Source organism: Sphaerodactylus townsendi, linkage group LG04 (assembly GCF_021028975.2).
Source record: "Sphaerodactylus townsendi isolate TG3544 linkage group LG04, MPM_Stown_v2.3, whole genome shotgun sequence".
Taxonomy (NCBI): Eukaryota; Metazoa; Chordata; class Lepidosauria; order Squamata; family Sphaerodactylidae; genus Sphaerodactylus; species Sphaerodactylus townsendi.
Genome location: NC_059428.1, coordinates 150658818 through 151146404, shown reverse-complemented (window position 1 = coordinate 151146404; position 487587 = coordinate 150658818). Strand labels below are relative to the sequence as shown.

The 487587-nt window shown below is 47.1% G+C and overlaps 8 protein-coding genes and 1 long non-coding RNA gene across 20 annotated transcripts in view; 4 read left to right on the top strand and 5 right to left on the bottom strand.

Annotated features, from left to right (window-relative positions):
* Positions 1-12213: 12213 nt before the first annotated feature.
* Positions 12214-64425, bottom strand: LOC125430634. Its single transcript, XR_007244200.1, has 3 exons — positions 64258-64425; positions 58692-58859; positions 12214-12354 (listed from the first exon to the last, which is right to left on the bottom strand). It is a non-coding gene; the product is annotated as an uncharacterized LOC125430634 (long non-coding RNA).
* On the top strand, positions 26970-56435 carry LFNG (LFNG O-fucosylpeptide 3-beta-N-acetylglucosaminyltransferase). Its single transcript, XM_048492673.1, has 8 exons — positions 26970-27499; positions 47323-47371; positions 50095-50194; positions 50756-50909; positions 52045-52130; positions 53134-53299; positions 54013-54098; positions 55045-56435. Exons 1-8 carry the CDS (start codon positions 27101-27103, stop codon positions 55109-55111), a joined length of 1107 nt encoding a protein of 368 aa, XP_048348630.1. The 5' UTR covers positions 26970-27100; the 3' UTR covers positions 55112-56435.
* Positions 64426-65644: 1219 nt separating the features above from the next.
* On the bottom strand, positions 65645-139957 carry TTYH3 (tweety family member 3). Of its 2 annotated transcripts, none has more exons than XM_048492519.1 (14): positions 139432-139784; positions 111211-111380; positions 108525-108636; positions 107496-107716; positions 104568-104663; positions 101165-101237; positions 100660-100735; positions 89393-89448; positions 86877-86969; positions 86660-86752; positions 85542-85678; positions 84085-84261; positions 81646-81721; positions 65645-72225 (listed from the first exon to the last, which is right to left on the bottom strand). In XM_048492519.1, exons 1-14 carry the CDS (start codon positions 139555-139557, stop codon positions 72154-72156), a joined length of 1578 nt encoding a protein of 525 aa, XP_048348476.1. In that variant the 5' UTR covers positions 139558-139784; the 3' UTR covers positions 65645-72153. The 2 variants fall into 2 exon arrangements, with proteins under 2 accessions (XP_048348476.1, XP_048348475.1); XM_048492518.1 differs by lacking the exon at positions 65645-72225 and adding an exon at positions 78280-78375 and having other exon boundaries at positions 139432-139957.
* A 14918-nt stretch (positions 139958-154875) lies between these two features.
* On the bottom strand, positions 154876-183010 carry IQCE (IQ motif containing E). Of its 3 annotated transcripts, none has more exons than XM_048494942.1 (21): positions 182793-183010; positions 179226-179273; positions 177964-178006; positions 176753-176890; positions 175076-175210; positions 173516-173586; positions 172346-172471; positions 170490-170540; positions 169581-169651; positions 168548-168620; positions 167592-167641; positions 163812-163963; positions 163159-163214; positions 162794-162996; positions 160915-161017; positions 160583-160747; positions 160236-160259; positions 158746-158847; positions 158381-158508; positions 157902-158020; positions 154876-155838 (listed from the first exon to the last, which is right to left on the bottom strand). In XM_048494942.1, exons 1-21 carry the CDS (start codon positions 182844-182846, stop codon positions 155675-155677), a joined length of 2076 nt encoding a protein of 691 aa, XP_048350899.1. In that variant the 5' UTR covers positions 182847-183010; the 3' UTR covers positions 154876-155674. The 3 variants fall into 3 exon arrangements, with proteins under 3 accessions (XP_048350899.1, XP_048350901.1, XP_048350900.1); XM_048494944.1 differs by having other exon boundaries at positions 172358-172471; XM_048494943.1 differs by having other exon boundaries at positions 182799-183010.
* A 1108-nt stretch (positions 183011-184118) lies between these two features.
* BRAT1 (BRCA1 associated ATM activator 1) lies at positions 184119-197326 on the top strand. Its single transcript, XM_048495571.1, has 14 exons — positions 184119-184256; positions 185026-185173; positions 185375-185529; positions 186514-186661; positions 187122-187494; positions 188267-188386; positions 189185-189276; positions 189525-189643; positions 190979-191165; positions 192707-192780; positions 193198-193300; positions 194609-194707; positions 195575-195756; positions 196401-197326. Exons 2-14 carry the CDS (start codon positions 185047-185049, stop codon positions 197127-197129), a joined length of 2508 nt encoding a protein of 835 aa, XP_048351528.1. The 5' UTR covers positions 184119-184256; positions 185026-185046; the 3' UTR covers positions 197130-197326.
* A 7265-nt stretch (positions 197327-204591) lies between these two features.
* AMZ1 (archaelysin family metallopeptidase 1) lies at positions 204592-217992 on the top strand. 3 transcript variants are annotated; one of them, XM_048492333.1, is made up of 8 exons: positions 204592-204709; positions 207099-207227; positions 210743-211079; positions 211382-211549; positions 213533-213661; positions 214419-214585; positions 215541-215717; positions 217242-217992. In XM_048492333.1, the coding sequence occupies exons 3-8, from the start codon at positions 210776-210778 to the stop codon at positions 217809-217811; spliced, it is 1515 nt and encodes a 504-aa protein (XP_048348290.1). In that variant the 5' UTR covers positions 204592-204709; positions 207099-207227; positions 210743-210775; the 3' UTR covers positions 217812-217992. The 3 variants fall into 3 exon arrangements, with proteins under 3 accessions (XP_048348290.1, XP_048348288.1, XP_048348289.1); XM_048492331.1 differs by having other exon boundaries at positions 210740-211079; XM_048492332.1 differs by lacking the exon at positions 207099-207227 and having other exon boundaries at positions 204601-204709; positions 210740-211079.
* Positions 217993-227930: 9938 nt separating this feature from the next.
* Positions 227931-250839, bottom strand: GNA12 (G protein subunit alpha 12). Its single transcript, XM_048493721.1, has 4 exons — positions 250367-250839; positions 242009-242224; positions 231550-231600; positions 227931-229939 (listed from the first exon to the last, which is right to left on the bottom strand). Exons 1-4 carry the CDS (start codon positions 250670-250672, stop codon positions 229370-229372), a joined length of 1143 nt encoding a protein of 380 aa, XP_048349678.1. The 5' UTR covers positions 250673-250839; the 3' UTR covers positions 227931-229369.
* A 29475-nt stretch (positions 250840-280314) lies between these two features.
* Positions 280315-352827, bottom strand: CARD11 (caspase recruitment domain family member 11). Of its 2 annotated transcripts, none has more exons than XM_048495412.1 (24): positions 352579-352827; positions 328656-328870; positions 328300-328437; positions 327524-327849; positions 325547-325726; positions 323739-323891; positions 317015-317140; positions 315902-316096; positions 314592-314771; positions 311735-311786; positions 309612-309727; positions 308359-308462; positions 305237-305289; positions 304168-304291; positions 302286-302487; positions 300784-300910; positions 294412-294652; positions 293954-294050; positions 290886-290981; positions 290169-290301; positions 289375-289554; positions 285712-285836; positions 282320-282435; positions 280315-281279 (listed from the first exon to the last, which is right to left on the bottom strand). In XM_048495412.1, exons 2-24 carry the CDS (start codon positions 328852-328854, stop codon positions 281075-281077), a joined length of 3468 nt encoding a protein of 1155 aa, XP_048351369.1. In that variant the 5' UTR covers positions 328855-328870; positions 352579-352827; the 3' UTR covers positions 280315-281074. The 2 variants fall into 2 exon arrangements, with proteins under 2 accessions (XP_048351369.1, XP_048351370.1); XM_048495413.1 differs by lacking the exon at positions 352579-352827 and adding an exon at positions 343354-343471.
* A 102163-nt stretch (positions 352828-454990) lies between these two features.
* Positions 454991-487587, top strand: part of SDK1 (sidekick cell adhesion molecule 1) — a 536293-nt gene continuing 503696 nt past the window's right edge. For 5 of the 6 annotated variants that reach the window (XM_048493596.1, XM_048493599.1, XM_048493598.1 and 2 more), the window contains exon 1: positions 455895-456279. In XM_048493596.1, the coding sequence (XP_048349553.1) occupies positions 455898-456279 (382 nt within the window). In that variant the 5' untranslated portion in view covers positions 455895-455897. Of the gene's footprint in view, positions 455120-455894; positions 456280-456319; positions 456452-487587 lie in introns of those variants that run through there. The other variant, XM_048493601.1, reaches the window with a different exon arrangement.

Here is a 487587-nt window from a genome sequence, read left to right as displayed (position 1 = left end):
CAATAAAGATGACCACAGGAAGTTGCCTTATTCTGATTCCGACCACTGGACCATCAAGGTAAGCATTGCCTGCTCAGGCTGGCAGCTTCTTTCCATGGTCTCAGGTGGAGATCTTTTCTATCACCTGCCAACTTTTAGCCGGAGAGGCTGGGGACCAAACCGGGGACCTTCCACCTGCTATGCAGATGCTCTGCCGTTGAGCCACAGTCCCGACTTGATGCGCTGAGGAGCAGCCATTCGTGTGTGAACTCCTAGCAGAGAGGCGGAAGGAGAAGAGGGAGCCATGCAGTAGAAACTGAAGGGAGATTTATTTTTTTAAACAAAATGTCCAGCCCCAGACTGGACTTCCGAAAAGAGACAGAGACATTGCATGCTTTGTTTGATCCGGTACCCGACGTGGACCATGTGCCCGATTAATACTACGGCCAGGGCCAAACAAGCCCTCCATAAGCTCGCCCGTTCAGCTCTAGATTAGCGCAGCTATCAGGACAATTTAGATACGGACAATTTCCTTCCGTAGTCGCTTGCCATGCTGAGCCAACAGAGTGAAATTTGCTGGGTGGCGAGGGGTGGGGGTGGGGGGTGGGGGAGGACAGAGGGAGGGAAGAGCATCTTATTGAGCTTTTTACTAATCGGATTCTACTAACGCCAAGCGCAGGGGGGGAGGGAAGGGGGGAGATCACATGACTCCATCAGAGCATATGGCTGTTAGCGTGGGAACTGTGTGGGAATCAGACGCTGGATGGAGTTTGCGGTGGGGGGGAGAAGGGGGGATGTTCTGAGGATTCAGCAGCGAAGAGCTTTTGGAGATGGGCTCCTAAACTTTGCAGGGCTTACTCACAAGGAGTTCTACCACGTGGCCCCAGTGGCAGTAACTGATGAGGATAGATAGGGAGCGCTCTGAACAGAGGTGAGGCCCAGACCGCTCTGGGTGCAAATGTCCCTGAAACAGAAAGCAGTGGTGCCTGCCATAGCTAAACAGAACCTCCACATCCTGAGGTAGTCTATAATAGAAAACCAGGTGCTCGAAACTAAGAAGAGGATCTTGCTTTTATCCATGGGTTTCTGGAGGAATAATAACTCTGGTTGGTTGTCTGTGTGAAATGGATGTGGGAGTAGATAGGGATGGATGCTTGTGGAAACCCACAAGCACTGGGCTGCCAACCTCCAGGTGGGTCCTGGAGATCTCTGGGAATTAACACTCACCTCCAGATGACAGTCATCAGTTCCCCTGGGCAAGATGGCTGCTTTGGGGGGGGGGGAGGTCTATGACATTATACCCTTCCTTCCCCCAAATGCTGCCTGCACCACCCCCAAAGTTCCAGAAATGCCCCAACCATGCGTTGGGGGCTCTTAGAATGCCTCTGAGCAAGGAGAGTCCATTTCAGGGGCAGAGGCATTTTTCTGGCTGTGGCTGGGGATAAGATCGGCAATGAAGCCTGTGCCGGTAAGTTCTGTTTCAACATGCTCTTAACAGTTTTTTAAAGCCCCAAAATGAGTTGCTGACCAAGGTGATAGGGCTTATAGCGCACGGCTTCCTGGCCACGTGGTGGAACTTCTGCGCGCCTTTTCACCGCTGCCACACTTGGCCTAAAAATTATGCCAAGTTTGTGCTGTGCTGGACCCCTCAGGCCGACCCGAGTGTCTTGAAGACGGCCAGACAGGGATCTTTGCTTAGAGCTGTCAACTCTGGGATGAGAAATTCCATTTTTGGCCATGGAACCTGAAGTGAGAGGAGGGTGGAGCGGAGAACGGCCTCAGAGGCATATAATGCCAAACAGGCCACCGTCCAAAGCAGTCAATTTCCTCAGAAGAAGAAGAAGAGTTTGGGTTTATACCCCACCTTTCTTTCCTGTAAGGAGACTCAAGGTGGCTTACAAGCTCCTTTCTCTTCCTCTCCCCACAACAGACACCTTGTGAGGTAGGTGGGGCTGAGAGAGTTCGGAGAGAACTGTGATTGGCTCAAGGTCACCCAGCAGGAATGTAGGCGTGCGGAAACCCATCTGGTTCACCTGATAAGCCTCTGCCGCTCAGGTGGGGGAGCGGGGGAATCAAACCCGGTACTCCAGATTAGAATCCACCTGCTCCTAACCACCACACCACGCTGGCGCTGCAGTCTGGAGATCAGTGGAGATTCCAGGAGATCTCCAGGCCACACCTGGAGGTTGGCAGCCCTAGCGTGGCTCCCTGCTTCGGGCTGCCACAAAGAGATGAGCACTAGGCATGCTCGTCTGGGGCATGCTTGCACTCCTGAGCGGCAGGTGCTTTTCTGGAAGGACGGGGAGCGGGGAGGCCAGAGAGAGGACGATGTTCCCTTTCCCATCGCTGGGACAGTGTTTTCCTGAGGGAACTCAAAGGACGCCTGATGAAGGTCCTTGCGCTCCCACCCGACGCCAGCCTGCATTGTTCCCAGGCCTGGTTAATTGGAACAGCTGCTGGCCATGCCCTCTGCAGGGAGTGGGAGAACTGGTGCAGAGGACATCCTCGGACAATAGGCCGGGGACACAAATATGCAGGAACAGATTGCCAGGATGCTGGGGCAGCTGAGACATTGCCTTATCAGCACCTGTCGGACTCTTGGGCCTTCTCTGCCTCACGTAGCATCATTTCTCCCCAAGTTCCCATGAAGGGGAGTCTATAAGTGAGCATAAGGACACACTCGTTCCCAGGAGCCAGCATGGTGTGGTGGTTAAGAGCAGGAGCACTCTAATCTGGAGAACCGGGTTTGATTCCCCGCTGTGCCATTTATGCTGTGGAGGCTTCTCTGGTGAACCAGTTTAGCTTGTGCGCTCCAATATATGCCAAGGGTGACCTTGGGCTAGTCACAGTTCTTCAGAACTCTCTCAGCCCCACCCACTTCGCAGGGTGTTTGTTGTGGGGAGCAGGAAAGGAAAGGAGATTGTAAGTCCCTTTGAGTCTCCTTACAAGAGGGAAAGGGGAGATATAAATCCAAACTCCTCCTCCTCTTCTTCTTCTTCTTCTTCTTCTTCTTCTTCTTCTTCTTCTTCTTCTTCTTCTTCTTCTTCTTCTTCTTCTTCTTCTTCTTCTTCTTCTTCTTCTTCTTCTTCTTCTTCACATTAGGAAGAACTTCCTGGGTAAGAGTTGTTCAACAGTGGAATAGGCTGCCTCAAAGGGTGGCGGAGTCTCCACCTTTGGAGGTTTTTAACCAGAATCTGAATGGCCATTTGTCAGGAGTGCTTCAATTGTGTGTTCCTGCATGGCAGGACTTGATGGCCTTTGTGGGTCCCTTCCAACTCTACGATTCTATGAGATGACTTTGGATTTCTCACCTGTAATCTAATAAAGTGGGCACTAATGCTGGGTCTACTCTTACCCTGTTCCACAGCCACACAAGAAAAGAAACAGGATTTGGCAACCGAATTGACAATAAAATAGAATACTGGTAGGTCACTTTTCGGAGCAAAGAGAAGATATCTGATCCTTGATAACCCTCTATAACACCCTACATTCCATTGCCAACTGTCTTGAGTGTCAGTTCTTGGCAGTTTTTATAACCACTTTCTTCTCAGACAGATAGTCCCTTATCAACGGCACACACTTCCATTTTTTCAACCGGCTCATTATCAGCAGTTGCAAATGCACCAAATCCAGATGTTTCATCCATGTCTGAAATGTTGCACCCATTCTATTCTGCCCGATGTGCAATACAGTGAAATGCAAAATGCTGCACGCTCATACGGTTCTTCTATGCTGAGCCCAACCAGCAGGAATGTGTTAGTCAGCATTGCATGGCTGGTACTTTGTTCTAGAAAACTGGTGTCCCCTATTCCACTGAATACTATGTAAACCTTAAAAAAACAAGGGTACACACTTAGGATTTCTTAAGAATTAAGGCACAACTGTGTTTGGTAGAATCATAGAATCACAGAGTTGGAAGAGACCCCAAAGGCCATCAAGTCAAACCCCCTGCAATGCAGGAACTCATAATCAGCGCACTCCTGACAGATGGCCATCCAGCCTCTCTTCAAAAACCTCCAAAGTATGAGACTCCACCACAATCCGAGGTAATGCATTCCACTTTTGAATAGCCCTTACTGTTAGGAAGTTTTTCCTGATGTTTAGGTGGAATCTCTTTTCCTTCACCTTGAACTCATTACTCCTGGTCCTATTCTCTGGAGCAGCAGAAAACAAGCTTGCTCCCTCACCAACATGACATCCCTTCAGATATCTAAACAGGGCTATCATGTCACCTCTTCACCTTCTCTTCACCAAACGAAACATAGCCAGCTCCTTAAGTCTCTCCTCGTAAGGCACAGACTCCAGACCTTTTACCATTTTGGTTGCCCTCCTCTGGACCCGTTCCAGCTTGTCAATATCCTTCTTGTAAAGGCAAGGTTGGGGTTAGATATTTCTCCATGTATTTCCCAGCACAGAGCTGGCAACTCTACCTCTTTCTGTAACACCCCCCGTCACGGTATGCTGTATATAAAAAAATCACATATCTGTAGAAGTAAACTCTGACTTATGAAAGCGAATGCCAAAATAAATGCCATTCTTTAAAAGGATTATGTCATCTTAATATGACAGACTGGCACAGCTACCCTTCGAGATTTACAAAAAATGACTTATATAAAAGAAGTGTTGCTTTTTTTGTGGGGGTGGGAGATATACTTTCCTTTGTTCCGGATCATTTTCACCCTTTGTAGGGGAGCAATTAGTATGCACCACACACCCCTAGCATTGGTTCGCCCCATGGCACCCCCAGTTCCTTTCTGCCGTTCCCGCTACCTCCCAAGCGGATGTGAACATCCCACTCCCTCCGTCCCAATTAAGAGGTGGCTGCCTCTTTTTTGTCCCCAACATTCCAGAACCATGTCCAATAGCCCGCCCCGTCTCTTTTGTGCTCCCCCTTTTGGCCCAACCAAAGGCTGCGGGACAAAGAAATCTCAGTGTACGCTTTGTAAGGACGTTTCTGGTTCATTAACGGTAACCTGGCGGCATTTAGGAGCAGGTTGGAACGGGAAGGGCGTGAGAGGAATCTGGGGCAGGCCTGAAGAACTTCGGGAATAAACCCCAAACAACCCCCCGTCCACCCAAGGCATAGCTGTTTCCTGGCGCTGTCTGCAGAGTTTTCTCTTTTGTAAATGCAATAGGATGACCCCGAGGAAAGCGTCTGTTTTATTGGCCTTGTTTTCTTCCCCGGTTCTTTCTTCTCTGTTTGAAAAACACTATGCACAGAGGCCTCTTTGCGGAAGATAATTAGGTCACGGAGGGAAATGCCTGCAATGTGAAGGAAACCCAGCGAGTCGTATTAAAAAGGTCCCAGCCAGAGGCATCATGGGAGTACGTTGAGAACAATCTTTTTGGGTCGGTGGAATCCTGCCCACGGTAATAGGGGACGGTGAAGCCATACATAATAGAAGGCTTCTCCAGACAAAATTAAGAACGCACGCAGTCTAAAATATACCTGGGCGTATGCTTAAGGGAAGTGTGGGATAATGGTTATAGTCTTGGATTCAGATCTGGGAAACTCGGGTTTGAATCTCCACCATGGAAGCTTGCAGGGTGCCCTTTGCAAATCCCTGAATGGGTCACTGCCCAACCCGGACGGTTACACTGTCTTATACTCTTTCAAGGAACACATTGGTGAAATTCCGCCGAGCAGGCTAGGTTCCGAGTATTCTTATCCTTCCCTGTCTGAGTTTGTAGGCTCCAGCAGAAGAGCTCTGGGCTTGTCTGTGGCAGCGGCAGCATAATTAAATGCTATCAGGGATTGAAGCAATCCTCCCAGGGCGCATCGGCGCTTTCTTTCCCAGTAGTCATATGATCTGGGGCCCTGGGATTCCATGGAAGCAATCACCTGCGAAGATCGATGGTTAGCAAAAGGCCCTCATCTCCCGGGTTCTTCTTTTGATTCAGGAGCCCTCTCCATTCCAGGCGCTTTCTCTGCAGGGAGGGTGAAGTGCTCTGGGGCGGCTGACCCGAACCATGCATGGCGACTGAGGCAAATCCTCAACTTATCTCATCTGTCTCGTGTTTCCCAGGACAGTGATCCCAAGTGGTGTAGAAGAAGAAGAGTAGTTTGGATTGATTTCCCCCATTTTCTATCCTTGCAAGAAGACTCAAAGGGGCTTACAATCTCCTTTCCCTTCCCGCCCCCCCACAACAAACACCCTGTGAGGTAGGTGGGGCTGAGAGAGCTCTGAAGAACTGTGACTAGCCCAAGGTCACCCAGCTGGCATGTGTTGTAGGACCACTTCTATGAAGCAGAGCTGCTGTGTGAGAGTCTGACTTCCTACAGTTGTTCCGGCATATTGTGCTACTCTGCTGTAGGGGCTTTACCACCCGCCTTCACATCCTTATAGGAGAGAAAGGGGATATAAATCCAAACTCTTCTTAATGGGCTCAGAGCAGCTTTCTTTGGGCATAGAGCAGGGGTCACTGGGGGAGTGAGTAGGGTAGCTGGTTGAGTATTTCTTGTGTTGTCCAGGGGATTAGACTAGATGACCCTCGAGGTCTCTTTCCAGTGCTATGTTTCAACGTTTCTATGCGGTGGCCAACTGACTGGGGGCGGGGGGGCTGAGCTTGCTTTTGTGCCTTCATCTGCAGCTGGGTATTCAGAAAACAGGAGGTAAAGTTTTGCACCGCATGGAGATAAACACATCCCTGCCTGCTTCAAAGTGCTCCCCGCACAGGAAACGGTGTGTTCTTCCTCATATCCCTCCGGTGCCAGCAGACTGAGGTCATTCGCATCTGTTGCTCTGCTCTTCTCGTTCATCGCACCTCCCTCGGTGTTTTGGGGAAAGTGTATATTTTTTTCACATTGTGGAAACTGGAGGCTTTGGAAAATCTGCCTCCCTGTTGATTTCCTACCTCAGCCCAGTCAATCTCCTAAAGGAAGGACAGTACTAACCCTGCTCTTCCCCAGAGGCGTGTTTATTGGCAGATGAGTCTTATTCCAGATGTGCTGAGAGAAGGGGGGCAGAGAAGCACCCCTGCTCTGGAAATCAGGCCATTCAGAACAACCCTGCAGAGATAGCTTGTGCAAATGCGTTCGTTTAGCAGCTGGCCCAGCCTGTGTGAGCCTGGACCAGCTCCCAAACCAAACTCTTGCTTTGTCCGGGGAAACGACACACACTCACTTGTCCTCAAAGCAGCAGACAGCTGTGAGGGGGAATCCCTTTCGAAGTCCCTCCAACTGGACATTTCAGCTCATGAGTGATTGTGGCTGCCGAAATGGATACGTCCGCTTTCTGAATGTGTTCGCCGCAAAGTTTGCGCATCCCTAATTCTTTTCCAGGGTTACAGGTGGCCAGGTCAGGTATTGAAATGAGGTGGCGTGGTACTCCTCCTCCCATAATGTTGTGCAAAAAATGTGCATGCGCAGAATAAATGGGATGATTGGTTTCTTTATCAATGATTTGTTGCTGAGTCATGGGCAGTGATGTTGGGACCAGTGGCGAGGAATGATGACTTCTTTCAGGTAGTGCAAAATGGCGTGTGTGTGAGAGCCAGCGTGGTGCAGTGGTTAACAGTAGGTGGATTCTAATCTGGAGAACTGGGTCTGATTCCCCACTCCTCCTCCACCTGAGTGGCAGAGGCTTATCTGGTGAACCAGATGCATTTCCACACTCCTACATTCCTGCTGGGTGACCTTGGACTTGTCACAGTTCTCGCTAGACTCTCTCTGCCCCACCTGCCTGTTGTGGGGAGAGGAAGGGAAAGGAGCTTGTAAGCCACCTTGAGTCTCCTTGCAGGAGAGAAAGGTGAGGTATAAATCCAAATCTTCCACTCTGCACCATTTCAGTACAAGTCGCCATGTATTTCCCTGGCTGGAGTTGGCTACCTGTACGAGGGAGTTCTGCCTCTTTCATTCCCTGAAGTGGGGTTTATTGGTTAGCGTGGCGGGGTAGGATCTGGAAGGCCTGGGTTCAAATCACCGCTCTGTCATGGAAGCTTGCTTGAGCAGCCATGGTCCAGTCACGCCATCTCAGCCTAACCTACCTCACAGGGTGGTTGAGAAGATAAAATGATGCAGAGGAGAACAGTGTGCGATGCGTCGGGTCATCATGGAGGACAAAGGCTGGGTACGAACAAAGAAAATAAGAAATAGTAATAATCACCCAGCAAAGGGCTTTCTGCTTAACAGAAGTCCGGGTGATTCATGGATTCAAAGGCAGATGACGAATCAAGATCTGACTAAAGCACATTCCTGTGAGTGGCTTAAAAACTCTTAAATTGCTTCACAGGCCCACAATTAGACACTTTGGCCCTGAGAAAGCTCACGTCGCCATTCCTCATTCCCACCCCCTCCAAAATAAAGCGGGGGGGGGGGCCCTCAACAGCAGAACTGTGCATTATACAGAGGGTCAAAAGGTGGGAATCCTAAACCGTGCCAAGACTCCAGTGGCGGAGAAGCCCTGTCTGTTGAGGGTGAAGAAGACGCTGGAGCTTGGCAGAGCAGAGATGGAGAAGCCCTCTCTCTATTGTTCAGCGCATCGAGGCCTTTCCATTCCCACAGCCGCGGGGACAATAGGGACACAACAGGTTTCTCTGGGGATAAAACCTAATCTGAGAGATACCGCGTTTCTGAAAAGCTCTTCCTCTCCAAAGCAAATAAAAGCGTACAGTGAAAAGCTTTTTGGGCCTCGACACCCGATCCGCTAGCTTTTTGGGTATTATTCTCCCTGGCATTGTCTGTCTTCTGAATGTGATGCTTGTTTCCCCCGAAGCTAATGGAAAGCGATTGCGCCAGGAGGGAGAGTCTTGGAGGGGACAGAGGTGTGCTGGTTTTCCCCTCGTAGGCGACGGGTGCCAAACGCGCTTTGTCCCACCTGAAAGTGAGACTCCAGAGGCAGAGAGCAAGCCCGGCGAAGAAAGAAAGGGGAACGTGAGCTCGGAGGGGACAAGAGCCTCTGGCTGTTGGGAACCATGGCAGAGGAAAAGTGGGTCACGGCGATAGAATGACACGTCGGCGGCATTCTTGGGGACGAAGGCATCCCAAGCTCTCGTAGATGACATCCCAAGCCCTCGGAGATGAGGGCGACTCTGCTAGATTGTGTCCTCCGACTGAGGACATTGCAAACGCTTGATAAGCAAACCTGCCATTTGTTTTTTAAGGTTATTGCAGCCCTCTCTTCTAGCGATGTGCCTGATTCACTGCAGGCAACACACTTTTCTTTTTTTAAAAAAAATTATCTTCCCTCTCATAGCCTGAGAGCACACATTCAACATCACTACCTAGCCAAGCATGCAGATCAAAAGGAGACTAAAAAGAAACACTTCATTACACAGTGAGCGATTAAAATATGGAATTTGCTACCAGGGGATCTAGTGAGAGCCACAAGGATTAAATGACAGATTCTCAGAGGAGAGCTCTATCAGTGGCTACAAGCTGTGGCAACTAAAGGGAACCTTCCCAGTCAGAGGCAGTCAACCTCTGAACCTCAGCGCCAGGAGGCAACTTCAGGGGGAGGCCTCAGCCTCTGTGCCCTGCTGTTGGACCTCCTGAGGAACCGGTTGGCTGCTGTGTTGAGACGGGATGCTGGACTAGATGGACCACTGGTCTGATCCAGCAGGGCTTTCCTTATGTTCTTACTATGACAGCATATATAATTGTTGGTTGAAACCAATTGCACCCTGGTCTAATCATCTGTCTAGCTACTTATCTACCTATCTAAGGCCCCTTCCGCACATGCAGAATGACACACTTTCAATCCGCTTTCAATTTACTTTGCAGCTGGATTTTACTGTGCCAAATAACAACATCCTCTTGCAAACAATTGTGAAAGTGGATCGAAAGTGCATTATTCTGCATGTATAGATGGGGCTATATAGTGAAACTATCTATAACAGATGATAGGTAGATTAGTTTCACTCACTGTTCCTTCCAGTTCACCCACATGCCCCAAATGGCTTTTATTCAGATTCAACAACTCGGGTTCTCAAGGTGCAAATCCGTGCGTATGTGTGCGTGTGTGTCATTTGTCAAGTTCACCCACATCCCCCCCCCCCCCCAGCCTTGGCCACTGTCTCTTGAAAGCCCTTTGCTGGGGTCAGGAAGGCTCCCTCTCTGGCCCTGGTTATCCAGCCGTGTGTTCGTTCACTTCTCCCCCTTTTTCCCTCGGAGGATCCCTGCGAGTCGCCCTCATGTTTGTTTCTCTTTCAAACTCTAGGCTTTGCAGATATTAAAATATAATCCAGGAACATTTTGCTTTGCGGAGGCTCATTTGGCAAGGAGAGAGGTCATCTGTGGAGTGGCGGAGGGGAGGAACGAAAGGTTTTAATTTCCCCTCGATGTCCCCTTGGGGTCCACGTTTCTGCTTCCCCAGAAACAACAGCAGCTGGGGTGGGAAGAAAGTCAGAGACTTTAAAATATTCCGGGCATTACAGGAGGTAGCAATCAAAGCTACTGGCGTGGAATGGTAACACTAGACGGGGCCGCCGTGGGGTTCTTCAGCTCAGGAGAGGACAACGTCCCTCATCGGTTGTGGAACTATGGTTTTGTCAGGATGATCCTTGGGTCAATGAAGGTGGGCCAACGAAGCTGGAAACTCAAACAAGACATAGGGTTGCCAGCTCCGGATTGGGAAACTTGTGGAGATTTCAGGGAGAAGTCGACTGTTCAAGTATCCATTTTCTCCTGGGGAGTAGATCTCCATTGTCTGGAGATGATCTGTAATTTGGGGGGATTCCCAGGTCCCACCCAAAGACTGGCATCTGAGCTCAGTGCTCAGAGGGGCAACGGACAACGGCAGACCCGCTGGCCTAAACCTGTACATGATTTGCGCTTGCGTAACAGGCAACTGTTCACCTTGATCTTTCTGTAAAGCATCTCCAAGAAGCTCTTTAGTCTCATTTAAAAAAAAAAACCTGCCCTTTTCTTTTGGATAGTAGTTATCCCAGCATGCCACTCACCCCTCTTGTATATGTTACACTGGAGATTTTATTTTTTCTAAGATCTGTATTCTGTTCTGCCCTGAGCTCCACTGATCTGCGGAGTTGTTGGGGGAAGATGCCCACCCCTTCAGAGGGGAACGTTCCAAATCTTAGTTTATATAACGTATGAAACTGTGCTAAATGGTTAGACAATAATAAAGACAGAGAAAGAGAGATCTGAGCGAGCAGCCTACGATAAACATAATGGTACGCTCACAGGGGGGACATTGTTTTCAAGCTAGGAAACTGTCCGTCAGTTGTTCTTTTTTGGGGGGGAAGGGAGGGGAGGAATTTCCACCTTTTATTTCTTAGAAGTCATTTTCTAAACGTCTTTATCCTTTCCCGATGCTGATCGGTTTCAGTGTGTATATTTGTATGTGGTTAGGAGATTAAATATCTTTTTCCCCAGGGAAAGAGCGAGAGGGTTAGCTACCCTTGGTTAGCCATGAAGAAAACATTCCAAAGCACTGACTGATTAGAGTGGCTGAGTTTTAAGTCCTTTTTCCGTAAAAAAAAGAATTTTTTTAAAAAACCTAAATCCTCGAAAAACTAAAAAGAAAAACACTAATTTTCTTTTCCCTCGGTGGTTCGAGAATTGACTCTGATTGCATCTGAAACCACTAGGACCATAATGAATCCCTTATTGAGACTAAGGGGTTTTTTCCCCCCTGAGGTTCACACATTTGTCACTTGATGGCTGCAGCTCTCAAGCGACAGTTTGCATAAGTGGGTGCTTGGTGACAGACCCCACACCACAGAGGGAGAGTCAGCTGATAGATAAGCATATATACCAGTGGACTGAGAACTGAAACCCATGCAATGCAGTCTGCAGACCTGCAAACGGCTTGTTGAAGAGATTTTTGCAGCTTTGGGTGCAGCTAGACTGGAAACTCTTGCAGATGCCCCACCTGGGTGTATTGCGACGCCAGCATGGGCTGGTTCAAAGTCGCCCCATGATTATCATGGCCAAACGGGGATTCAAACCCAAGTCTCCCCATTCCTAGTCTAACACACAAACCACTACACCCTCCTGTCTAGTGCTTGCTTGTTCGGATAAAGCCAGAAGCGATATCTTTTTAAAAAAAAGAAGAACCCATTGCATATCCCTTAGCCATGGAGTGAGGCCGGCTACTTCCTTGCTTCTTAACAGGCACGCCTCTTTGGCTTAGCTGTCAATCTCGTCTTTTCACCCATGCCACAGGCATGATGTTGGCCTTGTATCCGTCTCAGAAACATCGTATGAACACCCTTGTATTGGTTAGGCAGACTGGGAATCTTTACAGGAACAAAATGGCCGGGCAAGCTTACCTCGCTACAACGGCGAGCTCCTGATCGGATAGCCTCAATTCTCACTGCTGGAATTTGCGCTGAGCAACTGCCGTTCGTTCTGTGGGGCCAACTAGCTTCGGTTGTTGCCACACCAGTGCTGAGGTTGCTGAAGAGTCTGGGATGTTTCTGTTTAAAAGAGAGGTTTATAAAAATTATGCACCAGGTGGAGAGAAATGAAGAAGAAGAGTTTGGATTGATATCTCCCCTTTCTCTCCTGTAAGGAGACTCAAAGGAGCTTATGATCTCCTTTCCCTTCCCTCCCTTTCACAACAAACACCCTGTGAGGCGGGTGGGGCTGAGAGAACTCCAAAGAACTGTGACTTGCCCAAGATCACCCAGTGCACAAGGTAATCTGGTTCACCAGAGAAACCTCCACAGCTCAAGTGGCAGAGCGGGGAATCAAATCGGTTCTCCAGATTACATAAAGAGACCTTTTTCTGCCTCTCCTGAAAGTGCTAAAACTCAAAGGCATCCGATGCAGCTGATGGGCCAAAGGAAATACTTTTCACAGCCAGTGACTGAAATGTGGCGTTTGCTGCCAGAGGATGTAGTGATGGTCACCAGCATTGGATGGCTTTTGAAGGGGATTAGACAGATCAAAAGAGGAGAGGTGAGTAGCCATGGCAACTAAAGGGAACCTCCACATTCAGGGGCAGTCAACCTTTGAGTCCCAGTGCAAGGAGGTAACATCAGGGGAAGGCCTTAGCCTCTAATGCCCTGCTTCTGGACTGGCCACTGCGTGACACAAGATGCTTTTGTTCTTACTACGACAGCATATATGATTGTCAGCTGAAACAATCTGCATCCTGTCTCCACAGTCTGAGAGCTCACAGCATAATAAAATATACAATATATTAACTTCCTCCCAAGAAGAAATCCACACCAACCCCCTACAATTTAAAACATTTGAGCCACAAGAAAGGCTTTCTGTTTCCCACTTCCTTCCCCCCTGAAACACCTAGATGAACCTGACATGGGGTCTGAGCCAATACAGCTCTTCTTTGGTTCTTTTAAAAATGGGAATTGGTTCCCTTACATCGTCACATTATGTGAAAAGAAGATTCAGATTCACTATAAGGCATCCTTGTGTGTTTACCTAGCATGTCATAATTAAACAATTCCATATAGCTAGCTCCCCATGTGAGGTGAACCAGAAGAAGAAGAGGAAGAGGAAGAGGAAGAAGAAGAGGAAGAAGAAGAGGAAGAAGAAGAGGAAGAGGAAGAAGAAGAATTTATACTCCACCTTTCTCTTCAAGGTGGTTTACAAGCTCCTTGACCCTTCCCCTCCCCACAACAGACACCTTGTGAGGTAAGTGGGGCTGAGAGCGTCCCGAAGAACTGTGACTAGCCCAAGACCGCCAGCCAAGGATTTCTCTGTCAACATCCTGATGTGTGTATGTTCGTCTATGAATGCATGAAACTCATCTACGGAAGTATTTGAAAGGCATCAGGCATTGGTATCCTTCTCTTTTACACTGTTAGTGGATCCCTTTCAAAGTGATGACTGTATTACAGAGACTTGATATTATTGTATTTGGATGCCATGTGTGTTGTTTATAATATGTATATTTTTGTTGTTGATTAAGAGTTGTAGTTCTGGTAAATATAAATGTTTTAATTATTTTCACTAAAAATAGAGTTTTAAAGTTCACACTAGAGCCAGACAGATGCTTTTCCCTTCTGTAAGCTAGCCCAAGGTCACCCGACAGGAATGCAGGAGTGCGGAAACACATCTGGTTCACCGGATAAGCCTCTGCCACTTGGATGGAGGAGTGGGGAATCAAACCCAGTTCTCCAGATTAGAATCCACCTGCTCTTAACCACTACACCACACTGAATTGCCTGCAGGAGAAGAGTAAGAGTAGAAGTAGAAGAGTAAGAGTGGAGTCTAGTGCCTCCATCAAGACAAACAAGATTTGCAGGTTACAATCAAAGCTCTCTGGCGAAAGGCATCAGATGAAGGTAGCTTTGCCTCTCAAAACCTTACACACTGGAAATCTTGTTGAAGGTGCTGCAGGAATCAAATCCTGCCCCATTACACCAAAACACCTCCACTGCCAGCCCTCATGAATACTAACACAAAGCACGACTGTTTTTTTACATACAACAAGCATTGTGCTGCAGATGTAACATGCAAGTTTCCAATGTGTGAACAAGGTCTCAGCTCTCTGCCTTGGCAAGACGGCTGTGAAAGACGGACAAGTTAATTAAGCAACTACTGAAAGAAGACAGAAACAATTTCCTTGTGACAGTGCGTGCCGCCTTTCTCAGTTTGTTGCATGTCTTGGCAGAGCTGGGAAGGTTTGGTATCTTCTTGAAAAAGAGTGGTTTGTTGCTTCAGCCGTTTTGCTGTCTACCAGGAAGTCGTTGGTGAAAATGTGGTTTCCCAAAAGAAACAGTTGGCAAAGAGCAGGGGCATACCGCCCAGCGGGACATATGGGGTGAAATGTCCCCGGGCTGCGGCCATTTAGTCACATGAGGGCGTAAAATCGCCCCCCCCCTCCCCGGATCCATACACTGAATTCAAGACTTGGTGCAAAAAAAATTGTTTGGTCGTGGTGGGAGAGGGCGGACAGCCATATGGGGTGGGAGGTGGGGGCGGAAAACTCAAATTTTGCACCGGGCTACATTTTCCCTAGATACGCCTCTGACAAAGTGCATAGCCAGATGAAATCCAATATACCCAGGCGTAGGGTTGGCTAAGTAGGATGGTGGTAATCCCTACTTCAAAAGGGCCCTGGAGCTCCTTTGAGCCCTTCCAGCCGCCTTTGGAATTTTGAGAATGCGAAACCCAAAATGGCTGCTGCAGGAGGAGGAGCCAAACCAAAAAATGGCTGCGGCAGGTAGAGGAGCCAACACAAAATCTCCTGCCTCGCTTTGTGAAGAAGTTGCAGGAGCGGAATAAAAAGAGATGCAGGAAAGCTGGAGGGAAGAAGGAGGGGGGATATAAATCAAGAGCACAAAGCCCGAGGGGGAGGGAGAAAGAGAAAGGAGAATAAAAAGAAAGAAAACCTAAAGGGAATGGAACCACACGCTGGCTAAGGGATGCTCAGGTCTTCCTGATGCTCAAGTGGCTGTGTTTGCTGTTGCAGATGTCAAAAACCTTTTAAATACAGGAATATGTGAAGTCGCCTTGTGTGATGTTGTCGATTCTAACTGGCAGCAGCGTTCCAGGAGGTCTCAGGAAGAGGTCTGTCACATCACCTACTACCAGGGGCCATTTTCACCAGAAGTGCCAAGATCTGAACTTGGGACTTTCCGCATGCAAAGCAGATGCTCTTCCACTTAGCCACCGCCCCTCCCCACGAACGAGGGCAACCAATAACAAGCTCTGCCTTAAGATGGCCCTCCCACTTTCTGAAATGCTCTGCTAGTGCCAACTCAGTTATATTCTGCTATTCCTGTCATTTAAAAAAAAACCCCACCACATTTCTTAGTATGCTTCATTTGAATACTCAGCGGGGAGTGTGGGAGGAATATGCTTCCTTGAATTCTGGCAAAAAAACCCCTAAGAAAACAGATGAGGCATCACTTTTAGATGAAAGCTTGTCAGTATCGGGCATTTGCCAGGGCACAACATTAGCTAGCATCCCATACTAACACCCAAAGCAGTGGCAGAGATGAAATGTGTGAAAAAGGTCAGGAACAAGAGGAGGGAATTCTTAGTTTACAGACACTCCACCTTTTCCCCAGAAGCCCTCTGAGGATGCAGCATCAAACGCTCCCCGATTCCTGGAGTATTTTCATGTGGCTCAGATGTACAACTGGGGCATAAGAAACCTGGTCTGAAATAGATTGTGGCCCCTTCTGCACATGCAGAATATTCCACTTTCAATCCACTTTGCAGCCAGATTTTACTGTGTGGAATACCAAAACCCCCTTGCAAACAATTGTGAAAATGGATTGAAAGTATATTGTTCTGAATGTGCGGAAGGGGCCTAAGTGAAGCCCAGGAACCCCACAAATCTGCCCCAAAGCAACCTATGGTCGCCAGTTTCCTCCTGTTCCACCCCCCCTATTTATTTTTCCTAACCCCAATGTGAAAGGTCAGTCAGGATGACATACATGAGAAACCAGGTGGACTGGGGCAGCTCCTTCTGCCGCCTGCTTTCATGGCGGAGCCCGATGTTTTCCTGGGCCCGTTTGTGATTCCTGGACCCATCTCCTGTCGCAACAATGGCTGCGATCAGCAGAGAATGAAGGGGTCACCGGCGTTGCCATAGGGAGGAGAATGTAGATGGAGGGGTTGGCAGATTGATCCACCAGAGACACACAGAGAGGAGGAGGGGAATAGCATAGCCACGAAGGAGTCACTACTAAATTCCATTCAAGTGACAGAAAAGAAATGCAAATCCTTTTAAAGAGAGCCCACTGTCTTTCATGAATGCGCTCCCTGCCTTTTTGTCTCCTGGCGTTCCTTTCTTACAACAGAGCTAAAGGAGGCTGTCCTCAAATACATTAACCAGTTTAAGTTGTCCGTGACCCCCCTCGCCAGGCCCACAATGGGGGCTCCTTTCCCACTTCTGTGTCCCCCTTTTCAGCTGGACTCTACTGTCCCTTGGCTCAGAAGCTGGGCTTTCTCTGGCCCTCCTGCTCAACCTTTCTCAGCCTCTTCGTTCAATGCAGGCCCCTTCCTTCTGCATTGCTATGGAGAGATGATTCCCCAAGAATTTCTCCCTCAATACGGAGGGGTTTGTTGGAATGTTGGCAAACATTTGCATATTTTTTTTGCATATGTTACTAGTAATTTTGCATATGTTGCTGGTCATTTTTCTTCTGCTCAGCTCCTAACCCCAGGGAAAGCCAAGTCACTTCTGAGCGAGGGCCAGGTTTCTAGAGCATGGAAACACCAGGGAATGGGGGGAATTATCAAGGGAGAAACATTTTCAAAGCTGCCAAGGATGTGCATGAAAAACAATGAGCCATGGGTACAAATGTTTAAGGTGGTGTTTTCTATGATACCTGAATCATAGAATCATAGAGTTGGAAGAGACCCCAAAGGCCATCAAGTCCAACCCCCTGGAATTCAGGAACACACAATCAAAGCACTCCTGACAGATGGCCATCCAGCCTCTCTTTGAAAACCCCCCAAGAAGGAGACTCCACCACACTCCGAGGCAGTGAATTCCACTGTCGAACAGCCCTGACAGTCAGGAAGTTTCTCCTGGTGTTTAGGTGGAATCTCTTTTCCTTCAACTTGAAGTTCCCATGACTCCTGGTACTAGTCTCTGGAGCCGCAGAAAACAAGTTTGCTCCCTCACCAACATGACATCCCTTCAAATATCTAAACAGGGCTATTTATGTCTGGTCATCTTCTGTGTGCCTCTGCTTCTAGTCCAAACATACCAGCCAACAAAACTTGAGAGAGAGAGAGAGAGAGAGAGAGAGAGAGAGAGAGAGAGAGACCCATTGCAAATGTGTTTGAAATCCATTGTTCTTTTGTCTCCTGCCTGCTCGAAACAATGCTTCTAAGCATCCCACCTGTTCTTTTAATCCCACACTTAGACTGACAGCCTTTTGAAGTGGGAGGAAGGAATGGGGAAGGTCTCTTTGTCTAAAGTGCGGCGGCTTCCCACAAAAAGATAGGGTCTCCGGACTCTGATCCAGACAAACAATGGACCCAAAATAACAACCCGGTTTCTCCGAAATACAGGAAAGATTCTTTGAACAAAGGGCAGAGAAGCAGGTGGCTCTGAATGTGACTCCCTGCACCATGTCAAGGCGATTTCTCTAAAGCAGGGTCTTCAAAAATGCTGAGCCAGTGGGCACTTTTGGAGTTTGTACGAAGGCCAGTGGACGGCCACAAAATGGCTGCTGTGGGTTGGAGATCTCCTCGAACTACAACCTATCTCCATACTATAGAGATCAGTTCCCCTGAGAAAAAAATGGCGGCCTTGGAGTGGTGGGATTCAAATAATTTAACAACTGGTTGATTGCAAGCACCATTTTAACAACCGGTTCTGCGGAAGTGGTGCGAACCGGGTGAATCCCACTACTGACGCTATGGCATTGTACGCTGCAGAGGTTTTTCCCTTTCCCAGAGTCCACCTCCAAATCTCCAGGTGTTTCCCAACCCAAGTTGGCAACCCTAGCTGGGGCCAATCACAAAACACTGGGGGGAGGCACCGAAGTTGGAACACTCTAGGCCAGTGGTGGCGAACCTTTGGCAGTCCAGATGTTATGGACTACAATTCCCATCAGCCCCTTCCAGCATGGCCAATTGGCCATGCTGGCAGGGGATGATGGGAATTGTAGTCCATAACATCTGGACTGCCAAAGGTTCGCCACCACGGCTCTAGGCAAAAGCTCCATCAACCTAGGAAGCTGCAGCAGCAGATACCGGTTGCTTTCGCATGAGCCATTCACTATGGAACAGACACCCAGTTTTGCATCATTGCAAAACTGGCTAATTTGTTAAGAAATAATTACGCATGCACCCCAGGCCCATTATACTGTTTCCTGTGCGACTTCACTGCGTCTCTTCCCAGGCTCGTCTGTGGTGATATTTTTCCTTTACTTAGTATATATTAGTGCAGTGATGGCGAACCTTCTCGAGACCAAGTGCCCAAATTGCAACCCAAAATCCACTTCTTTATCGCAAAATGCCAACACGGCAATTTAACCTTAATACTGAGGCTTTAGTTTAGAAAAAACGGTTGGCGCCGAGGCGTGCATTACTCGGGAGTAAGCTTGGTGGTAGTCGGTGTTTTTGCTTTGAAGCAACCGTACAACTCTTCCAACAGGTGAATCACGACCCTTGGAGGGCTTACTCAGAAGCAAGCCCTATTGCCAGCAACCGAGCTTACTCCCAGGTAAAGGATCGCGCTTTAGTTCTCCGCAGGAAAATCAGTGGGGTTTAACAGTGCTTAACAGGGTTACCTACACTGCTTCCCCAAAACTTGGTCTTAGTTTAATGCTAATAATCGAGCCCAGTGGACCAGGCCAGCCTAGATGTGGGGGGGGGGCACTCCATTTGCGCGTGCCCACAGAGAGGGCTCTGAGTGCCACCTCTGGCACCTGTGCCATAGGTTTGCCACCACTGTATTAGTGGTACTAAATTTGTGGATTGACACAGGCTGCTGCCCCTTGAAATTTTCTTGTCCTCTTCTTCCTTATTTTACTTTCTTGAGCATAACTGCAACACCCATAGCAAGTGGATCATTCCTGAATGGATCCTTAGTTATCGCTTGTTTTCTGGGGTGGGTGGTAGGTGAGAGATTAATTACTGCTTTTGTCTTTGCAGCCAAAATAATTGCTCATTACTGGAATCTCCAGTTGCAAGGATCAGGTTGATGGGAGAAGACATAAGAACATAAGCAAGAGCCTGCCGGATCAGACCAGAGCCCATCTAGTCCAGCACTCTGCTACTCGTAGGGGCCCACCAGGTGCCTTTGGGAGCTCACATGCAGGGTGTGAAAGCAAGGGCCTTCTGCTGCTGCTGCTGCTGCTCCTGAGCACCTGATCTGCTAAGGCATCTGCAATCTCAGATCAAGGAGGATCAAGATTGGTAGCCATAGATTGACTTCTCCTCCATCAATCTGTCCTAGACCCTGGACAGCAGCTGCCGGTCAGAGTAGCTAATATTGACCTTGATGAACCAAATGTCTGACTCAGTGGAAGGCAGATTCACGTGTTCAGCCAAATGACTCCGGACCCCTTATTATTAGTCTCATCTCAAACAGAAATGCCCTGTTCTCAAAGTGGTCTCCGGGAAGTCTAGAAACACGGTAAACTGCCTCTGCACGTGGCGTTTCCATTTAGCAACGGTGTCTAAAAGTCACTCTCCTCAAAACCCGACAAGGGAAACTAATCCATGACTTTTAAAAAGTTCTTGGATGAATGGCGGAAGTGCCTTGATGCACACAATAGGTGGATCTTTTAAAACCAGGGTACGTCTCGGTAATTTGTAATGTTTGGGGTAGGGTGGGGCAGAGACCCGAAGTTCTCCAAGACTGGCAAGGGTTTCCTGACCTCAGAAGAGAGAACAGCTTGGCTGAAGAATCCAGTCTGTCCCCGGTTCAGCAGACAGTCAGCTCCTGGGTCTGGCCTTTAAGCGCACGCCAAAAACCAGAGCCGACGCCTGAAGGGGAAGTCTGGGGAGGGGACGCGCGGCTGGAGTCCACCGTTTTCTCTAGGGAGCTGCCCTCTGGTGAAACTATCAGAAGGGAAAGGAAACATCTTTTGCTCTGCCAAAGTGGCCGCCGCTGGCATGCACGCTTTCCACGGCTGGGACCGAAAGGCCACGCACGGCGACCATCTCTCTCGTCTGCAGTCAGGGGGATCAGGCGGGGCTGGGGGGAGAGAGGCTTACTTGGTAATCAGTTTATTTGGAGCCCAGAAGAGTAGTGGCTTTGTGCTGCTGATGGTCCGCAGGCCTTGGACGTATTTGACCAGACAGTCGGTCTATTGTTGTCCATCCTGTGCAGAAATGCCAAGGGCAGGTTGGCTGTGCGGCAACAGCTGGCCTGAACATCTGCCTGACGTATCCCCAGCCCTTTGGAAGACCCTCATGGGGGGGGGGAACTGCACCACTGGGGTGGGGCTGGGGAGAGAAAGTACTTTGTCCTGTCCCACTGTCCTTTGAAAAGGACCTTTGACTGGTGTACGAGTCTCTGCTGCAGCCTCTCTGCCTACATTAAACCTTCAGGCAAGCGTCAACGCAGAGAACTGCGTGCTTCCCCATTCAATTCAGAAGCTTGGAAAACCACCTTCACCTCCTCGCAGCTACCTTTCTTAGCTCCATTTGAAACCAAACCATTTGCCACGACGAGTTTTAGAATTTAATGAATGAGCGTCGCTCAATTTAAACGTGGAGGGGGGGAACGTTGGGCGGCTTTAAAATCCCACGTTAAACCATCTTGTAAAAAGGACTGGAACCATGAAAAGGACTTATAAAACAGGCTTTTGGTGCAAAGGGTGAAAAGGTCCAAGCGCAGGACAATACTGGCCTGCGAAACCAAACAGCACACACCCTAACCAGGACGTGACCTGCCAGAAGAAAATATTGTTGCAAGCGGCCTCCTTAGACAGGAGAGGTGGCCTTCATTTCGAACTTTTCTTTGGCTTAACAGCTGACGGATGCTTCCTCCTCGTAGATGGCTAGAAGCAGATTGCTCTCATGGACATGATAGGTTCATGGCTGGTTGTTACGAGTGAGAAATCACACCCCCGTCTTGGGAAAAGCAGCTTAGAAAGTCGCAAGGGACAGAGGAAGAAGTCTGGTTTTTTAACAAGAGCTTGCTGATAAGAAGACAGGGACCAGCTATGTATTCAGCAGTTGATCTTTTGCAGAAGGCCCCCAGGTTCAACCCAATGAAAAGGTGATAAGGTGATGGATGATGACAGAATTCCAACTGAGATCTTGGAGAGTTGCCATCACTCAAAAGACTAACCTTGTTGGCAGACCAACACTCAGATTCTAGACTAGAGTTACCATCACTGCTTTGGCAATTGAGGGGAGATAGGGGACAGGTGGAACCTGGAGTGGGCGGGGTTTCAGGGAGATGTGACATCATATCTGGGAGACTGCGTACGGCAGGGTTCCTCGAACTTTCTGAGCCTGCAGACACCTTTGCAATTTTGAAACAGATTGGTGGACCAACGGCTGCCATAGCTTAACTTGTTGCACAGGGAAGATCTTCCTGCCGGGACGACAGCTGCCGACCAAGCTGCAGGAGCTTTTTAAAAAAATCTGTACAGCTGCATTTTTCACAGTGGTCCAATGGCCAATCAGAAGCCTTGCTGGGCAAAAGTCCCACCTGGCCACGTCCACTTTCCAAAAGGAAAGGTTTTGGGGGCACCATGCTGATCCCTACCCTGAGTGGTGTCATGTTTCAGAGGCCAACGAAGCCAATGGGTTTAGAAGAGTGAAATTCGGTTTAGGACTGCCCCATAAAAGTCTCTCTCTTTGTAAACGGCCAGTGTAAATCTCCTGGATTTGGGGCCTGTTTGCAAGTGAACAATCTCATAAAGGGCACTGGGACAGAAAGCGGCTGAGTCTTGTGCCACTAGGAGAGATAACTTCTGCACAGCGGTTTGTGAGACTTCTGCATGTCCCAGTTGATATGCTTCATTAGGAAATAGAAAGGATTTGAAAGGGTTAAGAGCCCAGGGGAATTTGCTGTCTTCCAGTCACTCTGTGATAGCCCTGAAGAAACAGTGTTCCTCGGAGTGTTGTCCCATATGAAAGTTCAAAAGCTGTGTCAGCAAATAAAAATATTATGAGCAGCAAGTCAATGTTTGACTGACACAGATTTTATTTACAGGTGCAACGTATGCTGCTAAACCCTGCCAGTTGGAGTTAACGTAGCAGAATAATTCAGTTCGATCGAGGATCTCTGACACGGTGCCCACCAACTAGTTTTAAAAACTGGGCAGGTCCAAGTGGAGCTTTTGCTCAGCAAGGCTTCTGATTGGCCCGGAGAGATGTGATTGATTTTTAGAAATGTTGCTTTGGCAGCAGTTGTTTTGTGGCTGTGCCCGCCCGCCCTCCTGTCAGCATTTCAAAGGTGCCCACAGGCTCCAAAAGGTCATGGATCTCTACATTAAATGTTTGGGGGGGTGTAGTGTGGAGGTTTCATGGGTTTTCATCACCGACTGCCTGGTCTTTTCAACTGGAGAGGTCAGGGATTGAACCAGGGACCTTCTGGATGCTCTATGACTAAGCCCCTCTCTTCCAGGAAGCAGCTACCCAGTCCTGGCTTTCCTCCTCGTCTCTGAAATCGGTGGTGCTTCACAAACCCTAAGGAAGAATCCCCTTCTGTCTGGAAAGAATGCTCATTGGGGATGGGCGTGGCTTAGAACATTCTGTGGAACCTCCCAAAGTTTTGTGATTGGATCAAGCCCTTGCTTATGGCCACCATTTTAGGATCAGCCCAATCCCCCGTGGATCCTATCATTTTAGTATGGTGTCTAGTCTACTCATAATAGAAAGTGCAGTCATCTTGCAACTGACTTACGGTGACCCTGTGGGATTTTTAGGCCAAGAGATGTTCAGAGGTGGTTTGGTATTGCCTGCCTCTGCCCAGGGACCCGAGACGTCCTTGGTGGTCCTCCCATCTAAACACTCACCGCAGCCAACTCTACTTAGCTTCTCAAATCTGAGGAGATCTGGCTAGCTTGGTACATCTACCCACAGTTCCAGGTGTCACAGAATAATATAATCATAGAGTTGTGAGAGATCACAAGGGCCATCCAGTCCAACCCCCTGCCATGCAGGAACACACAATCAAAGCACTCCCGACATATGTTCATCCAGCCTCTGTTTAAAAACCTCCAAAGAAGGAGACTCCACCACTCTCCGAGGTAGTGAATTCCACTGTCAAACTGCCCTGACTGTCAGGAAATTCTTCCTAATGTTTATGTGGAATCTCTTTCCCTGCACCTTGTCCCCATAAGTTTAACAATATTTGGTGAACCTTTCCCTAGGTTTATAAAATGCTAGCAGCAGACAGACGCTTGGATAGCCAAAAGGCAAGTATTTGCCTTTGAGAGGCTGACAGTCTAAATTCAATTGGAGCCTCCACTTGCAGCAGCAGCAGCATACCTTATTACCACAGGAAGAGGTCAACGAGGGGAGGTTGCATGTATGCCCTGCTTGCCTGCTTTCCATACACATCTGGCTTGACAGTTACTGGAGACAGAAATATTAGGTTTTGATCTGACGAAGGAGCTGCTTCTATTTTTACCTTCTTAACCACAATACGCCGCCCTCACCACCTGCCACGGCCTCAAAGAGCAGATCTTTTTCGTAAAACCGCACCCAACCAGAGAGGAGCACGGTGTTCTATGTCAGCCCGTATGCCTCCTGTATTGCCGCAGCCGAATGAATGCATTTTCTTCTCAATCATTCATCACGAAGCGATTATGTTGCGTTCTCCCGCCCTTCGGACCATGAAAAATGAGCTTCGCGTAAAATGCTCGGCTGCCGCGTGGAGTAAGAGACATCTGTTTGCTAGGTTGGTGCATGCGAAGCAACTGTTTACATTAAGGTCTGCGATCTGGTTTTTTACTTAAAATTTCTCCCTCCCCCCCGAACCCCAATAAGAGATAGCAGCTTCTCAACTCTGCAAACCATTTACAGAATAGCATCTTGCGCTATCGGGGACCACCCGTGGTACACAGACATGCGAAGAGCACTTCCAGATGAGATGGGAACAGGATGTGAACCAGGTGTTACCGCGTCTATGGCCAGGGTGCACACGAATCAAGAAGGAACCTGGTTTTATTATTCCTGTACAGTATTTTTTTTAAAAGGGGGGGATTCATTTGAATTGGTTTCAACAGAAAACTCTGCTGTTTACGGTTCATTAACATTCTCACTTGAGGATCAGACACAGGGGAGCATTTGCCGATCTTGGCTGGTGTGGTGGAATTGGGGGTTATGAACCTTAAATTGCTTTTACCTCCTGGGAGAGGCAGGCAGCCCTACACAGAAGAATGTTTTATAAATAGGGGCAATAAAGCGGGGGTTAGGGAAGGAAGGTCTAATCTGGCCTTGCTCCCACACATAGTGACAGTCAATTGCTCTCGCACAGCTCCATCATTAGCAACTGCACAAAGCGACTGGCAGATTCCAGAATGCAGACTAAGAGAATGTAAACCATCTGTGCTAGCAGGGACGATGGGAAGTTGCATCGCTGAGCTGGCTTATATAGTCAGTTAAGTTTGAAAGTTGAGCTGGCTTACGGTCAGTTAATTCCCAGGTCACTGGGACGGTGCAATAATTTTCAAGAAAGAGGCCACACTGTATACAAAAAGGCCAGCTGAGATGATCCTGTTCGGTGGCATCGCTTCCGGTGGGGTAACTTCCCTGTCAGTCACACATGGTCAATATCCTTGTTACCCACAGGCTCATTCTTTGGTGCCCTCCCTTTCATGATCTGTCTCAGTTCACAGACAGGGAAGCCAATGCCTGCATCAAACTGGGGGCTTGCATCCAGCCAGTGAAACAATTCTATCCCACTTTAATTCCTCAGACTTAACAAGCACCATTAGGAAGCAAAGGCACCCAAATACAACAGTCCTGCTAACAAGATTTTTTAAATGCACAAAATTTAACAACATGTGTGTTTAAAGTGCCATGAAGTCATAGTTGATTTAGGGCAGTGGTGGCGAACCTATGTCATGGGTGCCAGAGGTGGCACTCACAGTCCTTTCTGTGGGCATGCGTGCACAGAGTTCATCATGTGGGGGGGGGGAATCACCCCCCCCCAACACCCGTAGGCTGGCCTGGGCATTATCCTTTACCTGGGAGTAAGCTCGATTGCTGGCAATGGGACTTGCTTCTGAGTAAACCCTCCTACGGTCGTGATTCATCCATTCGAAGCGTTGCACAGTTGCTTCACCAAGCTTACTCCAGAGTAACATGCGCCTCATCATAGCCAACTGTTTTTTCTAAACTAAAACCTCAGTATTCAGGTTAAGTTGCCGTGTTGGCACTTTGCGATATATAAGTGGGTTTTGGGTTGCAGTTTTGGCACTCGGTCTCAAAAAGGTTCGCCATCACTGACTTAGGGCAACCAGTGGCGTCGTGCCAACGGGGCCGGGGTGTGTGACGCCCCGGGCGGAGCCACGGCGGAAGTGTGGCGGGGTGTTACGGTGTGTGTGTGTGTGTGTTGCAGCAGGGGCGCAGGGCGCGTGCACCCCGGGCACAGTTTCCCCTCACTCTGCCTCTGAGGGCAACCCAGTAGGGTTTTCAAGGCAGGAGTCCAACAGAGGGGATGCTTTTCCCCCATGGTCCCTCAGCTCCCATCCAAGTACTCACCCAGACAAACTCTGCTTTGTTTCAAGATCAGACTAGCCTGGGCTATCCAAGTCAAGGCACAACATTTGAGACACGCACCCCCCAAAAAAGGGAAGCCATTATTCGAAAGGGCACAGCAAACAATTTCCAATTCCATCTGAGCAGGGGCCCATTACTTATATTTTCTAACTCAGCCCCGCTGAAGGAGAGCTTCCGCAACTGCTAGATTTAATGTCACGCCGTCCGCCCTGCTAAACGGCAGGTTTCACAACCTAGAAAAAAATCTACAAGGTCAGGTAGTTGTAATACCAACCAAGTTGAAACACTGGCTCGCCAGCTATTCCATTGCACCACCAGGTTTGCCAAAATCAGATCTAAATATGTCAATTTACAGCCTCTCTTTCCAACCTGAGTTTACAGATTTGATCAGATTATTTCTCTTGCTGAACAACTCAGATTCTGTGGCGGGGTTTTTTTTTTGTGCGAAAAGGTTGCAAGCTTTGTTGCGGAAATAATTCAGAGTCAGTAACAATCTGATGTTGGTTTTTTTGCTTTTAAAAACCCTACTGTTTGCTGTGTTTTGTTGTTGTTGTTCTGTTCATGCCAACAGAGGGTTTGCTTGCTTGAAAGGGCACAGCCTTGAAGCCATCCACGTCCAGCCTTTCCCAAGTTCTTCCAACTCCCTTGCTTTCGGAGGAGTTGAGCGGAGAAAGCGCAGCCACCCGCTCACCCCAGGGGGAGAGACACGTCTACACGTGCCACCCTGCCGCATCTGGGCAGCTGCTGCGTGCCAAGCCACGGGGGAGGCGGGCCTGGCGCCCCACCCTCTGTTTACAGCCCTGTTGGCCAAGCCTCTCCCCCACCCCCTCCTCCCAAGCTGAAACACGCGGGCCCCCGCATTCCCCGCCCCCGGGGCGTGGCCCGTCCAAACCACGCCCCTTTCCAAGCAGCCTGGCTAAGCTGGATGCTCGCAGGAGGCGGGCAGAGCGCAGTTTGAAAAGGGGAGGCGAGCCGGACGAAGGCAGGGGAGCTCTCGCCCGGCGCCGGCGGTCCAGCAGGGGGTTGAGGAGGAGGAGGAGGCGGGCAAGCGAGGCTGCATCCCCTCGTGCCCGTGCACGCGTCCGCCGCATGTCGGGATCGCCCCTTCCCCTGGAGATGTGGAAGAGCTGCGGGAGGAAGCTGCTGCTGTCGCTGGTGGGCTCCATGCTGACCTGCCTGCTGATGCTGGCCGTGGACCAGCAGAAGCGGCAAGTGCTGAGCCTGGCGGGCGAGGGGCACGGCCTGATGATCCCGCGGCCCCCCGGTGAGCAGGGGGGCTTCGGCGCCTACTTCAGCCGCCTGAGCCGGGGCAAGCGGGAAGGGCAGCCGGGGGCGGCGGCGCGGCGGCCGGAGCGGGAAGGGGCCCGGCGGCGGGTGGAGGAGATCTCGCCCCGGGACGTCTTCATCGCCGTGAAGACCACCAAGAAGTTCCACAAGGCCCGGCTGGAGCTCTTGCTGGACACCTGGATCTCCCGCCACCACGACATGGTAAGGGGGTGGGGTGGGCATGCATGCAGATAGCCCGCCGGGCAGGCAGCTGCTGCGACCCTCCGGGATCCAGGGGCGCGAGGGGGAGACAGCCGCTCTGCACATGGTCCGGAGCGCCCTGCTTGAAGAGGGCGGACATTGCGCAGAATTCTCGCTGGCAAGGCGCCCCTGGATGCCCCGTGGGGTAACTAACTAACGTTGCCGATATCCTCACATAATCTGGGGTGTTTGGTTTGGAGGGCGCCAATATGGTCCGCTCCTAGATGCAGGGTTCCGGGGGGGGGGAGAAAGACGCTCTGCACATGGTCTGGAGTATTGTTTTGGGAGGCTGGCACCTAGTTCGGCCCTTGACCCCAAACTGTTCCCCCTGGGGCGAGTGGAGGGCAGGCTGAGGTCGCCCCCGTGCCCTCTGCGACTCGTTAGCACCCATCCGGGACGCCTGCAGCCAAGGGGCGGGTGCCGCACGGTGCCAGCCCGTGCCAGGGGAGCGGCCAGGCTTTAGGCAGGCGAGTGCGGGCAAGCCGGCTGCCCTGATCTGGCCGTGCTCCACCCTTGCCCCCCCAGGCACGTTCCTCCATCTCAACCCCAAGTTTTTCCTGGAGAGGAACGGGCTGTGTTTGGAAGGAGGAAAAAGCACTCTGCACAGCATGGAGGAACCCATTCTTGCCCTCCCAAAGGGCTCCAGTCCTGCTTTTGAAAACTGGAACCCAGGACTCACAGTTGAATGAATTGCAAAGGGATGGGGCAGGGCATGGAGCTGCAGTTGACTCCCCCCCCCCAGAGGCCACCAAAAATGTATTTTTAAGAAAATCTTCTGTTGCACAGCTTTGTTTCCATTGCAGAATTCATCTTAAGAGCATCACTGGGGCAAACTAGTTATTTGGAAAATTGCTGCCCTGATTAGCCTCTGCAGGTTGCCTTGCAAAGGGCCAGGAAGTTTGTCACCCAGATTCTGCTGTCCTCACTCCCTTCCTGTTCTACCTGCTGAAGAGTTCTTTCTCGCCCTGAAGTTGGCACACACTTGGAAGCCAACATTGGTTATGCAATGCAGTTCGCTGTCGCCTGAGCTCTCCCTGCCAATTTGACTTCGGCTGCTGCCAATCAGCTGCCCTTCTGCCAGAAGTTAAATGCAGCCCTGCTCTTAGTGTCTGCGCTGCATACTTTCCAAGTGCTACAAATGCGAGCAAACGGCTGTAATCCTGTGAAACCCGAGCTTTTTCCACACCTCTACGAAGCTGAGGATCTCGGAAGTCTTCTCTGGGAATCAACAGCTGTGCACGAGTCTTTGAATCGCTTTGTGCTTTTAAGTGTAGCGTGTTTTTTTTAATGCTGGTTTCTTAGTGCTTTTGCGAGAAGCGGACACTTAGAAAGAATTGGAGAAGAGGGCCTGTGGTGTTTGGCTTATTGCCCTTTTCAAGCAAGCGCTCGGAGAAAGCCCTTGGGAAAAGTTTTCCCTTTGGTCAGAGTGCTCCAGATCCACTTAACTTTGTAACCAACCTTCCTGCCTTCACAGCAGCCAGAATTAATGTTCTCCCCCCCCCCTTCTGCCCCATGCCTGTTTATTCGCCCACCCCACCCTTTCCTCCACTTTCTCAAAACCTGGCTATGAGGGGCACGAAATGCGATTTGCCTCGGTTGACTGGGCTTGTCAGATGCAAAGGAAGAGACTGAAGGGACTGAAGGCCGGGCTCTTTAGCATAAAGAAAGGGGGAGGGGGAATTCTCAGGATTGCAGGGAGGAAAAGCCCCGGAGGAACCATCAAGCCTCTTTTATCCTGCCCCCAAGGCCCAATGATCCCTCTTCAGAGGGAAAGAGGGGTGAGAGTTTGCAGGAGCTATTCCAAAGTACATGCTTTTATGTAGGGGAAAACTGTTACTAGCTATTCATTCTCATTCCTAGGACAATCTTGTTGCTTGAAGACTCACTCCTGGGAGGATAGATTGTCGCACAGTTAGGGAAACGAGGAGGAGGGGTGTCCTGTTCCACACCACCCTCTGGACCCCTATGCTGTAATTTTAACTAGGGCATCTCAGGTTCTCCGTTCTGATGTGGATCCAATGAGCATCCCAACATCAGATCCCTACTGACAATGAAATAGTCACTTGGCAAGGTTGGAACATAAGAAAGAGCCTGCTGGATCAGACCAGAGTCCATCTAGTCCAGCACTCTGCTACTTGCAATGGCCCACCAGATGCCTCTGGGAACTCACGTGCAGGATGTGAAAGCAATGACCTGCTGCTGCTGCTGCTCCTGAGCACCTGGTCTGCTAAGGTATTTGCAATCTCAGATCAAGGAGGATCAAGATTGGTAGCCATAGATCGACTTCTCCTCCATAAACTGGCCCTTGGAACAACTGGGCCTTGGTATTGTTCTGCTAGCTCACAGAGAGAATTCCTTCTCTGCTTCTCGTCTGATCCCTTGCAGAAATGGGGTACCGTTGATCTCCGTCAATAGTCAGCCAGGTCACTAAGGGGGTGTCAAGCATGTTGGAATTAAGACCCTGGGTCAGTGATCACTAATTTTGGTAGCGGAACTTATTTTAAGGGATTTGTATGTCAGGACAGGATGCAAACTCATCCACATACATGCAGAGTCACTGTCTATCTGATCTGGACCCTTGGTCAGGTCAATTTGGTCTGCCCTGACAGGCACTGGTTCTCGGGTCTGGAATGGGAGCTCTTTCATACTATCTGGGGCCTGATACTTTTAACTGGACCTGCTAGCGATTAAACCTGGCGCCACAGTGCCAGCTGTCTTATGACGGCTGATTCTCCCAACTCCAGTACTGTCAACTTGTCCCTTCTACGGATTCCAAAAGGGTCTTTTCAGATAGCAAAGGTTTACCTGGTACAGTTGAAGACCAGACCCCTTCTAGCTATCTGCAGCACAGTCATGGACTAGTATTACCTCCTGGGCTCTGGAAAGGGCGGGTGGGTCCTTTGCTTGAGATGACAAAGGGAATATCCCTTGTTCCAAACTGTATATAATATACAGCAGATATTTCTTGTACATCGCCAAGTGGTCTTCAGTTTGTTAAGGGTCAGACCTACAGTTTTCTTCAAACAAGCCTTCTTTTTCTTATCTTTCCGTCAGCACCAAGGGGAGCTTTTGGTGATTTTGTCTCCTCTTTCTCCAAATTTAACAGCACCTTGAAAACTGACAACGTTTAAGTGTACGAGATGCAGCAAATGTTTTCAAGGCAGGCCTTGGGAAGGAAGCATCTGCTTCCAGTGGATGGAGGAGGAGCTGTTTTGCTCCCAACGTGCCATAGGTTGTCCTGGGACGGGAGCTAATTCCTAATCTCCGGATGGTGCATTTGGTTCAGCAGAACGGCTCTCCGGTTTTGTGTGCGTCCTCAGCCTGCAAGCCAGAGGTAGCTCGAGCCCGGACACCTACCGTGAGTCCTGGGAACGCCTGGCCCTTTTTTCTCATGCCTTCGAGAGCCTTTCTTCTTTGGGTGTTTTTTGTTCCGTCTCGTTTGTCCTTTTTGGCTTCCCAGAGCCCCGCGCTCCGGCTCTCACGCTGTCTCCCCGGGCAAGCTAACAAAGCCCCTTTTTCTCCCAGGGCTGAGAAAAGACTTTGCAGTCACTTGTGTGGTTCTTTTTTGCCGTGGGAACGGTGGCGGTGGCGGGAGCTGAAACGAGCAATGTCCAGGTCAGGTTGCTTAGAGATGGGGGGCGGGGGCAAGGCTGAGCCTTGGAGAGATGCCCGCCTGACAGGCCTCAGAGTGACACCTTTGCCTTGGAGTTGTGAAGACCTCTGGCGGGCCAGGGCTGAAAGAGCTGAGGCAGCAGGCATGAAGAAGCCAGGGGAACACATTCCCACTTTTCCATGTGACTCTGGCTGAAATGCTTCACAACCTTTGTGGGTGTCAAATGCCATCAAGTCATAGCTGACATGGCGACCCCAGCAAGGGGCTTTCAAGGTAACTGAGAAGCAGAGGTGGTTTCCATCGCCTTTGATTATGTATTCCTGCATTGCAGGTGGTTGGACTTTATGGCCCTTGGGGTTTCTTCCAACTCTATGATTCTCTGAGCATTCCTTGATGGTGTCTTCAGGGACCAAGATTTGCTTATGAGATCGGGCTATGCTGTACCATTCCAAATCCCTTCATGGCCTTTAGTTTGGTGAAGAAATGGTTGACATGATAGCCATGTTTAGATATTTGAAGGGATGTCATGTTGGTGAGGAGATAAGCTTATTTTCTGCTGTTCCAGAGACTAGAACCAGGAGTCATGGGTTCAAGGTGAAGAGATTCCACCTAAACATCAGGAAAAACTTCTGACAGTAAGGGCTGTTCAAAAGTGGAATGCGCTACCTCAGAGTGCGGTGGAGTCTCCTTTGGAGGTTTTTTAACAGGCTGGATGGCCATCTGTCAGGAGTGCGCTGATTGTGTGTTCCTGCATTGCAGGAACTTGATGGCCCTTGGGGTCTCGTCCAACTCTATGATTCTGTGATTAGGTCCCAAAATATTGCTTGAATGGTGTAACCTCAGCCTAAGGTAGTGAGCCAGGTGCACACACGCTGAGTTCAAATGAGGCTGCGGAAGGTGAAATGGACTGATGACATTTGAGGTTTGCCCATCTGTCAGTAAACCAATTTGGTGGTCCCGTCCTCTGCACCCCAGGAGTTATAGCGCAGAGCATCTAACAGAGAATGTGTTCAACATCTTCATCAAACTACATTACCCAGAGTTCTTTGGAGGAAGACATGAGGTTATGATTAGAAGCTTGATGCGTGGCTCTTGAGTTTACCTGCAGATTCTCGCTCTTTAGTTCACTGCAGCCTAAAGGTGTCCCAGTGTGGTGTAGTGGTTAAGATCAGGTGCACTCTAATCTGGAGAACCGGGTTTCATTCCCCTCTCTGCCACTTGAGCTGTGGAGGCTTATCTGGGGAATTCAGATTAGCCTGTGCACTGAACACATGCCAGCTGGGTAACCTTGGGCTAGTCACAGTTCTTCAGAGCTCTCTCAGCCCCACCCACCTCACAGGGAGTTTGTTGTGGGGCGGGGGGGAAGGGAAAGGAGATTGTAAGCCCCTTTGAGTCTTCTTGCAAGGATAGAAAAGGGGGGAAATCAATCCAAACTCTTCTTCTTCTTACGCCTGCACAGCATAAACAGGATCAGAATGATCATTTCTGTTGACTCTGGCCACGGTTGTTGCCTGGTGTAATAAGGGGGAAGTGACTGAATTTATTTATAGCATTAAAAGCTGATACTGCACTTCAGCAAACCAAAGGTGTTCTTCTGTTGCCTTCCTCTTTCTTGCTTCTCTGTGCTCATTTCTTCTTCTTCGCGTAGTTTCTGTTCTGCCACCTTGCTGTGTCTTTTCCATGCCCTGAAGCATAGTGGGAAATTATTTGGGTGTGGCTACCAGCCCCCTCAGCCTAATAAGTGCCAATCAGGCCGAATCTATGTCTGCAACTTTAACTGCTGGTTGATGTAACACAATCGGCAACAGTCTGTATGTAATCTCCTCTTCTGAGTTATCTGTCCCCTTCGGTAAATGTTTACCACAGGCTATCTGAGATCTCTTGTGGTATCTAAAGCAGGAGGGAAGATTCCTTGTCTATTTACCCAGGGCAGTTTGCTGAGCCATTCCCCTCTGTCAAGAAATTGACAAGGTCAAGGAGAAGCCTTGTCAATTTCTACCAAAGACTTGGATTTATGAATTAAGATGGTATTCTTAGTAATAGTGAATGTATGCCCTCCTGAAGGGGAAAACTCTCAGTCAATACTATTTTCAACTGAAAGATGATAGTAGAACTGCTGCCATTTCCTGGACCTTTTTGTCTTAGAATGCTCTGTTTAGGTTCTAGAGCCTTGGGGACAGAACTAGGTAGGCACTAGGACCCAAGCAGAGCATTTGAGAAGAAAGAAAGTCCAGGAAATGGCAACCTAACACACAATTCTACTGTTACCATTTGGTGGGAAAGATTATAACCTACCTCACAGGGCTGTTGTTGTGGGGATAAAATGGAGGAGAGAAGAGCTGTTCTGGTCCTCCATTGGTGAAAAAGGCAGGATGTCAATAAAGCAAACACATATATGGAAAAAAACTGGGCAGATCATTAAAATGCGTGCTTCAGACAAAATGTGCGTTTTCACTGCATACTGCAGGGTGACTGAACTTTCCAGCGTGGCCCCAAGCTGACTTCAAAAACTTCACATGAGTTTGTTTAAAACCACATCTGCCAGTCTCTCACACAGCAAGGGGGGAACTTTGAGCCACACGTGTGAATCCTGCCATAAAACGCGCCTCAAGTACTCAGGCAGGCTAGATCTTCCCTGTTTTCTAGAGATTGCTGAAGAACGTTTTCTTGAAGACGACCTTTCCTTCTGCCACGTTCTTACACAAGCAGTTGTAAGTTCTAAAAGCAAAACACATTTCCTTCCTGTGGCAGGCAACGCGCACTGCTCTGAATGCTGCTTCAGAACCCGCCGGACTTCGTTTTATGTGCTGGTCCCATTAGTGTAAAATTGGGACTGCTCACAGTGTGGCAGAGGAGCGTGTTCTCTTTGTGTGTCAGAGCTGGAGATCTCAGTAACCATTAGGGGATCCTAGTGATCATTTGCAGTGACTCCGGTGTTAAAATTACAAGACAGCTACATCTGAAGACTTGCATGCACTGGAATGGTAGAAGACTCGGGTGGACCTGTTTCTCAGCACCCAGTCTCCTAGTCTTAAAACTCAGTGCAACAATTTAATAAAAGAGAATTGCAAATGTGCACTCAGATGCGCAGGAGGACTTGGCAGATTTATTTCGGTTCAGAGCTGCAAACGGAGAAGTGTGTATGTAGGTGGAAGATGTTACGTCTCCCTTTCTGTTTTCCACCGCTTTGAGAAAACACGTCCGTCTTGCCAGTGGAGGAACGCTGGGCTTGCTGATGAAAAGAGCTCTGACTCACGAAAGCGAACGCCAGAATAAATTCTGGAGTCCCCATTTTATTTTCCTGCTTTCCGTCTGGAATTGCGAGTGGGAAGAACGGCCTCCTTGCTAAGCTGCCCATATGTCCCAGAGGGCTTGGGAGTGCAGCTGCTTTTTGCCCAGTGGCCCCGATCCTTAGAAAGGTTGGGTTTGGACTGAGCTGGACACAAGCGGGATGAGTGAAGTCCCAAGAAAGATGAAGGTTCTATGGAGGGAGTAAGCCAAGGGGAAGACAGGACTGGTCAGGAGTCCTGCAGCATTAAGAGGAAGTAGAGAGAGTAGGGTTGCCAAACTCCAGACGGTGGCTGGAGTGGGATTACAACCAGTCTCCAGGTGACAGCGGTCAGTTCCCTTGGAGAAAAGGGTCGCTGTGACGGGTGTTCTCCGTGGCATCACACCAAACTCAGGCCCTTCCACATCCCAAATCCCACCCTCTCCAGGCTCCAACCCCCAAACCTCCACCGAATTTCCCACTCTGGCGACAACACTTCTGAGAGGCCAGAATTTCCCACGCTGAATTCGAGCCGACTACTCTGTGTACTCTGTGTGCGCGGCAAAGAACCACCCCGAACGCCTCCCTGGCCGTGGCTAATGACAGCTGTAGAATGGCCAGGAAATGAGAATACTTGGAAAGGTTTGCACAATCAATCAGGGCTGTTGTAAACCCTTCCCACCCCCATAAACACTTGGAGAACTGGCACAGGGACCAAATGCCGTCCTCTATTATTGGATTCTGCACAAACCGGCTCCCCCCTCCCCGATTTCCTGTGTTGTCTTTAAGCTCAGAGACCAAGAAGGGCTAGAATAGCTTAACGCCCCCCCCCTCCCATTTCCTCCTTTTATCTCTATGGTAATGAGGGCCTTTGTCTTTGGAGTCCTTGTTCTCGTCTTTGGATTCTCTAGCCTTTGGGGCCTTTCCCCTTCATAGCTTCACCGTTCATAGCAGTGGCTGATTCAGGGCTTAAATGGTTTGGAAACCGGATAGGAGTTGTTGTGTGTGCACGCAGTAGGGATGAATGCAATGCCAAATGGTTGGGGTTTTTTTTTTTTTAAGGGAGGAGGAGTATCAAGTTGGATTTCCATCCAAACCCACCGAATTCCTGCTGAGTCGGGAGGATTTGTCTTAACAGGACCATGCAAGAACGCTCTTCCGTTGGCAGAGAAAGAGAAAGCCCTCTGCCCGGGGTGAAGGAAGGTGGTGGCCCGGGCTTCCGGCTGCGTTCTAGCAGCAAAAGGAGGCTGGCCCAGTTCAAACAGTGGCATCGTTCAAACTGGGTTTTAGTTCCGCATGAGCTTTTGTGGAGCAGAGCCCACCTCATCAGATGTACATGGAAAGTCCTGGCCAGGCAGATGTGTTATGGGGAGAGAATATAAATAAAGAGCAGTGCTTGGCTTTGGGACTCAGCAGCCCATCTTTCATGCAGAAAGGGCAAGGGCTGGAATCGGAGGTTTGTTCGTGTGAAGATTGCTGGTGGATATCTCTGCCAGCCCTCTGAAGGGAAACCTTTTAAAAGCACCTTTCAGACCCAGGTCTGGTGCCTTTCGTTTGCAAAGCTTTGAGGCAAACCCATTTCCAGAAAGCCAATGGGATTCTGGGCTGTATCAATAGGACTGTCATGTCTAGATCGAGGGATGTAATTGTACCTCTCTGTTATGCATTGGTTAGACCTCACCTGGAATGTTGTGTACAGTTCTGGGCACCGCAATTCAAGAAGGATATTGACAAGCTGGAATGGTCCGGAGGAGGGCAACCAAAATGGTAAAAGGTCTGGAATCCATGCCCTACTAGGAGAGAGGGAGCTGGGGTTTTTTAGTTTTAGAAGGTTTTAGAAGGTTAAGAGGTGACCTGATAGCCATGTTTAGATATTTGAAGGGATGTCATGTTGGGGGTCTCTTCCAACTCTGGGGTTCTATGAACTATGAGGGCCGGCAACTTGGTTTCTCATTTTGAAAGAAAGAGATCTACATCCACAAAGGTTATTTCGGGAAGCTCAAGTTCTGACTGCACACGCAGAGCCCTTCTGCTCTTTGTTTTTCTTTTTGGGGCTTTGTTAAATAATTTGCCCGTTGTCTCTTTTCTTTTTTTCCTGCCTTTATTCGGTTTATTAAGGAAGGTGTTTGCCTTCAGGACAGCACATTCCTCAGCAACTGCAGCTCCAAATTTTTTCCTTCTGAGCACCTTGGCTGGACTCCCTGCCCCAGAGGATAATTCTTGAACTGAGCGCACGCCCCATAAACCCGAGTACACTCCTGTGTACAGAACAAACATGGCCGTGTTTACTGTTTATACTCCAAACACAGGTGTAGCCCTGGCTGAACTGGATCCGACAATTTGGGTCGGCAAAGATTCGCCAAACCAGTTCTGCCCATTTTGCAAGAGCCGGGCTCTGCAGAGCCGCAAATGACCTGTTCTTGGGAATGTGGGCAACAAATGACAGGTTCTTGAAAACACATTTGAACCAATTGCCCTTGGGAGGTGCCATGTCTCAGGGCATCCCGCTAAATACAAACGTGGGGTTCCCCAAATTTTGGCCACCCCTCTGTTTCTACAGTCCTTTAGCGCAGGTTACCCAAACCTAGAAAATGCCTGTTGTTGTGTATTGAGAAAGAATCTGTGTGAATGTATCTCCTAGCACAGGAGACTCCAGCCTGAGCAAATTGCTGGCCCCTCTGGAATGTGGACACAGAGGTAGTGGAAGCAGCTACAAAATGGTTGCTGTGGGAGGCGGAGCCAATCACAAAATGTCAGAAGATGCGCCATAGTAAATGTTCGACATTTCAGCATGGAGCTCTGTTGGACTGGAAGCCTTTTAGAGAAAAACATATCGTTCTCAAGTATTTTATATTACAGTCAAGATCGTGTAGCGAAGATCTTTGTACTGTGGTGGCAGCTGCTGATGCACTATAGTTAAACAGCTGCTCAGCCAATCAGATCTCTAGTGGCCAGTCAGATGCTCTGCTGGACAAAATTCCCACCTGCTCCCCAACCACTTGGTGGGCAACATGAAAGGGGTTATGGGGCACTATCATGGATCTCTTTCCTGGTGACTAGATTTGCATCCAGTGGCACCTCAGGCATCGAGGTTTTCAAGGTACCAGCTTTCAAGATTCACAGCTTCCTTCTCAAGGAGGAATGGAGATTCCCCAAAGATATAGAAGGGCTGAGGAATCTGTTGATGAAAAGAGCTTTGACTCTCAAAAACACATATCCTGAAAATCTTGCGGGTCTGTAAGGTGGGGCTGGACTTGAATCTCGCTCTTTTGCTGCAGGCCAATGTGTGGCCACCCTGTGGAAGTATCATCATGGAGCAAAGAAGAAGAGTTGGATTTGTATCCCCCCCTTTCTCTCCTGTAAGACTCAAAGGGGCTTACAAACTCATTTCCCTTCCCCACTCACCACAAACACCCTGTGAGGTGGGTGGGGCTGAGAGAGCTCCGAAGAACTGTGATTAGCCCAAGGTCACCCAGCTGGCGTGTGTAGGAGTGTACAGGCTAATCCAGGGGTCTGCAACCACAGATGTTCACCAATTAGCCATGGTGGCAGGGGCTGATGGGAATTGTAGTCCATGAACATCTGGAGAGCCATAGGTTACAGACCCCTGAGCTAATTTGAATTCCCCAGATAAGCCTCCACAGCTCAACCGGCAGAGCGGAGAATCAAACCTGGTTCCTCCAGATTAGAGCACACCTGCTGCTCCTGCCTCTCTATTCCAAAGGTGGAATGGAGTGCCTTGTCTGAGGCTGGTGCCAGCCACGGAGGGCACGACTAAGCTAGAAATGAGTCTGTGCCTGTCACAGGGCAGAGTGAACTAGAGAAGACCAGAGCGTAGCTTCATAAGCATTATATCTGTCTGCAGGAACTGCAGCGTCTGTGTTTTATTTATTGAATATTTTAAGGAGTATACTCGACAAGGAATCTGTTATCCCACAGAGTACGCTAGATGATGGCAGCTATCGTTTGGGCAGAATTGATCCTGTACCGCTGCCCATCCTGTCCACAGTCTGCCTATGGATCAGGTGGTTTGCTGAGCCACGGAGATAGCCCTCTGTGCTTTTGGAGAGCCAGCGTGGTGTGGTGGTTAAGAGCAAGTGAAGTCTAATCTGGAGAACCGGGTTTGATTCCCCACTCCTCCACCTGAGTGGCAAAGGCTTTTCTGGTGAACCAGATGTGTTTCTGCACTTCTACATTCCTGCTAGGTGACCGTAGGCTAGTCACAGTTCTTTGGAACTCTCTCAGCCCCACCTGCCTCACAAGGTGTCTGCTTTGGGGAGCGGAGGGGAAAGGAGTTTGCAAGCCACCTTGAGTCTCCTTACAGGAGAGGAAGACAGGGTATAAATCCAAACTCCTCCTCCTCCTCCTCTTCTGACTTGCTCCTGTTGCCCCCCCTCCTTGCCAACACACTTTCTTTTGTGTGCCGATGCCAGCTCTGTGCAGAGCACTGGCGCTGTTTAATCGGCCGCCCGGGGCCAAGCAGCACTTCCATTCAGGGCTCAATAATAGCATTTGAAACCAGAGTCCAGAAGCGGCACATGTGGAGTGCGCGGTGGGAGGCCCAAACGGGCACCTAATTGCACAAGACGGCCATTGTCCCCACTGGGGATTATTAAATATAATAGCCTTTAAAATTACAGGGGGGAGGATCCTTCCTGTTTCTGAAAAGGACCAGGGTAGGGAGAAAGAGCGAGTGGGCCACAAACTCTCTTGCCGCTTGTAGCTGCAGGCAGCTCTTGGTGAAAAGGGGGGGTCACGTCCTGTGCTTTTAGGGTCACTGTGCCAGTTGCTCCCTCAAGGGCTTGGCAGGACTCAAAAGGCTTCTTCTTGTGCAGTTAGACCCAAAATTAAAAGAAAAAGACTATTCCAAAATGTTCATTTGAATACATAATATGGGCTAGGCAAAGATCATATGTTTTTTGTAAATGATTTCTGTTAGCAAGAGCCCAGCCGGAGCCTCCATCTGAGCGCTTCTGCCTCCCCCCCCCCCTTTCTTGGCACCAGTGATTTTTCCAGCTGTCAAACACAGCGACAAAGAGAGCTGGAAAGATCCAGTCAAACCTGTCCCCGCCCCTTCCAGTGGGGATTCCAAATGTACAAACTCTTAATGAGATCTGCTTGCAGAGCCTCATGCCGTCCTCCTTGGGCCAGCTCTTTCAAAGGTATCCCACCCTTTCCAGTCCCACAGATGGTGATGATTTTCCCACGGGACTGTGACCCAAATAACTTAGCGATTGCGGCAGGCTGGAGGAGCATGCCAAGCGCCTTCTACTGGTCACACCACCCATCTATCAAGGTCAGCATTGTCTGTTCTGATTGGCAGCGGCTTTCCAAGGTCGATCTTTCCCATCAGCCACTGCCTGGTCTTTTTTTAACTGAAGGTGCCGAGGATTGAACCCGGGTTCTTCCTCATGCCTTACAGAGGTTCCACCCCAGACCAGTGGACCTCTTTGTAGGGAACTAGACGTTGGCTCCATCCAAGTCTTGACTGGTGGTGATTCTCCAGGGTCTCGGGCAAAGGTCTTTTAGATTACTTGCTGCCTGGCCCTTTTACCTGGAGATGCCCAAGATGGATCCTGTGACCGTGTGCAGGCCAAGCAGATGTTCTTCCACTGAGCCATGGCTTCTCATCAGGTGCAAGTTCTAGATTGCTTAAGCTACAAGTTCTAGATTGCTTGATAAGTGAAAAGAGCAGTGTCAGCCCTTTAATGGTGAAGAGGGGCAAGGTTATAAGAAGTCTGCCACTGGGCCCTGGCTCCACACCAGGTGCAAGTTCTAGATTGCTTGATAAGTGAAAAGATAAGTGAAAAGTGACAGCCCTTTAATGGTGGAGAGGGGCTAGGTCATAAGAAGTCTGGAAGTCTGTTGTGCAACTCTTATTTTGTTTTGTTGCTGAGACAGAAATTGCTGTCTGTGCAGAAGTGGGAGGGGGAAGGAAAGATTTCTGCAATCCAGTATTGCGTTGGTGTGTCTGGATTTTGGGTTGTCTTCCTGAAAGACGCGGTTTTCTGTGAAACGAGGCAGCCAAGGGCAGGAGAAAAAGAGGTGACCTCTGCTCCTTGGGTCTAGCGAGCATCTCCAAGGCAGGAGGGACTGGGGGTCCTTGCCAATGAACGCCGGGAACTTTGCGTTCACTTTGAGCTCTCGTTGCCGGGGCTGCCAGGAAGGGGAAATGGTTTTGTGACTCATTTAGAGAAACCAGACGGGTGACGGAAGCAGGCTGGTCACCGGACAAAGTGGCATGGGTGACTTCCCCTTTCGCCCGCTGCCCCTGGCTGGAGCCTGTGCTGTCCCAATTTTGGAGCGCCTATCTCCTATCCACACAAGGGCATCTTAAGAGACCAACAAAATCAAGTTCAACAGAAGGTTGGGTGAAACAGAGCTCACTTCATCAGATGCGTTGAAGTGTTCATCGTCAGGCAGACACTTATACCATAAATAGCACAGTACTCCGGTAGTTCTGATGGTGATCTTTCATTCACTAAAACTCCCACACCTTTCCTGAGTGTTTTGTTTAAAGTAGGCGGGGCAGGTGGGACTTTTGCCCAGCAAAGCTTCTGATTGGCCACTGGGGATCTGTTTGGCTGCGCAGATTAATAAAAAATGCTCCTTTGGCAGGACCTGCCGCCACAGCACAAGACTCTTCCCTGTGTGACTGAGGGCAGCAGCCATTTTGTGGCTGGCTCCACCCCCTGTGGTGGCCGTTTTGTGGCAGCTGTTTCTTTTTGGTTACACCTACCACGCTGTATCAGAATTCCAAAGATGCCTGCAGGATCAAAAAGCTAGCAGACCCCTGGTGTGGTCCGATTTCTTTATATGGGAGCAGGGATGGGCCACAGTTGTAGCAGTCAAGCCAAGGGGGATTGTTCCTTGTGCGATGCTGGTTAAAGAAGCAACTTGGCCTGACTCTCTTTCCTTGCATTTCTGCCTGCACTGCCTCCCTCTCGCAATGCCTGTTCCATGCCAGACTTAAAGGGGTGAACTGCATTGTTCTGGCTGTCCCTGCTTGGGGTTTGCTATTGTTCCCTGGGCCTTTTTTTTTTGGCATCCTGTCTTTCTTTCAATTGCAGCCTTCAGAAACAATGGTGCTTCCTGCGTGTCCCCAAGCCGGGGTCCTCAGACAATGCAGGCACTGAGTAAGCAGCAGGAGAGAGAGAGAGAGAGAGAGAGAGAGAGAGAGAGAGAGAGAGAGAGAGAGAGAGAGAGAAGGGGGGGTTGGACCTTTTCTTTCTTTAACAATTCTTTGCTAGCTTTGCTGGCAATGCAAGATTGAGTCATGGAGGTTCCTACACATCACTCAGTCTCCTGGCTTGTCAGCACAGCTGATGCACGGGCAAGGCACCGGGGGCATGGCAGTAGACATCTGGTCATGTGCAGAGTGTCCGCTGGCACCACAGAGTACTTGCAGTCCGATCTCTGCTAAAACATCCGGGTATACATTGGGCTGTGGATCAGAGATAGAGGTTTGGAGGTGGCTCGAACACACATTCAAGTCTGTCTCATTGGTGCTGCATCATACGTTTATTCACTTCATACATATTAAGGCCCCTTCCGCACATGCAGAATAATGCACTTCCGATCCACTTTCAATGCACTTTGCAGCTGGATTTTACTGTGTGGAATAGCAAAATCCACTTGCAAACAATTATGAAAGGGGATTGAAAGTGCATTATTCTGCATGTGCAGAAGGGGCCTTAGTTACTTATACCCCAACTTTCCCCCCAGCAACAACCCGGCATGATTTACATCATTACTCTCCCTTCTTCCATTTTATCTTCACAGCGCTCTCCCTGTGAAGTAGGCTAGGCTGAGAGACAGAGACTGGCCCAAGGCAACCCACCAAGTTCCCGTCACAAGAGTAGAGATTCGAGCCCGGGTCTTCCAGATCTGAGCCGGAAACTCTTCACCTCCACACCGCCTAACCTGAGACCTTCAACGTATATGCTTTAAGCATGGTGTGAGTGAGGCTTGCGAACATAGGCACAGCTGCCTTTGACTGGGAGGTGCAACGCTGGCTTCCTGTTGAGTGCATGCTGAACGGCCAGCCTGGATTTGTGACTGTGCAATGTGTAAATTGGCCCTTAGAAGCCATCCCTGGTGGCTACTCTCCGTACACTCTCCTCTTATCAGTCAAAAGCAAGAGAGGAGAGATTCATCTCTCAGTAGTCTCCTCTTCTGAAGATGTTTGCCTTCCAAATTCTCTTCCCCTCTGCCTGCAGAATGGAACTTGGAGAGAAGCCCAGGACAGGGCTGAGCTCAGACCTCCATGGCACATTCATTTTAAAAAGTGACGTGTGTGTGTGTGTGTGTGTGTGTGTGTGTGTGTGTGTGTGTGTGTGTGTGTGTGTGTGTGTGTGTGTGTGTGTGTGTGTGTGTGTGTGTGTGTGTGTGTGTGTGTGTGTGTGTGTGTGTGTGTGTGTGTGTGTGTGTGTGTGTGTGTGTGTGTGTGTGTGTGTGTGTGTGTGTGTGTGTGTGTGTGTGTGTGTGTGTGTAGAGAGGTGGGGGCGGGGGGGAGGTGCGATTGTTTTGGATTGTAATTGAATTTCCTGGCTGGGTTCCTGCTGAGAATCAGGAAGGGGCTGGAGGGCAGGGAGCCTGCAGGAGCGAGATAGTTCATCGAGGTGACACTCTGTTTTGGGGACACTCTGTACCCTTCCTGCCCCAGGGAGACAAGGGGTAGGCTGCACCTTTCCGGACTTCGCTCGTCGAAGCCCTGCAGGGTCCCCTTCCTGTTAGAAAGAAGGCAGTGCTTTCCTCTTGCTTTCCAACGGGAGGGTGGCATCACCACCCTCCTCCCTAGCGAATTGGGGGCGGGGGCTCCTGCTCTTTCAACGCAGGCCAATTAACATTTAAAGAACACTTTGGCCTATTTATAGCAGCCAGAAGATTAGCTAAGAGGCTATTTTTGGGAATAAGCCAGGACACAGTGGCTGGAGATAGAGGGCTTGGTCTAATCAAGCAAACATTTTTTTTCCTTTTTATGGAAATCCCAGTAGGGATCGCGCAAGTGGATCCTTGCTCTTTTCTGCCCCACCTCCTGCCCACCCTTGGCTTGCTTCGTGGTTCCGTAACTTAGGGTGCATCGGTAGAACAGATGGCTAACGGCAGTGGTGGGATTCAGCCGGTTCGCACCACTTCGGCAGAACCGGTTGTTAAAATGGGGCTTGTAAACAATCAGTTGTTAAATTATTTGAATCCCACCACTGGCTAACAGTCCAAAATGCACCTGGCTTTTAGGTGCGCAATTTTTCTCATCCTCTGCCCCTTCTGTTATTTCCAGTCAGTTTCGGAGATGTGAGTTCAGTTCGGAGTGAACCTAAAATGGGTTTGCATGCCATGAATGGATTTTGCAGAAGCAGAAGCAGAAGAGTTGGATTTATATCCTCCGTTTGTCTCCTGTAGGAGACTCAAAGGGGCTTACAAACTCCTTTCCCTTCCCTTCCCCCCCCCCACAACAAACACCCTGTGAGGTGGGTGAGGCTGAGAGAGCTCCAAAGAACTGTGACTAGCCCAAGGTCACCCAGCTGGTGTGTGTGGGAGCGCACAGGCTAATCTGAACTACTCAGATAAGCCTCCACAGCTCAGGCAGCAGAGCGGGGAATCAAACGTGGTCCCTCCAGATTAGAGTACACCTGCTCTTAACCACTACTGCTTCTAAGGAGCAGAAAGAAGAGCAAGCGGCAGGGCAGATTATTTGTAGGAGGCCCAGTTGTCGGGAGGAAGTTCTAGGGAAGGTCCCAGAGTTGTGGAGCCATTTCACAGAATATAGCTCAGCCAAGCCAGCTTGAGCCCCTGAAATTCCACACGGGGGTATCCGATTACCTGGGGCTGCCAGGAACTTTAGTACTGGCTGGAAACCCCTAGATGTACATCTGAAGAAGACATTGTGTGAAGCGGCCTTCCCTTTGTGATAAAGGGCTTTACAAAATAATCTAGTTATGAAGCGCCATGTCGACATGGCTGGCTTTCTAAACTTTCTTAACACCTCTGGCCCCCTGCCCCCTGGTTATTTACCAGCCTGCCAAAAAGAAAAAAAAACATATATTTCCACACAGCCTGGAACTGGCAGGTGCAGAGTTGTGGCTGAAAAATACGCAGGTTCCGACCTTCAGGAGCCTGAATTCCCTGCCAAGGGAACAAGGCTTGTGCTCCCGTGTCATAAACCTTAATTGCTTTACAGGGCATGCTGCAAATGGATTATTTGGGGGACCGTCCCTAGATCTCTAGCGCTCTTTGATATCCTCTCGTGCCTGAGACTTGACAGAGTGTATTTAGGAAGCTGAGCAGGGTCAGCCTTGGTTGGAACTTGGATGGGAGACCACTAAGGAAGCCCCAGAGAGGCAGGCAATGGCAAACCATCTCTTTTCCTCTCCTGCCTTGAAAAACCAACTGGGTTACCCTAGTTCCGTGGTGGCGAACCTTTGGCACTCCAGATGTTATGGACTACATTTCCCATCCAATTGGCCATGCTGGCAGGGGCTGATGGGAATTGTAGTCCATAACATCTGGAGTGCCAAAGGTTCGCCACCACTGCCCTAGTTCCACAGTGAGTTGATGGCACTTTACACCCACACACACTTAATAAAAGCAATCCTACGTAGTGATTTGGTGGAGTCTTCATCTTTGGAGGTTTTCTAAACAGAGGCCGGATGAACCCAAGTCAGGAGTGCTTTGATTGTGAGTTCCTGCATGGCAGGGGGTTGGACGGGATGGCCCTTGGGGTCTCTTCCAACTCTAGGATTCTATGATTTTAAAACTTGGGTTTTTTTCAAATGTTCTTGTTAATATTGCGAGCTGCCTTGAGCACTGTAGGAATAAAAGAACACCGACTGATTTCTGTCTCCCTGGCCCAACTCCACACTTGTGGCCAGCCATGGGAGCCCAGATAATGGAAAAGCTGGAATTGGCTTCTCCCCTCCCGGAGCATCTCCCAGGCTTTTATCTGGAAGCTCCCTCCCCTTCCTCGACTGTGCCCTGAGAAAAAAAAATCCGGCTTCCCCTCTGCCCACTGCTCTGTCCCATCCACACTCTCTCCCTTTGTTTCCCAGCGCCCCGTCCCCCACCTGCCCGATCCCTTCTCCTCCAGTTAACCAACCCAGCTGTATGTTAATCGAGAGCAAATACACCATCAGGCAAACTTTGGCCCTCTCGTGTTAAGTTGGCTGAAAAGAACCGCGGCTATTGTTAGCCATGTGTTGCTCCTCCGTCCACCCCCACTGCATTCTTCGAAGGGGGGGGGGGAGGAACAATCCGCTAAGTGATGGGTGGCCACAGACTTCTAGCTCAGAAGCACTCCGCCACTTCACAAACGCTCGCCACTCGCCCATCACCCCTTCCCCGTCTTGCCTTTTGTCTTTTCTTTCTTCCGTCCTTGCTTTTTATTATATTTTTTGGCAGCCGGTCGCAAGTCCTCCTCCCCTTTTTGGCGTCTTTGTTTACTACCCCTTCCAAATGATCCCTGCCGTCCTTTTTTCTTTTTCCCACCCGTTCCTCTCCCGCCCTGTCCAAGACAAACAGAAGGCAGGCACCCTCTCATTCAGACCGGAGGCAGATGTTGGGCATTAGCTGTGTAAATAAGCGAGTGCAGCCAGGCAGGTGGCAGGTAGAGACAGGCGGGGCGGCGGAGCCTCCCTTGGCCCGGCTCAGGTGGCAATTAGAAGGGAATGAGTGCCTGGCTTTTGTGGCACTCGAGGAGGGGGGCGAGACAGGTAGAGAGAGTAATGAATCATAGAGCCATAGAGTTGGAAGAGACCCCGAGGGCCATCCAGTCCAACCCCCTACCAGGCAGGAACACACAAGCAAAGCACTCCTGACATAGGTTCATCCAGCCTCTGTTTAAAAACCTCCAAAGGAGGAGACTCCACCACACTCCGAGGCTGTGAATGATGAGAGTCCTGCTTCTCTGGAATGGTCTTGCCTTGAAGAGAAGCGTGGGGTTGGTTTGGATCCAGTTTCCAGTGTCATTTGGCCCACAAGGCGCAAAGCGAAGCAGGCTTTGGAGAACATTGCTGGATCAGGCCAGCGGTCCATCCAGCATGGCCTCTTGTTTGGGAAGTCTGGCAGACCTTGCCCAGAGAGGCCTTTCCTTTGACATCTGAAGCAGCAGAGTTCGAGAACTGCTGGGTAGAAAAGCTGGATGGGTTTTAAGTTATGCTTTTATGTATGTATTTATTTTGGTTCCAAGTCACAGCTGTCTTATGGGTACCTGTTGAGTTTTCAAGGCAAGAGATGAACGGAGGTGGTTAGTTGACCTGTGTGTCATGACTCAAGTGTCCCTTGGAGGTCTCCCATCCAACTACTGACCAGGGTCAACCCTGATAAGCTTCTGAGATCTGAGGAGATCAGACTAGTCCAGGGGTCTGCAACCTGCGGCTCTCCAGATGTTCATGGACTACAAATCCCATCAGCCCCTGCCAGCATGGCCAATGGCAGGAGCTGATGGGAATTGTAGTCCATGAACATCTGGAGAGCCGCAGGTTGCAGACCCCTGGACTAGCCTGTGGCTAACCACATCTGGGCAATTTAAATTGCGGAAAGTCAGGACATAAATATTTATTACAAACAAGTTGTTAATAATGGGACGGGGTGATGGGACTACAAATTCACCCAGATGGCTCTTCCTGGTTCCTGCTGTGTAGTGGTTTCCTGTCCCTTCTAGCTCACCTGTTTTGACGTTCAGGTGAGGTCACTGGTTGCTGTGGACGGAGACCCAGATGTGGCCTTCTGTCAGTTGCTCTTGGCTGCTCTTGGACAGCTTCACAAATGGAGGGGTTACTAAACTACCAAATCCGCAGTTGCAAGGAAGTGTTTTTGGAGTGCAAAGCTGCTTTTTGGCCAGAGGAAACAACTGGAATAGCCTCAATTGACCTTCTCTCTCTCTCTCTTTCTCTCTTTCTCTCTTAGACCTTCATCTTCACAGACGGGGAAGACGAAGAACTGAAGAAGAAAACTAGTGAGTTGATTCATGAAATTTTTGATTTATTCCTTGGTTCCAAAGGCCTCTTCCTTCAGGTTCTTTCGTGCAATTCTTTTGACAGTGCCATCCTCGGTAGAGTTATGTCCTTCTAAGCCCACTGAAGTTGGCCAGCTTAGAAGCACGTAACTCTATTTAGGGTCACACTCTTGGTTGCTGCAAATCCAAAAACCTGCCTGGTCTCTGTTCTGCATTTTCTTCTCCCTTCTGTGCCCCTGTGCCTGCAAGTATCTGTCACTTGAGAAAACACCTGGAAGATGCCATGAACTTTCACCAATACTTCATGGCCTCAAGCGATTTCTCTCCCCTTTTAAGGGCCAAAATGCATGTGATGCTAGATAATCCTTGAATGGATTTTAAAAAGAGTGTTGATTTGGCCTGGGGTGGGGATGCACAGTGCCAAAGGAAAATATATTTACCTCTCCCCGCTCCATCCCTACCCTGTCTTACAACCGAGGACGCCCCCAAGAGAAATTCAGGGGCAAAGGAAGAACCCCCCCCCCTTGGCCCCCAAGGAACTGTTATCGCTTTCCAAAAAGGAGAAAACCAAAACCAACAATGGGAAGATTCCTTTCTGGATGTCCCAGATCTGGGGACAGTTTTCAGTCCTGTCGTCTTTCAAGCGCTTGATTTACTACAATCTTTCAAAATGCAGGCCTCTGGAATTCACACTTTTTACATCTGCAGAAGGGTTATTCTACATTGGCCAGCATGGCCGGTGAAGCAGCATTTGCAAGGATGCAGGACAGGGCAGATGGGCGTAAATCAAGGGAGGGGAGAATTAACTAGGTGTCTTTTCCCTCCCCGGAGAATGTGCTGATTAACTTTCTGAATTGGAGAGGGGGAAAGGGGGGGGACTTACTCAGCGGAGCTGGCCCTCCCCAGACTGGGTCATGCCCTGCTATTCTCCGAATGCAAATCTCCTCTATTCATGCCCTGAATGGATCCCCCCCACCCCCACAAGACATCCCAGCAAGTAACAGGTGGCTGCTGATGGGAAAATGCCAGTTGAATAGGATGACAAGTTTCTCCCTGGCATCGCCCCCCCCTTTCAGAGGCCGCTAGTGGGGGTGCAACTTGTAACCACTCCTCTTTTATCCAGGTTAACATTCTCTGTGTGTGTGTGTAGCAAGGGGTGGGGGGTGGGGGATCTGGCTATAAAGCTGGGAACAAAAAGAAACTCGCCTCCTTGTTCAAACAAGGGCGGGGTAAGCGAGGGACACCCCTCCTTTGGGAAATTCAGGTTGCTGTGCTGCAATTTTCATCAGGAAATCAAGGCTGGTCTAGCAAAGATACTGCTATTATCAGTTATGCTTACTTCGTCAGAACTTTTATCAGAATGAAAGCTGGCCATCTTAATGGTATTGCTGGATTTTTGTTTGATTTTGATACAGTGGATTAACATGGTTGCCCTGTTTGCAGGCGTCAAAAACAAACAGAAGAGTATTGTGGCACCTCGAAGATGGCATTCATTTTATTACAGCTGTTGCACCCTAGAGCAGGAGCCAGCGTGGCATAGTGGTTAAGAGTAGGTGTGCTCTAATCTGGAGAACCGGATTTGATTCCCTGCTCTGCCACTTGAGCTGTGGAGACTTATCTGGTGAAACAGATTAGCTTGTGCACGCCAACACATGCCAGCTGGGTGACCTTGGGCTGTCTCAGCCCCACTTACCTCACAGAGTGTTTTGGGAGGGGGGGGGAAGGAAAGGAGTTTGTAAGTCCCCTTGAGTCTCCTTACAGGAGAGAAAGGGGAATATAAATCCAAACTCTTCTTCTTCTTCAAACTCTACTACGGCCCTCCAGATGTTAATGGACTATGATTCCCATTGGCTTCACCAATGGGTCGTGATGGCAGGGGCTGATGGGAATCATAGTTGGAGACCCCTTGCTATAGCATTCTTTTGTCTGATGCATTAAAGAAGATATTTTGTGTAGGAGACATGAAAAGAAAGAAACAGCACAGTCCAGGGGCCATGCACAAGAAGATAATGGAATGAGAGGTCCTTTCCCAGAATCCCCTGTGATGTTCAGAAGGATGCTGGGATATATCATCCCACGGCCTCTTGAAACATTGCTGTGGATTCTGGGATGGCGCAAATTGAACCATCAATGCTCTGAATGGGGATTGGTGGGGAAGGAATTGATCCCATAGGGCCGTGGTAGCGAACCTATGGCACTCCAGATTTTCATGGACTACAATTCCCACCAGCCCCTGCCACCACGACCCATTGGTGGAGCCGATGGGAATCATAGTCCATGAACATCTGGAGGGCCATAGTAGAGTTTGAAGAAGAATGTCATGCTGGCAGGGGCTGATGGGAATTGTAGTCCATGACCATCTGGAGCACCATAGGTTCACCACCCCTGCCATAGGGTTTTCAAGGCAAGAGATATTCAGTGGTGGTGTGCCACTGCCACCCTGTGCAGAAGTCTTAGACTTCTTCAGTGGTCTCCCATCCAAGTACTAACCAGGATGGACTCTGCTTAGCTTCCGAGATCTGATGAGAGTGGGCTATATCCAGGTCAGGAAAGAATCTGATTACTGCCCCCCTGTTTCATGCAAATCATGGTTCCCCCAGCATTAGAAATGGGGAGGGTGCCCTAGATGGTTGGCCCACGATGGGCCGTTTTGTGAATTCCAAGCAGGACAGAAGTCTGCAAAAGTGACCGGATCCCGTCTGTTCTTTCCCCCTTTCCTTCAGGGAATGTCATCAACACCAACTGCTCGGCTGCTCACAGTCGCCAAGCCCTGTCCTGCAAGATGGCGGTTGAATACGACAAGTTCATCGAATTGGGGAGGAAGTAAGTGCAGGAAGGGAGGGGGGGGTCACAGTCGGCTGCGCCACCGCTTTGCACGCAGGAGCCTTAATTTCCAGTTTAAATGATCAGGTCGCACTGGGATCCCCTGCCTTTTAGAACCTGTGAGGATGCCCACCCCAACAGGGGCATCTCCCAGGAGCCTGGAGGGGAAGCATTCCAGTTTGCGACGGAACATGCGAAAGAGGAGGCTGATTCTGTGTGGTGTAGTGGTGAAGGGCAGGTGGATTCTAATCTGGAGAACCGGGTTTGATTTCCCACTCCTCCACCTGAGTGGCAGAGGCTTATCTGGTGAACCAGATGTGTTTACGCATTCCTCCATCCTTGCTGGGCCAGTCACAGTTCTCTCTAAACTCTCTCAGCCCCACCTGCCTCACAAGGGGTCTGTTGTGGGGCGGGGGGAAGGGAAAAGAGCTTGTAAGTCACATTGAGTCTCCTTACAGAAGATAAAAGGTTGGGTATAAATCCAAACTGTTCTTCTTGTCCTGGAGCTAACCCCCCCTGCTGGATCTAACCCCGTGCCCTCTTTTGTTGTCGTCGAACTAGGTGGTTTTGCCACGTGGATGACGATAACTACGTGAACGTGCGGGCTCTGATCAAGCTGCTCTCCAGTTACCCACACACGCAGGACATCTACATTGGGAAGCCCAGCTTGGACAAGCCCATCGACGCGGCAGAGAGGATCGGCGAGAACAAGATGGTGAGAGAGACGGGAGCATCAGAACATAGAACAAAGGGCTGATTCACGGGACGTGCGCGCGTTGCTCAATCGGCGCAAAATGTCTTTGCCTCCAAAGCATTGTTTTGAGCTGAACATTGGGGAATATTCTCATAGTAGCGATTAATCTGGACAGATCTGTTTACACAAGGCTGTGGGCTGGGGTCTGCAAACAGCGAACTTGGGGCGTGAGCTGACCGGAAGATGCTGCATTAGATAACCTGATACAGGCTTAAATATAACCCATGGGAGAAACTGCAAGTGGAAGGAAGTGGAGAAAAACTCCTCACGGCTAAGACAGTGTGATGCCTCTAGGCTTTATTTAGGTAGGAGGTAGGGAACTAATAGAGGCTGAGCTCTGGTTCAAGTTTATTTATTTATTCATTATGTTATCTGTATCCCACCTTTCTCACTGGGGCTCAAGGTGGATTGCATAGTGTAAGAAAAGTAAATCCATGCCCTACGAGGAGAGACTTAGGGAGATGGGCTTGTTTAGTTTGATGAGGAGGAGGTTAAGAGATGACAGGATAGCCCTGTTTAGATATTTGAAGGGATGTCATGTTGGTGAGGGAGCAAGCTTGTTTTCTGCTGCTCCAGAGACTAGGACCAGGAGTCATGGGAACTTCAAGGTGAAGGAACAGAGATTCCACCTAAACATCAGGAAACAGTTCCTGACTGTCAGGGCTGTTCGACAGTGGAATGCCCTACCTCGGAGTGTGGTGGAGTCTCCTTCTTGGGAGGTTTTTAAAGAGAGGCTGGGTGAACATATGTTGGGAGTGCTTTAATTGTGTGTTCCTGCATTGCAAGGGGTTGGACTTGATGGCCCTTGGGGTCTCTTCCAACTCTATGATTCTAAAGTCAGCAGAATGAGCAATTTGTACAAAGCCTGCTGGGAAAGGCTGGCCAGGAGACAGCCCTGCTTGTCAGAGTAGACGTGAGAAGACACCTTCTCCACGTTCCGCAATGATTGAACTGGGTCTTCTTAGTGCCAGGACAGGCTGGGTCATTAATTCCTCCACGCAAAAGAGGCTACCTGAAGGGTTCTGGGCAGCAGCTGGGAAGTACCATGTTGCCAGTAGGTCAGCTTCTCATTGTGCCCTCTTCTCTTGGCCTGCAGAATCCAGTCCATTTCTGGTTTGCAACAGGTGGTGCCGGTTTTTGCATTAGTCGCGGACTAGCGCTGAAGATGAGTCCTTGGGCCAGGTAAGGTGTCTAGTGCTTGTCAGTTTGATGTGCAGTGTAGTTAGCTGGACTAGGATCCGGCAGCCTCCAGTTTTGAATCCCCCATCTGACTGTGGGAACTTGTCGGCTGACTTTGGGCTAGTCCCAAAGGATTCCCACTTGGACTAATCTACCTTGCAGGGTTGTTGTGGAGACAAAATGGGAGAATGGTGATAAGCTGCTTTGGGACCCCACTGGGAAGAAACCTGGGAGTATAAGCCTCTCTGAATAATAAAAGGAAGGCACGTTGTGAGTTTTCCGGGCTGTGTGGCCGTGTTCCAGTAGCATTTTCTCCTGACGTTTTGCCTGCATCTGTGGCTGGCCTCTTCAGAGGATCTGACGGTAGTAAAGCAAGTGGAGTGTGTGTACCTGTGGAACGTCCAGGGTGGGAGAAGGAACCATTTGCATTGGTTAACAAGTGTAAAGGGTGCGATTTGCAAGTGTCACTTGCATGTGTTAAGTGGAGTCCATCCACATGCAAATTTCACTTGCAAATCGCACCCTTAACACTTTTAACCAATGCAAATGGTTCTTTCTCCCACCCTGGACATTCCACAGGTATACACACTCCACTTGCTTTACTACCGTCAGATCCTCTGACGATGCCAGCCACAGATGCAGGCAAAACGTCAGGAGAAAATGCTACTGGAGCACAGCCATACCCAGAAAACCCACAACACCCTTGTGATTCTGGCTATGAAAGCCTTCGACAATTCAAAAGAAAGGCACTTAGTTGCCTGCACTCAGGTCAGAGGGTCAACTTGGTTGTCCATGGGCAGATCTGAAGGATTGTAAGCGCCTTAAGGCAGAGACCCTATTCTCTTGTGATCTACAATAGGGCTGCATCACGTTTCATTTTTGCATGGCTTCTTTCTAGAAGCAAAATGATTGAGAACTACAGTAACTCGTCTGGCTCAAAGCAAGATTAACCCTTTGTTATTTCCCCGCACCACTGAATCTTTCTTCTTCTCCGATCACTTGACAGTGGTGGTCACTTCATGAGCACCTCAGAGAAGATCCGTTTGCCAGACGACTGCACCATCGGGTACATCATTGAATCCGTGCTGGGGGTAAAGCTGATCCGGAGCAACCTCTTCCATTCCCACCTAGAAAATCTCCATCAAGTGCCCAAGACGGAGATTCACAACCAGGTATCACCTACAGTTTATGTTATCATCTTATGTAAGAGATCCTGGTTCGAATTCTCCCTCTGCCATAGAGACTAGTGCCAGTCAAATGCTCTCAACCTGACCCACCTTACAGAGTTGTAGTGAGGATAAAATGACGGAGAGAGAACGACGGAAGCCCTGCTGGGGACAAAGGCAGGAGATAAATAAAAGTAAATAAATCACTTAATCTGTAAGGAAAAGCCAGGAGCCTTCCAGGCCTTGTTTGTTGCCAATAGTGATTTAGGATCCAACAAGACCCGTTTTAGGATCCAGCAAGAGCGACTCATGATTCAGAAGTTCTCCACCAAGGATCTTCTCCGCTGCAGATGCAATTTGGGGACAGGGAGATTTTCCTTTCTCTGTGGGCATTATAAAAGAACTGTACACCAAGAAGGCACGGGTGCGTTCGCACCACTACTAATTCCAAGGAGATAGCAATGTTAGTCTCCTAAACCTGCCCCCAGGCTCCTAACAAAATTGCATACCAGCGCTATGTAAATTCTGTTAATTTTCAAGGGAGTTCAAGACTCATGGCTGAGTTCACGCCTCCGCTGGAAGCCGTTTCCTCCCACTAGCTGAAATCAGCACCGCGATTTCAATCAGTTGGGCACAAGCTCCAGTGTTAAAATGCATAAAATTAAAAGGAGAGTATAAGCATGAGATGACTCAAAAGGGTGGGCTTTTTTGCTTTGCAGGTGACCCTGAGTTATGGAATGTTTGAAAACAAGAGGAATTCCATCCACATGAAAGGTGCTTTCTCCATTGAGGAGGATCCGTCCAGGTGAGCTTTCAGCTTCCCAACAAGCTTAATGCTGAAATCCAGTGGGGATGCGGGAGAGCTGTTGCCAGGCAGATTTCTTTTTTCATTCTTTCGATTCCATTCTGAGAGCTAGTGTGGGTGTGGTGGTTAAGACTGGCAATAATCTGGAGAGGTGGGTTTGATTCCCCACTCCTCTACATGAGAGCCAACGTGGTATAGTTGTTAAGAAAGAATTAGGACTAATAAAAGGAAACATTTCTTCACGCAACATGTGATTGGTGTTTGGAATATGTGCCACAGGAGGTGGTGGTGGCTACTCACCTGGATGGCTTTCAAAGGGGCTTGGACAGATTGATGGAGGAGAAGTTGATCTATGGCTCCCGATCTTGATCCTCCTTGATGTGAGATGGCAACTGCCTTAGCAGACCAGGGGCTCGGCAGCAGCAGCAGAAGGCCATTGCTTTCACATCTGGCCTGTGAGCTCCCAAAGGCATCTGGTGGGCCACTGCGAGTAGCAGAGTGCTGGACTGGATGGACTCTGGTCTGATCCAGCAGGCTCTTTCTTATGTTCCTAAGAGCAGGTGCACTCTAATCTGGAGAACTGGGTTTCATTCCCTGCTCTGCCACTTGAGCTGTGGAGGGCTATCTGGGGAACCAGATTAGCTTGTGCACTCCAACACATGCCAGCTGGGTGACCTTGGGCTAGCCACAGTTCTTCAGGAGCTCTCTCAGCCCCACCCACCTCACAGGGTGTTTGTTGTGGGGAGGGAGGGGGAAGGGAAAGGAGATTTTAAGCCCCTTTGAATCTCCTTACAGGAGAGAAAGGGGGGATATAAATCCAAAGTCTTCTTCTACATAAGCAGCAGACTTGATTTTTTGAAGCAGTTTTAGTTAAGTTTACAGAACTGCATTTTCATCACATCTCAGGTTTGGTGCTGATCCAAACGTATCTTCTTTCGCCTTGCAGATTCCGTTCGGTCCACTGCATGCTGTATCCAGACACCCCTTGGTGTCCCCTCAATGTCGCCTACTGAAAGACAAGGCGTCTCCGTTCTTGAACCTCGTCCCGAGTTTCCCCGGTATCCGAAGGGCTCGTGGGACCTGTGTATGCGTGCGCATGTGTGTGTGGGAGTGTTTCCTTTGCTGCAAAGCGATTGGCTGTTGATTACTGTGGTTCATTCACAGTGTTTGTATGTTTATAGGCTGCTGTGCGGCCCATTCTGACCCCTTCTGACACGGTTGCCCTCTCTGCAAGCTGAACGAGTGGATATTCTTGACTCTCCCTGCCATTTTGATAGGGTGGGAAGGAACTGCGCATAAGCCTGTGTGGTTCTGGCTGTGGGTGTAAATGGCAACCCCTCTCCAGCAACTGGCTTGAGTATTTTGGAATACCACTTTGCAGAATTCTTACAGAAAGGCAGTGACTTTGCTTCCATTGACTTTCTGCCGCTCACTGCCAGGTTTATAAAAGCAGCTTTAGGCAGAAGAGAGTGGGGAAGGGGGGGTGTCCAATTCAGCTCTTTTGACTTCAGTGGGAGAAGCAAAGTGCGTGCTTAACTGCAACCCTGAACAGAGCTGCCGATGCAACATTCTCTGCTTAGGGCTCTGGTGCAGATCTCAGAAGTGATTGGACAGAAAGGTGCTTTTAACCTTTGGCTTTCCCCACCTTTTCTTCCACCCTGTTTTCCCTACATCCAATTCATGCAACTTCCAGTAGCTCTCCTAGTATTATCTTTTCTCGTTCCTTTCCACCTATTAGGCTCCGGTTGAGATTTTAAATGAAGGTTTTCGTGCTAAAAGGTTATTGTTGTTTCTGAAAGTCAACTTTTCTTTTTCAAAAGAAGAACTCTTACCCAAGCCCATCCTGGAATATGTTTGCTTCTAAAATCTTTTTTAAAAAACGATTAAGAAAAGTTGTGTTTAGAGCTGGTCTCTGGGACTCCTGGCTCTCTTGGTTGCAATGAAGAGAGGCCAATGAAGTCGTAAGAAGCCCAGAATTCAATGACAAAGCTGGTGCTTCCCCGCCTCTTTGCACTCAGAGCCACCCAAGCTGAAAACCGAGGCATTTCTAAAAATGACAGGCCAGCCTCGCTAAATGGATGTACGCCCTGCGGGGAGGGAGCATCTAAGAAATATATCCTGCACATCATTGGGCCTCCCTTCAGTGCAAAAACTCTCTGCCCACTTGACATTTCTACTGGACCATCTCTTCCCAGGCTAATAACGCTGACAACCAGCATGGTGTAGTGGTTAAGAGCAAGTGCACTCTAATCTGGAGAACCAGGTTTGATTTCACGCTCTGCCACTTGAGCTGTGGAGGCTTATCCTGGGAACCAGGACTCCGACACATGCCAGCTGGGTGACCTTGGGCACAGTGCTCTTAGCCCCACCCACCTCACAGGGTGTTTGTTGTGGGGGGTGGGGGAGAAAGAAAAGGAGATTGTGAGCCCCTTTGAGTCTCCTTACAGGAGAGAAGGGGTTGGTAAACATCCATCTTCTTCTATTCAGGTCATGTCTTAAAAGGTGCAGCCATCTGCCTTGCCCACTTAAATGGTTGCTCCGCTCCATATTGTCATGTTTCTGTGCAGGGGGATGATATAGGCATTACTAGGTGCATGAAACGGCTTTGATCTTGTGCGCATGACACACCTGTGTGGCTAAGCGTGCATTCCCCAAAGTTCATCCCTGACCTCTAGATCAGGGCCTGCTGGTACGTCAGAGTATGCCTGCGGAGTCAGATCAGCTAGCATAAGAAAAAGGGGCCAGGATAGATCCCCTCTGGCTCAGCAGAGATATCTGTATAGGTATTAAAAATGAGAGGTTTCCTTTCCTCAGCAGGCCCATTTTTTCCATCTGCACATACAAAATAGGCATTAATCCTGTTCTGCTGCATTTGTGGCGGAAGCCACACAGCTATTCCACAGGCTGTATTTAGGGATTGTTTGCAAAGGTCAAGGTGTGTAGCTGAGGTTGCTAAACCAACCACACACTATCCCCTCCTTTTATCTCGCTTCACTTACTTTAGGAAAAAGGACTTTCTCTTAGCCACACAAAACTCATTATTTTCCCAGCAGAGGTTTTCTCCAGACTCCCAAAGAGGAATGGATGAGACACTTGGCCAATTCCATACATTTTCTGAGGAGGTGCAAAGCTGGGGGAGAAGGCTGAACCCCACATAGATGGCCTGCCTACTTCTTGCCACAATTTGTTGAGGGCAGGTTTGGGGCATAATCCCCCCCACCCCCCAAAATAATGCATTATAGCAGAATAACAACAGGGCAGAGTTAGCTGGTGATCCTGACCAAGAGAGAAGTTAGCTGGTGATCCTGACCAGAGAGAAAAGAGACCCCTTTTCTGCAATCCACAGAATGGCTGTTTTCCTGGCTGACCTCTCTCCTGGATTCTGGGCTCCCAGGGCACTTCCGCACATGCAGAATAATGCACTTCCAATCCACTTTGCAGCTGGATTTTTACTGTGGGGATAGCAAAATCCACTTGCAAATAATTATGAAAGTGGATTGAAAGTGCATTATTCTGCATGTGCGGAAGTGCCCCAAATGTCTTTCCTTCATGGCTCTGTGGGCAGAGAGTGAGAGAGTTGAAGACTTCCATCCCTAATGTAAAAAAAAAATGGCTCATAATGGGCGGTAACTGTAAATATCTTTATTGCAACAGTATTATTTACTGTGTCTTGTTGTTGGTTGTTTAAAATGGAGAGTTTGTGTAGGTTTATAATGTTGTGGGTTGTTTTTATTTGACGTGTTTTCTCCCCTGTGGATCAGAGGAGGGAAAAAAAGCCCACTTCTATAAAATCTGTTTAAAGAGAGAAATGGGGAAAAAAAGTTTCTTGTAACTACTACTTATCCTTTATTTATATACCCCAGTATCTGGGATATTGCTCTGTTTTCTTTTTTCATGAAAGTAGTATGTGTTGTTTTTAAAAAAAAACAGAGAAAGAGATTTAAACAAAAAATAACAAGGATAAAATGTGTTCTCAGGGAATTAAACCTGATCGCTACCACGGCGACTCAGTGGTAGCTATCTTTTCTGTGCTTTCAATAAAGCAGCTTGCTGACTGATCATTCTCTGTGTCTATGGCCTTTTTATTTTAATGTTTTCGACAAGGCAGGCATTTTAATTCTCACAATATTTAGTATTCTCACAAGACTAAAACCAGGGGGCATACATTGATAATACTGGAGGGAAGAATTAGGACTGATAAAAGGAAACATTTCTTCATGCAACGCGTGGTCGGTGTTTGGAATGTGCTGCCACAGGAGGGGGTGATGGCCACTAACCTGGAGAGCTTTCAGGTTAACTGGCCCATGGCTGAGCAGAGATTTGAACCCACACCTCTGTGCTCCTAGTCCCGTGGTGGCGAACCTTTGGCACTCCAGATGTTATGGACTACAATTCCCATCAGACCCTGCCAGCATGGCCAATTGGAGTGCCAAAGGTTCGCCACCACTGTCCTAGTCAATGCCTCTCTACCCACCACATTTGAATCTCCTGCTAGCTTCTAACAGGAATAAACTCTCCTCTTCCACTGCTGGGGAAAGGGTTCTGCTGTTAATGGTTAAAGACTTAAAAAATTGCATTCAAAGTCTCACTTACAGTTTTTGCTTGCAAGGCGAACACACGAGAGGACTAAAATTGGAGCTGCCTTGTGGGTTTGGGCACCAAGCTAGTTCTCAGTTTTGGTGCCTCGTCTCTGATCTTTCATTTCTCGTTATCCCTCCGGGTGACTCATACTGCCACCAGCCAGGGGCCCAAAGCACTCTCCTGTTTAAGAAGCAAAGGGAGACCAAAGGTGAGTTCCCAAAGCCAGACGCAAACAACCAAACATGCATTCTGTCTCCTGCTGAGAAGGTGGGGAGGAATGGTTGTCCTCTGCAGGTTCATAAAAAGAAACATAGAAACATGGAGCTGGAAGGACCCCAAAGATCATGTAGTCCAATCCACTGCACCAAATAGGAAATCCACAGCTATCCTCCCCCAGTGACCCCTGCTATAAAGCCAGCGTGGTGTAGTGGTTAAGAGCAGGTGAATTCTAATCTGGAGAACCGGGTTTGATTCCCCGCTCCTCCACATGAACAATGGACTCTTATCTGGTGAACCAGATTTGTTTCCCTGCTGCTACATTCCTCTGGGTGACCTGGGGTTAGTGACTGTCCTTTTTAGGGACGACGGAGAGAGGGGGAAAAGCGCCCGGTGCACTGGTGCATCCTCTGCCTCTGCCATGCCTTCGTCTCCCCGCCCTGGAAAGCCCTCGCCACACCCCCACAGTGCCTGCTTCCCGTGCGTCAAGCACCCCCCGTCCCCTTGGAGCTATGCCTCTGGTCCTTTTGGAACTCTCTCAGCCCCGCCTACCTCACAAGGTGTCTGTGGTGGGGAGAGGAAGGGAAAGAACCTTGTAAGCCACCTAGAGTCTCCTTACAGGAGTGAAAGTCAGGGTATACATCCAAATTATTCTTTTTTTAAAAAAAAGAGTTTTATTAATTAAAATTTCAGACTATACTTTCAGGGATCATTTCTATAGTTTCCAAATTCTTCTTCTATATGCCCAGGGGAAGGCCAAAAGCCATCAGGATCCCTGCCCAATCTGGCCTCGAGGAAAATTCCTTCGTAATCCCAAAGTGGCAATTGGCATTACTCTGGGCATGTAAGAAAGGACCGCAAAGAAACAACCACAATTATGGCTGAGGAGTTGAACTTCTACTGCACCTTCAAAACATTCATGCCGTGCCAGATTTTTTTTCCTTTGGAAGGCTTTATGGGGGAGGACAAGGATGATGCATGGGAACTTTGCTGGGAAAAGGCAGCTTCTGTTGATCGGCTGTACTGCCTCAGTAACCCCAAAGGGTCACCTTCTCCGGATCTGCAACAAAGCTTAAGGGCCCAGCCATTGGAGGAAGCCATTTTTCACCAGTGTCTGGCCCGGGCACTGCAGCTTCTCCAATAAATCTGCTGTCTCAACCAGAGCCAGAAGTGAGAGCTAGCCAAGAGTATTATCAGAACAGCAGCATATCCTGGAAATCCACCCCGACTCCCATCAAACATGGGAATGAAGGAAGAGGCAAAACGGGCTACGTCGATCAGTAGCCAACGAAAGAATGACCCAACATGGTAGCTACCTGTATTCAACTTCGGTCTTCCTCCTCCTCAATTGGGAGCAGCAGTGGCATAGTGGTTGAGAGCAGGTGCACTCTAATCTGGACAACCGGGTTTGACTCCCCGCTCTGCCACTTGAGCTGTGGAGGCTTAACTTGGGAACCAGATTAGCTTGTGCACTCCCAACACATGCCAGCTGGGTGACCTTGGGCTAGTCACAGTTCTTCAGAGCTCTCAGCCCCACCCACCTCACAGGGTGTTTGTTGTGGGGAGGGAAGGAAAGGAGATTGTAAGCCCCTTTGGGTCTCCTTAAAGGAGAGAAAGGAGGGTATAAATCCAAATTCTTCTTTTCACCCATTCCAGCTAAATTCTATTTATAGTAAACATCTTGGGATGACATTGATAGCTATTCATCAGTTCCAACTCTAATTCCAGGGCTGAACTACACATTACTCCCAACGAAATCCCAACAGCTCTTTCTAGTAGGAGACTAAGCTGCTCTGAGAAAGGGGGGAGGGGTTACTTATATTCACTGTGAGACGCGGTCAAGAAATGAGACCACAATACATTTCTTTTGCCATTGTCACAACTGACTGCTTGGTTTCCCAGCCCCATGTACCCACAGCCTTTTCAGTATTACTCAGCACTTAAAGCGCTTCCCATAATCCTCTTAGCACAACTGCATCCTTCAAGTTTCTAACCATCGAGGCAATTTTGGAAGCACGCGGAACTCCAGCACTCTAAAGGTTATGCCATCTTTGCTCACAAGGTAGCCTACTGGCTGTGCTTCTGTATGAGTCATGGTCTACCTCCTAAGTGGAAGGAAATCAGAGATGCAACAGGCAGCCTCTACTCGAAATGGGTCATGTCATGGATTTTAAACTGGCCTCCCTCCAAGGAGTTCAAGGCTGTGGGTCACAACAGACCTATGAGGCACATGAGAATGAAAAAGTATGCCAGGCTTAAAGTCAGACAGTGAGCTCTGGGGCACACTGGGGACTTGAACTTGGACGCCCCCTTACGCTATGCAGTATTCAGTCACAAGTGGGACCATCACAGTTTATGGATTGACAGGACATAATTTGCTCCCCTGCCCTAGCAAACATTAAGTCAGAGCAGAGACTCATGCAGAGACATAAGTTGACATGACAGGGGCTCAGTTTCATAGTTTGTAAGGCTGACAAACTACCTTCAACCAGTCCAATGACAACAGAAGAAACTTCATTTCTTTTTCAGCATCCCAAATGGCTGCTACGTACAAAACATGGCCGACATTCCTATAAAGGTTCAGAAAAAGTCTCCTCTTAGTGCAAAGAGGCGCAGAAGATGTTTCAGGTCACCCTGCCTGAGTTCCTGGCTGTAGTCACCTTCAACCTGGAGTCATCCAGCTCAAGCTCCAGGGCGCTTGGGGTTGGGGACAGTCACTGTTTGGTTTCTGTTCAGGAAGGATATTTTAACACAGCAATTTAAACAGGACATCTTCCCACTTCTGTGGTTCAACAGGACAGTGCTCACATCCTGTTAGTTCAGCTAAACTGAAAGAGACAGACACAGAGGAAGAAGGGGTAGATATATCCTGATAACAGTGCCTATTTCACAGAAGAGAGAGGTGAAACAGAAAAGCTTCCTCCCGGCCCTGCGAGATAGCCATCAACAGAAACTAATTCTTCCACAAAGATTATTTTACTGGAAATGACTTCTCTGGTAATAAGCTTTCTTGATGCTCACTTATAACTGCATCTCTCGGGCAGATCTGGAGGGATAATTACCCCGAAATGAACCCGATATAAATATATTAGGGTACATTCTTAATTCAGTACCAGTAGAATTAAAATGGAATTGGACAGCATTCGATAGCAATGCATTAAATATCAACGGAAGAATGGGAAAATGAGGTCAGGGAGCATTGAGTTTCCCGTCCTTCTCAAACACAGAGAGCATCTTTACCATCATTTGAAATAATAAAATACTTTAGGGTTTTGGAGCAGGGGCAGAGGAACTTCTGAATAATAACATTCTGGTGAAAGCCAAGCTTTTGTTGGGGTGAAGTTGTGGTGGGACGGACTGGAATGCTCCCTGTAGCTGGGGGTGGGGTGGGGGGGAATTAGTTCATCTCAGAGAAAAGGCGGTCAGGGAAGGTCACGAGCCTGCCAATCTCGTGTTTCCTTCCTTGGCAGGAAGATAAAGTCTGGTAAAACATTTACACAATGACCCTGACAGGAGCCCCATTCATTCCGAAGCCAGCCGATACACTTGGGTGCTTTGCAGCCGTCTCCAGTTAACAATGATAAACTACCCATGACCAACTCCATGATCCCCAGGTCGGTGATGGTACGGGACTAAAATCCAGAGACCCAAAATCATCCCTGCATCGATACAGACGTTTACTGGGGGACCTTGGGGTGGCCTACCTTGCTGGGTTGTTGTGAGGATAATGCAGGAAAGGGAAAACCACCAGTACTGCCCTGTGCTCTACAGATGGCTACTGAGATAGTCAAAACGGGTATGAAGAATCGACTGGCTGTTATGGATTTTTCCAAGCTGTGGACAACCCATAACAATCAGTTGATTCTGACCATGAAAGAAAGGAAGAAAGGAAGGTAGGTAACCACCGGTCTTATTTTTTATTCACATGCTTGGAAGTTTTCCCTCACCCACTCACACAAAGTTTCCCTCTTAACTGCTGAGTAAACATGTATAGGAAAAAATACTTTGTTAGCCTTTCATGTGACAACCCCCCCGCCCCAAACATAAACAGACCACAATCAACACCCATTTTTAAAATGGATGGGATTCCAGGTCAGTTGCAACAGAAGGCTAAGTCCTAAGGTGGTACATGAACTATGCTTTTTCGGAAACAGGTAACAGACCCTAATTTCTGTGGTCTGACCCCACCTCCCACGGCTTGCAAGTATTTAAAAAATACATAAGCATGAATAATGGCTTGAGGTAGAATTGCTTGCTTGTTTTCCATTCGCAGGAATCTGACACATCAAAAACTTCGTTTTAAAAATTCCCTCAACTGCAGCCTGAAGTCATGCGTTCGATTCTCTCACCTCCTCCAGTGGGATATGTCGAATCCTGAGACCTCAGAGGAAAGAGTGTCCTAATACTTTAACTCAAGTCTGCTAGTTTGAACTACCCAACAAAACGAGAAGAGCTGGTCTTGCTGACCTTGTGTTGCTTGTTTTTTCAAGTATTCAAAATTCTCTACATTGAGGAGCTTCTGATGTATTTGACATCAACTCTTTAGAAGCAATGCAAGACTCTATACAGAATATGGGCCGCTGCTGCCACCATGTGGAACTGCTATCGTATAACAACTGAACAACTCCATCCCAAAAGAACATAACCGCAAAAGTGTGTGTATTGCCAGAGGGCTAAGTTGTGGAGTCTGACCCAGAGTTTCCTTAGACTGGATGTTTCAAGGGAGAAAAGGGTTGGGAGCAATACTTCAGGATATGAAGGAGGAGAGAGTTTTGGATTTATACCCCACCTTTATCTCCTGTAAGGGGACTCAAGGTGGCCTACGAGCTCCTTTCCCTTCCACTTTTCACAACAGACCCCTTGTGAGGTAGGTGGGGCTGAGAGAGTCCTGAGAGAACTGTGACTAGCCCAAGGTCACCCAGCAGGAATGTAGGAGGGCAGAAACACATCTGGTTCACCAGATAAGCCTCTGCCACTCAAATGGAGGAGCGGGGAATCAAACCCGGTTCTCCAGATTAGAATCCACCTGCTCTTAACCACCACACCACGCTGGCTCCCATCTCTGCAATTTCTGGAGATGGTTTATTTATTTATTAAAGGTTAAAAAAAAACCCAGCTCAAAAATGCTTATTTTCAGAGACTGAATACAGGGTATGTTGCAAAGAGGACAGGATTACTGCGGCATTCTACGCAGACATATCTGGGCAGCAGCATTGCTGCTGGGATGGCAGAGATGGAAAAAAAAGGGCCGTGCTCCCCTCAAAAAGGTAAAATTTCATCATTCAAATACACGGGGCTGTCTGTGACTTGGAAAGGTCAACTGTATAAAATGCTGTCTGCAGCATACAATTCTGGGGCTCACCCAATTCAAAGTGCTGCTTGTTGGGTTCTTCAGAGTGCCCTCTTCTCTCACGATACCATCTGTTCAGCAATAGTTTGCAACCTTTCATGTGGCAGGACCTTTTCCTTGGAACTGTTTCCTAGAGCAAGTGCAGAGATCCAGTCTGGAAGATCGACATCCAAGAGCAAATCAGTCCTATAAGGAAGAACGAAAGTGTGGCACGCTTGAACACAAAGGGAAGTCAGGATGATGATGAAGAAAAGTTTGGATTTATATCCCCCTTTCTCTTCTGTAGGAGGCTCAAAGAGGCTTACAATCTCCTTTCCCTTCCCCCCTCACAACAAACACCCTGTGAGGTAGGTGGGGCTGAGAGAGCTCAGAAGAACTATGACTAGCCCAAGGTCATCCAGCTGGCGTGTGTGGGAGTGCACAGGCTTATCTGAATTTCCCAGATAAGCCTCCACAGCTCAAGCAGCAGAGCGGGGAATCAAACCCGGTTCCTCCAGATTAGAACGCACCTGCTCTTAACCACTACTGCTCTTTGAATGCAGTTGAAAAACAGCGTGCCCGAGGGGGGTGGCACTGAAGTCCTCGACCAGCTTTGGTGTTAAGAGATCCTGTGGCTAACCCCTACCATGAGAAAAAAGTTTGATTAACACAGGGGCCAGTGACTTTTTGTAATGAAAGAGTCCAACTATGGCAAAAGTCAGACCAAGAAATCTACAAAGCATCAGCAGAAGAAAGACCAATTCCTGGACCAAAACTCTACAACTTAACGTTATTGATAATGCGATTGATGGCATAAATTGATGCTATAACAACTCGTGGGATTTTTTTTCTTCAATGGGATTTCTTGCCACAGTGTAATTTTGCTTGATTTTTTAACACTAAGAATTCAGAATCTTGTGTCGATCAGGGCCCACCACATGCTCTGGCCCCCCAACTGGGTTTATTGGGGGCAGAATATGGGTTGTTCTGATGCAGGTTCTTTTCAAATCGGGGAGGAGTGGGAGGAGTTTGGATTTATAACCCACTGTTCTCAACTGTAAGGAGTCTCCAAGCGGCTTGAGAACTCCTTTCCCTTCTCCCCACAACAGACACCTTGTGAGGTAAGTAAAACTGAGAGAGTTCTGCAGAAAACTGTGTCTGGCCCAGGGTCACCCAGCAAGAATGTAGGAGTGGGGAAACAAACTCAGTTCGCCAGATAAGAGTCCGCCACTCAAGTGAAGCAATGGGGAGTCCAACCTAGTTGTCCAGGTTAGAGTCCGCAACACCACGTGGCTCTCTCTGCATGTGGAGAAGCTACATGATCTGGGAGATGCTACATGACCTAGCGAAAAAGATGCTGGGTGGCTTTTTTCAGAATATTTGCCAATTAACAAAAACACACACAGACGTCACTCCAGCCTTTATTTTTGAATTTTTTTTATTTTAAAACATTAAACCCAAGCTGATTAGAAACCACAGAAATGACATTTAGAATGTTTTTGCTTAGTAGTTGCAGAACGGGAAAAAAATCCAGTAAAAAACAGGTACAGTACAATTCATAAAATTAAAATAAAATTAAAAAAAGATTTAAAAAAATAGAAGGCTCACTCCTCAATTTTAAATCCCCGCAATTAAAAATAAAACACAAAACATTTGGGGGTGAAGGCGGGGGAGGCAAAGTTGAGTTAGTCTTCACTGGTAAGTTTGGAACAGACCCACAAATGTCCTAAGTGGGAGAGAAATTTCAAAATCCAGAAGAATGAAATCTAAAGGAAACTGCTGTGTTTATTCTGGCTAATAAGAGATTTACTCAGGGCGTTAAGACCTTGGCAATGCAGTCCTAAACTGAGTGACGCCCTTCTGCGCCAAATGACTTCGGTGGACTCCAAAGGGTGTAACATTGCTTAGGATGGCAGTGAAACTTTCCAACAGTGCTGTCTACCCCCAGGGTCTACTCAAGCCTATTCAATGGGATTTACTCCAGAACGTTTAGCCTGGCCTGTTTTTGTGAGTTTCGCCACAGCCTGGACGTACAGAAAGCCTGCAGGCGAAGCTTTTCATAGAATGGAGGATAAATCCCTTTGCTGACGCCTGCACGTTCATCTGGGATTCTGCAGTGAGTAGGTCGTTTTCAAAAGTTGGCAAAACCTCCGCTGCCACATTGAGCACCCAAAAACGCTCAGTGCAAAAGCTGTGGGGAGAATACATGGGCATGCTCTGCCACCGACGTCCACACTCTTTGGATATGAAGCTTTTGCAAAAGATTCGGAACGAGAATCGTGTGTTTCTGAGTGGCAGTGAGGAAATGGGAAATTATGATTGCATAGAGAGGAGAACAGTGGTGTAAGTATGCTAGACACCTACAGCAAGCCCCGATACCAGTTCCTCCCTCTCTTGACAGTGAGAGGGAGGACTGAGGCCCCTTCCGTACATGCAGAATAATGCACTTTCAATCCACTTTCAATGCACTTTGCAGCTGGATTTCACTGTGCAGAATCCCAAAACCCACTCGCAAACAATTGTGAAAGTGGATTGTAAGTGCATCATTCTGCATGTGCAGAAGGGGCCTCAGACTCTGAAACTCCCCACGGCTGCCTGAATTATGGTCCCCTTGAAAACTGGTCCCGGTGCTTTTGTTTGGCCCAAATGCTCCGGAGATGGAAGGGCACTGATTTGAGCGATATCAATAAATAAGTTAAAAACGAAGCACAATAAAAGAAGTTGGGGATGTCAATGCGAGCTTCACAAAGGTGGCGGAAGGGGGTCTCCCAACTGGCAGGGGACAATTTAACTAGTAGGTGTGGCTGAACAGTCTGCTCCCACCACTGAAACTTTAACTGCAAATGATTAAAAAACCCAGAGGATGCCAGTTCCCTCTTCTAAGCCTCCAACTATCCCATTCCTACAATAACAGCAGAGGTGTGAACTCGGACTCCATTAGAGTCTCTACCAGCCTCCTTGAACTGTTCTTTGGGACACAACAACAAAAAGCCACAGGTTACGATTCTTGTTTGATCCCTGGGACGTCGTCTCACAGCAAGGGCGCAATAAACACAGAAATAACGGCAGGCCTCTTTTCATCCCGGGCGGAGTCCGTTATCAGCTGCTGGACGAGTTGCTAAAATGGCAGTTAACAGAATTGGAAATACCTTGGGTCGCTGCGTGGCTGGGTTTTCCTTTACTGCTGACCCTCCTTCACCCAACATCAGGGAGGAAATTCACATAGGGAACTGGAGCTTGAGGATTTAGGGGGCTTTGTGGTGCGAGTGGGGCTGATATCTTAATCGCACGGGTAATGCTGAAGTTGGGTCTGACCCAGGAGCAGCTCCTAAGGCATTTGGTACCACCCACCTTGTGGAGGGTGGTAAATGAGTTCGAGAACAGACTGGAAGATAGTCACGTGCTCCCCTAAAAATAAAGGGATGGAGGATATGACAGCTTGCCAGAAATCACACAAGACCACACCAGTGGCCAACTGACCCGACATCATCCAATGGTTCCCATCCCAATCCAATAAACAAGAGTGGCATAAATCAGTCTCAACCGTCACATCCTTCAGTTAAGAAACTTGCATTACATTTCAAGGAAGCATCAAACAGAACGGAATTAAAGCAAACATCTCGGTCTGCCTTGTTTTCATTACCTTTTTGGCCTGTGCTGTCACCAATCAAACTCAACCTACACTGCTGCCCAGCCTTCTGGGTCTTTGGCTCAGCCCGCCATTTTGTTCTCAGTCGCCTTCCATGGTATGTGATGCTCCTTCCCGGCACATACGCTGTGCCACAGTCCGTAGCAGAGCTGCGACTGCTACGCAGACATTGGCTCAAATGACGCTCAGCTCGAAATGTCGGGCAGTGCGTACATCTTGGGACTCACCAAGCCTAGTTGAACGGTTGTGTGTGGTGGTGTTCCAAACCGCTCCCTTGTTTGGTAACCACAGAAATCCACATTATCTGGCTTGGGGACTCACAAGCTGTGGAAGTGTGAATTGTCTAAACGCCCAATCTATTTGCTGAGCAGGAATGCCCAAGAATACCAGACAAAGAATTGCTGGAAATTTTATCAAGCTATGCCCTCTGAATGAGGATGTACAAAGAGCATGTGGGCCAGTTTCAAACTCTGCGGTCAAGTTCTCTACATATGAGGCTGAGGATGTGGATTGGGGGCAAATCGTATTCCTCAGAACCAGGTAAATGGACAAATGACATGATTCTTACCTTGGCCACCCCCCCTTAAAAAAAGAAATCAACAATAAGCGAACTCAAAATGGCCTCTGCTAATATTACGTACAGGATACAAACACGACAGTCATATTTCCAAGACAGCACAAAAAGATAAAAATAAAAATTCACAGCCAAGTCTTGATTCGATTTCCTCTTTTTTTTTTTAAACAATTACAATGCAGTTTTGAACACGGGATGCGAAGAGCCTCGGCATGCTATTTACATTTCACATTGTGGAGATGTCTGTGTGCTTGACAAGATCTTCGATTCACATCACAAATTTATTGATTTTTTTTTCAAAGGTGCTGTGATGATGCAGTGGGAGAAAAGGGAAAAAAACCCAACAAAATAAACCAGATGAGCAGATTGTGGTGTGTATGTTTGAGAGAAAAGCTATGAAGCTCTTTTCCACTCACTTATATCACAGTCTTCGGCCTTCTCATCCGTATCCAGACAAGATTAGACTCTTGATTTCTCCTGAATGTCCGAAACATAAGTCAATGCCATGACAGTGGTCTTGAAGTGACAGAGGGATGCCAAGAAGATCAGCCAAAGGGACACATTCCAAGCAACGTGGTGTTGAGATATCGTATCACTTAAAAATTCATACAAATTAGGGAAAGGGTGTTCGGTGGCGGGGGGGTGGGGCAGTGTCTTTTGCGATACCAAAAACCGTTCGGAGCCCCGATAAGCACCAAAGTCAGCTAAAAGATGATCCCTGCTGCTCAAGATTTGGGATCAATCTTGTTAGAAGGGGGCTCCTAAAGAAGGAACAGGGAGGGGGAAATACAACTCCCAAGAAGCCCATTCCACAGGCATGCTGCAACCGTGCAGCGCTTCAGGTTTGCGCCAGAGGCTACACAAAAGTCACGTCTCCTCGACAGGTTGCGGTTGTGTGAGCTTCTCTTCACGCCCGTGCAAATGACCTCTCTTGCACACAGGCACGCACGTACGCGCACACACACACACCACACACACACAAACATTCGGAAACAAGTTCATGTAGAAGAACAGCCCCAAGAGATGCCTGTGAGCTGTCGGTATCCCACAGGTGACTTAAAAAAGGTTCCAAAAAGTTGAGGCTCAACCAATTCAGTTTAAATATACCCAGGTTTTGTATTGTAGGTGGTAAGCCCGTTGTTCGCCATGACGATCTCTGGAAGCTGAGTCTAGGAGTCCCCAGGTGGGATGCAGGCAGTATACACAGACCTCATGGTTGGCATGGTAGTAGCATTGTATGGGAAGGGGGAGGAGGGAAGAAATATTCAATTCTCCTATTTATGGACCCATATCTTTGCACATCTTCAATATGCAACATAGGATATACCAACAACGTCCCTCTTCACAGCGTAAGCAGTGGCTGGGCCAAGAAGCAAGACGGAAGATAACTTCTCTAGTGGTTATGGTAACATGTGGACAGGTCCTTGGCTCTGGCTAAAAATTTGGTCTCCACTGGGACGCTCCACACCCTTCAATTTCCTGCTCCTAGGACTAATTGTGGGGCACAAGATGTGGGAGGGGAAATCCGGAAGGGTTTCCTTTCTCAAGATTCTTGCCTCGAAGAACTATCGCTACGCTACCAAAGAGAGCCTGGTCTAGAAAGGGCTACTTCCTCAGTATCTTCTAAAGACCCTTTCACATGTTTTGGGATCTATGTGCACTATCTACAGATGTGAAGAACAGGCGTTTTAAAAATGCAGTCTACAGGCACGATTCGCTGCCACCTATTGAGCGCACCTTCTACAGCTGACCTGCTTGTGTCACGGTCGTCAGAATGGGGACTTGGTCCAGTTGGGGAGACGACAGCGGACAACTTTCTCTTGTAAGGGATGTGGGGAACAACAGTGGCTGGCTCTAACTTCCTAGTTGCTCCTCCTAGCAGCACAGATGCTACACCACCATCACTTAAGACTCTGATGTATTTTAAAAGCTCGCTATCTGTGTATTGGCACAAAACTTTTAACCCACGGTGGATCTTAAAAGGATCCCAAAGGGTCAGGCTAGTGAACAAACTGACTCTGTGCTTCTTCTCATGGGTCCATGGGCAACACCCAAGGACTTAAGGCCCGCTAGTGCCCTTTTCCTTTCTCAACAAAAAGTCTCCAAAGAGCCACCTCTTCTTGCAAGAATTGTTTCTAAGGGAAGACTTCCTTGGAACGCGGCAGAGTCATTAACCAAAAGACTTAGCAGCGAGAGCCCTGCTTCTGATATCACAGCTCAATGAAGATACAGTTGTCCTTGCCTGAGGTTTCCTTGCAAGCTGCATTCTTGCTTTGCAAGATGACGCCTTCTAGCACAAGGACAGCGGACAGTGGCTCATGTGCCCCCTCCAATGGTCATTTAATCCCTGTTGTCCCTCCGCCCTGGTACACTACAAGGCAACTGGAACCAGGCCACATATGAAATTAAGACTGCTTCAGAGGGGGAGGAGTCTGTTCTGATACGTACTTAACCGTTTGCTTTCCTTCTGCGTCTTGTGCCCCACGATGCTTCTGCATCTAAAAGCGAATGCTTTCAGAAATGCAGCGCTTATGCATCAGGGGGCAGTTGTGCATAAGATGGGTTCCTGAGCTTCTGGGAAGGGCAAGCATTCTTCGTTTCTTCCCTGTTGCATTTGGACTCCTGGCACAGAACTGCTCTCCTCCTGTCCAATTCTCCCCCCTGTTCTGCCCTGATGCTCCTGAAACCTTTTCCTGGAACTTTTTAAAAAGACTCTGGCTTGGGGTGCACAGTCAAAACAGGGTTGGCCAAAGCATTTCCACACAGCCCCACTAACTGCGGTTATAAAATAAGGGATCCAAGAGGAGCAGGCTAGTTCAGCAAGGCTGGTCAGAGACATTCCTCACCCTTCATATTTTCTGCTCCTAGGACTAATTGTGGGGCACTGGATTGGTGGGAAGGGACCCTGAAGATTATGTGGGAGCAGAGAGCTACCTCACGAAGAGCAGATGTGGCCTGCTTCTCCCTCGGAAGTCTGGGCGAGATACAAAGGAAAGAGCCACGTTATCTGAGAGGAGCCACAAAAGGAATCAGTGGATTTTTCAGTTCTTTAAAAAAAAAGGAAAGGAAAGCAAACAATCCCAATTCCGAGATTGATCAGGACGTGAAGAACAGGCAGTTCTTTCTCCACTGTAGCACCAAACCCCCCCTCACCCCACCCCACAAAAAAACCCCCTCTGAAAACAGACAGTCAGGTTTCCAAGAAGGAGACGGGCACGAGATGAGCTTTTGGACTATGTGCGCATTAAAGGTTGCTCCCTTGTGTTAGTGTGTTGTAATCCACGGCACTTCTGCAAATGGAGAGATCAACTTTTCTCAGGTCGCCTGAAGAAGTTGATTGGCTCGTCTTACGGATTAGACTGGCCAGGGAGGAAGAGGAGGCAGCAAATAAGTTTGCAAACTAATTCCCGGTCAGATGGTGACAGAGCTAGTCCCGCACACTGAAGGCCGGCCCGGATCTACTGTACATGTTTATTCGTCACTCCCCCCCACATATAACGAAAGCGTTAAGTCTTCAGCAAGCTTCCCTCCGGGTTTCTTCCAAAAATGAACATGTCCCAGGCAACAGGATGGGCCGGAGAAACAGGAAAAGCCACAGAACTGGATTTGGGTCAGGAAGAAAGCGGGGGCTGCTCCGGGAGGGCAGGACAGGATGGCAGCGGTTGGCACGTTTTGTTTCGGTTTGACTGGAAAGGTATTCTAGTTTTTAGTGCACACCCCCAGAGTCTGGCCGAGGCTGGCTGGTGGCGAGGTATTTGGCTCTCATGCTGGAGGTGTACTGGAGGAAGAAAAGGAAGAGAAGAAAACAAACAGAAGGGAGAACATTAAATTCAGGGAGCACGACAAGGACCTAGAGAAGCTGGGCTTCAGCCGGACCCACAAAATTCATGTACGAGGGGGGGAAAAATGGCAGAAGTTCCAGATGCAGAAAAGGGCTGGCCAAAAGCATTTCCACAGGGCAAATCACCAGCAGGCTAGTCCCCCGCTACGCTACAGAACTTTAACCAAACAGTCATTTCAGCTTTACCACGGATTGCAGCTACTGGAGCATTTCCATGGTGGGAAGGATTTCCACCTGTGCAGCATGACTTTCATGCCTCTTCTGGGCCACTGGGGGCCCCAAAATGCTGTACTTGAGGGGTCCCATGCCCCCCCAGTACAGACTTTGGGGGTCAATTAGGATTGCAGCGGGAAGACAAGAGACCCGTGCTTCACGGACAGAAGTCTTTCCAACCATGGAAATGCTCCTATGGATACAAGCCATTCTTCTGCAGTGTTGGGAGACGGGGTTTTCACAACCATCTTTTGAAAATTATGACTCACAGGACAGCTTGCTCAGGAAGGCCGGACAGTCAAAGGACAAGAGCCTGCAGGGTTAAAAAAATAAAACGACTCGCAACAGTCCAATACACAACAGTGATCATGGTCAATCCAAGTGTCCTCTGCTCTAGGATGGAAAAGAATGCAGGTATGCACATATCCAAAGGAGACTTCTTTCTCCATAGATCACTTCATACAATGGAAGAAGAAAGCAAAGGGAGGGAGGCAGGGAGAATAAATCTTCTATGGAAAAGACCAGCGGAAATGCAGAGCAAATATTACAAAAGAGTTCCAACTGCAGAAGACTCCCGAGCTGTGTAACAGAAATAACCTTCTCCTTAAAACGTGCAGTAAGTGGGGTAGTTGAGGAGGAGGAACTTGGAGGAAGTCCTGCCTTTCCATAATCTAACAAGAGGCTTTGGGGTTGAGAGGGAGCAGGTTGTGGGCTGATTTCAGATATCTGTACAGCTGTAAAAACGCGTGGGTTGTTTTTGTTGTTCTACGTTGCTTTAGAGCAGACATAACACAAAAGTCTGTTGATGTTCTAAGACTGTTTAAACACGACTGCAGCCTTGGAAAGCCAGCTAGACTGAAACAACGAATAAAGCTACAACCATTACAGAAAACTCTCAAACAGTTGGGAGAGGGAGAAACCAAAAGTCAAGAGAAACCAAAAGTCAAGGATGGAACTGAGTCGATCTCCTGCGGACCCATCGGAGAGATCCACTTGGCGTCACTTAGTTTTTGTTTGAGATTTGCTACTGAACTCCATGGCAGCGATCGATCCTATTCAGCGGGGGTACATGGCAAATGGTCCGCACTCTTACTAAAGACGGCCCTCTCTGCAAATCTTTATTGCCTGAAGTACCTCTTCCGACTTCCGCTCCGGAAATTGTGGCCACTGCCTGATGAGAACAACATCTGCTTTGCTGTAAAGACAGATGTTCCTGCGAGCCAAAGCCAGTTCCAGAAGACTAGCAAAAGGCTGCTAGTCAGACTGCTGGCCGCTCATCCTCTCCAAATCGGTTCTCAAGGTTTTTGCTGTTACTCCAGAAGTATCATGCAGAACAACAGCGGCACAGAGGTGATTAAAAACATGCAAGATTGGTTGTAATGGAATATGAAGTGGTGCTTTCCAGCCTTTTTACAAGGCCGTTGTGAAGAAGAGGAGTTTGGATTTATAACCCCCCCCTTCTCTCCTGTAAGGAGTCTCAAAGTGGCTGACAAACTTCTTCCATTCCCCTCCCCATAACAGACACCTTGGGGCTGAGAGAGTTTGGAGAGATTTGTGACAGGCCCAAGGTTGCCCAGCAGGCTTCATGTGGAGGAGTGGGGAAACAACCCTGGTTCTCCAGATTAGAGTCCACTGCTCTCAACCATTATACAATGCTGTGACGTGCGACTGTATTGCGTAGGGTATATACGCAAGTTTAAAGCAAGCTAGACAGGTGTCCCAGCGAATTCATTTTTCATTCAAGTTCCAGGATGGATTTACAAACCAGGGGAGGTACAAATATTTCGGCAAGGCTCCAGATTAAACAGTGCCTCAGTTTTGAAGCCATGGCTCAGCATATTCACCTGTCCATATGCAGAAGTGTCTCCGTTGGTGAGGTCTCTTGGACAACCTGGCTGTCTTTTCCCTAAATGTGTTAGACCCCTCTTGGTAGTGCTGTTAACACCAAGGGCCCTGCTGCACATGCAGAATAATGCAGTTTCAATCCACTTTCAATGCATTTTGCAGCTGTGCGGAATAGCAAAATCCACTTGCAAACAGTTGTGAAAGTGGATTGAAAGTGGATTATTCTGCGTGTGCGGAAGGGAAACAAGACAGACTTATTTTTGCCCCCATCTTGATCTCTTCTGGGTTATCCTGAAGCTGGGAGACAGCCTGTGGCGCAAAGATTTTAATCCTTTTCTTCAAAGGAATTTATGGCGGCATACGCCATTACGTTCTCACAAGTCATACGCAGCTAAGTGTGAGTGACTTACCTACAGTGTAGTCCTTAGCAAAACTTTCTGAGCACCCGGAATCAAATGGACTAGGAAGAGTATAAACTCTGCCAAAGGACTGCTCTGCCAAAGTCATTCAATGAATCTAGGATAAAGTTACGTTTGAGCAATTCTACAAACTAAAGATTTCTCTGAATTATCAGAGTACCTCAAGAATGGGGCTGTATCATTTGGGATGTACAAAGCAGAGATCCATCAGAAGATGCAGACTAGCTAAAGAAAAAAAATGAAATGTGCTGGAACCAATGTGCTATCTCAGTTTGAAAGGGAAATGTATTCTGGGCTGTATGGCCATGTTCTAGCAGCATTTTCTCCTGACGTTTCTCCTGACGTTTCGCCTGCATCTGTTGCTGGCATCTTCAGAGGATCTGATGGTAGTAAAGCAAGTGGAGTATATATACCTTCTCCAAAAACTACCTTTGGTAAAAGGACAGAGAAGCTATATATACTCCACTTGCTTTACTATCATCAGATGCCAGCCACAGATGCAGGCGAAACGTCAGGAGAAAATGCTACTAGCACACGGCCATACAGCCCAGAAAGCACACAACACGCCAGTGATTCTTATTTATTTATTTATTTATAATTACATTTGTATACCGCCGTGAAAGCCGTCGACAATACATTGAAATGTATTCTATTTACCATAATTCATTTTAATCCATCTTTCTCCCCAACAGAGACCAAAGGCAGCTGACACTGTTTTTTCTCTCTTCCATTTGACCACAACATCTTTGTAGTGCTGGGCTGAGCGTGTGTGATTGGTCAAAGGTCACTCAACAAACTTCCACGGCAGAGGTGGGAGTCACGTCGCCCCACCCACCGCCACTGCTGCACACTCGCCTCCTGCTGGCCACTCCAAATTCATGCAGGTACTTTACCTTGGGCCAGAGGAAGTCTCACAGAACTACTCCTAAAGAGAATCCACCCTACAGTACAGTTGCAAACATATGACAGGGTAGCCCCTATCTCAGCAGTATCGGAACAAACGTATCATTTTCAACAGGACTAAGCAGCATCCACTGCTCCCTGGTTTGGAAACCATAAGCCTGCTCTTACTCAATCTAATCTGTGGCGTACAGATATACAGAAGCTATGTTCTAAACAATTAAGAGGGCTTTTGAACTAGATATTGATGGTATAATGTAGATGACAATAAAGATTATTATTGTTAAACTAGGTATGAAGGTCAAGGTACAATTTATATCAAACTCAAACTAGACCTTTATTAGGCATCAGGAGGAAAAAGAAAGAGAAAATATATAATATACACCAGATAGGGTTAGACAGAATAATACAGAGAATACAGTCATCACTTATGCAAGGGGGGAAGCCCAGAAAATTATTTCAAGGTATTAACCAGGAAGTTGGCCACCATTTCCAGTGTCTTAGGGTCCTGATTGCTCAGGAGACAGTTTAGTTTGGAGTTTGGAGAGAACGGGGGTGCCAAAGTTGGGGCCTTCAGAAAAATGCTAGGTCTGAATAGGCACATATAAAAATTATATCCCAAAAAGGATGGCCACTGGATCCATGTAGATCAGATCAACATGATTATGAAGATTATGAAGAGGCATAAAAAGTAATTAAGGCAAGTGTTTTCAACTGCACTTTTAGCTAGAATTACTAAGATTAAGCTAGGGACCCACAACTGAAGAATGGCGGGTGAAGGTACCGGTATTAAAGATGGAAGAGACAGCCAAGCTGCGCTTGTTACCTGAAGAAAAGAACTTAATTAAAGTTTTGGACAATTGGAAACTCTTGATTAGAGTATTTGGATAAAATAGGGAAAAAATGATGATTAGTGGATTTGAAGGTTAAGGATTGCTAAAATAAGAATCAATAGAGAAAAGTGGGACCTCTATAGCAGCTCTAAAGACTAAATTTTACCTAGGTGGTTAATAACAAAATGATAAAAAATTACACTCAGTGTTAATATTTGGGGTGGAAGAAACTGGAAATATATATGAAATATGTACCTTGTACTTTGTGAATTTTTCTTTGTGTGTTTTTAGTGATGTAATACTTCTAAGTACTAATAAAATTTTAAATAATAAACAGATAAAGTGGGGAGAGGAGGAGAGTAAGAATTTAAATCTTCCCAGCGCTGAAAATCAAAACAGCACCCCTGATTTTTGAACTTTTAAAAAATTGGTTGTGGTAAGTTTTCCGGGTTGTGGCCGTGGTCTGGTAGATCTTGTTCCTAACTTTTTGCCTGCATCTGTGGCTGGCACCTGCAGAGGTGTATCACAGAAGAAAGTCTGTTACACACTGTGTCCAGTCTGTTACACACTGTTACACACCTTCCCTCTGTGATACATCTCTGAAGATGCCAGCCACAGATGCAGGCGAAACGTTAGGAACAAGATCTACCAGACCACGGCCACACAGCCTGGAAAACCCACAACAACCAGTTGAATCCAGCCATAAAAGCCTGCGACAATATATATTTTTAAATTGATTCCTGAAATACAAAATACGGAATACAGAACATTAACACAACAATGAAAATGGACACCGGTGTCGACATCCACAGCAATAAAGTTAACACCATGTCGAGCGCTGGTTTATCCAGGGAGGCTGGTGCAGAGCAGCTTACAAGAGAAGAAAATGCAGCAGCATTCTGTGGAGGGCGAGCGACATGCATTTCACAAAGCGCACAGATTCTCACTCATGCTCTTGAGGGAGTGCACCAAGACCAGGCCGTCCCTTTTGCCAAACTAGCCTCAATTCCCAAGGGAGCACCCTCACGCCCACAGGCACCCGCCAAAGCAGAGCAAGACAACGACAAAAGACGCAGGAGGAACACAAAACAGGCAGTGACACAGAAGGGAAAGAGAGGGGCAGACAGAGAAAGAAATGGAAGCCAGCACAGGATGGCAGCACGAAGGCACCGGCAGGAATGGGCGATATGGGTGGACACAAACAGGTCTCAGGGGATGGGATGCAGACTGCGAACTGGGGACCGTTATCCGTCTAAGCAAGACAGGTGGACCTTGCGATGCCCTCGGTCCTGGCAGATCACTTCCAAAGGTGCGTGTCTATTTTCAGGGAGGGGAGAAGCTGCACGGGGGCCACTAGCTCTGGAATGCAAACTTCCCCTCTAAGGGAAGACAAGAAACGCTCGGCAATCGATAGATGAGCTGGACAAGTTCCTGCCTTGGAGGGGAAAAAAACTGACAAGTGCACTCTGCTCCATTTCAGATCTCTCGGCTGCATCCAAGTTTGAGGACGCTCGAAAATCAGGAGGGGGACTCTGCCACAACGACCACAGGAAGCGTTGCCAAGGAAAAGATGCTGATGTTGCTTCGCCGCTAAGTGCCAGGGCAAACCAGGCTAGCCAGCATCAGCCCTTGGCGGGAAAGGGAGAAGGGTCGGAAAGTGCAACGAGCGGGAACATGAAGACTTTTGGCGCTTGGCTAGGGGAAAAGTGCAGGGACGGCAAAGGTCGGTGAGGCCGGGAGGGGTTCAGCGAGAAGGACCTTTTACTTCAGTACCTGTTTTGATTTTGCGGGCGCTGTTACCAGTACGTCCGAGCACTGTCCGAGGGCTTAAACTGCCAGCTCGTATGGCTGCTACTGTCCAGGGCAGCCAAATACAACTGTGGTGAGGCAGGAGAAGAGAGAGAGAGAGAGAGAAAAAGAGAGAGTGCAGCCTCAACGTGCATGAAAAACACACAGTGCAAGCAAGTGATGATGCCGTGGCGTGTGTGCCGATGACAGGGAAGGCTCTGTCCTTCTAGAGGGATGGAACTTGGGAGCAAGGAAACAAGGTTGGGGGCAGGGGGGAGGGGACACACGACAAAAAGAAAGAGACACAGACAATGAGGCCGACGACTCCAGGTCAAATTGTGCCATAATTCCCATGGGATGAGCTGAGCTCAAAAAGGGACAAGTCCGGTCTGCTTGGGCACCTCCCAGTTGCCAAGCTCTTACCGCTCACCTGTGGCCTAAGGAAAGGAAGTATTCCCCTGTCCCCACCATCCATAAGAACATAAGAAAGATCCTGCTGGATCAGACCAGAGTCCGTCTAGTCCAGCACTCTGCTGCTCACAGTGGCCCACCAGATGCCTCTGGGAGCTCACCTGCAGGATGTGAAAGCAATGGCCTCCTCCTGCTGCTGCTGCTCCCAAGCACCTGGTCTGCTAAGGCCTTTGCAATCTCAGATCAAGGAGGATCAAGATTGATAGCCATAGATCGACTTCTCCATCAATCTGTCCAAGCCCCTTTGAAAGCTATCCAGGTTAGTGGCCATCACCACCTCCTGTGGCAGCGTATTCCAAACACCAACCATGCGTTTCCTTTTATTAGTCCTAATTCTTCCCCCCAGCATTCTAGTATTGTGAGAAAAAGAGAAACATTTCTCTCTGTCGACATGTTCTACCCCATGCATAATTTTAGACTTCAGTCACATCCCCTCTCAGACGTCTCCTCTCCAAATTAAGGAGTCCCAAACGCTGCAGCCTCTCCTTGTGAGGAAGGTGTTCCAGTCCCCCTCCAAAAGGGTAAGAATCTGAACTTCCCTCCCAATGGATGACTCTTCCTATTTTTACCCGACTTCAGGAAAGCACTCCAATGCTACGGGGAAGAGCAGTGGCCAGAAGGGGGCCTCAGCCATGATGCTTTGTTGTCCTGTCATCAAGTCTTAGCCAAAGAAGACTTTTGTGCTGCATGACGTGGAATGAGGACTCGATTCTCACAAATTCTGCTTCTCTGGCATCTGCGTATTGGAAATGGTTGCTTCTTACACACACTAGAATAGTCTTTCCTTGCTTTTTCTGTTCAGCCCAAATGGTGATGATTTCCAAAGTCGCCTCTTCTGCAAACTATATTTCCAAACTATATTTCCAACCCACAATATCCTTTTCCTTAGTCTGCTGGGGTGGTTTAATTCTTCATTTATTTAGAGGAAGACAATGACTTTGGATGTATATCCCCCCTTTCTCTTGTGTAAGGAGACTCAAAGGGGCTGACAATCTCCTTTCCCTTCCCCCCCTCCACAATAAACACCCTATGAGGTGGGTGGGGTTGAGAGAGCTCTGAAGAACTTGTGACTTGTCCAAGGTCACCCAGCTGGCATGTGTTGGAGTGCACAGGCTAATCTGGTTCCCCAGATAAGTCTCCACAGCTCAAGCGGCAGAGCGGGGAATCAAACCCAGTTCTACAGATTAGAGTACACCTGGTCTTCACCACTACTCCACTGGTGCTTCTTTTTTCCTACACAGGGACCAAAAGCGGCTTGCGATATTATTCTCCTCTCCTCCATTTTATTCCCATGACCACCACCTCTGCGAGGTAGGTTAGGCTGAGAGAGGAGTAACTGCCCTCCCAAGGTCACCCAGTGAGCTTCCACTACAGAATGAGGACTCAAGTCTGGGTCTCTAAAATCCTACTTAAGCACACCACCACACTGGCTATAAAACCTCTCTTGCTATGCCATCCAAGCAGACGCTGATCATCCTACATCTCCCTTTACAATACAGTGCACACGTCACCAGCTTCCGTTTCCCCATATTCCTCTCGCCAAACCCAGATGTGGAATTAGCGCCACCCGCTTTCTCCCCCCAACTCATTGGGGAATAACGATCCCCTTTAGGACACAGCAGCTTTATGGAAGGCCCACTGCTGCACAGCAGGATTCGGCTACGAAGGTGAACGGTGCATCGTGCTGTGCTACAAGGGGAAAGCCACTTCATGCACACACCCCGCCCAAATCGGAACAGCGATGATTTTGGACATCGTGCCGAAGAATGCGCCTGCATTTCCTCCGGAAAGCCAACACTGCACCTGAGAAAGCCTGCTGAAATTAAAAGCGAAAACAAAAAAAAGAGACCAAGGACATAGCAAAAACAAAATAAATGTAATTCTGAAATTCTCTCTCAGGAACTGGTCAAAGTAATAAACAAGGACTGGCAAGCAAGGGTTATTCACAAATCTGATTCTCTTTCTGGAAGGGTGAGGAGGAGACTTCCATGAATCTGGCCCAGGCATCTTAAGAGTACCTCTTTTTTAAAATTACGATATTGGAAATGTATATCCTGCCTTCTTCTATGGACAGGGTGGCTTGCAATATATTGCCAGGTGGGTACTAAGGCCCTTTTCGCACATGCAGAATCATGCACTTTCAGTCCACTTTCAATGCGCTTTGCAGCTGGGACTGACTGTGCGGAATAGCAAAATCCACTTGCAAACAATTGTGAAAGTAGATTGAAAGTGATTTATTCTGCATGGGCGGAAGGGGCCTAAGAGTGCAGTCCTGAGCAGAGTTACCTCCTTCTCAGTCTGTTGCAGTCATTGGGCTTACAAAGGCGTTTAGGAAGGCGCTGTAAAGCACCATCCGCTCACCCTTCGGAAGACGGTATAAGATTGCGACCAAATAAATAAAACAAACCCGAGCCTGAAATAGTTTGTGGGCCAAACAAAACCTTTATGAAAGGTATTTACTACTAGGCAAAAGAGGGAGGGGAAAACTCGCAAGAAATTCAAAGTAGAAATATCAAACCACAAGAAGGACTTCCCCCTAAAAGCCCAGAATATGACCTGAAGGCAAATTTTGGATTCAGAGTTCACATCTGAACATAGCACACTCTGCAAACTCAGGAAGTGGGTTTTGCAAACCTGCAGATTGGCTGACAGTGTGCATTGTTCACAGAACTCCGCTATCGGATGGAACATGGAAATTGTGAAGATATAAAGCAGCGTACATTTACTAGACTTCTTGAAAAGGTACCCTGGATATGTGACCAGAGGATGCAAGCAAAGTAAATCCTACCTTCGGTTCTTAAAAAAAAATAAAAATAACAGGAGCTACCAATATATGTCTGCAAATGTCTGAAAGCCTTACCCTTTCATAGCAGTAAATATAGACTTACTGAGGGAGGTGGGGACTCTCGGCCAATCAACGGGGTGTTCTCACAGCGAGGATTCTGGAAGTTTGTATTTTGGCTCCTGGAGCGGAGAAAAAAAATGGTGTAAAAAGACACTTTAAAGAAACGACAGCAACGATTCAGAAGAGCTACAAAATTGTTAATATACATTCACCGTCAACATGGTAATAGTCTTGGAATCGCCCAGATAACAATGCCCAGCTCAAGAATTCTGCACTGCCCCTCACAGAGCTGAATACTGATGGCCCTTGGGGTCTCTGCCAACACTACGATTCTACGAATAAGTGTAAAAAAATAGTTACCCAATAACATTAGCCTACTTCACAAGCGCAACTGAAATCACCCTGAACTGTTCTAAGAATGCAACTCGTTTCCTCTTAGCTTTGTTGTCCAAGCTATTTAAATATGATAATGAAGGCACAGAGAGAATCCACGTAGTCTGCATAGCCCCAATATGGTCTATTCCAGTGGGCTACAACTCCTAATCATGTCAAGTTCTCATTTCTAGGAAAAGAAAACTTGTGAACAGCCACACTGGCTCATGAAAAGCCTAGAAGAAGAACTAAAAGTCCACATCGTACTTTTTATTTGTGGTGGAGAGTGCCCTCGAGTTGCAGCTGATTCATGCCAACCCCAGGGGGCTTACACGACAACAGTCTTGTAAACAGAGGGAGTTTACTATTGCCTGCCTCTGCTTAGCAACCCTTCCCTTCCTTGGTGGTCCCCCATTCAAGTCTGCTTGCTTCTGAGGTTGAGCTGGTTCGGTTCATCCAGAGCAGGGCAACCAAAATGACATAGAATACTGTAAGCTTTTCAGCTCAACAGAACACTAGATGTTACAGGGGCGTAACAAGGCAGCCCTGGGCAAACTGTAGCCCTGGGCAAAACCTGAGTTGGATGCCCCCACCCCCCACCCCCCGGGCAGCCACTCCACCACGACCAATTTTTTTTTGAACCAGGTCATTGGTGCCTGCAGGGGGTGCATTTTTACACATATCAGCACCACAATTTTAGGGTATCATCTGGAAACTGTCCTTATGGTACCCCCAAAGTTTGGTGCAGTTTGGTTTAGGGCCGTGGTGGCGAACCTTTGGCACTCCAGATGTTATGGACTACAATTCCCACCAGCCCCTGCCAGCATGGCCAATTGGCCATGCTGGCAGGGGCTGATGGGAATTGTAGTCCATAACATCTGGAGTGCCAAAGGTCGCCACACCCCTGAGTTTAGGTCCAAAGTTATGGACCACTCAAAGGGGTATCCCCATTCTTTGCTAAGGAGATGAAGGATACCCTTTGAGGGTCCATAACTTTGGACCCCCTAAACCAAACTGCACCAAACTTGGGGGGTGCCAGCATCTCCAGATAATACCCTGAAGTTTTGGTGCCGGCATACATCTCAAAATGCACCCCTGCAAGGCTATCCCAGAAATTTGCCCAAGAATCTTTGTTCTGCATTGAGTTTTTTTCTGCATTGCTGTCAATGGGGTTGCAGGCTGTGGGGGCACATTTCTGAAGGCACAGTCTAAAAGCTTTCAGGGTCCCATCGGGAGACTCCCCTAATGATACCCACCAAGTTTGGTGCAGTTTGGTTAAGGGAGGCCAAAGGTATGGACCCTCAAAACTGTAAGCCCAAGCTCCTATTAGCTCCCATTGGAAACAATGGGGGATGGGGCACCCCCTTTGGGAGTCCATAACTTTGGACTCCCTGAACCAAACCTCACCAAACCTGGGGGGTAGCATAAGGACAGTCTCCTGATGAGACCCTGAAATTTTGGTGCCGCTAGCCTAAAAACTGCGCCCTCTGCAGGCCAAAAATGGAAAACCACTAAAATACCCAAAAACGAACCCAGCATTTTGATGCCCCCCACAAGGTGATGCCCTGGGCAGCTGCCCACCTTGCCCAATGGGCGTTACGCCAGTGAGATGTTACAAAAGTTTCTGAAAATGAAGGAGGGGGTAAAAGGAGATTTTCCATGTTAAAATCTTAAGACCCTGTCTAGTCAGCATTTGGTGTTAGATGCTGACAGGCTCACAGCTTAATTGCTGTAAATGCTAAGGTAACAGCACTTGTATTCTGGGAAGAAGGAAGGAGCCAATGACAGACGGTCAGCTCATTTGAAAAAAAATATATACAGTCCAACAAGGTCCAAGGCCCCTTCCGCACATGCAGAATAATGCATTTTCAATCCACTTTCATAATTGTTTGTAAGTGGATTTTGCAATTCCGCACAGCTGCAAAGTGCATTGAAAGTGGACTAAAAGGGCATTATTCTGCATGTGCAAAATACTCTGCAAAACCTGCCTTTTGACTTGTTCTTGCTTTCCTCGCCCTGCTATCAGAAATCCTTTTTACCAGACGTGTCCCAGGATCCAAAGCCCATGCCCACAAAGTGTGCGCTCTGCTCCTGCGCGCCATCTACTCACATGTACTCCGTGACAGGAGCATTGCTGACTGTGTGCGCTGCTGCAGGGATGCTGGCCTCACTGCCGTAGCTGCTCCCGCAGCTATAAAGGCTGGGCATGTGCACCCGGTACAGGTTGTCGTGGGTCTGCCGGTTCCCTTGAGCCGTCGATTCGTCTTCTCCATCGTCATCTGAACCCCTGCAAGAGAAGGAGTGTGTACGCACACGCTGTGAATTAAAAGTTTCTCTCCAAATGTTTTAGGCTTGCTCTGAAGATGAGAAAAACGGAGTATGTGGGCGTTCCTCTCTTTTCGGCCTCCTCCGCAGACACGCAGTTGAATGGTTGCACAGGGGAATTCGGTATGGCAATGGAGCACGTTCCATAGCAATCGGCTTTACTCCGGTAAGCGGAGTGACTCAGTCCTCCCACAACCGCCATCTGGGCTCTTAAAGCTTGCCGCGTTTCCCAGCACTGCACTTCCCACAGAGCTTGCCAGAATGACACACAACTAACACTGGGTAGCACACATTAAAAAAGCTCATTTCAATAGCCCCTGAAAACATAATTGAACCTATACACAACCTGCAGTCTCTGGCTGGCCCTATTGAAATAGCGCTCTTTGAAAGCCAGTGCCCTGTGTCCCTTCCACTAGTTTGCAGAGACTGGCAGAATATGCTGGAAGGCCGATGCCCCCCAACTTGGCTCAAAATGCACACCACTGAACTCTTCTGTACTATGTAAAAAGTTTATATTTCAGTACCCCATTTCCACTTTAAACAAAATGCTCCAGGGTGTCAACATTTCCAGGCATTTTACATTGTTGTTGTTGTTCGTTTGATTTGATAACCTGCTCTCCCCACCGATGCGGGCTCAGATCAGCTTCCGATATGTACAATTCATTTACAAAGATCATTTAAAATAATAAAATATCAATAATCTAAAAAACTATTAATTTATGTATTGTTGAAGTCTTTCACGGCCGGAATCACGAGGGTGTTGTAGATTTTCCGGGTTGTATGGGAGTGTTCCAGCAGCATTTTCTCTTGACAGAGGATCTCCTAGAGGATCCTCTGAAGATGCCAGCCTCAGATGACGGCAAAATGTCAGAAAATGCTACTGGAACACGGCCATACAACCCAGAAAACCCACAACATCCTATTAATTTATGGTGCTAAAACACACTCGAGGGTGGAATGACACACCACTGCCCTGGTTTCATAAGAAAAAGGGGAGGGAAAGAGGGAATGAAGATGGATATGTCACTCCTGTTGCTACCCTCAGCTACAGGCCTGGTGGAAAGCTCCATGTTGCAGACTCCGTGGAATTGGGTTAAGTCCCACAGGGCCCTGATCTCATTTGACAGAGCCTTCCACCAGGCTGGGGCCAGGGCTGAGGACAGCCGGAAGACATCTCTAGCAATGCAATCTAGAAATGCTCTGTGGACTCAAAGTGCAAGATTCCAGCCTTCCTGTACATACCTCTTCTGCTGCCACGTGTGGGGGACGCTGCACACTATGGAACTGAACATCAGGGCCGTGACGAAGGAAAACAGCACCAAATAGATCAGCCCTTCCACGCCATCATAGCAGAAGCCTGTCAGGGCTTGGACATAATCCTAAGGAGAGAGGTCACAGTAGGGGTTTGAACTGGGTCTCCAGTATCCTAGGCCTGCACCCTATCCCACGCAAGATCTTGGGAATGAAACACTGATTGTTACCAAGCAAGCCGGGAGGTCCAAAAGACAGGAAGGAGCACTCACAAACAAAGACTTATTCTATTTGATTCTATTCTGTTCTGTTCTATTCTATTCACATTTATTACCTGCCATTTACTAGTCTCAGGGTGGGTTACAATAAAGAATGCAACATTAAAATCATGATAGTAAAAACCCAATAAAACACAATTCTAAAAACACAATAAAATCCCGTTCTAAAACCCCCATTCTGTTTGCTTGGAAGTGAAAGCGACACAGAACCTCCGTTCCTAAGATACTGTAGGGCATGCAGGGCATTTAAACCCACATTTTTACAAGCTTCCAAGCAAACTCAAGCCTGAACACAGACCCCGTTCCCATTCCTCAAAAAGTGAGAGCTGTAGTTTCAGGCAAAGTCTCCTGGCACCAGATATCACAACCCTTCCACAATCACAACAATGAAGCCATCAGTGCTTCAACACATCCGTGTCTAACAACAAGAACATGATCCTTGAAAGCCTGCACTCCAAAAATCTTGTCTATCTCTAAGGAACGATTGGATTCAAATATAGTTGTATTGTCGAAGGCTTTCATGGCCGGACTCAACTGGTTCTGGTAGGTTTTCCGGGCTGTGTGGCCGTGGTCTTGTGGATCTTGTTCCTAATGTTTCACCTGCATCTGTGGCTGGCATTTTCAGAGGTGTGTCACAGAGGGAACAGTGTGTAACAGACTTCCCTCTGTGATACACCTCTGAAGATGCCCGTGATACACCTCTACAGATGCCTCTACAGATGGTGAAAACATTAGGAACAATGATGCCGCCACAAGCACTTCACCGCCAATCTATTGCAGCCCTCGGAAAACCCACCACAACCAGTTGTTCAGTGTATCTGTGGGACTCACCAGATGCAGGCTCCGACAGTCCACCAGGGCAGTCAAATGCTGCAGGTTGATTTCTGTGGAGTTCAGAACTTCTTGCACCCGGTTAAGATATTCCTGCAAGCAAGACGTTGGGACAGGAGTTGAGAACACCACTGTTGCTACTGGGTTTGCAAAGGCCAGTTGGCAGAAAGGAAAGGAGCAGGATTCTAAATAGATATGTATGCTCATTCAGATTTACCTTGGAAGCAGGGTACTCCCGGATGGCCGACTTCATCAGTTCTTGTACATCATCTTGCATTTCCACCAGGGCTTTGTGGCTTCCTGACAGTTTCTGCTCAAAACATAAAATGTGGTCTCTCAGTCCTCAGCAATTACTGAGCTGCATGTGGCAAAGTGACCTGAATTATTAAGAAACTGTCTGTCCCAGCTCAAGCTAGCAGTTATGTGTGCCCTGTTCCATTCTGAATAGTGGGTCCTTGTGCTGCTTTCTGGGTTTAGGAGGATATACAGGTCAATCCGTTTGGAAAAAAAAGTCTGGCAAAAATGAGTCTGGTCCTCTAAAAAAGAACAAATCAAAATGGCAAATGGCAAAAAGGTACAAAAGTTTCTAAAATGCCCTAATCTGTAGATTTATCACAACTGGTTTCAAATCTTCTGACCTTTCCCCCATACATGCCTTTGTTCTAAAAATCTTAGCCTGAGCACCATTCATCCTCCTTCAAGATTCTGTATTTCCTAAACCCATAGAATTAGGGTGTGGGCAGAAGAAGCATTCAATGAAAGAAACCTCAACCAAATTGTAGACCTTTGCCTGGTAAGTAAGATATCTTCCTTCCTTTCTAAACAAACTTATATCTTGTGAGTAATGACACATATCTTGGAAGGTGTATTTGAATGGGCTGTAATTCAATTTCAGAAGATAAAGTTTTAGTTATTGATTTTTAAAAAATTGTGTATTGTTTCAGGCTATATTCAGAGCCAACTTGAGTGCAAGGAGAGGCAGGATGTACACATTCAGATAAATAAATAAACCAATCTGTGCTGTGGTTTGCCAAAGCAACATTTCAATTGTAGCAGCACCACTGCAGATAATAACCACCACAACAATAGCACTAAACAGCCAAAGGTCTTTTAATGAAGGCAGGGCAGAAATGGTATATGCTTGAAAAGCCATTAAGAGAGATAACACTTGTTTTTCTTTTGCTGCATCTGTCCTTAGCTCCAGCCAAGAGCTACTTATCTGGCTGTTGGTGAACAGCACTCCTTTTTAGTGTGGGAGAACTTTCTGTTGAAGGCCTGAAATGTCACCTGTGAACCCTGCTTTGGGAAAGAACTACACAGAATGGTAATGGACTGGAGTTTTCCAGCACACGTTCCCGTCAAATGCATACAAAACAGGGAAGGGCGGTGACTGCAGTCAGCAATTAACAACTTACTGGCGATCCATGTCCCAAAAGAGATCCGGCTGGCCTCAAGCAAGGCCAGGGGATTCTCCGCTCTGGCCCCAGATTGGTGGAATGCTCCGTCAGATGAGACTTGGGCCCTGCGGGGCTTGATGCGGTTCCCCAGGGCCTGCAACAGGAGCTGTTCGGCTAAGCTAACAGTTGAGGCAGCAATGATATGACCAACTATTTCCACCTACTTTTGGCCTCCCCTCTCCCCTATTTTCTCTCTCCCTGCTGTTACTCTGGGATTTTAGTCACTGCTTTAGAGTTAGGAGTTACTAGTTTTAAATTTTTAGACTGATTAATTTGTTGTATTTTCATATGATGGAAACTGCTTTGAGCCTGTAGGGGGAAGGGCAGCATCCATGCCCTACGGAGAGAGGCTTAGGGAGCTGGGGATGTTTAGTCTGGAGAAGAGAAGGTTAAGGGGGGACATGACAGCTATGTTTAAATATTTGAAGGGATGCCATGTCGAAGAGGAAGCAAGCTTGTTTTCTGCTGCCTCAGAAAGTAGGACATGGAGTAATGGATTCAAGGTGCAGGATAAGAGATTCCACCTAAACATTAGGAAGAACTTTTTGACTGGCAGGGTTGTTCGGCAGTGGAATTCACTGCCACGGAGAGTGGCGGAGTCTTCTTCTTGGGAGGTTTTTAAGCAGAGGCTGGAGGAGCATATGCCGGGAGTGCTTTGATTGTGCGTTCCTGCATTGCAGGAGGTTGGACTTGATGGCCCTTGCGGTCTCTTCCATGATTCTACGAGGCATACAACTATGATGATGATGATAGAAAAGAGATGGACAAGAAGTCTCCCTAGCAACTCTGCCTCCTGTTTTCCTCCTTGGAGCCTCTCCTTCCAGCCTAGTGCTCACCTGTTCCAGTCTCTGATTCGAACTGGCCTCCCTTTCTGAAATGTTGGCGGCTGGCTGTGTCTGAAAGCACAGGTCTCCCCCTATCCTGCAACTTGGCTCTCTTTAAATGGATTCTACACCTTTCTTAATTATCAGCCCCCCCTCCCCCCCACCGTTTCTTCCCATCTCAGATCCTGATCAATCTTGCTTAATGTTTGTCTTAAAAGAAGATGAGGTCATGGGCTAAGACGGTACGGCTGCACACTATGGAAGAGAACAGCACTCTAATTTCTCTGCCCATCCCTCTCATTAAAGCCGGCACCCTTTCTTTATTAGAAGATTAAACACACAAATGCTACAAATACCCTTCATGGCTAGAAGAAGCCAGTGTTATGACTTGCTGCGAAGACTTCCAGTCTTGCTGAAGGATAGCTTAATAAAAGGGAGGTGACCTCACTCACCTGCTGGAAGGGGTTCGGGGAGCCAGCGCTGCAGGCCAGGTAATAGTTCAGAATATCTGCAGACAGGAAAAACAAAAAGAGAGGTCTTGATCAAAGGTTTGCACCTGGTTCTGGTTAACCGTTTTATTCCTGTAATACCTGAAGGTCTCCCGTTACAAGAATGTGCAAAATACCAATGTACTATAAAACATGGTGGTGGAAAATATAAAGTCATAGCTGACTTAGGACAACCCCATAGATTTTCAAGGCAAAAGACATTCAGATGTGGTTTCTCTGGGTATAGACCCTGGACTTCTTTGGCTGTCTCCCACCAAAATACTACCAAGGGCCAACCCTGCTTAGCTGCCAAGATCTGCCAAGATCAGGCTAACCTACGCAGGAGAAAACTGTGGGGGAGAGAGGAAAAACCTTCTGATGTTTTTCACTGTTGCACTTACCTGTATCTGGTGCTCATTACATGGTCCTCTGTGCAGCCACACAAGGGAACTGCGCATGTGTAAGTGAACCTCAGAAAAGCCCAGAGCTCATTAGAGTTCAAAATGCTCTTCTCTCTTTCTAACAGTGACCCAGGAGGTTGTGGGGAAACTGCAAGGAGGAAGGGGCAGATTCAATTCCCTCCCTCTTACTGTGAAAATTCCTAGGTAGAAGTGCTAGGAGTCCTCACAGGGGGGTACGAAGAAGGGCTGTACACAAACAAACACTGGATGAATACCAGACACAGATAAGAGCTGCTTTGCTTTCGTTGTTGTGGTGATCTTTGTGTAGCTTCACATAGGGGATAAGCTCATTTACCAAGTGGATGGTAGCCACGGGATGTCAGGTGAATAAACAGTGTAGTCCATAGGTGTCAAATTCAGGCCCTCCAGGTGTTCATGGACTACGATTCCCATCAGCCCATGCCAGCAGGGCCAATTGGCCATGCTACCAGGGGCTGCTGGAATGGTAGTCCATGAACATCTGGAGGGCCTGAGTTTGACACCTATGATGTAATCTATTTCACCTACTTTCTGTTTCTTCTGGGCTCTGATCTTGCCTGGCGCTTTTGTTCATTACTAACAAAGCTTGTTTTATGCCCAAGAAGCGATCAGTAAGATGAAGAAAGAAAATTGGTATTACTATATCCTCAAATTTGCTTGACTGCTTTAAGAATTCTGTGCTAGGAGTTCAGACCAGTTTGTCATTCTATAATTTCAAAGAAGACTGGGCGTGTGTCAATGAATGTTAATGCATTAACCTGACAGGCAAAGGTAATTGCAATTTAAAATGATGTTTTTGCTGTAAGCAACTGGGAGAGCACAGAGCTGGAGGCTCCAAAAGGTTCAGCGTTAATCTAGCTAGGACTAGGGTACGCTTCACTGAGAGACCGGAGCATGAAAGGTGGCTACATTCATTAAGCCTTCAAGGAAATTTCTTCATCCTTTCTTTACCTTTCAGAGACTCATGGGAAAGCAGCAATTGACGTCAGGTGGGCTTTAATAGATGTGGTAGCTAGACTACTGTTCTTAAAATACTAATAGTATTAAAAATATTGCTACGTCTATAAGAGTGTGGCTGAACACCTGTCAACCAACAGCAGACTTTCACTTGGAGGGATATGATTTTGTGGCAGAAGCATCCATTCTTCCATTGTAACTCTTTGTATTGTAACTCTTTGTATGGCAAAGGAGCAGCAGTGGCGTGGTGGTTAAGAGCAGGTGTACTCTAATCTGGAGGAACCGGGTTTGATTCCCCGCTCTGCCGCTTGAGTTGTGGAGGCTTCTCTGGGGAATTCAGATTAGCCTGTGCACTCCCACACACGCCAGCTGGGTGACCTTGGGCTAGTCACAGTTCTTCTGAACTCTCTCAGCCCCACATACCTCACAGGGTGTTTGTCGTGGGGGGGTGGAAGGGAAAGGATATTTTAAGCCCCTTTGAGTCTCCTTACAGGAGAGAAAGGGGAGATATAAATCCAAAAGACTCTTCAAAAAATCCTTCTCTCAAATGGCAGATGTTAAGCAGGAAGCTCTTGCTTTAGGTGTAAACTGATGGCATCCTGGCAGTTAGCAAAATCAGGTTCTCATCCAGGCAAAAATGGCTGAGAGATCACTTTTCTTTCATATCCTAAATTGGAGTGTGTGTGTGCGTGCATGCATGCGCAACAGAGGCTTTTGGGGTTACCTAAAGCAAAAGAAAATAACTGGCCAAATTGGGATCTGTCTTGGCTTTTTTTTTGTTTGTGGCTTTCCAATGTCATTCTTTAATTCATTCATTCCTTTTTAAAACACTAACACCCTTCAGAGTCTGCATCTGGTGGTAACAAAGAGAAGACTGAGGGAAAGGGCGTGGGTACCCGTGGGGAAAAACACTGAAGAAGATGGAAAATGCTGGGTACTGGAACCATGCGTGGTTTGCTGGCACCTGCGTGGTGCCCATGTGGGAAATGCACAGATATCATGCCAATGAATCTCAAAATGCTAAACAATGCGACTCTTTAATATTGATGTCAATTCCTCCACACCCTGTGACGTATGCCTTATTTAATACATTTAAAAAGAAAAAAATGAGTTCCATTATGAAGTAACTCCATAGTTCACTGATCACATACTATTCTGGAGAGACTATACCAGATTTTCCTACCAGTAAGAGCCGGCCTACATCTATAGGCCCATTTTGAGTTATGCGTGAGCCATGGGGAACTGGGCATGTCTGTGAATGAATTTTAAAATTTTACATTTATTTACAATATTTATGCATTCATTTTTCTCCCAAGCATGTGGTGAAGAAGGAGGAGGAGGAGTTTGGGTTTATATCCCCCCTTTCTCTCCCGTAAGGAGATCCAAAGGGGCTTACAATCTCCTTTTCCTTCCTTCGGATCCATGCTGGGTAACAATGCAAAAACCATTTTATAAAACAAATATTAGAATTAAGATATAATAACATTATTTTAAAAGCACCTTTGCCGCCCACTTACAGGCATTTGCCTCCTCTGCCATAGCTCAGATGGTCCCCAAAGCTTTCTCAGGAGTCCCTACATCTATTTCAGGAGTTCGTTCCAGAGGGACGGGGTGGCTACCCAACAGATTCATATGAGAACTGTTACCAAATGTTCCTTGGACAAAGATCACAGATGGTGAAAGTCTGCTGAAAAGAATGTGTTTTAAAAACATTTTGGATTTCTGTCTTGAGAACTGGCAGTGGTATTGTGGTTAAGAACTAGGCGCAGTCTAATCTGCAGGAGCCAAGTCTCCTACAGGAGAGAAAGGGGGGATATAAATCCAACTCTTCCTCTTCCTCTTCCTCTTCCTCTTCCTCTTCTCCTCCTCCTCCTCCTCCTCCTCCTCCTCTGTTAGTATCTTTCCAAATCTCTCTTCAGAGTAGATATTTACAGTTTAGGCATCTGGGGTTGGGAATTAGACTAGCTTATACAGAGGCAAACAGCTCTTTTGATTTCCAAGTGCACCACAATGGGGGGAAAGCCACCATCAGGGAGCAGGGCGCTGAGCTAAACAGACCAGGCTTCCTTGTTTCACTGCACGTCCAGCAAATATTTCATGAGCTTTTGTTTCCAGCAGCCGGCACGCACCGGGCAGGCCGGATGGCGCAACGGAGCCCGCTTGCTTCTGCATGCGAGCAAGGGAACCCGATGGCTGCTATTTATAATTCATCGCAGCCTGCTTTGGGGTTGCTTCCGGCAGCTGCTCCCTCTCATCCCCCGAATCGCTCTCTCGCACGCTGGGATGACTTATGTCTGCAGCATAGCCGGACCATTAAACAGTAATCACTAAAAACGGGGTGAGTGGCAGGTGCGTGCTTGTATTGCCAAATGGGCTTTGACAGAGATGGGTTGTCCTTTGTAGGAACTGGCCTCCAATAGGAGCCTACATGTCAACATCTCCAATGGACTCTGCTTCAGGCACCCCAGCATTCAAGGACAGGCAGATAGAGGAGAAGTAGGAGTTTGGATTTATATCCCCCCTTTCTCTCCTTTAAGGAGACGCAAAGGGGCGTACAATCTCCTTTCCCTTCCTCTCCCCACAACAGACACCCTGTCAGGTGGGTGGGGCTGAGAGAGCTCCAAAGAACTGTGACTAGCCCAGGGTCATCCAGCTGGTGTGTGTTGGAGAGCACAAGCTAATCTGGTTCCCCAGATAAGTCTCCACAGCTCAAGTAGCGGAGGGGGGAATCAAACCCGAATCTCCGGATTAGAGTGCACCTGCTCTTAACCACTACACCACGCTGGATAGAAAGGGGTCTAACACAGATAGTCTTCTTCCTGAGGGCAACCCCTCCTCCAAATTCTACCGGAGCATCTGGAGCAGCACTAATTCTAACCTCAGTACCATCAAAGGTTGAGCCTTAACCTATATAATAAAGATATCATCTGAACCCACAGTCTCATTATTGAACAGTCTGGGGGCATGACTGGGTACACCATTCTGGATCACTATGAATATCCAATAAGAGGTATGGGAATTGGGTAAAAGCGTCCAGCCTCCCAGTGGAACTTGCATTATCCCTATGAGTCACAAGACCCATGATTGGCCCTGCAGTTTCTGCCACCTATAATGTCAACAAGTGGGACTTGGATGGGGACTAGAAACAGAGCCCCCTCCTGCTGAAATCCGCAGCATTTGAAAAGAGACTGGTCTGAGCCACCTGAAAACATCACCCTGCACGACATCACCCATTCCGGTTCCAAAAAAGATGGGGTTCCCATGAGGAAGAATGAAAACTAAAGGCACTCACGAGCGTCTCCTGCTTCATCAGCCAAATGGACTGTTCCTTGACTGGCTTTAGAAGAGCCAGGAAAAATCAATAATTCAGGGCAACCACTAAATGCACTCAGCAGCTAGGCTGCGTGTGCCTCGCAATTGCCTGTGGGCTAGGGGGAGGAAGAGGAAATGCCACACTGACAAGGCCAGATTTAGATGAAGGGAGGCCCTAGGCTAGCCCGTTTGGGAGGCCCCTCCCTAATCCCCCACCCTCATGACTAGAGAAAGACGGGGTCCACTACAGTGAAATCGTAGAAGGACAAAATCAATACAGAAATCAATGTTAATGTCGAGTTATCGGCTTAACACCATATTATTCTGAAATGGAGTGCCAGGAAAATTATTTTTCAGAGACTACAGTGCACTATGACAACATGTGTAAGAAAGGCCTGTGAGAGTGTCAAAGATATTATACACTTTGGCTGGAGGTCCCCTAGATTTTGAGGCGCTAGGCTTCGGCCTGCCAAGCATATAGGGGAATCTGGCACTACACACTGACGGCTCTGGGAATTGAAATCCCATCTGCGGGGCATGCCTAGCAAAGGGGGACAAGGGCGGTATGTACTATCCCACTATGCCTTAATCCACACCTGAGGGGAAGTCTCCCACTCACTCCCACACAACAGAATTCAGTCTACAGAGCTCATCCACATTCAAGAGAGCCAGCATGGTGTAGTGGTTGAGAGTAGGTGCGCTCTAATCTGGAGAACCGGGTTTGATGCCCTGCTCTGCCACTTGAGCTGTGGAGGCTTATCTGGGGACCTAGATTAGCTTGTGCACTCCAACACACGCCAGCTGGGTGACCTTGGGCTAGCCACAGTTCTTTGGAGCTTTCTCAATCCCACCTGCCTCGAAGGGTGTTTGTTGTGAGTGGGAAAGGGAAAGGAGTTTGTAAGCCCCTTTGAGTCTCCTTACAGGAGAGAAAGGAGGGATATAAATCCAACTCTTCTTCTTCAACCGACAGTGATAGCAGGTAGCTACTGAGCTCTGCAACATTACTGGACTCAAGGACAAGCAAGAGCCCTCCATTATTTCCTCTCATTGCCCCCCACTTTCACCCATCATAGAAAGAACCGACCTTCCAGTCCAGGTCTCAGAGTTACATTTCCACCCAGTTATCTGGACAGGAATTCGATTGGGGTTAATCATTCTTCACTAAATCATTCAGTAATAAAACATAATCAGTGCACGCACACACACACCCCACAATGCAAAACAAAACAAAAACGTGAGGCCAGGCAAACGGCCCCCTGCCTTGAAAACAAACATCTTGGCTGTGTTTGGGCTTCTCTGAGCAGCGTGAAACGATTATCCCATCAGTGGTGGGTTCTGTTTGGCTTTATCTCAGTTAATGAATTCTGGATGAGCCGGGCATATAAATAACCAAGCGCTCTCATCATGCCAAAGGTTTTAATTTCCCTCCTCTGCTCCATCATTTTTGTCCTCCACCACAGCGTGCACGAAAATGAAAAACGGAAGATGCTCATCTCGAAATTGACACTTAGTCAGTTGATCTGATGTGCCATTTGTTCCGCTGAAGGTACAAAAAAATGCCAACACAACTGTGCATGTGCCACACGTCCTCCAGTCACTTCTGACTTATCGTGACCCCGTGAATTCATGACCTCCTGTCTTGCGAACTGAAGGCTATGGCTCCCTTTGGTTTTATACCATCTCTCACTCCTCTTTCCCAAGTGTGTGTAAATTACCCATCTTTTTCATCGCGCTTGAGACTTTCTCTGGGTGTGGCTCCGCCTCCTATGTCAACCATTTTGTGATTGCGCCCTCTACCTTGTGTCAGAATTCCAAAGAAGAATAAGAATTTGGATTTATACCTCTCCTTTCTCTCCTGTAAGGAGACTCAAAGGGGCTTACAATTCTCCTTTCCTTTCCCTCCACCAACGAATACCCTGTGAGGTGGGTGGGGCTGAGAGAGCACCAAAGAACTTTGGCTAGCCCAAGGTCACCCAGCTGGCATGTGTTGGAGTGCACAAGTTAATCTGGTTCCCCAGATAAGCCTCCACAGCTCAAGTGGCAGAGCGGGGGATCAAACCCGGTTCTCCAGATTAGAGTGCACCTGCTCTTAACCACTACACCATCTTGTCTCTAAGGTGCCCACAGGTTCTAAAACCTGGAGCATCCTACCATAATGCTGTAAAATCATATTCCAGGAAGGGGAGAGAATAACTCATTACCAAGAAACGTTGCCTTGCGTGTACCTGTCAATCACCCCCAGAGATACAGGCCTGCGAAACTGTTGACAAGATCAGGAAGAACCTCTTCAAGGCTCTATTAGCAGCCCACACAGCTCTCTCCGGCATACTCAAGGACCACCCTTTCCCTCTCCTCCCCACACTACTATGGAAACAGTTTTGTCACATGAGCTATTCCCCACTGAGTTACATATCCAATCCCTCTTGCTGTCTAGATTAGGCAAAGGAAGCCCAGAGGGAGAGTATGTTCCTCGGGCAAGGTGCTCAATTACCCCTTTGTCACAGATGTGTCAAGAACCTCAGCCGCTAAACCTAATAAATTAGCAAGAAGGCTTCTGAGGGTGAGACACAACAGGCAGCTCAGTTTATATAAAGACCCTGAGGCAGGAAACCTCGATTTCAGCCCCTGATCGAGTGGGCCAAGGAACATTTGATAAACTTTACAGATGAGGAAGGGAAGGGTGAAGGGTTTTTTCCTGCTTTGCACATCTGTATTTAAAGAGAAGAAGAAGAGTTGGATTTATATTCCCCCTTTCTCTCCTGCAAGGAGATTCAAAGGGGCTTATAAACTCCTGTCCCTTCCCCCCTCACAACAAACACCCTGTGAGGTGGGTGGGGCTGACAGAGCTCCAAAGAACTGTGACCAGCCCAAAGTCACCCAGCTGGCATGTGTTGGAGTGCACAAGCTAATCTGGTTCCCCAGGTAAGCCTCCACAGCTCAGGTAGCAAAGTAGGCAATCAAACCCAGTTCCTCCAGACTAGAGTACACCTGCTCTTAAGCACTAAGCCACTGCTGCAAAGAAAGGACAAAGAAATGAGGGCTAGTGTTATCAGCCATTTAAAACGAATCCAGGGTTAAATTAAATTCATTTTAATCAGGGACGTCACTCAGGAAATAAGTGCTGAACGGTGTAGGTACATTTTACCATTCAGCTGTGTGCAACAGATGTGCTTCGAAACAGAAAAACATATCTTTGTGAACTGTGGGGAGCACGGGGCGCTGGATGTACTATGGATTTTCTTCTTCACTTGGATACTTCAGGCATCTGGAGCATGACGGGAAATTCTTTCCGTTGGATTTGCAGGTAGGGCTCAAAATTCTAACTTCCTGCACATTCCAGGGAGCAGGAATTCCCACTCAGTTTGAGACTCTCCAACGCGGGGGTGGGGTGGGGATGAGGGGGGACGACAACACACACACACAACCTCAACTCCTGCATATGAGAAAACTGCTGGAAGGCAAACGTCCCCCAGGCAAAGAAAGAAGGGATGACAAAAAAGGCTATGTACATATGATTAAAAACAACTTACAAACTCCTTTCCCTTCCCCCCCCCCCCCCCCCCCCACCACCTCAACAGACTGAGAGTGTTCTCAGAGATCTGTGACTGGCCAAAGGTCACCCAGCAGGGCCATGTGGAGGAGCAGGGAAACAAATCCAGGTCATTAGATAAGAGTCCACCACTCACGTGGAGGAGTGAGGAATCAAACCCGGTTCTCCAGATCAGAGTCCACCTGCTCTTAACCATTACGCCATGCAGACCCATATGGTTACAGGCATAAACTATAGTAGATGAAAATAGGTGATATTCTACTTTCTTTCTGAAACGCAAACTCTGCGCAACAAGACTTAGGTTTATGCTTTACCTACATGATCCACATACTGTACCACTGTTTGCTACAATTGTATTCCATTTTTTAAAAAATCCTGACCAGTTTTCTGTAACATTCAAAAACCGATCGTTTGGTACAGAATAGTCACTGTAAAACAGAAAGCGACTGTGCTAAGGAGGTCATATCTACGTTTCAGAGCTAGACCGTCATTTGCAAGCCTGGGTGGAAACATTTAATTTTTCTCTATCTTATTGTTCCAGTCCATTTAACTGCCAACTTTCAGACAATGCCGGAGCGTGCATGCGTGCCTGTTTCTAAGTCAGAGAAGCTAGAATTTCGATTTATGGAGCAAAAATGATTCTTGGATTCCCAGGACTATGAAAAGCCAGCCTCAGTCTGCAGAAACATAAATCACGGTTCTCCCTGCATGAATGGGCTTCTATTCGTTATCTTGTCTTCCTGCCAACCCCACTTTGATCTACCACGTGAGGTCACTGGCACAGCTAATTTTCACCCACTGCGGCCTGTTCTTTGTGCATAATAACTCCCTGCTCCTGGGTGGGTCGTGATGGACTCTGGTCAAGGAAACAGAGGTCCTACAATGTCTCTTCCCCCCCTTCGCACCGCCCCAAATTCTCATTTCCTGAAACAAGAATCTTTGCCCTAAGCAACTTCCCTCCTTTCCCCCATCTCAATCTTTCTGCTACACAGGTTTCCCTGCACCTCCGCGAGCCTCTCTTGCATCCCACAACTTCTGCAAATCACCAGTCAAGAGAACAAAATTCAAAGGACTCTTCGGAGGTAAGTTATACCCCCTAAGAAGAAGAAGAGTCGGATTTATAACCCCCCTTTCTCTCCTGCAAGGAGACTCAAAGGGGCTTACAATCTTTCCCTTTCCCCTCCACCTACAAATACCCTGTGAGGTGGGTGAGGCTGAGAGAGCTCGGAAGAACTGTGACTAGCCCAAGGTCACCCAGCTGGCATGTGTTGGGTGCACAAGCTAATCTAGTTCACCAGATAAGCCTCCACAGCTCAAGTGGCAGAGCGGGGAATCAAACCCAGTTCTCCAGATTAGAGTGCACCTGCTCTTAACCATGACATCACTCTAGCTCTAAGCACGACTGAACTCAGCCAACCTAGAAGGATGTAAAACTCTGCTCCAGATAGAAATACAAAAGTACTATGCTAATTTTTAATAGAGTGTGATAAGAAAGCATAATCAAACTTGCGCTGCCCCAAAAAGCTCAAAATGACTCAACTGAGGCTGTTGTACTTTGGTCATGTAAGGAGGAGACAGAGAGTCACTGGAAAATACAAGAATGCTAGGAAAGGTTGAAGGCAGAAGGAAAACAGGAAGACCCAACGTAAGAGGTGGATGGACTCTACAAAGGAAGCCACGACCCTCGGTTTTCAAGACCCTAATGATCAGATGTTTTGGAATGTGCTGATTCATAGGGTCGCCATTAGCCCGAAGCAACTGGATGGCACAATACAAATAAATAATATATATAAAGAAAAGATAACACAGTTGAGTGTACAAAGTGCAGCAGGTTAACAACTGAGCGCTCTTCCCCACCCCTTGTAGATGTCTCATATATTTCTCTGTGCTGTTTGCTCCCCAACGGGGACTCAAAGAAGCTTACGACGTTCTCCTTCCCTCCGTTTTATCCTCACAATGACTCTGCGAGGTAGGTTAGGGTCCCAGATTAGGATCCTAACCCGCCTCACAGATAACTGGTCACCCAGAAAGCTTCCGTGGAAGTGGGAATCTGAACCCAGATCTCCTGGATTCTCGCTTAGCACACTAACCACTACACCACACCGGCTCTCACAGGCTCATGCTTGCAAAGAACAACTTCACACTGTGCAGCCAACGAAGAGGAGGAAACCAGATTTTCTTCGTAACGGTGCCTGTAGGGGAAGGTCTTCTGTTCCTCTCCTCAGTTTTTCCCACCCCCATTTCTGCTCCTCCTCTCTGCCTCCTCCCCCAGTTGTCAGAATTCAAATTCTTACCAAATGTCTTGGGGCAAGAAGGAGGAGATAAACATATGACGTGCACTGTATAAATATACACGATTTAATGATTTTGGTTTTCCTTGGGAGAGGAATTCAGTAACTTGGACCCTTGACAGAGCACACACAATCCAATACTTTTGCCTTTTCAGAGAGTTCGCCCACTGCCATATCAATGGGAAGGGCTGCTGTATACAAGCACAGCCACAAAAAAAGACGATCCATCTACCACTACAAAAATCCTTTGTTTTGAAGAAGCTCTCCCTGTACCAATAAAAACAAGGGGGGGAGGGGGTTCCTTCAGTTTATTTTAAGCCAGGGATTCCCAATGAGGTCCCGTAGATGCCTGCTGACCCCTTTTTGGTGGGGCTTTCACCCAGCAAGGTTCTGATTGATTATTGCACATTTGATTGGGCAGATTTTTTAAAATGTTGCTTTGGAAGCAGCTGCCATCACACCAAAGGTAAGTTGAGTGGCTCCACCTCCTGTAGCAGCCATTTTGATGCTTCATTCCCCCCACCTCCATGCCATGTCAGAATTCCAAATGTGCCCGCAGGTTCAAAAGGTTGGGGACCCCGTTCTATGCCTTCATTTCCAGTATTTTTCTCCCTGCCACTTTGGGAGCATCAATGAGATCAAAGGTGCTCTTGCGTTTTACAGAGTCTCTTCTAAACTTACCAGTAGTGACAACTGCATGATCCTCCACCACCCTGGAGATGTAGGCATCAGGACTGACACAGAAGTCACTGGAACCCTACAGAAAAGAAGATAAGGAAGGAATGAAGGAGAAGAAGAGTTTGGATTTATATCCCCCCCTTTCTCTCTTGTAAGGAGACACAAAGGGGCTTACAATCTCCTCCCCCCTCACAACAAACACCCTGTGAGGTGGGTAGGGCTGAGAGAGCTCGGAAGAACTGTGACTAGCCCAAGGTCACCCAGCTGGTTCCCCAGATAAGCCTCCACAGCTCAAGTGGCAGAGCAGGGAATCAAACCCAGTTCTCCAGGTTAGAGCGCACCTGCTCTTAACCACTTCACCACGCTGGCTCTCAAGGGAAGAAATAGCAGCCAAGAAATGGTCATGGCATTCTTCACCTTGGGCCGTCTTGTGCTATTTGGGGATTGGGCAGTGTATCAAATCCAATAAATAATAATATTACTCTTCCCTAATTTCAGAGCCACTTACCACAGCCACAGCTAGCTCCAGACCCAGCGATCCCCAGCTTACGACAAGGGCAAGAACCCCTAGAAGGCACACCCTGCAAGACAGAGAAGGAACAAGGCACGGTTGGCAGACGGATCGGCTCCAGTTCTAATACCTTAATCTTCACCCAAAGTTGTAATTGGGAGTTCAAAGCAACATGCAAAAGCTGCCAATCGAACGGTCCTTCTGCAACTAGCAATTTTGGGGGAATGGTTGCAGTTGTCATTGGCTGCATTCGTGAGATCCTGATCAACACTGTAGAAAGACCTCTGTGCCGGAAACCTGAAACCGGGCTAGCTGTTAACAAAAACAGTCACTTGGCAAACGAAACTGAGCACCGCAATTCATTTTTTTCAGACCCCTTATTGTGGATGAACAAATAAACCTTGCTTGCTCACACAGATTTCACCAGGAAAAATGCTGGCTGCTCACATTCTTGACATAGGAGGAGAGGAATGAATGGGCATGAAGAATGGTGGTCCAGGGCCAGAGCCAACCTCTAGCCATGCTCTGAGAAGTGACAGGCTTTCATATGAAGGTAATTGCAACCTTAAAACACAGAACCTCTCTTACCCAGGGGCCAAGCAAGATACCTTCAGTGGGGCCTTCCATTCCAGAGCAAACACATTTCCTGACATGCAGCCTCAATTCTACCCTTTCCTTTCTTCACACTATCATGACTGCTGCCCAGAGGAAGAGGTGAATGGTGGGAACGAATTTTCCCGTAAGCTGCACTGTCTGGGGAATACAAACTACCAGGGGCCCTAATCATCCATTAAGCTAGGAAAGTCATATGATTTGTTTCCGTACAATGGTTGATTTGTGTATGGATGAGCTGAGGCTGGTCCAGAGGGAATCTTTGTTCGGGGACCCAAGATGGTAGTCAACAGGACTGCATCTTGGGCCATTCAATGAAACTGAATGTAAGATACTACACTTAGGCAGAAAAAAATGAAATGCACAGATATAGGATTTGGTGACGCCTGGCTTGACAACACTACATGCAAAAGGGATCTGGGAGTCTTAGTGGGCCACAAACTGAAATGAGTCAGAAGTGTGATGCGGCGGCCAAGAAAGCCAATGCAATTTTGGGTTGCATCAATGGCTCATTCCGCACATGCAGAATAATGCACTTTCAAACTACTTTCAGTGCTCTTTGAAGCTGTGCGGAATGGCAAGATCCACTTGCAAACAGTTGTGAAAGTGGTTTGAAAACGCATTATTTTGCGTGTGCGGAAGGGGCCAATAGGAGTATAGTGTTAAGATCGAAGGATGTAGTTGTATCTCTCTATTCTGCCGTGCTTAGACCTCATCTGAAATATTGTGTACAGTTCTGGGCACTGTAATTCAAGATGGTTGTTGACAAGCTGGAATGGGTCCAGAGGAGGGCAACCAAAATGGTGGCCCTTTCCCCACTTCCCTTAAGCCCCGCGCTACTCGAGGAGAGTAGCGCGGGGTCCCTTGGCACTCCCCACTGAGAGGGGCAGCGACAGCGCAGCCGCCCCGACGCTGCTGCTTTCGCGCCCCTCAGCGCGAGGCATTCCTGGCGCTCTTTCAAAGGGCGCCTTTTGATGACCCGGCGCAGAGCGCGGGGTCGTGGGGACGCCCGGGCGCGCGCCAGGGATGCCGCGCGCTGGGGATTGCACGCAGCAATCCTCGGAAAAGGGTAAGTGGGGAAAGGCCCTGCAAAAGGTCTGGAGTCCATGCCTCATGAAAAGAGACTTAGAGAGCTGGGGATGTTTACTTTGGTTAAGAGGTGATATGATAGCCATGTTTAGATATTTGAAGGGATGTCATGTTGGTGAGGAAGCAAGCTTGTTTTCCACAGCTCCAGAGACTAGGACCAGGAGTAACAGGTGCAAGACGAAGGAAAAGAGATTCTACCTAAACGCCAGGAAAAACTTCCTGACAGTCAGGGCTGTTCGACAGTGGAATGCACTACCTCGGAGTGTGGTGGAATCTCCTCCTTTGGAGGTTTTTAAACAGAGGCTGGATGGCCATCTGTTGACAGTGCTTTGATTGTGTGTTCCTGCATTGCAGGGAGTTGGACTTGATGGCCCTTGGGGTCTCTTCCAACTCTACGATTCTATGAAAATATCCCAGTTTCAAAATCCCTCCCGCACTCTTGCGTATTAATAAATTATTAGGAAGCTTAGCTGCATGGGTGAAGTTCAGCTGCCATGCTTGGCTATCTGTGTTGCTCTACCTTGTGCATATCTGTTTGCAAGCAAGTCTGCTCCCATGCCGAACAGGGCAGGAAACGCAGGGCTTCCCCCTTAAATGATAGAGGCAGGCAACCGCTGAACTGCATCAGCAAGCCTGGCAGATCCTTAAATGCCAAGTTCTAGCCCGAGTTTGCGATTTCTCAAGTCACAACAAAAACCACCACCTGCAATTACACAAAAGGTTTCAACTTGTCAAAACAAGGAATTTAATTAGGATAACCATTTGTGTCATCCAATTAGGTGGTGCACAATACGCTGCCTTTGCGAAACAGGAGCCGTACACCCAGTGGAGTTTCTACCAAGTAATGCTGATACTTTGTGGTCTGCCTTCACACACACCGCATTACAGGTTCACACTGGAACTTGTTGAGGTCTTTCTCAAGGAGTGTTTTGGTTGTGGGTTCCTGCATTGCAGGGGGTTGGACTTGATGGCCCTTGATGTCTCTTCCAACTCTACAATTCTCCACCAAAAGCAAAGAGCATGAGAAACTAGTAATTGACATCTTAAGGAAAAGCTGACCATTTCAGGGGGAAAAGGCAAGATCCAGCCCTTGCAGCATAAGAACATAAGAAAGAGCCTGCTGGATCAGACCAGTCCATCTAGTCCAGCACTCTGCTACTCACAGTGGCCCACCAGATGCCTTGGGGAGCTCCCATGCAGGATGTGAAAGCAATGGCCTTCTGCTGCTGCTGCTGCTCCCCCCAAGAACCTGGTCTGCTAAGGCATTAGCAATCTCAGATCAAGGAGGATCAAGATTGGTAGCTAGAGATAGACTTTTCCTCCATCAATCTGTCCAAGCCCCTTTTAAATCTATCCTGACATATTGCACTGAACTCAGGACATTCATTGGGGCCTGCAAAGTGCTTGCCAATCCCCTGTGTCAGTAAGTAGTCTTGTGACGGTAGCAGAAGCAGAAAGTTCGTCAAGTCCCATGTAGGCCTTGCTTGCTTGGCAGGTTTAGCAGAGTTCAGCCTGGTAGATCCTGCTGTGCAGTTCTGCCCTAGAGAGATTTTTGGAAAGTTGCAACCAGGCACCCCAGTGGAAAAACCAGTTCTCAGCAGCTCATAAAACAGTCTTCGATGGCACAGGCCTAAAGACTGAAACCAGCTCATTTCGTAAGCGCTCAAAACCAAGCGCTGTTCGCACCATCCAAACTTACCCTATCAGAATAGCCTTTGAGTTTCTAATCAGTCCAAACAGCACCAGCAAACAGATCAAGACATGGAACAGGAGCAAGCCCAGGTATCCCAGCCACCTAGCACCAAAAAAAATAAAAATAAAAATTCACAACACTGGTCAAAAGTGTCACAACAATGGTCAAAAAATCACAACAATGGTCAAAACAGAATGAGGACTAAATTAGCAGGTGCGGAGTGAAAAGGTATGGCCTTCAATGCTCAAGAGTGACCATTACCAAACCAACAAGCTGTAGGAACACTAAGCTACGCTAGGTTCTCGTATCTTCGGAACTGCATTTCTTCATTTTGCACGAAGATGACACTTTGGTCCTCTGACAGTAATCTATTGGAAGTCCCTGGCCTCAAGGACTTTAGGCTGGCCTCATCCAGAGCCAGGGCTGAGAAGTCCCTGGTCTCAGCCTGGTGGAATTCTCTGCCAGCTGACACCAGGGCCCTGCAGGGCCTTCAATAGTTCTTCAGGGCCTGCAAGGCAGAGATGTCCCACCAGGTCTTTGGTAGAGGTCATTCATGCATCCCTATGTTTTAATGCTGGTCTCCCAATAACCACCCATTAATTATTGATACCAACCCATCTTTTCTTCTAAAAAAAGTAATACCTTATTATATTTACACACAAACAATATTTAACAATACAGAGTACACAAATAGAATGTGTTGACAAACAATCCAGCCCTAATACCACCATTATTGTAACTTCATTAACATGGAAAGGAAACAGACCTAATGATGTAATGACTACTATCACCAATCAACTTCAACTTTCTGTTAATGAGAAAAAAGAAAAGCTCTTTTTCCAACAATCACATTTCACAACCAATAACAATGTGTGCATTATTATTGTAATCTTGCACTATATAATTTACCCATTCTTTCCAGACTAGTATGAATTAATTGCAAGGTTTACAGAGAACGTAACCTGCCAATCTTGCCAGTCTTACAAATTCCATGACTGTAGATTGTCGTTCTTGTATAGTTGGGAAATATGGTGCTTTCCAACTTTTGGCCCAGATCATTCTTGCCTCCACAGATAAACATCTGAATAAGTCTTCATGCCTTCTATCTTTAAGTTTGTCTAACATTCCAAATAGGTACACTTCTGGTTTCATTTTTATATTTTCTTTAAAAAACTTTAATATCTCTCTGAGAATTTGTTGCCAATACAATTTTGCTATTTTGCAAGTCCACCAATGGCGACTTAAAGTGCCTGTCTCCTCTCCACATTTCCAGCGCTTGTCCTATCCTTCTTTTGAGAGCCAGAATGGTGTAGTGGTTAAGAACAAGTGAATTCTAATCTGGAGAACCGCTCTGCCGAGCTGTGGAGACTTATCTGCTGAACTAGATTACCCTGTGCACTCCAACACATGCCAGCTGTGTGACCTTGGGCTAGTCCCAGTTCTTCAGAGCTCTCTCAGCCCCACCTATCTCACAGGGTGTTTGTTTGGGGGTGAGGGGAAGGGAAGGGAAAGGAGATTGCAAGCCCCTTTGAGTCTCCTTACAGGAGAGAAAGGGGGGATATAAATCCAAACTCTATTCCTTCTTCTTTTATGTTAGATAATTTACATGGGATCATATACCAAAAATAATACATTTTGTTGTAGTTTAATATAATAACTCTTTGTGAAGCTCAGATCTTTAGTCCATAACTTCTGTCAGATCTCTAATTTAATACTAAATCCGACATTCCTGGCCCAGCTTATCATATAATCTTTGAGAATCTCCCTTTCTGTGTCTAATGTGAAATCTCATCCATTTTTAAAATAAAATGTGAGTCATCCATACATAATTGACTCTCTAATGTGCTTATACCTACTTCAAATCTGAGAGTCTTCTTATCTCTATCAAAACCATCTTTAAACTATCTATACAGCCACCAATCACATCTTTCCTTTCATACACTTAGGTTCGCCTAAGTTCCTTTTCGTTCTCTTCCTCCTTTTCTTTTAGATGAGGCGGGCAAAACATCAGACAGGGAGATGTATTGCTGGTTTAAACTGATATGGCTGTTTTTTTGCCATCAGGAGTTCTATATAGGTCTTAAGTCATAGTGACGAATTTTTAAAAATCGTTTTCGTATTATCGTTTTCGTTTTATCGTTTTCATATTATCGTTTTAATCTCAGTAAGCCACCCTGAGTTCAACCTTGGTTGGAAATGGGCAGGATACCAATTTATTAAATAAATAAAAATAATAAGTTTGGGATGGGAGACCACCAAGGGATTCCAGGGGTCGCTATGCAGAGGCAGGCAATGTCTCTTGGCTTGCAAACCCTATAAGGTTACCATAAGTTACTTTTTCCATCCCCAGCAGGATTTTAAGAAATTAATGGCACTGAGCTGATGGTGAGGCTCACTGTTGTTCTAGCTTAAAACAAGTTCTCCTTTAATTAAGACAATTTACGTGGTGTAGTGGTTAAGAGCAGGTGCACTCTAATCAGGGGAACTGGGTTGGATTCCCCGCTCTGCCACTTGAGCTGAGGAGGTTTATCTGGGCAACCAGATTAGATTGTGAACTCCAACACATGCCAGCTGGGTGACCTTGGGCTAGTCACAGTTCTTCAGAGCTCACACGGTGTTTGTTGTGGGGGGGGGAGGAGGGAAAGGAGATTTTTAAGCCCCTTTGAGTCTCTTAACAGGAGAGAAAGGGGGGGGATATAAATCCAAACTCCTACTCCTCTTCTTCTTCTTCTTTCTGAGCTTCAAAGCTTGATACCTTTCTGGTTTGAGAGAGACAGAAAGGATCCCGGAGCCCTAAGCCAGAGGTGAGACTAAAGCTAAAGCCCTGTGACCTCTGAATGCAACTCAAACAATCACTATGACCCACCCACCCCCACAACTCCCCCTAGAAGAACGACATTAAAAAATATCCACAAAAAGATTCCCGCTACTTACCTGTACCAGTCATACAGATCGACCCGGACGGCCAACTCTTCCAGAGAGACGTCCTCGTTCTTCCAGAAAGGGATCTCGGTTGCCTGCCTCACTAGATCATCCAGCAGTCCTTGGAGCTTCTGGACAACGTGCAGGAAGTCCGTCTGCTTGGCAAACATCTCCTCGAGGACCACTAAGTTCGGTTCTGCCGTTTGGTTTAGGGCAACTGCTGTGTCGAGCACCTGAGGGGGAAAGAAAGAAAGGACCGATTCTTGACACATGAGCATAAAAACAAAGGCCAAAGGTTCCCCAGATAAGCCTCCATAGCTCAAGTGGCAGAGTGAGGAATGAAACCCGGTTCTCCAGATTAGAGTGCACCTGCTCTTAACCACTACACCACACTGGCTCTCAGGCAGCCAAGTGGGTCTACAGTAGAAAAGCAAGATTTGAGTCTAATAGCAGCTTTGAGACCCTCAAGATTTTCAGGGTATAAGCTTTTTAGAGTTAAAACTGCCTTTGTCAGATGGGTGGAAGAGAAGGATGGGATGCAAGGAGCCACATTCTTTCTTGGCATTTCTCACAACATTCAGACTCTTCCTGATGGGCATGGAAAGACCAATGTCAACTAAAGTCCAGTGGAAATACCCATTTCAGCTACAAAACAGCTATCGATTAGCCGGCTGTCAATTAGCCAACAAAAAGGGGCTCGGACTCTTAAGGCAGCTCCTTGTATCCACATTATCAAATGGCAAAGCTGTAAATTAACTGGGGGGTTTTACCCCCTACCCTTTTGAGCAGTGACGTTCTGAAACGTGTGTGTGCATGTGCAGCTGTCTGAACCGTGTATAATTGTGACAGAACGTGTCTTTATTTATCCCACCAAGTCCAAGCTTCTATTTTTAGGAAAAGGACGGAAGAGAGTAGCATCTCCCTCTGTTAAGGGGAAACCGTCCAAGCCTTGCTGGGAGGCAGGTGAGTAGACCCGCAGGTGAGTAGATTTCAGCTGCCTCCTTCACCATATGGACTCTTTGGGAGGCGGCTTCAACTCACCCGGTCTTGGACCCCAGAAACAGTGCGATTGGCATGCCGGAGGGAATACGTCACTCGATGAATGCCATCGCTGGTTTCCCCATTTCCATAGAAGCCGACAGCGATCCCGGCACTATAAGAAAAAGAAACCAAGTAAGGAAATAAATAAGATGTGATGGTGCATTTCAATCTGCTCCTGACTTGGGGAAAAAAACCAGCCTCCCATTCATTCGAGGGTCTCCGCTGAAAGGGAAGCCAGCAAACCCCGAGTTACAAAGGAAGGAAAACAAAACACACTGCTTTCCTCCAGCTCTGCAGCACGACATCCAGCACCACATCCACTGTCAGACCCGAAGGAAGCCTGGAGTGTCCCCCCTCATGACAGTATGTCACTGTGGGCGGCTTTCAAAGCTTCCCACCTTCAAGGAACACAGTTTGCCATAACTGGTTCCATAACTAGTCATAATTACATGATGCCCAGTCTCAGCCGACCTCTGAGAGACAGCATGGTGTGGTGGTGAAGAGCAGGTGGATTCTAATCTGGAGAATTTGGCTTGCTCCTATAAGGAGACTCAAGCTGGCATATAAGTTCCTTTCCCTTCCTCTCCCCACAACAGACACATCATGAGGTAGGTGGGGCTGAGAGAGTCCAGAGAGACTAGCCCAAGGTCACCCAGCAGGAACGTAGGAGTGTGGAAACACATCTGGTTCACCAAAAAAGCCTCCACAGCTCAAGTGGCAGAGTGGGGAATCCAACCTGGTTCTCCAGATCAGAGGGCACCTGATCTTAACCACTACACCACACAGGCTCTACACAGTACAGGAAATGTGGTTGGGCGACTGTAGAGTGGGTCACTGGATCACAAGGCCCTGGCATGTACAGGAAGAAGACAGAACTTGGTTTTCATCATGACCGTTTCGAAATCGGAAGTGCCATTCTTCCACAGACTGCATTCTCGCTTCTCCAAAAATCCCAGCCCAGACCTACTCGGGGCAGGAAGCACTATTCTTAGAACAGCAGAAACAGCAGTTTCCAGTCAGAGGAACTAAGGAAGAAGGATGACCCTGTGAGGAAACAGCTGCAGATGCTTTATACTTTCAAGAATGAGAGAGAGCCGGCACAGAGCCGGCACTTTCCTGAACCATACTTAAGATGTGAAAGCCACCACGAACACATGAGCTGTGCCAATGAGTCACTTTCTTTCAGATCCAGCCATCTACGCCTCTGCTTTTAAGTGCCTTTCGCCCACCTCAGCTACAAATAACAATCCATCTAAGACACCAACCAGCTTCTTCACTCAATAAACCATCCCAGGCTGGGGGAGAGAAGGAAATGGGGTGGTAGTCTTGGCATCAGCGTCTCTTCTAGCCCCTTAAGGCCAGAAGGAGAATGCCCAGCTCTTTGCCTGGGCAGCTCTTCTCCTGGGCAGGACTCCTTAACCCCAACAACTAAGCAGTGGCATAATGGTTAAAAGCAGGCAAACTTTAATCTGCAGAACTGGGTTTGATTCCCCACTCCTCCACCTAAGTGGTGGAGGCTTATTTGGTGAACCAGATGTGTTTCCGCACTCCTACATTCCTGCTGGGTGACCTTGGGCTAGTCACAGTTCCCTCGGAACTCTCTCAGCCTCACCTACCTCACAAGGAATGAGGAGAGAGGAAGGGAAAGGAGCTTGTAAGCCACCTTGAGTCTCCTTACACGAGAAAGGGTGGGTATAAACGTCTTCCTCTAAGTGAAGCCCTCATCTAGGGGTACCACAGTCATCTTCTAGCAGAGAGACAAGGAACTGTCAAGGAACTAGCTAAAGTCCTTACCCCTGACCCAAGAGGAAAACCCATCTATACAAGTCTCATATTAACAATGGTCTAAGACACCTTTAATTACAGGAATTTTACAAGCTGAACCCTTAAAAAAACCCTTAATGTTACTCCTGGGGATGAGTTAATTTGCCCATCTAATTACCACCTTATTCTTCAACGTTGGGGGAAGTGCTATTTCTGGGAGAGCTGCAAAAACCATCTTTCAACATCTGGTTGTATCTTACGTCTGCTAAAGGACTAGAATACTGGAGACTGTCCGAGCAGCCAAGAAAATGCAGAGAATGGGAACCCCTTTTCTGCCTCCTCCCCCAAGCCCACTTCTTCTTTCTCCTCCAATATTTCCCTGTAGATCTTGACAAGACAAAACATACACCTTCTGAGACTGACAGAGACTCCTATGGCACTGAAAAACTAGCCAGTTTCTTTTTATGGGGCCTAGAGCAGAGACTCTTACACTGGTACTGAGTAGGGGGCTAACTGACGTAAAGAAGAAGTAAAAGAAGAGGAAGAGGAGGAGGTGTTTGGATTTATACCCCACTTTTCTCAACTGTAAGGAGTCTCAAAGGGGCTTACAAACTCCTTTCTTCTCCCTGTAATAGACACCTTGTGAGGTAGGTGGGACCGAGAGAGTTTGGAGAGAGCCGTAACTGGTCCAAGGTCACCCAGCAGGCTTCATGGGAGTGGGGAAATAAACCTGGTTTACCAGATAAGAATCTGCCACTCTTAACCACCACACCGCGTTGGCTATGTTTGACAAACCACAGCTTTGCCTGGGTAAGGTGGCGAGTTCGACCCCAGCAGTATTGTTCAACACTCACGAGGTCAGACTCGGCTAGGTGCTGGAGAAAGAGGCAAAGGGGTGGGGTGGGGGGACACCTAGACTCACCTGCAGACCAGCGTGGCAATGATGACACACCAGGCTGTACAGCAGCAATCTGCGTTCAGCTGTTCTTCGCTCTTCCGATGGCGACAGCACAGCCAGAAGGAGTAGAAGAGGAGGAAGAGGAGATCCAGAGCCAGGCAGGACACGGCAACCCCACCTATCAGCAACAGGGCCTGCAGGAAACAAAATAAACCCAATTAAATGACAGAACGCCAATTAACGTTGCGTCCAGTGCTTTCCTGCAGCTGTCTCAGTGTGTTCCCAAACTGCCCCCAAGTCGTTCCAATCTACTGCCTGCCATATTTGTAATAATCGCCTTTGAAATGGACGGGTGCCCAGATCCTTCCGACTGGGCGAGGCTTCACTGATCACAGCACTAACTGCATGGCTGCTTAGGGTCATAAAAGTGCCAGCAACCAAATTGCTGCAACCCCTAGACACAGATTAATTCACTGGTAAATGTCCGTCTGTCAAGTCAATGTGATAAAAACAAATTTTGAGTTTTAATTTAACGTTCTGACAATGCCCACTGTGACCATACGCAGACTAGTTTTCCCTTTTATTCCGTACAAAGTGCTTAGTATTGTTGTTGTTTTTTGAAACACGGTAATAAAATGAACAAATAAATAAAATATGGTCTCAGATCCTTGAACCAAGTCGATATGGCACCCCAAGAATGAACAAACTAAGACATTAATTCTCACATCCAGGGCAGAAATCATAACTGGGAGGGTAGTTTACCAGCTAGAGTGTAAATTCTCCACTTACTGCCTTCTCATTCACAATTTTTTTAAATTTTATTAAATTTCTATGCCGCCCTTCCCCGAAGGGCTCAGGGCGGTGTCCATCATACATATAAACAATTAAAATCCAATTCACCCCCAATCCCAGTTAAAACCATATACAATTATAAAATTCAAAGTTGAGATGGCGATTAAAATTGTTTCCCTTCCCCATTCCTACTCCCCACAGGAGGCCAGTTTTTCCACAGAAGTGAGATGTTATCCCGGCTGGCAAATGCCTGGGCGGAACAGGTCGCAGTTTTACAGGCCCTCAAGGAAACTCTGTATGTCCCAAGCAGAGGACCCCACTGATTCCTCACTTGGGGAGCCTGTTCCACCAGGTGAGGGCCAGGGTCAGTAAAAGCCCCTTGGCCCTTGTGGAGGCCAGCCGGATCACTTTGGGGCCAGGGATCACCAGAAGGTCCGCCTCCGAGGAGCGGAGGGGCCTAGCAGGGCGATATAGGGAGAGACGGGGTCCTCAGAGGGTATGCTGGTCCAAGGCCACGAATAGCTTTAAAGGTCAAAACCAGAACCTTAAACATGACCCAGTACTCGATCGGGAGCCAGTGTAGTTGGTACAGGACCGGAGTAATCCGGTCCCTAATAGATGAAGACTGGATTCAAATAACTGATGATGCAACATACTCTAAAGCATAAATAAATTGTCGGAGACGACCCACATGATAGGGTGTAACGCCCAGGGGGACATATGGTGTCAAATGTCCCTGGACTGTGGCCATTTAGTCATGTGGGGGGGGGGGGCAGAAAATTGCCCCAGCACGCATGCATGGTGTGGGAAATTCGAAATGTTGTTTGGTTGTGGTGGGGGAGGGCAGCCACCCATATAGGGGGCGAGGACTCAAATTTTGCACCAGGCTACACCACTGGGTGGAAGTGCCATCTTTGTTAGTCAGGGCCCTGGATTCTGTCCTTGGCAGATATACTCAGGAGGAATAGTAGATGCGGCAACATCATTTTGAATCTGAAGATCCCAGTTTCCTCACGGGAAATAGGTGTCAAGCTTTCAATTGGGGCCAGAACCTTTGGCTCTACACATTAGATTACTCGTGAGCAGTGATCCTCCCCTCTACTTCCCCCCAGGAACAGCAACAGACATTTTAAACAGACTCTCCCCCAATAATATCAAATTACGGATCTAGCCAAAGCTTACCAGCATGGCCAATTGGCCATGCTGACAGAGGCTGATGGGAATTGTAGTTCCTGAACATCTGGAGAGCTGCAGGTTCCCTACCCCTGGGCTAGAAGGAGTCTTAAAAAAAACCCTCACAAAGTAATTTTAGGCATTTTATAAATAAAAGGAAGAGGATGCAGAAATGCTGTTCAAGATTCAAAGGTTCTTTAACCCCCCCGCTCCACCCTCAGTGAAAGGGGCAGAAATCAGGGCCCTTGGCATTTCTGCTGGCATACAATTTGGCAGCGTGATGTAGTGGTCAGAGTGTTGGATTCGGACTGGGGAGACCTTTGGTTCACATCCCCACTTGGCCAGGCAGCGAACTGAGTGACTCTTGCTCAACCTCATCTATGTCAGGGCATTGTTATGAATCGCATATGCTTCCCTGAGAAGGTTGGGAGAATGGCAGGAAGAAAATGTGACAGGCTATTCAGACATAGAAATGACAGCTCCTTCTTGTGGGAGTATAAAGGGTTAGGCTAAACTGTAGCCAGCAAAAGTCACTGCAAAGCTTTGAGTAGCCGCTCTCTATGCTAACATAGCAGGGCTGGCCCAGAAGGGGTGCTTCTGGGACACGGTTCTGTCTCTTCCAACCCACTAATCTGACACAGCCCTGGTACGGCGCTTGCTTAGCTGAAAGCATATGGAAGCCCCCTGTGTGAAGTTCGCTTTTCCATTTTGCCTGCTAAACAAATTTTGTTTTTGGATTGGCTTGGGACCACCCGTCTGACTCTCTGAGAATCGCACAGCAAATGGGATGATGTAGCCAGAGTTATGGTGCTATGCAGCCAGAGTTGGCTGTCGTCACTCAAGACAAACAAAATCAAGAGAGGTACAGAGAGAGGGGGAAATGCTTCCTGAATAGGCAAACACTTTTGAAGTAATTATTTAAAAAAACATTTCTACAAAGGAGCAAGTGCTCTCCATTCATTTCCAACCCACACACTATGGCTGGCTTAAACAAATCCCAGATGCTGAGTCGCCATGGCACCTAGAAATTTAATTGTGGCATTTAGTATTTTCAACAGTGGATTTATTGAGGTGCCTTTGAGTGATCTTCAGGAGAAGTACTAACTTTTTACTTCACATCAGAATATGTTTTGCTGGACAACAGAGAAATACATGTGCATGAAGTTCTTTTCATTGTTTGTGTGTTAATGTGACATGATTCAGGGGTTATAGATGAATTAAGTTGCCTAAATTTTTCATCTGGCTCCTACAGTAATTCAAGTTGTGAACCATGCACAGATATAGGACAGTGAACAAAAACAACCAGAACATAAGAACATAAGAACGAACCTGCTGGATCAGACCAGAGTCCATCTAATCCAGCACTGGCCCACCAGATGCCTTTGGGAACTCACATGTAGGATGTGAAAGCAATGGCCTTCTGCTGCTGCTGCTGCTCCCGAGCACCTGGTCTGGTGTGAATTTATGTCTTACTAGCGGTACCCGGCCACGCGTTGCTGTGGGTTATTGTGGTGAAATGGGAAAGGAACAGTAGCAGCAAATCAATTGCAGAGGCCTGCAGTACGTGCTCATGGAAACACGCAGCCTGATACTGTGCGATGTCATTGATGTGTGTGACCGCATTCCTTGGGGGGGGGGGAATGGAAAGGCACCCCTCCCACATGTCTAAGCTGGCTGGTCACGATCCTTTACCTGGGAGTAAGGTTGGTTGGTGGCAATGGGTATCGCTTTTGAGTAAACCCTCTGAGGGGTGCGACTCAGCCATTCAAAGTACGTCACGGTTGCTTTACCGAGCTTACTCCTGAGTAACGCGTGCCTCAGAGGCAACCTGGTTTTCTGAACTGTAACCTCAGTATTCAGAGAATCTAGGCTGGCTGGCCCCTCCCTCCCCTCCCTTGCATGCCACCCCTCCCTCTCTCCCCTCCCTCACTTCTCTTCCCTTGCATGCCTCCCCCTCCCTCCCTTCCCTCTCCCTCTGCTAGGGTGGGTGGGTCATGTCCAGATGTTAGGTCCCCTCCCTCCCCCCCTTGCATGTCACCCCTCACTCTCTCCCCTCCCTTACTTCTCTTCCCTTGCATGCCTCCCCCTCCGTCCCTTCCCTCTCCCTCCCTCCAGCTGTCTTTTACATTCAAGCTTGTTTAATATGGGTGTGAAATATGGGTGAGGAAGTAGTTAAGTGGTGGTTAGATGTGAGGGAGGGCAGAGTGAGGAGTGTGAGGATGAGGATGAGCTGAATGTGTATAAGAGTATGTGTGTTGTGTGGTAGTAGTGGGTGAGACACAGAGAGTGAAAGGTACCTGCATGTCAGGGGGGGGGACCCCACCTGACGTCTCACACGGCAATGAGTGTATGTGTTTCACTTCCACTCCAAATCCAAAAACCTTTATTAGGCATAAAACCAGTGCCAAGAATTTCAAATACAATAAAAAGATCATTATTGCTCAACTTGCAGTACACCGAGCAAAAACATAGCAACAGCTTCAGATATTTCCACACTAGAGCTATTTAGAAGCTTAGCCATTTTTGTTTTATCAGAGAGGAGCATAAATCCTGTTGGTAACACAGTTCTCAAATTGGTTCTGATGTTGTTGTACTTTGAACAATGGAGCAGAATATGAGAAAGTGTTACAGTTGTATCAGGACAGAATTGACAGCGACGCTCATCTTGTGGAATACCAGAGAATCGACCTTGAAGATGTGCTGACGGAAAAGAGTTACACCTTGCTCTGGTCATGACCCATCTGCTATTGTAATTAATAAGTTGTTGCAGATATATAGCAGGGCTAGTTTTCTGAGGGATAATCCCAAAGACTATTGGAGAGCAAGAGCTTTGTGCTTTGCTCAGGAGAAATTGGTACTCTTGATCAAATAATCTAGACTTTAAGCGATGGTAAATCTCCGGAGCGGTGAGCATTTGTAGGGCCTCCCAAGAGAAGCCCAAGGGAAAGATCTTTTTTTCAATATGTAGCCACCATTTCGAAAGCTGAAGCTCTCTCATTTCTAACTGGGACAAACTGTTAGGGTCAGTGCAAAAACAAAGACGCAGCCAAAACTTAAAAGTTACAACCCATGCCCTTGTTTCTAATAAATGTTGCCCTGATTCCAAACAAAGAACACCATAGGGGACACAATGCGGGGTGCCAAAGATCTTATAAAGGAAATTGGATTGGATGCTTTCCAATTTCTGGTGCCATGCTTGGATCAAGATGGGGATACCATCCAAAAGGTGCTGGGCCACCTTAGCGTTAAACACCTTCAACGCTGCTGGTATGAATCTACCACCATTGATGTTAAAAAACTTCAGTACTGCAGCGGATAAATTTTTGCAGGCTTTAAGGGTGTTATCTCTGTGTGTGGTCCAGGTTGACTTATGAACCACACACTCGATTTATTACCTATGTACTGTTTTCACTGCTCATATCTGGCCAACTGAGCGAATATTCTAAGGGCACGAACATTCTAAGGGTGACAGTTACACACAGCCAGCTGCATGTCCTTCACCATGGAGCGCCAGGAAAAAGGCATTTTACCTGGGACAGGTGTGAAATTTCAGGTATGTGAACATTTATAAACACTCTCGCCTGGCTGACTACAGTGGCTGGGAATTTTCAGAGGAATTGGACCAGCAGTTCCTGTGCTAGACCATCAGAAACAAACTCACGGTTTGCTTTTTATATATATAGATTGTGAGACCCTGTGTGTGTGTACCATTTCCTAATCAAGCATGAGCAACAACCAGTGTGTGGTCTGCAGCAACTTTATGGATTATTAATCTCCATGTCAACTATTGATAATATTAAATTGTAATGCAAAAGTGCTTTCTTTTGCCAGAGCTTTCATCATCCTCTTGCTCTGAATTCTGATGTGGTCTGCAGCCCCCTGCCCGCTAGAGCTCCTGGGGTATTGTGCCAAAAGGTGACATCATCTCTTTCGGCTGCTTCACGGAATATCTCGGAAGTGGTAATGAGAAGGAAGTCATTAACGACTACTCTCTCAGCTACATTCGATGACCAAAATATGCTGAAGCCTTTCAATGTCCTACAGACAGCTCTGAACCTTTGCAGACTATTTAAATAGATGTTTTACGGCATGGAAGGAAGCGGCAAGACGTTTAAGCACACACCACGGCTGACACTGACCGTGATGAAAAATATCAAGCTTCTACAAAATCAGCCAGTCATTGGGAGCAATTTGCCTTTTGGTCATTAAAGGATGGCTCAAAGTTCCAGCTAAGATGACCAGCAACAAGCAAATAGAACTGAGGAGAAGAAGAGTTTGGAATTATATTCCTCCCTTTCTCTCCTGTATTGAGTCTCAAAGGGGCTTACAATCCCCTTTCCTTCCCCCTCCCCCCAACAAACACCCTGTGAGGCAGGTGGGGCTGAGAGAACTCCGAAGAACTGTGACTAGCCCAAGATCACCCAGCTGGCATGTGTGGGAGTGCACAAGCTGATCTGGTTCACCAGATCAGCCTCCACAGCTCAAGTGGCAGAGCAGGGAATCAAACCCGGTTCTCCAGATTAGAGTGCACCTGCTCTTAACCACCACACCACGCTGGCTCCACCCTGAGGTAGGAAGATCTCTCATGCAACACAAAATTGTGTCGCAAGGTAGCATGCACCAACCAGGTAGGAACAGCTCATTTGCTGGTGCCACAAACAGAGCTGGCACCAAATGTTGTAACTCAGGTGTACCAGTGCACCAACAACTTTATCTTTCAGTCTCAAACCAGCATCCAACTGAACAGGAAGAGCTTTCTCTGCTGCTGAAATGCTGTTATATTAGCAGTACTCCAAGAAGGGATCAAAAATATCAAAGGATAACAATGTTTGACAGTCTATTCCCTGTCTAGTCCACTTAAAGGCACACATCTGAAGGGTGCATATGTATTTTCTCCTTGGGTAGCTTTGCTTAAACACCAACAAGTTAAGCAAGAATCCACCCTAATTACATAGTTTTCACCCGCCCCCTTTATATGAGGGGGTGTTCCTGATTTCATTCAAGGTCCTCTGCAGTAGCCTACAACCAATGCAAAGTCATCTGCCTTTAAGATAGAACAGATTTACAGACAATACCCAATTTTGTGCGGAGGCTTCCTTCCTGATCTTCCAGCACCAAAATACCAAGAAACATTGAAACTGTGCTTTACAAAAGATAAACACATGCAGCATTGCTTCAAACAAAGGCAGGGCTCACATTTGGCCTTCTAGATCTCTATTTTACAGTAAAGGGAGCCTTCAAAAACATTCTCAAGGAACAAACATTGTCCCTTAAAGTCTGTAACATGTATGGAACGGGCCCAAAACCAGCCAAGGACCCACCGCAGTCAGGGCCGGCATTTCTGAACCTCTGACAAGACTGTGAGCCTCATTAACCACTTTCTGCGGTACTCCAGCCCCTGCCAAGGGCAGCTAATTGACTAAAAGAGGCCTCCTGTGGGAACTTGGGAGATTTCTCGAAATGGATTAGATCTTCTGGCTGGCTGTGCAGTGGGTCTGGATTCCCTCTATCCTTCAAGCATCCATCCAACATCATGAAAAGTGAGACGGTTATCTCCAACCATGAGGCAAACAGATACTTTCTTGTGTACGGGGATCTGGATTCAATCACGAATGCTAAAAGTTCTGGTTTCACTGCTCTTTGCAATGAGATATTTTTTAATTATCGGGCACCACATACGGCAAAGGTTCATTAAAGTCTCAGAATAATCACCTCTTTCCAACACCACCTGCTCCCACCCGGGAAACGTAGACCACGCAACCATGTTGCCTTTTGTGGATCATTTTTTGCCACGGCCATCTGCTGCTTTAAGGGCCGAAACGGTTTCCCAAGCAAGGGAGGAAATCAACAAGGGTTTGCAGGTAGACAGGTAGGTAGACAGGTAGGTAGACAGCCACACACTTAACGGGATCGCTCAGCTAAGTATACTAAATGCATGCAACACAGTTTGTCCCTGGGTCCCCAATGTGGTGATCATGGGTTCCATTTATTTATTGGATTGACTTTATATCCTGTCCTGTCCCCATGGCATTGGCATTGTTCCTGGTACCCAGCAAGCATTTTTGGAAAGTAAGCAGGGCCAGATATTTGACGACGAAAGTTTTGACTTTCGAAAGTTTGCATCCCAAAAACCTTGTTAAGATGCTACTGGACTTGAAACTAACGTAACATATGTAACTCCCCCCTCTCCCCCCCAAAAAACTCCCAGGTTTACTATGACCAACAGATCCCGGGGCTGAAATTGCAGCACTAATTGTCAATTTCTTCCTTCCTTACCAATTGTCAATGTCTGCCTTCCAGCTGTCACTTTCTGCCTTCCATACCTTCTCCATCCCCCCTAGAAAACCAGAGGAACATTTTGTTTTGAGTCCTGAGGAGCAAGAGCAGCTTTTTAAAAAACGACAACAGAAATCATGCCAATGATTTGGCACAATAAGAATCAAGTATTTTGGAAGCTCTCCAGAAGTGGGGAGAGGGGTGCAGGTACAGCACAACCTGCTATGTCCTTGGGAAAATAACATAATGCCTTGGAAGTGGAAGACACAGGTTTTCTTCATCGATTCACAGCACAAAATGAAACACCCGCATCAAGCATTGCCTATTAAATGCAACCTGATCGAATAAACTACGGGAAGGTATAACAGGATGACAGAATTGTTCGCTTTACAGATTAAGGGCAGAAATATCTGTTGGTACACGAGACCAACAGTAGGTTTATGGTGCTGGACCCCCGGCAAATCACATTCTGCATTGTGAATGTCATTGTTATAAAGTTTAGAATTTCAGCGACAAAAGCACAGAAGGAGTCAAGGCTTGCACGGCAAACGTTTGATCTGGCCAAAAAAAGGCCTTTCTCACAGCGACACGCGATAAATTTCCTCCACACAAGCCGCCCTTAAAAGAGACACTTGGCAAGTCGGCGTCTTGAAGTTCTGTCTCTAATACTGGGGATATTTTTAGGAACGCAGCTCATGCCGCTCAGAATACCACACGCTGGCACCGCCGGAATAATTAGCAGGTTGATGTGGGCGCAAGGTAAGCCGGTGTAGCGAGACAAAAATCCTTCCGCCGAGGGTGGGGTGTCAGTTGCTCTTAAAGTAGCACGAGACCTGCTCAGAGCTCTGCCCAGAGGAGACACTTCCTCTCTGTGTAGCTCTCCCCTGAAAGTCAGTCTGGAAACTGGTTAAGAGTTTCAACCGTTTTGATGTCCTTCCAGAGACTGTCACGTAATTAAAATTGCTCACAGCCATGTCTTGGGGCCAAGCATCCTGCAGACTCTATGTCTACCAAAAATACTAAGAATCTCAGTATATCCCACCACGAATTAATTTTCGGCTGTCGTGGCTGACAAAGGGTTTGAACACATGTCAAATTATCTGTTACAAAGGTCTGATAACAAAACAATTGGAGTTTATATAGACTGAGGTTTGAGGTCTCTCTCTCTCTCAGACCCAAACAGAAGCCCCCCTCCCCAGTGCCTCATGGAAAGGAGAATAAGAGTTTTGGATTTATACCCCATCTTTCTCTCCTGTAAGGAGACTCAAGGTGGCTTACAAGCTCCTTTCCTTTCTGAGATTGCAAATGCCTTAACAGACCAGGTGATCGGGAGCAACAGCCGCAGAAGGCCATTGCGTTCACATCCTACACGTGAGCTCCCAAAGGCACCTGGTGGGCCACTGCAAGTAGCAGAGAGCTGGACTAGATGGACTTTGGTCTGATCCAGCTGGCTTGTTCTTATGTTCTTATGTTCTTATGTTCCCTTCCTCTCCACACAACAGACTCCTTGTGAGGTTGGTGGGGCTGAGAGTGTTCTGGAGAAAACTGCAACTGGCCCAGCAGCAACGTAGGAGTGCATAACACAACTGGTTCACCAGGTAAGTCTCTGCCACTCAGGTGGGAGGAGTGGGGAATCAAACCCAGTTCTACAGATTAGAATCCACCTGCTCTTAACCACTACCCCATGCTGGCTCTTGTGAAAGTTAAGGGAGTTTTTCCAAAAGCAATCTGAGATGCAGTATCGTGACCTGCCATTCAAAGCTTAAAAATCTCACTCGGATGCAGGTATATCATTAGCCGCGCTTCGGGTCTGGCCCTATGGCTTTGGAAGCTCACTAGAAAGTAGAAGGCACGGGTTCCAGCTCCTCGGTTTCAAACTGTTCACCTATAACCAGGTTGGAATTGGTTCTGCACTATTTGATATTCTCTCCTCTCCCGAATCCTGTCAAATGCTTTGAAATTCCATACCTGTTAAGTACATATTTGCATAACAGTCTGCATGTGTTTGCACTGCGTAACCTATTCGGGACACTGGATAGTCCTGTGCACAGAATTTGGAGGGGAGGATGCCAAAATACACACAGACTGCCATTCCAGCTGATGAAGGCATGAAAAAACTGGCCCAATCTACCTCTTGTATGCTGGATCTTTGGGGCCCGATTTGTTAGGCTACCCCTGCGCTGCGAAAAAATCCACAAGGATTGATTCTTCCTTGGTTTGGCCTGCTGGACCAGTCTTACACACGTTCCAAACAAAACTGAGATTGGAAAACGAGAGATGTCGAGCCGCAAAATTTTTCCCAAGACTGGGTACAACGTGGAAGTAGACGTTAGACAATTCAAACAAGCCGACGACTGGCTTGGAGTCTATGGCCAAAATAACTCTCTCTTTGCTGCCCGAAGACCCCTTCTGCACATGAAGAATAATGCACTTTCAACTCACCTTCACAATTGTTTCAAAGTGGATTCTGGTATTCCACACAGCTGCAAAAGTGCACTGAAAGTGGATTGAAAGTGAATTATTTTGCATGTGCGGAAAGGGCCTAATGAGTGACTCAAGATGCTGAGCTGAACCTTTGGCAGTGCTCCTGCGACAAGGCTTCAACAGGTAACCCCACTTTATCACCTGTCGGTTCTTAAAACTTGTGATGGATTCCCCTAGTAGAGAGGCCAAAGCAAGTTGCATTCCTAAGCCCTGCCCCTGTTGCCCTTAATTCAGAGGCAAAAATGTCCCCCATCTCCTCTTCCTCCCTCAATAAGTACAGACACTTTTCAGATCTTCGGAGATTGCTGTCTTGCACCTAGACCATTCTCCTGTATAAAGGATGCGACAGGCTTTTCCTCCAGACAATCTACTTTTCTTGAAGCTGGCCATCATCTTAGTTGCTGCCCTATGAATATAACGGTTGATAAAGATCTTTCATTAAAAATACTCGGCGTCAGACACAGTTTGCCAAATGATGTCTCCTAGGTGATGCAAGTGTGGTTCTCCTTCGGCATGCTCCGATGCTTCTGATACAACACGTCGACCTCCTGTGGTATAACAGGTCCAGGCTGTGTTCAGTTTCAAGTCAACAACGACCCTCAAATCCACCTCTCGACCATGAACAGTGAAGTCTTGCACAGTTTCATAACCAAGTTATATTGTCCGCCGGAAGGAAAAGAGCCCTTCAGGTTGTGATACCCTCCCTATGGAACAGGCTTCAAGATCACCTGGTTTCAGCCCCACAGAATGACTTTTTAAAAAGATCCTGACTTGGCCATTTCTTTGAAAGGAGACAGAAGGTCTGTCACAGCTTAATGTCATTCTACTCTACAAAATGGCTTTGTAGAATTGCTTCTAAATTTTAACGTATTACACTACCCATTGTTGTGCCTTGTGATCTATACTTCTGTCTGGTTTTAATTATATCCTGTTGGGGTCTCGAAGTGACTTACCCCATGATTCACTCTACCCTATCCCCACAACAACAACCTTGTGAGGAATGGTAGGCTGATGGGCCCAAGGTCACCTGGCCAACTCCCAGGGCACTGTAGAGATTCGAACCCAGCTGCCCTAGATCCTAGTCTGACACTAACCATTATACCATGCAGGGTTTCAACCTATATACACACATCTCACTTTTAAACCGACTTTGTTTTATTTATCTTTACTTATGGGTTTGTTTGCTTCATTTTTTGGCATTTTTTGGGCATTTTTGGCATTTGTTCCCCGATGGAGATCCAAAGTGCCTTCCAGTGTTTTCATTTTATTCTCACAAATACAGATTAGGCTCAGAGTGTGAGAATAGCCAAAGGGAAGCAGGGGTATAAACCTGGGTCTCACAAAGAAATAATATTACACCGCATTCTATATCTGTTATACCTTACCACAGTGGTTGGTTCCAATCAGTTTTGCCATTTTTGAAAAAGAAGAAGAATTTGGATTTATATCTCCCCCTTTCTCTCCTGCAAGGAGACTCAAAGGAACTTACAATCTCCTTTCCCTTCCCCCCTGCCACAGGAAACACCCTGTGAGGTGAGTGGGGCTGAGAGAGTTCTGAGAGAACTGTGACTAGCCCAAGGTCACCCAGCTGGCATGTTTTGGAGTGCACAAGCTAATCTGGTTTCACAGATAAGCCTCCACAGCTCAAGTGGCAGAGCAGGGGAATCAAACCCGGTTCTCCAGATTAAAGTGCACCTGCTCTTAACCACTACACCACGGTAACCACCAAAAAGGATCCTGGGACTAGTTCAGACAAAACTCTTGTTGGAAAGGGGATGTAGAATGGAGAGGAAACTGGATGAGATAGAATTAAAAGGTTGACAGAAGGCATCACATTTTCTGAAGTTTCATTGATATTCTTTTCTTCTCCTTTTCATTCTGCTCGCATGAAACCCAGATGGAGACCAAAGCCTCAATGTTGCTTTCATGTAGTAACTAGGTACCTGCTTAGGCTAGAGCTAAAAGTAGCCAAATGGATGTTCATCACACCTGTTCAGTATGCAGAGGGTGTCCTGTAGGCAGGAGGTGATGCCATCCACGCACTGTTTTATTCAGGCAAAGAGTCAGGAGGATTTTAACACTACAGTGATTCATAGACATTCTCTGCACTGAAAGCTGTACTGTGTTTGGATCAGATGATTACTTGGCTTTAAAATAGTAGACTAAAAACAAATCCTTCAGCCAGGCTGAAAACTTCTACTGGTTTTCCTGGCGGGTTGGCAGGGTAAGATTGTAGTCCAGGTGGCCACAGCGTCAAACCAGGACTGCAGGGACCCAAGTTCGAATCTCCGCTGTGCCATCCAAGGCTCTCGAGTGATCTTGGGATAGTCACTCTCAGTCTATACTACTTCACAGGGTTGTTGTGAAAATAACACAGAGACGGGGAAGAACAACCCTGAGTTGAAGATTTTAATGGCTGGAATCTACTGGCTGTTGTGGGTTTTCCAGGCTGTGTGACCATGATCTGGTAGAGAAGAAGAAGCATTTGGATTTATATCCCCCCTTTCTCTCCTGTAAGGAGACTCAAAGGGGCTTACAATCTCCTTTCCCTTCCCCTCCCCACAACAAACACCCTGTGAGATAGGTGAGGCTGAGAGCTCCAAAGAACTTGTGACTAGCCCAAGGTCACCCAGCTGGCATGTGTTGTAGTGTGCAATCTGATCTGGTTCACCAGATAAGCCTCCACAGCTCAAGTGGCAGAGCAGGGAATCAAATCCGGTTCTTCAGATTAGTGCACCTGCTCTTAACCACTACACCACACTGGCTCTAGTTTTCACTCATAACGTTTTGCCAACTTCCCTGGCTGGCATCTTCAGAGACATGTCATTTGTGTTTCTCTCCAGGGCACAGAGAGAAACACATGAAGAGAAAAACATCGTACTGTGACATGCCTCTGAAGATGTCAGCCATAGATGTGGGCGAAACATTAGGAGCAAAAACTACTAGACCACAGCCACGTAGTCCAGAAAAACCACAACAGCCCTGAGCTTTTTGAGGTGATGTAAAAAGATAATCAACAGGCTGAAGTCCAAGTTCCACTGCTTAACAAACTCGCAGATGAGAGCATTCATACAAACCTACTTATTTCTCTCTTGTTCTCCCTCCAAAAGAACTGAAGAGAGCTTTTAAGATTCTCCCTTGTTGGCCTCTATCCTCATAATAGGTGAGGTAGGTTAGGCTGAGAGAGACCGTGGCAAGACACGTATCATAATGGAGGAAGAATTCAAACTCTACTGAAAGAACACTACAATGGTAAGTGTGTGTGTGTGTGTCCTTACAAGATTAAAAATAATTTGATGTGTATGTTACTCAAGGACACACAAACCTATCCCATTTATAGAAAGCATGTGCACATTCCCACATACAGAGGCAATAAGCCAGCTAGTAGTAGTAGTAGTAGTAGTAGTAGTAGTAGTAGTAGTAGTAGTAGTAGGAGGAGGAGGAGGAGGAGGAGGAGGAGGAGGAATAGGAGAAGGTGGTGGAGGAGGAGGAGGAGGAGGAGAAGGAGGAGGAGGAGGAGAAGAAGAAGAAGAAGAAGAAGAAGAAGAAGAAGAAGAAGAAGAAGAAGAAGAAGAAGAAGAAGAAGAAGAAGAAGAAGAAGAAGAAGAAAATCTAGTCTGAGAAACTTGTTCACAAAACATTCAGCGTGTAAGCCTTTGAGTCCAAGGGCCCTTTGTCAGATAGATGTTGCTCAAAAAGGTCTTTCCACATTAAGTCTTGACCCAACCATTACGTAAGAAATGTCCACCAAGGCCTCTGAAGGCTGGATGAAATACATTTATGTACTTATATACTATATTTATAGCCTGCCTTTCTCATTTACATATTTAGTTACTTTTATTTATAGCCTGCCTTTCTCACTGAGACCCCAGACTGGGTGACCAAGACAATGTAGTCAAACAGGACAAGGAACACTAATTGAGTCACAATGCCCTCAGCAAAAAGGTATCAGCCACAAGCACCCCTTGGCTTTCTTAACATAAAAAGTAGCTATGAAGTGTACACGGTTCACAGCCTACCTGTAGTATACCACAGCACTCTTCAAGAAAAGAAATTACTTGGGAAGGTAGAAATCCTCGTAAACGAAGGGACAAACAAAGTCTCGGAAGGAGCGTTTTCCATTAACTGCTTGCTTTATAAAAATTATGCATGGGATGGAGAAAGTGGATTAAGTAAGCTTTTTCTCCTTCCATCATGCTGGAACTAAGGGGGACCCAATGAAGTTGTCAGGAAAGATGATTTAGGACGCACGAAATAAAATACTCCTTCACGCAATAAATAATTAAACTTCGGAACTCTCTGACAGCATCAATGGTTTAAAAGCCGGGGAGGGAGGGGAGATAGATCTGTCAATCGGGGGTTGCTGGTGATGGTGAGTAAAGGGACACTCCATGTACAAAGGAGGGCAACCTCTGAGCACCAGGGCTAGAAGGCAGCAAAAAAGAAAGGCCTTGGCCACTGTGCCCCGTCTGTGTGGTCCTCCAGTTGGCTGCTTTGGGAAACGGGATGCTGGACTAGATGGATCACCTGGATGATTCCACAGGGCACTTCTTGCGTTCTTTACTACTTCTCATATGCTAAGAGCCAGAGTGGTGTAGTGAAGTGGTTAAGAGCAGGTGGTATAGTGAAGTGGTTAAGAGCAGGTGGATTCGAACTGGGTTCAATTCCTCACTCCTCCACCTGAGTGGCGGAGGCTTATCTAGTGAACAAGAGGTGTTTCCGCACTCCTACATTCCTGCTGGGTGACCTTGGGCTAGTCACAGTTCTCTCAGAACTTTCTCAGCCCCATCTACCTCACAAGGTGCCTGTTGTGGAGAGAGGAAGGGGAAGAAGCTTGTAGGCCACCTTGAGTCTCCTTACAGGAGAGAAAGGTGGGGTATGAATCTTAACTCTTCTTCTTCTTAGAGAAGTAACTCTGGTTGTTCAGTGAACTGTCGTACCCGGCTCTGGGTACTTCGCAGATGCTAAATCCAACTAACAATTCAGGGAGTTTTAGCGAAAACTCACATTCCATCATGCATCCAGTATTTTTTTGGGATCCCAGCCAGGTCTGAGTTTTTACTTGACTTCTCCTAAGCACACTACGGTAAGAAGAGGAAAAAGCCTTTCTCTGAACCGAGAAATTCATTTCCCTTCTCCCAGATAAGGCGCCATTCTTCCCACTAGCTCCCTTTTGGGGGCGAAAAAATTCCAAAGCACCCTAGGCTACGGGAAAGAAGCAAACACAAGGCTGACAGACAGGTGAAGTTATATCCCAGCGTGTGTTTCTTTATCAATGCATAAACTTGAAATGAATCAGTTCTGAGTCAGTTACAAGCTGATTTTTTTTCAAAATATAGCCACACAAAGACACATTCAACACTGGAGAACAAACAACCCAAAAAAAGAAAACAAATACTCATTTCTCCCACTAGAAATTTACAGAATCTGAAAATCCACACTAATCTTTACAATACTGAAAGATGCTAAGAGGAGCACGCATTCAGAAAGCCGTCATTCTGCCACAGACCCTGGGAAGCCAGAGTAGTGTAATGGCAGAGTCTGCCCAGGATGTGAGACACACAAGTTTGAAGCCTGCCCCCCTCTACCATGGAAGCACACTGGGTGGTGTTGGGCCAGTCATGCATTCTCTGCCTAACTTATCACACAGGGTTCTTGTGGGGATAAAAGGAAAGAGAGGGAATGATGTAAGCTGCTTTGGGTCCCAACTGGGGAGAAAAATACCCCACTATGGGACATAAAAGATGCAAATAAAGCCCCCGTCAGTCAGAGCACCCAGTTGTGAGACAGATGACTACTGACCATCTGACTCAGTATAAGGCGGAGCAGTGGCATAGTGGTTAAGAGCAGGTGCTTTCTAATCTGGAGGAACCGGGTTTGATTCCCCGCTCTGCCGCCTGAGCTGTGGAGGCTTATCTGCAGAATTCAGATTAGCCTGTACACGTCAACACACGCCAGCTGGGTGACCTTGGGCTAGTCACAGTTCTTTGGAGCTCTCTCAGCCCTACCCACCTCACAGGGTGTTTGTTGTGAGGGGGGAAGGGAAAGGAGATTGTAAACTCCTGTGAGTCTCCCCTCTTTTCTTCTTCTTCTCCTTCTCCTTCTTGATGGCCTCATGTGAAACCGCACCACTGGATTATTTATTTCTGCACTTCTAAGGGGACGGCCTGAGAATATTGTTGAATGTTCACCGAATGAAAGAATTCCCCACTAGACTCTGATTAACAGTTGTGGGACTCTCTTGCTCTCTTTTTAATTAAAAATGTTAAAAAGGCTTCAGAAACTAGCAAAGCCAGACTGCGTCACATTCCAATCCGATTCATCACAGGCGCAGTCCTTTCAGCAAGCGACAGCTGGATCGAACCCGGTCGCTGCATGTCGGACGGCTGAACACAAAAGGCTTCTGATACAGTCATAAGAATGCCTTTGAATATGGAGCAGCCAGACAAGAGACCCCATAAAGCGCTGGCTTTGTATTTTTACACTCGGCACCCAGTCACCCACAGCTGAACAGTTAGAGTTCAGTTTTTGAGTATCCAAAAGACCAGGCAAAAATCAAAAACAGATTTCTCCTGCAGCACAGCTTGTATTTCACAAATTCCATCACTCTCAACTTTCTCAGTCCTTCTACAATTGGGAGTGGGACGGGGGGAGGGGCAGGGGGAGAGGAAAAGAAAGCATGAACAGTAATCACGTGGAACCCTTCCACTTCTGCAAACAAATACAGTTAAGCCACCGTGGAGGCTTTCTGCCTCTCCCATGATTTTTTTGAGTGAAACCTAAGAAAAGATTCTCTAATGTGGCATGAATTCAAAGCGTACAAATTGCAGGTCAGTGGAGGAAACCTAAAGCAGAGGCCCACAAGTACAGATCAAAGCAAGGGCCTTCTTGGTCATGGCACCAAAACTTTGGAACTTTCTCCTTAGGGAGATTCATGAAGAAGAAAAGTTTGGATTTATACCCCACCGTTCTCTCCTGTAAGGAGACTCAAGATGGCTTACAAACTCCTTTCCCTTCTTCTTCCCACAACAGACCCCTTGTGCGGTAGGTGGGGCTGAGAGAACTGTGACTGGCCCAAGGTCACCCAGCAGGCTTCCTGTGTAGGAATGGGGAAACAAATTCGGTTCACTTGATAGGAGTCCACTGCTCATGTGGAGGAGTGGGGAATTAAACCCGGTTCTCCAGATTAGAGTCCACTTGCTCTTAACCACTACACCACGCTATCTGCCTCCCTCTTTCATCAGCAGGTGTAGACTTCTTTTGTTTCATCTGACACACCCTCAATAACAATTTCAGGCCTTCCTTCCTGGTTCTGGTGCTGAATGTGTAGATTTTTATCTTTTATTTTTGCTCTTTGTACACTGTTTTTATTTTATCTTTTAAAATTAATTTTAATTGTTCAAATGTTTGAGACCCTGAACAGATAGAAAGGAGGCATAAAAATGGTTTCCATAAAAATAAATAAAATATTACGCAGTCTGTGCTTTGTAAACTCCGAGTCTACTGGAATGAGGCCAGGAAAGAGTTAAATTTCCCTGTACAGCCTGTGTCTCACTCTGCTTTTAAAGTAATTATTTATTTTGCCAAATGTATGCACTTTTAAAACCAGGAAAGATGCAGCCGTAGACCTACTACTTTTCTCATTAGCTCGCCCTGAGCAGCAATCTTCAGCTTCCGACAGCTCTCGAGAGATCGTGTCAATGCACAGAAGTGCAGTTTCCGTCAAGCAGGTGAAATGGTGCCGCGTTGCTTTCGTTTACTGGCACCGCCGCTTCCTTCTATCTGCGCTCTGAAGCTTGTGCGAGGCCCACAGTGCAATCCGACGCAGAGTGAAGCCCAGTCTCAGCCTACTGAAATCAATAGGCTTAGACCAGAGTTGAAGACAGACAGGATTGCGCCAGTCAATGTTCCGGCTAATCACTGCTTGAACTTGAATGAATTGCCTGAAGTTTTTTTCCCCCCAGTATGGTGTGTTCCTAGCTGTGTGTTTTCCTTTGCTCCGGCCACCTTTCCAAGAATAAGATGACATCAGGACCCAACACACATTCGTTTACAAAGGCAGGACCTCAATTCCTACTGGGACAATCTGAGGGAGAAGGGTAGAAAAGCAAAGAGAACAGGAAACCCCAGTGAACTGCATAAACCCATAAAGGAGGGCGGGGAGAGCAGGACAGAAACTGATATTGCAACATTCACAGCTCTCTCCACAGACAAAGCCAGGCAAATATCGGAAAGAGGCATGGGGGGGGGGGGGGACACAAGCCAGAAGAAAGCACTTAAGAATGCTTTCTAAGAGGTCAAAGGTCTGAGAGCATCTGAGCAGTGCGTTCTGCAAGGGTAAAAAGAAAGGCCAACTTCAGGCCTTGGAGTACTAAATTTAAACACACCAACTGGGACTGACACAATTTCTTGCTTTTAAAAATGGATGAAGGACTCGTCGCTTTGTGGACTGGGCTGCCAAGATATCCAATAGGCTGGCAACCGCATGACATGGATATTCCTCAAGGGCTGTAAATTATTCTTCCAAGGGAGCAAATGGTCAAGGGATGATCTCTCTCTCTCCCTCTCCCCCCCCCCCGCCCTCTCTGGGAGACCTGATGTGTGGAGGGGGTCACAGCTCAGCAGCACAGCCAAGGTCCCTGGTTCAATCCCTGGCATCTCCAATTGAAAGGATCAGGTGGGCAATTATGTCAGTGATCTCCATTGAAACAAGCTGCATGCATTCACGCCTGGGGTGGCAAGTTCTGCAGCCAGGTCACTTCACTTCTGCTTTCCAACGGGGGCGGGGGGGGGGGGGAGTCTAAGGCAAATAATAATTTGATTGTGTCTTCCTGCATGACAGGGGGTCGGACTTGCTGGCCCTGGCGATCTCTTCCAATTCTATGATTCTGTACAGCAAACTATCTGTGTTCTACACATGTACAGCTGAACACATGATTGCAAACCCCGCAGTTCCCCAGGCACTGGGCCAGTTTCATGTGTAAAGCGGACACAGGTAGGCTTTATCTCGCAAACTGACATATGCACACACAGTGAAACATGTGAACAGGAACTTTACCATTCGCAAGAACAGAAATTTTACAGCGGGAGCTTGCCCTGCATTTTGAACTATCATCCAATATCTATCTAAATCCAATACACCGCTCCCGGGATCCAAAGCAGCTTATATAATTCTCCTCTCTTCCCATTTATCTACACAACGACCCTGTGAGGCAAGGTAAGCTGAGAGGTCATGACTTTCACTGCATAAGAAGAAGAGTTTGGATTTATATCCCCCCTTTCTCTCCTGTATGGTGACTCAAAGGGGCTTACAATCTCCTTTCCCTTCCCCACCCCCCACAACAAACACCCTGTGAGGTGGGTGGGGCTGGGAGAGCTCTAAAGACTAGCCCAAGGTCACCCAGCTGGCCTGTGTTGGAGTGCAAAAGCTAATCTGGTTCACCAGGTAAGCCTCCAAGGTTCAAGTGGCAGAGCGGGGAATCAAACCCGGTTCTCCAGATTAGCGTGCACCTGCTCTTAACCACTACATCATGCTGGCTCTCAAAGGTGGGACTTTTGACACATAGAAAAGCAATGGATAAGCCTAGATAAGCCATCTAGGCCTTTTAAGGCCAGAAAGGTAGAAAGATGCTGGTGTGGTTTTTTTCCTGACTGCTTTTATGCACTAGGAAACTGCCATCACTCATATTTTACTAGCTGGTGTAAACTGGAGTACAGACATCCATAAAGCTACCTTGATCCTGCAGGTTTGAAAAAAAAAGCTTTGTTTTGAACTAGAGTCATTAGAAAACTAATTAGACGTAGCCGCACAATTAACGGAATTTGATAATTGCGCATAGGCCTTCCTCCCTCAAAGTCGGGGCAAAAAGATGCTCTCGAATCCCTAGAAACAAAGAGCTGTTTACACACAAGGGCTCCGCTGCACCGACAAGCCGTAAACGCAGGACCCCTTAATTAGTTTCATGGATTTATAGGGCAGCGTCTATCTGGGCAGCACCGGGGCTGAAGATAAAACACACCATTAGAATGAAATATGTAAACAGCAAGTTGCCGGGCCTTCTGTTTCTCACCACCGGCAGAAAAACAACAACACACCTTTGCTCACAAGAAAACGATCACTCCAAAAACACGCCATTAGCAAAAGTTGTCATTCCCTGCATGTGTGTTTGTTTTTCTGAGCTCGGTTTTCTAGTGGAGAACAATTATGCTGGCTGAGAAGTTTGGAGCAGCTCTGAAAGTCGGCCAAGGCCAGGCTAACAAAAGCCTCTACATTTTGGTGTGGAATGTGTTGAAGGTGCTGCCCCCCCCCCCCCACTCTTAGTTCTGACGTGGCAACGTGGAGGCTCGTGGGATCCCCACGGCCGCTGCCACCTCCTACAGATTATTTTTTTTGGCCCCAGATTGTCAAATGCTGGCTGCACGCCCTACTCGATCCACCGCTTCAGGTTTATGATTCACTATTAAGCAAGGAGGCCTGCAAGAATGACTCAAGAGACGCAGCTGGGAAAGGACTTTTATCGCTCGAGATAAACCCTTCCATACCCATAATGATTCATGCCAAACAGGAAAGGAGGCAGAGGCTGGGGGGGAAAGAAGGCTTGCCTGATGAAGCAATCTTTAGGATACAAATATATGAAGCTGCCTCATGCCAGGGAAGACCACTGACCCATGAAGCACTGAACTGTCTACATAAACGGAGGCTTTTGAGGTTTCAGACAACTTCTTTCCCTCTTCCTCAATGTCGTGTTGGTGAGGGAGCAAGCTTGTTTTCTGCTGCTCCAGAGACTAGGACCAGGAGTCATGGGAACTTCAAGATGAAGGAAATGAGATTCCACCTAAACATCAGGAAAAACTTCAGCCCTTTCCGCATGGGCCAAAAACGACGGCCCACTGGAGAAGCGGTAAAACGCACGCCTCCCCAGGCGCCACCCGTTAACACGAGGCTGGCGCTTGCTGCAACACAGCAGCGCCGACCTGACTGCCCTCCCCCTCCCCCAGAGGCTGCAAGCGCCAGGTCGCCCTAAACAACAACCCTTTAAAGAGGGTTGTTGTTTGAAGCGTCTTCCGTGTGGCGCAGAAAGCGAACCGCGCCGCCCGAGGAACATGCTAGTCTTCCCTGCCCCGATCCCACTTTCACCTTGTCCCGCTCGCCGCCTGCTGGCGGTGAAGCCCCGCTTCCGCGCTGTCCTCCGACCCCTGGAGGTCGGAGGGCAGCATGAGTGAAAGACTTCGGCGGCCAGCAAGGCGCACGACGGGGACAAGGTGAGTGGGACGGGTATGGGGAACAGGCAAACTTCCACGTCGCGAGGAGCCACCGCCTGCCGTTTGCCGGCCTCTGCTGAGGCCGTCCGCATGCGTGAATGCGAACGGCCTTCGCCTCCACGCCTGCGGCATTCTCGCCGGCGTGGAGGCGACAGGGAGGCCGTGCGGAAACGGCCTTCCTGACAGTCAGGGCTGTTCAACAGTGGAATGCACTACCTCGGAGTACGGTGGAGTCCCCTTCTCTGGAGGTTTTTAAGGGGAGGCTGGATGGCCATCTGTCAGGAGTGCTTTGATTGTATGTTCTTACATGGCAGGGGGTTAGACTTGATGGCCCTTGGGATCTCTTCCAATTCTAGGATTCTATAATGTTTGATTCCCCATTCCTCCACCTGAGTGGCAGAGGCTTATCTAGTGAATCAGATGTGCTTCCGCACTCCTAAGTTCCTGTTGGGTGACCTTGGGCCAGTCACAGTTCTGTCAGAGCTCTCTCAGCCCCACCTACCTCCCAAGGCATCTGTTGCGGGGGAAGGAAGGGAAAAGAGTTGGTAAGCCAACTTGAGTATCCTTACAGGAGAAAAAGGTGGAGTATAAATCAAAAACTCTTCTTCTTCTTCTCCTTCTTTTCCTTCTCCTTCTCCTTCTTCAGCTGACAATGCTGAGAAAGGTTGCCCCCTCCCCAAGGGTGTGCAGCCCCAGCTCCTATCATATGGAGTGGCCTGCCTGGATGAGATTAGGGAAGCTCCCACTCTCCCATCTTTCTGCAAACTATGGAACACTAAATTATTCAGGAGGGCTCTTTTATGCAGGTCACAGAGCTGGCTTGTAATGAAATGGTTCAGAAAAATGCTTTGGCAAAGGGATAGGGACTGCGGACTGGGTTCCATTCACTGTTGTAAGTGCACTCGTACCGTGTGATTTCTGCATCATTTAATGTGCCACATTTAGATGTTTACTCTTTGTTCCAGCTGTGTTTCAGGTTTCAGCCTGCTTTCAAGCATCTGCAGTCCAAAACCCACTGAACTGTTTTGACTGGGTGTCCCGTGCTGTAACTGTACTGGACTCATACTATGTAATCTGCCTTTAGACTCTCAGAACGGTACACTGAAAGTAAATAAATGTAGATGGCTGGGTTGGGATTTGAACCTGTGTCCTTAAGAATGAGAAGCGCCCGCTCCCTGCCTCTGAGCAACCACTGCCAAAATAAAGGATATGCGGCAAACTCTGAATGCTGTTACAAAGCTGAGTGCTTTGTTTGCTCAGCAAACATACTTTGCCAGCTCAGAAGGAGCAGAAGTGGCATAGTGGTTAAGAGCAGGTGTACTCTAATCTGGATGAACTGGGTTTGATTCCTCGCTCTGCTGTTTGAGCTGTGGAGGCTTGAGCTGTGGAGGCTGTAGGGAATTCAGATTAGCCTGTGCACTCCCACACATGCCAGCTGGGTGGCCTTGGGCTAGTCACAGTTCTTCTGAGCTCTCTCAGCTCCACCTACCTCACAGGGTGTTTGTTGTGAGGGGGGAAGGGAAAGGAGATTGCAAGCCCCTTTGAGTTTCCTTGCAGGAGAGAAAGGGGGGATATAAAGCCAAACTCTTCTTCTTCTTCACTGACACACAATTCAAGGATTAGTGCTTACTTTTCAATTTTTCTGCTGACTGGGATCTGTAAACCTTCAGGACCGTCTTTTCCAACATGAGCACATCTAAGAATTATGATGTAATTCAGAAAAAAAGGAATGATTCCGGGGGGTGGAAACAGTATGCTGGTTCAACTCCAGACTTCTTTCCTCAACAGCAAAAGTGAAAATTTGGAAAGGGGGAGTGGAAAAGGCTCCTATTTTCTCTTTTAGAACCACTGAGATGCTTTTCAGACAAGTTTTTTTTCAAATTCAGTATGGAGATTTTTGTGCAAGGTTATCTACAGGATTCTGGTACACATGGTAGACATATTCATTGTTCTCTATGTTACATTAAGGGTGGCTCATTTTGCCCAAGCTCAATATGCTGTGATTCCACATAGGTTAGTTTGCAGCAGCAAAATGAAGCAGGAGTCCAGTGGCACCTTAAAGACAAACAAAGTTTATTCCAGTAAGAACTTGCCATGAGCCAGAGCAACTTTCATTAGATAACACCATATCGAAAGGTCCCTGATAACACTGATAACCAGTATGCAGCTAGACCCACTGTGGCTGTGGGAGATGGCTTCTGCCCAGTAGCACACATTTGTTCATTTTAAGGACTTTGTGTTTACTACTGTCAACATCTTTCCCCAGTTGGCTCAGGTGGCAAAGCCAAGATGCGTGTGCTAAGGCAGCGAAGGGTATGGCAGTGGGGTATTCTTTTCAAGCTCTTCCTTGGGCTGGCCATGGAACATGGAAGAGAAGAGGTTCCTATTACGGTCACTCCAAGAGTCTTCAGTAAGTCAGTTCCCAACCTCATATCTGCTCTTGGTGACAGAGGTGTCGCTTGGTGAATAATTGCTACTGACCCCCCACCCCCAAAGATATAAGGTACGGAACCAAGATCTTATCCCATAAAAAGTGAATGGTCAATTAGAAGTTCAGTGTATTCATGCATGCATTACAGACAAAGCAGTTCCAGAATTTCCCCAAATCACAGGAAGGATTTCTATCTCCAAGAAGCAGAATTGAAGCAATATTGAACCACATGCTCTATGTGATGACTTCAAGAGACATTAGTCATCTGTGCAGTGGTGGAATTCAGCAGGTTTGCACTGGCAGAACCGGTTGTTAAAATGGTGCTTGTAAACAAACAGCCAATGTGGTTTGCCATTTTTTCCCCTCTGCAGACTTTATTGGTGATCTCCCTTTCAAGAACTGATCCTGCTTAGCTTCTGAGATCTGGTTATACCAGGCTGCCTTTCCTCCCCAAACTGCATTAGCAATCTGTTAAAACTCACTGAATAGATACATGCTATTCAAATTAAAACTGTTATCTTCCTCTAATCCAAGCAATAGTTCGATTGGGGGGAGAGCTATTTTAGCAAGCTTCTCCCTCTTGCTATCACCAAAGGTCTCAGAGTTAAAGTTTACCTTGGAAACTCACATGCAATGTCTTTGTTGCATTTCCCAGGAAATAACAATGGGAGGCAACGTACACAATCATCAACTTGGACTAACACTCAGCTGTAAGCAAACCACACTGAATGTTTGTCATTCCCTGTCATGTTAAACAGCTACCCGAACCACCTTTCTTAAAGAGTGCCACCTTCCACGTCGGCAGGTTAATACACCCTTAATGTACTTTGAACTCTCTAGCATACAGTCATGATCGCCGGGTTAATTGAGGAGAAGGCACGTATTATTAATTCTCCCATTCACTGTGCCTGTTGACATGCCTAGACTATCAAAGCGGATGAACCGCAGGAGGTTTTTTTTAAATTGTCTAGCCCACAGGATGCTGCAACGGTTGTGTATTCCTGTTCCACACATCCCCCTACAATGGCATGCAATACATCCAGGACACCAAAACAGGCGAATAACAGAAAACGTTTATGGCAACACTCGTCTCAGGCCAGGAAACATACAGAAAGGCATTTTCAAGCAAGCTATTTCATCATGCACAGGTTAAGAACAGGCACAGCGTCTACAGCCCGTACTTTCCCATGCATGGGATATTTAATCCTCATTTGATTCTCTGGAAGTCTCCTATTGTTCACAGGACTGCTGGCTAGGTGCGCCTTGACAAACATTAACTGTGGAACAGCGACTAGGAGGAGATCCTGTGCGACAACAAAGGACCCTGGGCCGTTTTTATCACATCCGACTCCCCTGGGGATGGTGGTGCTTCTTACGTAAGAAGAGGCAAGATAAACAAGAGAACCTTCAGAACCAATGAAGCTCCCCCAATGATCACAGCGTAACAGGCAACATCTTCCTTCATGAGCTGGTTATTTTGCAACAAAGGGATTCTTCTAAATGTAAGAAAGGAAAGCCACCAGCAGCTTTGTTCTGAGAAACAAGTTCTTTAATTATTTTACCCTTCATTTGAAAGGAAGGGTGGTTTTTTTAAAAGAAAGAGTGATTCTTCTGCATGGAAAAGTGTTCAGGCGAGCAGCACAGATACAGTGCCAGATTCCATTGCTGCATCCTGTCTAAACTAGGATACCAGGAGGTGGAAAATGGTGATCCCCATGCTGAAGACTGTGGGGAAATCAGGCCAAAATCAGCCCAGGTCCACTGAAAAAAGGTGCCATCAGGAAAGACCATTTACCAAAATTGTCATAGGAAAACCCTGAGGTGCCTGCAGGCATCTTCAGTGCTCCAAATTCAACGTGGATACAGCTGTAAGGCATTAAGTCATCCATTTTCATAACAGCAGCACGCAGCTCTCTCAAAAGACATTTGGAGGGGGGGGAGCAGCTGGCGATGAAAGGATTACAGAGCAGGCTAGTTAGGAAGGCCCCCCTTTCCCCTAACAAAGTGAACCTAATCCCTACCTACGATTGACACCAGACACTTCAAAAGATTGGGGGGGGGGGGAGATCAAGGAGGAATAAACATGGAAGGTGGGTCTATCCATCCGAGCTCTTGTCAGACAGACGTTCAGTTTATAAGAGCTGTTCCTTGGACTCAGTACCATCCAGACTTGCCTTGATCCTGAGTCTGTGAGACTGAAAGTCAAGGCTTTGTCTGCCTCCAAAGAGGAATTCCTTTTCAGCCACCTGAACACGTCCAAAAACCTTGCCAAGGTGGGAAAGAAAATGGAAGCTTCCCTGCAAATCGCTCCTAACCTTTGTCCTCAGGTTCTGTTTAGAGAGGTAGGCCGCTGCACGGGGGCATTCCCACAGCCATTTCCCCCTCCCTTGAATTCTCTTCTGTGGGGGTAATGAAATAGGGCACAGCCAGCCTGCTTTTCTCCCCCTGTTTGGTCCTCAGCAGTACGCTGCCCGTGGCTAACAAGCCTGCCTGAACGAACAACCAAGCAAAGGAATCCTTAAAATACTCTGCTTCTCCCCACCTTTAATTCTGGAGATGGAGAGGTCCAAAATAGAAAACTGGGTGAGAAGATATTGAGAAGACAGTTAGGGAGAGTAAGACAGACCATTTAAAAAATCAAGCACATAAATAAGGTTACTGTGAAGTATGAGACAGGGTAATGTGTACAAAGAGTCTTTCCTAAACCTCTCCAGTTAAAGTCCAACAGCAAAGCCATTTCTGAACTACATCAAGCCGGGCAGGGGAAAAAATGTCTGAGAACACTCCACAAATAAGCACCCCTTCACACAGACAAGTGGCATGTCAGGAAGCATTGCAGAGCTTAGATTTCTCCCCAGTATGCTAAACCCCCCTCCCCAATAAAAGACAGTCTTGATTCCTGGACAGCACTGAACCAAGCAAATCCCCCCCCCACCAAAAAAAAATCTGCAGCCGGAAGTGGTGCAGTCCAGGAAAGCCTGCACCACTGGGCTTTGGATGTATAACCAGGGCCTTGTGCAGAAGGAAAAGGAGCTCAGATCATGACCGACACAACCTAGCTTAAAAAGGTGATGAAATTATTGGACACAACCTGTCAAAAAAAGCAACGGAATTATTATTTCGGGGCAGCGGTTTTTGGAAAGGGGTGGAGGATTAGGACCTATAAAGGAAAATATGTGTGAAAAGAGAAACATGCAGTTGTTTTGGGATCGCTGGTGGGGAGGAGGGGAAAAACGTAGGATAACAGCCCCCTTGTCCTGTAGCACTCACAGGAGCAGAGGGTGTTGGGGGTGTAAGGAACAGATGGGGGTGCAAAGGACATGTGGGGGGAGGGGGGTAAAGAGAAGGGACAAGGAGACCCCCACCTAAGTTCCTCTGAATAGTCTACATGCAAAAAGTGGAGGTGCAAAGAGGAGGAAGGGCGGATCTTGAGGAAGGAGGCCACGCAACGGAGCTGATGGGAGAAATAAGGTCTGGGGCTGTCCTCGACTTCCCCTAAACCTGAATCATGACAGGAAGGTATAAACATACACGGAGGGATACAATGGCTCCCATGGACGCACCGCTGCGGGATTGCGGAGGTGCAAAAAAACCCTCACACAGCCTTGCGACCATTCAGATGTAGTCTGGGAGACCCGTGTTCAGACTGGTTCGTTTGCAAGAGGTGGGCAGCACGGTTGGGGTCGGGGTCGCGAATGAGGGGCGGTTTTGGGGAGGGGAACTTCAGCCCCCCCTCCTCAGTCTGGACCCGGGTCTCCCCGATCGCGTCGGAAGGGTCCTGAGGAGAGACACGGGGAGGGAGGGAGGGAGGGAGGGAGGCTGCTCACCTGCTGGTACTCGGGGTCCTCCGGTCGGAAGTCGTGGCCGGCGGGCTCCCACCGGAGGCTGTAGTGGGGCAGGCGGTGCAGGAGGCTCACCCACCAGGGCGGCGTGTAGCTGACGCCCGCCGCCATGGCCCTGTCGGCTCCCTTCACAGCCGCCGCCTCCACGCCGCCGCCAGTGCCGCCGCCGCCGCCGCCATCATGAGCGCCGGAGCCGGTCGCCTCAGCCCAGCCGCTCCCGCCGCCTCCGTCCCTCTCGGCCCTGCCGGGGCTTCAAGCCGTCCGGCGCGTCTCCCCAGCAGCGCCGCCTCCGCCGCCGCGGCTCCCCGGCCGAGCCTTCCCGCCCCGCATGGCCGCCTCAGCGCCCCGCCGCCGCCGCCGCCGCTCTTTGTTCGCCCAGAGCCTCGCCTCCTCTCCCCGCCTGGCGCCGCCCACCTCCTCGGCCCGCTCCCTGGTCGCCGCTGCCGGGGCCCGTGTGAGGCGGGCAGGCGGGGGAAGGACGGAGGAGGGGGGATGGCGGCGGAGGCGGGCACGGGACCCTCGCCTCACAGACCGCGCCGCGCGCTGAGGAGAATCACGGCGCCGCACCGACCCCCGGCCGCCTCCTCCTCCCACGGACGCACGGAGCGAGGCGCACGTTTCAGCCGCCTCCTCGCTGAGGGACATCTCTCTGCCGCACTGACTCCCCCACAGACACACAGAACTGCCCCCCCCCCATGGAAGAAATATACACCCCCACTGCCCCCACAGGCACATTATTGCTCCCCACTGAGAATATGACCTCCATGGACATTGAGCGCCACTGAGGGATATTATGCACCCCAACTGACTTCTATGTGTGCATTATTGCCCCCCACTGAGAGATGTATGCCCCACTGACCTCCATGGACCCAATATTGAGGGGGGGGGCCGCCCCACTGAGGCATATGCACCCCACTAACCCCATATACACATTATTGCTCCCCACTGAGATATATATATACCCCACTGACTCCCATATCCTAGTACTGCCCCCCACTGAGCGATATATACCCCACTGACCCTCATATACACAGTCTTGCCCCTTATTGAGAAAGGTCCACCTTACTGACCCCCATATACACAGTATTGCCCCTCACTAAAGAGATATACCTCACTGGCCCCACTCTTGCACACCTGCACAGGCCTCACTGATCCCCTCCTACGCAAACCGTTGACACAGGGCCCCACTGCCTGGAAGAGCAGCCTGTATTATAAGTCTGATAAACAACAATAAAAATGCATGCAACTCACACTTGGGGACGCAACACATTGCCCTCACTTACTCACACTGACCCTCCGGCCCCTGTACATGCCACAAGTGTCGTTTGCCCACACTGCATTCCCCATTGCTTCTGTGTATACCACAACTGACACCTGTACATGCCACGTTGCCCACACGTTGGCAAATGCACCACACTCCCCACTGTCTCATAGCCTGTCACACACAGACATATTGCTGTGCCCCCACATTGCTATGCACGAGCCTCACCTGTGGCACTCCAGGTACCACATGGGCAGCCTTGATCCACAGTCAACGTCATGGCTGTTTGGCACATAGAGGCAGCAGTCCCCCCCCCCCCCAGGTTGGCCTCAGCAGCAGAAACATGGACCTGTTGCTTCCCCATTGAGATAAATGCCTAGCAGTAAAAGCAGTCCACCATCCCAGCAACCTGCTCAGTCAAGCCAGAATCCTTCCTCTGCCCAAGGGGCAAACCTGCCCCATAGAAGGACGGCTCTGTGGGCCAGAGAAAAGCTTCCAATGTGGCTGAGCAGAGTGAATGTAAGCCATGACACCGCTAAATCCAGGTTCTAACATTGTACAGCTGTATGTATCATGGCTACCTTGGCAACCAGCACTGGTTTGAACTAGTGGCTTTTAGGTGTTTTATTGTATTATATTATAACAGTTTATTATTAACTTTGTAAGCTGCCTTGAGTTCCTATAAGGTAGAAAAACAGCTACTGCTGCATCCCAACCTTGCCGTCTTCCTTCCTCCAAGGAATCCAGAGGTTTTGGGGCGCCATTTGCAGTTCTCTCTGCTCCCCAATCTTCGCCACAACCCTGAGAAAGCAAGTTAAGCTGAGAGACAGCCTAACCAACCGCACCTCACAGGGTTGTTGTGCGGAGAATGACATGAGCCGCTTTGTGTCCTCATTGGAAAGAAAGGCGGGGGGATAAGCGAAGTCAGTAAATAAATCAATGATGGAAGAAAGGCGGGAGATATATCCTTCATCATATCATTAATAAAAGGCTCTGTCCTGGCATTATTCCAAGAATATGCCCTGGCGCTTTGCAGCTAGGCCCCAGGTAGCCGGCTGAAATTAAATCCCAGTCATGTGCTTTATCCTGTAATCCCCCCCCCCCCCCGCCCCGCAATCACATCTATAGCATAAAACTGGAACCCAGCCAGACCCATCCTGGAATAATCCCCCGCCAAGCCTGTGTGAAATTAACCTTTGTTTCTGAACATAAGGAAAACATATCCTCTTAGGAGTCGGAATAGGTTTGCTCTGATTAGCTTCAAGATGGCGTAAAGAAAGAGAACATGATAACAAATAGCCATTGTTCGCAAATCCCAAATTTACCACTGGGCCTACTGCAAAGATCCGTGAGTGTCGGGTGTCGGTGGAGGCGAACGCTCCTGGAAACAATTGGCGTTTACGTATTATGTGCCAGCCAGCTTCAAAATCCAACTCGGCGAACATAATGTGACCCAGTGTGGCATTCCTTTCAACATGTCCAAAAGGTGGATTCCATTGTAACAGAGAGGCTGTGCCACGGGCCCGTTCTCTGCTTAACACACAAACTGCATCTTTTTGTCTGTAATCGCTTAATATCCCAGAGTTAACCGACAACATCAGAAAAAGCTATTTTAGTTATGTTTAGAACAATGTTGCCGGGTGGGGAAAATAACAACAAAGCCAGCACTCCGAGATTAGCCAGTTTTGCACAGACCACTGTCGAACCATAAGGGATGGAAGCTATAAATCTAATTAAACCATTTTAGGGAAATGCAGCTAGCCAAGCCACATGACAGCTCTGTGCTGCCAAGTCCCAATTTGGTACCCCCAAATGCTAGAACCATTGTTTACACCATCCTGAAAGCTGTTGCTTTTGCATGGCTCCCAATCTCAAAGAGTTCTTCCGGGGCATGGCTTGGGCTGGCTGACCTGCCAAACGCATTGCCACTATTTTAACAGATGTAAACGTTTAGAACGGGAGCTGGGAAGCCGTGTTTTCCCCTTTCCCCAAAGTCCCTCTTAGAAAGCGGCTTCCCAGCAGATGTTTTCTGTTTCAGACAACACGCAACCATAGGTTTGTGCTTCCACGGTACTTTCCGGTGTTTTGAAAAATTGTTCCACCGTTGGTGATTCATCTATCCCAGCCCTGTAAACGGCAACCTGTACGGCCCCCAGGGCAAGCAAGAATAGCCTCTGGGCAACTTTGAAAGCTTTTTAAAAGTGCTTTCTTTTTTTTCTTTTCAGGCAATCTTTATGCCACAAAAGGAGTCATGGATGGACAGGCAGGCCAATTGGAGCTTTTTTTTTCTGTGTAGGGGAGATACATTCTGTAGAGTTATTTGCAGTCATAATCTATGTTTTGCAATCACCGTAGGGTTTAGGCGGCGCCATGGAAGGTGTGATTTCATCAGAGCTTGGACACCAAAGAAGGTCGGCCCTGGCCAGAGGCGTATCTAGGGAAAATGTTGCCCGGTGCAAAATCTTTTTCGCCCCCTCCCCCCCTTCCCGTATGGGCAGCTGCCCTCCCACACCACGACCAAATGTTTTTTGCATCAGGTCTTAAAGTTAGTGTATGGACCCAGGGGAAAGGAGAAGGGGTGTGGGGATGATTTTCACCCTCCACATGACTAAATGGCCACAGCCCAAGGACATTTGACCCCATATGTCCCTTGGGCAGTACGCTCCTGGCCCTGGCTAGTACTTGGATAGGAGACCACCAAGAAATGCTGGGGTTGCTATGCAGAGGAAGGCAATGGCAAACCACTGGGCTAATCTCTTGCCTTGAAACCCCCCACGGGCAGGATTAGAATTCACGGCACACTGTTAAGAACATAAGAAGAGCCTTGCTGAATCAGACCAGTGGTCCATCTATTACAGCATCCTGTCGTGCACAGTGGACAGCCTGTATTTCTGGAGGGCCAACAACCGGGCACAGAGACCAAAGTCCACCCCTGATGTCGCCTCCTAGTACTGGGATTTGGAGGTTTATTTTCCTGAATGTAAAGGTTTCCTTTATTTACCATGGCTGGTAGCCAATGACAGAGCCCTACTCCATCAATCTAATCTCCTTTTAAAACTGTCCATTCCTGTGGCTGTCACTACGTCCTCTGTCAGTGAATTCCATATTTGGACCACTTGCTGTGTAAAGAAGTCTTTTCCTTTTGCCCATCCTGAATCTACCACGTCACTGGATGCCCTGGCGTTCTTCTACTTAGGGAGAAGAGGAATTATTTTTGGACTATCTGACCTTTTTCCTTTTGCCCATCCTGAATCATCCAGCTTCACTGGGTGTCCTGGCGTTCTTTTACTTAGGGAGAAGGGGAATTATTATTGGATGGTCTGATCTTTTCAGATCTTGAAAGCCAACCAGGATCAGCCCTGGTTAGAACTTGGATAGGGGACCACAAAGGAAATTGAGGGTTGCTAGGCAAAGACAGGGAATGACAAACCACCTCTGTGAGAGACAGTCAATGACAAACCATCTCTGTTAGCCTCTTGCCTCAAAATTTCCAAATTGACAGCACTTTCCACCACTAATATTGACTTTACTAGCCCAGGAACCTCCCCACCAGTGGTCAGCCAACCACCCTACAGTGGTTCTGATAACATGGATCAGTGCCACGGAGTCAGATGAGTCCTAGTAAGAAACTTTCTCTCAGCACGTCAATTAATAGAAGGAAAACTATTCTGAGCAACCCACGATTTCAGGGCATCCGCGTCCTTCACTGTAAGCTCCATCAGTGCCGTGAAAAATTGCAAGTCAACTTTGGCAGGGGGTAACAAGAGGACAATCAAATCTCCTCTTCCTGGCCGGAGGATTCATTCAAACTCACCTGACACAGCACGGAAAATCACTTTAACTCTGACTGCGATCCCGCTGCGAGGGATGGATGAAATGCCTTTATATATACATACATATATATATACAAAAAAATTTAAGAATGATCATGGACGAGAACAAAACAAGCAGCCGTTTGAGGCGGCTTGAAATTGCTGCCTGTGGCAAGAGATGTATGGGCTGCTGGATGCGTGACACAAACACACAGGCCCATTTTTTTCCTTGGTGGCAGCCCTGGATTTGCGGGGTGGCACAAAAAGAACACGGCAAATCGCAATACTTCTTCAGTCTGCTCCACGGAGGGCATATGGAACCCCACTCAGTAGGAGCAGTGTATCATGTTAGTACATTTGATGCCTCTGGGCAGAGGTGGCACTGGAGTAGGAAAATTGCATGGGAGAGGTACTGCCAAAAAGGGGGTCGTCCTCCCACTGTTTCATCCAGGAGAGAGACCTCTCCTCCAAGGCCATGCACAGGGAAATAAATTTTAAGAACTGGCGTCTTCCAAAAGAGGAATGCAATCCAGGTCATCCTTGAGGGCTGGACACACAGACGAGAAACATCACAATGCTGTTTTGCAACACTAACAGCCATTACACCAATCCCCATCCTCCTCATACTCTTGTTTGCCCGGCCAACAACCAATGTTCATCGTAAGCCTAAAGAGAGGGGCAAAGATTGCCCTGTTTAACAGCCTGGAAGCAAAGTGTTCAGGATTTAACTTGCGCACATGTGTGCTAAACTCCCTGAAAAAACGCACAAAGTTCATCATTTGAAACATAATTTAAACCATAGGAGGGGATGATGGGAACTGTAGTCCATAACATCTGGAGGGCCGTGAGTTTGACACCTGTGATTTAAACCTTTTTTCTTTTAAAATTAAGAAGGCCTTGGCTCCTTGCATTGGTTTTAAATCCTCTTTATTTTTTAAACTGTTTTAAATTAATATTTTTCTGTGCATATTTATGTTTTTGCGAGCAGCCTTGAGCTTTTTTCGAAGCAGGAAGGTGGCGCATGTATTGCTTCACCCAGAGAACAATTCTTACGAGGGTGAGGATTTGCTAAAACATAATTAATAAAGGAACGGTCATCACAGGGTGGCAGAACGTGGGAATCCCAAACCGGGCGAGGGGGAGGGGGGAAATTCTAATCTCTTGGATTCCCTTGATCCTATTTAGGAAATTTTTCTCACATGAAAGCAGATGGCTAGCAAACCCTTACCAATTATGTCCAGATTATCTCTACTGCCATCTATTATTTTTAGAAGAGATTCCCCCACCCCACCCACTGTCAGCCCCACCTTCTGGATTAATTCATATTAGCCTGGGTCTATCCCTGAGTTGGTCTCTCCATCAGCTTGTTAACAGGCAATCCTGCTTGTGGATTAAGAAAAGAGTCCCTCTGAACATTAAGTCAGTTACAATAAGGGCCTATCTATGTACAGGGGAGGAAGAGGGGAATAAAAGTCCATGGACTCCACTTTAAATATTTATCTCCACAATTAGGAAGAAGAGGCCCACAAGGTGAAGCACAGAGTAAATTAATCTAAAAAGACAATCCTCTTAAATGCCGCTCAGCACCTATGCAAACCTCTACAAGCCAAGTGTGCTCCAGTGTGGTGCAGAAGAAGAGTTTGGATTTACATCCCCCCTTTCTCTTCTGTAAGGAGACTCAAAGGGGTTTACAATTTCCTTCCCCCCCCCACAACAAACATCCTGTGAGGTAGGTGGGGCTGAGAGAGCTCCGAAGAACTGTGACTAACCCAAGGTCACCCAGCTGGCATGTGTTGGAGCACACAAGCTAACCTGGTTCCCCAGATAAGCCTCCACCGCTCAAGTGGCAGAACGGGGAATCAAACCCGGTTCTCCAGATTAGAATGCACCTGCTCTTAAACACTTCACCACACTGGGTAAGAGCGGTGGACTCTGATTTGAAAAACGGTGTTTGCTTCCCCACTCCTCCACATGAGCAGCAGACTCTTATCTGATGAACTGGATTTGTTTCTCCACTCCTACGCATGAAGCCTGCTCAGTGTCCTTGGGCTAGCCATGGTTCTCTCCGAACTCTCAGCCCCACCAACTCTGAAATCTCTTAAAACACTTGTTAAAAAGGGTTTCGCTAACCTTAAGCCATGATGGCTACTGGTGTATTCTGAAACTGCATTTATTTATTTCTATTATCCTGAGCCATATTGAGTGCTCCTGACAGTAAAAAGTTGGAGCTTAAAACAATGGTATAACAACAACAACAACAACAACAACAACAACAACAACAATAATAATAATTAAAAAAAGCTGGCACAACAAAGCACTGCACGGCCAATTTCTGGAGAAAATCAAAGACAAGGTGGATAACGAAAAGACCTGGCTGTGGTTAACAACTGGAACTCTGCAAAAGAAAACTGAATCCCTGATTTTAGCCGCCCAAGAGCAAGCCATCAGAACAAATTCGATCAAGGCCAAAATCGAAAAATCCTCAGATGATGCAAAATGCAGATTGTGCAAGGAAGCTGATGAAACTGTAGATCATGTCCTCAGCTGCTGCAAAACGATTGCCCAGACTGAGAGACACAACTCAGTGGCCAAGATGATCCACTGGAATGTATGCAAGAATTACAACATAAGAACAGCTAAGAACTGGTGGGAACATTGTCCAGAGAAAGTAATGGAAAATGAGAAGGTCAAGATCCTCTGGGACTTTTGAATCCAAATGGACAAAGTGTTGAAACACAATACACCAGACATCACTGTGATCGAGGACAAGAAAGCGAGCATCATCGACATAGCAGTCCCCGGTGACAGCAGGGTCATTGAAAAAGAACACGAGAAGGTCACTAGATACCGCGATTTGAAAATCGAGCGTCTATGGCACAAACCAGCTGAGGTCATCCCAGTGGTAATCGGCATGCTGGGCGCCATCCCAAAAACACTAGGGCAGCACTTGAAACATCTTCGAATTGACAAAATTAACATCTGTCAAATTCAGAAGGCAGCCCTGCTGGGATCCGCACGAATACTACGCCGATACATTACAACTTCCTAGGCCTCTGGGTGAGGCTCGAATTGTAATGAAGGCCAACAACCAGCTAAAGATCTGGCAGCTGTGAAATCTACAATAATAATAATAATGTTTGTTCTCATGTTTGTTTAATATAACTCTTTGCTACTGAAGGCAGCAGTCCTTCATATTAGCTGTTCGCATCATGAAAGACTTCACTCACCCACATATCCATGTCCATTGTTAACTAGAACTACCAGCATGTTTTACTGTTGTATCCAGCTACACAACAGATCCTCACATTTGAAACTAAGAGCAGGGCTGCATTTATTTTTAAAACTTAACAATTTTCCCCTCTTGTGACAAATGCCAGAAGGTCAACTTGTGACCTCTTGCAATGTCAAGGGATTCGGCAACAGGAAGTCGGAGAAAGGTTGATGTCCCAGATGTCTGTTAGCACCGCCTCTACCGCCCTATTCTATTTCCTGAGTGAATGCCAGGCCTGTTAACCCCCAACTATACAAATATGAATGAAATTGCCCTTTGCCCTCTATAAACCACAAGAGGTCCTTTGTCCTTCTCTATATGGTTGTAGGGTAGAGGCAACGATTTCCCCACACTCGCCCAAATTCCTCTAACTTTTTGCCTTGTCCTCACACCCGCCAAAGGATGTTCATGTCCATGACTCTCTCAGCTAATGAATGGTCCCTTCTCTAACATGAATGTACTGCAAGTTTATTCAAGATCATGTTGAGTCACCTGTCAGTTCTGCACGCGGTCAGATAGATGATGATTTGCTACGCTGTCCATATGCGTCCAAGTAAATCAGGTTGACTTCACTGGTATGAATAGACTGCTTTCTATACTGGCCACTTTTGCTCCCCAGATCTCCTGCTCACATAACTTCCAATTCTTTTTAAAAAGGAACACAGCCAAGGGGTGTGGGGGAAATCTGATATTTTTTTAGTTTAGATTTACTACTTTGGTCTCTCTGTGTGCTGGGAGTTTTTGTCCATGATCCAACCTAATCTCGCAGTCCCTTCAAAAAGTGATGGGAACTGGTGCAAAAGGCAAACAAACAAAAAAGCATAATATCCAACCTTGGCTTTTGAAAGGGTGCGTCCAACAGGCACAAAGTGGAGATAAAATCACAAGTGATGCGCTGATTGACAGGAAGATCATTTCAGTGATCCAACCACGACCTCAAAGGATACTTGAATCTTCTCCAGCAAATCAAGAGGAGTTAGTCAAGTTTGTTCCTTGTTCCTTATTGAAAAGGCCTCCATTTCAGGGACAGAGAAGTGATCTTTACTTCTACTGAGGGCGGAGTGCTTGATCTCACCCAATACACACTGCAGAGTTGGCTTTAAACACACATGCGTGCACACACATATCACAAACTCCCAAATCTACAGTTTTATGCTCCTAATTTGTTTTTAATGACTCACAAAATAAAATGACAAATTTTATATTTTATGGATGCCAGCTTCTGGATGGGACCTGGGGATCCCCTGGAATCACAGCACATCTCCAGACTACACAGGACAGTTCCCGCACAGAACATGGATGCTATGGAGGGTGGAAGTTCTGGAATTGCTTCAGCCTTATGAGGCTCCTGCCCTCCCAGACTCCATCCCTAAATTTCCAGATGTTTTCAAGTCCTCAAACTGGCAACCTTATGTCCCTCATCCCTTGCCAGTTGCCAGGGAAGACCTGGCAACCCTAGAAGTGGCATATACATTCCCTAAACCAGGGGTCTGCAACCTGTAGCGCTCCAAATGTTCATAGACTACAATTCCCATCAGCCCCTGCCAGCATGGACAATTGGCCATGCTGGCAGGCAGGGGCTGTTGGGAATTATAGTCCATGAACATCTGGAGAGCCACAGGTTGCAGACCCCTGCCCTAAACAAATAAGTAAATGAGAGTACCAGCACAATGCCCATTGACAGTGACAGCTTCAAAGGTATTTAGAATGGCACCAAGCTTGAAAAGCTGGGATTTTATTTTTGCAGCTTTAAAAATGGCGATTCTTCCCAATTACTGGATTGCTATGAATATCCTGAAACACAGTTAATCCTCCATATCTATCTATCTATCTATCGATCGACCGACCGACCGACCGACCGACCGACCGACCGACCGACCGACCGTCCGTCCGTCCGTCCGTCCGTCCGTCCGTCCGTCCGTCCGTCCGTCCGTCATCTCCCACTCACACTCAGTTACTTGCAGGGGGAAAGCCTATGTATAAACTGAGAAAGAAACTCCGTCTGTTAAACTTTTGTTTCCCACCTTGCAGGTGAGTCAGAAGTGTCAGCGGATCAAAAGGGAGAACAAGCCTTGGCATGCATTCACTGGCATGGGTACAATCTGTGTCCTAGGCAAGCCCTGTCAAAACTGGTAGGCGCTTTGAAGCAGCAGTTCTGGGTAGACCGGAATGGCTTTCACAACTTTCTGAGGAGGATGTCCAGATGGGACCCTGCTTACTGAATAGCCTACAGCGGGTCATCAAAAAGCTATACCATACCAGCTTGCCCTCTGAAGCAGACCAGCCACAAAATTAAAAAGCCCCCTGAGGCCCTTAGGTTTTGGCTAGCCTCTTTAGTCCAGCCTCTTTAGTCACTTTTCCAGTGTGGTGTAGTAGTTAAGAGCAGGTGCACTCTAATCTGGAGGAACCGGGTTTGGTTCCCCGCTCTGCCACTTGAGCTATGGAGGCTTATCTGGGGAACCAGATTAGCTTGTGCACTCCAATACATGCCAACTGGGTGACCTTGGGCTAGCTAGACACAGTTCTTTGGAGCTCTCTCAGCCCCATACACCTCACAGGGTGTTTGTTGTGGGGGACGGGGAGGAGATTGTAAGCCCTTTTGAGTTTCCATACAGGAGAGAAGGGGGGGGGTTATAAATCCAAACTCCTCCTCCTCTTCTTCTTTTGCCATTTTCTTTGCCTTTTTCAGGTCTATGGTATCCTTTCTGTGATTTGGCAAGCTCTGCATGATATTCCAAATATGACTGCATGAGAGATCCATATCAAGGCGCTACAAAACTCCAGTGGCACCTTCGAGACAACATTTATTTGCACACCAGCTTCCACGGGTCACTGCTCGTATTGAAATAAACGCGGTTAGCCTTTAAGGAGCTGGTGGAGTTTTGTTTTGTTTCATTGTTGCAGACTAACACAAGATCTAAGTTGAGCAGCACGTGGAAGACCAATGGGATTTCCAGAATGTAAGCTTTGAAGGCTCAAACCTTTGACTCTTGAAAGTTTATACCCTGGAAATGTGGTTGGTTTTCAAGCTGCTGCTGAATTCGAATCCTGCACTTCACTGCAGACCAACACAGCTCCCCAAACTGAGACTAACATAACTGGCCCCTTTGCTATCAAGTCACAATATTGCCTTTATTTCTTTTTTAAAAATATGAGCTTGCCCTTTTCCATTGCTCCCCTGTTCACTGTACGGTTTTAATCCAGCACTCGCCAAGTGCCCCGAGATCTCTCCTCCAGTTAGTTTAAATGTCGCCAGAAATGCCTGGCAGCCTCGGTCAACATGAAGCAGGTGAGAACCCACACAACCGGGGTTTTGCTCTTTGCAGCACGCGCACTGCCAATTACAGCTTGTTTACTTGGTGGTGGCGTTTCCGAGGCAAGGGAAGTTCCAAGGTGGTTTGCCGTTGCCTGCCTCTGCATGGGCTGAGTTCTGAGAGCACTGTGACTGGCCCAGGGTCACCCAGCAGGCTTCATGTGGAGGAGCGGTGAATCAAACCCAGATTTGAGCCAGCTGCTCTCAACCACCTCTCCATGCCGGACCTCTTTTGTTGACTTTGCTCTAGGAATTTGGTATTAGCAGAGTCCCCTGGATTAGCTGGACTCCCTTTCTCAGCCACGACTGAACACGAAGCAGGGATCGCCAGTCTCCAAGGCCAACAGAACTAACAACGCAATCCGTGACAAGACAGCCAATGTTCTGCATTTCCCAGTGGCACCTGGAATAAAACCGGCTTTCTACCCTGCAAGGAGCTGGCACGTGGGCTGACCGCTAACATTCAAAGAGGTCTGTTGCAAATCTCATAGGACAAATATGCTACCAGATAGAAAAGTAACGTGAGCTTATTTTGCTTTCATCCCGGTCCTGACCCACTGCTAATGGGCTCTCTATTACTGCCCGCTACAGTGAGGAACAGGATCTGGTTCCATCAAAACCCTCCTCTCCTAACAGCTCCCTGAAGACCAGAGCTGGGGAAATGCTTCGCTCCTCGCTTGGCCCTCCGAACGGTCCTCTGAGCTATGAAACTCCTGAGGTTTCATCATCGTCTGCACACACACCTCAAAGACTTAATTGCAGCTCAGAACAGGCAGCTCCTGCAAGCCAGCATCTGGGGGGGGACACGCCAAAATGCCCCCCCCCTCATAACCATGTGACTGGAACAGCAGCCGGAATTAATCTACCCAAATGGCGTAAACCTCGCCCTGGACAGCTCCCAGCAGCTGCCTCTGGAAACACTACAGACGGCGTTTTCCCTGATGGGATTAGGGGGGGAAAGAAAATCATCTGCTCCTTAAAGACGCCATCCTCTCTAGCTAGAAGTACCAGTGCGAAGTGTCAGATGAAAAGCAATCTCGGCCCCTGATTTAACGACGGTTTGGCGCAGTCGTGGGAAGCCAAGTTCTGCTTTGGAGAAACGTTGAAAGGGAAAACCCGCAACAGGGAAGAAGCTGCAGCAGGACCAGAAAGATCTTCCCAGAAACAGAGAGAGCGTGAGGCCTTCGGAATTTGTCTTCTCTGATTGCGGCATAACCGCTGTAATTGAGCCAGCTACCTGTTGTTGTTTTACTCTGAGTGGCTGACACAGATAAAACACAGTTTAGGGAAGGATGGATGACCCCCCCCCCCCCAGCACCCTGGTCCACAAGCAACCTCTTTCTCCTTTTTTTTTTGCCAAGGCCACCAGCAATCACAGCAAAACCTCAAAAGGCTACAGCTGACGCATCCATACCTCTCTCTTCAGCCAGAGAGGCTCCCCAAAGCAGCTTCTAATTAAAACCTGGCACGTTTTCTTTTTAAATTAAAAAGTTGCTGAGATCCACAGCTCTTTTAGGATCCTGCCCTGGGCAGCAGGTGAAGCGACATGGAACGCAGCATCATCAGTTGGGATCTGGAAGAATCCTGAAACTGTGGGAAGGGTTGTGTGTGGGGAGGCAGGGATGGTATCCCAGAAGTTTGTTCTGCAGTCTCACCCCCGCCTTCCAACTGGTGGGGGCTTCAACAAGTGGAAACTTTGATGATGAGAAAAGGACTTATCCTCTTGGAAGTGGGCCCCGATGAAAGTGACCTGGGCAGCAGAGAGAGCCCCTCTTCACAGGACCGTGGCAGTTTTGGTTTCATGATCTTACCCGGCCCCAGGAAGCATTTTCAAGCAGGACAGGCCCAAAGTCAGCTCAAGAATAAGCCGGGCAATCAATTCTTCCCCTTTCTGATCTCAAAGAGAGTCAGGAATTCCAGGGTTGTAACCTCCAATGTCCAAGAGGCGGAGGACATTCATTTGCTTCACTTGTAGCCTACCTTTTTTGCCAAGACGCAAGGAAGATTAAAAAATTTTAAAAACTCAGTCAGGTAAGGTGAAGTGTCCCGCTGAATCACTCTTGACTCGCGGCGGCATCATGAAGTTTCTCCTCGTGGAATTTCCCAGGCAAGAGATGTTCAGAGGCGGAGATTCTGCCTGTCTCTATGCAGTGACCCCATTGGCTGCCTCTGTGCAGTGACCCCGGATTTCCCTGGCAGTCTCAGCAGTGGCGCAGTGGTTAAGAGCAGGTGTACTCTAATCTGGAGGAACCAGGTTTGATTCCCCGCTCTGCCGCCTGAGCTGTGGAGGCTTATCTGCGGAATTCAGATTAGCCTGTACACTCCAACACATGCCAGCTGGGTAACCTTGGGCCAGTCACAGTTCTACGGAGCTCTCTCAGCCCCACCTACCCAACAGGGTGTTTGTTGTGAGGGGAAAGGGAAAGGAGTTTGTAAGCCCCTGAGTCAACTGCAGGAGAGAAAGGGGGATATAAATACAACTCCTCCTCCTCCCATTCAAATATTGACCAGAACTGACTCTGCTTAGCTTCTCAAATCTGATGAGTTTGGCCTGGGGAAGGGCTACTATTGCTGCTAAAAAACAGATTAATAATATCATAAACAAATAAACTGAACGCACTGCATAGTAGTAACACATTATGCTCCAAACATATCAAATTAGAGCTTTTAATATTTTTAAATAAAAAAACCCAGGTGTTTAAACATTGACACATCTGTTGTGCTTCTTGAAGAGTTCCATTTCCTCCAACACACGACACAGACATTCCTCTCACCCAACCCTATGATGAGAACTCAGTTATCCGGCCAGGGATTTCAGCAGTCACACTCGCCAGGAACAGATACAATGCGTAAAACAGAGAGCAATCCAACCCTCAGAAAAAGATTTCATATTGGAAAATGTAAGATTAGGTCCTAGGCATCAATAAACACCTAGTGATTCTGTCAGAAAACATTTGGCTTTGGGAGGTGGAAAACATGACCCTTTCAGGGTGCAGGTAGAAGAGTTTGGATTTAGGGACCTGTTGATATTATATTAAGCAGCAGAAGCCAGACATGATTGCTAGTTCCGTTACCTTGTTTGGGAAAATGGCTTCCCCTCTTTGTTGGAGTTTTGCTTTCGCTTCCAAGGCACAATCATCAATGGCCTTTCTGCATTTCCACTAATGGGTTGTTTCCAAAGAAGAGGTTGTTTCAGGGAGTAACAGAACTTATGGGTGGGCTTGCTGAGAGCCAGAGTGGTGTAGTGGTTAAGAGCAGGTGGATTCTAATCTGGAGAACCGGGTTTGATTCCCCACTCCTCCACCTGAGTGGCAGAGGCTTATATGGTGAACCAGAGGTGTTTTTGCACTTGTACATTCCTGCTGAGTGACCTTGGGCTAGTCACAGTTCTTGGGAACTCTCTTAGCCCCACCCACCTCACAAGGTGCCTGTTGTGGGTAGAGAAAGGGAAAGGAGCTTGTAAGCCACCTTGAGTCTCCTTACAGGAGAGAAAGGGGAGAATATAAATCCAAACTCTTCTTCTTCTCTTTTGAGAGAAAAATACACAATCTCAGCTGCACAACAAACTTTACTCTCTTGAAGAGGAACGTAGGTGCCCCTCCCAAACAAAACAAAAACAGAAGCTCAGGGCAGAAGGGACACCTGTGAAAAACACAGAGGTTTCCCAAGCACAACTCCTACCATGCAACACATTATGCAGGTCTTGCAGCCCCACCCCACTCCCACAAAGCAAAAAAAAAGGACCAACAGAATAGCGTCTATGGCACATAAGCAGTGGGGAAATGCCTTTATAGTGGCTCAGTGGTACAGCCTCTGCTTGGCATGCAGAACCTTGACATCTGCAGTTACAAGGAACGGGTGATGTGAAAGACCTCTACCCAAGACCCCGGAGAGCCTCAGCAAATCAGAAAAGGCAAAACCGATCTGGACAGACTAAGGGTCTGACTTGGCATAAGGCAAGTTCAAGTGTGTTCAAAAGGCTGGCCTCTCCAGCATCATTAGAACATAAGAAAGAGCCTGCTGGATCTGACCAGAATCCATCTAGTCCAGCATTCTGCTACTCGCAGAGGCCCACCAGATGCCTTGGGGAGCTCACAGGCAGGATGTGAAAGCAATGGCCTTCTGCTGCTGCTGCTCCCAAGCACCTGGACTGCTAAGGCATTTGCAATCTCAGAGCAAGGAGGATCAAGACTGGTAGCCATAGCTCCTTCAAAACCTGTGACCTTAAGCTTCTGTGGCTCTTTTTCCAAACTCAGGACAGCCGTCTAAATAACATTGCCTGGGCAAGCAAAAAAAAAAGACATCTACAAGTGGAAGAAAATAGCAGAATCATAAGGTGGCAGAACGGAGCACCATACTTCAGGCTGAAGGGATCCTTTCGGAATGCTCAAAAATTTCCCGCAGGTTAAAAAAACAACCCATTAAAGAGGAAGGTTCTAGCTTTTTCCACCCCCGGCTGCTTAAGCTTTCGATTGGCAATGGAGCATTCCAAAATGTGATCCTCATCGGGAGTCCGGACGTGGCACAATTCCATCCCTTCATCCCAAAACATCCTAGCCACTCCCAAGCAGCTAGGAGTGCAAGAGAGAACGCGACAGAGAGCTGCTCGAATCCAATGGCGCTTTTTTCTTCCCCGGCGCCACAGACACGGTGATGATATCATCGGAATCGTCCGAGTGAACCTCGTCTGCCGGCGGAGCAGGCGAGGTCTGCAGGTGTCTAGGGGAAGGCATGGCTGAAATGAGAACAAACACAAAGACACAAGTCCTTCTGGGAAGAACGAGGCTCTCTGGGCCATTAAGTTGCTAGAATGGCCTGAAGTTCTGAACAATTCTGATTGGCACCAGCAAGAAGAGGCAAAGTCTGGTGTACGAAGATATAGAAGAAAACCCTGCAGGGGGTAGCAACTGGGCAATTAGACAGGATAGTGAGAACAGGGCTTTCAATCCCTGTTTGTCTCCACGCTGATTCAGAGCAATATCCTCCTCCTCCTTCTCAGAAGTCACTCAGCTACTTTTTCTGCTCTCAGCTAGTTATGGACTATTTGTCTCTAATCTTCACTATCTCCTATGTAGTTCTTTAATAAGCGTTTATCTGCACTTTGATCAGATTGCGTAACTCTGCCAACATCTATCCCGTTCTGCACCAAAGCGCGGCAGCCAGGAAGATCAGCAGCTAACGACTGGGCAAAGTTATGTCCCTATTCCCATCAACTACTATGACGCCATCGCAAACAGTCAAGACGCCAGAATTTAGAAAGGTTTTGACGCTGGAAAAAGCTGTTCTAACCGGGCCTTGTTGATGCGTGCCCCATTCAAGTCTGTAAAGACCTTTTTTAAAACTGCCACGTGGAGGAGGGCGTTCAAAAAACCACACCCAATATTTGCATTCTCGCTTGGCTATTGTTTAAGGGGTGGGGAAGTGTTTTTTTGGTTTTTTTTTTTACAAAAGCTTGGAGGACTCTGGCAATACCCAGGCAATGTCTGGCATTTGAGATAGGGAGAGACCTTCTGAATGGGATTTGGGAACTCTGCTGTGCCATGAAAAAGGCAAACAAAGGTGGTTCCTCTCAGGCAGACAGAATAATTAAGACGATCATCTCCCTAAACAAATTGCTTTGGTTTAAAAAGGTCAGTCTTTCTCTCTTTCTCTCTCTGGCCTATTATTCATTCAATCACTCTGCTCGGATTTTGTGTTTTTTGTCAATCTCTCCCCCACCATCATTCAGATTTCAGGATCTTGTGCAACACTTCGAAATAATCTGTGTTTTGGTGGGAAACAACACAACAATGTTCTCCGTGTATATTTCTGTTACACTGAGGCCACGCAAAGCTAAAAATGAGTTACAGTCTCCTGACAGAGTCTGCATTTTATGATCCTTATGTAGGTGAGCTTTCTACTAATTGTACATTTATCTGTCAATACCCCAAACAGCTCAAATGTCAGAACTGTATTATATATACACGTGAGACTTTAGTATGCTAAAAGCAGGAAAAAAATGTACATCGTCACTATTAGTCTTGCCCAATCAGGGGAGTTCATCTAGTAAGTAGTGTTGGTGGGAAACTGAAATTCAGTGGAGTTATCATACCGCTCCACCACTTATAAAAGGGCACAATTTGCCAATAAAGGAAATGTTATAATTGTCCAAAGACATTTAAGTAGCTCTCAAGATTGACTGGTGAAAGGCAGAAACTCCTCATTTATCCATCCGCCCCACAGAATGTTACAAACAAATGACAACATGCACGGATTTTCTTCCATGCACACTCGTACATACTTCTTCTCTTTTGGGGGGTTTTCAAGATACAAGCCCGCTTAGACTGGGAGCCAGCTACTGATGACTATTACTGCCCAAAGCCATTCACTGTTCGTATTATTAGTCCAAGTAATAAATAACAGCAGTGCAGCAGACAGTCTATCCGTTTCCCCTCCTTAACGGGGTGGTCCTTTCTTTATGTTTGCATTGAATATGGGACTGATAGGCTCTTGTGGAGCAGTTAAGTGGTTAAATGATGATCGTGATTAGCTTCAAAACAGCCCCTGTGAAGTAAATAGTAACTGACACCTACTCTGCGGCCTGTGCACAAAAATCAATATGAAGGAGCAGACGTTGAGATAGAACAGCGATAACCATTGGGAATCAATGGTGCAGCTGCTCCGTGGGGGAAACAAAGGGCTGGGATCCAGAGAAACAGGGATCCAGAGAAACAGGGGTTCAGAGAAACCGTTGCATCTTTTTAAAAAGGCATATGAATAACCACTCACACCTAGACTAGGAAGGTAAATAAGATTTACCAGGACTCCGTGCGGTGAAGACTAAAGGGGAGTATTTAAATGGCGACCAGACTGGCTTTCTCTCTCCGGGGTCAGCTGCTGGGCATGCCTCCTCATTTGCCAGGTGAGAGTTTGACGGTCTGCAAAACACACAGGGAGAATGGGCAAGGGTAAAAAAACAGCCTCCCGGCAGAGAAACAGAGGCACAAAAGAATAAGATCTGCGATAAGAACACACTTGAGGGTCGGAGGCTCTAAATCGCAAGCAAGACCACTTTGTTTAATCTCTGGATGGAAAACATTCAGTGGGATTTAAAGTTGTTGGGGGCAGTATACTATAAGAGTTGGGGGATTAGACTTAAACAGTTTTCTGTACAGATTCTTTTGTTAGAAGCTCATGCTAAAGGCTCAGTGGCAGACCATGCTTCGTGCAAGCAGAGGGCCCCAAGCTCGAACCTCTCCATCTCCAATTAAAGTGAATACAACCTGGCCTGGGCTTACCTTTCCTCCAATTGAATACGTGTGGAATGAGCCCTGAAAACAGACTGGATGAGTCTCAAGTCCTCTTCATCTACTTTGCTGCCTGCTTCTGATCTTGAAGAGAGGGGCCTGCGCACATCAACGGTGTCCTAGGAGAAGCAACGACAAGGAAGTGTTGGCTTTCACTGCATTCTTTGGCGTCCTTACGCAGCGATCCCAAACATTTATTTTGAACTGCTGCATCATCAATCGAAAAAGCAGAACACAAACCAAGGCAGCATGGTAAATTGTGGCATTAAAACCGGGAACGTTTCTGCTGCAGACCGCTCGCCTATAACCCAGCAGAGGCCAGTCAAGTCTGATTGGTTCTTGGCCCGGACAGCTACCTTTGTTCCAGCGCTGGGAGAATTCCGACCTCGCACGTTACTGGCTGATAGTTTCTGCCGAGCTAAATGTCCCCTGAAAACGGCCTGGAGAACAGTGGCCACCTAATGGAAGGAACGATAAATGGATGTTAGCTGATTTGAAAGACGATGGGTATAAATTAAAGAAATGCTGGAGGGAGGAGAGAAAAGGATCCCAAGGCAGGGCGCTTCTCCCTTGTGTAATAAAATGCTCCCTTAATGGCTGATTTTGGGGGCGTGGCTCAGAATCATTAAGAGACCCACTGGCTTGTGACCCCCGCAATGGAAATGGAAGAATATACACCTGCAGTCATATGTCTCAAGTCAATGCAACTAAATACTAGCAATCGACATTGCATTGACTCGGCCGTTGCCGGCGTTGTAGATCTCAGCTACCCAGCAGGCTTTGCCAGTTGAGATTTGAGAGAGAGAAGAGGGTGGGTTAGGTTGTAAGGAAGCCTCCACATCTTGGCATGGAAGTGCTGTAGCTGCAGAGGGCCCCAAGCAACAGAAACAATAGGGGTGTACGCTGCAACTCAGCCTCAGAGCCCCATTAAATGAATATGGCAGACAGCTTGGTTTTGGGGGTTTACTAGAGCAGGGTGCGCCCTGTCATTCCACCCAGGTGAAGGAGATACTAAATGTGGTCAGGGGCACATAATTTGGCTTCCTAATGCCTTCCATGTTTTCCAAAGCAATGATTATTGTCCTTGTGATTATGACAAAGTGCTTAAAAGCATAGAAGAAGTCCAAACAGAAGGCTCAATACAGGGACGGGGAGGTGAGTGAAAATATCAGGCCGGCAGACACTGGGCTAACCTAGTATCAGATCTCAGAAGCTAAGCAGGGTTGGCCCTGGGTAGTAATTGGATGGGAGACCATTAGGGAAGTGCAGGGCTGCTTCACAGAGGCAATGGAAAACCACCTCTTGGCTTTAAACCCCTAAGTTAACTCTGACTTGACAGCAAAAACAAAAAGGAACAAAATGCAGAATCCAGAGCAAGGAAACGCCAAAAGCCAGACACAGAAGAAGAGTTGGATTTATATCCCCCCTTTCTCTCCTGTAAGGAGACTCAAATGGGCTTACAAACTCCTTTCCCTTGCCCCCCACAACAAACACCCTGTGAGGTGGGTGGGGCTGAGAGAGCTCCGAAGAACTGGGACTAGCCCAAGGTCACCCAGCAGGTGTGTGTTGGAGTGCACAAGCTAATCTAGTTCACCAGATAAGCCTCCAGAGCTCAAGTGGCAGAGTGAGGAATCAAACCCGGTTCCTCCAGATCAAAGTGCACCTGCTCTCAAAGCAGCTGATAATGTGCTGCCAAAGAACTCAGTTTCAGACAGGGCCCAAACGCCAACTCCCAAGCTAGGCTTTATTGCTATCAACCATGCTTCTGTGGCCCGCAGAGGCTGGAGATCACCCAGGCAGAAAACAGAGATTGCTGACCCTGTTTGCCCAAGTTACACACACTCACCTTCTCCAGCTCAGCCTCTTCCATCTGAAAAGGAGGAGCAGAAAATTAAAATAAAGTCTTCTCCAGCTCATCTTCCTCCCTTATGGATGTTTTTTAGGATGCACACAAGACATAACCGGACAGGACGCGCGGGTTTTAACTAAGGGGCAAGCTCTCCTCAACCGCCCCACAAATCTGATTCCAGCTCCAGTGTGGCACTCCCTGGTGAAATCCCAGGAGTCCAAAAATGCTTCTGTCAACGGGAATGGCTGAATTTCCCTCCCTCTCCCCCCAATAAATGTTGTGCTCAGCAGCACTCTTTCCTAGGCCCCCCCAAAAGTCTCTTTGTGTTGTTGAAAGGGCATCACCTTGGTTTTATATGCCTTCCACTGCCTCTGGATGATCCGAGCCGCTTGTTCCTTTCTGTGATGTGGGGGAGAACATGGTGGTGAGCGCCTTGAGAGTGAACCCCTCGAGTGTGGGGTGCTCGCTGGATGGCATTGGTGGCTGCTGGCGGCCGATTCTGGCTGGCTCTTAAAATAAACAGAAGCAATATAAATTCCAACACTTGGCTGGAGGGGAAAAAACTCTTAAGATGGCAGCAATCCCAGAAACCACAAAAGCCGCAGTTCAACAATTTGCTAGAAGCCAAAGAGAGGGGTAAGAGGCTGTGCCAGGAACTTCAAACGTGGCCCCATACCTGAACGGGAGGCCCTGGCGTATCTAGTTCAGCCTGCCCGCAGCTCATTCTTTGCTTGGCTTCCAGTTCCTTCACCTTCTCATTCAGCTTTTGGATCTCTTCCCTGCCAAAGAAGAAAAACTCCTCGTTTGCCTTGAGTTTCGTTGCAGGAACCACACAGTCTTCAGATAGCCTCGCAGGGTTGGCCCCACGGCACAGACAGCCAAGCAGTTGCTTGAGGTAGACTCGTGCTTTAGAATATCTCTATACATAGATATTTATATCTGACTTTCCTCCCCAGTGGGGACCCTGACCAGCTTACAAACACTGTTTCCTTCCCTGCCTTTTCATACTCACGACAGCCCTGCAAGGCAGGCTTAGGCCTGGGGTCAGCAGCAAGCTTCCACGGCAGAGTGTGGATTTCTCCCGGATCCTAGTCTAACCCCTTCTCCATATTTGAGACCGAAAAGGCGTGAGCAGCCAACCTCACAGAAGAATGTCAGATGCAATGCTCAATCTATGCCATTCTTCAGTGGCATTATCTGGAGTCCCAGGACACAATTCTTGAATTACACAGTTGGGGAAGTTGAAAGTCTTGGACTCCGGGGTGGCCAACCCGTGGCTCTCCAGATGTTCATGGACTACATTCCCCATCAGCCCCTGCCAGCATGGAGAATTAACAGAAATTGTATTCCGTGAACATCTGGAGCACCATAGGTTAGCCACCCCTAGGCTAGCCCAGTGACTGTTTTAATTAGTTTTTAGACGTTCTGTATCTTTAAATGGGAGGTAAGCGTAGGTTAGTTAATTAGGTTGTACTGGTTTCCCTCCCACTGATGTTTAATATTCTTAGGCAGTGTGTTTACTGTATTGTTTGTAATTTTTATAGAGCTAGTGTTAGGTATGGTAAGATTTATTTAGGCTTCATTTAGTGTTGTGATATGGTATTTTTTAGATTAGTCACTAGGCTAGCCTTTTTGTACGAACGCTGCTGTAGATTGTTTTGAGGGTTTGTCTTAGGTCATTGTGTTTTCTGTAGTCTTAAGCTACCGAAGGGGAAAGTCGCAATCTGTGCTTATTCATGTTTATCTATGTTGATTATTTAGGATGTTACATTTATTGATGTTTCATAGTTTATAGTTGTAATATGTTACGATTATCAATGTTTTGTTGTTTATGATGCTATATTTATTGATGTTTTGTAGTTTGATATCATGATTATCAATGTCTGCTGTTATACTGTTGTTGTTCACCACCCTGAGCCATTTGGGGAAGGGCGGTATACAAATCGAATAATACAACACAATACAATATTATGGATAAGGATATCTATGGTATTAATTTAATTTTAGGTTAGTATATATGGGGTGTCTTGTGTACATTCTAATTTTATGATGTTGTGTACGAGGAGATTGTGAGGCCTATGGCCAAGACAATAAACTATTACTACTACTACAATACTCAAAAACTATTGACACCTGAAAAAACTGTTTAAATATCCTACTTTGCAACTGTGTACAGTATCAGACATGAAAATCTAGTCCTGTAACAACCCTTCTGAACCCGAGAAGCTTCTGATGACTTTTATTTTATTTATTTTTAATTAAAAGACTGATCATCTGCTGTCCCAGTCAAAAGGGCTAGTGACAAAACAGCAACACGGTTTGTTTGCAACAGACCAGAAGCAACTGAGAACGAACCAATGGGCTACCGATGTACTTTGCAGAGCATTAGAAGATGGGTCCCCGCCCCAAGGCACATACAGCATAAAAATTAATCAAGTAGGCAATGTTTTCAAGGTTTGTTTGTGAAACAGGATTTTGAGACTGTTTCTTCATCACCTCCCAAACTGCAAGAAAGAGGGAAAACCTCTTTGCCGGGTCTGCTGCCGAGACTTAACTCTTTAGCCGCCACTTGATTCCGGAGGATGACTCGCTGGCCTTGCAGTTTCTTTGCCAGCCTGCAGACATGGTCGCCCTCGCTTTTGGCGTCCGGTTCCTTAGCACCTGGCTGACCCAGGTGAGCAGAAGCGGGCGGAGTGAATGACAGCAACGTGCTGTTCTCTGAGAACTGAGGCTGGGTGTTCTCCATCTCAGCTATTTTCTAGAAGTTGAAAAGAGACAGAAAAAGAAATTATTTCCCTCCCTTTCCCCCCTGCAAACCACAGAACGAGGGAGAGCGAGTGCACCAAGAAACCTGGCTAGCATCTCTCAGGTTTTTCCATTGTAGCAGCCACGAGGTGGCCTTCTGGTTTCCGTAACTCACTTTTTCCAGTTTGGAAATCTGCCGCACCAGCCTCTGCCGGCTCCATTGGGTGTAATCTGGGGAAAGTTGACAAAATGCCAAACAGGTCAGAGACAAACCCCTAAAATGAAATACCCACTGGCTAGAACCTCAGCTTCTGTACGAACCAGCTTGCCAGCCCTGCTCTTTGCCCATGGAGATGACAGGGCTTTCTCGATGATGCCGCCTCACCTTTGGAACCCCATGCCCCCCAAGACTACATCTGGTAGACTACAAAGCCATTTTTCATGTGGTTCCTGGTTGCCCTCAATTTCAGGTTCAGTCTTGACAAATGCTTCCATTTTTTTTTTAAAAAAATCCTCTTGTGAGTGAGTAGAGTATTCCCCTTTTCTCTCCTGAAAGGGGTTTACAATCTCCTTTCCCTCCCCACCCCCCACAACTAACACGCTGTGAGGTGGGTCGGGCTGAAAGAGCTCCAAAAAACTGGGACTAGCCCAAGGTCACCCAGCTGGCATGTGTGGGAGTGCACAACTAATCTGGTTCCCCAGATAAGCCTCCACAGCTCAAGTGGCAGAGCAGGGAATCAAACCCGGTTCTCCAGTTTAGAGTGCACCTGCTCTTAACCACTACACCACGCTGGCGTGTTCTACTTTCTGAGCATCCAAAGAACTTACTCTTTGCTTTACCGGAGGTAGGGGAGCTTCTCAGCACCTGGTGCAGGTCCGCTTTGAGGTTCCGGTTCTCTTCTTGAAGATCTTTGATGCTCTTGGATAACTGCAAGATGGCCGCGTTGAGCACTTTCTGGTGTCTCCTTTCAGGAGGAGATCTGAGCTCAGGAAAGGGGAAGAGAGACAGCTGCGGCCAAGAGTAAAAACGCTAACACAGAAGATCAATAAACTGGATAAATGGACAGAGGCTTGGATATTGGTGGGGGGGGGGGGGAGACACCCTCACCCACAAAACCAATGGCTAACACAGTGGTTACTTTCACAGCCTAACAGAATCAATGGCTTGTGCGAGATAGGGAATGCTCGTTGGACCAGAGAGACTTGGGTTCAATACCTCTTTAGCTACAAAGTTTGCACTGTACCCTGTTTCTGGCTGCTGTCTGTGTGTGTGTGTGGGGGGTGGTACTGAGAAAATGAAGGTCCAAAGGAGTTACCAGTACCAGATCTAGCTCACTGTGGAAGCTAAAAATAAGAGGGGAAATCGGGGAATTCAGAGAGCTGTCCCAGCGAGGGCTGGTGTCAGCATACCCCCGTGGTGGCCAATTGGCCATGCTGGCAGGGGCTGATGGGAATTGTAGTCCATAACATCTTGAGTGCCAAAGGTTCGCCACCACTGGCATACCCTGAGGTGAGGCGGATTCAGGACATCTGGTGGGGACCACTGCCCCTGATCCCCAGATGCACCCCTCTTATGCTACCTGTCTGTACTCATGCTCCCGACTGCTCAGGGTCCCAGAAGAAGAGCATGTGGGTGGTACCCAGAGGTGACACTCCCGGTGGCAACAGCAGATGGTAGAGACAACCGAGCAGGACACACAGACAGGTGGGGGGGTATGCAGGTGGGAGGGTAGAAGGGAGGGCATGAGGGGGACCCTAGGCAGTCTGCCCAGAGCCCCCCCAAACCTGGGGCCAGCCCTCGTTCCAGCAATAGTTCCCAGGGGAGGTATGTGTTTCAAGCTGCCTCGCTGAAGAAAGCTGCTCAGTCTTAAAGGGACCGTGCTCAGTTATGGTGGTGAGCACACCTGAACAGTAGGGTCTTAAGAATGGACATTTTTTGCAGGCAGTTGTGCTCGGCGTCACAACCCCATGGATCCTCACTGAAAGGGCAGAGGCCTGTCTGTTGCCTCACTAGGACTTGGACCTCAGTTCCCTGATTTCCAGCCCAGAACGCCCACCTTTAGACGCATTTGGCGGCCTGGTGGTTAGTGGCTTTCAAGAGAGAGACAACTGAGTTAATCTTACTCAACATTTTCCAAAAGAAACTACCTGGAGCTCCAGAGTCCTGCAGCCTTCCTTTAATAGCACAGCCTCTGTCTGTCTGTCTGTCCCCCCATCCTCTTCCTGAGAGCGTCCGCGGTTTTCTTCTTTTCCTGACTGTCACCTGAGCTCTACCTGGGCAACTTGGAGAGTTAAGCCTCTTCCCCATCCCCACAAGAACGGCAGGTTCGACTTCAATTTGATCCCCATCTGGACGTGCCAAGTTCCCCCAATTTCCCAAGCTACAGAATTGCTAACCATATACTGGCATTGAGACGGCAACGAATGAAAAACCCCCAACACCAATTAACAAATCACCGTGTTTTTGATATTTAAAAAACCAGCCGTATGCACGTATCTGTGTTAAGAGGTCCTGCTCTTGTGCTCTTTTATTAGCGATTATTAGTGGCATACTCTCTGCTGTCAACCAGAGAAGACTAAAATAATCAGTCAACAGGTCATGCCAGTGTGGTTGAACATGAGCCCAAGGGGGTCCCATGTGCCACCTCCCCTTTTCAGTTAAGTGGGGCCAGTGGAGCTACTACAGAGGCAGGCTCTGGAGATGTCTGGGGTGTGTATATCAGCTGGGGTGGGGTGTGTGCTGTCACAGGAGGTGGTGAAGGCCACTAACCTGGATAGCTTGAAAAGGGGCTTGGACAGATTGATGGAGGAGAAGTCGATCTATGCTACCAATCTTGATCCTCCTTGATCTGAGACTGCAAATGCCTTAGCAGTCCAGGTGCTCGGGAGCAGCAGCAGCAGCAGGAGGCCATTGCTTTCACCTCCTGTCTGTGAGCTCCCAAAGGCATCTAGTGGGCCACTGCGAGTAGCAGAGTGCTGGACTATATGGACTCTGGTCTGATCCAGCAGGCTCTTTCTTATGTTCTCGTGTATGTGTGTGTGTGTGTGTGTGTGTGTGTGTGTGTGTGTGTGTGTGTAGTGTGTTGGGGCACACACATTTGGCACTGCTAAGTGGATTTGAGGCAGGGCCAATTACACGGCACCCAATTGGATCCAAGAAGATCTGGTGCACTGTAAAGCCTGGCCTGACCACGCTTCACAGTATGAGCCTAAAAACCACAAAGTGGACTTGGGACTCTCAGCTTGGCCTCTTTTGTTCACATAGTCATTGGCGTGAAAAATGAATGAAAGAGGGTGGCTATCTTTTCCTCAGACAACACTGGGTCCTACACTCAATTGTTATGATATGATATGAGTGAACTAATATCATCTCCTATCGGCCTCGGGGGGGGGGGGAAGAAGAGGTAGTGGTGGAGAGGATCTTATTTCCAACTTTTACTGCCATCCGTTTTATCGTCTGGTTTGATACTGAACCGCCATTGTTCTAAATTGCACTATTATTTATATTCAATGTAACTGTTTTAAACATTGTATATGATTTTATGTTGTGACCTGAGGGGATAGGGCGGGGTATAAATTGAAGAAATAAATTGAAATAAAATAAATATGTTTAGGGACCCAAGTTCAAGAAAAAGCACCTTTTGTTCTCCAACTGCCACAGATTAGCACTGTTGTGTCATCTGTTTAAGGCTTTTTCTTTTGGGCAAGGCCATTTACCACTACCGAATTTTACCTTGAGAGTCAGGTAAAATGGTAAACCTTTGGAAACAAGCTGCAGACCCTAGCTGTCCCTCTGCTTCCAAGAACCAGGGAGATCAACATTCCCTGTGCAATATCCAGTTTTTCAATTTTAGTAACCACTGATGGCTAGAAACCTTGTTACAAACCTTATAGGGCTACAAAACATAAAGTGAAAATAACTGGGATTTTCAGATTTCTCACTACCCAGACGATGGGGTTTCTCGCCCTTTCCTTAGAACCACTTCCTGAAGAGCACCCAACAGTTCTATTCCAGGCAGACTTATTCCACGGATGCCAAAATAACCTATTTCTACCTCGGCAGGCATTCAGATGGCAGCTCTGATGCCTTTAATTGTTCAGTTTTAAACGGGGTCTTAGATGAGGGGAATATAGTCTTTTAAGAAGTCAGCGTCTTCGTGTTACAAGCACAGTTTTCAGTAGGGTGAGGAGGATCTAAAATAGTAACTCATTTGTAAATACCCTTCATCGTAAGTGTAGGGATCCCTTAAAACGTAGGTAGGGGCAGGAATATGGTGAGGATAATGACATTCGAGAGGGCTGGGGTAGGCATACTGTCTCTAGATGTTCTCAGGAGGTTCCTGAGTAGTGGTAGCCTTTGTCAGGTTATTTTTACAAAACCCTTTATCTAATGGGGTTTCCCCAAAAAAGAAAGGAACTCTCTCCCCCTTTCTGCAGAGCCTCAATGAAAAAAGTAGGCTATAGACACCGTAAATAAATCAATAAAAATCCCCAAACAGCACCTAAATGACATTTTTATACTTTTCTTTACTGTCTGGCTAGTAAAGTGTATAGATTAGACCCCACACGCTTATTCCCATGCATACAACCAGGAGGAAATAAACATACTTCTGTCCCACTGACTTTGATTTCACCACCAGGGTTTGGAGCCTCTGGATCTGGAAGAGACAAGAGGGCAGAGGATGGGAACCAAAACAGCAAAGATTGGTCTGCACAAGAAACAGCTTCTGCTAAGATAGGAAGACAGAAACGTGCACAGGAAATGAGAGTCAGTGTGGCGTAGTGAGCAGAGTGATGGGCTTGGGACATGGGCGACCCAGGTTCGAAGCCCCTCTTCTACCACCAAAGTTTGCCGGGCGACCTTGAGCCCATCACACACTCTCAACCTGGCCTACCTCACAGGGTTGCTGATGTGAGAAAACGGGGGAGGGCAGAATGATGTTGCAGGCCGTGTGGCAGCCTCCTTTTCTGTGCAAGCACAATACTGGATACTGAGTGGGCAACTCAACTGATCCCGTAGTCTGCAATGTCTTGAGACACCCAGCATCTGTATGTGTGCTCTCTCTCTCTCTGTTTAAATTTGACTTCTAGTTTTGGTGGTTTGGATGATAAGCTAGAAAGAACATGGGCAGTGCCTAATGAAATTTCAGAAGACAAGAAGACACAGAGCGTGCACAAGCTTTGAGAAGGCTTGGTAGTTCTCAGAGAGTATGATGCCAGAGCACTGCCTGGCTGACTACCCCTGCTCAGATCATGAAGGAGTGGAACACATTATGCAAAATAACCACATGTATCAGGCCGAGAGAGCTGTGTCTAATTTATAGATGGATTCTGTTTCCCATACACAATCCCAGCTTGATTCAGACAAACAATATCTGCTGCAGCCAGAGCCTTTCTAGGCATATATTTAACCCATGATCTTCTGGAGGGGAAAGATTGTGCTTTATATACCAATGCATCCAAGAGAAACCCAGCAAACATAAGTGGTTCCAGGTTTCCCTCTTTTTCTATTTTTTTTTTAAAAAAACTATAACTTTTCCTCCTTTCCACATGAAAGCACGTACTTCCTCATAGCAGGTCTCCAGAGAAATCCGCATTTCTTCTGCGTTTGTGGTCCTGATGTCTGTCTGCAGTTTGCTTTTTAAAGAAAGAGAAAATAAAATAAATACACAGCCCCGGAAAACACCCAGGTATCACAAGCGTTAGTTAGAATCAAGTCCATGTTATTTGCCAAACCCCCCACCACAACTCACAAGGATAGAACTGTTAGTAGTACAGAGTATTGCCAGGTTGATCAGTAGTTCTAATAGTGTAATGCTGAAATGTTGGCAGAAGACAAACATTTCCGTGCAGTAAATTCCCAGCATGACCAAACCCACTGTTGCCAATTGCCCTGCCTTCTCTCCACTTTACATTCTGCAGTCACGCTAAATTCTCTTGAGCCAACACACTACCCGAGCTCCTGTGACCACCCCCCACACCCAGCCAAGTCACAACTGATCCACAGAAACCCCATCCACAGGGTTTTCTAGGCGAGAGGCTTACAGAGGCAGCTTCCCATGGCTTGCCTCTACAAGCGAGCCTCAGATTTCCTTGGTGATCTCATGTCCAAGTTCAGACCACGGCCAACCAGGCTTAGACTGCGAGCTCTGATGAGCTGGGCGTAAGCTGGGCTCAGATAACCCTGACAGATAACCCTCCCACCGCTGCAAGAGGAGGGTCCAAGAGGGACACTTCTCTTGGCTACTCACAACTGTCTCGTACAGACACTCCATTTGCGCAAGAAGATGCGAACTCTGACCCACACAAAAACTCATGCTGGAGGAAAGGCTGTTAGCCTTTAAGGTGCCTTCCCCCCCACACACACACACACTTTGCCCAGAAACGACCACCACTGGCATAGGCAGCATAGCCATGGCAGAAAAGGTGCTCGAATTCTTGAGCCACGCCAGAAAAGGTGCTCGAATTCTGCTCAGCCTGTTGTGGCTTTTGTATCCACTTCTGCAGCCAAACAGCTTTGCAAGGGCAGTTCCCGCTGCCTTTACCCGCCTCCCCGCTCAACCCCTTCATGTGCGTGTTACACCGAAGGTGCCGTACTTGATGGTGTTGTCTTTCTCTTTGCACTGCTGCTCCAGCTTGAGAATCTTCTGTTTCAAACTGTTGATCACCTAATCAAGAGAAAAGAAGGGGAAGGGGGGAATCTCCTGAAACAAAGTCTGACTTGACTGCATGGAAACAATGCTTAGCGGAAGTAAGGTTCCTTTAAGACTGGGCGGACGACAAACCCACAGAAAATAGGGCTGTCTTAAGCAGGCAAAAGAACACATGTCAGGATCACCTGGCACAGACTCAGCTCCAGCCGCCTTCCCTATATGACACAAGTCTAGCATCCCTACAAGTGGTCAGTGAGAGGCCTCTGAAGGGCCACAAGCAGGTGCACAGACAATTTCCCTGATGTTCGCCTCAAGAACTGGAGTTCAGAGATATGCTGCCTTGGAACATGGAGTTTCCATTTAGCCGACACAGCTAATAGCCACTCACGGACTGAGCCCTCCGTGAGATTTATCTATGACAGTAACAGTAATTGGCTTTGTGAACAAACGGAAATAACTGTGAACTAAAGCCCCTGCCGAAGTCAAGGGACAAGCGTTCCTTCAGCCGTCAGAGTGGATTCGAACGCCAATCCCAATTCTGCAGATAGTGTGGAATTGCTGAGACTATGCTCTTCAAAGATTCATCACTGTTAAGGAGAATGGGAAGGCCAGTCACAAAGAAAACAGGGACGGCGTCACCTAAAACCAGAGTTCGGACCATCAAGTAGAATGTGGTGGCCAACACTGTGAGGTCGCTCAGAGATTTATTAATAACTTCTTGTGAGCAATTTCTCGCTGTGCCTTAATTATGCGGTTTGGTGCTATCTGGTCTCCCGATGAATCAACTGTGGTCTGATCCATCCACAAGCATCAAGTCGCAGGCAAAGAGAAAGAGCGAAAAGGTGCGACTTACCCAGCTGCTGTGGTTCTTTGGCTCTGTCCACACACCAATAAACTCTGAGCCCTGTTACACAAAAGAAAAAAGTGACCAATGTTTGTCATTTCTAGCATGTTTCCAGCAAGTGGCGTAATGGTTAAGAGCAGGTGCACTCTAATCTGGAGGAACCGGGTTTGATTCCCCACTCTGCCACTTGAGCTGTGGAGGCTTCTCTGGGGAATTTAGATTAGCCTGTGCACTCCAACACATGCCAGCTGGGTGACCTTGGGATAGTCACAGTTCTTCTGAACGCTCTTAGCCCCACCCACCTCACAAGGTGTTTGTTGTGAGGGGGGAAGGGAAAGGAGTTTGTAAGCAGGAGAGAAAGGGGGATATAAATCTAACTCTTCTTCTTCAAAATAAACATCAGGTGGCGCCTCACCAACAACTTACAACCCAGAACTGATGGATTGTCTTCATAGTCCTTTGCATCACATAAGGTGTTTTTTGTCAAGTTACAGCTGACTTAATGGTGACTCAGAAGGGTTTTTAAGGCCACACGTTCAGAGGTAGTTTGCCATTGCCTGCTTCAAGACCCTGGTAATTCTTGAAGGGTTCCCATTCATATACCTGCCAAGGCCGACCCTCCTTAGCTTCTGAGGTCTGACAAGATCAGGCTAGCCTGGGGCTACCTCAGGTTACTAAGGTAACAAGTGGCTATCTCTCTGGATTGTGGCAAGGGTTACTGGTCAAAAGAAGACAAACGAGAAGAGAATCTGAAGAGAGCTTAAAGCTAACAGATGTATTGTGCAGAAAAGAGCAAGAATCCACGGAGCACCTTAAAGACTAACAACATTTCCAGCAGGGAATGAGCTTTCGTGAGTCATAGCTCACTTCCCCAGATACAGTTAGAATGTGAGTCCATCTGTTCTTAGATAGAGAATAATAGAATCCTAGAGTGGGAAGAGGCCCCAAGGGCCATCAAGTCCAACTTCCTACAATGCAGGAATACACAATCAAAGCACTCCTGACAGATGGCCATCCAGCCTCTCTTTAAAAAACCTCCCAAGAAGGAGACTCCGCCACACTCCGAGGTAGGGCATTCCACTGTCGAACAGCCTTGACTGTCAGGAAGTTTTTCCTGATGTTTAGGTGGAATCTCTTTTCCTTCACCTTGAACCCATCACTCCTGGTCCTCATCTCTGGAGCAGCAGAAAACAAGCCTGCTCCCTCACCCACATGACATCCCTTCAGATATCTCAACATGGCTATCATGTTACCTCTTCACCTTCTCTTCACCAAACGAAACATCCCCAGCTCCCTAAGTCTCTCCTCGTAGGGCACGGATTCCAGACCTTTTACCATTTTGACCATTTTGGTTGCCCTCCTCTGGAAGTGTTGTTTATCATGGTGTACAACCCTGACATGGATGGCCCAGGCTAGACTTCCATAGACTATTTCAGAAGCTAAGCAGGGTCGTCCCTTGTTAGTACTTGGATGGGAGCTCTCCAAGGAAATCTGAGATTGCTATGGAGAGGCAGGTAATGGTAAGTCCCCTCTGTTTGTCTCTTACCTTGAATGCCCTGCGGGGTCACCGTAAATCAGTTGCAACTTGACAGCATTGTCTTCCACCATGTTTTTGTGCTCTGGAGCCAACTTTTACCAGAGGCACAAAGAGCATAGTTCTGCAACTGTGCTGATGACAATATTATTATTAATACTTATCAGGCACCTCGTTACCTTGCAGAAAACAGGATATCAGCGACTTCCTGTCTTGTCTGCCTGCCAAACCGATGTTCAGATTTAGAAGCCAAAACACAACCCTTCCGAGTGGAAAAAGAAACAACTGGACGAGCAGATTCGAACGCTAATGTCTCGGCCCTGTCGCTCACCACGCAGCTTACCCGGGAGGGATCCAGCAACTGCTCCAGCTGTCTGTCTTTTCGGTTATTCTCTTCTTCCAGTCGCCGGAGCTTTGTTTTCATTTGATCCGCTTCGCATTTCTGAGCCTGTATTTCCTACACGGAGGGAGAGAGGAAGAAAAAACATCCAGGTTGTTATCCAGCAGCCTGTCAACAGAAGCTGCTAGTACCCATGGGTCTTCCCCACGTTTCCTTTCCCCTAGCAGTCCCACCCAACCTGGAAAGTTGACCCACATGAACAAATGGCCGTGTCTGAGGGGCGGGGAGGGGCACAAGATCACCCTTCCTGCCTCTTTGGTTTGCACAACCATGAGAATCAACGTTCCCACGGTTGGAAACAATTACCGGGCAGGGTGGGAATGAGGGAACGATCCATTATCACTGGGGCCACAGTTTGCTGAACAGAACCTAATGTTGGTTCTGGTGGGTTTTCTAGGCTGTGTGGCCGTGGTCTGGTGGATCTTGTTCTTAACGTTTCGCCTGCATCTGTGGCTGTGATCTTCAGAGGTGTATCCCAGAGGGAAGTCTGTTACACACTGTGTCTGTTACACACTGTTTACACACAGTGTATAACAGACTTCCCTCTGGGATACACCTCTGAAGATGCCAGCCACAGATGCAGGCAAAATGTTAGGAACAAGATCTACCAGACTGCGGCCACACAGGCTGGAAAACCCAGCACAACCAGTTGAATCCAGCCGTGAAAGCCTTCGACCATACACAGAACCCAATGTCTTTAGCTAGGTATTAGGAAAAACTTCCTGACAGAGCACTTCCTCAGAGGCTAGATGGCCGTCTGACATCAATGCTGACTCTGTGAACTGAGGCAGAATATGAAAGGAAGGGCAGGAAGGCATGAGTCAGTGCTCAGCTCCTGTTGCCCTTTCTTACATGCCCAAGCTGATGCCTATCACCACTTTGGGGTCAGGAAAGAATTTTCCTCCAAGCCAGGCTAGCTAGGGATTTTTGCCTTCCTCTGGGTACAGAGCAGAAATCACTAAGGGATGAGTGGGGGAGGAAAGTAGTTGTGAATTTCCGATACTGTGCAGGGGGTTGGACTAGATGATCCCTGAAGTCCCTTCCAGCTCTGCCTTTCTATGAAATGAAAGTCCACATAGTGCACGGAAGCTCCCAGGGCACCTTTTTCAACTGAATGATCTCATCGTACATCTCTTCCTTTTCTTTGTAGTTCGGAGTTCCCGGGATGTAGCCTAGAAAAGAAAACAACGAGAAGGGACACTGCTGTGAAAGTGTCAACAATGACGACAATCTTGCAATGACACTAAAGAGAGGAGATTGCTTAAGGTGTCGTTGAAGAGGTTACAGTAATAGATGGCCCTCTGATAGCCGGGCTCATTCGGTACCTTTGTCAGGATATGAGAAATTCATGCCTTGCGCCTCTTTGATACACACAGAGGACTTTCCCATATCACCGACAGGTTGAGATGGAACACGGCTAATTTAGGCAATAGGTTGTTGACAGTGACAAATACCTGGGGACTGACCAAGTGGGTCACAAGCGCATATGTAAGACCCAACATGCTACAGAAACCTCCCAACCAGCTTAGCAGCTTGAGGTTTGCAGGACCTTGTGGGGGCAATAAGCACTGTGGGCTTGTTCCCACCTGCTTAGCTGCCAGCCGTGCCGTTTTCCTACACCAAACCGGAACACAGAAGTGAAAGCTTCCAGCAAACTGAAGTGCGGAGTCCAGTGGCCCTTTAAAGGCCACCAAAATTTATTCCACAGAAGTGTTCGTGAGTTGGAGCTCCCAATATCAAATGAACAGGAGTGGAAATCCACCCAGTTGATTTATAGACACAAGAGGAGGTTCAGAAAGAGAGCCAGTTCCCTGAATTTCCCATGAACTAGTATATAAAACTCAAAACTGATATGAACACTTTCCCCACTGCACTTTGTTCATGAGAAGGGCCGCTCGTCCACCTGGAAGCAGGTCACTCCTTTGTCCATGCGGCAGGAGGCCATTACTACAAAGACTACTCTGTGCTGTTTGCAGTATTGCTCACAACAATCCTGTATGGTGGGCCACATTATCATCCCCATGCTGAACATGGACAGCGGATGGCTTAAAGCAGTGATGGCGAACTTTTTCAAGACCGAGTGCCCAAACTGCAACTCAAAACCCACTTATTTATTGCAGAGTGCCAACATGGCAATTTAACCTGAATACTGAGCTTTTAGTTTACAAAAACAGTTTGCTTCAAGGCGTGTGTTACTCAGGAGTAAATCTGGTGAAGCAACTGTGCAACGATTCGAACGGGTGAATCACAACCCTAGGAGGGTTTACTCTGAAGCAAGCCCCATTGCCAGCAACCGAGCTTACTCCCAGGTAAAGGATCATGCCCAAGCCAGCCTAGGGGGGGGTGTGGGTGATTTTCTGCCCCACCACATGATGAACTCTGTGCACGCGTGCCCACAGAAAGGGTTCTGAGTGCCACCTCTGGCACCCATGCCATAGGTTCGTCACCGCTGGCTTAAAGCCACCTTAGGAGTCTCTGCCGAGGTTCCCAGTTTGTAGTTCAACCATTTGCGCTGAAATCCCAAGCAAAGTTACACCCTTCTAAGTCCATGGGCTCAGAACAGCATTCACTGGTTAGGATGGTGCTGTTAGCTATGGCGCTTGACTAGCACACAGATATCTTCAGGGCCAGCAAAGTTTCCCACAAGACTGCTGAACTCACCATTGGTGGCAAAACGAGCATGTTTTGGCTTCTTCATGCCCAGGGCTTCCTTCAGATATTCTGGAGTGTCGTCAGACAGAGCGGACCGTGCAAGGCCCACATCGGGGTCTGATTTCGTCTGGCGGACCCACGCATCTATTTAAAGGGGAGGGGGAAACAAGACTGTGATACTTCTGCAGTTTGTCTGCTTCACTTGCTGATCTGAGCCTTCCAGTAGAAACAGACACTCCAGAAGAGACAAACTGGGGGGAAATGCCCAAACTCAAGCCTGTTCCCAGCTGCTTAACCTAAGTGTCCCTGGTCTGGTTGAGTCTGTGGGCGCTTTTAGAATTTTGAAAACAGGGAGCAGGTGCCAGCACAAGACAGCTGCCCAGGCCAATCCAAAAATGGCTGCCAGGGGGTACTAAGTGTCAATAAAGAAGACTTTACTGACAGACATCAGATGGCCCAGCTTCAGAAAGCTGGTTCTAAGGAACTGCCTCTGGGTACAAGTTTTTATACCCCAAGTTCTTTCCCCCGTCCCTCTTCCTCACCCCATATCAAAGACAGAGTAGAACAGGACAGGAATGTTACAGCCGTTGCTTTCTCAAGGCCAGTGGGAAAGAGAAAGGAGAGAGGCTGACACTTGGGCGCTACATGTTGCAGATCAAGGGAAGGTGGAAAACCAAAAATAAAGCAAAGGTCCATTAACATGACAATGTCCGGAAGGCTCTTCCTGACACTTAGGCCAATCGGGGTACTAGGGCCAACTGTGAAATGAGACTGACCCCAGTACCTCACAGCAGCCATTTTCAAATTGGTCTTGGTCCTCTAGACAGCCATTTTATTTTGGGTTGTCTTGCTCTGATGGGAAAGCTCTTTGCCATGGGGTAGCCATGCTGTGGGGAAGAAGCCAAAAACGGCGCCAGGAAACCCACCGGTGGGCACTGTGCTGCCCCACTGGGGATGAGTAGCTTGGGAGCAGCCTTGTTTCATGCACACTGGCCCTCAGCACTGAACGAAAGGCATTCCAACGGCTTCAGCAGCCAAACACTTTGACACGACATTTTGCTGTTAGTGACCGGCATGTCAGTGATAAAAGCAGAGGACATGTTCCCCATTTAGGGCTCCATTTCTTGATATTTTTGCAACTCACGGCCTGTCTTCAGGCTGAGCTGGGGGAACAGCTGCCTCCCAGTGGTGACAGTAAAGAGAAGAGTTTGGATTTATACCCTGCCTTTCTCTCCTGTAAGGAGACTCAAAGGGGCTTACGATCTTCTTTCCCTTCCCCTGTGAGGTAGGTGGGACTGAGAGAGCTCCGTAGAACTGTGACTAGCCCAAGGTCACCCAGCTGGCTCATGTTGAAGTGCTAATCTAGTTCCCCAGATAAGCCTCCACAGCTCAAGTGGCAGAGCTGGGAATCACACCTGGTTCTCCAGATTGGAGTGAACCTGCTCTGAACCACTATGCCAAGAGGGGAACTATGCAAATGCAGCTCCTTCCTGCACAAAGATAATCAGAAAAGATCAGGGTTGTGCGGGAGGAACGTTGGCGCTTTGGCCTTTGTGGCAATGGTCCATGGACTCCTGCCACGCAGCTCAGGGAATGTCACCTTCACCAAGTGGGAAGAAGATGCTGCTGTTATTCCCAGGCAAGGAGGAGGCCTTTGAAAGAGGGATCGGGAAGCCAGACGGGTACCTTGTCTCAGAGATTCTCGCCACAGCTTCGAAGCCTTCCCCAAAGGGATGTCGAAACGTCTGCTCTCCGCCCCCTTGAAGGATCTCAGGAATGAAGGCTTCTTGGGATGGAGGCAGGTGCTTGAGGAGTAAGGAGACTCTAAGGCCGAGAAAGAGAACAGGACGTTGGTTTTAAAAAAGAAAAACATTACTTCCGTTTCAAAAAAAGATGTCTGGTCAAGTCACTGGGTGCCAAATGGCCTCTTTGCCCGCCGTTCTTGGAAACAGGAGGCAATTGGCTGGCATCTTCAGAGGTGTATCACAGAGAAGTCTGTTACACACTGTGTCTAGTAGGCAAGTTGGTGTGTGTAGGCAAGTTGTGGCAAGTTGGTGGGTTTGGAACTGTTTGGCGAGCGATAACAAACTCCTGCTGAACATTGGTTCAACATGGTTGAATACCTACAGTGGGTTGTGACCCCAAGGTCAGTTGAGTACACAAGGATCTGCTTCAGGCTTGTTTATGCAGCATAACTATGCTCCAGCATAAACTCTGTGATTTGTTGCCAGCATGATTGCTTAGAGTGGCAGCAGTGGTTGTGATGGGTTTTCCAGGCTGCGTGGCCATGGTCTGGTGGATCTTGTTCCTAACGTTTCACCTGCATCTGTGGCTGGCATCTTCAGAGGTGTATCACAGAGAAGTCTGTTACACACTGTGTCTAGTAGGCAAGTTGGTGGGTGTAGGCAAGTTGTGGCAAGTTGGTGGGTTTGGAACTGTTTGGCGAGCGATAACAAACTCCTGCTGAACATACAAGAGTGGCTGAACTCAGAGGGGGAACTTTTCAAGGGCAGGAAAGACGAAAAGCAGCTTCTGGGGCTCTTAAAATTGCAATTCTCTTGGTTCAAACATTGCATAGCATTGTAAGTGGCTACGGGGTGCCAAAACTGGCAGGTTATAAACGGGGAAAAAATAGCCATCTCGTATTTTTTTATAGGAGACAAAACAGACATGAGTTTGTAGGAGCGTACGAATGAACACCCCATGTTAGCAGGCTCAGCATCTAGGGTGACTAAAGCGGGCCTGAGACTCCACCTCATTTCTCCTTATGTGGTCATTTTTGCAGACTCTGCCCGATGAAGGGCTCAGACAAACCTGGAAGCTTACGCAATAATTTTTTATTAGCCCTAATAAGAAGGCACCACCCGATTAAAGATGAAGACTTCATTGTGGCTTACTTGGGGATTTCGGAGGCTTGCGAGACGATTTCTTCTTCGGCTTCTGAAATGAAATTGTTTTGGTGGGTTGGAATCCATCAGCAGGCATGGCACAATTGTCACATCACAGACAATGGCCAGTATTAACCTTTCAAACTAGAGAACAAAGGTTCAGCAGCAGTAATATTTACATGAGCGGAGCTCCGGTTATTTTCTCAGCGACAACTGGATGATTTAGGTGTCTTAAGGCCCAAAATTAGCTGGGCTAGGTTAGTAGGCCCCACAAAAATGGCTTGCCTATGAAATCACTGCTTGCAGTGGTACCCCAGGGTTGGATACGACTGAAGGGGAAACTTTACCTTTTTTTATTTCAGACTGTACAATCTTTCTGTACAAACATACATAGCAACCTATTTTGTAATTTGAACCCATGATGCAATCCACTTATATGATGCAAGGGCCTTTCTAGTGCTGGCACCTTTACTGTGGAACGTTCTCCCTGGTCTGACTGCTGCCAGGTGAAAGCCTGGTTGAATACCTACAGTGGGTTGTGACCCCAAGGTCAGTTGAGTACACAAGGATCTGCTTCAGGCTTGTTTATGCAGCATAACTATGCTCCAGCATAAACTCTGTGATTTGTTGCCAGCATGATTGCTTAGAGTGGCAGCAGTGGTTGTGATGGGTTTTCCAGGCTGCGTGGCCATGGTCTGGTGGATCTTGTTCCTAACGTTTCACCTGCATCTGTGGCTGGCATCTTCAGAGGTGTATCACAGAGAAGTCTGTTACACACTGTGTCTAGTGAGAAGGGAATGTTCAGTGGGGTATATATTGTCCATGTCCCAGGGTGGGGAACCAATCAGTAAGAGCTTTGGGTGGAACTTGCTCTGCCTTCGACAATACAATGCTTAGAGTGTTCAACTAGGACAGGGGTAGGGAACCTGCGGCTCTCCAGATGTTCAGGAACTACAATTCCCATCAGCCCCTACCAGCATGGCCAATTGGCCATGCTGACAGAGGCTGATGGGAATTGTAGTTCCTGAACATCTGGAGAGCCGCAGGTTCCCTACCCCTGAACTAGGATCTTGGAAATCCAGGCTCTAATTGCTACTCTGCCATAGAAGATTGCCGGATGATCTTGGGACCATCACACACTCTCAGCCTAGCCCACCTCACAGGGAGGTTGTGCAGATAACATGGAGAAGAGAATGATGAAAGCCGCCTTGGGGAAGGTGAGGTGTAAATGAAGCAAATAACTACATACAGTTGTTGCTGGCCAAACTCACCGTTTCAGTATCAGATCCGTAGGTAGCTGCAGAGAGACTCTCTTCTACCTGTGGAATAGATGCGGGTCTTTAAGAACACTAATTCCAACCCACACAAATGGAGGAAAGTCGTCAGAGCCAAGCTCGGTAGTTCGTCTGCAACGGGGGCCAAGTGGAAATGCCTCAGGAATCGTACAACGCAGCAGGTGATTTTCACACAACGATGTTTATGGAGGGCACGTGCTATGACCCCAACGTGCTGCCAACCGTGAAGGCTCTCGTGGCAACTGGAAGATGAGCATGCTGACTGTGGCAGAAGCTTTGTTGCCAGTTATGTACAGCCTGTGTTCTTCAGGACCCCCTTTCTTCCAGCAGCGGCATTTTGTGGGGATCGGTGGGCTAAAGTGGGTTGGGGAGGGGAGAGGTGGGAAAGTTCCATTCCACCAATGGAAAAAGTAGTCTGGAGCCAACCCTGAAGTTCTTCGGAAGACGGCTCTATCCTCCCTTCCGATATGCCGCCCCAAGAACCCATCATCGGCGCTTTTCGGGGGGGGGGGGGGGAAGCCTCGCTGAATACACTTTGGAAGGTTTCTAACTAGATCAGCTGTAGGCGATCTTACCCCGATTCACTCTCTCAGTTCATCTGAGCAATGTGTGGACCCAAGAGGTCCGATCAGCACCCCATGGGAGCTGCGAGCCTGCCCTGAACACTTTCCAGTATGCCACCTTTCCTTGGCAGACACGTGGATATGGAAAGGTGGCCAGGGTTAGCAGGCCCAGTGTTCTGATATTCAAACTAACGTATCCAGCCGCATTCTGAAGTCAGGTAAATCACTGGCTAACAGTGATTGTGCTGGCAGTGATGTCTGAGCAACACATGCTACGGCAGAAAGAAACAGTCATGGCAGCTGAGGACGGGCCTCAAAGAACAACAGCTTTATGGTTTAAAGCCAAAACCTTGCCGCTCTGGTTTCTGAGAATGGCTCTGGTTTCTGAGCATGGAACATATAACAGGACATTTCCAGGCTTTAAGATAAAAAAAACAAGGAACTTAATATAAATCTGTGTGTGTATGTGTGCGTGTGTGCGTGCTGAGATTTTCAAAGAAGCCAGATCCAGAATGGCAGACATGCACAATAGACGCCCCAAATTTATAAACTGTGCCGTAGTGTCAGAAATGTATATGAATGAGCTTTATAATCCCTCTCCTAATATTAGCAAGAAGGAGCATTTGGAGGATTTTCATTTCCTTTGAAAAGATAGCGGTTCGGAGATTGTTATTATTATGTTGCAGATAGGTCACCCTTGAAGGAAGGGCCCCACGGCTCATTTCCGTAGCTGCCTTTGGCCTCTTTAGAGATGCCAGTCCTCCTTCAGTGAGATCTAAATCTGGCTCAGTGGAAAAGGCAAAAAGTTTTGGATTTTTTTGTTTTTGTTGTTTTTTGTAATCCAGGCTGGCAGGAAAGGTGGGATGAATGAAGAAATAAAGGCAGTTTTCTCGTTTGGTTCAGCACAGGCAGACACCGACTTCCCTCACAACCTGCCGCAGAGCTTTTAATTTCCTGAGGTCACATTCCTCCCAGCGCACTGGCAGAATGATTTTTGCTATCTTTTAAAAATCTGATCAACAACACATCTTCCCCGTCCCGTAGGGGTGATCGGACTGCAAAACAGGGAAAACTGCATACTGTAACTTGAAAGCAGTCAGATAAATACCCAGGACAATCAATGGATATATGAATCTCCCATGGGGTGAAACTTTCCCAGATACTCTCTCCTCTCCTTCACTAGGGACAATTCAAATGAAATATGAATCTTAAGGACCAGTGTGCAGTTCACCACTACCTCATTGTGCATCTCAGATACGAGAACAAGTGTGGTGTAATGGCTACAATGATGGACTAGGTTCACTAGGACTTTTGGAGGTTCAAATCTCTGCTTCCCCACAGAAAGTTGCTGAGTGATCTTGGGCCATGTGGTCTCAGCCTGACCTACATCTCAGTGTTGTTGTGAGTGTAAAACAGAAGGATGTACTTGTAAGTCACTTCAGGTCTCTGTTGAGAAGGGGGACATATTTAAATAAAACAGTGCAGGGAAAAAAGTAAACATGCCCTTTGATGGTTTTGCGTCCATTTTTCAAAGGCAAGGAAAAATTTTCAGCCATGCAGTTGCCATTTAGGGGTACCACTGGTCGGTTGGGAGTTAAGCTCTTTCAGTTCAGAGGTGTGACATTTGAGCATGCTTTCTAAGAAAGTGTAACCCCCATGCTCAGAATGGGTTGACCCAGTAAGGGGTAGAGACTCAGAGCAGCACGAGGCAGCAGACATGTAGTTGGAGGAGACAAGGCTACTAGACTCGGACCTTGATTTCAATAAGCCCTTAACACCTTGTTAAGGGTTTCTTTTGTGGTTGTAATGGGTGAGAGTTCTCCTGGAAACCTTCATCATGTTGGATCCTGTTCATCAAGCCCTTGGAGTCTTCAGGAGCCAACCCACTTGCAAAGAAGAAATGGACTTGGCAGTATCAGTAGACTGTAAATATAAGGACTTGAAATTGCAACCTGAACAGGACCTTGAAATGTGATGTTAAATGTTGATGTTATATGTTATGTGTTAAGAAAGTAAACCATTTTGTTTTTAAAAATTGTTGTTGCAAACTCATTCCAGGTTCTGCCCCACAGAACCCACAAGCTGAGGTTACAAAAGCACAAGGTAACTGCCTGGAGAAATTGTGGTTCATTAGAAATATAATGACCATTGTCTTTAGATATCTCTTGTTATACTAATAAATCACTGCCTGGGGAGGAGAATCATGTATGCTTTATATACATATGAAGTATTCATTTGTCCCACCTACATCTTTTGAAGAAATATTGACCAGTGATAACTGGTTGTCTCTTAATTGGTCTATGACTGCAGTTCTGAGCACACAAGAATCTCAGAGTAATTGTGCTTAGGGTCTCACTTTAGGGTCTGAGTAAATGTGCTTAGGATCTCACTTATGTTCACCAGAGATGTTCATCCCTAGCAAATAAGGGATCCGACTATACTCTTTTCCACCAAGAGATGACAGTAGAATTGAATATATATCCACCATTTCCTGTACCTTCTTTGATCTGCTTGGATCTTCCTGCCTTGGGGACAGAACAATCAACCTATCAATCTACAGCATCTACAGCTAAGTCCTCTATCTTTATAGATATATGCTATCTATCTATCTATCTATCTATCTATCTATCTATCTATCTATCTATCTATCTATCTATCTATCTATCTATCTATCTATCTATCTATCTATCTATCCTATCTCCTTCCTTCCTTCCTACCTACCTACCTACCATCGTGAGGATGAAAGAGAAGCAAAGAAAGCCAAGAACCTCCCTCTGTGATTTTGGACCAGGAGCTCCACCGCAGCCTGTCTTTCCTACCTCCAGGGTTGTTGTGAGGATGGCAGAGCCTCGCAAGCCTCCTCTGCAGGTAAGGTGGACTAGGTAGGTATGCAGGAGACAGGCGGCTGGACACTGCTGCCCCCCCACCCCACCCCACCCCACCCCACCCCACCCCAAAGCCCCGCTGGGCACGCCCTCACCAGCTCCAGCTCCAGCTCCAGCTCGGTGGCGGTCTCGCTTGGTCCCTGAGACATGGCAGGAAGGAGGCCGCGCACTCGACGTCCCCAACCAACCCAGCAGCCGATCCACCATCTCAGCCCGCGTAGCCCACTATGGTTTGGCAGCAGCCGCCGCGCTCCGATGCAGGCCACCTCTGGGAGTCCATGGCAACCAGCCCCACGGCAACAAGGAGCCAAAGACCCGGATGGACTCGCGAGGGGTGGGGCCTGAGCGGGACAGGCTCCCATTGGCGCAGTTTCCGAGTGGTCGCAACTGGCGCCGCGGGACCGGCGAAGCTTTGCCCGGAGTTCTCTGCCAGGTCTCCCCGCCCCGCGCATGCTCGGAGGCGTTCTTGTACATTTCATTTTGTGTTAACGTGTATAAATAATAGCCATTTTCTGTACACAAAAATCAATGCAAAATTGTTTTGATGTACTGTTAATTATTATATGCTGCGTAATTATACCTTCTGTTGTGATTGTATGCTGCACAGGACTACCTACCTACCTACCTACCTACCTACCTACCTACCTACCTAGATTTGATTTACAGCTCGCCCTTTACTCAGGACATAATTTACTACTTAAGCTTATTATTTGATTTTATGTCAGGCATAATTATTTTATATGCTTGGTCGTGTCAGCTGGATAGTCGCGAATCCTATTAAAGTACAATCACAGCGTCCCTACTAGATAATTATGTATGCAAACACTTTTAGTATTATGCGTGCTATGGTGCATTTCAAGCTGTAGGTGATACGAACGACTCCTGCTAGGCGAGCCATTGCGAGTTAGAAGAGACAAGAGTGACCTGGGTAGACCAATTAATGGTCCGATCCCAGAGAAGGAAGAGTCATGCTTAGGGTTGCCAACTCCAGCTTGTTAAATTTCTGGAGATTCCGGGACAACGCTTGGAGAAGGCACAGTTTGATGCGATGCCACGGACCTCAACTTTCTAAGCTGCCCATTTCTTCCAGGGGAATTGCAGTCCGGAGACCAGATGTAATTCCAGGGAAACTTTAGCTGCCATCTATACGTTGGCAACTCTATTTGAGCATTTAAACTTGGACGAGGCCACGGAAGTCCTAGCTTCAGATACCGACTGAGTATCACCCGGCACAATCCACGCAACGCCGCTTTTCTGCAAACGACACGTTTATGAATAAAGGCGATCTCATACCAAACGACGGCAAGCAAAGCGAACAGGGCTTCAGAGGCAGCTACTGAGCATGCTTGTGGCCCAAGTTGCACTGAGCATGCTCAGCTATCCCTCGTGGCCACGCCCTCCAGGGTGAAAACGAGATGAACCAATGAGATTCCCTGCTTTCCTTTCAGAAGAGCTCCGCCTTAACTTGAAAGCGTGCTTACACGGGAAGTAATGGAGCAATCTTAGGAAGGCTTACTCAGAAAGTAAACCCCATTGGGTTCAAAAGAAGTTGCTTCTAGGTAAGTGTGCCCGGACATTTTACACACAGAGACAAATGTGCATAGGATTAAAGCCTGGCCGTGGAACCCTAAACAGATTTGTGTCTTTCTAAGCCCATTGACTTCGATGGGTGGACTTGCTTTGTACTACGAGAGGCTGAAGCGCCGACAGGATAACAGTCTGTTCATGTAAACTCAGGAGGAAGGTGGACTGTGATTGATGGGACTACTGTAGGGTGTGCAGTGGGTAGAGTTGCCAGCCCCCAGGGGAGATCTTGAGTTCTCCCAGAGTTTCAACTGATCTCTTCCCCTGGGGAAAACGGCAACTTTAAAGGGTGGGCTCTATGGCATCTATGGTCAGTTTTAAGTCGGCAACCCTACATCTGCTTGTATTGCTGTCACAACTTGGAAAGGAAACCCTATTGAACTCAGCAGCTCACACTACTGAGGCTTTATTGGTTCTCTTTCCTTCTCTTTTTGCTAAGGAAATGAGAGGGCCAGCGTCCTGTAACAGTTAAGAGCGGTGGACTCTGATACGGAGACCTGGGTTTGATTCACCACTTCTTATTGGGTGAACTGGGCTTGTTACCCTGCTCCTCCATGTGAAGCCTGCTGGGTGCCCTTGGATGAGTTACGGTTCTCTCAGGACGCTGTCAGTGCCACCAACTTCCCAAGGTGTCTGTTGTGGGGACAGGAAGGGAAGGACTTTGTAAGCCACTTTGAGACTCCTTACATGAGAGACAGGGGTGGGGCTTGTATAAATCTTAACTCCTCTTCTTCTTCATTGCAGGGTGAGAGACACCAGGGCACTATGGACTTAAAGTGCGTTCAGCTTCTGCCTTCTGCCTGTGCCATTCTAGCAGATCCACGGCAACCAGTTTGCGATGACACCTGCCTAGAGAAGTTGCTAGACTGGTTTAAGACTTTAACCAACACTGGTAAGTTCATTAAACAAAAAGAATGTCCAAGTTACCTGAAGTCTTTATTATATGCTGTGATTCAGCACTAAAAGTATAAAAAAGGAATGCCAATCTATCTCCTTCCCATTCTTCAAAAGCCATAATAGGTGGAATGGTTTTCCCAGTTCTTTATGTTTGAATCAGCCCTTGTTCATTCTCTTGTACTTTTCTTCTTTCCAGGATCTAGTTTGTTGCTCTTAGAGGAAAATCCATGTTTGGCAGAGTTGATCCTTACTGTGCTGAGACAGCAGGAGCCGAACCCAACAATCCTTTCCTTTGTCCTAAAACTGATGGGATTATTCGCTGCCTCTGAAAGCTGTTTCCAGCACCTCCAGGTAAGCCGGGGCTACTGCCTGGTAGAAACTCATATTTCTGTCCTGAGGGATTCTAAACCCAGCAACTGAGTTGAAGCTAACCGACTATACACATGAGCATGATGAGATGTTTGCTCAATAATGGAGAAAGTTATGACTGCAGAGTTGATATTTCGTATTAGATGCTACGAGGAGAGACTTCGGGAGCTAGGGACGTTTAATTTGGTGAAGAGAAGGTTAAGAGGTGACACAATAGCCATGTTTAGATATTGGAAGGGATGTCATGTTGGTGAGGGAGCAAGCTTGTTTCCTAGGTCCTGCTAGGACCAGGAGTAATGGGTTCAAGGGGAAGGAAAAGAGATTCCACCTAAACATCAGGAAAAAATTCCTGACAGTCAGGGCTGTGCAACAGTGGAATGCACTGCCTCGGAGAGTGGTGGAGTCTCCTTCTTCGGAGGTTTTTAAAGAGAGGCTGGATGAACCTATGTCAGGAGTGCTTTTATTATGTGTTCCTGCATTGCAGGGGGTTGGACTTGATGGCCCTCGGGGTCTCTTCCAACTCTATGGTTCTAAAATTGCACCACAGGAGTGAACATAGTTTCAGTTTTCCCTGTACACAGAACAATTGTTATTAAGAAGATTCAGAACCCTAACAGCCTCAAAACACAAGTGTCTAATCCAGAGGTTCTTATTTAATCTTTATTTCTCTGCTGGATGGCTTTTGAGGCAGCCCTAACTGTGCGGTTGTTCACAGAGGAGGAAGCGTCTTAAAGTGCATATCCTGTGTAGAATTAGTCCATCTAAACCTATTGAAATGGACGGGCTTGGAGCTTGGAATTTCTGCACAGGGTGGTATTCTTGGTGCAGCTGCCCATCCTGAAAGGTTGCTGCGGAAAAGGAATGTACAACCCCCCTTTCAAAGGATTAGAGAGTCTTAATGACAGATGAGCAAACTGGCCAACTTTCAATAACCAACTCGGGTGTCTTTTCTGTTCTCGGGAGCAGCAGAAGAAAGCTGTAGACTTGGCCTTTGGGGAAGCCAGGCCTCTCAGCACCGCCTTGTTCGAAGACTCCTCTGTGCGCAGCGGCTGGGTGCAAGGCGCTCACGACATGCTGCACCACTCCGGCGCCTTCCAGTTGTTATGTGACTCTGGTGAGTATCATTGTTCGGTGCTTTTCTTTTAGCTGAGCATCCCTGTGGCTGCTGGTTGTTAAAAGTACAGGCCCGGGGGGGGGGGGGGGGTTGGCAACCAGGGTGAATTTGCCCCCTGTTAACCCTCCAGAGCCAAGAAACTATTTGGGATTTGCTTGTTGTTTTCAACGAACAGCTCTTGGCAGCAATCCAAGGAATTGGTTAGTGGGACGAAGCTCAGTGCGAAGGGATGCTATTTCCCTGATGCAGGCTGGAGAGGAAGGGTGGGGGGGTATAAACTCTTCTTCTTCTTGGGTTGCTTTTGGTTGGGCAAGCGCCCCAGGATTGAGTCTCAGAATAGAACAAGAGAAGGACATCTCTCTTCATCTATAAGTGAAATAGATAGATAAATCTTTCCTTCATTTGGCTCAGTCTCTTACCCAACAATTGCCAACATTCTTGGCATCATCCTCCCCACAAGGTGCCCTAGATACAATCTTCACCTTGCATGAAGACCGCAGCTTATTCGTCGCCTCGGCGGCCAATCAGCTCCTTGCACGCATGCTCGTCTTCTCCATGCGGTCGGAATGTTCCCATCCTCTCAGCCCGGACAACTGCGAGTGGCCGCCGTGTGCTCAAGAGATTGTGGCTCACCTCGAGGAGTCTCTCCGCTCCCGCTCTGCCTCCCGTGCCAACCAGTCCTTGAAGCTGCTAACAACGGTGTGTGAACAAAACCAGGAAGCGTGGACAGAAGCCCTTTGGTCACGGCTAGTGAGAACAATTGAGTCCCTTCTGGAGGAGTGGTCGGCCCAGGTGGCACATTCACTGGTGGACCTGCTTCTGAGCATGGCAAGGTGAGGGAGGGTTTAGCTGCCAACAAGTTAGCTGGCTGGAGCTAATCTTTGAGAGCTGGTGTGACACTGGATAGAGAGACAGACTAGGCTCCCAGAGACCCGTAGAGGTTCACCATGGTGCCCCCAGCCTGCCTGTGAGAAAGAAGAGGATGGGAGAACAACATTTTAAGCTGTTTTGACTCCCAACTGGAGAGGGAAACAGGATATAAATAACAATTGTGGTGTAGTGGTTAAGAGCAGGTGCACTCTAATCTGGAGAACCGGGTTTGATTCCCCGCTCTGCCACTTGATCTGTGGAGGTTTATCTGGGGTATTCAGCTTAGCTTGTGCACTCCAACAAACGCCAGCTGGGTGACCTTAGGCTAGTCACAGTTCTTCGAAGCTCTCTCAGCCCCACCCACCTGACACGGTGTTTGTTGTAGGAGGGGGGAAAGGGAAAGGAGATTTTAAGCCCCTTTGAGTCTCCTGTAAGGGGGATATAAATCCAAACTCTTCTTCTTTTACATGCAATGCAGCTTTTGCAAGTGAAAATAGCGGAACAGCTTTCAAAACTGGCGGGGCGTCTCCTTCTCTTAGGCTGTTCTAGATCCCAGTCCAAATGCAGTCCTATAACTTGGAATTGTCGGGAGCCTGGCTTGGAACCATAGAGGTGGCTTGCGTTCCTGTTGGCTGGCTCCTTCTGCCAAGCCAGCTGTTGGGTTTTGAGTGACTCCACAGCTGTCCCTTTCTGGGCTTGCACATACTGGAGTAATTTTTTCTCCCTCTCACACAGATCTCCTGCGTTCAGCTGTCTCGAAGGCAGCTTCTGGAAATTTGTCGCTCTTGCTCTGAAATGCCTGCAACCGACTCCAGCTGGTCTCCTAGCACTGGGGCTCCTGAAACTCGAGGAGTGGTAGGAATGACGATCATTGGCACTTGAAGAGTGGCAGTGTTGGGCAGTGGCTATTGTCAGACCAGGGCTGGATGGACCCAAACTGTATGTTACCTTCCCTAGAACAAGTGTGGTGTCATGGTTAAGAGCATGTGCACTCTAATCTGAAGAATCAGGTTTGATTCCCCACTGGGCCACTTGAGCTGCGGAGGCTTATCTGGTGAACCAGATTAGCTTATGCACTCCAACACGTGCCAGCTGGGTGACCTTGGGCAAGTTCTCTCTGAACTCAGTCCCACCCACCTCACAGGGTGTTTGTTGTGAGGGGGGGAAGGAAAGGAGATTGTAAGCCCCTTTGAGTCTCCTTCAGGAGAGAAAGGCGGGGATATAAATCCAACTCTTTTTCTTCTTGATTTCCGAGGGTAGTTGAGAAGGTGGCATGGTATTGCCCAATCTGATCAGATCTTGAAAGCTAAGCTGGGGATTGAACTTGGGACATTCTGTATGCAAAACAGGTGCTCTTCCACTGTGCCACTGCCCTGCCCTGCAGTGGCTCCGCACATGGGGTATCCTGACTGTGCCAAAGCTGAACAGAACTGGGTATAGTCAGGACCTGGGTGGAGAAGCTGCTTGGAAAACAGATGCCTTCTGCCATGTGCTCTGCAGTGGATGAAAGCTAATGATCATACAAGTGTTGTTAGTTGAGAAAGGTCCACTTGCAGGCTGGATGCGTCAGGCTGAGGTAGCAACGGTACGTCCTGGATCTGGAGATCTCCTCCTGACACAAGAGATCTGTTCTGCTCCTTTTTTCTCCTTCAGCCCCCAGGCCATTAAGATCCAAGCTCTGCATATCCTGCTGCAGCCGGTGGACTGCATCGCCAGAGCCTTCTCTCATCCCTCTGAGCTCTCAGGTACGAGGCAGCCTTGGGGAAGCGACCTCATTGTCTGTGCCAGGCAAGCTATCCCTTGGGGATTCCCCCCTTCACCTCCAAACCCCAGGCACCGGATGGAGCCTGGGCCCAAATCAGAACACCGAGGAGGTCTCCCAGTTTGGAAGCATCTTCTGGAGGAAGTAACTGGATTAGCATAACTTAGATTTTCCCATTTGTGGAGTCAAAGTGTTTTACATTGAGAGTGGCCTTTTCCTTTCGCCCCCCAGGTTTCCTGGATTGTCCCCTTCCTGAGGCCGTCTCTGTGAAACCTCTTCTGTCTTCCCGGTCTTCGTGCATCAGTCTTCTGTGCCAGTTTCTGGCCCATCTTGCGGAGATCCAGCACCTGGTACAGTATGAGGATGACGGTAGCAGTGGAGGGGATCATGTACCGCATATATGTATTTTCATGTTTAAATAGGTGTAACAAGGCCCATGTACCGCATATATGTATTTTCATGTTTAAATAGGAGCAGCAGCGGTGTAGTGGTTAAGAGCAGGTGTACTCTAACCTGGAGGAACCGGGTTTGATTCCCCACTCTGCCACCTGAGCCGTGGGGACTTATCTGGGGAATTCAGATTAGCCTGTGCACTCCTACACATGCCAGCTGGGTGACCTTGGGCTAGTCCTTCTGAGCTCTCTTAGCCCCACCCACCTCATGGTGTTTGTTGTGAGGGGGGAAGGGAAAGGAGTTTGTAAGTCCCTTTGAGTCTCCTATAGGAGAGAAAGGGGGATATAAATCCAAACTCCTCCTCCTCCTCCTCCTCCTCTTCTTCTTCTTCAATAAAACATTCTGAGCTAGGCCAAATCATACAGTATGATATGGACTGTGTAATTCAGTCTGATTTGGCTCAGAAGGCACAATTTGCATCTTGTACAATTCTATACAGATACGCATCTACTTTTTCAATTAAAAAAATCAAAAACAAGTCAGACCAAATGATGTAATCTGATGTTTCCTGTATAATTCAACCTGATTTGGTTCAGAGGGCACAGTTTGCACCAGATATGTTCATACACAGATCAGCTTGATCTTTACATTTATTCCAAAGTTTAGGTTCAAATAGAATTGCTTTGCATAGCTTGCTCTGCTGTTTCTAGTTACATGGAAGAATAGCTATGCATGCAGCTAAGACAGGATTTGCTCTTGCCGAGCTATGGGTCTACAAGATGCTACAAAGGGACTTGCGGGAGGCCTACCAGCTGCTGAAATTATCAGGTTAGCAGGTTCCAGAGATTCTTCAGCACCTGGGACAGCTCCAAGAGAAGGCCAGTAGAGATCAAAGTTTATGCTGCCAAGAAGATGTAAGAAGCGACCTTTCCAATTCCTAGAGTGGCACCCATTGAGTGTTTGTAGCCCAAGAGGATTTCAAGGACCTGGGCCTGCTCAGACTCAGGGAATGCTTTAGCCTGCCTTTTCTGGATTCAGAGCACAGCGACTCATTCTCCGCTTCAGAGATACCTTGGTGGAAATCCATGTCAGGTTCCTAGTTCAGTGAAGTTGTGAGACTGTGATGCCTGCTGGGCACAGCTTGAAGCCTCTAGAGAGGTCTGGACATGAACAATCAGTATGTAGCACTTTCAAAGTGCTTTATATAAATCCTCTTGTTTTAATTGTTCTGACGACCCTGCAAATATCAATCAGCTGTGCTGGGAATAACACAAGGATCTGTTCCCCACCAGGCCGGCCTGCCCGTGGATTTCCCCCACAAGCCTTTGCTGCACTCCACGGTGGCTGTGTTACAGGTCTGTGGAGGCTTCGCAGTGCCAGCCTCCTCCTTGGGAGAGACGATCAACAGGATCCTAATTGGCTGCTCCCGAGTTCAGCAGGCCGCAATTCATCTCCTTGGAGCCCTCTCTCGGTGGGCAAGTGAGTCACTTTTCCTTCCCCTCCTATTTGAATATTCTGTTGTAACGTGAGAATGGTTTCCATGGTGCATGGTGCTCTAGCGATTTGTCTGAAGCGACAGTGATTTGTAATGCGACAGATGTTTGTTGCAGGAAATTTGGCCATAGTCCAGGGGTCCCCAAACTTTTTAAACAGGGGGCCAGTTCACTGTCCCTCAGACTGTTGGAGGGCCGGACTAAAAAAAACTATGAACAAATTCCTATGCACAAATGATTGTAAAATGTTTGATTTCACCTTTCAGCCTTTCTGTCATGGTCTGTTTTTAGAACAGTGACCAAAGTATGTCAAGTACAGGGTGGGCTCCAAATATTGGGGAGGCTGTGGAATACCTTCCCCTGTTAAAAAAAAAAGCAGAACTTTCCCAATGAAACATTCCATCTAACCCAGGATCAGGTATCTTCCTGGGTTCTTTCCTCCCTAGCAGCCAGTGATCAATTCGCCAGCCTGGCTGATGCCAATGGGAGTGAGGCGGAACAGAAAGCCTGAGAGCAACACATGGAGTAGCTGAGAGGAGGGCGGAACAGGCATTGCCACATGTAAGGTTTCCAACTCTGGGTCAGAAAATTCATGGAGATTTGGGGGTGCCATCATGTAACTGCAATCAACAGCCGTTGGGGCCAGTTCCTCCTCTCCCTCGAGCCCCCACTGCACATGAATGGAGCCATCGCCGCCATGCCTGGCGGGCCGGATAAATGCCTTCAGGGGGCCACATTTGGCCCCCGGGCCGTAGTTTGGGGACCCCTGCCATAGTCCCTCATGCAACCTCCACTTTAGGGGATATGGTGTTTTCTTAGCAATCAAAAACTTTACTCCAGACCAGTGAAATCCCATACGGACTGTATTGATATATGCTGTGTAATCTGCCTTGAGTCTCGGAGAGAAACTGGACTATTTGTAGGTTTATAAATGAATGAAGTATATATTGCTATTGCAAAAATTTAACCCCCACCTTACCCCCTGAGCTAACAAAGCTGCAAAATTGAGATGTAGTTTAATGGGTAGAATGCTAAGACAGCTGCCTTTCACACTGATCCTCTCTTTCCTATCATAGAACCCTAGAGTTGGAAGAGACCCCCAGGGCCATCCAGTCCAACCCCCTGCCATGCAGGATCACAGAATCAAAGCACTCCCGACAGATACCCATCCAGCCTCTCTTTAAAAACCTATCAATATGTGTGGCTTCTAGCATCTGTCTCTAGGGTTGCCAGCTCTGGGTTAGAAAGTGCCTAGACTTTTGGGGGACGGAGCCTTGAAAGGGCGGGGTTTGGGGAGGGGACTTCAGCATGGTAAGTACCATAGAGTCCACCCTCCAGAGCAGCCATTTTCTCCAGGGGAACTGGCCTTGGTTGACCCGAGATCAGTTGTAATCATGGGAGATCCTCAGCTGCCTCTTGGAAGGCGGCAGCCGTATCTGCAACGGAACTTTTGGCCCTGGAGTCCTGTTTATTTGTGGCAGAATCCAATCTGAAGCGTGTCTCTTTGGTGCTCTTTCCTCCCTGCAGACTCTGGTGTGGCCGTGGAAGAGGTCTTTGACATCCTTCTCGTCTACCTGCGAAGTCCAGAAACCAGTCCTACCGTAAGCAAGCAGTACCCAGCAAGCAGTTCTTAAACCAATCCCAGTGGTGGAAAGTGCCGATCAAGTCACAGCTGACTTATGGCTGCCCTGTAGGGTTTTCAAGGCAAGAGACAAACAGAGGTGGTTTTGCCATTGATGGTCCCCGTGTCTCCCATCCAAGTACTAACCAGGGCTGACCCTGCTTAGCTTCCAAGGCTCGATGAGATCTGGCTATCTAGGGCAGGGCAAACCAACCCTAAGTGTGCTAGTTTCCCTCATGTCGTTGGCTGCCACTGTGGGGAAAAACCAGGCTAAGAAGTCCCTGAATAACAAATCAAGAAACACATGTATTTCTCCAGTTGTTCTTTTCTGTTAAGGTGCTCAAAGTTACTTTCTTCAGTGAACTTTTAAAACTCTGCTTTGGTGTCTTTTTTTCAGGTTCTGAAGAAGGCTTTCCAAGCGACACTGAAATGGTGCCTGTGCAGCTCTGAAACGTCCGGTTCCACCAGTGGCTTCCCACAGTGCAAACAGTTCCTCACAGGTAAAGAAACAGTTGCTGGTCTAGACCAAATCATCGCCGCTAGCGATGGCTAAAGCAGCTGGCCATCCTGACCCGCTGAGTTAGACTCCTTTTCCACATACTTTTTCATGGTCACAGCACATGGCTGCTGATACAGAGGCCAATGACTTGGGTTTGAAGCCGGTGAAAACAGCAGCGGCCCATCGCTTTACTGGAACCAGAGAGCTAGCGTGGTGCAGTGGTGAAGATTAGGTGCACTCTGATCTGGAGAATTGGGTTTGATTCCGCGCTCTGCCACTTGAGCTGTGGAGGCTTATCTGGTGAACCAGATAATGTGACTTGTGCACTCTAACACATGCCAGCTGGGTGACATTGGGCTAGTCACAGCTCTACAGAGTTCTCTCGGCCCCACCTACCTCACAAGGTGTTTGTTGTGGGGGGGGGAGGGAGGGAAAGGAGATTGTCAGCCCCTTTGAGTCTCCTTACAGGAGAGAAAGGGGGATATAAATCCAACTCCTCTTCTTCTTCTTTCACAGACTCTGGTTTATGGGCGGAGAGCAGGTGGAAAGGCGGCATTTAAAAACCACTGAAAGACGTGGTCTTGTCTTGCTTTCCACTGTAGAGATTCTTTCAGGCCAGCCAGGTAGCAGCGCTCAGAAAGTACCTGGCCCAGGGCTTGGAAAGACCACAAAGGGTTCCGTGGCTATCCCATAGTTTCAGGTTGGGGAGCCATGTCCACCTGCAGTAGAAGAGCAAGATTTGAATCAGTAGCACCTCAGACACCAACAAGACTTCCAGGGTATGCCATGAAGGGAGCGTTGACTGCACTGAGAGAACCGGTGTTGGGTTGTGGATATGAGCGTTGGACGGGCATCTGGGAGACCCTGGCAGGAATCCCCACCCGTGATGTGGAAACTTGCCAGCCAGTCACGCCCTCTCAACTTCACCTCCCTCACAGGGTTGTTGTGAGGATACAACGGAGGAGGTCTCCGTGAAGGGGGAATAGTGGGGCATGAATGAATTAAATACATCAAATAAATGCTGGAAATCTTGTGGCCCTTTAAGTTGGTGCTGAAATCACATCGTTCTCAGACAGACTGATGTTGCCGACGGCTTTGAGAGCCATGATGAATGAAATATGTTACGGATACACTAAAAGAACAATATCTTGCTCTTTCCTTGCGAAGTTCAGAGCATCTTAGACGGGGGAATTCTCTGTGTTTTCCCTTCTGAGCAGCCATTGGGGCCACGTTTTGTTCCGTACGCCTAGGACAGCCTCCTGTGAAGCCTTTCCGTGGCTAGTCCAGTATTCTCCCTTGCCTTTCGTAGATACGATGCCCATGTTACAGAAACGCATGTGCAGCCCCAGCTGGGAGGTCCGAGATTCTGCTCTGGAGTTTTTCACCCTGGCAATGAAGCACTTGAAAGGTACGCATGGAGACCATCCCTGTTCTATCCCCTGAGTACAAATCCAGCGTTGGGGAGAGCACTAAGCACGGCTGTCCATTACAGTTCACTAAATGGCTGGATACATACATCTTTACAACAGGCTAAGGAAAAGGCAGGCTAAGAAATCAGGGGAGGGATTTGGAGAGGAAGAATGAAATTCCCCAGCCTATTCCTACATATAGCCCAAATTCAAGTGATGAGAGGCCGGAAGTGAGTTAAGAGCACCAGCTGATGGTGACCCCAGCAAGGGTTTTCAAGGCAACTGAGAAGCAGAGGTGGTTTGCCACAGCCTTCCTCTGCACAGCCTTCCTTGGTGGTCTCCCCTCCAAGTATAGACCCTTCTAGCCTCTTACAACTTTGGGCTGGTTGCACCATGCCGCCTTCCCTCCTGCTTACAGAGGTCGTCTGTCTCCGCACAGTGGGGTCAGAGAGTTCAGCTTGTCCTGTCATGTTTTGAATAAAAAGTTATAGAGGCTGCTAGTTGACCACTGCTTCATTAGTATTAATATTCACACCACGTTTCCTGACCGCATGCACTGAATAGGAACACGGGGCTTTGCCCAGAGGCTCAATAGAATCTGTTCACTGCCAGTGTTTCCCTTGAGGCCATCTGTCCTGAACAGACACCCTTAACAGTAGAGAGAGGCAACTTGCCTCCAACTGAGCCACTCTGATGGCTCTTGGCCATGACTTTTGGCACTGCTGTTCCATCCAACCAGATCAAGAGCCAGCGTGGCGTAGTGGCTAAGAGCAGGTGCATTCTAATCTGGAGAACCGGGTTTGATTCCCCACTCTGCCACTCGAGCTGTGGAGGCTTATCTCCTTCCTCTCCTTCTATCTCCACAGAGCAGGAGGGGTTTTGGCAAGCCCTGTCCACCTCGGAAGTAGTTACACTTGCTGAAGGCCTTCTGGATGACCCAGAGAGCTACGTCCGAGCCAGCGCCGTGAAAGCTTTGGGCCAGTATTCCTTGATCGCCAGCTCCGGCTTGAAGGTGCCCAGCCTTGATCATAACAGGAGTCACAATGAGGTACTGTGTTTTTACACACAAGGGACCATTACATCCTGACCCCAGCACCAGACGAGAAAGCAGAGTGTCCCCAGAGTTTCCCCAGGACTGTGGGTTTATCAGAAAGCTCTTTGGAAGTGTTGCCACCCAGCTCTGTGGGCAAATTAGGCACTCCAGCAAATGGCCAATTCTCTGCTCTTCCTTTTCATGCTTACATACTGTAATTCTCTCAGTGTAATGGAGGACAAAGGAAATACTTGTTTCACATAATGTGCATTGGGAAGAATGAAAAGTCATGATCGTGACCAGAAGAGGGGGGTATATGGCTAGCTTGTAGTGTACTGGTGTAGAGCCAGCATGGTGTAGTGGTTAAGAGCAGGTGCACTCTAATCTGGAGGACGGGGTTTGGTCCCCCACTCTGCCACTTGAGCTGTGGAGGCTTATCTGGGGAACTAGATTAACTTGTGCACTCCCAACACATGCCAGCTGGGTGACCTTGGGCAAGTCACAGTTCTTCGGAGCTCTCTCAGCTTCACCCACCTCACAGGGCGTTTGTTGTGGGGGGTGGGAAGGGAAAGGAGATTGTCAGCCCCTTTGAGTCTCCTTGCAGGAGAGAAAGGGGGGATATAAATCCAACTCTTCTTCTTTTTCTCATTGTTCCAAAGGACAGCATCCCCACTCGCTTGCTGGAAATCTTGTCAACAGACTCCGAGGGCTTTCCCCGCAGAGCTGCAGTCAGCGTCTTCATTGACTGGCTCCAGGAAGGGCACCAGGCCGTCCGGAACGAAGCCGAACAGTTTGTTTCTAAAGTGATCCAAATTGTCAGGGGAGACTTGGACTGGGAAGTCAAGGTCAGCGGCTTGGAACTGGCAGGCGTTTTCTCAGCTCAGGCCTTTGATCACTTTGGCTTCGCCCAGCGCCCGTCCGCTGCTGCCAGCGCCTCTTCTGTTAGCCAGCCTGCCCGTCTAGCTGAACTGCTGCAGGCCTTCTGCCAAGTGAAGCTGTTTGACTTTCTCTTTGGAGCTCTGGGGGACTGCGACAGGCCGGTGGCGCTCAAAGCCTGTGAGATCCTCGCGGGCGTGAAGCTGCAGCTCTGTGTAGGCCGCAGCCAACATGAAGGGCAGAGGCTCGAACGGCAAGGGAACACTCCGCTGTTTGAGACCTGGAGGACTGCAGCGGCTTGCGTGCTGGGACTTCCTGGAGAAGATTCTTCTGAAACGGTTTCCGGGACTCCGGAGGATGTGCTGCTGATTTTAGAGGCGGTGGACCTCGAAGAGTTGCAGAGGGCTCTGGGTCACAGCAGCGATCACGTGGAGAAAAGCCCCCAGTCCCTTTTGCAGGACATTGTCTCTGCTGGAGGGGCCGTGGAAGAGAATGAAGCCGACTGCTACTGAAGACTTGAAGGCTCCTGGCATAGAAATGAGGGAAGTTTTCGACCCCAGTGGTCTCTTCTGGGTTGATCTGCTTGCTTATATAGAGGCCAGCCGACCAAGTTCCTTGAACAGGAACAAGACGTGGTGACAGAGGGCCCAGGAGGCATTTGCCATAGTGGGAGTTTCTTTTGCTACTAATAAAACATTATTTTGACGCAGTTAGATTTCACTCACGCAGTGTTCATGGCCCAAAATGCATCTTCTTGGGCCAGGATACCAAATCTTTTAAGAGTATTTGTCTCCAGCATGGCGTGGTGGTTAAGAGCAGGTGTGCTCTAATCTGGAGAACCGGGTTTGATTCCCCACTCTGCCACTTGAGCTGTGGAGGCTTCTCTGGTGAACCAGATTAGCTTGTGCACTCTAAGACATGCCAGCTGGGTGACCTTGGGCTAGTCACAGTTCTTTAGAACTCTCTCAGCCTCACCCACCTCACAGGGCGTTTGTTGTGAGGGGAGAAGGGAAAGGAGATTGTCAGCCCCTTTGAGTCTCCTTACAGGGAGAAAGGAGCGATATAAATCCAAACTCTTCTTCTTCCTTTTGTAACCCGGTGAATATTTTAAGCTATTACGATGTAGCAAGTTGTAAGGTAAGAGATCTACTGTGGTGTAGGGGTCTGAGTGCTGGGTTAGGATCTGGGACCCTCCAGGATCAGATCCCCACTCTGCCATGGAAGTTTGCTGGGTGACCTTCAGCTGGTCATGCCCTATCAGCCTAACTCACCTCACAGGGTTGTTGTGTGGGTAAAATGGGGGAGAATTATGTAAGCTGCTTTGGGTCCCCATTGGGGAGAAAAGCAGGGTATCAGTGAAGTGAATAAGGTGGTGCTTTTGGAACACAATGGGAGGAAGATCTATTAACTCACAGAGCGTCTTGAACATTTGCTTACCTGAACTTCTTACAAGGGAGCGTGCTCACGGGCACCTGCAGTGTGCCTCCGGGAGGTCTGCCTCTGAAAATTTCGTGCTGGCTGGCGCCACATACAAGTCAGTGCGTAGAAGGTGCTGTTTTGATTTTCCAGGCCCAGTACCAAAATGTCTTGTCCCAAGAAGCAGATACAGAAAGGACCCGATGGTTCCAGTTTCCTCCTAAAACCTGACGGTTCTAGCTTCCTCCCCAAAAATCCTGGGAAGGTATTTATTTACCTGTATAGAACATCAGCGTTGTCCCCGACTCTGTGCAGAATTCCTGACACACAAGTCTTTGCAAACTCTGTCCCGGCACCTGCGGGGGCTCTCTCTGGCACGCAGCGGCAATGAAGGTATCTTAGCCAGGTCTTCCCTGCCTGCAAACCACTGATATTACAAAAGTACCCAGCTTCTCAATATGGGGATTGCTTTTAGCTGCCACGTCCCGTAGCTGCCACGAATCTGCCAAGTCTTCCCCAAAAGCCATCTCATCGCAAACCACGGATCTGAATCAGGCGAATTAGCCTTCTGCTGTGTAAAGGAGTCTTTCTCTGCTTATCCAGACTCTACTTCCATCAGTGGGCAGGAAGAGAGCATGCAAGTAAGAGACCGAGAGTTCTCGTTTTCTCTCTCTGCATCTTTCATGAGTTTATACACCTCCGCGCTGCCGCCCCTGCCTCATTCCTCCTTTTTGGAAGCTTCGCTTTGAACTTTCTGTTGTGAGACAAGCGGACCAGAGATCTGGGGAGTTAAGGCGGGTCGTATAAATGATGAATGCAGACATGTGATCCTGACCAAAATCAGAGAGGCAGTTCACCGCTACCACATAGCTACTTCCTTAAGTAGCAGGACAGGTCTTTGATCTGCAGGCCGCTGAAAAGAATTCTTTTCTTTAAAAATTAAAGTCCTATAAAGCAGGGCACGGTTGCTAAGCGGCTACAGTATGTGAAAAACAGCTGCATGGTGCTTTCAAGATTTTGTTCACGCTTCACTGTTTCTCTTAACACATATTGGAACACTAATAATAATAGCAATAATAAATATTTCATCAGGGCACTTAAAAATCCCGCTATGATGAGACTGTTGTTGTCCCACTATGATGGGCACTGGAGGCAACTAGGAGATGCTCAGCTTCCAAAAATATGTGCAACTGATAATAGATTTTGTAGTCCCCCAAAGCCTTGGCTGGTGCCATTCGTCCAGATCACATTATCAACAGCTGGAAGCAAGCTACAGAGTTCAATCCTCCAGGTTCAGGGGCAGTCTGGGGACCAACAAAAGAGAATGGTCTTGAAGAAGAAGGAGGAGGAGGAGGAGGAGGAGTTGGATTTATATCCCCCCTTTCTCAAAGGAGCTTACAAACTCCTTTCCCCTCCCCCCTCACAACAAACATCCTGTGATGTAGGTGGGGCTGAGAGAGCTCCAAGAAGCTGTGAGTAGCCCAAGGTCACCCAGCTGGCATTTGCTGGAGTGCACAGGCTAATCTGGATTCCCCAGATGAGCCTCCACAGCTCAGGCGGCAGAGTGGGGAATCAAATCCGGTTCCTCCAGATTAGAGTGCACCTGCTCTTAACCACTACGCCACTACTGTCTTTGAGTCCTACTTGGAAGCATCTGAAGATGTCATCTGACTAGTATCCACTACAATGTTGGGCTGGGTGGTCACATCCTTTACCTTCTTTGATTGTTGCCATATTTTTACACATTCTATAACCCTGAATTATTTGTGTCTTCTGTCAGCCCAGAACCAGGTTTGAGTTAGTTTGTTGCCCCAGGTATATCCAGGACCTGGACTTGGACTACCAACAGCCAGGTACAAGTGAAGACTCAGCCAGTAGGGTCACAAGTCCAGGAAGCGATTCCAGTTACTTCCTGCTTTGCCGCTGGCCCTGCTTGGGTGACTTGGCTGAAGAACCAGCCACAAGTCTTGCTGACACAAAATCTAAGCAAGGCCTCCTGATCAAGGGCCCAGAGACTTTTGTTCTTGTCCCCTGTAGGCAGCTATCGAAGGGCGTGCATCCGTGCTTTAAGGAGACCGACGTAGATGTTAGACATCAGCGACACACATCAAATTTTCTGGAAGGAATCGGTTTTGCATGGGCAACACCTGCATTTCTACATCCCGTGCAAAGGTTTTAGCGGCAACGGCAGGTGGGCGTAATTTCATTCTCAGGCCTGCTGTGCCCCAAGGCAAGAAGATGTCCCAAAAAAGGAGAACAGGAAGAGGCCAAATTGCACACAAGGGCACTGTCCGTGTTACATAATGCTGCAGAACAGTCCCTGTGACAGCTGCTGGGGGAAAAGGCTGCAAGTGGACAAGAGAGATCTGAGTCCACGCTTATCCGCATACCCCTCTTCCTGGTCAGCGGTGCAGAAAAGAACTGACGGCAAGGAGAGGCACCACAGGGAAACCTACGCCAATGTCACTAATCAGACGAGAAGATCAGAGAGGAGTTTTCCTCCCAAGAAAGCGTCTGCCTCCCATTTGTGGCTGAGCAAGGGAATACAGAAATAGATCTCTGTTGGCTTCTCTTACATGTACAGCTGTCAATATGCTGAGATTTCACACAGATGTCTTTGAGAATCTCATCTTTCATGGTGGGGGGGGACCCCTTCTGGCTAGGCAGCAGTGCTTGAAGGGGAGGGCATACCCCATATCCAGCTGAGGAGAATAGGGCTTTGGCGGCCTGCCATGGTTTGCCCCCTGACAAACTGCACACCTCTGTACATTATGCAAAGCTGCGAGGCAGACTGTACTCTGTCTCAACAAAAGAAAAAAATGTACCTTTATTCACGACTTGCTGGATCGACTTTGTTTTACAATGCTCCTTATGTGCCCAAGCGCCTACCCGACAGAACTAGGTAGGCAGTGGGACCCAAACAGAGCATTCTAAAACAAAAACAGTCCTATGTGTGGTGAATAGTTACAATTATGTTGTTTTTTTCTTTTGGTGAGACAGAGTTTAGGATCCAGGAGACCAGGTTTGAATCCCGCTCTACCATGGCAGCTTGCCAGGTGACCGTGGACAGGTTGCTCTCAGAACAGCCTACCTTGCAGGGTGGTTGGGGCGACAATAAAATTGACAAGAGTCTGGCCTATCTCTGGCTGGTGCTGACTGCTGGAAAACATGCTGAGGTCTGAAAGAGAAGCCTGGAACTGCTTGAAAATGGCGACGAAAAGGGGTAAAGCAGGCAGGAGTGGTTTCCACTGACGAGACCTAGATTTTTTGAAAAGCGTGGCCTCAAAACATCAGCCAAGAAAGGAAGATCAAGCGGTTTAGCCGACTGCAGAGACTCGCAATCCACACACACGCCCCCTCCTCATATTTCCCTAGTGCGTTTAATAAGGCTCCATCCTAGGGACGGGCTGGGAAAAAAATCACAGCTACGTCTCCAGGATTCAGCCCCTTCTGCAGCCCCATTTCAAGGAGAGCAGGATCCGGTCCCTGATTACCAATGCAAGTGAGACACATAATCACATTAAGAAATCCTGGAGTGGAAAACGACACGGTGTCTATTCAGGCGGCCGGAATTCCCCAGGCGCCAGCATAAGCCACTGGGCTTGAATTAAGAAGACCCATCAATCCGAACCTTGCCCTGCCTACGGCTTAATTATGAGAGGGCAAACGCGAAGCCCCTGACAAGCCACCAGGGTGGCTGAAAATGGCCTGACTCTTAAATCACAGAGTAAGCACCAGGCCGGTAGGATGCAGATAAGAGCAATTTCTTTTGGAAATAGGATTGCCTGCAAATCGGGCTATAATCCAGCTCAGCAGCTCAAGCTCGGTGGGTGGTCCAGAGTGGGGGCTCCGCTGTATTCGGCAGCAAGAACCAAATTTCTGCAACCTGTTTTGCTCATTTTTGGTTTCTGCTAGTAGGGAGGGGGAACAGGTTGCCGGTCCAGCCACCAAAGCGACACCCCTGTGGCATGCCTACACAAGCACACAGATTCCACCAGGCACAGAACCACACACTTTCAAGCCAGTCATCACAGACACAGAGGCTGATGGATTCCGCCCCACGAAAAGCTGCCCATTTGGTCAGAATTGCATAACGTTTATTTCCTCCATTTACTCACCACCTTTTTCGCCAATGGAGATCCAGAGCGGTTGATAGCGTTCTCTCCTCTGCTTTATCCTCACAAACACCCTGTGAGGTAGGTTGGGCTTGGACCGTGCAACTAGGCCCAAGTCAGCTTCCCTGACAAAGGGGAGATTCAAATCCAGGATCCCGGATCTTGCCTACCTCACAGAGCTGTCGTCAGGACAAGATGGAGAAAACGAGAATGGCGCAAGGCATTCTAGGTCCCCACGGGGAAGAAAAGCTGGGTATAAATTTAATAAATAAACAGGTCCCAGTCTGAAACTCTTAACACTACATAGTAATGTTCCCTTTACCCATACCCCAACCCTCCCCTCTTGAAAATGATGTCAAAATGGCTGGAAAGGATTCCTAAGCTGGCCTAGGGCACAGCATCAATTCAACAAATTCTTTGTCTTCTCCTTCAATGGAGTCTTAAAAGAGCTACGCTTCATTTAGCCTTTCCTGGGGCGAGTGGAGAGAAGAGGGAAGGGAGCTCCGATTGCCCCAGACACAGACGGGGAGGGTGGGAGCCTGGATATTAAACGGAAAGATGAATGAAAGTAGAGAGATGTCTTTATTGAACAAACTTTTTTCCAAAGCCTGGAAAAAGCTCTGCTCCAGCTAAAGGTCAGCTTGGAGGCAAACCGGCCACCACTCCCATGATGAGAACAGAAGCACTGGTTTGTTGGCTCAGACAAAAAGCCCATCTAATCCTGCATCCAGTCTCCAACACAAGCTATTCACATGGCCGCAAGCAGGGCATGCAGGCAACAGCTTTCTCCAATCGCTTCCCCCCTAATTTGGTATTAAAAGGTACGCTGCTTCTGAACATGGAGGGTCTACCTTGCAATCACAGGTAACAGAATTGTCTTCTCAGTTTGCAGAATTGCAGCTTCCAGCAGTCAGCATCTGTTGCCACAGCCAACATTTGTCTTCAGAGCTTCTAGCACCTACAGGGGAGCATCTCTGAGCATGCACAGAGCAGTTTTTGCTCAAGGGGAAATTCGGAACCATTTTAAAGGACTAAAAGCAGAGTGTCTGAACATCTGCAAAGGAAACAAGCTACCTTTTAAAAAACGGACCTACCCCAAGGATCTAAGGTCCTTGAGAATGTGACAGACAGTCCTTCTGCTTTGGGAAGCACCAGAATTTTACAGACATTGATAGACAGAAGGCAGAGTAAATTTATTTGCTGCATAACCTTCTCCACAAATTATCAGCACTTGCAGAGCTGAATGTCATACAGCATGTGCAGAGTTCCATCTCTCCAAAAGGTGAGAGAAGAGAAGAAGAAGAGTTTGGATTTATATTCCCCCTTTCTCTCCTGCAGGAGATTCAAAGGGGCTGACAATCTCCTTGCCCTTCCCCCCTCACAACAAACACCCTGTGAGGTAGGTAGGGCTGAGAGAGCTCCGAGAAGCTGTGACTAGCCCAAGGTCACCCAGCTGGCGTTTGTGGGAGTCCACAGGCCAATCTGAATTCCCCAGATAAGCCTCCACAGCTCAGGCGGCAGAGCTGGGAATCAAACCCAGTTCCTCCAGATTAGAGAGGTCTCTTTTATTTTGATTTGCGTCCAGAGCTTTTAAAAAGCCAATTTGCAGCTTCACAAATCATATGTGTTGTGAGCCAGCGTGGTGCAGTGGTTAAGAGCAGCGGATTCTAATCTGGAGGACAGATTTGATTCTCCCCTCCTCCACATCACATGAAGCCTGCTAGGTGACCCTGGGCCAGTCACAGCTCTCTCAGGACTCTCTCAGCCCCAACTGCCTCACAAGGTTTTTGCTGTGGGGAGAAGAAAGAAAGGAGTTTGTCAGCCACTTGGAAACTCTTAATGGCTGAGGAAAATGGGGTTTGAATCCAAACTCTTCTGCCTACCACGCACCTGTACATTCCCCTTGTATGAGCACACACCCTGGGTTAAAAGTCACATCTTGTCGATGACGTTTAGGAACTGGCGGGTCACTGCATGGGGCAAGATGCTGGCCACGATGAACCAGGATTGTTCTGATGGTCCTCTGAAAGCCACGCAGACGGGGAGAACATCCTCAGAACGAACAAGCCTAAATGCAAACCGATGCTGTTGGAACAGTCAGCGCTCTGGTTTGGGAACCTCTGCCTGAAACTGACAGAAGGTATCCACCAAGCATAGGTGTCAAACTCGCGGCCCTCCAGATGTTATGGACTACAGTTCCCACCATCCCCTGCCAGCAGGGGATGATGGGAACTGTAGTCCATAACATCTGGAGGGCCGCGAGTTTGACACCTGTGCAGCGTTGAGCACAGATGTGACTTTCTTTTTCGGAAGGACCAAGACTCCCTTCCGCCTGGGGGAAGTATCCCCGGTTTGTCAACCCCCCCCCCACCCGTTGGCTCCTCCTCCTCAGCTACGCCCCCCCCCCCGCCTCTCGGGTCCCCCTCCCCCGATGCACGCCGCCCACGTCACGGCTTGGGTCTCTCCTGCCTCGTCTCCCGCTCGCACCAGCCGGCCTCCCCTGCCCCGGCCCGGGCTCTGCAGGGCGAAGCTGCCAGCCGACGCAGCTGCCCTTGATCGCGGTAAGGAGCGCGGAAACAGACCCCCTGCGGCCCCCCCAGCTTCGTCAGTGGGGAGGGGGGAGCCACCTAGTTTTGCAAAGGAAGGGGTGCCCCGATCCTTGGACAGTGGGGAGGCTGAGCTCCGCGACCCTCTCGCCCTGTTCTCCCCTGGGAGGGGAAGCACAGCTGGAACCGAGCCACCAAGCGGGGCGTGTGCGGGCAGACACTGCCTGCCTGGGCCGGGGCGCCCCCCCCCCCCCGAACTGGGGCAGGAGGAAGAAGGACGGAGGCAACTTTCCGGCGAGGGAAGCCGCCCTTGAAAGCGACCGCTCGGGCGGTGCTGCAGCGGATGCGTGTACGGGCAGTGCTCGTGTGAACGCAGCCGCGGGCTGGACTCGGGCGGGCAGCCGCGCGGCGGGTAGATCGCAGCGGGCTGGCATGGAGGGACCCGATTTCTATCCACCTCATGGAGTGATCACAGTTGGGGCCGAGAGAGTCCGAGTGGCCAATGGCCGGAGTGCTGGGGAGGCCTGAGTTCAAGACCTGAAGGTGCGTCAAAACTGACTGACTTCCGGACAAGTCATCCTGCCTCCCCCCACAGGGCTGTCCTGGGGATAAACCTCCCAGCCTTTTGGGGGAAGGCGTGAAGGGAATCCCTCCCCTGGACTAAATAAGGAACTCAAATGCAAAGCCAAGGGAGAGACACTGACAGTGCATTATTGAGGTGAAGGGAGACGGCTCCTAGAGCGGGTTTTGCCAAGAGAGGTGGAGGAGTCATAAACCCCCTTTGTCCTGTTCTGGGGAACGGGGGGGGGGGGGGCGCTTTGGCTCCACCAAAGAATGTCCGCCTGCTTTTGTACCATTCAAGCGTGCACAGGGTGCACCTATAGGGCACCCCTGTTCGTCATTGGCTGATCCCTCCTTCAGTTTAGCAGCATGTTGAAGTGGTGGCGGGGGAGGCATGGGCATTCAAACATTCAGACCACCTTCTCATGCTACTTCAGGGGTAGGAGAGCAGGAGTAGCATCATAGAGTTGGAAGAGCCCCCAAGGGCCATCAAGTCCAACCCCCTGCCGGGCAGGAACACACAACCAAAGCACTCCTGAAGTTTCTTCTCACCCTGAGAAGGCCACGTCTTTCGTGCCAGGGGCTGTATCCTTCCTCGTCCAGAACTGCAGCCCGGCTTCCCAGAGGCGATGCCACTGCCGGCTCGTGTTTGTGGGAGCTGAAGATCGTTAAAGACAGGCCTCCTTCCACGTCAAGCGCCCCCGGGCTCCTGAGCCTTCGAATCGCTGCCCTCGGAGCAAACCGCTTTGTAGATTCATCTGTGATGGAAGAGGGATTTTCCTGGGCTATTTGAAGAGTGAGTTAGGCAGCCTCACTGATTGGTCTAGGACTGTGTTTGTATGTATGGGTAAAATATCGTCCAGTCACAGCCAACATCTGGCAACCCCAGGCAGCTGAGAAGCAGAGGTGGTTAGCCACATTGCTTTCCCCTCCACAGCCTTCCTTGGTGGTGAGATCAAGCTATACCATGCCACCTTCCCACCTAAGCTCCTCATAGCACCTCGGCAAAGTTGTGTTTGAAACTAACTCTCATGGCTATTCCAATTTCTGTGCATACAAATTCTAGTTTTGATACCAAAGGCGATTGTGTTTATGTCTCTAAAAGAGGAGCAAACCTGCAGACAGCTAACCATGAAAAACGAGATTTCATTTTGGCGGTGTTTACTGCATGATGCGGGTGATTCATCTGTGCAGGACTATGATTCTCAGAAGGGAATAAAAGCATATTCCTGCTTCTACCTGTCAGAGGTAGTTGATTCACCTGCTCTCATGCCTGTATCCTTCAAGTGGCCACCAGTGAGCGATGCCACAAAGCGATGACTGAATTACTACTGGTTATTCCAAGAATCACAGTTGGAAGAGACCCCAAGGGCCATCAAGTCCAACTCCCTGCAATGCAGGAATACCAAGGCTGAAGTCTGCTCAATGCACCTGTTGTGCTTGACCTGGGAAATTTTGTCACTACTCAGAACACCTTGAAGGCATGACATGAGTTGGTCCTAGCAGAAATGGGGAATGGAAACCTCTCCCAAAGAGATAAATAGTGCCCCAAAGGCAAAAAGAAGGCAGTGATTTGGAACGGAAATGACTTCCATGAAACCTCGAGCTGTGTACAAACGTTACATTCAAACAACAGCTGCTGTTGTTCTTTTCTCCTGCAGAGCCAGCCCAGCTTCTGCCCAAGTTTGCGATGTACAAAAACAAAAACAGACCTGCAGTTCAATGCTGATTCCGTCAACAGTTTTTCTTCTTTCACATGATTCAAGCACGCTGCCCTCAGATGTGTTTTTACGGTACCAACTGTTCAGTCATTTGAATGTTCATTTGTTATCATTTTCTTTAGACTGTGAAAGAAGAGTTGCAAGAACAGACGAGAGGTCGGTTCATGATGGCACAGGCACACGCCAGTTGGCTCTGGTCACAGGAAGTGTGCACGATCAGTGAGCCCTGAGCTTCCCACAAGCTGAACACGGTGAGCACGCTTTTGTGGCACTCGATTGGTATGAAGCCTTTTTACACTCCTCCCGCAACAGCAGTGTGCAACCCGGAGGAAATCTAGATAAATTTAAATCCCCTGGTGGTTCCAGGAGGCAAGATAGCCAAGGGAACTCCGTCTTGTACATTCGCCTGCCTTATTGCATTCCTAACTTCCGTGTGCATCACAGTGGCTGGGGGGAAGGGGTGACGGAAGGGCCAGGAAAGAAATGGACCCATGAGGATAGGGTTGGCGGATTTACTACAGTTACAAAAAGAACCTTGTAATTGCCACACTGAGCCAAGCACAACTCAGCACCTGTAAGTAGCTTTATGCCCACCCAGCGTCTTGTTTAGCGCCAGGAAAAGGAATTATGGCACTTTTTATTTCCAATCCAAGGATTTCTGTGTGGGGGAACCCCTTCAGGCCTGGCCAGTAGCTTGATCTCAAAAGACCTAGTGTGGTGTTGTGGTTAAGAGCAGGTGCACTCTAATCTGGAGAACCGGGTTTGATTCCCTGCTCTGCCACTTGAGCTGTGGAGGCTTATCTGGTGAACCAGATTCGCTTGTGCGCTCCAACACATGCCAGCTGGGTGACCTTGGGCTAGTCACAGTTCTTCGAAGCTCTCTCAGCCCCACCCACCTCACAGGGTGTTTGTTGGGGAGGGGAGGAAGGGCAAGGAGATTGTAAGCCCCCTTGAGTCTCCTTATAGGAGAAAAAGGGGGGTATAAATCTAAACTTATTCTTTAAAAAAAACTTACAAGATCTGCTGAGATTGACCAGTCTGAGAAATTTCTGCAGGAGAGGATGCTATTGAAGGCAGAGGAGCCCTGACAGGGGGGAAAAAATAACCATCAACCCTTGGCACATAAGTTTTGTGCTCTGAGGCGTCTGTCTCTTCCAGTTGTCAGAGCCGTCCTTGTGTGCCATCAGTCCAGATTCTCCGTGGAGAGCAATCTTTTCCCAACCGATGTCAACAAAATAAATCGAAGAGATTGCCTTCCTCCACATGTCTGGACAGCAACCACTATAACTGAACTCCAGCGAGGGAGACATTTTCCAGCTCAGGACATACATCAGGCTTTATTTATGAGAGTTAGAGGCTTTTCCGTCAAGTTGATGGCAGGCTGTGAATTTTCCCCTGATTTGTTATGCGGCCACTAATTTAAGCAATTAATCTGTTTTTGCGAGCTCCTCCACAGCCCTTGTGGATACTCACGGTGCCTCATTAAATCATGGAACATCAGAAATGGCTGGGAAGTGGGGAAAAATCAGGACAGACGCTGTTAAATCACTAAATGTCAGAAACGGCTGGGATGTGAAAGAAAATAGGGCATCTGCTGCTGCGCAAACAACGCAGGCGGTTGTTTGAGGCATTAATATTTTGGAGAATGCTTACGAAGCACCAAACTGCTAGACAGAGACACGCCCTGGGATCTGTATTTGCCAGTCTTGCAAAAGAAAAGGAGAAGAAGGAGGAGGAAGAGGAGGAGGAGTTTGGATTCATATTCCCCCTTTCTCTCCTGTAAGGAGACTCAAAGGGGCTTACAATCTCCTTTCCCTTCCCCCCACCCCCAGAAAACAAACACCCTGTGAGGTGAGTGGGGCCAAGAGAACTCCGTAGAGCTGTGACTAGGCCAAGGTCACCCAGCTGGCATGTGCTGGAGTGCACAAGCTAATCTGGTTCACGAGATAAGCCTCCACAGCTCAAGTGGTAGAGCAGGGGAATCAAACCTGGTTCTCCAGATTAGAGTGCACCTGCTCTTAAACACTACACCAGGAGGCATAACTTTGGGATCAGGATGCCGTACGGCACCCTGAAACAGAGGTGCATTGCTTACTCGCAAGCCCTATGGGTGGTAGGTAAGAAATAATGGAAACAGATTTGCCAGCAAAAATGACAAACAGGTCATGAGCTAATGCTGAGAGACAGAAAGAAAGTTTTCCGGGCTTCCCTCTTTGCAACGAACAGCAGCCGTCTGCAAAAATGTGCTAATGAGCATTCCCCCAATCACCCATGTGCGCAATTGGGCTGTGTTTTATTGTACGGCGAAATGTCTGTTACAGTTGCTCCTAAACAGGTCTGTCTGCGGGGGCGGTGCCAGTACAAACCAGAGAACGTCTGAGCGGGCAAAGGGAATAATTCATGGGTGCTTGCCGCTCAAGAGGAACTGCTTCATGGCGCTGAAATACAAAGGGAATAATTGAAGACTAGATGGCTGGGAGCTGCGAACAAGGATGATTTAGGGTTGCCGAGGACAACAGCGGCTGTAAACAGTTAAATCACAGAAGAGACTGTCTGGGAAGGTTTGGCTCTCAAAAACTTGGACTCTGAAACTCTTGTTGTCTCTTAAGTGTTGCTGGACTTGAATCTACAACTTCTTTTTTTTTTTTGAATAAAGCTTTTATTGTAACTTGCAAATATACACAAAAAATAAGGTTACATTAATCACTGTCTTGTCATATGTCTACAGATACCTTTGCACCATACTCTATTACATGGATTACTACCATTGTAGCTAACTTTATATAACAAGATTAAAATGAATTACTTCTTCTACGACCGCCGAGATAACAGAGGAAAGAAAAGAAAAAGAACAACTTCATAAAGCTTTTCTATCTCATAATAATACGCCTATATACTTATTTGTTCGTTTTTAAGGGGTTTTTTTGTTTGTTTTGTTTTTAAGCTATTATGCAAATCAAAGTGCCTCTACTATTGTACTGTCAATATATAAAACTTCGATATTTATATTAAAATAAAACGTAAAATCGAATCTACAACTTCTGTTGAACACTGACTACCCTCTGATACTTTATCTGACCATATGCAAGAACAGGAAGGAGAATTTCAGACCTTCCTCCCCAACCCCATCCTCTGATTTCTTGTCCCATATTTATCTTAGAGGCCATATAAGCCATCATGACATCTTTAGACAGTCAATGCAACTGGGGTGTTGTGGGTTTTCCAGGTTGTATGGCCGTGTTCCAGTAGCATTTTCTCCTGACGTTTCGCCTGCATCTGAGGCTGGCATCTTCAGAAGATCTGATGGTAGTAAAGCAAGTGGAGTGTGTATACCTGTGGAATGTCCAGGGTGGGAGAAGGAACCATTTGCATTGGCTAAAAGTGTTAAGGGTGCAATTTGCAACTGTAATTTGAATGTGTGAAGTGGAATCCCCTCATTTCAGCATATGTATGTAATACTGAAGTTGCATAATCAATTAGTGGGGGCATCTGCATAGCAATTGCCTGGCATTTTAATCCATTTGATTGCTTCCTGCAGAGAGGCATCCTGTGACTGGGTGGTATTCACTAACCATTGTCTTGATTCTAGTGTTTTTAAGTACTGGTAGCCAAACTTTGTTCATTTTCATAGTTTCTTCCTTTCTGTTGAAATTGTCCATGTGTTTGTGGATTTCAATGGTTTCTCTGTGTAGTCTGATGTAGTCAATACAACGTTGCCACAGATGTCCTGGACAGGTTAATCACTGTGTCCCTCTCATTCTAGAAGCCGGCCCCCAAGAAGCCGGCTCTGTGGTCAGCGATGCTGCAGTGCAGACAAGCACAGGAATTCAGCTTCGGGCCCCGAGCGCTGAAGGACGCGCTGGTCTCCACCAACCCTGCGCTGCAGGAGCTATATGCCAAGGCCTTCACCACTGCTGAGAAGCTGTTCCTGTCGGAGGCGTACAACCCCCATCGGACGCTCTTCTGCAGCCTGTTCATTAGGACGGCCTTCGACTGGCTCCTCAGCCATCCTGACGCACCTGAAGACTTTGAAACCTTCTACTATTCCCTGCTGAGGAGGAAACCGCACTTCTACCGCAAGCACATATACCTGCAACCCATAGGTAACCATGCAGCACTCTTGGGATGGGCAGGAGGGGTGGGGATGGGAACAGAGCCGGTGTTTTGTGTGGGTCAACTTCTTCAGCCTCTTAAATTGTCCCCACTTCTTCCCAGCAGCCAACCCTGATGCACAGCCCCCAAGTTTATTCGTGCAATCAGGTATCAAAAGTCCCATGTACAAATGATGGACTTTTGTACACCTAATAATCCTGGGAGAATTCCTCCATTCTCACGGGCCTCAAGTCTTTTCATGCTCACATGGAAATTGGTCTCGGCTGACGGATCTGGACCCCTGTGCTTTCAGACCTGAGCGAAGGCCCTGCTGAGGTCTCCCTGCTGGACTCCCTCCGGAGCTGCGTCGAATCGTTCTTCTTGGGCCTCCAAGTCAAGTGCCTTCCTTCCGTCCCAGTGTCCTCCATCCACTGCTGTTACCGCAACAACGAGGATTCCGACAGAGCGCAGCTCCACACAGGTAAAGCAACGGGTCAGGCTGCTGGCAGGCGGGGCCGGCAGACCTCCTGAGCAATTGATGGCCAGGCGACAGCGAGCTGCAGGAAATGGTTGCTTGGGAGAACTGCTTTGATGGCATCATGTGCCTTCTGAACTCTGGCCCCAAATTTTCAGGATTTTCCCAACCCGGAGCAGGCAACTCTAGCAACATCTGTGACATTGGAGAGGGCATCTTTGTACCACCCCGCTTAGGGATATTATGGGATGCTATCCTGTTGCCTGCCAGCAAAGGAAAAAAGCAACAAGGTAGGAAAAACCCTCTTTCCATGGAAGAGAGTTACACACCCAGGCATTAAAAACAAAGCCAGGTGGTCAACGACTGTCATATTTTCCCTTCAGGATCCAAATATTTTTAATCTTTTGTTTTCAGGGTAAAAGCTACAAATCTAGACTGGAAGGGTGTGTGCGGGATAGACCTCCATGTGCTCTGTTTGCTGCATTCATCCTGTCTTATCCCAGTGGTTTTGGGAAGTTTGCAGCAATATTTATATTGAAGCACAGAAATAAACTCTAAAACCATAGCAGGGATATTGACCAATGACAGACCCGTGCTGATGAGCCGTCTTTCAGCGGACTGATCAAAATGAAAGACATTTGTATTTCATTGAGACCAGATATCATTTGGTCAAACAGAGCCTTATTCGAAGGGGCAGATCTGAAATGGCCTTTTAAAAAGCGTGTTTGTACATTGCAGGCCCCACTGATTAAAATCGGTTCGCTACAATTACTCCAAGAGACGAGCAGCCATTGATTAAATTGTTCACGGTTTGCAGTCTCAAAGGGATACGCGGCGTTGCACCAAACCTGAATGGGAATGGAAGAGCCTGTGCAAACTCTTCTATCTGGGATAACTAAAAATCCCCCTGCTCCAAAAACCCAGCAGCTAGGAGAATTAAAAACAGAAAAGGCCATGAAGAAGAAGAGTTGGATTTATGTCCCCCACCCCCTTTCTCTCCTGCTAGGAGACTCAAAGGGGCTTACAAACTCCTTTCCCTTCCCCACTCACAACAAACACCCTGTGTGGTAGGTGGGCCTGAGAGAGCCCAGAAGAACTGTGACTAGCCCAAGGTCACCCAGCTGGCATGTGTTGGAGTGCACAAGCTATCCTGGTTCACCAGATAAGCCTCCACAGCTCAGGCGGCAGAGTGGGGAATCAAACCCGGTTCCTCCAGATTAGAGTGCACCTGCTCTTAACCACGACGCCACTGCTGCGTGAAAATGGAGGAACAGGAGAACAGTGAAGACCAAGCTTCTGTTGGGACATCCCCTCGATTAATCAAGGGTCCGCTTTCACATGGCTTTCCTGGAGGGTCTGTCTAGGGTTGTTAACTCCGAGTTGGGAAACTTGTAGCAATTAGTGGGTGGAGCCTGGGGAGAACGGAGACCTCAGTGGGGCACGAGGTCCTAGAGCCCACCCTTCAAAGCAGCCATTTTCTCCAGGGGAGCTGATCTGTGTCACTGAGATGAGTTATAATTTTGGGGATCCCCAGGCACTACCTGGAGGTTGGCATTCCTGTGTCTACCATTCGTATGAATGGGCAATTTATTTGCAAGACAAGCTGGTGGTGGTGAACGAACAAGAGAAGAAGAGTTTGGATTTAGATCCCCCCTTTCTTTCCTGTAAGGAGACTCAAAGCGGCTTACAATCTCCTTTCCCTCCCCCCCCTCACAACAAACACTCTGTGAGGTAGGTGAGGCTGAGAGAGCTCCGAAGAACTGTGACTAGCCCAAGGTCACCCAGCTGGCGTGTGTTGGAGTGCACAGACTAATCTGAATTCCCCAGATAAGCCTCCACAGCTCAGGCGGCAGAGCGGGGAACCAAACCCGGGTCCTCCAGATTAGAGTGCACCTGCTCTTTACCACGACGCCACTGCTGCTCCAACACCCCTTTCTTCCAAATGCCAATCTACTGGTTCCCGCCTGCTAGGTTGCTTCTCCCTTGCAGATGGGATTCTGACCTTCCTGAAGAACAACAAGCCGATGGACGCGCTCTGTGTCCTGGGACTCACCCTTGCTGACCTCTACCCATGCGAGACGTGGAGCTTCACTTTCGGCAAGTTCCTGCCAGGCCACGGTACAATTTCCATTCAGTCCTCTTCCCAAGGCATAGATAATGAATACATTCGCTCAAACTGTGTCAGCTTAATGGGGTGGAAGCTGGGTGGAGTATTAGGGATTCTGGGGGTCCTGTTGCAGCTGACACATGCAGAACTTACAACTCATCACTTGCAGAACTGACCCCCTCCCCAGAAACAGGAGCCTACAAGCAAGGAAAAAACAAAATGCAGAAAAGCCACGCGCTTGGATTAAACTATGGTGCAGACTTGTGGCTTGTGGGGAGCAAATATTTCTTTTGGCTTCTAGACCTCCCTTCCTCATATGGCAATTTATATTGTAATTTATATTTCACAACAGTGAAATCTAATCTCATCGGCGCCCTTTGAGTCAATCCAAGGGGCGGAATGTTCTCAACCCCCCTGCAGGTCAGACCCACATATAATTCAGAGATGGGGAAGGGCAGGGGAAAGCGAAGGTGGGGGGGGGGGAAGGGAGTAACATGGGTGATGCGAAAGAACTCAGCTTTGACATTCCGGAGAACCACCGCTAGTCCGAGTATGCGATACTGACTTTGATTGACTTGAGGCCCCTTCCGCACATGCAGAATAATGCATTTCCAATCCACCTTCACAACTGTTTGCGAGTGGATTTTTGCTATTCCGCACAGCTGCAAAGTGGATTGAAAGTGCATTATTCTGCATGTGCGGAAGGGGCCCACGGTGATGTGTGAGAAGGCAGCTTCGTACCTTCACGTGCCCTCCCTCTTTCCGCAGAAGTGGGCGTATGCAGCTTTGCCAGGTTTTCCGGCGACTTCTGCCAGGTGGGCTGCACTGCTCTGAACCCCTCCCCGTGGAGGCAAGAGGGGCACCGTGAAGCCGTGGAGCGGGCCACAAACCAGACACTGCTGTTCAACATGCTGGAAATGCTTCAGTGTTGCAAGGTGAGGCCCTTCCAGATGAAGAGCGTTTGAATATCAAATGAAAGAGGGCAACTGAAGAACTGCCTTGTTGGTTTGGTGCCCAACAAAGGGAACTGGGACTCCCAAAAGCTCATAGCACCAAAACTCATGTAGCTCTTTAAAGTGCTCTTGGATTTGAATGTAACTGCTTTGATAGCGAGTGTTTGCATATGAACCTCCTCCTCCTCCTCCTCCTCCTCCTTCTTATTAGTTTTGTATACCGCCCTCCCCCGAAGGGCTTTGGGCGGCACACAACATATTAATCTATACAATAGAGCACAATTCTAACCATAACAAAATACAGCTCTAAATACAAATATGGCTCTATTTGGGTTAAAACAATTAAAACCCTCATTAAAACATAGCGTTCCAATATATCATCCCGCGTCTGACAACTAAAACCCTCCCAGGAGGGGAGCGGTAGGTCCCTCAGATGTTATGGGGACCTTCAAAGAGGGGGCCACGAGAAAGTGGGGAGGGCGCTGCCTCAGCAGCTGGTCACTCCAAAAGCCCGGTGGAACAATTTGGTCTTACAGGCCCTGCGGAACTCACCAAGATCCTGCAGGGCCCGGACAGCTGGAGGAAGAGAGTTCCACCAGGCAGGGGCCAGGGCCGTGAAGGAAGAAATCCTCCCTGCATGTGAAAAGACAGCATGTCTTAAGTCTTTCCTGCCCATAAGGCTAGCTGAGTATGTGTAGGGAATCCGGACTAGGAAGAATGTACAGACATAGAGGTCTTCATTGGCACAGTGCAGGAGGAACCACAGTTGTGTACTATTTGTGATCCAGTGAGCTGCTCTTAGAAAACTGAGAAAACGAAACCAATGAAGGATGAATGACCGGGAGAGTGGGATGAGAAAGAGACTTTGCTTGAGGCTGGGTAGAACCAGATGAAAGTTCTGCTTCAATGGATTTGGGTTTTTTTTTCTCATTTCAAGGTCACATGCCACGAAATCTGCCACCTGATTGGTCTGGGCAACTGTCGGTGGCTGCAGTGCATCATGCAGGGAGCCCTGAGCCTAGACGAAGTGCTGCTGCGGCCGCTGGAGCCCTGCCCGATTTGCCTTCGGAAACTGCAGTACGTGGTGGGCTTCAAGCTTATCGAGCGCTACAGGGTAAGCAGAGCCTAGAAGCATTTGACTCTCTCACACACACACACACACCATTCCTGTAAGGCAGAATTACTTCCATCGCCTCTTCTAGCCAGATCAGCTGATTCGTTCCAAACAGGGAGGGTGTCAGAGGAAGAGGGCAGGTACTCCGCAAAGAGAAAAACAAAACAGGCAGCTCAAGCAAGTGAGCCAAACTGCAGTTCAGAAGAAGGCTGGAGCTTCCTGGAGTGACTAGCTGACTTGTCCTGGCCCAAAATTGCTCCTTGACCAATAACAATAGCGATCAGCCTGTACACTCCCCTCTCCCAAAATGGCCAGGCTTTGAGCCCACCAGACATTGAGGCAGGAGAAGACAGACCTGTCATCCTTAGTCGAGAGTTAACATTTTCAATGGCAGAGAGCTAGCTTGGAGCTGCAGTTCATGAGGAACTTTGGTGAGATGGCTAAAAGTACTTATAAAGCCCTTTAATGCTCTATATGACTTGGGACCCGGGTGTCTGAAGGAGCGTCTTCTCCAAAACGTTCCTGCCTAGGAATTAAGATCATGGGGAGATGCCCACCTGACTGTCCCACCAACTTAAAGAAACTTGTTTGGTAGGTACACATGAAAGGACTTTTTCTCAGGCATCCCCACAATTATTGAGTAACCACTCCAGGGAGGTACACTTGGCTCTCTCATGGTTCACCTTCAGGATATCTGATGGCAGCTTTATTTAGGACTAAACTTTGTCTTTCTTCCCTATGGGGACCTAAAATGGCTTTATCATTCACTCTCTTCCATTTTTGTCCTCACAAGAGTCCTGCGAGATAGATCAGGCTGAGAGAATGCAACTGGCCCAAACTCATCTAGTGAGCTTCTGGAGGGAATTTGAATTTGGGTCTTTTAGATACGATATACTGTCTCAGATAAAGGTGTTAGTAAGGTCAGTTGAGGCACAGTGGTCAAGAAAACTGTGTGCTTCCACATGAGAATATAGTCCTGAACGAATATGAGAATTATCAATCATTTTTACGCACTGCCATTGTCAAAATCATTATTTTGTGCATTCTTGAACATGGCACTTTGATACAAGAGCATTTATGGTTCAGTGTGTTTTTACTTTCAAACTGTTGGGGGGCGTGGGGGTGGGGAAGGGCTAGGTAGGCACTAGTGCCCAAGCAGAGCATTCTACAACAAATGAGGTCCAACATGTTGAGTTATATGGTGGAGAACTATACAACCCTACTAACACCTTTTTCTGAGAGAGACTATAGTTTGACACTCTTCTCCATTACACCGCAGAGGCTCTCACAATGGAAGTGAACACATGAAGGTCTTTGGGGGACTGCTCTGAAGTAACACGCTGTTTAATTTCCAGCAAGAGAGAGTCTGCTAAACCCAAGTCTCCCTCCTTTCCACATTTTTAATTGTAAGAACTAGAAATGCTTTCTTAAAAGGAAAGGAATAACATTATTGGGATTCTGTTTAACTGCTGATACCTAGTGTGGCGCTGAGAATTTGAGCCTCAATCTGTTCCTTTGGTGCAGAAACTATATACCTGGACCCAAACCATCCTGGCAACCTGGCCCAGTCAAGAAGCCGCAGATCTGTCTGTGACAGAGGACGCTTTGCCCAACAGTACAGACTCTGGGATGGGTTGCGAGAACGACTCGGAGGTTGTGACGTCCTTCTCAGAGCCCCTGACCCCGGACACTTGCAGCCAGGCCATTTCCACACTGCAGGATCTGGACCTCGACGAAGAGTCGTGCGCTCTGACTGACGCTTGCAGTCAGGAGCGGCTGGGGAGCACCCCCAAGCCGGTGGACATCATCAAAGAATACATCCTGTGGCTCGAGATGTGCATAGCCACTCTTGAGAAAGATGTTTCCGAGGAAGCGCTCTCGCAAGTGGACAGGGCAGTAGATGCCCTGGCGAGGTGGGAAATGTTCACCGGACAGCTGCCGGCTACCAGGAGAGACGTGCCTTTTCCCAGTGACAGTCCAGGGCTCAGGAAGGTCCTCGGTGACAAATTCTCCTCCTTGAGAAGGAAACTGAGCTCCAGGAAAATGGCCAGATCGGAATCTTCTCCTCATCGCTGGAGGTGGGAAGAAAGCTAGCTCCCTTGAGACTCTTTGCTTGCAGGGAGGGACGCGTGTGTGTGCGCATGCGTATGTTAAATGTGGGTTTTCTTAGTTCCATTTGTTGTTGGGCAAATCATCTTTCTCATGGCAAGTTCTCGTCATTTTTCATTCGAGACAGGACCAAGAATCCAAACGGCAATAAAGTCATTTTGCTCTACCGCTATCTTGTCCTACCTGAGGCAAATCCCACCCAGAAGCGGAGAAATTATTAGCAGAACATTACCAGCATCGAGAGAACTCTGCTTGATCAGAGCAGTGGTCAGTCTTGTCTCACATCCTGTCTGGAACATTGGCCAACCAGTTCCTCTGGAGGTCCAACAACAGGGAACAGAGGTCAAGGTTGTCTCCTGGGACTGGGATCCAGAGATTACTGGACTGTAGGAGAAAAATGACTCCCCCTCTTTTACTGTAGGTGATCAGGTTTAGAAGAAGAAGAAACCCTCCTGTTTTCTACCTTTAAGGAGTCTCAGAGTGGCTTACAATTACCTTCCCTTCCCTATGACACACATACAAGGCAGGCGAGGCTGAGAGTCAGAAGGGAACTGTGTTCACCCAGCAGGCTTTCCCAATGAAGCTTGTATAATTAGACATTTAAAAAATGTTCTCGTGTTAACACATTAAAGAAATCTGAAATGAAACACATGAAGGGGAAAATAAGGCACAAACTGGTGGGTGAAGGCAGGAAAAAAATCGAATGGCTTTCATTATTTGATGGAAACATTCTTCCTGCCACCGTTCCCAAAACAACATCTGCAAGCCATATCATTGGAGTGCACTGCGTCGCTGCCGTCTGCTGGTTGCTTAGATATATTGCAGCTCTTAGTGCTTGTGGAAACAGAAACACGCATTTCTGGGTTGCAGGGAAAAAAGAAACCTATACATCTCATAAGGTGAGCTCTGGCTTGCAAACTCATTTGCTAGGATAAATCCTGTTAACCTCCAAACGCCTCCAAGCCCCCCAATTTATTTCGCTGCCCTAAAATGAACACGGCTTCCCATCTGGAACGATCAAATCCAAGCAGACATATTACATATACAGACTCATCAAATTCATTTCCAGCCCTTGAAAACAGCTGCTTCATGTAAAATAAGGAAGGACATCTGAGGCTGGTGGGGTGCGGTAAGTAAGAGGGAATTCTTAAAAGAAACAGACCGTTTTCCTCAGCAAATGGTTAAAAAAGAGCATGGGTACCCAGGCAAAGAAATGTCTACATTTCCTTCTGAGCAGCAAAGTGTTTGCGACCATCTTGCTGTTGTTATGGCAACCGGTTTAGCACACAAGAGAATATCTCTCATACCTCTTTAAACAAGAAACGTTATGTATATTCACATCACATATGTATTGGTATTTGTATGGTGATGGGAAAGAAGTTCCTACCCTTGGTCAAGTTCCCAGGACTCATTTTGGGTCAGATATGAGCTACTGGGACGAGTTTTCAATGTTGTGCGGATACAAAATATGAGGGTTTCTATGCACCACTTCTGAAATATTACAGACCAAGCCACTTCCTTCCCTCAGTGCTCATGGGCAAGCAAACTAGCCTGACATGATGCAGTTATGGGTGGTTCCAAAAGCAGACGGTGTTTGCGTTGGATGTTTAAGCATGGCCCCCTGTATAAAAACCATCTCTGGACATGCTCAAGCATATTTATTTATTTAGAAAAACAGACAAACTGCCTTAGGGGTGCTTACAACTCAACTGATGCAAGGGAAACCAAAACACGCCACTGAAAACAAGCGAGAGCATGAAAACCAACAGCGAGCAGCCAAAACTGAAATTCATAAAATAACCCTTGGGGTAGCAACGGACCATAAAACAGCTTTTTGTTAGAATACAAGTCTGGCGTGGTGTCAACCTGGTACCTGGCAGGAAAATTGGCACCAGGTGAGTCTCTACGGGGAAGGCTTTCCAAAGCCAAGGCAGGAAAAGCCCAGTCTGGTAGCCACCTTTCTTCTTTCTGTAGGCCTGGGGTACAAAGAAGAGGATCGTAATTGGTGGATTGGACAGATGCAGCTCCCCAAACCATTCCCATCAAGATATGATAACAGGCTGCCCCAAACACGATACAAGACAGAAATTATTCCTCATTGGTGAAGTAAAGATGTCCCGTGAATTCATCCAAAGAGCCTGAATGGTGTAGTGGTTAAGAGCAGGTGGATTCTAATTTGGAGAACCAGGTTTGATTCCCCACTCCTCCACTTGAGTGGCAGAGGCTTATCTGGTGAACTAGACATGTTTCCGCACTCCTACATTCCTTCTGGGTGACCTTGGGCTACTAGTCACAGTTCTCTCTGAACTCTCTCAGCCCCACCTACCTCACAAATTGTATGTTGTGGGGAGAGGAAGGGAAAGGAGCTTGTAAGCCACCTTGAGTCTCCTTACAGGAGAGAAAGGAGGGATATAAATCCAAACTCTTCTTCTCCTACTGATGAAATGGGACAATCATGTCAAGTGAAGGGGAGGGTGGAAACCAGGAAGAGGGGAATATTTGATCCTGACACGCTTGGACTCAGTGCAAACCAGGCTGAAATCTCTTGCTTAGTCTGACAGTAGCATAAGACCGAGTGGCTGGTATCACGGGGTTTCAATCTATTTCACAAGAGAATTAAATCCAATGAACTCCAATGAGATTTGGTGGCTGCTGTTCAGATTAGAAGTTGGTTGATAAAAAGTTAGCTGAGGGTCTCTCAGTAGGTAAAAGTGAGAAAAACACCAATTTCAGCCCACTCTGCAGCCTGCGGGGGGAGAACACTGAAGTTGCCCCACGAGCAGAATCACTATAAACTACACACACACAGAGAGCTCCATTGTTCCTCAGCATAATAGGGAAGGGAGAAAAGGCCTCATGGGCTCAGCCTGTGCCTCCATTCCTGATCGGGAGCCTGCCTGTGTAATTACTGCAACATTGCTCAGTCCCACTGTGCACTTGGATACTTTCTACGTGGTTTCCAGGGTGAACAATGCTCAGGTTGCAAACTCGAGAAGCTTGTCCTGTGACTTTGCGGCACCCACCAGACCACTATGGGGGAACCAGGGACAAATCCACTTGCTGGGCAAAAATTAGTTCCACTGGGATTCCCACTTCACGGTGTCTTTGAAAAGTCTCCAGGCAATGGGACACAACCTTGGAATAAATGAGCTTTGGACACAAGGGGAGGAGCAGGACATAAAGTGAGCCTGCAAGGGCAGAGGACGGATATAAAACAAACCAATCAAACGAAGAAATAAAAGTTGGCTCTAGGCTTTCAAATGCCCACAGGGCAGTGAGACAGCCAGCAGAACAAGTGTGCAGGCACCAAGTGAGTCGGGGCAGAAGGAGGTGATAGCATGGACCCACAACCAGAGACCCCGGAGCCGAATTCTTGTTTCTTACCTTCCATCCCTTCCCTGAACTGGCTTTCACCTAATAGTGGCTGCTGACCCAAGACTTACAACTGCCAAGCATTCCGTTCCTCCCTGAAGCTAGTGTAGATGGGTTGGTATCAGAGTTGGAATAGGGCTGGATAGTTTTGTTAACCCCACCCCCCAAAAAGGCATTTTCCAGATCTCAAGTGCCTCCCCCCTAGCATCAAGCTCAGAGAAGCTTGTTTCAGAAAAGATAAATGGAGAGAGCTGATCTGCCTCTCCTCCTATTCCACTACAACTGGTTAGCAATTAAACATTCTGTATCTTCTCAAGTCTTGTTGGGTCTGTCTGAGCCTTAAAAAGCAGAACTTGGAGCCAGACACGAGGGGGAAGGAAAGAGGAGAAAAGGCTTTAGGCCTCACTTCATAGACCCACATATCTTCTTACCATTTCAGGCTCACTGGATGTTCCCCCAGCAAATGTTGGCCAGGCATTCCAGGGAACGCTCAAACAGCGAAAGAAAGGGAAGAGTAGCAAACGCTTGAGAAACTCTGTGGCTATTTTTGTTTTAACAACCAAGTCATTTGTGTGCGTTTCGCTTCACAGAAGGGCCGTGAGCACCGGACAAGAAAAGGCACAAAATGCCCCACTCTGTGCAGGGCTGAGAAAAAGAGGAAAACCACCTAACTGGTTCAAGGATTACCCAAAGTGGGAGAGATTGTCTCCATGCCCACGTATGTTCCACCTTAAAAGTTTGGAAGGCATCAGAAAAGGGGCACAGAAGTAGGTCACGTTGCTATTACTGGATTTTATGGAGCTCCAGAGTAAATCACTTAGCAGGTGCTGTCAACTGAAACCAACTGGAGTTCCATATCCAGGGCTGAGTGTGAAAGATCTCACACAGAACAGGGGTTCTGGCTGCAGGCCACCCGCTTTGACATCTGTACAAACTACTGGAAGGCTGGAAATCTTCTCAGCAGTTCTACAGCTCAAGGGTTCTATCGGTTCTCTTTTGGCCGGGTTTTGTCCACTCCAAATTCTTGACTCTCACAGCCACCAAGGGATTGAAAAAGGCTGCTCTGTGAGAATTAACTAGCTCAATGTCAGGGTCACTTGTGCAGCATACTGAAAGATGGTTGCTGACCAGGTGGAAATGAACAGTGAATAGCAGCAGCCCTTTGTTTTCTTACATCGTACCACATTTGGTCTCCAGGGTTACAGTCCACCAGGGAGATAGTTTTAGAGGGGAGCCATTTTGGTTTGCAGTAGAAAAGCTAGATTTGAGTCCAGTGGGACCTTAGAGAGCAAACATGATTTTGGTGTATGAGCCAGCGTGGTGTAGTGGTTCAGAGCAGGTGGATTCTAATCTGGAGAACTGGGTTTGATTCCCCACCCCTCCACCTGAATGGCAGAAGCTTATTTGGTGAACCAGATTTGTTTCTAAACTCTTACGTTCCTGCTGGGTGACCTTGGGCTAGTCACTGTTCTCTCTGAACTCTCTCAGCCTCACCTGCCTCCCAAGGTGTCTGTTGTGGGGAGAGGAAGGGAAAGGAGCTTGTAAGCCACATTGGGTCTTCTTACAGGAAAGAAAGGTGGGGTATAAATCCAAAATCATCATCATCTTCTTTTGCGAGTCTGAAGAAGGGAGCTCTGGCTCTGGGAAGCTTAACCTCAAAAATCCTGTTGGTCTCTGACATGCTACTGAACTCAAATCTAACTGCCCCACTTTGATTTATCTCACAAAGTACACTGTGAACTCAGCTCAAATGAATATGTTTTTAACATTTCTGGGGCATCACACTGCTGAAATTCCTCAAAATTACTTCTGGTATATTACAGGCAATCAGAAAAGGAGGCCAGAAGTCAGGCAGGCCATGGCAGAGGGAAGAAAGAACAGCCGGGGTGAAGGGCAGGTTGTCGAAGCAGTAATTAGTTTGCTGGAAAACTAGTCCTGAGGCAGCAGCAAGCGGCGGGAGACAGAGGTCACTGGGTCTTCTGCTCCCCCAAAACGGTTTGCTGACAAGCCTCTGTTCAAGACCACTGCCGGAGCTGCTGTCTTTCCCCTCCGCCACACCCACCCAAGCCAGACAGAACTCTCTGAGGTGGCAGAGTGTGACTAAAGGCCACCGATTCCCCGCAATTTAGATTAGGAGGATCTAACAGGCGCCCAACAAAATTGTCCCGTGCACACCGGAAAGCACAGTTAACAAGTCAGGCTTTAATAAACTTACAAAATTCAAATATACAAAACAGAAGCAATTCCCACATTATAAAATACATTTTTACACCACTATATATATATTTGTAACAGTCTGATACACTTCACTAGCTGAGGGCTAGCACAGCAAAACAGGATGCAGAGTATTACGGACACTCTTTTGGGGCTTACAAGACTGCCTGTTTATCGATTTTTTTAAAAAATTCTAAAATGCTCCAACTACAATGTGCAGCTCCCATCCCAAGTCACATTCAGTTTGCTGTTCACGTTCCGCATTTAGCCCTCTCCAAATAATTAAGCTGAGAAACAGGCCTTTCCGGCCGGAGTTTTCTGAAGTCTGTAAGCCTTGCATAGAATACAGTTCTAGAGTGCGGGGGTTGAACAGGAAGTGCTTGGCCCAAATCTCATGTCAGACATGAACCCACTTGGGGCCTCACTCGAGCCAGGCATTCTTTCGGCACAGTAATTGCAGAGGGCGATTTGACAAGGCTGTGGAGAGAACGCAGGCAAAGCACTGTGAATGCTCGGAACGGGCTATGGAGGCAACATGGCTAAGCAGAAGGCATTTTACCAGGAAGTTTGGCTCTTATGGTGGTTTATATGTGGCAGGCTCAACCTGTCCCCTGCTGGGCTCATTTGCCTAGGTGGATGGTGTTTTGCAAAGGGCTGCGTTCAACCATTCCATCCCTGCGGCCACCATATGAAATGCTGGACACTTGACAGGCCGTAGGAAAGCAGTCCTTCCCCTTCCTGATTATAACACTACCCCAAAGCACTCTTGCAGTTCGAACTCAGGGCGCTGAAGATAACATGGGCTCATTCCGCACACGCAAAATAATGCACTTTCAAGCTGCTTTCACAACTGTTTTTGCCATTCCGCACAGCTTCAAAGAGCCCTGAAAGCAGCTTGAAAGTGCATTATTCTGCGTGTGCGGAATGAGCCATGCAGAGCTCGTAGTTGATCTTAATGGGCCTGCTGGAATAAACAAATTTGTGATGGTCCAAGGCATTCATTGGTTTCACTGGTGTGTGCACTTTTTTTTTTAAAAGGAGGCACTTGCTTGGGGTGGAGAGCTGTTGCCCACTGGCACAGCAAAAGGCTTCTTATACAACACCGAAGGAAGCCGGGATTTGCATGTCCCAGTCACAGGCAAATCAGCAAGCTGGGGGAAAAAGAATTGCGATGTGCGTGCCAATTGCAACAAGAGTGCCAACGTGTAGTTTTTAATCAGCTGCCAAGAGTTTCTTCTGGAGACCGTCACTGCAGCGCACAGACTCTTCATTGAGGGCATTTTGTTTCAAAACACACAGACCGTCAAGTGTTTGAGCGGTGGCTCTTGAAAGCCTGTTTAGAAACTAGATCGCTCCCTGACCCAGGCCGCTCCAGCCCAGCGACAGATTCTGGCTCATCCCCAGAAAGCCAAACACAGGCGTCCGGGCAGCCCTGTCCCGTGGACTGCAGTCACATCCAAGCTGGCCAACTGCGGGAACCGAGCCAAACCCTAGCAGGCGATTGCCAAAGGAATAAGCTGAACAGGCCCCGAAAACGGTTGACGCAATGAACCAGAACAAAGAATCTGAAACAGAGCTCGAAGGCAACACAGAGCCAAAGTCATGCAGCTGTTTTTGCTTAGGTTACCCGACTGTAGTCAGCCTGCTTGGAATCGGTGCCCAGAGCCCGGTTAAAGGAACTGTTGTTGGCCGCACGCCTTTGTGCAACCTGTCACACTGTGCGAGTTCACAACAAGCCTGTTTCCAAAACAACCCTTTACAAAAGGCATGTTGGGATTGCCCAGGAGCCAAGCAGTTCATAGCTACATTCAGACAATTCACTGATATCCAGCTCTTGGTTAGCCTGATTTTCTTCATATGACTTCACAGTCCCTTTTTAAAAGTTCAAATTATCTAAGCAGTCCTTCAGAAGAGGTCTAGTCCTGTCCACTACTTACAAAGTGGGAAAAGATGCTAACTAGGTGATCAAACCAAAGGCAGCCCTTACTGTATTTTCCAACATGCCAATAATTTCAGCTACACGGATGTTACGAATCAGACAAGGCAGTGAAGAAATGACCAACTGAACTCGCAGAAACTGACTGGATTGTCAGGCAGACAACATGGGTGAAAGAGGAATTACTGGGAATAAAATGTGATGCGTTATAATAAAGGCAAAGGCACAATAAGACACCAGGGTATGCGTGATGTGAAAACAAAGAGATCTTATACCCTGTCCAACATGGAAAAAGAGCCCAGTGCATGCCAAAGTCTAAGTTCGCTGAAAATAACCTGACGGTAGAAGTAATCAAGTGCATTAGATGAGCAGTTCAAGGAACTGTCTCAGATGGAGGGGCAGGGAATTTTTTTGTTACAGTCCAAAGGTGGCTCAGATAAGGTCCTCTCATGGTGTTTGCATTTCAGGAGATGTGCCAAACCTTTGCTCTCTTTGCTTCCAGCAGCTAAGAATATACAGTTCAGTGTTTGCTGAAAACTATGTTTTTTAAGTAGCTCCGGCTGACAAAAACCAACCAGGGTACAACATGGCTGGCAGCTTCTGAACTCATGTTAAGACCACTTGTGTGAATTGGACACGACTAGCGTAAATTGAGGGCGTTGAATTCTGATACTTCCCCCCACCCTCCGTAGAAGGGTACTTGCAAGCTTCTCAAATCTTATTCCTGAAGTTGATCTTTGTTTTAGCACACTGTGCCCTTTTTCGAGTAACCTTAGCTGACAAACGAGAAACGCGGCTGACAGCCAAAGACTATTTATTTGGTACAAAGCACGTGAAGCACAAGTGCAAGGCTTCCACTAGATTGTCCTGTGTGTGTGTTCCATTTCCGCACGAAACCGTCTAAACATTGCTCCCTACAAAGGATTCCCCACGTTACAATTAAATGATGTCTTGTGGCTTTGACAAGTGGAAAGAAGACAAGACAATTAGAAAGCTGCAGAATACCTAATGCTCTGCCATAGACAGCCCAAGGTCGCCTGATCTCATCAGCTCTCAGAAGCTAAGGAGGGTCTCTCCTGGTTAGTATTTGGATAGGACACCACCCAGGAGTATCAGGGTGGTGACACAAATCACCTCTGACCTTGAAAACCCTACGGGGCCACCATAAGTCAGCTGTAACTTGGCAGCAAAAAAAAAAAGTTCAAATTGTTTCAGCACAACTGTAACTGGCATTAATAACTGAAATTGGATTGTGCCGGGAATCCTGATTTTGTTACGACAGACTCATCTCCGACTGACTTTGTGTGCGCGCGTGCATAGTTGCGTGATCATAAGAGTTTGGATGCCAAGCTTCAAGTGCAACGCTAATTGACACAAGGACCACAGATCTGATTGTGGCCGAATGTGCAGAGGAAATGTGAAGATGGCCGAAGGCAAAATGATGTACCCAAAGCAGCAACAAGCTGGCCGCCCGTTTAAGTTCGCCTACTCAAATCTACATTTGTTTCAGCAAGAAGACTGTGTGCAAGCCAGAAGGGTGGAGTGAGCACCCTAGTAGTCATACTTCTGACGACCTGTAGTGAGGGACAAAAGGAGGATTGTAGCAGATTAGCTCTTAAAATACAAAAGGGTTTTAAATACCTGTTGTGAAAGCTTGTGCTATTGTATGCCACCTCAAAACGGGCTAATATTTATGTATACAAAAGTGAGGCACCTAAAATACAACTTCAGTGGTCGAGATGGCAGGCTATGCTAAGGAGCAAAGCTGAAAGGAAAAAAGCATCCACCGTCCAGGAAGACTGTTGGAGGTATTCCTCTGAGCACAGCCGGAGGGGAATATTGACCTCTTAAAAGAATATTGACCTCTTAATGCTGTATCACTGCCTACTTTTGAAACTTCTTGCAAGTTTGAAAGCCACGTGGCAGGGTGAGACTTCACATTTTTTTAAAGATGAAGCATGAAGATCACCAACAAACAGCACAGAAAATGAAATGGGCAACAGTAAGGGAAATTCATACCTGTTTGCTCTTAAGCCATCATTTACAACCTGACCTAGCCAAGCTCGTCGAATCTTGGAAGCTGGGTAGAGGTGGACCTGGTTAGTATTCGGATGGGAGACGATGAAGGAATACCAGGGGCACCATGTAGAGGCAGGGCAAACCACCTCTGAATGTCTCTTGTGTGAATTGAAAACCCTATAGAGTGCCACAAGTCTGGTGCAACATGGCACTTTCCACTCGTATCAAGCTGCTTCAACATTTGCGCCATCTGAATGGCAACTTGCTCCATTTTCTCGAAGCAGATGCTGAAATAGCCCAGAAAGACAGGTGACGTGAAGCAATCTGCTAATGTAACGTGACCTCAGCACCTTTTTGCCGCCTTAATACGGTTGCATTTTAATTTGACATGAAACCAGGAGATAAGACTTGTTCTGCGCTTCCTATATTAAACTTTATCGTGCACAAAATGTCGGAACAAGAATAGAAGATTTCTGGTTGACCAAGTTTGGTATGTAACATGAACGTGTGCTTATATAAAATTGAGCAATCCACACAGGATCTTAGCTTTTTTTTTTTTTTGCTTTAAAGATTGGTGTGACTTGTGCTGTCAGTTCTGGGAGTAATGCCTCCTGTTCAAGGCAAGCCCTCCTCAAGAAGAATAGCTACAGAATTCTGATCATGTGATGCAGGAAAGACTAGCCCTTTAGGTGTTGTTATGACAGCATAGTAAAACTTTTCTCAGGTTAACAAAGAGATATCCAAAGACGATGGCACTGAAAAGGCAGGTGAATACATACCTCAAAGCAGGACATGTGAAATACCTGTATACACAGAAAAAGGCACCCATATGTAACATACACATTTCAGAATTAAATGTTTCACTTCAACACTGATAGACTTCTGGAAATTCACATATACTCTGAAGTAGCCTAGAAGTGGCAACTTTTAGATTGGCAGTTCGCTGTGGTTTAAATGCGCATTGTTTAGGCTCATAACGCCTTCCCCTTCCCCCAAGACACATCACAGATTAATTAAGAGCAAGGTCCACATCCAGTGCAACTGGAAAGTGGAGACATCTCCAGATGTTCTGGCTTTAGTGTTATGATTTGCCACTGCCGACCAAACATTTGGTCAAGAGTAGCATCGGCTTCCAACCTATCATCCAGAAATGCTGTCCAGCTGAGGAGAAAGAAGTTTTTCTAGCTTCAGCTCCAGGTGAAAGAAGATACATTCCCAGAGAATCCACTAGGTATGTGCTGAGGTGTTTGAGTGCTGGGTCTCATGCCGTGTCGCTGCAGAAGTCTCTTTCCCACAATGCAACGAACATTATACATGTAGTGCAAAATAAAAGCCTTGTATTATGCCAGCCCAAGCCGTCGATTTCTGCCCCTTGAGGCCAGCTAAATTCCATTTGCAGTTCTAAACTTCTATGCAAAGGAGGGATCTTCTGGTAACAGCTAGATAGGCTCCTTTGTAGGCTCTAGTTCAGCTAAGCCATTCTGTAGTCACTGAATCTGGATATTGTTGTGAACCCATGGCTAGTGGATTCTTAAAAGACAACTATCAGTTAAGAGAATGGAACATATTACTCCATTTGTTAGTTCAGCACCCGAAAAGAACACAGCTTTATGGTCAGCAAGTTCTGGCACTGTTGAGGAACGACATTAATTAAACACACACAAATGTTTTACATGTTTTTTAACAGTTTGGGTTCTCTCGCTCTCTCTTTTTTTTGAAAGGCAGAAGGTGGTAGTGTCATTCAGTGTTCAAAAGAAGGCACTGCACTTAAAATAGCCACTTTTTCAGTAGTGTTTTTAGTCAAAAATTCAGCAGCTAATCAGCTTTCACAATCCTTCGGCCCACTGCCCCAATACTCGGACTGGTCACTTAGCAGCTTCCTCGAGCTAAGTAAACAATATTTTCTTGTCGGTTTCAAAAACCTATTCCCAAGAACCACACACACGGTAGTATTTTGGCCTACAACTACAGCAGATCTGAACAGAAGGAGGGCAATTGTCCTTCACTGCAACATGATATCCTTAAGGTTTTCCTGGAGGATCGTGTCCTTCACTGCGTGGAATACGAAGCGGATATTTTCAGTGTCGATGGCTGTGGTGAAATGGTGGAACAGGGGCTTGCTGCGATTCCGCCTCTTCCTGTCGAAGCACTGAACCAAGTAACGCTGGACGTCTTCCAACCTGTGAGGGTCACCTCTGAAGTCCGAGAAGTACTTCTTGATGCTGACGCTCCTGACTTTCTCCACCAGGAGGTCCATTTTGTTTAGGAACAGAATGATGGACACATTCAAGAAGAGCTTGTTGTTCACAATGGTTTCAAAGATATTCATGGATTCGACCAGTCTGTTTGTGCGCCTGTCTTCCATGAGGACCTGGTCATATTCGCTGGAGGAGACCATGAACAATATGGACGTGATCCCATCAAAGCACTGAAACCACTTTTGGCGCTGAGACCGCTGGCCGCCCACATCAACCATTTTGAAAGGGATCTTCTTGATGATGAAGTCATGCTCCACAATACCCTTAGTGGCCTTTCTAGCCAGCAAAATGTCTTGCTTACTGGGGAAATAGTTCTGTAGGAAGAGAGAGGTAGAGGGAGAAGATAACACATCAGGAAGAAGCACAACTGGAGCCACAGATGAGGAATGAAGAGAGCAGGTCAGTCTCACAAGACATGCCCAGCTACAAAAATGCGGGCTAAGTCAAGTTGCATTCATTTCAACAGATCACATGAACAGCCCTCCACCAACGATTCTTACCACATACCTGGGGCTGCGTAAACTGGCCGAAAGCATTCAGCAAAAGGTTAAATTTACAAGCCATATTGCTTGAAGGTGCCTAAGGTAATCTTGCAACATACACAAGAAAGACCTGGAATTTCTAATAAGGCCAGCTCTGCAAAAGTTTTGGTGTTCCTTGTACAGGCAAAGACATACAGCTACGCAGATGAGATGCCTCTAAAACGTTGTGGGATCAATTCGCTAGAGCCATAATTCTTGGAGGTTGTTTTCCCCCCCACTTCTGTTCTCAGACAAAGAAAACAGGAGCAACACCACCCTCCCAATCCATTGGCATCCACTGTGCTGTCGCTGCAGTATAAGATCTGATTCAGGAGTCGCCTTTCTGCATGTTCAGGCAATGTTTCATGATGCCTCTAGGTGCTAATAGAGAGGTCAGTACTCATTGAAGAACAGAAGCCTAGCCTGACTTGCTGACGGCTCTGTGCAATTTAGACACTTTCTCTAATAGTCTCCATCAGTGGCATTTTGTGGCTCGTGGGACAGTCACCCTTGCAATTGCTAGCAACCATATTCACTTCCCTTTCGAGCATGAGGTCTGCATATAAGGGAGGCTTACAACTTATCCATTCCTCCGGCAGTGACTGATTCAAGGCAGAAACTACCTGTCAATCAGAAGTCCCAATTGGCCCATGCCTACTTTCCTGAAACATTGGAGAAGAGTGATCAGAATTGAGCTACATGTGGTTCCTGAGCTCCTGTTACGACCCCACTATAGTGCTTGCGTTCTGCTTCATGTGGACTTCTGATGGTGCCTAACCATTGGGCACCGTGTTTTACTTTGACCAGGATAAGGACTTTTTCAATTGTAGGAATGCCCTGTCAGAAGAGACCGATACCTGTCTGGTTTCTCCAGGGTCTGTAAGACAGAATTATTCCTCCAGGTATTCCACTGAGACAGTCTTACTGGGCATATTATCAGCTTCTCTCATCACCATGCCAAAATGAGAGCGTGTTTTACGGATTGTTTGTATTTTTATCACCCCGATTGCTGAGAAGGAGTGGGATAAAATTGAATAAATAATAAGTAATCCTGAGTTTCATTAGTCAACAAACATATTGCCGATTCTGCCTTAAGAAACCACTTTTTAAGATAACTATTTTAGTATGTTTATTGATCAATTTTAAGGTTCTATGGTTAGAAAAATAAATGTCTCCATATTTAAGTTGTTTTGCTCTGCTGATTAGAAAGGGCTGGAAATAGTTTTTAAAAGACAGTGGAAGATAATAAGCAAAGTTTAACCTTACTTGGAATCTCCTTTGAATTTTTCTCTGATTTATTGAATGCTATTTCTTTCACAAACAATGTATGAAGTTCTTAATGATCGAAGTATGCAGTAAAAGAAAACATACACAATAAGATCCCGACAATAGACAAATCTTACCAGTTCACCAATCCGGTCCAGATTATCCAGGAAATACTTTATCGATTCACCCTGTTGAGAACAAGAAAAGGTTTATAAAGCCCCAACCATGTCTTAAAATAAGTTCCTTGACCTACCATGTATGCCAACCTTTATCCTGCAAACTTTCCTCCAGATCCAAAGTCATGGGCCTAAGAGACTCACATAGGCTGTTGTATGCAAGTCCTCAAACAACTTACGGCACTGTGCCAGAAACTCTGGTCTGTACATACATAGGCCAGGCTAACAGAGACTCTTTCTGGGTCGCCAACAGAGTTTGCTCAGCCTTGCATTAGCTCCATCTTCCCATGACAGAAAGAGAAAGGGCAGTCACACAAAGGTAGGAAACTGACCAGGACAGAACAGCACTGAGGAATACTTCTACAGTTTGTCAATGACTCCTTTAGAAGAAGAAGAAGAAGAGTTGGATTTATATCCCCCCTTTCTCTCCTTTAAGGAGACTCAAAGGAGCTGACAAACTCCTTTCCCTTCCCACCTCACAACAAACACCCTGTGAGGTAGGTGGGGCTGAGAGAGCTCAGAAGAATTGTGACTAGCCCAAGGTCACTCAGCTGGCAGCCGGAGTGAACAGGCTAATCTGAATTCCTCAGATAAGCCTCCACAGCTCAAGCGGCAGAGCGGGAATCAAACTCAGTTCCTCCAGATTAGAGTACACCTGCTCTTAACCACTACGCCACTGCTGCTCTTAACCACTATGCCACACTTTACACATATAGCACAGTGCCAGACTTAAGAGAAGCCTTGTTGCTGGCAAATTTCTAATAAGAACTGCAAACGTTCATTTTGTACTTAATCTACGTTTGTTCACCTTTTCTTAGAATTAGATTTTGCTAGGTTCTAACTCCAAGCTAATAACAGGGTAACAAGGAGAAAAGGAGGCTTAAACAGTTGCTGAAACAGGACAGGCTTAAAAGCACCTGAAGCTATACCTTTCATCATCCTCTTTTAAAGGATTGACCTGTGGAGTCCCCAGTTGCCAGTTTGACTTGCTGCATAGAAAACTATATTTCATTAATATCCTGTTTCTCTTAGCCAATACAGAAATGTGGATGACTCATCGTAACGCTGCATCTCTCCTCTCTAATGCTGGGTATTCTCTGAGTCAGCCCTGCCAACTGGAACCACAAAGGAGGTGCAGTTCCCATTGTTGAGCGGCGGCGGTGACTCACCGTACATCTGGGAATCGGAAAATCCAGAACGATTAATTGCAGGGCTGAAATAAACCAGGAATCCCATACTGCAGCATTGTTTGGAACCACATTTATCCCCCTTTGGCGATGAACAGCCACTTATGGGTCCAGGAATTTTCATTTGCAGCACTTAAAGGATTGGATAGTAAGACCCACCCACCCCATCTCACCCACACACAGGACAGGAGGAGGGAGCATAAATGTTGTCTCTCAGCCCATCAAGCCCAGCTGCCCCCCTCTGACATCAAGGTGGAAGATCATACCCAAGTGCTCTTATTCAAAGTATGTGGGTCGGTGTTGCACAACTGATTGCTGAGATAAAACCCAGACCCAGCAATACAGTCTGAGCCTATGCACATACGATCTGTAGAGCTTTGACATTTGAACTGCTAGAGGCAAGGTTTGTTCTTGCCCTGCTCCCCTGGAACAGCAGGAAAGCAGCCACAGGTCTAATCCAATCTGACTCACTGGTAACAGGAAGGAAGACTTTGTCCAGACTGTCACAGCCCACTCCCTCAGAAACTGACACATGTATCGAGAACATACAACTGGAAGCAGAAATATTAGTGCTAAATTTGTTCACACAGGATACAGATTTATATAAAACAAATGTCATGCAAAGTCAGCAGAAGGATTTAGTTTCTTCATACATTAGCCAATCATGACTATGGCTACCAGTCTTGATCCTCCTTGATCCGAGATTGCAAAGCCTTAGCAGACCAGGTGCTCGGGAGCAGCAGCAGAAGGCCATTGCTTTCCCATCCTGCAGGTGAGCTCCCAAAGGCATCTGGTGGGCCACTGTGATTAGCAGAGTGCTGAACTAGATGGACTCTAGTCTGATCCAGAAGGGTCTTTCTTATGTTCTGATGACTGCACCCCCAAACAGGGCCCTCACAAAGTCATATTAATTAGCAACTGCCAAGCAAACCACCAATTTGTGAGCTATTAAACCTATCAAAGCCTATCACACATTGATTTAAAAAAAACTTTAAAATTCTGTAGGATGGAGTATTCCCCCTTCCTGAACTAGCCATTAAAAACAGTTTGTTCTTAACTAGCATCTAAAACTAGATCCCCATCTATAGCTGCCATTCTCTTGGGTCCCAGGACCTTCTGACATGGATTTAATATAGTCTTCCTGATTTTGCTTTTACGAAACTCAGTGGCTAAATTTAGAACAGACAATTTAAGGTTAAAAGCCACAACGATACTTGCAAAAACAAGACAAAACGAGAAGCTGACATGTACTTACTGGACACACTTCAACTTACATGTTCACAGCCTATTTTATTAAGTGGTTAAGCACAATCAAATTGAATCTTTTCTGGTGCACTTGCAAAATTAATGTAATTAGGCATCCAGTGAAAATGAACAACATTCTGAAAAAAATGCCACCCAATTTTCACAAGTCCTTTGGGGGAATGCCATTAAAAACACACACAAAACTTGATGGTATAGTTGCTAGCATCTTCCATAAGTTACCTGACTGACTCATGTGACTTAGCTGAAAAGAATGCTTCATTCTGCAAGTTTAGTGTTCTGTCTTGGACTTTAATATATGTGACTCCAGAGCAACTTTGATATTCACTTCATCTTTTTTTCTGTTTCAAACTGGCTCTTGCAGTAGCTGTTTACGAATGTTCAAAATTGGGGTTCATCCCAGATACAGTTTAATGAACAAGCACGCCCTCCTAAAAACTACAGTCACTGAATAATGCATTTACATTTGAAGTAGACGAGCAACAGAAATTCAGCAGAGGTGTGTGTTTCTCTTTCGGATCAATGGGAACAAAAAATCTGTTTGCCTTTTCTTGTAGTTGTAAGACTTCAGGGTAGATAAATAAACTTCTAGCTCTTCTTTAAAAAATGGTGTTTGCAAGTGCAAAAAAGAAGTACTCTTTCCAATAGAGCGTGCAGAGATTGTGTGCATAATTCTTGCTACTGAAGGCAATGATCACATACAGAAGTTCTCAAGTTCAGCTCATTGTCTTCCTATCTGAATTAGTAGTTGCAATAAACTAATCATTTTAGCTGGCACACTCAGGAACGCACGCCATACAGGAGCCATTTTACACTTGCTTGTTTTTTAATAGGAGCGTTAGTACTATCATATTCGAGACAAATGTGTGAAGCTAATGCTGTGATTCTACTGATTAAAACTCTTCACTTGCTGATGGGTTGAGAGGCTTGAGTTGCAAACCTAAGTGTTTTTTCATAGAATTTTTAATGTGCAGTGTGCACTTGTGCAGCTGAATTTAAAGGGAGAACATGCATGAGCAGTCGAAGGCTTTCACGGCCAGATTCAACTGGTTGTGGTGAGTTTTCCAGGCTGTGTGGCCGTGGTCTGGTGGATCTTGCTCCTAACGCTTCGCCTAAATCTGTGGCTGGCATCTTCAGAGGTGTATCACAGAGTGTAACAGATTTCCCTCCGTGATACACCTCTGAAGATGCCAGCCACAGATTCAGGTGAAATGTTAGGAACAAGATCCACCTGACCACGGCCACACAGCCTGGAAAACCCACCACAACCAATCCATGAGCAGGTTTATCAGGAATAGCCAAAGGACAGTTGAAATGGCAAACAGTATTTTTTCCCCTCTCTTCGTCTTGCCCAGAAACCTTAAGCATGGTACAGGCTTATATGGATTCATTGTTAGAGAAGAAAGAACATGATTGTGCTTGTAGTGTGTGTGTGTGTTATTTTTGCCCATTGTTATGTGGTCCAGGGGGGTGTCAACAATAATGTCCAACAGAGCGTTTGAAAGCGACCATTCATAGTATGTTTGCTGCACCACAGTAAATGTGTTGATTTCATGTTTTGATATTTTTGTATGGCTGTTTGGTACTTGGGCCCTGTTTGTTTATGTGCCTAATTATCGAGTCATGGAATAGGTTCAAACGGTCATAGAGTGTTCTCAACTAATGAGGCACGGTTTGGGGCCAGGAATGCTTCAAGTCAAGGCTCTCTGATTCAAAGGCTTACGCCACTAAAAAAAAATAAAGGGTCCAATTAACTTATCTTTTAATAAGTGTACAGTTTTCTAGGGTGGCAGTAAGAGCATTAACATATAGCATAGTGCCAGAGAAGAGGCGGAGATCACCTCTGTAGCTGGGGCCGAAGGAAGGTTGGGGATTTTCAGCCGCCCGATTATTGGGAGGGGCTATATTAGCACCCAGCTTCTGTCCAGCGACCTGGGGAGTCCACCTGGATTTAATGCTCTTTCTATGGAGACCCAGGTGGCCCATATAACAACCAGTTAAGCGTTCTACCATCTCGACGTCAGGCCCGGCCATTACTCCCCTTCCCCTTTCCCAAGCTGGCCTGGCCACTGTGGTCCCATGCCACAGCGGTACACCTCCAGGTTAGACTATTGCAACTTCTGTCTCTGCGGGCGCAGACATACGTCTGATTGAATTAAAAATGGTCCAGGATATAGCGAAGCCCGTATGCTCACAAGAGTGCCAGGGGAGAACATATTACCTATTAACTCCGCCGCTTGCACTGGTTACCAATTGAATTCGAATCATTTTCAAAGATGTTGGTGTTAACAACGCTTTAAGGCCTTCGCTGACCTGGGACCTCCACGTTACCTGCTTGGCGGGACCGTCTTACCCCTTATGTCCCGAATAATGGGCCTCTGCGTTCAGCAGAGGCCAACTTACTGGTGATTCCCAGCCCCTGCATTATTGTCTGGCTGGCCTCCACCCGGGCAGAACGCTACAGCTCTGGCCTGCCCCTCAGTTAGAGCAGCTCTTCCATCAGCTGTCCGGGCCCCTGCGGGATCTTGCTGAGTTCACTTAGCAGGGCCTGTAAACTGAGCTGTTCCACCGGGCCTTTAGAAGACTTCCAGCTGTTGATAGGGGCCCCTTCCTCCTTCTTCCTTCCCTCCTCTTTTTTTCTCAAGCATTCACGACATCGTAGAGATCCTGCCACCGTTGTTTGGGGTTATGGGAGAATTAGTAGAGGCCGCCATCCTGGGTTAATTAATGCTGCATTTTTAAATGGGGAAGGGTTTATTTTTATTCTTATTAGAGCTGTTTTAACTTATATTTATCGTATTTAAAATGTTATTGTGCTCTATCCATGTTGTACACCGCCCTGAGCCCTTTGGGGGAGGGCGGTTTATAAACCCAAATAATAAATAAATAAATAAATAAAAGCCTTGTTGCTGGCAAATTTCTAATAAGAACTGCAAGCGTTCATTTGTACTTAATCCAAGTTTGTTCACCTTTTCTTAGCATTAACAGGTTCCACTGAAAGGTGACTGGAAGCTGATTTTACAATATGAAAAGCTGAAGAATTCTTTCGACTTGGCTGATGGGAGACAGGCCCAGTGTTCCAAAACAAAATGCTTTACATAAAGATGAAGTATTAGCTACTTCTTTCTTATTAGCGGTTTTCCAAGCTTATTTTCCACACGCAAAAAATTTAAAACTGGAGCTCGGTTGAGCAGCTTCTTTTGGTCACGGGGTAGCGGAAGTTACCCTTGAAGGAAACATACCTGATGTTTGTTCAGGAGCAGAGCTAAACAAAGCACAGACTAGCCAGTTGGGAACTGTAGAAATGGGAGTTTTGCTCATAGAGAAGACATTTGAAAGGTGCCAGGAAATTACTCCCCAGACTTTCTAATTTCTCAAAGAGGACACCTTGAAGGATGTTTCTGGAAGATATTCCCTCCCGACTTTAAATAAACCATCGAGTCAATAACACATTTTCTTCACATAGCCTCTTCTCTTCAAACATAGCTGGAAATTGGAGGTAATATTACTTTCAGTGAGGTCTAAGGCATCATCCTCATCTAAGCTGACATTTAAGGTGGACCTTTCCTTTTTTAAATAAAGGGGCTTTTAAGCAGTTTAAATTTTTTTAAGTCCCCGGGTTCACAAGTGCGCAATTCAGCTTAGCATGGCAGGTAAGCCACACACAGACACACAACTACACAACGTTATCTTTTCCTAGCAATCCTGAAGGATTGGTGCCACAGCCACAACTGAGTTGCAGCACATCTAATACACTGAAGGGAAGTTCCCACTGAAAAGCCAATACTTTGAAAGGACTATGAAGAGCCCGCCTCCCCACAGGTTTGCGTCTATCTAGCAGTTCAGAGCTCTGACAGATCCCACTAGCTCCAACAGGTCTGCTCATGCTTCCTGCCACAACTAACACACTGTCTATTCCACAATCTTTACTTAGCCTCCTACATGTCTTAGGCAATTCAATATTTGTCAAATATTTCCCCAACTGAATGTCTGGCTAGTTATGTATAAGCTGTTTCATCAAGAGCTAAGGTCTGCCTGCGGGACTAAACTTTAGCTGTACAAAGCTCCGATGGGGGAAAAAAGAGAGTAGGCCGCCTTACTAGCTTAGCCAGTGTAAAAGAAGAAGTCTGATCCGCAGTTTCCTTCCGCATTTCTCATAATGCACGGCAGCAAGTTTTGATGGGAATAGAGAAGTTATGGACAAGTCCAACATCATTATGCCCTTACTAAGTCTTACAGGTCATACTGATCACTTAGCAATTTATCCAAAGTTTGGGGATATGATCAAGGAGGGTTAAACTGTTTTGTTAGAAGCAAGCAAGCAACGTTTCTGAGCACGCACACAAAAATAGATCTCAGAATCAAAGAGAGCATCCAAAATATAATGTAGAATACAGTTACCCAAATGTTTAGTTCTACTGAAACGAATGGAAACAAAAGAGTTTTGCTCAGTTCCATTGATGAAACAGCTTAGACATAACTAGCCAGACATTCAATTGGGGAAATGGAAAGTAATCTACTGATGAGCCACAATCATGTGGAGCTTCTTTGTTTCTGAGGTTACACAGGATAGATTTAAATCAAGGCTTACATTATGGCATATGTAAGCCAAGTTGAAAAGCAGCACAATTCATTTTGATGTCACAGATAATTTCTGCATGCTTAAAGAACGGTGTTATCTTCCAGGCACAGCAGGCACTACAAGAATGGACTTCAAAATGTTGACACCACCCAAGATCAGTAGCACTCCCCATCTTAACAGTGCCAGAGATGCAAGTATACAGTCCAAGTACAATGCCAGGAAAACACTGCACAATCTCTCAAGAAAGTTCAAATTTGCATGTTTAGGATTCTGCCAAATATTTCCTTTGTTCCACCTGTTTTATTCTAAAATGTTAAGGCCTTCTCTCCTTAGCAGAACAAGCTATATCTTTGTTCCATTTCATCAAAATCAGATCCTCATTCGTGTAGTTCTCTATTCTACCAGCACAACCACGTGGAGTGGGAGCAGAAGATGACGTTATGAAACAAATACTACTTATAATCTATTGTCTCATGTTATCATGGTTAATAACTTTAACGTTTAGATCCATAGCCTAACTGCACAATTAATATGTGTTTTATATTTACACGCACACACACACACAAAGTGTAACAAAAGCATACTTAGAGATGTGAGGGCTTGGAAATAACCCCAGAAACATATCAGGGGGAGAACATTTTTCTCCCTTGTAGACTTTTAAAATAATCTTTCCAATGGAAAAAAAACTGGAGAAAGTTGGGGGAGCATTGAAAAATCTCATATTAATTTTTGTCTTACTAAGCATTTCACTCATTCTAAAAGTACATCATGCAAAGTTTAAAGACTCCCTCAATTATTTCAATGGAAAAATCTGAAAACACTAAATCTTCTCTCCACACACTGTGGCGAAACAGGCTTGCTTTTGGCTGGCAGGCCCTATTTCGCACTCTGCACACCCCCAGAAGTTACTGACTTTTCCTGGGGAGGGCTAGCTTTCTCTCTGGGTATGCTGCCACCACCTGATCATTTGAGGACTGCCCACTGGGGAAGATCAGGATTTCTCAGCTTCCTTTCCAACTGCGAGGCCTCTGCCTCAGTTTCCCCTTGGTTCCCCTCTGGTTCCTCCTGGGTTCTACAGGGTAGACTGGAGATCCTGGAGGAAAAGCTGCTCAGCCTTCCTCTACCTCCTAGTGTGTCCAAGACAGTGGAGCAGAGAACTGTGGTACAGAGTATGTGGTACAGAGAACTGTCCTCCACATCCAAGGTTTAAAAAGTATTTATTAAAAAGTGATTACCATATGTTTTAGCACAGCACCAGATCTAGCAAGGGTTTCCAAAGAAAAGGCAGTATCAACGCAAATCCCCTACCCCTATCACTAATACATACCCTGGCTAGGAGATGGTAGAAAGCAGGGTAGGTCCTTAAAGCTTAAACTGTTGCAATTTGCAGAGAACTTACATTACCTGGCTGGACACATGGCCCAGAAAATGGCTGCTGCCTTCCACAACTCAGGCATGAGGCTTGCACTCCAGCAGAAGGAAGAAGAGAAGAGAGCCTCGCCCCTTCACTCCAGCAATTTATCAGATCCCAGACCCCACCCTCCTTTGACCAGGTCAGGCTGGGTCAAGATATCATTTCCTGACGTTTCTCTGGAATTTCCAAGTCCCCCAAGTCTATGATACCTGCTGTGGGGAGGGGAGGAAAGAAAAAAGGAAAGGGAGGGGGGAGACATTTCTCCATACACACCAAAAAAAGATAGAGAAGACAGAACGCAGCACACATCCACAATGACGCTTCTGTCACTCACAGACTTGCCTACATTGAGCAGACCGTGGGACTTCCCAGGAGACAGATGGGGAAACTGGTGTCGTGTGCTTAATGCAAAGGGAGAGGAAAGCACAGAAAAGGCTGCTATTGTAGAATCCACCCACACAGTGCTGCAAGGCTGAGTGTCCCAGACAAGGCTTCACAGCCAGAACTTTGATGAATTGGGTGCTAAGCAGAATGCCAACAACAAATGCTTACATGCAGCTCCCGCCTTGGCAAAATCATTTCTCATATCTACTGGGCTGAGGTCAATGAACACAAGCTTCACGCTCCGAACCAGTTACGTCACTATACACTTACCAAGGCAGGACGTTCGTATCTCTGCAATTCGCAGCTTTGGACAGTGAAACAGGAAGATTGCTTCAAGGCAGATTGATAGCTCTGGCAGATACTTGATACAGAAATTGTAGTTTGGTGGATTGAGAAGAAAGCTACACAAGTGCACCTGATTCGGCAACTCCGCCCACCTTCATCCCAAATCACTGCCATTCTGTGTACTTCAACTGCACCTGAACAGCTACCGTGTTGGACAGAGCTTCTAGTAAAAGCTAACAATGACGCAGTCATGACAAACCCACAGCAAAATTGTGTCAGTGGCACAACTGGGGCAGCTATGTAACATGACCCCCTTCGGTTCCTCATGACCTTGGCTCTGAACCACAATTCAATACTTATCGTAAAAAAAAACCTAGAAGATTAAATTACCCATTGAGAAACTAGGCTTACTGGAGGCTCTGAAGGATTCTGAACTTTTATAAGGAAGTTTCCAGGGGATGCTCAGTTCTCATTTTCAGTGACAACTGCATAGTCACATACAGTTCCTCCATTGTGTATGTGTGTGTGTGTGTGTGGGGGGGGGAGCTTAGCATAGGTACTCTTGGGGAGAAGGCCTCACAACAACAGCAACAATTATATCTCTGTCTAGTTTTGATGTGATAATACCGTCGCTGGAAAGACAGACGGGGTCCAGCCCTGAGAAGCACAGAGTAAAATTTCCGTGTGCCACTTACTTCTAAAAACACTACAAAGCCACCCCCTCCAAGTTCCATTCAAACACCCCCAGCACCAAATGCTGGTTCAAGAGTTCAGAATGCCTGCAAGATCACACACGTGCGTTAAGGGGCCCAAAGAATCAGGGTGAGTGAGGTGCTTCAACCAAGGCAGGAACGAACAAAAGAGAGACTGTGAAGCTGGACGGGAATGACCCAGTTACAAAGCCTACAAACGGCTGATTTATTACACCTAGATTGAACTAGCGGATTTTAGGAAGTTGCCTGCTGAATTTTTCTGCAGTGTATTAGCACAAATGTTAAAAAATGGAAAAATATGCGAAAGGGTAAGGTGGCTCAGACAGAACTGAAAGGGCTTCCTCGAAGACTTCTATCTGTTAGAGTACACTGGCTCAGTCTACTTGTTTCTTTATTAACAGAGATGTATGCAACATCTCCCCCCCACCCCCAATTAGTCACAGCAGCTTATTACTTAGTACACGTTTTTCCACCTTTGTTTCAAGTTACCGCCTATCACAATTTATTTATAGTAGTATGCCAGTTTGCTGGGAAGATGCCCACTTCTTAAATTGATAACTGCTTTTTATTTGGCACAGCCTGACACACTCACCAGCTGATATTCACTCCGACGACTAAATGCCTCCTTGATCCCAGAATCCTTCCACAGGCCGCTCAGGGCAGGGACGTACAACTGGAACATGCAAGGTTCGATGGGTATCCCAGCCTTACTTTCAAAGGCCATTAGAAACATCCCGTGCTTTTCATTTTCCGAGTACTCCCAAGGGATCCCGAGTTTGTCCCGTGCATCAACCAGAACTCTGCAGCCCTAAAACGAAACAAAAACAGGCAAACCTTAGTGGTTAATGGAGGAAAACCATCACGTTGCATCCAAGAAAGAGTTAAATCAGATTTAGAATCTCGGTCAAGGAACAGGTGAGTATTGCAGATATCATGAGACACCCTTGGGTAAGTAGCTTCTGCATTTTGATAGCAGTGGCAGAAGGACCCTTTTCCCCAGTCTGGTTACGGGAAGGAGATACTTTATGAGAGCAAACGTCAACATTTAGAGATAAGAAACCTCAGCTCTGAGAACTCCAACACAGCATTGGCCACGCACACCTCCTTTGTCCAGCTAACATTTTTGTTTACCCAATGGCATCTCTGCACTTGCTCAGACATACAAAACCCTTTGTTGTTGTTGTTGTTGTGTTTTTTTTAAAGCAAACACAGCATAGGAGATAACCCTACAGAGATCACAAGTATCCAGGCCTCAGGACCACATCTATTTCCTGCGTAACAAGTTGCCTCTGTTGCGTTCTGACCTGGCGCTCTCTAAAGATTTGGGTAAGGATTGAATCACGAGCCTTTAGAAGTCTGTTTAACTAGCAGGATTTTGTTTTTGTTCTAGTTCTCACAAAACAATGCCTTACATATTTGACCGAGTTTGTTTTGAAAAGCTCAAACGCCAACTCTAACGTTCCTTTAGGTAATGTTTAGCAAAGATACTCCCCAGAGAATCCAAAAGCTTGATACTGCTACCTTTTCCAAGAACTGATTTATCAAAACAAGCGTTACTGCGTTCTGACAAGATACTGGGAACGTCAAGCCAAACATTTTGTCCACACAGAAGTTTGAAAATCTTGTCTGCATCTCCCAAGGAAAAAAGAAACTGCCATTGTAAAGTGCTACAGATTGACATCTCCGGAGAGCCTGCCAGAGCTATTTTCATCTGGGCAGAATACTGACACTGCTCTATTCCATCTTGGGACAAATGGGTATTTTAGTTCCTCACATTATGGGAGCTCAGCTGTGATCATTACCAGCTTACACAAAAACACAGAAATCTGCTGACACTCAAATCTTCATTAGTGCCCCACAATGCCAAAAGTAAACCACAAAAAGCCACATTGTGAGATCTCAACACAACGATACTCTGGCTGTATAAAAATAGATCGTGTTGTGTCTCCAACAGTAGAGTTCTCCAGTTACAGCACACTGCACAAACCTTTAATACATGGGGTGTGAGAGCCTTTGACAATACAGAAGGAAAACACTTTCAGGCTGCCAGTCTGAGCGGAGCTGCTACTCCAGCAAAAGAGAAGTGACTGGGAGACATTTTTAATGGTCAGGTTGGGCTCTTTCTAATGCAGCTTCTCTAATGTAAACAGCGAGCCGTCTTGAATGCCTATTACTTCACCTCTAGACAATGTAATTCTCCGGCATACACTGCTCAAAGGGCATGCCTTTGCTCCACATCACAGAATACAGAAATTAAAGCCTTGTAAAAGGAGGCTGTAAACTCAAGACATGGGAGTGAAAATTCTGTTCCAGGGATTCTGGCTACAAGTTTGAAAACCTTGCTCTCATTCTTGTGCACGGATGGTTTCCCCTGTTCTTAACCAAAGCAGTTTAACTAAATTTTATTATATCGTTAATCTATTCCTATCCTACACCAAGGAGGCTACTCCTCTTCTTTTTGTGTGAATCAGACAGATTCCCTATCTCAGAGACTTCAGTGGTTCGTACAAGACTAAAGGAGAAGCTGAACACCAATTTTTATATTCACTGGTGACTTTATGGAGTTCAGTCCTGTCCTATTAACTCTACATGCTTAGCCACCATTTGCAAGGTCAAGATGAAGTGTGAACTCCCTCCTCGCCTGCGTGAGAATGTGCTTAATGGTATATAGCGAAAGGAATCGCAGCTCTGGGGCGACTCCCATCCTCCCCGCCTCTTGATGCCCGGTTGCCAGTATGCAAATCGTGATCCGGCACACACAAGCCAGAGCTCTGACCTTTCACCTGCTCAGGCTCCAGCACTCTAAAGCCTTTTAACGCGTCTAGTTAAGCCTCCCTTCACTTAGGGAGCCGCGCAGCTGCAGCCCTGCCTGAAAGATTCTCCACACTGGGCAATGAGATCATAATGGCAGCTTATCAGAACCACGGAACTGCACAATACCGGTTTTCTTCCTTGATAGTACTTCGTCTGTGCCCTTTGTTCCCACACAGAGCTGCTTTTTGCATCCCGGTCCCTCACCCAAAACTCTTGCCAAACAGGGATGCTCCTTGAGACACGCAACTTACAGGTGACGTTCCTTCCTTGAAGCGCAATCAGGCATGGCAGTGACATTGATCGTGACCCCTGGATCAGCCCTTCTGAGGGATTCAGTACCTTTAAAAGACTTGATTGCATAGAGTCAGAACTTGGGCAATTAATCCTCCGGCACGTCAATTAATAATTCCCACAGGTCCCACTGAAACTACGAGTGAGCCAATGCATGCTCAGGACCTAGTTGCTGGCCCGTCTTTCACCCCAAAGCAGCCTCTATGCAGTCCTTAAATGAAGTCTTGCAGTGCAAACACTTTTCATCCTAGCAATTGCATCCTAGCAATGCAAGTTTAAAAGCTCTACTGAGTACATTTGCGTACATTTCTTTGCTCTACTGTCTCGAACAATGGGGAGAACAGTCATGTACGAGCAAATGTGCTACACATCAAGTTCCAATTGAAAAGGTAACTGGGGAAAATAGGACACACCTGTTATCTCCTACAATAACGTTAAATCCACGCTACAAGTGTTTTTTTCTCTCTGCTATCAAGACGCTGCCCAGGCCTGCTTCACTTCAGAAAGGCTGCTGTGTTATCAGGTGCCTTACAATCATGCCCTGGGCTGCCATGTATATTGCGCCATGACTGACTAAGTCAGAAACAAAGTTGAATGTGCACTGTTTGTAGATAAAGTGATTTAAATGGTGCTGAGTGTTTACACACATAATTTTTTGGTAGAAAGGTTGTCAGGTTACTCACACTTAAAATTTAGTCAAAACAAACCAAGATATATCCCAATATAGTTTATGTGTGTGTGTGTGTGTGTGTGTGTGTGTGTGAGAGAGAGAGAGAGAGAGAGAGAAAGAGAGAGAGAGAGAGAGAATTTCCTGCACCCAAAGGAAAAGTAAAGATCTCCTTGGCCAAAGGCATGATTCCTGCCCTCATTCCAGCAAGCCTCTCAGGGGACCAAGTTTAGTGGTGGGAAGGAGCAGCTGATCATAACACGAGCTCTTTGCAATTCTGTATTATCTCCAAAGATGAGCAAACAGGCGAAGGTGTAAAAACAAAATATTAACATGGCAGCCTGGGAAAAAGGGACACTCTTGTTCCTCTCAGAAACAAGCCACTCTGCAACCTTCCAGGGACAAGAGCAGAAAACAGCATACTTAAAAAAAACTGCAAAGATAAGTTGTAGCAAACAGTTTTGAGAAGAAAGCTGGAGAACAGGAAATGGTTGGCTAGTTTACTAAAGATCTAGCTTTTAGGGATCTAGACAGTGCTAGGCAAACAAGGAACAGGCTGGGGGGGGGGTGTCTGCCAAGTACTTTGAAGAGCAATTAAATTCTGTAAAATAGTGGGGCATGTCAGACTGTCTTGCTTTTATCATAATTGCACAATCAAGTTACTCAAATGAAGTTATCCTCCTGTTTCCAAACGTTTTATTTACAGAGACATTTTATGGCAGGCCTTTCAACAGACCGCTTTTCAAGGCAGGGAGTCAACGCGGAACGAAAGTACAATTAAAACGTCAATTAAAACCCGCAGGAGAAAATAACAAACAGACTTCCTCTAAAAGCAAATGGGCATGTGAACCATACCAATCTTGCCTATGTCTTTAAATCCCACTGATGGCCAGATGTAATCATAGTTTGCAGCTCATTTTCATTCATATTTCAGAGGACGGGAACAGTACCCCAAAGCAATCTCATATTCAGGAATGCCTCAATCTCTGAAGAATTGCTTAGTTTATTTGGCATAAAAGCAAATAGGCACTAGCCACGTTTCTTTGCTTTACCCCTTCCCTCTCCTGAAACTTACAACAGAATGCAGTTTACAAAGAAGTCAAATGTATTCTCAGCATCACCCCAAGTAAAGTATGTTGCATGAATACTTACACCCAAATCATCTTCTAGCAGGCAGCCGAAGGAATGAAGGCAAAGAACTGGGGCTAACAATGACATTTTAATAGTCACAAATCAAGCAGTAACACATCACTGAGGTTAAATGACCTTTATCCAAGAAGTTTTAAAAAGGAAACTCCAATATCGTGTTACTCATGTTCCAAATGATCTGACTCATTTGCTGAAGCCCGTCTTGCAAGAAAAATAACTCCAACTGTATTCTGATTGCTGAAAGATATGTTGGAAGCCAGTAGTTACTTTTATCATGAAGCATCCTTTGTGCTACATGCTGGTGGTATTCATTAGCCTATATCACAACATAATCAGATGAGTACCTGCCCAATAATAAATTGAAAGATCAGGAGAATAAGACCACCTACATGGAAATGGAAAAACGCATAACCGTTCCTTAGATCTCAAATAACCTACGAACATAACAAACCAAAAGCACATATCTTTGATACAGAAATTAAGCAAATTTTGAACCCCAAAAAGAGATAAAGTCTCATACCAGTTTATTTACAAATATACCTCCCAAAAAATACTTGAACAGACAATATTCAAAGCATTTTTAAGAACACCCAAAGGCTGCTGTGTACCTGATGGGAGTGAGCTTTTTCTTCTGTGAACACCAAACCTCATGTCATATCACAAATTGCTTTGCAAATTTCAAAATGATGACTGAAGTCTTGGTGGAATAAGTTGTGTGGTTCTTTGATCTCTCTTCACCCTGACTTTATTTTCTTCTACTGAAAGTTCAATAATCTCAGATGTTCTTTTCCAAGAATAATACGCATGGCCAAACCATCAAGAAAGCACTCACAGCTTTTTAATTAAGGATGACTGTATAAACACTACCAAACTAATTTAAAAGTTTTTCAGATTCAATCGAAGTATGTTGTGCCCAAACCTAAGACAGTTGGGCATCTTATGTTCTTATCTTCTGCAGTTCTTTGCACAGAAATCTCTTCTTGCTTGACATGGCTCTGAGAATGCCAGCTATAGATGCGGGCAAAACGTTAGGAGCAAAAACTACCAGACTATGGCCATACAGCTCAGAAAACTCACAAGCCAGTTGATTCCAGCTGTGAAAGCCTTCAACAATACAGTTTTTAAAACGTTTAAGGCAACTCAAGCAGGAAAATAAAGTTGCCATTTTAAAAACACAGCTTCATTAGGCACATATTGTGCTCCTCTAGTCCACTCCCTGCATCTATTTTTCCAAGTCTGCATGTATACGATATCATTTTCCCCATAGCTTTCTAGGAACCTTAAGAATGCCTAACTCCAGTTTTGCTTGAAGCTTTCTATTTCCCAGATCAGAAAATGACAGTAAAGCTCATTGGTTCGCAACAGATTTTCTTTAAAAAGGCTCATGACTCTTGAGAAATAGTAGGTAATCTGTCTATCAACAAATAGCCTCACAAGGGGTCTGTTGTGGGGAGAGGGAGAGAAAGGAGTTTGTAAAATGCCTTGGGTCCCCTTACAGGAGAAAAAAGCAGGGTATAAATCCAACCCTTTCTTCCACATTTTGACACACGCTGGGCCTATGGTGGTGACAAACGTACGCTCCTACATTCCCAGCGTTCTTCCTTTTACTCTCACTGGAAGCAGCTTTTACCTGGAGAAGGTGTGTTTCAATCAAACCTGCGCAAAGTGTGAAATCACGCTAAGCACAGCCTACCAGGAGTCTGTTTCAGCCTGCTACGTTCAGCTCCTTGAAGAATAAAGATTGGCCACTGCCTTACCCAGCCCAGCACTAGATGAATATGGACCAAGGTCACAGCAACAGCTCCCATTTGCAGGCCGATTTCTGGATGGCCTCCAGTCTTGGCTGCTAACCCCAATCCTTGTCAGAGGGGCTTACTAACTTAAACGGCTGCTGACTAGGTTGGAATAATTATAAACAGGAAGTGTTTCTGATGTGACTCAAGTTGCACGTCTGGCTTCCTCAAGAAGGAAACCATGCAGAAGGATCAGATAACCCAGTTACTGCCCAAACCAGTACCACTGAGCCTGCAGCACAAAGAATAATAACCACTTCGTCAGCCCTGTCTAATTACTGGTACGGTAAGCAATGGCGGATCAGATCTGAACTCAGCAATGCATTCAGCTCGGTGCCTGTAAGCAAGCAATACAAACCAAGACTGCAGAAAGCAGACCCTGAGAAAGTGTGTCCAGAGCAACTATTGACATGATTCAACCTTGTAGAATAATTGAAATAAGAACTATAACTTGTCAGAGCTAGCACAGGTGTCAAACTCAGGCCCTCCAGGTGTTCATGGACTACAATTCCCATCAGCTCATGCCAGCAGGGCCAATGGGCCATGCTAGCAGGGGCTGCTGGGAATTGTAGTCTATGAACATCTGGAGGGCCTGAGTTTGACACCTATGCAAGGATTACCATTTTAATCACTCTGACCTCTTGGGAAAATGTTACTATTTTGTTAGGTGCCAAAGTCAGTCTTTGATTCCAACCTGATCATAGAATCACAGAGTAGGAAGACCCCAAGGGACATCAAGCCCAACCCCGAGCAACGCAGGAACACATAATCAAATGTTTCAGTACTTCCTGCTTTTTCCTCTTGCGCCCCACAGGGTTGGTCAGACTTAACATCTACAATCTGGCCCAACTGAGAGCGTCCATCTCTAACCAGATCGATATCCTGCCCTTCTTCCAAGGCTCTTGTTCAGAGCTACTTAAATGGGCCTTCGATCCCCACTTTGTACTTGGTTAAGCTGAGATTGTCAGTTTCATAGCAGAGTGAAGTGTTTGTGATCTGAAGAAAGATCAAGAGTGTGTGTAAACACACACAGGAAGTCAACAGTAAAGGTTTTGGCCTATAAACAATAAGGATCTGTTTGTCGTATATATAATACCGTAAACACTCAAATGTTTCCCAAAGCTCAGAAAACTGGCATTGGTTTCCCTGCACATTCCAGGACTGTTTGTGGCAGTGACTACATTTTCCCCAATGGTGACTTTACAATTAATCAGAAAAAAAGAAATTTGAGTCAGTGGCACCTTTAAGACCAACAAAGTTTATACCCAGAATTAAACTTTGTAAGTCTTAAAGATGCCACCTTTGTCTGCTGTTTCAGACCAACATGGCCACCCATCTGAATCTTACTAGGAACAATTTGTGAAAACTTGACAGAACAGCACATTAGTGTCATTTTTCATCACACAAAAAAGCAGCAGGCCTTATAAACAATAAGAAAATGTCTGGAATCTCGAGCAACTGAGATTGTTAATGTTTCATTTTTTAAAAAAATTATTATTGAAGAAGTTCCTGTTTAAAACAAAGCTGAGATCCTTCACACACCAGACACTGGTGGAAAATGCAAACTTCTGAAGGTGTTATTATTGACTGACAGGCTACCTAACAGCACTGTTAATGGGCACAGCAGTTACAGCAAAAAGATTCGAATGTACCTCACAGGGCTGTTGTGCAGCAGCCCACCCCTTCTCTCTCCCTCCCACTTCACAGGGACGCCAGTCTCTCCCTCCTTCCTCCCATCTACCCCCTATCTCCCAGGGCCGTTGTGCAGAGCCCCACCCCTATCCCTCCTATTTCACAGGGCTGGTGTGCAGCCCCCCCACCCACCCACGTCCCTTCACAGGGATGCTTTCCAGATCCCACCCCTTTCCCTCCATCCTACCTCACAGGGCTGTTGTGCAGCACTCCTGCACCCTTGCCTTCCTTACTCCCCCTCCCTTCACAGGGATGCTTTCCAGATCCCACCCCTTTCCCTCCCTCCTACCTCACAGGGCTGTTGTGCAACGCCTCACGCCTTCTCCCTCCCTCCTAGGGATGCTTTGTGCCCCCCCTCACAGGGCTGTTGTGCAGCACTCTTGCACCCTCGCCTTCCTTACTCCCCCTCCCTTCACAGGGATGCTTTGCAGCACCCCGTCCCTGTCCATCACCTCACCTGTTGCGCAGCGCCCCGCCCCTTCTCCCTCGGCAGGGATGCTCGCCAGCGCCCCTCCCCTTCTCCCCCCCCACGCCCGCCGCCCACCTTGAGGACGTTCTCGTAGATGGTGGCGCGGAACTCGAGCAGGGCCTTCTGGCCGAACTCGCGCCCGTGGATGATGCGCATCTGCTTGAGGAAGGTGGACTTGCCGCTCTCGCCCGCGCCCAGCAGCAGGATCCGCACCAGCCGCCGCACCGAGCGCCGCTCCCGGGCCAGCAGCGCGTCGATCTCCCGGCTCCGCCGGCGCGCCTCCCGCTCGACGTCGCGGCTGCGCTCCTTCCCGTCGGCGACCGCCGGCCTCTCCTCGGTGGACAGCAGGCAGCGGCTCAGCGTCCGCACCAGCCCGGACATGGCGGCGGCGGCGTCGCCTCGGTTATTCCCCTCAGGAGGGACAAGTGACGGTTGTTCCCTCACGCGCCTCAAAAAGGGCGGGAAAGAAGGCCCAACCGTCGATTTTAGCCGTTGGGGGTTACCTCAGGAAGGCGCCCCGTCTCCCCAACTCTCTTTCGGTCCCTCGCTTGAGGCTTTTTTCCCCCCCTCACACCCACCCCTCTGAAAAAGCGTCCACTGATTGGTACAGGCTGCGTCCGTCAACCCTGTCTCGGCTTCCCACTGGATGAGTGTCATGGTGAGGGTGGGGACAAGGGGAGAGGCCTGGAGGGAGGAATGGAAACGAGAGGAACGGGGGGCTTGCTATTGGGTGAGGGGCGGGGAAAAGGCTTCGGCGGCCAATCAGAGCGGAACAAGAGAAAGGATAGGTTTGGCAAGAATGGGAACGAGAGGAACGGGGGACTTGCTATTGGGTGCGGGGCGGGGAGAATGCGGCGACGGCCAATCAGAGCGGAAAGGGGGGTAGTGTAGGTGGCCATGGGCAGAAGGGGAAGGATGCGTGGGAGGGGGAGGAGTTTTTCCCCCATGCTAAGAATGGAGAAGGGCAGAGTCCTTTTTCATTGGATGGGGATTTCAGTGATGTCATGCGTCAAGGAATTTATGAATGGGAGGGGAATGAAAGGTTGCAAAGGGCGTATCTGTTCCTGTAGTCAACCCTGCAGTGCCTTTATGACAAGCGATTCAACGATACGCAGCAGCCTGCAACCTTTGCAGTTTCCCAGAAGTCTTTCCCAGCCCAGGTGTTGCAAGAAGGCTATGGTGAAACTTCTGGTCAAGCAAAGCAAGTTACAATACAAAGCAAGTTAAGATTTCAGATCAAGCAACATAACAAGCAAGCGGCAATAAAACAATTAAATTCCATACCAGCAGTGTTTTCCTGCCCCCCCTTCAATGCTTGAGCCCATGTAGAGAATTTAAGCATCTTTCCTGGTTTTTTTAGTAGCCCTGCCCACAGAAACCTCTCCATCACCTCCACTGGTCTGATTCACTTAAAGGTATTCTTTCACCTTGCATGTATGTATATGAACCACCTATCTGGGCTGGGATTATTCTGTGGCTGTTTTACTTAAAGGGTAAGTTTCAGAAGGTGGCAGTGGAGTGCTCAGCTCTTTGGCTTTTGGCCTATGACGTCCCACAAGGTTCCATCTTGTCCCATACCCTTTGGAAATCACTGGGTGAGGTCACTGCAGGGCTGGAGTGAGGGTGAACTGTGCCCAGGGCATGTGTGTGCCCTGCGCCCTTGCTACACCCATTCCCACCTCTGCACCGGTGTGCACCCGGTGCGTCGTGCCCCCCTGTCCCCTTGGTGCTACACCACTGGGTCACGGAGAGATTTGGGTGGGGCTGTTTGTGTGTGTCCATTTTTTATGGATAATTTTATATACAGACAAAGAACAAAATTTAAAAGTAAATGAGCAATTAAACCTTGACAGATAAAAATTGTGAAACATTACAATTAGATATAAAATGAGTCTTAATATTTGGTACATTCTGAATTCGAGAAAGCCTTTCTTATCCTCTAAATAGCATCATTCTATTAAAACCTCCAGGCTAGACTACTGTAACTCGCTCCACACTGGCCTGCCCTTGAGACTGTTCTGGAAACTGCAACTGGTCTAGAACGTGGCTGTGAGAGTACTCACTGGGACACCAATAAGGGAGCACATTAGACCTGCGCTCTACCAGCTGCACTGGTTACCAGTTGAATTCTGGATCATTTTCACAATTCTGGTGAATTGTGACAGTCTTGGACTGTCGTATCTTCAGGCCCACACCTCCCCATATTGTCTACAGAGGAACCTACCCCAATGATTTTTTTAAAAAGGGGATATTTTTCAGTCCTGCGTGGCAGGATGCTTGGAGGGGGAAGGACAAGAAGCAATTTATGGACGTTACTCTTTTTGTACAGGGGGTTCCTTCTAAGCAAAGGTGTCTGATCTTAAGAGCAACTGCCTTTAACCCATAGCCCACATTTCAAGTGCTCCAAACGGCCAATACTAGATCTGCATTCACACCTCCTTAGAAACCGTAGCAGCGCTAAACTGCAGCATTTCTTTGCAGCTGGGGATTTTTGTGTGGCCAGGACCTCCAATAGTTGCAAGGTTTCCCACCCTAGCACATTAACTTCTTGATCCACAAGGTGTCACTGTTACTTCAAAAAGCAGAAAATCTTGAAGCAGTGACAAACAAAACAATCCGACATTATTTCCAGAACTGTGTACAGTCACGCTGTCAGAGAGGAGTAGAAGTAAACCAAGGGTCCGGTGACATCTTAAATATGAACAGTTTATTCTAGTTGAATTTTTGTTAATCAGAGTTCACTTGACCAGGTAATGGACACTAATTCGGCAGTGAAAACTACCAAAAAAGCATATTTGCCTAACAGATTAATATATAAGTGAAGTAAGCTTAGTCTCATTACCTTCAGCTGGGCTTTTTCCCTTGGCCTTTGAAGAGCCACTGGACTCCTTGCCTTATTCTGCCGCTCTAGACTAACTCAGCTAAGCATCTGGAATTACAAATTTATTTTATTTAGAAGAAGAGTTTGAATTTATACCCCACCTTTCTCTCCTGTAAGGAGACTTAAAGGGCTTACAAACTACATCCCTTCCTCTCCCCACAACAGAAACCTTGTGAGGTACATGGGACCGAGACAATTTGAAGAGAACTGTGACTATCCAGCAGGCTTCATGGGCAGGAGCAGGGGAACAAACTCCAGTTCTTCAGATTAGAGTCTACCTGCCCTTAACCACTACACCATGCCAGCTTTATACTCTGCCCACCTCCCCGGTGGGAACCCCTTGCAGCTTGCATCGTTCTCCTCTCCTTCACTTCCTCTTCTCCTCTCCTTCACTTCTTCCTTACAATCACCATGCCTGGTAGGTTAAACTGAGAGCATGTGATCAGTCCAAGGCTGCCCAGCAAAGCTTTCTTGCCAGAATTGGGATTCATAGCTAGGTCTCCCAGCTCTTAATCTGACATTTCAGTGCTGTAAGATTTCTGCCCGGAATCCTAAGCGTGGTCTGTGACAACCAATATAACGCAGCCACATTCGTCACTCTGCTCACAGACTTCTTCTCTCTTCCTGCAGATGCTTTACCACCAAACCCCAGCCTCATGCAAGTGCCAAAAATAAAAGAAGCCACAGGAGAGAGTGAGGAAATGTTCAGGTAGGAAGCTTATTGAACCCTACGGAATGGCCACTTGAGGGAGAACAGAGTAAAACAGTCCCTTCTGTTCTGACATAGAGAATAAAGCACAGGTGCATCATGGGGGTGGGGTGGGGTCAGAAGGTGCACTACATGGACCGAGGGGAAAGACTGCATTTAGACCAAGCCCCACAAAAGCCGTCCGTTCCCGGTATACTGCAGAAGCATACATAGAAATAAAAAGTTTGCATAAGATCAGAAAGCAACAGTCCTTCCTTCTTGGCAAATGGAAGCTATCACTCACTTCTTCTTCCTTGTATTATATTTACAGAAGTTTTAAAAAGCATACCATGATGTTAAGCTCTTTCTGAACTATCATATTCTCATTATAACTAACCCAATTTTTAAAAAACGCCCGCACCCTCCTTCTTTCTCTCATGTGCACGAAGTGTGCATTTTTCAAACTAGGAGTGGGATCAATAACACTATCAAAACAACGGTTCAAAAACGTGGCTAGCAGCCCGGCCCGACCTGCGTTTCACAGTTTATGTTAGTGCTGATGGCAGAATGAAGCACAAATCACGTTCACCAAAATAAATCACTGCAATATTTTTAGAAAATGGTAGCACTCAGAAGAACCCCGTTGCTATGAACCGATTCTGCTCCACAAGCTTGAAGAGACCGTTAGCTAATTTGGCAGTTAAGGGCAAGAAACATGGGTAACAGTTATTTGGAATATCACTGTGCAGTAAGGATACCATGTACAAGAAGAGTTTGGATACATGCCCTGCCTTTCTCTCCTGTAAAGAGACTCAAGGTGGCTTACAAACTCCTTTCCCGTCCTCTTGCCACAACAGACACCTTGTGAGGCAGATGGGGCTGAGAGAGTTCTGAGAGGAATGTGACTAGCCCAGGGTCACCCAGCAGGAATGCAGGGGTGGGGAAGCAAATCTGGTTAACCAGATATGTGGAGGAGTGGGGAATCAAACCTGGTTCTCCAGATTAGAATCCATCTGCTCTTAACCACTACATGACGCTGGCTCTTTAGCAGTACTGTTTCTTTTTCACACCATTTACTTCATTTTTGCTACCTCTGATGCAGGAAGAATGAAAGAAGGGATGCGTCTGCAGACCTCAGCAAAAAAGGTAGTTAGTCCTTATTTGGCCTGACATCCACGGCCTAGGCTAGCCTGGTCTCATCAGATCTCAAAAGCTGAACAGGATCAGCTCTGTCAGGTTGCCCTAGTCCAGGGGTGTCAAATTCTCGGCCCTCCAGATGTTCATGAACTACAATACCCATCAGTCCCGCCCAATATAAGCACTGGCTAAACTCGCAAGGGCTGATGGGAATTGTAGTTCATTAACATCTGGAGGGCTGTGAGTTTGACACCTGTGCCCTAGTCCCAGGACATCCAGTTAAAAGAGAGGCATAAAGCAAAACATTTGAAACTCTGAGCTGACCAGGTGACATTAAGAATCCAAGTGAGATAACAAGGTAGGGTCTATTCTGCAGCCACAAACCCTCCCTTCTCGGAATGACACAGCAATAGTTCCACCAGCTTGATTAGAAGAAGAAGAAAAGTTTGGATTTATATCTCTCCTTTCTCCCCTGTAAGGAGACTCAAAGGGGCTTCCTTTCACTTCACCCCCCCACACACACACACACCCAACAAACACCCTGTGAGGTCGGTGGGCAGGCCTGAGAGAGCTCCGAGGAACTGTGACTAGCCAAGGTCACCCAGCCGGCATGTGTTAGAGTGCACAAACTAATCTGAATTTGCCAGATAAGCCTCCACAGCTCAAGTGGCAGAGCGGGGAATCAAACCCGGTTCTCCAGATTGGAGTGCACCTGCTGGATTGCGGCACTGAAATTCTGTGATCTTGGTGACCTAGGGAGTCAAGCTGAAGAACATAGTTTACTCCCTCCATCTCGTCTCTCATCAGTTGCAAAAAGTCCGAGCTCCGCTACATTACCAGCCCATAGCACAGTTAAAGTCCACTCCTGTCATTTTAAAGAAGCCTTTAAGCTTTAAGAGCGAGAAATTGTACAGTGGAACTAAGTTTCTTGACAAGCCCAGATTAGTCACTGTATCAGAGATCATCAAGGAATCCCAGGGCTGCTACAAGGAGCAGAGAATTAACCACCTCTCCTGTCTTGAAAACCTATGGCCGTGGTGGCGAACCTTTGGCACTCCAGATGTTATGGACTACAGTTCCCATCAGCCCCTGCCAGGATGGCCAATTGGCCATGCTGGCAGGGTCTGATGGGAATTGTAGTCCATAACATCTGGAGTGCCAAAGGTTTGCCACTACTGACCTATGGGGTTGCCCTAAATCAGCTGCGACTCGACTGCACTTTACACACACAGGGCTGTTTGACAGTGGCATTCACTGCTTCGGAGAGCAGTGGAGTCTCCTTCTTTGGAGGTTTCTAAACAGAGGCTGGATGAACCTATGTCGGGGCTGCTTTGATTGTGTGTTCCTGTGCATGGCAGGGGGTTGGACTTGTGTGTTCCTGTGCATGGCAGGGGGTTGGACTTAAACGGTCCTTGGGGTCTCTTCCAACTCTATGATTGTGTGAATATATGATTCTACTTCTTCAACTTTCAACTGTGAGCCATTAGAGGGCATTACCGGCCAGTTCATTTTTTTAACCTCTGCATTTCCTGTATAGTCCCAGTTTAAAAGGAAATTCACATGGTACAATTCTTCATAGCTGGCTCGAGCACTTTGTATCAGCTGTGCAAGGGGGCTTCTGGCCCTCCAAGTTGCATGCACAGCCTTATTTCCTTCATGACGGTGGCATGTGGATGGGAATAGCTCCTCATTCCCAATTCTTTGTTTTAGTACCCTGGATCAGCCTTGGGAGCCACTATTTGTGTGTGTGTGTGTGTGTGTGTGTGTGTGTCTCTCTCTCTCTGTGTAGAATGCCATGAAATCTCAGCCAATTTATGGTGACCCCAAGCAAGTGGCTTTCAAGGCAAGCGAGAAGCAGAGGCGATTTTTCATGGCCGGTCCTCTGCAAACCTTCACCTCCAGATCATTCACTAAGTAACTGATGTTCAGCCACTGAAATTGCATTACTTGTAACCAGAGATCACCAAGCCATCCACCGACTTTATAGCAACTTAGAATGGGAGGGAGGGGCAAGCAGGATTATTTCCAAGATACTTTCTATAGGTCCCGTGCCTGACGTCAGTAACTCCCTGGTTTCACGGGATCTTATTTCCATTGAAAATGCTTTAGGTGCAAAGATTCTAACAGCTCGGTAACCAAATGCACCCCTAGAAAGCAATCTTGCATTACTTACAGTTGTCTTGTTTAATCAGATCTGCAGTGCAAAGCCAATTCACTGGCAACTAGTAGGTGTCAATCGAATACCACACACAAAACAATTGCCAGCACTCCTGTAGCAAACCTTAAATAGCCCTGCAGGGCTTCATACCTCACCTCGTCTGGGAGGAGGGGTTGTCTTAAAAAGACCATAGGTGCGATCTTGAGATTTTGTTATACTAGACGAAGAAGAGGAGTTTGGATTTGTAGCCCACCTTTCTCTCCTGTAAGGAGACTCAAGGTGGCCTACAAGCTCCTTTCCCTTCCATTCCCCATGACAGACACCTTGTGAGGTAGGTGGGGCTGAGAGAGTTCGGCGAGAACTGTGACTAGCCCAAGGTCACCCAGCAGGAATGTTGGAGTGCAGAGACACATCTGATTTGCCAGACAAACCTCTGCCACTCAGGTGGAGGAGTGGGGAATCAAACCTAGTTCTTCAGATTAGAATGCACCTGCTCTTAACCATCACACCACACTGGCTCTAGGGAAGGGTTTCTCATGGGCCCAGTCAAAACTTTTTGTAAGCAAGGTTGTATGGCATCAAACTTTGGGGGCAGAAAGAGCAAACCGTCATATGTGGGGAACCCATGCAGAACCTCTTTCTTAGACATATATTGGCCCTTCCAAAGGGATCCCCAACAGCCCTTCAGTTAGAACTTGAGCCCACCTAGCAGTTTTAAAACATTACACCCCACACAGACTCCTTTGGCCATCAGTGTTTTAGACACCCAATAAGAACTGCTCTGGCCACTCCTGAGAGTATTCTGTCTTGTCACACTATCCCAGATGTCTTCTAAGGCCTTCAGTGAATAATACCAATCTGCGAGACAGGGTCTATAAAGGTGATGTCAGGACAGACAGACAGGCGCAATCTCTCAGTTGGAAACTGCCCTGTGGTATAGCGTAATTAAAAGAAACCACTCTAGAGCTTTAATTACTCACTGAGTAATTGGCTCAATGTCTGCCCTGTGGCCATTGCCCTTCTACCTCATTGGGTGCCCCCATATTGTAGTATTATGGAAGTGGAAGAAGAAGCTAACCTGGACCAAGGATGCCCAGCAAGCTGCCATGGTGAAGAAGAGGTATGGACCGGAGTCAACCAATATCTTACCTGACACCCCAACCACTGTGCCATGCCGGTTCTCATAGCAGTGGTCTGTTAAGCACATAGTTAAGTTCGCCATCCTAAGCAGGTCTACTCGGAATTCCATTCAGTGGGGCTTATTCCTAGGCCAATATCCTTAGGATGGTGTGGCACCTCTTTAACTGGCATCAAAAGTGGGCATCTGCAAATAATTTTGGGGCATCCTTTGTCCAATAGACATATATTGGCATATGGTACAGTGGTTAAGAGCAGGTGGATTCTAATCTGGAGAACCAGGTTTGATTCCGCATTCCTGGTGTTTCTGCACTCCTACATTCCTGCTGGGTGACCTTGGGCTAGTCACAGTTCTCTCCAAACTCTCTCAGCCCCACCTACCTCACAAGGTGTCTGTTGTGGTGAGAGGAAGGGAAAGGAGCTTGTAAGCCACCTTGAGTCTCCTTACAGGAGAGAAAGGGGGGGCTATAAATCCAAACTCTTTTTCTTCTTCAATACAAGCTTCCTTGGTTTCCTTTATATAGACAGCAACAAGCTTTTGATTTCATTTCCACATTTCCTGCAGTTTTGATAAGAAAACCAGTTCCGGCTGCCGCTTGTTTGTTTTCAGTTCAGGTGGACTGACGCCTTAAGAGAGTGACATCTCCGCGCCCCTGTCTTGCCGTGAGCTCTATTTCAGAGAGGCTGATAGGTCATTGGCGGCCAAAGACATTTTCAACGATGGTATCTTCAGATTGCAATCAGTTGGGATGAAATCCTCTGGGGTCACAGCCCATGATCCAGGGATCATCCCCGCAAAATGTCAGAGAGGAGAATGGGCCTCCATTCCAGGCAGGAAATACTGGGAAACCCAACTCAAACGAACAACATTATTCCCCACCCCCATATCACTTGCTGATGTTCTCATTTGTTTCCATTAAGCAAACGAGCATAACAAATGGGGTTTTTATTTAGTTTATTCTTTCATTAAGTTTGGAAATGAACGCCCCCCTCCTTACAAGAGCGGTGTGTCGGCTGCACCTTGCTTGGTGTAATTAAAACAAGCCTATTAGGGGAGCAAGATTACTGCAGGTCCCTTAAAGCTCTGCTTGTTCTGCCCCCGCTGACACTTGGCTCTCCATAATTCATCAGGTTAAAAAGATGTCAGCCTTACTCGGCAGTATTGCGCGATTTCCCATCACCCGTCCTGCTCACCCTGCCACTCAACATTATGGAAACCGTAGCCTGGTCTGTGGGGGTCAAACTCAGTCTATTTCCATTATTAATTTGTGTCAGGTGTGCCACATTTAATTTTCGTTCCCCCTCCTCTATCCCCCTCGCCGTCCCCACGAGGGATAAAATATAAATACTAAAATATGTGTGTCGTGGCTCCTTTGTCAATTATTCTTCACCCGTTCTGTAATTCTTGGAGGGGAGCCCGCCGCACCTTCATTAGGATTCCCGAGCCGGCTCCGCCAAATGAATTAGTTTACTTTCACAACACGAAGCTTCCTACTACTCTTCGAGTTATTAATTCTTGCAAGAGGCTGGATGTGTTTTTGAACCTAATGTACAACTCTTCCCTCATTGGCGTTCTTCGACAAGATGCTTTCCGGGGAGCAAGGCTATGAATTTACATAGCCAAGGTGGAGCATGAGGTTACAGAACTTTGGTCCCTAACTAAGAAGAGGTTAGCTTCAATGAGCAATACTGCTGAGTGTAAATTTTAGCCATTTGTAGAGCTGCATTCCAGAAAACCTGGGGGGTTCTTGGAAGTTTTTTAAACTTTTTTTAAAATCTTTTTTAAACCTTTCACTTTTCCAGCGTGATGTAGTGGTTAAGAGCAGGTACACTCTAATCTGGAGAACTGGGTTTGATTCCCTGCTCTGCCACTTGAGCTGTGGGAGCTTATCTGGTGAATCAGATAAGCTTGTGTACTCCAACACATACCAGCTGGGTGACGTTGGGCTCATCACAGTTCTTCGGAGAACTTTGGAGCTCTCTCAGGCCCACCTACCTCACAGGGTGTTTGTTGGGTTGGGGAAGGGAAAGGAGATTGTAAGCCCCTTTGAGTCTCCTTGCAGGAGAGAAAGGGAAGAAGAAGAAGAAGAAGAAGAAGAAGAAGAAGAAGAAGAAGAAGAAGAAGAAGAAGAAGAAGAAGAAGAAGAAGAAGAAGAAGAAGAAGAAGAAGAAGAAGAAGAAGAAGAAGAGGAGGAGGAGGAGTTTGGATTTATATCCCCCCTTTCTCTCCTGCAGGTGACTCAAGGGGGCTTACAATCTCCTTGCCCTTCCCCCCTCCAAACAAATACCCTGTGAGGTAGGTGGGCCTGAGAGAGCTCCGAAGAACTGTGACTACCCCAAGGTCACCCAGCTGGCGTGTGTGGGAGTGTACAGGCTTATCTGAATTTCCCAGACAAGCCTTCACAGCTCAGGTGGCAGAGCTGGGAATCAAACCTGGTTCCTCCAGATTAGATACACGAGCTCTTAACCTCCTATGCCACTGCTGCTCCCACTGCTGCTTATAGGGGTGGTATAAATAATCCTCCTCCTCCTCTTTTTCTTTTCTTTTTCTTCTTAGGCTGAAAGAAAGAAAGTGACTGGTCCAAAGTCTCACAAGAGATGCTTCTAAGATAAGACTTAAGACCATGGCCAGAAAACCTTGCCTTCTACCTTTTGTATCTCTTTTAAAAATCGTAACCTCTGATCTGATGAAGCTCTCTGGAGAGTCCAAGACCTTGCACGGTGTTTGCCAGTCAGTCTATACTTTTAAAAAAAGTATTACATGGATTTTGTTCTCTTTGGGGTTTTTTTGCAGAAACCAACATGGCAGCACAACTTTTTCCGGAGTCACCCAGCCTGCTTCATGGCCGAGTGAGCCTTTGAATCCAAGCCTGACTGCCAACTGCCTTAAGGAGCTGATTTGAACCAAGGTCAACCAGATCACAGTCCAACAGTCTTCACCCAGCAATCTTCAGCACTGTGCCCAAGGGGGCATTGGCCAGCACTCATGTCCTCCTTCTCCAAAGCACAGAGCCAACCCTTCAGTCATCTACATTATGGGGAACGTTCAGGATGGATGTAAGTTCTGTATCTTGCGTACGCATACACAACCGGCAGCTATTCCAAAAGCCCCAAACACATGCAGATTAGCCCGATTTGCATGTTTTATCTTCTGTTGCACAGTTTCTATTTCCTGGTAACCAAACAAGGAGGGGTTTTTAGGTGCTGGACTGTAAATTGTAGAGGGGGGTGGCTAGAATGGATTAGTGGCATTTCGCCACTCCGGTTCCTTCCCATATTCCTGCCCAGTGGCTGAAGTCTTGTTTGGCTCAAGGGCTCATAGAAGCAAGCCTTAACCACTTAGATAACATGGCCAACATCACCAATATGAAGAAGAAGAGTTGGATTTATATCCTCCCTTTCTCTCCTGCAAGGAGACTCAAAGGGGCTGACAATCTCCTTTCCCTTCCCCCCCACCCCACAGCAAACACCCTGTGAGGTGGGTGGGGCTAAGAGAGCTCCAAAGAACTGTGACTAGCCCAAGGTCACCCAGCTGGCATGTGTTGGAGTGTACAGGCTAATCTGGCTCACCAGATCAGCCTTCACAGCTCCAGTGGCAGAGCGGGGAATCAAACCTGGTTCTCCAGATTAGAGTGCACCACTGCACCTGCTCTTAACCACTACACCACACTGGCTCTCTGATATGACATATAAGTCCCTACAAACACTTCAGACTCTTTTCCAAAGGGCCACAGCACTTGTTAGCACCACTAAGTGCAACCAACGAAAAATTCAAGATGGAGCTGCTTTTTAATCTACTTTTAAATTTTATACTTATATTTATCACTTTTGTCCACCTGCCCATGGACTCCCCCTTCACCCCCACAGTGCACAGAAAGACACTTTTTTGGGTCTGATTGTACAGAAACACAGACTGGTGCCGGTAATACATAGATTTCCTAGGCCAGCAGGAAATTAGCAGGGTTTCATAAAATCCATGCATGGCTTACTGTGGCTGCTTCACATCTGAGGGGGAAACAGATGTTCGCTTTAGCTGGTGACTTCAGTTCCATCGCGTGCTCTGTCGGTTCCTCCAGCTTGCTGGAACTCAGATGTTTTCAAAGCCGGGGAGGGCCAGCATCTATATTTTTGGTGCAGCTTTTTCTTTTTTTTTACCAGACACTGGCCCCAGGTTCTAGACGTGCATTTCACGACTCCGGTTCCTTCCCGCATCCCTGCCCAATGGCTGAAGCTTTATGTGGCACATGTGTAATCAGGTGCGGCGGGGCATACCAAAATGCACATCTACATATTATGTACAGTGCCACATTAAGAAGTATAATATCAAAATTAAGAAGTGTAATATCAAAATACCAAATAATTATGTTTTTTCTCTCATCGATACAGTTACCACAGTTTTAAACTCTGGATTTAAAATGATCTTATGGGGGGCAGGGGCAGTCATGCCATCCCATTACCTCTATAGATAAACACTGATGGTATAAATTGATCCTGTCAGAGGTAAATCCCACTGGTCCCAATAGAACAGTGATGGCGAGCCTTTTTGAGACCGAGTGCCCAAATTGCAACCCAAACCCCACTTATTTATCGCAAAGTGCCAATACGGCAATTTAACCTGAATGCCGAGGTTTTAGTTTAGAAAAAAACGGTTGGCTCCCTCTTCTTCCACCCTACTCGCTCGAGCAGGGGCCAGCCTGCTCTAGCCTCCAGCAAGTCCCACGTGCACCATTCTGTGCCTCTCTAGCATATCTGCCTCCTCTGCGCCCCCCCCCCCCCGGCATCAGCCACCTGGAGCACAGGCACCAGGCTCGCCAGCCGAGTCCTCCCTGCTCACCGTGGTGCGCGCACATTGTGCTCAGTGGCCAAGGTCAGTCTAGATGTGTGTGTGTGTGTGGGGGGTGATTTTCCACCCTCCACATGATGAACTCTGTGTGCATGTGCCCACAGAGAGGGCTCCGAGTGCCGCCTCTGGCACCCGTGCCATAGGTTCGCCACCACTGCAATAGAAGATGAAGAAGAGTTTGGATTTAAACCTGCCTTCCTGTCCTGCAAGGAGACTCAAGGTGGCTTAGGAATTCCATTCCCTTCCCCTCCCCACAGCAGATACCTTGTGAGGTAGGTGGGGCTGAGAGAGTTCTGAGAGAACTGCGAATGGTGCAGTAGGAATGTAGGAGCAGGGAAACAAATCCCGCTCACCAGATAAGAGTCCGCCACTGATACGTAGCAGCGGGGAATCAAACCAAACAGCTGTGCATATCAACAGCATGACATAGCGTGCTCTCCTGGTACGCAAGGTAGGCCTGACAAAATCATAACAGCCAAAGAAGGGCTGTTGTGACTGGCACAGGGGAGCGATTCGTGCGCTGCCACTAATACAATGAGCCAGCGTGGTGTAGTGGCTAGGAGCAGGTGCGCTCTAATCAGATAAGCCTCCACAGCTCAAGTGGCAGAGTGGGAAATCAAAACTGGTTCCCCAGTCTGCTACTTGAGCTGTGGAGGCTTATCTGGTAAACCAGATTAGCTTGTGTACTCCGAACACATGCCAGCTGGGTGACCTTGGGCTAGTCACAGTTCTTCAGAGCTCTCTCAGCCCCACCCACCTCACAGGGTGTTTGTTGTGGGGCAGTGGGAAGGGAAAGGGGATTGTAAGCCCCTTTGAGTCTCCTTACAGGAGAGAAAGGGGGGATATATATCCAAAACGCTTCTTTTTCTAAATTGAACAGTGACAGCACAACAAGCCAAAATAGCGAGTGCCGGTTTGGAACGGCGCAGCAGAAAAAGTCGACGTACCACAACAAGCCTCCTGCAACCTGAAAAGCAGCAGAAAGCTGGCAACGGGCTAGCCAGATGAGCGATGGGCATTTCATTGAGATGCCGTGTTGAGAGTCCGTGCACCGGAGATTAAGTATCCCTTCTCTCTGAACGGAGAAAGGGAGAAATAAATCAGGCTTAAAAAAAGGAAAAACACCCAGAGAGCTGGGTGGCAGGGAGTTAATTAGGAGAGGGGAGGAAATGCATTTTAGTTCACAGGGAAGGAAAGGTGTAAATGAAGGGATTGGCAGGAATAAACAGAATGAAAACTGCGGAGCACCAGGGCTCAGCAATGAAAATCTGGCAAACTTCTTGGCCTACTTGAGAGCAGGCATCTGCCCTTCCCAGAAGTCCTGCACACATAGGGATTGCTTGTTCAGTCAGCCTTCCAAGGCAATTCTCTCTGTCATATTACCCCGAGATAACCTCAGTCTAATGCTACAAGGACATGATAGTTGTTCCGCTGTGGTGACTTCCCCATAGGGAAGTCTTTTTGACAATGGGTGGTTTGGAGGAGGCATGCCCCAACTTACCCTCTTAGCATGAGCCTTCTTCTCTCTGCCCACTGGCTCCAATTTTAAAGGTCCCTCCACAGTCTGTTATTCAACAGCAGCAGCATGGATGGGAAGATGCCTGCAGTCCGGCCTGGACTGGTATTGGGAGGCGACAAAAAGCACAGGCCATGCCTGGTACCTTTGCTCAGGTGGCATTCAGGTTGCTTGGGCAGTAAACTTCCATGGAGATTGGTGAACGCCCATCAGAACTAACAGCTCTGCTTCTGGCTGTACGATCTGCCAAACAGAAGAATGGCCTTCTTATCTGGTCAAGAGTTAGGTCAGACTGGAAGAGGAGCAGGCATGGGGTGCTGCTGGACGGGCATAAGGGAGGAAGAAGGCAACTGAGGAATGCGCATGAACATACAGAAAGCTGCCTGGTACGAGGTCCATCAAGGCTGGTATTGTCTGCTCAGACTGGTAGCAGTTCCAGGGTCTCAGGCAGAGACTTTCACATCAACTACTGCCTGGTCTTTTTAACTGGCAATGCTGGGATCGAACCTGCCACCTTCTACATGCAAAACAGAAGTTCTTCCACTGAGCCACAGCCATTTGGACAAAAGGCGGTGAGCCAGGTCACCAGATAAGCCTCCACAGCTCAAGTAGCAGAGCGGGGAATCAAACCCGGTTCTCCAGATTAAAGTGCACCTGTTTTTAACCACTACACCACACTGGCTCTCCTTACCATGCTTCTCCTAGAGTTTGGCTGGGGTACTCACAGCCAGTCAGGGATCGCAGAGCAAAAGGGTGGCATCACAACACTGCGCAACCAATCACATTCCCGCCCCCCCCCCCCTGATTATATCATTGTGGGCAAGTGAAGACAAGGGGAATGCTTTTTGTGGATTAGCGAACTCGCCCAGTCAGGAACCACTGCCAGACAACCAATCAGACACGGCCATGGAGAGTGAGAGCAAATAAAGACAATTTGAATGAATAGCTGAGTTGCCTCTTCTTCTTTGGCAAGGGGGTGATTTATCATAGGGAATTGAGATGTTTCCCAGCATGGTTGAATATGTTCATGCAAAACAGCGAGTCAGTCCTGGTAAACCATCAATCTGACAACCAGAATTGGAACAGTTCCCCGAACTGGTTCTATGTGTTAGTATTTTGCCTGCCTGTCTAAAAAAAACCCTGCTCCCTCTAGCTGTTTCCCCCAGCTTCTTTCTCAACCCCAAGTCACCCATATAGGGGCGAGGGACTTTCAAAACTGGCCGTAAGATGACTTTCTCTGGTGTGAGCAGGCTTTCCCTTGGTGCCCAGCCGTATCATTCTCTTATACCTGTCCTCTTTCTCTACCTCCCCTTGCCAGGTTATAAATTAAAAGTCAATCTCATTAAAATCACAAGTAATCTTTCCCTAGCCCTGGCTGCTAATAATCCTGCACGGGGAGATCCCAGTTGCCTCCCGGAGCCGTAATTCAATCGGACTCACCCGGCTCTTGTTCCCAAACTGCTGGAGTTGCACATTCGGCCCAAATTTATGGTGCCAGGAGCGTCCACGGGCTGAGTTACAGCTTTGTGTTGGATGGAGAAGGGGCTGCATTATTCTGCATCTAATCCTGGCCTTTTCTGACAGCCCTGGAGCGGGGGACGGACCTGCCTGGAATGCAGGCACAGCCGTGCATTGTGCGCTCGGCTTTTCAGCCGGCCATGGAAAAAGCCTCTGGGAATCAGGGAGCTGTCAGTGCGGTGTTACAAGTAAACAGCCAGATCACAGGGGCAATAAAGAAAAGCTCTAAATAACTGGCAACCCGAGTGGGTTGGAACAACAACAGGGGGCTGCGTCGAGCAGGTACTGTGCATGGTGGGCAACTCAGAGGCATCTGTTGCATCTTTGTGAGATGGCTTTGCTCTCTCTCTGTGTGTGTGTGTGTGTTGCAAACTGTCTGCATCCAAAGCAGGCACCTCCCAATGTGTGCCCTTCCTGGAAATCTCTTCTAGGCTTCTGAACAGAGAGGGAAAGAGCAAAAATGTCCCCCAGGTCTCACTAGGGCCATGGTGGCGAACCTTTGGCACTCCAGATGTTATGGACTACAATTCCCATCAGCCCCTGCTAGCATGGCGTATTGGCCATGCTGGCAGGGGCTGATGGGAATTGTAGTTCATAACATCTGGTGTGCCAAAGGTTTGCCATCACTGCACTAGGGCTTTCTTGGTAACCAGTAGGCCTGTGGAAGCTTATCTGGCGAACTAGATTAGCTTGTGCATTCTAGCACATGCCAGCTGGGTGACCTTGGGCTAGTCACAGTTCTTCGGAGCTCTCTCAGCCCCACCTACCTCACAAGGTGTTTGTTGGGGGGAGGGGGGGAGGGAAAAGTAGATTGTAAGCCCCCTTGAGTCTCCTTCAGGAGAGAAAGGGGGGATATAAATCCAAACTCTTCTTCTTCTTCTCAAACATTTATAGGAAGTGTTTTCAGAAAAGACACCAGCCACCTCAAAAATCACAAGACCAGGGTACCAGAGCGTCCTTAGAACTGCAGCCAGATGTTCCCCAGGGAGTTTCAAGGCAGTCTGGGATTTGAACCTGATCCTAGCTGCCAGATGTTCTGTTGAGCTGTGATGGAGCATTAGGATAACCCATCTGCCTTGAGCGAGCAGCACGATACAGTAGGGGGAAATGAATTGGGAATCAACCTAGTTCATGTGCGTAGTTGGTGCGCAAATCAGAGTTTTAGTAGTTTGCAAGCTGGCAGTTTCATTGGCTCTGCCCACTGCCTCCATCCCTCTCAAGCCAAGGTGTGGTCAAAGGACTTTTTAAACCCCCACCTCAATGTGAATGAGGCTTTGGCAAGACCCTTTGGGTGATGGACTTCCGACACTCCCATGCATGAGTGAAGACGAGGAAGCTGGGAAACAGGATGCCGGTACCATTTTGAAAACTAGCAAAAAATTCCCGGGATGTCAACTTTCATGAATGAAACCTCACTTCATTGGATACAAATGAGAATAAGGAGCAATCAGCCCTTATATCCGGGCCAGAAGATAAGAAAGCAGGGCCAAGAGGAGTCAGGGTGCAGAGGTATAATGCAAAATACAATCAGCTTGATTAGCAGTGGGCAATGCAAAATATTAGTATCTATCATGAGATGAGAGGGGTACAGAATAGTATCGTATTGCCCAGTTTCTTAGAAGCTAAGCCGGACTGGCATTTGGAAGGAAGATCGCAAAAAGGCTTTGCAGGGGAAGGTGATGGCAAACCACCTTGAAAACCCCAAGGTTTTTAACTGGTTTTAATTGTTTTAGCTGTCGTAACCCACCCTGAGTCCTGTGGGACAGGGCAGGATAAAAATATGAAAAATAAATAAATGTAAAAAATAAATAACCAAGGGGTCTCCATAAGTTGCCTGCGACTTGATGGCACTTGTAAGAGTCCTATGCCCCTATTGAGCCCTGTCCTTTGTCCTGAAACTGTAAATGCATTTTAGTTCAACAGACTCATGTAGTAATTTCCCTTTGAAGCTTCTCTGTTTGAGGACTGCTGGTCCCAGGTCAGCCGTGGAATGTCCAGGTGATTAAAGGTTCTCCCGCTAGTTGCTGAGAGTTGTGATTCAGATTTATGCCCACTATTCTTTTGTGTTAGTCCAGTGCAGAGAACAGAAAGGCATGTTTGACACTTGATGGCTTAAGTAATGTTGGAAGATGAACAAGTGTATGAACCTGAGGGAAATGGGGAGAAGTGGTCTGGAGGCGCAGTGTCCAAAGGACTCTGCCAAAGCCTCTATTTCTGATCACTCCTGCAGGAGAGTAGATTGAAGTGCCCTTTTCCCATGTCTCTGTTCGGGAGAAAGTGGCTGAAATGCACAATGAGGAAATATTGATCAAATCAAATGTATAGTTGTGTGGATGTGTGAGAACAGGGGGCATTCTTGGGGGGCACAGTCGATGCTGCAAAGGGCTTGGGGTAGCAGTCCCCCTTTCGCCTCCATGTTCTTTCTGGTAATCTTACTAAGGACTATATGAACAATATAAGGGATTTGAAGGCAAACAATGCCTCTCCAAAGAAATGGTGTGTGTTTGTTGGAGCGGCGGTTTCTTGCAAAGGATTCCGGTATTATCATACTCCATCATTTCGGTGTCCAATCAGCTCAATTTTATGCACCAAAAATACTGACATATTATGATTAGATCACTGAAAGCCGTCTCATATTTTATCAGGGAGCTTTCAAGACTGGATGGGAAATAGATATTTACTGGCTGGAGGAAAAGCAGACGCAATAATTATGGTGCGGACTCAGAGACTGTAAAAGAATGTTTCCCATGGTTTCCTCACTTGGGATAAGTATCCTGCTATGAGGCTGGGAGCCGCAAGGCGGATTCACACCTCAGCTTCACCCACAATGCCGTCGGTAGCCACTGCGAAGCTGCGACCTTTGGGTCTCGATCCACAAAATATGTAGAGAAGAAGAAGCGTTTGGATTTATATACCCCCTTTCTCTCCTGTAAGGAGACTCAAAGGGGCTTACAATCTCCTTTCCCTTCCTCCCCTCCCCAACAAATACCCTGTGAGGTGGGTCGGGCTGAGAGAGCTCCGAAGAACTGTGACTACCCAAGGTCACCCAACTGGCATGTGTTGGAGTGTCCAAACTAATCTGGTTCACCAGATAAGACTCCAGAGCTCCAGTGGCAGAGCGGGGAATCAAACCCGGTTTTCTAGATTAGAGTGCATCCGCTCTTAATCACTACACCAGTGCTGCTCCTTTGCTGCCTCATCCCTTCTAAAAATTGCACATTTTCATGACAAGACCACCACCCTCACCTGCAGCCAAAATAATGCAGATTTAGGAAATGGACACGGGTCTCTTGGGTTTTGCCAATAAATTCTCATTGCAGAATCTGGCTTTCCTTGTTGCAGAGTTTATAGGATATCCTGAATATAAGACACAGTGTGGACACTGTGCAAGTGTGTTAATGTGGTGTAGTAGTTGGAATTTTGGACTAGGGTCAGGAAAATCCAGGTTCAGATCCCCACTCTGCCATGCCACATTGCTGGGTGGGTGACCTTGGGCTAGTCATATGAAATAAGCAAACTAAATGAAGCTGGGGGGGGGGGGAGGATTTGTCAGCTAACCAGTAAACACCAGCAGGGGACTCAAAAACCAAAAGGCTCACTGGACTTCACACGCCTGAGCCAATCCCGCCATTCTTGCCAGACCCATCACCAAAGATGCTCTGCTCCCCTGGCTGGTTTTTTGAAGCCAAGCTTTAACAGCTGTAATGCAAAGTCTGGACTCAGGTTGAACCCAGGTTGACGTGATGCTGCTGAACTCTGGGCTTTGCATTCCCTCCGCAGAGCTTGAATCAGTCTAAGCTTCACTGGAGTGCATTTGTAGAATCTGGCTGTTGCGTTCCAAGGGAGACGAGGTCTCGAGTGTGTCTCCTGCGGAATTGGAAACAGCTTCATTGACAGAGGGGGCCTTCCCCTCCTCCCTTACAAAACCACATAGCGGTTCCATTACTTCCCATCACCAGTTGAAGGGGCTCAACCTTACATTTTAGCCTATGTTGCGAGGTTTTGAGAAGAGACCAACCGCCCTACATGGAAATAACAGCGCACAAATAAAAGTGGAACTAAGCTTCCTCCCAGCAGCAGGGGAAGAAGGTTTCTACGTTCAAGGTTCTTTAAGTGAAATGGATAGTAATGTAGTGAGTTGGAATGGTCAACGGGCCTTTTTGTTTAACATGGGAGAATATTGAGAGGGTAGCACTGGCTGAATGGGGAAGCCCAGAGTGAATGGGAAAGCTGTGCTGTGTTCCTTGTTTATTTGGGAACCTCTTTTCCCCGTTGCATTTCACTTCTCTCAGATTCTGCTTTAATGACTAGAATTTCTAAAAATGCCAGAATAGGGTCGCACATGGTTTTGACACAACCTTCAAATCCTACTGGTCATTTGCACCTCTCGGGCCTACTCTACAACGCATGCATGCATTGATGGATGAAAAAAAGCCGCCTTGACATGACTATAGCATGATTGCACTGAAATCCTTTATTCAGTATGAACGTACCTGAGGAAAACATGCAAAGGAGAATGCTATTGCATTCACCCCAGGGAGAGGGGGGATTCACAGATGTGAGAATCCCAGGCCATGTTGGGTTTTTACTAATAACTAGCTTCTTGAATGGAGCCTAGAAATAAACAGATCGATGGTGTGTTGATGTTAAGCTCAGCAAGAAATTGCATGTCCCTCTCAACCCTTGCTAAGAAGTGGGCTGTGGCATATTTTGTTGTCAGCAAGTCCCTATGTTGTCTTCAAGGGTAGCCCCATGTAAAGTATATTACAGTAGTCCAGCCTCAAGGTTGCTGTGGCATGGATGCGAGTGGCTGGAGTCACTTTCTGTGTCAAATACAGGTAATAAAATGTGTTGTTGGCTTTTTGCTAACCTGGTGGATCGGGTCCAGCAAACTCTACATACTCTTTACAAAGATGGGAGCATAAGAGGCTTTAACAACCAGTGTTAACAACAATCCATCTTTACCACCAGTGTTGTCTCCGTCTTGACTGGATTCAGCTGCAAGCTTCATAGCTGAGTGTCCCCCAGGCCCAGTTCCCATTTACTGATTTAGCATATGAACAGGTCAATAAGTGAATAGACATTTGAATCAGGACCTATACCTTCATTCGCGGTAAAGGGGAAAGTCATGCCTGATAAAGTCCTCTAAAATTTTCTTTATAACAACTCTACCTTTATTCTTTTTTTGCTTAGGTTGGAAGGAGATGATAATTTTTAACCCTGACTATACAGAAGCAAGGCCTGTTGAATTCAATGATGCTTACTCCCTTGTAACTGGAGCATCAGATTTCAATCTTGAAGAGAAGGGCTGAGATAGAGGTATCTTTTCTTTTTTTTTACATCATGCCCATGCTTGGTATTTTATGCACACTGTTGTTTCTGATCGAATAGGCTTTGAAAGACTTTGGAAGCCTGCCAAAATTGGGTACAATGAGATAAGAAGCCATCTGTTGGGCAACCGTGCTGCCAATCAGAACACTTCCAGTCTTTGAGGGCAAAGCTTACCGGTTTATATATCTGTGATAATTCTAGAGGGGTAGCCATATTAATCTATTGCAGCAAAAAAATTATTTCTGATTTCACCATATCATATGTGAGAGAGAACCGAACCCTTCCATTATCCATTAGACTACCCAACAGGTTAAAGTTCACACGTAAAGAATCTTTCCTGATTCACTGTATTCATTCTTTGTTGAACTCCTCTGTCTTTTCCACTCCGCTTCTACAACTTTCTGTAAAAATTAGATAAATCAATTTCTTCCTTTCCATTGCATCTGAAGAAGTGAAGGAAAACTCATACTGGAATAAATGTCGCTAGTCTTCTAAGGGGCTACTGGATTTCTGCTATGACTCTACCTCCCACAGATGTTGAATGTTTTCATGGCATTATCATTTCCGGCAAGTCAAGTTTCACCTGCTTTCACCAGCAGAGGGTGATCAGGCTCTTTCAAAGGATCGGGCGGGTGGGGGGGGGGGGGGATAACCAAGCTCGATTTTTGTTGTGGCTATAAATGCCAAAAAGCAAAGAGCATGAGGTGAAAATCGTGCAGGGGGAAAAAAAAATCCCGGTTGACTGTGTTCCAAAGCCGACTGTGATAAATTACAGGCCCTCATCACAATAATAATAAAGTGTGAATGATACTGGTGCCAGATTAACAAAGATATTTAATGTTTCCAGGCTTTGATCAATACCGTCAAATTGAATGTCATCCAGCTTTCTGAACCTGGTTTTGGTTCAATCTATCACTGCTGCAGCGGGGTGTGTGCGTGTGTGTGTGTGCGTGTGCGTGTACGAAGGTGCTCTCCTGACCCTTTCCTTCCATCCGTCACCAAGTCTGAGGCTTGCAAAAATACATTTATGATTCGCCGTGCCTCCGACGGATATTTCCCAGCTTGCCTTCCAGCCAACGGTGACCCCAGAATTGCCCCCAGTGATGAGATCAACTTTGCTTTCACTTAACCCCAGCTGGCCTACTGCCCTATCGCACATTTCCTCAATTATGCCTCCTCTCCTGCTGCTCTAGAAAGCAAGCACGAGTGGGGGGACGGGACACACACATAAAACCACACCACTTATTTGGTGCTGCCCGAGGACAAAATGATAGCCAAACTCCAAGGCGCAAAATGGAGCCAGCATGGTGTAGTGGTTAAGAGCAGGTGGATTTTAATCTGGACAACCGGGCTTGATCCCCCACTCATCCATCCGAGTGGCAGAGACTTATCTAGTGAACCATATGAGTTTCCGCACTCCTACATTCCTGCTGGGTGACCTTGGGCTAGTCACAGTTCTCTCCGAACTCTCTCAGCCCCACCTACCTCACAAGGTGTCTGTTGTGGAGAGAGGAAGGGAAAGGAGTTTGTAAGCCACCTTGAATCTCCTCAGAGGAGAGAAAGGTGGGATATAAATCCAAAACTCTTCTTCTTCATTCCAATGGGCTGCAAATGTCACCCAGCTCCACATGCAGGTCTCAGCTCAACTGGTTAGAATTGAATGGCTTCTGCCACCCCAGTATTGTGTTTCCAAAGGTGGTTAATTACAAGTCACTTCATTGTTCTGGTACTGACTTTGAGCAAGCAGCCCGATAGGTGTGATGAGGGGCCATCCCCACGCCGTGAAGGCCCTTCTCCCAACAAAATCTCCCTGTTGTGATTTCTGCAGGCATCACTGACGCATTTCCAAGCTGATTCTCCCAGTCACGAGGACTAGAAACTTAATAATACTAAAAGCTAAGATGCTTTGGGAACTGGATTCATTGTCTAGTTACCTTCTGTGCCTTCCCAGTGGAATTGTGTTTTACAGGCATTCCTCCTGATGGCTACCAATTTAACAGCAGCTCTTTAACATGGAAACAGCAGGATGCTTTCTCCCCTCCTTGGGAAGATCTTGACCACCGCCAGCTGCTCTTATTGCAGTGAAATCAGCGAGCGCTCCAGCATTTAGCAGAGGAATTCAGAAACATGCCCAGCAATGCCATGCGGCTTATTTTTGGAGGCTTGCAAAGTAAATACTCATAATAAACGCTGATGGGAAAATCAATGGGAACAAACGAAGCACCAGCCACGCCGTATTTCAGCTTCCTCCCTCTCGTTGTTGCCGCGCTGATTAATAACCCGCAGTCGGATAACTGGCGGAGCCTCCCAGTGGCTCCGGGGCCAGGGAAGCGGGGATTGCTTGTGTGCGGAAAGATGGCAGGCAGCTGCCCATGGCTGGCAAGAGGCTGACTTGGAAAGGATTTGCCAAGGTTATCCAAGAGGACTGCCAGGACGTCTGTTCAGGCGACACCGCAGCGTGGGCCAAATTATGCAGGTGGGTTTCCAGAGGTGGGTTTCCAGAGGTGAAATTCCTGCTGAACTGCCACAGAAGGGCACCGATCAGCTTCAGAACCCAGCAGGGCTTCGCATCTAGCTCATTGGCTCTCTCAGGACTTGTAGAGCTAATAATGCTTCCAGGTCAAGTCTGCGGCTTTGCCAGGATGACAGGTTGAACGTTGGCCTCCCCACTTCCTTGCAGCTGGCAGCCATCTTGTTCGTTGCCCTGCCAGCCGCCTTCCCGCATCTCACTTTTTTTTCAAGCCGATATGTTGTCTTTGACCTCGACAAAACTTTATCCTTTGGCCAGAGGCTTTCTGCATAACAGCTTTGAGCACGGTTCAGTCATTGCAGTATTGGCACTCTGATGTTGTTTAACGGGGAACCGCACAATCCTGCCACGACAGGCGTTTGCTGTTTTGCCCTAACAGAGCAGTGCACCTATTTTTCAGCTTTGGTGCACACAAATTCTTTAAAAATACCAGGTTTCTGATCACGTACACCGCAGCTGGAAAATGCACATTACCCTCTTCACACAAAATTGCTACCACACATATATGGAAGGCTGTGCACAGGATAATCTCCTCTTACTAGCGCCTTCGCCCTGACCTGGATATCCAAGGCTAGTCTGATCTTGTCAGATGACAGAAACCAAGCAGTCAGCCCTGGTTAGTATTTGGAGGGGAGACCTCTAAGGAATGCCAAGGTCATTATGCAGAGGAGGGCAATGGCAAACTACCTCTGTTGCTCTCTTGCCTTGAAAACCCTACTGGGCAGACATACGTCGGCTGTGACTTGGCGACACTTTACACACATCCACACACAAACATCCACTAGTGGCTTCATCAAAATCTTTACAAATTGAACAAGACCTTAATCTTCTACCAACAGCTTCAGGAGCTCCTTGATAATATCTCTTAACCCTGCAGGTCAGTGCTGAGAAATAAAATGTGGGGGGAAAGCACATCATTGTCTCCTTTCCGTCTGGCTGCAGGTCCACAGTTGGGAACAGAATCAGTACAGTGTTTTAAGTTGTCAAATACTGTTTGACACCTACTATCTGAGGAGAAGCCACTCACGGGATAGATTTTTGTGCTCAGATGTTCTTTTTCTTATCACGAGCCGTTTGGTTTTTAAAAGGGTACTCTTTATTTAACCTTCTCAGTGTTGGATTTAACCCCGGCGAGCCCGTTTGCGTCTATCTGAACGTTAAGACGGTTTCTGGAATAGAAGAAAAGGAAAACAAAAAGTACCGCAGACCCAGGTGAACCGACAGAAGAGAATTCAGCTCTGCTTTGGCCGCCAGTCTTTCTGAACTGACTTCAGAGCTTCGGTTCTAAACGTTCAAACCGGGAGGCAGATCAGAACCGCCTTTTCTCATTCGCCTTGAAAGACCCTTGCCGGGGTTGCCACAGGTTGGTTTCAACTTGATGGCACCTACGTACAGAACATGGAACATTCCTACATTCCTGCCACTGCCAGGGCCTAAGATAGAAAAAAGACTATTTATCTTCACATGTCAAGAAACTGAGCTGTGACTCACATAAGCTCAGGCAGAAATAAATCTTATTAGGCTTTAAGGTACCACTGGACTTTCATTTATCTCCAGCCTTTTCGGGAGCCGCTTTTTATGTCCATCAGCTTCTCTCTCCATCTGTCAAAACCTACTTTATCTCCCTCTTTCCATACTCCAGATTTCTTCTGTTCTTAAATAATTGTACTAGCTAGATCCTGGTCATATCTTTCCCCCCAACAGTGTGAGCCGGTCACGATGACGTTGCAACCATCTACATCTCATTTGTTTTGAACAGGAGAACAAGGAAAAAAACCACCTCTACCTGTTCATTTCCTTCCTGTCTCAGTTCCTCCCCCCCCCCCACCCCTTCCTGTCTGTTTTTCAAACATAACTCTCCTGCTCACATCTAAAAGTTGTTTAGCAGAAGCTGGTTGACAGCCGGATTCGTGTAGGTGTGAGATACTAGCGTTAAAAAAAATGTGTTATGGACAGAGTTGTCTTGTTGAATGCACAAGAAGTTAGGAGCCACTCTCCGAAGGAAGGGTTGGTGAATTAATGGACAGAGATTTCCAAACCTTCATCTCGGAGCATCTGGACTGTCATCCCAGGAAATCCATTAAAATGCAAATCTTACGTGCATCTAAGGAACCATTCCCTGTCAGAGATTAAATGTTCAAGATGCAGGTTGTAATACACTTTGAACTGGAGGCGGTTGTGCTCTTATTCACCCTCCCATAATCCATTAGCACAGCCCACCCTGAACAAACTAATCCTAGGAATGCAGATTTTTTTATTCCTAATCGTCATCATTTTAGCATTGCTGATGAGGCAGCCAGTCCGCGTGAACCAGAAACAGAAAAGAGCAGGTAAACAGCAAGCAGACAATGTTTGTTATCAGACCATTCCCATCCTCTGTTTTCACCATTTCTGTTCAGACGGTTGAGAAGAATACTGCAAACCAGACGTTGCAACCCTTTACCTAGTAAAGGCGGCAGCAGAAACTTTTTTTTATGTGGCAAAGCATGGGGACATAACTCATCCTTTTGAACGAGCGGCAAGATCTATTGTAGCACATGCCCAGGAGTCAATAAGCACTTAGAAGTTTGCCCAAGACTCTAGTTTGGAAGGAGTTACTTTTCCAAACTGCAAATCTCCTTGTGCAGGGAGGAATAAAGGAAACTGTGTAAAGCTGGTGTAAATTTTAATCTACCCCAGAGCTGATACTGCATAAATATGGGGACTCCGAGCAGTCCTTAAAACATCACTGAAGCAGAGGCTGTTAAGCATTCCCTCCTAGGGCTACCCATCCAATTAAAGGATTTAGTGGCTTGATTAGGCATTAAGTGTTTGATTTTAACAACTGATTGACTTAACTTACCTACCAAGATCAAGGTGATAAAGAGCTGCCTTGAGGCAGTTACAGAGTCATGTGCTCCTGCGGCAAACCCCTTTCAGCGTGGCGTTTGTCTTCATCCCGCTGATTCTCCCGATGGGGGCAGGAAGTTCCCTTGCGGGCTCTAAATGTTCTTGAAGGCCTCCCACGGCGAACCTAAAAGTCTTCTATGTGATCCGGAGAACCCATCCAAGAGACCGAATTGCACATCAAAGTGCACCGGGGAGAGTTCAGGATGTAGAAGCAGATTGCTGCATGGGTCCCAAGGGGGGCATTTGTTAGGGTGCCAAGGCTGGCAAAGGCCCCACGGCGTCCAAAACACCACCACTGCAAGAAGCACTCCACAACAGAGACATCAGGAAGTCTTAATAGCTGTGTTGATATCGAAATGGGGATTTCGGGTAGGCTGATCATAAGCAAACTACATGCTACACCTAGCACATAGGGATAAGCTTGTCTTGTCTTGTTAAAACAATAATTAGAATCACCAGCCCTATTCATCTGTTATGATTATGGAACTCCAGCCTTGCATGACAGGAGTGTGTGGGGTGCCCATGTTTCTCCCAATACACGCAGTTGCTGAAAACATTACCCAGAAACCTACAGGTTGTAATAAACCTCTTTGGTGGCAACACAGATATACTTTGCTGGTTGGCCAACGTGCCTGTCACTTTCGTTACCCACTGACTCACTGTCTTCCCCTCTTGCTGCCCTTGAACTGAAACGGTAGCTGTGAGGTGCTGAAACGCAAAAGACAAATGACTTTCCTTGAGTATTTTAGAAGCTTATATGAATGTTTCAAGTTAGATTTGGTACAATATAGTTACATTAAAGAATGGGATGTGTTTGCTTTTGTGCTTGACTAATTATTACCCAGGTGCACATCTGTAGTCACAAAATGCACACTGCTTTGTCTGTGATAAGTCAGAAAGTCCTCCAGGGGACATGGCTGCAAAAATGGATTTGTTTTCCTCACAACCGATAGACGAACTCCAGAGATATGTGACGGGCAGGTGGGAGCGGGTAAAGTCAATGGACGTATTTAGAAGGCTTTGGCAGGATGCGATAATCCAGTGGGGACAAAGACTGAGGAACGAATGTACTTTTCAGAACGAGCCCCTCAGGAGGCCAACCAGCAGCGTGCTTCCAGAATGCTTGCGAGATAGCAATGCGGTAACATTTAACCGTGGCACCCGCTGAGGCTCACTGGTTCCTTGGATCCAAGGCAAAATTGCAGGAGTTATTTGTGAATCCCAACGCGACTCAAATTCAGCAGAGCCCCTGGGGTGCCAAAGTAGATTCCGGTATGGCACTAGCCCAGGGGTCTGCAACCTGCGGCTCTCCAGATGTTCATGGACTACAATTCCCATCAGCCCCTGCCAGCATGGCCAATTGGCCGCAGGTTGCAGACCCCTGCACTAGCCACACACTAGATCAGCTCCAGTTCCCATAACTTCCTGGCTTGATCAGCCGCACGAAGGTGTGATCCACTTAGTCAGGTCTTTAGGTCTGCCAAGGTCAGTCTTGCCTACTCTGGCTGGCAGTGGCTCTCTGAGATCTCAAGTTGGGGTCTTTCACATCACCTACACATGATCCTTTTAACAGGCAATGCCGGGGATTGAACCTGGGCCTTGAGGAGCTCTGCCACTGAGCCACAACCCATCCTTTCACTCATATATTTAGATTTAGGATATGCTCCCTCAAGCCGTATACTATGAAATAATCACCCCTGTGTTAATCTTTATGTGCCACTTTGGGTTGGGCAACTGGTCTTCAAAAACACATTGGCAGGGGAACAGAGGCATATTGGGGGGAAATGGTGCCCGGGGACAACACCTGCTCCTGGCACGCCCTCGCGCTTGGGGGTGGGGCTTGGGGGCAGGGGCGGCTTGGATCGCAGTGGCAGCAGGTGAGCCCCACCCCCGAGGGCCTGGGGAGGGAAGGAGGCAGCTCAGACAGGCACTGGTGGCAGCAGGCCGGCTCCTGGCAGCAGACCGGCTCTGTCTTTACATGCAGGGGAGGACGGGGGTGGGGAGCAATTTTGCACGCCCCACTGTTGCACCTGGGGTCACTTGACCCCACCTGTCCTCGTGGGCAGTACGCCACCGCAGGGGAGGGAAGGGTTAGGGAAATACACTAAAATGTGGCATTTTGATTCAGCAGTACATGCAGCAGCCTAGTTTAATCCTGTGGCTTTCTGCTGCCAGACCTGGAGCCAGGATAGCCCTTCAGCAGAACCTAAAAGAAATATCTAATGTATAATTCCTGTAAGCTGATCTCCATTTACCATCGCAGAGAGAGAGAAGCCCCTCCCCACCCCCATGCCGTCTGCTACAGCAAAATGATTGACAGCTTAGCCTCCAGCCGGCGAGCGGGTGCGAAATAAGAAAATCAAATACTGTGAAATAAAGTTAGTGGGAAATCCTTACAAGCAACAGATCCCCAATGCGATGAGCTGCGCAGACAGCGGCTTTAGAAAAATGGGTTAGGTTGGGCAAACACCAGAACAGAGAAACAGCCTATTTCTGGTTTTAATTCTTTTTTTTTACAGATCTGGAATTACAGGTTGCAGCTAGGAAATTATGAATTTACTGTTATATATGTATATTAAAAACACCTGCCAAGTCTCATTTCAAGTACCGTCTTTCCTGAAAGTGCTAGGGGCGGGGAAAGGGGCAAATTTTTCTCATTTGTTTTTAGGGGAGAAAAAAACACGTCCTCAAGTCAGCCTCTATTTTTTTATATGGGCTCATAAACGTTTTTATAGAAGAAAATAATGCCGAGTGACATGGCAGTTTGCTATGGATAGGTGGGGGAAACGGACTGCCTAATTTAAGATCTTAAAAGCGATAAAGCCTTCGAGAATCTGTATTTTTTTTAAAGGCAGAGAAGAAAACACGGTACAGTCACCGCCAATCAAGGACGCAGGCTCTGCCGCCCTGGCTTTTTTTTGCTCTATGCTCAGTGAAATGAGCAGGCACAGAGGAAAACGTGGCAGTGTTGATCGGTGAGCTTTTCCGTAACGTTGGTAGACTAGAGTTGTAAGTATGCCTGGCAGTAAGCCCCTTTGAATAAACTGGGACTTACTTTCAAGAGGACTTGCTTAAACCTGCTCTTTTAATCTAGTTTAGCGGGGAAGTGTGGGAAAAATTATTGAGACCCCCCTCCCCGCTGCACACTTCAGCAGTGTGAAAAAGCGTTTCCACCTTTTTGGCGGTTTTCCAGCACTCCTCTGGGAAAATCTATGTTAACGTTGCCCTCATCCCACAGCCAGAAACGATTGGCTAGGCACTGCTGTGACATCGCCACCGCATGGCATCTGATTGGGTGGAATCATACAGGTCACCAAAGCTTGGAACAATGACATTTGCCGGGGAAGAAGAGATGCCACGGCAGGAAGTGAGAGTCAGAAAGCACCATTCAAATATTTTTTTGGGGGGTGGGATGTCTTATTTATTTCTTTGATGCCTACCTTTTTGAAATCGCTAGTTACTGCCTGCAAAACTGAAATTACAGAATATTCCACACAGTTCAATATAGATCCTCTTTCCATCTCCCAAAAGAACTCTGTGAATTGCAGCTTTCTGAGGAGGCATCTCAGACAATACTCAGCACTTTTCCAAATTACAGCTTCCAGGATTCACTGCAGGACAGTGTATCACCCAAACTGGTATAAAAATAACACATCAGTGTAGTGAATCTATGTTTCAAGAGCAGCTCTACTGCTGGGCAACCTGGAACCTCAGTCAGGGAAAACATTCTTTTGCCATGTGAGTCGTGTGGGCTTCCATCTCGCTCTCGGTTAATAGGTGGGTGCGCCTCCCCAAATCTCCTTCATGCGGTCCAAGCTCCTAGCCTGATTTTAAGTTCCTAGGCAAAGATGACCTTTGAGATCACCAGGATTCACCAGCTGCTATCTTGAAAGGAACGACGCTCATGGCACAGGAAGGAGGTTCCACTGCACAGTCCTGGTCATGAGGCCAAGGTGGCATCTGGGGGTGCCCTTTGCCAAAGACTCAGTTTTGTTCTTCTCTGACACACAACATTATGCCATTTGGTGGGAGGACCTGCTGAAGAAAGATGGATCAGGGCGAACTGGCACAGCCATAGAGCGGTTCTCCAAGATTCTGGTGGCCTTCCTGTTATGTCACGAAGAAGTCCTAGTTGTGGCCGGGTGGGTCTCCACTTCACAACTGCTCCTCGTCGATCCAGACGGTTTTGCGTTGCTCTTCCCAAACCTTTTCCTTGATTATCCGGAGGAGGTCCTCTATGCTACTCCACGTATCAGCTTCCAGAGAGGCGTACAAGCAGGGCAAGCCCTCCAGTTCTTTCTCATTCAGACGGCCCATCCGCAAAAGCTCATCTTCCACCTCCGGCTTCGGGAGCAGCTTCCTGAATCATTAAAGAAAACGTTACGCACGATATTTGCTACATGCTTTGCCCACACCTTTCAACAAATCCCCATTGTCATGTTTTGTACTCCTGAGCAGAAATGAATGCTGTAGAAATCACCACATGTTCTCTTATCTGTGTAAATCAAACCTAACTGTGGGTACAGCTTCTCTCCGTACAGCAGAGCAGTAGGCGTAGTGGTTAAGAGCAGGTGCACTCTAATCTGGAGGAACCGGGTTTGATTCCCTGCTTCTGCCTGAGCTGTGGAGGCTTATCTGGGGAATTCAGATTAGCCTGTACACTCTGTAACTGTAACACACACCAGCTGGGTTACCTTGGGCTAGTCACAGTTCTTCGAAGCTCTCTCAGCCCTACCTACCTCACAGGGAGTTTGTTGTGAGGGGGAAAGGGAAAGGAGTTTGTAAGCCCCTTTGAGTCTCCTATAGGAGAGAAGGGGGGGATATAAATCCAACTCTTCTTCTTCTTCTTTGCTTCCACCCACCCATATACAAGACCTCCCCTTTTTATTGGCTCCTCCCTTTCGGCTGCATGGTGGCCCCATCCATTTCTGTAGTCCTTCCATCCCTTCAACTCTCCAGACTCCTAGAGGTAAAGTCCCCATCCTTTGCAAGAGGCAAGAAGGCCATACAAAACAAACAATATAAAAATCATGAAGAAGATAAGGTAGAAAGGGTGTGCGCATGTGGAGAGAGGGGTAAAGATAAAGAAGATAATTGTGTGGAAAATGAAGTCATCACAGTTGGCTCGTTTTCGCTTGGTGCATGCACCCTTAAGAGGACAAATAACCTATTTCCTTCCAGTCCAGCTGCTCAGTTTTTACAAAGATGGATTCGGGCACCCACGATTACCATGCTGCTTTTTGCAAAGAGAAGGAAAGCACCGACCTTATGACGGAACAACATGAGACCTGAAAATGATACCCGAGATGGAAGAAATAGCATTTCTCCCTCCCTGTCATTGACAAGGGGCCGACAACACTGTTCAATAGACTTGCTGGAACGCTAGAATAATCCACATACCTGAACCTCTTGATATTTTTTTCAGAGACTCTAATAAAGAATACAATGGGGTAGATCTTGGCTTTGATTAAATCCTTTGTGCAGCCGATCCCAGCTTCAAGAAGACAATGCTTGTTCTGTAAACAGGAAGGCAGGAAAGGCCCGAATGAGTACGTTTTCGGCTTTTGCAAGCGCACAATCTCAAAATGGATCAGGCAAATAATGTTCCATTGATTACAGCCCAGATAAAGTTACTTGCGCTGAAAAGTGCGTCATCTTTTAATGGCCTCTGCGCCTCAGCTTTTGGATCTATTTTCCAGGATATACCTTCTGTCCTCCAGCTCTGCCACTCTTGACCAACCATATGTATGTATGTTTGTTTGTTTGTTTATTTAATAGTCACCCTCCTCCGAAGGGCTCAGGACGACGTGTTTCTTAATGAGCTCCCTCCCTGAACACTTTGTGCTTCAAACTCCTTTCTTCATCTCTTCTTTACTAGCTAAGCACATGTTCTAATCTCAGATCAAGGAGGATCAAAAGGCGAAAGATTTATACGATCTGAAGAGAAACCAGAGTATCAAGGAGGATCAAGAATGGTAGCCATAGATAGCCACTAACTTGGATAGCTTTCAAAGGGGCTTGGACAGATTGATGGAGGAGAAGTCGATCTATGGCTCCCAATCTTGATCCTCTGTGATCCAAGACTGCAAATGCCTTAGCAGACCAGGTGCTTGGGAGAAGCAGCAGCAGCAGAAGGCCATTGCTTTCACATCCTGCAGGTGAGCTCCCAAAGGCATCTGGTGGGCCACTGCAAGTAGCAGAGTGCTGGACTAGATGGACTCTGGTCTGATCCAGAAGGCTCTTTCTTATATTTTTATGATCCCCACCATGCCGCCTACTGTGTTTTTTGGATTACTTTTTTGAAATGAACTCCAATGAAAATAATTTAGGGATTTTCAGGTGGCTTCCAACCAGTTGACTAATTAGCAAAATAACAAACTCCTCTTGGGCAGATATATTACAGGCAGGTACCCGTGGCTTGGCCTCAGTGCAAAAAAGATGTCTGTGAGACGTCTTAAAAGAAGCGACTGCCTCTTTTCATTCCATACGCCCAAACTAAGGCCCTTTCCCCACTTACTCTTTTCCGAGGGTTGCCGCATGCAATCCCCAGTGCGCGGCATCCCTGGCGCGCGCCCGGGCGTCCCCACGACCCCGCACTCTGCGCGGGGTCATCAAAAGGCGCCCTTTGAAAGAGCGCCAGGAATGCCTCGCGCTGAGGGGCGCGACAGCAGCAGTGTCGGGGCGGCTGCGCTGTCGCCGCCCCTCTCAGTGGGGAATGCCAAGGGACCCCGCGCTACTCTCCTCGAGTAGCGCGGGGCTTAAGGTAAGTGGGGAAAGGGCCTAAGACGTCCAGGAGACGTCTTAAAAAGAGTCAGCTTTTCGGACAGCAAAGGGGAAAAGACGTTGTTTCCTGCCCAACTGTTTTGCTCTCTGGTCCGTTTCACCCTCAGCTTTTTGGGTGCAACTGAAGGAATTCGACTTGCTGCCATTTGCTGAAGGTAGCTCCAAGATGTCGGCTCTGCAGGCTCCGATCCTGGGCGCCTTTTAAGCCCAAAAAGTACACAGTTGTACTCAACTGGTCCGGCTGATTCAGGCAATATATAGTTTTCCTTTTTTTTATTTTCGAGGAGCTCGCTTCATAGTTACACAGACACACATAAGAGAATCTGAGTGCTCGGAAGATGGGGCTGCCGCCCATTGAAAAGCATTGGGCTGACTTGCACCCCCACAGGCCAACTTTTTTCTTACTGCACAGAAGAACTAAGCCAGTCCACGGAGGGCAGCAGATCTTCCCATCTGATGCGAAGACCATGAACCAAACCTATTCCTCCCCCCTGTTTTTTTTTTAGCTCTCGTGCTTAAAAAAATTAGGAATTAACTGATTACTCCAAAGTTAAGGTATCGAGTACAAGATGTAAGTATGTAATTCAGCTTCTGATGCGACATGTTCTTCTAATTACTCTTCAAAGTGGGGGAGAGGGGCCCCTCTTCCCTCTGTCTTTTCCCTGCTGCGTGACAAGTAGCTTGTACTGGGCGCCATCTGTTTGAGTTTGACATTCATATCTTTGTTTTGTACATCCCATCCCTGTCTCTTGCTACGGCTCAGGCTAACCTTTTGAGGGAAGCTTTTCAGCTTCTCCCACCTTCTAATCAGACATTTTCAGACATTCGCTGTGGAGTCATGGGGGCCACGTCCAGCCCTCCCCCCACTTCACAATGTACGTGCAGGGCTCAACACATGAAGCTGCCTTATTCTGACCTATCAAGGCCAGTCTTGTCTTGCCCAGGGTTCATGGTTGCCTGGAGGGAGCCTCATGGCCTACACGCCCCCCATGTATAGATGGGGGTTCAGCTGGACGCTGTGATCAGGTTCCCTGCCCCATGCAGTCATTCTACCCACAGTGAACTCCCGAAAAGGACCACAGAAGCACACAACGATCTAGGGAATGAAAACAAAAGAGAATTTAAGAATTTGACTGAATCAAAGTGGCTCATGCAGGAAAGAAATGAAGTCTGAATGGGGGGATGGAGAAGCTGATAAAGGCAACGCTGATCAGGAAGGAAGGAAGGAAGGAAGGAAGGAAGGAAGGAAGGAAGGAAGGAAGGAAGGAAGGAAGGAAGGAAGGAAGGAAGGAAGGAAGGAAGGAAGGAAGGAAGGAAGGAAGGAAGGAAGGAAGGAAGGAAGGAAGGAAGGGCGGAAGGAAGGAAGGAAGGAAGGAAGGAAGGAAGGAAGGAAGGAAGGAAGGAAGGAAGGAAGGAAGGAAGGAAGGAAGGAAGGAAGGAAGGAAGGAAGGAAGGAAGGAAGGAAGGAAGGAAGGAAGGAAGGAAGGAAGGAAGGAAGGAAGGAAGGAAGGGCTTTTTGAAGAAAAGTGAATATCAATATTTGAATGAAAAAAGGATGACTGGAAGGAAAGAGAAAAGAAAAGCGCCTAATAATTCCTTTCAGGAACACAAGTACCCTGTTGTTGAAAACAAAACAACATTTAAAAGAAAGCTGGGAATTCAGAGAACCTCCTGAAATTATTATTCTACTACATCTATATCAATATTTTAGTACCAGTAAAAAAATGGGGTGCTGTGGTGCCACCGATAATGGTCCCAACCTCCCTTGAAGATCCTTATTATTTAAGACATGGGGAAGAAAATAAACTAACTCCACGAGTGTGAAAATGCAGAGGGAGGGCGGACATGTGGAAGAGCAGTGCCCAAACCGATTCCAATAGTTGCAGGTCCACCGTGAAGAAAACCAAGAGCAAGTCGAGAGCGCGGAAAAGGTCAGAATCAGAGGAGCTGAATAATTTACCACAGCGGGATTTTGCACAGTGCTGATAGCAGGATGCCAATTCAACTACCTTGGCAGCAACAGCCTCAATGTTTGCAGGGAAAATACACTCGTAGGTGTGCGGATTCCTCTCTCGGGAGTAGATTATCGTTTCATGTTGGTTTCTCCTCAAGAATTCTTCCTTGGTTATGATCTCTGGAAAAAGAAGATTGCAGAAAAACAGTCGATGTACCTCTGTAAGTGCTTAGTGACCCACAAAGACTCCAGGTTGTCTTAAGTCCCAGGAGAGGCAAATGACAGGCTTTATCTGTCACGAAGAGTTAAAGCTGCCCAGGGGTTATTTCTGATTACAGAAATGATGAGTGTAAAGTCGCCTTCTACTGAACCAAACCATCACTGCCTGTTCAGACCGGCAGTGACTCTGGCCCCTTCCGCGCATGCAGAATAATGCACTTTCAATCCACTTTCAGTGCACTTTGAAGCTGGATTCTACTGGGTGGAATAGCAAAATCCACTTGCAAACAATTGTGAAAGTGGATTGAAAGTGCATTATTCTGCATGTGTGGAAGGGGCCTCCCCAAGGCACAGTCATCTGCTACATGGACTTTTTAAACTAGAATTGAACCTGGGACAGTCTATATGCCAATCAGCTGCTCTGCCACTGAGCCACGGCCCCTTCCTGCGGGGAAAAGCATTAACCTCCCTCACCAATACGGTGACCGGGATTATTTGGGCTGCTTTTCGCAACTGCATTCCACATTGAAGAACCCAACCACGAATCCTTGGCATCTCACGTCCTTTGGCTCCGATTCAGAGCTACCACTTCAGAGATCCTAAAGCGCCAAGGCCTTGAGTATCACCGGGACAAACAGAATGCAGCGCATAAAAGGTATGGAATACTGATTATTACAGTTATTATCCTCAGATTTACAGCCCCCCGGCTTTGGTTGGCAGAGAATGCAACTGGCAGCGTGTTTATCTCCGAGCTAGTTAAATCTGGTGAACTTGAGCATGACCTACTTGGAGAAACAGCACATGAAGTGCCAGGGTAGGACAATAACTGACATCTGAGTAATTGCAAGCCTGTGTTATGGTGTCAGTTTCTTTTTCAAGACTGGATTTCAACAATGGAGCCAGCAACAGATACAGCGACTGGATGTGCATCACACTCTGGGAGCACAATATCTGCCTTGCTGCTAATTCAGACCAAGGGTCCTATATTTATCTGGCCTCTAGTGTAATGCCTGTTAGATTTTCTGATCTAAATGCTATGGAAGGTGCTCATTTACAATAAAGCTGGGTTCCCCAATAGAAGAAGAAGAGTTTGTATTTATACCCCACCTTTCTCTCCTGTACGGAGACTCAAGGTGGCTTACAAGCTTCTTTCCCTTCCTTGCCCCACAACAGACACCTTGTGAGGTAGGTGGGGCTGGGAGAGTTCAGAGAGAACTGTGACTAGCCCAAGGTCACCCAGCAGGAATGTAGGAGTGTGGAAAAGTAACTGGTTCACCAGATAAGCCTCCATCACTCAGGGGGAGGAATGGGGAATCAAACCCGGTTCTCCAGATTAGAATCCACCTGCTCTTAACCACTACGCCATGCTGGCTCTCAGTTTGGTGCCCATGGAGGCCGTGGTGCCTGTCTGCGCACCTACCAGTGGGGCAGAGTGGGGCTTCTTCCCATCAAGGGACCCCCCCAACCTCCAGTGCCAATCAGCTGGCTGTCAGGGGAAAGCCTGGGCTGACTACACAGTGGCGTTACCAATGACATGCTGATGTCACTTCTGATGAGGACTGAGAGTGACATCATTGGGCTAGGCCCCAGTCTGCACTGATCAAGCCTCCTCTTTCCCCGCACGTTGCCAGGAGGGACCTGGCAACTCGGTGCAGGAAGCACAGCACCTTTCTTCTCTGTGCACGCGCAGTGTCAGCAGGTCCCTTCCCCACATGCAGAACAATGCACTTTCAATCCACTTTCGAGAGTGGACTTTGCTATCCCGCACAGCTCCAAAGTGCATTGGAAGTGGATTGAAAGTGCATTGTTCTGCATGTGGGGAAGGGCCCCAAGATGCATGAACTTAAACACAAAAGAAGAAGAAGAAGAGTTGGATTTATATCCCCCCTTTCTCTCCTATAGAAGACTCAAAGGGGCTTACAATCTGCTTACCCTTCCCCCACCCACAACAAACACCCTGTGAGGTAGGTGGGGCTGAGAGAGCTCCGAAGAACTGTGACTAGCCCAAGGTCACCCAGCTGGCATGTGTTGGAGTGTACAGGCTAATGTGAATTCCCCAGATAAGCCTCCACAGCTCAGGCAGCAGAGCGGGGAATCAAACCCGGTTTCTCCAGATTAGAGTACACCACAATGCCACTGCTGCCTTCTTGGGAATAGGACAACGCTTGTTTTGGCATCTCCAAACATACTACAATTGCCCACCATGACAGACATTTTACCTCTGTGGCAGTAATTTTGTGGGGGGTGTCCAGTATCCTTTCTCAAAATCCCAGCTGCACAATACTGGGGACTCCATAACCATCAAATACCAAAGTCTGCCTCAGACTTCAAGGAGTCCTAATTGATTTCATGAACTGTTCAGAATTTCCCTGGACTTCCAAAACGTACCCAGAGCTATCCGTGCCTTAATGTTTGAGATACGTGGGCAAGATTAACTGGTGTATGACAATAATAGTATATATTTATCATTTTTATAACAGCGGTGAAACGTGTTTGTTTCATGTAGGCCAGATCCACTTTCTAAGTGTTTAAAAACATTCCAGGTCCAAACCTCAGCTTCAAACCACAAAGCGACCTCTCAGCGATTTCAAAGCGGCGTTACTGCAAATGGTATTAAAATAATACCAAATGCCATTTAACGTCATCTTAGTCAACACTAAAAGAACACGCAATGCCCTCTTTTTTTTTGACAACCACTGATCTGTATTTACTTGGCATTTCCAAATGGGTCCCCTCTGAAGGTTTTGCTGATCTCGTTCTCACTGAAAACATTTGATATAGCTGTCGAAGCAATTCTCATTTTTGTTTTCTGACCAAATTCAGCCAACATATATTTAACGTATTTCTTATCTTTCCCAGCACATTTCTTTTTAAGACATTTCTTGTCTTTTTAACACAACAGAAGTTGTTAGCCACACATCACACTGTGTTTGGGCTTTCTGTAACCTCCACTTGCTTCCAGTGCTTTGGTCTGGATCTAAAGAAACACAGTTGGGGGCACACATGAACCCATGAAGCTGCCTTATACCAAATCAGAACTTCGGTCCATCAAAATCAGTATTGTCTATTCAGACTGACAGGGGGTCTCAGGCAGGGCAGGTGCACTCTAATCTGGAGAACCGGGTTTGATTCCCCGCTCTGCCACTTGAGCTGTAGAGGATTATCTGGGGATCCAGATTAGCTTGTGCACTCCAGCACATGCCAGCTGGGTGAGCTCTCTCAGCCCCACCTACCTCACAAGGTGTCTGTTGTGGGGGGAGGAAGGGAAAGGAGCTTGTAAGCCACCTTGAGACTCCTATAGGAGAGAAAGGGGGGATATAAATCCAAACTCCTCCTCCTCCTCCTCCTTCTTCTTTAACTGGAGATGCCAAGAAATGAACCTAGGACCTTTGGCAGGCCGAACGGATGCTCTGCCACGAAGCCACAGCTTCCCGCTTCTGTGGATTGTATGGGAGGCAGCCACATGCGACAGTCTTATAATTTCCCTGGGTTCGATTACCTGGCTTGCACAAGTTGAATTCCAAGGCACCGCCAGAGTTCAGAAGCTTTTGGATCAAGGTCTTCGAGAGCATCGTCGGAGTGAAGAGGACCGGCCGCCGGTGGTCGCAGTGGGTGGGCCTCACAGAACTGTATGGGACCAGGCTTAAGCTCCTGTTGATTTCGCTCACCGAGTCAAACTCTGAGGAGATAGAAAAGGCATTTGGTGGACCAGCTCCAAACCCAAGCCCTTCCCTAGGGTAGTCGGCAGAACTCTTTAACAAAATCAAACAGGTTGGGCTCAGTAAGCAGCTGAAACCCTGGCCTGGGATGAGTTAACCCCTGCCACGTTCAATACATAAAGGATTCATTTGCTAAACAGCATCACAGTTAAATTATAGACATTTCGTAAACAAGGTGAAGGTTGAGTGTGAATCCAGTCACGCTGCAGGTTCTGGAGAAGGGAGAAACTGGCTTCCAATAAAAACAGGGAGCTAACAAACACACAGTAAAACAAAAGGTCAGCGAAACAAATCGCAATTATTTGGGCGGCTCAGGTCAGGGGAACGCCCTGTTTGTGCCATCACATTTTGGTTCATGTGGGCTCCTGATACATGAAGCTTCCTTATACCGAATCAGAGCATTGCTGTGTCAAATCTCAGGAGAATGTCCTCCACACCACCTGCTACCTGGTCCTTTTAACTGGAGATGCTGGGGATTGAGCCTGCGACCTTCTGCAACCCATGCAGACTCTCTACCTCTGAGCAACACTTCCTTCTTCTCAGAAGGATCCCACCGCTTCTGCTGCTCGCATACCTTCAAACCTATCAATCAGTGCCTTGGTCACCAGCTGCGCCTCTGGCCGGGCCCGAGAGTCTCTTGAAGTGACGATGCGGACTCGTTCGTTGCTGTTCATGCGCTTGAATTTGTTTTCGGACCTGCTGACAAACTGAGAGTGGATGCAGAGCTTAGGGGGTTCAGTTTATGGAGTCACCTGTTTCCTCTTGACTGTCTTTACTCTGCCAGGACAGAGTTCTCTCAACACAAACAAGCCTGACGTTCTTTGCCTGCTGCAGCGAAACACCTGCTGAACTTCCCTTCTTTCAAGCTCCTTGGATCTAAAGATCTGGAGCAGTAAATAGGGAGATTTTATTTTATTATTTTTAAGGAAAATACGGGGGAGAGATTCTTCGCCACCGCAAATGAGACCTTTGGATCGCTGTCCAACAGCAAGTAGGGGACTATATTATCTTTTAGCCTAGTTAAAATAAGGCAATCTGAATATAATGATAAAGATTACAATGAGGACCTTCCAAAATAGAGAATCAACCTTTTTCAAAGTGGGAAGGGAAAGGGAGTTCAATGGGATGGGATGTCATAGAGTCCACCCCCTGGAGAGTCCATGTCCACCCCCTGGAGAGTCCATTTCCTGCAGGGGAACTGAGGTCCATTGTCTGTTGTGGTAATTCTGGGCAGGCCCTGTCTGGAGACCTGCGCCCCTAATCTACCAGCTGAGAGCACAAACCTGTTTACCTGTAAAATCTGTCCCAAAAGGAAACTGGCTCGGGAGAGACGAGGGCTGGCTTTGGGGTCGCTCGGTGGCGTGTGCTCTTCTGGCTGCAGCATGCTCTGTGAAGGATTACACCGGGGAAGGGGGAAGAAGATTTCTTTCAGAAAAACGAAGCTGGGCTGCAGAGTGCAGGCGGCCAAAGGTCTAAGCAGAACCGCACAACTTGTGAATGACCCAGACGGAGGATTGAAAAGACGGATCCAAAAAGTAAATCAGGGGAAGGTTAATAGAGCTGCGCTACCCGAAACACATCTGTGCCCTTCAAACTCCTTTGCAGGCAACAAAGCCTGTTGTTCTCTGGTTCAAACGAAAATCTTTATGGAGGTTGCAGAGGAAATGTCTCTGTGGGCATTCCCTTTGTTGCCAGAACAGGTAGCCTTGAGCTAAACGCTGCTTTCAAAATGGCGTGGGGCATCTCATTGGCATGTACCCTTCCTATAGATCAAGGCTGGTGTCTGGGCTGTAGCATTGTTCATACCTTTGTGTGGAAACAGCCCCAGTTTCAAGAAGAAGCCATTCATGTGGAGAGTCCCACAAAGACCTCTTTTGCCTCACTTGCGTGACATTTAAACCATGTCTTTTCCAGCACCAAGTATAAACAGTTGTGGTTCCACCGGCTTTCTGTTGATCTCTGCTGACGTGCGTGCTTCAAGTGACTCACTGTTACTGTATCGCCATCTTTTATTGCCTTACATTCTTAATGGCTTTTAACACATTTAACGTCTTTCATTGTCTTAATATTTTAACGCCTTTTATTGCCGTGGTGGCTTGTTAAAATACTTTTTTTAAATTGCCGGCGGCTTGGTTTTATTTGCTGGATCTATTCTTGATGCTTCTCAGTAATTTTCTGGCGCCTTTTTTAACCTACCTCTGGACGTGACAGATTATCCTTTTAAAAATTTGCCTAGGTTTTTTCCCAAAAAGGGTGAATCCGCTCTCTGACTGAGACATGCGAACCTGCACAGGGACTATCAATATGAGTCTATAGATATACATGCTTAAAAATAAACACATCCCTCAAGGCAGGCTGAGGGAATAACTTAAGCCCTGTCCAGTTTGATGCTTCTACCATACTTACTGTGAAAGCGCACTACCCGTGATCCCTTTGATGCATACTATCACTGTTTTATGTTAGTACGGCAACATGTTTATTTCCTGTCTTTGCTCCATGCAACAAGAAACCCAGATATCTGAAGGTACACATTTTTTGTCAAAGGCTTTCACAGCTGGATTCAACTGGTTGTCATGGGTTTTCCGGGCTGTGTGGCCATGGTCTGGTAGATCTTGTTCCTAACGTTTCGCCTGTATCTGTGGCTGGCATGTTCAGAGGTGTATCACAGAGGGAAGTCTGTTATACACTGTGTGCATTGTGTAACAGACTTCTCTCTGTGATACACCTCTGAAGATGCCAGCCACAGATGCAGGCGAAACGTTAGGAACAAGATCTACAAGACCACGGCCACACAGCCTGGAAAACCCACCGCAACCAGTATACATTTTTTGCATATCAAAATGGGAAGATTCGTGTGTCACCTTCTTGGCCCAATTTAGACACTGCGTGAATAGAGAGAATTGCATGTAGCTCCCTCTCCAAGTACTTATTTATTGACTTTATTTGTAGTCCACTTGTCCTGGTGATGCTCAAGGTGGACTGTGGTGGTGGAAAGTGCTGGCAAGTTCTTGCCGACTTATGCCGACCCCTATGGGGTTTTCAGGGCAAGAAACATTCATAAGAACATAACAAAGAGCCTGCTGGAACAGACCAGAGTCCATCTAGTCCAGCACTCTGCTACTCGCAGTGGCCCACCAGGTGCCTTTGGGAGCTCACGTGCAGGATGTGAAAGCAATGGCCTTCTGCTGCTGCTGCTCCCCAGCACCCAGTCTGCTAAGGCCTTTGCAATCTCAGATCAAAGAGGATCAAGAATGGAGGTCATTTGCCATTGCGTGCTTCTGCATCACAGCCCTGGTATTTCTTAGTGGTCTCCCCTCCAAATACTAACCAGGGCCAACCCTGCTTAGCTTCCAAGGTTGCACTAGCCTGGGCTATCCAGGCCAGGGCTACGGCGGATTAAAATTTTTAAGAGTGTAATAGGAACAGGATAAGCCATACAATAAACAGTGTAAGGAAACTAGTTTACAAAGGGAGAAAACAGAGCAATAAAAACCAACATAAGCCATGAGACATAAGAAATACAAAAACTGGATTACAGACATCAGAAAATAATGTAGTATAAGCAGGCTGTTGCAGGGGCCCCCAACCTTTTTGACCCCACAGGAGCCTTTGGCGTTCTGACACAGGGTGCTGGGCGCAACCACAAAATGGCTGCCACATCAAGGCCAACCACAAAATGGCGACCACAGAGGGTGGAGCCCACCACAAAATGTCAGGAGTGAATTTTTCTGAACTTCAAGCAGAAGCACTATTTAAGAGGATGCCTTTTAGAATGAACTTATTGTTCAGAAATATTTTTTTTTACATACACATGCCTCACCTTCAGTCATTCAGTGAAGATCCTTGTGCCGTAGTGGCAGGTGATGCTGAAGCAAAATTCTTCTCTGCCTATCACATCTCCAACAACCAATCAGAAACTCAGCAGGGTGAAAGCTCCAACTAGTCCCACCCTTTTTCTAAAATTACTTGGCTAGCTGTAGGAAAGGTATTGGTAGTCACCGTGGATCCACGAGTGCTATGTTGGGGACCCCTGAGTAATGCATACAACGAACAGCACCACAAGCTATAGCCCTTATCTCATGGTCAAAATGCCCTCTTGAATGTGGTGGGCACCCCAGAGCTGTTACAATTGAAAAAGGCTTTAATTAGAGCCAAGCAAACGTCCCGAGAACTCAGAACACAAAATGACTCACAACAGATAATGTACTTCCACAGAAACAACACCTTTTTTCTTTTTGCGTAAAGGCATGAATTGTGGTACAAGTACCGAGAAAACAATAGGGAAGAGCCTTTGTGGAGAACAGAGAGGACACCAGAGAAAAGGAGAAGGGAGATCAAGGAATGTCTGCGACTACATACCCGAGCAGCTCGAAGGGTCCCGTATGAACTGTCTGTCTCATCCCGGCTGCCTCTGTTCATGAGCCGCTGCAGCTTAACTAAGAGGAGTTGTTGGGCTCTGCAAACAAGTGGAAGTGTGCATAATTCTCAAGGCACTGAGCATGCCAAGAAAACACAGAGAGGGCTCAGCTAGAGGAAAGGAAATCTCAATTTGTACTTCTTGCAGTCTAGGCTTGCAGACTAGGCTGACAGCTGAACCTGGGCTCACTTAAGGCGCCTCTCCTGTTATTTAGCCCTCCGTTGCTCACCACTCATATCAGTTCTAAGAGAAAAAGTGAGAACCGCCCGCCCCCTAGCATCAGCAGTTTTTGGGCAGCTCTAGGAATCACTGGATACTCTATGATAAAACCACAGAGTGACTGGCGATTCCTAGAGCTACCCTATGTCACTTCCGGGCAACACACAGAACCCTAGCTTACCTGCTATAATTGGGGATGGTCCCCGTGTCCAGGTCCCTGTTAGTGAAGGGGTCTACTCTGGCACAAAACCATTCGCACTTTCCCTGGTACATGGTGTCGAGGACGTGCAAGATCTCGTCGCATTTCACCGAGAGGGAGCAGCAGTCCATTTGGCTGGAGATGCTCAGGTTCAGGCGGATGTAGAACGAGTCCCCAGAGACAACCAGGCCTTCTTCCATCTCAGAAAGCAGCTTCCTGTAGCCTGCAGTGGGAAAGAGCCCGGTGCAATTCACTAGCCGAAAACTGGATGAGAAAATTCAGAGCTCCCACAGCGAAGAATGATGGTTTCAGTAGGATACTTTGGCTAGCGGCAACTGAGCAAGGTATGGCTGGATCTGTTTCTCCTCTGCCAACGGGTGTGGCCAGGTGTGGACATGAGTAGGGTCACCAACACCCAGGTGGGGCCTGACGATCTCCCAGAATTACAACTAATCTCCAGCTAGACTGGAGTCCAGGGGCACCTCAGAGACCAACACAATTTACGGGGTGTCAGCTTTTGAAAGTCAAAGCTCTCTTCGTCAGATACAAGTTGGAACGGACATCCCTGAGTCCTCATATCCCAGTCGGGCTGTGGGAAGGGTGTTGCAGAAAAGGAACTGAGGTACATATCTACCTGCTGTCCAGTTGCAACTGACTGATGGTGACACTAGCAAGGGGTGTTGAAGGCAAATGAGAAGCAGAGGTGGTTTGCCACAGCCTTCCTCTGCAGAGTTGCCTTCCATCCTGCTTAGCTTCTGGATCTGATGAAATCAGGCATACCGTGTTGACTGCCCTCCCCTCCTGCCTGTAGGTCGCTCCTATATCCATGTTTTAGCATCCTACCCAGCAGCCTACAGGCTTGGCTTGACTCAACAAATGGTTTAGTTGATGACAGCGCAAGGAAGCGTTTTCATCAGCGGCAATGAGAGTAATGTGGTAATTTTGGTTCTGGTGTGTCACTGTAATGTGAAAAGACAACCAAAACACCCAAGACGGCTTTCCCTTCTAACAACCGGTGGCAGACTTGCTTTATCAAATTCTAAACTGCCTCTCAGTTCTTTTAATAACTTGACGAAACGCTCGTATTAAAGTTTTGGTAATAAGAAATATATATTTATGAGTTATCAACTAATGAACAGAGAGGTTGCTTCAGGCAACCAATCCATCCACATTTAATCACCTAAATATTCTCCAGTTTCAGCGGGGCTGTGGGCCATCGAGCGAGATACCCAAAAGGCACTTCGCCTGGAAAAGGCCGCTGATCCATTTCAGAACTCAAGGAGGAGGTCTGTGGTAGTTCTCTGGCACTGAGAAGAGGGTTACTGTTCTCAGCTCACAGCCATCAGTGGCATGAAAGAAGAGTAGAAGTGTTCGGATGTATATCCCCCCTTTCTCTCCAGTAAGAAGACTCAAAAGGGCTTACAATCTCCCACCCCCACCACCACAAACATCCTGTGAGGTGGGTGGTACCGAGAGAGCTCCAAAGAACTGTGAGTAGCCCAAGGTCCCCCAGCTGGCATGTATTAAAGTGCACAAGCTAATCTAGTTCACCAGGTAAGCCTCCGTAGCTCAAGTGGCAGAGCGGGGGATCAAACCTGGTTGTCCAGATTAGAGTGCACCTGCTCTTAACCACTTCACCACACTGGTTCTGGCTTTTCCTGCTGGGGGACTGGCATTCCTTGCTGGGCAAATTTGGCCATCGAGCTGGGACCTTGGCCTTAGCTTAATTGCTATGGTAACAGGCTTTGATCAGATCAAAGGCACATTTAATCCAGCATCCTTTTTCCTACAGAGGACTATCACATCTCCCTGCCTTCCAGGATGGTACAGCAGCAACAGCTTCCCACCATTGCTGCAATTGGCATTCAGATATACCTGGCCTTTGTATGTGGATGGACAACAATGCTCTGCTGTGTACCAGTAGGTATTGGCAGACCTATTCCCACTGGATTTCACTAGTCCCCTTTCAAAGCCAACTCAACCAATGGCTATCAACCCACCTTGTGGCTGAGAATTCCATACAAAAGTTATGTGTTGTGTGAAGTACTTCTCAGATGCACAGAGAAGAGAGGATAGAATTGAACTGGGAAACCCAATCCTCATCTCTGTATCCTCTCAAACCTCTTGTGATCCTACAAGGACTAAACTCCAGTTTCACAACCTCCAGATTCACACAACACAAAACAAAACACTGAGAAGGGGTGGTGGGATACGATTTATGAACATCTTAATAAAACACAAAACCCTTCTCCAGGGGTGTAGCTTTTCCCAAATATTCATTCAATCCACCATGTCTAAGTTTATCTGGAAAAAGATAAATCTCCCCCGCCGCCAAGTTAGTATCTTCCAGTGCTTACCTAATTCTAGGACACTAGCCAACTAATGTTACTTGACCTTATTCAAATAATCAGAACGTAGATCTTGCCCTGAATTTTAAAAAGTATTTCCCTTATGAGAGGCACCTCTCTCTCCCTCTCTGTATACATACAGTGTATACCAATTATAACTGGGTGCCCTCCCTATGACTCTTTGTAGGAAAATAAATCAGCGTTCAGGGTTTTTTTTATTACTCCAGAAATTAAAACAGTTAAAGACTCTGAAATAACAACTGCTACTCTGCTTTTTCCCCTTTGGCAGAGGCATAATCACGATAAAACATTTTGTTTGCGGAGATGCACTTTATGTTTTCCCACCAGACGCGCCTCTTGCAGCAAAATGTCTCATTTCTCCTCTGTCCATCCTTCAAGGAGCTCAGGGCAACCTAGTATTTCCATACCTCATTTGAGCCCCATAACAACGCTGTAAGGTAGGTTATGGTGACTGGCAGCGGCTGGGCGAGCCATCTGTAGTGCCACTTTCAGCATACTTACACCCTTCGAAGACCACTGAACGCAATGGCGTTGTTTGCTTGCGGCTGCAGAATTTTCACTCAGATCTCAGAGTCCAATATTAACGGCTGCACCACCCTGGCTCTTGCACTGGTCTTTATACAAATCCTTGATTTCCTTACATCTCTTTTTAAGGCTTATTTAAATCCTGCACGTTCCGCTAAATGTGTTTAATTTCCTCACTTTATTGCCTTTTTAATTTATCCACAGACAAATATAAAATGAATGAGAATCATGTTACGCAGATCCAGAAGCTCCCCGGTCATATTCCGCCTCTGCCTGTTTTGAGATGCGTTTGCCTAATTCAGCTCTATGTTTATCTTTATTTACCAAGGTTTAATTTGCGCCTGACCACCTGCTGCGCTGTAAAAGAATCTAATAACTGCTTTTCATTTCTCAAGATATATATTTTAAAAATCGCCTTGAGTGATTTTTTTTTTAATTTGAGGAAACATTTCTTCACGCAACACGTGATCGGTGTTTGGAATATGCTGCCACAGGAGGTGGCGATGGCCACTAACCTGGATAGCTTTAAAAGGGGCTTAGACAGATTTATGGAGGAGAAGTCGATGTATGGCTACCAGTCTTGATCCTCCTTGATCTGAGGTTGCAAATGCCTTAGCAGACCCGGTGCTCGGGAGCAGGAGCAGCAGAAGGCCATTGCTTTCACATCCTGTCTGTGAACTCCCAAAGGAATCTGGTGGGCCACTGCGAGTAGCAGAGTGCTGGACTAGATGGACTCTGGTCTGATCCAGCAGACTCTTTCTGATGTTCTTATGTTCTTAGTCCCCTTACAAGAGAGCAAGGCGGGGTATAAATTCTAACTCTTCTACTTCTTCCTCTAATCAGGACTATCAGCTCTCAGTGGGGAAGCTGTGCCCCCAAAGCCTCCTTCTGTGGTAAACAGCAACCAGAAAAACCTGGCAAAGGATTGAATGAGTGGGATGGAGTGGGGAAGACCCTCTGCTGGGCTTCAGATTTATTTCTAATTCTATTAAATCCAACTAACAAATCTTCAGGGTTCTAACGATGCTATAAATAATCCCAGGAAAGAATTTTTTAAAAATACTGAATCAATCTCCGCATTCCCCACAAAACCTGAGCCAGCCAGACTTTCAAAAAACCTCGTGCAAATAAAAGCGCCAATTCATCCCTTCAACTTTTCCCAGTAATCCCCCCCCCTGCTTTTTTTTTTTTACAAAAATCACGTTTGCCTTGCAGATTCTTTAATTGCTGGTTTTTGTTCCAATAGGAACAATCTTGCTCAGCTATAAATATATTTCCTAAGGACTGCAATTTGTATTGGTATTAAATAATAAGCACTTGCCATATAATATAATTCTCTTGCTAGGGGCTCATATCAATAACTGACTGTGTAAACTCCTACACAGAGTTTATCCAGCATAGGCCTACTCAAACCAGTGGAATTAGACCAGATTAATTCTGCATAGAACTGCACTTGAAGAACAAGAAGAAGAAGAGTTGGATTTATATCCCCCTTTCTCTCCTGTAAGGAGATTCAGACAATCTCCTTTCCCTTCCCCCCTCACAACAAACACCCTGTGAGGTAGGTGGGGCTGAGAGAGCTCCGAAGAACTGGGACTAGCCCAAGGTCACCCAGCTGGCATGTGTTGGAGTGCACAAACTAATCTGGTTCCCCAGATAAGCCTCCACAGCTCAAGTGGCAGAGCAGGGAACCAAACCCGGTTCTCCAGATTAGCATGCATCTGCTTTTAACCACTACGCCACTGCTGCTCACTTGTTCATGACACCCTTGATTTTTACTGCTAATTTATTCCCTTCCTCATCTATCTTAGTCTAAAATACTTTAACCAACTCAGAAGAATCAAAAAACTTTGTGCCCAAGCAAGCGGGTCGTATAAATTGATATTTTCGGATGTTACCTCATGATTCCCTCATAGTTCGCGGCTGCTCCCTTATTTCCTTCATAATGTTATTCCTTATCAAATTTTATATTATTCCTAATCGTAAAAGTTTTGCAAGACTCCCCCTCCCATTTTCTTTACCATTAACTCTTGTGGCGCTCTCCTTTTCCCCTCGATTTATTTAAGTATGCCCATCATCAAGAAACCATAAATATTCTTAAGTGGCAATCTATGCCTCTCTTCAAAATTCATATAAGTTACAAAGCAATTCATTGATCATGAAGCAATTTGTTGATTGAAAAACAGCCCATCAATCACAAGGCGCTTAATTAATCACAAGGCAGTTTAACGATTTCCAGAGTTTTGTAGAGCACTGACTGTATCCAACTATCCACCAGTGAACCGAAAGGAAAAATGAAGAGCCAGACTTCACCAAAAGACTCATTTAAGTGTAATACGGGAGACACAGACTTCTTCTCTGAATAGTTTATCTTTAAGTAGGCGCAGAGGGTTCCAAATCTGATTAATCGTGTGGAGGGAACATTTTTCCCCAGTGTCATTTTCTTGACTCGAACCCCCACCCCGATTTACTGGGAAGCCCCTTCTCCAAAAACACTGCCATTAAAATCAAATTCAGATCCTGCTGCATCCAACTCAGTGTCAAAAAGCCTCCCTCGCGTCTATCCTTTTGCTGAATGGATCAGGAGGGCGTATTCATAAAGGGAACAGAGATGGGGAAAAACAAGTCACTTTCTCAAAGATAGTAAAGTTCTGATTTTAACAGTTTTTCCCCTCCCCTTTTATACAGCATTGTTTGCTGGATATGTCCCACTATCTTCATTTCATCCTTTTCTAATTGCGAGATCCATTTTTACTGCGCTGTTTATCGTACATGTCGTACTGATCCTTGTTGCATCGTTTTTGTAACTGTAATCCGTTGCGAGCCTCGACGAGAAAGACAAGCAATAAATGAAGTAAGTAAGAGCATCGAAAGAAAATGTTACAGTCCTTTCTTTGCCCTGACCTGGATTGCACAGGATCGCTTGCTCTTGTCAGATCTCAGAAGCTAAGCAGGGTTGACCCAAGTTAGTACTTGGATGGGAAACCCCCAAGGAAGTCCAGGGTTGGTGTGTTGAGGCAGGCAGCGCCAAACCATTTCTGATCAACTCATGCTTTGAAAACTGGATGAGTTGGCGACAGCTTTTATCCATGCACTTTCTTGATAAAATTAACACACCGCCTCTCCAGAGACCAGCTTGTGTATGTATCTTATACATTTTGGCCGCTCATCTCTATGGTGTCTCTCCCGTGCTCGTACCAGGAGACCCACTGATACACCTCTTCTCTGAAGCTTGCAATCTGTCCTCATCAAGCTCCAATGAAGTGGGGCCATAAATGTCACCCAGTAGCTCCCATGTGTTTCTACTCATCTGCCTACACTCCCGGGACAGCGAGATTGTTGATTGCTTCCACTGTTTCCCAGCTTTCTCTCCACCCACTCCCCTGAAGTCGCCTTACAAATGACGTCTAAACGTGTGCACATGGAGAACGTTCAGGACGAGTCCATTGTTGTTGCTTACCTTCGTGATTCAATCTACAGTGCAGCGTAACGGGGCCACTACATCTCTGAATTATCCAGTGAATCTCTTCCTTTGTACAGGTATCCAAGGGAACGCTCAGATTTTCCCCTTTGATGCAGCCTTCCATCTAGATATAAGCAAGAGGCATTATCCTTTCCTCCAAGTCAATTATTGTATCTGTTTACGCCAGCAGCTCTTGCAGACAAAAATCAGCTGCCTTATTCTTCTGCAGCAGGCTGGCAATTGTTACACTGACTGCCCTAACCTTTCCTCTCTCTTCTGCCACTCCCATCTATTATTATAAAAAAGCAGAGATGGATGGATTGATAACTCTCTGTTTGAACATGTGCACCTCTCCTGTGTTAAGACAGTTTCAGAAGGTACCTGTGTTGGTCTGCAGCAGAATACCTGGATTTGAGTCCAGGAACCTCTTCGAGACCAAGAAGAAGAAGAAGAAGAATTTAGATTTATATCCGACCTTTCTGTCCAGTAAGGAGACTCAAGGTGGCTTGCAAGATCCTTTCCCTTCCTCTCCCCACAACAGACACCTTGGGCTGTAAGTGGGGCTGAGAGAGTTTGGAGAGAACTGCAGCAGGAATGCAGGAGTGTGGAAACACATCTGGTTCACCAGATAAGCCTCTGCCACTTAGGTGGAGCAGGAGTGGGGAATCAAACCCAGTTCTCCAGATTAGAGTCCACCTGCTCTGTACCACTGCACCATGCTGGCTCTCAAGAAGATTTTCACTGTACAAACTTAAGAGCAAAGCTTGCTTCATCTGATGCTCATACCATGAAAATCATGCTGGTCTCCAAGGAATTCAAATCTAGCTGTCCTATCTTAGGCCACTCTACAGGAAGACCAAAGAAACACAAGCCTTACAGGAGTGAAGTCTCCTTTTCCAAGATCTCTCCATAGCCATGTTTGTGTCGGAGTATGCAGGAGACTGCGATTCAAATCCCTGCTCAGCCATGGACCTTTTAGGGATCTGGGGCCAATTGCTCTCCCTCTCTGCAAACTTGCAAGGAAGTAAATCCTGTCCTCTATCTATCGGGTGGTTCATCCCTCGTTGTATGTGGATAGGGAGTGAAAAATGTATTTGTCCACACATCCATCAGTCAGCCACCAGGTACCTTTGCAGCATACAGGCCCTCTGGCTGCAAGCACAGCTCACCTGTCCTAACAATAACATTCTTGCTATTAACCTATGAAGGCTGCTAATGGTTGTGAGAGGCAATGCAACATACCGGCAGCAATTAAATGTAAGGCACGTGTGTGTTTAGACTACAGTAACACAATAATAATTAGGCACATGACATTTCCTGCATTGCAGGGGGTTGGACTTGAGGGCCCTTGGGTTCTCTTCCAACTCTATGATTCTATGACACAAGGGTCATGTGCCTAATTGTTGCTGGTGTGTTACTGATTGCAGCAATGGATGGATAGATACGTGCGTTCAGCAGCAAGAAGGGTGAGGGGGCCGACTGCACCAATGAGGTCTCACCAGAAGCAGCTGATGTCCCTCCCGGAGGCCTGCTGTCTCTGCCAAGGACCCAAATTTGACAGAATTGACGAAGCTGCCTTTCATGTTGCCCCCGAGCACAGAGATCTCTGAACTCAAACTGTCTCCACTCAGAATGACGTGTTGGACGGTGTGGCACGTGTTGTGGAAGCGCCCGACAGATGTTACCGAGGGGCGGAATGGCCTGCGTCAAGGGAAGGAATCACAGGGCTTAGAAAGAGGAGAAGTAATAGTAGAAGAAGAAGAGGAGTTTGGATTTATATCCCACTTTCTCACCTGTAAGGAGACTCAAAGGGGCTTACCCCCGCCCCCACAACAGACACCCTGTGAGGTGAGTGGGGCTGAGAGAGCTCCGAAGAACTGTGACTAGCCCAAGGCCACCCGGCTGGCATGTATTGGAGTGCACAAGCTAATCTGATTCACCAGATGAGCCTCCTCTGCTTAAATGGCAGAGCGGGGAATCGAACCTGGTTCTCCAAATTAGAGCGCACCTGCTCTTAACCACGACACCACTGTGAGAATGTTCTCCTGACTTCCTCTGAAGTCCTTCTCATAGGAACTCAGCAGGATGGGAATAGGGCAGGGGTCTGCAACCTGCGGCTCTCCAGATGTTCATGGACTACAATTCCCATCAGCCCCTGCCAGCATGGCCAATTTGGTCATGCTGGCAGGGGCTGATGGGATATGTAGTCCATGAACATCTGGAGAGCCGCAGGTTGCAGACCCCTGGAATAGGGAGAAGGAGTGGGGGATTGCAGTGAATGACTTTTGTTGGAAGTTGGGCTTGGACTACGTAAGTCTGTGTAGAATAGCATTGTTACGTGGGTATTAAAGGATAATCCTAACAAACCTGCCTGGGAGGGCCTCCTGTTGCTGTAAAACAGGGGTCCACAATGTGATGCCATGACATCCACCCACACCTTTCCTGGTGGCCAGCAAGGGTTTTCACACAGTGGAAAAGGTTGGGTCGGGCTTTGGCCCAGCAGGGCTTCTGATTGCCCACTGGAGATTTGTGTGAGAATCCCAAAGGCTCCTGCCTGCTCAGAAAGGTTGGGGACCCCCTGCTGTAAAGCATCCCTGTGTCCCTAGAGACTGTGCTCTCCGTTGCAATCAGCCCACCTGATCAGCAGAATCTGGACATTGTCAGGCCTGCGCCATTCTGGGCCTGACAGTTGCATGTCCACACTTTGGCTGCAGATGGCTCAGCCATTATCATCGCTCAAGGCTAAGGAGGCCTCCTCCCTGCATGCATGTAACTAGTCAATAGAGCTTAGCCGTTCATCCTTATCTGCCTTCCTTTAGGAGTGAACTGTCTGTTCTAAACAATGCTGCTGCTCCCACCGTCCTTTCACATGCTGATATTATGGGAATGCGAGGGTGGGGGGATTCTGGGTTGAACCTTACTGTAACTTACAGGCATGTACCAGAGGCCAGAGAGCCAAACTGTAGTTTCGGCTATCTGAGCCTTCGGTTGACATGGTTCCAATAAATCTCTTGAAACCTTCTTGAGTCTCGTTTGATGACCGGAGTATCAGACCCTTACAGAAATGCAGATTTTCCAGGATTGTACTACTTCAGGCTGCTAGGTGAGGGTTGGATGTTTGAATTCTCCCCAGCGACAACCACAAATGCACATAGAAAACCAGCAGGATGGAGAGGAAGCTACACAGAATCCTTCTTCCCACCTTGCTAGCTTTGCAAATACAGGTAGGTTTTTAACCGGGGGAGAACGTTTATACTTGGTGCCCATCACTTAACTGCTTGAAGTGGTCCCATCGAAGAAAAGCTCGACCAGCTAATTCTAGCCAATTGCATTGTCAGATCCTAAGATCACACCCTATCCAGAGGCTCTCCCGCCAAATACCTTTCCAGGGAGAACTTCCTGAAAATGGAGTTGACTTGCTCCAGATCGAGCCCCTCAGACTGGTGGGAAGATGTAGAAGATGGCAACGAGGCAGGTCCGTATGAACATCTGTCTTGAAAGTCATCTGGCAAAGAGACACAAAAGAAAGGGTTTCTTCCACCATTCTCTACAAGGCTTCCCAGAAAACAGCATCAAAGTAAGAGGAAAACAAAAACTTTTCTCAATCGCCTTTGGATTGTTCCTGGTATCCATGGGAGGGGAAAGTATTCAGCTGATCATCTATACTGTTTATATATCTTGCTGTTCTGCGAGTCCAGAGTGAGGATCCTCAAATTTGTTGAGCCTGTGGGGACTTCCAGTAACCTAAGAACAGATAACGGGCACCTTTTGCTATCAGTCAGTGGTGCAACCATCCACAAGATGATTGCCACTGGGGATGAGGCCAGTCATGAAACGGTGGTCGGTCCAAACCCAAGCATCCTCCTATGATGTTTCTTAATAGGATTTCCCTGCTGATCCAAAGAGGCTGCTTTGTGGGTTCATCAAAATGATCACCAGCACCAATGAAACTGAGGAAAACCAGCACTGCCTTTTTGCTCTGGGGAAGGAGGAAGTGGATTCAGGAACCATGTTGGCCGTCCACTGCCAGGCACCATGTTGGCCGTCCACTGATCCAGACCATCCCACAGAACACCAAGGGGACAAGTCTCTGCCCCAAAGAGATTCCAATCTGATCGGTTCAATATGTCCCATATTCGTTCTCTCAGCAGCTGTCCCTATCCCCCGAGTACGAATGATTGTTTCCATCTTGCTGGCTGGGCGGCACTCTGGCCGAGAGACAAGGCTAAGTGGGTTAATGGCAGGGAGGAGTTTCGAACTATGGACTTCCCGGCTATCTCACAGTCTTGCTGCAACCCCCCAACAACCGTCCAAACTCTGCATTTCACTTCCTGCCGGGATGACTCAGGAGCAGGACATGCCGGGCAGAAGCAATCACAAGAGCCCCACAAAGGCAACATCTGCATCCACTGGATGACGAGGCTCGCACTGGCCTTCTCCGAGCCCTTACCTTCCAGCTCTGACACGTCGTAGATGAAACTGTCATTGTCGTCTTCCGTCAGACTGCAAGGGAGGAAAGACAGTCATTTTTTCCCCTCTCCCATTACACAGCCTAGCTTTCAGCAGCCGCTAGAGGTAGCGGCAAAGCGGAGGTGTCTCGAGGTGGCAGGTGAAAAGGCAAGACGGAGCCGACAGAGCGAGGCTTGTGACTGAAGAAGTGTGGCTGATGGGGGAGAGAAGGAACATCCAGAAAGAGATGTGAAGGGAGAAGTGGCAGATCCAACGGGAGGCTTCTAAAGAAAGAATCCTCGGCACCTGGGAGAAATGTCAGAAGACACCCCCCAGGAGGGGACAGTGAAAAACCCGGTCTCCCCCGGCAGCCCTGAACGAGTTCACGTTCTGCTCTTGTGATTCCCGTCTCTTAATTTTGCAGTGTTTCGGTAAGCTGCCCGCAAGAGGCCTGCTCTATTCAGAGGAGCGCTTTCTAGTCCACAAGGCACGCTAAATGTCACAGGGTCACCGGCGGCAATGCTCCTGTCGACGGGAAGTTTCTCGGAAGCCGCAACAGCAAAAGAAAACGGAGAGACCCCGGTCACCTTGTCAAATGCTGCGGGGGGGGGGGGGGGGAACGTTCTGACAATTTTATACAGGTTTTCCCCCAGGAGGGTCGTTTGCCAACGCTGCACCTAGAAACCGTATAATAATGTCACTGCAGAGAAGAAATTAATACAACTATCGAATGATGTTCATTCCCCCCTTTTCCCCAGCTCACTTAGGATTATATTAGACGCTGCTTACTAGGATCCCTCTCTCTCCATGCCTGCCCCTGGTTGGGACTTAGATGGGAGAACACCAAGAAATTGAGGGCTGCTGTGCCGAGGCAGGCAGTGGCAAACCACCTCTGAGTGCCTCTTGCCTTAAAAATCCTGCGAGGTCACCACAAGCTGTCTGTGATTTGACCGCACTTTCCTCCACGACCGAGAGTAGTTGGCCTTGGTTAGTCCTTGGATTGGAGACCATCCCAAGTCCAGATTCGCTACACAGAGGCAGGCCGTGGCAAACCACCTCTGAGTGCCTCTTGCCTTGAAAATCCTATAAGGTCACCCAAAGGCTGCGGAGGGACCTTAGGCTAGTCACAGTTCTCTTCAAACTCTCTCAGCCCCACCTACTTCACAAGATGCCTGTTATGGGGAGAGGAAGGGAAGGAGTTTGTTTGCTTTGTTTGCTTTGAGACTCCTTATGGTTGAGAAAAGTGGGGTATAAATCCAAACTCCTCCGGTTCTCATGGGTTTTCTGGGCTTCATGGCCATGGTCTGGTGGATCTTGTTCCTAATGTTTCGCCTGCATCTATGGCTGGCACCTTCAGAGTTGTATCCCAGAGGGAAGTCTGTTACACACTGTGTCGAATGAGAAGGGAATGTTTAGTGGGGTATATATTGTCCATGTCCCAGGGTGGGGAACCAATCAGTAAGTGCTTTGGGTGGAACTTGTTATGCAAAGATGTGGTTGATAGTATTGTATTGCAGGTGGGGCTTATCAGTCCAGGGAGTGATTCACATTTTCATGCCCTGCAGCAGCAGCAGTATTGGTGAATGCAAATCCTGTGTTTGGGTGGACCCCATTGTTCTTGAACTTCGCCTGCCCTTGGGGCTTGCATTTGGTGTTTTTAAGTTTGATAGCCTCTCCTTGGGCAGGGAATCGGGGTCACCCACGGACAAAGGAAAGGTCTCCGTACACTGAGGGGATGCTCCCAAGTATGCAGGAACCAAACTCCTCTGGTTCCTTTCTGTTTGTGCCCAGTTGGAGGCTGTCGGAAAAGTTACTTTTTGCAATTTTGAACAATGTGGTAAACCACAAGCCACTGGCACAACGCTGCACAGTTGAGAAAAGCGGAGTATAAATCCAAACTCTTCTTCTTCCTCTACAGGCACCCAGACACGTCTTCCACAACCCCCCATCTACCTAAACATCATATGGAAGCTAATCTGTCCAGGACTTCTGGTTCTTTCCCCAGTTAATTTTTCTGTTTTGTTCTTCTTGACCTGGCGCTGAACTTGCTCTCAGCATCCCATGGAAGGCAATTGGGCATGCTCAGTTCTCGTGAGAATGGGCTTTTCATTAATGCCATATACTGATACTTGTCTGCATGCTTGGGAGCATCCCCTCAGTGGACTGGAGACCTTTCCTTTGTCTGCGGGTGACCCCGATTCCCTATCCAAGGAGAAGCTATCAAACTTGGCTTGCAGAGGGAAATTAGGTTACCAGTTGGAGATCATGAAGAATGGCCGGGGCGTGGATTTAGGCCTATTGTCCTTGTCATTACGGACCGAAATTGCCTGGGATCCATTGAAAACAAATTTGGGGGACTAATTCAATACTAGTCTGTCATAGACAATATAAATATGCTAATATAAATATAAAGACAATATAAATATGCTAACTTACAGAGCCCCTAGAGGATGGGGCGGTATAAAAGTTTAATAAATAAATAAATAAATAACTGACAGTTACAAATATATGTACTGTATGTACTAAACTGTATTAATTATTTTCTGTCACATTGCCTATATTGTTATATCTAGGACAACCTTTAGACTAGTCATTATAGTTAAGATGTTAAAATAGTTTATACGTAATTTAGTCACATTGGAATGAGCTGTTCTTTTTTCCCCTTTATCATAACTTTCAGTTATTTGAGACGGATGGTTGAGTCAACCAGATAGTTATGACGATAAGTAATGTAACTGAGTATTCCTGTCTTGGGAATAATTATACAATATATGAGTATTTTGTTACACGTAGGTATATTTTAAATTTGTTTGAAGTAAACTTGTTTATTTAAAAAAAAAAGAATTGCCAGGGGTGGGAAGAACTGGAAATTTCACCGATTCCCCCTCCGCCTGGGATTCTATTAGCTTTTCTGGGAATGACTAAACCAGTCCCCCTAACTCCCAACAGCCCTCAACATCCTGTGTCTCTTTCAGTTTTCCTACAGGACACACACGGCGTCTCTTCTGGAAACGGAGCCCGCTTACGCATGCTACTGCCCTGACCTTCCACAACAAACCAAGGTAAGTTTGTGTGGAATCCCAGAACTTGCCAAACGCTTTGGATTAGCCCGATCGTACCTACCTACTAGGGGGAGCATCCTCTTTGCATCGGCGGACAATGGAATCATTCCCTGGTGGCTCTGGGGTTGTGGACATAATGCTGGGGTTGCGGTTTCGAAGGGTTTGCTTTATTCCGAAAGGGAAGTTAAAAAGAAAAGGAAGGAAGACTGTCACTCGCAATACAGAGAAGTAATATAAGTATCCCAAGACTGCCAGAGCATACAGGAAAGGCAGACATCTAAAGCAACCCAAGCTTGGAGGGGTACGTAGCTTACAGGTCGGATTTTGGGTACAGAAAAACCCAACCTCTCCCACACCTGGTGGTCCCAGACCAAAGCGTGTCCTCATGTTTTTGGGAAGTGTGGAATTATCCAGAACTCAACTGACCAAACATCTTCATGGTGGCCGGAAGGACTATGCAATTTGGGAGTGCATGCATCTGGAGAGGTAAGGACACACCCCCACCCCCCGCCCACACACACACACAAAGGCTGCAGGGGAATTTGAACCCAAGTCCAAGCTATAACATCATGATTAGCACTTCCTATATATCAGAATTGGCAAACAGCAACAATCAAAATCTGCACGAATTCTGCATTGCAGAGACATCCCAGCAGCCTAATTCATGCCCACAGCAGGCAGCCTTACTGCCCAAGTTAACTTTTTTTGTCAATTCCTGGGGCCAGCGTTTCTTACAGCCCTCTGGTGAGACATCCCCGTTGCTAGCCTTGCCTTTTATTAACACTGCACAAGATTATCCCCCCTCGTATCCAGCCACACCTGCTGTGCCAGCGATTGCAATGAACAGACCTCAGTGTCTACCTTGGGGAGTTGATCGGAACACAGCCAAGCAGGGGGAAAATGGATTGGCTGGCATGAGCCAGAACTCATGGCTGGCCAGCGGCTTCCTCTCCTTGACCCCACTGGCGCTTGTGGCTATGATGGGCACAAGATCCTGGCAGGGATCTTAAACCTTCTGCTGAAAGATAATCAACTGCAAAGCAGCGATGCACATCTCACCCTCTCGTCTAACGGGCCGAATGAAGGATAATGCGAAAAAAAGCTCCGCTGAAATATCTTGAAAATAAATGTAACTCAGCAAGCGGGTACTTTCCTAGTTTAAAGCAGCTAAAGGTTAATAACGTTCTAATAAAAAAGACATTACGGGGATTAAGCTTTTATGACGGGAAAACAATCGGGAACGGTGACACGGAAATGGTGGCTGGGTAAAAGCTATTTCGTCCGAGGGTGTGGAATGCCCCACAGGCTCCTTACAATTTTGCCGACTTCACAGCTGCACGCCGAGTTACTGATGGAAATCGGATGAGAGGAACAGGTATCTGTGTGACTGTGGCCAGCCTCAGCCCGGTCCTCTTCGTAGCCTCGAACCGCTGGGCTCACAAACGAAAGAAACGGATCGACTCAGAGAGGATGAAAGATGCCCCAGATATTGGCATTACAGTGCGCTTCGATGGAGACTCTTTTGTGCAGACAAGGTTTCCAATACGTCTGGTTTGTGCTCAATGATGGCTTACCTTCCCAGCAAACATGCCAGGCAGTATTGTCATTTTCTTCTACCCGATGACCCAAGAAAGACTTTTTTCCGCTGGCTGATCTTATCGAATACTGTCCTTTTTATTAACACCTTCCCCCCAACCAGGGTCCTAGGAACGAACAAGTCGCGACAGGGCATTCTCCCTCAGGATGCTGCTATCATTCAAATCCTCTCTTAAAGTACCTCTTCCTTGCCCCAAACTGTCAAACATGAACCCATAAACTTTTCAAATGTGGATAAATCCTGTCCAATACATTAAAAAAATAGCAAGCCGAGATAAGGCCAGGTTGAAACGCCCCGTGATGGACATGTTTTGTTTATGCCATATTATATTGGACTTTAAAAAAGGATGATACTTCCACTTGCAATATGAAAATGATACCAACTTTCATGAGGATAGAGACCATGATTCAGAGCTCTTTGCATCTCCAGTTAAAAGTATCCGGCGATAGGGGAAGTGTGTAACCGTCTGAGTTGCTGCCAGTCAGGGAGACAGTACTGATCTTGATAGCCAGTGATCTGATTTGGTAGAAGGCTGGTTCAAACATGTAAGTGGTTGAAACATGTACTGTTGTAGAGGGAGCTTAGCTCAGTGGTATGCCATCAGAAGGTCCCCGAGAGGACTCCCAAGAACCAGGAAAAATGCAGGTGACAAGTCTGTGCAGATGTTCAGTCCAGACAACCAATTGAGTGCACGGCCAGCACCTTGGGATCTCCCAAGCTTACCAATCCAGGGGTGGAAGCTAAGCTTGGAGTCTTGCCAGAATCAGGACCTTACTCGGGAGACACACGGACACATGACGTTGCCTTCTACTGAATAGGTCCATCAAGGTGAGTATTGCCTACTCAGACAGGCAGCTGCTCTCCAGGGTCTCAAGGAGAGGTCTTTCACATCACCTCCTACCTGGTCCTTTTAAATGGAGATGGGGGATTGAACCTGGGACCCTCGGCTTGCCAAGCAGATTCTCTTTCACTGAGCCATGCCCTTCCCAAGGAGAACAGGAAGGGATGGGGCAACAGAGTAGAGAGTGAGACTCCTCCATTCAAGGCTGACCTTGGCTGGGACAACCAGCTCTTGCCAAGTCAGCTCCCCTTCTGAACCTGGCAGATGGGGAAATGAGCTGCAGGGGGAGATTTTGAGAGTGGTCAAATGACACAGGGCCAGAGGTGTAGCAAGGGGGGAAAGCGCCTGGTGCACTAGTGCGTCCTCCAACCCCGTTCCCCCTGGTCCCACCCCTGGAATGCCCCCTGGAATGCCCTCACCACACCCCCACGAGGCAGCACCCAGTGTGTCAGCTTGCCCCCCCCCCCCCATGCCCCTTGGAACCTCGCCTCCTGAACCAGGAGCTAAAGAGGTTCAGAGATCTTCCAGCAGCTCCTGTCTAAACTGGGACCCTTGGCGAAGAGCATTCAAATCATTCTGCAGGTCCCTTCCAAAACGACATTTCTTTTGACTCAGAGGTGCTCTGAATTTCCCCCTGCCATCAGCCTCTTGGCGGCCAGGACAAAGTGAAAAATCATAGAGTTGGTGAATCAGGGAGCTTCCGAAGGCCTCTTGGACCCCAGCACTTGTATTGGCAACGCTGGTGCTGATAAGGATATTTCTCAGTCCATTCGGATGGAAAACGTTGTACAGCTGAACATTTATCTCAAGTGATTTTAAAAGCATTTTCTATCCGTGACCGCCCTCCACCCAAAGGGATCCCTCATATCTTTGTCTCTCAGGTTTTGCTAGTTTTGCATTTGTTGTGTTAGAAACGTTGGCGAGGACGAGTCAAGCATCTTGGCGCTAAGAGGTAAGGGGCCAGAGCATAGCAACAGCGAAGCAGGTTCCCTCTCTGACCTTGAAAATCTGATGCCTTGCTCATGTTGACAGGGGATTTCGTCCGTGGCAACTGCAAGTGAGAGAGAGAGAGAGAGAGAGAGAGAGAAATCAAACTCAATTTTTGACATTAAGGACAGGCTTACCTTGGGATTAATGATGTTTACAAATATCTTAGGAGCTGGCATGGTGTGGTGGTTAAAAGTGGCAGACTCTAACCTATGGACTCAGGTTCGATTCCCTAGTACTCCACATGAAGCTTGCTAGGTGACCTTGGGCCGATCGCAGTTCTCTCAGGACTCTGTCAGTCTGGCTAGGGCAGTGGTGGCGAACCTATGGCACGGGTGCCAGAGGTGGCACTCAGAGCCCTCTCTGTGGGCACGCGCAAACAGAGTCGTTCCCGCCACACACATCTAGGTTGGCCTGAGCCACTGGGCTCAATTATTAGCATTAAACCAAAGACCTAGTTTTGGGGAAGCAGTGAAGGTAACCCTGTTAAGCCCCACTGATTTTCATGTGAAGAACTAAAGTGTGATCCTTTACCTGGGAGTAAGCTCGGTTGCTGGCAATGGGGCTTGCTTCTGAGTAAACCCTCCTAGGATCGTGATTCACCCATTGGAAGAGTTGTTTTATTGTATTTATTGTTTTATTGTATTTATTGTATTTTGGAATGCCAATATCATGGCTATCATGTCATTCATTGGAAGAGTTGACGGTTGGAAGAGTTGACGGTTGCTTCAAAGCAAAACCACCGACTACCACCAAGCTTGACGAAGAGTTGACGGTTGCTTCAAAGCAAAACCACCGACTACCACCAAGCTTACTCCTGAGTAACGCACACCTCGGAGTCAACCATTTTTTCTAAACTAAAACCTCAGTATTCAGGTTAAATTGCCATGTTGGCACTTTGCCATAAGTAAGTGGGTTTTGGGTTGCAATTTGGGCACTCGGTCTCGAAAAGGTTCGCCATCACTGGGCTAGGGCAAATCACCCCTGAAAGTCTCTTGCCTTGGAAACCGTACAGGGTATACACAAACAAATATCCTACAAGTCCGGGAAATATCTTGGGAGTCTGAATTAACCATGAGCCACCCAAAATCCAGTCACACTTTTCCAACACCCTTGTTGCCCAACTGAGAGCTGGACAACTCCAAGCAGGGTAGGGTGACTTTGATAGGGTAGGGTTCTTCAGGCTCTAGCCTGCTTGGAGATCTCTAGGCTGCGAGAACAACAGGTCTTCCTGAAGGCCACGATCTGTTCTGGATCGTCTCCAGGGCTGTCTCCTGGTACTTTCTGGCTCAGATCTGAAAAAATTCCCTATATCTGCTACTGGAATCCAGGAAATACTGAATTTTGGCACAATCTTTATTTTGTATGGGAGCTTTTCTGATTTGCTTTGTTTCTGACATTAAGGAGCCTAAAGGAAGTGAAGGATAATTATATATACACTGGAAGAAACCCATGACTCCTCCATTATAGCTGAATCATGGCAAGGAAAACTTTTGTAGAGTTTTACCACGGCAGCAGAAGAACTAGTTACTCGGTTAATCAAGCGGAATCAAGAGTTTCGAGCACATTCCCACTTCCGCTTGAAAGAATAAGACATAACTTAATTTAGCTCAGAATTAGGCGGCTAGTTTTGCTCTGCCCTCCTTTTTTAGACTGCCTTATTGCTATCATCTCTTCCAGCCAATGGAAAGTTTTCCATCAACTGTCCGTAAGCTTTTAAACAAAAGTTTACAGGGGCCTAAGGTTACGGCTGCAATTCTCCAAAAAGGGGAAAATTTCAAATGACAAAGGAAGCAAAATAATTTTTTATGCCCATCACAAAATGGCTCTTGGCAAAACACCATAGAAGTAATTATTTCAAGAACTCTGCTGACCCTGTAGCTCTCTGTAGGGGTGGCTGAATCTTCTATTTTTGACTCGGCAATTCTATCTGCGCCACTGTGTTCTCCAACAATAAGATAGGGGTTGTTAAAACAAACTCAGAGCAAGTGGTGCCAGGGCCCCCAGCTCCATGTGCTTCTAGCCACTAGTGGCCCTTTGGAGTGGAGGCCATTGGGAGCCGCAGTGGCGTAGTGGTTAAGAGCAGGTGTATTCTAATAAGGAGGAACCGGGTTTGATTCCCCGCTCTGCCGCTTGAGCTGTGGAGGCTTATCTGGGGAATTCAGATTAGCCCGTGCACTCCAACACATGCCAGCTGGGTGACCTTGGGCTAGTCACAGTTCTTCGGAGCTCTCTCAGCCCCACCCACCTCACAGGGTGTTTGTTGTGAGGGGGGAAGGGAAAGGAGATTGTCAGCCCCTTTGAGTCTCCTTACAGGAGAGAAAGGGGGTATACATCCAACTCTCCTCCTCCTCCTCCTCCTCCTCCTCCTCCTCCTCCTACCCCCAGTAGGGGCAAGAACCAGTCTGCCATTAAATAAGGTAGGGCGTTATTGTGAATATATTGTTGTCATTGTACAACGTGCATTAGAGTGTATGAAAAACTAGGGACAGGTCACTACCTCAGGGAGTTCACAGTATAAATTTTGACCGTGGGAGAACGAGAGGCAGCAGAAGACGGGCAGGGCAGAAAGGAAAGCCAGAGGGAGAATATACATTCAGCTTTTGTTTCAGTCGGGCTCGAGCATTTCAAGCCAAAAACCTAAAGGAAACAGTCGGCCTTGAAGAGGGACTCGGAGGCACAAAGAGCGGCTGCCCTGTGAGTTCTGCAGGGAAGCTCCAAGTGAAAAGGGAAAGCGAAGAGGTTGTTAGAGATCAGAAAAATGCAGTCGTTACCAAGTGCCTGCGTGTGAAATCCCTGCCCAGCGGACTACGTTCCACAGTACAAGCATAACCCTTGTCCGCCAGCCGCTCAGTATAATGAAGCCTACCTGGATTCCCTTCAGGTTCATCCGTCTTTTAAATCGAGGCTGATCTGAGAGGAAAAATTTGCTGTCTTCAGGAGATTCCTCAGAGGTTGAGGAGTCATCAGCCTCTTGGCCATTTATTTTGGGGCAGGGTGCTTCTGGAGTCTGAGAGATTATGGTGAAGGGCAGGTTCCTTGGTAAGCTCTTGAAATTAAAAAAGAGGAAATATTTAACAAGAGACAGGTTCACCATAGTTTCCTAACGCTTCAACTTCACCAAATCATCCAGCACAGCAATCTTGTACCGGCTGTGTGCTCACTTGACGGACCTAAAACCAAGCCCAGGTTTAGGTCTATTTGGGTCATTGACCATAGCTTTCAGGAGGCCATAGGGGAGCCATAAGGTTCTCCCACTGATGGCCATTTTGGTGAGGTGGTATCAGCAGGGACCTGAGTGAAGGCTGTGAACAACCACATGTCTCTGGTCAAAGGAGAACATTTGCCACACCAGTCAGGAAGCCCATGGGAAGCGCCATCACCAATCAGGAAGCCCATAGGAAGCCCCATCAATCAGGAAGCCCATGGACAAACAGCCGGAGTGAGTCAGGTGATAACTTGTGGCCTCTAGGAAAGCTTCTATGTCTGGCTGGCTTGCTGGTCTAAGCAACTGGGGAATTCTGTTTTTGGAGCACCTTGTGATGACCACACACTACCATTTTGCTCAGTTCCCATGTTGGCAAGGTGCTCATCTGACAGGTGGAAAGACCCCTGAGGGACCTTATGAAGTTCATGAGTTGGAGCCAGGTCCCAGAGAGATTGCCCTCTGAAGACCAATGCTTGGTGATTTTGGCATTCATTGGCTTTTCCCCTTCTGACTTAGCATTGTTTTGGTCTGAGGTTTATATTAAGACCAAACTGTGCACTGGCTGTTGGGAAGCACCAGTAGAATCTAAAAAGATCTTCCAAAATACACCAAACCCAGCTTTTCCCCTCCCTGCCCCACCCTGTCAACATTACTGTTGAGAAACAGAGCAAATTGAAAACTTAACATCTTCACCCTCCTCCAAATTATGTTTATGGTCAAAGTATAAATGCTCATTTCACACATTATGTGGTGGTAAACTGGAGTTTGCCACCCTGTGCATAGTCAAGAGGGAATCGCATCTAATCCTTTTTCTCGGCTTGACATTTGATGTGGGATGCTTACAATGGTTGCATCCATATATGATAATTCCGCATGCATACTGAAAACATATTGGTGTACCCCTAAACAAAGGTAATATGAGAAGAGATGGATGCCCAAGCAAGAGAATGGGGCAACTTTCCTAGCTCTACCTGTTCATAGGTGCTGTCTTTCGAGAGACGCCGGAGTTTGCTTTCTAGGTTAATGACGCAAGCTTCTTTCCGAACAACCTCAATCCGCAGTTCATCACTCTTTTCCTCCAGCTCCCGGATCTGCTTCCGGTACTTGTCCTTCTCGATCAGGCACTGCGAGTACTGCGTTTGGGCCTCGTCGCGAGAACGGAAGGCCTGCGAAAAGCAAAGCAAATCAGATACTCTGCACACAACTGCTGCTCTGATTTCACTCCATTCCAAATTATAAATTCTCTCCACAATTTTTGGCAGAACTTTAAAGGAGTGCCTGAAATTGCTTTTATTCTCAATTTTCTACCATCCTCCTAAAGAGGGACACTGGCATGAAACTGAGTGATCTGTTGAAGTATTTATACCGCACCTTTGTTCGTACAAAGGAGCCGCGTGGCGTAGTGGTTAAGTGCTTGCACTACCACTCACATGGTTAGGAGTTCAAGCCCCCTGTGGGTCAGATATCCTGGCAGCTGGCTCATGGTCAACTCAGCCATCCATCCATTTCTTGGTCGGTAAATGAATACCTAGCTCACAGCTAGGGGGTAAAGAATAGCTGGGAAAGCAATGACAAACTACCCCACAAAAAGAGGCTTGCCTATAAAATCACTGATCGCAGTGGTACCCCAGGGTCGGACACGACTGAAGGGGAAACCTTACCTTTTTACCTTTTTGTCCATACATTCATACCCCACCCTTCCTCATGGCTGAAGACAGATTGTTAGAGATGCTCTGTGATCAAATGACTTTAAAATTATGACTGGGGGTATCCAGAAGGACCCTTTCTAAAGCAGCAGTAATAAAACCCTCGGTTAAAACACAACCTCAAATTGTCCAGCCATCATTTCCGTCAAGCTCATTTTTGAAAATCAAGAACAAGGATACCTTTGCAGGTGAACCATTCCATCATACCAATGACTGAAAATTCACCCCCAACAGGAATGGACCACTGTGTGAGAGGGCACAGTGAAAAAGACGGGATGGACGTGAATGGCCATCTTCAGTCTCATGGATGGGCCGTCCCATGTCCCACTCCTTTCCAATCTTCCCCTTTCTCCTCCCACTTCAAGCATTTTCAGATACCTGGTCTCTTTCCTTCTCCACTTCGTCCAGCTGAATCATCACCGTCATCATTCGATGCTTATACATTTCGCAGTCTTTCCCCAGAGTCGAGCATTTTAACTCCAGCTCTTGTTTCTCTTCAAGGTACTGCAAATAGGGAAAAAAAGAAAAGAACCTCGATCGATAAGCCCAGTGCATCAAAGCGATCGATAAGGTCTAGCCTGCTCCAAAGAAGAGAACCCAGCTATCCATCTCCCTGTGTCAGAAGTTTTGGCCCCGCTTGCAGGAGAAGAACAGCATTTCAAGTGCTGAATCGTACTCTGCTGTGCATTAATTTACCAGTTAAGCACTGAAGAAAGGGAAGAGATGGTCAGCAATAGTATGAACTGGGGAGGGACACCTGCTGTCTGGTACAACATGGGCAGGGGTTTAAAGAGGCATCCAGGACCATAAAATTAATCCACTGTTAAATGCCACAACTCTTTGCCTGATTGCTTTTCAATGTAGAACATCAATCGTGCTTCCAAGAAGGCAGGTGAAACATCCCATTCCAACTTGCTCAAAGGCTTAGTGAGGGCAACAGGCCGGGCAGAACAGCACATCTGCCACCTCTCAAAGTTTTCTGCTTCTAACCCATCATGTTTTCAGGCAAGAAATGGTGTTTTTGGAGGGAGGAGGAAACAGAGACATGCAGCACTGGACAGCAGAAGCCAGTGGGTTTGGCATACAAAATCTTCTGAATAGGAACTGTCTGCCTGAATGCTGATAACTTTGGAGTAATGGATTCAAGGTGAAGAAAAAGAGATTCCAACTAAACATCAGGAAAAACTTCCTGACACTAAGGACTGTTCAGCAGTGGAATACACTACCATGGAGTGTGGTGGAGTCTCCTCCTTTGGAGGTTTTTAAAGAGAGGCTGGATGACCATGTGTGTTCCTGCACTGTGGCGGGTTGGACTTGATGGCTCTTGGAGTCTCTTCCAACTCCATGATTCTATGATTTGGGAGTTTAAGAATGAATGGCTGCCCTGCAACAACTATCATCATCATCATCATCATCATCATCATCATCATCATCATCATCATCATCATCATCATCATCATCATCATCATCATCATCATCATCATCATCATCAGTATTTTTGTTGTTGTTAGGACTTGACAGTTAGATCACCAAAATCTACTTGACAGCTTGGCTGATGCAATCCTCCACCTTTCACCTAGTTTCAGTGGGTGATGCAACCGTGACTAAGCACATCTAGTGTGATTGCATCACTGCTCCCTGATTGGTTGAATGTCTCTATATGTATGCACAGAACAGTTTGGTCTATGCGTGCTTTGGTTATCCAGTTGCTGCGCTGCACTCTGTCAGACTGTTTTGTGACTTTGGAAACAAGGAATAAAACCCTTCTGTTCTTTGAAGTGAACCGCCTCTGGGTTCCTGTGTTTTCTTTTCCTCAACTGCTTCTGCTATTTACCACAACTGCTGCGGAGTGGATCCTTCTCAGGTTATGGGCCCAGCTCCTACGTTACTACTTCGTGAGTAACGGTGAGGTGTACTGCGTGCTGTGTGACTCAGCTATTGCCATGGCTTCCACCATGTCCGGGTTGCTGTCTGAGAAGCTGACTGAGCATAAATATGTGGCTTGGAGCCAGAAGATGCCGAGCTATCTCATTTGTGAGGACCTGTGGAATGTTATCTCTACCCTCCAGCGGCCCCTACAGTTGCTGAAGCGGCGTGCAGATGAAAAAAACGATGCGTCTATTGTGCTAGCAGTGGAAAACTTCACAGATTGGTTTTATCTGCTTGAGAAGCTGAGACTTCGCAGCCAAAGAGGCGTGAAGGCGGCTTTGAAAGAGGCATCTATCAGCGTGAAATTAGGCTGGGGCAAAGGTCCTCCTCACAGGAACAACTTTACAATCTCAGAAGCGCTGAGAGCCAGGAGGATCTGTGTTTTGAGCATCTGAAGCGAATCATTAGACTGTTTACACAACTTCGCTGATGGTGGTTTTACGGATTTGAAGACTCCCACAAAAGTTTATCTGTTGCTTTTCGTGGTTGGATAGCAGCTGGGACCAGTTGGTATGCAGTTTCCAAATGTCAGCGGAGTCTGTGACTTTGGATTACGTCACTGCCAAGCTGCTAGACCACCAGAAGCAGAGGGACTACCAGCTCGAGAGCGCGGCTGAAAATCGCCATGCAGAGGATTTTCCTGCTGATTCTGCGTTCGCTCACTTCACTGTGCTGTGAAAAAAATGTTTTTTTCGTTGTAGGAATCCTGGCCATTTTGCACGGGCCTGTACAAATGCAAAAGTGGTAGCAGAGGAAGAACAAGCCACCTTGGAAGCCGAGGCTGACAGACCCAGGAATCACTGAAACATCTACTTTCCTGTGGTAACAAGCAAGGAGAAGGACTCCAACTCACTATGAAGCAATTGGCTCTGCTTGTTCACAGGCATATAGTGAATAAGAAGAATCTCCTTACTGACCCGATGCGCCGTAACCTGTTATTGACCACGTTTGTTTTAGCTGATGGCTTTTTTACCCGCGAAAGCAAAGGTGCAACTACAGAGGATCAACATTTTGTTCCTGCTCTAAATGGCTCTCTGAGTAATGTATATTTTGTGCCCTCGTTTGGATTTTGTTTGTTAAAGCGTTGTAAGATTGACAGCTTGAGATTTATGTGGTGGAATTTAGTGGGCAGACCTGTTCTATTAGAAACAAAGGGAGAGTCTGTGCCACAGGTATACTACCCAAGAATAACCTTTAGCATATTAAATAACAATGATGTAGGTTAACAGCATGGCTAAATACAGTTAACAAACCTATGCATGCATGACATGTATTCATTATATGCACCATGTGCTAGGACATTGCCAGTTTCAAAGTGTAGGAAACATGTCAGGTTATTGTGGTTTGAAAGCCAAGTCTGTCACTATTATCTTGGAGATTGGCACTGTGTGCAGTAAGGCCAAAGTAAAGGCATTTCCTTCTACAGGGAAAAGCACCAGACAGTCAGATAGGCCATTTGGTTTAATTCATGCAGACCTTTCTGGACCATTTCAGCCTTGATCAGGGGCATGCAAAAGTACCACATGGTTTTGAGGTGGATGACTATATAGGTTCACCTATAGTCTTTTCCTGAGGAAATCCCAAAGCTGAGGAAAAACTTGCAAAGGTTTAAAGAGTGGGTGGCAATGGTGGAAAAAGACAGTTTTTCACATAAAAGTGGCTTGCCTCCAAACAGACAGAAGGAGGTGAATTCCTGGGTTCTGGGTTCCAGAACTGGTTGAGAAAGAAAGGCATACGTCACAGAAAAGACCAACCCTTTCTCTCCTTTTGAAAGCGGTGAGGTTGCTGAGAGGAAATTTGGGGTTCTACATACTATAAAGCGCTGTTTGCTTCTGGATGCCAACATGCCTGAGAACATTTTCTGGGGCTGAGGCTGTGAACACTGCCACATACTTGACCAACAGAGTATGGTCTTCTAGTGTGAACCAGACTCCTTATTTTTTTGCTGTACCAGAAAGATCCATCTCTGGATCATTTTGCATATCTTTGGCAGTTATGCCAGTAATGCTGCTGTACCCTAGGCGTAAAGCCGGAAGGGGATCAGAAAGGTGAAGGTGAGATTGAGGTTTTCTTGGTTATGAATCTGGGACAAAAAAGGTTTACGTTTGCACATTTCTATGGAAAGGATTTGTAGTCTCGAAGTGCAAACTTTTGAAAAGCATGCCCAGGATGGGAAACTATCCATGCTAACACAGAGGTTTTGCTACGCTTTCACTCAGCATGAAGGGGTTAACAGAACTGCCAGGCAGCAGCCTGCAGCAGCTCAAAAGGTCAACCAACTGCTTCCAGTAGTGGCAAAGCGTCCAAGGAAGAAAGCTGAGAGGGGAAGGGGCTGCAAGACGGTGACACTAGCATTGATTGAAGATGAGAAACAAATTAAAAGGTGCCTCATTATCTCTGATAAGGTCTACAAAGGGATACCTCCCCTGACAGGTATGGGTTTTTCTCAAAAGCGTCTATGTTTGTCAAGCACAGGTATCAGAGCCATAGCTCCTATAGCTTGGAAGATGTTAAAGCTACGCCAGCTGAAATAGAGCTCTGGCGTGAAGCTATGGCTGAAAGTGCTCAAACCTTAGTGCAACAACAGGTGTTTTACCAAGACTGTTTTGCCAAAAGGAAAAGGAAAGCAATTGGGTCAAAGTAAGGGTGTTTCGGAGGAAAAGAAGTTGCCAAATGGTACTCAAAGGTATAAAGCAAGGAAAAACTTGTGCGCCCAGGGGGGGTTTTGTAGCACAGACCGTTTGCTGAATTATGACCAGACCTATTCTCCGCGACGACCTGACCTGAGTCTTTGAGAGCTATGCTTTGCATTAGCTAGTAGAGAAAGGCTTTATGGTGAAGCATTATGACTTCCAGTGTGCTTTTTTAAAGTGCTAAATTGAGAGGAAGCAATTTATCTGAAGCCTGCACCAGGGTATGAAGAAGCAGACCCAAATACTGTTTATCTTTGCATGGATTCTTTTGTATGGTTTTAAAACAAGCTGGTGCTAACTGGTATGATGAACTGAACAGTACATTGCTTAAACTGGGGTTTAAGAAGTCTGTTGCTGATGCATGTTCCCCTATCCCTCAGGGGACTAAAAGAATCAAGAGGTCATTCTTCTTTATGTTGATGATGATATATGTGTAGTATTGCAAGATCTAAACAACAGATTTGACAAGATTGTATAAACAACTCAGTGACATGTATGATTTCCACCAAAAGGACTTAGGTTTTATCAAACATTACTTGGGTATTGATGTCCATATCTACACCCAAAGCAAGGTTATCTCCTAAGTCCAGAAGAACAAAATAAATGAGTTGATGCTTAAAGACTAGGGTGTCAAAGGCGAGGTTTGCCACAACACCAATGTCCCTAGACTTTCAGAAGAAGTTAGTGAAAGTGGGGAGTTCAACAATCCTGAACTGTACAAATCTGTACAAATCCTACATATATCTAACTGAGACACGCCCAGATATAGCGTTTTGCTGTTAGTGCGCTAAGCAGAAAAGCTATGCAAGCCCAGCAAACATGATTGGGAGGAGTGTTAAACGTGTGGTTAGGTACTTAAAAGGAACTGCTGATCATGGTTTTACTGATCCAGTCCATAAAAGCTTACAAGTTCGCGTGCTATTATTACCAGACTCACTTCATTTTACGACTGTGGTGACAGGAAGTCCTGTACTGGTTTTGTCATTCAGTAGTATGGTGATGGCAGCTATCACCTGGTGTTCTAGAAAACAGACCACAATCAGCCTGGTCCACTTCTGAGGCTGAGTTCTGCTTTTTTGTGTCTGAAACATGTTCAGAACTACTTTGGGTTGAGACACTGCTAACGCCTGAGTTAAATTGATCCATAAAGAAGCCTATAATGGAGTGTTTGATGATTCACAGACCTGCATAAAATTCGCTTAGAGACTGCCAAAACATGAAGACAAGAACTAAGTACATAGGAGTAAAAGTACCAGAATGTTAGAGAGCTAGTACAGAATGGAACTATTCAACTTGCCTATGATGTTGAGACAGAATGAGAATGTTGCTGATGTGTTTTGCCTAAAGCTGTGTCACAGAATAAGCATCGGGAGAAATGTTAAGAACAGCTGAAAGTAATAAAAGGTGTACTGTCATAGTAGTTTTGGGAAGGGGTGTTAGAGGACTTGACAGTTAAGATCCACCCAAAAATCTACTTGACGAAGCTTGGCTGGTCACAATCCTCCACCTTTCACCTATGGATTTTTTTCGAGTGGGTGATGCAATGGCTTACCGTGACTAAGCACATCTAGTGTGATTGCATCACTGCTCACAGATTGGTTGAATGTCTCTATATGTATGCACGAGAACAGTTTGGTCTATCGCGTGCTTTAGGTGTATCCAGTTATAAGCTGCATGCACTCTGTCAGACTGTTTTGTGACTTTGGAAACAAGGAATAAAACCCTTCTGTTCTTTGAAGTGAACAACGCCTGGGTTCCTGTGTTTTCTTTTCCTCAACTGCTTCTGCTGTTACCACGACCGCTGCTGAGTGGATCCTTCTCAGTTGTTGCTGTTGTAGATTTCACAGCTGCCAGATCTTTAGCTGGTTGTTGGCCTTCATTACAATTCGAGCCTCACCCAGAGGCCTAGGAAGTTGTAATGTATCGGCTTTATTTATTATTATTATTATTATTATTATTATTATTATTATTATTATTATTGTTGTTGTTGTTGTTGTTGTTGTTGTTGTTGTTGTTGTTGTTGTTGTTATAGATTTCACAGCTGCCAGATCTTTAGCTGGTTGTTGGCTTTCATCATCATCATCATCGTTGTCGTCGTCGTTATTATTATTATTTCGATTTCGGTATACCGCCCCATCCCCAGACTGAATGGCTGTGGCACTTGTTTATCAGTGCAAACATCAGTGGCCCCTTTTGGTTCAGCTCAAAGTCTGATCTGCAGTCATGGCCAGACAGCTGGTTTGTCATTGCATCCCTACTTTCACCAGAATACATGTGACTACCCAGAGCAAGACCAAGAGACCTTGTCCTGCATGGCTTCTACTCCTTTGGAAAACCGAGACCCACAAAATATAAGAAACCTGGGAGAATCAACCGAGACCCACAAAATATAAGAAACCTGGGAGAATCAAAACAATTGATGCAGACACTGGCTTGAGTTTCCATTTCAGTTTGTTCTGCCTCGCCTCTTCCCACCTCACCTTGTCTCGGAGGTCTTCTGCATGCCGGATCTCTTCCTGGAGATTGAAGATCTTGTTGACCAAGTCCTGGCGATCCTCTAGCGCCTCTTTGCGGTCGTGCTCCAAGATGTCCAAAATAGCTTTATCTGAATCAGGCAGCCCAGGTTTCCCAGCCTGTGATGTGGAGAAGGTTTAAAGGCAGGGAGTGAGAAGTGGAGGAAAGAACACCTGGACTGGTTTTGCTAAGATCCTAGGGATATCTCCTGGGAAATCTCAGATTAAAAGAAAGCCTTGTCTCTTTCTCTGCTTTTTTGCAGCTGGATTGCTGTCGGGCAAGAGACTGAAGGAGAGCCAAGAGTTTAGCCTCTTATTCCAATCACTTTCTTCCAGAACCAGCTTTCCAATAACTTTTCTGCTCAACAAGATTTCATTGAACTCATTTGCCGTGGAGCAAGGCTCCAGAAAACCAGCAAAGGAGTTTTTTTAAGACAAGCAGCAGACATTTCAGGGCATCACATGCTGAATAATGGAAAATCCACGCCTGGAGTCCACCTCTGTCACTCATGAGAACAAATGTTTCCTTCTTGGCTGCAACGTGCTCTCCCCTCCCTTTCTGCCTTTAAGTAATTTGCTGTCCAAAAATAAATCTGAAAAAGCGGGCATCACAGAGGTACAAGCATGGAACGAGAAAAACTTGCTGGGAAAAAACCCACATCCCCCAAACCTACAGATATCTCGATCAACAGCACGTTTCCTGGGAGTTAATTCCCACCAAGTGTAATGCTTACTCCTACCCAAGTACGCAGGGGATTGTAACTGCAGGCACGTCTCTTGCCTGGGGACGAAACAATATGTCTGGCTCCAATTAATTACAGCTCTGTTTTCTGAGGCTCTATTTCCAACTTGTGATTAAGCTTAAGTTAGTCATGCTGATTAATTGATTAACACTTTTGCCCAAATTATTATTTGCTGTGCATCTCTCCCACTCCACCCTCAAAGACGGCGTCTGGCACCAAGGAATTTAAAAAACATCTACAAAAGCCAAGACCATCCAGGGCTGAACAACACCCTTGAATCAGGCCCCAGGTACCTGCCACATGATGGTACCTGACTCATGATCTCCTTTCCCTTCCTCCCTAACAAACACCCTGTGAGGTGGATGGGGCTGAGAGAGCTCTGAAGAACTGTGACTAGCCCAGGGGTAGGGAACCTGCGGCTCTCCAGATGTTCAGGAACTACAATTCCCATCAGCCCCTACCAGCATGGCCAATTGGCCATGCTGACAGAGGCTGATGGGAATTGTAGTTCCTGAACATCTGGAGAGCCGCAGGTTCCCTACCCCTGGACTAGCCCAAGTTCACCCAGCTGGCATGTGTATTGGAGTGCACAAGCTAATCTGGTTCCCCTGATAAGCCCCCACAGTTCAAGTGGCAGAGAGGGGAATCAAACCTGGTTCTCCAGATTAGAGTGCACCTGCTCTTAACCACTACACCACGCTGGCTCTCTTTACTTGCATTCCTCTTTGCAATGGAAAGGGCCATTCTAATAAGGGTAGGAAATCACACAAGTTTTGCAATGCACCGGAAAACTTTCTCATTCCCTCAAAACAACGACCACATGGGGCCATTTGAAGTTGAGAAAATGGCCGGGCAGTAAGCTTAAGCTTCTCCCTGCGTGCCACGGTCCCAATCCAACTTGACCTACTCATCCATGTCCAGGCTCAGAATTTCATCAACACTTTGTTGCTAGCATGACCTGTTTCAGCTGCGAGGTCTCTGTAATGTGTGAATCCATCCTCAGAGACAAGACTGAAGCCTCTCGTCGTTCACCTGAATAATGGATTGCAACTCCTGGATCTTCGTCTTCAGCATTTCGTTCTCCCGCTCCAGTTCCAGCACCTGCTCCTTCTTGGGCCGGTTCTCGATGTCATTCTTGAGCTTCAGGGACTGGTTTCTCTCCAGCTTGCACTCCTCTTCCACTTTATTCAACCGGTGCTTCAGCTGGTCAATCTAGCAAGCCCCATTTATCATGCAGAGAAAGAAAGAGAGAGGAACGATCAATAGAAACACAACAAACATCTAGTAAACATGGTTCCCAGAATGAATTTCCACAGCACTTAACAGCACGTATGCAAACAACTTGTATTTCATGTCCATGGGGGTGATCTTCTCAAATTCCCACGTCCCAAGCAGCACTATGCCCTGTTAAGGCCGTAAGATGGAATCTCTAATTAATTTTTCATAAAAACTACTGTCCAAACAAGGGCAATTACTCTTTAAAGTGACAAATCGGCTAACCTAAAATATTTTCAAGAGACAATAAAATCATCGACCAGTTTCAGAAATTATGACCAAGCAGAGATGGGTTGTGTGTGAATGGCCACACAAGACTCATCAGTCACATCTGAGGATGTTGTCTGAACGGAGTCTTTTGGGATTGGCTACATTGATGCTCCATACTTATACTGGTTTTAGATCATTTGAATTATCAGGACTTTCCCCAATGGATTCTGGGAATCACAGCCTTGGGGAATAAAATGGAAGAATGGGAATGTTCCTTCCACCACAAGATTTCATGTGTCAGAATTCATTTCGTCAGATGCATTGGAGTGTAAATCAACTCAATAAATGTTTCTTAAATTCATAACGGGAATAAAAACTGTATTCAGTTGTATCCTGTCTCAATCAGTCTTCAGCCGGAAGGCGCAATAATAATAATGTTTGAATTTATATCCCCCTTTCTCTCCTGTAAGGAGACTCAAAGGAGTGTACCATCTCCTTCCCCCGCTCCCCACAACAAACACCCTGTGAGCTGGGTGGGGCTGAGAGAGCTCTGAAGAACTGTGACTAGCCCAAGGTCACTCAGCAGGGATGTGTTGGAGTGCACAAGTTAATTTGGTTCACCAGATAAGCCTCCACAGCTCAAGTGGCAGAGCAGGGAATCAAACCTGGTTCTTCAGATCAGACTGCACCTGCTCTTTACCACTACACCATGCTGGCCAAGCTCAAGGATTCAGGGGCCATAGGGGTAGGGGATGCAACAGGTGGGGCCAGATCAGCGTAAGCAGTGAGCCTCCAGCGAACATCTCCTTCTTGGACTGGGCCTTTTACATTACAGATGATGGAGGGCTGGTGTCATCCATGAATTCCACTGGACCTGTATGCTCTGGCCTTGGGAACCGTCTGGCCCAGCACTTTAGTCACTCAGGCTAGCTTGATTGGCTGCACACAGCTGGTGTCCAGGGTGGAGGCGACTGAAGGGAATATTCATAATAGTCAGGGAATGTTATAAAGAGAGGCCAATTTAAAATGAGATCTAATTAAAAAGAGTAATCAGCATTGTATTATGGTAGACAAGCATGGTGAGATTTTAAAAGTCTGAAGCAAGGTTAATAGATACAATAGGAAGTTATGGAGGGATATGTAATATAATAGCATTTATAGCAAACAGAGAATCTCAGGTTCCCTATTAAGGTGGTGGGAGTGGGAATGGTAAATACTTGAATTTGTTAATGAGCTCCAATGCAGCAATTTCCTATTGGATTCTCCCTTTGCATTTCCCTTCTATGAGAACAGTAACATCAGGGGAGGTTGTTGACAATTCGGCTGCAGATTCTTATTCTCATTTCACTCAATCACGTTTCTTTGAGTTCCTCAGTGAGGGACTGTTGGATTGGTTTATTTTCATATCACAGAATACTGCAAACAAACGTATCTGTCCCTTGAGTCACAGTCAGGGTAAAACAAAACAAGGATTCATGGTGGCTGCAAAATTGTGGGAATCTCCCCCCACAATGCATCTCTCACCTCTAGCTGAAGGTCTCGGCTTCTCATCACAGCCATGTTCTTTTCTTCACTCAGCTGGGCATACCTCATCGCCAGGTTGTAGTTCTCATCCTTCACTTTGACTAGCTCATCGTTGTAGTTGTTCCGTTCTTCTTTCATCTTGTTGTACCTCTCCTGGAAGGTCAGCAGCTCTATCTTGTTGAGTTTCATCTGTTTTGTCTCATCCTCCATCTGGCGGGATTTGGCCAGGAGTTCACACCGCTGAGCATCCTTGGTCTTGACCTGTTGCTGCAGCTTAATGATCTCATTCATCAAAAAGTGGGTGAGACCTTCATGGCCTTCCTCTACTAAAATAAACAGACAACGGTTGGTATTTTATCACTCCTTTCTGCTATATACTGAACCTTCAGTTAAAGGCTCCTTCTGTTGGCAGAAGGTTGAGAAAAGTGGTAAGTTACCAATACTATACAGTTCATTGCACTGACAGAAAGAGCTAGATGTCCACAGGTCTTATAAGTGGAATGTAGGGGGAAGAACCCAAAATGTATAGACCAGCCTAGCCTAGCAAATTCTCCCAGTCTACCAAGTAATCCCTGACTGTTTGCTTTTATCCTATATAACAGATCTTTTACATTAGATGGAAGTATTTCAAGATTGGGGTGGCAACCTGTGGTTCCACTTCTGTTCCCTCACTTCCCAAGGATTCTTCCCACCTGAGCTCCACGCAGGCACCTGTAAAATGTTATAGGAACATCAATTCTCCCCTCATATGCACAAATGTCATGGATCCAACTTACCAACAATGGTCGAAAACCGACGTGTTGGCTCCTTCCCAGTCACCAATTTGTAGAGGTCCGGGTAGGAGAACTCCAAGCTTTCTAAGAAAACCACATAGCCCCTTTCTCCTTTCGTATGAAGGATGTCCAGTAGCCGGCCTAGAGACAACCCAAATACATCACATCTTCAGAAAACAACTGAAGACTCTTGGTAACACAGAATGAAGCAGACCTGTTCCAGAGTCAACCTCTCACTTGGTTTCACCCTACCCCAGATCCTGCGTCTCATACCAAAGTTTCATCAGAATGATAGTTCCACCCCGACAGCTGAGTCACCAGGGTTGAAACCGGCTACAAAAAGCCCCCCTCGGTCCTACCTGCTCGGTTAATTTTGGAGAGCAGCATGGGAGAGTTGAGCACTTCATCTTCATCCTGTTCGTCAATGACCTTACACTGACGCAAGTAGGGGGTCAGCTTGGCTGGGTTGATGTAGCGGGTCAACATGTGCCGATTGCATTCCACATTCTCCCACATAGCATCCTCTTCATCCTTCAGCGTCTCTATGCAGTCATCCATCTTATAGCTTTCTTCCCTAGAAGAAGAAGAAGAAGAAGAAAGAAGAAGGAAGAAGGGAGGAGGAGGAGGAAGAAGAAGATGATGAAGAAGAAGAAGACGGGGAGCAGGGTCAGGACTGGGAATACGATCTGTAAATCAACAGCTTTGCACCCTGACTAGAGACAATTTATCAGGCTGCACCTTTTGTCTTTTTGGCTGTCAAGTCACATTTGACTCACGGGAACTCTAGGTGGGGTTTTCCAGGCAAGAGACTTTCAGAGGTGGTTTGCCGTTGCCTGTCTCCACGTCATGACCCTGGTATTCCGTGGAGGTCTTCTATTCAAACACTTGTCAGGGTTGATCATGCTTAGCTTCAGAAGTTTGACGAGATCAGGGTCTCCTGGGCCATCTAGGTCAGGGCCAGGCTATGCATATGAACTAACTTCTGTTCCCCAGGATAAATGATACCCACCAACTATATCAGGAGTGGTTAGTCCATTTCTTTATGAAGTTCATTCCCCCTTCATAAAAACATCACATGCCCTGAGGTTTCCTGATGTAGCCTCTTCCCAGAAACAGATTTCACGAGCATTTGCTTGGATTAAAAAGAGTTCCCTTCCCAGCACATGAGCCTGAAAGCAACCCTTGCTTCTGTTGACTTTGTAATGTCCTGTTGGCATCCCAGACAGAAACGTGGGCAGTGTCCTGGCCCTGGAAGGCAACAGTGTCCAGACCTGGGGGTTCCCAGTTCGAGACCTGGCAGCCCCAAACATTTTCGGTAATGTATTCTCGAAGGCTTTCATGGCCAGATTCAACTGGTTGTGGTGGGTTTTCTGGGCTGTGTGGCCGTGGTCTGGTAGATCTTGTTCCTAACGTTTCGCCTGCATCTGTGGCTGGCATCGTCAGAGGTGTATCGCAGAGACTAGACACAGTGTGTAACAGACTTCTCTCTGTGATACACCTCTGAAGATGCCAGCCACAGATGCGGTAAAGAGCTGAGAAACTATAAGAACAAGGTATCTACCAGACTACGCCCTGTGAAAACTCCACCCTGGCTGGTACATAATGTTGCCCTAGAGAACATGCCTGCTTTGGGGGTGGTGGTGGTGGTGGACTGTTGTATTACACCCTGCTGAGCCCCCCTGTCCTCTCCAGGCATCACCCCAAAATCTCCAAGAATTTTCCAACCAGGATTTGGTAGTCCTATTTTCCAGGCTTCGGCCTCTACCCTGAAAATCCATCAGCTCATTAACTGCAATTCTCCCCCTGCCAGCCAGTGAATTAATTTCTCGACTGTTTGCCGGGTGGTGGTGATGTGAGGAGGGTGCTTTGAAATAAACAGTGGGGGGAGAAGGGGGGGAGGAACTTTGCAGAGCTCAGCAAACACAAGGCTGTATCAGAGCACTCACTTCCTCAGATTTATCTCGGCTCTGCAAACAATAATGGCTCGGCTCTCTCTCTCTCTTTTTTAATGCATTCGTAGGACTGTCATGTGTATGCAAATTGGGATGGAAATTGAACAGCCCAGAGTCCTGAGACTTTGCCTGCCACATTCGCCTTTGCAAGGAGGCTGGGAGAACATCAAAGTAAGGGCTCTCATTATGCCTGTGTAAGGATAGAAGGAGGTGCATCCACCCTGTCAAGAGCCCTAAAATAACCCCAGTTATGCAAATAGGCCCATATGCTTCGGAGTCATAGAATCATGGAATCATAGAGTTGGAAGAGACCCCAAGGGCCATCAAGTCCAACCCCCTGCCACGCAGGAACACACAATCAAAGCACTCCTGACAGATGGCCATCCAGCCTCTCTTTAAAAACCTCCAAAGAAGGAGACTCCACCAGAGTCCGAGGTAGCACATACCACTGTTGAACAGCCCTTACTGTCAGGAATTTTGTCCTGATCTTTAAATGAAATCTCTTTTCCTTCACCTTGAACCCATTATTTCTGGTCCTAGTCTCTAGAGCAGCAGAAAACAAGCTTGCTCCATCAACATGACATCCTTTCTGTAGGGACGAGCCCCGCGAACCCAGCAGAGCGCAGAAAGAGCGCAGGAATGCCTGTGCCATCTGTGTCCTTCTGGGCGCCCACGCTCGCCCATCCCCCAGACCCCCCGTGAGTCACAGGTCATGAACTACCTGACTCACAGTCACCAGGTGTCCCAGACAAAGGGACAAAGGGGCGCTTGCCCCCAGGTATGGATTAGACCCAGACGCGAGCGTTTCCTCCCTTGCGTAGAACAACCCCATGATGTCATGTATCATATGATATTCTCCCGCTCTCCCGCCTCCCATATACGCCCCCATCGTAAACCCTAATAAAAGGTGCCAGGGACTAGCACATGGCAGAGTTGCCAGATCCACGGATCATGCTTCCTGCTGCTGGCTCTCTCCACCGGATGATATCTCCGTGTCTCGCCTCTTCCTTGCGACCCTCGCGGGCCGACTTCACTTTCAAATATCTAAATATGGCTATCATGCCATCTCTTAACCTTCTCTTCACCAAACTAAACATTCCTAGCTCCCTAAGACTCTCCTTGTAGGGCATGGATTCCAGACCTTTTACCTTTTTGGTTGCCCTCCTCTGGACCCGTTCCAGGTTGTCAATATCCTTCTTGAATTGCGGTGCCCAGAACTGTCCACAATATTCCAGGTGAGGTCTAACCAATGCAGAATAGAAAGGTGCAATTACATCCCTCGATCTAGACACTATACTCCCATTGATATAGTCATTGGAAAGAGGCATCCTTCTTGCCAACTGTCCATCTGGGGCCATCTCAGATTAGGAAGATCAACCACAGGGCAGGTAACAAAGGATCAGGTGATGTGAAAGAACTTGAGCTGAAACCCTGCAGAGATGCCGCCAGCGAGGGTAGCCAAGTCTGACCTTGATAGACCAACAGTGGTTCTATGTGGTTCAAACATCCTCTATGGAGGGTCCTTAACTCAGGGACAGAGGATTTCCTTTGTCTGCAAAAGATCATACTCCAAGTGCCTAACTTCTAGTTCCTCCTCATCCTAGCCTGCTCCCCTTTTGACTTTCTGCTTTGCTCCTTGGTGCCTGGCAGAATGACAACCACATTAATGACATTTTTTAAGCAAAGCATCTCAAAAAGACCCCGAGAAACTCAGTGAGTGGCATGACCAGGGAAGGGTCACAAAGTGACAAGGTCTGTCCTGGGCAAATAGGGGACAGCTGGAACACCTGCAAACACAAAACTAGGTGCCTGCAGTATCCATGTGTCCATATGTTCCACTCTGCTGCCTTCTCTGCGGCAGCCCAGGAAAGTCCCAGGCCAAACCTTGCCCCAGTCGTGAACCTTAGACATGCCCTTCAATAAGCCACAATGTCTGAGCCTCAGACTCTGCCCATATGGATTGGTAATCAGAGTCTATGAAGCTGCCTTGCCTTGGGCAGCCCAGGCTAGCTCGACCATCATCAGATCTCAGAAGCTAAGCAGTGTTGTCCCTGGTTAGTACTTGGATGGGGGACCACCACAGAAGACTAAGGGGGCTGTGCAGAGGAAGTCTAGCAAGCTGCCTCTGCTCATCCCTTGCCTTGGAAACCCCATCATAGGAGTCACCATAGACTTGATAGCTCACTTTCAGGACTGTTCTGGATGGCCCAGGATGGCCCAATCACACCAGCTCTCGGGCGGCAAGCAAGTCAGCCCTGGTTAGAACTTGGATGGGAGATCATGAAGCAAGACCAGGGTTGTGAAGAAGACGGGCAGTAGCAAATCACTTCCTTTTGTCTCTTGTCTCGGAAACCCTATGGAGCCACCATAAGTAGGCAGCAACTTGACAGCACTTTCTGCCACCATCAAGATAACGTCCAGGAAACACTTTCAGTGCTTTGTGCAATGATACAAATATGCGGTATTATTATTGCCATAACTGATCTTGCTCCTAACGTGGCCTGACCCCTCGTCCAGCTGCCTACTCTTTCTTAATCCTGCCTCCCACCCCTTCCCCTTCTTTTATTTTTGCAAAGAAGCTGACTTTGCTTTTGGCAAAGGACATCAACAAACGCAAATGGTTGGAACTTGCATTGGGCGTTGTGGGTTTTTTTTTCCTTTGAAGATAGCACATTTGCTCTCTGGCAGTATATTCCACAGCCTCTGATTCGAGTGCCACTTAAGCAACAACGCGACACCTTGTGAAGGCTGCCCGGGTACCATGGAAACCATGGTGGCGTCAGCCACAATTCACAGGTGTGAAGTCACTGTGGACAGACTGGAAACAATAGATTTTGGGCCTCCTGCCGCCTCTTTTTTTAAAAAAAAGAGGTATGGGGATAGCTACGACATCTATCGAATCGTAACCTTTCCCCACCACAGTCAATATGTGTAGCATAAAGTCCCCAATCCCATCTTCAAGCAACTGACTTCCAAGATCTCAATTGCATTGGAGGAAAACAACAGGCAGGTCCTTTTCTTCTTTAAATGGAAACCTCCCTCCCTCCAGCTCATCTTTCACAAGGATTAGTTGCTTTCTGATTCACTTGCGCACTGCCTCTGATTGAGCCAAACCACTTTGCGGCTCAAGCCCTGCTCTATTCTTTACGTCTTCTTTTCACGTGCGCGCCACTGTACTGATCAAGGAGGAGAAGTTGTGGGGGTATGAGGGGAAAGCTCTTCAGGCAGGAAAAATCAGCATGATGCAGTCCAGGCTAGATCTGAAACTTCTCTTGGAGACAGATGAAACACTCAGGAGATTATTATTATTCTGAAAAAGCATGCCTTGGAGAGACCTGGCAGAGAGCTCTGAAACCTGGAGTCTCACAGCCCAGGTGTAACGTATACACGCACTTACGCAATGAAATGTTCAGTGCCCAAAGGGTTAATTCAGAACTCCATGTGATTAGCTGTGAGATCTGCACAGCATTTTAAAGCCTGAGGACAGGAAGTTCTGAAAAAGGAAAGAAAAGAATTCTGTTGTGAGAGCCAGAGTGAACGGTAGCTCTGAGGCAGGTCTGTTCTCTGGAAGCTGAGGGCCAGTTCAGAATGGGCTACACTTCTCTGAATTAAGTGCCAGGAAAGGCAGAGTCCCGTAAAGGAATCTGTACCATAGTTCCTGGAGTTCAACGTAACACTGATTAAGCACACTGGTGGCCTGGTTATTTTTCTCTCTCTGAGGAGAACCCCATTCAGATATGAAGCAGTGAAGCTTCTAAGAATTGGGCTGTCTACCACCGGTAAAGTAAGACTTCGTTGGAAAAGTTCTCAAGGCCCGATTTGCTGTGCAAAAACACATTAATACAGAAAATTAGGTGGGGCCTGAGGAGCACCCGCAATTACAACAGAACTCCAGGCTACAGAGATCAATTCCCATGGAAAAAATTATTGCTTTGGAGGGACTCTATGACAACTCATCCATCCCCTTTTCAAGTGCATTCCTCCCTAGGAGCTACCCCCCAAACTCCAGGAATGTCCTAACTCATGTTGGCAACCCTAGCTTGTAAAAGAGTCATACAAAATCCACAAGAGCACCTCCAAAATCTTCCGCTTAGCACAGCCTCCTTGTTCATCCTGTTCTGCATGTGATGATGCATACTATCTTAAAATCAAAATCACACCAGGCCGAGTCAAATTTCTTTGGGACCTCCCGCTCAAACACAAGATTCCCATCACTGCTGGCCCTCGGCCCCTCTGACCGTCCAAATCACTGAACAGTAAAATTAGAAAGGAGAGAACATCAGGTCGGACCGAAATGACAACATAAAACCAAGTATGTGGCCACAGAGACTCCTCCACAGCGCCTCGCAGCCATGATTTAACAACCAGAAAGCCACGTTGGAGATGTTCCTATATAGATCTTGGCATGGACTTTAATTCTATTGACTCCACACCTAATAAATATGAATGCTTTATATTATGAGCTGGGAGGACTGTCAAAAAAACATAGGCCAGTGGGAATATGTTCCCAGCCTCGTTAATGAGACCGGCAAAGTATTTCATAACCATCTCGACATTATTCAGAATTGTACAATGCTCAGGAAACCACCTAATGTGGTAAAGCACTAATGAGTTCGACATATGAAGAAAGACAGACAGGAGGAAATGACACCACAACCTAATTTCACACACACCCATGGGGTTTGTTTTTGTTTTTCAGAAAAAAAAAATAGAGGGCTTCAGCAATGAGTTAAATGTATACGATATACGCCAACAGGGAAATCTGATATTACATCTATTCAGAAAGGACATCTGCTTAAATCATCACGAATGCAGGATTATAAAGTTGTCCACAGATAACAACCCCATTATCCCAGATAATGATCCTCTGAAGTTGCTAGCCACAGATGCAGGTGAAACGTCAGGAGATAATGCTACTGCAACACGGCCATACAACCCGGAAAACCCACAACCCCCTAGAGATTCCGGCCGTGAAAGCCTTCGGCAATACACATCCCTTGAGTTGCTGCTCAGTTTTGATCTTCTTTATAACATAAGCAGAGAATATGTAATTAAAACCATATTTTTATTTATTTAAAAATTACAGTCAGAGACCAGGGTGTACAAAGCCAACTAGTTGGTATTACAAGTGTTATTAAAACCAATACCAGGTAAAATAGTTCCCTATATTAACCTAAAATTCATGATTACATTTTTATGCTAAAATTAAAGCAGAGAATATTTCCTATCCAATGGCAACTGAATTCCTGCTGGATCTGACCAGTGCCCTAAGCAATTCCACATCCTATTTCACAAGACCGGAAGGCAAAATCCTCCATGGACCTGGTCCCACAAGGACTTTCCAAACAGGTCGATACACCAAACAGACTGGTGTGTGTGTGTGTGTGTGCCCTCAAGTTGCAGCTGACTTACAGTGACCCCTGCTGGGATTTTCAAAGCAAGTGATTTAAACAGAGGTGGTTTGCTACTGCCTCTGCAGAATCTTCCTCGGAGGTCACCCTTCCAGCCTTCCAAGCACCAAGCCAGTTTAGCTTCCGAGATATGACAAGATTGGGCTATAATATACCATTCCGCATCCCAAACAAGTTGATAGACATTTCACTGGTTTGTCCAACAGAATAGGGCAGTGATGGTGAACCTTTTTGAGACCGAGTGCCCAAACTGCAACCCAAAAACCCACTTATTTATCGCAAAGTGCCAACACGGCAATTTAATCTGAATACTGAGGTTTTAGTTTAGAAAAAAATGGTTGGCTCCAAGGCGTGCGTTACCCGAGAGTAAGCTTGGTGGTAGTTGGTGGCTTTGCTTTGAAGCAGCTGTGCAACACTTTGAACAGGTGAATCACGCTCCTAGGAGGGTTTACTCAGAATCAAGCCCCATTGCCAGCAACCAAGCTTACTCCCAGGTAAAGGAGTAAGCACAGGCACCAGCCCTCCCAGCCGAGTCCTCCCAGCCGAGTCCTCCCAGCCGATTGAGGGACTGGAGCACCTTCCCTATGAGGAGAGGCTGCAGCGTTTGGGACTCTTTAGTTTGGAGAGGAGGCGGCTGAGGGGGGATATGATTGAAGTCTACAAAATTATGCATGGGGTAGAAAATGTTGACAGAGAGAAATTTTTCTCTCTTTCTTACAATACTAGAACCAGGGGGCATACATTGAAAATGCTGGGGGGAAGAATTAGAACTAATAAAAGGAAACACTTCTTCACGCAACGTGTGATTGGTGTTTGGAATATGCTGCCACAGGAGGTGGTGATGGCCACTAACCTGGATAGCTTTAAAAGGGGCTTGGACAGATTTATGGAGGAGAAGTCGATTTATGGCTACCAATCTTGATCCTCCTTGATCTGAGATTGCAAATGCCTTAACAGACCAGGTGATGGGGAGCAACAGCTGCAGAAGGCCATTGCTTTCACATCCTGCATGCGAGCTCCCAAAGGCACCTGGTGGGCCACTGCGAGTAGCAGAGAGCTGGACTAGATGGACTTTGGTCTGATCCAGCTGGCTTGTTCTTATGTTCTTATGTTCTTATGCTCACTGCTGTGCGCGCACGTCGTGCCCAGCAGCCCAGGCCAGCCTAGATATGTGTGTGTGGGTGATTTTCTGCCCCCCCCCCACATGACGAACTCTGTGCGCGCGTGCCCACAGAGAGGGCTCTGAGTGCCACCTCTGGCACGCATGCCATAGGTTCGCCACCACTGGAATAGGGCAATGCTGCCCAGTGATGCTCCTGGGTGCCCATTTACTTCTTCCCCAGTATCACTTCCTGGCTTTTCTCAGCCTTACTGGAGAGGGACAGTATCTCTATAGGAAGCACAGATTCAGAAACACCTGCTTCCAGAACAGGAGTGTACTCACCTTCCAACTAGAGTTTCCAGGCCTGCGACTGTCAATCCCTGGAGAAAAGTGGAGGTGAGACATGAGGAAGGGGAGCATCATGATGATATCGCCTCCAGGGAAGGGATGTCACCATGATGCTCTAGGAATCCCTTTGAATTCTATGGCAAAGACTGTAGAGATTGTAAGAGTTGGCAACCCGGAAAGCTTGCTTGTAACTCCCCATCATTTTTGTGGGACCTCCCAATGTTTTGTAATTGGACCTAGTCCCTGTGATACCTAGTTCTGTGATTGACCCCCTTATTTAAAAGGGGGTTGAGGGAGTTAGGGATTTGGCCCGACAATGTTTTAGTAGTGTAAAGAAGCAACTTATTATAATTTTTGATGTGTTTGTTCTTAGTGCAATTTTAATGTTTTCCTGAATTGCCCTGGGACTTTGTGATAAGGAGGCAGGTGGGGAGAAATAATCAAAATAAACAAACTATGAGACAACTCTGGAAGAAGCAAAGCTGAGATGTTACACCCTCCAACCCAATGACTAGGGATTTACTGCTCAGACAGACTGGTTTGCCCATGCTCCTGCCATTTTGCTTAGCACCTCCCTATGCATCTACCCCGCGTTTCCCTCAGATTCAGAAATCGACAGGCGGGTTTGCATTCTTCCAAGTCTGTTAAAGTCAACTGTTAAAGGAGCAGCAGTGGCGTAGGAGCAGCAGTGGCGTAGGAGGTTAAGAGCTCGTGTATCTAATCTGGAGGAACCGGGTTTGATTCCCAGCTCTGCCGCCTGAGCTGTGGAGGCTTATCTGGGGAATTCAGATTAACCTGTACACTCCCACACACGCCAGCTGGGTGACCTTGGGCTAGTCACAGTTCTTCTGAGCTCTCTCAGCCCCACCCACCTCACAGGGTGTTTGTTGTGAGGGGGGAAGGGCAAGGAGATTGTAAGCCCCTTTGAGTCTCCTGCAGGAGAGAAAGGGGGGATATAAATCCAAACTCTTCTTCTTCTTCTTCAACGGATTTAGAAAGGTACAACTTTCTTTAGAACTGCTCAGTTAAAACTCATATATTCAATCAACAAGATGCTTGCATGATTTAATACCATATTTACTGTGAAGGCTTCCTCCAAAGAATCCTTGCAATTGTAGTCTGGCGTAGGGCTAAGAATTTTCAGGATAGGAGAATGGCGATTGAACCACTGTAATGCTGTGAATCAAAGGTGTATTTTCCTTCCAAAATGTTTGAATGAAAGCTCGCTGGTTCTTAATGCTCTTCTATCTGAGCCTCAGCAGGATAAGACCGATGCTAAGTATTTTGGTCGTGGTCCTACCTATAATTCCTTGAAGAGAAAACAAACACACTTGTAGCACTGGAGTTACTTTCTAGTATACATCTTTTGGATGTATACATCAGATATACTTTCATGTCTAACCCCACACTCCTGTTCAAAACTATTCTGTTCAAAATCGTTCAGCTGGGAGTAACTCAGCACAGGACTGTACTACAAGTGTGATAATTTAACGACACTTCCTGCTGCTAATGTATTTTTAAATCTTTCCTGTTGCTAATGTATTTTTAAATCTTTCCTGCTGCTCTTTGTAATGTATTTGGTAGTTGCTCCTCACACTTCTCTTTGGCTGGCCTTCCTATATCTCGATGGTTTACTTGTGGTAGCAAATTGCAGTAGCAATTATGTGCAGAGCAAAAACTACGTTTTTATTTCCTTCCCGTGAATTACGCCCTCCTTTCGGCACAAGTCTATGTTTTCAATCCAGAAACGTGCTCAAGCTAACTGGTTCAACCACTGCCAAAGGAGTACAGAGCCTGGCCCTGAATCTGGTCTTATATTGCATCAGGCCACTGATTCTATCCGTTGCCTTCTCTGACTGGCAGCTGCTCTCCATTATCTCACATCACCAGCTACCTGATCCTTTTAATTGGAGATCTTCCACACAAAGAAGAAGAAGAGTTTAGATTTATGTCCCCCCTCATAAGGAGACTCAAGATGGCTTACAAGCTCCTTTCCCTCCCCCCTTCCCACAACAAACACCCTGTGGGGTGGGTGGGGCTGAGAAAGCTCCGAAGAAGTGTGACTAGCCCAAGGTCACCCAACTGGCGTGTGTTGGAGTTCACAAGCTAATCTGGTTCATCAGATAAGCCTCCACAGCTCAAGGAGGAGGAGGAGGAGTAGTTTGGATTGATACCCCACCGGTAAGGAGACTCGAGGTGGCTTACAAGCTCCTTTCCCTTCATCTCCCCTCAACAGACACCTTGTGAGGCAGGTGGGCTGGGAGAGTTTGGAGAGAACTGTGACTAGCCCAAGGTCACCCAGCAGGAATGCAGGAGTGCGGAAACACGTCTGGTTCACCAGATAAGTCTCCGCCACTCAGGTGGAGGAGTGGGAAATCAAACCTGGTTCTCCAGATTAGAACCCATCTGCTCTTAACCACTATACCCTGCTGGCTTCTTCTAGTCTCTTCATTCTAGTCCATCTGATTCCTTGGATGCCACTCTAGGAATTCCCCCAGTCTCTAAGGTAAAGATGATAGAAATTGGGGAAATTCCTAGGGCACTGTGGACATGGCAGCCAAAAACGATGATATTGTATATGTGGCACCATTCCCACTTCCCTGCCGCATTCTCCTGCTGCAAGACCACCAGGGGCCAAAGCCCAAATGGATGTTTCTGAGATATTTTCAAAGGGAACTCTACACAGACCACCTTACAGTAGTCCAGCACTTCTTTTCCTCTCGTTTCCCTTCCCTTAAAGTATTGCCATTCAGAAATGTATTTTTTTAGGAACTCAGGCAAGGTCTACACGAGACTGGCAGATCTGGACCGGTTCATTTGCACCTGTGTCATACGCCAACTGCGAGTGAAGATGTCCATGACAGCCGGAAAAAAAAAAACACGTCGCATGTCAGATACTTATCAAGTTGACTGCAGGGGTGAAAGTTGTTAGCGTTCCATATGCTACTAATATTCTTAGAGACAGGGCTGTCTGTAAAATGTGTGCAATTCTGAAACATTTAATTTTGTTGGAGGCGGCTGCTGGGTTGCTGGTCCCTGAAGCTCCACCAGATTGGAAGACCTTCTGAGTTAAAATGTCCCTCCTTCAGAATTCTGATGCAGCCTTAGACCCAGCGTGGCGTGGGGGCTAAGAGCAGGTGGATTCTAATCTGGAGAACCGGTTTTGATCTGATCTGGTTTTGATCTAATCTGGAGAACCGGGGTGTGATTCCCCACTCCTCCACCTGAGTGGCAGAGGCTTATCTGGTGAACCAGATGTTTGTAACATCATTTATCCCTGTACCAGCTTATCCTCATAATGACCACTCTTGTGAGGTATGATAGGCGTAATAGGCAGTGACTGGCCCATGGGCCCTCAACCAAATTCCATGTTTGAGTGAGGGCTCCAACCTAGGCCTCTCTCTACAACAACTACACAGTGCTGTCTGCAGGAAACTGCAACAGAACTATTGTGTCTTACAGCCTTCGGTGGACGTGTGGAATGGTCCCTGTCTGAATGTGCAAGTCATAAGGAGGAGGAGGAGGAGGAGGAGGAGGAGGAGGAGGAGGAGAAGAAGAAGAACAAGAAGAAGAAGAAGAAGAGGAGGAGAAGTTGGAGGAGTTTGGATTTATATGCCCCCTTTCTCTCCTGTAAGGAGTCTCAAGGTGGCCTACACATTCCTTTCCCTTCCTCTCCCCGTCACAGACACCTTGTGAGAAAAAGGAGGCAGTGTCAGGGAGCGTGGGGAAAAAAACCAGCCCATCAAGAACAAACATAAACAGTGAAAACCAAGCGTAGGAAGTAAAGAGACTGAGACCCCGAGACAGATTTTGGCATCCTCAAGATTAGTATTTAGCTTTAAAGCATGCAAATCAAGCTAATGGCGCAATCATTTTAATAATTTACCGCGGGAATTTACTGCATCTATTTAAAGGGATTTCAGAAATGGCAGGCGGGGAGATGAAAGCTTGGCATTTAATAAAGGCTGCAATCTACACACCCTCTGCGCCGTCACGCATAATGATGAGGAGGCAGATGAACAGAACGCACAATTTCTCCCGGAGTCGTCAGACTTTTCTGCTGTTTGAACTCCGCTTTTATTTCCCCTCCAGCACATCCATTTTGCTGCGCCTTGATCGGCTTGGGTGGAAGGCAGTCAGAGGACGATGAACAGGTCCTTTGCTGGCGGTTCCTTCAAGGGTCCCTTGGCCAAACCCTTCTGTGGGATCACATTTCTCGGGATCTCTTGTAGCAGACTAGCCCTCCAGTTTAGATCCTCCACACAATCCCTGTTTTCTGTCCCTGCCTGCTGAGATAATGTGGGTCACGAGCAGAGACGGGGCATTTTTCAGTGGTGGCCCCTTACCTTTGGAAAGCCCTCCTGCTTGAGGCTCAGGTGATGCCCGCCTTTGGGCCCAAATCTTTCTTTTTTTAACAAACCACGCTTTTAACGTAAGGCTTGAAGCTGTTTTATACTCTGTTTCTAACCTGCAGGCTGTCGTATGGATACTAGTTTAGGCTGCTCAATTTGACTTTATGCCCGGATTTGTTTTAATTGTCTGGTTTTTGTGATGCTGGATTGTGTTTTTTTGGTACTGTTTTCATTTATAAGCTGCCTGAAGCCAATCTCTGAACAGATGGCATATATTTTTTTAAAAATGAATATGCAAGTGTATGTTGGCATCGTCCGTCAAATTAAGCAGACACATTTTTACCAACATCAAAGTTCAGAAACACATCTTAATTTGCCTCCTGATCATCGAAGAAAAAGAGTTTGGATTTATATCCTCCCTTTCTCTCCTGTGAGAAGACTCAAAATGGCTTACAATCTCCTTTCCCTTCTTCTCCCCACAACAAACACCCTGTGAGGTGGGTGGAGCTGAGAGAGCTCCAAAGAACTGTGACTAGCCCAAGGTCACCCAGCTGGCATGTGCTGGAATGTACAAGCCGGTCTGGTTCACCACATAAGCTCAAGTGGCAGAGCAGAGAATCAAACCCGGTTGTCCAGATTAGAGTGCACCTGCTCTTAACCACTACACCACACTGGCTCTGGATGAGCTCTGGTGCAGCTCAAGGGTAACTGAGTTCTAAGGACTGGGGGTCATCACAGAGAAAGCCATGCTATGACTGGCAGCTGTGCGCACCTTATGTATTGCTGAAACATTCAAATGATCTCTTCCCCTGGTCTAATTTCATTATTTCTTTCTTCCACCCTTCCTCCAAGTGCAAATGAACAGAGCTTTCCCCTCCATTTTTTAAATCCTCAACTATGATTTACGGCTATAGAAACCCACGATTTGTATTTTACAGATAGAAAGAGATGCAGGAGTTTCCTTAGACCTGTTTGAACCCTGGGAGGGAGACTGTCCCAAGATTTCCCAGTGAACATCAAGCCTGGGAGAAGACTGCAAGATGAAAATAGTGGGGGGTGGGAGGTGGGGAGCAGAGCACTACATACAGTGGTGGGATTCAGCTGGTTCGCACCACTTTGGCAGAACCGGTTGTTAAAATGGTGCTTGTAAACAACCAGTTGTTAAATTATTTGAATCCCACCACCGGAACCGGTTGTTAAATTATTTGAATCCCACCACTGTCCACATATACCTTAGAGGGAGGGAAGGCATAAAAATGTGATATATGGAACAGAATATCTACATGCTTGCCAGGTGGTAATGTACTTCTCCCTGACTTGAATGGCCCAGAGCTAGCCTATTTTCTTCAGACCTTGGAAATTGAGCAGGGCTGATCCTTGTTGCTACTTGGATGGAAAACCACCAAGGAAATCTGGGTGGCGGCACAGAGATCGGCAATGGCAAACCACCTCTGAGTATCTTGAAAACCCTACAGGGTTGCCACATGTTCGCTATGACTGGATAGCATTGACCACCCAGGTGCTCCTAGACTGACTAGGCCTGATAGAGACATCAGGAATGTGGCTTCCTGCTGCGACTTACTGTATTTGATCCCTCCCTCTTGTGCAGGTCGGAGAGCACGCAACTCAGGTCTCGTTTGCTGGCACAGCCATCCACAGCACCCACACTGGCTGTCCAGCCTTATCATGCAGAGGAGAGGGTGGAAGCCAAGAGGTGGTTGCTTGTGATATGGCTGCCAAGAGAGCAAGATTAGAATACGGGACTTCCCAGCTCGCCCTCTTTGCCACCCCACCACATCAGCTCTCAGTGGCAGCTCGTCACTAGCCGAAGAGCGTCTAACTGCGGTTATGTCATAATCACAGCCGAGAAGCCGAGTAATTTCTCAACCTACCTTCAGAGTTGACGAGGAGGACGTAGGCAACAGTTTGAGGTGCTCACCATGCGGCTCAGGAACCAAGCCCCATTACAAATGCTTCCCAAGCCACCAGCTTCTACCCCTCCATCTCAGCCCTGCAAACTTTCTCTCCCCACACACCCCTGGCTCCTTGCTTTTCTACTACCCCTTGCAACACTGCTTCCACCGTGGCGGAACCATGAGACACGCTTCCGGAAGCCCCCACCCACTGCTCGGTGTCCTCTGCGCTTGTAGGGCCTATATTTAGCAGGCAGAGAATGCCGGGGCCTGTCTTCCTTCCCCTTCTCTCTCAGCAGCTTTGCTCTGGTTCCTCTTTGAAAGGGAACGACAGAAAGGAAGCTTGCGTTCTCCAGGGCAGAGAGAGAAAAGGACCTAGACCTGTTCTCAGAGCAACAGGGGATTGGCCCGTCCCTGCGACTGCCAACCCCAGATTGGGAAATTCCTGGGGATTTGGGGGTGCAATAAAGTAGGGTGGAGAGAAAGGAGCTTGTAAGCCACCTTGAGTCTCCTTACAGGAGAGAAAGGTGGAATATAAATCCAAACTCTTATTCTTTAAACCAACGGTCCCCAACCTTTTTGAGTCTGTGGGCACATTGGGAATTCTGACAAAGCATGGATAGGGCAGCGACAAAACGGCTGCCACAAACCGCCTGCTGCAGAAGACGGCACCAGCCACCAAAAATCACGTCAGTAACACAGGGCAGATCCTTGTGCTATCCCAAAGCAGCATTTTTTTAAAAAAAATCTGCACAGCCAATCTAATCCCCAGTACACAATCTGAAGCTTGCTGGGCAAAAACCCCACCTGGCCCCACTTGATTGGTGGGGGGGGGGGGGCAGAAAAGGTGGCTCTGGGCTCCATGTTGGGAGGGAGGGAGGGAGGGAGGGAGGGAGAGAGGGAGGTGGATTCCCAACCAGCTGGATCCTGGGCATGCCACCACACCTTGTGCCCCTCCAGGAGCACAGCAACGTTTCATCCCCAAAGCGCTCTCCCGTGAGAAGCTCGATTCCAGTTGCTTTAGCAATGCAGCTTGTGGAGGACGAGACACGCAGACCCTGTTTCCTTGTGTTGAGACACTAACACGGCATAAAAAATACAGGCTGAGGGATTTTTCGACACGTCTCCCCAAGTGCCGCCGCTCATGCTATTTATCTTCCTCTCAGAAGCCTTTAAGTCGGGCGATTTGCTCATCCCCAACCGCTGACTCAGCTGCTGGGGCTAGAAGTCATAAAAAAACATCTATTTTAAAAGGGTCCAATGATTTTATTTTCCAATCATAAATATGGAATTTAATTAGTAGCTTGCCGCTAATGAAGTCGCAGCGGAAGGCGTGACAGGCCGAGGCACGAAGAGGCTTCGAGCATAAAACCAAAATGTTAAAAAAAAGGGATGTCTTTCTGCAGCAGTTGGATTAATGCCTTCGCGACCGACGCCTGCTCGTTTCCTGCCAGAGAATTGTCACCTTCTTTGAAATTTCTCCAGTTTCCTTCCCTGGCAGATCGAGAACTTTCAGTGGGACTGCAGTTACTTGGAACAGTCTTTCTGTGCACCTGCACCAATGTGGTTGGCATGCTATGGGGAAGGGAAACAGCTCCATGTAGAATTCCTATTTTGCATGTAGAAGCTCCCCCCTTCAGTCTCTAGCTCCAGATTAAGAATCACAGGGCCCAGCTAAACCGGACCTTTTCCACGTGTACATGTACTGGTTGTATATATCTGCTTAGACATATCACAGCTGTGGGACGCGTATGTGTTCTTAGTTAGCAGCTTGAGAGTGCATAGCTCTGATTTGGCCAGTGTTACCTCTGCTGAGCATATCCTTACGGAAGGGCGCACACTGGTAAGAAGGTGGCATCCACAGGATTTCACCCACTTGTCTCCTAAGCCAGGGTGGTGTAGTGGTTAGGAACAGGTGGATTCTAATCTGGAGAACTGGTTTTGATTCCCCCGCTCCTCCACCTGAGTGGCGGAGGCTTATCTGGTGAACCAGATGTGTTTCCACACTCCAACATTCCTGCTGGGTGACCTGGGGCTAGTCACAGTTCTCTCTCTCTCAGCCCCCCACCTACCTCACAAGGTGTGGGGCGAGGAAGGGAAAGGAGCTTGCAAGCCACCTTGAGTCTCCTTACAGGAGAGAAAGGTGGGGTATGAATCCAAACTCCTCTTCTTCCTCTTCCTCTTCTTCTTAGGATGCCACAAATTTCACCACACATGTGCTTGATGTGTGGAACTCACCCTTTGAACAGTAACGATCAGATCCCACGTGGAACAACTCGAACATCCACTGAACAGGTCTGTATCAGGTTTTTTCGAAGATGGGCAGCTGCAACACTTCCGTTGATATTGCTAAGGTCCGCACAGGCAAAAACAGAGTGGCAGGAGTATTTTTAAAAATAGCAGGATATAAGCCTCTGGGAGTCAAAGCTCACTTTTTCAGACAGCATAGACTCTTGAAAGCTTATACCCCCGAAATCTTGTTGGTCTCTAAGATGCTACTGGGCATGAATCTAGCTCTTCTACTCCAGACCAACAAGGCTACAGGATTGATCACGGGTCTGGCTACCATGCCTATTGGAGGTATCACGGCTAACATGAGCTCCCAATATATGTAGTTGCCAGGCACCCAGTGCGCAAGGACATAACTGTAGGAAAGGACTGATGGAAAAGGGGGGGGGGGCACTTGTGCATGTCCTGTTTGCAAAGTGAAGCCGGTTATCAAAGCAAATCCCCCAGACAGGAAACACTTCAAATGACTTCTGGCTGCCTGCCCTTCATTAGCACAACTGGAACACTGGCTGGGACTCTTTTGAAATATTTAAACGGAATGGAAGGAGGGGAAAGGCAAAGGCTGCCGGCCACTTAACAAAGCCCAGCATCCTTCTTTGCCTGGAGAATGAGGCAGCCGAGGAGGGACCGGGAGTCTGAGTCTGTCGCAGAGCAGCCGGCTGTTCAAACAGAACAGCCAGGCCAAAGTCACAAGAAGAAGACTTTGGATTTATATTCTCCCTTTCTCTCTTGTAAGGAGACTCAAAGGGGCTGACAATCTCTCCCCCCCCCCCCCCAACAAACACCCTGTGAGGTGGGTGGGGCTGAGAGAGCTCTCAAGAACTGTGACTCACCCAAGGTCACCTGGCTGGCATGTGTCGGAGTGCACAAGCTAATCTGGTTCACCAGAGAAGCCTCCACAGCTCAAGTGGCACAGCGGGGAATCAAACCCAGTTCCTCCAGATTAGAGTGCACCTACTCTTAACCACTACACCAGAGAGCAGGCCGGCAACCTGTGTGAAGCAAAGACCTGGAGCCCCACTGCTGGTGTGGTCCCTAGTTCAGAACCATGACCACCTGAAACAGACTTGGGAAAGGGAGGACCCATCGCAATCCAGGTCTCTGAATGTTTGGATTTCCTTCCTGAATAACTGTGGAGGATCTTTCCTGGTCTGTTATCATCCCACATCAATCAGGCCTGGGCAGTATCGGTTCCTTTTGCTACAACAAACCAGGAATCAGGAAGTCCTTGAAGAATGAAGAAGAAGAAGAGCTTGAGGCAAGAGCTGATTCCTACAAGAGCTGATTCCTACGAATGCAAGAAGCACAGTGGAGAGGATGGCCTCAGCGCTGGACTTCAGATGTAGTGGTATAAAGGGCTGAAGAAAGACAGATTTTTGGAAGCCTGTCTGCCAGTCAATGTTTGTGCAACAAGATGTCATGACCTAATGTGGTCTGGTGGTCATGTCTCCTGGTGGGGGCAGGAGATAGTGGCATCCAGTGGGCCTCTGTTTGTTTTGCATTACATTGCTTACTTGCTGTTTGTGAGCTGCTGGAATGTGCAAGCTTTGACGTCAAATAAGACGCTTCTTCTTTCTCGGTCCTTCCCCTTCCTTCTGGTTGCAACCTAGTGCAGTGTGTACTCTGACTATTTATGTAGCAGCGGAAAAGCCTAAAATCTGCGCCATCCTGTATCTGCACGCTGGGTTGGAATAGATGAACTTCAAGTTGATTTTGCCTTCCAGTTGAAGTGGGGAATTATTCTCCCCTTTGGTTTCAGGCCTGATTTTAAGCCTCTGCTCCTTGGAGCAAAAGAAGATTTTGTGCTCCTAATCCTGTTAGTCATCTTGCCCAGTTGTACTTTGAAAATGTTTCCCCCTTTGAGGGTGTGTGTTCTCAACAAATAACACGCCACTTTGTGTAAACGAAGTGCGGTCCTCTCTCCGGGGCTTTGGAGCCAAACATCCACACACCTGCCGATACAAGGGCCCGTTTTGTTTGATTGGGGAAGGCCTTCCGAAAGAGCAACAGTTTACAAAACCGTCTTCTGACAACGCTGTGTATATTTATTTTTGCAACAAAAGCACATCAAAGAAATCTGGGCTGTATGTTCCAAACTATCCTAGGCTGGAAGGAGTTCTGCAGACGCCGGCAGGACACTTCCCCAGTAATTGGCTGGAGGATTCGACCCCCGGAACAATATTTTTGATGATTTCCCAGTAACGTTTGATGCGATCTTCTTTCCCATCAAATTGCTAACCAATTATTTGCGACATGTACTGAATGGGATTAGATGGTGCCTGCTTTTTCTTGGTCTTTTCCTCTCTCAAGTCCAATAATATGGTCCTTGTAGATACTTCCAGAGGGTAGCTACATTGGTCTGCAGTAGCAGAATAGCTAGATTTGGGACTAGAAACGTCTCAGGGGTTGCTGAGAAGCTTTTTAGCAGTGTGAGCTTCTGAAGTTGAAGATCTGACTCTGGAAAGCGCCTACCTACCCCACCAAAATCTTCTTGGTCTCCAAGGGGCTGCTGGACTTAAATTGGTGGTTCTTGCAACTAAGTTTGCTGACTGGTGGAGGGGGCACCAGCCAGGCCCATTCCCTACACAGACACATACCTAAGTGCTGTCAAATCGCAACTGAGCGAGGGCAACTCTGGCGAGGGGGCTTTCATGGCAAATGAGAAAATGGTTTGCCATCACTTTCCTCTGCAGAGCCTTCCTTGGTGGTCTCCTGTCCCAGTACCAACCCTGCTTAGCTTCTGAGGTCCGAAGGGGTCAGGCTTTACCAAGCTGCCCCCTCTCTGCCCCAATGCAGAGATTGCAGGGAAATCTCAGCCTCTGGGCAGAAGGCTGTTTCAAGATATCTTTGACTTGTGGTCTGGTGATTTGTCAGGGCTCAGTCCAATAGTGTATTTTCAAAGCCCTACAAGTAAGGTTTACCATTTTGCCTTGTGGGGAAGGGACATGGCTCAGGGGTAGAACTCGGCACTCGGCACACAGAAGTTCCCATGTTCAATCCCCGGCATCACCAGTTGAAAGAGCCAGGCATTAGGTCATGTAAAAGACCTTCCCCTGAGACCCTGGAGAGCAGCTGCCAGTCTGAGTGGGCAATACTGACCTTGCCAGGCCGGTGGTGTGAGTCAGGATAAGACAGTTTCAGGGGCCTTCAGAGAAAAAAAAATGTCTTGCCTCCTTAATGCAGATGCTATTATTTACCTCCATGCCAGAAAAAGATTGAACTGCCCATTCCCACACATTAAGCTTCCCTTAAAGTTTATCCCGGCCTGTTGCCCACCCTCCTCGCAAGGGAGTGCCTCCAATCATGTGCAAATAACTTTTCTTCAGCCAGCGTGGTGTAGTGGTTAAGAGCAGGTGCACTGTAATCTGGAGAATCGTGTTTGATTCCCCGCTCTGCCACTTGAGCTGTGGAGGCTCTTCTGGGGAACCAGATTAGCTTGTGCACTCCAACGCATGCCAGCTGGGTGGCCTTGGGCTGGTCGCAGTTTTTCTGAGCTCTCTCAGCCCCACCCGCCTCACAGGGTGTTTGTTGTGTGTGGGGGGGAGCGAAAGGAAATTATAAGCTCCTTTGAGTCTCCTTACAGGTGAGAAAGGGGGGATATAAACCCAAACTCTTCTTCTTCCTACTTGCAAGGAAAAGGGAGTGCCTCCGATTACGTGCAAATAACCTTTCTTCCCTGAATTGTACACTACACATTCAACCCTGTTGTAACCCAGCTACGTAGCTCTGTCACTTGCCTAACCAATAGCAAAGAAAAGGGAAGAGAAAGGCGAGGAAGCAAAGAGTGAGGGCAAGAGAGGAAATGTGCAGGTTCAAGAGGGATTTGCAGAGGAGGAGGAACCAGCAGGCGGAGCGCGGAGGGTATCCAGCAAGCTGAGTGGCTGAGTCACATTTGAACAAGACAGCAATCTCGTGGGAAAGGGGAGGGACTCAGAGTGTGTGGGAGCTTAGAAGACAAAGAGAGAGAGAAGCAAGACCTGTGAATGAGTAACTTTACAAAAAGAGCATTTACGGGGCTCGTACATCACACATTCTTTCCCTCAAGAGGCATGCATGAGGGTGTCAGAAATAGCCCTGTGATGTGTGAACGTGACATATGCGTCGGCGAGCACTATGTTTATTTCACTTTAAAAACATTTCTCTTTCTGCCCTGCCCCTCCGACGGAGGCTCCGGAGGCACCTTCCAGTAAGAAGGCATCAAAACACCACAACAGAAAGTCTTAAAACCATTCCCTGGAACAGCTGGGCTGCAATTTTAGCAATAAGGCAATTGTTGGGACCAGGGGCGTACCACCCAGGGGGACATATGGGGTCAAACGGGGTGTGTGTGTGTGTGTGTGTGTGTGTCGTACCACCCAGGGGGACATATGGGGTCAAACGGGGTGTGTGTGTGTGTGTGTGTGTGTGTGTGTGTGTGTGTGTGTGTGTGTGTGTGTGTGTGTGTGTGTGTGTGTGTGTGTGTGTGTGTGTGTGAAACTCAGATTTTGCACTGGGCTACATTTCCCCTAGATACACCTCCAGGGACTCTCAAACAGTGGGTGCCGGTCTGTCCGTGTGGGTTGTGAGTCTCGTGGGTATAGCAAATGCTTCTGTTTTGCATCTCTGCTTCTGCCTTGCTGTGCATGCAAAAGACAGGCAGGGGAGGAGCGCATGCGCGTTAACAAGTCGCTAGAGCAAAAACTGTTTGCAAATGTCCATGTGCTATGACCCTTGCCTCCCACAGCACACCTAGCAAAAACAGAAGCATTTCAGGCACATAGTGGGAAAAGAAAGTTCTTGGAAGCCACCAAGAGCTTTGAACATTCACTGACGACCTTTGGGCCCATCTAGGAAGATCTCCCTTTCCTATTCCTCACCAAATTCCCTCACAGCTTCTACTCCTATGGAGCAGCTTGTGTTCAATCCACGGGTTCACTGGGTCCCTATCCCTACAGCTTCTCCATAGCAGCAGGTCTTTTCCAAAGGCAGCAACAGTTTCTAGATAGGCCCAATTCAGTGATTTGATAGACTCTGGTTTAAATCGCCACACTGCCGTGGACGTGGCTGGGCGACCTTGATCTAGGAGTGCGGTGGAGTCTCCTTCTTTGGAGCTTTTTAACCAGAGGCTGGATGGCTGTCTGTCACAGGTGCCATGATTGTGTATTCTTGCATGGCAGGCGGTTGGACTGGATGACCCTTCTGGTCTCTTCCAACTCTATGATTCTATTCTCACTTTCAGCCTAACTGACTTCACAAAGCAGAAGAGAGAGGGTGAATCCACGCATAAAGGATTCCCACCAGGAAAGGGGTATGATTTCAGACAGACTGGTACATCTGTTCAAGAGTGTGCATGCGAGCAATAGTATAAGAGGCACATAAATCCTGGAATATGGCAGAAACGGCAAAAATTACAAATACCCCCAATAAGAAAAAAGGATGAATGGTACACAAAGGAACCATTTGGTCAATTTATTACAGGACATGATAACAAAAGGCCCTGTATTTGTACTGTTGTGAAGCGGTGTGAACACGGATTGGATTCTGAGTATCTTGCCAGGTCATTTGGTACCTAGATTGTTCATGCTTTGCGGGCCCTTTGAAAACCTGAGTTATGAGGATACCCGACCACTTTGTGTTTTTGTAAACAGCTTTTTTTTAAAGAGAGAAAAAGAAGAAGGCCTGCAGATTTTAATTCCCCCGGGGGGTTTGCATCTCAGATTAGTTGCCAATACCCAAGGAGGAAAAGATGTTCTTAAATGCCACCCCTTTGCCTTAAACCTGACAGGACTGTCGCAGGCCAGCTGCGATGGGATGCCAAAAGTAAATAATTAAATCTGAGCATTTCCGCAGCAAGATGAGTACATGAAAGATGCGGGATTCCAACATACATTTATTCAGAAAGTGGTGGCGCTACTCAGGAATGCCATTTGAGGTGGCTGTAAAGGGAAGTTAAGGGGCATTCAGCCGGAAGGGAAAGATTTATTTATTTACTTTGGTCTTATACCCTGCTTTTCATCCCAACGGGAGCCCGAAGCGGTTCTCTCTCCTCCTCCATTTCATCCTCCCACAACAACCCCATGAGGTAGGGCAGGCCGAGAGACATCCCTGGCTCACGATCACTCTGTGAGCTTCCATTTGAACCCGAGTCTCTCAGCATGTTGCTCTGACCACTGAACCATGCGAGAACATCTGCCAGGTTCAAAGGGCGGCTCTTGAAGACAGCCCCCTTCCGCACATGCAGAATAATGCACTTTCAATCCACTTTCACAACTGTTTGCTACTCCGCACAGTAAAATCCAGCTGCAAAGTGCACTGAAAGTGGATTGGAAGTGCATTATTCTGCATGTGCGGAAGGGGTCACAGAGGCGGACAGGGATATCCTAAACAGAGGGATCACACCCCTTTATTTCCGTGGATTTAGACAGGGGGAGTCATCTTGTTTAGGATTTGCTCGGGAAGAGTTGTCACTGGAATTAGGCAATTGACCCTAACGTGTGAGCTTTTGGGAGACTTTTGCCCGCCCGATTTCTGCACGCTCTGCCAAAGACGGCATCATATAAGGGTGGGTGGGTGTGATTCCTCCACCTCAGCCCTCCCCAAAAGCAGTTTTTCTCTCAAATAAGCCAGCAAGGCGGCCTCTCCGCCCCAATCCTAACCACAGGACACACTTGCCAATTTCCAGGCGAGGCCTGGGGATCTTCCAAAATCACTGCTGATCTCCAAAGATCGGATCCCCCTGGAGAAAATAGGTGCTGGAGGAGGGTAGACTTCATTGGTGTTATACGAATCGATGCCCCCCCCCCCCCTTTCTCCCTGCATCTCCCAAGCAGGACTTTGCGGGAAAGGTCCCCTCCAGACTTCCAAGTCAGTCCAGGATCGCAGCGTCCAAGAAACTTGGCAAGATCAACGCAGGGGCCGCATCCTGGCCGGCCTTACCTTTGGAGCCGCTGCGTCTCGGTCAATGCCTCTCCCTGGCCAACCTCCCTGCAGAGAAGGCCGCTTTCTGGAGCATCTCCCGCACCTCCGGAAGCGAGATCAGGCCAGGCAGGGGCGGGGAAGGAAAGAGGCGACAGGAAGGCGGGGAAGGAGGCTGCAATGCAAAATGCAAATCCCCCTGGCAAAGTCCCGGGGTTGCTGCAGCAGCAAGCCGGCCGGCGACTCTTGGCCAAAAGTTTCCTGGAAGTCGAGGCGCAAACTCTTTCAGGAAGAGGAGGAGGAAGAGAGGACCACTTTGGGCACTGGCTCCCCTGGGCATTTGGCCTCGCCCCTTCGAGGGAGGGACTCCAGGCCTGGCGTGGTCAGCTCCCCATCGCCAGGGGGTCAAGGGCAGGCGAGCGCGGTCCTCTAACACGTTTGCAACTTGTTTGTCTTTCCTTTGCACCAAGTTCTCGGGAAGCAAAAACTTTGCCCTGCCTGTTTCCATCTGTCCCGTCCAACTGCGTGTGTGTGTGTGTGTGTGTGTGTGTGTTAACGCACTTCAAACTTATGGCGACTCTATGAATGCCTGACCTCCTATGCTTAACAGGCTTTGCTCAAGTCCTGTCAATTTCCCTGTCGCAGAAGTCAATTTCCTGTTTGCTGACAGGGGACACCCCAGAGGGTCTTGGAGTGATGAGAAGGGGGCAAATGCCATCCCCGAGTAAACCCTCCCCCCCGCCCGCAGCCTTGGTTATTTTAGTGCTATTAAATCTTTTAAAAAATTCTACAGGTTTCCAATGAAATAATCTAACAGTTTTTGGCCAAAAAAATAAAAATAAAATGAAGCCTGGAAGGAAACCCAATAAAATAATCAATGGATGATCTAATCAGCACAGCGGGAAATACATCTTACCATGAGGTGCCTCTGAAGATGCCAGCCACAGATGCAGGTGTAATGTTAGGAGCAAAAGCTACCAGACCATGGCTACGCAGCCCAGCAAACCCACCTCATCCATTTGTCAAAGTGAATTTGGGGCTAGGTGGTCCGTCACATTATCCCCAATCTGTACAGAGGGTTCTTGTTGGAACTTGAGAGAGAAGATGAATTCTGAGCCGGCAATTTTTCTTCTCTTCCTCCAAGAGCGGCGTGGGTAGTTCTCCATTTTATCCTCACAACAGCCTTGCAAGGTAGCTCACGCTGTGTATGGCTCTCAGAGTCACACAGTCGCCCAGTGAGCTTCTTTGGCACAAGGGGAGGAATTCTTCTCTTTTTCTTCTCTTGCTCAATGCTACAATGACTACACAGCGCTGGCTCTCTCATCTGCTGACTGCTTGCAGATAATATGATGGGGGGTTGTGATTTAGTTTTAGTTATTTATTTAGGTTTTGCTTGAAACGCATTTTGAATCTCCAACTTTTTCTTTAAAAATCTTCTGGCTTCTTTCATCCCACAGTCCCGTTTAATGGTTTAAATAGTTTACAGAATAAAAGAACGAGTCAAGCCGTATTTTGTAGGGACTTTTTGCTATGGGCCCTTTGGGGACAGAAGTATTTGCATATAAAAATGCCCTTATCTCAGCCACTCAGAGCCAATTGTATACAGCGGGATCTAAACCTAGTAAATCTAGACTTGACATAAAATAAAAGCAATCAGTGCCGAGGAAAACAACCCCTACTGTTTAGCAAATCCAGATTTCTCAATCACTGTTGATGTTTTAATGCCTGCAAACGACCATACTTGCAGCTTTTGGGGAAATAGCAGCAAAATATTTATTATTATTATAATCATTTACTTCATTTATACCCCACGTTTCTCCCCAAAGGGGACCCAGAAGACCTTACATCATTCTAATTTCTTCCATTGTTTCATCACAACAGCCCTATGAGGTAGGTTAGGTGGAAAGAGGGTGACTGGCCCACAGTCACCCAGCAAGGTTTCTGTGGCAGAACGGGGATTAGAACCTGGTTCTTGCAGGTCCTAGTTCAACACACTAACCTCTACAACTACTGGCTCATTAAAATGTTAGATAAACAAGGATTTATATCTAGAAGCACTAAAGACATCGGATTTTTGGGGTATAAGCTTTGGAGAGTCAGAGGAGGTATCTGACAATGGGAGTTTTCACCCCTCAGAGCAAATATCCCTCAAATTTTGTTTGTCTCTATGGGACTTGAATCAAGGAATTGAAAATTGCTGCTATCTGCTATGGAGTCATGCAGTACACAGCAGCGATGAATGACATTTTCTGCGCTTTTCAGAAGGGGCCTTTAGGGAAGTGATTTAACCCTGGGGTGGTTAGCAAGCCAATGAAGTTGGTCCAGTCTGTGCTGCCCCCCCTCGGGGTTGGGTTTTGCCAGCTCCTCCTCAGACTGAGATATTTGGGGGCTCCCAGAACACCCCCCTCCCCTGGGTACGGTCCGCTCTAGACCAGCAAGTCCAAATCACAGGAGTGTTGGAATAAAATCCATTTTGGAGAGCCCAACAGCTGTTTATCCTGGGGATGGGTGCCTTTGCTTCCCCATCTGTCATCCCAACGACTTTTAATTCTCCCCCCCAGAGAGCAATCCTGACATTTTTTGTGGAGAGCCGTCCCCCGTTTCCAAAATGCTGCTCTTTCTCCGCATAACCGTCCCGAAAGTCCCTCGAGAGCAGAAATGCATTTCACAAGCTATTGATCTGAGAACGAATCATTCGCATCCCCGCCGGACGTCTTGGCTGCCTGCGCTCCTCTCTAGGCCCGACATAAACCATTTCCACCGCTTGACATAGTTTAGAACAAATGAACGCCTCCGCTAAGCACCATCCTCATGTTTTATATATTCGGCGCTTTCTCTGTGTTCATTAGCGTTAATTATTGGAGATGGCCGCACTTCATTATTTCCCCTTCTGAGAACTGATTTCCCCCTACCTTGTACGGGCCCATTTTTTCCTGTTCAACTCGCCACCTGTGGATAAATCGCTGCCACAACATCTGTTGGAGACGTCCCGTGGTGTGAAAGACAGATGCATAAATAGGTGGGACGTGGTGACTTCTTGGAGGGTAATGGCAAAAAAGTCTGCGGGGGACATATTCCCATCAGCGGGTTTATCAGCGAGATTCCTGCGGCTTTTTAGCTGCCTAGAGCGCTAGGCAGATTTGAGCACTGCATGGATGCTTCCCCGAAGAATACAGCGGATGAGGAATCTTCCTGACCATCTGCGGTGACCCTGGCCGCTTTGAGTCCTTGCACAAAACAAACGAGCTTCCGGGATATACAACCAAGCATTTCATTGGCCATTTATAGAACATCTATCCACGTTAAGAACATAAGAACAAGCCAGCTGGATCAGACCAAAGTCCATCTAGTCCAGCTCTCTGCTACTCGCAGTGGCCCACCAGGTGCCTTGGGGAGTTCACATGTAGGATGTGAATGCAATGGCCTTCTGCGGCTGTTGCTCCCGATTACCTGGTCTGTTGAGGCATTTGCAATCTCAGATCAAGGAGGATCAAGATTGGTAGCCATAAATCGACTTCTCCTCCATAAATCTGTCCAAGCCCCTTTTAAAGCTAAGCGTTCTGCAAAGCACTGGGATCTTTAGCCTGCCAGGCGGTTGCCTTGCATGCTTTTTATTCTAGCTGATGAGTACCAAAACAAAGCCTTGTGTGGTTTTAGCAGGGGTCTCCAGCACCCGCCAAACCTTTCCTGGCTTGATCGTGCTCGCCAAGTGATTTCACGAAGTGAGAGGAGCCAGATGGAACTTTTGCCAAGGGTTTCGGATAGACTATTGGAGATTTGGTTGGCTTTGTAGACTTTTTAAAACGTTGCCACCACAGCGCAAGGGTCTTCATTGTGTAAATGAAGGTAACCCGGGACGGCTGTTTTGTAGTTTGTTGTGCCTCCTGCGGCAGCCATTTTGTGGCTGCCCCTGCCATGCTGTGTCAGATTGGTATGGAATGGTATATTTAATTTATATACTACCCTCCACCAAAAGGCTCAGGGCAGTGCCCAACAACAAAATAACAACACGAATAAACAAAACATCGTAGAACAACCTAAATGCATCGATAACATAGGGTCAATAAACATAACATCATAAATCATAACATAGCATCATAAATCACAGCATCATACAACAACCATCAACAAACACATCAATAAACATAGAGTCAATAAACATAGGATCATAACATCATAAACGTGTCATAAATACAGCAACATAGACATAGCATTATAATGCCAATAAAAATCCATGCGATGCAGTAATAATAAAACATATAAACATCGTAATTCCAAAGGTGTCCACAGGGTCAAAAAGGGAGGGGACCCCTAGTGTAGCAGTTAGAATGGCACACTAAGGCTCATTCCCCACATGCAGAATAATGCACTTTCAAACTGCTTTCAGTGCTCTTTGAAGCTGTGTGGAATGGCAAAATCCACTTGCAAACAGTTGTGAAAGTGGTTTGAAAATGCATTATTTTTCATGTGCGGAAGGGGCCTAAGATCCGGGAGACCTAGGTTCGATTCTCCACTCTGTCATGAAAGCTTGCTGGGTGACCTTGAGTGAATCATACACTCTCAGCCTAACCAGAGGGTGGTCGTGCAGACAGGATGGCAGGGGAATGATGCCATATGTCACTTTGGGTCCCGACTGAGGAGAAAGGCAAGCTATAAACATGTAAATTAATTGTGAAGAACCACAAGAGGACCTCTCCAAACTGAATGACGGGACAATAATGTGGCAAAAGAGGTTTTATGTGAGTGAGTGAAAAGCGATTCACGCGGAGGTGAAAACGACTCCTCATTCTCTGTCTAGGCTGATGAGATTTGAACTGGCAGCTTCTGACAAGCAAAGACAGGACGGAGGCAGGGGGCTTAATGAAAATATTGACTCCTGTATTGACTCAGAATGTCGCAGTGGAAAGCGGGGAAGAAAGCAAATTCTATGCTTGGGATTATTGGGAACGATATCTGAGATAAAATGGCCAATCCACTTCAGCTCTAGTGGTTAGGGATCAGATAATGAAAAGGGACCTTCTGATCGTTTGTGTGTGGTGTTTACCATGTTCTTTCTCAGAAAAAATCCAGCTCTGAATAGCAACTGTGAATGGAGGTCGAGGGCGCAGAACATCAGAGGTGCCCTGCTAAGTCATACCAGTGGCCCAAGTGGTCCAATGGCCAACCAGTTGCCCCAGATGGCCAACAAACAGGGTGCAGAGTCCCTTGCCCTGCCTTCCTGGTCTGCTGCGCCCAGGGGAGGGACCCGCCATGGGGCAGCACACTGCTTTTGTCCCTGGAGGCTCGCTGGGGGAGGGGGGCAAGCAACCAAGCACGCCCCCACACGCCTCCCTCCTTCTGCCCCCTTCCACCACCCTGATTTGGCCTCCTAGCACTGCTATTGAGAGATTGATTGCTCCTGGACATGGAGGCTCCCTTCAGTCTTTTTGGCTAGTGGCCGTTCATAGACTTGCCCTCCACGAATCTGTGTAATTCCCTTTTCAAGCCATCCATGCCCATAGCCATCACTACAACCACTGACAGCAACTTCCACAATTTAATGACTCATCGAGTAAAGAAGTGCTTCCTTTGTTCTGACCGGAAGCATATTCTCCACTCTCCACCTTCTTTTCTTTTTTCTCATTTGCCCCAAGGCAAATTGAGGCTGCACAAGGCTGCAATTTTGCATATTATTGATGGAATAATGACTCCTGAACTCCATTATTCTGGGGAACGCGCACTCAAGAAGACCGCCAGGCTATCCTAACAGCCACAGGACCATCCACTCCATCATGGATAGTCTAGGCTTGTCCGACTCCGGACTATCCGCTCCACGCATGGATGACCTGGATATGTCTGCCTTCCAGCTGTAGCTTCATGGGGTCTTGCCTACTGCAGTATTGCTCTCCAAAGAACATTGCAGCGTCAGGTGGTTTTTTTCCCTTGGTTTTCTCTGCTCTGAAATGTCTATGGAGATTCTCCCTGAGGACTCTTCGAATTTCTTTTGACTTCTGGGCTCCTTTCTCAAGACAAGCGCCTCACCTCAATTTCTGTGTGCAAAACTTCTTGCTCTGTTCTGTCCAAGAATAGATCTCCCTGCTGGCTTCTTTTCAAAAACCACTGGGTTTCGTACTTCTCTGCCCATTTTTGCACATCCAACACTGGCCAAAACTTCTTCTTCTCGGTCATTTTTTTTTGCAAAGATGTGATGACTTCCCCAAGACGTCTGTTGTACAAAGCAGAAGAAAGCTCTCAATTTCCTTTTCTGCACAGAAGTCACAAAGTCGCTCTCCTCTCTCCCTTCCAGAATGATTTGTTGAAACCCACAACGGGCCCAGATACCCTCCAAACCCAATAGTTCCTCTGCTGAAAGAATCCAGATGGATCCAGTAAAAGCAGGCGGGGTCCATGTAAGGTTTCCTGCTCCGTTGTACAAATTAATTCTCAAAGTAAATCGCTCACTGTCTTTCACATAGGTCAATGTTCCTTCTTTATTAGCAATTCATTTACATTTTAATGGGAACAAATTAAAAATATCCGCACAAACACAGCACCTGTGAGTTCTTTCCTCTCGTCTGATTTCTGCAAAGGTTGAGCTGAACCAAAAAGGTTAGGAGGGAAGGAATCTTTTCCAAAGTGCTGAAAAATGAAATCGGCAACGTGGCAGTAAAGAGTAATTATCACACGCGTAATTAACACACGGTGTTGTGTTTACAGAGAGATCAAAACAATACTTTTGAAGAGAGTAGAGAGCAGGAAAGGGGAAGTCGCTTCTCTGGATTTACACCTTCTCGGTTTACAGGAAATCTCTTTCCACATCTGTTCAAGAACACCTGCTCTCTGTAAAATGAGTGGGAAAAGCCATAGCTAAACCTGTATCTCTATTGGAGGGACCATAGCTCAGTGAAAGAGCTTCTGGCTTGCAAAAGGCCCCAGGTTCAATTGCTGGCAGCCTCTCCAATTTAAGCAGTGGTGTAGTGGTTAAGAGAAGGTGTACTCTAATCTGGAGGAACCGGGTTTGAATCCCCGCTCTGCCGCCTGAGCTGTGGAGGCTTATCTGGGGAATTCAGATTAGCCTGTACACTCCATCACACGCCAGCTGGGTGACCTTGGACTAGTCACAGTTCTTTGGAGCTCTCTCAGCCCCACCCACCTCACAGGGTGTTTGTGGTGAAGGGGGAAGGGAAAGGCGTTTGTAAGCCCCTTTGAGTGTCTCCTACAGGAAAGAAAGGAGGGGATATAAATCCAACTCTTCTTCTTCTTCTTAAAGGACAAGGTGGTCAGTGATGTGAAAGAGCTCTGCCTGAGACCCTGGAGAGCAGCTTCCAATCCGAGTAGACAATTCTGAGCGTGATCAACCAGTATAAGAGCAGTATAAGAGGCAGTGTGGTGTAGTGGTTAAGAGCAGACTGCTCTTGAACTGTGGCCCCTTCTGCATATGCAGAATAATGCACTTTCACCATTGTTTGCAAGTGGATGTTGCTATTCCGCACAGTAAAATCCAGCTGCCAAGTGCATTGAAAGTGGATTAAAAGTGCATTATTCTGCATGTTCAGAAGGGCCCAAAGGTTCCTTTCTGAACCAGAGGGATTCCAAGTTATACCTTCAAGCTCCTGGACAACGGGGTGTTCCTTTTTGTGCCTCAACGGTTGATGATTCCCACCCTCCCCCCTTGTCCAAAGCGCAGGAAATGAGCAGACCCTCGGCTAAAACCACCGCACGGAAGCCTGACTCATTTCACGCCAGCCCACGTTTCACAGATGACAACCGGGAAAGGGTTGTAACACTGCCCCCTCCTCCCCCGGTTCTCACATGAAGGATTCCTCTCCGCAGTCTTCTGCACACACGTTGTGACATATTGCTGAAGGGTGTTCTCCATCTGTTGTGCGTTACATCACTGTGCTCAGAGGCAGCTTAGCTGCCATTAACTAAAGAACCGAGAGAGCCGGGGTTTCTTTTGGGTGAAAGAGTCGTTTGAAATGTTCATTTGGTGAAAATTGCATTGGGGGGAAAAAACCCTCATCCTGCCATATGTTCTCTGGCAATGTCCCATCTTGAGCAATGCTACGCAGCTCGTTGCTGAAGGTGAGTACTACCGTGGTGCCCCTGGGCAGCGTGTTGGGAATCCCTGTCCTAAAGACAAAATGAAACCCACTGAAAGGCATTAATGTCCATGCACATGGTTTTATGCACCCACTTAACCACACCCAGAGTTCCTGACCTTTTTTAGCCTGTGGGGCAGGGACCCCAAAATTGAGATTGACCCTACTGCCTATGGGCAGCTGGCACTCTTCATTTAGAAGAAGAAGAGTTTGGATTTATATCACCCCTTTCTCTCCTGTAAGGAGACTCAAAGGGGCTTACAATCTCCTTGGCCTTTCACCCTCACAACAAACACCCCGTGAGGTGGGTGGGGCTGAGAGAGCTCCGAAGAACTGTGACTAGCCCAAGGTCACCTAGCTGGCATGTGTTGGAGTGCCCAAGCTAATCTGGTTCACCACATTACCTATTATTTGTTTTTTTCACATGCCAGTGTCTGCCTGCCTGCCTGCCTGCCTGCCTGCCTGCCTGCCTGCCTGCCTTCCTTCCTTCCTTCCTTCCTTCCTTCCTTCCTTCCTTCCTTCCTTCCTTCCTTCCTTCCTTCCTTCCTTCCTTCCTTCCTTCCTTCCTTCCACAAAAGTTAACGTACTCATGGAGCGATTCTTAGCTTGCTTATAAATCGTGCTCGTATTTCACTGATAATTACACTGATATGAGAATGAACCTGGCTGCGGAATTGTACGGCTGCTATTTATTAACCCATAAACGTCACCCTGAGTGCTGCATTGTTTAAATGGCTCTTGTTGGAGCAAAGGGTGAAGGAGGCGGGGAAGTCAGCACCTGCTGCGTGCCAATTTGGTGCCGTGAAATTAAATTATGTTTTTATACGAACAGTGGGTCTATTCAGCCATGTCCGATTAATCTTTTGCTACTTTATGACATTACAGACTGATTCTTCCTGATCTTGGTTACAAAAAAGGAAATCTTTGAGCTTGGAGGGGGGAGGTGTGTGTTGTGTGTGTGTGTGTGTGTGTGTGTGTGTGTGTGTGTGTGTGTGTGTGTGTGTGTGTGTGTGTAAATAGCAGGAATTAGGACCAACAAAGAATTTATGAGACAGATACTTCATTCCCAGGTGACCAGGTAAAAAAAAGGTAAGCTAGTCAAGTGAGACTTTCACCTAATCAGTTTAACACATACATAACATAAATAACAAGGAAACATTTCTTCATGGAATGCTTGATTTGTGTTTGGAATATGCTGCCACAGGAGGTGGTGATAGCCACTAACCTGGATAGCTTTAAAAAGGGCTTGGACAGATTTATGGAGGAGAAGTCGATCTATGGCTACCCATCTTGATCCTCCTTGATCTGAGATTGCAAAGGCCTTAGCAGATCAGGTGCTCAGGAGCAGCAGCAGCAGAAGGCCATTGCTTTCACATCCTGCAGGTGAGCTCCCAAAGGCATCTGGTGGGCCACTGCGAGTAGCAGAGTGCTGGACTAGATGGACTCTGGTCTGATCCAGCAAGGCTTTTTCTTATGTTCTTATGTTCTTATAACAATCTTGCTCTAGAGCTGGATGAATTGTAAGAGCGAGACTAAGCAGGTCTACTCAGAAGTAAGTCTCAGTGAGAGGTTATCCCATCTTTTGGACTGCAACCTAAAAGACTTGTCTTTTCTACCACTGCAGGCCAATGCTGCCATTTTTTTTTGCAAATGCAGATAGATTGTAGGCTACTTGTTCCAGTGGTTGAGTGAATAGTAGAAATGTCCTTGTTATGAGACAGTAGAGGGTGACCCTTCCTATCATAACTATTTGTTCTTTCCTGCAACCAAGCACATAGCTTGAATTGGGGAGTTTGCCAGGCATGGTTCCAGAGTCAAATGTGACTCGACGTGGACTCTAGCACGGGACTTTCAAAAAGAAAAAAAAATCCCCAACTTAATATTAGAAGCATGGGTGGGTTTCTGGAATAACCAGTAGGAAATGGTAGGCAAAGATTTTTTTAAAAAAATGGGACTACTTAGAGGTGCTTTGCAGAAAGGGAAACAATAGAGATGAACAATTGCCGAGAATCCATGTGAAAACTTTGCGTAGATTTACGACTGTGCTCTAAAACAATTGCACAGGGTGTTCCTACTTACATTTGTGACTTATTGTGAGGCCCGGGGACAATACTTCTGAATACAGCAATCACAACGACCAGCGTTTGGGTGTCAAAACCGCTCTGACTCTAAAGAATCCCACAAGTCGGTTATCAGCAACACAAGCCAAGTACTTCAAGATATACCAGTGGACTTTCTTTGTTCTCTTGCTCTGAATGTCGGCTGTTGGGCTACAAAAAGGCAGCTGACCCTTGGTCTAAATGGATGTTGTAAATGTCAGACTAGATTCTGATTGAGGTCTCTACCTGTGCCCGGGTTCTACTGCAAGGATGGAACAAACCTCCATAAACAATATTTCTTCATATAGAAAACCAGCACGTCAGGAATAATTCTACACTTCAACCTATATCCCTGATGCACTACTTTTCTATGCAGAAGGAATTTTGGAATGGAGAAATGGTTGCCTGAGGACCCCCCTCCCCCCAGCTCAGGTGGTATGACCCAGATGCAGATCGAAGGCCTGGGGAAATACTTGGCCTTAACCCAAGGACTGTATTATCTGTTTATGAAGACTTTTTTTTTATATATGAAGGATTAAAACGGGATTATCAGAGGAGCTCAAGCAACGCTGATTAGCTGCCTTCCCAAGGCCAGGCTTGGTCTTCTTTTGTTCCACGGAAACCGAGCTACTGCGAAAGGTCAGAGGAAGGATTTATTTACCGAGAACTTTTTTTTTTTAAAAAAAAAGTCTGCCTCCATAGTGGGCCGGGAACAATTAGTCCGAATCCTTAATCAGTCCTGACCGCCCATGGCATGAAGAATGCAGATGGCCACGGTGTTACCGGCTTTTGAAGCCCCCCCCAAAATCCAGTAAAGCTGTGAACAGATGTCCCCTCTGGAGACCACTCAACACACGCAGCAGTTTGTCAGAGCCCGGCCAAATGCTTCCAAACAGCTCTGTCATACGTGTGATTGGATTTATGGGGCATTGCTCACACAGCCCAGATTTTTGCCCAGAGGGCTTGTCTGTTTGCTGTGGCCGGCCATCGCAAAAGCCAGTCGTGAAGATTACGATTTCCAACCCAGCCAACATAGTGGCATCGTCGGGCTGGAGAACACGGAGGACAACCAGAACGACGGGCACGCTTGTTCTGCTTCTTGGTGATCTTCTGATCTTCTGGTGTTTTTATCAGACCTGGGTCACTTGGCAAATTCCTCCTGCCCACTGGTCAGAGGTTGGCCAAGTCTGGAATAAATACTTGTACAAGAGAGTACAAGTCCGGTGTCCTTTGGGATGCTGTCACCATCTCACTCTGCTTCCTGTTTTGGGGTTGCTAATCTCCAGGAAGTAGCTGGAGAACTCCTGGGATTACAACTGATCCCCAGGAATCTCAAAGCAGTTTACGAACCCCTTCTCCCCACAAACGTCCTCTCCCCACAACAGATACCTCGTTGAGTAGATGGGGCTGAGAGAGTCCTGAGAGTCCTGTGAGTTGCCCAAGGTCACCTAGCAGGTTTCATGTGGAGGAGTGGGGAATTGGACCTGGTTCTCCAGATTAGAGTCCATCGCTCATGTGGAGGAGCGGGGAATCAAACCCAGTTCTCCAAAGTCCACAGCTCTTAACCACTACCCCACAGGAGGGCCGAAGGGTAGGAAGCAAAGGAAGGGACTGCCAGCCATCTGTCCATGAGGAGAAGGAAGTGAGGAGAAAATCCAAAGGAGACGATGAGTGTGCTTCCATCACCGGCTTCCTCTTCCTGCAAGTAGCAGAGTGCTGGACTAGATGGACTCTGGTCTGATCCAGCAGGCTCTTTCTTATGTTCTTAATGGGTTCAAGGTGAAGGAAAAGAGATTCCATCTCCTAAACATTAGGAAGAACTTCCTGACTGTCAGGGCTGTTTGACAGTGGAATGCCCTACCTCGGTGTGTGGTGGAGTCTCAGGTTTTTAAACAGAGGCTGGATGGCCATCTGTCAGGAGTGCTTTGATTGCATGTCCCTGCATTGCAGGGGGTTGGACTTGATGGCCCTTCTAGTCTCTTCCAACTCTATGATTCTAAACCATCCATTTTCTCCAGGGGAACGGAGAACTCCGTTGCTTGGACATCGGTTGCAATCCCAGCAGGTCTCCAGGCTGAACATAAAAGTTGGCACCCTGGGTTCATCCTGGTCTAAAGTGACAGCCATGCCCGCAAGCGAAAGGGACAGGCGTTCACAGGGGTGGCATTGTGGAATCTCACTCCTGTCCCCCACCCCTGATTTTTTGCTGAGTTGACAAGTGTCATTTCTCATTTTGCTTTTATCGTTACCCGGGATTGTGACAGCTCGCCCAAGGCCAGTTTACCAGAACCCTGCAGAAAGCAGTTGACATCTGAAAAGGCAATAACTGGGTGGTTTATCGGCCCATTACGGAGCACCGTGCTTGGTGGAAAAACCCAACGTCGACAGAATATTCCACAGGCACCGCTGTTCACTTTGGCTGGCTGCAAGCCGGGGGAATCGGCTCACCTTTGTTTTGTTTGCATAGCCCTCCCTGTTTTGGTTCTACAGAAACAAGGGAAAAAGTCCTGTGCTGAGGGCCTTCCTGGGAAATTATACTCAAACAGAGTGGGTCGTTTAAGACCTCGATGCCCTCTCCCTTCCGCACATGCAGAATAACTCACTTTCAATCCACTTTCAATGCATTTGGCAGCTGGATTTTACTGTGTGGAATAGCAAAATCTACTTTCAAGCAATTTTGAAAGTGGATTGAAAGTGCATTATTCTGCATGTGCGGAAGTGGCCCCAGGAAGGGGGCAGAGCCATCTCACACTAGTCTAGGTAGGACTTTTAGGGTGGCGTTCAGGAAAAGTTGCTGAGAGCAGAGCAACCCAGAAAGCTTTGCTACCGCGGCTGATAAAACACACACTTCAAGAACCCCTAAAGTCTCGAGACAATTTAAAAATTCATTTCATTGTTTAAAAATCCACCTGTTGTTAAGTTATTAGTTTAATTTTGGGGTTTCAGTTCAGAGACAACGTGAAATCAATCAGCGCCTTTATGTTGGTTTTGCTTTCTGCTGGGGGTTTTATGACTTTTATGAATATACCGAGAGAGTATTTGTCCCAGCTGGTGGCTGGTGTCGGTTGATCCACTTACTTGCTAGCTACGGTTTTGAGAAGGACTGGAACAAGTTGGGTTGCCAATCTCCAGGTAAAACCTGGAGATCTCATGGAATGATAACTGGTATCATAGATCAGTTCTCCTGGAGAAAAGGGCAGCTTTGGAGGGCGGACCTTACGGCATTACATGCCTCCCCTCTCCAAACTCCATCATCCCCAGTTCCACCCCCCAGATCTCTGGGGATTTCACAACCCAGAGCTGGCCAAAGAGCAACAGATGTTCAACCACACTGTCATCCATCCTTCCATAGATCTGAGCTTGCTGATGGGTTTATGCAGAGCTGCCAAATGCTGATTCTTTCTGGCCTATCATTGACAATGCCACTGGAGGAGCCGCTGCCCTTTCTAGAGTCACAAATGGTGACGGATACGGGGCTCGCTTGTTTGGGGGGCCTCCACTGAATTGCAGCCAAACAGGCAGCAGTATCTCTGACCAACAAGCATTACTATCCACCGCTCTTTGCAAAATGGAACCTCCATGTTCAGAAGCAATGCACCTTAAATATCCACTGCTGGGGACAAACAAGGCCGGTTGCCCCTCTACCCTGCTTGCAAACCTGACTATTGTTGAAAACGAAACACTGGGCTCTTTTCAAAGTGTTTGGCTTCACCAGGAGTTGTCCTTCCAAGACGTCTTATCTCGCAGCAGGTGCTTCATGGCCTCTAGGGGGCACTGACCTATAGATTGTGGACTAATGTTGGGGGGGATTTCAAAGTTCATGCACTACCACCTGGATTCCCCCCCGCCCCCCCCCCGTCTCCCTCTGTCTGGCAAAAAACCCGGCCCGCAAGAGCTACCGCACGAAGTCTCCCGGACTTTATTACTTTTACAAACTACGCTGCGGCATATTTTGTTAGTTCCCTGCAAAACCTGATGAATAATTAAAGCTAAACTCCAGCTTGTCAGAAATAAATGAACAAAGCCCATTTTGGCAATGCGGCATCCTTGATTTATTTTTTATTGTCCTCACTTAGAACGAACGCTGATTCACAGCGACGCGGCGTCCTGCCTTGGCTGTTGAGTCATTTAATGTGCGCGGGTGAAGGCCCACCAACCACCACCGCGTCTTTTGCAAAAGAGCAGAAGAGTTCAGCTGCCAGAGGAAAAGAGAAGAAACCTGTGTGTGGAAATAGACCTTGACAGGTAAAACTCCTGTAAGAGGAGCAGCAGTGGTGCAGTGTGTACTCTAATCTGGAGGAACTGGGTTTGATTCCCTGCTCTGCTGCCTGAGCTGTGGAGGCTTATCTGGGGAATTCAGATTAACCTGTACACTCCAACGCATGCCAGGCTGGATGACCTTGGGCTAGCCACAGTTCTTCGGAGCTCTCTCAGCCGCACCTACCTCACAGGGTGTTTGTTGTGAGGGAGGAAGGGAAAGGAGTTTGAGTCTCCTTGTAGGAGAGAAAGGGGGGAATATAAATCCAACTCTTCTTCTTCTTCTTCTTCTTCTTCTTCTTCTTCTTCTTCTTCTTCTTCTTCTTCTTCTTCTTCTTCTTCTTCTTCTTCTTCTTCTTCTTCTTCTTCTTCTTCTTCTTCTTCTTCAAGCAAAAATATCAAGCACAATAATTTGGGGGGTAATTATACCTTTTATGTAATAGCAGCTTATAAGCATCAGGGACGAAATGGGGATTCCAACCGTTTCTCCAGATCCTCGCCTGGCACTGAAACCACTACACTACACACACTACCCGAGCATCTAAAGGTCTTTGAGTACTTGAAATGCCACCCAAAAACACTAAATATTCCTGCTGACTTCAGCTTCCTTGTGCAAAGTTTGTCATAATTGGATGGACATGGCTTCTTTTCCATTTTTTGTCTCCCGTTGTTTTATTTGCATGTGTTTGTGCTTCGAGGCCTTGATCGTCACGAGTTTCACAGCTACATTTTGCGAAGGCAGCTGTGCCATGCCCTGAAAGAATATAAATATTCATATTGCTCGGCTGGTATTGCCAGAGACATTAAAACATGTTGTCAGGGAGGGGGAAAATACATACAGTTTCTCTTTGGTTTTATTTTTTGTATGGAGCAGGCGTAGTATTTGGACACGGAGACAACCCTGGAGCCAAATTCTTCTTTCACTTATTTGCTTGTTTAACATTATTTGGAAGTAGGACTGGAGGATTACAATTATGGGATGCGTAAATGAAGCTGCCTTGTAGGGAGCCAGACGCTTGGTCTGTCAAGATCGGTATTGTCTGCTCTGACTGGCAGCTGCCGTCTCAGGTCTCAAGTCAAAGCCCTCCTCCGCACATGCAGAATAATGCACTTTCAATCCACTTTGCAGCTGGATTTTACTGTGCGGAACAGCAAAACCCACTTGCAAACAATTGTGGGATTGAAAGTGCATTATTTTGCATGTGCAGAAGGGGCCAAAAATTCCCCACTCCTCCACCTGAGTGGTGGAGGCTTCTCTGCTGAATCAGATGGGTTTCTGCATCCCCACATTCCTGCTGGGTAACCTTGGGCTAGTCACTATTCCCTCCAAACTCTCTCAGAGTCAGCCCCACCTACCTCACAAGGTGTCTGTTGTGGGGAGAGGAAGGGAAAGGAGCTTGTCAGCCACTTTGAGTCTCCTTACAAGAGAGAAAGGTGGAATCTCCTTTGGAGGTTTTTAAACAGAGGCTGGATGAACATATGTCGGGAGTGCTTTGATTGTGTGTTCCTGCATGGCAAGGGGGGTTGAACTTGATGGCCCTTGGGGTCTCTTCCAACTCTATGATTCTGTGTATAAATCCAAACTCTTCTTCTTCTTCTTCTGCATGCCAATCAGATGTTCTACCCTCTGGCCACAGCCCAACTCCGTGTGTTTATGCAGATACAGAAGAGCTGAATTAGAGTGCAGTAGGCTTGTCTGGAATGCTATTTGATTTTACAGCAAGATTTAAAAAAACCACCCAGATCTGAGAGCCAGGTGTGCTCTACTTTTAACACGCCAGTCGCACAGTTTAGCTTCTTACGGTCAATAGGCTAGAGGACAGACACTTCGATTCCCAATAATCAATAAGCATTTGGTTAATCCAAAGGTATTAATTACAAAGTGGCAGGAATCTAATCAGGCGTCAAGCGCAGATACATAAGCAGGTGGCTTACTTAAATGTGAGAGGGACACAGGATAAAATGGCACAAACGCTCAAGGTTTGAAGACCTGCTTTCGTTACCAAACCTGAGATTCCTACTGAGGCACTCTCTCAAATGATAAAAGAGGAAGGTTTAAAGATTAGGTGGCAATCCTAAAAAAACATGTTTCCCGAGGCTTTCTCCCTCTTAGCATTGTTCCCTCAAGGAATCAAGATTCCAGGTCCAAAGATACCTTATCTTACAAGGGGCACTTTGTATTTTTTTTAGTAGAAAGAAAAGAATACTACATTTCTGATGGAACTCAACAACTCCATCCTGTGCAGAATCTAAGTGCTTTCAGTAAGTTTAGACTGGAGTAACTCCATGAAGGATTGCCTTCATGGAGTTACCTTCCTATTCCTATGACTCTGGAAAGAATCATAGAGTTGGAAGAGACCCTAAGGGCCATCAAGGACAACCCCCTGCCATGCAGGAACACACAATCAAAACACTCCTGACATATGTTCATCCAGCCTCTGTCTAAAAACCTCCAAGGAAGGAGACTCCACAGCTCTCAGAGGAAGTGAATTCCACTGTCAAACAGCCCTAACTGTCGGGAAGTTCTTCCTAACATTTTGGTGGAATCTCTTTTCTTGTACCTTGACTCCATGACTCCATGTCCTAGTCTCTGAGGCAGCAGAAAACAAGCTTGCTCCCTCTTCAACATGGCATCCCTTCAGATATTTAAACACAGCTATCATGTCCCCCCTTTACCTTCCTTTGTCTACATCCCCAGCTCCCTAAGCCTCTCTTCGTAGGGCGTGGCTTCCAGACCTTTCACCATTTCTAGTCGTTTGGTAGCACATCTTTCTGGTTGCTGAAGAGAGCATCCCTTGATGTTTTGTGCTTGGCTGCACCTCCCATAGCAGCCATTTGTAGTTAGCCCATAATTCGTAAGTCATAATTCCAAAGACGCCAGCAGATTCAGAGAGGTTGGGAATGAGGGTTGCCAGTGCTGAGTTGGGAAACAGGGGAAGATTTGCGGGGGGAGGGGGGGAGACTGAGGAGGGTGGAGTTGGAAGCAGGACTGCAACGGTGTCCAATGCCATAGAGTCCACTTTCCAGAGCAGCTGTTTCTCCAGGCGAACTCATCTCTGCTGCCTGAAGGTGAGTTGTAATCCCAGGAGATCTACCTGGAGGTTGGCAACCCTATTGGTTGCTTTTGTGGCAGACCATGCTCTGCTGTATCTTAATTTGGGATTTTTAACCCCTGCCTTGAGATGAGGAGGACTTGGCCAGTGTTGGCCCATTGGTCCACGGGCCTCTTCTTCAGATGCTGTTGCGGCAGATGCCCTGTAGATGGCAGTAGAAGAACACAAATGGGGTATTATTGTCGGCAGGCAGGATTGTTGCAATCCAGTCATGTATTATGGCGACCCTATAGGGGTTTTTCAAGCCAAGAGACGTTCAGAGGTGGTCTGCCATTGCCTGCCTCCCTGTTAGACCCCTGATATTCCTTGGAGGTCTTCCATCCAGGGGTCAGAACAAAGAGTCTGTGACTAGCCCAAGATCCCTCAGCAAACTTCCCTGGCAAAAGTGAGTGCTTGAAGCTATATTCTGTAGATCCTAGTTTACTACACTACGCTGGCTCGTATTGGCTCATTATATATATATGTCTATTGGCTTATTGTCCATTGGCGACATTATATAAAATGTCTATTGGCTTATTATTGTCCATTGGCTCGTGGGCATTTTCTTCTGCTGCTTTTCCTTTAATGCCCTGCAGATGGCAGTAGCATATCATTTGTTTATTTATTTTATTGTGTTTATACCCCTCCCAATTCCCCTCAGGGGCCAGGCCCAGGGCGGCTTACGAAAATAAAACAAAACTAAGACATTTGGAAAATCCCAAGTAACCACTACAATCTTGTGCAAACTAACACAATTATATATTGCTTCTTAAAACCAAACACAGATGGCAGCATTAATAATCCCCAACCCTGATGTTTCCTCTCTTCCTGCTATCCATTGTTTATTAAGGGGAGATGAAGGAGATAGTAGGAAACTGAGCCTAAATTGAGGGGTTTTGATTGAGCCTCAGATGGACTTTGTTGGGATAGAGCAGCACAGACTGTACAGGTCTGGTCTCTCTAAACTGAAAGACTCTTGGCAGGATATGGGTGCCATGAAAGTTTAGGGCAGGTGATTGCACTGACGGCACAGAAATTATGGAGGTGCCCTGTTTGGCTTGGCTGTGCTGATTTCCTCTCTGTATGTAGTAAATAGGTGCAATATTGGGTCATGACAGCCCACTTTCATGACAGCCCACTTTCTGGGCCTACTTGATATGCGGCAGAGCACTAAAGCTGTGCTTTTATTTCCCTCCCCGAAACCCTGTATTTCCTAAGTCTCCGGTTTCATCAGTCTGCGGCTTGTTTTCCCCCCCAAAATGTGCGTTATTGAGTTTTAAGCCTCTATAAATAATGCAAGCCAAACATTTAACTAAGACGCAGCTGTAAACACACATAACGCAATGATTTTAAAACCGAGCGAGCTCATCAAGGCTGGGAGCGTTAATACAACCTCCAGCAATCGAAGCGTTTTCGGCTCCTTGCGACTCGGGCATATTTTTCAACATGTCATCCCTGGTAGTGCAAAGCCTGACAATCCCAATACGGTTGTCCTTGGGAAATCGTCTGGGTGTAATACTCGCCCTTTCTGGTATCAGTTTCTTTGAGCCTTTTAAAGCCTTGACATCTAGTCAACTGGGTAGATTAATCAGTTGTTATTGATCACATGATTTCATTTAGATTTAATCAAGAAGAAGCGATTCCCCCCCTTCCCAACCCTTTTTCCACCCTAGTTTTTGAAGTGTACTTTTACAAACCGCAGTTGACAAGGAAGAGGTGGTCTCTCCATCTTATAAGGGACATGTGAACATAAATCTGGAAAGTAGGGGTATACCTGCAGGAAATGGCACTCAGGGGCAAGTGCTGATTGCATGCCCTGCCCCACCAATTTTGCCTCCCCCCCATGTTGTTGCTATCAAGTCGCACATGATTCATCGTGATCCTGTAGCTTTTTCGCGATAATCAACAAAGATACGAAATTCTCATTCAAAAGAGGCAGACACATCTGTTCTCATTTATTGTATTTAGTTAAATATTTATACTCCACCACCAGCGTGGTGTAGAGAGCAGGTGCACTCTAATCAGGAGAACCGGGTTTGATTCCCCGCTTTGCCACTTGACCCGTGCAGGCTTATCTGGGGAATTCAGATTAGCCTGTACACATTAACACATGCCAGCTGGACTAGCTGCAGTTCTTCCGAGCTCTCTCAGCTCCACCCACCTCACAGGGTGTTTGTTGGGGGGGGGGGGAAGGGAAAGGAGACTGTAAACCCCTTTGAGTCTCCTTACAAGACAGAAAGGGGGGGATAAAATCCAGATTCTTCTTCTCAACTCTGACCTGGATAGCCCAGTGTAGCTGACCTCATCAGATCTCAAAAGATAAGCAGGGTCAGCCCTTGTTAGTATTTGGATAGGAGAAGACCAGAAAATGCCAGTGCTGCTACGCAGAGGCAAACCACCTCTAAACATCTCTTGCCTTGAAAACCCCAAGGGGTTTGCTATGAGTTGACGGCATTTTCCACCCGCAGTGTGTGGCTGTGAATTGATGGCTCTGTTAACTCATCTCTGAGTCGGTGAGTGCGCGATCACGTGCATTACAATCCCGACTCCTCTTTCTTATGGATGGCGCGTTCCCTTTTTATGGAATCTTTTAAATGAAGCCGTACTCGGTCCTGAAGGCCAAATGCAGGGTCTTGGGTACTCAGGGAGTCCTGTTTGGCTCAGAAAGAGCCTTTAAATGTCAGGAGAGATTGGGTGTGCTTCAAAAACAAAACAGATGCCTTTTGGAAAAAAGGTAAACGGAGAAGGGGTGGGTGTGAGAACTGGCCCCCACCAGCATCACGACTGGAGTCGTAAGAAATGCCAATTAATCAAAGTCTCCGCAGACAGCCACCGATTCCTTTCCTGGGGGACATCCACAGTGCTTCTGCAGATAGAAAGCATTTCATAACTGGCAGGCTTCAGCCCGCTGCTGGGCACAATTTATCTTGTTTTAATTTATTAGAAACTGTCTCCTTATCGGCTGTTCTCATTTGAACAAAGAGGTTTTTAAACAAATAAAACCAAATGTGGATTTAATTTATTTTGCCCAGTGAAGAATTCTGGAAGGGGGAAAAAAAAATCAATTCCTATTTACTAGGGGAATCACGGCAGACCGGAATCCACATTTACTGCATTATGGTACCTTTTTTACATCCAGGTTTATGTGACACACGGCTTCATTTCTCCTCCGTGATTCTATTACTTTCAGAAATCTGTGTTTAAAGAGCATTAAAGGTCTCACTTAAACTGACGGAAGTCAGGGAAGTGAGAGTTGAGACTGACAGGCCTTTTAACGTGACTTATCAAAGAAATGGAAAGCTGTATCCCCCCCCCCCTTTCTGCAGAACTGCTGGAGTAAAAAATGTGTCAGCAATAAAATAGCAGTGCCCGCCGTCTTTGGTTGCGATACAGCGAGCATTAACTGTTACAGAAACGAACTACAAGCAGTTTCCGCTTTTCCTGAAGTACCAGAGTTCTGTGCTTGGAGGATCCAGCAAGGAATGCTGCCATGCCCGATTCAAACTTTTGCCATCTTTGCTCCGACATGTGTGAGATTCTCAGCCAAATGAACGGTCATTTAGTTTCCATCTCTGTGGATCACCTCTATTTTTCAAAATCTTTTCCAATCCATTTGGAGCAACCCATCCTAGTCAACTCTTTCCCCCTTAACCCTGGAGAGCAACTCCCAGCCCCCTCCCCACATGCAGAATAATGCCCTTTCAAACTGCTTACCCAATGGCTTGAAAGCGGATTTGGCTATTCCGCACAGTAAAATCCAGCTGCAAAGTGCATTGAAAGTGGATTGAAAATGCGTTATTCTGCATGTGCGGAAGGGGCCCCAGGTCTGAATAGATAGCACTGACCTTGACGGGTCGATTGCCTGATTCAGTAGAAGGGAGCGCCACTCAGTTCATGTACGTTTTATTCCGCTTGTCCACGTCCGTAATAAACGATTGACCGAGTATAAGGGAGCCTCGTGTATGTTTAAGTAATGCTCCCTTTGGGGAGAAAGGGAGGGTATAAATATCTAATTAAGGAAGTAAATAAAGCTTGACTTATTGAGGGGTTTTTTCTTTCCCAGGATACTGGGAATTTCCTAGGATTAACCGCTAGTTTGGAGTCCTAATGCAGGGGGAAGAACCGGACAAGCTGGTTTGTAATGTATCATCCAGCTGTGTCCCACAGAATGAAAACTTTGGGCTTTCAGCAAGCTGTTTTCAGCATTGGGGCAACTGAGGCAAGTTGACCTTTTCACCCTGGCATGGAGCCTTCTCCAGCCCACCCTTTTGTTTTCCAATTGGGCCTTGTTTTGAGCTGTACTCCGCTGACTTTTAACCTGTTTCGACTAATTATTAACTCTGCCTCCTTGAATTGCTTTTCACCTGGTCATGTTCTTGTAAACCAGATGTCTCTGCGCACTGGAGCTTGGTAGAAAGCTTTTAAATGTTTTGTTAGTGACAACATAGAGCGGGTTGAAGAATAAAGCCAAGCGTGGCAGGAGGTGGTCTTGGACTTTGTCCTTTACACAGCGTTTTGTCGAGAGACAAAACTGTTGAACGACAAAAAAAGCAAGAACAAAAAGAGTGCGGGGCAGGCTTAATATTAAAAGCTTAAAAGTCTAATAAATAATGTACAGCCCTGATTTAAGGGGCTGTGATTCCATCTGCAGGATTCTGGAAACCTCGCAAGCCACACGGGAGGTGACCCAGAGTGGATTTAGATCACTGGTGGACCCAACAGCAGAAATTATAGTCTGCTCCATGACCCATTTTCAGGACATGTAATCCTGAAATGTCTTCAATGGCCCAGGCTAGCTTGTCCTCACCAGAGCTCAGAAACTAAGCAGGGTTGGCCCAGGTTAGTATCGGGATGGGATTCCTCCCAGGGTCATTAAACAGAGAAAAGCAACAGCAAACCACCTCTGCCCCTTCCACACATGCAGAATAATGCACATTCAATCCACTTTCACAATGGTTTGCAAGTGGATCTAGCTATTCTGCACAGATGCAAAGTGGATTGAAAGTGGATTGAAAGTGCATTATTCTGCATGTGCAAAAGGCCCTTAGATCAGGTCTCACAAGAAGGTCAGCAGGTTTTCAATGAGTTCCTGAGTTTGTCTAGATGTGAAGTTGAAACTGAGAATGAACAGCATATAGGTAGACAATGAATAGGAACCCTTGAGGCATATTTTGTCCTGGCTGCCTTATCCTGGGTATAATCTCTGAATCTTTGCGTTACAGGTGGCAACAAAGCTGTGCATCCCCTGCTTGGCCAGGTAAGCCCTTTGTGCTATGCAGTACTTGGGACATTCAGTACCTAAAAAATCCCTGCCATATAATAGCTTATCTGTTTCAGTGTCGAGGCAGTGGGACTTTTCAAGCCCCAGATGTTACATTGACCTCCAGTAAAATGCACCCCCCCCCCCAGCAGATAGTTTTGGGGAATGAGATCCACACACTCACACTCTGTGCCAGTGTGATTTTCATGTTGTGGCACATCATTAAGTTCCCTCTAGTGGCTGCGGCCAGAAATCAGTCTCTGCTCGCCAAAGGAAGCACTTGAAAGAAGTCTGCGAGCAGAATTAATCCCTGTTGTAAACTGAAAGGGAGCTTGCATCAGGCAGGGAATGTTTAACCTTACTAAGGTTTTTTTGTCGCAGCAGGTAATGTTGGAACTAGATGGCAAGTTCAGGATTGATGGAGACTTCTGTCGTGTGGTTTGCTTGATTGGCTGTTTCTCTCCTACCCTAGCCCACCTTGTAGGGTTGTTGAGGTGATAAAATATGACCCTTCTCCCATGTAATTAACTCCAAGTTCCTTGGAGGATAGGCAGAGTACGAATGTAATACATCAGTAAGTCAGAATATACTTGGAGCTGATATGTGCTGGACAGCGAATAAGGGTGTATAAAGGGTGTATAAAGGGGTGTATAAAGCTTTGCATGGGGTGGAGAAGCGGGTGGAGAATAATCCTCTCCCATAAGCCTAGACAATTGGCCATGCTGGCAGGGGCTGATGGGAATTGTAGTCCATGAACATCTGGAGAGCCACAGGTTGCAGACCCCTGGCCTAGAATAAGGAGGCACCCAATGAAGTTGATGGGCAATACATTTGGGATGGACAACAAGTGAGTCAGTTGTGGAAATTTCTGCCACTGGAAATAATCCTGACTTAGATTAGACAGATTCATGAGAAGAGAAGTCCATAGATGGCTAGCACCTAAGGGGAACCTCCATGTTCAGAGACAGCCAACCTCTGAAGGAGGTAGTATGCAAGGAGATTATATCAGGAGACGGCCTCAGTCTCTAAGCCCTGCTGTTGCCCCTCCAGACTAACTGGTTGGTCACTGTGTTTGGAAGAAGAAGAGTTTGGATTTATAGCCCACCTTTCTCTCCTGTAAGGAGACTCAAGGTGGCCTACGAGCTCCTTTCCCTTCCTCTCCCCACAACAGGCACCTTGTGAGTCAGGTGGGGCTGACAGAGTTCCCAAGAACTGTGACTAGCCCAAGGTCACCCAGCAGGAATATAGGAGCAGGGAAACACATCTGGTTCACCAGATAAGCCTCTGCCACTCAGGTGGAGGAGCAGGGAATCGAACCTGGTTCTCCAGATTAGAATCCGCCTGCTCTTAACCACTACACCACACTGGATGCTGGACTAGGTGGACCACTGGTCTGATCCAGCAGGGCTCTTCTTATGTTCCAACTTTGTAGGAATCCATGAAGATCCACATAAAACAATGTCCCAGCACAGAGGGTACAAAAGTAACATCCTATCTTTTGGGCCGGTTCCCCAGTGTTTGCTCACATTGCAAGTTAGAAGAACCTAATAGGCTCCCTTAGCTGCTGACCCAAGACTTGCTCAGGAGTCACCCTTGGTGGATCCATCGAGACAGCAAAATCAACCCGCAGAGTGCGTCATTTCGAGTGAGGTCTCAAGAAAGCCAGTTGGGGAAAGAATGTGTGTCCGGAAGAGTTAGTACCATGGACAGCAACAAAGATGCTATATACTCTACCCAGCAGACCACTGCCAAACTCTGCAGCTTGGCCTCAACAAAATCCTGAAGGAGGCTGACTGTTTGCCAGGGGATTTAAAGGTACCATGTTCTCCACTGCAGTTGTGTGCTTTGGGCAGTGCCAGATGGCCTTTGTGGATTAATGTTGCCTCCTCCGGTTTCTCTTCAGGTCATATAAAACTTTTGCATCCTTAACCTAGGACTGCTTTAGGATGGTTGTTTACTTCAGCCAATTATTTGGGACCCTCCAGTGGCTGGTGGAGCTCTTCCTACTGGGTTGTGAAGCCCTACAGAGCTGCCATTTTGTTTGGCTGGCTGTGGGAAGGACATGAGGCCTAGCGGTCAAAGGGGCCTCGGTTAGCATGCATGTTGAGAAGACCTGTTTTCACCATTTCCTGGACTAAGGCCCCTTCCACACATGCAGAATAGTGCACTTTCAATCCACTTTCAGTGCACTTTCCCGCTGAATTTCACTGTGCGGAATCCACTGGCAAACAACTGTGAAAGTGGATTGGAAGTGCATTATTCTGCATGTGCGGGAGGGGCCTTAGTGATAAGCAAGAATGAAGAATCATTCTTCATTATGCACATTTCTAAGAGTTCATAGTGCTTCGATTATCTCTGTCATCTTCACAACAGCCCTGGAAGGTAGGACACTATGATCATCCCTGTGTTATGATCAGGAGTTTTCATGGCTGAGGCAGAATTTGAACTGGAGACTTTCCAGCTCATGGGTCATTCTGTTGCACTAACTCCTGAATGGGGAAGCAGTTTTGGTTCCCCCCACCATGTGAAATAAGTCTTGTATCATATGGACACCACAATTCAAAAAGGATATTGACAAGCTGGAACGTGTCCAGAGGAGGGCAACCAAAATGGTAAAAGGTCTGGAACCCATGCCCTACAAGGAGAGACTTAGGGAGATGGTGATGTTTAGTTTGGTGAAGAGAAGGTGAAGAGGTGACATGATAGCCCTGTTTAGATATTTGAAGGGATGTCCTGTTGGTGAGGGAGCAAGCTTGTTTTCTGCTGCTCCAGAGACTTGGACCAGGAGTCATGAGTTCAAGGTGAAGGAAAAGAGATTCCACCTAAACATCAGGAAAAACGTCCTGACTGTTCAAAATGCACTACCTCGGAGTGTGGTGGAGTCTCCTTCTTTGGAGGTTTTCAAAGAGAGGCTGGATGGCCATCAGTCAAGGGTGCTTTGATTGTGTGTTCCTGCATGGCAGGGGGTTGGACTTGATGGCCCTTGGGGGTCTCTTCCAACTCTATGATTCTATGACAACGAAAAAACCAAGTAGCAAGCTGCTGTTCCTTGGGTCTATTGCTCAGAAGTGCTGATCTCAGGAGGGGAAGATCGGAAGCTGAAATAGTGAAGGTTACTGAAGTACTTAGAGAACAAGAGGGTGGCAGTTCCTCTCGACAGTGCCTATCCAACTGCCAACCCAAGATGGATAAATATTAGCTGTGTGATCTGGAATGAAAGAGTCTATTGTATGACAAGGAACAGCTGATAACCGAGAGGTCAAGATCAATTCCTATTTGCATTCAAATGAGGTGTGTTTTCCCCCCTCTGCGCACCCTGGAAGAACATAAAGAGATATCCTCTCAGTTATATGCGCTGCTGGGAGTCTTTCCATTCCTCGCAACCCCTCCGTTTTCTAGACAGAAGAGTGTGGTCTCATAAACTCTGCAAATCTGTCTGAAGAATTCAAAATCAATCTGCCGAAGCCGTCCTGATAGCGTGCCGGAGCCTTTGAAGAAAAGAAACGTATACAGCCAGGGCTATTAAGGTAGATGGCCTTTGACTTTTTTTCTCAGGCGGGAGAATATTGCAGTGGATTCACGGGGGATCTTGAGAGCATCAGACTTCCTGAACTTGGAGCTCAGGGCTGTAGGATTTCCACATCTTCCATTTCATCCTCACGTGGCTTCACGTGAAGCTGCCTTCTGCGAATCCGAACTTTGACCCATCCAGGTCAGCTGACTCTAATCTGGAGAACTGGGTTGGATTCCCTACTCCCCCGCATGAGTGGCGGACTCTTGTCTGGTGACCGGGATTTGTTCCCCTGCTTTTCCACATGAAGCCTGGTGGGTGACCTTGGGCTAGTCCCAGTTCTTCGGAGCTCTCTCAGCCCCACCCACCTCACAGGGTGTTTGTTGGTGGTGGGGGGCGGGGAGGGAAAGGAGAATGTAAGCCCCTTTGAGTCTCCTTACAGGAGAGAAAGGGGGGGGGATATAAATTCAAACTCGTTTTCTTTTTAGCACACCCTTTCTCACTTATTTTGAACATTTCAAACGACAATGTCAGGGTAAGTCAATCCGAAACAAACGCCCCCCTTCTATTTCTGCTATGGTTCCCTGCTCCAAGTTAAGAAATTCCTGAAGATTTTGGGCCAGAGTTTGGAAAGGTGGGAGATCAGCAGGAATTTGCTGCCATAGAATCCACCCTCTGAAACTGCCATCCCCCCACCCCAGGGGAACTGGTTTCTATGGTCTGGGGATCAGTTGTAATTCTGACAGACCCCCCAGGCCCCACCTGGAGATTGGCAACTCTGGCTTCTGTCCGGGGTCTTTTCAGAGCATCCTCTTCACTATTCCGGAGGCCTGTGTGGGGTGGGCTCTCTTGCACGCACGAACGCGCCGGCTCACCCCCTCCTCACGTTCCTAAGTGCTTTTTCATTTCTCTGACACGTCCTCCACTTTCGGAGTCTGGGGCTCCCAGCAGTACAGAAAGCGGGGAGGAGAAACAGCGAGATGGAAAACTTCTGAAACCCTCTGACAGCTCCTTGGTGGTTATTGATCTCGCCGCTACCCTGCCCTTCCCTGGTTCTGCTGGTAGCTCCTTCTTCATCTTCGCGCAACAGATTGATAAACCTGAGCAGAGGAGAATAGTCGAGCGCCAGATGGGTCCTCGGAGGGCTGAATCATCACAGCGGCTACTAGCGAACGACTCTTTCCCCCAGATTGATTTTTGTAAAAGGCATTTTAATATTTCAAAGGGTCCCTCCTAAATGTTTTAAGAGCTTTAAATTAGAAGCAGTAACCAGACAATAAATAAAAATGGGCTCCTACCACTGGGAGGGGTGGGGGGGGGGAACCGGTGCCAAGTTATTTGTGTTTATCATTCATTTCCATTTTCTCCACCGACGTATTCTCCCGGGACCCCAGTTCTCATTTCCAAGTGAATCTCAAACACAGAAAGCAGCTTTCTTGCTCAATAATCTTTGGTACATCTGCAGGACACCGGGTTATTTTGTCCCGGCACAGAAATGTCCATCCGGAGAGCATGAAACTTTAAATATCAATAAATATTCCAGTGTCTGCCCATGTGGCACAGCAAATTCCCACACCAGTAAACATTTTGAAAGGAAGAAAGGGACATTGGGTGGGTGATGGGGCCGACCTGAAACCAGATTTTCCAGGTGAAAAGGAAACATTGCAGCCAGGGAACTCTAGCAGAATCTAAGAACAATTATTCATCCAGATCAGCAGTGGCATAGTGGTTAAGAGCAGGTGTACTCTAATCTGGAGGAACCAAGTTTGATTCCCTGCTCTGCCGCTTGAGCTGTGGAGGCTTATCTGGGGAATTCAGATTAGTCTGTGCACTCCAACAAATGCCAGCTGGGTGACCTTGGGCTAGTCACAGTTCTTCGGAGCTCTCTCAGCCCCACCTACCTCACAGGGTGTTTGTTGCGAGGGGGAAAGGGAAAGAAGTTTGTTAGCCCCTTTGAGTTTCCTTACAGGAGAGAAAGGGGGGAATATAAATCCAACTCTTCTTCTTCTTCTTCTTCTTCTTCTTCTTCTTCTTCTTCTTCTTCTTCTTCTTCTTCTTCTTCTTCTTCTTCTTCTTCTTCTTCTTCTTCTTCTTCTTCTTCTTCTTCTTCTTCTTCTTCTTCTTCTTCTTCTTCTTCTTCTTCTTCTTCTTCTTCTTCTTCTCCTTCTCCTCCTTCTTCTTCTTCTTCTTCTTCTTCTTCTTCTTCTTCTGCTGCTGCTGCTGCTGCTGCTGCTGCTGCTGCTGATTTGCTTCTAGCAAAGCTAAAGAAGTCATTAAAACTGTCAAGGTTGCTTTGTGTTGGTTTTCTGTTGTAATGGTGGCTATGAGCAGTGCCCAGACCATCCTTAAACCTTCACCACGACTGAAGATTTTTCAGTAGTAAAGGTTTTTAAAAACCAGACAGGATAATTGTCTTTTTAAAAGTAAATACGGCAGAGGAAGGAAGAGCCTGCCTTGACCCGGATCTCAGGTCAGAGGCCTCTTCCGCACTTGCAGAATAATGAACTTTCAGTCCACTTTCAATGCATTTTGCAGCTGGATTTGACTGTGCGGAGTAGCAAAACCCACTTGCAAACAATTGCAGAAGTGGATTGAAAGTGCTTTATTCCGCATGTGCAGAAGGGGCTGGCAGGCAAGAAGATACATCAGGGGCGTTTGCAGAGCTATATAGCAACCGGACCTTGTAACACTGGCCTGATCCCTCTGGAATCTGGCCAGATCATTGCCTTTTTCTGACTTCATGATAGCAAAGGGTTTGGTTTTTCCTACTGAAAAGATGTCTTTTTCAACTGGGGCAACGTGAGCGGCCTGCCAAGTGAGAACCCACTGTTACCAAGCTGATGGCGACATGGAATTAAAACAGATTTGGGAACAGGCTTGGGTGAGCTGGTTTGCATCTGAAGGTTGCTCTGGGTATGCATATAATTGGACAAGTCCACCCACTGTGGAGCTGTGGTAGAACCTTTGATTTGCACGCAGGTTGTCCTAGGTTCAATATTAAGCTCTCTCTCTCTCTCTTTTTTTTTTTGGCTGTCAAATCACAGCTGAGTTATGGTGTCCCCGCAGGGTTTTCAAGGCAAGAGACGTTCAGAGGTGGCTGATGAGATTCGGTTAGCCAGCGTGTCCCGTCAAAAAGTATTAGGTAGCAGGTGACGTGGAAGACCTCCATCAGAGACCTGACAATACTGAACTTGTTGGATTGATGGCATGACTCGGAATAGGGCAGATTAATTTGGAGAGAGGTTCAGTGTGGCGTAGTGGTTAAGAGCAGGTGCACTCTAATCTGGAGGAACTGGCTTTGATTCCCTGCTCTGCCGCTTGAGCTGTGGAGGCTCATCTGGGGAAACAGATTAGCTTGTGCACTCCAACACATGCCAACACACGCCACACAGTTCTTTGCAGCTCTCTCTGGTCCACCTACCTCACAGGGTGTCTGTGGTGAGGTGGGAAGGGGAAGGAGATTGTAAACCGCTTTGAGTCTTTATACAGGAGAGAAAGGGGGGATATAAATCCAAAACTCTTATCTTCAGTACATTTCATGCAAAAGATCCAATGCCTGGTATTCTCCAGTTCAAAGATGGCTGGTGGTGTGAAAGACCCTTCCTTTAGAACTTGACGAGCCGCTGCCAGCCAGAGTAGGCAATACCAACCTTGACAGAGGAAGGGTGAAAGGTAGCTCCATGTGCACAGTGGACTTGCCCCTACCTTCCATAGCAGACAGAACGTTTGTATCCCCCCAGCAGCGCCGTGTTTTGACTGAGTCCATCTATATTTCCAACTGTCAGTCACTGAGCGTGGCAAAGTCAAGGGGGAAATCAGGAGCCTGTTGATTGCAGCCCACGCATTACGTGGGTTCGGTTGCGGGTAAATAAAAGCCCCAGTCGTCGCTTGGTCGCCACAGTCGGGGGGGAGCCCATTACTATGCTGCGACACTCTCAGAATTACTGGAGACGTGTAAATGCAAATGGTTCCGTAAGGGCTGTTAGAAAGCTGTAGTTGCTGGTTGGTACGCACCAAAATATTCCCAGAGCTGATGTTCCAGCATCTTTCTTGTCATTGTTTATTTAATAGTCTCCGCCGCTCCCCTTCCCTGCCGCCATAAACTTCCATGATACATCTTTTGTTTTGGAAATCTTTTGAGGATCCCCTGCCCCACTGCGAACCCAGTATCCAAGAGAGTCATCTCAGGGGCTCTGGGTCACGCTGGGGATGTGTGGATGCATTAGCGGAACTCATCCTGGGAGAGAGGGTGTAGCCATATCATGGGGGGTGGGGGGTGGGAAGATGTTTATTTTCACTTTGGCAGAAGATTTCTCCATCCATTTGCCACTTCATTAGTCAGTTCTGAAAGTCTGGGGTAGGACAATCCCTCTGTGGCTCCTTAAAACGATCCACAAACAAGGCATGTTGCAACCGATAATGAGGTTAGAGCTGTAAAGATTTACATTATAATTAGAGATACTAAACAAACTGCCCCAAATCCTTTGATGCTCACGTTGCTTTGGTTACATCCCAGTCGAAGGGCTCTGATCTCCTGGCACGCTTCGCCTTGAGTGGCAGCGACATGGCCCTTTGCTCTGTTTAATCACCATTATTTCTGTTATATTTATTGCACAATTCTTGCCAAAGGGCAGCACAGCTTAGCTGATGTCGTCTGCTTGCTGGTGCAGGTCCATTCTTCAGATCGGAATGGGGCTTCGAAGGGATCACAGAAGCAGATACATGCTGGAGTTAGCTTGTGGCATAATATCAAGAATTGTGACCCTGTGGAGAGGAAGAGCAAGAAGAAATAATTAGTTTACCCGAGGGGGAAGAAGAAAATATCAGTCCACTTGGAATATTATACTAATGCACTTAGCTGTCAGACAAATGGGTTCTTCACAACGGTGCCCTAGGAGGTCTTGGGGCCACAGCCTCTCAGGCCCCGTTCTCTTTTAACCAGGGTTCCCAAATCGCTAAGACTGCCCCTGGCAGGAGAGTAGTAGTAGTAGTAGTAGTAGTAGTAGTAGTAGTAGTAGTAGTAGTAGTAGTAGTAGTAGTAGTAGTAGTAGTAGTTTGGATTTATATCCCCCCTTTCTCTCCTGTAAGGAGACTCAAAGGGGTTTACACTCTCTTTCCCTTCCTCTCCCCACAACAAACAACCTGTGAGGTGGGTGGGGCTGAGAGAGCTCCGAAGAACTGTGACTAGCCCAAGGTCACTCAGCTGGCATGTGTTGGAGTGCACAGGCTAATCTGGTTCCCCAGATAAGCCTCCACAGCTCAAGTGTCAGAGCGGGAAATCAAACACGATTCTCCAGATTAGAGTGCACCTGCTCTTAACCACCACACCACGCTGGCCATGATTATGGCGTCAGATTAGTATCTAAGAGAACCAGGTTCCGAACTTTATCCTGCCATGGAAGCTGGCTGGCTGACCTTGAGCCAGTCATGCTCTCTAACCCCTATATGGACACAATGAGCTGCTTTAAACCATCCGGCTTCCTAGCTGAGAATTGTCTTTTCTGGTTGGCAGGAGCCCTCTGGAGACTGGGGCGGGGTGACATCTTTTCCCACACCTGTTTCCACCTAAGACCCTGTAACTGGAGCTGACAGGGGCCCAGACTAGAGGCCATCTGCATGCAAACGGTGTGTCCTGCCCCTGAGCCGCAGCCCCCCCTCAAGCCTAGCCCATTGTTATAAAAGTCACGTCCAGCTGGCAAACAGTTCCCCAGCAGGGACCAAAGTGCTCTGACCACAGCCAGGCGGGGTAAGAAGCAGAGGTCTGCAAACCGCTGCTTATATTTATGTTTGTAGCTGCCTTATTACCAAGCAGTGGCTGTGCCACCATCCGGTACATTAAGATTGAAAGCGACCGGCGGCTCGGAGAGTTATTGTGACCTTTTGTCTACTATGAACGAGAGAGGAAATGGCAAACACCCGGCGTGGCCCCCTCTTCTATGGAGCAAGACACTAGGCAGATGTGGGGTGCCCCCCACCCCTCACCGACAGGCAGTCAGGAAAGGCAGGCCTTGCATCTCAAATGACAGCAAAATAAATAAACACAAAAAGTGATTTCCATTGCAGGTGTCTGTAATTAACTGGGAATGAGTCAGTCGGAGGCTGGCGGATGCCCCCTTTCCAACTTTCTCTCGTTAAGCATGCGTTCCATATCCATATGCAAAAACAGCCCCCTTTTGCCAGTGTGGATCTCGGCACCGCCGTTCGACATAAATATTTAACACGAATCGATGAAAGGTTTCTTCCAGGGACGGCGAAATGATATACCCAGTTTACAAAGCGGGGAGAAGGTCCCCCTCTCTTGCCAAGAAATTTGCTGAAAACTGGATAAAAACATTCCCATTTTCACATGAAGCAATGTCCCAGCACAGAATAAATAATTCACCTCCACTTTGCCTGTGCTGAGCAAAGTCTGAATGAAAGGACAGGGAAGGTGGGATTGATGATATCTTCCCACTTTGCAAATAGCATTTAATACTACTACTAATAATAAAAAAAAATCTCTGCTTAGATTTCAGTCAACTGCATAACTCAGATGGTACCGCAGGAGCTAGGGAACCGGGCAAGTTGCACAGAGATAGACCTGTGCTCGGATGATGGAGATTTGATTTCCTTATCAGCCCGGGTAAATTTGCCAATGCAAAGGAGAGCGTTCGCCACCGAGCACCCATATTTTAACAGTATACGGAAGGTGCCGAGATCCACAATGAATCTCAATTCACACTGCAAATAAGTTGCTGACACAGGCGAGCACATCAAAGAGCAGAAGTGGGGGGGGGGGAGCTACAAGTGAGGCTGAGAATTGGATTTTGTGTTGGGTCTGGTGCTGCCAACTACAGGCAACTTCTTGGTTCTCCATGTCCATGTACGTAATAAGTTCGTGGATAGCAAAGATGAGCCCCACAGAAAGGGATCACAAACAGAAACAAGATTAAATGGCGGCGAAGTCAGCACTGTTCTTTCTTAACTTCATAACACGGTGGAGTTGAAAGGGATCGGAAGGGCACTGAATCTGCTGGAATGTCACAATTAATGCAGGCCAGAGAAGAGAATGCTAAATTGAGAACCATGGTTAAGAGCAGGTGCACTCTAATCTGGAGAACTGGGTTTGATTCCCTGCTCTGCCTCTTGAGCTGTGGAGGCTTATCTGGGGAACCAGAGTAGCGTGTGCACTCCAACACATGCCAGCTGGGTGACCTTGGGCTAGTCACAGTTCTTTGGAGCACTCTCAGCCCCACCTCACAGGGTGTTTGTTGTGGGGGGGAAGGGAAGGGAGTTTGTTGTGGGGGGGGGGAAGGTAAAGGAGTTTGTAAGCCCCTTTGAGTCTCCTTACAGGGGAGAAATATAAATCCAAACTCCTCTTCTAAATGTGATCTGGGTTCCAATCCCTGCTTCAGGGTTGCTGACAGCCATTTCAGGTCCCAAGAAAAAGATTCCTGCAGGGATCTCAGTGGTGGTAGAGAGTGCCATCACATTATGGTGACCTTGTAGTATTTTCAAGGCAAGAGACATTCAGAGGTGATGTTCCATTGTCTGCTGCCACGTAGCGTCTCTGGGCTTCCTTGGTGGTCTCCCATCCAACTACTAGCCAGGGCTGTCCCTACTCAGCTTCATCAATCTGATGAGATCAGCCCAGACCAGCCCATCTGGATCAGGCACTGCCTCCCGCCTCGGGGAGCATGACATCACCCAAAACCCGCTCAAACATCCTATCCAAAACAAATGACATCATTTCTCCAGTTTTGTGGGGCCCCAGAAGCAAATCTGAAAATCCAGTGTTCCATTTAGTCTATTCACAAAGCTCAAAATCCCAAATCATTTTCTGGCCAAGATTCCAGAAAGAAAAAAAAAGGGAGGGAGGGAGGGAGGGAGGGAGGGGGTTCTGGGGTTTGTGGATACCTCTGGGGGCTGTGAATTCCACCAATGAATTCCACAAGTTAATTACATGGAACCACCCCCTTTTACTCCATCTTGGACTTTCCAGGAATCCATTTCATTGGTTGACTGCCAGACTCACACAATCGACGTCAGGAGTTTGGCCTTTTCCCCTCTCATCTGACTTATTATTCAGTCTGCTATGCTTAATATCCTACGGATACACCATCAATCTCCTTTACTCCAGCAGAGGAAACTTTGCACCTCACAAGGGGATTTACCTTGAGTGAGGAGAAGATGAAAGCGTTTGCCGAGAGCTGCACGCAGGGATTAAAATCTTGCTTTGAATAGTGAGTGTTTGCATGAATACAAAAGCCGTGCCAAACCTTTCATTGGGAACCAATAAAACAACGAGGATTACGAACATTTTCAGGTTCGAGAACGCCCTCAGCCCCACCAATCCCACAAGGTGTCTGCTGTGGGGAGAGGAAGGGGAAAGGAGTTTGTAAGCTGCCTTGAGTCTTCTTAACAGGAGAGAAAGGCGGGGTATAAATTCAAACTCTTCTTATTATGTTTTGTCTTATTAGATTAGATTGCTGCTATTTTAATTATTTATTAATTATTTATTGTACACTATTGTTTTAATTGTTGTTTTGTTGTACACCGCCCAGAGCCCTTCGGGGGTAGGCGGTTTATCAAGTTACTACTACTACTACTACTACTACTACTACTACTACTACTACTACTACAGGATTCCTGATGATGCAGGGAAGCAACCCAAGTTTCAAATCTTTCACCTGAAATGCAAAGAGCTGCTCTTCATCCCAGGAGCACTCCTTTAGTTACCCAGTGTGGTGTAGTAGTTAAGAGCAGGTGGATTCTAATCTGGTGAACCCGGTTTGATTCCCCACTCCTTCACCTGGCAGAGGCTTATCTGGTGAACCAGATGTGTTTCCACACTCCTGCATTCCTGCTGGGTGACCTTGGGCTAATCACAGTTCTCTCTGAACTCTCTCAGTCCCACCTACCTCACAAGGTGTCTGTTGTGGGGAGAGGAAGGGAAAGGAGCTTGTCAGCCATCGTGAGTCTCCCTCAGTGAAAGGTGGGATGTAAATCCAAACTCTTCTTCTTCTCTTCCTGCTTGCATTCTGAGAGAGATACCCTCAAACCGCCGTATCTTGTAATTTGCTTAATAATTCCTCTTTGGTTCAAGGAAATTTCTTCCCTTACCTTTGCAAGATGCTTGGCTAAACTATTTGTGCTGCCGAGGCTCGTGCCGTTCCTTGCCTGCCCTCGGCCTGCGCTCAGAAATCGCTTCCAAGAGGAAGAAACCCAGTGGCCTAGACAAAGTGATGTTTCAGCAGGCTGGCCCACTGAAGCAGCAGTTCCTGCAGCAATTACATATGTTCCTGGGGCTTAACCTGAATATTACAGCTGGGTGGCCACGAAGCCTCTTTTGCCAAAGTGTGCTGCTTTCTGATCATTGTTCTTAGTTCCAATATTGGAGGTAGGGTTTGGGAAATGCAGCCAACATCGACCACATCGTGACATCACATCTGGGAAGAAGAAGAGTTTGGATTTATATCCCCCCTTTCTCTCCTGCAGGAGACTCAAAGGGGTTTACAATCTCCTTGCCCTTCCCCCCTCACAACAAACACCCTGTGAGGTAGGTGGGGCTGAGAGAGCTCTGTAGAGCTGTGACTAGCCCAAGGTCACCCAGTTGGCATGTGTTGGAGTGCACAGGCTAATCTGAATTCCCCAGATAAGCCTCCACAGCTCAGGCGGCAGAGCGGGGAATCAAACCCGGTTCCTCCAGATTAGAATGCACCTTCTCTTAACCACTATGCCACTGCTACTCCTGGAAAAGCCCAGAAGTGACGCAAGGTAGATCTAGGAATCACTGGAAACTCTATGGTAAAGTTTTCTAAGGAAGTGATGTAACAGTGAAGCTGAGAGCAGCATTTTTCCCCCCAAGGGGGTGGCTCAGGAATAGAGCATTTGCTTTGTATCAAGTTGAGTTCCCAGCATCTTAAAAGACCTTCACCTGAGACAGTGGAAGGCTTCTCGACTCAGTGTGGTCAAGACTCATCTGTGAAGAGCCAGCGTGGTGTAGTGGTTAAGAGCAGGTGCACTCTAATCTGAAGAACCAGGTTTCATTCCCTGCTCTGCCACTTGAGCTGTGGAGATTTATCTGGTGAACTGGCCATGCTGACAGAGGCTGATGGGAATTGTAGTTCCTGAACATCTGGAGAGCCGCAGGTTCCCTACCCCTGAGCTAGGTTCACGAGCAGACACAAAAGGCACACAGAGACTCTACGTAGTATGTCTCAACTCTTTCTGACCACATGTTTTGATAATTCAAGGCAGAGGTGTCAGATGCGGGATGTGTGTGTGTGTGTGGGGGGGGGGGAGATCGTTGTGAGAGCAGAAAAATTTGCAAGAAAACCAGTGGATGTTTCTTAACAGCTTACCAAATAGCTGGCTTCCTGCTTATGACCAATGAACAGGCTGTGAGCCGACCCAGTAGGGGACCAAACTTGGCAGGCTGACAGTCCCCAGTTCAAGATCTGTCAAAGATTCACATCTTGACTGGGGTCTACTTCCAAGGAAAGGATTTAGGGTTGTGATTTGGATGTCATTATCCTTGCCCATGGCATTCTTCTGGGTAGAAGGAGGAGCATACAGTTGAAAAAGGCATGGGGCGAAGAACATAGATAGAAAGAGAAAAAGTGCAGAGGAGGGCAGCGAGGATGTTTGAGGGATTGGAGCGGTGTTTGGAATACGCTGAGGGATTGGTGTTTGGAATATGCTGCCACAGGAGGTGGTGATGGCCACTAGCCTGGATAGCTTTCAAAGGGGCTTGGACAGATTTATGGAGGAGAGGTCGGATCTATGGCTACCAATCTTGATCCTCCTTGATCTGAGGTTGCAAATGCCTTAGCAGACCAGGTGCTCGGGAGCAGCAGCAGCAGCAGCAGCAGCAGCAGCAGCAGCAACAGCAGAAGGCCATTACTTTCACATCCTGCCTGTGAGCTCCCCAAGGCCACTGCGAGTAGCAGAGTGCTGGACTAGATGGACTCTGGTCTGATCCAGCAGGCTCTTGCTTATGTTCTTATGGACATAAGCCCCCCATTCAGTTACTTATACCTTTAGCAGGTTATTTTTGAAAGGTGGTAAAGGCAACCTACTCATCCCATGTCCTCTCCCTCTCCCATTTAACATGGTTTCCAATTGTCGATGTGGGAAATGCACACCATGCCGCAATGCTTGTGCTCTCCAGTTTCAATCCCAGGTGAACTTTCCTTGCATGACAAGCTGAAACAAACTCTGCCCAGAAATGTCCGGCTGCTGCAATCCTCCAGGTATTTGGCAGGTGTGCATCTGGCTCGTCCAGGATGAAATTGCACCATCTGTTAAGGACCGAGTCCTGTTCTGTTAAATTGCGTAACCGTCACGTGATGGCCACATCTGCAGGCCAGGCTCCCGTCTCAGATTTACAGCCTGTGTTGGTTTCAACAGCCCCAGAAAAACCTAATCTTATTACGACGCTCTTGGCGGCGGCTGCATCGTATTAAAACTCTCAATGCAGTTGGCTTTTGTGCCGCAAAGCTGGGCTTTTGTGAGAGATGGGGGAAACGCAAGGTTACCAAACAAGCAATATCTCAGCCCTGTGAAGGGTTGGAGGGGAAAGAGTTTGCCATTTGTAACTGCAAACTTGAGCATCGTTTTAAAAGTCTCGTTGGCCTATATGGCCTATTCAAGGTAGCTTGTGATGATCAGTGTGTTATTTTTTTCATGGGGTGTGTGTGTGTCATCAAACTGTTCCCTTATTAGAAGAAGAAGAAGAATTTGGATTTACATTCACCTTTCTCTCCTATAAGGAGACTCAAGGTGGCTTACAAGCTCCTTTCCCTTCCTCTCCCCACAACAGACACCTTGGGAGGTAGGTGGGATTGAGAGAGTTCAGAGAGAACTGTGACTAGCCCAAGGTCACCCACCAGGAATGTAGGCAAGTGGAAATACATCTGGTTCACCAGATAAGCCTCCGCCACTCAGGTGGAGGAGTGGGGAATCAAACCCAGTTTTCCAGATTAGAACCCACCTTCTCTTAACCACTACACCATGCTGGCTCTTGCATGACAAGCTAACTCTCTTTTAGTAGGATGGTGTCTCCTTTGTCAGCATGGAAATGGAGTGAAACAAAAGAAGAGGATTTGCAAAAGATTCAGTGCCAGTGGCAGGCAGCTACAGAGAGGCCAAAGGGACATACAGGATTTGGGGGTTCCGGGAGCCGTGACACACGATGTTGCATTCTACTGAATGAGATCTTTGGACCATGGAAGTCGGTACTGGCAAGGGCCAATGGGAATTGTAGTTCATGAACATCTGGAGGGCCGCAAGTTTGACATCCCTCTACACAGACTGGCAGCAGCTCTCCAGGGCCTCTGGCGGAGCTCTTTCACATCACCCACGACCCGTTCTTTCAATCAGAGGTGCCAAGGATTGAAGCCGGGATCTTCTGCATATGAAGCAGACACTTGTCCACTGAGCTATCTATCCTTTAACTGAGCTATTCTTGAAGCATCCTCTTGACAACATAAGGAGGGAGACTGGCGGGAGGTTCTGGGGCTCCTAGCTTTCCCCTGTTCCTTCAAATGCTGTGAGGGGGCTATTAAAAGAGATTGAGGAGGATGCGACCCATTCTAAGCCTCCCTGACCCACCCGCTGCAGGTGTGCATAGTGTGGTTGCCAAACGGCCTCTGCTTCTCGCTTACCTTGAAAGCCCCTTGCTGGAGTCATCATAAGTCCGCTGTGACTGGATGGCACTTTACACACACAACGGATTCAATGTTAAGAACCTCTGGGCTGGTGGACACCCCTAGAGGATATGAGCTCGGAGGAGACATTCCCTGCTTGAAGCTGTCCTGCCCCGTTTCTCCATGACAAGCTGCTCTTTGGATGGCTCACGGTGGTCGAATCCCCACTACCGTCTTAGCCAGGTTTCAGAACACAAACTAACCAGGTTTGAGGGAAGGCCTCCCCATTGCTTGCATGGCAGATTCCGTTTCTGGTGCTCGTTCTCCCCTTTTCTGCAGTGGGAAAAGGTCCCGCCCCATCAAGGCACGCCAGCCAATCAGGGGAGACTGGCGAAACGAGCTCGCCTGGTAGTGGGGATTGCTAAGAATTCTGCAATCGGGTGTGTCTGCTGTGTGCTCGCTGCAGTGGGGAGGGAGAAACTCCGATGAAGAGGACAGGCATGCACATTTCAAGTGGGGATTCGACCGGTGTTGTGGTGCACGTGGCAATAAGGAGAGGCAACAGCATCTGATACAATTCCCGAAGTGCCTTCAACCGCTGCACACAAGCAGTGGCAGGCACACCCACGTGAATTTCTCCTATTTTCCCACCACTTGCTTGTTCATAGAATCATAGAGTTGGAGGAGACCCCAAGGGCCATCAAGCCCAACTCCCTGCAATGCAGGAACACACAATCACAGCACTTCTTGTTGGGATGGCTAAGGGTGCTGTGATGCCCGTGGCAATAAGGAGATGCAACAACCAATGAGGTTCTCAGACTGCCTGGAACGGCGGCACTGAAGCAGCGGCAGACACACCCAAAAGCCCAGCTGTCTGAAGCTGGCTTGGTGGGCTCAGATGGAAAATGCCAAAGGAGAGCAGATCTGCTTTCTCCTTATACAGAGATATGCATCTCAGGGCAGGCACAACGTGTCCAAGCACTGCTTCTCCGCAGGCCCAGGCTGGAGTCTTGATTAAAGAGGAAAAGGTTCACCATCCCTGGCGCCAGCTGCAATGCAAATGCTATTCCTGTAAGATATAAGCATTGCAAAACCCGGAACGGCTGAGTCCAACTTTTCTTCCAGGTTATTATTCTCTCCCTGCCCCCCTCAAGCTTGCAAATTAAATCATTATTTTTTTTAATCTTTACTTATTCGTGGATGAACACATTTGAAACATTTCATTAGTGAAATGAATATACATATAGATTCTATTCTATTCTATTCTAGTGTGTACCTCCAGGGACCTCTGTGAAGCCAGAGAAGTCTTGGGCTGGAGAGAGCCAGAGAATCAAGATGGAGACTTGTGGAAAGAATTTCACTGGGGGGAGGGGGTGCAGTGACTCCGTGGGAGAACGTCTGCTTGGCATGCGGAAGGTCCCAGGTTCAATTCCTGGCACGTCCCACTCAAAGAACCAGGCAGAAGGTGATGTGGAAGACCTCCACTCTGAAGTAGACCACACTGACCAATGAGCTGATTCAGTCTAAGATAGCTTCTGATTCAGATCTGGTTCAGTATAAGGTCGAGCAAGCACGGTGTAGTAGTGGTTAAGAGGAGGTGGATTCTAATCTGGAGAACCGGGTTTGATTCCCCACTCCTCCACCTGACTGGCAGAGGCTTATCTGGTGAACCGGATGTGTTTCCGCACTCCTATATTCCTGCTGGGTGACCTTGGGCCAGTCACAGTTCTCTTGGAACTCTCTCAGCCCCACCTGCCATACAAGGGTGGGGAGAGGAAGGGAATGGAGCTTGTCAGCCACCTTGAGTCTCCTTACAGGAGAGGAAGGTGGAGTATAAATCCGAACTCTTCTTCTTCAAATGTAAATTCTGTGATTTCCCCCCCTTTCCTGCTCCCATCTGCAAGACACCAGGATTATGAGTTTGTGGAAGCTGACCGCATGAAAAGAATCATTTTTATCTGATTGGTATTACAGCTCTAAACCACCTTTCCCAAATGGTTTGTCTACCCCCAGAGAAAGAGTCAGGAATCCCATATTTTCCCCACCGTGACTGGAAAAGCAGCTCGGGGAAAGACATTTTGAATATAAAAATGGCCAGAGGTGAAAGAGTTAAGTGGCTTTTCCTTGCATATTCCTTTCACATGTGGATTTCTGGGCTGCTTTGTGTTTAAAATACAACCCCTGACATTGCACATCTCTGAATGGCAGAGTTAATCATGTAGACTGGGAGTTAGCTGTTAGCTTCTTGCTACCAGTGAGAGGCTATTTTGCAACTTGCTAAAAGAAGGAAGGTGCTCCAAGGGTCCCCGGTGGGCTCTTTTGGACCTGGAGGTCAGTGTCAATATTAAGATATTTTTGTGGACACCTCAGAGATTCAGGAGTCGGCATGGACAAATTTGTGGGAAACCAGAGTTCCTCGATTACTTTCAGGAAACACCGGTTGCAAAAAAACATAGATTTCACCCCTGTGTTTTCTTTTGATCTATTGCAAGTATTTTCATTTCCATTTTAAAAATATTAGAAACAGAAATGAGAACACAGAGGAGAGACAACCACAGACCTGAGGGCCCTGGAAAATAACTTAACGAGTGTCTGGCAGGCTGACATTCTTCAGGTGCATCTTTCCCGGTCACTGGACAAAGAGGCGAGGGCCCCTTGTAAGACCTCAAGTTGATCGTTATGCACTGTTGTTCTGGCCATACATATGTTGTTTCTTGATTGTTTCGGTTTCCCTCCCCTGCGAGGGGCATTTCATCATCGGTTAGAAAACCTGAAAGTATGGTGAAATGAGCAAATGTGTACAATAAAGATCCCTGCCTGTCCTATTCATTCCTCCTCCCACTCAAAACTTTAAATGCTGTCATTCCTTTAGATCTTGTAAAAGGCAACTAAAGGAGGAAACCAAACTCCTCATAACAGATACGAATATGCTGTGGCTGGCATATGAGCCTGTCATTCTTTAACAACACTTAATGACAGCTATGTGAGAGAAATGTCAGCCACCGCTATTAACCTGAGCTGTTTCTTACAAGATAATGAAAGAGGGCAACCCCTTGATTTGAGTTAAATTTTTCCCAGACTCTAAGGGTTGCCTTGAGAAGACAGCGTTGTAGGCAGAGTTAATTGCAGATCACTTTTACATACACTGTTTTGATTTCCGAGTGTCATGTTTGCTTAGCCTTAGACAACGGCTGGACGAAAATAAAGTTGCTCTGACCCTCGCTAGCCACGGCACACATTCTGCTTGCAGATCTTGAGTTGGGGAGCCCGTTTTTCGTCTGGACGTTCGGCTGTTTGCAAGCGGTTCAAGCCCGTTTGCCGGGTTAGTTTTTTCATGTTTCAGGGGTCCCCAACCTTTTGGGGCCCGTGGTCATATTTGGAGTTCTGAAATGGCATTGGGGGGTGGGGGTGGGGGGTGCCGCAACAAAACTGCTGCCTAAGTGGGCAGAGGCAGCCACAAAATGGTTGCCACATCTTAATTTTGGTAACACATTACAGATCCTTGTGCTGTGGCAGCTACTCCCAAAGCAATTTAAAAAATCTGCATAGGCCATCCAATCATCCCTAGTTAGTCAGGAGCCTCGCTGGGCAGGTATCCTACCTGGCTTCACCCATTTTGTAAAAAGACAAGGTGGGCACCGGAAAAAAAGAAGAAGAAGAAGAAGAGGAAGAGGAGTTTGAATTTATATCCCCCCCTTTTTCTCTCCTGTAGGAGACTCAAAGGGGCTTACAATCTCCTTGCCCTTCCCCCCTCACAACAAACACCTTGCAAGGTGGGTGGGGCTGAGAGAGCTCCGAGAAGCTGTGACTAGCCCAAGGTCACCCAGCTGGTGTGTGTGGGAGTGTACAGGCTAATCTGAATTCCCCAAATAAGCCTCCACAACTCAAGCGGCAGAGCTGGGAATCAAACCCGGTTCCTCCAGATCAGAGTGCACCTGCTCTTAGCCACTGCTCTTAGCCACTACGCCACAGCACCCATGGATACCACGTCCAGGACCCCTGCTTTGGAGGTTCACCCTTTAGCTTCCTTAATTTTTTTTAAAGAGAGGAAGTAAAGGCCTTTCCGTTCTACAGGACATTTGGAAGTACTTGAAGGGCGCTGGCGTATTTTATCTGGCTGCTCTTAAAACTGTTACCGTTTTGACATTACTGCTTGTTTGTTTTCACGCGGGGGTTCCGTTATTCTCAATGTCAACGGGCTTTCGCGCTGTGTTTATCTCATGGTTCCAGTGTGAACCGACTAGGGAGACCTGATAGGGCAGGAAGGTGATATATGCATGAATATATGAGCAGATGTGTCAAATCCTCCTTCCCGGGCACTCTCTTTATCTCTCAGAATTCAAAAGACTGTCACCTTGACTCCCCAGGGCCTGTTTTGAAGCATAACAGCTCCACAGAACTGATGAAAGGTTGGCGCCCGAAACATTTAACTCAATAACTGCACGTCGATCTCTGCTTATGTAGAAATGTACGCGAACAGCTGTGAGATTCAGGGCCTCGTCGAGCGCACGCTTGACGTTATTCGTCTATTTCTTCGGCTTTACTCTTCTCCCACAAAAAAATACCTTATATACACGTATGTAGGTCTACTTTGTCAGCACATTTTTTGTGCTGAAAAAAGCCCCCTTCGACTTATACGCGAGTGAACGGGTGGCGAGTGGGTGGGGGGAACGGGTGGCGAGCGAAAAAAGGCTGGGAGCTGAGAGTGTTTTTCTGCACCTGCTCCCTGCTATGTGGACACAAAGGCAGCTCCCAGGTAAGCCTTGGGCTGTTGCTTCGCTGCACTACAGGTGGCCAGTAGCTTCATTCACAGTGAATATTCAGTGAATAGGTGTGAATATTAAATATTACATTTATATGTTACAGAATATGCGGGTCGACTTATACACGAGTATATACGGTATTCATTGAGTGATAAAAATAACGAGGGATCCCAGAAATGCTCTGGGGAATGTGCTCTCTGGGGAGGTGAGGGCCCCCCAACCTTGAGATCATCAGGAGGCACTGCAGGGTCTATCTGTTTGCCGAGCTTTCGAGGGAGAATTGAACAGCAGGCATCTTTTAAGAGGCGGGCATGGATGGATCCCCATCTGAAATTTACTGATCACAGGGGTTTTTTTTGCTGAGTATACTTGCTATAAAATGTGCCCACTGCTATTGCTTCAGCAACTAGCACAGTACAATAAAAACCAGGCACTTTGCACTCCCAGTCATACAAATGGAGGAGAGTTAAAAGACGTGCATAACATTCCAATAATGGGATTTAAATGGGCTTAATTATTAAAAGTGTTCAAAAGGGCCCGTTTTAATTAGTGGACCCATGTAGCATCTAGTTACGATCATTTTAAGTCAAACTCCATTTGAGTAAAGAAAAAAAGGGTGATCGCTTATTGTAAAGATAATGCAACACTGGGAGGGAAACAAATAAGCTACAAGCTACATGTTGCTGGCAGGGGATGATGGGAACTGTAGTCCATAACATCTGGAGGGCCGTGAGATTGACACCTATGGTCTAGACCAGGGGTCTGCAACCTGCGGCTCTCCAGATGTTCATGGACTACAAATCCCATCAGCCCCTGCCAGCATGGCCAATGAACTATCTCCCTGCCAGTATATAAACTGCAGACGAGCCACTGGGTTAAATCCCGGGTTGTCAGCCTCCAGGGGGTATCCACAAAATAACTGAGGGTCAGTGCAACAAATTAGCAACAAGCAAAGAACACCAATTGTGCCATATAAAGCTTGCAGCAATTCCAGCTGTCTAACTTCAAAGTCCTTAAACAAATGTCATATAACCTTAAATATATATGACAAACATTCCTCTAAACAATATTTCATCGGCCTTAATAGAAACAGGTCCTCCACATCGCAATGAAATAACCAAGTGTTTTACAAATTATGACTCCTTTCAGGGCATAACGGCTTCTCTTATTTGGCATAGATTTTACGTCAAACTCCATTCAACAACGTGTGGATCCAAATATCTCCAAACGAAATAACATAACGTTCTCTGAATAACATTAATTTCTCAGTAAATCCCACTGAGCATAAAAATTCTCTTTAAGGCATAAATTTCTCAGTATCCTGTGATTCAGAGAACCTGCTTCTATTAAGGTTTATGAAATATTGTTTTGAGGAACTCTGAACATATATATTTAAGGTTGTGTTACATTTGTTTAAGAACTTTGAAGTTAGACAGCTGTAGTTGCTGCATTTTATGATGCAACTGAGGTTAAGAACATAAGAACATAAGAAAGAGCCTGCTGGGTCAAACCAAAGACCATCTAGTCCAGCACTCTGCTACTTGCAGTGGCCCACCAGATGCCTTGGGGAGCTCACAGGCAGGATGTGAAAGCAATGGCCTTCTTCTGCTGCTCCCGAGCACCTGGCTCCTGAGCACCTGGTTCTTTGCTTGTAGCCTCCAAGTGATAGCTGAAGATCCCCTGGGAAAGAGATTAGTTCACCTGGAGAAAATGGTGAACCCCAAATTCTGCCCTCCTTAGGTTACACTCCCCAAATTGCTAGGTATTTCCCAACCCAGAGTTGGCAAACCTATTAAAGTCCCAGCTTATCTATGAGGCCTCCGGTAGTACACTGCACTCAACCTCAGTCTTCTAAGTGCTATATGGAGATAAAATCACCAGCATTATTAACATGAAGATGGCCAGTGGGGTGTAGCCATTAGAGTGTTGGGACTACAAGCTTGAAGACATAGGATCAAATTCCTGGGCAGCCTTTGGCCCGTCACTCCTTATCAATATAACCTCCTGGCAGGACTGTTGTGGGAATAAAATAAAGAAACTCTAAACTCCTCAGAGAAAGGGTTGGATAATGATGACATGGATAACACTAGCATTATTACCAAGCTTTTGTAAAGACTACAGATGGCCTGCAATGTATTCAAGTTCTGCAATCTGCCATACAAATGTATTTATTATTGGTGTGTGAATAATTGAGCTATAAACAGAGGCATTGCTCCTTGGAAATAACGCTTCCTCTCTGTCCATTCTGGGGTCCAAATAATCAAAGCGCAGACATTCAGCGTCGTTTTAAATTGGTTATGATGCTGTCCGCGCCAAATCCATTCTGCAGGGAGACCGCCGTCATTAACATCTGATTAAAAATCCATTTTCAATCTGTGGTGAATGAAACATTTAATTGATCAGATCAGCATAACTACTCTAGCATGCCCCCCCCCTCAAAAAGAACGACAGCCAAGGGGTTAGACATCTACATCTGACACTGCAACATTTCAGACCACCCTTGGTCACGATGGTAGGATCATTAACACTCTCCATTAGAAGACGGCTGTCCAACGTGGCGTAGTGGTTAAGAGCAGGTGTGCTCTAATCTGGAGAACTGGGTTTGATTCCCCGCTCTGCCGCTTGAGCTGTGGAGGCTTATCTGGGGAACCAGATTAGCTTGTGCACTCCAACACGTGCCAGCTGTGTGACCTTGGGCTAGTCACAGTTCTTCGGAGCTCTCTCAGCCCCACCTACCTCACAGGGTGTTTGTCGTGGGTGGGGGGAAAGGGAGAGGAGATTGTGAGCCCCTTTGAGTCTCCTTACAGGAGAGAAAGGGGGGATATAAATCCAAACTCTTCTTCTTCTTCCATGATAAAGTCCTTGCACTGGAAACATAGTGGGAATCTTATACATTTTCTGTCCTCCTTCCTCCAATCCGGGTTTATGGGCATAGATTGTAAATTAGGAGTTGAATGGATGCTGGGAGACCTTGAAAACGTTATGTGGTCCTTTAGATGGCCTGCAGGATATGCTCTTTCAAAGGATCCACGGGCCTCTGCCTTTTATGTTTTGATCATCAGAATGTCAGCCGGAGCTCCTGTCCTTCCGTCTCCCTGCTGTCACCTTTGCTGTCTGGCACCTCCTTTTCATCTGAGGGCCGAGAATCTCGCATCTCCTCTTGAAACCTGTGCAGGAACGCTGCCTGAAGCCTCCTTTCACATTTAGCATACGCTGGAGTGACCGAAAGCCACCCTTAAAAGCATGCCCCGAAGCAGCGGTAATTGCCCGGGGAGGCGGTCATCTGCTTTGGGAGCATCTAGACCTGATTCGTTCACACAGTCCTCAGCGCAAAGGTTGGAGACAGGCGAGTCCCAGAATCCCCATGAGATGAGGCCCCAGAAGACCAAACCAGAAAGTCAAGGTGAAATGAAGAACCCACTGGTCTTCGAGCAGCCCTATTGCTAAGCAGTTTAATGCCTGAAGTGGCTGAGAATGGTTTCTGCTTAGACTCCTGCTCTGACAGAGTCAAACTAGCTGTGGACTTCTAATTACGCAGCTTTTCTCTAGAAGCTCCCTGCAATTTTTCCTTTGAAGAAGGGTGAGGTTCAGCTCCGGCGAACGATCCGTTTCAGTCGCAGGATTCGGAGCACTGCTGCTATTATTTCAAATGTAAGTCTGGATAGGCCAGCCTGGTAGGGTCAGCCTGGGCTAGTAACCGCTACCCCACGATGGCTGCTTACTCGCCTTAAGAACATAAGAACATAAGAACAAGCCAGCTGGATCAGACCAAAGTCCATCTAGTCCAGCTCTCTGCTACTCGCAGTGGCCCACCAGGTGCCTTTGGGAGCCTTAGAGCCAGTGTGGTTAAGAGCAGGTGCACTCTAATCTGGAGAACCGGGGTTGATTCCCCGCTCTGCCACTTGAGCTGTGGGGGCTTATCTGGGGCACCAGATTAGCTTGTGCACACCAACACATGCCAGCTGGGTGACCTTGGGCTAGTTACAGTTCTTCAGAGTTCTCTCAGCCCCACCCACCTCATGGGGGGCTGGGGAAGGGAACGGAGATTATCAGCCCCTTTGAGTCTTCTTACAGGAGAGAAAGGGGGGATATAAATCCAAACTCTTCTCTTCTCCTTCTCTTAAAAGCCTCTCGCTGGAGTCACCATAAGCCAGTTGCGGCTTGACGGCACTTAAAAACGTACTAGTATACATTGCAAAAAAGAAAAAAGAGTTATTAAATGAACAGAAGGCAGAAACCTTGCATTTGGGAAGCCTGGGGAGTCATCAAAAACAATCAAATTAAAACCAGCCGCTTTTCAGTGGAACTGTTCTGAGAGGTAGATGGTGACTTTCTGTTGTAAGCTTTTAAGTGAGTAGCAATTCTGGCCCTCATTAGCTCCATTAACTAGGGGGGGGGGTTCCGTTTTCTGGTGACTGTACCATGCAAAGAACAGTTCTGTGAGGTGAGGCTGGAGGGGTCATAATTCTTCACATCAGTGCACAAATAAATAAATAGAAGGAGAAGAAAGGCAGGAGAGGCCCCAATTAGCAGGTCTCTCGGGTGTCTGCTTCTGTGCCAAATGAAAGGGGAGATGAACTTGGGCAAAACAGTACATGGGTGTAAAGTCCCCCTTTCTCTTTGAGCAGCTGGAAAATTCGTTCACTGGTGGTGGGGGGGGTGGAGGGCAAGGAGGAGAAGCAGGAAAGAAAAGAAATCTGAGAATAAACCTCTTTCTCTGGAGATGTTTTCCTCTATAGATTGGCCTTTAAGCCTCTTGAGAAGATCGTGTTTACTTCCCCGGAAAGGCTTTGGCAGGGAATTTTCTCTCCAAAGCTGTTAACGCCTTTTCTGTTGACAGTATTGTGGCTAATTCCGTGTGTGCCGAATCGGTCTTTTTTGGATTTGGGCGGGCGTGTTTGTGTTTCGTCCCATTTTTAAAGAGGGTGGCAAAGCCGCGGGCAGAAATGCTGTTCAGAGAGACCCGACAGGACCGGTGGGACGTAAGAAGTTAATGGCGCCGTTTCTTTGCCTGAGTAGTGAGGAGAAAGAAAATCTCTGGAGAAAAATGGAATGGGTAGTCAAGTGGGTGTGCAGCCAGACAGCCAAATTCAAGCCCAGGAGCACTTTAAAGCCCAACCAGATTCCCAGGGTGTAAGCTTTCAAGAATCAAAGGTACCTTTTTCAGATAATTATGCTTGATGAGTGTTCAATATCCCCAGGCAGAAACAACCACACTGGAGTTGACACCAAGGCCCCTTCCACACACGCAGAATAATGTACTTTCAAGCCACTTAGCAGCTGGATTTTACTGTGCGGAACAGCCAAACCCACTTTCAAACAATTGTGAAAGTGGATTGAAAATGCATTATTCTGCATGTGCGGAAGGGGCCCAGGTCATGCAAGAATTCTGTTGGAGGGCTTAATCTCCGATGCCTCATTCATACATGCACATAGAAGCTGTGCTCAACAGAGGAATGAACATCCATGTGAAAGCCGGCCCTTAATTTGCTTGCTTTTAAGCACATCCTTCATTTACTAGTTTGCCAGCTGTTCCTGGACGCCATGGACGCCATTATGTGCTAATTGCTGTTGGGATAAAGTTATCACTTTGTTAGGTTGTCAGACAGAATGTTAATTTCATTTAAATGATTTTTTAAAAAAAAATCACTCCAGAGAATTTCATGTTAGCCCCCTTTGTTCCTGACAAACTGTCAGCTTAGCTTTTTCTTCGGGCAGAGAACGCAAGCACAGGCAGGAACCTCTGACTCGCGTTTTGTTGGAGGTTGGCCATCAAGTCAACTGGTTGTACTCTGTCGATGGACAGACCCCTTCGCCAGATCCGCAATCCTGTTCTAACTGGCCATGAGGCCATTCCAAATCTTTGGAGAGTGGAAAAGTCTGACTGGGGAAAGGCTTGAAGGCCAGTCCTGGAGATATTAGAGAGCACTTTTAAAAATTTATGTGTATTTTTAGCTCAGCCTATACCCAAGGGTCTCAGGGAAAGTTAGAAATCATAAAATATCAGCACACCTAAAAACAATGACAATAAAACGTGTTTAAAATCCGTCAAGTCTATGAAAACCTACTGAAATTCACAACACTTTATTAATTAAAAACCTGTTTAAAAATTCATAGAACCTATTTTAAAATCCCTAATACCAGAAGGGGGATACCATCCTTTCAGCCAAGGTCAGGGAAAATGGGTGAGCGTTTACTAGTTTTCCAAATGCACATACAGAAGATGCTTGAAGCACCTTGGGTGGAGATCATTTCGGTCTCGGGGCCACCACTGAAAAGGCCCTGAACAACCTGTGTGGCTCAGTGGTAGGTCCCGTGTTTTCCTTGCAAGAAGTCCCATGCAAGAACTCTCTGCCATTTCCATTTGTAAAAGATGATAGCGAATCATCAACTGCTTAGGATTTTGGAGAGCCACTGGTAGCTGGTCTAGATAGATCAGTACTCTGACAGGGCTTTGTAGCTCAGGGGCGGGGCTGCGGTTCAGTGAGAGACCTTCTGCTTTTGCATGCAGATGGTCTCAATTCAATCCCCGGCATCTGCAGTTAAAAGGCACCAGGAAATAGGTGATGGGAAAGACCCTGGAAAGTCACAGTCTACTTGAGAAAGTCAGCATGGTGTAGTGGTTCAGAGCAGGTGCACTTTGATCTGGAGAACCAGGTTTGATGCCCCGCTCTGCCACTTGGAGGCTTATCTGGGGAACCAGATTAGCTTGAGCACTCCATGCCAGCTGGGTGAGCTTGGGCGAGTCACAGTTCTTCGGAGCTCTCTCAGCCCCACCTACCTCACAGGGTGCTTGCTGTGAGGGGGGAAGAGAAAGGCGTTTGTAAGCCCCTTTGAGTCTCCTTACAAGAGAGAAAGGGGGGATATAAATCCAAACTCTTCTTAAGAACAGAAGAACATAAAGAAGAGCCTGCTGGGTCAGACCAGAGTCCATCTAGTCCAGCACTCTGCTGCTTGCAATGGCCCACCAGATGCCTCTGGGAGCTCACCTGCAGGATGTGAGAGCAATGGCCTCCTGCTGCTGCTGCTTTTCCCGAGCACCTGGTCTGCTAAGGCATTTGCAATCTCAGACCAAGGAGGATCAAGACTGGTAGCGATAGATCGACTTCTCCTCCATCAATCTGTCCAAGCCCCTTTGAAAGCCATCCAGGTGAGTGGCCCTCGCCACCTCCTGTTCCACCTTTCTTCTTCTGTGATGGAGCATGGTCTGATTCGGTGTGAGCCGTTTCAAAGAACGTGACTTGTTTGCAAGAGGCCCCACCTTCAGTCCTTGGCATGTCCATCTTGAAGGATGCCAGATAGTGGTGACGCCATGTTCCTTATAGAGATTTCTGAGGCGGTTTTCCCAGGTAGCTGTTAACGTCAGCCCTACAGTTGCGGCACTCGGTTTCAATAAAGGAGCAATTAGGCGCCAAAGAGACACGTCCCGCTTTCCTTTAGTGACTGAAATTATTTTTCCCCGTAGGGGTTTCATAGCCTGATTAGATCTCGGTTTTGTATGCAGTTTTATTTAGTTGCGTTGAACATCAGTCGCTCAGTGTTTAGGGCCAGTGAACCAGAGAATGGAACACAGATGCAGGTGCAATTTTCAGAAGCTGGTGGCGGTCCACAGCAAAATCTGCACACCGAAACCACCCCCATCCCTGTCCTTGAAGCCAACAAGAAGATTGCAACCCAGTGGGCAAGCTTTTGGTTCCTGCAGGAATCTGGATCAACCTGGATGTTCCAAAACACCTCCCTGAATATCCACTATTGCACATGACTCAAAAGATTGACCGCTGAGTTGCCTTGTTCTAGTTGGTCTGAGGTAATTGTGTGTCTGAGGTAGTTGGTCTGAGGTAATTGTGTGGCGTGGCTTTTCCCCGCTCAACAAACCTGAGGAATAATCCCACGTGGTTTTCAGTCTAAAGAGTAGAGGGTTGCTTCCCCCACCCTTCCCGCATTGGCAGCGTACAAATTTATTTATTGACTTTATTTACTTCACTTATGCCCCATTTTTCTCTCTAGTGGGAAGGGAAAGTGGCTTGCATCATTCTCCGCTTCTCCATTTTATGTTCAAAACCACCCTGTGAGGTAGGCTAGCCCAAGAATGTTTGCTGGCCCAAGGTCCCCCAGTAAGTGTCCATGGCTGAATGGAGATTCGAACCCAAGTCTGCCAGGGCTGAGTCCAATACTCTAGCATCTGCATCACACTGGTTCTCATAACGTTAACAAAAAAAGGAAAGATGTGGTTAAAATGGTATTCAGGCTGCTTCTGAGTGAAGGCCTTTTTTACTAAAGCATCACTAACTCAGGATTCAGTTCTGTTCAGAAGCAAACCATCACGGGGCCGTTGGGTGCCCATGATGAGAATGAAAAGGTGTGGATGAAAGACAGCCAGAGAGGAAAATGAAACATCAGAAGGCATAGCCCAGCGCTGAGTCCCTCCTTGGCCAAAGCGGATAGCTGAACGAAGGGGAGAGAATTCAGCAAAAAACCGAAGCAATACAGTCTCAGGGTCGAAGGTGAAAACCATCTTGAGAATGCCAGAAACCCGTCAACAGCTCACTTAAGAAGTTTTAAGCTTTTATTGTTGCACCAAACAAAAGGTCAGGTTGCACAATAACCCTTTGAAAGGTTTGCAGAGAGGGAAGCGGTGGGTGCTTTCCTTAACTCATTTCTCCGCTGGTAAATAGATTGGCACTTCTGAGTAAGAAATAGGCTGACTCTTGCTGGGGAGCGGCGAGTTGTAAAACTGGCTTTAGATCCACGTTTAGTAAGGAGCCCATAATGTTCCCTCTTCTTAGCCTACCTCACAGGGGTATTAGGATGGTGGAAAATGGATAGTAGGGTTTCCAACTAACGTGGGGAATTTTGGGAGATTTGGAGATGGTTTCTGGGAAGGGTGGAGTTTGGGGTAGGCCAGGGAGGAGGAGGAGGAGGAGGAGGAAGAAGAGGAGGAGGAGGAGTTTTGGATTTATATCCCCCTTTCTCTCCTGCAAGGAGACTCAAAGGGGCATACAAACTCCTTTCCCTTCCCCCCTCACAACAAACACCCTGTGAGGTGGGTGGGGCTGAGAGAGCTCCAAAGAACTGTGACTAGCCCAAGGTCACCCAGCTAATCTGGTGCCCCAGATAAGCCTCCACAGCCCAAGTGGCAGAGCAGGAAATCAAACCCAGTTCTCCAGATTAGAGTGCACCTGCTCTTAACCACTATGTCATGCTGGAGATGTGATGTCCTTCTAGGACTCGCATTTCTCCTAGACCTTATGGTATACCATACAGCCCACCCTCTGAAGCAACCAGGATTACTGATCTCTGTAGCCTGGAAATCTGGTGTAATTTCAGGAGAACTCCAGGTACTACCTGGAATTTGACAACCTGAATCATAGCCCAATACCTTCCTCCCCATTATAAATAACATCCAAGCCTACCTAAGAGAGCCAGCGTGGCCTAGTGGTTAAGAGCAGGTGCACTCTAATCTGGACAACCGGGTTTGATTCTCTGCTCTGCCACTTGAGCTGTGGAGGCTGATCTGGTGAACCAGATTATCTCGTGCACTCCCAACACATGCCAGTTGGGTGACCTTGGGCTAGTCACAGTTCTTTGGAGCTCTCTCAGTCCCACCCACCTCACAGGGTGTCTGTTGTGAGGGGGGAAGGGAGTGGAGATTGTAAGCCCCTTTGAGTCTCCTTACAGGAGAGAAAGGGAGATGTACATTCAACTCTTCTTCTTCTTCTTCTTCTTCTTCTTCTTCTTCTTCTTCTTCTTCTTCTTCTTCTTCTTCTTCTTCTTCTTCTTCTTCTTCTTCTCTGTGAATGTCTGATCTGAGCAATCCTGTCTTCTCGTTTCTTTCCTTCCGCCCTGCCAACATCCGGTAGCAATACAGACCATGTCAAAATCCATCATGTTAAAACACGGGCTGCCTTCCTCACGCTGCATAGTACAATGTCACAGTCCCCACCGCAAATGCAAATGTGTTTTGGATTGAGAATTTGCGATGAAGTCAAATGCGCGAGAACAAATCTGGAGGCTATGAAGGATGAAAGTAGAGGCGCGCCGACATACCGAAAGCAAATGGTGGAGGGTGTTTTTTTCTCCGCTCTCTTTTACTAGGATTATTACTTATACTGGGTTATTGTTCTGTGTCGGTATCGGGCCTGTCTTTCGGCAGCTCTGGCGAAAAATAACCAACTTGATTTATCCTTGGCAGTAATCTAAACGCGGCGTGTGTCATATATTAGAAATGCAGAATATTATAAGGTAGAGAGGGAGGGAAGCCGGAGCGGCAAGACAGACATTGATCTGCAAATCTCGGAAGGCTGAATCACGCTGTTTAATATTGGGAACGTTTAGCACTTGTGGAAAGGGCCTGCCTCTTGAAGAGCGGTACAAACATTAACTAATTAATCTGTATGAATTATGTATTGCAGAAGGGGGTGGGGGAGAGACCACAGAAATAGTAACTCTTGACATCGCGTGGCGTCTCAGTGATTTGGATCTCATTATTCAGTTCGGGATGCTGAGGTGCATGTGAACAACTCTCCTCCTGCTGCCCCTGAAAAGGTCCCTTGGGCAAGACAGGGCATTTGGTTAAGGTTGCCGGGTTGCCCACCCCCAGGTGGGGGATGGAGATCTCTTGGAATCATATCAGGTTTCGAGATCATTAGGAAGAACCTTCTGACTGTCAGGGCTGTTGGACAGTGGAATTCACTGCGTCAGAGAGTGGTGGAGTCTCCTTCTTTCAAACAGAGGCTGGATGAACACATCTTAGGAGTGCTTTGATTGTGTGTTCGTGCATGGCAGGGGATTGAACTAGATGGCCCTTGGGGTCTCTTCAGACCAGAGTCCATCTAGTCCAGCTCTCTGCTACTCGCAGTGGCCCACCAGGTGCCTTTGGGAGCTCACAGGCAGGATGTGAAAGCAGTGGTCTTAAGAACAGAAGAAAGAGCCTGCTGGATCAGACCAGAGTCCATCTAGTCCAGCACTCTGCTACTCACAGTGGCCCACCAGGTGCCTTGGGGAGTTCACAGGCAGGATGTGAAAGCAGTGGCCTTCTGCTGCTGTTGCTCCTGAGCACCTGGACTGTTAAGGCATTTGCAATCTCAGATCAAAGAGGATCAAGATTGGTAGCTATAAGTCGACTTCTCCTCCATAAATCTGTCCAAGCCCCTTTTAAAGCTATCCAGGTTAGTGGCCATCACCACCTCCTGTGGCAGCATATTCCAAACACCAATCACACGTTGCGTGAAGAAGTGTTTCCTTTTATTAGTCCTAATTCTTCCCCCCAGCATTTTCAATGTATGCCCCCGGTTCTAGTATTGTGAGAAAGAGAGAAAAATTTCTCTCTGTCAACATTTTCTACCCCATGCATAATTTTATAGACTTCAATCATATCCCCCCTCAGACGTCTCCTCTCCAAACTAAAGAGTCCCAAACGCTGCAGCCTCTCCTCATAAGGAAGGTGCTCCAGTCCCTCAATCATCCTCGTTGCCCTTCTCTGCACTTTTTCTATCTCTTCAATATCCTTTTTGAGATGTGGCGACCAGAACTGAACACAGTACTCCAAGTGCGGTCGCACCACAGCTTTATATAAGGGCATGACAATCCTTGCAGTTTTATTATCAATTCCTTTCCTAATGATCCCCAGCATAGAGTTTGCCTTTTTCACAGCTGCCATGCATTGAGTTGACTTTCCCATGGAACTATCAGCTAAGACGCCCAAATCCCTTTCCTGGTCTGTGACTGATAGCACTGACCCCTGCCATGAGTGGCAGACTCTAACCTGGAGAACTGGGTTTGATTCCCCACTCCTCCAACTGGGTTTGATTCCCCACTCCTCCACACGAGTGGTGGACTCTTATCTGGTGGACTGGATTAGTTTCCCTGGTCCTATAGTATAGACTGTCTATGACAGACCCAGAGAAAGGATGGATAGTTCCTTTGGTATCCCAATGACCCTTCCCTTCATATTCCTTCCCTCTAGGCTCAGGCCCCATCCACACATGCAGAATAATGCACTTTGAGTCCAATTTCACAATGGTTTGCAAGTGGATTTGGCTATTCCGCACAGCTGCAAAGTGAATTGAAAGTGGATTGAAAGTGCTTTACTGTGCATGTGCGGAAGGGGCCTCTGTTTAGCTCGTCGAAAACCCTCACGCCTCTTCCTAGCCCAGTGATGGTGAACCTTTTCGAGGCCGAGTGCCCAAACTGCAAACCAAAACCCACTTATTTATTGCAAAGTGCCAACACAGCAATTTAATTTGAATACTGAGGTTTTAATTAAAAAAAAAACGGTTGGCTCCAAGGCACACATTACTTGGGAGTAAGCTTGGTGGTAGTCGGTGGCTTTGCTTTTAAGCAACCATGCAACGCTTCAAATGGGTGAATCACGGCCCTAGGAGGGTTTAGAAGCAAGCCCCATTGCCAGCAACCGAGCTTACTCCCAGGTAAAGGATTGCGCTTTAGTTCTTCCCATGAAAATCAGTGGGGTTTAACAGCACTTAACAGGGTTACCTACATGTCGTGCCCAACGGCCCAGGACAGCCTAGATGTGTGTGTGGGGGGGGATTTTCCACCCCCCCCCCACATGACGAACTCTGTGTGCGCATGCCCATAGAGAGGGCTCTGAGTGCCACCTCTGGCATCCATGCCATAGGTTCACCACCACTGTCCTAGCCCATTGGTCTGAGCAGGATTTCAGCCCCAGCCCAACTGACGATGCTTCTTCCCCTCTCAGGAGTGGACTGCAACCTGTTGAAGCCCCCTCTGGAGCTGCAGCCTTCTGTGCCTCCAAACCGGCTCAGCCAATTAGTGTCAGAGGCATCGCAGCCACCCGCGCAAAACAATATGGATTGCTTGGCGGTCTCACAGAGACACGTCTGACTAAGTGCAAAGGCATACACACGCACAAACTCTCTCTGCTTTTTGATCCCCCCCCCCTCCCCACATACACACACACTGGCAACATAATGTGAAGAAATGGTCACTGGCGTAGAGCTGGGCCGTTGTATGTCTGCCGCATCTAAGCCTCATAATTGACATTGTGTTTGGATAAACCCGGCTGCAACTTAATCATGGGGATCGGCAGCCACTCGCAAAGTGCCGGAGCTCGAATGACATCAGCCGAGCACCTTCTTTTCAAAGCCAGGCTGCTATTCAGCCGTAAACCCGTGCATTATTCTAAAACATATAAAAGGCAGCCAGGCTGTAGCAACATGAATATTAACCCCAAAGAGGTGGTATTTTTTCCCCTCCCTCCTGGTGAGAATTACCAGTCATTTTCAATGGGGATGAGATATGTTTTTAGGGAAACATAAAAGGTAATTCTGCTTTTTACTTAAAGGCAAAATGCATTAGAAGAACCAAAGAAAGCAGACTGGAGATCAAAGGGCACTTTTCACTTGTTTCTTTTGAAAGATCTTGTGTTGGGTACTGGGAAGAAGAAGGTGTCTAGTTACCACGGCATGTGGCCTGTAACACGAGGCAGCCCTTCCTGGGGAACAGGAGCAGCCCTTAAAAAAAAAGAGCTACGTTTTCATTGCCATCCTGTTATTAGCTGATTTTAATGTTTATGTATTTGTATTGTTTTTATACTGTTGTATTTTTTATTATGTTTATCTATGTACGCTGCCTCAAGTCTCTTGGGAGTTTGGCGGGGTGAAAATGCAAAATAAAAATAAAACAATCATAGAATCATAAAGCTGGAGGAGACCCCAGGGGCCATCCAGTCGAACCCCCTTCCGTGCAGGAACACACAATCAAAGCACTCCTGATATATGATCATCCAGCCTCTGTTTAAAAACCACCAAAGAAGGAGACTCCACCACTCTCCGAGGCAGTGAATTCCACTGTTGAACAGCCCTGACGGTCAGGAAGTTCTTCCTTTAAACAAAGAAATAAAATATTTCTTTACCCAGCATAAATATTTCTTTACCCAGCATAAATATTTCTTTACCCAGCATAAATCCTCTAAAAGAGCGAAGCTTGCATACCTAGGGGAAGCGTTGCTAACTCTGCATTGGGGAATCCGTGGAAATCTGGTGGTGGAGTCTGCAGAGAGTGAGGTTTGGTGGGGAGAAGGGACCTCAGTAGAGCAAATTGCCATAGACCACCCCCCCCTCCAAAGCAGCCATTTTCTCCAAGGCCCTTCCACATGTGCAGAACAATCTACTTTCAATCCACTTTCACAAATGTTTGCAAGTGGATTTGGCTATTCTGCACAGTGAAATCCAGCTGCAAAGCGCATTGAAAGTGAATTGGACATACATTATTCTGAATGTGCAGAAAGTAAGGCTGAGAGAGTGTAACCCCCATGCCCAGAATGGGTTGGCCCAGAATGGGTTGACCCAGTAAGGGGTGGAGACTCAGAGCAGCAAGAGGCTGCAGGAGAGAGCTCTTTGGAGAAGACAAGGGTACCAGACTCGGACCTTGATTTCTATAAGCCCTTAACACCTTGTTAAGGTAATTGCAATATTGTTGGGAAGGTAGTTGTTGTTTTTGCTATGTTGTAAATGTTGGAGTTTATTGTTTCAGGGTTTCTTTTGTGGTTGTAATGGGTGAGAGTTCTCCTGGAGACCTTCATCATGTTGCAACCTGTTCATCAAGCCCTTGGAGTCTTCAGGAGCCAGCCAACTTGCAAAGAAGAATTTGGACTTGGCAATATCAGTAGACTGTAAATAGAAGGACTTGAAATGCAACCTGAACAGGACCTTGAATTGTAACGTTAAATGTTGATGTTTTAAAAGTGTTAATTGTAAAGAAAAGTAAACCATTTTGTTGTTTAAAAATTGTTGTTGCAACTCATTCCAAGTACTGCCCCACAGAACCCACAAGCTGAGGTTACAAGAGCTCCAAAGAGCTGTGACTAGCCCAAGGTCACCCAGCTGGCATGTGTAGGAGTGCACAAGCTAATCTGGTTCACTAGATAAGGCTCCACAGCTCAAGTGGCAGAGCGGGGGAGGAACCAGGTTTGGTGCACCTGCTCTTAACCACAACGCCACTGCTGCTCCTAGAGCACTTGCATCTTTCTTTTCTGTGTATATGTTTCTGTTTTAAGCCATTAGGCATAGTGTAAATAGTTGGTCTCTCTGAACAACAGAGATCAGTTCACCTGGAAGAAAATGGCTGCTTCAGAAAGTGGACTCTCTGTGTTTATACCCTTTGAAGTTCCTCCACTCCCCAAACCTCCCTAGAGACTTCACCCCCCAGAATCACCAGGAATTTCCCAAGCCAGAGCTGGCAACCCTAACTAGGCAATGGCTCTTCTGTGCTTATGCTTGCTGCGGGATCCAGCCATGGCTACTCCAGTCAGAGTCCATTCCAGCCACACGGCAATGCTTTCCCAGCACTTGGAAGAGAATCGGCGTATTCGTGGAAACAACCGTCCCATTTTGTGGCGGAGAGGGCCATCAAGAAACCGCTCGCCTCTCCTGTGGCGACGAACGAGGTAAGGCCGCCTGGCTCTCATTTGGATGCGCGGCCAATCGGTTCAGAAGCCAAAGCCGTGAAAACCCTCCACCTTTGCTGTTAATCACATTATTATTTTGCATAATATAAGCAGCATCCTTGACACAGGCCGCTGTAACTGAAGAGCTGTTGTTGAAAAGACGAGCTTGTGTTTAGAGGACAAGAGTGGTTGTTTCTCGGTCTGGGGAGTGGGGGGGGGGAGGTAGAGTTGGTCATACATGCCTAGGAAGCATTTTTCAGCCATTAGACTCACGTTGCTCCTCAGAAATAAGATGATCTTTTTCACTGCTTGAGAGGATAATTCTGGAGAGGTTTCGACAGCTCCACGTTTTCGGCTTTGGCGTCAGCATCGGCATTCCTGTTGGCTTATTTATCTAATGACCCAAACTGTGTGCGTTTGCGGGGAAATCAATACCATGGTAATCTCTCTAATCTGAGCACACGTGTAAACAAGGGAAAGAGGTTATTTTAGTACCAGCCCTAATAAAGCACTCCAGTCAAAACACGCAATTGGCAACAAAACAAATGCTCGTGCCGAAATGCTCCGTGCATGTTGGCTACGGTGAAACCTGGTGGTTTGAATGAGTTGCGTCGTCTCTAAGAGATGGGGAGCTGAGAGATGCGGGTGGCACCTGGAAGGGACCTCAGCAGTCTATAATGCCATACAGTCCACCCTCCAAAGTGGCCATTTTCTCCAGGGGAAATCAGTTCTGGGAACCGCAATTTCAGAAGGATATTGACAAGCTGGAATGGGTCCAGAAGAGGGCAACCAAAATGGTCTGGAATCCATGCCCTATGAGGAGAGACTTAGGGAGCTGGGGATGTTTACTTTGGTGAAGAGAAGGTGAAGAGGTGACATGATAGCCCTGTTTAGATATTCGAAGGAATGTCATGTTGGTGAGGGAGCAAACTTGTTTTCTGCGGCTCCAGAGACTAGGACCAGGAGTCATGGGTTCAAGGTGAAGGAAAAGAGATTCCACCTAAACATCAGGAAAAACTTCCTGACAGTCAGGGCTGTTCAACAGTGGAATGCACTGTATTGTCGAAGGCTTTCACGGCCGGAATCACTTGGGTGCTGTGTGGTTTCCGGGCTGTATGGCTGTGTTCTAGCAGCATTCTCTCCTGACGTTTCGCCTGCGTCTGTGGCTAGCCACGCTTTCATTGCCATCCTGTTATTAGCTGATTTTAATGTTTATGTATTTGTATTGTTTTATACTCTGTTGTATTTCTTTATTATGTTTATCTATGTATCACTTCTGCCCTCAAGTCTCTTTGGGAGTTTGGCCATGGGTGAAAATGCAAAATAAAAAAATAAAACAATCATAGAATCATAAATCTAGGAGGAGACCCCAGGGGCCATCCAGTCTAACCCCCTTCCGTGCAGGAACCACACAATCAAAGCACTCCTGATATATGATCATCCAGCCTCTGTTTAAAAACCACTCAAAGAAGGAGACTCCACCACTCCGAGGGCAGGTGAATTCCCACTGTTGAACAGCCCTGACAATGGTCAGGAAGTTCTTCCTTTAAACAAAGAAATAAAAATATTTCTTTACCCAGCATATAAATATTTCTTTACCCAGCATAAATATTTCTTTACCCAGCATAAATCCTCCCCTAAAAGCCCGCTGCTTGCATACCTAGGGAAGCGTTGTCCCAACTCTGCAATTGGGGAATCCGCAGGAAATCTGGTGGGTGGGAGTCTGCAGAGTATGAGGTTTGGTGGGAGAGGAGGGACCTCAGTAGAGCAAATTGCTATAGACCCCCCACCTCCAAAGCAGCCATTTTCTCCAAGGCCCTTCCACATGTGCAGAACACTCCACTTTCTCAATCCACTCTCACAAATGTTTTGCAAAGTGGATTTGGCTATTCTGCAGTGAAATCCAGCTGCAAAGCGCATTGAAAGTGGAATGTGGACATACTATTCTGAATGTGCAAGAGAAGTAAGGCAGAGAGGAGTGTAACCCCCATGCCCAGAATGGGTTGTCTAGAATGGGCTGGACCCAGTAAGGGGTGGAGACTCAGAGCAGCAAGAGGCTGCGGAGGAGCTCTTTGGAGTAGCCATAGGGGCACTGTGACTCGGACCTTGATTTCCTATAAGCCCCAACACCCTGTTAAGGTAATTGGTACATTGTTTGGGAACTACTGGGAAGGTAGTTGTTGTTTTTGCCATGTTGTAAATGTTGGAGCTTATTGCTCTTGTGGGTTTCTTTTGTGGGTTGTAATGGGTGAGAGTTCTCCTGGAGACCTTCATCATGTTGCAGAACCCGTTCCATCATAGCCCCTTGGAGTTCTCAGAGAGCCAGCCAACTTGCAAGAAAGAATTTGGACTCCTGGCAATATCAGTAGACTGTAAATAGAAGGACTTGAAATGCAACCTAGTGGGATAACAGGACCTTGAATTGTAACGTTAAATGTTGATGTGTTTAAAAAGTGTTAATTGTAAAGAAAGAGTGCAAACCATTTTGTTGTTTAAAATTGTTGCTTGCAACTCATTCCAAGTACTGCCTCACCAGAACCCACAAGCTGAGGGTTACAAGAGCTCCAAAGAGCTGTGACAGCCCAAGGTCACTTACAGCTGGCATGTGTAGGAAGTGCACAAGCTAATCTGAGTTCACTGGGATAAGGCCTTGCTGCTCAAGTGGCAGAGCAGGGTATAAACCAGGTTTGGTGCACCTGCTCTTAACCCTACAACGCCACTGCTGCTCCTAGAGCACTTGCATCTTTTCTTTTCTGTGTATATGTTTCTGTTTTTAAGCCATTGTAAGCGCCAGGTAGTAAATAGCTGGTCTCTCTGAACAACAGAGATCCAGTTCACCTGGAAGAAAATGGCTGCTTCAGAAAGTGGACTCTCTGTGCTATACCCCTTTGAAGTTCCTCCACTCCCCCAAACCTCCCCTAGAGACTTCACCCCCCAGAATCACCAGGAATTTCCCCAAGCCAGAGCTGGCAACCCCAACTAGGCAATGGCTCTTCTGTTGCTTATGCTTGCTGCGGGATCCAGCCACGGCTACCCAGTCAGAGTCCATTTCCAGCCACACGGCAATGCTTCCCAGCACTTGGAAGAGAATCGGCGACTAGGTGGAAACAACCGGCCCCATTTTGTGCGTAGAGGAGAGTAGCCAAATCAAGAAACCGCTTTCGCCACTTCCTGCAATGGCTGACGAACGAGGTGGGGCCGCCTGGCTCCCCATTTGGATCTTGCGCTGCCAATCGGTTCGTGAAGCCAAAGCCGTAGAAACCCTCCACCTTTGCTGTTAATCAAGCATTATTATTTTGTATAATATGGGGCAGCATCCTTGGACACAGGCCGCTGTAACTGAAGAGCTATTGTTGTTGAAAAGACGAGCTTGTGTTTAGAGGGACAAGAGTGGTTGTTTCTCGGTCTGGGGAGTGGGGAGTGGGGAGGTAGAGTTGCTATCATACACATTGCCTAGGAAGCATTTTCCAGCCATTAGACTCACGCTGCTCCCTCAGAAATAAGATGATCTTTTTCACTGCTTGGAGAGGATAATTCTGGGAGAGGTTTCGATAGCTCCGCTGCCGGCTTTGGCGTCAGCATCGGCATTCTCTGTTGGCTTTATTTATCTAATGACCCAAACTGTAATGCGCTTATGGGAAATCAACACCATGGTAATCTACAAAAAATCTGAGCACACGTGTAAACAAAGGGAAAGAGGTTATTTTGTAGTACCAGCCCTCCTAATAAAGCACTCCAGTCAAAACCACTGCAATTGGCAAACAAAACAAATGCCGTCAGGTCACAATGCTCCGTGCAAGTTGGCTACCGTGAAACCCTGGTGGTTTGAACATGAGCTAAGTTGCGTCGGCTCTAAGAGATAGGGGAGCTGAGAGATGCGGGTGTAGGTAAACCTGGAAGGGACTCCTCAGCAGTCTATAATGCCATACAGTCCACCCTCCAAAGTGGCTATTTTCTCCAGGGGAAACCAGTTCTGGGCAACCGCCAATTTCTTTGTGAAGCTGATATTGGACAAGCTTGGAAATGGGTCCAGTAAGAGGGCAACCAAGAATGGTCTGGAATCCATGCCCCATGAGGGAGAGGCACTTAGGGAGCTGGGGATGCTTACTTTGAGTGAAGAGAGAAGGTGAGTAAGAGGTGGACATGATAGCCCTGTTTAGATATCTGGAAGGAATGCCATGTTGGTGAGGGAGCAAACTTGTTTCTCATGGCTCCAGAGACTAGGACCAGGGAGTCATGGGTTCAAGGTGAAGGGAAAAGAGATCTCCGACTTCCAAACATCAGGAAAAACTTCCCACTGACAGTCAGGGCCCTGTTCCGCTAACAGTGGAATGGTGGCACTGTATTGTCGTGAAGGCTTCTCACGGTTGGAACCACTCTGGGTGCTGTGTGGTTTCCGGGCTGTATGGCTTGTAGTTCTAGCAGCATTCTCCCTCCTGACGCTTCTGGGCTTCATGCGTCTGTGGCTGTGCATCTCTTCAGGAGGATCTGATGTTGGGAGAAAGCAAGTGGAGTATATATCTGTTGGAGTGTCCAGGGTGGAGTGGGGAAACCTTGTCTGTGGGAGTAACAAAGGCATGCAAACCAGGTCAATAGTTGAGGGGCATCTGAATAGGGAAAGTATGAGTAACAATGAAGACTATAGCCCTGAGTGTCCTGTAGGATAGCAAAATCACTGGGTGGGAGCATCTGAATAGAAGTATCCTGGCCTCTTTGTTTCCTTTTGTCTATGGTCATCAGAAACACGGGCTATGGGGCCTCATTGTTACTCATACTTCTATTCAGATGCCCCTCAACCATTGAGCTGGCTGTCACTTTGTTACTCACAGGACAAGGTTTCCCCACCCAACTCCCTGGACACTCCAACAGATATATATACTCCACTGTCTGCTTTCCCTAAACATCAGATCCTCCTTGAAGATGCCAGCCACAGACGCATGGCTAAAACGGCCAGGAGAGAATGTTGCATAGAAACACTCAAGCTCATAACAGGCCTCGAAAACCACACAGCACCCAAGTGGAATGCACTGCCTTGGAGTGTGGTGGAGTCTCCTTCTTTGGAGATTTTTAAGGAGGCTGGATGGCCATCTGTCCAGAGTGCTTTGATTGTGTGTTCCTGCATTGTAGGAGGTTGGATTTGATGACCCTTGGGGGCATCTTCCAACTCTAGGATTCTATTATTCTATCTGTGTCATCTGAGACCAATTGTAATTCCGGGAGATCTCCAGGCCCCACCTGGAGGTTGGAAACCTTAAGAGTGTTCCAACCAAAAGCCAATACGCTTAAGGTGCTCAGTGCTCTTTTTCGGTGTTTCTCTGGCTGAGGAGGTAACAGGCGGTAAAGGGGAGCAGAAAAATCCAGGTACATGAACAGCATGCAGAAGCTTCTCCTTCTGGGACAGGGGCAAGCCTAAAAAAAAAAAAAAACTAAAGTTAAAATTGGCTGCAAGTCTACCCTTACAACACTGTGTGTGCAACTCAGCAAATTCCTTTGTCTTCCACTGGCCCCTTGCATGTTCCTCCCATGACATGGGAGAAAAATTAATCCGGAAACAAGCCGGGGTGGGGAGGACAAGTCATGCTGGTGGAAAACTAGCCAATTGGCAACCTTACCCAGTCCAAAGAGGATCCTGGGAAAAACTAGTAAAGGCAGCCAATTTATAGAAAAAGTCTATTTAAGAGAGGTTTGATGAGTAGAAGTAGGCAGGCGAACCACTTCAAAACATGAATTTAAACCATCTTGCGTGATATGTGCTTACAGGTTACACCAGTGCTGGAGAGACAGCTCAGGGGACCAGTTTAAAAGCTGGCAACCAGACACACCTGGTTCGTTGCTAGGGTACCTGCTGAAATCTGCAGCCCATCACCTGCTTTGCACGCAGGGGCGCCCAAGTTCAATCCCGGTATCCCACGGAGCAAGTGTTCAGTCAGTTCTTTCCATGCCTGGAATCCCCAGCCGGGGTTCACAATACAGAGCTAGATGAACCAATGTTTTGATGGTACAGCGCAGTTTGAGACATAGGGCGGGCGTAGCGGCTGCTAGCCTCCCTGGGTTGCTTGTATCAGGAGTAGAATCCAGCCAGCCTCAGACAATGAGTAGAAACCTCGGCTGGGCCTCTTCCCCAAGCAATCCCTGTGTCATGGTGTATGTAAGCCTGCAGTACTAAGATAATTTTATTTAATCAGTTGCTTTGGGTGGGGCGAGGGTGCTTCTTTATTTAGAGATAAGATCAAGCAGATAATATTTACTGACTAGTCCGAAATATGTAATGATATCTGAATTAGGCTTTCTCTGCTCAAATCTGTCGGCCATCTCTCCCTTCCATTTCTATCTGTTACCGTTCTGGGGGGATGAGGCGAGAGCCGTTGAAAATTTAGCACAGTCCACCGCAGGGCTGAGTCCCAACATGTTGTCTAAATTCTTGCTTAATGCCGGCTGATTTCCCACGGGCTGGCCGAGTGCCAGGATCCTGATAGATTTTTTTCTAATGGTCTTTGCAAGGAGAAATAACAGAGGGGTCAGCATCAGCTAGAAATCCTCTAAGCCGCTAAGGGAAATGTATTTCCATAAACGCTTCATAGTAATTGTATAATCATTTCTCTTCCTCTGCCTGGCTTTAACAATTAATAGTTATAGTTCTCATTGAGGTTCAAGAACAAATAGGCTGGCTAGGGTTGTCAGCTACAGGTTGGTGAGTTCCTGCAGATTTGGGGGTGGGGCTTGGGTGGGTGTGGTTTGGGGAGGAGCCTCAGTGAGTCTGCTATAGAGCCCACCCTTCAAAGCAGCCATTTTCTCTATGGTCACTGATCTCTGTGCTCTGGAGAGCAGTTGACATTCTAGGAGATATCCACGCCCCAAAGCCTACTCTTATCTGCTTTCCTTCCACATGGAGCCTGCTGGGTGATGTTGGGCCAGTTTTAGTTCTCTCAGAACTCTCTCCTCAGTCTCTATCTTGCTCCCAGCAAGGTAAAGTTCTGTTTTGGGGAGAGGAAGGGAAGGACCTTGTAAACCACTTTGAGACTCCTTACAGAAGTGAAAGGTAAAGTATAAATCCATCCATCCATCCTCCTCCTCCTCCTCCTCCTCCTCCTCCTCCTCCTCCCTCCTCCCTCCCTCCTTCTTCTTCTCCCTCCTCCTCCTTCTCCTTCTCCCTTCTTCTTCTTCTTCTTCTTCTTCTTCTTCTTCTTCTTCGAAGTGGTGCTAGCTATTTGTCAATTATATGTCATGCAAAATCCTTTCTATTATGGCCAACTAATCCTTAACAACTGCAGCTATTTTTTAAGCTGGCATTTCTTTTCTGGCTGCTGTTTGGAACAATTGGAAGGCTTCTGAGAAAGCGGGGTCCCCCCCCGTTCTGCTGCATTTTATAGAAGAGTGGTTTCCAAATTGCGCACCACAAGAAAAGCTACGCCTGGAAAAATGTAAACCTCGTCTTGAATCCATCTGCCTTCCTTATGCAAACTTATTTATCTGTTATTGGACACAACCACATTTATAACTCACAAAGTTGCACAATGTGCGGGTTATGCTGCCAGGGGTTTGTTCTCCATTTGTTCAGAATGAGATGCTAGACTGAAGAGTTGATTTGAGCACTTTATTCTTTTGCTTTAGAAGATAGTTTTATATTGCAAGTTGGCATTGCTGTATGCAAAGAATTAGAGCGTTCCTCCCCCTTGCCTTGACTCAAGATGTGCCTTTGGAAAAGAACAACTCATCAACATCCAAACTCACACCCATTCTTTAACAGAATAACTAATCTTCCCCATAAACTCTGTGCAGACTAAAGTTTTACTTGCCTCTCAAAGAGTGTTTTTGGCCTCCAGACTTCCAGAAGGAACAAGAGAATTCTTTGGTCCGCATTTGGGGGGGTGAGGTGGGGGGGGGGGAAGCTGGGATATAAAAAGGAAGTAAATTCAGAACTCTGCAACAATGGTGTTGCCAAACAACCCAGCAAAGCTATAAACGTCTCCGAAAGTAAGAAACCAGCAGAGCAGCTGCAAACAGCTTTAAAAATAACCCTGCCCGCAGACAACAGAAAAGCCAAAACAACAACAACAACCACCAGTATCCCAGTAACAGTAAGCAGGCAATTCCATTCTAATAACCTTGGTGTGAGGAGAAGGAAAGACACTAGCATTATTGATATAGAACATCCACATCCCGCAAGGCAGGCAGGGCCCAAAATGAGATGGAAAGCGAAAAGACATTCCGATTTCAACAAAGGTCGAATTGAAATCAGACGGCCAGCCCATGGAACCACCACCGTAGAAAGAGATCCAACTGTCTGTCAATCAAAACATGAAAAGCAGTGGCGTGAGTGGGGGGGAATTTGGAGACTGACAGCTCCTGAGGTCGATTCATGCTCAAGACAAGTAGCAGAATAACTCCTCAACTCCGGCTTTTCCAATGCTCCTCAGAAGCTGGATTTGACATGTAAAGGGAATGAGCAAAACTGGGCTTGCAAACCACCATTGTGAAAGCTGGATTGAAAGTGCCCATTCTGCACATGCGGAAAGGGGTTAGAGGAGAAATATATATGGAGACCTGGGGGGTGGAGATCTGAGGGGAGGGAGGGAGGGGCTTGGCAGGGAAGGCTGGGAGGGGCCTCAGCAGGGCACAGAGGCAGAGAGTTCACTCTCTGAAGGAGCCGTTTTCTCCAGGAGAACTGATCTTCTGTAATCGTTGTAATGTTCTGTAATCTTCTGATCAGCTGCAATAGTAAGAGAGCTCCAGGTATCCCCTGGAGGTTGGCAACCCTATAATCTGGAAACCACCCCTCCCAATTTTCCTGTTGGGTTGCAGAAGCAGCAGAAAAGCTCCTTCTACTGGATCTCTGTGGACGCTTTTAGAAAAGCGGGCGCTGGAAAACGGGATGGCCTAGCTCCTATATTTCTCACCAGCCTTCCTGTAGTTCTACGAGAAACGCATATGTTTTTAAAAGAAAAAGCCTAACAAGTAAATAAATAAGCCCAGGGTGTCGCCCGTCACCTCTGGCACGTTTCCACCTCTCTCTTTGCAGTGAAATCACCCAAAGATATAAATAAACTCATCCAAATAATTCTTGGCTCAGCTGCAGCGTTAGCGTGCCTGCTAATGCATGTGACTGTCAGCCAAAATAAATTAACCTGCGATATAAGTCTTTTTTTGCTAAATTAATTCTCCCTGTGTCAGCTAAATGACCCCAGGTGCAGCGCCGCCTCTCCCCGCCTGGGACCCTTTGATGAACTTCTCCAGTTGGCCGCTCTTCTGTTCTCCCGTCCCTGCTCTCAGTGGGGACTTTCCTCATTCTTTCTTTCCCTGCCCAGTTATGAAGTCATCTGGTGCTTCGTGGCGTGTGTCCACCGGAGGGTTAGGAACCAAAAAGATGCTTCCAAAGCCGACGCTAGCCACTGACGCTGGCTAAGCAATAGTCCATCGGCCAGTTTGCTTCTGCAGAGCAAACGAAGTCCCAATCTCTCAAGGCCTGTGGACTCGTTGGAAGTCAGTCACACTGTTGTTGCTATTCCCGCTGGCATGGTGTCTGCCAAGCCGCCACACAATCTGGAATTGCTTCACTTCACTACTTGCCAGATTGGGAGAGCAGAATGCAGACTCAGCCTTTAATGCTGTCAACACCATTCCAGGCCTTTCTTTAGATCTGGGATCTCTTTAGGGTCAGCTGCTCCATGTGTCTTCACAGCCTTTTGGCATCCACTGGATTTCCATGTGTGAATGGGCTATGCACGGATGACTCACCGCCTTCCCAGAGTTCATAAGGATTGTTTCCCCAAGCCCTGCTCTCTGTGCTTCCACCCATAGAGGTCAGGCTGGTGTGCATGGAGAGGAGTTCAAAAATGGGTGGAACGAACAGTGGTTGCCTCTGCTATAACCGGGGCCAGCTATTCGATAGCGAGAGACCTCCTGGCATCAATCACTTACAGACCGGCAGAGGAAGAATGTCAGGGGACTCACTGGCCAGCGCACAAAACTGGAAGTGATGTCATCATGTTGAAAGCAAAGCTCTAGGATTCACCCAAAACTCTGTGGTTAACCAGAGATTTGAGCGTATCCCCCAAACATGTGATATCATAGGCCAAGGCCAAGACCAACATCACTGTCCCTACTGCCCCAAGATCCCCTGGTTAACAATCCCAGCTTTGTAACTTGCATCAGCAGCAGATTTGAAGTTACAAAGGGAAACTCCAGGTTGTGACCCAGCCAGATTTTACATGATAGAAAAGGCCCCTTCCCAAGATAGCAACTCCAAGATCACACTGGAGGTAGCAAAATGTTTGGCGGAGGACCCCAGAAGCTGACGTCTTGTACTAATAATTCATTTTACTAATCTGCAAAACTTATTTATTATTTAGTTGACTGATTTTTGTATTTGTAATTTGTACCTGGTTGCTCGTACGGGTCAGCGGGCCGTAATAAACTAACTCGCTAACATTTTCTCGAGAGGGACCAATCTATCTTGCCTGAAGACCGATTGTGATGGTGAGAGATCTCCAGTTGCCACCTGGGGGTTGGCAAGCCTACCGATGACCACAGTTGGCACACAAAGATTGTATAAAGAGGGTCATGTGGAAGGTCAGGTTTTCCTGCGGGCACCAAGACGCATCTCTGTCTGCTTCGAGGTCCATTCCATGACAACATTCCAACAGAGAACTGGAGCAGATAGTATTCAATTTTGCAAAACTGTTGAATTGTGCTCTTCAGGCAGTGAACAGAGACAGCAAGATAAGCACTTTGTAACTTTATTCTGGCAAATACCCCCTCCCCCCTTAAGTGTGTGTGTGTGTGTGTGTGTGTGTGTGTGTCCTTCCATTGAACATCTAAACTACAGCCCTGGGACATGACCCCAGATGAGGTCAACCCGTCGGGATTCTCACATCTTCACAACAGGGGGAGGAGGGAAAAATCGTGTAATAAATAAATGAAGAATTGCAGCTGCTTGAAGAAGCTTCTGCTGTTTTTCATGGACGTTTCTTTTTTAAAAAGAAAAGAAAAGAAGGAAAATCGTTGCTGTTTCTGTTTGCTTCGAGACACTAGACTGGCCATGACGTTACCAGCGGCGTAAACAAGAAAACCAGCAGACGCCGCAGCTTAAAAAAAAAATCTTTCTGGATTGTTAGCATGGCCACGGAGAGCTGCCGTCAGTTTTGTCTCCATCTTTCCCCTTGTGCTCACAAAACCTTAGGACGCACCTTCATCTTCCTGCAGTGGTGGCATGCTCCCTTGGGCAGAGATTTTATATCACTTTGGGGAGATCAACTGCTAAAACTCCTTTGGGCATCAGTATCACTCATAGGCCGACACTGAAGTTTCCTGATTTTGACTTTTTGGAAGAGAGTTTCCCTGCAAAGTATTGAAAGGACTGATCAAATAAGGATCTTAAAAAAACAAAACAAACTTCATCTGGCTGTTGTGGGTTTTCCGGGTTGTGCGGCTGTGGTGTGGTTGTTTTTGCGCCTAATGTTTTCGCCCGCGTCTGCGGCTGGCATCTTCAGAGGCATGTCACGGCGAGATGGGTTTAGCGCATTCCTTTCCTGCTCCTATATGGTGAAGAAAGACAGGACTGACTCTGGGCCTTCGGGAAGAGGTGTTTAGGGGGGAGGAAGCAGGCAGGCATCAGGAAACGCATCAGAGGGTACCGTGTTGGAGATCAGCCCTCTGAAACCATGCTGGAGATCACTGACCTTGATTGTGATACAGCTTTACTTACAAGGGTTGTTGTAGAGCAAGGGTGCCCGTGGGCACAATGGCAAAACCCAACTACTTTCCCGGTGTCTGCTAAGTATTTGTAGAAAGTGGGTGGGGCCAAGCGCTTTTGGGGTTCTGATTGGCCAGTGGCGGTCTAAGCAGCTGTGCCGAATCAGAAAAACATAGTTCCAGCAGCTGCTGCCTCCACAGCAGAAAGATCTTCCCTGCATGTCAGAAGATAAGTTTTGTGCATGGAAGAACCTCCTTCTTGGGAGGTTTTTAAAGAGAGGCTGGACGGCCATCTGTCAGGAGTGCTTTGACTGTGTGTTCCTGCATTGCAAGGGATTGGACTTGATGGCCCTTGGAGGTCTCTTCCGGCTCTATGATTCTGTGATTCTAAGTTACTTTTATCAATATGTTTATTGTAAAAGACATCCTGTTCAGCGCAGCTTCCCTCTGAAATATTGTTGAGTGACTATTAGCGTTATGTATAATCCTGACATTCTTGTGGCTGGCTCCATCTCCTGTGGTAGCCGTTTTGTAGGTTGAGTCCACCTCTTGTGGCATCCACACAGCTGCACCCTCCAAAGCAGCCATTTTCTCGGGGGGGGGGAGGGGCTCATCTCTGAAGCCTGGAGATCACTTGTGATCCCAGGGGATCTTCCACTAGGTTGCTGGCCACCCCTAGGCATCCACAAAGCTACAGTGATTGGCAACGTTATCAAGCATCCAACTGGGAAAGATTGCGTGTCAGGTTGCTGGTGCGCGTGTAGCTGGGGGTGGGGCTTTGGAGCAGGAAGCAACGACACTAATGAGCGGTAAGTTTCCTTGTGCGAGGAATCACCTCGGAGCATCTTCCTTCTCCCAGGGCGCGAGGAAGGCACGGCCTTCTTAGCTCAGCATCTGTGCCTTGTTAGGCTGAGTGCAGAGAACTGCAGCGCAGTCCTTTTGACAGAGCTCTCTGTCATTTAAATGTTGTTATGGGAACCGCCAATTTCGAGCCAGTATGCAGATGGCATTATGAAACAGGTTATTTTTGCAGGATCCCTCCTTCCCTCTAGACGCGTTAAGGTCGATTGCCTACCCTCTACAACACAAATCAACATGTAGGAGAAACGCTGGGTTGTTTTCAGGGGCCCACGTAAAGAGTTTAAACGCATACACAGAATCTGCATCAATGGGGAAAGCATGGCAACATGCATTTTTAATCTACGCGATCTTTGGGAAAATATTGCAATTCGTTCGGCTCTGTTCAAATAGTCTGCTTTTACGTCCGCTGGTTGATCAGCCTGTGCAGTCGGTGTCTGAATTGCACAAGTTATAGATTTGGAAGGGAGGGGAAGGGAAGGGAGAGAAAAACCACAATCTTTACTCACCTGTGCTGGTATTTTATGCTTGGAAAAACTTTTGACTTTTCTCTGCGGATCTGCGTGTTACTTAGAACAAGGAAAAGGCTGGCCATTAAGAGGAGTGAAATGAAGAGAATTCAAAATCAAATAAAAAGGTGGGAAGCAAAAACCCTATCTATAACGGGGAAGATAAAAGCAGTAAAGATGTGTATATTGCCTAAAATCTCTTATTTATTCAGAACATTACCAATGGAAATTGCTAAAAAACAATTTGAAGAATGGGATAGGAAAATAAAAGCATGGGTATTTAATAAAAAAAATGCGAGAGTGATGAATAAGATAGTATATATGCCAAATGATCTCCTTGGCTGGGGAATACCGAAAACTCAGGAATATTATGAAGCATTCCAGATAAAAAGCTTATTAGACATTAATGAAGATAATACCTCAAAATGGCTGAAATTTGAAAATGAAGTAAATAAGGGAATAGGTAACCATGGTATTTATACAAATGATTATAAAAAGGTTACAAATAAAGTACTAGGTCCAAGAAAAGTAAATTTGGATATTTGGGAAAAATGGAGAAGTAAATGGATGCCTGGCGTTCTGGATAGGGCCCCAGTGGGAAGCGTGACTGGAATAGAAGGTGAAAAACTTATAAGAAAGTTGAAAGAAGAAGGGATACATAAAGTATCAGATTTAGTTCATGAAGGAGAAATTATACCATTACAAAACTTAATAGAGATGGGTGGGAGAGAGAATTGGCTGACAATAAGAGGATTATGGGAAAAATTAAGGAAATATAGAATAAAAGGTGAATGTATAATGAATCAATGGTTAAGAATCCATGAAACAATGAAAGGGAAGATAGTAGGAGTAGTATACAAATATATAGTGGAGGATAAAGAATTTATGATAAGAATGTTGAAACAAAAATGGGAAAAAGATGATTTCTTAGAGGATGAAAAAATAGAAAGAATAATGGATAGTATGAAGAAGATAAAGATTGAAAAATATGTGGAATTAGAAAGAAAGGTTATACTAAAATGGTACAGAACCCCAATACAGCTAGCTTACATGATTAAAGGCCTGAGTCCAAAGTGTTGGCATTGTGGAGAAAATGGAGCATATTATATACATATGTGGATAGAATGTAAAATGGTGAAAAAATTTTGGGAAAATATTTTAAAATATGTAGAACTATTGGTTAAAGTAAAGATTGAAGTAAATAAAGAATTATTAATTGTGGGGATAATAGATGACATTAGAGTGAATAGAAGTTTAGAACCAATGTATAAAATAATGATCAGAGCAGCACACGCAGTGTTGGCGTTGGGCTGGAAAGATTAAAAAAAATGGACAGTTTCCAGATGGTTGGAATATGTATGGGAACAAATACAACTAGAGATATTTGAAAGACTGACAAAAAATATTTTATGGAAAGAAAAAATAGAAGATATTAAGAAGATATGGACAGTGTTTAAAGAATGGATGGAAGATGCCGGATTTAACGAAGAGCCATGGAATAAGAGAATAAGAAGAATGAACCTCCTGCTGCTTGCATGAAAAAATTAACAAGAAGAAGGGGGGAGGGGGGCGAAAATGGAAAAAATGTATAGATGAAAGAAAAATATTAAATGTAACAAATGTATAAATACTCTATACAATAAAAATCTATTAAAAAAAAAAGAGGAGTGAAATGGTTGCGAAAGGCCCCAGGGTGACGATTATGAACGTATCTGCACCATTACAAAGAGAAACAGTGAGGGTCTCAACAGGATCCTTAGTGGTGGACGTGGGGCTTCTCAAAAAGGATGTCCCCCTCCAGGTACTAGCTGGAGATCTTTTGGGATGCCAACTGAACTTTGGGATGACAACTGAACTTTGGGATGACAACTTTGGGATGACAGCCAGTTCATCTGGAGAAAATAGCCACTTTGGAAGACAGATTCTATGGCATTATATCCCACCAAAGTCTCTCCACCCAAACAGCTCTGCACCGAAAATCTCGGCCCACCACTAGAAGATGTATTTGTGAACACATTAATATCCTGCCTTTCCTCTTGGTTCAAGGTGGCTTACAATAATTTGTGCTTTGAATGTGTGTTGTGCTTTGATTGTGTGTTGTGCTTTGTTCCTACATGGCAGAGTGTTGGACTTGATGGCTCTTGGGGTCTCTTCCAACTCTGTGATTATATGTGAGCATCCCTAGCTAAAACCAAAGATAAAATAACAAGCCCCAAATACTGGTGGTTGGCCCCTGTATGAGAAACAGGATCCTGCTGAGCTAGGTAGGTGGTTGGTCTGACCCCGCACATCTCTTGATGTTCTTAAGCCAGGAGAGCGGTACCGGCCACCCCTCATGTAGACATTCACTGCTCCGCTGCAAATTAGCCAGACTGCATTACCTTCCAGTCCTGTTCAGCTCTCCAAACCTAAAAATTCTCTTCACACGTTACAGTTTTTGGTATACGGCTAAGAATATATATATTTTTTGCAGCATGGATTCTCAGCGCCTCCGTGTACAGCTGAGGAGCCCAGGAGAGTTTGGGAGAGCCAGGACTGTAAGAAGAGCTCCTTGCCCCTACAGCAGCGGAAGTCATCCCGCTAGATCCTTTTCATCCATACGTGAACGTTAGTTCATCAGAGGAACAAGGTAGTGGCCAGTCCCTGTTGAGGATTCAGTGGGTGATAAACATAGATGGGTCACTCGGTAACGTGCCAATCGCGGCCCCCTGCTCAAAAATGCCAGTGAGCGTTGGAAATGCTCGAAACAATCCTCCGAAATGCTTGCAATGCCATCAGAGGGGCTGACTCCCCCTTGGGATTATCCAAACATTTCTGCAAATGAGCATCCCGAGAAGGGGCTCCGTATTTTTATGAAACCAATTTTTTCCTAAATGATCACATTTCACACCTTTATGTAGCAATTACTCCAGAAGCGGATGCTTATTTATCTGATGTGTCGCCCCCCCCCCCCCCGCTCCGCTCCTCGGGGTAAAACCTCTCCCACCTGCTCTTCTTCTGGAGTTATGCATTATACAGGCTCATGATTTTAAATGGCTTGAATGTAATGGGGTTAACATAGCTGAGTACCAATACATAATAACCTTTTAGCGGAGACATGCATAATGAAAGAAAAGGCAATTGAATAACAAAGAAGGGGATTAGAAAACCTTTCCGGTTTTGGTGGCGGCTACGGAATCCTTATTGACTGGAAATCTGGATCCGAATTAATACCCCAGAATCATGCAAATAGGAAAATATACAGGTTATGGAAAGATTTGTGAGCGAATGGAACGCTGAGTTCATCGTCGAGCTGTTTGGGGGCTGGTGGAGTATTTACTAGTCCATTGCATTATTTAACATCTATAAATGCAGCGATAAATTGTCCAATGTATAAGCCCTCTGTGCCATTTTTTCGACAAATAATCAGAACAGTTGGATAGACGTTTTGTTTCCCATCACATGCACAGACTGGCACAGCTGCACGTGGTGACCTTTTTGTCCTCTGTCTTCTGTTTTGGGGACAGCTACAGATGTTCCCTAGTGGGCCTTGTTGGCTAGAAGATGCTCCTTCAGTGAGCAGTGGTGGCTCATAGCTTTTGCCACATGTTGGTGACTGCAGTCCTAAACAGAGCTATGCCCTTATCATAGAATCATAGAATCGCAGAACCGTAGAGTTGGAAGAGACCCCAAGGGCCATCAAGTCCAACCCCCTGCCATGTAGGAACGCACAACCAAAACACTCTTGACAGATGGCCATCCAGCCTCTCTTGAAAAACCTCCCTAGAAGGAGACTCCACCACTTATGTTATACATGCTTTAAATACATACACAAATAAGTGCATTGACTAATGCACTTCGACTATTGTCGAAAGTTTTCACGGCCGGATTCAACTTGTTGTTGTGGGTCTTCCGGGCTGTGTGGCCATGGTCTAGTACAGTGGTGGCGAACCTTTGGCGCTCCAGATATTATGGACTACAATTCCCATCAGCCCCTGCTGGCCATGCTGGCAGAAGCTGATAGGAATTGTAGTCCATAACATCTGGAGTGCCAAAGGTTCGCCACCATGGGTCTAGTAGATCTGGAACAAGTTAGGAACAAGATCTACCAGACCATGGTCACACAGCCTGGAAAACCCACCATAATCCAGCCCGGAAAACCCACCATAATCACACAGCCTGGAAAACCCACCATAACACCATTGGAGTTCTTCTCATTTCAATACATGGCCCGTAGAGGTGGCAACACTGGGTTGGGAAATTCCTTGAGATTTGGGGGCGGAGTCTGGGGAGGGCAGAGTTTGAGGATGAGGAGGGCCTTGGTGGGGTTAGATGCCACAGAGCCCACCCTTCAAAGCAGCTTCTAGGTCACAGGTGTTAAACTAGCAGCCCTCCAGATGTTATGGACTACAGTTCCCATCATGCTGGCAGGGGAAGATGGGAACTGTAGTCCATAACATCTGGAGGGCCGCGAGTTTGACACTTATGTTCTAGGTTCATGGGGAATTGATCTCTCTTGTCTGGATCTCTTGTCTGCACAGCTGATCAAACCTCCAATAGTACGTCACAAGCCTTGTTGGGCAAATGCTCCACCAGGCTCCATCTGCTTCCTGAAAATGCTTGGCGGACAACAGGAGAGAGGTTGGTGGGCACCCTAGGTCCAACAGGCGCCGCACTGGAGACCCCCGATCTAGTCTGACCTACAAAATTTGGGTCCCTAAACGTCACCTCTGGGTGCTCAACAGATTACGTCCTCCATCTCCAGAGACACGTGGCTGAGCCTTCTCTCTTGTCAACTCGGATGAATGCTAACCGCCCATAAATATGAATTGTAACTAACATAGTTCTGTCATTAAACACAAGGAGGCTGGGAGACGTTGCAAAAAAAGAAGTCCAATTTCATCTCTAAAGAATGAGAGGATAAACAGCATATTAAGCAATTTGAAAACCATTCAACAAAAATGCTCCCCGGAACATAATTACAGCATTCGAAATTACGTGAAACGGCTCGCGCTGGTGTGGAGGCAGAAGGGGGGGAGAGCCCGGACCACTGCCCCAAACGCCACACGTTCTCCAATAGGAATTATTGATCCGTTCTTGTAAAGTTAATCTAAGGAACGCAATTTGTCTCCAGGCTTTGGAGAAGAGAACAATCATTTAAAGCTGTCCTGCCCCCTCCCGATAAGTAATACTCAGTGAGCAATTTGATCCATTGATGGCTTCCACCTAATATGTTCCCCAAGGTACAGTTTCCTTAAATCTATTCGACGTTTACAGTCTTTCTCGACTCTCTGCTCCAGAAAGTCTATCACACTGTATTAACTTGACAAGGTAATGCTGCTCTCTCTTATATTTTCATAGCAAGAACTAGAGTTTGACCTTGAAACGACTAACGAGGTTTTATGATCCCTGTTCTTAATAGAGGGAAAGTTGGGGAGTTGGGGAGCGCTGGCGTAGCAGTGAACTTTGAAAGCCTACTGGCCGAGAGCCGACGGCGTGTGGTGTGGCTGCTCGGTAATAGATTTGGGGCAAACAAGCAGAAATTGCTTAATCGCGCAGCAGGCCCTGAGTTTAGATAGCTTTGAAAAGGATTGTAGGTAGATACTGCCATGAGCCAGTGTGGTGTAGTGGTTAAGAGCAGGTGCACTCTAATCTGGAGAACCGGGTTTGATTCCCCATTCTGACCCTTGAGCTGTGTAGGCTTATCTGGGGAACCAGATTAGTTTGTGGACTCCAACACATGCCAGCTGGGTGACCTTGGGCTAGTCACAGTTCTTTGGAGCTCTCTCAGCCCCACCTACCTCACAGGTTGTTTGTTGTGAGGGGGGAAGGGCAAGGAGATTTGTAAGCCCCTTTGAGTCTCCTGACAGAAGAGAAAGGGGGGATATACATCCAACTCTTCTTCTTCTTCTTAAATGGAACTTCCACACTCAGAGGCAGTGTATCTTTGAATGCTAATTATGGGGTGGAAGGGCAACAGTGTGGAAGGCTGTTTTCTCTGTTCCCTTCCCAGAGGCATTTGTCTGGCCACGTTGGGAAATGTGAAACTGGCTTAGCAGGGTTTTTGACCCAGTAGTGTTCTACCTACGTTTCTTGGTTTTTTTTATACCTCCCATTATACCACTGTGCAGTTTTTGCCCTGACTCCGGTGGTGAGGTGTAAGTATGCCGAATCATAAACTCCTCTAACTTTCCCTGCCGGTGCTTGCAATGGCAAGCATTTCCAACATTAAATTCTGCTTCCAGATTCCAACCTTGTTTCTTCCGCTGTGTCTTTCGGAAGCGTAGCGGCATGTTTAAGATCTCAGAACGTGTCGGAAACAGCCGTAAACTCACCTTTGCATTGCCTTGTGAGTTTATGTCTCTCAATAACCTCCTAGGAATAAAAGTTATTTGTATATTAGTCTTCCGACTTATAAACCCTTCAGTACAAATGCATTAACCACATGTAGCTATGTAGAAAGACAATAAGCTTGTGAACGGGATGAGAGAGCTTTCCTTCTCTCTTTTTGTCACAGCCTGATTTCCATTGCAGGTTAGGGGTGCCAGCTCTGGGGTGGGAAATCCCTGGCGATTTGGGGGCGGAGTCTAGGGAGGGTGGGGTTTGGGAAAGGGAGGAGCCTCAACTGAGCGTAATGCCAAAGTGGCCATTTTCTCCAGGGGAACTAATTTCTGTCATCTGGAGATCAGCTGTAATTCCGGGAGATTTTCAGGACTCTACCTGGAATTGGCAATTCTGTCGCAAGTTCTTGCAGGGCAGCCAGAAAGCCACCACAAGACTGCCCCGTGGGAAGAAAAGGTTTTGCTCTGAGTTCCTCATGCATTTAAGGGAGTAAGGAAAGGAAGATTCACTGGTGGGACCAAACCAGCATGATGTACTGCTTAAGAGCAGGTGTACTCTAATCCGGAGAACTGGGTTTGATTCCCCGCTCTGCCACTTGAGCTGTGAACCAGATTAGCTTGTGCACTCCAACACATGCCAGCTGGGTGACATTGGGCTAGTCACAGTTCTTTGGAGCTCTCTCACCCCCCCCCCCCGCCCCCGCACAGGGTATTTGTTGTGGGGTGGGGGGAAGGGAAAGGGGATTGTAAGCCCCTTTGAGTCTCTTACAGGACAGAAAGGGGGGCTATAAATCCTCCTCCTCCTCCTCCTCCTCCTCCTCCTCCTCTTCTTCTTCTTCTTCTTCTTCTTCTTCTTCTTCTTCTTCTTCTTCTTCTTCTTCTTCTTTGCTTTGTCTTCTCCTCCTCCCCCCCTCCTCCTCCTCCTCCTTTTCGTTCTCTTCTTGAGCCAGTCACAGGTGGATTTCTTGGGACGTCTTCTGAGAAACCCAAGGCTGGTGAAGTTCAGACTGTCCATTCTTCCCTGCTTGCTGGCAAAGTCTGGTATCTTGGACTACTCAAAATAAGCCATCTCCACTCCAACTCATCATTTTATGGATTTATAGAAGATAAAAGATGTTAATATTAATTGGGTACGTGAAACAAACTGAAACCAGCACAACTATAGGAAACATGTTACCTTCAGCAGTAAGCAGCATACGGATTGGCTAAATTAAAAAAAAGACACCTCATTGTTTCCAGAAACAAATCAAATGCCACTGAGAAGCCAAAAAATCTCAGAGCTATTTGCTTGGGATAAAGAAACAGGTTGCATGAAAACACAGGAGATTAATAAATTTGGGGGTGGGGGGGAAGAAATGTAAAATTCAATTTGTAGAAAAATTAATTAAGAGTGAATGGAACAACTCCCTGAGCATATGGCGGTGAATTTTGCCAACGCTCAGGTGCAATTTATTTTCGTATTGATATATCCTTGTAAGATGTCCAAAGCATTCGGTATCTCTCTCTCCTTTGAAGACACAAAATGCAGGGAGCCTTTGAAATTTATAAAATAAAATAAGCAGGTTGGTGCCATTGATCTGAACAGACTGCAAAAGACAGAAATAAATTATGATACAGCTGCTATTGCCAATTGTCCAAGTTGCAGAGGAGAACCAGCTATGCCTTTTTTATATATATCTGTAATGCCTGTTAGTTTGCCTGCAAAAATTTAGTTTGTCGGGCAACTTTCTCATAAGGTTTAAATTTCAATTCCTCCTTTCACAGACTGTGCCTCAAGTATCATTAAACAAGTGTATATGTATGTACACACAATTCCTTATACATGTATAATAAAAAATGGGCATAAATATGTATAGCTCACTCTGCAGCTTTACTGTAGGTGCTTTGAATTAATATGTCTTCCTTTGTTTAGTTTGCAATTCCTTAGATTTCAGGAAAAGCTTCTTGCTAGAGTCCCGCTTTTCTAGGTAACTCCAAGAACACATTGCAGATAAATATGGCCCATTACAAAGTTACAATGATAAATAATTATTCCCATATGTGAGAAAGCATAAGCTGTATTTTTCATCTCAGAAAACTGGAGGAGAGGGGGGAAGTTAGGTCTCAGAAATGGGTCCATTTTGTTGTTAAATCTTTTCGAGGGGGGATTTTTTTGATCTGTTAGGATAGAGGTAGAGCATATTGTTTTGACCAAATGACAGACGTGGTCAAGATTGTATGGCTACATGATTAAGCCACTGAGGGCAAGGGGCTTGGACAGATTGATGGAGGAGAAGTTGATCTATGGCAGGGGTCGGGAACCCGCGGCTCGCGAGCCGCATGCGGCTCTTCCGCCGCTGTTCTGCGGCTCCATGAGCCGAGCCGCGGGGCCCATCTTCACCTGCCCTGCAAGCAGCAGGGCGGGCGCATCCCTCGCCCACGGCGGGCCAGGCCGTGCTGTGGGCTTTGCCTCCTGCCCGCCTCGCTGATTGCGAGGCGGGCACTCTCCTGGCGGCTGGCCAGGCCGAGCCACCGGGCCCCTCTTCAACCCGCCCTGCAAGCAGCAGGGTGGGCGCATCAGTTGCCCGGCGGCCGGCTAGGCCGAGCCGCCGGGCCCATCTTCACCCGCCCTGCAAGTAGCAGGGCGGGCGCATCACTCGCCCGTGGCCGGCTAGGCCGCGCCGCGGGCTTTGTCTCCTGCTCTTCCGGCGGCTGGCCAGGCCGAGCCGCCGGGCCCATCTACGCCTGCCCTGCAGGCGGGGGGTGAGCGGGCGGGGGTGTGTGTGTGCGAGCGAGCAAGTGGGCGGGGGAGTGGAGGGGGGACGTGCGAGCGAGTGGGGGGGTGAGCGGGGGAGGGTGAGCCAAATGGCTCTTTGAGGGGAAAAGGTTCCCGACCCCTGATCTATGGCTACCAACCTTGATCCTCCTTGATCTGAGGTTGCAAATGCCTTAGCAGACCAGGTGCTCGGGAGCAGCAGCAGCAGGCCATTGCTTTCACATCCTGCCGGTGAGCTCCCAAAGGCATCTGGTGGACCACTGCGAGTAGCAGAGTGTTGGACTAGATCAGAGGTGGGCAATTATTTTTTCCATGGGGCCGCATAAGAAACAGAAAATATTGTGGAGGGCCGGACCAAAAGGCAGGGGGGCGAGTCGCTTTTGAAAGCCCCGCAGAAGCCGGCAGCCAAGGCGCCTCGCTTCCCAGCATGGCAGGGGGGCCAGTCCGGGTCATCTGGCGGGCCGGATGTGGCCCGCGGGCCGTATAATGCCCAGTCTTATCCAGCAAGGCTCTTTCTTATGTTCTTATGTTCTAAGGGATTGTAATCAGGGATGTAGGTATAGATTTTTTATGGGGGGGTTCGGGGGGCCACACCCCCAACCACCCTTAGGGCATGGCCACACCTCCCCAAGCCCCACCCCTGGCCTAGCACTTATAAAAACAGCTCCCCTGCCCTGCCTTCCCCTGCCCCCCACCAGCTGGGCTCCCAGCCGGCAGCCGGCAGTTCCTTCTGCCCTGCCCTCTGGGCAGAGGCATAGAGGGAAAATCGAGCCCGGTGCAAAATCTGGGCCCCCCCCCCCCCCCCGGGCCGCCGCTGTGATGCTGGAATCCACCCTCAAACAGCACCACTTTCAATGGTGTTTAAACTAGAGAGCCCAAATTCTCCTTTTAAATCCACCTTGAAGGGAGAATCTGGGGTCCCTAGTTAAACAACATTGAAAGTGATGCTGTTTTGGGGTGGATTAAGAGCAGGTGCATTCTAATCTGGAGGAACTGGGTTTGATTCCCTGCTCTGCCACTTGAGCTGTGGAGGCTTATCTGGGGAATTCAGATTAGCCTGTGTATTCCCACACACGCCAGCTGGGTGACCTTGGGCGAGTCACAGCTTTTTGGAGCTCTCTCAGCCCCACCCACCTCACAGGGTGTTTGTTGTGAGGGAGGAAGGGCAAGGAGATTGTAAGCTCCTTTGAGTCTCCTACAGGAAAGAAAGGGGGAATATAAATCCAAACTCTTCTTCTTCTTCTAAACTGAGGACCGCAGATTCTCCCTTTAAATCCATGCCGAAGGGGGTGGATTTAAAAGGAGAATCTGGGGAGATTTGGAGGGTGCCTGCTGTCAGGGGTGAAATTGTTAAGCTAGAAGCACAAAACTTTCTGGGTATCTTCAGGGGACTCTCCTAATGATACCACCCAGGTTTGGTGAAGTTTGGTTCAGGGGGTCCAAAGTTATGGACCCTCAAAGGTGTAGCCCCATCTCCTACTAGCTCCCATTGGAAACAATGGAGGATGGGGGCACCCCCTTTGGGAGTCCATAGCTTTGGACCCCCTGGACCAAACTTCACAAAACCTGGGTGGTATCAGTAAGAGGCTCTCCTGATGATACATTCCAGGTTTGGTGAAGTTTGGTTCAGGGGGTCCAAAGTTATAGACCCTCAAAGGTGTAGCCCCCATCTTCTATTAGCTCCCATTGGAAACAATGGAGGATGGGGGCACCCCCTTTGGGAGTCCATAACTTTGGACCCCCTGAACCAAACCTCACCAAACCCGGGTAGTATCATCAGGAGAGTCCCCCAAACAATCCCTAAAAGTTTGGTGCTGCTAGCCTAAAATCGAAAAAACAGTAAAAATGTTTTAAAAACCCACAAACGGAGCGGTGGAGCTTCGGACATGAATTGGGGGGGGGGGGGTTTGAACCCGAGAACCCCCCTTATCCAACGTCCTTGATTGTAATGGCAAGTGAGAGCAAGGAAGACTCACATTCTAATTCTAACACACTGAGAACAAGATTCAGTGCTGATTCTCAAAGTTCGGTGGTAATTTTGCAATGTGCACCTGCTCTTAACCACTGCACCACGTTGATAAGTTACAAGTCTTGATGTCATTACAGGCTGCATGTCCCTACCCCTGCTTCCCAAGCACGGCCTGCTGGAAATGTGCATCGCAATGATGACACAGCACGGCATAATCTGAATATCTTTACAATTCCGATGGGAGAACTCCACACAGGGCTGCCACCAATCTTAGCAGCAGTGCTGGGTTCCTTGCGATAGACATTAAGTGAAGAAGAAGAAGAAGAAGAAGAAGAAGAAGAAGAAGAAGAAGAAGAAGAAGAAGAAGAAGAAGAAGAAGAAGAAGAAGAAGAAGAAGAAGAAGAAGAAGAAGAAGAAGAAGAAGAAGAAGAAGAAGAAGAAGAAGAAGAAGAAGAAGAAGAAGAAGAAGAAGAAGAAGAAGAAGAAGAAGAAGAAGAAGAGTTGGATTTATATCCCCGCTTTCTCTCCTATAGGAGACTCAAAGGGGCTTACAATCTCCTTTCCCTTCCCCTCTCACCACAAACACCCTGTGAGGTAGGTCGGGCTGAGAGAGCTCAGGAGAACTGTGACTAGCCCACGGTCACCCACCTGGTGTGTGTTGGGAGTGCACAGGCTAATCTGAATTCCCCAGATAAGCCTACACAACTCAGGTGGCAGAGTGGGGAATCAAACCCGGTTCCTCCAGATTAGAGTACACCTGCTCTTAACCACTACGCCACTGCTGCTCAACTTGCTTCTGATCATGGCGATCCTATGAATTAACATACTCCAAAATGTCCTATCGGTAACATCCTTACTCACTCTTTCAAACTGAGGGCTGTAGTTTTCTGGGTTGAGGCGATCCATCTCATCTGGGGTCTTCTTGTTTCCCTACTGCCTTCAACTTTTCCTGGCATTATTGTCTTTTCCTGTGACTCTTGTCTTCTTGCCGTTTGACCAAATTCCAGATACTCGGAGTAGCCACAAGCCATCGGCAGCCATTAAGTGAGCAGCCAAGCTTTGCAAAAGACTGACATGATGCCCCTGTTTTTACTCCATGCGGCATAATCCCACTCCCCTCACTACGCCAGTCCTTTGCAATGGGGCCCTGAGGATCTTGCATTCCTACAAGGGGTCTAAGGCGATCTAGAACAATTGGCTTCACAGGCGTCACGCGTTCCCGGCTCCTTGCAAACACAGAGAGGAATTGGTGAACTGCTTTCCCTCTTCCCTCCTTTCCCTTTTCGTCGGCTTTTATTACAGCAAGAAAAAATATAATTGGTAAACCTAAGTAGTTACATATTAACCACAGAAACTGGAACGGAGCGGAATCTGCCATTAAGGGCCCTGACCTTGGATTTTCACTTTCTTCCTTTGTCATCCTAATGGCCGGCGTTGAGCTCAGCCAACCTTTGCTAATGGCACAATAGTCCGCGGTCGCTATTACCAGACTTTAAAATGCAGGATGCTTTTTAATGGTTCCGCTGTTCCTTCGCTTGGTGACCAGATGCAAAGGACAGCGGTGCCGAGGGGAAAACTTGGCGAGGGGGCCTTTTTCCCGGTCACGCCTCGCCAGACACACTGGCCTGTCGATCCTCCTCCTGCACAACTTAAAAAGGGATACAAATGCTGTCCTCTTCCACATCTGTCTCCCCGCATCTCACTGTGGAACTTGTTTTTGCCATCAAGTCGCAGCCAATTTGTTGTGACTCTGTAGGGCAGGAGTGTCAAACTGAGGCCCTCCAGATGTTCATGAACTACAATTCCCATCAGCCCTTGCCAGGATGGCCAATTCTCATGTTGGGAGGGACTGGTGGGAATTGTAGTCCATGAACATCTGGAGGGCCTCAGTTTGACAGGGATTTCCAAGCTGTAGGGATTTCCAAGCAAGGGAGGAGCAGAGGTGGTTTGCCACTGGCTGCCTCTGTAGAGTGACCCTGGGTTTCCCTGGTAGTCTCCCATCCAAGTACTAACCAGGGCGGATCCTGCTTAGCTTCCAAGATCTGACAAGATTGGGCTAGTTTGGGCCATGGTGCACAGTCGAGTCACAACTGTCTCATGATGACCCGAGGACCTTGGGGATTTAAAGGCAAGAGATGAGCAGAGGACATTTGCCATTGCCTGCCTCTCTCTGCGAAGCAACCCTGGTCTTCCATGCAGAGGTGGGATCCAGCAGGTTCTCACCAGTTCCCGAGAGTGGGTTACTAATTATTTGTGTGTGCCGAGAGGGGGTTACTAATTGGGTCCGCTTTTCCATCTCCGCGCACTCACCTCCCCGAGAGGCATACTGCCTTTGAACGTGAAGGTTCCATATAGCAATTGTGACTAATAATGTAACTCCCTGAACTGGGTTAATCCCTTTCAGGTACTGCAATTCATGGCTTCTCAGCCTTTCGTACCTTTTATCTCACCAGTCTCTATCAAAGAACCTGTGTGTTTCACCATTGCTGTGTTCAGATTTGTGAGTTGGGGCATTTTCTATAATGTGATGATGATTTAGAAATTACCTGGTGCAAAAAAATTTTGGGGTCGTGGTGGGGTGGCTGCCCATGGGGGAGGGGCATCCAACTCAGGTTTTGCCCAGGGCTCAGGTTTGCCTAGGTACGCCTCTGCCCCCTTTGCTGAGGTCACTGGCGAGGGAACCTGTTACTAAAATTTTGGATCCCACCACTGCTTCCATACAAATATTAACCAGGGCCAGCCCTGCTTACCTTCTGAGACGTGATAAGATCAGAGCCTGTGTCAGTGACCTGTGAAGAAACGACAACTATAGAAAGTGAACTTCATGTAAAACAGAGAATACTGTCCTCAAAGATCATGAGCTGTCTTCAAGCCCATTGGGTACCTCACAGGCTTCCTTTCTTCTTTGCCTTATTCTAAAAAGTATGTGCAGAAAGCGAACGTTTGAAACCACATCATTCGTTTCGAGGTGCAGTTTTAGGCACCCATTCCAACCCGTTCCTTAGCCACAAGGTTCTTTCCATTGAGAAACACGTGACACCTCCAGTGACGTAGTGGTTAAGGGCAGGTGTACTCTAATCTGGAGAACCGGGTTTGATTCCTTGCTCTGCTGCTTGAGCTGTGGAGGCTTATCTGGGGAATTCAGATTAGCCTGTGCACTACAAAACATACGCCAACTGGGTGACCTTGGGCTAGTCACAGTTTTTCTGAGCTCTCTCAGCCCCACTTACCTCACCGGGTGTTTGTGGTGCAGGGGGAAGGGAAAGGAGTTTGTAAGCCCCTTTGAGTCTCCTATAGGAGAGAAAGCGGGGATATAAATCCAACTCTTCTTCTTCTTCCTGTCCGCAGTCTTGGGAAAGAGGCAATATATGAATCCCTGCCTTGTTAACATCTGGTACTCATTTTCTAAGGAGGGAAATCCAAGCGTTGCCCCTTTCCAAATAAATGTCGATCACACATTGGATCGTGTTTGCTCTGTACTTGTGGTCAGAGTGCCAGAAACATAATTCACGAAAAGGGCTGCTCATCTTCTGTTGAAAACAGAATAAAGAACTTCAGCTACACGGACACCGTATTGGTGGTGTGCAGTTTGGGCAGTCCCAACCAACAGTAGGGAGCTCCCGTGAAGTTCTCTCCCACTGTTAGAGAGACCATTGTCCGTGACACACACCAAATCATTTAAAACATGACCAAATAATTTACGTCTACAATCTACATTTATGGCTATCTCCAAGATAACAGATGCATCGAGGGATTCATGGTGGACTTGATGGATGTTGTTTTCTGGGTTGAAGGAAATGAAAGGCGGTAATTTGTTTTCTTTTGGAGACACTGTCCAACCAACGGCCAACACCAGTGTCCAAAAAGGGCCAAGAAACAGAGCCAGTTCCTTTGGGGATTTTGCTAGGAAAGTGTGTCTGGGGTAGGAAGCTACTCTAGAGGGCCAAGATGTTTGCAGGGCTGTCCTAAGCAGAGTTAGACCCTTCAAAGGGTCTTCAATTCAGTGGGCTTAAGTTGGGCGGTAGAGTCATGGTTCAGTGATTCTGCTTGGCATTCAGGAGGTTCTCTGTTCAATCCCTGGCATCTCCAGTAAGAAGGAGAGGAGGAGGAGTTTGGATTTATACCCCGCCTTTCTCTCCTATTAAGGAGTCTCAAGACAGCTTACAAACTCCTTCCCTTCCCCTCCCCACAACAAACACCTTGGGAGGTAGGTGGGGCTGAGAGAGTTTAGAGAGAACTGTGACTAGCCCCAGGTCACTCAGCAGGAATGTAGGAGGGCAGAAACACATCTGGTTCACCAGATAAGCCTCTGCCACTCAGGTGGAGGAGTGGGGAATCAAACCCGGTTCTCCAGATTAGAATCCACCTGCTCTTAACCACTACACCACGCTGGCTCTCTTTTAAAGGATCAGGTAGGAGGGGATGGGGAAGACCCCCACCTGAGACCCTGGAGTGCAGCTGCCAGTCTGAGTAGACCATCCTGGCCTTGATGGACCAGTGGCCAGTGTCAGTATAGTGCAGCTTCATGTGTTCATGCGACTGTGCAGTGAGTCACCTTGCGAGGTCTCAATGGAGCTATGTTTGGCAGAGTACACATTTTTCAATAATTAAAAAGTTGCTTCAGGCCTCTCTGGAGTGGACATGCACATCTGTGAGAAGGGAAAGCGTTAATGTACCCTGAGCTTGGAAGTTCCACTTCCTTGAAGCAACTTTTCCTTAAAAAAAAAAAAAGCACCTGGGCTGTCTTGAACATGCTTGTGCTTTGTGGCCGGACGCAAAATTTCTCAGCATGTACTGCCGGCTGTAAATCTTTATGAGGAAGAAACATTTATCTCCACGGACGATTTTAAATAATGCACAACTGGCAGCCCATTCATAAGGAACAATGGCGTTCAGGCTTTAAGGAAGTCTGTGGTGGGCGTCAAAATGACGGGAATCCCAGCTACGTCTTTGGAACAATGGCCAGTTTTCTGCAATGCCCACACACTTGGTGGCAGTTGTGGACTTCTCCTCCAGAACGGCTCAGAATAATTCTTTCGTTGGCAGTGTTTGCTCATGTGTGTAGGCCACAAATAATTACAGTGGAGTAAAAAAGAAATATCTTACTGCATATTCACGAACTCAATTGACGGGGGGAAGGTGGCCTTGTATAGCCCAATCTCATCAGATCTCAGACGCTAAGCAGGTCAGAACTGGGAAGAGAGACCTCCCAGGAAGTGGAAGACCATGGCAAACCACCTCTGCCTTGAAAGCTCCACTAGGGGTCAATGTAAGTCAGCAGCGACTTCACAGCACTTTACACACAGATGCACAACTTGATTCTATCTGGAATAAAGACCCCAGATTACATCCCAGCCAAAGTGGTGACAAATTGTGGGGCAGAACTCAGCCGCAATCCTGGATAGCCACAACTATGTGCAGAGGAGAAATTTAGCTTGTTAGTTTGCTCCTCTTTAGTCAAGTGATCCGATCTACTATAAACGTTCCAAATGCTGCTGACTGCCATATGACGTTCTAGGAACACAGCCATCATGTTTGCTCTGTGGTAGATGCCTGCTGTTTGACGTCATGTCAATTAAAACACAGCTCTAGGAAATGTTGAGAAAATTTGCATTGGATCATTCTAATAAAAATCCGGAATACGGTAAATGGATTTCAAGGAGTTTTTCAGACATCTGGCATGTATTTTCAGTTAAACATTCACTCAGCGCTGGAGAAAGAAGAGTCTTTTTAGTGCCAGAGTTTCCTCTAATGAAAGAGGAGAGGGGGGTGGTGGTCTAGGAATTATGGGACACACGTGGAAAAAAGCCAAACAGAACAAGAATCACAGAGAGAAGAGGAGTCAGGTCAGATGGAGCAGCAAAGCTGCCAGAATCCCACCCATTGTTTTACATTTTAAATACCCCTCTTGGCAGTGGAGGGAGGAGAAATAACTCCACGATTGTCACAAGGGTCAGCCAATGAGTGGTCTATAAGCAGGAAGAACGGATTGTCCTAAATGTGATTATATTTATTTATTTATTTATTTTATTTATTTTTGGAACTTTTATACCGCCCCATCCCCGAAGGGGATGAAGGTTATGCAAGGTTATGCAACTGATCAAAAAGGTCACCACTCAAAATATGTATTCCCGAAGGCCTTAGTTGGTCTCTAAGGTACTACTGGACTTAAATCTAACTCAGTAATGGAGAGGAGGCAAAATCTGGTTTTCATAGGGGAGTCTGGGGGCAGGGACACGAGATAGCACAATGGTGTCATGTAACTGGTGAAAAACCTGGAAATGACACCATGCCTCTCTAGGAATCACTGGAAACTCTATGATAAAACCCTAGCTAACTGTAGGAACGGGTCTTTCCCAAAAGCAGCCTTGGTGATTGGGAGAAGCCAACTTGGGAAGGAGGCAGAAGAGCCATTGGACATCTTCTGAATTATGGAGAGCCTGTTCAGAGAAGGGTTGGGTTGATCTAGGTGAGGACTCGGCCAAGGAGAACAGGGGCCACAAATGAATTATTGTGACCATGAGAGGATAAGAACGTTGCTCATTCTTGCTGCACTGAGTAATGATAGAAGAAAAACCTCTAGACTTCTGATCGACAGTCACCTCATCTGCCCTTCTCTGTTTTCATCTCCTGGACTCTTATGATCCAATGAAGTTTGGGTGGTATCCCTCCTCTTCATACTGAAATATACAACATTTAAACCTTGTTGCCTATGCTTGAGCTAATGGCAAATCTGGAGAATCCTTCGGCAAGAGAGAAGAGACACGGCACGGAAGACTGGTGAACCGGCAGGCGCTATCATTAAAAAATAAGCGGCTCTTACTCGAGATGAAAGCCGGCTGCCAGAACCGGCCCTACAGCAAACAGTGGGATTTGAATCTCCATCTAAATCACGACTAATTAATACCTTCTCTCATCCGCCTGCATGAAAAACAATTTACAGTTAAGTCAAACAGACTGGGCCGCGATCGCTCTCACCCCCTTTTATGTGTGTTTTGAAACTTATCCTTGCATTTCATGATCTGTTTATTTTACTACAATGGGCAAACGGTAGACAATTACTGTCGTAATACAGCCAAGGTGCTTGGTTTTTATCTTCTCCCAGTAAAATGCGATTGTTGGAGCCCTCGCAGTAATTGTTTTCATCCGTCTCCGTGTGATCTCTTTATCACCTCGTGGTAAACATGATTTCTTTTAAATAAAAAAAAGGTTATTCTATTATAAACACGTCAAGCGATTCGAAAAGAGGACGTCCGATAATAATGGAATCAATGCATTCTTGTTGGTTTTTCCCCCCTCGGGGCATTTGTCAACTAAATTAATTACAGCAACTCAACCCGATTAAAAAAAACCCCAACACCTTTTCGAAATATGTTATCTCTGTACACATTTAATTATTTCCCTGTACAAGAGAAGATTGGGACTATGACTTCCATGTAATAGATTGGAACTTGGTTATGAAAAAAAAAATCGGAATCATCATTTAAGGAATGGATTGGCTTCTCTGGAAGGGCCTAGAACGTTTGATGGCATCTTTAGAGATTGTCAGTTCCAGATTCATGCCTACCTCTAATGATTCCCGTCTGCTAAGCAGAAGGGGAGGAGATAGTCAGGTGGGAAAGCAGCCATCGTATGGGGTTCAGGGACAACAGAAGGAGAAGAAATAGGGTTGCCAGATTCCAGGTCATGGCTGGAGATCTCCCGCTATTATGACTCATCATCAGGTAACAAGGATCACTTCCATTGGAGAAAATGGCTGCCTTGGAAGATGGACGGTACGGCATAATACCCTGCTAAGGTACCACTCTCCTTGGGCTCCAGCTTCCAAATTTCCAGAACTTTCCTGACATGTTGCCCTTACCTGTTCAGTTGACCTCCCCTTCTGCCTGTTCTACTTGTGTTTCTAAGCACCTGAGCCATACAATACGCATCTTGGGACTCTCTTCCTGAGACACCTTTTGGTGAAAAGGCCGGCTTCATATGGGGGTTGATTAGGAAGGAGAATGACCATAGAAATGGTTGATATTGTAATACTCCTGTAAGTGGTGTGGCCACACTTGGGGGAGAAAAAATATATATTGTCGAAGGCTTTCCTGGCCACAATCAAGTGGCTGTTGTGGGGTCTTCTGGGCTGTGTGGCCGGACCGGACCACGGACCCGTATCTACACCTGGCATCTTCAGAGGCATGTCACAACAGAGAGAACTTCCCTCTCCCATAATAGTAGAACCTGGGAGGGCGGGAACCTATTGAAGTCGGTGAGCAATAGATCTGTATGTATGAAAGGAAAGTCCTCCAAAGTTCAGGAGGTCTTTTCACATTTTGTAGCATTGTCTTCCACAAAGGGTGGAAGATATCAGCCATTCTTAAATCAGCACAAGTCACCCATGTCTGGGACAACCACCGAGCCATGAAAACCTAATCATTTGTTCCCATTGTTGGATATCAGGGACTATCAGTGTTCAAGGGCCCCAGGTTTTGTTCCTCGTTCATTCACTTCCTCCTAAGTGTGTCTGGAATAGAATCGATCTCTTACCTGGGAGGTGAGTATTTTCAAGACACCTAACATTTCACAAGGAAATAATCTTTTCTCTCTGTCCTTCGGGTCACGCTCTGCAGCTTCTTAGACCATAAAACACAGCAGGGAACACACAGCTTGACTGTTGTAAATTTCTTGTTGAGAGTAAAATGGGAGGGGCTTGCGCTAACAGAATAATACACAAGGTGGGATAACAGAGACCTCACCTATTCTGTCCTGGAACATACAAAGACTTAGCTTGTTGTGGTTTTCTGGGCTGCACGGCCGTGGTCTAGTGGTTTTAGCTCCTCATGTTTTGCCTCCATCTGTGGCTGGCCTATTTGGAGGCATGTGACCATAAGATCAGAAACATATCTTACCCTGGCATGTCTCTGAAGATGCTAGCCACGGACGCAGGCAAAACGTTAGGAGCTCAAACCACCAGACCACGAACGCACAACCTGGAAAACCCACAACAGCCACCTGATTCTCCCTGCGAAACCCTTTGACAATATATTATACAGATTCTGCTCAAATTCATTCATCCTACATTTTGTACGTTTTCAGAGCTAACGAGAGCAGGCTTTAAACTTGTAAGATATGCGGAGCAGAAAGTTCAACTGTCTTTCTTGACTCCTTCTAACTTCTCATTCCTATACTGGTTTTAAGCAACAAGGTTTTCTTTTTTAGCTCAGAATATTATGCTTTCCCTAAAATAAACTCAGAAGTTTATTTTCTCTAAGTTCCACCCGTTATGAAGCAAAAGAGAGCCCAAATCCGTCAGTGCTCGAGTTAATTGATACCACATTGGAGTTGTTTAACCCCACTAGAATTCTGTTTGACGTCTTATATTTCTTCTTGCGGGTCCGTTCCCAACAGACACGTGGAAGAATCGTGAGGTCATTGTTTGAATGCTGCTCGAGGGATTTCAAGCTATGTAATGAGATATTTCCCCCCCTGTTGTCTTCCAACCTGCATTACTGATGTAGGAACAGATTTGCCCCATAACAGTAGAACACCTGCCTTCTGACCCTTAGGAATCATTCCTTGTTTAGGAAGAGTCCGACACCTTCCAAGACTTCAAACTGGGCAGATTTAGAAGTCAAGTGGGAAGGCCTTTTTTACCAACCAGCTTCCTATTCATATTGCTTCTGCTGTTTTCTCAAACTTTGTCTCTTGGGAGAGAAGATTTGTGTTAAGGCAGTAATCAAATCTTCTGGGACAATCACGTGACTTAAGCAGTGTGGCTGTATATTCTTGAGAGCTATTTGAACAGTTCTGATGTATTAAAGCCAAATCTAAGTCCAGGAGTAAATGGGAGGATTCAACTACTCACACTCAAGAAACAGACCCAAAGAGTCCCAAGAAGAATGTTTTGATTCTTGCATTCTCCTAAAAGCTATTCGTTTGTTAAAAAAATTAATAAATCAAGCTTCTACTCAATCCAACTTGTGACTGTATCAAAAACTCCTCAACACCATAAAAGCAGGCTAAAAAGCTGCAATTCTCTGCACACTCACCTGGGAGTAAACTCAATGGCATGCAACAAAATTTACTTCTATAAATTTACAAACTTTACGTTGTGGTAAACATGGGGTTGCGTGAAAAAAAAATCAAGTTTGGGTGCCAAAGGTTCAGTCTCCAGGCATCTCCCTTTGAGAGGTCCAGAAATGGGTGATGGAAAGACTTTTGCCTGAGAGCCAGCGTAGTGTAGTGGTTAAGAGCAGATGGATTTTAGCCTGGAGAACAGGGTTGGATTCCCCACTTGTTCTGCTCCCCAGGTGGTTATTTAGGTGCCTGCACCCGGCCAAAGCAGAATGTAAGACTCACTGACTCAGTTAACAGTTCAATACTTAAAGCTTTAATTGTAACAATGTTGACAGACCCTGACTCCTCCCGGGTCTAACTAAATAAAGGTTACTTTGTTGCAGAAACTTTCTGGAGTCTGGAATTTATTGTAAATACTGTGAGACTATAACATCTATAACTGTTTAACTTAAATACTGTGAATCTATAACATCTTTGACTGTTTAACTTAAATACTGTGAGCCTATAACATCTTGGACTGTCTAACTTGTTGCTGTCACCCAGCTTCCGTTGGCACCTAACTGCTGCTGTCACCCAGCTTCCGTTGGCCCCCAACTGCCAAATCAGACAGGTTGCTGGGTAATAACTGCCGTAGAACACCAGCCCTAGGGCTTCTTAAAGGGACAGAACTAAATTCGGTTCCCTCCCACTGAATACTGTACAAAACATAGCTAAACCCATACTAACTGTGGGGAAACTAAAGGGGAAATAAACAAAGGCTCTGTGGGGGCATGACACCACTCCTCCACCTGAGTGGCGGAGGCTTATCCGGTGAACGATGTGTTTCCGCATTCCTACATTCCTACTGGGTGACCTTGGGCTAGTCACAGTTCCCTCTGAACTCTCTTGGCCCCACATACCTCACAAGGTGTCTGCTGTGGGGAGAGGAAGGGAAAGGAGCTTGTCATCCACCTTGAGTCTCCTTACGGGAGAGAAAGGTGGGGAATCAATCTAAACTCTTCAAACTCTTCATCTTGGACTGTGGCTGCCAGTCAGAGCAGACAAGACTGGACCTGACTTATCCAGTCGGTTCAAGCCAGGTTCTTATGCTTTAGGCCAGGTTCTTGTGTCTTCACGGGCTGTGCCTCAATGGTACGGCATCTCCTTTGCATGTAGAAGGTTCTAGTTTTAATCATTGATATCACCCGTTAAAAGCGGCGGGTATGATTCATGTGTCCACTGGAGCCTGGAGGGCTGCTGCTTTTCAGAGCCGGCAGTACAGGGATCGATGGGCCAGTGGTTTGATTCGGTATAAGGGAGTTTCCTGAGTTCATATTTCTTGACTGTCTATGGCCATGGTAGAGGGTCTGCCAAATATGCAGAAGGTCCCAGGTCTAAATCATGCATTTCCTGGTATAAGGCTCAGATGTGAAAGGAAAGCATCAGACAATCACCATACGCAGTACTGACTTTGACAGACTCCCCAAATCTTCATCTTCTTATCTGTAGGACCATCTCTTCCCTTATGCTTGTCCGGAACGTGTTTAACTTCTCTGGCCAGAAGAAGAAGAAGAAGAAGAAGAAGAAGAAGAAGAAGAAGAAGAAGAAGAAGAAGAAGAATGGGGGAGTAGTAGTAGTAGTTTGGATTTATATCCCCCCCTTTCTCTCCTGTGAGGTGGATGGGGCTGAGAGAGCTCCGAAGAACTGTGACTAGCCCAAGGTCACCCAACTGGCATGTGCTGGAGTGCACAAGCTAATCTGGTTCACCAGGTAAGCCTCCACAGCTCAAGTGTGCAGAGTGGGGAATCAAACCCAGTTCTCCAGATCAGAGTGCACCTGCTGTTAACCACTACGCCACGCTGGCTCCATGGGAAAGAGTGTGTCCATGGAAAAGATTGTGTCCAGTTAAGGTGCTAATGTCATTTCAGCATGGAAGGTTTTTTTGCTGCCCAACAGCCTTTTGGCTAACAATTGTCCAGATCTCAGTTTTTTTCAGACAGCAAAGAATCAGGTTGCTGGGAATTTGGATCGGGGTGGGGGGTGGGGGGTGGATTACACCTGCTGGTATACAGTCAGCCAAAGAATGGACAGAGGAGAAAGTGACTCAGCTTTAATTACACAGCTAAAATAAGCAACCATGTGAAAGTAATTTTCTGGTTGGGAAACTGGTTCCGGGTACAGCTGACAATCCGGCGATTCATCCGAGCAAGTGGGGAGAACTCAGCAAGGCTGCAAAAGGGTGCGTTTGGGAAGGAACGCGACGGTTTCAATCAAGAAGTTTCACAATAGCCTCTCCCTAGGAGTCTGGATGGTGGGGGGGGGAGGGGGGAGGGAAAAAAGTGACGCCCGCAGAGGCATTATTCAGAATAATTGCATGAGTCAAGACCAATTAGTCATTTGTGACACAAGCATAATTCTGTTTGTTAAAAAGAAAGAAGTTAATAAGGCTGCGAGAGAAGTCTGACCAAAGCTGGGAGTGATTTAGATGACTGAGATGGCCATGGGAGTGACAGCGCTCTCTTTGCTGCGGGCCCAATATTAATATTACGCCAGCTTTCCGCCTCTAGCCACCCCCCTCCCCGGTGGGCGCTGTCGGAGAAAGTCTCCAAACGTTGTTCTCAGCAGATTTTCTTCCCGTGCCCTTTCTCGTCGGTTTTTCAAGTGCTGCGCTTTGAGAGCGCCACTGGAGCGTGACGCTGCTTCTTGCCACTAGCTGCCCATCAGCTGACTCCTGACCAACCCCTGTCAGCCAGGCCAGGGTGGTTCTGGGTAGCCACATCTTGGAAGTGAAGCCCACTTGGCCTGGTTACTATTTGGATGGAGATTACCAAGGTAGCCGAGGGTTGCTATGCAGTGGAAGGGAATGGCAAACCACCTCTGCTCACTTTTTGCCTTGAAAACTCTATAAGGTTGCCCTGAATTGGTTGCAACTGGACGGCGTCAATACTAAGCTACTTCCAGTGCTGTCCCATGGGCACCATATTGGGGGATCCTGTACAACAGTTTGTAGATTCTGACCTTTATCTAGTTGTGGGTTGGAGGAGTCTTCGTAGCTTAAGGAAGCTTCTGCCAATTTCAGTGGTTCTTCCATTGGCGGATGGACCACGTGGGATGGAAGAAGACTCCAGACTTGCATTCACTCGTTGCTTTCTTTTGCACAACTTTTAATTACAGCTCGAAGCGACATCACAGTGAAAATAAGTTTTGTGCACCCGTTTAAGCCCCTGGCCCAGCAAGGAGGCGCTTGTTTGAAATGGAGAACCTGGCCAAACTGGCCTTAAAATCCTAAAGCTAGTCAGTGAGGTAAGTTTCTTCTTCTCTCTCTCTTTTTTCCTTGGTTAGTAGTAATTAAAAACCCAATTAAGGGCGCTTTGCATTCCCCGCTAAGGTAAATTAAAGCACAGCTGCGCCTTGAAAACCTATGATAAAGGTAGGTCTTCCTCGCTGCTATGAATTAACTATGGGTAATTGTACGGCTGGAGCTGTAAATAACAGCTGCTCCCTGGGGATCGGCGCTTCCCACCGCCTGGCTCTTCTTGTGTCCGAGCCAAAATTTGCAACCGGGGATGAGCAAAAAGCACGGACACTTCATAACAATTACCAACCGAGAATTGGAACGGGAAAAGCAAATAGCTTTTATCCCTCGCAACTCTTGATGATGAATGGGTACACGTGTGAAATATTCCTTCCCCCGGCCCTGAAAATTCTTGCCAGCATCTTATCTGTCGCTTTGGGGAGTGGCTTGAGGAGGTCGGAATCTGGACGCTTCAGAAATCAGACCGGCAACATCTGGGGGAAGGCTGGGGATCTCCCGGATTTGCAACAGATCTCCAGACCGCACACGTTGCTGATTATTGATTTATTTTAAAATGATCATTCCACTTGTGAAGAAAATGGCTACTTTGGAAAATAGACAGCATGGCATTACATTCTCCCAAAGTCCCTCCCCTCCCTAAACACCACTCTCCCAGACTTTACCCACAAATCTCCAGGTATTATCAAACCTGTAGTTGGCAACTCTAGCTTCTCCCCTCGATTTCTCCCCCGTTTTTGGACCTCCTCAGATGACCCGCTCTTCTTTCTGCAGCGTTAAAAAGCCTCTTTTTTTCAAGCATGGTAGGCACAACTAGGCACGTGCAATTTGCCACGGCTCCAGTTTGAATGAATTTTTCTCCCCACGCCAACCTTCTCCTTTTACCGTGGCAGTGATTTATGAATCCCAGTGTGATTCTGTGTTTGGCTGCATCAACATATATTTCCCCCCCCTGTATGGTGTTTTATTGTTTCGATCTGGTAAAACACCACACAAAAAGATCTCGGACCCAATTCTGGGCACAAGCAGGTCCTCTTTGGGCGATTTATCAATGCGCATGTTTGCATCTCTTCACATAAAATGGGGAAGAAGACCAAACCAAACTAAACAGGTGTGCTATGCCAGCTGTAGTTTTCTTAGAATTTAAACTCTGAGGCCCTAAGAGTATCAATTTTAAGAGTTTACCAAATCGAAACAATAAAACACCACACAGGAAAAAAAGATGTTGATGCAGCCAAGCACAGAATCACACTGGGATTCACAAATCATTCATAAATGTATTGATGCACATTCAGAATAACACACTTTCAATGCACTTTGCAGCTGTGTGGACTAGCCAAATCCACTTGCAAACAATTGTGAAAGTGGAGTGCAAGTGCATTATTCTCCATGTGCGGAAGGGGCCTTAGATCAGGGGTTCCGAACCGTTTTGAGCCCGTGGGCACCTCTGGAGTTCTGGGATAAAATAGCTACTGCAGCTTACTTTCAGTCCTGCAGACAGGATCCTTACGCATTGGTGCCAGCTCTTGCCAAAATACTGCCCAGCAAACCTCCAATGGCCAATCTGAAGGCTTGCTGGACAAAAGCCACACCTGGTGGAAGTCAGGTAAGGTGTTAGCAGGCCCCATGGTGCCCCCCGGCACCCTGTTGGCAATCCCTGTCTTGGACTGTAGCTAAGAGAGTTGGCACAGTTTTGGTACTCAAGAGAGGGAAATGAATGACAGGTGGAGGGGGGAAAAGCAATCTGGAAGAGCACGGGTGGGTTGGCATGTGGGTGCCGTTTGTTCTGCCCGTCTAACGCAGGAGTGTGCACAAGGAACAAAGCTCCGTATTAAAACACCTCTTCCAGCACTCCGCCTGCTCCTCTGAATGCCAGCTATTAATAATACAAAAAAAGACGCCTTTTGTACAGGATGTGACAAGCCACATCGTGTTGAATGAATCCGCCAGCACACATCCCAAGGCACTTGAAAACCTTTACTTTTTTTAAAAAAAATCTGATTTAAGCTATGGCTTAAACATTTGCTGGCTGTTGCCAACACTAGGGGTGGGGGGTGGGGGGAGGATTTTTTAACCAGCCGCCTATAATGCTTCCTGGATTTTTGTCAAAAGCATATCCAAATTTCAGCACCTTGCAGGGCGCAGCCAGACTCAATTCCAGGAAACCTGGAGAAGGGAATACCCTGCAAGTCACAGCTTCCAGGGCGATCCCACCGCAGATTTTTCCAAGGGGTCTTGACTGACAGTGTAGATTTCCTTTGCAAAGGGTCTTGATATATATTCATTTTATTTTGAAATGTTTTTCAACTTGCTTGCCGATAGGAGGCGCAGCGACACGTCCGCGCTCCCCAAAGCGGGAAACTCCAACGAAGCGAGCAAGTTTACGACGCCAGAGCGGCTGCGCGGCTGGCTGCCACCTTCTGGCGCTCTCGTTCTCGCTCGCCCCTCCCGATGCGCACGCGCACCACCATCCTCCGCCCGCCGCCCGACCGTTGGAGCCTGCGCGCGGCTCTTCTTTTCGCGCTCGGCACTTTTTGTCCTGCCCGCTTGCTTTCGCCTGGCGTGCGTTCTAGCCAATGGCTGAGCAGGGAGGCGGTGACTGGAAAATGGCGGGAACGTCTCGCGTTTATTCGCCGTCCAGTCAATGGCGCTGAGGCCTCACAGTTGGCTCTGAGGAGCGCTGAGAACTGTGATTTAAGAGCCATTTTTCTTACAAACCCTAGCCTCCTCCTGGTTTTAAGTAATTTTTCACGTTTTGACTGTTGGGTTTGGATGAGGGATTGACATAAGGGCAGCCATATTGGCTTAGGCCAAGGGTCCACTCTACTCAGCCCTTTTGTTGCCCACAGTTGCAGATGCCAAAGGGAAGTCCACAAGCAAACAGTTCTAATTTGCCTCATTCTTCCTACCCCAACCCTCCTGGGGCAATTGCTTTTCATACTTTGCCTTTCACCCCAGGACACATTTCCATGAAAGCGAGCTTTATGTAAGAGCAGCCATGTTGGATCATGCCAATTAAACTCTGGGGTTTTGTTTTACACTCTTGGAGGGGGGAGGGAGGGGAAAGAAGAACTGTGCACCTTGAATGAACTAGTATTTTCTGTCCACTGTTCCCGTTATTTATTGCATTTATGTCCTGCCTTTAATGTCTTCTTGTCCAGAACCCAGGTAGCAACAGTGCAGAAGATTTCCCACAAATAGGACCTGTTGGCAAGAGTTTGCCCCTTAGCATCTGACCCTCAGAAATATTCTGCTTCAACACCCACCTCATTTACCTTTTGTAGGTAATAAACTTGTATTCCATAAATGCCTTTACCCTTTAAATCTAGCTAAGCCAGTGAATGCCATACCATTTACTGTGTGACACAGTGCTTCCTTTTGTCTGCCTTGAATCTACTGCTGGCTTCATATTATGCAAGAGGGAGAAAAGTTTGTCTGCTTTCACTAATTCTGTAGACACCTCCATTATTTTGCTTCAATAGCCTTTAAAAACAAAATTTTAAAAGCCCAGGCGTTTTTGACTGGCTTCCTAAGGCAAGTGTTTCAAGTCTGCAATTGTTTGGACCTTTGGGGGTTTGTTTGTGTTTAGTTTGGAAGGAAACACAAGCTCTGTGTGTTAAACGCAAGGTTACAGTTGCGGGAAGAAGTCAACGAGGGGGTGATGAGAGACAGAGTAACATATTTTGTTTGCAATTGTCTTATTGACCTCAGCCTTAATTCCAAACAAAAGACTGGGCTGCAGTCATCTTTGGTGCCTATTGTATAATATTTATTCAGCACAGGAAATGCCAGACTACAGTGAGATTTACTCTCAGTTAAGCATGAAAGGAGCATTTTGTTTGTTTGTTTTACACTCTTGGAAGGAGCGGGAGGTGAAATTAACTAGTATTTTCTGTTCACTCTTCCTTTTATTTATTGGATTTCTGTCCTGCCTTTTATTTGAGGTAGGGTCTCCTGGAGGATCACAGTCATGAATGACTATATAATTACAACTGTAATTAACCCCAGTCTACCCACAACCTAAAATATCGTCCATTTTCTCCTCTAAATACGAAAACAGTGTGTTCAATGCACACAGATGCCCAAACGTATTTTTAAAAAAACAAAGCATGCCTAAAACAGCTGTGCCGTCTGGAAAGTCAATAAAGACTTTCTTAGCTGCCATTGGCAGGCTATTCCATAATTTGGGGCCAACACTAAAAAGGCTCTGCCTTATGCAGTATATAGTTTTTGCCTACATTTGAATCCTCAGAACCCCACTTTCTCTCTTCAGCTGTCTTTGGGCCCCTACCCTTGACCCCACAGGTACCATTCTTAGGTAAGGTAACCCAGGAGACTGGTCTCTTTCCTAGAGACAGCTGGGTTCCCATTTCTAAGAAATTTCTAAGAAATGGGAACCCTAGACTTATTTACTGTACGGTTATCCTTTTCATATTGTTACGGGCACAGCACCCACCCCCCACAACCTGGAAATCCATACAAAAATCTTTGGCCCACCCTTGGTCCCCAAAGAATAAGTCTGCATTTTGTTCTTTTTCTTTTATATTTAAAGAAGAAATTATGTATATATATATATGGTATTAATCGATAAAACAGGTTGATATACAATACCATGCATATATTTTATGTATTTGTGAGTTTTTACACTTTTTCTGTGTTGTCTGCGGCTTCTGTATACCTTCCCATTTCATTTCTTCTGTTGACGTGACATATCAAAACTGTGATAGGGAAAGTTGCAGCGTGGAAGGGATAACTGTATTTATAATCTGCCTTTTTTAGCTGAAACTCAAGGTGGATTGCAGACTTAAAAAATAATGCAATGACCTGTATATGTTTGCGTAGCATTGGGAATGTAAATTGGATAGGGGAGAAATCCCAAAGTTGGTTGTTTATTGGTCTGTTGGCCTTATTGTCCCATTTTTAAACCTCACAACACCCCTGTGAGGTAGCTTGGATTGAGAGACGGGGCCAGAGTAGGAGCGATACAGCCATGAGAAAGATATAGAGAGGTAAATAATTTTTTCAAAGAGAAGGGCAGCGGGAAAGGGTGAAGGCCAGCCACAGGGCTGTGTTAGAAGGGGAAAGATGACGGAATTCCTACAGAATTAGGAATCAGGAAGGGCCAATTAGGAAATAGTCAAAGGATGCGAGTCAAAACTTGACGAAACAGGGACCTGGTAGTATTTCCTCAGAAGCTAATCCTGCTGTAATCGGTAGGATATGTTTATTGATCTTATGTTTATTGATCCTGTTGTTGTTGCCATGTTTATTGCTGGTTGTTTTATTATGTGATGCTTTTGATGTGGTTCATGTTGCTGTGCACCGCCCTGAGCGTTTCGGAGGAGGGCTGTATATAAAATAAATATACAATACAATTTCCTTGCAAGTAAGCGATGGCTGGGGGTCCAGGGCAGGTGTGGGATGTGGGGGGGGGGGAGAAGGTGTGGACTGAATGCCCAACTCTTCTCTGGAACCATCCCCCCCGTTCACTGGGGCTTCACCCTCAAGACAATCTGTGTGTCCGCCTGATTGAAGCCTCCCATTCCCACGAGGCGATGCAATGGACGCAGCAGCCTTGGGAGTCAGTCAGTCCCAGAAGGCGCTCTCCAAGAGTTCAGGATCCGCCCTGGAGGGGAGGGGGAGAGGAAGCCCCTTCCCCCCTTGCAGCTGGGAGGCCCAGGCACATGCCTTCCTTCTCCCCCGAGGCCAGGCGTGAACGTCTGCCTGCCTTTCCGTCTCCCCAGCCTGCGCCAAGCTCCTCCAAGCTCTCTGTGTCTTTGTGTTTACAGCTCCCGAGAAGAAGAGCAGCGGCGCAGCCCCTCCCGGCCTCCTCCCTGCCCCTCAGGAACTCCGCCGGAGGATTGTCTTCTTCACCTTGGGGCAGCAGCCGCATCTCCGCTTCTCACCTTCCTCCGGCGGCGCAGCTGACCCCCCAGAGACGAGGGGAGGCAGAGGCCAGGAGCCCCGTTGGCTTGTGGCTGGAGGTGAGCGGGTGGATCTTCCTCCTGGCCGGGGACATCGGAGCAGGGATCCCCCACCTTGGCTGGAGAGTGGGGAGAGTTCACCAGAGGGGGAGAGAGAGAGAGAGACCCTGTTTGCCCGCCCTCCCTCCTGCCCTCCCTCCTTGCCTCCTTTCCCCTCCCACTGGCCAGCCGCCGGTTGCAAAAGCGAGCTGGGAAGACGAGCGGCTCCCTTTACCTGCCCGGGCATCTCTGCAAGCTGCAGCTCCCGAGCGCGGCGAGGGGGATCCGGAGCGAAATCGGATTGCAAAGCAGCGTGAAGCGGGCGGAGGATTTGTGTGTGTGTGTGTCGCGGGGAGGGCTGAAACCTGTCGGCGTGCTCGCAGCCGAGGAGGACTCCTCGGGAGTCGGGAGCAAAGCCAGCCTTCCGCCTGGGCTCTGGGAGAGACTGCATGACTTGTGCCAGAACTGAGCAGAAGAACTTCCCGCGGCGGCAGGATGGAGGCACAGAGACCCAGCCAGGCTTAAGCGCCGGGGGGACCCGTTCGCCCGTCATCTTTGCGGCATGGAGGGGACGCCTCTCCCCGGATGGTCTGCCGGCGGCCGGCTGCTGGGCTGAGATGGCCCCGTCTCCTCCTGGTGCCGGGGGTGGCCTGCTGCTGCTGCTGCCTGCTGCTCAGGGGGGCGGCGTGTGCTGAAGCCAAGCCACGGACTCCCGGAAAGTTCCCGCACCAAAGGCGCGCGCCCACCCAAACTCTCCGCCTGCTGCCTGTTTGGCGCAGTCGCCTCCTGGGCCAGGTCCATGGATTTGCTGGGCGGTTGTGAGACAGGATGCTGCCCGCGCTCGGTGTGCTGCTCAGCCTGCGCAGGGCTCAGCTCCTTCCGGGCTGGGGGGCTGCCGGGGCCCCGAAAACTTGGGGAGGGACGCAGTGTGCGCCCTTGTCCTCCTGTCCCAGCCGCCCGAGAGAGCCGGGCCTCGGAGGCAGTGGGGCGACCGGAGGGCCTGGGGGTCGGCGCAGGCAGAATGGTCCAGGAGAGAAGGCGAGGGGCTCTGGCTCTGCCCAGGAATAGCTGGCTGGGTCGAGTGATGCTCTGGTGCAACTTCTTTCACTGCTGCCTCTTCTGCCGGGGATGGTGGGCGTTGCTCTTCCTCCAGTTCCACATGTTGCAAGTGCTGGCACAAGGTAAGAATACTCTCCATTTATCTCTTCCCCCCTCCCCCAGAAAGATGCTGCCTGCCTGCCTGTCTTTGAATGCATAGAAAAGGTGCCAAGCATGCTGCCACTCAGGGGAGCCCTGGCTTCGTCCACAGTCCGGAGACTGCCGCGCTGGCTGGACCCTCCTCTTGAACAAAAGGTTTTGTATCCCAAGGGCTCGATTTCTATACACAGCCAGAGAATCTCTTGGCTTTCCTTCTTGGTTGGTGTGTGGCTGTCTTGCAACCTCCCTGTTGCTTGTGGGTGGAGGGTGGATGTACATGTCCAGGTAGCGCAAGAGTTAACTTCTGGTTGGGTGGTGTAATGTATATAAAACACATTGGGCTAAACTGTCAAGAGAACCGGAGTCGTAAATCTGCCTGTGAAGGCATGTCGTAGAAAGAGGGGGAGGGAGGCAGCCAGGGAGAGAACTGAATACCCTTGTATGTTCATTGCCTCGGTTCGGGCAGGGTGCATTCAGATTGCCAGCAACCAGGGGTGAGCCCAGACAAACGGGCCGATTGATTCGTGTCTCAGCATTTCCACATCAAGGATCTTTATAGGTCGTGGCAGAGCAGGGGGAACAATAGACTTCACAGAGCAAACGCCAGAAGCTTTGAATCCCATTTGTTTGTTTGTTTGTTTGAAATAGCCAAATCTGTAGTAATTCAATAATGCTTTGACAGAAGTGTGTGTGTGTGTGTGTGGTGGTGGTGGTGGTGGTGGAATTTGAAGCCTGGGCTCTAGCACTGGTTGCACAGAACAACCTGATGCACTCAAACACCACTTTCACTGTTTGCACCCCCCCCCCCTCCCAGTGCTGTGAGTTCATTTGTCAACTGATTGCCAAGCCAGGCTGAAGCTGTCTGTTTGGCATGTTGCTGATCTTCAGTCAGGTTGTCTCCCTGCGAGTAGCGTGTAGAAGTTTGCTCCTGCCAAGAAAAGCAGAGTGTTCACTTCTGGGCCCCTGGGCGTCTCCCTCCTAACCAACAAAAGTTACTTCCTGGTTATTCTTTCCGAGTCCAATTTGTTTTCCTCCATGTGGATTGTTTTAGAAGAATTGGAAGCAGGGATTGGAGCCTTGGCTGCCAAGATTTTTTGATGCTCACCGTCAGCCAAGTCCTTTTACACTGAAGACAACTGAGGGATGTGTGTGACTTTAGGGAACACCCCCCCCCTTACACTCACTGAACCCTGGAAAAAAATGTGGGATTGTGTATTACCTTCTCCCCCCTCTTGGTGTTGTTTGGGGAAGAATAGGACTCTAGTGATTGGGCAGTTTGAGTGGTAAGAGGAGGAGCTACATGGCAAATCCTTTGCAGGCCTTGTCAGTTTTACTGTTTCAATGAAGTGCATCAGCAGGCCAAAACAGTTCCGAAACACTCCTTGGTAATCTACTCCAGCTTTTTACATCTGCCTCCTTAGACCCCTTTGAATGTGCTTTTCCCTGAACGGTTTGAACAACAGAGCCTTCTGGGCATCAGCTGGATATTATGTTTATACCGAAGCTGCCTTGTTAATCTCCTTGCAGGCTACATTTTTCTGTTTTTGTAAACGTTTTTGCTAAGCATCATCATGACCTTTTGCAAGACAAATATTTGAACAGCTATTGAAATTGGGTTTCCTGGAGTCGGCGGAGAAGCCAAGTTTATATGCATATGCATGTGAAACAATTAAACTGACCTTTAGAAAAAAGGAATTGTTTTCTATGGTTGAGTGGTGAAAGTAACCTTCACCTTGCACTGGAGAATACATATGTATCCCCTGGTATCATAAGGGGCAGGCCTGCACTATTGTGTATACTTCTGCAACCCGTGCATATTATTACACAACCCTACTTTACTTACTTGAGAATAAGTTCCCACTGAATATAGTGGGAACTTAGCTTATGAGAAGAGAAGGTTTTATTGCCATTACAATCAGTACAAAATGCATGCATTAACAAGCATAAACCATACCAATACTTAAAAACACATTTAAAAGTTAAAAACCTTCCAAATTAAAATGGTCCAAAATAAAAAAGGCATTTTTTAAGAAGATTATGAATAAACTTCACAGTTTTAAAAGTTCAAATCCATTTCTGTTAAATACAGTATACTGCCAAGATGTCTACTACTGAACAGATTTACTCCACAATTATGCTTATGATGCTGCTGTACTATTGATTTGATGGAAGATTTATGTGCCTGGTTTCTGTAGATTTAAGAGAACAGATCCCACAAGTTCATGAAAAGTTTGTGAAATGTTATTAGAATTATGGAGGGAGCAAAATGAATGATTGTAGCTGAAGAAATCCAAGGTCTCAAGTATTTTAAGTAACTGTTCAACAGAATTCAGTAGAACTGAATTGGCTGTCTAAGGAATTCAGTCATATATATTGTGTTGTAATTTGTATGATGGTGACTTGTGTGGAGTAGGAACATTTCACTGTAAACAGGAAGAAAAAGATGTTACGAAGTATTCCTTTTGAGTGTATAATGAAGAGTGCGTGCTCTACTGTGTCAAACTTTACTGGAAGCGTCAATTCTGATCAGCTTTTTGTTTTATTCTCCTGAGTCGCTCAGTGCCCACAACTTTTTTTAAAAAAAAATCTGATTGCAAGTTTGTATCTCACCCTTTTCATTGATGTGGATTCTTATCTTGAAGGTGGAGAATGTCTAGTGAGGTTCTGTATGAGGAGATCTGTTAGTCATGAGCCCAGGAATGTTAGCTGGCTATCCTAAGGATGCTTTCCTTGGAGCAAGTCCTATTGAATAAAAGGGATACACCTCCTGAGTAGGCCTTGGAATTGCTCCCTCTGTGGCTGTCTAGTCTGTTGTGTTCACTCAAAATAAGACTGGAGCTACCGGTGATTAGAATCCATTCACAAGTAGTACTCTATGACAGGAGAGTTTTTAATAAATTACTTAGGCATCATATTCTTGGAATTAACGAAGCACATACGAGAGATGCTATTAACTTAATTCACAATAAACCAGACGAAAATAGGTTTTCAGGCAACATATTTTATGCACCAAAGACAGTGAAAACTATTCATTAATACTAAGCTATACATTATAGATGGTCAACTAATTTTTTTTGCCCAGACAGATTGCAGTGCGAAGCCGAACATAATGGAAATGTGACACTAATTCAGAGTTTTCATGCTGGATTCTTCGTTCTAGGCTTCCCATCTGTTGAATGAAAAAGTCATTGCTTATTACTAATGATATTGGGATTAATAGACTGAGCGTTATGATGATGCTTTTCATTATTATGCTAATGGGCACCAGAGGCTCCACTCCTGCAGAGGGAGGAAATTAAACAGGGGGTATTTCAGTACCATTTCCATGGACTCTGGTCCACCAATCTTTTGCTCTTACTTCTGAGCAGCTGATCCAGCACCTTCAGGGTGATTATATGGTTCTTCCTCTTTCCCCTGCTTGTCTATCCAGCATCCTTTTCTGCCCTGGTTATTTGCTCTAGGTTAGATACTGTTGGGAAGTGGGGTTTTCCCCCCTTTTGTTTTTGTTCTCCTGCTGTCGGGAAGTCACTCCTCATAATTGTTCTGCCTTGAGATTCAGGCTCCCTAGCCACAGCTTCCCAACAGGCCTATGAAAGAAAACACAACAAAGCCACTGCCTGAGAGAAACAGCTTTATAGAGAGGTCCCTAGCGGTGCTTCAGGCCTGTTTATATGTTCAGCCACTCGTTGCCTGGTTGTACGTTGACCCTTCTTGAACTCATTTGTTTTCTGAGTTCCATCTGCTCTGTTTACTTCTCCCTTTATTCAGTTATGACTATCTATGTTCAACCCTGCCTACTCTGGACATTGAAGTACTTGAAAGGTAGAGCATTTAACTGAGGCTATATTAAATGCACAAATCTAATAGGATGTGGGGCTAAGAGAGTTCCGAAGAACTGTGACTAGTCCAAGGTCACCCAGTGGGAATGTAGGAGTGCGGAAACTCATCTGGTTCACCAGATAAGCCTCTGCCACTCAGGTGGAGTAGTGGAGAATCAAACCCGGTTCTTTAGACTAGAATCTACCTGCTCTCAACCACTACACCATGCTGGCTCTCTAGCATTTCTAGGGATCAGTTATCATCAGTTGAACTCTAGTACTAAACTCACCAAGGACATGGTATAAACTTCTTAGATAGGTTCATATCTACTTCCTTGGGAAATCTTATCAGTCAGCGAGCTCTATGCATCTGAGGGATGCAACAGGTAGCAGTTTGGCCCCTGCAGAGAACTTCAGTTAACATTAAAAATGGAGGGAAACTGTAAAGAAGAACCATGTTTGAGGCTCAGTAGGGCTGCTTTCAGAGTATACGGAAGAAGCAACTCTTCCTGTGTTTCAGGGGGAAGAGGGATGTTTGCTCACCTGTGAGTACAAAGCAAAAGATCCTGTATCAGATGACAGGGATTCACTGGGATATTGGACCAGCTCCATTTCTTTCTCTCTGAGGGAGAGGAGAGAGAGGTTGTACATGTATTCTGTTCTGTTTCATGTGTGAGAAGGTTTATTTACTTAATGCATACCTGTCTCCCCAGTTGGAACCCAAAGCAGCCTACCGTATATACTCGTGTATAAGTCGACCCGCATATAAGTCGAGGCACCTAATTTTACCACAGAAAACTGGGAAAACTTATTGACTCGCGTATAAGTCAAGGGTGGGAAATGCAGCAGCTATTGGTAAATTTCAAAAATAAAAATAGATACCAATAAAATTACATTAATTGAGGCAGCAGTAGGTTAAATGTTTTTGAATATTTTTTCAAAGAAAAACAGTAAACTAGCTCTGTAAATGGAAAAGAGGGTCAACAAGAACAATATGGTATCAACAATAACTTTAAAAGTACAAAAACCTTAGCTTTTTTTTGTAAGGAAGGGTTTTAAACAATGGATCTTACAATAAAAACTGGAATGAACATGCCTGTTCACTGTGACTCAAAACTACCCTGCTTTTTAAAAGAATAGTTCATTATTTTTAGTGTACATATTGTTAAAATTGCACATGGCAGGTGTCATTTTAGAAGGGACATTCACACAACCTGTCAGGGGAGGAATGTTTATGTTAGCAGTACCAACATTTCAGAGTATCTTTAGGAGATCCTCCTGATGATACCACCCAGGTTTGGTGAAGTTTGGTTCAGGGGGTCCAAAGTTATGGACCCTCAAAAGGGTAGCCCCATCTACTACTTGCTTCCATTGGAAACAATGGGGGATGGGGCACCCCCTTTGGGAGCCCATAACTTTGGACCCCCTGAACCAAACATCACCAAACCTGGCTGGTATCAGCAAGAGATTATCCTGATGATACCACCCAGGTTTAGTGAAGTTTGGTTCAAGGAGTCCAAAGTTATGGACCCTCAAAATGTAGCCCCATCTACTGTAGCCCCATCTACCCATTGGAAACAATGGGGGATGGGGCACCCCCTTTGGGGGTCCATAACTTTGGACCCCCTGAACCAAACTTTACCAAACGTGGCTGGTATCATCAGGAGTGTCACCTGATGATATCCTGAAATTTTGGTGCAGTTAGCCTAAAAACTGCACCCCCTGGCGGCTGACAAATAAAAGCCCTAAAATAAATTTTAAAATACACCTCACTCATGTATAAGTCGAGGGGGGCTTTTTCAGCATTTTCTGCTCCTCCGTTTTATCAACTACCATGTGGGCTGGGCTTGACTGACAGTGTGTGACTGGGCCCAAGATAGTCCAGCAGGCTTTCATGACAGAGTGGGAATTCAAAAGTGGAGTCTCCCAGATCCTAGTCTGACATTTTATCTACTACCCCACTGTTTTTCTAATAGCAAGCCAAGAGCCAAATATTGAAAGTGTAGCATGGTTTCAAGTCTACCCGAATAAGCACATTTATGTATTTTTGTTGGAACTGTTATATCCATATCCTGCCTTTCCTCCTGAAAACAGGGGAGGAGGGTCTGCAAAATACCTGTGAATTTGAAAACAGTGAAGTAGACTAACAGGACAGGTATAACTGCCCAGCAGGGTGCCCTTCAAGACTGGTCCATGGAGCTTTGCATAGCAAGTTCCACCCAAACACTTACTGACTGGTTCCCCACCCTGGGACATGGACGATATATACCCCAAACATTTCCTTCTCTCTGGACACAGTGTAACAGACTTCCCTCTGTGATACACCTCTGAAGATGCCAGCCACAGATGCAGGCGAAAAGTTAGGAACAAGATCTACCAGACCACGGCCACACATCCCGGAAAACCCACCAAAACAGTAATCAAGGTGTGTTTTGTGTTAAAGTAGTGCTTGCTTCATCAGCGTACCTATACATGCTACAGTGAGTGTGCATGCATGGGAGTGAGATGGGATCATACCTGATGACTCTTTCTCCTCCCCTTCCTGCTTTTTGCAGGGCCCTTCATCTCATGCACAGACTGTGTAGCTTATGCACCAGAGGGCAGAAGCCATGCTGAACATAACTGCCCTCTGTAGAGCGTGGAACCAGCAGAGGCAACCCCACTCTCATACACAGTCCTCCCGCACACTTGAGATTGAAACAGGTGAGGGGACTGTTGGTACAGAGTAATTTCAGTATTACAATTATAATGATTTAGTTCAGGACTTATGGGGCCGTTCACTGCCATCTACTATTCAGGACTCCAAAGGCCATTTCCCAAACAGAATGGAATGCCTTCTGCAACTCCTGTGTTTCCAGTAAATGTATTCCAAAACCATGCATCTGCAGCAGCTATATGCATGAGTACGGACCTCAGCTCCACTGTGGAAAGGAAAATGATATGAAGATAGTTTTAAAGCTGGGGCCAGATTTAACACAGTCTTTAGTGGGCAGGAGGTTTCTTACTAGGCTGGCAAGATACACTAATATGCAACAAGGCCTTTTGACCTACATTTTAATAGAAATGGTCAAGTTGGCATTTACTCAAAACACACACAGTGCAAATTGTTTGAGTTCAAGAATTATTTCAGGAAAATGGTCTCAATATTAACTACATTGTTTTTAACTATTCAGAGGCAGAGCAGAAATATTCTCCTCTTTGGCAATGCTGCCTCTAGATGAAATTAATATTTTGAAGGCAAATAAAACCGGTGCATAGCTTTAAGCATTGTTTAATAAGAAGCAGTGCCTTAATATTTAAAGAAAGAAAACTTGTCCAATTTTCTTTGGCTAAAAGAGATGATGGCATAATTTTTTATGCCACTGGATCAAATCTATAATTTAAAATTGAATAAGGGACAGAATGCTTATTTAAAGTAGCATTAACAATTATTATGATTTGCAAGAGCCAGGAAAATGAGTATTGGGAAGACCTATTTTTGTGGACAAAGGACTTTTAAGACTTTAAATTTATGTGAGTATCAGTGTGATCAATGGTGGAGTGTTACACTAGCATCTGGAAGATCCATTTGCGCATTTGCCCCTTGTGCACCCACATGGGCACAGGGCTATGCCGACTCCTATGGTGAGTCCAGCCCCCTTCCCCCTGCTGGATTGGGATGCTAGAAATAATAGCTTTGTAGGCAGTGGTGGGATCCAAAAATTTTAATAACATGTTCCGATGGTGGTGGGATTCAAACAGTGGCGCCGCTGCACACATGCACCTCCAGTCCCTGTTGGGCAGGGAGGTTGCTTTAGTAACCCCTTCTCGGCACTCAGAAAAAAATAGTAACCACTTCTAGAGAAGTGGTGAGAACTGGTTGGATCCCACCTCTGTTTGTAGGCCTTGTAAACAGTTTTAAAAATTCTTTTCTGCCAGAATATCGTAAACCCTCATGATCTCCCCATTGTCAAGTCACCCTTAGACCTGGGCATGCCACTGCTTTGGTTGGGCCCAAGGTAAGGTTGCTTCAAGAGAACTTCTTAGGCCTTGCGGTCCTCTGGCTTTCACATGGAGGGTCAATGAGCTTCTTGTAGAAGATGTATGTTAGTAAAGGACGTTGTAATTCCTTTACTTTGGGGGAAAATAACACATGATTTATATCAGCGTTACAGAAGTTGCAGTTTTTATTTCATGGAATTACTCAACTTTTACTATTCTATGACAGCTTCAGTTTGCGTGGCTAGTTATCTCTGTGACTGTTGCCAGCCTGCCCTCTACCAGAGTTCTTAGAGTCTATCTTTCCCACCTGTAACTTCTAGACAGACATGCTACTTTGTCTATTCCAGCTCCATTATGTTAGCACAATGGCAGCTTGATCTTAATCTCCTGTTTGTGTACAAGTAATAAAAAATGAGCCATGAAACACACGTGATTTGAGAGCTACAGCCTCAGATAAGGGCCAGCCCTTTGTGAAAGCTGTATAAAAATATGAGATGGTGTGCTACTGATTGCCACGCCAAGAATGTAGGCACCTTTTGAAGGGTTTACTTAATAGCAATGATGAAGCGGTGCAGGTGCAGAATAGTGCACATTCAATCCACTTTCACAATGGTCTGAAAGTGAATTTTGCCATTCTGCACAGTAAAATCCAACTCCAAAGTACATTGAAAGTGGATTGAAAATACATTATTCTGCACGTGCGGAAGGGGCCTAAGAATTTCCCAAACTGGAATTGGAAACCATAACACCCAGTAATTGGGTTGAAAACTGCTGCTACTCTATGCTACCTTTGTAAATTTGTCTTAATTTGGGAGGTAGGGAACAATAAAAGCTCTAGGTAGAAAACAAATTCTATAGCAGTGGTTCTCAACCTGGGGGTTTGGGGATCGAACGACCCTTTCACAGGGGCCGCCTAAGACTCTCTGCATCAGTGTTCTCCATCTGTAAAATGGATAAATGTTAGGGTTGGGGGTCACCACAACTTGAGAAACTGTATTAAAGGGTCGTGGCATTAGGAAGGTTGAGAACCGCTGTTCTATAGTGTGTAAAGTCTGCTTGCCAGCATGAAATACTTTTACAGTCAAACTTTAGTTCTGTCTCTGTTTAGAGGGCCAAAGTTTACACAGCTCCCAAAAGTCTGGTTCAACTGCTCCCCCTCTGATATCAACTAATTCATGCAGCTTATGTTGATAGGTTATTGTTTGTAACCTATTGTTTCAAGGAAATGTTTAAACAGCTGTTTCCTTTGATTGAACAGCATGTATTATGCAATAAGTGAATAGTATAAAGACTTAATTCCTAAAATGTCCAAAGGCTTCATATTCATCTAGGCTGTTTGTCCCTTCCCTGATGACAGATCAGATCCCAAAGTCTCTTCTGTATGCAGATTTTTAAAAGATGTCGCTTTAGCAGCAGCTGCCACCACAACACAAAGATCTATGCTGTGTTCCTGAAGTGAATGGGTGGCAACCATTTTATCGCTGGCTGTGCCTCCTGCGGCAGCCATTTTGTGGCTTCTGCCCACCATGCCATGTCAGAATTCTAAACGTGCCTGTAGGCGCAAAAGGTCCGTGACCGCTGATAAATCTGTTATAGAAGTGGTTGACATTTGCCTGTGACACAGACTTGCGTCTGAATTCAATTGATCACAAAGTGATGATACTATTCATATAGCCAGTGAAAAAACCTATCTATGAGTGGACGTATATTAGACTGTTGAGATGATTGCGAGCTTCCATTGATTTATTCTGTGTGGATGGAACAGAAATGCATCGATGCGTGTGACTAATATAGTTTTTTTTAAAAAAGAGGGAGAAAATACGAAATGATGTTTTTTTTAGAATTATGGCAGTTGTGTGGTGAGTGAACTTGGCTAGTTTCTTGTAGTTTTGTGTTAATGCTAAATGTTTCAAGGGGACTTCCATGCTTTCTCATTTTTAACCCCAAATACATATTTCCGTTTCAGCTCTCCTTTGTGTGTGGATTCTTTGTTTTTCACACCATTTCTGTTCCTCGCCTTGAATTTTCCCAGCAAATGAATGCTGTTCAAAGTTTTACAAGCATCAAGTACTATATGTCTATATTATATATATGCATGTTGTCCACTGTATATACTTTGCATAAACATAAACATTCATATACACTACCTAAAAAACTGCAAAAAAAAGCAGAGTTGAAGCCACTGATAGAAATATATTCAAATACTGTCTCATTCCATCCCATGAAGTGGCTTGGGGTAGCAGTATCTGAATGCCTTCCAGAGGAACATGATGCAATCCAGGAACTGTAATTGAGTATCTACCAAAGTAATATCTTCCTGATGCGTGTTTCTTGAATTGCTTTTTCCAGCTTTCTGGACCAGATGTGCATATGATTTAGTGGTTAAGAATTTTGTTTGAATTTCCCTAAACTTTTTTTGGGTTTGTTATTGGATGTTGCACAAAAAAGTACTTTTGTGTACAAGCTCACTACAGTGGAATAACTTCTGATTGTCATTTGTTTTGGATTAATGGCATGTTGTATTGTGTTTGCTTCAGAAACATTGCAGCATGAAACAAGCAGGCATTGCTGCTTTGGTAAATTATGACATACTCTAGCCTTTATTTTCCCATCTGTCAGTTTATACAGGCACTGGGCACAGTTCGGCCATCCAGCTGTCAGTTACACTTGAATATCAAGTTTATTGTCACCTCCAGAAGATCCATGCAGTGTGGCTGTTTGCTATCACCGATTAATATACCCCAAAGTGGATTAGTTCCCTGCATGGGAAGAAAATAGATGTTCTTAGGAAGGGAGCAACATCTCCTCCTTGCAATTCCTTTTCATTATTATTAGGCCCTAATTGGTTCCTTGTCATGTTTGGAGGAAAGATGTATTGGAGAATAAAACAAATTACTCCACTGATAAAACTGGATATGAAATCATTGCAATCGTTAGCATTTCTACTATATGTACGTTTCCCCGAAAACATGACCTATTCCAAAAATAAGCCCTACCATGATTTTTTGGGATTTTTGGAGGATGTTTGAAATATAAGCCCTACTCCAAAAATAAGTCCAAGTTACAGATTCCCTGGTGCAGCTGATCTGGTCATTTGGAGGGCACAAGATCATGGAAAAAACAAGACAGCCCCTGAAAATAAGCCCTAATGCATCTTTTGGAGCAAAAATTAATATAAGACCCTGTCTTATTTTGGGGGAAACACGGTATGTAGATATGTATATGTTTCAGCATGCAGAGAAAGGTGCTTTCGGTTACTTGAGGTCAGATTAAGTAACTGTGTCTCCTTTGGTGTGTTTTGTCACCTGGCTGTTCAAAGTGATGGCCTTTGGGGTGTAATGTAGGTTGGAAAATGCTGGTCTGAAGGCAACAATGTGTGCTTTTATTCCCCCCAGTCCCCCCCCTCCTTCTACTTGACACAACTAACACTGAGAGGACTAACAGAGAGTTTGATAAAATAGCTCAGAGCGGAAAACACAAAAATACCCGGCAAGTTAAGATGCTGAAAATGGCACTTGCAACATCCTGAAGTGCGCACGGCGTGTTCTGTTAACACAGGCTTTCTAGCAAAGATGTCAGTTTTCATAGTATTAACTTTGACGACCCACTCTTCCTCCTGCATTTTTCATGCCTTGCTGTTCCCCTGTTTTTGTTTCGTGCTTCAAGAATTCAAGAACCGCTACCAAATTGACATGCGGTATGTAGTGGTTTTGAAACTCACGGCCTCTGTCACGAGCAATTATCATCGTTATTTGAAAGACAGTGTGTGTGAGGCACTTTTGGGGTGAAGGTCAGATCCTGTGAAGCTTTCCACTGGAAGCAATGGGTCGTGTGTTCCACAGCAAGCATCTTAGTGCCAACACGACAAAATTTGCTTATGGCAATATGTCCCTACCTGTATTTCTCTTTCGGCCACTGCCTGATGGAGCCGCCCTGGTGGGCCATTATTTCTAATTCCAGCTGTGGAAGGCAGCCCAAAAATATCGTCTCAAAGGTTTTATATGGTAGAACCAAACCTTCTCAGACTTCCCAGGGGTTGTATCATGCACCCGGTGAACTGCCCCATATAAGTGCTAGCGCTACATCTGTTTAACTGTGCCATCCTAAGGCAGAGATACATCCTTCTATGACCAGTGTCTTCAATGGACTGTATTTGGGATGGCACTGGTAATCTATGCAGCTGGAAAATCCAAGAGTTCAGTCAATTAATGACAGACAGCAAAGGATCCAGATCTATTCTGAATTGCTCCTTGTTCCCATCTTTAATTTTATATCACCCTTGCTTTGTAGAAAGTAAAAATGTTTAAAGCGGCTTCAACTTTCCAACATTACTGCTACTTGTATACTTATAGATATAGCCGCTATTTTATTTCCTTAGGTGAGTAGATAAATAGTTCCGAATTATGACCAGCTGAAACAGTGATATTTCCCAAGCCAAACTGTTATGGTACTGATCGTATTGTTTTAATTTCAGTTTCTAGTAGGTATATTAATCTAACTAGGTGTAGAGTTCCTTCTTGCAGGAGAAAAATAGGTGGCACTAAATTTTATGGTCCGTGTTTATGTAGCACTAACTGTCAAGTTTTGGAGTTTACGTTTTATATACATGAAAATTCATCCATCGGTGGCTTGAAGTTCATGCTCTGATATAGGTGTGTCTTTTAAAAGTTTGGCCAAAATCTCTTCAAATATGTGTTTTCTCAAACAGGTTTACTGTTCATTTTTCCACTTGTGTGTAAGAATCTACAAACAAAACTTCTGTGTTACAACAGAAAACTGTTCTTCTATGTTTATAGCATGGATAAGTTAATTGTAACTCCAACTTAAAACTTTATGTGATTTCAGTAACAACGGCAAGGTTCTTTGAAGACAATCTTTTTTAAAAATCTAATATTACTAACCATTTAAATTGTGTTAATAACAGGTGTCAGAAAATCTAATTTGAATGGCTTACTTGAAACTCCCTGAATTTTTATTATACTATTAATATACTAAGATGTTCTGTTGCATTAAAATAGTTTAATGAGGAGTTCTGAAAGCATGTTTTTTGGCTGCAGAATCCAAGCACTCCGTTTTTGTATGGATAATTAATGTATAGAGCAAGGCCTACTCATAAGTACTACTGAAATTATAAGAACTAATTCGATAGCAATTCTATTCCTAAATATATCAATGTGTAAATTGTTCCACGTTTATTACTGTTGCTCTGAGACTTCTTGTATGGATATAAATTCTCTTTTTGCCTGCGAAAAACTCACAGTTAAATATGGCCGAAGATAAAAGCCATGTAATTTGAATTGGTAATAATTCTTTTTTTCAGTTTATGGCATTTCCTATCTTCCTGTTGATCTCTTTCCATAAACTGCAAGGTCAGTCAATCTGTCTATCTTCTCTTGGGAAGAGAGCCATAAACCACTCCATCTGACCCCACTAGTATGGCGTGCTTTGAGATGTCATGCCCTAAATATGTACTGCTACAAATAGGGCAGTTTATTATATATTTGCTTACATATCTTGAAATTAAGATTCTGATGTTTCAGTCCCTCCCTCATGACGGAGGACAGCTGTTTAGCTTACAAAACTCTCAATAACAGAATAGGTGCTGACAGCAGCAGTCAGTGGGACCGTGCCATTTGTCATTTGAGCATTCTCCTAACCCATGTCACAAATAGTTTTGAAATCCATCTCAAATTTATTTGTTTTCTGCCAACTAATAACAACTTAATTAGGCCGTTTCCGCACGAAGGCGGAAGCGGCCGGGTCGGCGTTTACGACGCCGACCCGACGACGCTGGGACCGTCCGCACGGACGGTCCTGGAAACAGCCGCGCCGGCGCCCGGCCAACTCGGCATGTCCCCGGGCCTCGGGCGCATCGCCGAGGCCCGGGGACTCGCCCCCCTGGCCCTGCGGCCCTGCTCCAGCTGCGCAGGGCAGGGGGGCGTGTCCCCAGGCCTCGGCGACGCGCCGGAGGCCCGGGGACAAGGTGAGTGCCGGGTGGGGAAGGCGTCGCGAAGCCTCTGCCATTCGCTCGGCAGCGGCTTCAAGGCGGCGTTTCCCCAAAAAGAGCGTTTCCAAGCGCTCTGGAGAAACGCCGGCCTCACGACGGGCGGGCGGCGCGAGGGCGGCGCGGCTGCGATGCAGCTGCGCCCCCTGTGCGAATGGCGGCCTGGAGACGGCGTTTTTACCGTCTCCAGGCCGCCATTCATTGCCCGTGCGGAAACGGCCTTAGCTAACAACCACTTAAATTTCTCTCTTGGATATCTCAGACTGGAAGATGGGAACTGCCTCTTATTGTAGCCTGTCCCTTCCCCATCTTTCTTTCACCCCTCCTTTTCTAAGTCCAGCTGAAGACCTCTTAGCAAAAGCACCTGCCATATTCTTACAGAAAACTTTAACTGTGAATTAGCTCAGTCTGATTCAAGGAGTAGAAAAACAAAGCCACAAATTTGTGTTTCTGCTAGCAAGCAATAGATCTCTAGGATGTTTGTCTGGAATTGTGTCAAATCATAGGACAATGCAGCCCATCCTCCAGTTGGGCAGTTTGGAGCAGATATTTTTTGTCTATGCATTTTTATCTTTCCCTGTACCCGAAGATCTCAGGGCTGGTTACAACTTAACACTGATAAAAAATAATACAATCCAATACAATCCTAACAACAACTACAACCTGTAACAATAAGATGCCTTAAAATTGCATTGTCGAAGGCTTTCATGGCTGGAATCACTAGGGTATTGTGGGTTTTCCAGGTTGAATGGCCATGTTCCATCTCTCCTGATGTTTCGCCTGCATCTGCGGCTATCATCCTCAGAGGATCTGATGGTAGTAAAGCTCCCGAAATTCATAAGACCTCTTTAAAAATTCATAAAATTACCGGGGGGGGGGGGGGCATCTCTTCAGCCAAAGGCCAGGGAAAATAGGTGTGTGTCTACCAATTTTATAAATGCACATGAAGAGTATTTTTGACGCACCTCAAGGGGAAGATGGCTCCACAGTCTTGGGCCCACCAGTGAAAAAGCCCTATCTGGAGTCTCCACCTTTTTTTTTTAACCACTGGAGGTGGTGCCACCTGAAGGGCTGATCTTGCTGATCTTAGGGCACAGGCAGGTCGATACGGGAGAAGGCATTCCTTTGGGTGGCTGGTACTTGCTGCCATAGTAATGCATGCAGTTTGCGCAGTGAGAGACAAAGATGAAATTATTTATCTTGGACAATTTAACAGAGTAGATTTCTGGCTTTATGCGATAAGTGCATATTGAGCTTCAATAATGTAAGATTTGTCAGGTCCCACAACAGTCCTTGAGATTTTAAAAGTGTGTTCTGGAGGATTGTGTCTTTGACTGTATAAATACTCTGGACTCTTCAGGATAGCTAATAACAGGGACATTTAAGAGCTACTGCTGGTGACTTGGTAGTAGAGGTTTAGCTGGAAAACAATAATCTTCAGTACCCTTTAAAAAAAATGCCTTGTATAAGTCTTGCAGGCTGCCGTCACTGGCTAAACCATTATCCGTTTCCAGAATACTTCTATCGGCTTAGTATCATTAATGTTTATGTGGCTTTCAGTAAAATTAGGTGCATTGCCAAAGCCACCAAAAGCAAGGCAGACAAGAAAGAAATGGATATAATGGTTGTTCACCATTGGAGCAGCAGTGGCGTAGGAGGTTAAGAGCTCATGTATCTAATCTGGAGGAACCGGGTTTGATTCCCAGCTCTGCCGCCTGAGCTGTGGAGGCTTATCTGGGGAATTCAGATTAGCCTGTACACTCCCACACACGCCAGCTGGGTGACCTTGGGCTAGTCACAGCTTCTCAGAGCTCTCTCAGCCCCACCTACCTCACAGGGTGTTTGTTGTGAGGGGGGAAGGGCAAGGAGATTGTAAGCCCCTTTGAGTCTCCTGCAGGAGAGAAAGGGGGAATATACATCCAAACTCTTCTTCTTCATCATCTGCCACTCTTCATGCAAAAACTCACCAATCGACTGTCTTCTAGAAAAGCGAAGGGTTTAACAGCTCTTGAAGGCAAATGGTGTGGTAGTCAAGCATCCCATTTAGCTCATGTTGAACCAAATGTACACAAACATGGCTTGTTGTTCAACTAGTGGGTGTGCTTTGTTCCTCTGTCCTTTCTTCGCGTGCAGAACATGATAAAGGAATACTGGTCAGAGAAAGATAATTAGGTACTGCTGATGTACAAATACAGGCATGCAGATTCCCTGAAGTTAGTTCTGTCCCTCCACAAATTGGGATTCTAAACCAGAATGTCGTCCCATCTTAGAATCCCAGTGGTCTCCTTTCCTGGGAAGTCTTTCCTGTGGCTGGCATCCTCTGAAGATGCCAGTCAAAGATGCCAGTGAAACGTCAGAAGATCCTCTGAAGATGCCAGCCACAGATGCCGGTGAAACGTCAGAAGATCCTCTGAAGATGCCAGCCACAGATGCAGGTGAAACGTCAGAAGATCCTCTGAAGATGCCAGCCACAGATGCAGGCAAAACATCAGGAGAAAATGCTACTGGAACACGGCCATACAACCCGGAAAACCCACTACACCCTAGTGATTCCGGCTGTGAGAGCCTTCAACCATACAGTCTTAATATTATTTGTATTTCCGTGTTTCAGACACTTGTCTCTCAACCCAGCTCATATCAGTCAAGTGACCAGCTGACAAACTAAAAAGGCAAGTCACATAAGGGAGACTGTGGATCAGTTTGACAGCATCAGAATTAAGTTAGACCCCTATCCACTTACAGCCTGTCTGATTTTTCCTTCACCAGTGTTCTTCCTCCCTTGCCTCACTTTGCTTAGGACTTCTGCCCTTCTAGGGTGCAGGAAAAGGAATTCATATAACATAAAAGACCAACGCTATACATTCCATCATTTGTTTGTATTGATTTTACTAAAACACAAACCATTTGTGCCATTTAGTATTTAAAATGCAAACCATTTGGTAACCTGAAGGCATCTTATAATGTTTTTTCCCCCAGCATGTGGATTTAATCCCCCTACCCCAGTATGGATATTGTCTCCTTTTCCAAGGCTGCTTGTTCGATGCTTGTTTGTTTCTAGGCAGGGTGGGCTTAAGGTTTTAACTATTTCTTTTACTGTGAATGGCAGTGAAGAATTCCGGTTGAAAAATAATCATTAGTGACATCTTGTAGCCTCAGGGATCAATAGCATTTCTAACACACACAAAATCAAATTCAGTTCAGCATGATCAGATTTCGTTGGGCAAGAGCAGTAAAGTTAAAAAAAACCCAAGCTGAAAATAGACAGCAGCTCAAGTAATTCAAAGGAACAAATGATTGACTCGCATCTGCTACTTTTGCCAAGTATTGAATATTAAAAGATGTGAAGAGCACAGCTTGAAATAAACAGGAATCTAGTAGCACTTTAAAGACTATCAATTCTTTCCAGCATGAGTTTTTGCGGGCTAGAATCTACTCCTTCATCTGAGGAACTGCGATCCAGTCCACAAAAGCTTGTACTGGTATGAAATTATGTTTCTGTTCAGTATCACCAGACTTCTGTTTATTTTTGCTGGAACAGGCTAACGTGACTGTCTGTGCAATGATTTGTTGATTCGATTTGTATGCCTTTTTCGTCACTGGTCAGAATATTAGCAGAAAGAACAAACTTCTTCTTGCCTGTTTTGTTAGTGGATTCATTTTTTGAGCATGTTATGTTACGAGATGGACTATGCAGCATCAGTACCGTTTCAAGGTTCGTCCTAGAAAGTGGCAATAAAACTTTTTACCTTGTCATAAAGCTCACACCCTTGTTAATTTCTCTATATTCCAGAAAACGGTTAGTTGAGAGGCTATTTCCAAAATCATGCCCCCAAATTACAGAAGATAGAAAACCTTTCCTGGATGTGATACTGAGATATTGCTTTATCACTTTGAGACAATCTCCTCCTGGAGACTGAAAGAGAGTATTTTATGATATTTGACTTCTCAGTGATTTTTGATACCACTGATCATAGGACATTGGTCATGTGACCAGACCTTTTGTAGGTATTCTAAGCCCCCTGGTGGAATACTGCATTGTTCTCTCTGATTCCATTTGATTCTCACAACCATAACCCTGCAAGGTAGGCTAGTCCAGGGTGTGCATGACTGGCCCAAGGTTACCCAGAAACTTTTCATGGCAAAGTGAAGAGTTGAACCTGGGTCTCACAAATCATGGTTTGATACTCTAACCATACCACACTGGTTCTGGTAAGACTGGTGCCATTTGTTGGCAATTGTCATGCAATAGTACCATCCTAATCAGAGTTATTGTCCCCTAAACCCTTAGAAGAGTATAACTGTGTTTAGGATTGCACTGTTGCAGTGCCAATCTTGATGTGAAATTGTTGAATGGGCATATGATGACTATATTGATGACGGACGCGCTTATATTTATTTCTGCCCTGCTTTTCTCCCCAAAGGAGACCCTGAGTGGCTCATGACATCATTCTCCACTCATCCTTTTTAACCTGGTAACATCAACCTTTTGAGGTAGGTCATGCTGAAAATGTGTGACTGACCAAAATCACCCAGCAAGCTACAATGGCAGAGTTGAGATCTGAAGTGGTTTCTCTGAGACGCAGGTCTGACCCTGTAGCCATATACCATGCCAGCATATTTTATGTGACTCTGATCTCACAGATGGTCTTAACTTATCATAACACTGTGGATCACTTCACATGGGACACTTACCTTATCTCTGCACAATGGGTTTGCAGAAGGCTGTCCTCATGTTTTTCTGTTTACACGTGAGGAGGCACTCCCTCGTTTCCCTGGAATTTTTCTGCAGAGAGCTCTCTAGCCTTGGTGCTCTTAACTCCGCTCATCAAACAATGTGTTATCTTATGCAGAACTATACTCTTCAGCGACCGTTGGCTTCAGTGGACTTAGATGGTGCTGTTGGCAATTTAGTGCAGCTAAAGAGAAGTAGATGTTTATGATAAAGAGATTTTTAGGTGCAGCGATTTCTCCGCAATCCTTGCTATTTCCAGCCTCCACCCCTGGGGAAACGTGCTCATCGTACACAAGTCGCAAATCAAAACTGTGCTTCCTTGTTGCATTGTTCAATTATGAAAAATCTTGGGGAAAAAAACACATTGCTGCTCTGACAAACTCTGCATCCTTTATTAGCAGTTTACCTGGCAGTCGGCCTTTAAGTGTCCATTGGAACCATTCATCAGATACAGGCCTATTAAAAGTGCTGATGTCTCAGTTATGTCATACAGTATATTTGCAGATCTGATGTTAATTACATATTTACATAATTCACAGCGTCGGTAATACAGATCTCACTCTGGGATAGAGCGGCCCTGTCTGTAGTGCTAGGACACAACTGATGTCTTTGCATCTGACCAGCAACAACTGTGCTTTTGAACCTGTCGGTATTTGTTCTGTGCTAGTGGTAGAATTCTTCCATGGACTCTTTGGTGGTATATCTGGTGGTATAGCTGCTCTGTGTTAGTGGTAGAATTCTTCCATGGACTCTTTGGTGGAATATCTGGTGGCATGGCTGCTGCTTCCTTTGTAGATAGGTATAGTAGAAAGAACAGAAATGGGAAGTAAGATGACACATAGGACAGTTGAAGGCATTAGATGTGAACTGGGTATTTGCTCTTCTGCACAAACAACTGATTTATACAAACTGCAGCTAAAATTAGAACTACTGGACTGGGCTAAGAATTCTTACCAAAGCAGCGTACAGCATTATTTGTTGCTAGCATTTTGTTCCCATTTGTAATGCTTAATGATTGTTTTCAATATATTTTGATTTATGTAAATAAATAACCATGCTATAATTGGCAGAGTTATTCTAGTCTAAACTCACTGAGGAATGCATTTCTGTGTAACAGGCAGATTTCAGTGATCTTAAACTAGATTGCGTGGAGGAAAGGTGGCGTGGTATAAATTGATGCTCTGTATCTAAAAGAATTTCTGTCCAGAGAGGAGAGTGGCAGGACTGTGTACCTACTCCACATTTGTGCAATCTATTTTTAAATGATTTTGCACCTAATTTTTAAGATCTTCCCACTCATGTGCCTTGTCTGGAAAGTTGTTCAGTTCATCCAGATCGGGGATGATCTAGCCCTGCTTTCTAGATCTCAGACTGGCCTGACAAGAGCTGTAAAAGCTTCCACGAACCTCTAGAGATCAATGACAAGTCTAAAATAATGACTTGTGCAAAACTTAAGAAGTCGCTAACTTAAAGGGGGACGACAATTGGCCCACATTAGACTCAAGTGGACAGTGAATTTAGATATTTAGGGATCATCCTAAGGTCCAAGTAATCATGGTCTGAGCACATGAAGTAGGCTAAGCATAAAACCGAACAGTCACTATTAAGATGTAAGAATTTTTTTTTTTTATCCAGGGCGCTCAGGTTGTCCCAGCGCTGTTGAGAACATGTAGGGTACCAGTTCTCCGTTCATGTCGGATGGCACTCAAATCTGGTTCTTTGGTCCCGTTGACTTATCTGACAAGCTTCAGATTTCTTTTTCTTTGTAAAATCCTTGCCTTGCTTCCAAGTATAGCATCTTCAGTTGTGCATTTAGAACTGGGTCTTCCAAAAATGTCTGCTTTGATTTGGAAAGCCATGATCAGTTTTAAAACATCAGGTACTTAATGCTGAGAACTTTTCCTGCAGTCGTCCATTGGCAGCACAGGAGTTCTGTCGGTCCTGGCGGAACAAAATCATAGATCCAGAATCACGGAACTGGCTCCTTAGAGGTCTTTGACCTCTTTGATAGGGAGGGAAAGAGTGTTAATTATTAAGCTTTTTAAAGGAGACTGGAATCTGTTAATCCAAGATGCCAGATGGAAACGTTTCCCGCTCCATCTGGGAATCAGATACTTAGCCGAATTTTAATTCCTATCTTATTTTTGCATGCTGAAAATACCTAAATTAAGACAGCCATATATGCTTGCATGCTGTTATTTATTATATTTTTGTTTGTTTATTGCTACCTACAGAACAGCTGAAGGGGCGTTTTGCTGGGATTCCTCCAGAACAACATTTTTGTAATTGTTCCTTGTCAATGATTGACTTGTTTTTGCACGTTCTCCTTCATTGTTCAAAACACACTGTTGTCAGGGAGAACTTTCTCCCCAAATGACTGTTGAATTATTGGGCACTGCTAACACACATAAATTAAGATCGGTTTCAAGTGACTTTTATAAAGTGTGCATAGTTGATGCGGTGACATTTTTCTTTGCTGTTTTAAATTCTATAACATTTTCTTGGTCTGTAGCTTTTTGGGCTGTTAAACCTGAAGTGAACGTGAAGGTATAGGCCGATTGCACCAGATCTTGGAAGCTAAGAAGAAGAATTTGGATTTATATCCCCCTTTCTTTCCTGTAAGGAGACTCAAAGGGACTTACAATCTCTTTTCCCTTCCTCCCCTACAACAAACACCTTGTGAGGTGAGAGAGCTCTGAAGAGCTATGATTTGCCCAAGGTCACCCAGCTGGCATGTGTTGGAATGCACAGGCTAATCTAGTTCCCCAGTTAAGCCTCTACAGCTCAAGTCGCTCAAGCAGGGTTGGTACTTGAGTGGGTACCTATCAAGGAACCTTCAGCAGAGGAAGGCAAACCACTTTTGAACTGCTCTTGCCTTGAAACCCCCTTGCTTGGTTCATTGTTTGTCAGTTGCAGCATAACTGCGCTTGCAGACATACATAGGCTGAATGTAACTCTCCATAGGATTGTTCTGCAAGAACACAGGATGCTCACCTGTTGTAGTCCAAGCAGACGTGTACCTGCCAGAGGGACATGTGGTGTCACATGTCCCTGGGTGCCCACCATCTAGTTATATGGGGGTACGCCAAGCACTGGCCAGGTCCTTGCTCCCGGCCTGTCCTGCAGTGCGGCACCCAGCGGCTTCCTCTGTGCCCAGGCTGCGCTCGCCCGTCTTGCCCTGGGCACCATTTTCTGCCGCTACGCCTCTGAGTCCAAGCTTCTGTTTTGTAATGTAGATATAGCCTACCTTCCATCTGGGGGGCTTTCCATGTCGTGCGCGGTCTACCCAATGCTTGAACCAGGCGTGCACAGTCTCTGCCGCTGTTCCACCCAATGCTGTTCCAAAGTCCTATCTGCAGTGAGTTTTTAGATGACCAACAGCCATCCCTCCTGTGCTTTTAAAGAAGTCTACAGTTGTGTTATGAACAGTTGTACGCATTTCAGAATTCTTGTCAATCAGTTGTACAGTTGTACACATTTCAGAATTCTTGTCAATCAGAATAAAGGCGCTGGGATGATGAAGAAGAATTACATTTCAAATTTATTATTATACTAACTTTTACAAAATCCGAGCAACTGTGTTAGGTTTTTGCTGCTTCAAATTGATTTACCGATTTGCCCTTTTGGCCCCTCACTGCACAGTTTCTGGCTAGAAGCCTGCCTTTTAAAAACATTTACAAGGGTATTGTGGCTAATTTTATGCAAGGAACCGACTGCCAAGATTCAGCCTAATACAATATATATATTTACATTAGCATAGAATTTATTTGGTAAGATGCTCTAATACTGATGGAGAGCCAGGCTACTGGCATGTGTTATTGCCTAAAGTAATGGTAATGAAGCACATGTGCAATTTTCAGTGAAGTTTTACTTTAAACTAATTGAAAAATGTCATTTGGATTTATATAGACATTTTCATTGCAGCATAGCACCGAAGTCTTGTACCTGTGAGTTTTCCCATTCTGCAAATGACATTATGGGGTGCTGTGTGGTTTCCAGGCTGTATGGCTGTGTTCTAGCAGCATTCTCTCCTGACGTTTCACCTGCATCTGTGGCTGGCATCTTCAGAGGATCTATCAGATCCTCTGAAGATGCCAGCCATAAATGCAGGCGAAATGTCAGGAGAGAATGCTGCTAGAATATGGCCATACAGCCCGGAAACCACATCACCCCAGTGATCCTGGCCGTGAAAGCCTTCGACAATAAAATGACATTATCTTTAATAATGACACTCCTTTCAAGTAAAAATTTAAAAAAATTAAAAAAGAAATTTTCCTTTCACAGGCTTTCACTTTTACTTCACTTTGATCTACAGGTTTCCTGTGAGCTTATTTTTCATGTATTATAGACACCTTTCAGACATTCAGAGTGTTGATATAACCCTACTAAGGATTTCTAATCTACCCTTAGTGAGTCTTTCTAACAAAGATTGTTTTTTTAGTTGGCATTTGAAGTAAAGGTTTGTGCATACTAAATGTGGTAAACCAGTCTTTGGAAGAAGCTGTGTCATCGCCTTCTCTGTTCCCACGTCAGTCTCGAGCCCAGGTAATCGGTTGGCTGGCCAATCTGAATTGAGTGCTGTTCCAAAAGGATGCCTCATCTCCTCCAGGTCATCCTAGTCCCTGAATAGCCCCATAATTATTGTAGCATCGTAGATGTTGCCACATGAGTGGCCACAATAAGTACAGCATCCTCTAGGATTGTTAACTTTTAATTACTAGCATCTTGGGGAAATCACATGTGTTGTATGATCTGATGGGAAATGGCTTGTAGAGGCTGCATGCTGGATTGTTACTCGGTTTAGAGTTGTTGTTGTTTTTAAAACAACTGCTGAGAAACTGCATCATGCCATCTATGGCAGATACTGGGCAAAACGTTTCAAGGCCTGTGTTCTGTTGCAGTCCAGCAGAGGGAGTCTGAATTCAGCGAGGAAACAAAATAAAACCAGTTTAAACTGCTTCCATTAAACAGAAGTAAATTTCAGTGATTAATAAAAATCTAATAAATTAACCTCTCCATTTTATGTAAAATGACTTTATTCTTACCCACTTTTCATCTCTTATCTTTGTTAGGCTTGTTAAGAAACAGCATTTCATGAAACTTTGCGTGAACCGGACAGTTCATGTTCACAGTGTCCTGCAATTCATATTGCAAACTGTCTAAGACATTAATGTTTTATGCTAATGTTACTTAACCACTTTGATTAAATTTGATATTTAAAATAATGCTAAACAGATGCAAAACTGTGGTCCTTAATATAATTCTAAAAACTTGCAGCCGTTTCAGGAATTGGGTTGCTGAATAGTCTCCTCTCCATGAGTGGACGACTCTTTTCTGCTTTTACATCCCTGCTGGGTAGCCTTGAGCTAGTCACCATTCTTCAGAAATTTGTCAGCCTTGCCTACCTCACAAACTCTTTTTCTTCTTCTGTTTCTTTTCTCTTTCCTAACATGGAACAGGAGCTAGAGCATCTGCACCTTGACTATGTCTTATCCTGGATTAAATAGGGCATGACAAGGCAGGCACACTGTCTGGGTTTCCCCAGTCTCCTATCCCATGAGATCTTTATCTCTTACTAGATGTCAGGGCACTGAAAACCTGCTCCCACAGCCATGGTTGCTAAGCTAGTCAAATGGTTTTGACTGTCAGACCCGCCTCCTTGTTCATTCTGGACTGCTGAAAGGGGCACCAATTCTTAAATGGGTTATTTCCATTGTGGATGTGCATTGTTGGGGCTCCCCAGACATGTCCCATATTCTGTGGAGTGCCACATGAGCATTTTCATCTAAGGTGTTTTGTTGGTGGAATGAACTAAATGCAGTGTGATTAACAGGCGCGGTCTGTTTGTACAGAGAAGAACCATTTGTTCTTCTCTGTTTGTACAGAGACATGGAACCATTTGTACTCTGATGTTAGAACAGGTATCAGTCTTCATAGGTCTAGAAGACTAGCAGCCAGGCCCTGTCACCTGGTTTTATGATCATCTCACTATTTAATTTAATCTGAGTGCCTTTTAATCCTGTTTGGATATGGCTGATCAACTGAGAGTTGACAGTTGTGAAACTTCAGCTGACAGTGTGTGTTGATGGAGTCCCTTTAATTTGTTCTTGAAAAGCTTTCAAAAGGTTGTAAAAAAGTACAGTGCGAGACCAGTGGAATGAAAGCTACCCCTCCCTCCCTCCCTCCCTCCCTCCCTCCCTCCATCCATCCATCCATCCATCCATCCATCCATCCATCCATCCATCCATCCATCCATCCATCCATCCATCCATCCATCCATCCATCCATCCATCCATCCATCCATCCATCCATCCATCCATCCATCCATCCATCCATCCATCCATCCATCCATCCATCCATCCATCCATCTTCAATAGATGTAAAATTTTATTTATGCCATTAAAGGTCAATGAATGAATGAATGAATGAATGAATCTATCCTTTGAACATGGTGATTCCTCTTTTAGATAATTGTAGCCATGTGTAGAATAATTCTGAGCTCCCTGAATTTGCCTAGTCATTCTTATAAAGAGCATGGAATGTTTCAGTCCTATGTCCAAGTAGGTACATTCGGATTGATAATGTGCCAAGGTGTTTGCATTGAGTATCTTGGTTGAAACGGTATGTCATTCTATATATAGCCCAAAGTGCTTAAGAGACTATGTCCAGATGGCAGAATCCCCTGTGGCTCATTTAGTACTGTGCCTCTGAAGCGGGGATAGGGTGGGGGGCAAGGAGTGCTTCAAGGAAGAAATGCCGACTGAGGAGAGGAGCATGGTTCAGAGTAACAGCATTTATATGCATCTTGCTCAAAAACTCTAAATAATAGAGCCCAAGAAAGGAGAGGAGTCCAAAGTGTGTGAATACTTGAAAAAATTTATAAGAATATAAAAGTCAGGAGGAAGAATGATTGTCTAGTGTGGCCATCTAGTTCGGACCAAAGTGTAATCAAAGGATATTGGACATAAAATATGAGAAATCAATAGTGAAATATTTCATACTACGAAGTAGCCTTCCAAGGACAGTAGCAAAAACCTAGAGCGATTAATTTAAACCCAGGCTGCAGTAAAACACAGTGGAGAGCAAGTCGGGATTGGTTTGAGATTGACAAGGTGACCCAGTGACTCCCTGGCTATAATTCCTGCTCTTTAGTCTAAAATTAGGTCTCTAATAATCAAGTTAAAAAAAGAAAAGAAAACATTCCTAGCTGCTGCTTCTCTGAATATACAAGAATCTTTTGACAGTGTCTTCTGGCTCTTGACTAAATGTGTTGTGGTTCAAAGGGTGCCACCAGATATTCTGCTGTGATGTCCTTTTCATTGGCCTTGGATTGGGTTCAGAGTTAAATGTCTAAATTGTTTAGACACGAATAATTAGATACAAACAAAATATTTAACAAACAGGACTGTAATCCAGTATTAACTAATGTTTTCCCCTTGGTGTGTAGTTTTAATCTGTTGTGTCTGTTTATTGAGCAGTGGCTAGTTTTCCCAAAGGAATTATTTAATATGCATGCTAGATACTTATCACTCCATTTAGCGAATTACATAAATTTGCCTTTTGTGTTTGTGAATTGCTGTTTCTGTCAGAAGACGTTCAAAGCTCTTGTGCTGTCATTCAGCTGTTTACTTCATATGAGTTTTGCAGCAACTGCAACACTGTGAGTCAGCAGAGAGACAGTTTTGAGTCTCAGCCCTCTTGTGACAATGACTTAAAGGAATTCTGGAAGATCTAAACTCTAAATTGTAGTGTATGGCATTAACAGAATCCAAGATGTTGCCACCACAGCCTTGTTTGAGTTGTGGACCATGATGCCTTGCAGGTTCCAGGGCAATTGGCAAGTTGAATCAATGGTAGGCCCTTTCTGCACGGGCGTTGTATGGCACCCTGGGGATGGCAAAAACACTGTCCCCAGGGAGCCATTTGCACAGGGGGCGCAGCTGCTGCACAGCCGTGCCGCTCTCGCGCCGCCCGACCTGCGCCAAGCCGGCATTTCCAGAGTGCGCTTGGAAGCGCACTTTCCTGGAAACGCCGGCTGGGAGCCGCTGCCGTGCGAACGGCAGCGGCTTCCAGGCGCTTCCCCCCCCCACTCCCTCCCTTCACTTACCTTGTCCCCAGACCTCCAGCGCGTCGCTGAGGCCTGGGGACACCCCCCCTGCCCTGCGACGCTGCAGCAGGCGCGCAGGGCAGGGGAGGCGTGTCCCCAGGCCCCGGCGACGCACCGGAGGGCCAGAGACCAGGTAAGTCCACCAGGCGACAGCGCCCAGCGGCGCTGTCTTCCCGGTTCTTTCCATGCGGACGGTCCCAGCGGTGTCGGGTCGGCATCGAATACGCCGACCCGGCCGCTTCCGCCTCCGTGCGGAAGTGGCTGTACAGACGACAAAAGATTAACAGAAGAGAATGGCTGCAGATTACAATATGCACTGTACCTTTGCATCTTTTACAAGCCAGCGTGCTGTAGTGGTTAAGAGCAGGTGCACTCTAATCTGGAGAACCAGGTTTGATTCCCCACTCTGCCACTTGAGTTGTAGAGGCTTATCTGGGGAAGCAGATTAGCTTGTACACTCCAACACATGCCAACTGGGTGACCTTGGACTAGTCAGGGTTCTTCTGAGCTCTCTCAGTCCCACCTACCTCACAGGGTGTTTGTTGTGGGGGGGGGATAAGGGAAAGGAGGTTGTAAGCCCCCTTGAGTCTCCTTAAAGGAGAGAAGGGGGGTATAAATCTAACTCTTCTTTAAAACACCCATCCCACTATTATGTCTGTGAATACAAGACTCAGAGATCTCCATTCCCACTCACATTTGATGAAGGGAGGTTTGACTTTCGACAGCAATACCTGGAACTATTATTGGCCTCTAAGGTGCTACTTGACTTGAATCTCAGGAAGCTGGCTTCCCTTCAGAACATTCAGTAAACTCTGTTATATTGAGAGAACAGTTGCCTTATTGAGAGACCTATATTTGTCCCATATATTTGTCAGTAATTAAATACTGTCCAACTGGAACCCCATGAAGGGCTTCATGGCAGGAAATAAAGCAGGATGTGCCTCACTTTAGAAGCAGTAGCTTTTGCACAGAATGACACCCTTCAAGAAAATGGAATGGTCGGTTCAGATTGTGGGCTATTTTGTAACTAGATGGGAACAGATGTGTTTAAGTAAAGTTTTCCTTAAGTAAGTAGAATAGAATTAAATTAGAGAGCTACTTGGTAGGTTGTATATTTAGGTATTATGAGGGTATTAGGTAATAGGTAAAGATGGAAGAGTGAGTAGTTAGTAAAGAGCCTTAATTTTTAAACGATTCTGAATAAAGAGGGGTGTGTGTTCATTTATTTATTTATTTATTTATTTGTTAAGGGAAGGTAGGGATGACGATTGGTACAGGAGAACATGTAAATGTTGGAAAGGGTAATTGTAAGGGTAAGAATGTTGGGGTGTTTTTTTAAATGGTGTTAAATATTCATATTGTACTTAAAGTTTTGTTTGGCTTTGTTTTAAAAACAGAAAAGTGTTAATAATTTTTTTAAAAGATACCCCAGTGCCAGCTCACTGCATTTGCTCTGGTCAAGTATATATTTTGCTCAAGGCACAAATGCTCTCGGAGCCAGCTGTGTCACTGCTGAATTCCACTTGCCAAGTAAAACTGTTCCTCCATACAAGAATAATTGGATAAAAATAGGTGTGCAAAGAAAATACTGGAAGGCATTTCAGTTGGGCTAAGATACGAAGGACTGTGCATGTGTCTTCACCAGGGTGATCTGGCATGAGCATCTGCTGGTCAATGGGGAGGGGCAGGGAGGAAAAGGCAACAAAATCTCAACACCTCCTTGGATGAGGAAGAGGTAGAGGAAGCTGTCACAGCCTTTGGAAGACAAGGCAGAGGCTCCATCAGATGTGGGGAGGACGTTTTAGGCCAAAATCAGCATGCCACGCCCCCAGTCTCCCAGCCTGAGAGCCGAAGCTGACATAGAAATGCTGCCAGCCTCATGCCTGGCGTCCCCAGAGCCATGGACTGCCAAGAAGGCAGTCCCAGAGTGAAGTGTAGGAGCGGTGCCATAGTGCGGGTTTGGCAGCCAGGCCCTCGCAGCTGGTGAGCTTGGAGGACCCCAGGATCAGGGCTTCCAGCCACATAGGCTTCTCCGGCACCGATGCATTGCATCTCTCCATGGGTGACTCTGCAGTCAGAGGAGTTGCACATGTTCCTGATCAGGGTTGTCCTGATAAAAGCAACCAGAAAAGGGTGAACCAGGGTGGAAGCAACTTCTCAGCATCCCTTGAGTACCTGCTGTTGAGCCAGTGTGATGTCATAGTTAAGAGCAGGTGGATTCTAATCTGGAGAACCGTGCTTGATTCCCCACTCCTCCACCTGAGTGGCAGAGGCTTGGGGATATGACAGACGAAACAAAAATGTCATGGTGTAAAGGTCAAAAATCCTTTGCTATAACCATTGAAGTAGACCTGTGACTAAAATAAAATCTACTTAAGAGCGTAAATTTCTAGTTATGAAGCTCTTGTGACATTTCTATCTCCTTAGAGATAAAGGCAGCAATGTTAACATTAGTTCCACAGAGTGTTTCTGAGCAGGAACATTCAATCTCAACTATCTCTACTTTGTTGTAGACGAGGCTCCAGTCCATTATTAAGTTAATCACTCTGAACTTTGGGCAAAGTATTCAGATTTACCAGGAATCAAAGCTGCAGCCCCCTCCAGAGGCTAGAAAGTACACGCTAGTCTTGTCTGGTTGATAATCACAATTCATCATGATAATATACTCTGCGGACTGAAATTAGCAGCATGGATTCTGCATTGAGATGTCAGGACACTAGGGAATGTCGTTTGCCTTCTGTTAAAACCAAGTGTGATCAAATAATTTAACTAGAACCACAGGGCTGTCAAATCCCCCCTAACAGGGTCCACCAGCTCTTTCTTGACCAATTCACCCTTGCCAGTTGATTTTTATTAATGCTATGTGGGCCAACGAAAGGTACCATTTTCACACAGCACGTGATCATAGAATTAAGTGCCCTGAGGTATTGGTCCTGGCATGTGTAATGTTTTAAAGCTGACGAAATAATGACTGATACAGTGGCGATTAGATGTAACAACCAGATAAGTAACCTCGGCATTCAGATTGAAACAACTGTCCAGGGGTCCACAAATATGGCTTCCAGTATTGTCCCAAAAAACCGTCTAATGGAGTTATTTCACCATAGGATTAATTTTTAAAAAGAGCTTCTGGTAATGAAGCAAAGTGGAAAGAAATTTCAAAATGGAATGCTTTTGCCAGAATGCAGCATTGGTATATAAATTGAGGGGGTATTTTAGTACAACTGGCTTACTCCCCCCTGGGAAACCATCCTCACAAGCAACAGTTATGAAAGTATTGTCTGTAGTTTAGAAGAAGAAGAAGAGTTGGATTTATATCCCCCCTTTCTCTCCCATAGGAGACTCAAAGCGGCTGACAGTCTCCTTTCCCTTCCTCCCTCACAGCAAACACCCTATGAGGTAGGTGGGGCTGAGAGAGCTCCGAAGAATTGTGACTAGCCCAAGGTCACTCAGCTGGCATGTGCTGGAGTATACAGGCTAATCTGAATTCCCCAGATAAGCCTCCACAGCTCAGGTGGCAGAGTGGGGAATCAAACCTGGTTCCTCCAGATTAGAGTACACCTGCTCTTAACCACTACCCCACTGCTGTTCCTAGTCAGGGGAGAAAATGTTTACCTAGGCCGTTTCCGCATGGCAGCGGAAACGGCTGGGTTGACGGCGCCGCAGACCAACTCCGAAGACGGCTGGGACCGGGCCCGCATGGGACGGTCCTGAAGAAAACGAGCAGCGGCGCCGCTGAGCGTCAAGCTCGACGATTTCCAGCTTGTCCCTTTGCCTCCGGATGCCGCGGGAAGGCCTGGAGGACACTCTGGCCCCTTGCGCCTGGCCTGCCTCGCAAAGTGGCTATCGGCGGCGCGGGGCAGAGGATGTCCCCAGGCACCGTCGGCAGCGCTGGAGGCCCAGGGACAAGGTCGTGAGTGCCGGGTGGGGGAGTTGACCGGAGTGAAGCCGCCGCTGCTCAAACCGACAGCGGCTTCACCGCGCGCTTCTCAAAAGAGCTTTGTGAAGCTCCTTTCTGGGGAAACTTAGCCGCTCCAGGCCGAGGCGGGCGGCGCGTAGGGCGGCTGATCGGCTGCACAGCAAAGCCGCGCCCTTCGATGCGAATGGCGGCCTGGAGGAGCGGTATGTTTTAATTGCCTCCAGGCCCGTCATTTTCTGCACCGATCTTGAGAAACGGCCCTGAGACAGAGGAGAGAAAAAAATCCAGGGGAGCCTTTCTACCAGATGCAGTGGATGCTACCATGCTTGAAGCTGCTTAGAATGAGTCAGACCTTTGGTCTCTCACGATCAGTTTTGCCACCCTTGTGTGACAAAGATCTCATGCAGAGGTGGTTCATATCTGCTGCCAGGGATTAAACCTGGGATTATCTTCAGGCAAAACAGAGAGAGATCCATGGCTCTTTGCTACTAGACACAATGGCTGGCTAGCAAGCTTAGTGAACATCCATGTCCCCCTGCAACTGGGGAGGGGCGCCTTGTTTATAAATTTTCCAGGGCATCTGTTTGGTGCTTGTTGTCAGAAGCAGTGCTGTGTTAGTTGGGCTTATATTGTATTCCAATCTTTCATTCAATAGTGTTGTGGAAAAATTGCTCAGTGGTCTAACTATTAAATTGCTGTAGCAGCAAATGAGTGTTTTGTATACATGGGAT

What these genes read in the sequence shown, in the direction of transcription:
- LFNG (XM_048492673.1), top strand. Translation starts at nt 27,101, where the DNA reads ATGTCGGGATCGCCCCTTCCCCTGGAGATGTGGAAGAGCTGCGGGAGG. An exon ending in TTCATCGAATTGGGGAGGAA is followed by an intron (nt 50,195 to 50,755) that starts GTAAGTGCAGGA and finishes TCGTCGAACTAG; the next exon opens with GTGGTTTTGCCACGTGGATG. An exon ending in AAGATGAGTCCTTGGGCCAG is followed by an intron (nt 52,131 to 53,133) that starts GTAAGGTGTCTA and finishes ATCACTTGACAG; the next exon opens with TGGTGGTCACTTCATGAGCA.
- TTYH3 (XM_048492518.1), bottom strand. Translation starts at nt 139,557, where the DNA reads ATGGCGGCGGGCGTCAGCTACACGCCGCCCTGGTGGGTGAGCCTCCTG. An exon ending in AGGACCCCGAGTACCAGCAG is followed by an intron (nt 111,381 to 139,431) that starts GTGAGCAGCCTC and finishes TGTTTCCTGCAG; the next exon opens with GCCCTGTTGCTGATAGGTGG. An exon ending in ACTGTCGGAGCCTGCATCTG is followed by an intron (nt 85,679 to 86,659) that starts GTGAGTCCCACA and finishes CTCTCTCCTTAG; the next exon opens with GATTATGTCCAAGCCCTGAC.
- IQCE (XM_048494942.1), bottom strand. Translation starts at nt 182,846, where the DNA reads ATGTCTCAGGGACCAAGCGAGACCGCCACCGAGCTGGAGCTGGAGCTG. An exon ending in GGAAGGCATATAAAACCAAG is followed by an intron (nt 160,260 to 160,582) that starts GTGATGCCCTTT and finishes CCTCCTTTTCAG; the next exon opens with ATGGAAGAGGCTGAGCTGGA. An exon ending in CTCCCAGCGCTGGAACAAAG is followed by an intron (nt 158,509 to 158,745) that starts GTAGCTGTCCGG and finishes TGCTTCTCCTAG; the next exon opens with GACACCGTTGATGTGCGCAG.
- BRAT1 (XM_048495571.1), top strand. Translation starts at nt 185,047, where the DNA reads ATGGACTTAAAGTGCGTTCAGCTTCTGCCTTCTGCCTGTGCCATTCTA. An exon ending in AGCCCTCTCTCGGTGGGCAA is followed by an intron (nt 191,166 to 192,706) that starts GTGAGTCACTTT and finishes TCCTCCCTGCAG; the next exon opens with ACTCTGGTGTGGCCGTGGAA. An exon ending in GTCCAGAAACCAGTCCTACC is followed by an intron (nt 192,781 to 193,197) that starts GTAAGCAAGCAG and finishes TCTTTTTTTCAG; the next exon opens with GTTCTGAAGAAGGCTTTCCA.
- AMZ1 (XM_048492333.1), top strand. Translation starts at nt 210,776, where the DNA reads ATGCTGCAGTGCAGACAAGCACAGGAATTCAGCTTCGGGCCCCGAGCG. An exon ending in CATATACCTGCAACCCATAG is followed by an intron (nt 211,080 to 211,381) that starts GTAACCATGCAG and finishes CTGTGCTTTCAG; the next exon opens with ACCTGAGCGAAGGCCCTGCT. An exon ending in AGCTTATCGAGCGCTACAGG is followed by an intron (nt 215,718 to 217,241) that starts GTAAGCAGAGCC and finishes CCTTTGGTGCAG; the next exon opens with AAACTATATACCTGGACCCA.
- GNA12 (XM_048493721.1), bottom strand. Translation starts at nt 250,672, where the DNA reads ATGTCCGGGCTGGTGCGGACGCTGAGCCGCTGCCTGCTGTCCACCGAG. An exon ending in TCTACGAGAACGTCCTCAAG is followed by an intron (nt 242,225 to 250,366) that starts GTGGGCGGCGGG and finishes GTTTCGTTTTAG; the next exon opens with GGCTGCAGAGTTCTGGTTGA. An exon ending in GTCGGAGTGAATATCAGCTG is followed by an intron (nt 231,601 to 242,008) that starts GTGAGTGTGTCA and finishes TGTTCTCAACAG; the next exon opens with GGTGAATCGATAAAGTATTT.
- CARD11 (XM_048495412.1), bottom strand. Translation starts at nt 328,854, where the DNA reads ATGGATGACTGCATAGAGACGCTGAAGGATGAAGAGGATGCTATGTGG. An exon ending in CTCCAAAATTAACCGAGCAG is followed by an intron (nt 328,438 to 328,655) that starts GTAGGACCGAGG and finishes GGTTGTCTCTAG; the next exon opens with GCCGGCTACTGGACATCCTT. An exon ending in ACTGATTGATAGGTTTGAAG is followed by an intron (nt 289,555 to 290,168) that starts GTATGCGAGCAG and finishes CTATCTCCTCAG; the next exon opens with AGTTTGACTCGGTGAGCGAA.